The sequence below is a fragment of the Eubalaena glacialis genome, chromosome 9 (assembly GCF_028564815.1).
Source record: "Eubalaena glacialis isolate mEubGla1 chromosome 9, mEubGla1.1.hap2.+ XY, whole genome shotgun sequence".
NCBI lineage: Eukaryota > Metazoa > Chordata > Mammalia > Artiodactyla > Balaenidae > Eubalaena > Eubalaena glacialis.
The window spans coordinates 54,656,388-55,233,103 of record NC_083724.1 but is presented as its reverse complement, the minus strand read 5'-3'; the positions used below and the strand labels follow the sequence as shown (position 1 = coordinate 55,233,103).

Sequence of the window (576,716 nt, the reverse complement as noted above, 5' to 3'; positions counted from 1 at the left end):
CCCAACTTCAGCCTTTCTCCGTTTCTACTTAACTATTCTACGGCCATATTCTTCTGCCCCTTTACTATGTCTGATCTGCACAGCTGACCAAAAGGGGTAGCCAGGATGCTGGAGTAGAGATTAAAGAGGTAAAAAGGTCTGTTGCTAGAGTTAAACATGCTTCCAAATGGCGCAAATATATAGATTCCAGTAGAGACATAATTAGGATGTTTTATTTTAGAAACAGAATTTTTAAGTTGGAACAGACTTTGGAGGTTATCTCGTTTAACTCCCCCAACCCCCATTTATGTGAAAGAAAACGGAGGTTAAGTGACTTGGACATATAACATTTATCAGAGCTGGGGCTGTTGAGCCCTAGGCTCCTCACTCCTCGACCAGTGTTCTTATGGTATATATCATAGCTGGTGAAAACCTTTCCTTGAAGGCAGGCAGCGCAAATGTGCTGCCGTAAGTATTCACTCTACTTGCTTATTTTAGCTAGAGTTTGAGCTCCATATTTTTCCTAGAAAAAGTAAAGTTTTATAATTCTGTATTCAGTATTTCAATAAATATTTTTATTTTTATCATCTTCCAACTATAATTTTTGTATATAGGTCATTATTTAATTGCTTTATTTTAAAATGATATAGAAATGCAATTAAAAATTTTTTCCCAAAATTTTAAATAGGCTGTACGTTAAGGGGAAGTACCATACTTGCTTGTTTTTTTTAAAAAAAAGAAAATAGTAGATTTGTAATCCCTATCGTTCGTATTTTCCCTTGCTGGGTGTTAGTGATAATATGTAATAATTTGATGAGGGTAAGGATGATTCTAATCATCCTAAAGATTGTTGTAAAAATTCATTGAATTTTTAATTATAAAAATTGAAATATTTGTTCCTGTAGGTCACTCTCTTGAGGAGCGAAAGTAAAATTACTGGCAGCTGATATTGGTCATACAAGCTGAGACTTGCCTGGCTGGGATTTAAAGGTGCTGCAGCACTCTTAAGTAAGAGAACCAACGAATGAGAATGTGAAGGGACTGCCCTTTATTCCATAGCAACCAGAAGCAATACCAGCAGTCATGCTATTATATGACTTCTTATTTTCTTAATCTGAGCTTTTGGAAGGATATATTGTTTACTGATTAATAGTATGAGACTGTGGCAGGAATAAGTAATTACCAAGATTTTGTCTTATTTTTCTCTGTGTGTGTTAGAATTGGAAGTAAACCTATGAGGTCATGCTTGAACTTACTTTTGGTATCCTGTTTTGTGATAAAGATGACCTTTATCATTTGAGCACTAACCCTGTTGATTATTTGAAATAATCCACCTCAGAGAGACCAAGAAAATGACAAATAACTGAACTTTCTAGCAGTAATCTGATGCTCTGACCAGCTTCATTTGTGGTACCAAAGGATACATTTATGTAAAACAAGAGTAGGTTTCCTATAGGGGAAAACCATTTGTCTTTCGCTCTTAACAAGGTAAATCCCCATGGACAAACCTTTCTTGTAAAACTGTTCCCCTTGGATTTCTCCTCACCTTCAATAAAAAAGGAACTATGATAAACAAAGGTATGATGAAATATTAGTTAGCTCTTGCATTTTTGCCTAGAAGTTACTCATTCTTAATCTTAATTTTTGTTTGTTTGTTTGTGTTTTATTTATTTGCCTGTGACGGGTCTTAGTTGTGGCATGCAGGATCTTTCGTTGCGGCGCACGGGCTTCTCTCTGGTTGTGGTGCACGGGCTCCATCCAGAGCGTGCGGGCTCAGTAGTTGTGGCACGCGAGGGCTTAGTTGCCCCAGGGCATGTGGGATCTTAGTTCCCCGACCAGGGATCGGACCGGCGTCCCCCGCACTGGAAGATGGATTCTTAACCACTGTACCACCAGGGAAGTCCCAATCTTAATGGTTTTTTTTTTTAATTTAATGAGAATTAAGAGAGAATCAGAATGCAGTGCATTAAATCAATTTTGCTTTTTGTTAACTAAAGAAAAGGGGTTTTGTTTTTGGGCGTGGGTGTGGAGGGATCTGAATCATTTACTTTTAGACTTAACTATATTCCTGATTTGCCAACACACCTACTGGCCCATAAAATGGAACAGAAAATACAAATAATTCAGATGAAAAGAAAATGCTAAATACTCGGAAGCCTAAACTGAGGTTTGAATATAGAGGTTGAGTTACCAGTTACTAAATACTAGACTGCTGTATTTGTTGGGTATAAAGAGGAAGAATCTAAAACATGGTGTGTGGTCTTAATATCTTATGAATTTATAATCTGGATACATTTTTACTAAAACTGTTTCTAAATATGGATTAATAGAATCCTCTAAAAAGAAGGTACTTTGGATGTTTTCAAATAGCCCAGAGTTTTATGTTTTAGGGGTCACCATCTTTCAGGATTCCTTATTGCCTATTCATCAGAATTATTTAAGAAATATTTATTGAGTGACCATAGCCTTTGTTGTTAGGAAGCTTATAGTCTAGGGTACATTTTCAAATTTATATTTCACCATTCTGCTCTGTAACTTCTCTTTTCTGGCCAGCCTGGCTTTTGATATTGTGTAATTGATTAAAAGCATGAACTTCAGAATGAACAACCCTGGGTTTGAATTCCAGTTCTGCTACTGATTAGTAGTTTAACCTTAGGCAGATTACTTAAAATACTGTTTCAAAAAATTAGATTAGATGACATAGGCAAATAGAACTGTGTCTGACATCCAAGTGCTTAGTCAGTGGCAGTTGCTGTTACTTCTCTATAGTCACCTGAATTCTGCCTTGTCCTTTCTCTTCTCTATTACTTGGGTCTCATCGTTTATTCTATTTAAAATGTGTTCCCCACCCTGCTTAAATTCATCTCTCCTAAACTTAGAGTGGTCCCTAACTTGATGGGTTTACTTTTAATGAATTTCTTATTAACACAGCTATTGATAGCTAATTGTGATTTAGATTTATGGCTGTAAATGTTTGATCTTTCCAAATTGTTTGTAAGCTTCCAAAGGGCAAATGACTACACAATAGGTTTTTGAACTCAGCACAAAACCCAGTGGCCTTTCCTAGTAGAAGCAATCAATGAATAATTATTGATTAAGCCTCAGATTGTTTATCTCTAATCAAATTATAGAAAACACATTTAACCATTTTATAACTTTGTCTAGCCCTGATTTTATAATGACCATTTGAGCAATGCAGTTCTATTATTCCAAATGGATTTTTTAACTTCCTGTTTTTTAAAATGGATTTAATGGAATGAATTAAATGATTTCATGAGTTTTTGATATTTCTTCAAATTAGCATCATCTAGCAGGGAGGAGATTTGGGCTGACCTAATCAGGGACTGTTTTCCTCTTACCTTTCAAATGACATTTTGTTACCTAACTCTGTATCTGTATATGCATTTTATACACACACACACACACGTGTGTGTGTGTGTGTGTGTGTGTGTATGAAATTTCAGACTTGCCTGGAATTTCCTTAGTGTCTGACAAGACTAATTTCTTAATTTCAGAACTTGGAGAGTCCCTTTTAGGATTCAGTACCTTCTTCCTATTTTCTGGTTGTGGCAGAGTGTGGAAATTCCTAATGCTACTTAATATGGGAGAGACATGGGGGGCATTATGAGAACTTTTTGGGGGGGCTACTTCAGATACCCCCAAACTCTTTAGTTTCTCCTTTTGTTGCCTACCTTCACTGTTCCTACTGGGATGTCCACAAAGTGCAGAATTAGGGCATGAGTTCCAAGATTATACCAAGGCACTTGGTGGTATCAGAGTGGAATTGTTACAGTAGTCAGATCTGTGGTTGCACTTGTGCTATTCCACCAAGGGTTGCACTATGGAAAGGTAGAACTTGCTTTGATGTCTACTACAGAGACTTTACCCTGAAGAATGTTTTTTTTTTTAATATGGCGCTGTCATCCATAAATCCATAAGCTCTTATTTATTTATTTAAAAAAATTTTTTAAACATCTTTATTGGAGTATAATTGCTTTACAATGGTGTGTTAGTTTTTGCTTTATAACAAAATGAATCAGCTATGCATATACATACATCCCCATATCTCCTCCCTCTTGTGTCTCCCTCCCACCCTCCCTATCCCATTCCTTTAGGTGGGCACAAAGCACTGAGCTGATCTCCCTGTGCTATGCAGCTGCTTCCCACTAGCTATCTATTTTACGTTTGGTAGTGTATATACGTCCATGCCACTCTCTCACTTCGTCCCAGCTTACCCTTCCCCCTCCCCATGTCCTAAGTCCATTCTCTATGTCTGTGTCTTTATTCCTGTCCTGCCCCTAGGTTCTTCAGAACCTTTTTTTTTTTTTTCTAGATTCCATATATATGTGTTAACATACAGTATTTGTTTTTCTCTTTCTGACTTACTTCACTCTGTATAACAGACTCTAGGTCCATCCACCTCACTACCAGTAACTCAATTTCGTTTCTTTTTATGGCTGAGTAATATTCCATTGTATATATGTGCCACATCTTCTTTATCCATTCATCTGTCTATGGACACTTAGGTTGCTTCCATGTCCTGGCTACTGTAAATCGAGCTGCAGTGAACATTGTGGTACATGACTTTTTGAATTATGGTTTTCTCAGGGTATATGCCCAGTAGTGGGATTGCTGGGTCATATGGTAGTTCTATTTTTAGTTTTTTGAGGAACCTCCATACTGTTCTCCATAGTGGCTGTATCAATTTACATTCCCACCAACAGTGCAAGAGGGTTCCCTTTTCTGCACACCCTCTTCAGCATTTATTGTTTGTAGATTTTTTGATGATGGCCATTCTGACCGGTGTGAGGTGGTACCTCACTGTAGTTTTGATTTGCATTTCTCTAATACTTAGTGAAGTTGAGCACCCTTTCATGTGTTTGTTGGCAATCTGTATATCTTCTTTGGAGAAATGTCTATTTAGGTCTTCTGCCGATTTTTGGATTGGGTTGTTTGTTTTTTTGATATTGAGTTGCATGAGCTGATTGTATATTTTGGAGGTTAATCCTTTGTCAGTTGCTTCATTTGCAAATATTTTCTCCCATTATGAGGGTTGTCTTTTCGTCTTGCTTATGGTTTCCTTTGCTGTGCAAAAGTTTTAAGTTTCATTAGGTCCCATTTGTTTATTTTTGTTTTTATTTCCATTTCTCTAGGAGGTGGGTCAAAAAGGATCTTGCTGTGATTTATGTCATGGAGTGTTCTGCCTATGTTTTCCTCTAAGACTTTTATAGTGTCTGGCCTTACATTTAGGTCTTTAATCCATTTTGAGTTTATTTTTGTGTATGGTGTTAGGGAGTGTTCTAATTTCATTCTTTTACATGTAGCTGTCCAGTTTTCCCAGCACCACTTATAGAAGAGGCTGTCTTTTCTCCATTGTATATTCTTGCCTCCTTTATCAAAGATAAGGTGACCGTATGTGCCTGGTTTATCTCTGGGCTTTCTATCCTGTTCCATTGATCTATATTTCTGTTTTTGTGCCAGTACCATACTGTCTTGATTACTGTAGCTTTGTAGTATAGTCTGAAGTCAGGGAGCCTGATTCCTCCAGCTCTGTTTTTCTTTCTGAAGATTGCATAAGGTCTTTTTAAAATCAATGTATTTTCATTCTGTACCATCTCTTGAGGTGAAGTTTGGTGAATTTACTACCAGTTATGAAGTCATCTTGACCTCTCTTCAGACTTAGGGGATTCCCTTCAATTTCTAGAATCAGTTTAGGTGTACAAGTTCGTTATTACTTTTTGTAATAATCTTCAATTATTTATTGAGCAAATATTGGCATCTACAATACGGGCCAAGCAGTGGAATGCTGTGGAGGATACAGCAGTGAACAAAATTGATCAGGTCTCTGCTCTAGAGGAGTTTACATTGAAACAATTGGAGATGAGGGAGAGAGAAAGTAAATGAGTATTATAATAGATGGTTATAAATGCTATGGAGAAAAATAAAGAAAGAAGGGGTATAGAGAGTGTAGGTGATGAGGGTGGAGGAAATTGTAATTTTAAATAGGATAATTAGGAAGAACTTAAAGAGAAGGTGACATTTGAACAAAGTCTGACAGAGGTGAGTTTTGTATATTTCTTCAAATGTGGGTTTATGTATTTATATTGATGCCTTGATTGGTGCTACCCGTCCTTCTGTACTAAAGAGTCCTAATTGTTTACATCTGTCCTTATTTTTCTTTCTGCCTTTCTCTTTGCTGCCTTTTATCATTTTTATATGCCTTTGAACATAGAGCCTTTTCATTTATATATTCTTTTGAAGTGTATTGACTAAAACTATGGTTTTCTATAAGGAAATAGGCAGATTAAGAATCTCTTTCGAAAACTTTTAGCTTAGTTTTGTGTTTTTGTTTTTTTGAGAAGAGAGGGGATATTCATTTCTTCAAGTTCACCCTACCTGCTTACAAGTTAGAGGTTCTTCTGAAACACCTGTAACTATCACTAAAATATATCCTAAAAAATTGGAAAGAATTGATGCATGCATGAAGTGTTAAAAGTAAAAAAAGTCATAATTAATAGACAAATAGAAATTACACTAGCCGAACTGCTGGTTTGTTGGTTATGCTCTCAGTTTGCTTATATGGCTGATTTAAACTGGAGAAAGAATCTTTGCATTTGGTGGTTTCTGTGATTAGAATGCCCTTCAGTGTCTTAGATGTGAAACTAGAATGTCATTGTTTATATAGGATAGATATCTATCATTATCTAGTCATCTTTAATCGTAACTTATCATGGATTTATGAATTGAATTTTCTTGTAAAATTTTGTATATGCAAAAAGACAAGTGAGAGATTATTTAGATAAATAAAAGTTTCTAATGGAGGCAGTGGAGGTCTTGAATTCTGTTATTTTGACAAATAGATTGTCATGCTGATATTTTTAGAATGAGGTTTTCAGTGTACTAATGTCAAAATTGTATTTTCCATTTCAATTCAGTGTCACATATTCAACACTATGTGCCTGTCATCCATTATGAAATGTACAGTTTGACAGTATTTGAGGGTATTGTACTGTATTGGAATACTAAAAAAAGGTACAAAATATGTAATATATATAATATGGGTATGTTTTTAACATGTTTAAGGAAGTAGAAATTGCTGTGGAATCTTTAACTACATTTCTCTGTTTGAATTTATGTAACTATATATATAATATTTATTTCTAATCGTGGTTTCCTCCTTGAAGGCTGGTTAAGTGATTATACTTGAAAATTTGCCCCGGCATTTTTTGTGTCTGAAGTGAGTCAGATGTTACCACATTTTAGCAACCTGTAGTCCAGAGTTTATTGAACTTGAGTACCTGCTATTTTTGCCATTGAAAATATAAATTAAAAAATTAAAGAAGCCAAATTTAGTATCACCACTTTTTTGTACCATCACCGTGTTTATGAAAAAATATGTGAGCTATATAAACAACTTCGGAGAGCAAGTCTGCCCTCATATTTTCCCCCCTAGCTTTTTCATTAAGGGAAAATTTAAAGATATACAAAAATAGAACTGTATGATGAAATAATGAAATGAATTCCTGTGTATCCATCTCTGTGCTTTAATGGTTAGCTTGTGGTTAATCTTATTTCAGCTATACCCCCTCACTCCCCAAATACTCCATTATTGTTCCCCTCACTCTTTACCTATGGAAAGAGATCCAACACAGCTGAGTCGGGCTTGTGCTCAGACTGCCAGTCCTTTACTCTGCTTGGCCGTGTTGTGTCATCTCCCCACCTCCCGGGAATAGAGGGATGGATGAAAAAAAAAATCATGCAAAGAATAAAGGTTAGTTTCCAGACAAGTATCATTTAAAATTTTGAATTGTGAACTTTCATATTTCTGGTCTCAGATTTTGAGTTGGAATTAAATATTATCTTCCAAATTTAGCATAGACTCTACAAAGACAGTTTGTTAGTGCTTTGTGAGAAAGTAACATTTATCTCTTTATAAAGATGGTTTCTTTTATTGTTTTCTAAAGATTTTCTATGTATTTGCTTTCACAAAAAAATTGTGAAATATATGTCTTTGAGGTTTTTGGCATTTCTAATATGATGCAACTGAAATTGTCCCTCAGATTTCTAGAATGTACTTCAAGATGCTTTTTTCATTATCCTCAATTATGTATTTCAAAATTCAGTCGATCCAGTTACTTTTTTTCCATTTATTCAATACCTTTTTTCAAGTTTTTAAATGGTAAAAGTGAGTAGTAGTAGTTAAAAAGTAAAAGTTTTTAAGAGGCTTTAAAACAAGTTTTTAACTGATAGCACCCTTCCAATCAGGTGTTGTATCACATTCCTGTTACAGATTTTAATATTAAAAAAACTCTTCCTTTGTTCATCAACATCCTTTTGACCTTGGCTAAACAAATTATAGAAAAATTTTGAAAAAACATATTTTGGGAAGTATTCTGTCAGTAGGAAGGAGCTGGTAGAAGCAGGAAGAGCCATATATTTAGAGCTCTCATAATGATTTTTTTTCTCTTTATAATTAGTAAGGTATGACTACTAAAAAGAATTCTAACCTGTGAGACATTGGCTACCAACCCTAGATGTGATTTACTAAAGAGCCTATAATTCTTGATACATGCTTATGAAATTTTTAAAAATTCAGAATTCAGTTTTATTCAGCAACTTTTGTTGAGGATCTTTGATTTTGGTGGGGGGTGGTATGTGGAAATGAATGAAGTGTGACAGGGTGTTGCAAATCCAAGCAAACTGGAATGTGCAAAAGAGAGGCCAAATTCCATAAATACATGATTCTCTGTACCTACATGCTCCTGGTTTCTTGTAATGAAGCCACATTTTATAATTATTGCAGCTTTGTAACTTTAAAGACACAAGACCCCAGTAAACAACACTCCTACTAAAATATCTATCCTCATTTAAAAAAAATTTTATTCTTTATTTTGCCCCATTGCCTTTTAGTTAATAGTGCCTGACAGGATCCTAAATATTAACGTAGCCAGTTTAGAACTTTGATTCTTTCAGAGCAGATTCTTCTGGCATTATGTAATACATACTAGTAATTGACCAACTGTTAAATAACTGCTTTATAATTAACACATTTGCCTGACACAGGCCCTGTGAATGGTATTCTCATAAGTAGAAGCTGACTTTAATGACTTTATTGACTACCCTTTGTATATATATGTAGTGTGTGTTTTAATGTTTTGTTCTTGCTTGCAAAAATCAATTTTCATTGCTTAAAAAAGGTTTTCCTATATTAGGTCCTGCGGTTTTAGAATTAAGTTAAATTTTTCTTATCGTAAATGAGAATTGGAAAGTTTTCAAAGTACTTTATTACAAAATTGTTGAATCTTAAAGTTACTAATCGCTTGGTTTTTTACATCACAATTGTTACTGATAATCACTGCATCTTTAAAGAACATTTTCTTTTCTGAGTTGTTGCATGGCTTCTTACAAAGTAAGGATGGATCAAGGAAAATACAATTATTGAATTTAAAATTTTCATATTTGTGTTTCTTCCTCTTTTTCTCAGCTGTAAAATGAATCCTCGTGTTTCTTTCTGCAGATTTTCTTTCAAATCTTCTCTTTCTGTATTCTTGTCTCTCTTTATTATCCTTTCTGTCCACTTTCCCCTTTTGCTCTGTTCTGCTCTGCTTGGCTTTACTTACAGGCTGTTTCAGTTCTAAACCTTCTTAGCCAACCCATTCTCTTCCTGCCTCAACCTCAGTTCTTTGCTCAGATGCTGCCTTTGCACCTCTCAGCGTGCTTCAGCTCTTCTATTATTGAATTCTTTGTCTTTCTTTTTGGGATAGTTGTTCCGCATTCCTCTGTTTATTGTTTCTTGGTACTTTTAGAGAAATAGCTAATTTCTTTTATTTGCTTCCTATGGTATGTAATGAGAAGAAGAAATAAAAACAACAATTGAAGGACAGATGCTCATGGCTCTTTAAAAAAGAATAAGGTAGTGCAGTTGACAGATTATTTTAAAAAGTGTTCCCAGTTCAGAGTAGTTAGATAGAGGGGCTAAGTGTTGCTGTGAATGTAGTTGTTTGGCTTTTTAAAAATTTTATTTTTAACTTTCAGAAGTTACGGGCAATATTAGTATAGCCAAAATATCCTTGGAAAGTTCTGGATAAGATGGTTATTGTAAAATCATATATTATTTTTATTTATCTGTATGGTCTTTGGTATTTTATGGTAGGCCAACATCTATTTTTGTCTTTAAATACTTATGAAAAAGGCCTGTCATACATAGCTAAATAAAAGTCAATACAATTTCTTCTTTTAAAGAAGGTAGAAGTCCTCTTTTCTGCCCACTTTTCAAATTCTGTTTCACATAATTTGTTTAGCAGTATTTTATTGATAGACTACTATTTTTCTCTTTTGTTCTCATTTGCATTCGAGTAGTGCTAATTGTAATGAATGTATGTGAGTAACTTGTTGAGTGTTAATCTTTAAAGTTATAGAATATGCATCTGATAGGATAGAATAGATTTTAGAATTAACAAAAAATTATTACTGACCAAAAGGGATGAAAAAAAATCATCTGGTTTTATAATAAAATGAAATTTAGAATTTCTTCAGTTTCTCAGTGACTTTTTTGTGTGTGTGTAGTGGTGGGCGGGTGCTTTTAGTTTTGCTAACTTCATGACTTCTGGGTTCCTAGGTTTAATTTATTTTTCTACTATTGGAGTTTAGATAAGTACCACAGTCTTTTTTTAAATCAAATTTGAAGGTACTTAATAGTGCTTTTTTTTCTTTCTTGTAACTTTCTCAGTTCATTTATATCCATTATAACCTATTAGGAGACTATGTGGAAATAAAATCTTGGGGATGGTAGGTGGTGTAATTGAAATGTAGGTCATAATCTGTTCTTTGTTTGTTTTACCAAATTAGTTAGGGATTCTGAGGATACATTTTGAATATTTGTGTATGTTTAGCATTTTGTCTCTTTGTTAGAAATCTCTCAGTGTGACTTGTTTTTAATAGGATGTGTCTTGAATTGTAGGCCAATCACTCTTGAAAAGTATTAAGCCCTTTAAACACACTGGTCAGACCCATAGAGGGAAGCCTACAGGTTTATTAGCACTCCTTAGCCTGAAAGCACAGCATACCCTTCTAGGTTGCACAGCAACAGACTCCTAGCAACCATAATAGATTGAATTTCTAAGAGTGACCAGGCCGGATGTAATAATAAAGCAGGAGGTACAAACAGTTGTCATGGTTTTCTTTTCACAGTAAGCTAGTTTGATTTGGGGAAGCTTAGCCTTTCAAAAATGGGCAAACTTCTTATAAAACTACTACTGTTTGTACCTAGGACTTCTGGTATTAAAATAGCAATAATAGTACCAAATTTAAAAAGCTACCGATTAAAAAAATAGTATGCTCAAAATAAAACAAAACAAAAAAGTAAAAGGATTGTCATGTAAAGGAGTTTTCAGGGAAGTATATATTTTTTTTTTTCAGGGAAGTATTTTTTAAAAATACTTATTTTAAATCATAAAACTGAACTGTAGCAAAATAGTTGTAATGAATGCTTTTTAAAAATAAAAATCATAATATTTGTGCTTTCTCTCTTTTGGGGATCCTCTATTTTAATTTTGCAGCAACTCTGTAGTTTTATCTATGCAGTTTAAGTGGATGTGCATATAAAACTGATGCTTATAATAAACTTAAAAATTTATCTAAGAAAACACACTATTTGAACTATATATAAACAGTGTTTTTTGAAATTATGAACTAATAACCAGTGGAGCAGAGAATTTATTGAAGAAGAAAGAATAAAGTAGTAAAATGTACAATCTTACACAGTGACAGTGAAAGTGTTTGTGATATTCCTAAAGGTGTAGTGTTGTGCTATAACTTTGTTAACATTTCTCCTGTGTATCTTTTAGTATGCGTTTGCTTACATAGCCATGAAAAAGAGATTAATTCAGATACATTCACAACCTGAAACAGGATGCCTCCATCAAAAGAAACAGATCCTCATATAGCTGCTGGAGTTGGAGTGGAACTATAGCCTTTGACAGCAATAAGCTGTAAATATACACACATGCTAATACCCTTGATTTGTTCATCTTTTGTGTCAGCATTTGGAAAAGATTGTTAAAGTGGCAGTTGTAGTACATACTGGCAATTACAGTAAAGAGCAGAAATTAGGTATTTGTGACCTATTATATTTCATTAAAAGACTTCCTTATTAAAATGGCACTGCTTACTCTGATTACTTGACAGCTGCCCTAAAAGATTAGAAAATACACAGTTGTAGCTAAAGGTAAAATCAACTGCTTAAGCACATGGCATAGAACAAGTAAATGGTACAGTATAAACTATTTTTTAACAATAAATTTTCTTTGGGTAGAAATGTTTATCAGTGATTAAATGCCATGCATTTTTTGCATTTCTATAATAATAGCTTACCCACAGTGGCATTTTCCCATTGAGATATTTTATTTAATACACTCACCTAATATACTAGCTTCCTATTAGAGGAGGTTATTATGAGGTGCCATAGATCCAGGGATCAGCATGGCATCACCAGAGAAGATTTTTCTGCTAACTGATGAATTAGCATCCTAATTCAATGTAAATACTACCTTTACCAAGCAGAACTAGAATGTTTGGAAATTTTACCACTAGATTGTCAATATCTGAAATATTAGTAACCCACTAGAGCCACAGTGAGTTTAATACTTGAATCTAGGCATCACTTGTACAACATTGAATTGTCTCCTTTTCTAGAGAATAATTTATTATGTGGTTCTTTTTACTGTCAGTGATATTTCTGAAGTTACTATCTCTGTTTTAACATAGTGACTGTATAGCACTTTATAGAACAGTCCTGCCTAAATTCTGAATTGTCGTTAAGCAGTTAGGTAGCCTGCCCTGCCCCACATTCTAATAGTTAATGACTTTATCCTCTTCTACATCATGAAGCATGGGTATGCACTGTAGTTCAGCCTATGAGTATGAAATCACAGCTCACTCTTGAAGACACAAAAAGCAGTTTCAGTATGAAGCAAATCTGTGGGGTGATCACCTCCCTCAGCTAATCTTGAATATAGATTTTTGTCAGGATTGTCCCAGTATTAATAGAAGTCTGTTGTAGTACTTGAATGGAACTGTAAAATTTCCACAAAGACCCAAACTATGTTATGTGAGACACTCACGTGAATTCCACATACACAAATATCCATGACTACTTATGTCTTTAGCTTAAAAAAAAAAAATCTGATGCATGTTGCATGAGCTTTTTCAACTTGCAAAATTGTTAGGGAAAGATGTGAGTCCTAGTCTTTTGAAAAGTAAAATAGACCTGAGTTCAAATCCTGGCTTTATCATTTGCTAGCTAATTATCCTTAAATTCTTTAACTATTTTGAGCTCAGATTTTTTATGTAAATATGGGGATATTATATACTCAGTTGTGTTATAAAATGAAAGTATGGTGAAAGATAAAACAAGATATACCTACAGAGAACATAGAATGAAAGTCTAGAATTAGCACTCAAACTGGTAGCTAGTATTGTCATCTTTCTGGCTAACTCCTTGTGGTAGAATGTGATGAGGGTTTTGCTGGAGAGGGTGGCAGCTGAAAATAGTAACATGGAACTAGATATAATCAGAAACAAAATGGTTTTCAAAGAGGGATATTATGTACTATATATTTTATTAAGTCATTTTCAGTATTAGAAGGAGTTCTTTAAACTTTTTAAAGTAATCCCTCTTGTTCACAGATTCAAATATTGGGGCAGGATCTTTAAAGATTACAGAGCAATAATTGATAAGAGAAATATACACTGAAACAGATGAAATACTAATTAAATTACCCTGACAAAGGGCAGAATATAAAGAAGGCAAATTTATTTATTTTAGTAAATATGTATGGTGATCCTTATATCATTTAAACATTTGACCTCTCTCCAAATTTTTCTTCCATATAAAAAACTGTAAGAGCAGAAGTGAGTAAACTGCCCAGCCTTGTGTTAGCAGCTAACACTGTTGATAAGAGAAAACCGAAAATGTGTATCAGTAGCTTCTGCTGAAAAGTAAAGCAACAGTGGAGTCCCATAAAAATCTGATTACCTTTGGTACTTTTTGGCCTGCCCTTGAAAAAATGTTCAATATGCTCACCCTTGACTTACAAAAATATAGTTTAAATTTTAATATATACTGTTGTTGCTGAAGGGATCACAAAGGCATTTAATTTAATGAGAAGATAATATTTGCAAAAGAATAGACGTGGTTTGAAATATAATAGTTTGAAGTAGTTAGTGGGATTAAACTGGTTTAGGCAATAGCTATCCTATTTCAGTTTTTTGAAGAAGGTAATTCCAGCCTAAGCTTAAGTAAAGGAGAACATACTTAACTTTGCCTTGATATTTTTAAAAGGGAAAAGAATACCAGGCTACAGTGATACTTAGAGCCAAGGGAAAATAGCACTTACTGTTAAGAATATAGTTTGTCAGATAAAACCAACGGGCTATTACCTGTAGTTTTGTAAATTTTAAATTAACAAATTTTTTCTTGAGTATGACTTATGTGCTTATATTGTTAAACTGTTTAACAATACCAGTTTGAAGAAGTATTGCTAAGGGCTTCCCTGGTGGCGCAGTGGTTGGGAGTCTGCCTGCCAATGCAGGGGACACGGGTTCGAGCCCTGGTCTGGGAAGATCCCATATGCCGTGGAGCGACTGGGCCCGTGAGCCACAATTACTGAGCCTGCGCGTCTGGAGCCTGTGCTCCGCAACAAGAGAGGCCGCGATAATGAGAGGCCCGCGCACCGCGATGAAGAGTGGCCCCCACTTGCCGCAACTGGAGAAAGCCCTCGCACAGAAACGAAGACCCAACACAGCCATAAATAATAAATAAATAAATTAAAAAAAAAAAAGAAGTATTGCTACAAACATTAAATTGGGAAATCTAAAATTTAAGAGTTAACCAAAATATAATTCTCTTTTCACAGAAGCTATTTTTTTAAATCAATGAATATGTAATTTATCATCTTGTACATATGCTACCATTGTCCACTTGTGAAAGTGTAGAAGATAATTTTACCTTTTATGCTTAATTGAAGATTATGTCCAGCTCAGTGAAGATTCATACATGAGCTTCATAAATATTCTCTGCATAAAATTTTTTCTCCTGCAAATTAAGTTTTTACTTTATAGTTATCATTTTTTCCTTGATATTCTTAGCAGTTTGAGTTGTTGAATTGGGAAATATAATATGTATGCATATATATTTACATACATATATGTATGTAAATACACACACAAAATAGCATAAACTTTCTTTTCAGTGCAGTCTAAAGTTAGAATTCTTTATATTGAGATAATTGCTAGGTGAGAAAAACTAATTAAACTACCAAACTAGTCCAGACTCTCACTATTGGTAGGGTCTTTTCGCACTAGGGCCTTCTGTGCATAATGTATACTGTATTTGAATGCTGCTCGAAGTGTGAGTGGAGGACCTCAGGGGTCACCAGGAAGTCCTTCCTTTTCAACTAAGTATCTATGTGAGGCTGCATTTACTTCATATATTTCAACCAAAACAGCCAAACAACATATATTTCGGCACCAAAAATTGAGTGCCGAAGTAGACCTGAGAAGCCAATTGTCTTCTATTAACCAATACGTTAAAGAAGTTTCAACTGTAAAACGGTGCCACTCTTCTCATAAAATTGTTTTTTCTTGGAAAATTTAGATATATTTCATAAAATTATGACTATTATAAGATGCAGTGGTTTTATTTCTGTCATTTTCAAATTAGTAAATATTTATTACATTATTTGTTCACGTATAATTGACAGCTAACATGTTAGTTTTAGGTGTACAATATAATGATTTGATATTTGTATACACTGCAGAATTATCAGGACAGTAAGCCTGGTTACCATCCGTCCCATACAAAGTTACAAAAATGTTTTTTCTTTTTTCTCCTTGTGATGAGAACTTTTAAGATTTACTCTCTTGGCAACCTTCAAATATGCACTACTGCATTATTGACTGTAGTCACCATTTGTACATTACATTCCCATGACTTATTTATTCTTTAATTGCAAGTTTGTACCTCTTGACCACTTCACCCATTTGTCCACCTCCAATCCCCTCCCCTTTGGCAACCAACCATCCTGTTTTTTGTATGAGTTTTGCTTGTTCATTTGTTTTGTTTTTTAGATTCCACATATGAGGTCATACAGTATGTCTCTTTCTCTGTCAGACTTATTTCACTTAGCATGATACCCTCAAGGTACATCCATGTTCTTGCAAATGGCAAGATTTCATTCTTTTTTGTGGCCAAGTAGTATTCCACTGTTTATACATACAACATTTTCTTTAGCCATTCATCCACTGATGGACACTTAGGTTGTTTCTGTATCTTGGCTATTGTAAATAACGCTGCAATAAAAATAGGGTGCGTATATCTTTTCAAATTAGTGTTTTTGTTTTTCTCAGATTAAATACTCAGAAGTAGAATTGTTGCATCATATGGTAGTTCTATTTTTAATTTTTTGAGGAACCTCCATACTGTTTTTTATAGTGGCTGCACCCATTTACATTCCCACTAAGAGTACATAAGTGTTCACTTTCCTCCACATCCTTGCCAACAGTTATTTCTTGTCTTGTTGGTAATAGCCATTCTAACAGGTGTGAGGTGATATCTCATTGTGGGTTTGACTTGCACTTCCCTGATGATTAGCAATGTTGAGCATCTTTTCATGTGCCTGTTGGCCATCTGTATGTCTTCTTTGGAAAAATGTATATTCAACCTCTGCCCATTTTAACATTGGATTGATTGTTTTGTGTTTTTTTGTTGTTTGTTTTTTTGTTTTTTTTAAGCTGTTGAGTTGTATGAGTGGTTTATGTATTTTGGACATCAACCCCTTATTGGGTATATGATTTACAAATATTTTCTCCCATTCTGTAGGTTGCCTTTTCGTTTTGTTGATGGTTTCCTTTGCTGTGCAGAATCCTTCCTGTTTATGTAGTCCCGCTTACTTATTTGTGCTTTTGTTGCCTTTGCTTCTGGAGTCAGATCCAAAAAATCATCACCAAGACTGATGTCAAGGAACGTATTGTCCATGTTTTCTTCTAAAAGTTTTATGGTTTCAGGTCTACATTTAAGTTTTTAATCCATTTTGAGTTAATATTTGTGTATGGTGTAAGATAGTAGTCTAGTTTTTGTTCTTTTGCATGTGGCTGTCCAGATTTCCCAACACAGTTTATTAAAGAGACTGTCCTTTCCCCATTGTATATTCTTGCATCCTTTGTTGTAAATTAATTATACATGGGTGGGTTTGTTTCTGGGCTCTCTGTTCTGTTCCATTAAATGATATGTTTGTTTTTATGCCAATACCATACTGTTTGGATTACTATGACTTTGTAATATCGTTTGAAATCAGGGAGCATGATGCCTCCAGCTTTGGTCCTCTTTCTGTAGATTGCTTTGGCTATTCAGGGTCTTTTGTGGTTTCATACAAATCTTCAGATTGTTTGTTCTGTTTCTGCAAGAAATGCTTTTGGTATTTTGATAGGGATTGCATTGAATCTGTACATTGCTTTAGGTAATATGGACATTTTAACAATATTATTTCTTCTAATCTGTTAGCATGAAATATCCTTCCATTTATTTGTACTTCATTCAACTTTTTTCATCAATATCTTATATTGCTAGTTATCAGTGTACCGGCCTTTCAGTTCCTTTCTTGAATTTATTCCTAGGTATTTTATTCTTCTTGATGCAATTGTAAAGGTTTTGTTTTCTTAATTTTCTTTCAGATAGCTCACTGTTAATGTATGGAAATGCAGCACATTTTTGTATGTTGATTTTGTACCCTGCCAGTTTACTGAATTCTTTTAAAATTTATAACAATGTTTTGGTGGAGTCTTTAGACCATATATATATGTATCATGCTGTCCTCAAATAATGACAGTTTTACTTCTTCCTTTTCAACTTGGATGACTTTTATTTATTTTTTTCTTGCCTTAATTGCTCTGGCTAGGACTTCTAATACTATGTTGAATAAAAGTGGTGAGAGTGGGCTTCCTTGTCTTGTTCATTAGAGGAAAAGCTTTCAGCTTTTCTCCCCTGAGTGTGATTTTAGCTGTGGGCTTGTTATATATGGCTTTTATTATGTTGAGATAGACTTCTTCTGTACAACCTTGTTGAGAGTTTTTTTTATCATAAATGGATGTTAAATATTGTCAAAAGCTTTCTTCTACATCTATTGAGATGTTCATATGATTTTTATCCTTCATTTTGTTAACGTGGTGTATCACATTGATTGATTTTCAGAAGTTGAACCATCCTTGCATCCCTGGAATCCCACTTGATGGTGGTGTATGATCTTTTTACTGTATTGTTGAATTCGTTTGGTAAATTTTGTTGAGGATTTTTGCCTCTATGTTCATCAGGGATATTGGCTTATAATTTTCTTTTTTTGTTGTGTCCTTGTTTGGTTTTGGTATCAGGGTAATGTTGGCCTCATGAAATGAGTTTGGAAGGGTTTTTCTTAAGTTTTTTTAAAGAGTTTGAGGAAGATAGTTATTGAATCTTCTTTAAATGATTGATAGAATTCAGCACGGAAGCCATCTAGTCCTGGACTTTTATTTGTTGGGGGATTTTTTATTACTGATTCAATCTTCTTACTGGAAATTGGTCTATTCAGATTTTTTATTTCTTCCTGATTCAGTCTTGGAAGATTCTATGTTTCAAGGAATTTATCCATTTCTTCTAGGTTGTCCAGTTTATTGATGTATAATTGTTCTTAGTAGTCTCTTATGATTCTTTGTATTTCTGTTTATCAGTTGTATCATCTCCTCTTTTATTTCTGATTCTATTTATTTGAGCTGTCTCTTTAAAAAAATATTTATTTATTTATTTATTTATTTATTTATTTGGTTGCGTTGGGTCTTAGTTGCAGCAGGCGGGCTCCTTAGTTGTGAGCCCTCTTTATCTTTCTTGGTAAAGAGAATTCAGCTAACGGTTTGTCAATTTTGGTTATTTTTTCAAAGAACCGGTTTTTAGTTTCATCAATCTCTTTTACTGTCTTTTTAGCTTCTATTTTGTTTATTTCTGCTCTGATCATTGTTATTTCCTTCTTTCAACTCACTCTGGACTTTGTTTGTTCTTCTTTTTCTAGTTCTTTTAGGTGTAAAGTTAGCTTGTTTGAAAATTTTCTTTTTTCTTGAGCTAGACTTGTATCACCATACATCCCTCTTAGAACTGCTTTTGCTGCATCCCATATGTTTTGGTAAGTTGTGTTTCAATTTTTTTTGTCTCAAAGTATTTTTTTTTTTAGATTTTTTTAAATAGATCTTTATTGGAGTATAATTGCTTCACAATACTGTGTTAGTTTCTGTTGTACACCAAAGTGAATCAGCCATATGCATACATATGTCCCCATATCCCCTCCCTCTTGAGCCTCCCTCCCAGCCTCCCTATCCCACCCCTCTAGGTCATTGTAAAACATTGTAAAGCACCAAGCTGATCTCCCTGTGCTATGCTGCTGCTTCCCACTAGCTGACTATTTTACATTCGGTAGTGTATATATGTCGATGCTACTCTCACTTCGCACCAGCTTCCCCCTCCCACCCCTTGTCCTCAAGTCCATTCTCTGTGTCTACATCTTTATTCCTGCCCTGCAACTAGGTTCATCAGTACCATTTTTTTTTTTTTTAGATTCCATATATATGCATTAGCATACGGTATTTGTTTTTCTCTTTCTGACATACTTGACTCTGTATGACAGACTCTAGGTCCATCCACCTCGCTACAAATAACTCACTTTCATTTCTTTTTATGGCTGAGTAATATTCCATTTTATATATGTGCCACATCTTTATCCATTCATCTGTTGATGGACATTTAGGTTGGTTCCAGGTCCTGGCTATTGTAAATAGTGCTTCAGTGAACATTGTGATACATGTCTCTTTTTGAATTATGGTTTTCTCAGGGTATATGCCCAGTAGTGGGATTGCTGGGTAATATGGTAGTTCTATTTTTAGTTTTTTAAGGAGCCTCCATACTGTTTTGCATAGTGTCTGTATCAATTTACATTCCCACCAACAGTGCAGGAGGGTTCCCTTTTCCCCACACCGTTTCCAGTGTTTATTGTTTCTAGATTTTTTGATAATGGCCATTCTGACTGGTGTGAGGTGATACCTCACTGTAGTTTTGATTTGCATTTCTCTAATTATTAGTGATGTTGAGCATCTTTTCATGTGCCTCTTGGCCATCTGTATGTCTTCCTTGGTGAAATGTCTATTTAGGTCTTCTGCCCATTTTTTAATTGGATTGTTTTAAAAATAAATGGAACTTAATTAGAGTTAAAAGCTTTTGCACAGCAAAGGAAACCATAAACAAGACAAAAAGACAACCCTGAGAGTGGGAGAAAATATTTGCGAAAGAAACAACAAAGGATTAATCTCCAAAATATACAAATGTCTCAAGGTATTTTTTGATTTCTCTTTTGATTTCTTCATTGACCCATTGGTTGTTTAGTATCATGGTGTTTAATCTTCACATATTTATGATTTTTTCCAGTTTTCTTCCTGTAATGTTTGTTGATTTTCTGTGTGGATGAAGTATTCATTTATGTAAGTGGGTTATGAGGGTTCTGCACTATTATTGTATTTCCGTCACTTTCACCCTTTAGGTCTGTTAATATTCGTGTTGTATTTTGGTGCTCTTATGTTGGGCGCATATATATTTACAAATATTATGTCTTCTCTTTGGGTTGACCCCTTTATCATTATCCAATGCCCTTCTTTTATTGTAGTAGCTGTTTTAAAGTCTATTTTTTTCTGGTGTAAGTATAGCTGTCCCAGCTTTCTTTTGGTTTCCATTTGCATGGAATATCTTTTTCCATCCCTTCACTTTCTTTGTGTGTGTGTCCTTATATCTGAAGTGAGTCTCTTGTAGGCAGCAGATAGATGGGTCTTGTTTATGTATCCATTCAGCCACTCTATGTCTTTTGACTGGAGCGGTTTAGTTTATTTACATTTTAAGTAGTTATTAATAGGTATGTACTTACTGGCTTCCTGTTAATTGTTTTATAGCTGTTTTGTAGTTCTTCTCTGTTCCTTTCTTTTTCTCTTGCTTTCTTCTCTCTTGAGGTTGGATGACTTTCTTTAGTGTTTTGTTTAGATTCCTTTCTCATTTTTTGGTATCTACCATAGGCTTTTGCTTTGTGGCTACTATGAGGCTCACAAATAACAGCCTATGTAAATAACGTTCTATTTTAAGTTCATAACAACTTTAAGTTTGAATGCATTTTAAAACTACATTTGTTTACCCTCTCCCCCACATTTTATGTTTTTGATGGCACATTTTACATCTTTTTATTTTGTGTTCCTCTTACCTGATTACTATAGTTATATTTATTTTTACTTTTGTTTGTTTTTTAATCTTCATATTAGCCTTATAAGTGATTAATCCACTACCTTTATAATAGATTTACCTTTACCAGTGAGATTTATACTTTCACATGTTTTTGTTGTAGTAGTTGTTACTAATTAATGCGCTTTTTTTCAGTCTGTTTAACATTCCTTGGAAGGCTGCTTTAGTGGTGATAGACTCCTTTAGCTTTTGCTTGTCTGGAAAACATTTCTTCTTCAGTTCTGAATGGTAATCTTGCCACACAGAGTATCCTTGGTTGGAAGTTTTTCTCTTTCAGCACTTTAAAGATATTATGCTACTCCTGGTCTGCAAAGTTTCTGCTGAAAATGTGCCGATAGTCTTATGCAGGTTCCCTTGTACATAACAAGTTGTTTTTCTCTTGCTGCTTTTAAGATTTCCTCTTTAACTTTTGACATTTTAATTGTAATGTTTCTTGGTGTGGATCTTTTTGGGTTCAACTTTTTTAGAACTCTAGGCTTCTTGGACCTGGATTTCTGGTTCCTTCCCCAGGTTAAGGAAGTTTTCAACCTTTTTTTTTTTTTTTTTGATATATGTTTTCTGCCTCTTTCTCTCCTCTCCTTCTGGGATCCCTATACCATGCAAATGGTAGTCTGTTTGATGTTGTCCCATTGGTCCCGTAACCTATTTTCACTTTTTGAAATTCTTTTTCCTTTTGTTGTTCTGTGTGAGTTCCACTGCCCTTTCTTCTAGATCACTCATTCTTTCTTTGCTTCACCTAGTCTATTTGAACCCCTCTAGTATATTTTTCAGTTCAGTTATCCTATTCTTCAGCTCTTTGACTTCTGTTAGGTATTTTCCTATATTTTCCATCTCTTTGTTGAAGTTCTCACTGTGTTTATCCATTCTTCTCCCAAGTTCAGTGGACATCGTTATGGCCATTATCTTTCACTCTTTATCAAGCAAATTACTTATCTCCTTTTCACTAAGGTTTTTTTTTTTGAGGTTTTATGTTGTTCTTTCCTTTCGAACATGTTACTCTGTGTCCTCATTATGCTCGACTCTGTGTTTGTTTCTGTATATTAGGTGAAACAGCTACCTTCCCAGTCTTGAAGGAGTGGCATTGTGTTAGGAGGGGAACCATATCTTTCAACCTCACCCTAGGTCTTGTTTGTCTGTTGAACCTTTGTTATTGTCCAAGCAGCCTGATTTATTCCTGATAGTTCCCAGTTGTTGACGGGGTACCCATTATCTATCAGTGTTCCAAAGGGAAGTATCTTAGTCAGTACCTAGCTTCAGGCTGATGGGAAGCCTGACCCTCAGACAGCTTTTAAAGGAGGCAAATAGATACAGTGTTGTGGGACTGCAATCATAAACCCTGCTGGAGACCTGGAGGTGTCTTTTGGGCAACAGTTGCAAAAATTGGGGCTTCAGTCATGTGTATAAGCTGTTTTCTGGGAGGTAGTAGAGAGCTGTAGCAAGGCCACGGGACAGTACAAAGATGGTGTTTCCCAGCCTATGTTCCCTGAGAGCAGTTTTGTAGTCTCTAGCTCTGTGTAGCAAGCCTCAATTCTGCCACTCAAGATACAATTATAGGACAAGTAAATTGTCCTTTTTCACTGAAAGATCTGGGGTATGTTTCAGTCTGCTGTCTCTTGGCGCCTTGGGGATGGTAGCCTGCCACAACTGTCTTTCCTAGTGTTACAGTCCTGTGGGACCCAAGAATGTAAGCCCCTTGACCACCAGAGCCAGATAGGTGATCAAGGAGTATCCCCTGTGTATACTGCCCATGCCTGCCAGCTTTAATGAGTCAGCAGGAGAGCTCAGGGCTGGGGTGTGCCCACCAGCTTTTTCAGGGCCACAGGAGAGTACAGGGTCAGGGCATACGTGCTAGCATTACCACGGTAGAGGGAGAGCAGAAAACTAACCAGCTTCTCCGCCCCCCCTAGAGAGTTCCAACCGGCCTCTGTCCCTCTGGTGGCTGCTTTAAGACTAGCAAATGAATCTTCTTCACATGTAGTCTAGGCATTTTCATACTGCTGCTTTTGTGCTGGTGTCCAGGGTGAGTGAATCTGGACTCAAGCCCTTTAAGAGAAGTATCTCAGCTCCCTGCAGCCCTATGGGTCTCCTGGATGTGAGCCTCATTGTTTTCAAAGCCAGATGTTTTGGAGGCTTGTCTCTTTGTTGCAGGTCCTAAGGGTTGGGGTGCCTGATACAGGGCATGAACCCCTCGCTCTTCAGGGAGAAGCTCTGAATTTGTGAGATCCCTCCCAGTTGTGGGTTGCCACACTGTGATGAGGTTTTTGGTGAGACTGCCTCTGCTATCTGTCTTGATGTGGCCTTTTTACTGTTTGCCCTTTTACTGTTTGCTGTGCAGAAGTTGTTTGGCTAATTTTTTGGTCTTTTTCATAGGGAATTGTTCCATATGTAGCTGTAGCATTGGTTTATCCATGGGAGGAGGTGAGTTTAGGGTCTTTCTATGCCACCATCTTGGACTTTCTCCTTCCATTTTGTTTTCTAATATGGTAAATGGATAGACATAAGTAGTGACCTACTGAAGCCCATTCTTACCAGCTCGAGAGAGCCAGTGTTGTTAATCTCTTCTTAAATCTTTATTCAGATGTCACATTGCTAGCTTGAAACTAGCCACATTGGGAGTATTTACATCATGGAAATGAGTTGAAACTACAAATTTGGCATTTTTGAGGGTAAAGGAGGGAAAGCTGGCTGTTGAATATCTGCCATTGCACAACTAGATATAATACACATAAACAAAAGTTCTTTGGTGTTCTCAAAAAATTTAAGATCGAAATGGGCTCAGGGACCAAAATGTCTGCTAATCATAAATGAACTGCTGGTAGTTACTTTACTGTACAAGTTCAACAGCAAAGTCTGTGCTAATATATGATCAAGGCGGATTATCAGCCAGGTGCTTTGTCTTTAGAGCCACTTTACCAGTTTCCCCTGTGGTGTCTTCCAACAAGAGGAACTCCACAAAGTGACATGAAGTCATAAGGTATGTCATATCCTTTGTGGTTGACACCCTGCTAAGTTCATAGCTTGCTTACTTGTTGAGCGATCAGAGACTCTCAGTATTATGCGAATATAGAAAATTGGGGATGAGAAAAGATTCTGGGCTTGAGTAGTTAGAGAAGTCTTTAGGGAGGAGGTAAAGCATGAGATGGATCTTAAAAGTTTTTAGGGAGGGGTATTGGCTGAGGGATGTGGAAAAGGGGTTAAGCATGTGGGGAGGTAGAGGCAAGGTATGATTTTGCTGTGAAGAAGTTGAAGAGTTTTTTTAGGAAATAATGAAGCAGATGGAGTTGAAAGAAAAATCAGGCTAAGAATTTGGAACTTAACTGGATAGAGCATAACCAGTAGTGTATATTTTAAAAACTGGATCAAATGTTAAGGTGAAAGAGGTCTTTTACGGAGATTAATCTGGCAGATCTGTGTAGATTAGCAGGGAGTGGTCTGAAGCCAGGTAAACCTGTTTTAATCATCAGAAAGGAAGGATAGGGTGAAGAACCTGGGCTACTAATTCAGAAAGACTTTGGTTAAGATCCTTCTTCTGCCACTCTGTTATTTTCAGCTCATGGATAAGATGAAGATAACTAGCTAGTTGGGTTGTAAGTAACACAAAGGCATGAAAGAGTTTAGTAAAGGTTAGGTGCCTGGTACTATGCTAGGACCTTCAGTGAGAGGTATTATCAATGCTACTTTTGCTACTACTACTTCTACTGCCACTACTTTTATAATCATATTTGATGGGCTATAATGAAGATTGAAACTAGTGAACCATAAGTAGAAATAGGATGTAGAAACCAGGCCCATCCTTAACACTGATGGGTGCAAGAGTACAAATGAAAGTTCACTCATTATATTTCTGAATATTTAAATGCTGCAAATCAGTTAACTGTTAAATAAAATGTGCTCTACCTCCTAATTTGACTGATACGGCTTTGTAATGAGGTGAATGATCATTTAGAATTTGCAGATTTTTTTAGGAGTTCTGTTCTAGAATATAGTGGCCAAAGGAGAATTGGCCTTCTGTCACCTTGTTCTTCTCCTGTAGTCTACCTCCTTTTGCCCATATCCTAGGTTCTTTGCCATAGCATGTCCACATGCCTATTCCCCAGGCAACCTTGCCTCACCCCTTGCAAGCTATCTCTTGACTGCCCCTTGGGCCTAGAGGTGGGTTTGCCTGCATCCCTGTCTGCCCTGGGGACGATACTTCAGGGCTCTGTATATAAATTTGGGATCCTGGGAATCTGCTGTGGTAGAGTGCTGAGGAGTCAGAGAGCATGCCCTGGACTCTGCAGACTTCTCACTTCAAGAAGAAGTACCTGGCCAGGGGGCCAAAGTGCGTTCTCTAAAGTGTAAGGCCCAGGGCAGTGACTCTTTTTGCCTGGGTCTCAGGATGGTGCTGGAAGGGATCATCTGACATGGGTGACCAATCAGCAGGATTTGTTTACTATTAGTTGTGGAGTATGAGAAAATGAGCGTGAAAAAAATGAACACCAGGAGAATTATAAAGCCACTGAGAGAGTTAGCATAGTATGTGGGAGCAGATGAGGTGGGACCTGAATACAAAAAACTGTGTTTTGCTTGGCATTGAATACCTAATCAACTTCTAGCATATTGCCAAGCACATAGTAATGAGTCAATAAATGTTGAAGGGCAAGATGAAGATACTTGGATTATTTGTGCCAGAGATGAGAAGAAAGTCATTGTAGAATATAGAAAGAAACAAGAAAATAAGTTCTTGTGGGGCCAGTGTAGAGTTTTGAGGGAGGGAGCATCTTGCTGTGATTGACATGGTAGTGAGTGAGCTACTTGTGTGTGTGGACCATGTATATTTAATATTTGTATGTGTGGTGCCTAACATAGTTGCAGTTCTTTTTTAAATAAGTAATTGAATAATATTATATGAGAACAGGCTTTAAGAAATGAATTGGATCTTAAAGTTAAAATGATTAATGGCAAAGACAATTTGTATTATTAGTGATCTGATTTGGAGTCTGAGAAACTTGTAATAATTCAAGACATGAAGAGATCCTGAGCAATTGTGTTAGTTTCAGAATGAGGTGGCGAAAGATGTCTTCAAAGAGATTTTACTTGTAACCTGTTTGGAGAGGAGTAGAGGACACAGATAACTGTAGATTAGCTTGAATTTTCTTACTTGATATTCACTCAAGTTAAGTACAGGTGAGGGTGGTTGGAGAAGAGAATCCAAGCTAAAGGGCTTGGTAGAATTATCTTAGAAACATCTGATTATGGGTATGTATAACTCATAGTCATTTTGCTCAAAGTTGTTATGAAGTATTTAGTCACTTAATTTATAATAAATATGTACAGTAATACCTCATGTCAGAAAATATATGTTGTAATGATAATAAGGTAACAGGAAAATCTGATAATAGGGTTAAAATTGCCGAGTTCTTTCTGAGAACTCTGGTGTGTTAATTAGTGTAGATTATTGCATTTTTGCTGTATCTGACTTGTAATCGCCTAAATACACAGCAAACACCTGTGATTACTTTAGTGCTCCTTGTCTTGTCATGTTCAAGTAACCCCGAAAATGTGTATTTAGACTGTTCCCTGTTCATATATACTCAGCTGTGCCTGTTTGCTTTGTTATTTTTCTGAGTTTAATGGACCGACATAAAAATTTATGGCAACTGTCACTTAATGTCACCTTTACCTTTAAAGAAAAAAAGAAAACAAACAAAACTAAATCACGCCAGGCAGCTATGATGCTGTTTACAGTTGACTAAATGATCAGAATACTTTGTACGAAATTTATCTCTGGTACCATGGGCCAAATTTATAGGGCAAAAACGGTATGAACATACATAAACAATATACTTAATTACATTTTTATATGAAAGTGTTACCCTAAATTTAATTTATTACTCAGTAAAAATCATTAGTTTTAAAATAACGTTGCCCATTCGTCTCTGAACCAAAGATTTCTTTTTAAAATTTCCATAAAACTGAATAATCATGTATATCTTATTAATTTTCTCCGGTTTGTGACCTGTTTGTATGTTGTTTCTGCTTGTTTATTTTTAAGAAATAAATCTTATTTAATTATTTTTAAGGAATGAGCAAAGGTATGTCAGCTGCTAATCTATTCTCACTTTTGCTTCTCTATATCAGGCTGTTCTCAGAACTGGCTGGTCTCTCATCTTCACAATTTAAAAGCATAGGTTTTTTCAAAGAATTCTTCTCTTCATTATTTTCTCTCACTTAAATTTTTCCTGATTATTAGATTAATATGCTTACTTGAATTCTAATTCTTTGAAAAGTAGAAGTTCTCTCTCCTTTTCTGTAAAATCAATGCAACATTTTTTTTTTTGGCTAAATAGGAAACTTTAAAAAATATAGTTATGCAAAGAAATACTTTAAAAATAATGCATTTGTATGGTAATTAGTATTTATCCACAAATTCAATAATTTAAAATAATCATATATCTTCTAGATATCAAAGAATTAATTTTTAATGTTAACCTAATTCTTCTTGCTTTTAACATTTTAGGCCACTTGGTCATTCTGGCATTTTATGGTAGAGAATACATTGAGTTTGGCTCATGGAAAGAATATGAGGTAATTGATCCATGTTCTCTATAAATTATGAACTAAATGTACACAAAACATAGAGTATTTTAATATGTCAAATATGGGGTCTCATGTCTGAATTTTTTCAATAACTTTTTAAAATGTGAGATTTTGAGATAGGTTTTTCCTTTCTTGATGGTTGACCATAGCTAATATGGTAAGGAACTTTTACTACTTGTATATGTTTAAGACAAAACAGTATTGGAGCTGTTCTTCACATTATACGGTTACAGTTAATATTTTTAAATGCTTCAGATAGCTTATTAGCTCTCTGTGGGGCTATAAAAACCTCAAGAGAACGCCTCCTTCCTATCCACCTCCCCAGCCCACCCGAAGTAGGATTAAAGGCATGCTGCATTGAAAAGTACTAGCAGCTAGCACAGGAAATAGTGTGAAAGGGCATTGAGGCTCCTATAATGTGAAATTTCTAGGCCCTTCTCAGGGTGGTCTAATGAAAACAAATATGAGCCTCATATGTTAATCTTTTGCTGTCCCTTTGGTACTCTTGTGTCACCCTGCATGATGCCTGACTTGGGCATTCTAAAATGGCACTCAGCTAAGTGCATATGCCACATTCATATCCATAGTTGTTTCATAGATTACCTAGCATCAAACCTGTATCAGAATTAGTTCAAATTAAAGATAGTAAAATATAGCAGCTATCCTTATGCAATTCAGCCAGTGGGAGTGTGAGAATCAGTGGGTACTAACTATTTAGTAGAGTAATTGGCTAACATACTGCTGATGTCATAATTCCCCTACTCAACAATGGGTTGGTTATGTAAGAAGGTGCAGCAGTTTGGTGTGTGAACTTCTGCTTCCACTACAGCAGTACTTTAAAGAGGCTTTCCGTTGGCATTCAGAAAGGTGAAAAGTGCAGAGGTGGTAGTGGGAGGGGCATCAGAGGGATAGGCATAGAGTCTGAGTACATGTAAGCTGTTCATCATCATTGGTCTTGTGAGATTATGCTTGTACCCGAATTGAATTACTTTCTTACCTTCCCACACAGTTGGAATGCAACTGAAATGCAGCCCATTCAAGGTGGTAAAACACTGCTCTTTTAACATTTCTTCAGTCTTCGGCTTCTGTGGGACGATAACCATGCAATTTGCTGTTTAAGAGACTTAACCAAGACTCAAGAGAAATAAGCTGGAGCTATTTCCTCCATTTCAAACCTGTGGTTTTATAAAAGTCCACCACAGGGTGCACCAAAAATTCCCCTAACCACTTTTCAAAAATTTTTATGTATATAAGGTTGCAGGAAAGATAAAGTAAATAGTTTTATGTCTAAGACCTTTGTAACATGATTTATAACAAAAACTATGCATTTATGTATAGGCGTTATAATTAAAGAGCTATAATCTTTATCACTGATAGTATATTTAAAGAGACTCAGTGCCAGCACTTTCAAATAGTTTTCCTAGGAAGTTTTGCAGCTTTATCATATTTATTAAATCATTTGAGTTGTCTGTATCTAACGAATGATATTCTTTTTCCTTATCATTCATTTTTCATGGTTGAGGGCATCTGGTATGGGCATCGATATCATACCTAATAATTGTGAAAGCTCATGTGGGCCTAGAGAAAAGAGTGTCCATAGTGTACTTCAATTAAAAATGCTTGCAAATAATGTTTATTAAAAATAGGTTAGTGGAAATTTAAAATAAAAAACTAGTGGATATTTTGGTGGAGTCCTTCTTTTGGGTAAGTTGTAGGAGATGAACTTAACTTGAATTATCCTGAAAAGCCATAGAAAACAAGTCTATGCCCTTCCCACTTTTTCCTTTTAATCTGACTTTTGGGCTTTCATTTTGATAGCCTTAAACTCCTTTGTTATATGTGAAATAAGTAAGTAGTCTTGGGAAGGGGTGGGGTAGGGAGGGAAAAGTGTTTTTACTTATTGCATAGCATATGGGCTGTTAATTATAATATACTTTATATTTGCATCGTAGATCATACTTTATAAGGTTCTTTTGTATGTACAGCATCTTATCTAACTTTCCTCCTGACCAGTTATATGGGACCATATAATGGATAGGAAAGCCGAGTCCAAGAGAGGTTAAGAAACACCTTTGAAAACTGTTGCACAGCAAGTAGTTGGAAGATCTAGCATGTGCACCCAGATCTTGTGACTCTTAATCCAGTGTTCCTGTCCACTATATTAGTAATTTTCAAATTGTATTTTCCAATCAAAGAAGTTCTTCAGGAGCTGCCTTGGGGAATGTTGGTGGCTGCAGAGCAGGTCCATTTTTGTCTCTTTTTCTTTTGAGGCTCTGAGTAGAAGTTCATTAGAAGTAAGCTTTTAGAGCCACTGCTCTGTACTGTTTTTCTTTGTGCAAGGGCTAAAGAGAAGCAAACTATATCCCTCTAAGTTACAATCAAGGCTGTATACCTCTTGTCCTACTGGCATTGTGGATCTAGAAATAAGAATTAGACTGTTGGCATTTTCCTTACTTCTGTTCCTTGTCAACTAAGTACTTACTGAATATGTACTGAACACAGTATGCAGGATACACAAGTTACTAGCTTTTTACCAGGGCCAATGACAATTGGTTTTAAAATAGTAATATAGTTTTTGTAAAAATTAAAATAGAAACTGTTCATATTAAACATATCTTGGTCATAAAGTGACATTAATAAGCATCACCATTTTTATACAATTTAAAATATTGCTTGTACTTAATAATCCCAAGGCTGGTAGTTAAGCATATTTGTTCTTAAAAGTAATTTTCATAAGCTACTATCTATGTATAGAGTCTTGAAAATTCTAGATTATAGTAGCATTTATGAGTAATGCTAATAGTGTCACAGAATGGTTCCTTCATCATATTACAGAATTCTAGAGTCTTTGATAATAATGGATTCCAAAATACGTTTTCACCTTACCCAAGTATGCATTTAAGCCTTATTGTATTGTAACAATCTATGAAATTACATATCTGCATAGAAAATAAATTCCATCAGTGGTCAACAAAAACATCATGAAATTTAATAATGGTTAAAAGGTTATCACACAAATTCAAGATAAGAGTAATTGTTATGGAAGCAACCTAAGTGCCCATTGACAGATGAATGGATAAAGAAGATGTGGCACATATATACAATGGAATATTACTCAGCCATAAAAAGAAACGAAATTGAGTTATTTGTAGTGAGGTGGATGGACCTAGAGTCTGTCGTACAGAGTGAAGTAAGTCAGGAAGAGAAAAACAAATACCGTATGCTAACACATATATATGGAATCTAAAAAAAAAAAAAAAAAAGGTTCTGAAGAACCTAGGGACAGGACGGGAATAAAGACACAGACGTAGAGAATGGACTTGAGGACCCGGGGAGGGGGAAGGGTAAGCTGGGACGAAATGAGAGAGTGGCATGGACATATATACACTACCAAATGTAAAACAGATAGCTAGTGGGAAGCAGCTGCATAGCACAGGGAGATCAGCTTGGTGCTTTGTGACCACCTAGAGGGGTGGGATAGGGAGGGTGGGAGGGAGACGCAAGAGGGAGAGGATATGGGGATATATGTATATGTATAGCTGATTCACTTTGTTATAAAGCAGAAACTAACACACCATTGTAAAGCAATTATACTCCAATAAAGATGCTAAAATAAAAAGAATAATTGTTAGACTCAAATCATAGCATTGTACACATTTAATGTATCAACAGTTTTGTACTTTTTATTTAAAAATTTTTTTATTGAGATATAGTTGATGTACAATATTATATAAGTAACAGGTGTACAACATTATGATTTGCAATTTTTAAAGGTTATACTCCATTTATAGTTATTATAAAATATTGGCTGTATGCCCTATGTTGTACAATATATCCTTGTATCTTATTTATTTCATACATAGTAGTTTGTACCTTTTAACACCCTTACCCCATTTTGTCCCTCCCCTTCCCTCTCCCCACTGGTAACCACTAGTTTGTTCTCTGTATCTGTGAGTCTGTTTCCTTTTTGTTATATTCACTAGTTGTATATTTTAGATTCCACATAGAGTGACATCATGCAGTATTTGTCTTTCTCTGTCTGACTGACTTCACTTAGCATAATGCCCTCCAAGTCCACCCCTGCTGTTGCAAATGGCAAAACTTCATTCTTTTTTTCTGGAGTATTACTTTTCTTAAACTTAGCCATTGAGCTCTTAGTTTAGAGTGCTAAACTAAACAGTCTAAACTAGTAATGTTTGACTGTTTTCTCCACAGTTCATTCTGAACATGGAACAATTAGAGAGGCACTGGAAAGGGCAGCAAAAATGGATATTGGCAGGAGTGAGGAAGGATTCAAGAAGCGTGGGGGAATCTGTTTGCAAATTTACTTGTATTTCTCTTTATTTTTTATTACAGAATTTCAGCTAAAAATCAGTAAAGCAACAAAATGACAGGTATGTTAGATCCTTAAGTTATCTCCTTGAAAGACAGACCTAAGTAGGATGAGCTTGAATTATAGGAAGGACGATTTTAATTTGTCATAAAGAAGATATTCCCTAAAAGTGAGTGGCAATAGAGGGATATTTGGGATGTCATACTCTATAAAGATCTTTAAGACTGGAATAGTTATCTATTCAACTAAATATATGTTTTATCCTTGCAGTCTCTACCAAGCTGAAGGTTCTTTTAGCTGAAGCTGCTAATTGCTAACTGCTGGAAATTAGCTAATTAATTAGCTAATTAATTAGCTAATTAAGCTGCTAATTGCTTGGAAATGTATGCAATATGTATATACTTCTCTTATAACTAAATATGATATATGTAGTTTATGGAGATCCTTATATTATTTTTCAGAGATAAATTAAGATAAAAATTGCAAGTACATTTCAAATTTGGGATTATAGAAAGAACTAAAGTGCCCTTAATCTGAGAGGTAATATATATTCCATATTATTATGTGTGATTTAAAAATACTTGATAAAAAATGCAGAGGAAGGCAGCCATTAGTTAAAAATGTGAGAATGAAGCCATATTCTTTGGCAAGGTGGTTTAGTGCAAACAGCTAATGCATTTATGAGTTAGTCAAACCTGAGGTCAAATCATGGTTCACCCACTTATTAATTCAATATCCTTATGTAATATGAGGATAATAACTGTTGCCTTGCAGCCTTGTGAAAACTAAATAAGGGATATATGTGAAGTACATAATGCAGTGCTTGGTACATAGTAGTGCTTAATAAATGATACAGGCATGCCTTGGAGATATTGCAGGTTCAGTTCCAGACCATTACAATAAAGTGAACATTGCAGTAAAGTGAGTCACACGAATTTTTTGGTTTTTCAGTGCATATAAAAGTTATGTTTACACTATTCTGTAGTCTATTAAGTATACAATAGCATTATGTCTATAAAAATAATGTACATACCTTAATTTAAAAAAATACTTCATTGCTAAAAAATGCTAACCATTATCTGAGCCTTCAGTGAGTCATAATCTTTTTGCTGGTAGAGCATAGAGGGTCTTGCCTCGATGTTGATTGTTGCTACTGGTCAGGATGGTGGTTGCAAAAGGTTGCGGTGGCTGTGGCCATTTCTTAAAATAAGACAACAGTGAAGTTTACCACCATTGATTGCCTCTTCCTTTCACAAAGGATTTCTCTGTAGCATACAAGGCTGTTTGATAGCATTTTACCCACAGTAGAACTTCTTTCAAAATTGGAGTCAGTTCTTTCAAAACCTGCCATTACTTTATCAACTAAGTTTATATACTGTTCTGAATGCTTAGTTTTGTCATTTCAACTATTTTCCCAGTGTCTTCACCAGGAGTAGATTCCATCTCAAGAAACTACTTTCTCTGCTCATCCATAAGAAGCAACTCCTCATCTGTTCAAGTTTTATCATGAGATTGCAGCAATTCAGCCACATCTTCAGGCATCACTTCTAGTTCTCTTGCTATTTCTGCCACATCTGCATTTAATTCCTCTACTGAAATCTTGAATCCCTCAAAGTCATCCATGAGGGTTGGGATCAACTTCTTCTAAATTCCTGTCAGTGTTGATATTTTGACCTCTTCCCATGAATCATGAATGTTCTTAATGGCATCTAGGATGGTTAGTCCTTTCCAGAAGGTTTTCAGTTGACTTGGACCAGATCCATCAGAGGAATCACTATCTATGGCAGCCATAGCCTTATGAAATACATTTCTTAAATAATAAAACTTGAACGTTGAAATTACTCTTTGATTCATAGGCTGCACAATGGATGTTGTGTTAGGAGGCATGGAAACAACCTTAATCTTGTTGTATATCTCCATCAGAGGTCTTGGGTGAGCAGGTGCATTATCAATGAGCAGTCATATTTTGAAAAGAATCTTTTTTCTGAGCAGTAGGCCGCCACAGTGGGCTTAAAATATTCAGTAAACCATGTTGTAAACAGATGTGCTGTCATCCAGGCTTTGTTGCATTTATAGAGCACAGGCAGAGGAGATTTAGCATAATTCTTAAGGGCTAGGATTTTCAGAATGGTAAATGAGCATTGGCTTCAACAAAGTCACCAGCTGCATTAGCCCCTAACAAGAGAGTCAGCCTGTCCTTTGAAGCTTTGAAGTCAGGCATTGACTTCTCTTCTCTAGCTATGAAAGTCCTAGATGGCATCATCTTTCATTATAAGGGTGTTTTGTCTACACTGAAAATTTTTTGTTTAGTGTAGCCACCCTCTTGAATTATCTTAGCTAGATCTTCTGCATAACCTAATGCAGCTTCCGCATCAGCACTTGCTACTTTGTTCACCTTGCGCTTTTATGTTACTGAGGTGGCTTCTTTCCTTAGGCCTCAGGAACCAACCTCTGCTAGCTTCAAACTTCTCTTCTGCCGCTTCTTCACCTCTCAACTTTCATAGAATTGAAGAGAGTTAGGGCCTTATTCTGGATTAGACTTTGGCTTAAAGGAATGTTGTAGCTGGTTTGATTTTCTCTCCAGACCACTAAAACTTTTTCCATATTAGCATGAAGGCTGTTTCACTTTTAATTTGTGTGTTCCCTTTTAATTTGTGTGTTCACATTTAATTTCCTTCAAGAACTTTTCCTTTGTATTTACCACTTGGCTACTTGTTTGGTGCAAGAGGCCTAGTTTTCGGCCTGTCTTGGCTTTTGACATTCCTTCCTCACTAAGCTTAATCATTTCTAGCTTTTGATTTATTTATCTTTTTAATGACTTTTTTTTGATGAGGACCATTTTTTTAAAGTCTTTATTGAATTTGTTACAATATTGCTTCTGTTTTATGTTTTGGTTTTTTGGCCTCGCGGCATGTGGGATCTTAGCTCCCCGACCAGGGATCGAACCCACACCCCTTACATTGGAAGGCTAAGTCTCAACCACTGGTCCGCCAGGGAAGTCCTGCTAGCTTTTGATTTAAAGCGAGAGATGTGTGACTCTTCCTTTCACATGAATACTTAGAGGCCATTGTAGGGTTATTAACTGGCCTAATTTCAGTATTGTTGTGTCTCAAGAAATAGGGAGGCCCGAGGAGAGGGAGAGAAAGAGATGGCGGAATGGCTGGCTGCTGGAGCAGGCAGAACACACACAAAATTTGTCAGTTAAGTTCACCATCTTGTATGGGTGTGGTTCATGGTGCCCCAAACAATTACAATAGTAACTTCAAAGATCACTGATCGCAGATCACCATAACAAATATAATAATAAAAAAGTTTGAAATATTGTAAGAATTACCAAAATGTGACACAGAGACACAAAGTGAGCACGTGCTGTTGGAAAAATAGCGCCAACAGACTTGCTTGACGCAGGGTTGCCGCAAACCTTCAATTTGTAAAAAACGCAGTATCTCCACATGCAGTAAAGCAAAGCACAATAAAACAAGGTATGCCTGTAGTTCCCTTCATTCCCCCATAAGTCTTAATGTTTGTTTAGGAGTTTGGATCAGGAAAACCAATAGAACAGGGAGGGGATTAAGGGGCAAATTGAACTTCAGTCATTTGGGATATAAGATTCAACATACTTCTTGCATTTACTATTTAACTTCTCAAATTTCGCTTTGTCCTGCGGCGGTCAACAAGAATTTAATTGCTTTATTATATTAAGGAGATACCAGTTTTGGTCCTACCTTGAGCAAAAGCTTCAATATCAGACTCACTCTTAGGAAGAAAGCCATATGGAGTTGTAAGTAGGAAACCACAGGTGAAGCAGAAAATATTAAATGTCTTCAGATTTTAACTTCTGGAAAACTCATTTTTATCGAAAGGAAGTAAATGTTTACTTAAAAGTTCAGTGTGACAGATGCATTAGTTTCTTGGAATTTATGGTCAGTCAACTCTCAGTTTGTTTTAATTAGCATAATTGTCTTAGGTTCCCTTCTGACTACTATTCACCCCTATCCTTCCTGCTCCACCCCCTACTCCCCAGCTATCCTACATTATCTTCACTTCTGAATTTCTAAAGGCTCTGCAAATAGCCAGTTTCCCTAAGTTTGTGGTAAAACTAATTTAGCTGCAAAACCTGAACAAAATGAGGTGAGGTACTTAAGGGTCTTTCTTTACCCCACTCTTTGAACATTCATTCATTTAGCTGCAGAAGTGTTAATGTGAATGATTATGGGTTGCTGCCCCAGATCCATCTGCAGTGTTGTGTATGGTATTGCTTTCTAAAATTAAAACAATTCTGAGTCATGTGACATATCTGAGCCAGTGGCTTCCAGTAGGGGGTTGTGAATCTGTTTCATTATTCCATTTTATAGATGAGAAGACTATGCTAGAAGAAAGTAAATTACCAAGGTTTGAATGGTATATTAAGATGTTAAGTAAATTATTCAGGTAATGCATAGTAAAGCCAAATTTAAACCCAGCAGTCTTATACCAGAGCCCATACTCTTAAACTACAAGGCTGTTTGGCCACCCAGTTGCCAAGGCAAGATTGAGCTTAGTTGGCACCAGTATGCATGTCTTGAGTTGACATAATTACTAATCTTTACTAATATAAGGAGGCATATACCTAAATATCTGTAATGGAAGATAATCTCCTTATAATTTGTATGTGGGTATGGACTATTAAGCTTTTCTACATATTTGGGTATAGATATGTCTGATCATAGATTTCCCCTAGGTATATTGGAGCCCAGCCACAAAGGCTTGTCTCAGGTTGAGGTAGAAAACTGTCTAGTTTCTCCATTGTCCATCCTCATTATTTTATATTATCTATATCTCACTAAGTGCTAGAAATTGTTGTTTTGACTTTTTTCAACAAATTATTAATGCCTCTATGTTGTAGGCTAGAAATACAACGTTGAACAAGAAAATCATGGTCCCTTTCTCAGCAGGGACACTTGTCATTGTGGATGGGACAGTTCTTGGTGGGTTATCCTATGTTGTAGCATGTTTTAGCGACTGTGAACCAAAATGGCATTAGAACCACTTCCCCTCCCCAATCACTGTGACAACAGAATGACCCCAAAGGTTTCCAAAGTCATCAGGTAAGGGATGGTGGGATGGTGTAGTGGTTTATCTTGATGTTATTCATACTCAGCCTTGAGGATAGTAGCTGCCCACTTGTCCATGCACTATCCAAGTTGAATAATTGATTTTAAGCATTTCTTTTTCTAGAATACTGGCTTCATGCAAATAAATAGAGCTGAGAGAGCTACAAAGCAAATAACTAAACTGATTACACTCCGGGTACAATGGCTAAACTGAAAAGCAAGATTAGTTGTGGATAATCTTACCAATGGCTAATTGAGAATTCTCCTTATACTGTAAATAACGAGCGTAAGTTAATAAACTCCCAAGTTAACATACCAAGATGATGCTATATTTTTTTAAGCTATAGAATCTAAGTCTCTAGGACTTTATATATGCAAATTATTTCTTAAAGACATACAGCACATTTATGCTAAGTATATTTTGTAGCACAAACATTTCTGCTTTGCTTTTATTTTTTTAAGAGAAATTTTTAACAAAATTACAAATTTAAATAATTTGTAAATAGAAACAACTATGAAGGATTTATGACTTGAATTTGTCATTTGAAAGAGGAATAAAAATAAATTTTCATTCAGTGTCCATATTAACTGCCTTTTAATCAGTATTTTATATTAAAAGTAATAACATTTGGAAGTTTACAGAGCCTCAGGCTTATGACAGTTGACATTTAAATGACAATAATTTTATTGTATTATGATTACAAAAATTATTTATATGCTATAAAACATTCAGAAAATCCAGAAAGGTACAAAGAAGGGAGTAAAAAAAATTATCATTCTGCTCAAAGCTTACTACACATCTGCTCACAAGATTATTATTATCATCTTCTGAGAATTTCTCTCAGTGAGTATGTGTGTGCTCACTCTGGCATTCTTGGGTGTGCTTCTCTCCACATATGTGCACGCTCCCTCTCCCTTACCAACACAAAAATACATGCACTTTCTCTTAAAAGTTGGGTCATCCAATTTGTTTTTTAAGTTTGACACTCATATCTTTTCATGATGGTAAATAACATTTTATGCATTCTTATTGGCATATCTACTTAAGCAGCTCTCTAGCTAGACATTTAGGTGGTATCCTGTATTTTGGGTTTATGATTAATTATTGTATGTACACCTTGTGCATCATCCAATTATTTTCTTCATATGAGTTTTTAGGAATAGAATTGCTGGGTAGAAGGCTGGGTACATGTTCAGTGTTTTTATCAAACACCAAATTGCTGTCTAGACAGGTCATACCATTCCATACTTCCAACACTAACACTTTAATCTTTTGTTTCTTTGCATGCTCTCTGATACTAGGTGTGATCAGTCTTTGTAATTTTTTTTTGTATTTTTGCCAGTCTGATAGTTGAAAAAAATCTCACTCATATTAGCTTTTCTTTGATAACTAATGGCATATTTTTTTAAAGTATGTTAGCCATTTGTATTTCTTTTGCTGATTGTCCACTTATATCGTTAGCACACTTTCCTATTGGGTAGTGTCTTCTCTTCCTCCTCCTTCCTTCTTTTAAATTTCGAGATTTCTTCATAATATAAAGATGTGAACTTTTATTTGTGATTCATACTCTACGTATTTTGCCATTTAAAGATATTTGCTATTTTTCTCTTTTTGGTTTTGTTTTAGAAATATTTTGCTATGTAAATGTATACCTTTTTTTTCAATTGGTATTCTTACGGTATAATTAGACCATTATAACTCATGATTCAGTAGATGGATTAAAGATTAGATATTTTTAAAAAATGAAGGTACTTTTCTGATTGGAAACCATTTTGCAGATGAGGAAGGTGATGAATTGCTCATGTTAATTAGATATGTTTGCTGTAATTCCAGTTTCAGCTGCATATAAAAAAAGAATTGTGAGAGAGATATTTTGATGTAGTTAGTTGTAGTTACTTTAAAGCCAGATAGTCCTGGCTTTGTTTATTTTTCTTTAATTTAGATGAGAAATCTAAATCAAAGCACCTATTATACATTAAACATTCAAAATGGATTTTCCACTTATTAGCTGTGTGACTGTTGGCAAGTTACTCTAAGTAGTCAATTTCTTGACTCAGTTTATTTATTTGTAAAAGAGTGATAATAACTACTTTGTTGAGTTATTGTAAGGGTTAGTTATAGTTTAGTTGAAGTATTTAGCAGCACCTGACATATAATTAGACAACAATAAATCATTAGTATTATTGTTTTTATTCTTTATAGTAACAATACATAATTTTAGCCCATTACTATATATAATACCATTGCTGTGGTAGTAATTTAGCATATGAGGTAATTAACTATGATTATTATAATTTTATTAATAGAGAGAATGGAGCCTAGCTAGACTGACTATACTTAGGATCCTGTCAGATAAATATTACTTCCTTATATTTGTATAGCAGTTTCGTTTTCAGAGCTCTTTCTCATTTCTTGTTTTATTTGCTCTGTACAGTCTTCCAGTAAGAAAAGCAGGGCCTGTATAATTTTCCATTTTGCAATTGAGGAGCTGAGGCTTGTAGAGAATGACTTGTCCAAGGTCATATGGCTTATAAGTGGTTAATCAGGTTCATTTCCTTCCACCTATAATTAAGATTCTCACTGAACCTAGATTGACCTTCAGTATGGGAAAGAACAGAGAATAGAATCTGACTATAATTGACGAGTCTTCATTTAACTTTAGCCATTTTATAGTTTCTTGTGTTTGCTCCCATTCCAGTCATCTGAACATTGGCTTTAATGTTTTAGTAGTCTATTATGTTGATGGTGGTTACAATGAACCACATCTCTGGGTATTCACACGCTTGTGAAGTCTCTTTCCTTTCAATGTGGACTGGGCCTGTAGCTTATTTTAACAAACAGAATGCAACAGAATTAGAGCTGTCTGAAGTCTGGGCATAAGCCTTAAGAAAGCCAGGTAGCTTTTGCTTTTATGTTTCTGGGAGACCTGAACCATTATGTCAGAAATCTGGCTACCTTTCTAGAGAGACCATGGGGAAATGAGGCCACATGGAGACAGGGAGAGGGAGACAGGAAGAGAGGGAGAGAGAGGGGGAGAGGGGGGGAGAGAGAGAGAGGCTCTGAGGTTACATGGAGACAGAAGCCCAGTCACCCTAATCCTAGTATTCTAGCTGAGCCCAGTTCCTACCTGCCAGCTGAAAGCAATTGTGTGAGTGACCACCAGCAAGATGAGCAGAAGAGCTAGCTGAGCCAGCCCAGGTTGCAGAATTATGAGCAAAAAAAATAGTTTTTGTTTTTGTTTTTGTTTTTTTGAGCAATAAGTTTTGTGGTGGTTTTTTACACAGTAATAGAAAAGCCAGAGAAGCATGACAGTGTACTTGAAAATAAAAGTCTTGCTAAACGGTGTTTCCCTTTCTTGGCCTATTTTGACAGTTTTGGTCTTTTTCTGGTTTGCTAATGTCAGGCAGTGTTGAAGAGAGAGAATAGTAATGAATAATTTTTCCTTTCCAGAAGCTCATCTTACTGAACCTTTAAGTACACAGGTTTGGCTGATACTTGGGTAAACCTGAGGTAAACCCAGTCTCTCTGTGCTGAGTCTCTTCAGAGAAATCTCAGGAGATTGGGCTGCTTCCTATTTTCAGGTCTCTGATTCTTCTTCTCTGTTGAATTTCCTACTCCCAGTCTTTTGTGACTCTCTTTATCCCTCTCAGAGTTGAATTGGATTTGGCCTAGGTTAGCCAGCTAAGAAAAGATGGCATAGTCTTTTTTCCTCTCTTGAACTTGTTTCTGTCATCCACAAAGACTTGGGAGGCCTTTTGGGGCTGAGAGTAAAACTAAGACATGGACTCACCTCAGTTTCTGATCATTTACATATTACTTAACAGGAAAGATATGCTGCAGTGAAACATTACTCGTGCAGTTTATCTTTTCCCTCTCATAGATCAATTTCTTCCTATTTAACTATAAATACTGCATATTTTATTTTCCCATATAATTAAAATTATAAAAATAAAAAAATTGCAAAATGTTTTGTAAGTTTCTGCCAGAGATGAGAACCAGTGAACTAAACCTTATAAGAATAATTTTTTAAAAACAATTTTGTTGTTGTTAAAAATGCTTTTTTGTTTAAAAAAAAATACATGAAGATAGATTTAAAATATTACAAAGCTTGATTGGCTTCCAAATTGCTGGAGTGAGGGCCTCAGTGTACTCCTTCTCCCTCTAACACAACAAAAATGCAAAACAACTAAAATCAACCATTTCAGAATTCTGGCAATTGATCAAAGCCAGGGAATGAACTGAAAATTGTCTATCCAAGAGAAGACTACTGAACCTTGAGATGACAGTGGCATCTAACTTGTGCCCACTCCCATTCTCCCTCCTTCCCCAGCTTGTGGTATAGCAGAAACTGGCAGCATTGCAGACAGTGGAGAGATCTGACCACTTTTGGAGATCCATGAAAAGCACCATCCCTAGATCACAGTTAATATTTTGTCTGAACTTGTATCTCCCTGGGAAAACTCAGTTCTCAGAGAGTGATTGGCTATTGATTTGACTTAGAGCTCAGCTCAGCTGGGGGAAGAAAATGCCTACCCCCTGGGCTTTACTGAAACAATAGCAACTGTTGGCAACATCTCCACTGTTTAAGGCTGTGATTTCAGGTGGGGCAAACAAGAGCCTGGCCAGGAATGTAGAAGGAAATCCTGGAGGATTAGCCAACCATAGGGAACTTTGAAAAGCTCCAACATATTTCTAGATATCTAAAAGATTGCAGATGTGCAAGGCTGTGCATATGCCCAGGAAAGACCTGGGAAAGGAGAGGATCCACTTCTGGCTGACCTTGAGGCTCTGTGCAAGAAGGAAGTGAAAGCTAGGGCTGTCTTACAAGCTACCTGAAGTTTGAAGGTGTGGCTTCTCACGAAGGTTCCTTTGGCTTTGGCAAAGGGTGGAAGATATACAGGCAAGGCATTTAAGGAAGTCTTCTGACCAATCACTGGTTGACCACTAAATTATACTGATCCAGGAAGCCAGGCTTAAAAACAAAAACTTAGAAGAATACTCAGTGGCCACATAATACAGAGACTACAGAATTAGTTCATGAAAGTGCTAAACAAATAAGCAGCACCAAGAAAAAGAAGAGAACTAGCGAGAAAAAATCTTAGTGGGTCAGTGTAGAAGATTCTGCTACCAGAATTGTTAAAATACATTATCTAGATAGCTTGATAACTATCTAGTTAAATAGATAGTTTCAGATGTCTATTTAGATATCCAAATGGATATCTAAAACTATCCAAAAGGTCTAGTTTTCAACACAAAAATTATGAGAAATAGAAAAGTATGCTACATACATGGGAAAAAAGTGAAAAACTAGCTAACAGGAAAGTGTCCCTGTGGGCCTAGATTTGGACTTAATAGACAAAGACTTTAAGTCAGCTATTGTAAATATGTTTAAAGAAGTAAATGAAACCATGTCTAAAGAATTAAAGGAAAGTGTGAAATTGATATCTTACCAAAGAGAATATCAATAAGCATAGAAATTATTTTAAAAGAACCATATAGAAATTTTGGAGTTTAAAAGTATGATAACTAAAGTGAAAAATTTACCAGAGGGGCTCAATAACTTATATGAGTTGGTAGAAGAAAATATTCGTCAACTTGAATGTAACTCAATGGAGATTATCCAGTGTGAGGAGTAGAAAGAAAATGAAAATGAACAGAGCTTCAAGAGACCTATGGGACACCTCAAGTGTACCAACACACACATAATGGGATAATGGGAATCCCAGAAGAAGAGCAAAAAAAAAAAGCAGAAAGAATGTTAAAAGAAATGACAGAAAACTTCCCAAACTTGCTGAAAAAATACTAATTGACGCATTAAAGAAACTTAGTGTACTCCAAGTAGAATAAACCCATCATAGTCAAATCATAGTCGAATTTAGACATCATAGTTAAATTTACGAAAGTGAAAGACAAAGAAATCTTGAAAATATGAAGAGAAAAATAAGATCAATAGCTGACTTCTTCTCAGAAACCATGGACGCTGGAAGACATTTTCAAAGTTGAAGGAAAAAAGCTGTCAACCAGGTATTTTGTATCTAGCTAAAATCTCCTTCAAAGATGAAGGAGAAATTGACACTTACAAATAAACAAAAACTGAGAGAGTCTGTCACTAGCAAATGTGCCCTATAAGAAGTATTAAAGGGAGTCCTTCAAGTTGAAACAAAAAGACACTAGGCAGTAAACTTAAATCCACATGAAATAAAGAACAATGGTAAAGGTAACTACATAGGTATTATGAAAGACATACATATAAAAATACATATAGATGCATTTTTCTTTGTAACTTATCTTCTCATGTTTTAAAAGACAACTGCATAAAGCAATAATAAAACTGTTGATGGGTTTATAACACACAGAGATGTAGTTTGACAATAATAATAAAAAGGAAGGCAAGGGAACAGAGGCATATTGGAGGGAAGTTTTAAATTATTATTGAAATTAGGTTAGTATAGATCCAGACTAGAATGTTTTAAATTAAAATGCTAATTGTAATTTCCAGAGCAACCACTAAGAAAATAAGTCAAAAAATTATAGTGAAGGAAACAACAAGGGAATGAAAAAGATACACTAGAAAATATCTATTTAACACAAAAGAAGGCAGGAAATGAGAAAAAAAAGATATTACAGAGCTCAAATATACCCTTAAAGAGTAGAAGTTACAATGTGTAATTTCCGTGTAAAATAATATGTTTATGTAATCTTTAAGGAATGTTACCAGTAGAGAAAATTGGTCAATGGATCCTCTTTGGGGCTTAATTTTTTGATACTATTGGATACTTATCAATAGATTTTTAAAATATGATATAAGAAAAATGCACCAAAGTGAGGTCAACGTGAAAAGATTCCATTAACCCTGGGTTCTTAAAATGTAGCTTTGTTTCCCTGGAAATGAAACAGTAATGTATGGAAATGAGAGATTCTCTTTATTTTGTTTCTGAAAGTTTGGGTATAGAAAATTTAGTTCTTCCCCTTCCTCTAAATATGGAAAAGAAACGATGAGAAAAATGCTTTGGAGTAGAGAGGAGATCATGGGAAAAAGGCATCTGGAGATAAATGCACATAGGAAAGGGCTGTCAAAAAGAAAAATGTTCTGGACAGAATATTTCAGAAGTCTTGAGAGGTATTTCTGCCTGCATTTTCCATATATTGTTGATTCTGTTCTCCATGGGTGCCCAGCCCAAATGCATGTGTGATCTCATAACAAGGATTGTTCATTGTTCAAGCAGCCACACTTATAATGTCTTACATATGCCTTCAGAAAATAAAACCCATGTTTAGCTTTATAGTGTGAAGAAAGTTTAATTATATCAAACAATACATGTAATCTCCTTATTATAGGAAAAGTGATTAAATTGAATTTTCTTATTACTGATTTAAACTATCATTTAAAAATGCAATTCTCAATCTGTTTTCAGTCCCAGCACAGTTGAAGAATGTAGCACAGTTGCATCAGTAATGATGGCTCACTCAACGGGGAGCATCTCTCTGGGTGAGAATAAGTAATATTTTAAAAGTCCTCCAAGTAATTCTGATATGGTGTACCTCCTTTCCATTATAAGTAACAAATTTAAATCATAGATTCCTAGAATTTTATAGAAATTAGTGTTATTAAGAGATTATGATGATTAAAATTGAATCTAGTAAGATTATTTTGTTTCTTAAGCAAGTTACAGTGAACCTTTTTAGTACTTTTTCTATAAGCTTACCAAAGTTTTCAAGACATTTTTATTCCTATGTTTTTTTCTCTAACCAGGTTAACCATTTTTAACTGTACAGTACAACACGTTAACTATATGCCCATTGTTGTGCAACAGAACTCTAGAACTTTTTCAGCTTGCAAAACTGAAACTTTATACCTGTGAAGAATAATTCTCCTTTCTCCCCTCCCCTCAGCCTCTGGTAACCACCATTCCACTTTCTAGGACTTTTACTATTTTAGATACCTCGTAAACGTAGAATCATGCAGTGTTTGTGTTTTTGTGACTGTCTTATTTCGCTTAGCGTAATGTCGTCAAGGTTTATCCGTGTTGTAGAATATGACAGGACTGCCTTGTTTTTTAAGGCTGAATAATGTTCCATTGTACAGGCATACCTCATTTTATTGTGCTTTGCTTTATTGTACTTCTCAGATATTGCTTTTTTTTTTTTTTTAACAAATTTGAAGATTTGTGGCAACCCTGCATTAAAGTCTGTTGGTGCCATTTTTCCAACAGTATTTGCTCACTTCCTGTCTTTGCATCACATTTTGATAATTCTCCCAATATTTCAAGATTTTTCATTATTATTATATTTGTTATGGTGACTTGATTTTCCTATTGCAAAAGGTTATGACTTGCTGAAGGCTCAGATGATGGTTAGCATTTTTTAGCAATGAAGTTTTTAATTGAGGTTTATGCATTTTTTTAGACATAATACTATTGCACAGTTAATAGACTGTAGTATACTGTAAATGTAACTTTTAGATGTATTGGAAAACCAAAAATTCATGTGACTCACTTTGTTGCAATATTCGATTTATTGAGGTGGTCTGGAACCAAACCCTCAATACCTCCCAGGTATACCGTTTATCCATTTATTTATTTATTTAAAATTTATTTTATTGAAGTATAGTTTTTTTCAGTTCTTTTTTATTGAAGTATAGTTGATTTATAATGTGTTAATTTCTGCTGTACAGCAAAGCGATTCAGTTATACACATATATTCTTTTTCATATTCCTTTCTATTATGGTTTATTACAAGATATTGAGTATAGTTCTCTGTGCTATACAGTAGGACCTTATTGTTTATTCATTCTATATATAATAGTTTGCGTCTGCTAATCCCAAACTCCCAATCCATCCTATCCATTTATTTATTGATGGGCATTTAGGTTGCTTCCACTTCTTGGCTATTTTGAATAATGCTATATTGAACATGGGTGTACAAATATCTCTTCAAGATCCTGTTTTCAATTCTTTTGGATATATACCCAGAAGTGGGATTGCTGGATCATTTGGTAATTCTATATTTAATTTTTTGAGCAACCTCCATACTACTTTTCATAACAATTGCATCATTTTACATTTCCACCAGCAGTGGACAAAGGTTCCAATTTCCCTGCATCCTCACCGACACTTGTTATTTTATGTTTTTTGTTTTGTTTTGTTTTGTTTTATAGTGGCCACCCTAACCACTCCTAGGTTATGTTAGGTCTTTATTTACTCCTAAATCACTTTCTAAAGAAACAGAATAGCTACTTTAGGAGATTTCCTATAATTATTACAAATCTTCACACTGCTCCCTGATCTCAAATACTAGAATACTAATTGGGGCTAGTGTTTTAAACATGTTAGATTGAATGTGTAAAACTGGACATTTGAATTCCTTCATACTTTACCAGATATGATCCTCTTTACTTTTGGAATTCATATGATACTATGTTAGACATCACCACCTTATAAGGCAACGATAAAATGCTTTTGTCACTACCTGTAGTTTCTAAAATGGTAAGCGTGCTTTAATGGCATCATCATAGTGGTGATTGCTGTCACTGGGTGGCTTGCCTGCTCTTGTTTCCAAGCAGTCCATAAATGCCGTATCTTCGGATGCGTTTCTTCAGTGTATACCTAATGTGCTTCTCTGACGCTCTCTGAACATGGTTTTCTCCATTTCACTTACCCTGTTGCATCTGCATGTGAATCTTTCTGTCATCCATTCTCCACAGATTTCTTGCCTAAGTGGGGTTGTGTTGCCAAAAACTTTGCTTCAGTGATGGTAGACCAGCTCTCTTCCAGTGCCCTATATTTGATGAGCTAGCCATTTAATAGTAAGTACAGCTTATGGATGATGCTTATGATCATATTCAAAACAGAAGATATAATGCTCATAATCCATCTAGTCCTCACAGCTGAATAAATTTGGGCATTTTCTATTTTGTGGACATGTGGATTGATTGGGAGCTCAGCGTTGTTTCTAACTTGTCTTTGACTCTTCCAAAGATTATACTTCAATGTTATAAGTTTGGGGAAAAAAAAGCCTCTTTGAATTTGGGGGCAGATCTGTATTCAAGTCTTGACTCTGCCGCTTGGTTGACTACCTTAAGATATGTTTCTTATCCTCTCCGACTCAGAAATCTCATATGTAAATTGCAGATAGTGATACGTAAACTTTTATTTTAAATGCTTCATTGATATAGTAAGCTTGTGTTTTTAGGAAGTTTTTTAACCAATTCTATCACGTTAGAATTTTCCTCTTACAAATAGTGAAGGTGAAGGGATTTTTAGACTGGTAATACTTTTATAACCCGTATCTGACAGGAGATCTCTTCTTATGAGTTTGGTTCTCATAGTTTGTCCATTAATTGAAAAAAGTCAGTTAATACAGATCATAAAAGATGATGCATACATCCCACTAACATTTTAATTCAAAGCATATAAATAGACTGTCTTTTGATTAGGGCCAAGGCCTTTCCTTATAGTATGGGTTTGCTGACTGGAACAACAAGTCTTTCTTAAATCTATATTTATAACAAATCATTTCCAGTTTACATTTTGTTTCTCTAGATTAAAACTATAGAGAATTGAAAAGCAGTGGTTCTCAAAGTGTGGTTCCCAGACCAGCAGCATCAGTATCACATAGGAGTTTCTTAGCATGCAAATTCTTTGGTTTCGCCCCAAACCTACTGAATCAAGCTAAGAAGGTGGGGCTCTGCAATCTGTTCTCACAAGGCCTCCATGCTAAAGTTTGAGAGCCACTATTCTATATTTTATGATTTCCACCAGTTTTTATATTTCTCTTACACTTGCCTATGTCAACAGCACTGTTCTGTAGTGACTTGCCTTTATCAAGTCTTTCAAAGCTTTTGACTTAGTTTTTAAAGATACATTAGCTTTTGTTTTTGCTTTCATTGTTTATCTAATATGTAATTAAATTTGTTAATTACAGTAACAAACTCCCCTAATCAGCAAATACTACTGATTTGGGGAGAAAATATACTCAGCATTAGGGAGCAGAAGTGAGGGGCATACCAGAGAGTAGTCCACATGCCGTGAGATTTCAGCACACCACGGGCATCTGTCCGTATGGTTGCAGAGGAAGTGGAGAGTGTGGGTTCAATTAGCAAGTTGGGTAAATGAGGCTGGTCAAGAGAGCTTCTCATATTTATTTTTCTGTGTAAGCTTACAAATTTCTCTGATCCTTACCTTTGTAGCCCTTAATTCAGTACTTCTGTGTTAGACTTCTGTCTGTTGATCTGTAAGTAGTCTTCTTGCTTGGAACCTGGAGTTTGAAATGTGTTTTTGATAACTCATAAATCTCTTAGGTTGATGTGGAGAAAGCAGAGAACCCACCCAGCAGCTCAAATGGAAGATGTGCACCTATTTTCATTGACACTGAGCAGGAAACTGCATAGCAGCTAATACTTGAAGTAGAAAACAGATAGAAATGTTGTTTCCTAGCCTGAGACTGTAACTTTTGCTCCAGTTTTTAGTGCCTACTTTGATTTGGGAGAAAGCAGTCATGTGTGGGGATAGTTCAATTCAGTACATCACGATGGCCATTCCTGCCGAAGTGCAGGTGAAATATTTGCCCACCATTGAGATACAAAAGGGGTTATGTAAATCAGCCTGGAATCTGGCCTGCTGAACTGAAAACAGTGCTGTTTGGCAACATTCTGGATGGTGTTTTGATTGAGCGGCTTTTCTAACTGTATGTTTTAATTATTTTTATATTTTTAGCCACATTGCTGATTTCACAAAGAGAAAGGGGGTAAAATAGCCTGTCTGTATCACCTCTGGATCGTATTGTTGCTGCAATAGTTGGGTCATAGTACTGCTATGAAACATGATTAGAAAACTACCTAATACAAAGAAAATAACTATCGTATAACAATATCAGGATACTGTGACAGTGGTCCAGTAAAACAGCAGTACTAGTCCCACTGAAGTTCAGATGCAGATTTGATATTCGTTTAGTATTCATTCTTGAGTGACACAGTGACCCAGTCATTCCACTAACAAAACAATTGCTGCTATAAATCTGATTAAAAAAAGAAGTGACTGTTGCTTAAGATAGACTGAAGTTCTGTTAAAGATAGGCTCTAAATCCACATATTTTATGTGCGTAGCATAAATTGTGAGTCTCTATTTAAATTCCACTTTGTTGTCAGGAGAAGGGTTTAATAAAAGCGATGAAACTTTAGTTTCATGCCAAACTAAAGTAAAAGGAGAACAAAAATTAACAGATAATAATTATCGAATAAGTTTTGAATGGTAACTGTAGACTAATGATGTATAACTGTTACATCATTTTATTGTTACAAATATTCCTCTAGAATGTTATTATCTAAGTTTTATAGATGGGTAAAATGGATTAAGAAAACTGGTGCCTTGCCCAAGGCCATGAGCTAGGATTTGAACTGTGGCAAAGCCCAAGCTTTTAAATACTACTTTACACCTTAATATCCGGTGCTTTAATATTCCTGGCCTGCTTTCAAAAACTTCTCTCTTCCTGTCAATTCCAGAGATAACATTCAATAACTTGACAACAGTGACCTTTCTAAACAAATATAGAGTGTTACAGAACTAGGTGGCCCAAGATTATATTTTATTTTTCTGGCTCAAAATAAATTCCCTGCTCTTGGAATGATAAAGTCCAAAAAAGACTCTTCTGTGTCCCAGGACTTCATCAGGCCACATGGCCAGCTAGTGCCCTTTTTCATGAGCCAGTCACGAATACAGAGCCTTATGTCTTTATACTGTAATTTAGATTAGGGCCTAATGAAAGGGCAAGAAGCTGCTTTACTAAATGAGATCATTCTGGCCTTCAGAAATGGCAGTGCATTTGGTTAGAAAGATTCTGAGGAATTAATGACAGAAAGGCAGTACTACTGTCTGGCCTGTTAAGTGGATGTAAGCAAGGAGAAGGCTGATTCATAATTTAACAGACTCCCAAATTAGGCATCTTTTTTTCCATTGGGATTCAAGTAGGATTTTTTTCTAGTATTAGAAACCTTGTTCTTGATCAGTCAAAATCTGGGTGGAAATCTTTTTGACAGTTATAGACAAATATCTTTGGAAAATAAATTCTGTATTGGAAACATAAGTTATGTCATATGGAAGCATAAACATGATGCTTTTATGAGCTCAATTACATTTAGTAGATTGCAGATTTAGAGAGACCAGGTTACACAGGGTAGGCATAGAAATGTTTCAAAGATATATTAAAGCCAACTTGTAACTGACAGTAAAAATTACAGTGACAGACACCGGACGTGGAGTCAGGAGGCCTGGGTTTGAGACTTTTCCGTTACTCTGAAGGATCCTAAAGCAAGTGGTTTAAATTCTCTGTGAGTCTCAGTTTTCTCATTTGTAAAATGAGGCCAGAAGAATATTACCTGCCTTGTTTCATTACAGGGTTGTTCTGAGGACCAAGTGAGGGGGCATGTAACAAAGTTATGGCGATGTATAAAGTTACGGTGCCATCTAGTACATAATGGAAAGTGTCCTCAGTTGTGAGTAGGGCAGGCCTGCATTTGGAATTGCTCTATTAGTAGTTTGGTGATTTGTGCCAAGTCACCACAATCTTGAACCTTATTTCTCTCACCTGTGTACAATAATAATCCATCTCACAGAGTTGTGTTACATTAGTTGTAGATGCTATTTTTAAGTTTTTATAAAATAGTGATCAACTGGGAATTATTATCTTGAACAGATTTCAGAAAGTTAGAAAAGAAATAGCCACAGGCTTCTTATCTGTTCCCAAATATCTTAGCAATATAAGTAATCCAAAGAATATTAGAATGTTAGTGCTAGAAGGACCCTCGAAGGTCACCTATCTTATCCTCCTCATTTTAAGACAAAGGATTGCCTCCTAATCATATTTTTGTCATTTCTGCTGTGTATGTGTGTTTGGATAACACTGTCACCAGCATCATCAATTGTAAAGGATGGCAACCATCACTCAATCGTGATAGATACAGATTTCTAAAAATGTAAAGCCGGAGAAGAATTCTGCTTGGAGGTAGTATTGTGTTATGAAAAGAACCTGGGCTTTGTTGTCCAAAGTTACGATGGAATCTTGATCCTGTCAATTACTAGTTTGGGGACAGTGGAAAATTTACTTAATGTTTGGTGTAGCGTAGCTCCTTAACTATATTATTTCATTACCTATCGCACAGGCCACGTCTGTGTCTATACCTTAGCCATTTCCACATGTGATTCTTGGATCTGAGATGAGTTTGCTTTTTATGCTGTTAACGGTTCTTGACCTTTTTCTTCCTTGGCTCCTACAAATACAATAGTGATTCCTTCAGATGGAAGGGAGGAATTGTAGCAAATCAGAATCTTGGAACTGTGGGTTAGGTGAAGTTAGAAAAGACTTCTCCTTAAGGCTGGTTTAGGAACTTAAACATGAAGCTATTATTTTTAAAACTATAATTCTGTTAGGCCATTTGTCAAATTTTTTCTTACATGATTGAGTTTCAATTGATCTGTGTTGGTTTTGCTTATATTAGGGGTACGTGTGTTTAAAAAATTCATTAGACAGCTAAATGGGCAGTGTTTTAATATGGAATTTTAAAATACTATTAAGTGTATTCCTGTGAGAAGAGTTCTTCAAAAGAAATAACAAGAAAATAATGTTTTATCACTGAAAACTCAGTAAGAGCAAATGTAGAGAATGTTTATGTTCATAATTAAGAATAATGACCTTTGAAAACTTTTAAGAACACACTGTTAAGAGATTCCATAGTTTATATATTGATGATAATAAACTTGGGTTTTTTTTCACTTATTAAGAGTATTCTTTTCATTCTTATTTGATATCCAGGAAATATACAAGTTGATCCTTAAATTTGGAAAAAGAAAATTCAAAACCAATTAGCTGTTCAATTCTAGATTCTAATGGACTAGATTGAAAAATGGAAGATTGGTAGATAAAGACAACATTATACAACATAGAAGCTGGTGATTCACTGTGAATTTTCTGTCATTTATCAGCATTTTAACTTAGGAACGTGTTTTTCTTTCTTTCCTTTTGTTAATTAAATAAATGGCTAAAATTTCTCCTTTGATCATCTTAATGTAATTTCATTGCAACTACTAGTCTGTGGGATTTCAGTTGAATTTTTTTAATATGAATTTATGTAGAGAGGCTTTATATCTTTCTAAATTTTGGCTATGCTAATTAGAGGATGGATATTACAAAAAATTGGCAGTTTTTTGAAATATTAAAATGAATTGGTTAAGAAAAGGGATACAAATGTTTAGTGTTACATTTTTCAGCTTGTTTTTACATTGTCCTTCAGAATGTTTAATATTTTGTAATGAGATTTCTTCTTGCAAAAAGAAAACAATTGGGCAAAAATATGAGAAATGTTTTCAGTTGTCCAAGGCTAATGTTGACTTAAATAGGTCTAGGTCTTCATGGTTGACAGCTGCAGATAATTAGCTTTTCTTTCTTAACAAAGAAAGCAAATGGAGCTGCGAGACATTCATTGCCTTTTCTGTCATCATCATAATAATGTATGTATTTAACTTCTGCAGTTCCTTAAATTGATTTAGTGCTAAGCTGCCTACATTACATACAATAGGAGTGACAAGTGAAAGCTGCAGCACATATTTGCGTGGCAAAAGGGAGCAGTGATTGACAGCAAAGTTCCTCTCTACAAGAATTAGCAGTGTTTTGGAGCTCAGAAAGGGCCAGATACACAATTCTTAAAACTGTAGAGCAGATTCACGAAGTGAATTTTAAGAAGTGATTGCCACTTGGTGTATTTGAGTGTCTGTGTTCTTGGCTCTGGGTGAGGGGCACAGACGGACAGAATCTCACCTGACTGCCGAATGTGAGGAAGTTCTTTTTAAGCATATTAGTATTTGTAATTTAAGATTGATACTTCCAAATTATAGATCAAATTGTGACTCTGTATTCAGTAACTGAAAATTTCCTTCAACTCTTACTGATTCACCTTATTTGAAGAAGTCAAATAATCTATTCAAATGAGGATTTTAAGACTGTAAATCAAGCTGTTCTTCAGTGAAAATATCCATTTTCACATGTTTCTAAAACTTGAGGGATCATTTTTGGAAAGGTAATTGTGTAACGCTTTGTGGTTTCTTTTGACCAGAGAGTGGCTAAGTGTGATCATCTTTCAAAAGTACTCAAAATATCCTGCAGTTCCTTTGTTTGTTCGACAGAAGCCCAGAAGCTGTGGTTGAAAAGACAGTTGGTGATTGCTGTTGAATAATGGTCTGTGAGGAGCCTAGAATGCTGGGCTTCATACAATACCATGGAAATGCTTTTTGTTTTGGTGGCAACACCTTGTATGCCTGTGGGGTGGAGGGGAGCCCTGCATGTCTTTGTACATTGGCAGCCTCTACTGGCCATTGCAAAGTGTAGCATTGACCTCTGTTCTTTCCACTTCGGGTTGCATATGGTTTTATTTGGGCTCAGCTCTCACTTTTTTGTTAATCCCTTTTAAAAACTAGTTTATCTGTTGGATCTCGAGTTACAGTTATTTTAAGAGCTACTAGTCCAATATTGTTGTCTGTAAACTAATATAAAGAATGGAAATTTTTAGAATTTTGGGAGAAGTTATGAATATAACCCTGCCCTGAGAAATAACTTCCATCTAAGAAGTAAGATAGATTTTGAAATACTTTCTCAGTTGCACGCCTTTGATTAGGGATTTACTTGTTACTGGCAAATAACTCTGATCCCCTGAAAGAAAGCCTTGACTCAATGATAGATTTAATTAAACACATGTTCATTTGTTCTGTAGTTTTAGTTGTACCAACTATTTTAGAGGTTTACAGAAAGTGGGTGTAAACTCTTACTGGGCTTTATGATTGTAGGTACCTCTGGGGATTGGTGGAGGGTCTAGACTGTTAAGTATAGACAATTACAAATATCTGTAAATAAAGTATCCAATTGCAGTAAACCCTGGGTTATTCTGGTTTTAGCAGTAAAGACTTATATTTTGTTTGACCTAATATCTTTGTGTTTGGGGAATAATTTGACCACACTAGGTGATTTCCTCAACAAAACCGATCTGTTTATTGATATTTCAGTTTTATGAGTGGCTCTACTGGTCTCCTCATTATTTATTTTTTTTGAAAGACATTCTTTATATGCTCTTTTTTTAAATTTTTATAAATTTATTTATTTTATTTATTTATTTTTGGTTGTGTTGGGTCTTCATTGTTGCGCACAGGCATTCTCATTGCGGCGAGCAGGGGCTACTCTTCGTTGCGGTGCGCGGGCTTCTCATTGTGGTGGGTTCTCTTGTTGCGGAGCACGGGCTCTAGGCATGTGGGCTTCAGTAGTTGCAGCACACGGGCTCAGTAGTTGTGGCTCGCGGGCTCTAGAGCACAGGCTCAGTAGTAGTGGTGCATGGGCTTAGTTGCTCCGCGGCATTTAGTATCTTCCCAGACCGGGGCTCGAACCCTTGTCCCCTGCATTGGCAGGCGGATTCTCAACCACTGCGCCACCAAGGAAGCCCGCTCCTAGTTATTTTTTAGTCTCTTGGCATTTTCTTTTTTCTTTTTTTTTTTTTTTTTAGAGATTTATTTATTGATTGATTGCTATGTTGGGTCTTCGTTTCTGTGCTAGGGCTTTCTCTAGTTGCGGGGGCAAGCGGGGGCCACTCTTCATCGCGGTGCGCGGTCCTCTCACTATCGTGGCCTCTCTTGTTGCGGAGCACAGGCTCCAGACGCGCAGGCTCAGTAATTGTGGCTCACGGGCCCAGTTGCTCCGCAGCATGTGGGATCTTCCCAGACCAGGGCTCGAACCCGTGTCCCCTGCATTAGCAGGCAGATTCTCAACCACTGTGCCACCAGGGAAGCCCCCTCTTGGCATTTTCAAATAAGACACCTCGTTGAACCTTTTTATATAGTCTCATAGATACTGACTTTCATTCCTATTGCTCCCACTTATTCCTGGATTATTATAGTAGAGTACTAGTTGATCTCCTTGCTTCCATGTTCTTTGCCTTCTAATTCAACTGATACAACATGGGCATATGTATTTGACTAAAATACTGCTTTTATCACATCATGCTTTAAAAAAAAATGATTTAGTGTTTTCCTTAGAAAAAGAGCTTAATAGTATAGAGAACAGAGCAGGAAAGGAGCACTGGGCTAGGAGTAGGAAGATCTAGGTTGTTTTTTTTTTTTTTTTTCTCCTCGTCTCTTGCTGTAGTACCTTAAGCATAAAAATATACCTTCCTAAGCCTCTGTTTCCCCATTCTATAAAATCATTTGTTGTGAAGATTGGTTGAGATAATGTATGTGAAATTGCCATGAGCTCTGTACAACTCTATTACTTTCATTGCTACAGAGTAAAAAGACCAAATTCCTAAGACTGGAATTTCTTTCCAAACAGCTCCATTTCTGTACTGTGCCTGACATATAACAGGTACTCAATAAATGTTACTTGGGTAAATGAATCCTATCTTTCCAACCTTATCTTCTACTTCTCTCTAATCTTCCAATTCAGGTAAGTAGTCTCTACTTTCTCCATCGAAAATGTTGTTCACATCTGTGCCAGCCTCATGTTCACTCATCTTTTTCAAACCCATTTTTCAGGAATGATCAAGTCCCTCATACCTCATTCTAGTCCATGTTTGCTTTCTTTTCTACCCTAGCAGTCTTCCTGTCTTTATCACTCATCACTCTATTTTGGCATATATATTATCTTGTATTATTACTAGAAGTGTCCTGTATGTATGCCTTCTCTTCCCAGGTGTACTATAAGCTCCTGCAATACAGGAATGTTAGCTTTGATTTTGAAGTTACTCTTTCAGGATATTTTAATGTGACTTGTAATATATTCAAATTGATATATCAGTAAGTATTGGTTTATATTGTATTTCCCAGGAGATAAAGTTTAGGACTGGCAGGATTGGCAGGTTGTTAGAAGTGAGATACTAAGATGCTGGCAGACCACTGATACTCTGATTTATAGAGTAAAGACTTCAGATTGTAAGGGCTTTGGGAAGGTTCCCCTGTGGGGCACATAATGACCTACATGTTATTAGTTAGAGTCTTCTATTTTAATAAAGTGTCCTTTAAAATATAGATGTCTTGGGGCTTCCCTGGTGGTGCAGTGGTTGAGGATCCACCTGCCAATGCAGGGGATACGGGTTTGATCCCTGGTCCGGGAAGATCCCACATGCCGTGGAGCAACTAAGCCTGTGCACCACAACTACTGAGCCCGTGCTCTAGAGCCCGTGAGCCACAACTACTGAGCCTGCGTGCCGCACCTACTGAAGCCCGCGCACCTAGAGCCCATGCTCTGCAACAAGAGAAGCCACCACGTACAGCAACGTGGTGCTAGAGAAAGCCACGTACAGCAACGAAGACCCAACACAGCCAAAAATAAATAAATAAATTTATTTAAAAAAATATATAGATGTCTTAGTTAGTAAGCAGGTCCTCATGTACTTGTATAGTTTCTTTGCAAATATAAATGAAGTGAAAAAAGGCATAGAAATCATAGGGATGATACAGTGACTGACTTTTCCACTGATAACCTTTTGGGGTTTTTTTTAGCATTTGCATTTTTACTTATTCAAATCAAACAAATTGCATTTATTTCTTGGATAGGTAAGTTACCAGACATTCTCACCAATGTATGTCTTCAGTATATATATATATATATATATATTTTTTTTTTTTAAACATCTTTATTGAAGTATAATTGCTTTACAATGATGTGTTAGTTTCTGCTTTATAACAAAGTGAATCAGTTATACATATACATATGTTCCCATATCTCTTCCCTCTTGCATCTCCCTCCCTCCCACCCTCCCCATCCTACCCCTCTAGGTGGTCACAAAGCACCGAGCTGATCTCCCTGTGCTATGCGGCTGCTTCCCACTAGCTAGCTATTGTACATCTGGTAGTGTATATATGTCCATGACACTCTCTCACCCTGTCATATCTCACCCTTCCCCCTCCCCATATCCTCAAGTCCATTCTCTAGTAGGTCTGTGTCTTTATTCCCGTCTTGCCACTAGGTTCTTCATGGCCTTTTTTTTTTTTTTTTTTTTCCTTAGATTCCATATATATGTGTTAGCATACTGTATTTGTTTTTCTCTTTCTGACTTACTTCACTCTGTATGACAGACTCTAACTCCATCCACCTCATTACAAATACCTCCATTTCATTTCTTTTTATGGCTGAGTAATATTCCATTGTATATATGTGCCACATCTTCTTTATCCATTCATCCGATGATGGACACTTAGGTTGCTTCCAGGTCCTGGCTATTGTAAATAGAGCTGCAATGAACATTTTGGTACATGACTCTTTTTGAACTATGGTTTTCTCAGGGTATATGCCCAGCAGTGGGATTGCTGGGTCATATGGTAGTTCTATTTTCAGTTTTTTAAGGAACCTCCATACTGTTCTCCATAGTGGCTGTATCAATTTACATTCCCACCAACAGTGCAAGAGTGTTCCCTTTTCTCCACACCCTCTCCAGCATTTATTGTTTCTAGATTTTTTGATGATGGCCAATCTGACCGGTGTGAGATGATATCTCATTGTAGTTTTGATTTGCATTTCTCTAATGATTAATGATGTTGAGCATTCTTTCATGTGTCTGTTGGCAATCTGTATATCTTCTTTGGAGAAATGTCTATTTAGGTCTTCTGCCCATTTTTGGATTGGGTTGTTTGTTTTTTTGTTATTGAGCTGCATGAGCTGCTTGTAAATCTTGGAGATTAATCCTTTGTCAGTTGCTTCATTTGCAAATATTTTCTCCCATTCTGAGGGTTGTCTTTTGGTCTTGTTTATGGTTTCCTTTGCTGTGCAAAAGCTTTTAAGTTTCATTAGGTCCCACTTGTTTATTTGTGTTTTTATTTCCATTTCTCTAGGAGCTGGGTCAAAAAGAATCTTGCTGTGATTTATGTCATAGAGCGTTCTGTGCCTATGTTTTCCTCTAAGAGTTTGATAGTGTCTGGCCTTACACTTAGGTCTTTAATCCATTTTGAGCTTATTTTTGTGTATGGTGTCAGGGAGTGTTCTAATTTCATACTTTTACATGTACCTGTCCAATTTTCCCAGCACCACTTATTGAAGAGGCTGTCTTTTCTCCACTGTATATGCTTGCCTCCTTTATCAAAGATAAGGTGACCATATGTGCACGGGTTTATCTCTGGGCTTTCTATCCTGTTCCATTGATCTATATTTCTGCTTTTGTGCCAGTACCAAACTGTCTTGATTACTGTAGCTTTGTAATATAGTCTGAAGTCAGGGAGCCTGATTCCTCCAGCTCCATTTTTCGTTCTCAAGATTGCTTTGGCTATTCGGGGTCTTTTGTGTTTCCATACAAATTGTGAAATTTTTTGTTCTAGTTCTGTGAAAAATGCCAGTGGTAGTTTGATAAGGATTGCATTGAATCTGTAGATTGCTTTGGGTAGTAGAGTCATTTTCACAATGTTGATTCTTCCAATCCAAGAACATGGTATATCTCTCCATCTATTTGTATCATCTTTAATTTCTTTCATCAGTGTCTTATAATTTTCTGCATACAGGTCTTTTGTCTCCTTAGGTAGGTTTATTCCTAGATATTTTATTCTTTTTGTTGCAATGGTAAACGGGAGTGTTTTCTTAATTTCACTTTCAGATTTTTCGTCATTAGTGTATAGAAATGCAAGAGATTTCTGTGCATTAATTTTGTATCCTGCTACTTTACCAAATTCATTGATTAGCTCTAGTAGTTTTCTGGTAGCATCTTTAGGATTCTCTATGTATAGTATCATGTCATCTGCAAACAGTGACAGCTTTACTTCTTCTTTTCCGATTTGGATTCCTTTTATTTCTTTTTCTTCTCTGATTGCTGTGGCTAACACTTCCAAAACTATGTTGAATAATAGTGGTGAGAGTGGGCAACCTTGTCTTGTTCCTGATCTTAGTGGAAATGGTTTCAGTTTTTCACCATTGAGGACAATATTGGCTGTGGGTTTGTCATATATGGCCTTTATTATGTTGAGGAAAGTTCCCTCTATGCCTACTTTCTGCAGGGCTTTTATCATAAATGGGTGTTGAATTTTGTCGAAAGCTTTCTCTGCATCTGTTGAGATGATCATATGGTTTTTCTCTTTCAATTTGTTAATATGGTGTATCACGTTGATTGATTTGCGTATATTGAAGAATCCTTGCATTCCTGGGATAAACCCCACTTGATCATGGTGTATGATCCTTTTAATGTGCTGTTGGATTCTGTTTGCTAGTATTTTGTTGAGGATTTTTGCATCTATGTTCATCAGTGATATTGGCCTGTAGTTTTCTTTCTTTGTGACATCTTTGTCTGGTTTTGGTATCAGGGTGATGGTGGCCTCGTAGAATGAGTTTGGGAGTGTTCCTCCCTCTGCAATATTTTGGAAGAGTTTGAGAAGGATAGGTGTTAGCTCTTCTCTAAATGTTTGATAGAATTCGCCTGTGAAGCCATCTGGTCCTGGGCTTTTGTTTGTTGGAAGATTTTTAATCACAGTTTCAATTGCAGTGCTTGTGATTGGTCTGTTCATATTTTCTATTTCTTCCTGGTTCAGTCTCGGCAGGTTGTGCATTTCTGAGAATCTGTCCATTTCTTCCAGGTTGTCCATTTTATTGGCATAGAGTTGCTTGTAGTAATCTCTCATGATCGTTTGTATTTGGTTTGATCGTTGGTGTCAGTGGTTACTTCTCCTTTTTCATTTCTAATTCTATTGATTTGAGTCTTCTCCCTGTTTCTCTTGATGAGTCTGGCTAATGGTTTATCAATTTTGTTTATCTTCTCAAAGAACCAGCTTGTAGTTTCTTTGATTTTTGCTATCGTTTCCTTCATTTCTTTTTCATTTATTTCTGACCTGATCTTTATGATTTCTTTCCTTCTGCTAGCTTTGGGGTTTTTTTGTTCTCCTTTCTCTAATTGCTTCAGGTGCAAGGTTAGGTTGTTTATTCGAGATGTTTCCTGTTTCTTGATGTAGGCTTGTATTGCTATAAACTTCCCTCTTAGCACTGCTTTTGCTGCGTCCCATAGGTTTTGGGTCGTCGTGTCTCCATTGTCATTTGTTTCTAGGTATTTTTTGATTTCCCCTTTGATTTGTTCAGTGATCACTTCGTTATTAAGTAGTGTATTGTGTAGCCTCCATGTGTTTGTATTTTTTCTTCAGTATATATTTGATTGCTTTTATTTTAATTGGTTTTATTGAGGCATAATTTACCAATTTTTAGTGTACAATTTGATGAGTTTTGACAAATGTGTATGGTGATGTACCACTGTCACATCAATATGTAGAACATTTACATCACCCCAAAAAGCTTGTTCATGACCTTTTATAGTCAATCCTTTACCTCGTCCTCAGGCTCCTGGCAACCATACCTCTGCTCAATGTCATTATTGTCTTGTCTTTTCTAGAATGGAATCATGCAGTATGTAGTTTTTGTACCTGTTTTTTTTTTTTTTAGATTGTACTTGTATCATGTAGTTTGTTCCTTTTTATTGCTGAGACGTAGTTCATTGTATGGCTATGCCACAGTTTGTTTATTCTGTTTACTAGTTGATGGGTATTTGGAGTGTTTCTAGTTTTTGGCTATCATGAATAAAGCTGTTATGTACCTTTGGTACAGGTATTTGTATTAGAATATGTTTTTGTTTCACTTGGGTAAATGAGTAGGAGAAAGATTGCTGAGTCATACGATAAGGAAATACTTTAACGTTGTAAGTAATTGCCAAACTATTTTCTAAACGTACCATTTTGCACCTCCACTGGTAATGCACGAGTTCCAGTTGCCCTGCATCCTTGATAACACATAATATTGACGGTGTTTTTAATTTTAGCTCTAGTTCCAGTGAGTATGTAGTAGTAATTTATTGTAGTTTTAATTTGTATTGCACTAGAATGACTAATGATGTTGAGCATCTTTGCATATGCTTATTGGTCATTTGCATATCCTCTTTTGTAAAGTGTCCAGACCGTTTACCTACTTCTAAAAAATCATGTTTTTTGTCTCCTTATTGAGTTCTTTTTAGATATTTACATATTTTGGATACAAACCCTTTATCAAAAATATATTTTGCAAATTTTCCCCCTCGCATTGATGTGCTTGCATATTCATTCTCTTAAGGGTGTCTTTTCAAAGAACAAAGGTCTTATTTTGATGAAGTTAATTTATCACTTTTTTTCTTTGGGCTTTTTGTGGAGTATTAAAATTTTTGTCTAACCTAATGTTATTTAATTTGTCTCTTTTCTTCTAGGAGTTTATAATCTTCTCTTTAGGTTGTTGATACATTTTGAGTTAATTTTTACATATGGTGTAAAGTAAGTTTCATATCTTTCCATATGAGTATCCAATTTTTTCAGCACCATGTGTTGAAAAGACTAATTTTTTCATTGAATTACCTTGGCATCTTTATTGAAAATCAATTGATGATATTTGTGTGGGTGTATTTGAATTCCAATTTTTTTATTATTTATGTCAGTACCTTATGTTCTTGTTTACTGTAGCTTCATAGTCTTAAAATTAGGTAGTATATGATTCCTCTCATTTTGTCTTGTGTTTCAAAATTGTTCTGGTTATTTTAGGTACTTTGAATTTGCATATAAATTTTAGAATTAGCTTGTCAAATTCCACCAAAAAATTCCTGGGATTTTGATTGGAATTGTATTAACTCTATAGATTGATTTCAGGAAAATTAATATCTTAACCATATTGGGTATTATGATCCATGGACATGACATATCTCTGTTTATTTAGGTCTTCTTTAATTTCTCTTACCAGTGTTTTTTAGTTTTCAGTGTATAATTCTTGCGTATCTTTTTTTCTTAAGTTTCTCTCTAGGTGTATCATATATTTGATACTTTTATGCTAGCATTGCTAGTACTGAAGTATAATATGGCTGGTATTGAAATATATTTGACTTTTTATGTATTGACCATATAGCCTTATAATGTTACTAAATGTACTTATTATTCCTAATCGCCTTTAAAAAAAATCTTTAGGATTTTCTGCATAAGCAATCATGTTGTTGGCAAATACAGTTTTACTCCTACCTTTCCAATTTGTCTGCCTTTTATTAACACATTATTGACTGGGGGATTTTTGCATAAACTAATGCCTGTGGCCAGAGATTTGTTATGTAAGTGAATATTGAAATGTCTCCGGTCAATAACGTTCAGGTAACAAAAGACGTATTGAGATGTCTCGTGAATATTGAAGTGTCTCCTGTCAATAACGTTCAGGTAACAAAAGACGTATTGAGATGTCTCTGGTCAATAAGTTGTTAATCTTTCTTGGCTTATTGCATTGATTAGAACCTACAATGTTGAATGGAAATGGCAAGGGAAAATATCCTCATCCTCTTCCTGATCTTAGAAAGAGAATGTTTTGTCTTTGACCATTAAATATGCTGTTAGCTATAGGTTCTTTTTAGATGCCCTTTATCACCTTGAGGAAGTTCCCTTCTATTCCCAGTTTGCAGAGAGTTTTTACATATGAGTGAAGGTTAAATTGAGGTGATTTTATGCTTTTTCTGTTTTAGCCTGTTAATCTGGTAAATTACACTGATTGATACTGTAATATGAAGCAACTTTTGAATTCTGGGATAATTCCCATTTTATCATGATTTATTACACTTTTTATATGTTACTGGTTTGATTTGTTAGGATTTTGTTACATTCTTCTGTCTGTTTTCTTGAATATTGGTAGTGGTTAAATTTTCTTGTAATATTTTGGTCATTTTTTTAAAAAACTGGAGTAATGCTGGCCTCATAAAATAAGTTGGTGAACTTTCCCCCCTTTTATTTTTGGAAATAGTAATAAACACCAATTGATTTATGAATTGGGTGATACGAAAGGTCACTTATGTTACTCTAACAACCTATTTATTGTCCCTGAAATAAGAAATATTTTAATATATGCTATAGGGCATGTTCTTCCTTTCAGATATTCTCCAAATGGTTATTTGTACCTAAAACCAAAATAAAACACAAATAAAATAGCTTCTGTGGGTGTGTTAATGCAGGTATTTGTAAAATTTGATATGCAAAATAAAAATGTAATAAATTTGGATGTGAATTTAATTTCAATAACCATAAATATATGATAGTATATTTCATAGAGATGTTAATACTTGCATTTCTTGTTGTTGTTTCATTGAAAACATTTTGTAAAGTCTTTTGTACATTCTCAGTAAGTCACACTTTATATATACTTCAACTTCTTAAGACTTGTCAGTGATAATTGTTACATTGCAGTGAATTTGTGAAAAAACTTTGATCTAGCATTATATTGTTCTAACTGTACTTCTTCCTAGCAAGAACCTATTCCTTGAAAGGGCAGTAGTTCTATTTTATCTTTTTAGATGAGAAGACTGGTAGATGTATTCCAATTGCTTAGTCATCGATTTGACTTGACCTTATTGGATGGATGGCTTTTTACATGTTGGTGTTAAAATCATTCTACCTTCATCTAAAGCACATTCTATGAACTTTAGAATGAGGATGACAAATGCAATTTTACTGACTAACACAGTATCTTTTAAAATTGTTTTGGAGGATTGGGAAATTGGATTAAATGAATAAAAATGATGAACTATATTGTTTAATAAAGAAACACAAAACTCAATTTATGTTTTCATGTGATGAAAACAGTTTGTTGCTCTCTTATGTACTTTCAAGAGTATTAAAAATTTAACATTGCTACAAGGTTTAAAAACATTTGCTACTTATATTTGCTATCTAGCTTAGACTGTAAATCCCCTGAGGAGAAACCCTATGCTCTGTAAATCATCTAGCATAATCTTGCCTTTATAAATATCATATAACATTTATTAGAATGATGAGATTTCAAAACTACCTGAAAAGTTTAAATTATATGAAACAGAATTTCCTAAGGTGCTTAAATAGATCCTTTTCCATTTTTCCTCTTAAAACCGTCATGAACTTGAAATTTTTCTCCTGTGTAAATTTGCTAAATGCTTATTTTGCAGTAAATACCACCTACATAATGACATAAGATATAAGAATCAATAGTTATAACTAAATTATTAAGCATATTGTTGATACTTCGCATGATTATATTTTATAAAGTATTCACCCCATGAGTTGCATTTACACTTATTTACTGTATAGAATGACATAAAAAGCCACGTTACAAATTACTCTGTTAAAGGCAGCTGTGGTATTACTACTATACCGTATATTTTAAGTGAGTATTAGTGAAAGAAAGAAAATAAGAAAGAAATAGTAAATCTCAAGGATGTTATAACTCACTGGGAAAAGTTGTATTTTGTAGATTATAATAACCTGTGATTTTACAAGAAAAATATTTTTCTGTGGGAACATTAAATATGTCAAAGTGAGAATATAAAGAAGCATTGGTAGGCGTGTGTAGTTCTCTATTGTACATACAGTAAAATATGTTGCTATTAGGAAATTGATTGGTTAAGTGGTCATCTAAGTATCATTCTTTCTCACTGTAGAAACAGAGGTACGTGTACTTGGAATGGCAAGAAAATAGCAGTGTTTTGGAGCTTTTTTGATAGTGGACATGTGTAGCTTATAACTAACTACTGTCATGTCTTAATGTAATTAGTGATATTGTTTGAAGGGCTTTTTTAGCCCCTAATATTCCTCTCAAGCCTGGGAGGATGAGAAGTAATGTACTAGCTCTGAGATTCTGTGAAATCCCACCTCAGTTTAGGTGTACAAATAATGAGATGACTAAGTGATATGAGTAAACAAGTTTATAAGTTTCAAGTTTAATGTTAAGAAAAGTAAAACTGAACATTAAATGTTATATTGTTGTTTTTTAAATGTTGATTTATCTTACTTATGAGTGTGTAAGATAGAGGAAAGCTTGGCAAGTATCAGGACAATAATCGTTTCATTGAACAAGGACTTTTTCCTAACCATAATGTTAAAATTATTATGTGACATTGTTAATATTAGGTTATTTCATTTCATGCATGGGTAGATTGAGGTGCAAGAGTTTATTTAGCATAAATTGTTGAGGTGCTCACTTAATGTGTCTCATTATAAAAAAAATTGGCATTTTAGTATAATAGAATTTAATTTTAGGGTCCAGACAGATTTAGTGTCTTTTCTAAGTACCTGATATGTAACTTTTAGATTTTCTCAGTCCTTGCCTTCCACTGTTCAGTTTTTCACAGACCCTTTGACAAAGCTAATGACTGTGCATTCGTATCTAAAGTTGGGTTGTAAGCCAGGAAACTGAGAGAAGGCAAGAGGAAGATCCTAGACCAAGGTCCTTTGGTATATATAACCATCTTTTGAAATTGAGAACTTGTTATCATAGTTTTCCCTTATCATGTTGCTACCTAGTTATTTGAAATCGTTCTTCTTGTTTATAAAAGGAACACGTTTTATAAAGAGGAAAGGAACTAGTGCCCATATCTCATTACCCATAGATAATATATTTACCTTCCTTAGGTAATAATATTTAAAAATAAAATTGTATTAGAGTCAGTATTGAAGATGCCCTCCTTTAAATTCCACCTTTTATTGAAGTATACCTTATTCTGAATAGAATGGGTGAGAAGATAGTAGGATGAGATGCTGGATAATTAAGTAGGGGCTGAGATGATACTTGTTGAGAAGGTTCAAGAGGGGAAGGAATCCCTGTCAAATTACTGAAGCACAGACCAAATGGAAAAACAAACATTTGACCGTCATGAACATGTCTGTGGAAATGTAAGGTTATATATAGAGTATTGTTAACCATGTTATATATTATTTATATATATCATTTATAACTTTTAAAATATGTTTTGATTCTGGTTGCTTTTTAGTTAGCTTTCTGCATTCAAATGAAAAACAATGTCTTCACAATAGAGGAACGCCCAATAAGGCTGCCAATTTTGTTTTTAAGTTCTTTATTCTCAAAACTTAATCAGTAGGCTCTTGTCCTGGAACTTCCCAGGTGTGTTTTCCACTTTTCACAGATGTGATTAGAGTAGAAATCATTCCTGTTTATCTGAATGAGAACCCTTTGGTAAAATTCCTTTGATTCTAAGATAACTAGATGAAATGTGTTGCATAAATCATGTCACAGCAAACAGTTGTCACCTGGCACTAGAGCTTGATGAAATTTTAAAATGTTGGCTCATTGCCTGTAGGGTTCAGTTATAGTTCTATAGAAAGTCTGTTTGTACAGATGAAGCAGTTCTTGGTAATGCAAGATTCATCTCTCAAGTGGTAGGGCCTGTATGAGTTTATTACAGAGATCCCTACTCTGAGCTGCCAAGACATACTCAGCAAAGCTTTGTTTTAATTTCTCATTGCTCTCCCTTTGGCACACTTATAAGAAAATGGAACAGACCCTCAGCTTGGTGAAACCCTTAGTATTTATGTAGTTCATTATCTACACAGTACAGGAATGTTTTCAATAAAATTTCCAGAAGATAGTCCAAAAATTTGGGCTTTAAGATACTGCTTTTATTTGCAGCTATGGACTCCCTGTCAAACCTAGTCTTCAGTTTCATCTTTTACCAAGAGCTCTACATTCCTCTTTACTTATTGGCAGTTTAGTCTGATACCTAGCCTTTTCTAACAGAATGATAAAGATCTACTCAGTATGTGCAGAAAAAGGGTGATGAACCCATGCTTTTTGACTCCAAAATAAACTATAGCTACAGGGCTGTATACTTCACACTGGGCCAAACTTTCTTCCTAAAAACCCCATTAGATTTTGCCATTCCCAGACTTTAAAACTTCTGTCACTTGTTAAGTTTTTTCATGTCTTTGGATGTCAAACAGATGCATACACACTTTAAAAAAATTCTTTTGTTTCCATTTCCCACCTTCATTACATTCCCTCTCTGTAGGTAACTACAGTCATATTTTTTTTCTGAATCCTTTTATTTGTATAAACATGTAGCTTTATTTTGTGTGCATACAATACTCAATGTGCATGTATTTTAATTTTGCATTGCTGGTATTATGCTCTAGACATTATTTAGTTTGCCCTCAGCCCTATTTTAAAGATCTGTACATTTTACTGGGTATACATCTTGATTTCTTTTAATTGCTGCCATAGTATTCTGTAGAGAGAATTTGCTTCTTTTTATTTATCCTATGTGTTGGACACCTAAATCACAAGGCCTTTTTATAACTGACTTTATATTTTCAGACTATCTCTTGCACTCCATGCAACTTAAATCCCAGCTACTTGAAGTTAATCACTCTTGTATGAAAACAAGGTATTTTTTATATTACCCTACCTTTGCACATACTTCTAGTCTTTAACGGACTACTTCCTCGCCTCAGGACTCAACTCAGATATCACTTCCTTGATGAAGACTTTAACAGCTATTTCATACTTGAGCTAGTTGCTCTGTACTCTGTTCACACAGCACTTACTTTTATCTTGGTATATAGAAGCCTATTTTTCTTCCCCAAAGTCTGTTTTTTTCCTCTGGATTCCTTAAAGACAGGGATAAGCTCTTAGGTCTCTTTGTATCCTTTGCTCTAGTTTGGTGACTTGCCTATATTTGGCAAGCAATAAAACATTAATTGAATGCATGAAATGTCTGTGGTGAAATACTGGCAACATAAGCACAAGTGATCCTCATACATAAGAAAGGGTTGGAACCCAAATAGAAAAGTAATATAAAAGAGGAGCATACAGGAGCCTGAATCCTAAAATGTTTTGAGGCCTGTAAAGATGCTAAGGACCACAACATATTCTGTTCAGATCGTGAAGGAAAACAAGAAAAAGGATAAACTATTGCTTGGGTCAGATGGTATGTAATAATACTAGATGTTGCAGTTAAAGCAGAGCTGTGGTACTCCTGGGTTGGTTTCAACTTCTCTATCAAAAGAAAATGATATTCGGGTTCAGTAAAGGAGACTAATGATGGTAGCAAGGGAATTAAAGTTTAAGGAAGGTGAGACAGTGATAAGAAAGCACTCAATGCTCTCAACTAGTTAATGTTCTGAGATTAAATGACTTGCATAAATGAATGGTTTGGTGTTCTTTGAGCAATTTATGGTCAGTACCAGAGGTGCCAAAAGACTTCAGATCCTGCAGATACTGCTTTTATTTTCAAAAAAGAGGGGTAAAAATAGGATTCTGAAACTGTGAGATTAGTGGGTTTCATGTCTATCTTTGGGACAGTTCTTTAAGTGATCATTAGACAAATGGTTTGTGAAGACTTAACTAGAAAAGAAGCAGTGCTCTGGAGACCACATGGGTTCACTTGGAATATGTCATATTAAACTAGTGTAATTCTTTTCCTATGTAGGTGGAGTAAGTTGATTTTGGCAAGGCTTTGGACAAAGTGTCTCATGATATGTTTATGAAATAGATGGTCAAATTAGGTGCTGTTTAATGAGGACAGGTAGATTCATAGATGTTTGAAAAAATTTGATGAATGGATTGATGTCAGCTTGGAGAGAGGTATTTCTAGTGACATGACCTGGCTCTTTCCTTCACTCTGTTCTATTAATCATTTTTATCACTGACTTGGATGAAACAGGCCCATCGCATTTGCATATCACATAAAGCTGGAGCAAAAGCTAATAGTTTGGATGAGGGAATCAGGATTGAAAAAAAGCTTAGCCATCTGAAATGATTGGCTAAAATGAAAATGGTCTATAATAGTGATTAATGTAAAATTCTGCATATAGGTTTGTCAAATTACCACACTAGTAAGAATCAAATAGACATGCTTTAAGAGCAATTCATATGAAGAAGACCTGGGAATTTGTGATATAACTGTCACTGTCTCAGGTGTAGATTGTTTTAATAGAAGCACAGTGTTTGGAACAGAAAAGGTGCAGAGTCTCTGGAATGGTGAGAAAATGCCATTGTGTTCCTTTATAGCTTCTAGGTTTTAAGAAGTGTCTGGGAACTTTGTCATAAAAGGAATATTTTAAAGAATCAGAGTGGTTTCCTTAGTAAACCTTAACTTTTGTGCATATATGTATAGAGTGAGGGATCATCAGAATAATAGCTGTTTTCAAATATTTAAAGACTAAAAGAAATATTTGTTCAGCTTTTAAAAGAAAATACCTACTATAGGGCTGGAAATTGTGCTGGGGCATTGGGGATATAATAGTGACTAAAAACAGAAAAAATGACTTCATCTTTACCCTTTGTGGCACTGACAGTCTGGTGGAAAAGTCAGACATTAAGCAAATAATTATATGAGTAAATGTAATTGGAGCTATGATAACTGCAGTGAAGTAGAGGTACATGGCACCCCGGGAGTGAACAGTATGGGCATTTAATTTGGTTACTAAGGGAAGCCTTGCTTGAGGAAGTGATGCTTGAAGTAACAGAGAGTATACATTAACTAGGTGAAAAGGGGAGGAGAGAGGGACCCAAAATGAGTGAGCATGGTGATTACGAAGGACGGAAAGCCTGTCCGATTGACAGAGAATACATTCCAAACCTGAAAATGAAGAAGCGGTCAAGCCCCTCAGACCTTGAAGACCTTACCAAGAAGTTTATTCTGTATCTGGAAACACTGAAAAGCATTTGCTGGTCTTACCTTAAAGACTATCTGATTTAAACTTGGGAAGCTGTCTATGGCTACAGACTGGTGTGAGACCAGAGAGGCCGTGGTAAACCACCTGAGGAAGGATTGCAGGGAGGTGGACAGGGGGCGTCGTGCTTCAAGAAATGGGGCCAGTCAGTGAAAGTGGAATTCAGCTGTGGATATCAGCTGGGAGAGAGTGGAGAGAGCACTGTATTTAGGGCCAGAGGTCTTGGGTATGAATCCCACTTTTGCCGCTTACTAGCTTGGTGGCCTTGTGCAAATCACACTATCTATCCTTGATTGAATGAACTGCACAACATTTGCTTGCAGGTTTTGTAAGGATTCTATGATTTGACATACATGTGAATGACTTACAAACTGTGAAGTGTTACATAAAATGGAAGATTTGAGGGAAAAAAAATCAGTCAACAATGGCCATTATTGGACTGGGTGGTAGTGTAATGGAATGGAATTTCTTAAGTAGTTCCTAGCCTAACCATTTGGAACATGGTTCTTTAAGCTTTTTATCATTATGATTTCAGATTTCCATTCATCTTCCCTTTGTTTTGGAGAATTCACTGATAGGCACAGTCTAAAAATTTATAGTGACTTTCTAGTTAACACATTATTGACCGGAGATGTATTATTGCCACAGGCGTTAGTTTCTGCAAAAATCCTCCGGTCAATAATGAGTTAACAGTCAAGTTGCTCGAGGTGGTTTCACATCTGAGATACATGAGCTGTTTTTCTTATGTGTGATCTCAAAAACAAGAAGGAGTTTTAAGGAATCTTGTAGCAAAACTCTAAAAAAAATTAGGAAGTATGAAAAATTCCTCAAATATATCTTTTGGTAAGGTAGTACTTTCATATCTTAAGTTACGTTCAAGTACATACAGATACATCTACTCTAGAGTGTTGCCCGTGTACATGTATGTAGATGTGTGAATCCACACAAATACACAAAAGGTCCTGTGAGTGGAAATAGACCTATAGTTTTTGAAATGCTTTAATTTAAAACCCATGGTAAAATAGAAATCAGTGTAAAATATGTTGTTTAGCTACTTTTTTGAGACAGATAGGAAAGGAATGGTATTTCTAATTACTCATGGGAAGGAAGATGCATTGGTAACATTATTTATTCGCATATTTATACACTCAAAATTCACTCAACAAATATTCATTGAGCACATAAGATGTTTACATGCATTGCTCTAACCTGTATTTTTATTAAAGTTATTTAAATATGTTACCACTAGTCTCAAAAATCTGTTTCTAGGTAAAATACGACATGCCCCTTTGCAAGTAAACTAAAGCAAAAAGCCAGAATGCAAATATAACCTAAAATTGAAAACTTATGCAATCCTTTGGCAGAATCCCAAAGACGACTTCCAACTGTAGCATTCTGCACATTTAATCAAGTTTTATGTTATTGTCCTTTATTATTTTGTTTTTTTTTTAAAATAATTGTGGTTATTTTTTGATATTGTATGGAAATTCAACAAGTAGTCATTTCTTTTTTTAATTTTATTTTATTTATTTTTATGGCTCTGTTGGGTCTTCGTTTCTGTGCAAGGGCTTTCTCCAGTTGTGGCAAGCGGGGGCCACTCTTCATCGCGGTGCGCGGGCCTCTCACTATCGCGGCCTCTCTTGTTGCGGAGCACAGGCTCTAGACGCACAGGCTCAGTAATTGTGGCTCACGGGCCCAGCTGCTCCGCGGCATGTGGGATCCTCCCAGACCAGGGCTCGAACCCGTGTCCCCTGCATTGGCAGGCAGAGTCTCAACCACTGCGCCACCAGGGAAGCCCTATTTTGTTTTTTTTATGGTTCAAAAGAATTATTCAATTCTAAGCATGTTACCTATAGTGCGTGACTCCTGCATGTTTCTTATGATTGGAGACATTTCTGTGCAGAGAAGGAAATACTGTTCATTCTCGTTATTTAATGCTTTTTCTTTAGGGAACTGGGAATAGTAATTGCTGAAAGCCAATTGCATTTTAGGGGTGTTAAAACTTGGAAGTTGCTTCTGGATCCATAGCTGAGTAGAAGAAACGTCTGAGTGAGAAATCAAATCTTCCCACAGACTTCCATTTATACTGATAAGGGCTGTAATAGATGGACGAGGCACTCTGCTAAGGACTTTACATGTATTTTTGTTTAATCTTTCCAACAACTCTGTGAAGTGTGGGTATTGTTATTCCAGTTTTACAGATGAGGACACTGGGGTTTAGTGAGGTTAAATAACTAGTACATAGGCAGGTCTAGGTTCTATCTCAAGTCACTTTTGATTCCAAGACTGCTATGCCAGTTGAAACAGCTGATTTGGTACAAAATAAGTTGATTGAAATCATTTTAGACTAATCTCCTGGAGCCATGCTTCTTGATTTTTGCTACGGTACTGTATTAAAAGGAGATAACAGCAGATACAAAGGTAGAAACAAGAAACTTACAGTAATCCCTGAGTAGTAATGGATTTCTTGTTGTTGCTTTTGTAATAAGTTTTTAAAATATCTAGTGCTTATGCATAGTAAAAAATAATTCAGGTAGCCCAAGAGTATATACAGTTAAATCATGTCTCCCTCCCACTCCAGCGTCCACATAGAGGCAACTGCTATATCTAATTTCTGGTTATTCTTCCAGAGATAGAATTAACATGGATTGATTTTTTTTTTTAAAAGAATGACATTTGAGCATCCAGTCTAAAGAAACAAACTGGAAGCACCCAGGTCTCGGGCCTGGTTAACATATGAGTGGGCCAAACCAGAGATGGATGCAGATGAGACTCAGCGTTGAGAATGCAGACAGGCCATCGCATTAACCCCCTCCCCATCGGGGTAACAGAAAGCTCACCAAGCAGGCTTGCCCTGTTTTAAAGATGAGGAAATTGGTTATTTCTGTCAAGTGGATAGTTGCATATAGAGCCAAAATCCAATGCAGGACCATGACTCTCATCTTTCCATTCTACTGCAGTGCAAGTGACCTCTGGATTTGAGAGTGTTGTGAAGAATTGTACAATTGAAGTGGTCTAAAATTGACTAGAATTTCTACAGGTAAGCTAGATAGCAAACTTCAGACAGACAAAGGCTGTAGAAGATCTTTCTTTTTTTAACTTTTAAGATACATTTTAAATTTTACAGTAGATTCAGATTTACAGAAAGCTTGTGAAGGTAGCACAGAGAGTTCCCTTATATCTTACATACAGTTTCCTCTCTTATTAACAGATTTCACCATTCTAAAGTTACTCTTTATCCCCTCTTTCCATACTATACTCTTTGAAAGGAGGTTACTACGTGGAGCCCACACTTAAGAAGTCAGGAGTTATGTTGCACCTCTTTGAGGGTAGAGTAGCTTCATAAATTATTTAGAATACTTCTGCACAAGAGATTTGTTTCTCCTCCCCCAATCTGTTTATTTATTTAGCCAATCATTTATTTATGTTAAGTATGGACTCATAGATACTTATTTTATACTTTGGGTTAAAATCCAATACTGTTTTATTTTATTGCTCAAATTGTTCCAGTTTTGGCCATTGGGAACTTTTTAATTGTTCTATGTTAACTCCTGTGTTTTTTTGACATACCCTCATCATTGTGTGTGTGTGTGTGTTTTGTTTTGTTTTGTTTTCTTTTTTGAGCCTTTCCTTTCTGGCATCTCAGGATGCATCAGACTTACCTTTACGTTTCCTCCTTCACTCCTAGAATCAGTCATTTTTCCGGGGAGCCCTGGTTCCTTTTACTTCAAAATGATATTAGAAACCATGATCTGGATGACAGATAGCAGCTCTTTTAAAACCAAATATCGAGTAGAAAAGAAAATTTTAGCCATTGTTCCATGAAGTACTAAATTAGGTCATTGCAGTAATTTGTTTGTTAATATTGTTAGAATATAAAATTTGCCTGAGTGAATTGAATAGAATGATCCTAAGAGTTTTTAAGGTAAAATTCTAAGAAATATAATTATTACTCTTTTCTGTTACTTTAAAAAAAAAAAAAACCTGTCCTTGATGGCACTTTATTTGATATATTTTTTTGTCCTTGACCGGAACCTGAGGCAAAACTTCAAAACATGGTAATTTGAAACAGGTTGGGATTCACACTGGGATTTTGGAAGACTTTATACTCCATTAGGAAAATTACCAAGCATAGAGTCTATGAAAGACATATAATTCATATTTATCTAAAGAATAATGTGTCACTAAACATTTTAAATTTGTGTATCCATCAGGGAGAGAATATTAAGGAAAAGGAAAAAAAAAAAAAGGAGAAAAAAATGACCATTGAGCATAGTTATAGTATCTAGACAGTGTGTCCTAACTGATTTAAGTTATTACAGAGGAATATTCCCTATTAGAGATCTGGTCTTTCTAACACTAGCATTGAGGTTTTTGTTAATCTGAGATATTTGTAGATATATCAGACAACTCTTTGGGTGGGGACGGTTTAAAGGGATTTGTGTGTGTGTATATTTGCAATCTTAGTAGTAGTGATGAACATTTCTTAAAAGCTTATTTCTGAATTTTATTGTTTGACCTGCCTTACTAGGCAAGTATTCTCTTTTGCTCTTCAGCATCTACCATTTTAGTAAGCAAGTTGAATTATTACAACTCATCAAACAACCAGGTCAGAAGAATCACAGGATCTGATAGGTGAAATGCATATTAGTGTATGTTGATTGTGAAAAAAAAAAATTATTTTCCTAGAATTAACCAAATGTTTTTTCCTGGGCTATAGTCATCACTATTTATCCTAATCTATTATATTTTAATTTGCTGTCTCTTAGTTTAACTGTGAGGAGTAGTCTTTTGAGTCAATGAAAATAGAAAAGCGTCGAATTAAACTGATGGTGTGCAATTGCAATTAGTAAGAAACATAGCACTAATGAGGAAAAGAACCAGGCAGGTCAAAACTGTAGCAAAGGTAAATGAAGCACTCTCTAATGAATAAGCAAACGTGACTCAGTGCACAGAAAAACTGAGTGAGGCAGAGATGCCCAGGGAGCCCTAGAATGAAAATAGCCGGCAAACCTCAAAAGGGATGGAGCTGAGTGTAGAGATGGGGAAATAAAAAAGAAAGGGTCTGAGTAAGGGTTACTGGTGAGTCCTGAGGCTGGCAAAGATTGCCAGAGAGAATGTGAGAAACTGAGTATCTTCTTGGTGGTTCTGACAGAAGTGCTAAAGATTATGCTTGAAGAGCCTGGAAACACTGATCTGGGACTTGCTGGAGGGAAACTTAAATGTATTAAGTGTGCACAGTGTGCCAGGTGTATTATGTCATTTAATCCTTACATCAACTCTTTTACTTATTATGTCATTTTATTCTTACATCAACTCTTTAAGGGAGTGTATTGTTAATTACAGTATTACAGATGAAAGAAATGAGGCACAGAGGGGGTTGAGAATATGCTACAAACCACACAGCAACTAATCAGGTAAACTCTGATCAGGGTTTACAATTTTGAATTTTTAATTTCAAAGCAGTTTGGGAGATCAAGATAGAGAGAGAAAATCAATTCAGTGTAGCATATACGCCGACACAGGATCAGGGCAACCATCAATACATTTTTGGAGTTTATGGGTTGTATTGATTAAGAGAAAGGAGTTTAAAATGGTGGCTCTTAGGTGTAGGTAGTTTAGAGCAGTTGAAAAATGAAGGTTGGGGTAGACTGCTGTACTGAAAGGGCCTCAGAATGGACTGAGGACTGGAGATAGCTAAAGGAGCAAGTGCACTTGGGGATCAACTGAAAGGTGGAGATGGGGTTATTTTTGGTCCTTTTAATTATCATTTCACATTCATTTTGATCTTGTCAGGAGTCTTATAGACTAAAGAGAGTGATTTGTGGCTCTCCTTTTGGGCGGAAGATACATTTTAGGGGTTATTCTTAGAGTCTGGCAAACTAGTTGTTAGTATAATAGTCCATTTGTGAATGGGAAAGGAGAAAAATGAAAAACCACTGTGAGTTGTAAGGATGTAATATGTTTTAAATGGTGTGTTTATGTTTACAGAGTAAATCTCAAGAGCAAATTAATTACATGTCTGTAGTTCTTAAGTAGGCTAAGTGGGGAAAAAGCATGATTTAATCTTGCTTTATTGCTGGCCAAATCTCTAGGCTGGCCATTTTTTCCTTTTAATAAAAATCCTTGTGGTTCCTTGTCTTCCCATTAGCTCATAGCTGAGAGCTCTGGTAAGTTGTCTGTGAGACGGAGTGTATTAGGCTTGCCTGATTAAAATTGTTCATGAGAGATCAAGCAGACAAGGGACTTTTAGCATAATTAAAAAAGCACTGCTAGCCTTTAAAGATGAGATTTCAGAGATTTCTGAACTTATATCCACCTGTAGGGAAGTGTGTTTGTGTAATTAGATTCCAGTTCTCTCATGAACCCTTCTTACTTAATTCACACATGGTGTCCTTTCCTTTTATGGAATATCATATTCTCATGTAGGAGACAAGAAATATTGAAAGGAGCGAGAACTTGAATGAACTGAAACATTTCCCTTGAAAGATCACATGTGATAAGTTAAACAATCAGTTACCTCCTTATGTTAACCTGTTTATTTATAAAAGGAAACTCAGGAGCAAAGTTGAAGATAGTAAAGGGAAAAATCAAAACAAATTGCATGTCTTGTGTTTGCAGCCTACTCTGAGAAAATTTACACCAGCTTTTGGAAAATATTCTCCTTTTATTTAATGGACAGCTTAGCCCAAAGTTTTTTGTTTTTGTTTTTTGTCTTTTCATTTTATAGTCCAAATTTTTCAGTGCTGGGATCTGAAATCATTCAGTTATTATCCCCATTTTACTATCATGTTTCAGAAAAAAAAGATGATTACGGTTAATGTGGTTTAAAATGGCTTCTTTCGTCCTTTTAAAGCAAAGTTGATTGCTATATACTGTTTGAGTACTTTATAGAGCACCACAGTTTTCCTCCTATGTGTTTTTTAAAATGCATTTTAATTTTTCAGAAAGGAACCCTTTCTAGCATAAATCAAAATGTTATTGCTATAATGAGGCAGCATTTTAGAAGAAAATTACCAAGGTGTGAGGTTTTTTTTACCTACTTGTATAAGGCGTTTATTTCATAGACTAAGGATTTCTGCACATGTTAATATTTCTTTAGGAAAGGCGTTTTCCTCAGCCGATAACTAATGCTTTGTTTTCACCTGGACGATAGCTTTCGAACATTTCTCTTGTAATTAAAATAATTTTTCCATTAGCTGAGAGTGGTTCTCAAAGCTTCTTGACTCTTTTTTTAGTTCCATCTTATTTTGCATTTTTAAAAAGAATTAGGTCTAGCCTGATTATAACATAAAACACCAGTGTCCAACAGGAACCTAAGCTATTTCCATGTCAGCTCTGTACAAGTGAATAAGATGATAAAAGAAGCCCCCCAAAATGTACCATAAATTATCCCAGTTATATATTAAGACTGATTTTAGGAACTTAATCAAAGATACATTGGCCAGGCATAAAAATATTTTAATTTTAAATCATGAAGAATGGAAGCAAGGAACCTGAAATTTTAAATGGTGGGAGTTTTTTTTTGATGTCATATTATCTGCAGGAGGAGAGCTCTAAACAAGGTTGTATCTTGAAATGGTAAAATCTGTGAATAGTTTTGTTTGTGGGAGGAGGTCACAAAAAGTTTATTCCTCTGGCTTCCTTCTTGACAAGTAATCAGAGTAGTTCACAGATCCCCTGGTTTCCAACCATTTCATATAGTCTTGAGAATTAATTTTTGCATCAAATTATATATACCCTTAGTTTTGATTGAATAAACTGTTTTAATAGGGCTGCACGATCCAATAGGCTAGATAATAATAGTTGCTTCAATTAAGGCATAATTTAGGATGAAATCATATAGAATTAACAAGGTGTAGTGTGTCTGTTATAATTGTGGCAACTAGTATATCTGTCATAGGCAGTACAATTTCTTTTGTATATCAATAAAAAGGGAAGACCCTTATGTTTTCCTTATTCTTGTTTAATTCAAGTTGAGTTTAATTCTTGTTACTGGTTACTATAGCCATTTAATTGCTTATTCATCCACCTGTCCATCATCCATTCATTTAGTCAATAAACATTTATTGAACCTTTCCCGTTATGTCAGGAATTGGGCTTGGGTACTGGTGATTTAGAGATGAATAACTGTTTTTGAGATTTTTTTTTTGCAAGAAACAGAATCGCAAATAATTATTAGTATGAATAGAGTGATGTACATGTAAAAGAAGGTACATCTAATTGTTGCTGGAATGTCAATGAAGATTTCAGTAGAGGAGACAATATTTAAAGTGAGTCTGGAAGGATAAAAGTTTCTTCACCAGGCTGAAAATAAGAGGAAGGGCATGCAGAGACGTGAAAACAGAAAGTACAAATGTACTGCATTTCATAAGACTTGCCAGTATTTTAGTATTTATCTGGAATATACAGGAGAAATAAATGGAAGTGGTGTTGGAAAAGTAGACAGGAAGGTCTCTCATTCACCATGTTGATGAGTTTAGACTTCTAAGGAGAGGAGTTACAAGGCACTGAGGGAAATGAAGCTGGATGAATAACATGAGAAAATTTGTATTTTTGAAAAATAAATTGGGCAGGATTATAGGAAATATTTGGGAAGGGAGGAAAGAGATTACACAGTGACCATCAGATGGTCCCTATTTCTTCAGTGAACTAGGAGGCAATCTTATATCATTGGGTTTTGGAGCCAGACTTGACTTCAGATCCTCAATGTGAAGGTCCCCTTAACTTCCCTCAGCCTATGATTTTTCATTTGTAAAATGGGGATAATAGCTATCTTGCAGTATTGTAAAGTTCATGCGTTCAAAATGCTTTGCTCAAATTTCTAGGCTTCTAATATACAATAAATGGCAGCAATTATTATTAGTTATTGACCTATAAGTACTTAGAATTACATGGTAAACATTGTAAGTGCTCCTTTCCCTCAAGAAATTTATAAAAATTTAGTATGTGCAAAAACAGATGAACAAGATAAATACATATTTTACAAACTATGTTTATTTCTGAAGCCTTCTTTATTGCTTTCCCTGTGTGGATGACCCAGTTGAAGATTGACAAGTGTGTTCATTAACCTTGCTCATATATTCCCAAATACTTTAAACCATTCAAAATATTTGGTGTTGATGGCTTTATGGTCTGATGAATATGATTAAATAAATTTCTCCCCAAGTGGAAACTATTCTGTTTTTATAACTAGTACCTTTAAAGATGAAGAAATACTGTCTCCTATCTCAAGTGGGAATTTCTTCTAGGACCTCACTTAACAGGTGATTGTTTGAGTTTCTGCTTAAACTCCTTTGCGAGGGTGCTTTACCCTACAGAGAAATCCGTGTTTGGACAGCTCGAATTGGAATTGTAGAATATTCTTCTCGTGTATCTGACGCAGCTTCTTTTTCATTTCCACTGCGTGGGTACTAGTTCTCTCTTGAAGCCACGTAGACCAAGTTTAATCAATCTTTCACTTGCTGTGCCATCAGCTGTTTGTCAAAAGCCATCATCCCTTTTTTCAAGCTTCTCATTTCCAGGCTTAGTGTATTTTCAGGTTTTCCAGGTTTTGTGGTTGTTGATTTTTTTAAAAAACAGGTTTGTTGAAGTACATTTGGCATAAAATAAACTGCACGTATGTGAAGTATACAACTTTGATATATGCACATATCTGTGAAACCATAACTGCAATCAAAATAATGGCTATGCAGTCACCCCAATAGTTTCCTTGCGTCTCTTTATATTCTCTTTGTTCCACCACTCCCTGTCCCATCAAGCCCGGTCCCACCCTCCCAACCCCTGCAATCACTCCCCTGTTTCTGTCAATATAAATTAGTTTACATTTCCTGAAGTTTATATAAATGAAATCATACAGTATGCATTCTTTTTTTTTGTCTGGCTTCTTTCAGTCAGCATACTTATTTTGAGATTTATCCATATTGTTGCAGGTAACAATATTTTATTTCCTTTTATTGATGAGTATTGTCCCATCATAAGGATATACCACAGTTGGTTTATCCATTCACCTGTTGATGGACAATTGGGTTATGTCCAGTTATTGAGTATTATGATTAAAGTAATTATGACCATTAATGTTATAAGACTTTGTATGGACATAGGCTTTCTTTTTGGGGGAGGAGGGTAAATACCTAGGAGTAGAATAGTTGGGTTATATGACAGGTAATATGTTTAAATATTTAAGAAACTTCCAAACTTTTCAAACTGATGGTACCTTTTTACATCCCCATCAGCATAGTATGAGAGTTCTAGTTCCTCTGCATCCTTACCAATGCTTGGTAAATCAAGCTCATTCTAATGTGTGTGTAGTGGTTTTTCCTTGTGGTATTAATTTACATCATCCTAAGGTTAATGATTTTGAACATGTGCTCATTTATTATCTTTATATCTTCTCTGGTGTCTGTTTAGATTTTTTGTCCATTTTAAATCAGGTTATTATTGAATTTTAAGAGTTCTTTATACATTATTGATACAAGTCTTGTGCTGGATATATGATTTGCAGATATTTTCTCCTAGTCAGCTTGTCTTTTCATTCCCAAACAGTGTCTTTCAGATAGCAGAAGATTTAATTTTGGTAAAGTCTAATTTATCAATTTTACCTTTTATGGATTATACTGTTGGCATCTTATCTAAAAAATCTTCGCCTAACTCAAAGTCTAAAATATTTTACTACATATTTTGTTATAGAAGTTTTATGGTTTTACTTTTTACATTTATGTCTATAATCCATTTTTATAATAAAATTTTTACTTTGGAATAGTTTTAGACTTGCAGAAAAGTTGCAAAGGTAGTACATAAGAGTTCCTGTATACCACTCATCCACTTTCTCTTATTATTAACATCTTATATAACCATGGTAAATTTGTCAAAACTAAGCAGTCAATATAGGTACATTACTATTAACTACACTTCAGACTTTATTTAGATTTCACCAGTTTTTTTAAACTGTTTTCTGTTTCAGAATTCAGTCCAGAATTTCATATTGTGTTTAGGGCTCATGCCCCCTTAGTCTTCTCTGATCCTTGACAGTTTCTTAGTCTTTCCTTGTTTTTAATGACCATGACCGTCTTGAGCAGTACAGGTCAGATATTTTGTAGAATGTCCCTCAATTTGGGGTTGTCTGATGTTTCTCTTGATTAGATTGGGATGATTTTTGGGAGAAGTGGGCGTGGGTGGACACATGCTATCAACATGCTCTATCACCGGTGCTGCTTAACCATGATTACCCAGCCAGAGTGATATTTGCCAGGTTTCTCCACTGTAAAGTTAATCTTTTTGTTTTTTCTTACCCTTTCCATGCTAAAGCATGGAAGCAAGTCACTTCCACTTTTTTGGAAGCAAGTCACTAAGTATAGCCCATGCTCCAGGGAAGTGGGGGGAGGAATTATGCTTTACTTCCTGGAGATGAGTATCTACATAAATTATTTGGAATCCTTTTGTAAGATCAGTACTATAAATGTTATTTATTATTTGTCTCTTCTCCTCCACTTATTTATTTCTTCAATAATTTATTATACCAGTATGGATTCATGTATATTAGTTTTATACTTTAAGTTATAATCAAGTACTATGTTTTTATTTTGCCACTCAACTTATTCCAGTTCTGGCCATTCCAGCTCCTGTAGGTTGACTCCTGTCCCTTGGACTTACTCTTTTCCTTTTTTTTTCTCTTCTCAGCACTTTGTTTACTGACACTACAAGATGCCTAAGGTCATCGTATATTTTCAGTGCTCCAGCCTTAGAATCAGCCATTTCTCAAAGGAGCCCTAGATACTTTTCTGGGGGTATGTTATTTAGGAACCAAGATGTGGGCACTGGATATGCTGGTTTCTGCTACTTGGGTGTCACTATGTCTAGGTTCTCTCAGCAAGCAGAGCCAGGAAGTATATGTATGTATGCTAACTGATGGATATACACATCTATAATTACTTCTGCATCTATCCATTTTTATCTGTATTAAGCTGAATGTGAATTCGTACTGATGTTGCTCTTTTCCATTACCACGTAATGTTTATCCATAATGTCTCTCTCCAGCAGTGAGAAACATGGTTCTCACCATCCATTTAGTACTTATTTGTTCAACCCCAGTATACATGTAAAGCAGTTTCAGAGTTGTTAACCTGTACCCTGCAATCCATTTTGAGTTACTTTTTGTATATGGTGTGAGATGGATGAGGGTTCACTTTTTAAAAATGTGAATATCCAACTGTTCCAGCAATATTTGTTTATAAGGCTGTCCTTTCTCCACTGAAAAGCCTTTGCATCTTTGTTGAAAACTGGTTGTCCATTTAGGTATGGGTCAATTTTGGAACTGTATTCCATTTGTTGGTGTGTTTGTCTATTTTTACTCCAATAACTTATTGTCTTGATTATTGTAGATTCATAGTACAGTTTGAAATCAGGTAATTTTGTTAGCCCTCTTTTCTTCTTTTTCAAAGTTGTTTGGCTATTCTATGTCATTTGCTTTTTTATATGAATTTTAGAATCGCTTTGTCAATTTCTACCAAAAAAAAACCTATTGGGATTTGGATTTGAATTGCATAGAATATTTAGAACAATTTGGGAAGAACTTAACAATATTGAGTCATATAACCCATGACTAAATAATACCTCTCCATTTATTTATGTCTTTAACTTCTTTCAGAAGTGTTTTATAGTTGTCAGTGTACAGGTCTTACACATCTTTTGTCAGATTTATTCCTAAGTGTTTCATATGTATTGATGCTATTGTAAATGGTATTGCTTTTTAATTGTAACTTCCAATGTTTGGTTATTAGTAAATAGACATATGATTGATTTTTAAAATATTGTCACAACTTATTCCAGCTCTGGCCTTTGGGAGCTCTTTTAGGTTGGGTCTTGTGTCCCTTGGACTTACTTCCATCTTTTTTGTGTGTCTTTTTTTCCTTTTCTCAGCACTTTCTTGTTTTTTGACACTACAAGATGCCTAAGACTCATCTTATATTTTCCGTGCCCAAGCCTTAGAATCAGCAGTTTCTCAAAGGAGCCCTGGTGTCTTGAAACTGTTTAAAACTTAATAGTTCTTGTAGCTATTTTATAGATTCTGTCTGAGTTTCTACGTAGAAGATCATGTTGTTTGTGAATAAAGAAAGTTTTACATCTTCCTTTCTCAATACCTTTCATTTCTTTTTCTTGCCCAATTGCACTGGCTAGAACCTCCAGCACAACATAGAACAGAAGTGATAGGAGCAACCATTTCTATCTTGTTCCTGATCATAGAGGAGAAGCAGTCAGTCTTTCACCATTAAGTACGATGTTAACTATAGGTTTGTCATAGATGCACTTTATCAGGCTAAATAAATGTTCTTTTGTTGTCTCCTCTGCAGAGGGTTTTATCAAAAATGGATGTTGGATTTTGTCAAATATGTTTTTGGTACCTATTTCTTTTTCTATTTTTTATTTATTTATTTTTAAAATACCTTTATTGGAGTATAATTGCTTTAAATGTTGTGTTAGTTTCTGCTGTACAGCAAAGTGAATCAGCTATATGTATACATATATCCCCATATCCCCTGCCTCTTGAGCCTCGCTATCCCACCCCTCTAGGTCGTCACAAAGCATTGAGATGATCTCCCTGTGCTATGCAGCAGCTTCTCACTAGCCGTCCATTTTACATTTGGTAGTGTATATATGTCAGTGCTACTCTCTCAGTTCGTCCCAGCTTCCCCTTACCCCCCGTGTCCTCAAGTCCATTCTCTACGTCTGCGTCTTTATTCCTGCCCTGCCACTAGGTTCATCACTACCATTTTTTTCAGATTCCATATATATGCGTTAGCATCCCGTATGTGTTTTTCTCTTTCTGACTTACTTCACTCTGTATAACAGACTCTAGGTCCATCCACCTCTCTACAAATAACTCAGTTTCGTTTCCTTTTATGGCTGAGTAATATTCCATTGTATATATGTGCCACATCTTTTCTATCCATTCATCTGTTGATGGACATTTAGGTTACTTCCGTGTCCTGGCTATTGTAAATAATGCTGCAGTGAACATTGTGGTACATGTATCTTTTTGAATTATGGTTTTCTCAGGGTATATACCCAGTAGTGGGATTGCTGGGTCATATGGTAGTTCTATTTTTAGTTTTTTAAAGAACCTCCATACTGTTCTCCAAACTGGCTGTATCAATGTACATTCCCACCAACATTGCATGAGGGTTCCCTTTTCTCCACGCCCTCTCCAGCATTTATTGTTTGTAGATTTTTTATCATGGCCATTCTGACTGGTGTGAGGTGATACCTCATTGCAGTTTTGGTTTGCATTTCTCTAATGATTAGTGACGTTGAGTATCTTTTCATATGTTTGTTGGCAATTTGTATGTCTACTTTGGAGGAATGTCTATTTAGGTCTTCTGCCCATTTTTGGATTCGGTTTATTTTTTTGATATTGCACTGCATGAGCTGCTTGTGTATTTTGGAGATTAATCCTTTGTCAGTTGCTTCATTTGCAAATACTTTCTCCCATTCTGAGGGTTGTCTTTTCATCTTGTTTATGGTTTCCTTTGCTGTGCAAAAGATTTTAAGTTTCATTAGGTCCCATTTGTTTATTTTTGTTTTTATTTCCATTGCTCTAGGATAATCTCAATAGGTGCAGAAAAAGCTTTTGACAAAATTCAATACCCATTTATGATAAAAACTCTCCAGAAAGTGGGCATAGAGGGAACCTACCTCAACATAGTAAAAGCCATATTGACAAACCCACAGCCAACGTCATTCTCAGTGGTGAAAAGCTGAAAGCATTTCCTCGAAGATCAGGAACAAGACAAGGGTGCCCACTCTCACCACTGTTATTCAGCATAGTTTTGGAAGTTTTAGCCATGGCAATCAGAGAAGAAAAAGAAATAAAAAGAATCCAAATTGGAAAAGAAGAAGTAAAACTGTCACTGTTTGCAGATGACATGATACTCTACATAGATAATCCTAAAGATGCCACCAGAAAACTACTAGAGCTAATCAATGAATTTGGTAATGTAGCAGGATACAAAATTAATGCACAGAAATCTCTTGCATTCCTATACACTAACAACAAAAAATCAGGAAGAGAAGTCAAGGAAACACTTGCAGTTACCATTGCAACAAAAAGAATAAAATACCTAGGAATAAACCTACCTAAGGAGGGAAAAGACCTGTATGCAGAAAACTATAAGACACTGATGAAAGAAATCAAAGACGATACAAACAGATGGAGAGATATACCATGTTCTTGGATTGGAAGAATCAACATTGTGAAAATGTCTATACTACCCAAAGCAATCTACAGATTCAATGCAATCCCTATCAAACTACCAATGGCATTTTTCACAGAACTAGAACAAAAAATTTTACAATATGTATGGAAACACAAAAGACCCCAAATAGCCAAAGCAATCTTGAGAAAGAAAAAAACGGAGCTGGAGGAATCAGGCGCCCTGACTTCAGACTATACTACAAAGCTACAGTAATCAAGGCAGTATGGTTCTGGTACAAAAACAGAAATATAGATCAATGGAACAGGATAGAAAGCCCAGAGATAAACCCACGCACATATGGTCACCTTATCTTTGATAAAGGAGGCAAGAATATACAATGGAGAAAAGACAGCCTCTTCAGTAAGTGGTGCTGGGAAAACTGGACAGCTACATGTAAAAGAATGAAATCAGAACACTTCCTAACACCATACACAAAAATAAGCTCAAAGTGGATCAAAGACCTAAATGTAAGGCCAGACTCTATAAAACTCTCAGATGAAAACATAGGCAGAACACTCTATGATGTAAATCACAGCAAGATCCTTTTTGGTACCTATTTAGATGATCCTAAGGTTTTCTTTTTTTCTTGACATGGTGAATTACATTTAATTCACCATCCCTGAAACCCTGAACTACCTTTGAAACCAATGATTGACTCCACTTGGTCTTGATATATTATCTTTTATGGATATTGTTAGATTCAGCCTTTTAGAATTTTTATTTATGTTTATGGGGAATATTGGTCTCTAGTTTCCTTTAAAAAATATCTATGTCTGGTTTTGGTATCAGAGTAATGCTGGTCTCAGAGTATAGATTGGAAAGTATTCTTTCCTCTGTAATTTTTGGGAAAATTGTTAGGATTATTCTTCAGTGAAACCATCTGGGCCTGGAATTTTTCTTGTGGGAAGGTTTTTAACTATAAGTTCAATTTCTGTAGTAGATAGAGGTTTACTCACATTATCTATTTCTTCTTGAGTGAGCTTTGGTAATTTGTGTCTTTCAAGGAATTGATTATTTTTTCTAAGTTGTCAAGGTTATTGGTATAAAGTTGTTATAATATTCCCATATGATCTGTAGATTAGTGATGTCACTTCTCTCATTCCTGATATCTTTAATTTCTGATCGGACATGTCTATCTAGACATCTATCAATTTATTGACCATTTTAAAGAATAAGCTTTCTATTTCATTTACTTTTCCTGTTTTACTGTTTTCTACCTCATTGAATTCTGCTATGACCTTTATTATCTACTGTCTTCTGCTTACTTTGGGTTTTATATGCCCCACTTTTTCCTGGTCTTAGGGTAGAAGCTGAAGTCATTGAGTTGAGACCTTTCCTTTTTTCTAATATAGATGTTGTGTACTACAGATCTCCCTCTAAAAACTGCTTTAGCAGCATCCCATAAAGTTTAGTGTGGTGTGTTTTCATTTTTATTCAGTTGAAAATACTTTCTAACTCCACTTTTTGTTTCTTCTTTGACTCTTTGGTTATTTAGAAATGTCTTATTTAATTCTAAAATATTTGGGAGCTTTCCAGAGATCTTTCTGTTATTGTTTTCTAATTTAGTTCATTTGTGAGCAGAGAATATACTTTGTATGACTTGAATTCTTTTAAATTTGAAACTTGTTTTATGGCCAGAATATTCTATATCTTGGTTTCTATCAGTTTTTGTTTCATGTATTTTAAAGCTCTTTATTAGGTACATAAGCATTTAGGATTATTATGTTCTCTTGATGAATTGACCACTTTATTATTATGAAATTATCCTCTGTATTCCTGGTAATAGTTATTTTCTGAAGTCAACTTTTTCTGATATTGGTATAGCCACTCTAGGTTTCTTTTGACTAGTGTTAGTATGGTGTGTCTTTTTCTATCCTTTTGCTTTTACCCTGTTTGTGTCTATATTTAAGGTACATTTTTCAAAGACAACATATTGTTGGGTCTTGCTTTTTTAGGAGTGTGATAATATGTGTCTTTTAACTGGAGTGCTTAGATCATTTACATTTACTATGGTTGTTGATATGGTTCATTGTAAGTGTGTCATCTTACTGTTTGTTCTCTGTTTGTCCCATCTGTTTTTTGTTCCCTGTTTCTCTTTTTCTACCTTCTTTTGTTTATTTGTATACTGTTTCTCTGATGGTTTCTAGACCCTTTAAGCATCCTGGTTGTCATTGTGTGTTAGCTTCAATTTTTTAAAAGATAAATGTAGATTTATTATGTCAAGGTCTCAAAGCCTGAATGTTTAATGTTTTCTAAATGTTTTTGAGTAGGAATTTAAGGGTTTTTTTCTTAATCCTAAAAAAAAATTGCTTACTAATTTTACATTTGCCGTAACACTTAGATGTTAACGTACATCAATGTTTTAGTTGGTGTTGAATGACCTTTTTTAGGATCAACTATTGGCTTCTGTGTTCTTTCCATTCCTTGATGTAAGACTTTTTATAAGGAGGTGACATACTTGGAGCCCGAGGGTGCTTACTCGTGAGGACCAGATGAAGTGGATCTTAGAGAAGCCAGCTTGTATTCCTAGGTTTATCAGTGTTCATCTGTCTTGATTCAGGATCTTTTCTTCCATTTTATTTAGAAAGAGGAGAAAAAGAAGAGAGAGAAATTATTAGTTATTTTCTATATCAGTCTACTCCTTCTTTCCCAAATAAAAGGACTGATGGAATGTACTTTTCAAAAAAAAATGAGAAATATATTCCTATTTAATTTCAAAGAAGCACATCCAATATGTCATGCAACATAGAGAGCGCATTTCATGTCTTGTAATTTCAGTAGAGAAGAGGATGGCATGATGAAGAGAGAAAGGAGAGATGTGCTTAGGTTTGAGTAGTGATATGGTTATTTTATCAGGTTGGAAGTAGGCAGATCAGCACCTGTCTGTCTTGGATCCTAGGAGGTGACAAAGTATGAGCTCTATATGTGGGTTCCCAAGAGGCCTGTGTTTGAAATAGGCCATTCACTCTGGCCTGGAACTGAGAAAAAAGAATTTCTCCAAATTCCTCCTTTCCTGAAGTTGCCTTATCCCTAGAGGTTTTCCTTGAAGTAGCTTTGTCACTAGAGCATTTTTGTTGAAGTAGCTCTAGTTTCTAGAAGATATATAAATCAGGGTATATTTGTCCATTTTGTATTTTAAGTCTAGCTCTTAAAATTTCAAAGAAGCAGAATGTGGTACATCCCTATTAAATGCAGGTGCTTTCTGCCCTGTTTACTTCAGACAGTTGAGTGTCTATAGTGGTTAGAACTGATGATTTGTAAGCCAATGAATGGATGCCAAAAACTAAATGTCTCTCGAGTACAGTGGAGCCTATAGTCTAGTCTCCATGAATATTAGGGCAGTGTGCCAACTACAGCTGGCTTAATTCTGCAAGCAGGAGCCCTTTGCAGAAGGACTCGTGGTAATTAACCAATTCAAAGTGCAATATTTTCCTTTCATTAATTTGGCAGAAAACAACTAAATATCTACAGCATGAATGTTTTTGACATTTTCATTTGCTGCTTGGAAAATAATGGGTACTTTGAATTGTGCTATAAAAGAAAACTGCTAGGATTTTGTCATTTTCATTTTAACTTCTAAATGTGGATTACTCAATTAGGAACTTTTTTTTTTTTTTAATTAAGTAGGAATAGTTGGCTGAAGGGGTGACCAGAATTGACTCATATTTTGAGGTGATTGGCTTGTTGGAGATTCCTAGGGAGTTTATTGGCTTGGACCCATTGCTTTTTACATCTCCTTTCTTATATGTCTGAGTAATAGAATTCCCGTTGGGTGTAATAATTTCCTATCCTTTCTCTCTTCTCAAGTTGATTTCTTTTTTTTTTTCCCCTCAGGTTTATTTCTACTTCAAATATGACTTAGAATTTCTCTCTGTTCTGTTTCTTTTGGATTAAAGAAATATTTGTTATCTCAATCAGCTTGAGATAACAATAATTGTTCTCAATCAATAATTGTTCATTTTTTACTTTAAAAAAATGTAGTTAGGACCAGCCACCTGGAATGAAGTATTTTGAATAATTTTGGAACTAAGGGTCCAGTGATAGCATATTTTTCCCTGGAGGAATTATTGAAATATTTACTTGTTTTAGGATATGTTAATCTTCTTAATATTAATCTGTTATCTTTTGAGAGCATTTATCTTTTTACTAAAAATAAAATTTGTTTAATAATGTTACTCATACCTTTGATTACTGGGGTCTGGTTATTGAAAACTTTATTTTAGTTATTTATTATTTTTATTTATTTGGTTTATTCCTCAACATTTTCTCCTTGTGCAATTTTGACACATATTGGATATTGGCATAACTCTTGAAATCCCAAAGAATAGCCTGGCCTCACAAGGAACTGGATCTCCTCATCGGTAAAGCCATTAGGAACCTAGCTACTAGTAATATTCTCCTCACCTTTTATGTTTGCTTTTATCTACATGTCTCATCGTTCTTCACAGTCTATAAGTTTACTTTCACATGACCAAATATATTGTCACTTTTACGTTTTATTACCACAGTGTTCAATATACAATGAAAATTATTAGACATGCAAAAAACAAACAAGTAACCCAGGAAAATTTTATTCCCTAGTGAAGAAAAAAATAAATAAAACAGACCTTGAGATGGCTTAGATGTTGGATTTAGTTGACAAAGACTTAAGTATGCACACCCATATCAGGACTTAAAAAAAACGAAAAACAGTTACTATGGTCTTAATGAGTGAACAGATAGGATATCTTGGCAAAGAAATGAAAACTATAAAAAGGAGCTAAATGGAAATTCTAGAACTGGAAAGAACAATAACTATAATTAAAATTTTATTGGTTGAGCTTAACAGCATATTGGAAATAGTAGAAAAATCAGTGAACTTGAAGCATATCAATAAAATTTATTCAATATGAAGAACCTAGAAAGAAAAGATTGAAGAAAGATGAACAGAGACTCAAGGACTTAAGGGACAACACCTAATGATTTAGCATATGTGTAATTGGAGTCACAAAAGAAGAGCATGAGAATGGGGCATAAAAATTATTTCAGAAATAATGGTTGAAAATTTTCTGTATTTAAGAAAACATCAATTTACACATCCAGGAAGCTAGGCACATTATAGTTAAACTGCTGAAATATCCAGTGGTCAATATGGTGGTGATAAGGAGACGGTCAAGTGGCTTTAAGTATTCCACCATCATTTTGGAAGGAGCAGTTAACTTTATCCCACATGGGGAAGGATATGGTGCAGGAAGGTAAGGCTGTTTTATACATTTAAAAATATGGAATCATAAGGTCTTTCTACATGCCCAGATCCATTTTAAAATACAGGATTTTACTTTTCATATTATAAAAATAATGCATGCTCATTAGAGGAAATATATGATAATATAGAAATAGAATATAATCTGCCTGTGATCAAATGGCTTTTGGCCCTTTTATTCTACCATGTTTCCTTTTCTTTCTTTTCTTTGTTTTTGCCAAGCAGTAGGAATCCATTTTAAAAAATACAGAAGTTTCTTATTTAAGACATACTGCTTTTTAAAACAATCCTGAAGTCTGATCTCTAGCTAAAGTTTTAACCTTAAATTAAGTTGGGACTGATATTCTTTCTGTGAGAAAAGCTCAGGTTGAATTCCGTCCTCTCTCCTTTCTTCCTCTCTCTCAATTTCTCTCTCTGCCCCACTGTCTCTCTCTCTCTCTTTTAGAGATTAACTGATTGTGGATGAGAAATTATTCACAGAATTGTAGACCATGAAAATCTCTCATAATTTCTGTATTAGGAAGCCTGAATACATTTTTTTTTTCAATTAATAAGACAGTCAACTATGTGACTGAACTTGATATATTTATCTTTTCTCCTCCCACATCTTGGGGAAGATATTGTCTGCCAAAAACTGTCTATAGACACCTATGAATATTTTTTTTTCTGAATCAGGTGATATGTGGACAAAATGAAATTGATTTTTTACCTGAATGTCACCAAAGACAGCTTCCTGTTTCTTGTTTATTTAGATATTTTTTATCAGAGGAACATAGATCGGAATCTGCAATGGTTCTCAAAATTCCAAAGTGGTAAGTGAGACCATTTAAGTCTTTTCTTACCAGTATTAAATTATTATTTTTTTCTGTATAGTTCTTAACAAATATTTTAAACGATGAGTCACATTAATACTGGGGTCCTTTGCTTTTAACAGCAGTTTTCTTTTTAGCAATTTTACCATCTGGTAGCTTTGTACTCTTGTTATTAAAAGTTCTATATGTGTATCCTCAGGGCTCTGATTTATTTGGGACCTGGAACAGGGTTTGAGAGGAATAGTGAGAAACTTTGTGGAGCAGAGGCTACCTTCATGTTGTCCACATTTCCCTCATCCATTTGGAGCTGAATTCCAGAAGTTGATGGCTCTTTGACCCAACTTCTAGTTGATTGTGGCAGATTGAGAATAGAGATGGCACCATCTTGTTTTCACCCCACCAATTCAAGAAATGTAGCCCAGACTCTTTAAGTCTGAGGCTCATGTGGAGGAGGAAGTTAAAATGAATCTAAAAACATTTACAAGTTTTAAAATATGTGCTTATACAAAATATCCACATAGGACAAATAAAAGATGCTCAACAAATGGGGACTTAGATTGTGTTTGTATTTAACACCAGAATTACTTTAGTAATGAATTTGGCTGTAAATTACAAAACCAGTTTCAAAGTCTTATAGATACCTTGTGCATTCTAGTCTTTTCCTTTGGATGAAGTTCCTACCTTCTCAGTTTTTGTTGCAAGTAATAAAAATGATATTTTTTTTAAAAAAATGACTCAATGAATATTGGCCACAAATGAAATACATTAGCTAATGTAACTCAGAAATCCAAAGATAGGGCTACTTTGGGAATGATCTGGTGGCTCCATGACTTCCTTTCTTTATTCTGGCTTCCTGATTTTGGCTTCATTCTGATATTGCTGTCTGGGTTCTGATTTGGCTCCTAAGGCTTATTGCTCCCATATTTACCTCCCCTCGTAAAAACAGTATTTGTCTCAGTATTTCCAACAAAAGTCCTGATATTTATTCTGATTCAGCCTGTGTAGGTCATATTTCACCTCAGAACTAATCACGGTGGCCATAATAGTTGAAAGTTGTAATTGTTGAATCGTGCTGGACTGTGTGTTCCATCCCTGAAGTAAAGGGTTGAGTTAACTTCTTTGGAACCCTTGGATCCCCAAATTAAAGTTCTGTCTTCTGGGAAAAGAAAAGAGGAGAGTAAATGTGAAGGGAGGTGATTAATGTTCACCACATATGCCATCATACTTTACATCTGCCTCACATTTAAGAAGTATTTTAAACTAACCTTTCTCTTATTTCTAACATTAGGGAGCTTTTTTTCCCCCTGAAAAGCAGGAAAAACACAATTTTCCTGGTCAATTATTTTCCATTTATAGGACAGCTTGTTATCTTTTTCTCTGTCAACAGTTTTTGGATCATTAGGTAATTCTTGAAATTTCATCAGAAAGTGAGTCATTCTAAAGTGTATTTTATTTTCCCATACTGTGGAATTTTACCATTAGGTGGCTTATACCAACCAGGAACTCTGCATTGAGTATGTTAGTGATGAACAGCAATATATTTTAAAAAGCAAAGCACAATTTAAAAAATTATTAAATACCAAAATATGAAAGGCATGGTACTAGTAGCAAGTGTAAAGTTCAGTAATTTGAAATCATAAAATTCAGTTCAAGTTTTATAAAAGGGGTAAAATATATTCTAAAAAAAGACTCTTAGAGGGCATCTGCTGTCACACTAATTTCCTTTCCAGTAAGCCTGACAGGAAGAGTTTAGCAATGAGAATTCAATAACTACTTTCTTAGAAGGTTCACATTCCATTGTATCTGGAATATAGTGAATATTCAACAAATGTGATTTGATTTTTAATTTGAGCTCCAATTAAAGTAATTATTGTCTTCTGTATATTGAGGGCAAAATCCCTGTGTTTATAACTTTCACCCAGTAGGTGTCTGGTTCTTCCCCTTAGAGAGTAGTGCTTCATACATATGAGGGCAACTATAGGTCCCTATTTCATCTTGTCACCAGACAAAACATTCAGTCATTTCTCGTATATGATAACATTGCCAACACACTCACCATTCAACTTACCTTCCTCTTAAATTTCTTTCATTTTTAGTTTGCTTTAAGATGTTCACAAAAGTAGACACCATACCCTTGATATGATCTGAACAGTACAGTTCATATAGTGGGGATATTTATTTCCTTGTTCTAAATATGTTACTTCCAAAATGTTGTTTTTAAATCGCCTTAGTTGAAGTACATGTGTTATAAAATGCACAATATCTACATTAAAATATACTCTTTAAAAGTGCTCAGTTGAGTTTTAAAAATTTTATATCCATGTAACCACCACCACCACAATTGATATAGAACATTTCTACACCCCTCAAAACTTCTTGTGCCCACATCTGACTCCCAGCCCCAGGCAATCGCTGATCTGCTTTCTAGAATTCCACATAAGAAATGGAATCGTACAACGTGCACTCGTTTGTGTCTGGCTTATTTTGCTCAGCATAATGTTGCGATTCATCCATACTGTTGTATGAATAGTTCTTTTCTTTTATTGCTGATTAATATTCCATTTAATGACAATACCACGACAGGTCCATTCACCTATTGATGGGCATTTGATTGTTTTCAGTTTTTGACTATAATGAACAAAGTTGCTATGAACATTTGTGTACAAGTCTTTGTTCAGACAAATGTTTTCATTTTTCTTGGATAAATACCTGTGAGTGGAATTGCTGGGTCATATGGTTAGTGTATGTTTAACTTTAGAAGAAACTTCCAAAGTACTTTGTGAAGTGATTGTACGTACCATTTTACATTCCCAATGTCAGTGTAATAATAGCTCCAGTTCATACACATCCACTCATTGTTTTAAAGGTGAGTAGAATTCTTAGCATATGTTTGGATAGTTTTAAATTGATGTTAGGAAAGCAGTCTGTAGTCATCCAGAGTCTCCATTTAGTCTGACTAGTCTGTAGTATAGTTCTAAAATTAGGAAGTAACTTGTTTTCATCTTTTCTCCTCTCAAGATTGCCAGTTTTCTTTCAGATCTTTAGCTTTCTGACAAAAAGTACTATTTTTGTAGAGCTTCTTTTTCTGTATGTTTGTTTTTTAAAATATAGCTCCATTGTGACAGTCCAGTCAGGCATTATACTGAAATCATATTTCTGAAATACATTTCTTCTTTTGAAGTTATTCATGTTTATAAAACCCCTTGCTGCTCAATGTGTCTTATATGTAGCAGATCTTTACACATAGCATGTGCTCAGTCAATGTCTCCTTGTTTCTTGAATACCATGTTTTCACTCCATAATATGTATTATTTGCCTCCTAAGCAAGTAGCTAAATTGGGCAGAACTGTAAATAAATCTGACTTTTTATGGAACCTTCTTAACTAGAATAATGAGTGATTCAAATTGTTGAATTTGATCTGTAAATCAATTAGAAGATCTTTTATTCCCCGTAGCATCAAAGGGTAGAGAAGAGGTGCTTCTGATAAAACAGTGGTTAGTGGGTTTCTCCTTTGCTGTCTAACAATTCAAAATTCATTTATATTGTAAACTCTAAATCCTGTAAGCTGGGACAGATCCACTCCATGCCAGGGCAGAAGAATCATAGTGTTTTTGCCTTTGACTTTAGGTCATTCCTTTTTTAAAATACAGATACACACACATGCACCACCATCACCATTAACAACACAGAAAACCCAAATTTGCTACAGGATCAGTTTGGTAATGTAGGGAAAAGTTTATAAGGCTGAAGCAAGACCAGCTTTCCTCTCACATGAGAGGTACATATGTCAGGATGGTTTAGCTAAAGATCTTTCACCTGGAGTAAATCCCATGAATTGACTTTTGTTCTCCAGCTTCCCGTTTTACTGGTCCTTTCTATAGCCACTTCTGCCCTTTCTTAGGCACCTTTTCTATTCTAAAGAACAAATCAGGTCTCTTTTTCCAAATGCCTCATCCCCTCCCATTTTTTTTTTTTTTCTTTCCTGAAAATTCACTTATAACAAAGCATAGTATTTTTGGCTTTTGAAGTGAATAGTTCCCATCGACAGGACTATAGACTCTGTTAATGGACTCAAGTTACCTGTTGGAGTTAACATTGTGATAGGCTTTCATGTACATTGTGTTGGGGAGAGAAGAGCAGAGAGGCAGAGAAAGAGAAACTGTGTAGAAGGAAATGTGTAAAGGAGACAGCATCATTCTACCAGGGTCACTTTCTGTATTTCATTTATGTCATATCGCATCCCTACAACTACCATAAACAAGTCCCATGCCTTGATTTCCTCCCCTGTGAAATAGGGATGATATCCTTTTTTCCTATGTCATTGGGTCAGTGGGATGCTCAGATGATTTCATATAGGTGAAGGACTTGGAATGCTAAGAGTTTTAATCACCTGCTATTCTTTACAATAATAAGTGCTGGATAGTATTTGTTTTAAAAATGCACACTCCTCCTGTCATATGCTTTCATAAAATAGACTAGAAAAATGTTAACAGTGGTTATCTCTGTGGAGTTGGATGTCTGTAGATTTAAATATTCATTTTATTTTAAGTTTGAGATGAAAGGCAGATATTCAGCTCTTTAGCAACTCCATTTAATCACTAGAGGTTTCTTTTCCATTGTTTTTGCTAGCATCTTCCACTTACTTCGTTTTGACATGCTCCTCAAGACCTTGTAAGCTTTCAGTTCAGAAAGATTGTAAACACTTAATATGATGATCTAGGTAGTTCTTTAGAGGTTCATTAGTATATTATTTTGCTGCTTATTGTGACCTAGTTTATTATTCTCAGTGGTTTTTTCCTAGGTCAGTCACTGAGTGAGGCCAGCCTGCAGGGAACAGGAGATACCATATTGGTCCAGGAGATACTATATTCATTATTTATTGCCTGCCTGCTTTTTATGGCATATTGTAGAAATATTTACGTCTGAGATTTCCACAAATTTCATTATTCCTTAGGTCAGTTTCTCTTATAGCCAGAGAACTTAATAGAAGAGAATCCATAGTTAGTGGTTTCAGGTTTGACCTAGGGATATCTTTGGTTGTGCAGATCAGGATCTAGGGGTTTTAAATGGACAAAATGGTTTCTGTCCATTGGGTCATCTGAATGAAAGAACCAGGAATGAAGGGAGGTAAGGAACAAAGGAAGGAATGGGACTGATGATTAAAGGTAGGTAGGGAAAAATAGTGGTTTATAAGAATAATTGCTCACTTTGTCCAGTATGGAACCTGCTTCCTTCAATTTGCCCCTCTTCCTTTATCTGTGTGGGATACAGCAGTGTATAGCTGGAAGACTGAAATCTGCAGTTAGTTTTTGGAAAAAATAGAAGTTAAGTTCCTGCTCACTTACTAGTTAAAGTGACCTTAAGGAAGTCTCAATTGAACTTCTTCAATTTCTTCACCTGCAAAATATAGTTATTAATAAAAATATCTATACTATATCTTCATATGACTATTGTGAGGATCAAATAAAATAATGTATATAAAAAATACTTTGTAAGTGGTAAAGCTTAGGTAAGTATTTGATGATGATAATAATTGATGACCTCGAACAGCCTTCAAAGCCATCTTAGACTTCTTTCTTTGCTCTGGGCTTCTGTCTTCAGGTTTCTGTTATCTTCTTGGTAGGCATTACTCTCAGTGAACCACAGAATGTTCCATTAATACTCTACTTGTGCATGAGTGTTTTCCTGGCCTCGATCCTCCTCCCAGTGATGAAAGCTACTGGTTGATAATAGTTACAAAAAGCTTGAGGAAGGCAGCCCACATGCTGAGAGTTTCAATCTACATCTGGGTGGCTGAAGGATGGATGGAGGCTGAGAGGCAGCTCAGAGGACAAGCAGCACTGTAGGCATCCACACGCTCTCTGCATCCTCCAGCTAGTCTCACGCACTGCTTTTCTGTGCCATCATGACAAGCTTCCTCATAATTTTGAGTGTGAAGAAAAAGCGCCTGTGTGGTATGAGGAGAGGAGAAAGGTGGTTTACAAATGCTAAGGTTATGGGTGAAATTTTAGTTCTGTTATTAAAGGTATAGAAAGTCTTCTCACCTACTTCTCAAAACGGTAGAATAGAATAAGTCAGACTTTTTTTGATATCCTACTACCATATTGATTCAGGCACATGCTCATTCAGCCCAGCTGAGGAGGCTTTGGTGTCATCGTCAGAAAGACGAAGCACCCATTATATTAATTAATTAATTAATTTTATTTATTTATGGCTGTGTTGGGTCTGCGTTTCTGTGCGAGAACTTTCTCTAGTTGTGGCAAGCGGGGGCCACTCTTCATCGCGGTGCGTGGGCCTCTCACTATCGCGGCCTCTCTTGTTGCGGAGCACAGGCTCCAGACGCGCAGGCTCAGTAGTTGTGGCTCACGGGCCCAGTTGCTCCGCGGCATGTGGGATCTTCCCAGACCAGGGCTCGAACCCATGTCCCCTGCATTGGCAGGCAGACTCTCAACCACTGCGCCACCAGGGAAGCCTGAAGCACCCATTATAAATAGTAGTTGTTATTAAAACATGAAAATTTGGAGCTACTTAATAAAAATATACCTGTTTTACCTGATTCTGTAGAACACATAAGAGACACATGAAATTAATTAAAAAAAAAAAAACTTGTCCTTTTGATATTTGGAAGAAATTATAAAGTATAATTATATCAATTTGGTATTCTTTACAATTTGATAGTACAGCATTTATTTTTGTGCTTTTAGTAATATATGCAGCGTTGAAAGCATTGAAGTTGCATAAAATAAAAAATGTGAAATGTGTTCCACATTTATTTTGTTTTCACCAAATGGAATTTGTTCAAATAATACACTGCTGAATGCTGCGTTTTATCCATTTTAAAACAAATTTAGAAATGAATGTTTTGTCATTTTAAAATTATAATATTTAAATCCATAAATTCTAGTTGAATGGAGCACATTAGAAGGAATAGATTAAGGCAACAGGATAGCCCTTATGTGTAACTTTAGTATCATCTCATATGTTGATAGTATTACATTTGTTGGTCGGTCCAAAAACACTCCATGTAATAATTTTTCATTGGATCATTGTCTCTTGCCTTGAAAAGAAATTGCCCCAGCTTTGTTTTGACATTGGCTTTCAATTAACTTCTGAGCTTTTTTTTTTAACACTTATGAATTGGAAGCAACCCATTTTTCTGTGCTGATATCCTATTTCAATTGATGTCACCTAATTAAAAATAAAGTCATTGTCTTGACTAATAAGCCTCAAGTAATTATAAGTCAGTGCTATATAATAATAGTTGTCATTTATTGAGCTCTTACTATGCATCAGGCACTATTTGAAGCCCACAAAAGGTGTTAACTTATTGAATCCTTATTATCACTTTGGGAGGTAGGAACCTATTCTCATTTTACGGTTTATTCCTGTTTTACAGTTGAAAAAACTGAGGCATGGGTGGTTAAATAACTGGCTTGATATCATGGTTACTAGTTGTGGTAAAGCCAGAGTATGAATTCAGGCAATGTGGACTGAGAATTCAGTACCCTTAATTATTATACTGTGTGTGCAAATATAGAAAATTTACATATAAAGCACAAAATACATTAATCAGACATAGGCACAGAAATGTGCACATCTGTTTTATGAAACCTTTATCTACTTTTATTAGATGAAAATAGGCGTTTAAAGTATTCAGATATTTGTGTAATGTAGCTACTAGCAGAGACTGCTCATTTTAAAGTATTTACTATTATAAATCCTATTAAGCAAATTGTATGCTCTTCCTGGAGCCATTTCCTCTATAAATTTTGTGAGTTTACACATTTTAGAAAGATTTCTAAAATCCTTCCAGTTTCAATATTTTATGAATTCATGATCCTCGTTCTTTTATTCTTAATTCCTGGTTTTGCTTACTTGAAAATCTGACGACTGATTGATTTAACTCTTTTTTCCTTCACTCATATTTATTGAGGGCGTTAAGTCATCTCATAGATGTTGTATTTTCATTTTCATTCAGTTCAAAATACTTCTAATTTGCCTTTTTATTTCTTCTTGGACCCATGGGTTATTTAGAAATATATTACTTAGTTTCAAATTATTTGGTATTTTTCCTAATATTTTTGCTATTGATTCTAATTCTGTTGTGATCAGGCAGCTTACTTTCTAAGATTTGAATCCTTTGAAATGTACAGAGACTTGTTTTGTGATCAGAATATAGTCTGTCTTGTTAATTGTTCTGTATGTACTTGAGAAGGATGTGTATTCTGCTATTGGGTGGAGTATCCTATAAATGTCAGTTAGGTCAAGTTGCTTGATGGTGTTGTTCAAGTTTCTATATCCTTACTGATTTTCTGTCTACTTGTTATATCAAGAATTGAAAGATGGGTTTTAAAATTTCCATCTATGATGGTGCATTTTACTATTTTTTGTTTTTCAGTTCGGCCAGGTTTTGCTTTATGTGTTTTGATGTTCTGATAATAGGTGCATAAACATTTAGCATTGTATCAATAAGTTCTCTTGATGAATTGATTCCTTTATCATTATGAAATATCCCTGTTTATTCCTGGTAATATTTCCTGCTTTGAAATCTACTTTGTCTGGTGTTGATATAGCATTGTATATCTTTTTCAGTCCTTACTTTTAACCTGTCTGTGACATTATATTTAAAATGGATTTCTTATAAAGAACATTTAGCTTGGTCTTTGTTTATTAAATGATTTGACAATCTCTACCTTTCCATTGGTGTGTTTAAAGTACATTTTATGTGATTATTGATAGGTTAGGTTTGAATCTACTATGTTGCTATTGGTTTTCTATTTGTCCTAGCTAATCTTTGGTTTCTTTTTCTTCTTTTCTTGCTTTGTTTTGGATTACTTGAGTAATTTTATGATTCCATCTTATCTTCTTTATTGGCTATTGCCATACCTCTTTGTTTTGTACTTTCAGTGGTTACTGTATGGTTTACAGTATGCTTCTTTAACTTGTCATACTGTACCATCATGTAATATTATACCACCTCCTGTACGGTGTAAGAAAAGCCAGTGGTTCTCAGCAGCAGCTGGGGCAATGGGTTGGAGGACCATACTGGAATCATGTTTGGTGTATATGTGAGAACTTTGAAAAGTGCCTCACTTCAGATGCCCTCCTACTGGCTTGTTGCTCCTCCCATAAGAACATTAATAACACCCTTCCTTTTTGTGGATGAACAAACTGAGGCTCAGTTTAAAGTGACTGCAGTAAATGGCAAAAATAGGCCCAACATAGCATAATGTAAGGAATAGTGGTCTTGAAGTCAGCTAGACCTAGATTCGAATTCTATCACTATTGCTTACTAGATATATGACCCTGGATGAGTTATTTAACCACTCTAATTTTTATGCCCTAAAATATAGATAATAATCACCTCATGGCGTTGTTGTCCTACGTGTCATATAATATTTGTTTTCTATCTTGATTGTCAAAATTAAATGGAATAGCATTTATAAAGTACCTAGTTAATTAAATTGCTTGGCACACTGTAGGACTTCAAATATACTTTCCATATAAGGATCATGGAAGTTATTGCCTGACTCCGAAGTAAGTGCTTTTAGTTTACTTTAGTTTACAGTCAATTATCTCTTCAAACTTTATTCTGTCCTTTAGACCTGGAAACATTTGTTATGTGTGTCAGGGAAGATAAAGTTAATGTAGATGAGGTTACCATGAATGGGTATGATAATTAAACCGAATAGGTTCAGGGTTCATGGGAGATCTAAGTTGTGAATAAGGCTTCAGGAAGGCTAGAGGCTAGAGCAATCAGAGACATTAGCCTCTAAATTCTAGCAGTGGACAGAGAGAGGTGTGGTATGAGAGAGAATATCATCTTGCATCTCATTGTACGGCATTTGCAAAGAGGCAGTTCCTATTAGAATTTAGGTCGATGAGAAGAAGAAGAAGGACAGTAGATTTGAAAGTCATCATAATATACAAGTGAACATTAAGGCTGCAATATTATTCAAGGGACAGTGTGTGCATAGTGGAACACAGAAGGACAAGAACGTATCTTCAGGGAATAGTCTTTGTTAGAGAATAAAAGAGGAGGCAGCCAGGAAAGTTAAGGCTTCCCTAATCTTGCCATGTTTCCAGTATCTAAAAGCAGTGACCTACATTCTACAAGTGGATTTCAAATTTATGGTGCACGTAGGTTGTGAGCATAATTTATTAGTTTATTTTTGTACCTATTAAAATGATATCTAAAATGTGCTTTTTTGGTAAAACCCCAAATATTTTTGGGGGACTTTCAAACTGGTGTGTGTAATGAACACTAAAGAAGGTCATGATGTTTTTAAATTTTTCACTGACTTTGCAGGACCATGATTTTATTCTTAAGAGTGCCATTCTCATAACAGTGAAAATTTCAAATGTGAAACCTAAATTTTGTTTCTATTAACTTGGAAATATGAAAAACAAGCAAAAAATTTCAAGCAGACTGGAGTATGGCAAGAACATAGATTTTATAGTGAGATGGAGTTCCATGTGGGTCCTGGTGTCTTTTACTGGTGGTAAAACTTTGAAAAAGTATTTCTGGACCTCAGTGTCCATTTTTATAAAGTAGAGCACAACATACATTTTTACAAGGTTGTAATGAGAATTAAAGTATTAAATTTAGTGGTAGGCACTCAATAATAAATGGTGGCTTTTTAAAAAAAAATTGAATATAACTGAGGAGCTGAGGTTGGAAGAGAGCAATTCTGATTTATTGGTAGAATCTTCTGGGTACCAAACACCAGCCTTAACTTTCTTCATGTTATCTAGGTGGAGGGTATAATTTGTTTTCTGTTTCCTGATTTATTACTTAGTATTCATCCTCCCACACTGAGATACCATGCAACAAAGCTTAAGAGGTTTTTCGCTTGCAGCCTTACTCACAGTTGCCAGGAGAACTGCTGTATTACAGAACTTAGCTTATATTTGTTCCAACTATCTTGACTCTAAAGGTGTTAAAAAGCAGTGAGCTAGTAGGTTAAATTCCACATTCAGGAAGCACTGGTTTCTTGTCTTCAAAGCAAGAAGAAAAGGAAGCAGGGATGAATTCTTCAAAAAATAGTGTCCAGTCTCTGCAGTAGATAATAAATTATCAGTAGATAATTTTTTTCTATTGAGGTGGGTTTTTTTCCCCCTCAAGTTAAACCTATACATAAAAAAAGCATAATCTAAATGCCGAAGGTGAGCCATTTAAAAATAAAATAAAAGGAAAAGAGTTCACTTCTGAGCAAATCAAACAAATCACAAACTATAATAAAATATCCCTAAAATATTAATTTAACTCATGTATAAAAATAACTTGGTTATATAGTCTTGGGAAGGAACATAAATCACTTAAATTATGAATTGTTAATTATTGTTGAGTGTTATTCATAATATTTAACAAAATAATTTTGGAGTAAATTGAGTGCACTTAAAAAGTTCTACTTGCTGTGTGTTATGTTATGCTTAAACAAATATTTTAATAATGTTCTAAGACTAGGTAGATGTTGGGCAAGTTCTCTTTACGAGAACAGGTTGTAACTGAAAAAAAATTAGATGTTGCTATAAAGTGACAAAGTTTGTAGAAACTTATGTATTTCCCAAGGAAAGAGCTTTTTGGATTTTCTGTTTTTTCTTGTTAAACTGAGATAAATTTTCATGTATATAAAGCCTGTGCTTTAAGAACCAACTTAAGATGTGCCATTTTTAGATTCATCAATATACAACACATTGGAATCTTATTTTTTGATTGCTCTGTTATCTTTGTTGATTTTTATTCAACGCATATTAAACAATAAATAGATTTTTAGCATTGGTGGTAGCTTTATTAATATTCAATTTGGAAGAAAAATGAATTTAACACTAGAATTGCCAGCAATGATAAGTTAAAAAGTAAGAAATTTGTAATTTTTTCCTGGAAGTTCAAAGATAGTCATACATTTCCCTCTCTTTGTAAAGATAACTTTGTAATGGGGTTGGCATGAGTAAAAAATAGACTGCCTCCTGTGTTTTGGAACCAGGTGATAGCTTTTGTTGCAGTCGTGTTACATCTCTGGAAGCCACCTCAGGGACTTGAGTTTCACTAACTTACATGGGTTTGGAGCAACAGCTGTTGAACTTCAGAAATGTCAGCTTTACCCTTTGCACCTTTCTTTTATGACTTTTTACTCAATATATTTACCCTAAGAAAATGGTATTTTTGTTTAGAGTCTTCTCAGGAAGAAAAAAAGCAAAATGAATTAATAAATATTTCCTTATTCAGTTGTTGGAAGCCTTTGCTTCTACTGCGAATTACTATTTATATACTTAAAACCAAAAATAAAGTGGAGCTACCTTGAAGTCACCTTAAGAGCTAAATTCTATAATTCATAATATCCCTGGTCAAGTGGTATGGTAGAGCTTCATTGTGGAGATTCAAACAGATAGACCATGGCCTAGCCTATGACTCAAGGTCTTAACTTGAAGGGCCTGTCTGACCTTAGAGTCTCTGAGCCTACATTGCTCTAAACATAACCACTTAAAGTGGTGCAATGTGACTAGTGTTGACTGTTAGTGGTCTTATTATAAAGTGGTTCTACTGTAGTCTGGAAAGTACAAGCCAGGAGTATTCAGCACTGGTGATCTAATTTCACTGTAAGCTTTGTTTTGAGATACCAAATACTTTGGACATGTGGCTTATCTGTAAGTACTGAAAAATAGTTTAACTGTTACTTTTGATGTCTATAATGATTGAAATGATGTGACTGTAAGATCAAGCCTCTGGAAAATGTCAAAATTAGTTGTTAAGATGTACAAGGACAATTTCAAAAAAAAATGATTGACATAATTAAGCTACATTGCTTACTCAGCTTTAGAGCAATTGGGAGGCGTTATTGTGTGGCTACTATTTAACTATGGGCCTAACTAGGTCCTTATACTTGGGAAAGTAGAGCAGGATGGGTAAAAGGGAAAGAGGCAAGGGAAAAAAGACAAGGAGAAAGGGACATGGGGAGAGAGAGGGAAAGGAAAAGAAAGGGTGAGGAAGAATGATTGTTTAATTAGCCTACATTAAAAAAATTCTACTGTTGTCTTAATGAAAAAAAATATATCATTCAGTGTTGAGTAAACCTTGTAAGGAAAGAGAATGGAGTTTTCATTGTAAATAACCTTTCAGTTGCACTGAGAAAAAAACCATCCTTGTAAATCTGGTTTGTATGAAAAATGACTCCGCAGAACCATGAGAAGTAATCAGCCCATATTTGTATATGGTATTGAATATAATATGTACATATTAGCTTACTATTTTGGTACAACAAGAAAATCATTTATATTACCTTCATAAGAAAGGTGACATAAAAAATGCAGTTTTTGAGCAGGTTATATTGGGAGGTGTTTGCTTTCACCTAGCTTTAATGTCCTTCGATATTGCAGAAGTACTACTGTGTAAATTAGTTGTGGACAATTTATGAGGTCATAAAAACCCAACAGTATGTATCAAAATGTACTTAGTATGTGAGTAAAGAAGTCAAGCAATATGGTTGGTTTTGGAGTTACATTTGTACAAAACAATTTTTAAATTTTTTTAAACGAAAGCATGAACATAATATGTAAAGAAGTAATTGCAAAACATTTTAACATGAATAAATAGCACAAGTTGTGGAAAGCTTGTAAACCTGCCATCTAAAACTGATTACCCTTATGAGCATTTCTTGCTGTTTGACAGTGGAAAGTGCACCTTGTAGAAGCTGTTATACAAGCCATTACATTTAAAAGGTTTCCGTCTCACACCCCAAAATTACACTTATTTGCTGCAAGTGAAAATTCAGAATTTGTTCCTTGTTTATTTTGATGGCAATTACCGTGGTGTTGAATTTTGTTTCTCCCCCTTCTTCCTGGAAAACTAGAAATTAGCCTTTTTTGGTTTCCTTATTTCAGTGTGAACGCAGTTAGTCAGTTTGTGTATTGTAGGTTACATACAGAGATATAGTAATAATAAAATTCAGAGCCTAAAACACTCAGATACTCCATGTAATAATAAAATAGTGAGCCTAGGTCACCAACCATTTTAGTTGGTATCTCCATATACACACGAAGTTTGCCTTACTTGAAATCTTGTTAAATATCCTGAAAGAGTACCTTAATCATTTATGTGAGAAAGAAACTTGAAAATGTCTGAGATCCTCTTATTTTTGGGTTTCATTCTCCACGTTACGAGTATTTCTTTCATTGTGTAATAAGCAGTTTGAGCTTTTGGCAGGCCTTCCTACTTCTTTTTGAGTGCCTTCCTTCTTTCTTCTCTTATACACCATAGTCTGTTACAAAGAGCTACTAACTGGGAATTGGGAATTCTGAGTTCTAATGCCAACTCTGATACTAATGGATCCATTTGATTTATTGGTCTCAGATTCACTGTGAAATGGGGACCTGAACTAGATCTCCTGGATACTTTTTAAGTTTAAATGCTGTGATTTGAGAAGTAGGGCATTTATCTGAAAACCTATTACACCCCCTTCCCCAGTTTTTTTTTACTGAGTGATCATTTACTGAATAGATATTTCTCCTAAAAGCACTTTGCTGAAACATAAATTCACTGAGTGGCAATTTTGTTAAATTTACCAAGTACTCTGATTTATTAGTTGCCTAAGAACTAGTTTTCCAAATTAATCAACTGCCTAAAATATGTTTCTATTAACTACATATAACATTTATCACAAATCACACTGCATTAGTCACAAAATCGTTTGAAATTTTTGGTGGGAAGTATTAATTAGTTTTAATTTGGTTTTAATTTTTCCACAGCAATTTCACCACAGACATTTTGCAACAGAAATATTTATCAGTACAGCCCAGCTGAGTGCCAAATTTGTCATTGATATTTTATATATGGAATTCTTTACAGTTGCTTAAAAGTGAAGCTATATATTTATTTAGTTGTAGTGGTTAACAAATGTGTGAATTAAGAGAAGTATAGAATACATTTAATGGGTGAAAAATGTGTTAAAAGAAATAAACCTTCCCTGTTCTCATTTATAAACTCCATGACATTCAAGACATGCACAGCCCTTTAATTAAAAATAAATGCTCATTCTCAAAAGTCATTGGCCCAGAAAATGGTGAAATTCCAGAATATAGTTATGGGTAGGCTACAGTGTGCTGGCTTGTAGCAAAATTTCAGATAAATTTAAACTTTGAACTCATCAATGTAAGTGTCAAAGAAATCTTCAAAGGCCCTTTAAAACTTTTATTCAATACAAATTATGTCCACAAGATAAATGGTTAAAAGAAACAAATTTTGAATGAATTGGTCAATTTGTCAAATTGGCCATTAGGCAAAATGATTCTTAGCAAGTTGATTTTTTGAAAAGTAAACTTAGTGTTATCATACCCCCATCACCATCTCTACCAGGGGTGGGGGACAGCGAAACTGTAATGGAAGAGTACTACTGCCTTTAGAATTATAGTGTTTTTTCCTCAGCCATGCCCTATAGCCAAAGTTGGAACTATTTGGAAGGTCTTCTGCCTCTGTGTGTATATGCATGTGTGTAATGTACTTACTATGTGTCCAGCATAACTTTTGATGCTAAATATCCATATTGTGTGTGTGTGTGTGTGAGCACACGCACGCGTGCGCCATGGCCACCACAACACAGGCTTTCTGAGACATTGAAGAAGTACAATAAAATGTCTGGGTGAGAACTGAGAAATTTTTAGTTTTCTCTGCTCTTATGATGACCGTAGCAAAATATGTCCCATATGAATGTTTGACTGAAGTAACAAAACAAATAGATCAACGTATATGATGAATCACTTGGCGTATGCCAAGGAAAGGTGGTCCTGTGCTCAAGCAGGAATAGAGATGTTAGCTGGACTAGAGGACTATTCTAGAACATTGGTATGGGGCTTAGTATTTCTGAACACTGCCTTTGGCCTGTAACCTTCCTTAAAACTGTTTGCTTTCCAGTTACTACCCTTGATTGCAGTGCCATTAGGTAGTAGCGTTAAATATATTTTTCTTGGGCTTGCTGAAGGTCATTTGTGAATGTAAAGATCAGGGAACAACAACTCCTGGCACTTGTGCCAAAGACCTTTTGGTTTCACCAAAAATCAATTCTTTTGTGAATTAACTAGTTGAGACAGTCCCTTCTTTTGGCATCTAAGAAGCTGCAGCCAGTCATTCTTACTAATTTAGAAGTGGAATTGATGGTGGGCACCTGAGAGCTCAACTCTTAAGATTTTAGAAGAAAAGATATTGTACTTTTTTTGAACATTTTCTGAGCCCTGATTCAAATTCCAACAAGCCTATTTGTGTTAATGCCTCAGCAGAAGTGATATAGAACGCACGACTCAGCATTTTTAATAGTGTTTGCCGAGATCTACAAAATAGAATAGACAGCCATCTTGTCAGGTACTCAGCATTGCTGGAAATGAAATTAATATTTTTTGGAGGATAACATATGGAACATTAGTAACTGGGTTAAAAAATTACAGCATGTCCAATTTCTATATTGTAGAACATTAAAAATATGGAAAAGACTGCTATTTAGACAGGACTACATAGTAGTTGGTCTGTAGAACATTTAAATTATCATATTATAAGCCTAATACAGCATATTGCTAGGTTAAAAAAAGAAAGAAAAAAAAAACCAATTTTTGCTACCGGAACCTAATAGATGGTGTGGTATATTCAAGTCCTCACTCTGCCCATTTCTAGCTATGTGACCTTGGGGCTCGTAGAGTTGTTTAAGCTTTGGGCCTAAGTTTTATCATCCATAAAAGTGGGATAATAATAGTACCTACCTCACAGGATTTCTGGTTAGATTAAATAAAGCATGTAAAATCCTTACATAAATGTGTTAACTAATTTTAACTAGAGGATTCTTGAAATACCCTTTTTTGTGAAAAGTTTCAATGACTGTTAAGAGAACATAGAAGAATGTCAGTTGAATGTTGCCAAGCTCAAATAAATTTCAAATTGTTAATTAATGATGAAGTTAGAACAATTACTATTAGGCTAATTACTTATTCTTAGCATTTCAGCTATGAAAATTAAAGATCTCTGAGAGCTTCTGTCTCATAAAAACAAAGGAAGCATACCAGGCTACTTTTTCTAAGATGACATGATTAGAGCATTGAATCCACAATTCAGTGAATCAGGTGTACTTATTAAAATAGTAAATGACGTGTCAGGAGGTTCAGAGCAATAGCTGAAGACTTAATTTGCTCATTTGAGTTTATTTAATCCTTATCTTGTTTCTTTATAAAAAAAATTATACACAAAATCTGTCAAGGCTTACAAATATTAGAATATGGGGGTTGTTATAAAATTTTGCCATAATGGGAATTGAAAGTGAAGTCACATTAGAAAATTAGGAGAAAACATTCTTAATGAATAAATTGATTGGAACTGGCTCTAGTAGAAAACTCTATTTTTACACAATTTTTAAGTGTTAAACGCATCTGATATAGCATACTTTAATAGTAATGTTTCAGCAGGGTCTTAAGCTCATCCTCTTTGTAGATTCATCTGTTCATTCAACAAATTGAAGATCCTCTGTGTGTTAGGCACTGTTGCATATTCGTAGGTGAAAAAGATAAGCATAGTCCATGTGCTCGGGGTGTTTATAATCTGGTTGGAGAGACAGTTACACTACAATATGATAATTGCTGCTGGCTGAGTAAAAATAAGATGCTGTAGGAACACTCAGACAAGCACCAGACCCAGACTTATTTAGAAGCAGGGGGGGCAGGGAGAGGGAAGAGTGGTGGTGGTTTGGGAGACTATCTGGGGGAAGTGGAATTTATCCTGAGATCTGAAAGATGAAGCGGAGAAGAGGTGGGAAGGAAAAATTGTTTGAGTCAGCGGGAACTTCTTGTTTCTGATCCATTAAAGTGGGACTGGGGAACTTCCCCCTTCTAGGTTTGGGGAACTGAGAGTAGTTGCATATGGCTGGAGTGTATATAGTACTCTTTGGAAAATTGTAGGCAGGAGCTATATTCTAAAGAGCCTTAAAAGCCCTGTTGAGGGCTTTGCAGTTTATCCTGAGGACACTGGGAACCTGTTGTAGGGAGTGGCCTCAACTCTGTGGAGCCAGAGAGATGAAGATGTGTGAATAGATTTTTAGAGAGATTAGGAAGCAGAAGCATTGGCCTCAGTGATTGATTAGATTTGGGAATTGAGAGGAGAAAGTTTGGTGATAAAAGAAATGATAGGACAGTTACTTTTAATGTATTTTAAGGGATAAAGGAAGAGTTCTCCCCTCTCTTTTAGCCCCCTTGGAAGACCATCAAAGGTTAGGAGGGGGAGGGAGTGTGGAAATAAAACTTATTATGTGAAATTTCACACTTACATAAAACATTACATAATGACAATAGCTTTTAATAATAAAGAACTTATAGGTGATTTTAAGCATATTAATAACCCTAGCTAAGGGGTATTAACCATAGATTTATGAGATAGCCTAAGATAACCCACTTTAGAAGGAAGTATTGTTTTTGGAGCCAAGAAAACACTTTAGAGTGAGTTGGAAGGACAGCCATGTTCAGAGTGCATCACCAATTCCATAAAAGCAGCTCCGAAGGAAGTGTTTTTAGTTCAGTGTAATTGACTTATTTCAAGTTTTACTGATTTTTAGAGAGAAATAAATTTTCTGTTAAGTTTGAGAATGCACAGAGTTAGCTAGAATCTTCAATCTGTTTTAATTTTCATCTTTTAGCCAAACTTTTTTTCCAAGTGTGTACATATGCATTTTATAATGAAAGTCAGTGTAAAAATTTCACTTGATTAATAGCATTATGTTTTAGAGCAATTATTTCCAGAATTTATGTATGTGTGAATATATAGATTTTTTTTCAAGTCCACCCACTCCCATGTTGACTACATTTGCCAAAAAAATGGAAGTAATGAGAATTCAGTTCTTTAAGATACTGTACATTTAAAGTGGGGTATATTATTTCCATTATTAGCAATGCTATTATACAGTATTATTTTCCCCTTTTAGATGTATTGATCTCTTTGAGCCTGTCATTGGAATAGTTAGGAACTGCAAAAGGCTCTATTCTTTACTCTTATAAAAAGAAAAAGAAATAAGAGATAGAAAAAAAACAGAAAAATTTTTTGCGTGGGGAAGAGAATCCAAGAAGAAAGTTGTTATTGGAGCCTTTTTTGGTGTGAAGAAAATTAAGAATTCCTGTTTTACTTCACTCCCTGTAAAATCCAAAGAAAATCCTGTTTGGAAACAACATTACCTGCTTGTTTTCTTTTGTGGCTCTTTAAGTAATGCTGCCTTTTAAGCCAATCTTTGCCCTCTCTTTGCAAAAAATAGTATGGATACTTCCATGTGTGTGGCTAAGACCCCACTAGTAAGTGTAGAGGAAAAAAGATAAAACTTGTGTGTAAAGTTTAGGGTATGTAGAAAGAATAAACAGATGTCACTAGGGCTCGTTTAAAAAGGGGGTACCTGTTTCCTTGGTGGGACTAAACACTTAGATTCACCACGTATATCCTCATCCAGTTTGAGATCTATGGAAGAGGCGCCACTGCTCTTATGAGTTTGAATACAAGGGAGCAGAATTGAAATTCATGTCTTTATTCTAGATTGGACAATAGGTTCTGGCGAGTGTCATAAGGAAAGGATCATATTTGACATTTGGGAATGTGTATTACTGTAGATTTCCTTCTTTCAGCAGAAAATGACACAGATCATGGAACTAGCAATGAATGGATCTGTAGATATAATCTCCAGATAAATTTTTTAAATAGAAACATTGAAAATGTTGTGTTTTAGAGCCCTTTGAGAGTTTTGAGCCACTCAGTGGGAAGGGAGACAGAGCTCTTACCCAGCTACTGAACAGATCAAATACTATACAGGTATTTTGGGGATTAAAAGGGCTGTTTTACAGAATCTAAGACTGACTTTTTGGGATGGCTCCAGGGTGAGATGGGTCTCTGGAGCTCATGTTGCTTTTGACCAGCAAGCCCAAGGTTAGCTTGAGGCCACGCAAAGTTATGATCATTGGTTTGGGAAGGCCCATATTTCGGGAGTCCTTAGGAGTTACACTGATGTTACTGTATACCCTTAAGAATTTTACCAAATCATACAATTTTATATCTGTGAATAAAATTACACTGTAGGCTGCATATTATTTGGCAACCTGCTTTTTATGCTTACAATATTATGAGCATCTTTCCATGCTGACTTTTATAGATCTGTATAGTATTCCGCTATAGGGGTATAGAATTTATTAGGGATAATTATAGGGATATAGTTTATTAGTTCCCCAATTACAGACATTTCAGTTGCTTATTATTGGCTGTTATAAGTAATACTTGAGTGAACATCTTTGTGTTTGTGTATAATATTATGTATAGATACTAACCTAAATGGACCCTCATTTGACTGTTTTTTTTTTAAGACAAATTTAAATTCTTGAAAGTAAATGAATCTCATATTATTTCCTCTTCCTTCCATAAAATATTCTGTGAACACAAGGTTAGTGCAGATCTCTTTTAACCCATGATATGCTTTTCTATATCATAAGCATTATAGCTTTGATGTCATCATAATGATCACATACTAGGTACAGTACGTATTTGCCGTTCACGTGATATTTGTGTCTATTTGTTCAAATTTAGAATTCTTTCTTAGTGCTCAAAGTCTCTATAGACTACTCTATTTCTTTTAAAGTTGATTTCACTAAAATAGCCTCACTGCTGTTGCTGTTTGTGTAGCCGACTAGGATCCAGTGTCAGGGTGCCATTATTGGAGTGAGACAGACCTGGGCTTGAATCCTGGCTTTATTTCTTAATAGTTCTGTGATCCTGGGCAAGTTACTTAATCTCTAAACCTTTCTTTTCTCTGCTATAAAATGGGAATATCTACTTCGTGGTTGAAATTAGGGTTAAATGTATGCAAAGATGTAAAGCATCTATCACATAGTAAATGCTCAGTATATGGTAGCTATTCTTATTACTATAATGAAATGATTGATTTATGATAAAATGCTCTTTGTTCATCATTTTTCAGTTCTAAGTGCTATTATCATTAAATACTCCATCTCATAGGTTCTAGTCACTGTCAGGATTGGATTGACCAATAGTAAGAAACATTTATAGGTTTGCCTCATAGATTTTGGTAAGAATCTTTCTGTATGTTACATCATTTTGTTCTCAGACTCTTCTTCCAGTAAGCAAAATATGTAGGATACTCAGAAATTTTTGTTTGTTGGTTTTCTTTTTCTTTTCTTTTAGCTTTTATGTGAGCACTCCCAGTTTTTAGCTTATGTCATCTAGGTGAGACCAATTTGCCTATTAATTCATGAATGTGAGTGAGAGAAAATGCCAGGATGGCATCAGCAATAGACTGGACAAGCACCTGGTTCTCTTTTCCCCAGAATTACTTCTGTGCCTGATAACAGCTTCTCTTGATAACTAGAAACAATTAACACATAACAAAATTCTTACATCATTTCAGCAGTGTGGCTTCAGTAATATGTTAATAGATTGTTTTATTTTTTAATTAATTCATTAAGATAAAAACTGTTAAAGTAATTTGATTTGTCTTCTCCAAAGAAACAGTTTTTCATTATCTATTCTGAGTCAAAGGAAGAATTAGTTAAGAAAAAACCTTTGTTTGAAAAGTGAAAAAAGTTACCCAGGCAACCTGTATATGTTACTAGTGTGCTGATTAATCATCGCCAACATTTAATCTCTGTCATCAGTTATCACAGGAAGATGACTGCCGAACAGTCTACACTATTATCATTCCATCATTTTTCTACGGATCAATTTAGTATAAAAGATTAATTGTACATAGTCAGGAGGATTACAACACAGACCTAAATAAAGAAGCAGAGCTTTTATAATATAGAAAATCATGAATTTTCCTTTTACATCTCTTCAGTTACCTGATATATTGATTTGATAAAGCCCTGTGTTTTACAATGAATAAACTTTTCACAGAGGTATATTTTAAGTAAAAAAGGCTGACTATAGTTTATAGTTAACCAGTTTCTTTCATTTGTACTCGGTGAAGTGGAAAAAAAGCAAAGTCATAGAGTTTTACATTTGTAGGTAAATTAATCAGCTCAATATATTTTTGTCAATTTCAAAAAACTTATCACATTATTTTTAACCATATATATATAAATTCTAATATGCCCCATTATTTTACATTATATTGTTGACTTTGAAGATGCTTAATATTCTTAATTTTTTTCTAAAGAATTAGAATAATCTTTATATTTTCATCATCTACTCCAGAATAGTCAGAAATGTATACATTTCATACTGATTTTATGTTCAGGAAAGTACATATCAGCTATTTTTTTCCAAAAACCATGACTTATTTTAGTTGTCTAATTTTAATAAATAGAGGTTTCAATTGCTGTGAGTATTATATATGCTAGTATTTATTTTCTAACATTTATTCAAGAATGCTGATGCTTAATCAGAGTATTAGTAATAAAATCTTATGCTATAAAACTTCTATTATGATTTGGGATCTTTCTCTGTGAAAGCACACTGATGTTAAACTCCTTGTTGTGTATTTTAAAAGTAGTAATTTTAGATTATGACAATTTTTTTCTGTAAATAGCGTTCCTCTGCTCTTACATTGAACCAGGTTTCTAAGTAAATAACTTATTCTTTAATGTCACATTTTAGGTGTGATTTATTTTCACTATACAAATAAGTGACTATCATAATAATACTGGTTGATTTGGTTCAAATAGGAATTGGAATTACCATCTTTTGTTTTTCTGTACTAAGGAAAAAGGAAGGAAGTTCTCTGTTGTACTTGAAAATTAAATTACAGGTTTTTATTTTCTATACTGGATTAAAACCTGTTACATTCCTCAGTGTAAAAAAACAATATAGTCAGTCAGTGGAGTGGAACCAAACTTTGCAGACTTTGCTTTTTTTTGGAAAGCAAATTATTTCAGGAAGAAAAACCCCAATAAAAATTAGATGATACTACCTATTTTTAAGCGAGCCCAGTTATATAGTTCTGTTTGATAAGTAATTGATTAGGTCAGACTATTTAAGCATTTAATCTGGCATGTACATTGTGTGTGATGAAAGGAATCCAGCTGTGAATTTGAGTGTATTAAATAATCTTCAGGAAGTTTCACAAAGAACATTTGAATGCCTTGAAACTTGCAATAATGCATGTTTGTTCCAAACACATTTGCTTTGCCTAGGTTTTGCCCATCAGGTTGAAGAAACGGTAATCTTTTTGCATTCAGCAGCTGGGTTTTTGCAATATTCTTTTCCTTCTTCTAGGGGTTAATTAGCCTTCTTTCAAAATGTGGCCTATTTAGCTGTAGATTCGCATGATTCAGCCAGAGCTGGCTATACAAAGCAGAACCGTTAACAGGCGGGTGTGTCCAACTGCTTAATTAGCCAGAATAAAAAGGTCCTTTGTCAAACAAGCATCTGTTGCTCTTGACACACCTGACAGCCACATTAGGCAAGGATGACTAGACTGAAATCGTGCATGTCTCTCCTTCAAGAATATACAACTCATTTACATATAGGCTGCATCATGGACAAACTGCAGGGGTTTATTTAGCTTATCAAAATGGATTAATGTGACTGCATTTGTGGCTGATAAACAAATATCACTTGAAAGGAGGCTGTGAAGGAACTAAACTAACCAAATTACTCCCAAACATAAACAAAGCACCAGAAACCACTGCTAGATGAATGGGAACACCTCACATGTACGCACAAACCTTTATACTGGATCTAAAACAAAACCTACAAATGAAGCATGCTAATACACTGCCCTCATGTGATGATCCCTGCTTTGAAGAAATTTTGGAAAGCTACCAGAATACTCTAAATGTGTCAGTGGGTTTAAATGATCTGTTTAGGAAAATTTGGCAGGAAGGTTACACTCCTCAACATGCTTTAACATTCAAATTGATCTGCTATTAAATCAGGTCTTTGGAATTAATCAGTTAAAATGCCTCTGGAAAAAATACTTACTAGTTGGGTTTTATTATGGCCTCAGTAGAAAGAGAGAGAATACTTGCTAATTTCAATGTCAGAGCCAGAAGAGATGTCTCACTGTTGTTATTCGAAGTGTAGATCAATAGGATAGATTGAGAATCCCAAAGATTTGCTGTTCAGACCAACAATCTCTAGCTTTCCATTTGGAAGCCTTTCATCATGATTTTGCAAAGTAATATACATAGTGGTAACATCATGGGCTTTAGAGTCAGGCAAACCTGGATTTGAATTTAGGCTCTTACTCTTACCATCTGTGTGGCTTTTAGCAAGTTATTTAATCCGTTTGTGCTTCAGTTTCCTCATTCGTTAAGTGGAAATAACAACATTTCCATTATGGGGTTTTTTTGAGGATTAAATGAAAAGATGTATTTCAAGCACTTAGCATATTGTGTGGCACCTGGAAAAGACTTGTTAAATGAGAGACCTAATTATGGTTATGACTTTTTTTTTGTTATGACTTTTCAGCCAGTCTCTGGCAGGGATGTGATTGAGATCCTCTCAAGGCCTGAGGCCTCGGCAAAGAGAGCCTCTTCTTCAAACTTGAGGAAGACAATGAAATCAGAGGAGAATGAAGTTGTGTCTATTAAGAAAAGATGGAGACCAAACTGAGAGACTATGTTCTTATCCCAATTGGCATGACCCTGTAATCCAGGGGCCAAGGAGATTGGATGATGAACAGTAACTTGGAAGTAAACAGAAGTTGTTCTGGGACAGTTATTGGTTGTTCTGGATTAGGCTTTCTGTGCTGGTTTTGATGTGGTATGTACATAGAGCCAGAGGTTGGATGGAAAGTTCTCTGTGACTCTCTAAGTTATATAAGCCATCATTTTCTATCCATCTGCTTTTCCCCACTCTATTCTGTAAAGGTTGCTCCTATTAAATAGTTGGGATCTTTTTCCTTCTTTCTCATTCTAAAAGTTCACCAGTTTGCTTTTCTTTACTCCCTTCACTTCTGTCTATTCAGTGTCTCTGATGAAATTCAAGACTTCCAACTTCGTCTGGTAGTTTAGTGCATGCCCTTTAGTGTTATGTCCAAACTCTCTTTTCCCACTTTCCTACTTCCCACAGTTTGACCTTGGTTAAGTGACTTAACATCTCTGGGCCTCAGTTGACTCAGTCTGTAAAATGAGGAAGATCTTAGTTCCAATCATCTAGTTACACATTTCTATTAGTAAAGTAGTCAAAGCTTAGGTATTGCTCTTATGCCTCAAATGCCTATAAAGGCCAAGCCAGTGAATATGTATTGCCATATAAATAATTTGCATATAAAACACATAATATGGGCTCACCTTTTCTAGATTTTCAGGTTTTTCAAGAGAATCTGGAAATTTGGTTTTTAACACAAAATTTTCTGATTTTTAAAGGTTGACAATTAAGAATTTTAATTTGTAGTTACTCTGTGCCAAAGCCTATCGATGGAGTCTAATGTGGTCCATAGGAAGCCAGTTTCCAAATCTATGCCTTTTATCTTCAGATAAGCCCTCTCAGGTGATTTATTGAGGAATTGCTGTAAAAATACATTTAATTTTTTAGACATTCATTATGTATATTCTTATGTGTATTTGGTCTAAAACAGTGGATGTCATATTATGGGTCATATACCAAAAAGGTGTGTGGGCTGGTCTGCAGTACAGACCCCTGGACACACGAGAGAGCCTCGATAAAGTTCCCAGCCAACACTGGGATAAACAGGAGGGTGTTTTAGTTTGAGTTACTTAACTGTAAGAATCTCATCCACCCCTTGACTGAACAGCTTAAACAAGAACCCATAATTGGCAACTCTGTCTTCCTCATTTGTGTACTAAACTGACAAAGGCCTGTCTTGGAGTTGGGAAGAGAAGCTAAGAAAAACTCACTGAATATGATATCTAAAATCTGGTTCGGTCCTCATTCCCTGCAGAAAGGCATCACCTCACTCTCACTAATAGCCCTCTGCTGTAGCACAAATGGCATCAATTGTCTATAAGTATAACATGTAACGAATCGAAGGACACTGGCATTTGCTTTCTTTTGGGGGAGGGTATTTTTTTCCCTCTACAATGGAATAAAGAAGAAGAGGCACAGATAGGGTTCCTAATGTGTGTATCCCCTCTCCTAATTTCGAGAACTATTAGTCCTCCAGTAATCTTAATTAGGCAAGAGTTTTATGTAGTGAATACTGTCATTTTCAAACATTTTCAGGCATATCCGTGGTCTTAATACTAGTACAAAGGGCTGTGTGTGTGTGTGTGTGTGTGTGTGTGTGTGTGTCTTTGGAGATCAGTGCTACATTTTTTATTAATTAGCCACCATCTTGAGAGATTTCACATAAAAATCTTCTTTTGGAAAATTGGAAAAACTGGCAACTACAGTTTATCCTTCCCATAAATTCACAATTTCCTTGAGCTAAACATTAGCTGGCCCAAATAAATGGGGTGGTAGCCACAGTCTCCATCACTTTCCTTCTGTTTTTTAAGCCCCTAGCTACCTTCACTCTTTGTGCCTGAGGTTCCTCATCTGTAAATGTAGATTATAATCATACAAACCACATTGGGTTGTTACATGGAGTGATTTATTTATGAATTAACACGTAAAGCATTTAGAAGAGGACATAGCGTGTGTTAAATACTCTTATCGATGTTAGCTTTACTGCTGTATCTTTTGTATGCTCTAAGTTTTATTGTGTTGCTTTAGGGGTTTGACTAACAAAGGAATAAGAATAGTCAATCACGTAAAGTGATACCAATGTCAAGGTCTAGAAAGTAAAGAAAGCATAGATTCAAAGTGAAAAGGCCTAGTCCTTTCTCTAGTCCTATCACCTTGAGCGAGTCTCTTAACCTCTCTGGGCTTTAGTTTTCTCATTTATGAAATAAGTGTAGATTAGATGTCTTCAGAGGTCTGTTTCTAAAATTGAATGAGATGATAGAAAAGGTTTGGGGAAAAATTGGAAGAGGTCATGCTGTGACAAAAGATGTTGAGGGGGTTAATTTTCTACTTGAAAGACCTGAATACTCTTTCAGAATTTTCTTAGGGAAAATTAATGTTCACCATACTGTTCACAGATTTAAACCATGATACAGTATTTTTCTTAGGCTACCAATTAAATATTGTTTTTCCCCCCAGGATCCCTGCGCAATAGCAAAGAAATTAACATTTATTATATTGACTGCATAAGTAACAAAAGGGAATATCAAGGTCTAAGGAACCATACTTGTTAGAGTGCACACCGTGAAATTTAATCCTGTGTTAGTAGGACAGGCACATGAGAACTGAAAAATGTGCCATGTTGAACTGTGAATGAGAGAAGGTAAAATTTCATGTCTTTGTTTACAAATCTCACTTATATAATAGTGATCCTTCTTACCTTTCAAAATATTAAACATTATTGCTGTTTGGCTGTCTTTGTGTAAGAGTATAATTAAACTTTAATTTTAGTACCATATCATCTCACAGCCAAGAGAATTAGTGAGCTTGATCCTTTGGCTAAATTTAGGGTATATCAGTTGGTTTTTGGATATACATTAATTTTTAAAAATCAGTGAATAGTAAGTTTGAAAGCCGGAAAGGACCTTAGAAACAATTTATTCTAAATTGTACACCTCCAGTGACGTCCTGTAGTTTATAAAAGTGTCTAGAAAGTACAGTTTATGACGTATTTGCATCCAGTTAGGATTTGTGTTCTGAGAATTGTCTTGACATAATTTATAATATGACTAGTTTATATTGTGCTTGAAACAATTTATAATAGATGAGGCCTAAGGAAGGTAGATTTCAATGAAGTTCAACCTTTATAGCCTCAAAATAAGAGGTACTAATGGAGATTTTTTAAATGTAGATTAGTAATTTTCTATATTTATTTTAAAAGTGGTCAACATGACTATGAACATGCATGGAATATCATGAGTATGTTGGGTGGAGTAAGAGGTATTCTGGGAGTAGAAAGTTAGTCTCAGTATAGGATATTAAGAACAAATGTAATGCAGCTAGTCATATAAGGAGAGCATTTTAAACTTTCTTTCTATTTTAATAAATTTCAGAGACCATCATGCAGACATCAGAGACCGGGTCGGACACAGGTTCGACAGTGACTTTACAGACATCTGTGGCTAGTCAAGCAGCAGTGCCTACACAGGTGGTACAGCAAGTACCAGTACAACAACAGGTAAGGAGCTGCTGTTCCCAGAGAAGATGCTGTGCCTTTCCTTGTGCTGCCTCTCCAACATAGCTGTGTCTAAAAAATGATTCGGATAATACTTTCTGGCACAATGGATGCCAAAATAGGCCTCGTTCGATTCTTAGATTAAGTCAGCAAATGTTTCTTGAGCATTTCCTGGATGTGCCACGTTCTTTCTGTGCTAGGCTGTAGGGATAAAAAGATAAATACTCAAACTATAATCTTTATTCCAAAAGAGTCTCTTAAGTCCTAAAGAGAGCATTTGTTTCTAACTTGGCTACCCTAACTGGGTTTTCTTCTCCTCTTCTCCCCTCCTTATTCTTTATCACATCTTCCTATTTCTTTCATATTGAAATGTCAGCAATCATATTTTTATATAATTGGCTCACAGTAGTACTTAATAAAGGAGAGGATGTGTGTACCTTACAGGCAGGGATTTTGCCTTTGTGATATTTTGGAAAGTGCTTGGGCGTTATGGGGACTGATAAATAGTGTTTAATGAAAATTAAATTATCTTAAAGGTCTGAAAATCTGACTCATCCCATTTAAAAAACTGAGAATGAATTCATCATCACATGTTTACTACAGGGCTTATTCATACTTGGGACGCTTAGCTTGTTTTGGAAAGATACTGACAAAATAGTGCTATTTTGTGCCAGTTAATAGTCCTCCTTTGGATTGTGAACACATTGGCCTGTCATTTCTTCTAAAGAGTGGTGAGAAAATATGCGGGAAGGATCATGTCATAAAGCATTATCTTGAGACTTGAGATTTACCTGTAATTTCTCAGTATCAGAGAAAATGTTGCTTTTACAGTTTAGCAAATGTTGCTTTTACAATTATAAATAAGTCATTAGGGAGAGGGAATAACTTTTCCTAAGTTATAGACAGAGGGACTCAAGGTTATATTCTTAGGAGATAGAAGTGGGATGGGCAGGGAGAGTGCTAGAATCATGGAGAAGGGTCTTTGACTCTCAGGGTAAATAAAGACATCTGAAATAATTAAATCTTAAGGCACACTCTTCTTTCTGTTCTCTACAACACACTGGTATTACTGATCACCAGTTTCATCACCAATTTCAAGACTGAACATTATTCAGAAAAGGGTAGTTTATGGCATATCATCCAAAGAGCAAGTAGAGAACTATTGGGACAGTGTTATATATAATTTTAAAAAGATAACTCAACAATCGAACAATATTAAGCACATATTGAACAGTTACGCTCACTCTGGTTTGGTTTTTGTCTCATTTGTGGAAGAAGAATGGCCTTGAGAGTGCCTGTCTCTAACAGTAGTGCAGTGGAGATCCTGTTCCTGTCTCCAGAAAGTGCCCCCTTGAGACCTTAAAATGTCTGTGTTAAGTGTATCTGGCCCTCTCTCATGGACTCTGTGTCTTTTCTTACTCCCTCCTTCCTTTCCTTTCCCTTTCTTCCTTTTTGCCTTCCTTCCTTCTTTTCTTTTTAAAAAACATTTTCTTTTTATTGAATTTATACGTCATTAGATGTCTACTACAGGTCTTATATAGTGTATATAGTAGTGTAAAGAGTCAAATAGTTCAGCAAGTTCGTTATTTAAAAAAAAAAAAAGTAGTCCTCATCCTCTCTCTACTCCTCCTCAGAGGCAACTAATTTTGCCTCTGTTTACCTATTATTCTGATATTTACCTCTATGTCTTCACAAACAGTGTTTATTTTCTTTTTTTAAAAAATTTTTATTGGAGTACAGTTGATTTACAATGTTGTGTTAGTTTCAGGTGTACAGCACAGTGAATCAGTTATGCATGTATCCACTCTTTTTTTTTTTTTTTAGATTCTTTTCCCATATAGGCCATTACAGAGTATTGAGTAGAGTTCCCTGTGCTATACAGCAGGTTCTTATTAGTCATATATTTTATATATAGTAGTATTTTCTTGATTTTTTTAGTTTTAAGCATTTTCTTACCACACTCCTCTTTCTAGCTCTTAATATGTGCATACGTGTGCACACACGCACGCACAAACACAGACTTTTTCCATCCCATATGCTTCTGATATACTAGGTTGAACTATATGCATTTTTTTCCCTTTGCCATCATTCTGGGATTTCCCTCTTCTCTCCTATGTTGGCTTTCCTGTTTCTCAGATCAGTGTCTTAAACTCTTTCTTGATTTGCTCAAGCACAACTTGCAGTAACTTCCTAAGAATTGGTAGATTTTGAGCTCTTGTGCGTCTGAGAGGGAATTTATTCTACTACCTTCACAGTTGTTTGGTAGTTGGATGGGTACAGAGTTTGGGGTTGGATATCCTTTTCTTCAGAATTTTGAAGGAATTGCTCCATTGTCTTCCAGTTTGCAGAATTGCTATGGAAAAGTCAAACACTGTTCTGATTTCTGATCCTTTGTATGTGATCTATGTGATTATTTTTTCCTCTCATGTTTTAAATCCCAGTTTCTTGAAATTTCATGTTGATGCGGACCTATTTTCATACATTGTGCTAGAACCTTGATGGGCCTTTTCAATCTGGACATTCGTGTTCTCCAGTACTGGGAAATTTTATTCAATTTTTTCATTTATGATAATCTCCCTTCTTTTTTCTCCTTTTTCACTTTTTGGACTTTTTGGTTCTACTTTAAGTTTCATCTTCCAGCCCATCTATTACTTTTAATTTCTGCTATCATAGTTTTAATTTCCAAGAGCTTTTAAAAAATTCCTTTTATGTTCCTTTTTATAACATCATGTTTTATTTCCTGATTATAATATCTTTTTTCTCTCTCTCAAGATAATAATTTTTTAAGTTGTTGGAGTTTTCTTCTCTTTATATAGTCTCTTTCTTTCAAGCTATTTTTCTTTTTTTTTTTTTGGTCTGTCTTTCATATTAGAAGCTTTTCTCAGATGTCTGATAATCTTTGGGTGTTTATTCATATTTAAAAATGTGGCGATAAAAGGCTGATTTGAATGCATAAGTGAGTTTTGTTGACTTCAATATAGGATCATCTGACTGGGCTTTTTAACTGGGGACCTTCTGATGTTCAGTATTTTTGTTTTTCCTCTTGGGCTGGTCATATTTTTAAAGAAGACTTCTCCAGCTTCCTGCCTGGTGGGTGAATGCTTAGTTGCCTAGGAAGCTGAGTATGGGAAGATAGTTGAGTATTTCTTGCACTAATTCACTGAATCCTTCTCCTTTTCAATATGGTATCACTCACACTTGATGTTCCTCAGTGCAGAGATTAAACCAAAGAATAAACCTTCAAATTTTCACCATAGTTAAGAAAGGCCAGTCACCTCATTGCACAGAGTTGGTAGAGGAGATCTGATTGCTTCTTAAATAGCATCACTTTTTATATTAAATATATATAAAACCAAAAAAACTAAGTTCCTATTAGAAGTGGAAAATCAGTATCACCAGCCATAGACAGAAAATTACACATACACACTGTGTGTATACACACTGTGTTCATGTCCTTACAAAAAATAATCTCATGTACACACATAACACACTTTGGAAAACTTTGTGGTATGCCACATGGCTCGTTCCCAACAGGCATATTTTTCAGTCCCGCAAGTTAGCTCTTTCCTCTAGGACGTTCAAGGCAGTCGACGACTTGGTCCCCTTTCACCAAGCAAAGAAGTTGAGAACTTTCATTTTCTTTTTGTCAACTAAGTGTTTTATTTCACAGAGTGGATTAGTGTGATATATGCCTGGAAATGCCTGTTATGTTGTCCTTCCAGGCTTATCTTATTTGGAAGGATTTTTTCTCTTCTGTCATTTTCTTCCTTCCTAGCTTCCTTCCTCCATTCTTCCCTTCCTTTCTTCCCTCCTTCCTTCCTCCCCTCCTTTTTCCTCTCCTCTTCTCCCCCTCCTCCCCTCCCCTCCCTTCCCCTCTCCTTTCCTCTCCTCTAGAACGGTGACATATTTGAAGATTTCTAACAGTGTCCCTGTGGATATAGATTGTCTGTAACTGATAAGATAGGTGCTATAGTAACTTCTTATTGCTCTAACATACCTATAATCTTTGTATTGTTAATATGCTGATGTCGTCTTGAGTTTTCAGACTTTGGTAGGATGCCTTTAAAATCTTGCAGCTCTTGTCACTGACCCATGATAGATACTGAAATCATGGCATTGACATCACATCAAAGATAGTTACTTCTATTGATTCAACTTTTCATTGTGTCCTTGCTCTGACCATTTTGATGTAAAAAGAACGCCTATAGCTAAATTTTTAAATTTTGAGACATGTAATATTGTATGTATTGGCATGTTGAGAAACCAGAAAATTTTAAGATTGTAATATATATTTTTATTTCTTCAAAGCCCTAAGCGTTCTAATTTCACTATTTCACTATGTAATAAGTACCAAAAAAAAATGTTGTTTCTAAAATTATTTCTGTGGTTTTTCATTTATTCTGTATGATCTCAAGAATCAATTTGTCACCTTTCCTTGAACAATCTGATTCAGGAATGGAGAATTCCGAGCAAAGATTGCAAGATCTTATTATATAATTCTTTATCAAATTTCCTATCTTTTGCAATTTTTCATTATTTCACAAAACACCGTAGAGTCTCAGCTTACAAATACAGACATAGTTGCCCAATTCAGTAAAATCTATAAAAATATTCAGGTTCAGTATATTGATTAGAAACTAAAAAATTAATATTATTTATTCTTATCATATTTGTAAAAAGACTTTTTGAACTGATGGGTCTCTATCGAATATGACTACAAAGAAATGTGCTGTTCTCCCTTCCCCTCCCCCTTCCTTGAGTGATTTGTTAGAGTTTTTGTAGATAATTCTTCAAGTTGGTCATTTTATGCCTAAATCTGAGAGGTCTTCTAACTCTGCTTGCCCTAGAACTGAATTAAAAATCCAGGATAGGGGAAAAGGAAAATGTATTCCTACTATTGCATTCTCCTCCATAGCCAGCCAGTTTAGATTCTTTTCAAGGTAGAACCTAGTCAAAAGTCAGAACTTTTATTCCTGTTCTAATCTTGGGATCCAGGTATTTCACAAATGCTGCTGACATCGAGGATAATTCCTAAACCATCCTAAATCTTGAATCAGGGCTCCAAGAATATTTTCTCCCATTCAAGCTTCCCAAGTTTTAACTGGTCTCCCAACTATATTTCTTCCTGTCTTTACTGTCTCTGTCTGTCTTCCCTTTTCCTTAGAAAGGGACATACATCTTTTCTGTCACAGTGGGCAAGTGTGTTGTCTCTATATTGCTCCTTCTAAACATAACATCCCAGGTACAATTGAGCTCTGGGGTTGAGGGGCTTCTATTTGAGTTCAAAGACGTACATTTTTTTTTTTCAAAGATGCTGTCAACTTTGTTCAAATTCTTTTTTTATCAGAGAATGTGGGTCTTGACCTTTTTCTGCCCAGGGACAGTTTGTTTCTTGTGGGTCTTTGGTATGTAACTGTGACACTGAAACTTCTTTTTATGTGATAAAAGCTCATTTCAAGATTATATTCAGATAAGGATATATATATTCTTACAAAGAGATATTTTAAAAAATACATGTATAAATAAATCACCGATTTAGGCACTGACTCTTTGTTCATAATCTGAGTTATCAGAATGAATGTAATAGCTATGTGGCTATATTGTTTCTTTTTGGTTAGTATCAATATATCACATATTTAGCATTTCTACATAAGTTATGGTACATCCTGGAGAGTAAGTGTATTATCCCTGTGGTCAAAAAGATAAATGACATTTTGTGTGGGAAACAGATCCAACCGGAACTGTCAATTAGGTTTTAGGCAAAGGGCAATCTTCAAGAAGGGTAAGTTTTAAATGAATCTTCTCCAATAGATCTATTTATTATGGATATCTTTAAAATGATGCCTCAACCTTTAGGAGATGAATTTTAGGAATTGAAATTAGATATGAATGCTCATGACTTCCCCACATTAGGCCATAGCTTAAACAGTGGGTTATTTTTGTCCTCACTTCTGTTTGCCATATTCCTGTGTGTAGTAAATCATCACAACCAGAAGGAAGCTGTGATAATTAGCAATACACCCATGAGAAAGTTCTTCTGATGGAAGCAATAAATAGTGATTAAGGGGAAGAAATGATTGCCTATAGAATGTTAAATCCATAACAGAATGTTCTATTGGATCAAAACTTGATCAGTAGTATTTTAAATGGGACCCTGTGCTAGGCTGGAGAGCTAAGCCTGAGGTAGTGCACTCCATCGTTCTTGTCTTTATCTTTCCTCTGCTCAGGGTCCAGAGGTTTGCTTCTTGTGCATCCTAGCTTCGATGGACATGAAAAGAATTCTTTTCATTTCAGACCATTATCTGATATAATCAACAGAAACAGAGACATTTTTCTCTGGTTTGCTCTTATTCAGGACTAGATTCTCATTGGCTTAGTTCCCTAAGGGAACGGTGTTTTCATAATTAAGACTGTGGCAGACATCCTAAAAGATGGGGTTATATTTTTAAATGAATTCCAGTTGAATGTCTTTTGTGAAAATAATTTCTTTAAAAGACAATAATTTTAGTTCTTGAAGAACATATTTATTTTTGGAATCAGAACTGCTAATTTTTAGTATCCAATATAAAAAAGTAAGGTGTTTTGAAGGAACATGCTGATTTACAATTGAAATAAATTTTACTGTGCCAATCCAATATGAAGGCTCTTTAGTTGACCATCTGTATATTATTAAAAATAAGAACTACTGTTTAAATAGTAGGGTAGTAATAGTCTTTGATTCTCTTTTAAGTGATTTTTAAAATATTTTCTCAACTAGAGTTAAAAAATTATGATCAGTTCTGGATACTATATTTTAAGAGGAATATGCCAGGCACTGTGTTAAATACTGGGGTTTAAAAGGTAATTCAGTTTGGTACCCGACTGTAGAAAACCAACTTTTGATGGAGATAGACTTGTTATAGAATTAGATACAAAGTTCCTTAGGCGTAAAGATGGAAATTGTTCTTGGGAATGAGAGTCAGTGATGTCTTCACCAAGAATGTGACCTTTGAGCTGTGTGCTGAAGGAAAAGTTGGAGTTCACAAGAAAAGCAAACTGGAAAAGGGCATTTCTTGTAGAGAGAAGCATGGAAGAGCTCAAGTGAAATCAAGGAGTTGTATAAGGAGGTGAGGGGCTAGGAATTGAGGGCTGCGGAACAATGCTGCATAAGAACCTCTTGTGGGAGGTTGAGTCTGATGACCTATTTATGGTGTCCTTACATGTATCCCCTCCCTAGTATTTTCCCACTTCATTTGACATATTTCTTTATGTATTCCCTCACTGCTGATTTTCTTGAAAGAGACATCTGCAGTTATCTAACCACTTCTTAATCCTATGAAATTTGGGTGCCACCCATACAACTATGGATACTGTGCACTTTGGACAGAGCCAAATCCAGTAATTTTCTCTAGGGTGTTTCTGGATTTTCCTTTGACATTTGATACTGTTGACTATCACATATTTCTTTTTTTGCATGGATTTTGGTTTTCCCCTTTTATTTCTTTGAGGGCTATTTCATCAAGTAAATCAGGTTTTGTAGAGCTTAAGAGAGTGAGATTCATACTTAGAAGGGATGGATTTAAATCCTGGCTCTAGCTCTTTCTAGTTATATGACTTTGGACAAATAAAATTAAGTTTCTGAGACTCAATATCCTAATGTATAAAATAAGAAGAATAATGTCTAGCTTATACTTAAAGTATTAAATAACATTTATTAAATAATTTAGAATAGTACCTGATATATAATAAACCTTTAATAAATTTTCTATTTTACTATTATTATTTTCATTGTTGTTATCATTATCAGTAGTACTGGTAATGTTATCTGACTCCTCTAATGGAAAATTGGAGGGGGGGGATTTGACCTCCTTTTCTATAAGAGTCGGTCTTTGGCCCTCTCTCTTTGCCCTCACTGTCAAGTGACTTATCCTCTGCAGCTATTTTAGTCTTAAAACCAGCTGCTTCCATTTTCTTTACTAAGCAAGAACCTCTGGTCCTTCCTTGTATTGCTCTGGATTGTGAATTATGGAATCTCAGGCTCTAGGTCAGAATGGATACCAGCTTGGTCTGAGGCAGGATCAGTAATGGTGTCCTTCACCCTGGATGGCCTGTCACCCGGTGCAGTCACCATAGTGATTAGAGAAATGCCAGGTTTTTCAATAGAATTCAGGAACACCTCCAGTATTTTATTCAGTTCATAAAATATAATAATTTTGAACCAAGTTTGTTGCTGTGGTATGATATAAGACTTTAAAAGATTAAGGTGAGAACAATATATTAATATTCTAACTAGCTTGACTAGAATTTGGCTTTCTAGTTAGAAGAGGCTTACACCATTCATTTAATGCAACTATTCCAAAGGACCTCCCAAAGTTGAATTGCAGAAAATTTTCTTTTTCAACAAATCACTTAGTTATAGACTTATTTTAGTTGATTCCATAATTTTGTTCTTAGAGATATATAATGTTTCCTATGACTATTGAATTTGCTTATCAAACTATCAATTTCAACATAAGTACTTTTTGTTTGTTTGGAAAGTTCAATTTGTCCTATAAAATTTTTCATATGAGTAGAAAGTAGAAAACTTTACAATAACTGGCACTTCTGTTTACATATAATTTGAACAAATTGAAACACAATTTAAACAGAGCACGTGCCCTCTTTGCCAAAGTAAATCAGAGGAATTCTTTACGTGGGCTAAAAATACATTGTCAGTATAATAGATCTCAATATATAGCTGAGCCTCTTTGACATCAGTATCTGAAAGAAAAGAAACGTTAAGGTCCAAATAAAAATTGTTATTTGTAGTCTCAGCTGGTCAAGGAAGTCTTTCTAGAGGAAGTGATGTTTAAGCTAAGATTTAAAGAATAGAGATGACCAGTGAGGGAATAAAAAGAAGTGTTTTCTGAGGGAAGTGTGTTTGTGAAGAGCTGGCGTGAACGTGGTGGGTTTGTGGAACTGAATCAGGGTTGAAATGGGTGGAGGAGAGGGTGGGAGAGCTGAGTGGTGAGAGATGAGGTGGAGCGCTAGGTATCTACTGGTTGAGTAATATAAGCTATTTAGGTTTTCAATAATAACTCTCATTTTGAAGTCATCCACCATTCTGCTTTGTCAGAAACCCAGTTGCAACAATGTATCATAATGATAGTATGCCATCTATGGAGCACCTATTGTGTGCTGTTCCCTGTGCTTGATGCTTGGCTCATTATTTCTAAAGCTTATAACAACTCCGCAAGGTAGGTGGTATTATTACAGGTGAGGAAACTGAGGCTCAAAGAATTTAAATAACTTGCTTTGGATTACAGTTATTTGGCCTTGACAGCCTGTGCTTACATTTGAGAAGTATACTCTGAGATGGTAATTACAAAATGTATGTGTGTGGGATTGATGTTGTATTTCTTTCGAGAGTGGGATATATTTGTATTGTCATTTAACAAATAATTATTTTTGAAAGTCTTCTTTCATGGGAACTGTAAATGCTGAGCAAGTAGGTACTCAGTTTGTATTGAAGGAATATACTAAATAGTACAATAGCTTGAGCTCTTCAGACTGAATCGTTGTGTGAGGAGGGGAAAGGACTTGGGTCTTGTCCACATCTCCTGCCCCTAACAGCAGCTCCTGAGATGCCTTTGTGGAACCTCTAGGGATATATGGTACACAAGTTGAGCATCATCTCCTCTCCTGGACTCTTTCATAGCCAGGTGAATTGTCCGTTAAAGTTCTTCAAGCTCGATGCCTGTATTAAACCAGCATACCATAAGGTTAATTCCATGGAGCACTTAACATACCTTTTCTATCCACGAAAAATGATCGTTCTCCCCTTTCTTTTATCCAGGGCTGATTTTAGAAATAGACACACATTGAATGGCTCTTTATTTTCTTTAAAAACTTGTGTTGATATCACTCAAAGCCATTTCTGCTGAGACACTGATGTTTCATTTTTCTTACAGCCCTTACAAACTGATAGACTTCCTACTGAGAGGAAATCGCAGCCACCCTCTTTGTCCTGGCTGCCTAGTAGCTCAGTGCTGAATCCTAAACCTGATGTTTAACTAATATACCTTCCTTCAGCCATGATATTTTTAGCTGAGAGTCAAACCCAAGATATCTGACTTCAGAACCTGAGCTCCTAAGCCACACCCTACAGAAGTAAAGCAGTCAGATGAGTTATAACAAGATAAATGGTATAAGCCCACTGACATAGCAGTACTAAACATGGGCAGTCTCATGGTGAAGAACATGATACACTTTATGTCAAGAAGGATTAATTTTAATTCTATGAATCAATCACAGAACATTTTTGAAGATCCCACAAGCAAAGCTAGTGAAGCAGCTACATCCGGGGTATAAAGGGCTGCTTGAGCAAGATAACTAGCAAATAAAAGAATTTAAATCTTGGGAATTCCCTGGTGGCGCAGTGGTTAAGAATCCGCCTGCTAATGCAGGGGACACAGGTTCGATCCCTGGTCCAGGAAGACCCCACATGCCGCCGAGCAACTAAGCCTGTGCGCCACAATTACTGAGCCTGTGCTCTAGAGCCCGGGAGCCACAACTACTGAGCCCATGTGCTGCAACTACTGCAGCCCGCGCGCCTAGAGCCCATGCTCCACAATAAGAGAAGCCACTGCAATGAGAAGCCCGCGCACCGCAACGAAGAGTAGCCCCTGCTCGCCGCAACTAGAGAAAGCCCGCATGCAGCAACGAAGACCCAACGCAGCCAAAAATAAATAAATAAATTTATTTATTTAAAAAAAAAATTATAAACCTTGAACTTCCTAAAGTCCTCCCTAAACTCAGACCCTAAGTATGAACATCAGTAAATATAGTACCTTTAAAAAAAAAGAGGGGAAACATGATAAAATCAATGTAATAAAATGTTGTTATTTAGATAATCTGGAGAAAGGATAACTTGGGAACATTTTGTATGACTCCTGCAACTTTTCTAGCAGTCTGGAGTTATATAAAAAAATTTTGAAATGAATAACTTTACCAATCGGAGGTAAGTTTGGTAAGTGATAATTTAAGCTACTAATCATAATATTGTGTTCAATAGACATGGGCACTTACTATTTTATCTTTAAATAAATAAAACCTGAAAGTTTTCCTTATACATATGCTAAGCAAAAAGAGTTCTTCTAAAAAGTACCCTAAATTTAAACTACTCTTGTCTCATCTCAATGGATCAGTGTTTTAAAAGAGGAAAATCAGTTCTGAGCTTTTTGCCCAGTTCTCTCTATATTCACCATCAACTCCCCAGTCTTGATGATTACCACCAAGAAAATAAATAAATAAATAAGCAAGCCTGAATAACACATAAAACGATCAATAAGAAACAAAATTGGTGATACTTTTAAGACTCTTTTAAAAACAGATGTGTATAATGAATTGGTGGTACAATTGAGCGTTGCTTTAAAAATCTGGTTGCTAGAAAATGCAAACAAAATTATTCTCAAGAAAGAAGACAAAAGTATTAGGAAGTAGGAATTAGGTACTAAACTCAAAAAACGATAATTAGCCAGTTTGCGGCTTTGATTTTTGTTTTATTTCGTAGCAGTATAGATATGGATAGTATGAAGGCCCAGACAGCCATTCCCATTCCAGCCTGTGAGGAAAACCAGATTCATCAAATCAATTGATTAGCAGCCTTTAAAAAAGTTAAACTCACCCAAATTTATATTACAATTGATATATTAATTATTGAATAGGGGAAGAGGTGGAATATAGTTTTTTTATTAAATAAAAAGGTATAATTTTTCATCTTCTTATAATTGTAATATTTAAAGATTGTTTAAAAGATTATCTTTTATATCTGTAAGGTATAATTTTAATGGGTGATTAAAAGGTGGCCTCAAAACTGAAAATTATAAGAAGAGAAACCAAATAAGAAAAATTATACATTAGAAAAGAGAGCACTTGAAATGTAAGAAGAAAGGTGATTCTTAAATTAAAATGCTTATTAGTATAATAGGGATTAGAGAGGCACTGTCCCATTTGTAAATCTCAAAGTAACTTTGTAACTCATCACTAGCAGAAGTAAACTATAATACAGACTAACTTGAGGTTTTGTGGTTTTTTTGTAAATGGAACTATAAATGGAATAACTGAGCAAAATTATTTCTGAAGTTTTGGAAGAGTGATAGTAAGCAAGTTAATTTTACTTTGAATAAATGTAAACTTTAGTTCCCTGTAATAACTTTTTTCTGAGATTCTTTTGAGACTGAGCAGACCATTGATTATAGTCCTGTTTATGATCCTTGGTAACATAATTATTCTATGCAAAGCCTTTTTTACCAATAACTTTTCTTTTTTGTTATTGTGCTGATTTTCAAGGCTTTGCTTTGACATTGAGGTTCACTAAGGTGTTTGTTGCCTGTGGTTCATTGATCTGGTAGGTAGTTATACAGTTAAAACTCATGATTACTCTTAATTTTTTCCAGGGATTTCATAAATTGATTTCAGAGAAATTGTTTCTTTAGTTTATTTTAATTAGATACTAAAAATAACAAAGCAAAAGAGCATCAGGGAACTAACTCCGTCTAGGAAAAAAATATATGACCTAGAGAAGCTAGTGTAATAAGCAAACCCCATACTCTTTTGTCAGTATAAAAATAGATTCCTGACCGTGTTAACTGATCTCAGTAGACAGTTTATTTCACAGGTGGAAAATGTTTTTGATGTTTGGGCTTAAATTATATTCATATCTATGTTTTGGTTCGTAATACTTTAGTATTGAAAGAATGCAGTTTTTGTTCTTCTGCTTCCTATGAAGCAGTAATATTGCCCAAAATATTAAGGATATGGACTAAAGGAACAGTGACTTGAATTTGATCTCAGGAGGTGTGAGTGAGTCGGAGTTCTAGGTCTGCCAAAATAAGCTACGTGGTATTGAGCTCATTTTAACCTCCCTGTCCTTTAGTCTCCATAACTGTATTACAGGAGCTCACTGGGCATTGATTGAACATCTGTTATGTGCTACTGGCTTATAAAGAACTTTAAGATTAGGTCAAAGAGACAGACAGGTGAACAGAAAATGACACAGAGAATGGTGATGCCTGAAGTATAATATAGAGAGCTATGCTATAGGAGCAAAAAAACACATAATAATTTAGAGGTGAATCAGTTGATGGAAGTGGGCAATTGTGGGAAACTTCCTGAAGAAAAACTACCTTGAAGAAGTACCACCCGGCCTTAGTTTCCTTATCTTTGAAATAGATAATTCACCCAGAATTGTTGTTAGGATCAAATGAGAAAATCTTTGTAATGGGCTTTGTGAACTACAAAGCATTTTGCAGATACGAGGACAAATTACTGATACATATACCAGACACTGCTAGGAACTGGAGGTAGGAGAAGGATTGCAAAGAGCAGTGTTTCTCAGAGTGTGATATGTGGATGTTTTCTTAGGAATCCACTCTATGTGTGTATGTGTTTATTTAGATGATCTTTATAATGAAACTATGAACATATTCTAGATTATCTTAATTAATGCATTAGAACTGAGACTGCCATTCAACTTCAGTGTGTTTTCATATGTGTTTAAAATAGCTTTGGTGCCAGGAGGTTGAACTACTACAATTTTGGGGGCTAATGAGGAGGAATAGAGCCAGCCTTAATATGAACTTGATCAAGGCTAAATGATACCACAGATAGATTGGATGCAAGAGAAACTTCGTATAATAGTTGGCCCCACAGCTATCATTGTTTGCACCTTGGTTTATGTTTGCATGTTTTAATAATATTTTATTGAACCCTGAAGGTCAGTAGTCATCATCCCGGGGAAGCATGATTGATTCCCCAAACCACTGTGAAATTAAGTCTTTATGTTATGCACTCTCTTAGACCTGTGTACCTTTCCCTCACAGACCATTTCATTGCTATGGTTTTAACTGATTTATGTGATCAGTGTCTTTCCCCAAAACTATATCGTAAGTTGATGATCCAGACACCATGTCTTCTTTTGTTTACATTATAGTACAACCTAATAGGTGTACATAATAGGTGCTCAATAATGTTGAATTAATGAGTGAACTAGGTAATACTGAAGTGCCTTCTAAATTAATAGTGATTGAAAATAGTTAATAACAGGTTTAGTGTTAAACGTGCACATGCACATACTCCATATTTTTAAACCCTGTAATTTTTGAATAGTACAAATTATCACTCTCAGATGTCTCCAAAGCAGAACTTCTACAGCCTATATTTGTGCAAGATTTATTAGAGTAAGAAAAAGATATGTTAGAATATCTATTTATATTTTTTATTAAAAATGGGAAATATAGCAAAGATATAATTACTTATATATCACATGTATAAATGAGGCATACTGAAGGAAGAGGGGTTAATGGTAGCCCCCTCACCTTTGAAAAATGTTTTATTTATTTATTTTTATTTAATTTTTCTTGAAGTATAGTTGATGTGCAATATTATGCTATTTTCAAGTGTACAACATAGTGACTTGACATTTAAGTACATTACAAAATGATCACCATAATAAGTCTAGTAGCCATCTGTCACCATACAAAGTTATTATCATATTATACACTATACTCGCTAAGCTGTATGTTACATCCCCAATGCCTTATTTATTTTGTAACTGGAAGTTTGCCCCTCTTAATCTCCTTCACCTATTTCACCCATCTACCCACCCCCCCTTTTGCAACCACCATTTTTTCTCTGTATCTATGAGTCTGTTTCTGTTTTGTTTTGTTTGCTTGTTTGCTTTGTGTTTTATATTGATTTTATTCATTCATTCATATATTCAGGCCGTGCAGTGCGCATGCGAGATCTTAGTTCCCTGATCAGGGACCAGGGATCGAACCCATGACCCATGTAGTGGAAGCACAAAGTTCCACTTAGCATAATACCCTATAGATAGATCCATGTTGTTGCAAATGTCAAGATTTCATTTGTTTTATGGCTAATATACCATTTTATAAATAGATAGATAGATAGATAGATAGATAGATAGATAGATAGATAGATAGATAGATAGATACACACACATATACATATATACACACCACATCTTCTTTATCCACTCATTTATCAATGGACACTTAGGTTGCTTCCATATCTTGGCTACTGTAAATAATGCTGCAGTTAGCATAGGAGTTTTTGTTTTCTTCATATAAATGCCCAGAAGTAGAGGAACCTCCATACTATTTCCCATTGTGGCTGCACCAGTTTACATTCCCACCAACAGTGCACCACCATTCCTTTTCTCTACAGCCTCACCAACATTTGTTATTTGTTGTCTTTTTGATGATAGCCATTCTAACAGGCGTGAGGTGATATCTCATTGTGGTTTTGATTTGAATTTCCCTGATAATTAGTGATGTTGAGCATCCTTTCATGTTATTGGCCATCTGTATGCTTTCTTTAGAAAAATGTCTATTCAGATCCTCTGCTGATTTTTTTAACTGGATTTTTTTTTTTGATATTGAGCTGTATGAGTTCTTTATATATTTTAGATATTAACTTTTTATGGGATATATCATTTGAAAATACCTTCTCCCATTTAGTAGGTTGCCTTTTCATTTTGTTGATGGTTTCCTTCATTGTGCAAAACCTTTTTTGTTTGATATAGTCCCATTTGTTTAATTTTGCTTTTGTTGCTCTTGCCTGAAAAGGGAGATCCAAAAAAATGTTACAAAGACTGATGTCAAAGAGTTTACTGCCTGTATTTTCTTCTAGGACTTTTATGGTTTCAGGTCTTACATTTAAATCTTTAATCCATTTTGAGTTTATTATTGTATATGGTGTGGGAAAATAGTCCAGTTTGATTCTTCTGCATGGTGCTGTCCAGTTTTTCCCAACACCATTTATTGAACAGACTATTCCTTCCCTATTGTGTATTCTTGGTTGCTCTTGTCAAGGATTAGGTGACCATATAAGCATGGATTTATTTCTGGGCTCTGTTCCATTGATCTATGTGTCTGTTTTTGTGCCAGTACCATACTATTTTGATTACTATAGATTTATAGTATAGATTTGAATCAGGATGCATGATACCTCCAGCTTTGTTTTCTTTCTCAAGATTGCTTTGGCTATTCGGGGTCTTTTGTGGTTCCATACAAAATTTAAGAATATTTGTTCCATTTCTATGAAAAATGCCATTGGTATTTTGATAGGGATTGCATTGAATCTATAGATTGCTTTGGGTGGTATGGACATTTTAACAGTGTTAATTCTTCCATTTGGTTAGATGGTATATCCTTCCATTTCTTTGTGTCTTCTTTAGTTTCTCTCATCAGTATCTTATAAATTCCAGAGTATAGGTCTTTCACCATCTTGGTTAAGTTTATTTTTAGAAATTTTATTCTTTTTGATGTAACTGTAAGTGGGATTGTTTTCTTTCTTTTTCTGATAGATTATTATTGATATATAGAAATGCAACAGATTTCTGTATATTAATTTTATATCCTGCAACTTTACTGAATACATCTATTAGTTCCAATAGTTTATTGGTGGAGTCTTTTGGGTTTTCTAGTTAAGTTTCTATATATAGTATCCATGGGAGGAGGCAAGCCCAGGATCTTCCTACTCCACCACCTTGTCCCCCTCTCACCGCCCCCTCACTTATTTTTTGCATTTTCTGCTTCCGGTAAGGTGGATTAATAGATTATGTAGTCTAGATTTAATTAAACTAACTTCATGATATGGAAAAGCAGCTTAAAATTTTTCTAACATATAGCCTACGGATTGAAGATAGCACTAATATTGCAAGGAGAATCAAGATGACAGAATGAGCACTCCTCTAATTCTCTGACAGTCACATAGAAAATGTCTGTTTAGACAGTCACTGTCTAAATGATAAGAAGTTAGCTTCACAAGTTCTACATACTGAGAATATTTTTGACATACAGATTTATGTCCATTATCTTCAGTGATGCACCTCTCACCTAAGTACATTTTATGACATTAGATTAAATAATGAAGTTGCATCAATTAACAGGACATTTCATTATTTGATCTTTAGCTCTTTATAATTCCTACTTTTCTATATGTTTTGTAGAGTGTATACTTCTAAACATGTATGTAATTTGTAAGTAATTTTTTTAAGTAAGAGAGGAAAATGATTTAAAAAGTTTGCAAACTACTGAACTAATATGCTGCTTAATTACCATACTATCACTTTCTATGAAGAAGGTGCTATTTACATACAATAAAATCCATTTAAGTGTACCGTTTGGGACTTCCCTGGCGGTCCAGTGGTTAAGACTTCACCTTCCAATGCAGAGGGTGCAGGTTCGATCCCTGGTCAGGGAGCAGATCCCACATGCCTCATGGCCAAAACACCAAAACATAAAGCGGAAGCAACATTGTAACAAATTTAATAAAGACTTTAAAAGTGGTCCACATCAAAAAAATCTTAAAAAAAAAAAAAAGTGTACCGTTTAATGAGTTTTGGCAAATGTGTATACTTGTATAAACACCATCACAATCAAAATATTGAACATTTTCATCACCCCAAATAATTTCTTCATGCCTCTTTGCTCTCAGTTCCTCCCCTCCCCCATTTCCAGCTCCAGGGAAATACTGATTTGCTATCATTTAGTTTGTTGTGTGTTTTCTAGAGTTTCAAATAAATAAAATCATGCAACATATAGTCTTTTGTGTTGGGCTTCTTTTACTCAACGTAGTGATTTGGAGGTTCATCCATGATTTTATGTCTCTCAGTGGTTCATTCCTTTTCATTTGTGAATAACATTCCATTTTAACGATATATCAGAGTTTATTTATCCACTCACCTATTGTTGAACATTTGGCTTGTTTTCAGTTTTGAACATTCATATGTTAAGTCTTTGTGTGAACATATGTTTTTATTTTTCTTACATAAATACCTAGGGGTGGACTTGCTGGGTCATGTGGTATGTGCTTGTTTAACCTTGTAGCAACTGCCATACTACTTTCCAAAGTGGTTATATCATTTTATATTCCTACCAGCACTGTATGAGAGTTCTATTTTCTTGACATCCTTACCGAACTTGGAATTATAAGTGGCTTTAATTTTAACCATGCTAGTGATTTATGTAGTGGTATTTCATTGTAGTTTTAGTTTGCATTTCTCTGATAACTAATGATGTTAAGCATCTTTTGTGCTTATTGGCCAACAATATATATCTTAATAATTTAGTAACACTGATAGTTTAATTTTCTTCCATTTATACTTTTACTTAAATCAGTAATTTGTGTCTAATTAAATAGATTTTTAAAATACACTTATATGAGTTCAAGTAATATTTTTAAATTCTATGTTAAAACCCAGGAGAATAAGGAAAGAGAAAATTTTTAAATGATAAATGAACTTAGGTCAGGTTTATGTTTTCAGTAAAAAATAAATAAAATTATACAATAAAAAGACAGGAGATCTTTTATTTAATTTAATTTTATTTATTTTTTTAACATCTTTATTGGAGTATAATTGCTTTACAATGTTGTGTTAGTTTCTGCTGTGTAACAAAGTGAATCAGCTGTACATATACATATATCCCCATATCCCCTCCCTCTTGCATCTCCCTCCCACCCTCCCTATCCCACCCCTCTAGGTGGGAGATCAGGGAGCTGATCTCCCCGTGCTATGCGGCTGCTTCCCACTAGCTATCTGTTTTACATTTGGCAGTGTATATATGTCAATGCCACTCTCTCACTTTGTCCCAGCTTACCCTTCCCCCTCCCCGTGTCCTCAAGTCCATTCTATACATCTTCGTCTTTATTCCTGTCCCGCCCCTAGGTTCTTCAGAACAATTTTTTTTTTTTAAGATTCCATATATATGTGTTAGCATAAGGTATTTGTTTTTCTCTTTCTGACTTACTTCACTCTGTATGACAGACTCTAGGTCCTTCCACCTCACTACAAATAACTTAATTCTGTTTCTTTTTATGGCTGAGGAATATTCCATTGTATATATGTGCCACATCTTCTTTATCCACTTATCTGTCAATGGACACTTAGGTTGCTTCCATGTCCTGGCTATTGTAAATAGTTCTGCAATGAACATTGTGGTACATGTCTCTTTTTGAATTATGGTTTTCTCAGGGTATATGCCCAGTAGTGGGATTGCTGGGTCGTATGGTAGTTCTATTTTTAGTTTTTTAAGGAACCTCTATACTGTTCTCCATAGTGGCTGTATCAATTTACATTCCCACCAACAGTGCAAGAGGGTTCCCTTTTCTGCACACCCTCTCCAGCATTTATTGTTTGTAGATTTTTTGATGATGGCCATTCTGATTGGTGTGAGGTGATACCTCATTGCAGTTTTGATTTGCATTTCTCTAATGATGAGTGATGTTGAGCATCCTTTCATGTGTTTGTTGGCAATCTGTGTATCTTCTTTGGAGAAATGTCTATTTAGGTCTTCTGCCTATTTTTGGATTGAGTTGTTTGGTTTTTTTTTGATATTGAGCTGCACGAGCTGCTTGTATATTTTGGAGATTAATCCTTTGTCAGTTGCTTCGTTTGCAAATATTTTCTCCCATTCTGAGGGTTGTCTTTTTGTCTTGTTTATGGTTTCCTTTGCTGTGCAAAAGCTTTTAAGTTTCATTAGGTCCCATTTGTTTACTTTTGTTTTTGTTTCCATTTCTCAAAAATATGGGACGCTTCACGAATTTGCGTGTCATCCTTGTGCAGGGGCCATGCTAATCTTCTCCGTATAGTTCCAATTTTTAGTATATGTGCTGCCAAAGCGAGCACTTATTTAATTTTAGATATCATCTTGTCAGCTTGTATTAAGAAACATTAAGAAACTTGAGAACTTATGAGTAAATGGTGTGCTAATTCTAATAAGTACGGTGTGGTTGCAGTGTGCTATGGACACAGCTAGACAAGATCAGTAAGCTACTGCGTGGTAAGGTCTTACTCACTGGGACTCAGAATCAAGGTAGAACGGCAGTCATGTGCAGTTCATCCTGACACAGGATTGACCATGAGAGTGTGCTAATGTTACTCTGTGCGAGCAGAGAAGAAACTGCCTTTCAATCTGACTGGGCTTTAATGGCATTCAAAGTGGAGGTGACAGGTTTGAAGAAAGATTAATAGTAACCTTAAATTTGCAGAACTTTCTATTTGGCCATAAGAGTTCTTAACATTTAGGTAATATTTTAGTGACTCTCTGTAGAGAGCATGAATAAGTATTAGTCACTGAAGCTCATTGCGTGGATCATAAGTATTAGTTACTGAAGCTCATTGCTTGGATCATAGAGATTAATGGTTATAATACACATACTGCAAATATTGTGGATAATATATATGGGATAAATAACTTTTTTGTTTTAATTTTGTTCATGAAACTTGTATCATGACCATGATAAACTACATAATTGTTGTTAATGCTAATTCAAAGGCTGTGGAGCTGAAAGAGATCTTAAATGTCATATAGTCCCATGGTAACCTGTATTTTTTAAAAATTTAATTCATGATAAAATAAATGTAACGTAAAATTTACCATCATAACCATTTTAAGGGTACAGTTCAATCATGTTAAGTAGATTCACATTGTTGTGCAACCAGCCTCAAGAACTCTTTTCATCTTGCAAAACTGAAACTCTATACCCATTAAACAGCAACTCCTCATTTCCACTGGTAACCTCTATTCTACTTTCTGTCTCTATGAATTTGACTACTCTAGGCACCTCATGTAAGTGGAATCATATACTATTTGCCTTTTTGTGGTTGGCTTATTTCACTTAGCGTAATGTCCTCAAGGTTCATCTATGATGTAGCATGTGTCAGAATTCCTTCCTTCTTAAGGCTAGTATTCCATTGTATGTATACACATTTTGTGGATCCATTCATCTGTTGCGACACTTGAGTTGCTTCCAGCTTCTGCCTGTTGTGAATAGTGCTGCTGTGAACATGAGGATACAAGTGTTTCTCTGAGACCCTGCTTTCAATTCCTTTTGGGTATATAACCAGGAATGAAATTGCTGGGTCATATGGTATATTCTATTTTTAACTTTCTTGAGGAACTGCCATACTCGTTTCCACACCGGCTGCACCATTTTACATTCCTACCAACAGTACACAAAGGTTCCAATTTCTCCACATCCTCATCAACACTTGTTATCTTCTTTTTCTTTTCAGTAGTAGCCATTCTAATAAGTGGAAGGTGGTACCTGTATTTTTAAAGTCCGTTTCCTTCCTGTTTCTTTCTCTCCTCCTAACCTTTCTCCTCCCCCTCCCTCTCCTTCTTTCCTCTTCACCTACTCCTCCCTCTCTTTCTCTCTCCTGTCTCCGCCTGATCTTCCCAGAACTGCTTTGAAGGAATGGGATTAAGAAACCTACAGCTTCACCTTTGCTCACTCCTTTTGTTACTGAAGTGGCGAGGAGAACAGAAAAGAGAAAACGTGGACCTATTTGACTTTTTTATTTTAAGGTTGAGGAAACTGAGGTCCAGAAAAATGAAGTGACTTGGCCACAGCCACACAAAAAATTAAGACTAGAATTTCTAACTCTCTGTTTAATAGTTTCTGAAACTATATAGAGGTCAAAGAAATCTTGAGAGATCTCTATTAATTTTTTTCTGAGAAAGACTGTGAATTAGCTTTCTCAGGTTTATCTATTCTGTAGTGTAATATTTTCTAAAGTGTGGAATGTATATTCCATTGGGATGTGAAGTGATTTTAAATGGTCCAAGATGGTAAGATGGACTTCAGGTGGTTATGGGAAAGAGATTTAAGAAAACATTGAATCACAGAGTGAGGAAATTACTCCTTCTTCCATTCTCTGTCACTCAAATTAATCAACATGGTCAGTTTGGTGCAGCATATCTGTAATGCCTCACAAATATTTGCTAATCTTCCCCCACTCCCATGTACACACTTAAAAAAAAAAGCAGGATTCAGACTCAGAGATAATAGGCAGCAATAGCTGGCTAGTATTAAATAACTGTTTTGATATCATTTATTTTTAGTGTATTGTAATAATGAAAGTTGGACGGTATTAGTTTTCTAGTTCTTGTGTTATAAAAGTTTTTCAAGAAATTTTATAATTGGGGAATTTAAAGAAACTGTTAAGGGGCTTCCCTGGTGGCGCAGTGGTTGAGAATCTGCCTGCCAATGCAGGGGACACGGGTTCGAGCCCGGGTCTGGGAAGATCCCACATGCCGCGGAGCAACTGGGCCCGTGAGCCACAATTACTGAGCCTGCGCGTCTGGAGCCTGTCCTCCGCAACAAGAGAGGCCGCGATAATGAGAGGCCCGCGCACCGCGATGAAGAGTGGCCCCCACTTGCCGCAACTAGAGAAAGCCCTCGCACAGAAACGAGGACCCAACACAGCCATAAATAAATAAATAAATAAATAAATAAATATAAAGAAACTGTTAAGTATATGAAAAGACAGGTGGTACAATGAAATGGCATGTGTGTTGTCTTAGTGTAGGTAGTTAAAAAGCAAACTTGGATATGAAGATTTCAGTGCAAGTAGTTTATTCGGGGGATGATCCCAGGAAATGCCAGTAGGTTATTGGGAAAGTGAGACAGGGAAGGGATTTTTTTTTTTTTTTTTTTTAAGAAACAGATGATCAAGTGTTTATAAATTTATTTATTTATTTATTTATTTTTGGCTGTGTTGGGTCTTTGTTGCTGTGCGAGGGCTTTCTCCAGTTGCGGCAAGTGGGGGCCACACTTCATCGCGGTGCGCGGGCCTCTCACTATCGCGGTCTCTCTTGTTGCGGAGCACAGGCTCCAGACGCGCAGGCTCAGCAATTGTGGCTCATGGGCCCAGCCGCTCCGCGGCATGTGGGATCCTCCCAGACCAGGGCTCGAACCCGTGTCCCCCGCACCGGGGGGCGGACTCTCAACCACTGCGCCACCAGGGAAGCCCCAGGGAAGGGATTTTATCTAACAGAGATCATATTATTATACAAGTTACAACTGTGGCTAATCGGAGATGGATCACATTGGGGCAGTCTGGGAGCCAGTGTTATGCCACATCTCAGAGTTATTTCACCTGAGGGCAAAGGAAGCCTAGGGTATTTATATAGACTCCTGTCAGTCATTGGCCACTCACAGGTCGGGGTTAATTTCCTGACATTTCTAGCTGAAATGCAGGTGGGCAAAGAGGGTGCTAAGGGTCTGATAAATCTCTCAGATGCTGTAGTGTAAAGCTAGACCAGTGTATGTTGAAGTGGTAAGGGTGAGTGTGTATGGCCATGGGGTACACAACATTTGCTACCTAATGCTACATATGTGTTAGAGGAATGACTACGTTTGGTAATTTCTATTGTGCCCAAACAATTTCAGAGAAAATGGATTTTATAGCCATCTTTGTAATTAGGCTCTAAAGTCTTGAAACTGAAAAGGAAACTTTTGTTGGTATTAAACATAGCCCTTCTAGTTGCTACTTAGGTTTACCTTCTTAGATCCTTTTCTCAATGGGCAGAGTACTGAAGGTCTATTTGTATAGTATTACTTTATCTAGTTGAATAAAGACTGTTATTAATTCCACCCCAGTAGTCTGTTCCCTACTAACCCACATTATTTTAGGCTTTCTTTGTTAAGTCATTTCCCAGTCATTTAGTAATTTATATTACTTGTTCCTGGACTTTCTCCAGCTTCTCTTCATCTTACTTAAGTTGATGAGCCTATTTTCCATAACTGCTTTTTCAAGATAATACATTTATCGAAGTCTTATATAATTTACATTTCTGGCCACATGTAAAACTTCATAGTTTATTAATAATTCATCATCATTTGAGTGGTAATTTAAATTTTAGTTATACAGATTACTGAAATTATCCCCAAAGCCATAGCATATCTATATCAATTATTTGATAGTTATTATAATGTATTTTGGAGCCATGTAAGTGGAAACACTGATATAATCCTAAGTACTTTGTGCTAATATAAAGTTAAAATTAAACAATAGGAATTAACTGTGCTGCAAAAGAAATTGAATTGATTATATTATTTTGTAAGTATCTAAATTCATTTGCTTTATCTTCTTAACTCCATTGGCAGAAGAAAAAAAGTACTGTACTGCTGGTATTATAAATAGAAACATCTGAAAAATGAAAGCCACTGTAGATTGTAAATAGGCAACTCTGATGTTTAGAGAACTCACCCTTGATAGCAACTAACAATGTCCCATTTCAGTGATATATATACAATAGCAAATAAATTGAATGACTTTACTTCTGATCAGTTTTTCCCTTAAGCAGAGTGAAATAATTCAGTAGTTATTTTGCTTCATTTAAAAAAGGATTTATTTTATGTTAATACACAGTAATTTGAAGAATCTTTGTTTAATTATGTTCTTGGTCATCATTCCCACAGATGTTTTATGATGCTGTTGTGGCCACATATCATTATGAAAACTTAATAAATTACTGCTTCATTTTTCTGGGGGAAACACCTACTCCTCCCCCTAAATTACACACACTCACACACACACACAGAGGCATCTATTCTCAGTTTGGAATTAATTACATTCTGTAATTGTGTTTTCATTATAGTCAAGAAATATTTTATATACATTTATTTTTTTGCCATTTAGTTTTTGGTGAGCTGCAATTTATTTACAGTGAAATACATGGATCTTGGGTGACACTATTCAGTGTGCTGTGAGAAGTGATTTTATCCCTATACCCATACTTTGTTCAGGATATGGGATATTTTTGTCATGCCAGAAAGTTTTCTGTGCCTCTTCCCAGTCCATCTCTGCCCTCCTCTCCCCTCAGATCAATCCAATTGTGTCTTAGGCACTTCTCATTTATAGATTATATATTATTAAGTTTTGTTTCATTTTTTAAAAGCCATGTACCTCACAGAAGAATTTGAAGTTAAAGAGTTAACAATTTATTGAATACTGTTTTGAACTATTGATTAGGTAAGGACTGAATATTGATGTTATGATTCTATAAAGCTCCAAGATAGATCACATGCTAGTCCACAAAACAAGCCTCAGTAAATTTAAGAAAATTGAAATCATATCAAGCATCTGTTCTGACCACAATGCTGTGGGACTAGAAATCAACTACAAGAGAAAAACTGCAAAAAACACAAACAGGTGGAGGCTAAACAGTATGTCCTGAACAACCAGTGGATCACTGAAGAAATCAAAGAGGAAATGAAAAAATACCTGGAAACAAGGAAAATGAAAACACAATGATCCAAAACCTATGGGATGCACCAAAGCAGTACTAAGAGCAGTACTATCATTTATAGCGATACAAGCTTACCTCAAGAAACAAGAAAAATCTCAAGTAAATAACCTAACCTTACACCTAAAGAAGCTAGAAAAATAAGAACAAACAAAACCCAAAGTTAGTAGAAAGGAAAGAAATCATGATCAGAGCAGAATTAAATGAAACAGAGTCTAAAAATCAATAGAAAAGATCAATGAAACTAAGACCTGGTTCTTTAAAAAGATACACAAAATTGATTAACCTTTAGCTAGACTTATTAAGAAAAAAAGAGAATTATTTAACATAGTTTTGGAAGTTTTAGCCACAGCAATCAGAAAAGAAAAAAGAAATAAAAGGAATCCAAATTGGAAAAGAAGAAGTAAAGCTGTCACTGTTTGCAAATGACATGATACTATACATAGAGAATCCTAAAGATGCTACCAGAAAACTACTAGAGCTAAACCATGAATTTGGTAAAGTAGCAGGATACAAAATTAATGCACAGAAATCTCTTGCATACCTATATACTAATGATGAAAAATCTGAAAAAGAAATTAAGGAAACACTCCCATTTACCATTGCAACAGAAAGAGTAAAATACCTAGGAATAAACCTACCTAAGGAGACAAAAGACCTGTATGCAGAAAACTATAAGACACTGATGAAAGAAATTAAAGATGATACAAACAGATGGAGAGATATACCATGTTCTTGGATTGGAAGAATCAATATTGTGAAAATGACTCTACTACCCAAAGCAATCTACAGATTCAATGCAATCCCTATCAAACTACCAAAGGCAGTTTTCACAGAACTAGAATAAAAAATTTCACAATTTGTATGGAAACATAAAAGACCCTGAATAGCCAAAGCAATCTTGAGAAAGAAAAACAGAGCTGGAGGAATCAGGCTCCCGGACTTCAGACTATACTACAAGGCTACAGTAATCAAGACAGTATGGTACTGGCACAAAAACAGAAATATAGATCAATGGAACAGAATAGAAAGCCCAGAGATAAATCCATGCACATATGGTCACCTTATCTTTGATAAAGGAGGCAAGAGTATACAATGCAGAAAAGATAGTCTCTTCAACAAGTGGTACTGGGAAAACTGGACAGCTACATGTTAAAGAATGAAATTAGAACACTCCCTAATACCATATACAAAAATAAACTCAAAATGGATTAAAGACCTAAATGTAAGACCAGACACTATCAAACTCTTAGAAGAAGACATAGGCGGAACACTCTATTACATAAATCACAGCAAGATCCTTTTTGACCCACCTCCTGGAGAAATGGAATTAAAAACAAAAATAAACAAATGGGACCTAATGAAACTTAAAAACTTTTGCACAGCAAAGGAAACCATAAACAAGACCAAAAGACAACCCTCAGAATGGGAGAAAATATTTGCAAACAAAGCAACTGACAAAGGATTAATCTCCAAAATATACAAGCAGCTCAATATCAAAAAAACAAACAACCCAATCCAAAAATGGGCAGAAGACCTAAATAGACATTTCTCCAAAGAAGATATACAGATTGCCAACAAACACATGAAAGGATGCTCAACATCACTCATCATTAGAGAAATGCAAATCAAAACTACAGTGAGGTATCACCTCACACCAATCAGAATGGCCATCATCAAAAAATCTACAAGCGATAAATGCTGGAGAGCGTGTGGAGAAAAGGGATCTCTCTTGCACTGTTGGTGGGAATGTAAATTGATACAGCCACTATGGAGAACAGTATGGAGATTCCTCAAAAAACTGAAAATAGAACTACCATACGACCCAGCAATCCCACTACTGGGCATATACCCTGAGAAAACCATAATTCAAAAAGAGTCATGTACCACAATGTTCATTGCAGCACTATTTACAATAGCCAGGACATGGAAGCAACCTAAGTGTCCATTGACAGATGAATGGATAAAGAAGATCTGGCACATATATACAATGGAATATTCCTCAGCCATAAAAAGAAACGAAATTGAGTTATTTTTAGTGAGGTGGATGGATCTAGAGTCTGTCATACAGAGTGAAGTAAGTCAGAAAGAGAAAAACAAATACCGTATGCTAACACATATATATGGAATCTTTAAAAAAAAAAATGGTTTGAAGAACCTAGGAGCAGGACAGGAATAAAGATGCAGACACAGAGAATGGACTTGAGGACACGGGGAGGAGGAAGGGTGAGCTGGGACAAAGTGAGAGAGTGGCATTGACATATATACACTACCAAATGTAAAATAGATAGCTAGTGGGAAGCAGCCACATAGCACAGGGAGTTCAGCTCGGTGCTTTGTGAGCACCCGGAGGGGTGGGATAGGGAGGGTGGGAGGGAGACGCAAGAGGGAGGAGGTATGGGGATATATGAATATGTATAGCTGATTCACTTTGTTATAAAGCAGAAACTAACACACCATTGTAAAGCAATTATACTCCAATAAAAATGTTGAAAAAAAAAAAAAAGAAAAAAAGAGAGAGCCCAAGTCAATAAAATCGGAAGTGAAGAAGGACAAGTTACAACTGATACCACATAAATATGAAGGATCATAAGAAACTACCACTAACAATTATATGCCTATAAATTGGGCAACCTAGAAGAAATGGACAGATTTCTCGAAACATACAACCTTCTAAGACTGAACCAGGAAGAAAGAGAAAATATGAACAGACCACTTACCAGTAATGGAAAAATATGTAGTATAATTTTTAAGAGTAATTTTTAATACTCGTACTTTTTGACTTTATAAATATTTTACAATTTGGATTAATATGGAATTGAACCCTATATATAGTTTACATGTACTCATTTGATAACTTTCTGGAGATCATTTAAAATGTTTTTGACTATTTCAAGTGCCCTAAGTGGCCATGTATAAAAATTTTTTAAATTTATTTAAAATTAAAAAAAATAAAATTTGTCTGTAGACCTAATTGGTCATTGATTCAGCACCAGATTAGTCATCAACCATTTTTTTGACCCATATCTTTAGTCATTTATCTTTGGCTTCAAAACATTTTTACTTTTGCTAATGTAAAAGTATTCTTCACCTAAATAGTTATCTAATGTAATATGTTGTCAGTGCTTACAAGGCCCCATCTTTTTACTTCTTTGGAAGCAGCCTTTCATGGTAGAATGTTTTTTCCTACCATTCCAATGGATTTTATTCTTTAAAGTAGCATATGGGTGGAGCTATTAAATGAGAAAGTCATGAAGTAAAGAAAAATAAGGGCTTCCCTGGTGGCGCAGTGGTTGAGAGTCTGCCTGCCGATGCAGGGGACACGGGTTCGAGCCCTGGTCCGGGAAGATCCCACATGCCGCGGAGCAACTAAGCCCGTGAGCCACAACTACTGAGCCTGCGCGTCTGGAGCCTGTGCTCCGCAACGAGAGGCCGCCACAGTGAGAGGCCCGCGCACCGCGATGAAGAGTGGCCCCCGCTCGCCACAACTGGAGAAAGCCCTCGCACAGAAACGAAGACCCAACACAGCCAAAAATAAATAAATAAAAAAAAAAAAAGAAAGAAAAATAAAATGTATTTATTTAGGAATAGTATGAGAACTGAACTTTCTTACTCCCTTCGTTATCACCTTCTTCTTTTTGCTGTTTTTCTCCCCTAATGTACCATTTGCCTGTGTGGTTTTTTTTTTTCTTGTTGTTCATTGGCAACTCAGAGCTATTTGTTGAATTTCAGTTTGTGCTTGCCTCCTCTCCTTCATCAAATCCTCATTGAGGGTGTACTATGTTCCAGGCATTGTGATAGAGGATAAAGAAGAAACAGGTACTGTTCCTGCCTTCATGGGGCTTACATACAAAACACAATTCTCTCTCTCTCCTCTACATCAGAACTAGACTTGTTTTTGCAGGGAAGTTACTTGTACTAAGATGTAAATGGATGGCAAAATATGAAATTTAAATTATCAACTACAGTGCTTAGGATTGGGCAAAGCATTAGCTCAAAGGTATCATTCTCCCTTGTGAGGTTGCATGCAAATCATCAGGCAAATGGTAAGTAGAGTTTAGATGTGCTTTCCCAACAACTGTTAAATTGACTGCAATATGTGCTACCAACATGCAGGGACAACTTGGTGGTTAGATCAGTAATACCTTTTGTTTACTGAGTGAAAAACCATGGAGACATCAAAGAAAATCAATTAAGGAAATAAGATCCCTGTCCATCGTCCTGATAAGACCATATGTTAAAATTTCGAGAAGGATAATGGTTCCTTAGTCTGTCACTACAATTCTCTTATTTGTATTTCATAGAAATTGGCATTTTGAGGAGAGCAGTACTGGAGAAGTCAATAATTTTAAAAATCATTTTTGACTAAGAAACAACTTTAAAATTTATTTTAGACAATGGATGAGTTTTCTTTTTAATTAACTCTCATAACATTGTTTTAATAGTTCTAACAAGTAGCTAACCATTATTCCATGTTATAGTATTTTCTTTAAATTCTTTCTACTCTATTTTTACTTCCCTCTAATTTGTTTTCAGATTCTAAAACTTAATGTTTCTCTCAATTCCATCAAAAATAAAATTGTGATCTTTCATATTCACTAAACTTTTTTCTTTTTTTATTTATTCCTTTGTTTTAAAAATTTTACCCAAGAACTATATGCAACACGTTTTGTTAAAAAGGATTGAAATAGTATAGAAGCATGCAGACAGAATAAGTGAAGCTTATTTTATTGTCAGTCTTGTCATTGAGTACCATTATAATTTTCTTTCAACATATCTTCTGAAAAATTATATAATTCAGCCATACACCAGTTCAAAATTCTCTAAGCATAGCACAGGGAGATCAGCTCAGTGCTCTGTGATGACCTACAGGGGTCGGATAGGGAGGGTGGGAGGGAGACTCCAGAGGGAGGGGATATGGAGGCATGTATGCATATGGCTGATTCACTTTGGTGTACAACAGAAACTAACACAGTATTGTGAAGCAATTATACTCCAATAAATATCTATTAAAAAAAATTCTCTAAGCTGATTTCAGAGTATGAATAATTCAGTATTTCTTAAGAGTATGAAGAGTTTTAGAAATTTAACCTACTATGTAATAAATTGCATTTTCACTTAAAGGCAAAGGTAAATAGTGCAATAATTTATACCAGTGGATTGACAGTGTTGATTAATTACTATTTTACTAAAATATTGTATTCGCCTTTAAACATTGTAGTCACTATAGATAATTACTGAAAGAAACTTGGTTATTGTATATATCCTGGCCTCTTGTGAAATAGATTTTGGATTCTAAGGTTTGATAACAGTATTCTCCTAATTTTCATTAGGTGATTTACCCAATGACTTTTGAGGTTCTTATTTGTCCTTTGATATTTTTCTTTTTGACTTACTGTGTACCTTAAATATTCAAACTTTTACAGGAAGAATTAGCCTTTTATTTCCCCAAAGTCTTAAAATTTAGCAGGAAATTAAAGATTTTGGTTGGCATATATGTCTTAATTAGGGACTATTAATGCGAATACAGGTGAGGAAGGGGGAAGTGGTTCTGAGTGTATTTTCTTTTCCCTGGGAATCCTGAAAACCCATGGAGGGGGAAAGTGGTAATAACAATTGCTTTGGAGTCTATCTGGATTAGTTTCCTATTGCTGTGTAACAAATTACAACAAATTTAGTGGCTTAAAACAACACCATTTATTATCTCATAATTTCTATAAATCAGAAGTCTGAGTGGACTCAACTGGGTTCTCTGTTCTAGGTCTGAGAAGACTGAAGTTAAGGTGTCTGTCACACTGGGCTTTTATGTAGTGGTCCTGGGGAAGAATTCACTTTCAAGCTCTTTCAGGTTGTTGGGGAGAATTCATTTCCTTCCTTTCAGTTCTAGAGGACTGAGGTTTCTGTTTTCTTGCTGGCTGTCAGCTGGGGTGTGCTCTCTGCTCCTAGAGGCTGCCCATCTCACTTCTCACATGGCCTCTCCTTCTGCAAACGTGCATGTTGAAGCGTTCTCTGCTTTAACTCTTTCACCTCCTCTTCTGCCACCAGCCAGAGAAGCACTCTAATTTGAAAGGCTTATGAGGCTGGGTCAGTCCCAATTTTAAGCTCAATTGTGCCATGTAACACAATCACGGAAGAGATTTCTCATCGCTTTCGTAGGTTACAGGGATGCAGGTTTGGAATCTAAGAGATTTTTAGAATTCTGCCTACGATATCACTTCAAAAAATAGCATCAGTCTTCATAATAGGTCACTCATAACCAGTGAGCTAGGGGGAAGCATATAACTCACATATGAAAGGCCATTAAGGAGGCCTAAATTTTAAAATGAGATTTTTGCTGCAAAGGATATATGGTGAGATTACTGTGTTTGGGCAGTCTGGATGGGCAGACTCAGTGTTATACAGAATTCATTTCTCTCCCAAACAAATGCATAATTTCAATATAATCCAATCAAAACATCAAACAGGGTTTTCTTAAAAGTTGAAAAGCTAATTCTAAAGTTCATGGAAGAGAATATAGAAAAGAAGAGCTGTGAAGGACTTGTTCTACCAATCTTATAAAATACTACAAAGCTATAGTAATAAAAACTGAATGGTAACAGACCAGGAGTAAATAAACAGATCTATGTATAAATGAGAACTTAGTTCAGGATAAATATACCCTTTCAAATTAAAAAAAAGATAATGCAGTAAATGGTGTTGAGAAAAATTGGTTATCTGTTTAGAAAAAAATAAAGGTATACCTTTATCTTAATACCCAAAATAGATTGTAGAACTAATCAGTTTTAAAACTGCAAAACCAATAGAAACAAAATCAGGAGAATATTTTTTCATAATCTTAAAAAGGGGAAGATCATCTTACGTAGAATATAAAGCATCACAAGGCTTATAGGAAAGGCGTTGATGTATTTGGCCAAGTAATAGTTAATAAACACCATAAACAGACTTAAAGGAAAAATATATATTAAATACATTGGAGTAAAAATTTCATCATGTTTAACAAGATCCTGTAAATCATTAAGGGAAGACAAGCAATGCAATAGATAAATGGACATAGGATATGAACAGGCTATTCACACAACATGAGAAACCAATGGCCAGTAAACATATGGAGAGGATCAACTCTATAGAATGTTTGATTAAAAACTAGATGTATTCCTTCTTTATAGCACTTTTTTTATAATAGAAAAAAAGTAGCCTGAATATTCATAAATAGTGGAATGGTTAAGTAAGTTTTATCTATACTATAGCATACTATGAAACCAATAAAAATAGTTGTACATGCATGTACACACAGACACACAAGATGTGTCTCCAAGATGTATTGTTAAGTGAAGAAAAGTAAGTAGCAGGAAAACACATTATCTGTCACCTGGTTCATATATGTACTATTGAACAAAAAGGTATTTTATCAGATACATAAAATGTTCAGCTGTGTATTTTCCCTTATATTTAGGTTGGGCCCTGTGGCATATTCTGGATAGTAGTTTGTGAGTGTATTATTTATGAGTCAAGGCATTTAGGAGCTATGATGCCACCTCTACAATCTTTAGCTCCTCTAAGGCTATATCAGGATGACACAGCTACAAAATGGTAGAGCCTTGTTAATCAGAGTCTCTAAAGTGACCATGTGGATCAGGACCTCCTGTGTACCCTCCGTTAGATGAGTAACTTAGGAGTTAAAGCACTGAGATTTGGGGGCTGTCTGTTGTTGCAGTTAGTGCTAACTCTTCTGCTCCTGGCTAGTACAGAGACAAAAATGCACATGAAGGTGAATTTATTGGTAGGACGTTGGAGGACTGCATGCTGTCCTACGGTTGGTTAATCAGGTTGGTTAGTCATTATGTCCAGGAACAGGAATAGCTGGAATGAGTGTGAGCATAAAGCAGGAGGCAATCACATTTTACTGTGATTATTTCTTTTTGTTTGAATCTTATGCAACTGTATTTATGTATAAATTTTATTATGAAAATATTAGGATAAGTAAAATAAAATATTGCTAAAAAGTAGGTGATATTGCCAAGTTTGCTTCAAAATTAACTTGACCCTTGCTATGGTAGTATTACGGCTACTACTCATTTTCTTTAGGAGTTTAGGTAACTAATAAGTTGATACAACGAAGAAACTAGTTGTTTTAATTCATGTATGAAATAAGTTTTCTAAAGTGGAAAGTCTTTTGGTGAGACTCTCATTATTAGGGTATGATTTATAGCATATGATATGTAGTATAGTATTCTTAATTTTCAGTCCTTTGCAGATTGCTTAACGATTTTGCTTTTTCCAAAGTCCACTTTATAGTTATTTTTTACTTACTAGTTTTCTGTAAAATTACTTAAATGAATTCATTTAATAAGGAGAACCTTATATTTCTACCAGAAATGAAAAACTAGTATCCCTTGACATAAATGGAAGATAAACATAAAATTAAATACAGTAAAAATGAAATAATATTACATGATTTGGCTAACTGCTTTTGCTTGACAACACCCAACACTGGGGCCTACTTTCCTTTAAAAAGTGAGATTGTTAGCCTCAGAGGTGGTAAAGACTGAGACCTTCTCCTTGACATATCAGAATGCTTTAAAAATAATTGAAAATGGAACAAATTCTTAGGATATGGTTCATAGTTATTTACTGTCTTGCCTATGTATCACCAATGTCATTAATCCCACATTTGGGGAAACACTGGTATTGTAGAAGGAACTCTAGGATTGGATTCAGAATACCTAGAATCATTGCTACCTGTCACTTACCATGTCTTTGGGTTGTCACTATGTCTTTGTACTTATGTCACTGTTTATAAAATGGGAGCAAAAATGCCTACCATCTTTAATTCATCTCAGAATTTTTGTGAGGAACAAATGAAATAATATTGTATATCACTATTAATAATAGTTTTAGTACTAGTTTAACAATCGTATATAACTAAGGAATTCTGTTATTTTAAGTTACAGTGCTTTGACTACCAACACATAAGTTTAATAATTCATTCTCTTAGTTCCGTGTACTCCACCCCAAGGGAGTCGGCATCTCTCTTGCAAATATGTTTCATTACCATAGACACTGGGAGCACGTATGAATCTGCATTTATGCCTTCTCACCAGGGAAGACATTTAAAGTGCATACTCTGATGGTCAGTCTAGAGTTGCAAAATGTATTTTATGCATAGCTAGATCTTCTGATGTGCTGCTTACATTTATTGGTATTCTAAGTTTCTATAGTTTGATTTATTACTAGAGAGACTAGAGAAGCCTCCTATTCTAAAGACTTGTCCTAATACTGCAGCAAGATTGGTATACCGAGCTCATTTGCTCTTTCTGGTCACCAGAGTGTTGTTTAGTAAATTTCTTCCCCCAGAAATTATTACTTAGTTTAGTAGAATCTTAGTATTGGTCTGTCCTGCTGGACCCCAAGGGGAATAATGTTTAAGACAGTGTTGTAATCATGACAAAAAATGTTCCTCACTTGTAGGAAGTAGTTGTAACTTTGTTCTTTTTGACTCACAAAAATGGCTTTATATATATTTTATGTAATATCTATCAAATTTGTCATTGAGAAATCCTTATAAACTAAATCTATTCTGAGTCACATCCCTGCTACCAAAAACACTTCCCCTCTTGCCTTTGGAAACTTGCTTCACCTTTTCCAGGTAGCTCCTGCTCTTTGATGTTAATCAGGTATTTTTTGGGAGATAGATGGTAGGCAGGTAGGGATGATTTATTGAACTAATACACTCCCAATTGATTCCCTTGTTTTCATATGGTCAGAAGTGCAAGAGAATGAGCCAGGACCTTAATCACTGCATTATTAGCCTTCATATGACTCTACTTGAAGTCCAAGTGTAGCAGTAATGTTTACACTTTCATAATAACTTCTAGTTGCCTATAGCAATCACATAGTTTTAGTAAATAATTCCTATACCTTTCATGTTTACCTCTAGCCCTGTTGAAGAAGCAGACTTTGTGATATTTGTTGGATTTGAATGTGCTAGAAGCATCATTTATTTACATAAAGTCTACTATGAGAAAAGTATATCCAAAAATCTGAGTGTTTCTGGAAAAAAAAAAATGGGAGAGCTACATAGTTTATAAGTGAGAGAGTTAACTAACACAGGGACAGTGAGTGAATTTACAATGTAAATGAACAAATTCCTTTTTTACATAAAATGAACTCTGTCATTTCAATGAACAATACCCTGTTTTCCAACAGTTGACATTCATCACATTCTTTGAAGTGGAGGGCTACCAGTCTTAGAAGATTAAACAGGAATTTTGTAGTTATCACTGCATATCCCAGGAAGAACTTTGTAAATTAACATTAAAGATCTAGGGAAACATCTTGTTCTTTCTTAGCAAACACAAGGAGAGACTTTAAGTAACATTTTTTTCTAACCTGTCCTGTCACTTAACCATGCTCTTTGTTCACTGTGATCTTGTGATCATAATGTATAAACATCCGGTACCTGCAAATAACTTTCAGCATTCAAAATATTTGTAGGATTCTTTGTTGGCAAGATTTATTAAACAGTATTGTAATGTATAATTTACTTTACTTTTAACCAAGACTAAAAAAATGGCTTTAGGTTTTTGATTTCTGTTCCCATAACCGTGCCTGTAAAGGAAATTAGTTTTCCCCTTATGCTCTTTTCTTTTGTTGCATCTTTTCTTCTAGCAACGAGTACTCACACTGTACTCATTGAACTTTTTGACTTATCTTTCCTCAATCCCTTCAATTCCCTACGGTTTTACTGGTCCAGAAATATTGAATTAGTTCCGTTCCTTCTCTTTTCTCACAAGGTGGCTTTTCTAATTAACTCTCTGCTGCTACTCTGGATGTCTTACTTCCCCCCTGCCCTTTTATTAATAGCTGCTCCAGTGTAGATCCTTTTCCTTCTGCTTCACTTTTGGTCAGTCCCATAGCAGCCTCTAACATAGCTGTTCTAATATCCCATGTTTTTAATCTGCTAAGAGCTCTTTCATGTCTCTTGTGGGTCTATTAAAGTCATCTTAATGCAGTTTTTGACAGTTCTCAGTACTAAGGTTTGAAATGTTTTGTGCCAACCACGTGTGTAAGGAATGCTTTTATACAAGAAAGGCAATGAAGATCTTGACATAATAAAGACATTTTTACAAAGAGATTAGTATTGTTCTTAGCTGACTAATAAGCTTAACAATTATAAATGATTTCATTTACTATTGAAAAGGATTTCTGTTTTGAAGTGTGATTCATTTTATTTTTCTTGAAGCACATCCAAAACAACATATTGTATAAATTTGTCCTGAAAATCTAACTGATTCTGTTGAACTAGCACATTTTCCTGTGGTACGTAGTTTGTTTTGGTATTCACTTCTTTTTATAAATAATAAGAATTATAAAAATTCACAAAAATAAGCAAATGCATTTGTAATACTACATTTGAATAGGAATAAGAGGTGCTTCCATTTAAATATGTATTAGTAAGACAGTGTTAAGTTGCTTAATTCATCTAGTGTATGAATGTAAATACATTGTTGCATATATTTATACTGGGGGATTTTTTTTTCCTTCATATGACAGAGAATGGATAAATTTCTTGTACAGAATGTTGTTATGGTTTGACTTCATTACCACCAACATTCTGTTATGTACTAGGTAGCCTTTTAGAAATTAGCCCAAGGTCATTTTTATTAAATGAACAGTTAATTGTAGAAGTTGTTGATTATTTCTGTTAATTCCACCTTTGTCCGTCTCTTTTCAGTTCATATTTTCACCACTTTGTTGTTTATTAAAATTCAAGTGGTGAAAAATATTTGTTCATTCTCTTAGGAAACACTTTTGAGAATTTATCCTGGGAAAGACAATGAAATTAAGAGAAAATTAATTTCCTATAGAGTTTATTTAATCATCTCCTTCCTTTCCCCTGAGGACTTGGATAGGGTAAGCAGTAAAATGTGACAGTTTATAGATTTCACAAAGATGGATGGAAAATACAGTTATTGGGAATAGTAATGACATGCCTACAGGACGCTAGTTTCCCCATATCTTTCAGCATTGCTAACCCCAGCAGTTCCTGCACTGCAGTATGGCAAATAAAATAAAAAATAAACTTTTCAAAGATAACTATTTAGTAAATATTTGAATAGAAATTAATATTTAACATAAGGACAGTATAGAATAATATCTGAACAAATTTGAACCACAGTTAATTATTTTAGGAAAGAGAAAATAGCATGCAACTTCCTTTTAAATTTTTACCTTTGGTCTTTAATGATACATTAAAGGGCATTAAAAGTAATCACATCAGTTCACTTTGGAATAATAAGCATGCCTTCATTTTTGTTTTTGTTTTTGCTTTTTAATGAATACACATCCACATTTAGAAGATACTATAAACTTCACAAATATTCACTGGGCATTTCCTTTGCTAGGTGCAGGGCATTATTTAATATTGAGCGATAAATATAGTGTGTTTACACTGTGTTGGGTCTTTGAGAATATATCACAATATAAAAAAATGCTCTACATGTGCACTTCCATCCTGTGACTGGATTTGTAAGTCTCAATAAAGTTATTCTGTATACATAGCTCTCTTCCTGGATCCGAATAATTTTAATTTGAGGTAGAAAGGAGCATTTCTGTGGCTCTCCAATGCACGTTTACTAATAATAGAGCCCCACTGTCCCCTCCCCCCCACAAAGGAAAGAAAATCAAATAACCCTCAACTAAAAACGAAATAAAACACTTTGAAGGACCTTAACTTTTCATTGGTGAAATGAGACATGTATACATAAGGTAGTTATTTTTCCTTTCTCCTTTCTTTTTCTTTTTTACCCCTCTTTTACTTCCTTCACTATCATTATACCCTTGAAAGAATACTTTCTCAAACTACAGGCAATTCCATCTCTCATCACTAAATTCTTTCAAAGGCCTCTTTGGCCCAGTTTCTAATGATTAGTCAACAAACCATACTTACTGGATAATAATGAAAATTGTGTTACCTCCAAAATATGCTATAGTTCAGTATTTTTAGTGTTTTTCTAGTTTCTATTTAAGTAAATAGGTCTTCTATTTACTTCATCAGTTCCTTAACTTGGTAGATAATGCAAAGAATTATGCCCTATTTTTATGCTGTACTGTAAAGTCTCAGTGTAATCAAGAGACGTATTTATATATTGATGTCCTAGATGAGTTAGCCAGCATCTATCCAGAATTCTTTTCCAAGATTCTTGACACTTTCTGAGTTTCATTTCTACTTTAATTACAGAATCTCATGATTTGAAGGAACCCTTGATGAACGTTTATTGTGCATATTTATTGCTGAAGCCAAGTGGGATATAAAGATGAAAATTACACAGATGTAGAAGACAAGATTCATATTTTGAAGTATTTAAGAATGTCTCTCATTATTCAAGATGTATTATAATTATCATATATGCCTATGCCATGCTTTGTATTTATGTTTAATAGTTTTGGATTCTAACAAAAATTCTTTATGATAGAGTAGATACAATTTTTATTTTACACACAAAGAAATTATTACTTAAAGAAGTGAATTGACTATCCCAATATATAAACAGCAATTGTCAGCATAAAGACTTAAAATCGGTTCTCCTATTTCCAAATCGACTGAATATGCCACCACACCATATTGGCCCCCATGAAGGAAACCAATTAAGGACATTTGATTCTTTCAGTCTTTGCTTCATGTATTTTGAAACTGTTCTTAGATGCAAAGACATATAAGATATATTATTTATTCTTGATAATTTTCTTGATGAAATTTCCCTCTTTGGTAATATCGGTTATCTTGAAGTCTACTTTGACTGATATTAATATAACCAGTCTTTCTTGTGATTGGTGTTTGCAAAAGCCTGTCTTTTTATATCCTTTTATTTTTAACCTGTCTTTGTATATTTAAAATGTGTTCTGGTGGAGAGTATATAGTTAGAGTTTACATTTTTACCCATTATGACAGTCAAGATTTAAATTGAGTATAATTATAGATATGGTTGCATTTAATTCTAGCTTCTTGTTATTTTCTGTTTGTTCCATTTGTTCTTCTTTTATTTCCTCTATTTCTGCCTTCTATTGGATATACTGAGTGTTTTCTAGTATTGCATTTTATCTCCTCTATTGACTATCCTATTTTTTAATATGGTGTTTATATCTTTAATTGATCACAGCGTGTGTTCAAGTAATACTACACTACTTAACATATAAGAATATTACAAAAGTGTGCTTTCATTTCCCTCTCCCCTCTTTTGTGCTATTTTTGTCATACATACATTTCATTTCTACATATGTGGTAAATAAACCCTGTTATACACATATTGTTATTTTTGCTTTACATAGGCAATTATCTTTTATAGAAATTAAAAGATGAGAAAACAAACAAAAAACGCTTTACCTACGAAGTTACCATTTCTAGTGCTCCTCATTTCTTTGTATAGGTCCAGTTTTCCATCTGGTATTATTTTTCTTCGGTCCAAAGAGCTTCCTTTGTGGCTGCCTTCACTGGACGTCTGCTAGAGCAGGATGAATTCTCTCAGTTTTTGTCTGAGAAAGGATTTCCTCTTTATTTTTGAAGATATTTCACTGGTTGTAGGATTCTTGATTGAAATTTTCCTCTCACTGTTTTAAATATGTTGTTTGATTGTCTTAGGCTTGCATTATTTTTGACTGGGAAGTTTTCAATCATGCTAAATACCTGTTGCCTTGTACATAATGAGTCTGTTTTCTGTCTTGCTTAAAAATTTTTCTCCTTAATATGGGTTTTTAGCACTCTAATTATGATGCACTTTGGTGTGGTTTTCTTTTTCTATACATTGGCATATGTTAAGCTTCTTACAGTGTTTATAGTTTTAATAAAATTTGGATGTTTCTACCACTCTTTCTTCAAATATATTTTCTGTTCTTCCTCTTCTTCTGGGACTATAGTTATACTGTTTTATACTACTTGATATTGTTCCATAGTTCATTGGTTCTCTATTCTTCATTATTTCCTTTTTTTTCTCTGTTCTTCAGATAGTTTTTACTGCTAGGTTTTCAACTTGACTTTTCTTCTGCATTATGTAATCTGCTCTAAATTCCATTCAGCAAATTTTTCATTTCAGATACTGTATTTTTCAACTCTACAAATTTGACTTGGTTCGTTATAGCTTCTTTTTTTCTCATCATGTTTGTGTTTTCCTTTAAATCTTAAGTCTATTTAGAACAGCTGTTTTAATGTCTCTGTCTGCCACTTCATGTCTTCCATTTCTAGATTTGTTTCTATTGATTGATTTTCTTCCTGGTTATATATCACATTTTTCTGCTTCTTCATGTGTCTAATAATTTTTTTAGAATGCTGGACATTATGGTTCTTATGGTTTTAAATGTCTGGATTTTGATGTCTTCCTTTAAAAGTGTTAAATGTAGTTCTGTATAGGCAGTTACTTGTGGATATTATCAAGGCTTTTCTTTCAGATTTGTTAGGACGGACCTAAAGTAGTCTTTATTCTAGACCTAATTTAGCCCTTCTGCTAAGGCTCACTCTGCCCTTCTGTTGTTTCTACAGAATGCCCTAGGTGTTCAATAAGGTCATGTCACTGTGGATGGTCAGAACTTGAGCATCTCTGCCCCCTACACACGTGCAGCTTGTATTCAACATCAGACTCAAGGGGATCTCTGTGAACATTTCTGGATCTATTTCTCTGCTTAACTTCCTTTCTGATACTGCCCCCAAACTTCAGGTGACTCTGCTTTCCCAAATTCAGTATCTGTCTCCTCACCTCAGTGAGATCATGATGCTCTGCTTCGTTTCTCCATTCTTGCTCTGCACTCTGATTACATCCAGGTCAAAAGCTAAGATCATTATAGGGTTCACATTATTTGTTTTCCTTCTTTTAAAGAACACAATCTTACGATACATTTTGTTGAATGACTGAAAACATTGTTTTACATATTTTGTCTACTTATCTACTTGTTTAGTGGGGGGGAGGGCGTTTCCAGTAGTATTACTCCATCATGGCCAGAAGTGGAAGTCCTTCCGTATATCGAGATATATATTTGATATAATAGATACAAGATATGAATTCATAAAGGATGTTAGTCACATCATCTCTTCCATCTCATTTTTTTTTAATAAATTTATTTATTTATTTGTGTTTATTTTTGGCTGTGTTGGGTCTTCATTGCTGTGGGAGGGATTTCTCTAGCCGCAGAGAGCAGGGACTACTCTTCGTTGTGGTGCGCGGGCTTCTCATTGCGGTGGCTTCTCTTGTTGCGGAGCACGGGCTCCAGGCACGCAGGCTCAGTAGTTGTGGCACACGGGCTTAGTTGCTCTGCGGCATGTGGGACCTTCCCAGACCAGGGATTGACCCGTGTCCCCTGCATTGGCAGGCGGATTCTTAACCACTGCACCACCAGGGAAGCCCTCTTCCATCTCATTTAATGTCGCTCAGCAAAGTAACCATTTTTAGAAGTTTGGTGTGCATCCTTCTATTTTCCTTTATATATTTAAGTACATTTGTATGCACATGTGCCCATGTATGCAGATATATACATAAATCAAATTACACTGTAGGTATTTTTCAGCAACATACTTTTTCACTTAGAATATGTTTTAGAGATCTTGCTATTAAAGTATGTATCAGTCTTACTTTATTCTTTTAACATCAACCATATATTCTACAGAATGGTTTCCTATATTTATTTAATTACTCTGCTTTTCACAGTCATTAAGGCTTTTCCTTCTAACTTCTTGCTCTTATAAACTGTATTTTTAAAAATAATATTGTACAGCAACTCTTCAGATGGTGAATACTTCTGTAGAAGAAATCACAAAGATGTCAAATAGTTTGCCTGATGGTAAATTGCTTTCCCAAACAGTTTTTACATATTTATATTACTCCTAAATAATAAGACCCAGTGATTTTTTAAGAAATAGTTGATTTCAGATCTAGGACAGGAAATACAAGAGGTAGGTCTGGTCCATCTTATAACAGAAAGCATGGGAGTTAGAGAAAGATTACTGTAGTCATGTCAAAAGACACAGGATACAGTTTGAAGGGTCTATCATTTGTCAAAGATGGGACAATTTTAGGGGAAAAAAAGACTGCTGTGTTAAAAAAAAATCGAATACAGTATGTTCAAAAGTTAAAAATCATAAGGATACAAGCAAAATCAAACTAAAAGCCACATTGGTCACCTTGGGGAGGGAGCTAGGGGAAAAAAATCATTATTCTGAGTACTGGTAAATAATGAATCATGCATTTATCCTATTCTTCCTGTACAAACCTTATTTCAGAGTAAGCAAATACTAATAAGAGGAATTCCTTTATAGAATTCTACTAATAAATGAAGAGGGAATAACAGAATCAGATTACCATAAGATTGCAGTCTCTTATTAACTGAAATAATCCCTCGAGAAAATGATCATCAATGACTAGTGATATCCTCAGGTAAAACATAGCTAGGAAACATTATAATCAATGTATCCAGCTGACAACACCTGAACCCCCTGATCAAATAATATTGCAGAATGAGAGACAACCAGCTGTTCTATGGCAACCTATATGATGCAATAAGAAGTACACAGCTTTTTAAAAATTGAATCTATTCAAGGTCCTTGATCTAACTACCCATTTATAGGAAATACGAAGATAGAGGAATTTATTAAATGACATCTCAGGGATGCTATCAGCCAAATTTAGCATTCTAGAAATTCTACTAGATAAATGATCCAGTTTTTTCAATAACTAATAGTCAAGATATAAAAAGGATGGGAAACTGTTAGAGATTAAAAGAGAAAGATAGGAAATATCAACCAGATGTAACATGTAGACCTTGTTTGGATCTGATTTGAACAAGCCAACTCTAAGAAGACATTGGAATAATTAGAGAAATTTGAACAATCACTGGGGTTTATATGATATTAAGGAATTGTTTATGTTTTATTTCTGATGTTAGTATTGTGTTCATGTTAAAAGTAGCTCTTTTCTCTTAGGAAAAAAGTGAAATATTACCAGTGAAATGATGCAAGTTCTGTACTTACTTTTAAATAATCCTGTGAGGGACTAAAGGGGAAGGTCTGGTGACAGTTATTTATCTTGGATGATGATTACATGGGGTTTATTATAGTATTTTTTCTATGTATAAGTGTTTGAACTTTTCCATTGTGAATTTCTTAATTAAAAAATAAATGTAGCATTCACAAGCCAGGTGAAGAGAATTTCATAAATCATCAAAATAAGTGCGGAGCTTTCAGAATTTCACCCTAAACACTTGAAGTGTGTATATACATATATACCTGCAAGAATGTTACAGAATTTATTTGCATAAATGCTACAGTTGATTTGGACCCAACATGCACTTATCTTGAAATTAGCATGAACCTAACAGTTTTCATCATAAAACATTCTCATGTTTATCAACACCCTAGAGAAATCTTTGAGGAAATCTAATGCTGTATATTCATTCTATTGTATCTACCCCTCACCAAAGTCCTAATATTTGCTTTCCAGGTGCAGCAGGTACAGACTGTGCAGCAGGTACAGCATGTCTATCCAGCTCAGGTGCAGTACGTGGAAGGAAGCGACACTGTCTATACCAATGGAGCAATGTAAGTTTATGTATGGGAGTTGTATTCATTCTCCCGCTCCCTCGGTTAGAGAAAAGTAAGGTACTTTCTGACACCTTCCACTCGTCCCAAATTGTTTCCTTGTTTTCACAGTAATTTTTTACTAGAGTAGGGTTATTAACTTAAACTGATGTTTGAGCTTAAACTGATGTATGTTCACTAAGAATATATGGTCATTTTCCTCTCACTTAACCTTAATAGAATATTTTAAATTATTAACATTGCTATGCCCTTTAATGGTTTTCACTAGGTTGAGAAAAACATATCCCTTGTTGGTGATTTCCATATTATAATAATACCTTCTAAAACCTATGCTTTTTGTTTTTACCAATAAGGTGAATTTTTGTGTATGTGTTTTCTGTAAACTAATATAAAACTACTATATTAGGAGGGTTTTTTGCATTTATTAAATGAGGTACTTACTTTACGTAAAAGTGCCTGATACTCAATAAATCTTATTTTCCTGTCTGAACTTCTCCTCCCCCTAAAACTCCCAACCCATCTCCTTTGCATCAACAGTAATGTCAATTTTGTACATTTATTTCATTTGAGTTTTTCAGACACTTTGGGTTAAGATTCAGGATGTTATTATAAATAAAGGGACTAATAACTATTATAAGTCACCAGGTTTGTTTTCATTTACCACAGGTTTTTGTTTGCAATCTGTTGGATCTCTAAGTTCTAAAATGAATTCAAATTCTCTCATTGACTCTTCTGTGTGCCCTAGGTTGATAACCTCTGCTTTCTTTATTCTTACTGCACCTTGGGTGATTTCATAGATTCCCATGACACCAACCACGAGGGCAGGGATTTTTGTCCAGTTTTTGTTGTTGTTTTTGTTTTTGTTCCACTGCAATAAGTCTAACACCAGAAGAGTGTATGGTATGTAGAAAATGCATTTATTGTTACCTATTATTATAACTAAACAACTTAAAATCCTGGTTTAACTATCTATTAGTTGTATAATCATGGTCAAAGTACTTAACTATTCTGAGCTTTTATTACTCTTTCCTGGGAAGTGGGAGGGTAATTGCCTTACTCTTTCTGGATTGTTGTGAGGATTTAAGGCTATGTATGTAAAGCAACTAGCACAGGGCCTGGTATATAGTAGATGATACAAAACTGAAAACTCTTCATTGATCTTGACTGTCTCTCTTTTCTCATTGCTTTTGGTCACAGAATCTGCCTAAATCACCACTGCCTTTAAACCTCCATTACCTATAAAATAAAGTGGAACTCTCCACCTTGGCATTCTCCCCCTTCCTACCTCTCTAGCTTCATCTTCCACCTGTTCTAGGAACAACCAACTTTGTGCATGTTTCCCCAAGTACTCTCCTTTCACACCTCTGTATTTTTGGACATGTGGTTTGTTTTCTCTGCTGGAGTATCATTCTGTGCCTTTTCTCTTTCCTTCCAAAACTGCTACCCCCAGTATAGCGATATCTTTATAGACTAACACATCACCCCCTCTCTTGAGACGTGGACCCTGGCTCTCCTCTGCAGTTAACTTATTTGTCCCCTGTACGGTAAAGACAGCACTATACCCAGACTTCCACTTCCACATGGTGCTATGAATGTTTATTTATATTTAGCATACTAAGAAGAACTCTCCCTGAATGGGAACTGTTGTCATTTTGTTATTTTATTTACATTTATTTAGGTGATTGACACATAATAAAGGGTCAATACATTTCTGTTACTCTAGTGAATCTATAATACTTTACATATTTTAGACATACTGAATATTTTTTACCTCTTTGTTGTGTAAGGCCAGGGCATCCTGGAGCCTGCTTTTGGAATCTCTACCATAAATCCAAACTCCTGTTGGCGTTTATCCCGAAAAAAAATAGGGATGCCTGCCACTTGGTCCTTTATGCTATCAGGGAAAATAAATGGGTTTCTAGACACTGCTAGAGGTCACTGAATTGTATTGTCGTTTCATCCTTGCCTGTGGTAGATCTGTCACAACTACCTCAGAGTAAAGTCATTATATACTCTACCTTTGTTCAAGCAGGTACCATTTCCTACCTAGTGTGTTCTCCTAGTTCAAAGACATCCTAGGTAAAGCCTTACCAGACCCCGCTGGAGGGCTAAGTTATCATTCTGCCATTCCATAACATTTTATCTTACATTTATTACAGCATTCTGTCAGCTAAGAAACCAAGAAAATCTGACAAAAAGAGGTTTAAACAAATTAGGACTTTGATTTTTGTCAGGTAATAAGAAATCCAGAGGTAGCATATTGTGCAAATAACTGGCACCATGTGGTGCAAATATAAAATAAACCTTAATGGAGAAAATCTTACAAGCTGGCATAAATCACATCCCTCTAGTTAGACTGGATTGCACCATGGAAATTGCTCCAGTAGAAGATCTCTGGCCTCACAGAGTGCTACATATTTCTAGAGATCAGGGCAGTAGACATTAACTGGTTATGTAGTAGAAAAAAAATGGCTTTCTTATCTAGGGAGGAGTGGGGGCCTCTGAAGCTTAGTTCCATCAGCCTGTTCTTCCATTAGGATTAACTTAGACCAGCTGAGCCAGCTTAGTGCTAAGCTAACCAAAGATGACAGGAAATGAGCCTGTAGAAACATCCACAATTGTACTTCCTCTTAGTCTGTGGCTGACATTAGTTTAGCAGCTCAAGGATATCAGGGCCAAGATTTGCTGGTACGGTAGTAAATTTGCTTTGGTTACAGCCATCACATCTGTATTCCAGACAGCAAGAAGAGGGAAGGTGGAAGAAGAGGATATGTTACATATGCTATATACGTACATATATATATATGTGTACACACACACACAGGCTTTCCCAGAAACTCCCAGCTCCATTTTGCTTATATCTCATTGGCCATAACTGTGTAACAAAGTAGTAGTTAGGGGACTTCTGTGGTGGTGCAGTGGTTAAGAATCCGCCTGCCAATGCAGGGGACACAGGTTTGAGCCCTGGTCCGGGAAGATCCCACATGCCACAGAGCAACTAAGCCTGTGCACCACAACTACTGAGCCCACGTGCTGCAACTACTGAAGCCCGAGCACCTAGAGCCCATGCTCCACAACAAGAAAAGCCACAGCAATAAGAAGCCCACGCACCGCAACGAAGAGTAGCCCCCGCTCACCGCAGATAGAGAAAGCCTGCGCGCAGCAACAAAGACCCAACGCAGCCAAAAATAATTAATTTAAAAAAAAAAAAGTAGTAGCTAGCTGCAGAGGAATCTAGGAATGCAGGTTTGTAGCTTTCATGTCTATATGGTAGATGGCAGCAAGGGAAAAGGATAGTTGACATGCGTGTTGAGAGAGTTAACTCCGTAGTATCTATCACGGTCATTTATCATTGACCCAAGGTAGAGGAGAGTGATTACTAGTGTGTGACTTTGTGAAAGATACACAGCCTGCTTCACTTTCTTCATTTATGAAATATGGAGATAGCTTATCAAAAGTATTTTGTGTAGCTTCTGAGAAATTGTAAACACTCAATAAACATTAATTATCACCATACAATTATGTGCTCTAGTTTTTTTTTTTTTACATTTTCCTCTCCTATTTATGGTTCTGAATTCTGCATATTGCCTTGTGCCTTTTAAAACTACCCCACCACTGACATTAGGGTCTTCCATATAATAGGTAAATGTGAGATTGGTGAGTTCATTCATTCACAAAACCTTGGAAAATCAGCATCTCTAAAGTTGGCTCTTTAAAATTATATGCCCCATTTAAGTGCAGAAATAATTCAAAGTAAACATCTCGTGCCAACATGAATTTTCTATGGCCCGCAAACTCAGTTGGTTAGATCATGACTAATGAGGTCTAGGTCATGAGTTCATTTGCCACAAAGTCCAATTAGTTTTGATCCAGTCTGTGTGGGCCCAGACTGCATCCTCAACTCCAGCTAATTATGTCACAAATGTGCACCGTTGGTCAAGATAGAGAAGATGCATCTTTAAAAACCTTTCATTACAATTTCAATTTCAGTACAACTTTTGACTAAAGATTCTGTAGCACCATTTTCATATTTACTAAAGAAACATTGTGTTGCCATGAATTACACTCAAAATTTTAGTAGTTAGAGGACTATGAACATCTTTTTTCAAATATAACCAAAAAAAATTTTCAGCCTAAGCTATTCCAATCTTTCTGTAATTTTGTAGTGCTGACATTTAACTATGTACAATTTTTGTCTCTAAAGTTCATTTTAAAGTCTTTATACTCCCTGTTTTTATTTGATACACTTCCATGTGTGTTAGGAGAGAGTATTTCATATTCTTCTGTTCCACCATATTAAATTAATAGCCAACTAGTGTTTGGTCCCTGACTTGGATCATAGTGAGATTCCCACTTCTTTGTGATAATAAATGCTTTTTGCTAATGAAACTCGCAGAAGATAGGGATGCCGATCTTTATCATGAACTTTCAAGCACCCAGTACATGGCCCTGCGGCCTGTGCATGGTTAGTAAGTACTGGTTCACTGTTGCTCCTGTCACCAGCAGCCCCATGCCAAGTAGCCATAATGCAAGGGGTCTCACTCAAGAGGTGATGATAGCCCTCACAGATATGTGTCATCACTTATGAAAATGTGTAATCATTATAATTTGACAATACTAAAGTATTTACTGGTTCTCTCTATGACTATGGACGTTACTGGTAGCGTAACAGGATTTAACAGTATGAGTCAGTGAGTGAGGATGTATTTCAAGTGAACAACTGAGACTGCTTTATAGTGGTGTGTTGGAGTAGAATAGCTTTTTACTCAAGGGAGAAGGTAACCTAACTCTTGTTCCTGCTTATCATTGCTTCTGTAGGAGCCCACATTTGTGTATTTCCTTGCAATAGTTTTCCCAAGAATATTTTTTACTGGGCTGGATCATAGTCTTGTCCATTGTTATGGATTCTTACAATTTATGATATCTAATAATTCAGTAGATTGTAATTAAAACAGCTGGAAAACAGTGCATACCACGTAGAGAGAGTCCAATTCAATTGAAATTTCTTGATGTAGCTGAGAAATCAATTTTTTTAAATAATGATTTTTTTTCTTTCCCCCACTCCTTTTTTGACTCATACTTCCCCACTTACTCCTCCATCATATTAGTCAAAGTGGAAATAAAGACATCATACTATATCTTGTCCAAATTAAGAAATCTTTTTTGAAAAAACTTTTTTAATTTTAAAGGATTTTCTTATATCAAGTGGTCTTTGAAGCTTATCCGCTGTTTAGAGATGATTAGTGTTTTAAAATGTCAAGGTGTTCATTGTAATGGGTATCTATTGCAATAAGACTTGACTGGTAGAAAGCATTCTCATAATCTTCCTGTTTAAATTACAGATTTCTCATCAAACCCAACAGAGAATTTACCAAACTGTGTTTCATAAAATGTCCCATTAAAAAGTTCTGTGGTTTCACAAGCAGGAAAACACTGCATGAACTTCTTTTGTGGACTCTAAATTTCTGTTAGTTTTTTAAAGGCTCTGAGAAATCCTCTAGGAAAGAAATGTCGTGTTTTAAAAACTGACCACAGAACTCTTATCTGAATAATATTTAATAACATCACATAGTATACTTTAGGAGGTGATACATTATTAATATATTGACATTGACTAGATTTATTCAAAATCCATTGGACTCACCTTTATTTGAAAATCATATAGGTAGTGCGTTTTCTGAAGCCATCCAATTATCCTTTCCATATGCTTTTAAAATAATTAATAAAAAACCTTAATAGGGATACTCTTCAAGTTTCTATTTTGTCTTTCAGTGAAATAGTAAGTTTTAGGATTTTGCAGGTAAAATTATGCTTTATTATTATCATTTAAATGTTCTCTGCTTAGAAGAAATGGTTGTATGGTATTTCTGTAATTGAGATGAAGAGGCTACTTTCTTTATGCTTCTACTGATATATACATTCAAATCGGTGTAGGATCTGGTTAATGAATCCACTTGCCACTTGGATTTCAGTAAGTATATGGCTGATTACTTAGAAAGCTCTTGGAGACAGAACTACCATTTTGTGTAAAAAAGAGCACTGAGGTCCTCTACATTTAGAGAAGAGCCTGTTTCATTCATCTCCAAAAATGGAAGGATTTATTTATTTTTTTTAGGTTTATTTTTTGTTGTTATTCAATTTTATTTTATTATATTTATTTTTTAAAATTTTTATTGGAGTATAGTTGATTTACAATGTTGTGTTATTTTCAGGTGTACAGCAAAGTGAATCAGTTATAAATATACATATATCCACTCTTTTTTAGATTCTTTTCCCATATAGGCCATTACAGAGTACTGAGTAGAGTTCCCTGTGCTATATATAGTAGGTCCTTATTAGTTACCTATTTTATATATAGTAGTGTGTATGTGTCAATCCCAATCTTCCAATTTATCCCTCCCCTCCTTACCCCCTGGTAACCATAAGTTTGTTTTCTACATCTGTAACTCTATTTCTGTTTTGTAGATAATTTTATTTGTACCCTTTTTTTAGATTCCACGTATAAGCAATATCATATGATATTTGTTTTTCTCTGTCTGACTTAGACTGACTTCACTCAGTATGACAATCTCTAGGTCTATCCACATTGCTGCAAATGGCATTATTTCGTTCTTTTCTATGGCTAACGTTCCATTGCATATGTGTACCACATCTTCTTTATCCATTCTTCTGTCGATGGACATTTAGATTGCTTCCATGTCCTGGCTATTGTAAATAGTGCTGCAATGAACATCTTTTCAAATTATGATTTTCTCTGGATATATGCCAAGGAGTGGGACTGCTGGATCATATGGTAGCTCTAGTTTTAGTTTCTTAAGGAACCTCAATACCATTCTCCACAGTGGCTGTACCAGTTTACATTGCCACCAACAGTGTAGGAGAGTTCTCTTTTCTCCACACCCTCTCCAGCATTTATTGTTTGTAGATTTTTTGATGATTGCCATTCTGACCTGTGTGAGTGATACCTCATTGTAGTTTTGATTTGTATTTCCCTAATAATTAATGATGTTGAGCATCTTTTCATGTGCTTTTTAGCCATCTGTATGTCTTCTTTGGAGAAATGTCTATTTAGATCTTATGCCCATTTTTTGATTGGGTTGTTTGTTTTTTTGATATTGAGTTTCATGAGCTGTTTGTATATTTTGGAGATTAGTCCCTTGTTGGTTGCTTCGTTTGCAAATATTTTCTTCCATTCTGAGGGTTGTCTTTCGTTTTGTTTATGGTTTCCTTTGCTGTGCAAAAGCTTTTAAGTTTAATTAGGTCCCATATGTTTATTTTGGATAGAAAGTCCAGAGATAAACCCACACACCCATGGTCACCTAATCTATAACAAAGGAGGCAAGAATATACAATGGAGAAAAGAGAGTCTCTTCAACAAGTGGTGCTGGGAAAACTAGACAGCTACATGTAAAAGAATGAAATTAGATCACTCCCTAACACCGTGCACAAAAATAAACTCAAAATGAATTAAAGACCTAAATGTAAACCCGGATACTGTAAAACTCTTAGAGGAAAACATAGGCAGAACACGCTGACATAAATCACAGCAAGATGTTTTTCAATCTGCCTCCTAGAGTAATGGAAGGCTTTCAAATATGGCTTCTCAGAATATCAGAGTTGTGAAGGTCGTGGAGATCATTTATTCTAATCTTTCCACTTTACAGGTGGGAAAACTGAGGCCCAGAGAGGTGCAATAATTTGTACCTCTAGTTAGGTAGTATTTAGAGTTCATATTTTCTGACCTTCAACACATGTTCCTTTCCAGTGATCTGTAGGTAGAGGTCTTTTGATCATGAGTTATTTGGAGGTTTGGGGGGAAGGGTTGGCCAATCATAAAAAAATTTTTTAGTAAATTTTATACATTATGCTATTGTATTATTGTATATCTTATTGTAGATAATAAACTCGTGGGGTTTTTTATGACTGATGACTCTTTAAGACTAAGAGTCTGTTGTTGTTCGTATGAATCATTGTATGTTTTTTTTAATCCCATCTTATACTTTTATAGTTAAATTTATTTTGTGAATATAGGATGTTCTTTGGATATTCATTAAATATATAGAAAAGTCCATATTTACTAATTTTTCAACATCGAATGTTATAGTTAAACAGCTTCAGAAGAAAACGCTATTATTTGACTGCCCTGGCTGTATTCCTTTTTAATATTTCTCATTCGTAGAATTAATTGATGCACATTAAGGGCAATTTGCTCTGTGATATTTTCATATCCAGTAGCATAATGTCCAGAATAATTCTGCATTGTAACACTTGGAAAAGTTTAGACCTGTAAATTTTCTCTTCCTCTCCTCCTCCCTCCTTTTTTTTTTTTTTTTTTTTTTTAAAAAAAAGGTGAAAATGAAGGAAATCCACATGTGCTTTTTTAGGTTTAGAACCAACTTGTATTATTTTCTTAAATGAACTTCAGAGACCCAAGTTCAAGTATCATTTCTCTTACTGACTACAGTATAACATCAGGCAAATAACACATTTGCACCTAGATTTCCTAATTTGTGAAATGAGGATTAATAGTTAAAAGCATTAATTACTAACCAGGTCAGGTTCAGGATGGGGAGGGTGTAATGAGAGCAGGAAATGGGGTTATTTGTATTGTCTGAAAAAACGTATTCACTTTTAGTATAGTTACTCTTATAAAACTAACTGCAAAAGAAGTTAAACTTATAAAAATCTCTGCGTGAACAAATATTTGGAAGCTAGAGTGAGAACTCTTTGTTTGGGAGTATGCATTGGAAAAGGTTGGGAAACACTGTATTGTGCTTCACAAGAGACTACAGTCTTGTAGATCCCCCAGCTATACAGAGTAGATCCCCCAGCTATACAGAGTTGAAGGCTGGTTCACAAAGGTTGAGCTTTGTAATGGCCAGAAGGTTTTGGAGGGGACAAATCCAACAAATCTTAGTCTGGCCCTCAGAAGGAGTCAGACGAATAGACTTGCCTCCAGGGAATGCTCCGAGGTCCCAAACTGCCTGAGTCCAGCAGTGTGCCTGACTTTGGGTATGGGGCATACCACATGTTTGCCTGGACTTAGCACCTGGGTTGGCCTCAACAACATACACACATGCTTTAGCTGCGTTCATCCATTTTTGAAAGTCCCACTTGACAACATACCCATCTCTAACAAGTACCTGGTTTCTCTGTTCCTCTTTATAGTGAATCCTCTTAGGATTGACCTCATATTCTTCATTCTCTTCCAAGCTGGCTTTTTTCTCCACATTACAATGAAGTTGCTCTTATCAAAGTCATTGATGACCTCCATTTGTTAAATCTAATAGACATTCTTCTAGATTAACTTTTCTAAATCTCCAGCAATCAACTAGTCAGCTACTCTATCCTTGATTCTTTGTCTTCTTTGACTTTATATTCTTCTGTTTTCTTCCTTTGTTATTGGATCCTCTTCAGTCTTATTATTGGCCAAACAGTTTTTCTGTGCCTAAGTTTCCTTATTGTTTCTAACAGAGACATTTCTTCCACAACACTTATGACTATCTGTCATTCTCCACTATCTACTTTTAACTTATCTAATATCTGTCTTTTCCCCACTAGAATGTAACTGTCATGTGGGCCCAGTGCCTTGTTTGTTTGCTCCCCATTCTCTCTCTCATACCTACAACGGTCGTATATGATAGGTGCTCAATCTGTATTTGTTGAATGAATTGAATAAAGAATAGCATTTGATGACAGGTGAGACACAAGAGCAGATTACTTGGTAGTTTTAAATATACAAGGAAAAATGAATGGAACTGAATTGAGATGCTGCTAACATAGTATTAACACACCTTTTTTTTCTTTTTTTTCAGTTTTTTTTTTCTAGTACAATTTTTTTGAGCTTATGTGCATGTATATGGTTGCTCAGTGCTTTTCTTTTTTTTTCAAGTATACAATACAGTATTATTAACTATAGTCACTAAGCTGTACGTTAGATCCCCAGAACTTATTCGTCTTATAACGAAAGTTTGTACCCTTTGACCAATATCTCCCCATTTCTCCCACCTCCCAGCCCCTGTACCATTCTGCTCTCTGTTTCAATGAATTTGATTTTTTTTTAATTGGGTTATAGTTACTTTACAATGTTGTGTTAGTTTCTGCTGTACAACGAAGTGAATCAGCTGTATGTATACATATATCCCCTCCCTCTTGGACCTCCCTCCCACCCCCCCCACCCCCATTCTACCCCTCTAGGTCACCACAGAGCACCGAGCTGAGCTCCCTGCACTATACAGCAGGTTCCCACTAGCTGTCTGTTTTACACATGGTAGTGTATTTATGTCAATCCCAATTTCTCAATTCATCCCACCCCCCACGACCCCCCGCCCCCGTGTCCACACGTTCATTCTCTACATCTGCGTCTCTGTTCCTGCCCTGCAAATAAGTTCATCTGTACCACTTTTCTAGATTCCACATATATGGATTAATAAACGATATTTGTTTTTCTCTTTCTGACTTGCTTCACCAATGAGTTTGATTTTTAATATTCCACATATAAGTGATATCATACAATACTTGTCTTTCTCTATCTGACTTACTTCACTTAGCATAATGCCCTCAAGGTTCATCCATGTTGTTGCAAATGGCTGAATAAGAAGTAAGTGTTGGAGAGAATGTGGAGAAAAAGAAACTCTTGTGCACGATTGGTGGGAATGTAAGTTAGTACAGGCATTATGAAAAACAGTATGGAAGTGCTTCAAAAAATTAAAAATAGAACTACCATATGATCCAGCCCAGTTTTTCTTATTTGTAAATTTAGACCAGTAACTCTGGATCAAAATCTTTTATGATGTCATTCCTGCCAAAGTTGATTTAAGTCTATATCTACTTCCCTGACTTCTGTTGTCAGGGCAGATGACCTGTATATGTACTTATTATGTGCACCTTTTTGGTATGCTTCAAAAACCATTATAGCAGTGAACAGAAATTTTGGTAATGGCTTTCATGGATAACTGCCACAGAATATAAAACTTCTTTTATAACTGTGGACTTTGACTTTTTAAAAAACTCAAATAAACTAAAAGCACTAATAGTTGTGAAATAGCACTTTTTTTCCTTACTCCTGTGAAAGTTGGTCTTCACATTTTTATTATCCTCTAGTACAGTGGTTCTCTAAGTGTGTTCCTCAGATCAGCAGCATGTACCTCATCTGAGAAACGCCAGCCTTGTTAGAAATGCCAGTTTTGGTTCCCTAGCCCTGTTCTACTGAATCAGGAATTCGGGTAATGGAGCCTAGCAATCTGTGTTTTAACAAACCCTTCAGGTGTTCTGATGTGCACTAAAGTGTGAGAACCACTACTTTACGATATACAAATGAAGAATTGAAATGCACAGTAAAGTGTACATGTCCAGATATCTTTATGTAATGATAATTTAAAGTTATGATTTCAGTACTCTGCACATTATCAAAATATATAATATTAAAAATACTACATATGAATGAAAAAGCTCAATTAGTTATTGCAAGGATTATTATTGCATTTTAATAATTCATTCTTGCATTTCCTCTGTAGCTGTTGTGGCAACAGCTCGATAAATGCTTTTATTTTTTACCTATTGTTTTAGCAGTTGAAATTAGCAGAAATGAGTATATCTTCTGAATTTAAATCAAGTGTTTCATTAGTGATTCTAGTATTTTATTACTTTATATTTAATTTATTGTTTTTTATTCTTAGGTAATAGTGTCTTATATTAGGTCACTTGAATTCCTTTCTGAATTACTGTTTTCCCCTTTGGTGTCCTGCACAAAATGGACATGTCACCTCTCTGATGTACCTTCTGCCTTCAGTCTGACTTAGAGCATTCAAGAAATGATCTATGTCAAAACTCAAAAAAGGGGCTTCCCTGGTGGCGCAGTGGTTGAGAATCTGCCTGCTAAGGCAGGGGACACGGGTTCGAGCCCTGGTCTGGGAAGATCCCACATGCCGCGGAGCAACTAGGCCCGTGAGCCACAACTACTGAGCCTGCGCGTCTGGAGCCTGTGCTCCGCAACAAGAGAGGCTGCGATAGTGAGAGGCCCGTGCACCGCAATGAAGAGTGGCCCCCGCTTGCCACAACTGGAGAAAGCTCTTGCACAGAAACGAAGACCCAGCACAGCCAAAAAATAAATAAATAAATAAATTAATTAATTAATTAAAAAAAAAAACTCAAAAAAGTAGTGCATGTTAGCCAACCAGATATTACATACCACGAGACTGCAATTTGTTGAAGATTCCAAATAATCTAGCTACTTCTATGCAGGGCTTTGGTGACTCCCATAAAAACTTCACAATGAAAAACTGTTTAAGAGTTCTTGGTTTCAAGCAGCAGAAACCAAGTCTGGCTTATTTAAGCAAAACAAAGAATTTATTGAAAGATATTTGTGACTCAGAATTTCTAGGAAGTCTGAAGAATCAAGCTGAAAAAAGACAGGTACAAGCATTGTTAGACAGCAGCCAGACCAAAGGCAAAAACACACCCCAGAAGTTGTCCAGTAAGGACACCACACGACCACAATCATCTCAAACGCTGTTGGCCATTGCTGCCGCTATCTCTAACAACAGTTCTCCCAGTTCCCAAATTCTCCTAGCTCCCAAACTTTTTGAAAATATTTAAAACTGATTCATTCTGGCTGCCTTTAGTTACTTATATCCTCAGTCAAGTCCAATCAGACATATATTTGCTAGCACTACATGGAAACACCTTACAATAAGATTATGTCCTCTCATTATATCTAATGAACATGTTTCAGAATCATCTTACATGGCTTATCTGTAGCAGTGTGCCCTGTTTGCTACTCCCTTTTCTCATGGTTTCCTGTTACCTCTCTGACCTCAGGCCTTTCTTTAGGTTGTTTCTCTGGCTGGAACATTCCCTTGCCTCCCCGTACCTTAGCTTCCTTAAACTCCTGTCCCAGCTTAAAATAACATCCAAACTTCTTGCCATAGTCCATAATGATGTCTTTAAGCCTTTTAAACAACCATCCACATTGAGAAAATTAGATGTACATTTTTATACTCAGATAAATATACACATGCACACACACACCATATATGCATATGACAGAAACAAAGTTTCTCAAGATAATTCTTATCCTTACTAGGTGTGATATGTTCTAATGTTGTCTAGTCTACTATAGTCTCTTTCTTTTTTTAATGCTAGTGTGACCCATTAAATTGTGGATCATGACCCACGGTTTAAAAAATTTGTTTACACTACTTACGTGTTTAGTTTTTATCTACTTTTTAAACCTCATTTGTTTCTAATGTCCTTCTCATTCTTTTTAACCAACCATTCTAGACTTCTAGTTCCTTCCTAAATACCAGGATCTTTCCTGTGTCATGGCTTTTGCACATGTCACACTATATCTTCCTGATATATTTTTCTTCCTGTTTTCCATAGGACTGACTTCTTTTTATCCTTCAGTTTCAACCTAAATATCTCTTCTTCAGAGGTAACATTCCTTGACTAGTTGATCTAATATGCACCCTCCCATTTATTACACTTTAATATTCTATTTTTCTCTTTCATAGATTTAAGAAAATGTCTAATGATCTTATTTCCTTTCTTATTTTTGACCACCTGCCCCTTATGTTATGCAGCCCTTATGACAGTAGAGGTCATGTTCCTTTTTTCCCAGGTGCCAGAATAGATGCTCAGTAAATATTTGTTAAAAGAATGTGTACAGAGTAGCCTGAAAGCAATAAAGCATTGTACCAATGTAAGATATTATAATGATCAACATTACTATATTCTACCTTCATAATAAATTTTATGGTGTGAAATTTGCAAGGTATTTTATTTTCTTAATTTGCCATTTTCATACCATTGCTTGATTTTGTAGTTGACTAGCTTATTGGTGAGAGGATATTCAAGACTTAGGTAAAATACAAAACACATAATTTAGAGATATTATATATCTGGACTTGTGGATAAGACACCTGAAGATAAAGAAAACAGAAAGATTGGTTATAACTAAAATAAATTGACATACATAATCATCCTAGTGAATAAGCAAGCAGGGAATATTCAGGGTCATGCTTAGTCAAGGTATATGCTAAGGCATGATGGGATGCAAACAGCACTAATTTACTGAATTCAATGGATCAGAGTCCTGACATTTACATAGAACCTGATAATAGAGTCAGCTATGAAGAAGCGTCTGTCAGCAAGTATGCACATATCTATGTGTTTACATTCATTACTGGATACATATGCAGAACAATGGAAAGATTTCTCTTCTGCTATAGAATAATGTGACACATTATTTTCATAACGGTCTGAGGCAATCAATAAAGAACAAACAGGGCTTCCCTGGTGGCGCAGTGGTTGAGAATCTGCCTGCTAATGCAGGGGACACGGGTTCGAGCCCTGGTCTGGGAAGATCCCACATGCCGCAGAGCAGTTAGGCCCGTGAGCCACAATTACTGAGCCTGCGCGTCTGGAGCCTGTGCTCCGCAACAAGAGAGGCCGCGATAGTGAGAAGCCCGCGGACCGCGATGAAGAGTGGCCCCCACTTGCCGCAACTAGAGAAAGCCCTCGCACAGAAACGAAGACCCAACACAGCCGTAAATAAATAAATAAATAAATAAATAAAAATTTGAAGAACAAACAAAAGGAACACAGCAGCATCTTTCAAGTGTGCACAGAATTGCTTGGGAATTTAGCTGTTTCAGTAGTGTACAGTGCGGAAATAGTTAGCTGCTTTCAATCTGATATGCCAAAAATTGAGTACTTTTCTCAAACGTATGTCTTGGAAATTTCTCGGGAAATAGTGTGCAAGCAATATCTCATTTGTATTCGTTTTAGCAGTATGAAAGACAAGTTGATCCTAGGTATCAGAATTAAAGAGTTATTATTTCTAGTACCTAGAAAGAAAGAAGTGTTTGTTTTTGTTGGTGGTGCCTTTTTTTTTAAACAAAATTTCTCCAGTATTTACTCAGGAGCTTAGAACATTTAGAACTGAAAAGACGTTTAGGAATTATCTGTGCCTGACTCTGGCTCTGGCTCCAGACAGGCCTCCAACAAATGCGTTAATGCTTATCATCTTACCCTTGAAGAACAGTGACTAAGGATATTATGGTCTGCCTCTATTACCCAATCCAGTGTTTAAAAGTCTCCTCTCTTCCCCACTGCAAGTGTATAAGTGTCAGAGACAAATTCAGCAACAATTTGTGACACTTCATTTCCTAATATAATTGTGTCTTTTTTCCCCTAGAAATTACCAGTCTTTACCCCAGTGTGTGTTTATGCAAGCCTTCTCCTCAGTCCCATGGGTTATGATTGAGTAATGAGCATAATTTATGGATTAGGCATACTCTTTAGTGACTTTCACTCTTATCCTGTTCTTTGCTCATTTTTTAGCTAATGAATCATCTCCAACTAGGGGGAAGTATGGAAATCAAAGCTCTTTGCTGCCATATTTTTATGCTGACTTGAGGGCTATAGATACAGATTTTATATATCTGTGATGCATTTGTTTACATTACTATTGTTCACTGAGGACTAATTATATAAAGGAGTCATACCCCAAAGGTGGAGTGATTTAAACCCCGTGGAATGTTTCTCTTATAATAGAGTTGCAACTTCCATGATCATAGAACTTCTGAAATCTAAGTGTGCAATGGTAAGTATCCTCCAAAATAGTCTCGCCTTTTGCATCTCTTATTTCTTTACCATTGCAAGTACATCTTCTGCAGATTCCATTCTGAGTAAGAGAGGAGAGTAGTGGGGTGTTAGTAAACAGTTAACTAAGGTGTAAGGAACTCCCAAATAGCAACAGAAAGTCCATATGTTCCCTATACCAGCTTTTGGGACTGTTCCTCAATAGTCATTCACACATATCATTGACATATGTAAAAAGTTAAGTTCTTTTTATGTGACAGAATGGTTGAGAGCATGGGCTAAGTGCAAATTCCAAATTCATTTTTTACCAGCTGTGTGCTTTGGATAAAGCTATTTAACCTATCCAAACTTCAAGTATTCACCTTGTCTGTGGAAATAGAAATTATAACAGTACCCATCTCATAAAGTTGTAATGAAGATTAAATTAGTTAATACCTGAAAAGTACATAAAATGGTGCCTGTTGTGTAGTAAATGGTCAGTAAATATTAGCTATCAATAGCCATTATTACATGATTTATTTATAAAATCAACTTACTACTGGGGAGCATGCTTAAGCATTTTGTTTGGACTATGGAAAGGAAAGCTGGCACCATTTCCTGCCTGTCGAAGTACTTATTTATTGCCCTATATCTATGTGTACACCTTACTTGGTTATACTTAAATACTAACATCAGATTGTGTTATTTTAAGCACAGCTAAATAGGGTCACTATCATATTTAGCAGACAAATTAAAATGACCTCACTTTTCACCTAAATTTGAAATCAACATGGCTGTTTTATTTTATTAAATAAATATATAATGAAAGAAATACATAAATGAGGTATCCAGCTGGGAAATACAACAATAATGAGAAGAACTGTGTATTTTAAATGGCATTTTTCTATCTATAAAAAAAACGTTCTCTATGGAGTTGTTTCTGTCACCACCCCGAACTAAAATTTGTACGTCGATCTGTGGTGGCTCTTTCTGGAAAGCAGTAACTTTACCCAGTGTGGAATACTTTTGGAGCACTCTAATTATTTTACTAAAATTTACATTAGAAATTACATTACAAATTAATTTGTAATGGGTTAAAATGACCTGTTTTAAATAATACAGAAACGTCTTGGAATAGTTTAGCACAATTTCTCAGTTGTGCTAACCAATTTGTTTGGTTTAACAAAACAAAAGAAGGATTTATGTTTTAGAAATTTACGGAAGTCACCATTATGTCAAATGTACTTTCAAACAGAATCATATTCTATTTGTTGGTTAGTGTGCCCACTGTGTAGCTGCAACTGTGTTAAGTGTTGAGGGTACATATGGGAATAAAACATAATTTCATGGGAGTATGAATACATGAGGAAATTAACAGTGTATGGAGAGCTGTATTTCAGGTATGCACAAGGTGTTAGGAAAGTACAGAGAACAAAACATAACAGGCCTGTGAGGAGTGGCCACAGAGGGCAAAGGGTGCAGAAAAGTAATTTTGAGATAAGGTGATGCTTGAACTGAGAGTTTAAGGGTGATTTAGACGAAAGAAGAGAGCTGAAGAAAAATGTAAAGGCCTTCTAGACAGAGGAAAACATGAGATATAGCAGGGAGGCAAGAGAAGATGGCACGTTACAGGGACCAGCAAAAAGGTCAGTGTGGTGTAGGCGAAGAAAGCACTTGAGGACATGACTGATATCAAGTCCAGAGATCATGCAGGCATCGGCTCTGATGGTTCTTATAAGGCAGGTCAAGGGTTGTGAATTACTTCCGAAGGCAAGAGAGAATCATGGAAAGTTTTTTAAGAAAAGCTTTATTTTCATATTTACATTTTAGAAAAATTCCCCTGGCAGCAAAGTGAAGATAGATTGGAAAAGAGCCCGAATAGAGGAAGGAAAACTAATTAGAAGGCAGTTATAATGGAGAACATTATGAGTTAAGGCAAGTGAGTACAAGAATGGAAAGGAGAATTGGAGAATTATTTAGAAGGTAAAATTAGTAGGATTTAGTGACTGATGTCAATCTGAGCACGGAAAGTCAGCAATAATTTCCGAAGCTGAGGGTTGTGGTGCTGCCCTCTGCTGAGAGGCGGAATATAGGAAAAAGAGCGAGAGAGAGAAAGAATTCCCTGTTAGGCATATGTTCAATTTTACATTTGAGACTTCCCATATATCATGGGGTTCCCTAACAGAGATAACCAGGTGGCTGTTAGAAACCTAGATTTAAAACTCTTAAAGTATAACTAGAAAGTGGAGATATCAACTTACGAGCATGTATATGGTCATGTAGTATATGATAAAGGTATATGGTCTGAACAAATGTGAGAAAAAAATAAGAGCTGAAAATGGAGACCTCAGAAATTACCAGTATTTAATGTGCCAGAAAAATGGAGCCTCCAAAAGCTCTCGAAACATAGTGGTTAAAAAAAGTAAAAGGTGAAAAAAAAATGTCATAGAAACTAATGAACAAGAGAGGTTAAAACAGAAAGACCTTGCACATAGAAAATGTCTGCAAATATCTACACCGAATTGTCAGTACTGCCTAGCTCTGGAATGTGGTGTTGAAGAGAATGACCAAAACACTGGGAATTTTAATTTGATGTTTAAGTTTTTAAATAAAGTATTTTATACCTCTTTACTATTTTTGCAACTTCTTGTGAGCTTATACTAATTGCAAGTAAAAATAAAAGTTATGTTAAAATGTAAGTTATAGTCAATTGAATATTAAAAATAAATCAGTCGAACAAGCTCCTTAATCAGAACAGAACAAGGAGGGAAAGGGCAACATGGCGTGGTCAACAATATTATACTGCAGATAGGTCAAGAAAGATGAGGACTGACAGCAGCCTTTTAGCTTGGTATTTAGATGTGGTCACAAGTGACCTTATTAAAAGCACTTTCAGTGAAAGGCTAAGGGCAGAAGCTTGACCGCAGTTGTTGGGAAGCGGAAAGTGAGGGCATGAGGTGGCATAGTCATCACATCAAGGAGAAACTTGAGTGTAAAGAAAAAGAAAGAGTTAGGGATTTAGGGCCCATGGTAAGTGAAATCTTTGCTCAAGATCCTTATGGTGGCGAGAAAAAAGATCCATGCTAGCTACCTTAGTCATGGAGGTTTACTGCAAGTCACCCAGGAGGGTGAAATAGCGTGGGGAGCTGACTTGCAGCCCCCAGTCATTCTGGATCCCAGCTTTCCTAAAACTTGGATTCGCAGGAAGTTTTGTAAGAAATGTAAGAAGTCACGCAGCAGGATTTCTTGGAGGGAAGCAACCTGAGCTTATTTATATGCTGGAGGTAGGCACCAGTAGAAGCAAAAGCTCTAAAGTACAGAAAAGTGTTAAGGTACTTATAAAGAAATGTACCTTTAGTTTGGAAAGTAAAGCCAACTATATCTGGGAATGAAGTTTCATATAAAATACAAAAACTCACCATGTTCCAAAGGCTAAGCTGATATGTTTTAAACATATATTCACACTAGAAAAAAATAAATAAGATGATATAAATAAATTTCTTTCTTTTTTCTTCTTCTTCTAAAGCCGAACAACAACTTATCCTTACACAGAAACGCAGATGTACAGCCAAAACACTGGAGGGAATTACTTTGATACTCAAGGGAGTTCTGCACAGGTGACTACCGTGGTCTCATCCCACAGTATGGTGGGCACTGGTGGGATTCAGATGGGCGTCACGGGAGGACAACTCATCAGCAGCTCTGGAGGAACCTATCTGATTGGCAATTCAATGGAGAATTCTGGTCACTCAGTGACACATACCACTCGGGCTTCCCCAGCGACAGTAAGTATTTGAGTTTTTATTTGTTTAATTTAGGTTCTTGATAGCCTCTATTGTACATTTTTCTCTTTAGACAGAAAAAATCCAAAACACTGGGCTGGGACAACAATGTGTTGAGCAGTTTTAGTGTGTAATTTTTTCTAATGTATGTTAAAATCCGTACTTAAATAGTAAAATTAAAAATGTTTACCCATATGCCATATGTAAAGTCATTTTGCATTCTACCAGAGGGACACTTCGGGAAGCACTGATCTAGGTGATTCCAATGAAAAACATTTATATTGGCTCTGATCATAGGTATGAGCAAATAATATCTTAGGAACACAACTACGTATTTGAGTTTTCAAGTTGTTAATATTTAATAAATATATTTATTTTGACCCAAGATATCTTAATATGCTAAAATGCTATAATAGAAATAGTAATAAGAACCTATGCAGAATTTGATATCCTCAAACTCTGTAACCTGGCCTTTCCATTTTTACCTCAACTAAGCATAGGGAGAATAATCATTTAGAACCACCTAGCTAAAGTAGAAATGGAATTGATTTTCTAGATGTTTCATATAAAAGGGGCCTGGGGATTTGAATTAAGTGCATGTACCCCTTTTCCATAATCCTACCATATAGTTTGTTCTTATAATTAAATAGAAACAAATTGGGTAGAAAATAATTATATGAGAGGCTTTACATTTTTCATTTTGTGGATTTTCTTCACGATATAATATGTGCTTGGTAAGTATTTTGTATATACTTTTTTCTGTTTGTAATGATTACATGTGTTCATACTTTGATCATTTAGTATCTTTTCCCTAATCCATTTTTTCAAGCCCTTTCTTTTTAATTCACTATTTTCTGGTAACATCAGAACAGATAACTAACCGTTCTAAGTGGAGAGTTCTCTTTTTGTCATTTTTTCTTTGTATTTTTGAAGCATTTCTAATGCCCATTTCTCTCTTGCTTTTGATAACACTAAATACAGCATTTCTAAACCTTTTAGTCACACCAGTATATTTATGTAGATTAGAAACTAAATCAAAGCTTCTCTGGACCTCAGTTCCCCTGTCAATAAAATAAGGGGTTAGTTAGACTAAATGATTTCCTAATTTCCTCTCAGCTTTAAAATCATAATATTTACGAAGGAATTGTAAAATGTTCTAGATGTAAAATAACTGTATCTTTACCATAAAAGGAAAAGAGGTAGATTAGGTACCAGTACTGTATAATGCTCCTGATACAGGCCATCCGGAAAGTGATTTTCAGTGGAAAGGGAAGTACTTGCCACTTACCAAGGCCTTAGGAAAACTGGAAAGAATGGGGAGGAAGAGTCCTTTCCCACTTTCGTTTCATCTACCCTCTCTCATGCTGGGTTACCAGCGCTCCATCCCCACGCCTCTCCTGCTTCACCTTCCCCAGGCACTGCTACTTGCCTTCACATTGAATTTTAGCTATCTGTTAAACATCCTCATGAGCTAGATATGGGTTTACTAAATTTACTAGTGCTATCACTGAGTTAACTAAATTGATTATTCCAGGTCATGTATATATAGGTACAAACATTAGCAGGATGAATTTTATGGCTTGATTTTTTTGTTTGTTTTTCTGTATAGAGTGTGAAAAATGACATGACTCCTTAAGTTATCCATTACACAAATTTGGTGCAATTTTTATTATATTAATTGGTAAATTAACACAAAATAACTGACTTATAACAGCTGAGAATAGTGGGAAAACTATTTTTAAAAAATCAATTCCTAGTGTCAGTTGCACATATTAATTTACACTTTTAAAAAGGCATTAGTATTTAAGGTTATGTTAAGGATGGTTTTTTGTTTTCATTTTTACAAGAAAATTTCCTTTTTAGCAAAAGGAGTTTAAAAGTTAAATAAAGAGAGAACTTTTGCATGGAAAAATCATAAGGTGTCCTCATCAAAGCACATGATAGTGACATATGATAGATACATATTATCTAAATATACATCTGCTAGTAATTATTACCTTACATTTATTACCACAGTTTATGTTTGATTTAGATCCCCCCTCAATCGTGCTGAAGATCTTCATCTGCTTCATTCACAGTGAGGTGGTGATTCTGTACACAATTTCACATCTGTTCCTATCGTAAAGTTAACAAAGTTTAAGTGCTGTGACACCTATTTAAGATTTCCTCCCATCCTCCTCTTGCCAAATGCTAGAAAATTTGTGCTATGTATTATAGTTGTTTAGACTCCTAAAACTCTAGATGTTTTGGTAGGTGCCATGTCATTAAAGGAGATTTGCTTATTTTCATGTACCTTTTTCATTCACTGTAGAACCATACAAAGAATGTCTATGAGCACAGTCTTTAAGAACCTGTTAGTCGAGATGCAAGCCATTTCTTTCCAATCATTGAGCCAGACTGTGCTATATAAATTCAGTTTTTCTGACTGTTCTTTAGTGTTCAACCTATCACCCATAACATGCCTGATGCAGCTAACTGGGTAGGAGTAGCCTCTACTATTGCCAGAATTCCTGACAGTAGTAGTCAGTTGGGCTGTTCCTTAAGAGCCTGGAATAAGTGGAATGTATAGTCAGTTAATTCAGTTGATGTGAAACTAGTTAAATTTGAGGGCTTGGGAACAGCACAAACCTAATACCTTTACCGGTTCCTCGTTACCAAGGTTTCCTGCTCTGGTTCCCAGAATAATTGCCTTAGCTGTCTCTTACATTTGACCTCTGTCTATATAGAAATACTTTCACTTAAATTTATTAGGAATCACTTTCTGCCACAAAGAGGGTTACTCCAATGTGCAAACCAACTTCTCAGGATAAATCAGTAAAAAGAGATGATTTGAAATTGAAGCCACTACTAAGAAAAATAAATGATCAGCACTTGAAATATTTTGTTACCTGGTCTAATAGGGAATATAAAACCATCTTTCTTATAATAGAAGGATCTTTACATTAATGGAGAATTTTTATTTGAGCATATGATTTACTTTAGCTTTATAACCTTAAGTGAAAAAATATTTTACATAAACATGGTTTAGTATTTCATTTTTGCTATGCATTGTAAAATGTTTCAGTTTTCAAGGTACATAGAAATTTCAGAATTTTTCAAAAGATTATTATGGTAACATATTAAATTTTATTTGATGAATATACTATGGTACAAACTACCAATATTCAGATTTTGTCAAAATACTTTTTCTCCTTTTACTGTCCTCTTTTATTTGGTCAATGGAGTCCATGTGTATAAATTATTAAATATGTATGTATGTATATATTTTTACTTATTTAAATATAAGTATAAACTTACACACATTTAAAAGGCATTTCCTGCTGATAGTATTAAATAAGAATTTTTAAAAAGATTATGTAACATTTTTTATTGGAACATCACTGGGTATGACTTCAGCTAAGTTACTACTTGAGTAAACGTTTTACATTTCATTAAATTAATGCTAGGGATCTATTTATTGTTGACATTTCAGGAGAACATGGACATTAAGGTAGAAGAGTTGACTACAGTCATATCTGAACTCATTATGCCTTGATCTTCCTTCTAAATACATCTCCATAGTGTTTCCTTATGTGTCTTTATGCATTTTAAACTCTAATTTATTTTTCATCATTATTTTTTATATAACCGTATTTTTTTTAGAATTTTAGAATTTTGGAACCGGAACACATTTTGCATTTGAGAATCAAAAATTTGTGATTGTAGTTAGTGATATTTTTGTATTTATCACAACATAGTTTATCTTATACCAGACTATATAATAATAAGCAATTTGCTGTAAGAAGCTTAATTTATTCATTCCTCCATAAAATAACATTTGAATTCTTTTAATGAGATGGTTATTTATGGAGTTGTTTTTTCTTCTTGATAAGAAAACTAACTAAATTAGATTACATTAATCATTTTTGAGACTGTGATATGAAAGCTAATTTTCTACTTTTCTGTATATACATTTAGTAATTATATATGTTAAATGGCTCTTGCTAAAATTAGATCCCACCAAAGGGCACAAGGAAAATGTGTTGAAGCTAATATTGTTCATATCTCTACCTTTTTTGATTAATGAAAAATACTGTAATTTCTTTCAATTGTTTGGAGGAAAATTTGAATGTCCATCTACTGCTATATAAGTAAAAGTTTGGCCTATCTTATATAATTTATAGAAAGTTAAGAATTCATTCAAGAATTGTAGATGCTTTTATTTCTTTATCCTTGGGTTTGCATGTAAAGTTTTTATGAATTTATTTATGTGAATTAGTTATACATTCTTAAGGTGCACAATTCAAAAGATAAAAGAAAGTGCATAATGCAGTGTCCCCCTCACTCCTGTTCCTCAGTTCTTCTCCTTAGAGGCAATCAAAGTTATCAAGTTCTTTGAGTATCACTCTGGAGATATTCTCTGAATGTACAAGCAGAATGTCTCTCTTTCCCTCCCTTTAGCATTTTTTTTTTTTACGAATAGTAACAAAAATACTGAATCTTGCTTTTTTTTCCACCTAACGGTGTGTGTCAGAAATTTTTTAATATCAACACTTGAAGGGCTTCTTTATATTCATGGGGAAATGGCTATATTAGAAGGAGCTGAACTGCCCATTCTTTTTACCAAAGGGTAAAAAATGTTAAAATAATGTTGGATTACTTGTTATGGCTATATAGAGATAGAAAAGCAACATAGTCACATGAGACGAAAGTTTCTCTTTAATTGTCATATATAAAGATATGCTTGGAAGAAACTTTTTGTTAGAAATGTGATGTTATGCATAAATCACAGTTATTTTATATATTACATATTACAGAAATAATAAATTCCTATTTTAAATAATTTTCTTAGTTTTACAGTTAGCCTGAATGATTTAAAAATGAAAGTCAAGCAAAACTACTTTCTCCACTTATTTTGGCAGAAGAATGTATGTCCATTATGATCTTAGTATTTTCTGTGTCCCATTTTCCCTAGGCCAACCTGAGCTCTCAGATAAAACTCCTCAGAGAGAGTACCACGAATCTTCTGCTTTCTGCACTAAATCCTAAATTGACTGACGGTTCTGGTACCTCATTTTCAAAGCACTTAATAAAATGGGACTTTGAATGACTCATAGTCTCCATTGCTTCATCTATATTCCATTCAGCTGTCAGTCAGTTTCACACTGCTCCAGCCTTGAAGCTGATAAGATCTAGAGGCGGTAATTTTATGGTTAAGGCTGTAAGACATTCTACTCCTAGAAATCTTGATAAACTAGAAGGTTAAGACAAACAGAATGACAGGGGCCTTCAGCTCCTCCTGAGCATAGCTGATGGATTCCCTTCTAAAGCAAAATACAATGAGTTATTTTAATTTTTAGCTATTTCATACTGAAACAGCATTTCAGAACCACAGGTGTGTTGCAACGTGCCAGAAATGGCTAGATTCTATTTCATCCAAAATCTAGATTAGGAAGGTTTAATGATGTTTGTAAATTCTACTTACAAATATGGAAGTAAACTATGTTCCAGGTGACCTGTTGTATAACTTTAACTTGATCCTTATATTTATAAATCAAATTGCAAGTTAATTTACTAGTTTGAAACTACTGTACATTTTGAAGGAAAAAAATCACTAATGTTTCGTTTATGGAGACTAGGTGACCCAGATAAAATATGAAATGTATTGGTGGCAAATTAAAATATACTGTCATCTGTGAGTTACATATGAGTCAGTATTAGACCCATAAAATTTTAATACTGCCTGTTCCACTGGCCCATGTCTTTTATTTTAATGAGGGAAAATTCAAAATGATGCCTATGACCAATTATCAATTCTCAAATGAAAGGGAGTTTCTCCATGTTCCCATGTTTATGAGTTCATCCTCCAAAAGCATGTGATTTGGTTACCACTTTCTCAGTATGCATAACTACAGTTGTATTTATTGGCTATGGAATTATTTGGTTTCTCTTAAAATCTAGATTTTAAAAAATTATAACTGTTTATAGCCCCAATATTTCATGGGCTAGGGATTTTGTAATCTATCTGTAGAATGTTAAAATAATTTAACTCATTTATTTTAAATTTACCCCCTATAAGTTTTAGTAACTTTTCCCATCTGCCTTGTGAGAAAGGAAGATGTGATTTTTAGTTGTGCTTTCAAAATTATAGGAAACATGCAGTTAGACAAGAGAAGGAAATATAAAATTAGGAAGGAGGTAAAGAGGTCAGAATTCACAGATGATGTGATTGTGTACCTGATAAAAATCATAGAGAATCAAATGAAAAACTGTAACAAATAATAAGAGAATTTAGTAAAGTGACTCAGTACAAAATTAATATACAAAGAAATCAATACCTTTTCTAAATACAAATGACAGTAGCTAGAAAATAATATAAGCAAAGATCTCATTTATAATAAACTCAAAATATACCAGGCAGTAAGCTAACAATATATGTGCAAGATCCAGCTGCTGAATAAAGCTTTTTAAAGTTCCTAAGGGACACAAAAAGAAGCTTGAATAATTGAAAGAGAAGTTTCAGTGTCAAACATTTTGAATCTCCCTAAATTAACTTAAAAATTTTGATATGATCCTAATCAAGATACCAATAGATTTTTTTCTTTTATAAGAAAGGCTGTTTACATAAATAAACATGCAAAATAGTGAAGAAAGTTGTATAAAAAGAAAAATAATGATGCGTGGTGTGGGACACAAACAGCCCTACCAGTTATTCAAACGTATATAAAATTAATAATTAAAACAGAATTGTCTAGGCACATGAATAGACCAGTATAGGCCAGTAGTAGACTAAAGACCATAAATAGGCCAAATGCATATAAGAATATAACATATGACAAATGTGGCATTGCCTGTCAATAGAGAAATGATGAATTATTGATAAATGATGCTTGGGACAACTGGATAACTATTTTTAAAAGAAAATTAGATTGGTTCCATACATTACTCCTTATATAAAAATTAATTTCACTTGGATGGAAAAACTTTTTTATTATTATTCTGTTGTAGTGGGGAAACATGATGTAAAATTCAGATCCTACAAAAAAATACATTGATGTGATCAACTACATAAAAGTAAAAACATTCCATATGACAGAAACCACAGCAACAAAAGGCAACAGTGAAACAACAACCTCGCATAAAGTTTTGAAATGTTATATTCAAAGCATGAATTCGTTTAATATATAGACCACTCATAGAAATCCTTCAGAAAAAAAAAGAGACCAAAATGAGGAAGGCATTTGAAGAAGCAGTTCACTGAAAAGGAAATGAAAAATAAACTACAAAGAGATACCATTTTTCATCTCTCACACAGGCAAAGTTAAAAAGTTAGTAAACCTTGGCAAAGGTGTAAAGAAACAGGCAGTCTCATTGTTCATAGTAATCTAAATTGGTACAGGATTGGAGAGTAATAAGGAAATTTTTATTAAGATTGAAAATACACATAACCACTGACTCAGAGAGTACTTCTAGGAATTTAATCCACTGATGATACTCTTACATATGTGAAATGCTGCATAAACAACTATATTCACTGTAGAGTTATTTGTATTAGAAAAAGATTGGAAGAAGCCTAATTGTCTATCAGCAGAGAAATAGTTAAGTACATTTTAGTGCATTTGTCCATTCAGTGGAATTTTATATGACCATTAAAAAGAGTAAGGCAGTGTGTGTATGTGTTTACATATGTGTAGATAGAGAGGTAGATAGATGTGGAAAGATCTCCAAATATATTGTTAAATGAAAAAGCAAGGAGTAATGTGTGTGTGTGTGGCGTACGTGTGCATTTAAATAGAAATATACATTTCTATATGCTTGTGTAAGTACAAAGATATCTCTAGAAGAAGAAATGAAGGAAAAAAAGGTGGGAGGCATGTGAATATATTTTCTATTCAAAAAAAGTGATTTATTATTTTTAAAAATCTTAGGCAAGCTCTTAATGATTATAAAGTGTATCTATTTGGTCATGCTACCCAAATGCATGTAACTGAAACAACCCTTTCTTTATGTGCCCAGTATAAAGATTGTCTATGAGGTATCATGATTCAAGTTAAACCTTGATTCGAGGTTTCAGAAAAAGTCCTTTATTAGACTGTTGAAAGTTTAGAGAATGAAAACGTGCATTAAATTTAGTAAAGATTTCTAGAGCCATTCTTATTCAATATTTTGGAGTGAAGGTGAATGTTTGGTATATTCATGTACTTAGAGTCTGGATTATTCTCTTTAATCACTCACTCTCTCAAACATTTATTGAGCAATCACTATTGACCAGCCACTGTGCTTCTGTGAATATAAAGGTTTACAATATGAGTAATGGAGCTAATTTCATCACTGAAAGGTACCTAATCCTCCAAGGCAAAAATAGAAATCCACAAATAGCCCCCAAACTTCTTTTAAGTGGTTAGTTTCATTTTCTTTCTCATCACATTATTTTTTAAATCACAAATGTTAATATGTTGTAAATTGATTAATTTTAGATTCACGAAAATTGTGCGTATCTTCTGATTATGTTACTAATATAAATTGCAAAATTGTCTAAATGCTGGGTAGGATTGGATAGCAAGAGAATGAAAAGGGGCAAAAATCCAAATAATACTTAAACTTTAAAACCACCCTTTAAACAGAGTTAGCAAGGGCCATTTTAGGAATGCCTGTTAACCTCCCTACTTATTCTCCCTGAAGTATTAATTGCAGTCTGACCCTGGCAAAGAAAATAAATTTGATTATGTTTTAGTGCAGTGTTCTCAAACTTGAGTGTACATTATGTGTGGAGCATTGATTAAATGCATGGCTGGACCCCACCCCCAAGGCTTTTGATTCAGTGTGGAGAAGGACCCAAGATGTGCATTTCTTATAAGCACCTGGTGACTCTGGTAATGCTGATCCAGAATTACACTTTGAGAAAACCTCTGTTTTAGTGATTATATGAACTAAATACAAAGTGAAAATGTTCTTAGTACTCAGAATAATCTGCAAAAGGCAGATTTGAAATCTTAAATTTGAAAATATCAACTTGGCCTTAAATCCTATCACTTAATCCTAACCCAGCAGATTCCTGAAGGGTAATTGTAGCCCTGAGTGCTTATACAGTTGGTATCTCAAAATTAGTTTTATTGTCACACATCAGTAATGCCAGTTTCACAAAGTCCTGGTGAGGGTGGAGGGATGTAGGCTTTACAGAATAATCAGTGGAAGCCCAATACAACAGTCTTGGTTTCCGTTCACCTAGTTAAACCAAATGTTCTCCGAACACATTCAGTTCATGCAAGTATCTTCTCTATATGTTTTTTCTTATCAATATTTCAAAATAGCTTTAGGTGGTATAAAATTGCCAAAACTTCCGGCTGAAAGCATAATGATTAAAATTTTTTTCTCTAGATGTCATAAAATTATCAGTGAGTAAAAAATATTTCATGTAGTTAAGCATTTACAAGACCTACGTAAGGCTTCTTTGCTCTAAATGCTTAGTGTATAAGATTAAGATTTTCTCTTAGCTTTTATTCAAGAGGAGATGAAAAGCAAAGCTGGCTAGGTGTGTTTTCTGGGCATTTTTAATTTTTTTAAGAGTTAAAAGAACAACTTGTCCTGAATCTCTGAGTTAAGCTTCTTTTTAATATTGCTGTGGAGTAATATATTCATATGTTGATTTCTGTATCACTTGAATATACAACTTACAGAGCGGTATCATATTCACAGCTTTAGCCTCAGTGAACTGTTTCTATCTGCACTGCAGGGACACGTGGGCCCAAGAGACACCTGTAGATCCTTAGAAGGGATCCAATTACTAGAAGGGAACTGATTTAACTGCTTCGTGCAGGGCATTCAAAGTTTGGGGGCCACAATCTACAATGAGAAATACCTTTACTTTGTGGCCCAGTACTCATACACATACATACATGCATACATTCATGAGTATACATCTATATATACACACATGACTATTATATACATATATATATTCATAGACAGAGGACTGAAACCAAAGTTCCAGGAAACAATACTTATCTGTACTGTGTGCCAGGACATTTGAGTATTTTCTACTCTATTTGATTTCTTTAATTTTTAAAAAATGCTGGTCAGGATAATTGATTTCATAACCTACTAATGGGTTACACCTTACTTTCTGAAAAGCGCTGCTTTGGACAAATTGAAGAAGAGATCAAACCATTAGCAATACAGATATGAGCCACCAGAATGCAGTGTCCATTCTTTTTTTTGGTTTTTAGTTGTTGTTGTTTTGCATTGCTAACAAGTGCCCAGATAATTCTAACAAGTGTCTAGGACCACTCTTGGATAAAAACCTGGGTTGTGATTATATAGACTACATGTAAAGTGAAAGGGTTTGTCTCCTTTGTGTTCCTGGTTGAAGTGCTTGCTGTAGAAGTCCCCCGCCACCCAACACACACTTATACACACCAGAAGGTGGTCATTTCTAACAGGTATAAGGGCGGTGGTCACATGCTCATGTCAGCAATCACAGATACTTTTTCTGAACAAGCCACCAAGTAGAAATTGTTTCTGTCTTACTTGATCTCAAATGCAAACAAAATGTCAAGTCTTACAGTTCAGGAGAAAAATTACCCCAAAGGAAATTTCCAGTCTTAAGTGTATTCTCTTCATTGGGTTTCTCTAAAGAATTTACTATTCTTTCACAAGGAAACAAAAATGCTGTTTCTCTAAGAAAGTGTTAACTAGTGAGGTTAACAGAACAACCTGTATTAACAAGAAAATTCAATCATTATATAACTGTTTTTATGATGAGTAAAATTTAACTATCCATTCAAAAGTTTTTGTTCCTTCGTAACTTGATCACTTTGAAATCATTTTCAAGTAATGCTTATTACTCATATGTAAACCCTTTCCTATTGGAAAGTAAATCTTGTTAACTGTAAATCATTTAGCAAATTTTAATTTTACAAGCCACTCCTCAGAAGATAGTTTCATTAAAAACAGTGATATTTCCTCTTGATTTATATTCTTGTTATATTTGTATAAAATGGAAATACTGTTGAACTTAGAGTGATAAACCTTGGATTCCAGTCTCATAGTTAATACCTATGTAATCTCAAGAAAGTCCCTCAATCCCAGAGAACCTCAATTTTCTGATCTGTGAAAAGGAGATAATATTGCTTGCCTTTGCTATTTCACAAAGTTGTGAAGATCAAATGAGAATTAATGTAAAAAGGCTTTATAAATCATAAAGCATTATAGTATTACTTCTATTTTTAAATCACTTTCTTAAACAGTTCTAGAAAGGAAATAATTTCTACCATGAGACCAATTTTAATTATAGTGGTAGTTGAATATATCAATCTTGACCTTCAGTCTTTAAAAAAGATTAAAAAGCCATTTCAGAGTCAAGAGAATATGCCTTGACCTATAAAGACAATGAATAAGATGATATAATTGTTCTTTTTCCTTCTGTCTTATTGGCACATAATTGAATGACTGGCTGATGTCTACATTAAGACAAAGTCCTAATTGTCCACATATATCATATTCTATTTGGGCCATTGAATAGATGTGCATAATGTGTATATAAATCACATGTACAGGGAATCCTCTTTTTTGCCCCATGCAACTCATGCAAAAGACTCAGCACCCCTCACTTTGAGATCAGTCTTCCTATTCCTTTTTACTGAGGGTGATTGGCATTCCCCAACATTGATGTATCCTGACGTTTGAAATAAGGTTAGCTCTAAAACAATTGTTTCCAAAGTTACTTAAAAGTAAATAACTCTTTCTGTTAGAAGTAAATAATGGTGATGATAAAATTAATATCAACAATTTTAAAAAGGCTCCGAACCTCTCCACATTTCCCTGCATTTGAAACTGAGGTTTACCTTTTTGACATCATCAACTGCCCCTAAATGAACCCTGTGCTCCAGCCAGTCTTGATTACTTGTACCTGAAGTATCTGTGAGTGGCATCAATTTTACTGAAGATGTTGTAGAGGAAAGAGCTGAGGTTTAGCATCACACTCTCCAGAGCACAGGCCCTCAAAGCCTCTCTGCACCACCTGTCCCCCCAAGTCTGTCCATTCATTCTACCAATGAGCATTCACCGCCAGTGTGCCCAGATCCCCGTCTCCTCAAATCTCTCAACCCTTCAGCAGAGCACTTAAACCTGATACTAACTCTGCAAAACAAGGGGCCATCCTGTGATAAGGATTCTCCTTCCTTAAAAGGCAATGGGGAGCTATAAATACCAATAATAAATAACGATGGGGAATTATAAATGGGGAAATGCTTTTTTTTCTTTTTACATTGTTCTCTTTAAAAGTATTTGCTGCCTTAAGGAACAATAAACAAGATGAAAAGACAACCCTCAGAATGGGAGAAAATATTTGCAAACGAAGCAACTGACAAAGGGTTAATGTCCAAAATATACAAGCAGCTCATGCAGCTCAGTATCAACAAACAACCCAATCCAAAAATGGGTGGAAGACCTAAATAGAGATTTCTCCAAAGAAGACGTACAGATTGCCAACAAACACATGAAAGAATGCTCAACATCACTAATCATTAGAGAAATGCAAATCAAAACCACAATGAGGTATCACCTCACACCAGTCAGAATGGCCATCATCAAAAAATCTACAAACAATAAATGCTGAAGAGGGTGTGCAGAAAAGGGAACCCTCTTGCACTGTTGGTGGGAATGTAAATTGATACAGCCACTATGGAGAACAGTATGGAGGTTCCTCAAAAAACTAAAAATAGAGCTACCATACGACCCAGCAATCCCCCTACTGGGCATATACCCTGAGAAGACCATAATTCAAAAAGAGACATGTACCACAATGTTCATTGCAGCACTATTTACAATAGCCAGAACATGGAAGCAACCTAAGTGTCCATCGACAGATGAATGGATAAAGAAGATGTGGCACATATATACAATGGAATATTACTCAGCCATAAAAAGAAACGAAATTGAGTTATTTGTAATGAGGTGGATGGACCTAGAGTCTGTCATACAAAGTGAAGTAAGTCAGGAGAAAAACAAATACCGTATGCTAACACATATATATGGAATCTTAAGAAAAAAAATGGTTCTGATGAACCTAGGGGCAGGACAGGAATAAAGACGCAGATGTGAGAATGGACTTGAGGACACGGAGGGGAGGGGGAAAGGTAAGCTGGGACAAAGTGAGAGAGTAGCACTGACATATATACACTACCAGATGTAAAATAGATAGCTAGTGGGAAGCAGCTGCATAGCACAGTGAGATCAGCTCGGTGCTTTGCGACCACCTAGAGGGGTGGGATAGGGAGGGTGGGAGGGAGGCACAAGAGGGAGGGGATATGGGGGTATATGTATACGTACAGCTGATTCACTTTGACATGCAGCGGAAAGTAACACAACATTGCAAAGCAATTATACTCCAATGAAGATGTTTAAATAAATAAATAAATTATGAAAAAAAGTATTTGCTGCCTTAGTAAAAGTACAATATTGATCTCTTCTTTGAGCTTGGGAAAGGAGAATATAAACAGAATATTTACTGTACATCCAGACATCATTTGACCCCTCTTCTCTGCTCTCCCAACCTCTTTTCCTAAGGGCTTAGGTGTGACTTTTCTCTGTTGTCCTTTTCAGGACACTGATTCTTGGGTGGATATCTTACAAGCCTCAAGTGACCTTGGGTGCTTAGAGACTCTCCACCTGTCCCTGGATTCCAACAAGGCAGCATTAGCATTTGAGTGACTGGAAAAGAGTTTGCAGCCTGTGTTTTAGGCCACACGTTTATCATACTGTGTATCTATCCCCCATCAGGTTAATAGGTGCCCTGTCCCCTTCAGGTCCTTCTTAGAGGGTTTGCTGTATCTTTGTAGGAGCTCCACTGAGCTTTATTTTTTTTCCTCCTGGATGTGAAGTACAGCTTCTCCCTGTTCCTACTGATTTCTATTCCTAATTCCTGAGAAATCATGGAAGAATTTCTTCACTGGTGCAGTCTGCAACAGACATGCATACTTTCTATATTCCAAACAAATAGGGGTTTCTTCTGCCTTACAGAGCCCAGGTATTTTTTTCGTTGAATCTACCACACAAGAACTAAGGTCTTCCTGTTGCCATGTGGTCATATTTTTATCACATTTGTGACCATGGCACTCTGTATTTCAGAAGAAAAAATAGTTGTCATAGTCTTTAACTAGCACTCCATTCTTAGTATGGAGGGAAACCACTTTTGCCCAAATGAGGGAAACCACTTACACCATTCCCTGGGATTCTGTCTTTTGAGGATTCAGTGTTTGGTTGGGGAAGCTGAGTCACACCTGTATTTACTTGAATTCTGCAGTTCCTAACTGGTGACACAAGCTCAGACATCGTTTTCTCATAGCAACTAGTATTGCCTTCCTCTCTTTCTTCGCCCAAATTAAGCTTCACTCACAGCAAAACTCATGGGTGTCCCTGCACTCTCTGATGAAAGTCTGTTTTCCTGGATCGTCTTCACTGTGAACTACTCTCAGCAGGTGCTCAAACCAGGTCTGATTTTTCGAATTATGCTCTGTAGCGCCTTGTCATGGGATACACTGCAAAGAGGTCTTTCATCTTTCTGCTAATGTGCGGTCAGAAAGAAACCTGGCCTATGCATGTAGGAAGCTGTCCACATTACCTGAGCTCTGACTCTTCAGGCTTTGTCAGGCATTCTGTTGGGGTAGCGTCTGAGGCTGGTGGTCTCACACTTATAATTCCTATGGCTGGAAGACTTTTCATTGATCTCTATCACTTTTCTGCCCCAGAAGCCTGCCAGTCCTCTAATATTTCAGTGGCGTGTCTAAACACAGTGCAGAATCCTCTTCTCCAGTTCCTGAAAGTGTTTCTGCAGTAGCACTGGACCAAGGGTTTCTGTCTTTGACTGATAACCACCCTCAGAGTAGATTCCCATTCTCATGGGAATCCTGTTTTAGTTGGCGAACCTGGAGGGTTTTAATTCATCCCTAGTATATTGCTAACGATCTTTTTTTAATCTTCCAGAAAAGACTGATTTTTCTAAGAATTCATGTGCTCATTGTGGCTGGAATGGTTATCAGTTTCTTACCTGCTCTTTCACATAGGGAGTTGTCTCACCCACTCCAGTAATGGCACTTAATGCTCTGTAAGCCTGTCTTTCCATGCTGAACATCTCATCTCAAATGGAACATCCCACCATTTGATCTCAGAGGAGTTGCCATAGCTTCTTATCCGATTATGAGGCAATAGTTCAGGATCATCATGAACCAGTCTAAACTGCCAATCACCATGTATCCTAGCATTAGACAATCGTGGAGAAGAAATGTGCACTATTGGCGATTCAGTCCTAGGATGATTATTCAGTAAGAGATACAACTGGGCACTGTACCTTAGTTCAGAGAATTGATTTTTCAAAAAAAAGCTAAGGTATACTCATAGTCTAAAGCTTAATTAGTTTAGGGAAGAAATGGAAAAGGTTTATTTACCATATTTAGTTTTTAATTGTCAAAAACAACCACAAATCCTTTAGTCATAAAGAAATTAAAATTGCTGTTAACAAAACCAGATGTGGATTTCTCCCTCATTATTGCTCAGCTATTATATTTTTGATAATTTTTACCTTTCACTTAAACCTATAAAATCACAAGATACAGATCATTTTATTTTTAAGTAGACCAAAATCTAACGTCAAATTTTCCACACTCAAACTTTAAAGAAAATGTAGGCATTTTAGCAAATTCGAATTTTGAGCAAATTCTTCCTAGAAGTGATTTACAGTCACGTGAGGATGAGGCTTTTCAGCTGTCTTTTTATATATGTTTTTTTGGTTTTTTTTTTTTTTTTGGTTGTTTTTGTTTGTTTAGTTTTTTTTCATATGGGCCATTTTTAAAGTCTTTATTGAATTTGTTACAATATTGCTTCAGTTGTTTTTTATGTTTTGGTTTTTTGGCCGTGAGGCATGTGGGATCTTAGCTCCTGGACCAGGGATCGAACCCACATCCTCTGCATTGGAAGGCGAAGTCTTAACCACTGGACCGCCAGGGAAGTCCCGATATATGTTTTCTCTCTGAAAACAAGAGCACTTATTGATGCCCTTTTAAGAGATGTAATACTGAGGTCCTTTATGGTTTTAGTTTAACATTTTGGTAAAATGTTTGTTTACTCATTACATTTACATTAGTCTTTCTGTAATTTTTTTTTGGTTTGTACAATATCATTTTCTTCAGTTTATTTTCAAGTATAATGATGAACTACATTAACATTCCATCTGGCAAAGAGTGTTTCAGAAGCCAGTTTACTTAATTTTGTGATTAAAAAATAATTTAATAATATAAAAATTGTATTATATCATCTTATGAATTATTATATACTTTAAGAGTATTTTATCTATAATTTCTACCTAACATTCTTTTCTGTATTACATTTTATTAACTCTAGGGAAGAAGAACAAGTAACTTGGGGAAATAACATAAAATTAAAGCTACTAATTCCTAAGAAAATTAAATTTAATGTTGACATAATTGAGACTGAACATTCTGTGTATAAAGTATTCCACCATAAAGCAGTTGTAAACTTGATGGGAAAAAAAAGACTTTGCTTTGCTATGGATTTTGCCATCCATCTTTTTTTTTTTTTTTTTTTTGGTAGGGGGAGGCAGTATGTTTAAATTTCAAGGCATCATTAATTTTCATAGCCAATGTAAAGTATGTTATCTACATTTGAAAGCATGAAATATTTTTTATAACTGCTTATAGGGATGTTGATTTGATCAGATAGCAAAAATAAAAATAATCATTTCTTTCCTATATAGTGTGATTTTTAATTTAACTGTAGTTAATATTGTTAATAGAATCCAGTAATCAAATACAGGGTGTTTGGAACCTGATCTTACAGTAAGTGCTATAGTGCTAGGAGCTGACAGATAGTGATCTTTAAATATGAGGTTATCAAGAGTGCATTTCACTTATTATTGGCACCTGCTACTTAATTAAGGTGTTATGATTGCTCATGGTGTGCTGAGATTACACGGAATAAAACTGTTTCTGTGATTGTCCCTTTTCTTTGTTGGCTCTGAATTATCTTCTCTTCTACATTCCATTTCTGCTATCATTTCTAATAGCTCTGACTCACCACCACATCCTAAACTATGATGTAGGGACCATGATTACATCTAAATGTGTTCATACTAATGACCCTCCACTTCCAAATTTTAATACAGGGTTTAGAGAAGAATGGATAGATTTAGAAGCTTTTGAACATTGATGAAGGTGTCTTTGCACATTTGCATTAAAATACTAATGCATATTAATAAAACACAAATCTGCAGTAGTTTTCTTTTGTGACAGAATGGAACAAATATTAAATACTCTTTGGGTGGGAGACTATTTAGAAAGAGAGTGGTTACTCTCTCACGTGTTGAACTACGAAAGTCAAGAATATTTTAACTAGCACAGTCCTCTGGGGTTCCTGCTTCTCAGGTCTCCCTTCTTATTATAATTATGGAATATTCAAAAAGGTTTACTTTTGTGATTGAGCTTATTATTAGTGTGCCTATTTTTATGTTATTCTCTGGGATTGGGGGGAGGAAGGAGGAAATACACATTTAGTGAGAGCTATTCATTAGCCACCATTGAAGAAGAAATTGAACTTTAAAGAATCTATCAAAAATTCTCTGGTGAGCCTTTTATTACTATCTTGTCTTGAGCCCTTTTTTTAATGACATCTATTATCAGATTGAAATGGCGATTGAGACGCTGCAAAAGTCTGACGGTCTGTCCACTCACAGAAGCTCTCTTCTCAACAGCCATGTAAGTTGCCTCTTCTTCATGTAAACTAATCTCTTGCTTGTTCTGCATGTGTTGCTTGCTTCTAAATGCTTGTTTTATTTATTTACTTATTTATTTTGCTTCTTAACCTTCCTTTCTCAGCCCCTTATGATCTCTGTATCACTTAATGGCAATTTTGCACAGTGGAATATCTAAAAATAGAGCCCCCAATATACTTCACTAGGTTTTTGTACTGTTTTGGTACAGATATATTTCCAAGTTAATAACAAGCTACCAAATATTGGTAAAAAGTAACTGATGATTTAAATTTTTCTAGTGTGATATTTATTTACTGTGAAGCAAATGTTTGTAATCTGCATCTTCGAGTCTGAGACAGAGAAATGGTCGTGTCTATTTGTATGACCAGTAATATTCTTTAAGTGGAAAAAAGATTGTTAATGCCAAACCCAATGATAAACTGTTTGAAATTATTTATTTACCAGTAAGACTATAGAAAATGAGCAGGAAACAGCTACCTAGATGAGCTCAGGTCCTAAGACCTAAAGAAAAATGAATCTGGGCCAAAAGAACAAGTGAGATTCTAGATAAGCCATAAACTGCTAATAATACAGATAAAACAGGATTATTGTTACTATTTCTTAAAGCTTTTAACTGTTATCAGATGCAGCATCACTACAACACCGGTGAGTGTAAGAAGAATGATGACGATTTGTGAAACTATAAACATTTTCATCAAATGTTCAAATTTTGGGGACTCAATGAAAATGTTGGTTAAAAATTATTTTGTTATCATGATTTCTGAATATATGGGAAAAAGTAAATAGACCTATGATTTAAATCTGTCTAGACAGTTCTTCTACTAAATTAATGTCAGTAACAATATAGTAAGAATTAGAGTTTTCCCTCCCAGCTGACAATGTATTCTTAAATTTGGAGATAAAATTATTATTTTTAATTCTTCCCTATATTTTGTGACTGAAAAGTCCAAAATTGGATCACCCAAGTGAAATAAAATATCATTATTTTTTTCAATAAACCTTAAACATTTAGCTCATAGAAAATGTTTCACTGTGCTTTTTAAATATTTGAATTTTCAAACATTTAAATTTTATATTCCAACATAACACAAAATACTTCCTTATGTTCTTACACATTTATTTTTAGATGAAGTGGTTTGTTTCTTTTTCAAAGGGAAGTATATCATGACAAATGAAAACAAGTTAACCTACTTGGAGAATGACTACAATTTTGGTGAAAATTATAGATTCTAAATTATAAAACAATATATACCTTGGCCCTTCTTTTGAAAGTTTAAGGAATATGATTTTTCCCCTTTCTGAAAGTTTGTATGCAGTATATCACTCTTTTATATGTTTCATAGGTATATTCCTGCTGTGCTAGCATGAGTCTGTGGTTGTGTGTAGAGGCTGATTTACTATATACTTTTAGGATGTATGTTTTGGGGAGGGGGTGAGGACCATCTGGTGTTTTGTTTTGAAAATGACAAGTGAAAATGTTGTTCATTTTTAGTTGAAAATGTGCAGGGATATAAGAAAAAGAATCCTGAAATTTCCAGTTACCTTTTTTGAAATTTCAGACTTCTATGAAGTTGTGCTTTGATATTCAAGTCACATCTCATTGTCATTTGAGATATATACTTTAGTAAAATATGTGATATGTTTAATTTTAACTTGAATTACCCATCTTAATTAGCATATTTATGAACAATAATGTGGATATAAGAACATTTTTGTATATTTTTATTTGTTGATTTTTTGAAACTTTTCAAATATGTTTTTTTCATTGTTATTCTCTTGTAAAATTCATGAAGTAGTATTTAATGTTAATGAATGTGTGAATTAAGCTGCATAAACAACAGATACATGTTTGTTACTCTATGGCTTTGTACTTTTTATTACATGGCATGGCAACTCTTCCATACTGTTTATAACTGCCAGAGGCATTTCAGTATATAGAGAGTGGGCATAAATGTTGCTAATGTAGTGATAATCTTTCTCTAAATATCCTGATTCACTTTTATTACACCTCTGAGGTACAGTTAAGTTTATTTAAAAACAACACATTTATAGTCAAGTCTCTGGAAATACAAATGATTCTACAGATGGTTATAAACAGTGGAGAAGGGATCAGTGTTTTCTGCTGACCAGTCAGGTTTTGTTTCCACCTGAATCCATTAGAAGATCATGCTGTCTTTCTGTCCTTGGAAAATTAACGATGCTCCTAATTTTTGTTAGATTTATCCAAACAACTGGCATAAGCTACTACATGCATTCCAGTTAATAGTCACCTGCTAAGGGTATTTTAAATTCTGTTAACCTAATTGATGATTTTCAGTTGTGTAGAAAAATTTTAGTGGCGAGGTTTTTTTTTAATTTAAATATGGCTTACAACTTAAATGTTAATAAGCTGAAAGTTATCTTTATCCCTTCCTATATAGCACATAATATAGAATCATTTGAGGTTTGTGGGATTCTTTGAAGTGGACATAAATTCAACCTTATGATAATAGTTCCCTGACATCAATTTCTACAAAGGATCAATTTCATTAGGCAAAATTTAGGAGAAATTATCAATAATTTGTGTCCCATACTTACTAGTTTCCAAAGAGGGATCTTAGTCATGATTTTTGAGCTGAAAGTCTGTTGTCATTCTATTTTGCAATATGGAATAGATGGATTTTCTATTTTCTCTTTATATGTTCGATTATTCACAATAATTTGGAAAATTCCTATTAGGATCAAATCAAATAAATAATCCCCTGTCGGTATAATCCAACTTGATTGCTTTGTTTTTCACCTCTCTTTCTACACATTAGAAGATTTAGTGAGGTATTAAATTTTATATCCCTTTTTCAACATATTCTTAAGAGTATTTTGTACTGCTGCTCTGTTTTTATCATCATCATGCTCTTATCATCCAGGTCAAAATGCATGTATAACTTGCCTATTTCATACCCAACATAGTGCCTCATCTGTGAGTGAGTGCAGTTACACTGAGTGCCATGTTCCCCTCTATTAACATTATTAACATAATGGCACTTATTCCAGTAGTAGCATTATATAGGCAGACAGTAAATATTTATTGACAAGTGAAAATTCCAAGACAGTAAGGATTTTATATGTTTTATCCACTGATGCACCCCTGGTGCCTAGAACAGTGCCGGGTACATAGTAGGTGCTCACTAAATATTTGCTAAGTGAATAAATGTAAGAGACAAGTAATAGAAGGGAACAGACCTTATTTTGCCTTCAGTATTCTAAGTACCTTTGCCAATCATGTGTGCATTTATTTGGGGACTCACACGTGCATTCTTTGTTACCAAGCATGCTTCAATTAGGTGTATGTGTGAGTATTGTTGATAAGACAGTGGTCTCCCTGCACACCATTTGAGTGAAAGAATGTATGGCCGAGCTATCATTTCCTCATGTACAACCTTTAGTTTTTTTTATTTAAATATTTTTATTTCTAAATTTTTTGGCATGTGAAGATGTTATGGGTAAATGATGTGTAGTCTGCCTAAATCAAATTAGAATATCTTAATTTTCTTCATTGCAGACTTAAGTTTATTTTATACTTCTTCTCAGTTGTAAATAATATAAATTGGCATTTAATGGCTATATTGTATCAAATTTGGGATATTTTAGATTATAAATTTAAATACAGAAACATTCTTAAATTAATTGTTCCCAAATTTCACATAATGTTTTTCAGCTTGTGCATTTTTAAAATTCCATTTAAAGTATATGAAAAACTTTAGGCATTTATTTTATATACCTTTCACTATCTAGCAAATAATCGTTTCATGATTTTTGCTGGCTTTAGCTACTGAAATATATTCAGCTCAAAGCAAAACCTTGTTTTATGCTTACTTTCTCTTGACTTGGCTGTGCTGTAAATATAAGTTATGATGGAAATAAGACCTGTCAAAATGCAAATCATCAGTGAACTGAACTTAAAATGAATCCTAATGGATAATAATCCATCTGGGGAAAAATGCCAAATGTTACATTTAGATGTTAATTGGGGAATGCAATAATGTATTTTTTTTTAATTTGTCAATCAGTATTTCCCTTTGGGAAAAATAGAAACTGTTCATCTTCCTTAATCTACCCTGATAAATATAGATTAAATGCAAAGGTTGAAAGATGCAATTATCTTGGTTTCTACCCTTACATGAATTTACGTTAGTTCATTAGTAGAATAATCAGGTTTTAAAGATAAAGGTTAAAAGTTCCTATGGTATTTCATGGGCTTTTAAGATCATAAATATAAACAAATATTTTATAAGACATCTTATAAAAGAGCAAAAGAAATAGCAATAGTTATTTCTAAATTACTAAATGTTAAGGGTATTGAATTAGTGTCCAAATACATTTTATAAAAGAGGAAATCCAAGGAAACAATATATCTTATAATAGGCATGAACTTCCCTGGGGCAGCACATGGAGTGTATACCTTCAGGTTACACTTAACTGCCAAGTTTCTCTTATAATAAAAATTAATCCTTTCTTATACTATGTTTTAGACTCAAAGATCTGACAGAATTTTATCACCGTGTCAAAACTCTAAGGTTAAATACTGACATGTAGAATGCAGATTAATCCCCAGCTAAATCTCAAAATCTTATCTGAGATTTCCACTTACACAGTCAATTTCTGGGAGCACTACTCGTGGGTGTGCAGTTATTGGCTGGCTTCCTAGTTGGAGCAGTCATGGCTGCAGCAGAGCCACCTCCATCCTTCAGGGCTTTTACCTCCACTTGACCTCCTGCCCTTCCCAAGTGATCTCCAGGCTTCTGGGAAGGAATAAGAGTTCTTCCTCCTGCAAGCAAAGGACAGGGAACAAAGTGTAGCTTTGCTAGTGTAAAAGTGATAGTCACTAGAATACCTGCATACCCACTCTTGTGGAATTTTTCAAACCAACTAATGATTTTATTTATTTTTTTATATATATATATATATATATAAATATATAATATACATATGTATGTAAATATGTATACACATGTGTGTGTACACACACATAGACACACAAATACATATTACAAATAAACTCAGATTTTTAAAAACTGGATTAGAAATGAAGAAAAATCTTTAAGAATGTAAAATTATGTAAGAAGAACAATCAGTTTGCGAAAGAGCCAGTCCAGATTCTGTGACTTGCTTAGCCACTTCAGAGGACCACGTGGCCAATTCAATAAAAGCTTCGTTTTCTCCAGGTTATTCACTGGGGGCTTGAGTAATATTATTCAGGCTTATGAGTATTTTAAGTCAACCTTTGCTGTAATTATCTCACTATTTCTGTGCAAAGTTTTCTTTGATTAAGAATGGTCTGATTAATATTTTTATATATGTAAACATACTTTTGGACTAAAATATTTTATATTGAACTTCAATATTTGCACAAGTTTTCACTTTTACAAAAGGCAATTTACAATAGTACCCTTCAAATATTTTATTTTGGATTTGCTTTTCCAAATTCTTTTATAAAATTTATCTATAGGACAATTTTCTGGATCATGAGATATTAATGAACTCTCATTTTTAGATATTTGTCTTTACTTTTAAGTAATTAAATATTGCAAGGTAAACAGTTAAGGCAGTTTACAGAAATTTTTAAGTTGTATCTGATTAATTAAACAAATTATTTTCATTTCATTTATATCTTATTAAAAGTATTTTACATCAGATTTATTTTTATGATTTGTATACTTTTGGTTATAAAGTTCACATTATGAAATTAATTATTTTTCCATTTCTGAAAAAAGAGCCCTTTAAATTAACGTTTCCTATATAGATATATGTTCTGTTCATTAGCAAAGGAAGAAATATTTGATTTTTTTTATTTTTATTTTTTGTTAAGAAATCATACCATTTTGGCTTTGACAATATGCATTATTATTTGAGGATACATAGACATACATACAGACATATCTGTGACATTTGTAACTTACTGGCATTGTTCGATGCTTGTGGATGTGGGCACTTCATTAGTTCAGTTGCAAAATATTACTGTTTTTCAAAAAATACTTATAGTTTTTATATGCTTGCCCGTTTTATGGTGTTTTAAAAAAATATTCCTTGATCTCAAGGGATTAAATTCCTCATAGAATATTCCTTTCTATATTCTGTATTTCAATATTCTTTATTTCTATATTCTTTATATATTTAGAATACCAATGGAAGGCTCTATCTAGTATATGTACACAAAACAAGAGCCATCACTTGTGTGCAGTATGGTTCACTAGAGCTGCCCTAACACCATTCAAGTGAGGAAACAATGCTTTCAGATCCCAGTCATCTTACTGAGGCACGTGGATGAAATATGTGAGGCAGGTTTGCTTTGCCACATTTTATGTGTCGTCTCTGTCAGTTGTTTCATAATCAACAAAGTCTTAAAATTTCAAAAGGAACACTAAAGAGACATACTGACCCACTGTTGTAGGCAAAATACTAGTCTGAGCCTTTATAACTGGATTTCCCAATCAGTTTGCCTCCTCTCTTTACACTAAATGAATATGTATACGTGAACTTATTCTATGTGTCTTGTAGAGTACTCAGAAATCATGTGTGACTGCCTCTGGAAAACTTGTTTACTGACAGTAAGGTTACGGATGATTCATATGAAAAGAATTTTTTTTATCTGTAAATTTTTTGGCCATTATAAAAATGAATGTTTATTTTGTGTAATCTTTTAAAAATTCCATAGGGGAGGGTTGTATATGTTCAGAGGCAATAGGTATATTTAAATGTATTCATATGCACATGTGGTTCATAGAGAACCTAAAGGCTTCCTGACCAGAACATTAATTTTATTTTTATTTTTAAAGCTACTCTGCTCTGCCTTATAGGCTTGGTGGCCATATTTTCTAAACCAACATCAAGTATGGGTTTAATGACATGTTTAATTACATAAATACCATGTAGGAATATTTGAAATTAAAATTGTTCTGGAAAATTCAGCTGTCATGGTTAAAGAAAATAATTCTGACAATATTTTTAATGGATTATCTTATTAAGAGTCTGAAAGTGTAGGTTCTAAGCTTGATCACAAATCTTAAAATATGTAAGCAAAATGGAGAAATGCTTTAGTTTGAGTGTTCTTATTATCATTTTTAGTATGTGATTGTAAATTCCTGGAGGACAGGAGTGAGGTCACATTCATTTTTACATCCATAGGAGCCTAGCACATTGCCTGGTTGATAGTTGATGGTCAGTAAAGGAATTCTTTTCCTTCCATAACTTATATTTAATTTGAATTGCATGTAGAATATCAGCTTTTTATCACACCTTCTATATATGGCATGGAAGTTTGGTTGAGACAAGTAATGTGACATATATGCTGCTTTTGTAGAAATAATAACTGGCATACAAATAATCAGGAAAGTGTGTTGGAAATCAGATCAAGCACTGAGACAGTGTATGTATGGCCTTAAGAAAGTCATTTAAACCTATTTCAGTTCTCCTTTTATAAATAAATAATGAACAGATTGATAATTTGATTTTTCTAATGTTGAAACTCAGTACTATATACATAAATTAGATTTTTCTAAAAATTTCTTGCACATTATGTACTTTACAGATTATTTTTTAAAAATATAGACGAGTCAACATAAAACTTTAAAATGTGAACTATAGACTGAGAAAACATTGCTTTACCAACTACCATTGTAGTATGTCTTCCAAAATTATGAAAAAACATAGCTTTGAGGTAGAAAAACTCAAATGATTGTAGTAAATTATTCCTTTTCATTACACATATTTTTTTAAACCAGTCTCTAGGGAGTTTCTTTCTTTCTGGGGAAGAAAAGACTGAAATTTTTCCTTACTGCTTATAGAATTTGTCCCAGTGGATAATACCGTTATTGTATTATCTTGTGTAAGTAAATTGGATAAATAAATTAGAATTCTATAAAAATGAATAGAACCTTAGTGTAAATAATTATACAAGGCAGCCTGCTGTTCATGTGTTGTAACAAACCAACACTAAAGACATATTATGTGCCACGCTGCCAGGCTTGGTAACATCTTTTTTTTCTGTAGCAATTATAAATTATATTTATAACCAGTTAATGGGATTATTTGAGTTCCTTGAAGAGGTATTTGTCTCCAGAATATCTAAGGAAAATTAGTATGTCTTTATATGTGCTTGAATGTTTGAAGGAATGGACATGGTCTGAGGTCAATAAATGACGGTCAGCTATTTACACTTCTGAGAGTTTTCAAAGTCAGATTACACAGTCCTCTGAATTACAACAGTTTACCTATTACATGGCTTGAGGAAGATCTTCTAAGTGTTTCTGTGTATTACAGTTGCAGTGTCTTAGAGACATTTTGGTGAATGATTTGGTTTCTCTGTGTTTACCCTGTCTTGTGTATACTAGCTCCAGTGGCTGTTGGACAATTACGAGACAGCAGAAGGAGTGAGCCTTCCCAGAAGCACTCTTTACAACCACTACCTACGACACTGTCAGGAACACAAACTGGACCCAGTCAATGCTGCTTCTTTTGGAAAACTTATAAGGTCAATTTTTATGGGGCTACGAACCAGGAGATTGGGAACCAGGTTAGTACTAAAAATAATATCATAAACTAATCTCTCTTTTTAAAACTATAGCTTTAAACAATATAGTTCAGTATATTGTTTGGGCAAAAGTACTTGATTACAGATAACATATAAAGAAAAACTAAAGAATTAGTTCAGTTTATAAAATCCCCCAGGAAAAGGAAAGGTCATTATTCACTGAAAACTGCCATTCCAGTATGATGCATTGTCCTACTAAACATCAACAGAGCAAACAAAGCTTTGAGAAAAACTGATTCTCAAATCACATAGAAATGAGCAGACCAAGCTATTAATGGAATATTTATATATGATACTTTAAAAATTAGTATATGTCACTATCTTCTCTTTTGAAGAATAACTGTACTAAAGATGATGAGTAAAGTGACACAGTGGAAAACTATGTATCTCTTGACTTGCAAAATTACATTGAAATGTCTTTATAAATAACTCCTCTATTTGAATAGAGTAAAAATTAAAGCTGAGTTTTTCATTTCATTTCTGGAGACCAATTAAAAATAATTTAGCGAACTTGCAGATTTGAGGTGTTTGAAGCTCTCAGTTAATGACCTGGTCCTATTTAACTTCTTATTAGCCTTTTTTAAACTCTTGATTGTGAAGCCATGCATCTATGGAAGTAAAAATATAGTATAGTTCCATTGCAGAGAAACCAGTAATGTGAAGAAGACTCTTGCTTTCTCTGTTCCCTTCCTTTGTAAATAGATATGAGTGTTTTTACTAATCAAAATATGCTGAAAATAATACTTAGAACTGTAGAGCTTCATTTTTGCCTTTCTATAATTTTTACAAGTTATCATAACAAATATTTTGAATAGCTGAGCAGAATGATATGGATGTTTTTGATTTCCTAAATCTTATAAAATCCATATTTAGAAGTATAAAACTAAAGATCCTATACTGTATATGACAGATGATATACCTTCAATGAGTTATAAGTCACAGCCTCATAGTATTCTAGTAAAGTGTTTTTAATATTCTTAATAAAATAAACAGAGCCTCAGTAATTGACTTCACTTTAAATTTATACAAAAAAAAAGGAGTGTGGCCGTTTTATGATATTTACAAGGTCTGTATGTAGTCAAAGTGTGAATTATTCCTTTCTGTTGCATTTTAAGTGATTGTACAGCTTTCAGATTGCTGGAGGTTCGGTTCTCTCATAAATGTATTTTCTTCTATCTGTACTTCAAAGGATAGTATATTTTAAACTGAAGAATATGACTGTTTATTTGGAGTAAAGGAACTAGCTTCCAGTTCCTTGAAAAAACCTTCTTGTTTCGCTAGTATTTTTTTCCCAGGACCAGGAAAATCATTATTTGGGGACCTAGCCTACTATATCCTAGCTGATGGCTCAGTAGTTATGCATACTGTGCCAATATTTTGAATCTCTAGGCTTTATTCAGCATTGTAATAGCTCTATTGTTGTGCCTCTTCTGTTACTGAAAGGGATTTCAATGGATCCTATTTTGAGGCTCCATTCAAACCTTGAAACACATCTTTAAAATAGAAAGGGACAAAATTGGGGTTGTTTGGGTTTGTGAATGAGTAGAATCCATACTCTATGCTCTATAAGTACATATTACAATATTGCAGCTTTTTCTTTCTGATGTTCTTTACTTTCCCCTCTCACTATGTAACAGTTGTGTCTCCTGTTCCTTTTAAAATTGTATGTAGTCTTTGTAATTAGAGATGGAAAACAAAGCCTAGAAGAATAAGGAGAAAAGAAATCCTAGGGAGAAAGTTTTAACAAATGCTGTGTTATGAAGCTAGCAGAACTCTAATGTAGAAAAACTGACAATGGTAGGGGTGAAGTGCCAGAGGTTCTTTCTACCATGGAAACTGTTTTAGCATTCATTCTACTCCTAACCCAGGGAACAGAAAGAAAATCAGTATAAATCCTGAGGCAAACCAACTCAGATTTTGTTTTTTTAAGCAAACCATATGTGAACTGTTATTTATCCATCAATAAAATTATCTGGTGAATTCATTAAAACCAGAACCAGACTTTTGCTCAAGTTTCTGGAGCTAAATAAAAGGTAAGTAATATCACCATGTTTCTAAACAAAGGTAAATCAAAAGGTAGCTTTTGTTACATCCCATCTCCAAATTAAGTTTAAACAAAGAAGACCATGGAACATACTGATTTCCCCCAACCATCTTCAGTGGAATAGAAAGAACCACCTCTCCAACAGCCCATCCAAGATTCCAATTTATAGGAAACTTTAGAGAAACTAGTTACTTCGTGTATTTTGGGGTCTCACAAGAGAGATGTGATTTTACTTTGTATCTTTGTCATTGGCTACTCCCTCCTGTTCTCCAGTTTGTATGGGAGAAGAGGGCTGATTGAGTTTCTGGTATTTTTTGTTTTTGTTTTTTGCTGTATTCTACAGTGGATCTTGGAGGCAAGATCTAATGTCTGCAAGTGGAAGGCATTAAGTTTTCATACTGGTTTATTTTGCTGAAACTATGTAGGTATTCAAATGCCCTATGTTTTTTAAACTAGCAATATTATTTATATAATAAGATTTTAATGTCTTTTCAAATATATGGGATTCATCTAATGTGTGTTCTTCAATCTTGGAAGTAAAATTCTGTTTTATTTTTATATAAAATATTGAATCCACACTCCACTTGCATTTCTTTTTGTAAATGAAAGAAAAAGTTGGAAAGAACACTGATGTCTTGCTATATATAGACTTGAGAAAAACTACTATTTTCTCTTTGCAAAAATTTACATGTTTAAAATGTTATTTTTGCAAGAATTTGCAAATTTCATTCAGAGTAAAACTTTGTCATTTCTAATAACAAATATGGTCTTTCTCATGAACATGAGGAAGTTGTGACATTTTTTATCTAGGTGGAAATTTGCCATTTTCACAGAGAAATTTCCCCATGTCTGTTGTGACACATCTTATTCAGTTTGAAAAACTGATATGAATCCACAAAAACAGACTAATAAAATATGTTTTGAAATCAATAGATTAAATGCCTGCTTCTTTTTAGGTTTCAAAATACTAAATAATAGACTTCACAACATCTTGTATCAATGAAGTTATCTTAATCATCCCTGCAGTAATAGAACTAGAAAAATACAGGACTTCTCCAAGACAGTAGAATTAAGATTTTTTTTCTCTTTGTTCTGCATAACCACTTGATAATAAATTCCTAGTTAGTGTGCAACCCTTTATTCTGTTAATGAATATCCTGTTAACCTAATCTTCTAAATTATAGTTAAAATATAAAGTTGAAAATAAAATGTAACTTAAATCGAGCAAATGGATTCTGACTAATATTTAAGCAAAAGTTTATGAGGAAAGATTTTTCTTAGGGCCTTGAATTGATTGATTCAGAATCTTATTTTGATTCTTCAAATGTGGCCACCATAAAAATATACAGGTGTCCAGAACAGGTAAATCATAAATATATAACATTAATATTTTGCCTGTATCTAATTTTTCCAAATATGAAATTAAATGGACATTCTATATGATTAATATTGACTTGACTGACTTTTTGTGTCTCTGTTTATTGTTCTTTTATGAAGAGGAAACTCCAAGTACCATTACTATGGGATTCGTGTCAAGCCAGATTCCCCTCTTAATCGTCTGCAAGAAGACATGCAGTATATGGCTATGAGACAACAACCCATGCAACAGAAACAAAGGTAGACTCTGGAATTATCATTGACATGTCAAACCTATGTATTTCTTTAGATGTTCCATCTCCTTTTTTCTGAACAAGTAGAACAAATACCTAAGTGTGCAAGAATGTCGCTATTGTTGATATGCTTTCACTACAGACAGTTCTCAAATATGATTTAGAATTTCATTCTATTTTCCAAATCTTTTAAAATTACTTATCAGACAGCATGTTTGTCACCTTTAAGTAAATGTGACATCCCAAACTATTCAGATAAGGAAACTAAACACAAACTGTAAGGAGCATCTGGAGAAATTTGTCAGTATTCATGAGCTTCTTACTTGTTAATCTGCATATCCGTCAGGTCATTCTTTTTGACAGTATAAATTCTTGCAGAATGTTTGGGACGTCTTACATTTTCTTTGACTCCAACTTTCCTAGATGTATAATTGTAGATATTAGAGCTGTAAGAGATCTTAAGCATTCATGAATGGATGGATGGATGAATGGATGGATGAATAGAATCATAGATCTTAGAATTGAAAAATACATCAGTCTAGTCTGGCCCCTCAGCCTTGTGGCAGTCAAAGCATGAAGACCCCTGTTTTTTCAGATAAATCCCAGAGAGGTTAAATGATTTGTACAAGCCCATAATGCTGCTACGTAGCCAAGGGCCTTCTGTCTCATGTGACTTATATCACAGTTTGGAGTAAAGTGAAAAATCTTTCCCCCTTTACCAGTATAGCTCAACCATGACAGTAGCTACAGTTTTTCTTTTCAATTGAACATGCGAAATTAGGTAGGAGAAAGGAGGACTGCACCTGGTGCAGTTGGCCTAATCCATTGATCAGTCTCCCTAAGCCATTGATCTGGGATGGTGAGTCACCGTGGTGAGATCTCCTCCACATCATACTAGCTTAATGAGAAGCCTTAGTTCCAAGTAGCTGCTGGAGAAAAAAGTATATCACGCCATAGTCCTTTATCTATTTAGTCAGCAAGCACCAATTGAGTCTCTACCATGTGCTAGGCCCTGTGTGCAGAGATAAGACATAGTCCTTACCTTTGAGGAGTTAAGAAATTAGATGAGAAGGCACGTGGGAATTTTTTTTTTAAGTAGTGCAACCTAAGAAATGCTAAAACAAAGCTTTGATCAAGGAACTATTGGAGTACTTTGCTGAACAATTTCAGCAAAGTCTGGGAGAGGGAGGATTGGGAAGTTTCACAGAGAAAGTGCTATTTGAGTAGGGAATTAGAGGGATCAGAAAAAGAGAGGAACATTCAGACAGAGGGAGTAATGTAAACAAAATCACCACCGAGAGGTAAAGTCCATGACGTCTTTGGTGAAGGCACTCTGATCTGGTGAGGTTGATATTGCAGGAGAAGAATTGAGAAGAAGATTGGGTACTTTAATGGGAGATGAGATTTTAAAAGTAGTTTGGATCATAGATGAAGGAATTTGGTTGTATATGAAGCTAATGAGTTTGTTCTTTGTGCTTAGATACTGTGCAAGTCTTCAAAAACTTGCTTCCAAGCAAAACAATGACACTTTCAAATGTTTTCTAGAGAGATTACTTTTTGATTTGGGGCAAGAAATATTTAGTGGGAAGAGACTGGCAGTAAAGACACTTGTCAAGTGGATTTAACACAGTCATAATTTCTAGTGCGAGTATTCAAGACTGAAGAGTCAGTTCAAGATTGGCTATTATATAAATTATTATGTTTTCTCAAACTTATTTTTTAAATTGCTTATTCCTGTTTTTTGAGGTATAGTCAGTGAAATATACTAAGAAGGGCTCTGGGGAAAAAAAGCCATAAAACAGTCCCTTGTATAGTTGGAGACAGAGTTTGTGTGAAGTGGAATAAACTGTTGTTGTCGTGAGTTACCATTATTGTTTCCTCCTGTTAGTGGCAATACCATAGCTTTTACTTTCTGGTGTGGTCTCTGCGCTCATGCATAGCAGCACTACACATTGGAGATGTTGGTGCAATAAAGAAAAAAAAGATTAATTCAAAAATAATATATACTCAAACTTAAATATGAACAATACCTTGGTAAATTGCACCCAAGACAGCTGAAACTTACTTTGTCCAGTGATTTCACTGCAAAGAATCCTAGCAAGTTTTCATGGAAATGGAAGCCTTCAAGGGACATTCTTTATACAAAGCCTGGGTTAGGTAAGCAAGACCAAGGAATTACAAAGGTCTCCTTATGAAACAAATTTCAGAGCTATAAAGATTAATGAGCCATGAAAACCCTGCAATATAAGTATAGTAATTATTGCTTTTAGAATTAGACATAATATGGTTGTATTTAAGAAGTGATATAAAATTCTCAGTAATATTCGTAAATTGTACCAACTTTAGTTTCTTATAGTGTTTGCTTTCTTATGAAATAAGAATGTTAGAGAACCAAAGAAGTACTGAAACTTCCTTTAATTTGTGGTTGTTGTTTTTTAATGGTACAAGTTTTGGATTATGGACAGTTGCTCTTGGAATGGTGTCTTGGATAACTGCTTGCATTGTTAGTGTTATCAACTTCACCAACCCCTCACTGGGGTTAGGACAGAGGGAGGTTTCTGTTGTCTCTCTGAAGGATTATATCACTGGCAACATTGATAGGCCTTAAGTGAAGCCAGTTACCGCATTTAGAGGAAAATGGACAGGAGAGGTAAAGTGTCTCTTCCTGATTCTGGATGCAAGGGTTAAGAGTATTTGTTGAAAACAATGAAAAAGGGACTTATTGTACTGTTTGTTTTATGGCTTATAAAATAAGGTGATTCCAAAACTCAAATGATTCTACTGAATATATTAAATTTCACATAAGAAGAGACTGCCATTCTCCTGTTAAAGTACAAGTGACATTTGAAAGGTTTAAAATATTTTATACTAGTATTTAATATTTTGGAATATTCAAATTATTTAAATGCCTCAAGGTTTTTTGTATGCATCTATATGTGCACATCTTCCATAGTATAAATGTACATGCTTCACCTGTTCCTATAGTAAGAAAATTCAATTATATGCAGTGATTATTTTATCAAATAAAAATTTGTACATTTTTTCTGATAAGTTTGGAATCATTGTAGTTGTAGCATTAATGATGGTTATTGTTTTGCATAGCTTTATAATTTTTAGAGCTCCTTTACATATGATATCTCATTTGAAGCTTTGATAGGGTAGTAGAGGAAATTTCCCCTTATCTACAAATCAGATTCCCAGCAACACCACCATATGGGAACATAACCATGAGTCTGGAAATAAATGGAAGCAGCTTCTGACTGTAAAACAGATGTCACAGAGCCCTTAGTTTAGCTTAATTGAAAAGATGAAGCCATCCTAAAGTCATTTACCTAAAATAAAGGAGCAGATTAGAGCCCACTTGATTCATAGGCAATCATGAGATATAACAGCTGGCAAGAGGAAATATAAGTAGACAAGGGTCTTCGATTCACTTTTGGGTTACTCAACTCAGCAGTCTGTACACATTCATTGGAGGGACACATAGACCTAGGCATTCCAGTAGGCCCTTTAAGTATCCCTATAGTGGCTAAAATCTAGTCTAACACAGTGTAATAACTATTTGGCATGTTGATGACATTATAGGTAATCAAGAAGAGGTTAACTACCCTGGTTAAGGAAACAGGAGAATGTGTAATAGTTGGTTTCTTTTAATACCTTCTGTTGAAAATATTTCATGTGAAAATAACTTCTGCACTTAAATGAGGTAGTCTTCAGTTTTCAAGGAAATTCACTCATGGACTAATTTGCTTACCCTAATTTAGACAATAAGTAAATTAGGTTATTATAGAGCAAAAAGGAGATGAGTAATTTTCAGCTTTACAAACTAAGTAAAAATGTTTGCTGCAGTTTATTTCTAATATTTAAAAGAAGCACTCAGAGAGTGTTGGCCCATGTATGTCACCTATTCTTCCAAATCCTAGTAGCAAAAGTGGTGGAATAAAGCCAAGTGTGTTTGACAATGTGCTTGGCTGTGTTTGATCCCAGTAGCCATTCTCAAAGTATTAAACTGCATATATCATTCCTTCAACAAATACATAACAATCAATGGTTGCATATAGAATATGTCCATCACATCTAAAAGAGAATTCACAGAATCATAGAAAGTTAGAGCTGGAAGGGAGAGGTCACCTAGCGCACCTCATCCTCTTGATGAGAAAACTGAAGTCCATAAAGGGTAGATAATGTATCCACGATCATATAGAAACCAGGACAAAAACCCAGTCCTCTTGTCTTTGTTCTTATAAGAATTCCGTCCTTGAAGAGGTAATATAACCCAAAGAGAAACGTGCACATGTAATAAAATTTAAGGGGAAAATCACACTTGAGTATATCCTAAATAAGTGAGGAAATGTGCCACTTTCTGCCTCTGTGAATGGTCTTTTCATAGGAATTGGATTCTGTGAAAGAAGAAATCTTTGTGGCACTGAGGAGAGGAAAATAGAGGCCAATTGGAAAGATGGGACAGCAAGGATAGTTGGCGGTAGACAGATGTGAAAGCACGCGTGTTCCTAAGGAGGGAGGACAAGAACCTTTGTCATTTGAAGACCTTTCTTAATATAGTTTCATAGATTAGTGGAATGAACCTTATATTTAAAGGTGGGAAATAGGGATTTGAATACAGGCTGCTTTGGCACTTCAGTGTGTGTGACTGAACTTCACTGAACCTCAGTTTCTTCATCTGCAAAATGGAAATAATAATAGACTACCTCAAAGATTATTTTGAAGTTCAAGTGGAAAAAAGTATATAAAGGGCTTTATAACTGGAAATATCCAAGTGATAGGATAAAATAATAATTATTATCATTATTATACTATATGCACTAGACAAAATATTTCTTTAGAAAATATTTCTTTAAGAATAAGGCTGTTTTGGAGAAGAATAAAGCCTGGCAATTGGGCAAGTTTGGCTTCCATTTCTTTATACCTCCAGGCCTGTGGTTTCCAACTGTGATTGATGTTAATAGTTAACAATTCCTCTCCTGGCCATAAATTCCCTGGGGTCATTACAGAGATAAACATCTAGGGCTGGTAAATTGCTCTGAGGCAGCTGAGGGTGGCAGGAAGGCAGGAGTCTTTAGTGGGAGGATGATCAGGTATCTGCATTTGGCTTTTAGGAGACAAACAAGGAATCTTGGCACTGAGGTATTTGATGTTCACTGCCACTGCAGCAAGTCCTTGCTGTAAATATATTTTCCATTGAAGATGGGAGAATCATAAATAATCACATTCAGTAATTATTAAGTATAGTCATTCATGTAAAGTTTGTTAATACTAACAGTCACCACTTATCCTTCTGATGAACATTTATTGAACCTTGTAAATTGTTCATCAATAAGCACTTTATGTGCAAGATCTCATTTGGCAATTATATCATTATCTACTGTTAAGGAAACTGAGGCTCATTTAATTTTACTGTATGCAAGAAGCTCACTAATTTATTTTTTCCTAGATAGAGCTTCAGATGCCCTTTCTCGTTTTTGTTGCTGTCTTGACATCAGGTGGAGTCAGGTTGTCATTCTCCAAATAAAGGAAGAGTGAGAGCATTCCTGTAGGATCAGTTTAACAGAAAGGACCAGCTGTAGATAAAAGAAGTATCCTAAAGGTGTCATACATATTTGTAGCAAGAATATATCAGCTCTATACAGTTAACCCTAAATTACCTACGCTAGGGGAACTCAATGAAGAAATTCATGAGATAAGGGAATCTTATTTGCCTCTTTCAACATTGCATTTTCAGCACCTAGGAGAGCAGTGAGCACATTGTCATTTGTGAAATGAATGAATGATCCATAGACTTTTATTTCAGCCAGCAGCTTCAACCTCTTCCCTTCCCTACCTCTCCCACATTTCCTACTAAAACTGATGCAATTAATACAAATACCCCCATTTGAATTTAATTTTTCTTCCTATCCTTTCCCAATTATAGATGTAGAGCTAATGACAAGACAAATACTATGAGAGCCACCAACAAGGATTGAAGAGATGTAATAACTATCATTAACCAGTAGGGTTGATGTTAGAAGTTGTTTAGATATAGAAGTACTCAGTGTGACATCAAGGAGTTCATTACTATTCTGAAAAGATGGCACTCAACATTATTTTCTTCTGATCTGTTCATGTTTATATCATTTAGTTCATTTCAGACCTCAAATCATCTAAAAATTTTCTGGGACAATTTTTCCAAAGAGAATCTCAAGATTCCAGTAGAAAATTTTAGCCTTTTGTCCTGATTGTCATGCAAATCAAATGATTGTGTACCTTCTAGACTTATAAACATAATAATGATTCTAAATGCCTATACAGCTCAGATTTTGCATCTTTCTTGTGCATTTTTCACCTGATTCAAAGGTAGTTTTCCAAATGTTTCATTTAGTCTGTTGAAAATCCTTCCACCTGGTACTGTTAGTTGAATGTGATGGTAACTATATACCATTCTTTGCCTTCCATTGGACTCCTTCAGTGTCTTTATGTGTGAGATTATTGACAGAATTAGATATTATTTTACAGTAGAGTTACAGCTGTCCAAGTTCTAAATAACAGCTATGACTAACCCCATGGGGGAAGATTCCTAATAATTTTCCAAGTTCCTGTGTTAGTGACAGGTTTCAGGCATACGCTCAGCTATTAAAGTATTAGAGTTTCTTTGATTTCTTAATCATTAACAACTTTAGCTTTGATTGCCCAGGGAGTTGCAAGCTGTTAAAATTATCATTTGCCTCTTACTAATTTTGAAACCAAGAGCTGTTTCTTCATTTGATGTAGTACAGGTCTTTCTCAGAGCGCACACTGCTCAAGAGCACTAAGAATCTACTATAAGAAAACCTATTCTAAAACAATGAATTTGTAAAATAAATGGGCGTAAAAGCAGAGAATTCTTAAATACTAAAGAGTTCAGTTTTTTAAAAGATTCAACAAAGAATTTTTTTCAGTAGAAAACATATCTTTTTTTTACAATTTAGTATTTAAATAGTGATTATTTTCTGTTAAAAAAGAGAGAGATAGGAAATCTGAAAGCTGTGTTTCAATGTTAAAAAGTCACTTGAAATTCAATCAGAGTTAAGATAATGTTGGATTATCATGTAAGTCAATGGAATATTAAAAAACATCCTGGAAAAATTCTATTTATACACAGCCTTTTCAAAGTCATGCCCCTAAATACTTTACCCATAGTAAATACTCAATAAATATTTGTTAAATAGATTTGCTATATGTTAAGATCAATTGATGGTGTGATAAAATGAAATGTTACCTTGAGCATTCATTCATACATTCATTCATTCATCCACCATCCATTCAGAGATAGGTATTTACATTCCAAATGTAGTTTATTGAAAAATTGAGAAATGATGACTTATTTTATAAAAAATGACTTTTCTCTAATGTTATAATTGTATTTCTACAACATTGGGCTGAAGGAATTTATTATTGGTCTGAGAAGCTCCTGTGGTCTAGTTCTGTGCAGGCTACTTAAGTAGTACATGAGAAGCTAGTTAAAATAATAAATTCCTAATCCCCATTCTCAAAGATTTTGTTCAGTAGATCTAGGGTGAGCCTAGCATTTGAATTTTTTTTTGAAAGCTACCCAGATACTGATATACAATTAGGTTGCAAAACCTAATATAATATCATCTAGAACTGTTTCTTCCAAAAGAGTCAGTTACCACAATTATTTGCTTAGCTTATTTATAATGTGCCTGTTCAACTTCCTGTTAAACTCCCTCCTTCTCTGGGAAGCCCCAGCCCTCTGAGGTGATGGCAGGGATAGGATGTTTTCCTTAGGACATCAGGAAAAGGAACATCTAGCTTTCCTCAATTCAGTATTTCTAATTTCTGGTGATTCCTTCTAAGTATCAATACAGTGCCAGGCAATACACTATGGATATGCCACTACTTAAAGCAGGAAAAGCAAAAGTCAACACTACCTGGAAGCTCTCTCATACTTATAGGCCCACACTAATACTGTTCTTTATATGAGCCCTATCCCTGCCCTTTCTTTATTTTAAGATTTTTTTTTTTTAAATAAATTTATTTATTTATTTTTAGCTGTGTTGGGTCTTCATTTCTGTGCGAGGGCTTTCTCCAGTTGCGGCGAGCAGGGGCCACTCTTCATTGCAGTGCGCGGGCCTTTCACTATCGCGGCCTCTTCTGCTGCGGAGCACAGGCTCCAGACGCGCAGGCTCAGCAGCTGTGGCTCACGAGCCCAGTTGCTCCGCGGCATGTGGGATCTTCCCAGACCAGGGCTCGAACCCGTGCCTCCTGCGTTGGCAGGCAGATTCCCAAGCACTGCGCCACCAGGGACTATCCCTGCCCTTTCTGATGTCATTCTTTATGTCACAAAGCCCTCCCAAACTTGTCTTCACACCTTTCTCTAAAGAGATAGAATGGAAGGTTCTGGCTTATAGAGGTCCTATTCTTGCTAACCCAGGCAAGCAAGAATGGATACACATAGTGCGTCTTCGCCCAATCCGTTCAATCTACCTTTCACTTTCTGACCCTTACTCTGCGCTTAGAATTAGACCTCTCATTTTACAATTCTGACTGTATTTTCTTTTTTTCTTTTTTCTTCACCTCTCCTAAGTAAGATTTGTTCTTAAGTACTGACCTGTACAGTTTCTCCAGAATTAATCAACTTATTTCCTTTTTGTCTACAAGCTAATCTTGATGTATTTTCCATCTCCTGTATAATAGAATGTACCTCTAATCAGTCCTTCCCACTCAATATCATTATTATTAAGCATAATCATACATTAATTTTAATGTATTGTGACTTTGAGTGCTTATTAAAAAAATCTCTTTCTCGTTTGGAACTGCTGCTGTCTACATCTTTCTAAGGAAGCAGATAATTTTGCTTGCAGACTACAGGCTTGCTAAGCACTATGTGCAAGTAGATAGTGACATAGCATCTGTAAGATGTCTATATGTCAGTCTAAGATGAATATATGTCATATCCTTTTACAGTCCTTGATACTTGTGCCTATTAAACATCTGTAGTATATTAGATGCTGTGCAGGATAAAGCATAGCTGGGCAAAGTCTAATAATTACCGTCTCATCCTATACTGAAAGTTAATATAATTGAAGACTATAGGAAATACTTCCATTTTTCTCTTCTCCAGAGTAAATAATTCAAATCCCTTTAACCACTTTTGTTTATTAACTCCATGAACCACAAACTCCATTAACGTAAATGAAGAAACATGTTTAAACAATTTTAGCCTATTTTATTAGCGATATAAAACTTCACAGCTGAAAAAGGGAGGCTAAAATCAAATGAAACCTGGAATGGATCAATGAGGACAAAAGCGTCCCTAAATACATTCCCTAAAGATAAAATCACTCAAGTCTTCTAGAACAGAATGGTTAGCAACTGCTGCCCCACACAAGTACCCCAAGTTCTTGCCTCACAAAGGATTTTTTTTTTTTTTTTTTGCCTCTCTAAGATGATTCTTTAAGGAGGAAAAAAGAATCAGAAAAACATTCAATTTTTTATAAATGGCACTTCTAGCACATCACAATACTAACCCTTGTGTTACCTCTTGGTGTGGCCCCAATTGAAGAGTACTTCCAGATTTTTTTTCCATTAATGAAAAGAATAGGTTTGAGTTATTTTATATCATTAGAAAATAACAACCAACATTTTGGTGGTACAGGGTCATCACTAAAATGATAACAAGAATGAGTGTGTTGTACCCTTTTTTCACCCTGTTCATCTTCTGACTTTATTTTTGCTTTTCATATAGTCCTTTGTGAGATGCTATCACATAAGAAGTACATGTAAATGTCATTATGAGTGACTTTGCAGTTTTTCGTGGAAATTTCATTTATCTAAGTCATAATTAATAACATTCAAGATGGAATCATTTCCTAAGGCAACCTCAACGTTAGTTCGTGCAGTGTTTCACCAGGTCCGTTCATTTCCTGTCTGTTGTCAAGAGTGCAGGCATCTTTGAGTGTATCTTGTTCATGTAGTGGGGACCTTGTTACTCACAGTAACTTCATATTAATGATACAGTTAACTTATGGTATCAGTGTACGAGTCAAGTATCTGGGTGGTGAGAATATTAGGTGGTTCTGTTTATAAATATAATTAGAAATGGGAAAAAATGGAAGGACAAACAACATAAAGTGCATGATGATATCTCTAGGTAATAAGCTCATTGTAGATTTTAACTTTTTCTTGCGTTTATCTGTTTTTTTAAATTTCTAAAATGAAGAAAAATATATGAAATCTTAGAGAAAGAAGAAATGATAGTTGCTGCTTATTTCTTACTTTGTATTTGCTTATCCTAGGAGACTTACCTATGCATTTTTTGTATGTGGTATTTCTCTCCCAAGCAGTCTTTCCTTCTTGCCCATGCTGCTGAAGCATCTTTTCTCTATTTTAGCAGTATGGAAAGTTCATGAGTTTGTGTAACGAGGACCTAAATATAAATACATAATTGTAGCTGACTTTGATTCTTTTTATTTTTTAAATTTGATAACCTAGGTTTGTAGATGGATTTTTGCATGCATTTTGCTGCAAGCTGATGCTTATGGTCTTTGTATTTGCAGATGTGGACAGGAGTCAGAGGAGATGAATGTGTTGATATGCATGGGAGGCTTTAGGTGATATGAAAAACAGTATGGTAGAGTTTGTAGGCTGAATCATATTTTGGAGATATTAATTAAATGAAAGCCATTCATTAACATTTCTCAGGCCCAATGTCCTAGATCTTAATTCAGATTAACATCCCAATGTATTTAACATGTTTCTCCCTTGATCCATTGGCCATTAAAAGTTATGTTCAAACTGTGTATTAAAACTATAATCATGGACATCTTTGCTACTGCTGTCCAAAGAAATACCTCCTAACACTTTCATTCTTAGCTAAATTTCTGAATTTTCGAAAATGGGTCCCCTTCCTGAGCCCCTCCCCTTCTTTTTCCTTTTTACAATTTCAAAAATTTCTTCATCCTAACTTTATGAGACTGTCAAGGAAGAAAATCTTACAACTATCATAAGACATTAAAGAAGACAGAACAAAATTGAATGCCTTGGGAGTTTTGTGTAGTACAAAAAAGCAAGGAATAATTTGGTTTATTTGTTTCTTCCCATCTAATATTTTTAGGTACAAGCCTATGCAGAAAGTGGATGGGGTTGCAGATGGTTTCACAGGAAGTGGTCAACAGACAGGCACATCTGTTGAGCAAACTGTAATTGCCCAAAGTCAACATCATCAACAGTTTTTAGGTATGTTAAGGTGTAATGCATATTAGTTGCTATCAGGATTTTGAAAACAAGAGAACAACTGGCAGTGTTTTCTCCAAGTACAATGTCTATTACAGATGTTAATTACATAGTTTTTTTTGTGTGCTGAAACTATGCACATTATATGATAGTTCTAGTTCATTTCTACTTTTTCGTAGAAAAAGAGCTTATTTTTAAAAATCTCAAGCTATGTAGAACTTTTAAATGCATATGAATTAAAAGCTCATTTCTATGAAATTGTTTTCCAGAATTTGTATTAATTGGGCATTTATGATCAAAATTGTGTGGTAGTTTCAGTAGTAACTTGAAGTGCCAAAAAGAATTCTCATTTCCTGCGTATAAAGTTGCATATGCATATAGTCTCAGATTAGAAAAAATTATTATAAACTTTTAAAAAGTAATTTATTCTTTTAAATTGATCACAGTATTTCCTACTTTTGTAATTTTATAGATGGTATACATGTTTCTTGTTATTTAAAGAGTTAAGGAAGTGGAACTTGAACATTTTGCATATTCCTGTCATAGCTAAAGGTGCAAAAATGGCACTTTAATTGACAGCTCTTCTAGAGATGAACATGCATAGTTTCGGTACAACAGATCAAGATAAGTAGAAGCTCTCAGAGAGTGCGTGTGTGTATGTGTCTGTGTGTGTGTATATGTGTCTATGTGCACTTCCTGACAAAGACAACTGAAATGTACTCTGGGGTCAGAAGGGCTACTGAAGTTGAAAGCATTATGGCAGCATTCCCAAGCTAGAGTCCTCAAGTATATTCTTGTAGACCCTTGAGCTCTCAGCAAGAATCTTTATGTTTTTTATTTTGTGTCCTTATTTCAATTATAATCTTAAAAAAAAATAAAAGCATATTCTGGATTACCTGGAAGACTAGAACGAATGCTGTTCTGCAATTTTAGTTTCCGCATTTGTATTTGAATTTATCATAAGGTTGGCACCAAAGTGTATTACATTAATTGTCCAGAGCCAATGAGAAAAGAACAGAGAGAGACTTACTATGTGAATTGCTCCTTCATGCCAAGGGAAGGCTAAATGATGTCCCCGTGCTCCGTGTATAGGAAAGTTTCACAGCTCATTTGAATATAGAAGCATAATGGGAGAACCAGCCATCATGAAGTATGTGTTGGTATAGGGCTATCAAACTCAAAAGATCCTGCGCTGCAGCAGTCAATACCATATTCATGTTGCAAGAGGTAATTTAGTTACAGGACAACAGCATCATCTATCATATCAAATTAATGTTGTTAAGTTTAATGTTATTTTTTTAGGTTTCTTTGTACTTATTTTGTAGGTCTTTTAGTTTATGATTATATGAGAGGTATAAGCATAATAAGTTTAAAGCTAGATTTATTTTTATATACCTAAGTAATATAATGATAAAAATAACTAAAATTGATACTGGCCAGCTCTAGGTATTTTTCTTATCATAGGGGTCCTATAGTGAGAGACACTGAGATATGTTATTTCCAATATAATCATAGTGAAAATTTAGTTTCTCCAAAATTTTAAAAGTATCCTCTCTATTCTTTTGTGCTGCTAAGTTTTGTTTATAAAATACTAATATGAAAAGTCCTTGCTTTTTGGACCGCTGACCTTTAAATTTTTTTCCTTTTTAGTCTTCTTAAATTTGCCCTCATTAATCTGTAATTGGCACCATCCACAATAACTGTTTTTCTGTTGTGTTGTCATGGTAACAGATGCATCTCGAGCACTTCCAGAGTTTGGAGAAGTTGAAATCTCTTCTCTGCCAGATGGTACTACCTTTGAGGATATCAAGTCACTGCAGAGTCTTTATCGAGAGCACTGTGAGGTAAGTCTTTTCAAACATAGTCGGACACGTGCTAGGTTTTGCCAGGCAACTTGCTAAAGCAAAATAATCAAACATATTCCTAGAGGACAGATAAAGTTACTTCATATTTCTTTGAGCACTAATAAGTTATCTTTTCTTCATGTCTCAGGGAGAATAAATTTTACTTTCCATCTTCTTAGCCTATTCTAATACGAATCCTTTGATGAAGCAATTCCACTTCTAGGTACTCATTCTAGAAAAATGCTTACATGTAGGGGAAGAGATAAGTGTACAGGGAACTTGTTGCATTATGGTTTTTAATGAAAAAGATTGCTTATAACTTCAATATCTAACAGGGAACTGAATAAATAAAATATGGTATGATCTATAGAGTAGAATGCTATGCAGCCATTAAAAAGAACAGGCAACTCTAAATGTACTTTTTGGAACAAGCTCCAGGATTTATTTTTAAGGGAAAAAGCAAGATGTAAAACAGCGAGTATAATATACTATCATTCGAGTGAAAAAGAACCTGTTATATACATCTCTCCAGAAGAAAGAACAAAATATTAATGCTGGTTGCCTTTGGGAACAAAACTTAGTGACTGGGAGTCAGGGGAAAGAGACTTAATTTTTCAATATACTCTTTTTACCTTTTGAATTTTACACCATGAGTGTGTATTTCTATCAAAACTATTTTCTAGAAATGTTTTATAAAGCACTTGAGGTGTTCCTTCCAGGGGTCATTGAGGCTCTAGTTTTGTTTTGTTTTCATGGTTAATTGAGTTTTCTCTTAGTGTTTTCCATCCCAACTCCTACTCCCTTTCTGAGTATCCTATATCAAAATTGGCTACATTGTCTCCAGGAGGTGAACTCTCTCCAAGCCCGCATGTACCTGCAGCTCACCTGGTAGAAAGAAGATAACAGGTTGCAATAAGAGTCTTCTAAAGTACCCCTCCTTTTGAAAGAGGACCTGTTTAGAACTTAAGTAGCTTTATTCCAGGGCTATTTATGATCTACTTAGAAGTAAAAGATAATCCTTGGGCAGTCCTCCTGACTGCTGATGAAGCAGTATGCAGTGAGAAGTCTCAGCTCATAACATTCACAGATTTTTGTTCCCACTCCAGAAATAAGAACTGCTTGAGTGAATCTGAGTACTTGTCAAGGGTGCTAGATTATTAACAACCAAGGGCAAGTTCTCTCTTTATTAACAAACTGTGTGCCAGAAGTGTTTTTCAACATGTCCTTCCAGTTTGTTGTTCCCAGCATTTCTTGTTATGATGAAAAACACTTACTATCTTTTTTTCTTTGACTGCTTTTCCCAATATTAGAGAATTTCTGGATGATCCTTACCTATCTAGAAAAAAATTTCTTTCTTTCTTTCTGCATGAATATCATGTATATTCAATGAAGATTTACATAAAGATTCTCTAATCAGTTTCTCATTTCTCTGTGTTCAGGTGAACCTTGCTTCAAGCAACCCCGCCTACACAAATATAATTTGGATTGTTTTAAGTTTCTCATATTTATTCAAAATATAACTTGGAGCATGATTATTTACATTACTAAAGAATATACATTAAAATTAATCTAAATGAAAAATTCCCCCAATAAGGTGAAAATATTCTTTGGATTACAAAATTTTAATTGTCAGGAATACTCTATATGAAGAGATATGAACATATATAGTAATTAATCTGCATGGGAAATGGCAGTTCATAGAATGATCCTCATTTATTTCAGAGTTACCAGTGTTCATGCCATCTCTCATGGGGCATAAAGACATATATGAAAAGGAAGAATTCTAATTATTTTTTCCTGTCACACTTCCAAACTTTTCAAGGACAGGTGCCTGAGTCTCGGATCCAGTTCTGTAAATGGTTGTTTGCCCTAAGCCAGTGGAATACGGATTATTTTAAACTATATTTGGCATACATTTTAGTTTGAACATATTTAAAAGTGGGTGGACAAATGATAAAAATGTTTTATTCATTTGTAAAACTGACTAAATGTGGCTGATATGAATGTCCTTTTCAGAAGAATTATTTGAGATTATTTCATTTGAAGAGATACTTAATTTAAGGTGCACTGAATTTGTTACTTGCCTTATTTTATTTCATATTTCCTATAATCTATGTTTTTAAGAAAGATTAATATACCCATTTTGGCTGTTATTTGGAATTCGCCCAGTTGGCTTATCAAAGATATTTTGGAAGTATCACTAGTTATGTAAGGAACAAATATAATTTTCTACACAAGATGCTCTGACAGTCATTTTTTTCTTTTAATATATGCATAGTGTTCTTACAGCAATCTCATAGCTAGAAATATGTAAGGTATTGTATCAGATATTACTAATTGCTTCATTAATAGACATCTCTCGGAATGTGCCTAAACTACATTTGGGAAAGCAGCTATAATAATTTGCCTCCTGAGAAGGTTTTGGGTTTTGCCTGGGAGCAAGGACATCTGGATGCCTTTCCTTCCAGGGCTTGCTTTTGTGTTTTTATTGTTGCTGATATTAAAGGGTGGGGAGCATGTTAATTAATTAGTCCCCTTCCCTCCATTTTCATTTTCCAACTACTTGCAACATTTCCTACTAGCTCCCAGAACATGCACCCAAACAGATTTTGCTTAATACTTGAATTGGTCTCAAGAGTGTTTTTGTATAGAACATCAATTATTCTCTGTATCATGCACAGGGCCAGATCTACACGGGTAGCACAGACTCCAGAATTACAAAGTTACAGTTTCCTCTTTCTGCCTTAAATGTTCAGACTGATTCTCTCGATTGCCCCTTGTTGTCTCTTAGCTTCTATGAATTTTGCAGATCTTGAAGGGGCTGTTTTACGTGTTTTTGTTCTCAATGCTGATGACATCAAACACGTTATACTGAGGACTTGTCTTTTATACCGAAAATAATCACAGAATCACGTGATCTTTGTACAAACAAATTTTGGTTTTATGACTGCTTTTTTTTTTTTTTTTTTAATTTAGCAGTGTGGATTTTTTTTTTTTTTCTAATATTTATTTATTTATTTATGACTGTGTTGGGTCTTCGTTTCTGTGCAAGGGCTTTCTCTAGTTGCGGCGAGCGGCGGCCACTCTTCATCACGGTGCGCAGGCCTCTCACTATTGCGGCCTCTCTTGTTGCGGAGCACAGGCTCCAGACGCGCAGGCTCAGTAGTTGTGGCTCACGGGCCTAGTTGCTCCGCGGCATGTGGGATCTTCCCAGACCAGGGCTCGAACCCGTGTCACCTGCATTGGCAGGCAGATTCTCAACCACTGCGCCACCAGGGAAGCCCATGGCTGCTTTTTATCTGAAGGCGAATTTGCAGACTAATTGCAATGGCAGGGTGAAATTAAATATGATCATCAAAAGTTAATGAAAGTGGCAAATTTTAGCGTCATCAAAAAAAAAAAATGTCCTTGATGCAGCTGGAGATCTAAGAGATAAAATTAAGGAGGAGGTGAGGGCCCCACCCCCAAGGTTAGAAAAGGGGATAGTCTTATAGCTTCTCTCTAAAGGGTGTATGCAGAGAGAGGATTGAATATAAGCCATTCTGTGACCACAGAGAGGTGTGTGCTGTGCTTTTCTTCTGCCAAGACAGGCACTACCCTCTGGAGGTCAGCCTGACTCTGTAGTTTCTGCCCCCAGCCTCTGCTTGGCTAGGAACACTCCAGAACCCATGGTCAGCAGCCCTAACCAGAGCTGATTTAGCTCTAACTCCGTCTGCCATACACAAGCACCTCCATACCCTTCTGCTTTTTTTTTTTATGGCTAGTGGACACAGCTAGTCCAGTAAAGACTGATGTGAATTGAATGTATGTTCTATGTCCCTGGGGATCTGAGAATAGTAAGGGAACCAGGGAAGTAGTGGGTTAAGGAATGAAAGAAAAGTTAGGGAAGCAAGCGTGAAAATGGAGAGAAAAGAGAGGAAAAAGTAAGGGTGGGATGTGAGGTCATTCTGGGAGGAATACAAGTTACCCTGCTTAATCATTTAAGAGTTATTTCCCCCCTTTTTTTCCTAGCTAATCTCTTTTGTTTTCCCATTTCCATTGGCAAAATTTAGTCCAGTTTCACCATATTAATTTAGGAACCCAAAAGTATCTTTACATTTAAGTCTTGTTACAGTATGTACTCCTCACACATCCCCATAAGAAATTTTGAAAGGTAATATCAATAACCATTTTGTTTTTTAGGCAATATTGGACGTTGTTGTGAATCTTCAATTTAGCCTGATAGAAAAATTGTGGCAAACATTCTGGCGCTATTCTCCCTCTACTCCAACTGACGGCACTACCATTACTGAATCAAGGTCAGAATCAATATGCTTTTCCAATTCATTTTCATGGCTGAGTAGATGTCACAGCTAACAAATTAGAGATATGTATACCAGTTGTGAACCTTACCTGATAACATTAATTGAATAGATTGAAATAAACCACAAACTGCTCTTTTGAGGTTTCAGCGTGTGTATTATAGCTCCCATTTATATTGATTTGGGGGACTGCAGTAGAACTATTTCATCCTCATGGAATTAGTATCATATCTGCCTTTCATACCGTCAGAAAGTATTAACGTGCATAGGCAGCTCTGGGGGAGTGTTATATATATCCAGCCGTGTGGCACCAGGGCAATGGTGGTATAGTTCTAACCTCAGTAATATTTGATAAACTAAAACTATTTTTAAAGTCCATTTTCTTTTTTATCCTCATTTGCCATCTATTCATTTGCTACATTTATTCACACCAGCAATCTGAGTGAAATAGAAAGTCGACTTCCGAAAGCAAAGCTGATAACTCTGTGCAAACATGAGTCTATCCTGAAATGGATGTGTAACTGTGACCATGGGATGTACCAGGCTTTGGTGGAGATTCTCATCCCCGACGTCCTTAGACCTATTCCTAGTAAGTTAAATGCAGACAAGTACGGATGCTTTTGTTCTCATACATTCCACCCAGGAAGTTTTGGGTAGTGATGTTGCAAACTAGAGTGATTCTAATCTCATTAAATTTGCCAAATAGAAAACATGCAACACAGAGTATTGCATGAAAGCAGCCTAGAGCAAAACTGTAGTAAAAAGGGAAAAATTCTCTGTTTTTCAATCTTTCATTTTCTTTTTGACAAAAAAGACAACCTATAGATGTGACAGCCCCAATGACTAATTGCAAGAACACTCCCAGGCCAGTCAACCATGTGAAAATCATTCTACCCAAGGAAAAGGTTTCCTTCAGAAAGCCCCGAATTTTTGAAATCTGTAATTGCTAGACCAGCCTCTTTCATGTTTGCTTTTGATTTGAAATGAATTTATCTTGGTTTCTACTGAAGTTGAATTTCTTTATAAAAGCATTTACTTTGTCACCGACATCATGTTAAGAACTACAAATGCAGTTTCCATTAACAGTAATGGTTAACTGGCATTTTGAGAGAAAAATCAATGTAACTGCACTAGCACTGTATTCCTGCCATGAAGCAAATAGGAATTACATAGATAAATTAGATTACTTTTTTAAGTGATAGTGTTTTTTAAACTACCCTGTTGCAAACAAAGCTATTTTTTGCAAGTGTCAATATAAAAGCCATCATGGATACTTGTGTTAGAGGCAGTTGAAATGATTTTAGGTCTACATCTTTATGAGCACCTACTAGTAACCTTGACTTTTAAAGATATGGAACAGAATTGCTACTCTACGGTGACATTAATAAGGTAAAAGCAATCTTTTAGCTTGTAAAATTAGCAGCCTTGTACTTGAAGTACACTCTTCACAGTTAATTTGTGTTAAATTGTTCCAGAAAATATTTAAATAGGGATTTAGCAAGAAATGGTGAAGATACTAACATTTGTATGTTTATACTTTCTTTTTTAAAATATGATAACAGTGGAAGATATGAGTTATTTCATATGTTCCCTACCACCTTAAAATATATGCTTAGACATACATTTACATATAATATCAATGAACACACACATAAACATACATAAATTTGTATAGAAATTAGTTTTTAAAAAATCCAGCTGCCATGGTCTCACATTTTTATAAATTACTAATATTTTCTACCCTATCTGCACCAAGTTTCCTGACTAAAGATTGATTAAAAGTGATGTTGTCATGGAAAATTTCAATGTGTAAATTCTCTACTGATTTATGTTCCAGAATCTGATTTTCCTGTTTTTGTCTTGCTTCCTGTGCTCTGAGTGATAATCTCTAGAGATGTTTAAGAGAAGTTGCATAGGGTAGCTCATTAGCCTATGACATCTTGCCACCAACATAAATTTCTCTCATGAGATATAAGGAAAGGTGTCAGTGAATGCTTTCTTTTTTGAGGCCAGTCAACAACATCAGTATTCATTAAACAATTCTAAAATCTCTTGCTTCTATGTTAGCATCACAAGACTTTAACTTGTAAACTCAGCAGTTCCCTAAGTTAAATCATGTATCAAGTGTAGTTGGCTTTAAACCCCAGAATTTTTAAGCACACAATACACATGACCTTTGTTTTTGGCAAATTTTGATTTGAAAACCATTTTATTTTGTCAAGTAGTTTGTCTCTGCATTCAGACAACTCAAATTCAGGAATTATCTCATGAGTATAGTTTTACAGTTTCTCTGAAATTACAAGATGCATTAAGGTGCCACCCTACCAAGTAAATTTGGAATTTTCATTCCTGTTCTATAACAAGACTTAACAAAAATAAAGCTTAAAATACAGTGTAGATCACTGTCTTCTGATTGTATGCATTTTAATATTAATCATAAGCAGGTTGAGACAAGTTAGCTTTAAAGTAGTTTTAAATTTCTAACCATCCATTCATGAGAAAAAGTTGTCAATCTGCACAATTTGATCTGACATGAATCCCTATAGAGAGAACGAACTTAATTTTATTTTTGAAAATTTAATTTTCCTGGCTACTAGTACTTCACTCTACCATTTACTGTCCAGATGGGATTCCTTTTTTTAGCCAAAAAAGTCTGCATATCACACTAATTTAAAGTCAGCTTGAAGCTACTATACTCTAAAATACATTTATCTGAAAATGGGGGAAAAAAAGTGAAGTGTAAAAAATTGTGTAAGAACTCAACTGGTAACACTCAAATGTACAATTTATGATTATAATTAAAGGTGACCCAAAATGTCATTTAGTACAAAAAAGGAAAAACTTACAATCATTTGAGATACAAAACATATCTTTTTATTTTACAATCTCCCTAGCATTAAATGTGTCTAAATAAAACAAGACCCATATTAAATTTTTTTAAAGTAACTTTTCCCAGTTCTTATTTTTTTCAGATTAAGTAATTATTATATATTAATTATAGAAAACTATGTAATACAGATAGCCAAATTGAATCTTGTACAAAATTTTACTGAGTTTCAAAGAGGGTCTTTAATTTTTTTTTCCACTCTTTTTCATTTCCATTCATGCCTGCCCTCCATGGTTCCAGTACATAATACAACAGAAAAATATTTTTCTTTCTTTTTTCTTTTTGGCTGAAGTGAGAAGCTTTGGAAATTTCAAAAAATTAGTTCTCAAGAAATTTCCAACTCAGTGTTTCCAATAGATGATTCTCATGGTTAAAAGTCTGCACTTCTTGAGTGTTTTTCCTGATCAAAATGTAGCCATCTCAGTCTCTCTTCTGTCATTTGACCACTTAAAGAAATCATTTTTAAAAATTGGTTGTTTTTATTATTGGAATAGTAAAATTTATATCTTTTGCAATTAATTTGAGTAAGTTAATTATTTCTAACCCTGCTTTAACAAAAGTAATAAAGAAGCATGTCAGACTCATTTGAGCACAGAAAGAAAAACCAAGGAATTTAATCCCATCGTTAATATTCTTGGGAGCCTTGGACAAAAATGTAACTTCTCTGTCTCATTGTGGACTACCAATTGTAAGCCTTATCCACATTATAGGGAACCCACAGGGATTTATTTTCTGTTGTGGGTGCTTGAGACACTTACTTATTAAATGTCTAAAACTGCTCCCTGCACTGTGGAGCCTTGGGCACAGGTGAAATAAAATGCTACTGACTGAATTACTTGTTGAACAAGAGAAGAATTCTGTTTCCTATTATACAGCCATCTCAGTAAGCAGATCTGTTCTTATAAAATAGTCATAATCACCCCTGTTAACGGAAAATGCTTCTAATCATTTTATGACCACCATAAAAACTACTCTCATGGGACCTATCCCTATTCAGGTTTTAACAGAGATGTAAAGAATATGGAATGGACTGTTTTAGGAATATCTTAAGAATATTGGTCTCTGTGACAGCAATTTTATTATCACAGTGTTCTTTTATCGCTACCTGCCAGTGAAATGGAGAATAGTTATCCAGAATTATCAAGGCGGGCAATTTTAATTTTACTGTACTTTTCAACACGAGTGAGAGATAACTACTCTAATTCACATGTTCTAATGTAAAGAGATGCATAGAGAAAAAGAGAAAGCTTTGCATTATTTTCTTTTTAACTAAAGAAATGAAAATAGGTTAAGAGCTTGAAAAAAGTCAAGATAAAGAATTTCTAAAGAAAAAACTTAGCCTTTGAGCACAAAGCTGTTTTTGAAAAGAGTGTTTTGTCTAAGATAAAAAATTCCATAAGTATATTCACAACTGGTATATGTTGCTATAAGCAAAAATGTTTGAATGTTTTCATTTCCCAACAAAGTATCATAAGTATCTGGGAACAAAATAGCTTTAAAAGACAAGCCCATGATATAATATTTGGATTCTTTCAAAGTTAGGAATAATGTTAAATAAAGTCTTGTCAATGAGGATAATATAAGCTCTGTGCTATTTCACATGTTGTGCTTGCATGTTTTCCCTTATTCTAGCATAAAGATTAATGTTCTTTGGTATCTTTTTCGTTCTGCTTTTATTCTTTAACATTTAGGTGCCTTGACCCAAGCCATTCGAAATTTTGCAAAAAGCCTTGAAGGTTGGCTTTCCAATGCCATGAACAATATTCCACAGAGAATGATACAAACCAAGGTACACTTTTATGTCCTTGCTTCTTCTTTTGTGTTTAGGAAATCGTTCTGAACTATGAATTTTAAATCTGTCCTATCAAATGATGTTATGTAGAATATTAACATTATAATAAATTAAATCTTTTTAAATTGATTTTTGTATTTGTATTTTATAACCATGTGGTAAAGAACTTGCACAAGATATGTTGTTTGATAATACTCCTTTCAGAGAGACTAGAGAAACATTTTAGGTGTGGTGTATTTATCAGCCCTTTTCTAAAGTGTATATTTAAGATTGCTTAATTTCAAATATTGAAAAGAACAGCCTAGAATGTTCAAATGGTTTCCATTTGAGTTTTAGATTTTTTAGGTCCCCTAATATACTCATTGTATTCCGAAATGTTCATGTAAATTAATAACCATTTGCTTTTCAGGATGTTTTGTTTTTTTAACACTGGAGAATGCTTTTGTGAATCAAGTAATTATTTTTTTTTAATAATTTTTTTTTTAATTTATTTTTGGCTGCGTTGGGTCTTCGTTGCAGTGCGCGGGCTTCTCATTGCCGTGGCTTCTCTTGTTGTGGAGCACGGGCTCTAGGCGCACGGGCTTCAGTAGTTGTGGCATGCGGGCTCAGTAGTTGTGGTTGGCGGGCTCTAGAGCACAGGCTCAGTAGTTGTGGTGCATGGGCTTAGTTGCTCCGCGGCATGTGGGATCTTCCCGCACCAGGGCTCGAACCCGTGTCCCCTGCACTGGCAGGCGGATTCTTAACCACTGTGCCACCAGGGAAGCCCAAGTAATCATTTCTTAAAGAGAACAGTTATCTCATAGTTGATGAGTGTATTTCAGGAATGTGGATTATTTAGCTAGAGATATGAATTCTACTCTCCACTTTGTCCCCTACTAACCATGTTACTTTAGGTTAATCTGTGAACATACATGACAGATGGGACTGATTCTGTCTAAACTTTGATAACAAAAATCACATTTGTGGCCTTTTGTCAGGGTCTGTATCTACTGTCAGACGCCAGCAATATGCCTTGGCTTTCAGTTTGAGAGTGTGATTGAAGCTCTTGTAGCTGACAAGTCTGTGATAGCACAAGTCTGCTTCAGCTTAAGGTTTGCAATAACACATTCTATCTCTAAAACATATAGAAGGACACATTTCATGGATATGCCCACCGTAGATTGTTGCTTTAGAGCTGTGCTGTCAATACAGTAGGGCTAACCACATGTGGCTATTTAAATTGTAAATTTAATTAAATTGCATTAAAATTTACTTCCTCAGTCACACTAGGTACATTTCAAGTGCACCTTAACCCATGTGGCTAGTGGCTACCGTACTGGGTAACACATATGTAGAGCATTTCCATCATTGCAGAAAGCTCTCCATGGTAGTGCTATTCTAGAGTGCCACGTTCAGGTAGGCAAATAAAGGAGGTGCTATTTGATTATGATGGTCAGAGGAATGCTTTCCAACTTGCAAAGTCAGTCATAGTTATAACAATATTTTCAAACAGCTAAAAGCACCTCCTGCCCCAGTGTCATCAAAGTGGATGTGGTAGCAATCCATCTGCAATATGGGCCATCTCATTGATCTCCAGAGTTGATTTGGGTGGTTTACCTTGGTGGAAGGTGCCTTCTGCTATTCCTCTCTCACGGACATGCAGCCTTTTTTCAGCTGAGCATTTAATCAACAAAGATGATCTAGCGTGACAGTGGAAACAGCATAATGAGGTTGTGACTGAAAGTTATTATCAAAATGCCTGGATTCATATCCCACCACTGTACTGTAGTTTCTGTGTAACCTTGAGCAAGATAGTTAACCTCCCTAAGTCACGATATGTGTCTAATAGAATGTTTATGAGAATTGAGCAAGGTAATGTAGGTTAGGCATTTAACACAGTGCCTGGAACGTGATATGTCCTTGATTAGTATAAACCACAGAGATGGGAAAATGTGAAATACTCTCTTTGGGGGTACGTGAACGTCCCCCAAGTTCCACATGGTCCTGAAACATCTCACTATCAAGACAGAGCATCCTTTGGCCTGTGGAACACCTTCTACCGCTCAGCCAACTGACTGTTCAATCAATTGCTTGTTACATACCGATAGTGATTTAATGTCATTCCTGTAAATATGTTAAAGTCCTCATTAGATCACTTGCTATGCAAGTAACAAATTTTCATGAGATCATGAGATTTAGATATTTACCTAGACTTTTTCTTTGTCGTTATCTTTGCTATCTTTCAATATAACCCAGTTTGTTCAGGGTTTCAGCAGGAAAGAAATGGTATATCCAAAGGGGAGAATAATTGAATAGAGTTTAAGAAGGGTCTGTTTCTAAACGTGTGAAAAGAGTTAAGAAAACCAAGGAGGAATGGTAAAGCACCCCAGGACTAGCAATAGTGGGAAACCTGCCCATCGCTAGGTCTGAAGGGGAAAGAAGTGATTATGGCATCAGATCTTCTCCTTCCTCCAGAACTGTGGCCTTAGGAAGGAGAGAGCAGAGGTTGTGAGGGAATGAATACTTTGACTACTTTCTTCCATCCTTCAGTCTCCTACCAGTGACTTTCACTGGCCAAACCCAACTGGAAGCCAAAGGGCAAGAGAGGCAGTTAACGTAATCTATTCAGTTTAGTCTTCCTGGGCACAGAGCAGAATGGAGAAGGCTGGAAAGTACATTTTGAAGGACAAATGGAGATTTTTCTGGATAGCCCTTTTACAGAAATTCAAATTCTGAAGAGTTCTTCTTGTTGCTTGTATCCGATAAGTTTATTAGCTATGTATTTGCTAATAAAGTCTTTGAGTGCTCTTATTTCACCTCAGAATTACCCACTCCTATTTCACCTCTATAAAATAAAGGTAAAAAGAGTGAATCTTAATGACAGTGCTCTGAAAAGCATGTTTTTTAATCCAGTTTAAAAAGTGGGACTGGATAGTGTGGTTTTCCAAGTAAAAGGAAAAAATTTTTATTTGCTTAATTTGTAGTTGACTGTCGTACAGAGAATAAGAAATGAAAATCAACATTTTTCCTACTTGTCTCGACTAAATCATTTCTTGCTATGGATTAGTAGCTACTTGCAAGACTGGTTTAATTAATGGTGCACTCAGATGTTGAAGAATGTGGGAGTTTGTTTTAGCCTTGACCTCAGCCTACTCAAAAGGAAAGTAATACTTGGTTTAGAGGTTTAAATGCTATAATTTACAAATAAGCTCTCTCACCAAATGAATTTGAAATAAGTATCAGAGGGAAGCATTTAAAATTTGGCAAGGGAATAAAGATTTGAAGATTGTGGTGGTTTCTTTTACTGGAGGGGAAAAAAAAATCCCAATTTAATTGGATTTCTTTACAGGTTGCAGCTGTAAGTGCCTTTGCCCAGACTCTGCGAAGATACACGTCGCTCAATCACCTGGCCCAGGCAGCTCGTGCAGTGCTTCAGAACACTTCTCAGATCAACCAGATGCTCAATGACCTCAACCGTGTCGACTTTGCCAATGTCCAGGTACTCTTTCAATGTCCAGGTTTTCTTTCAAAACATGTCTTTTAATGAAAGGTATCCAATTTTTTTCTTCTTAATTAGGATCATCATATTTCTTTTCAAAGTTACATCAATTCACAGGCACATCTAGGTTCACAATATCCTGAAGGAGGAGAGTTTTACTCAGCTATGGCTTTACTCCTCCTCTGTTTTGCAGTTAAAGTCTGCTAATATTTATAGTGCTAGACAGCAACATATGTCACCAGGGTTTGCTGAATGATTAATAGAGTAATGATGACCACAGTCATTGAAGTTTGGTAGGCAGGAGATGAAACTCTTTCATCTACTAGCTGTGGGGTCTTGGGCAAGTTACTTAACTCTTCTGGGCTTTACTTTCTCCATTTTATAACACATATCTTAGATTATTGTTTACATATTTAGTAATACGTAAAGCCCATAGCACCATGACACGCACACGAGAAATTTGTTCTTAAAAGTGCCCCACCTTGAAAGAAGCAAGAACAACTCTATTTCAGAGTTTACTATAGGTACCTGGTAAATATTTGTTATTTTAAAAGAATTAGGTGCAACATATCTGACTCTTTTGATCATCCAAATGAAAGAATAATTTTTTAACCTAATGATAAAACTACTCACTTGTACGTCAAAGTACACATAAAAAATAGCTACTTTAGGAATATTATTATGGAGTCCCAACAAATATTTTATTTCACGTACTAAAATAATGAAGCTAATTGTTACCAATGAAAAAAAACCATCCATGGCTCACTCAAAGCAAAAGCAACAAAAGATACATAAATATTGAACATAATCAAAATTTTAAACTTCTGTGCTTCAAAAGAGACCATCAAGAAAATGAAACGACAGCTTATAGTATTGAAAAAATGTTTGCAAATCATATATCTGATAAAAATTTATATCTAGACTATATAAAAAGAACTATTATAACCCAACAATGAAAAGACAACCTCGTTTAAAAAATGGGCATAGATCTAAATAGACATTTCTCCAAAGAAGATATACAGATGTCCAATAAAGTACCGGAAAACTCATTCATTAGCCGCCAGGGAAATACAGATTAAAACCACACTGAGGGGCTTCCCTGGTGGCGCAGTGGTTAAGAATCCACCTGCCAATACAGGGGGCACAGGTTCAAGCCCTGGTCCGGGAAGATCCCACATGCCGCACAGCAGCTAAGCCCGTGCGCCACAACTACTGAGCCTGTGCTATAGAGCCCACGAGCCACAACTACTGAAGCCTGTGTGCCACAACTAGTGAAGTCTGTGCACCTAGAGCCTCTGCTTCTCAACAAGAGAAGCCATCGCAATGAGAAGCCCGTGCACCGCAACGAAGAGTAGCCCCCACTCACTGCAACTAGAGAAAGCCCATGCACAGCAACGAAGACCCAAGGCAGCCAATAAATTAACTAATTAATTAATTAAATCTAAAAAAAACCCTGAGATACGACTTCACACACACTAAAATGGGTATTATCAAAAAATAAAATAAAATGGGTATTATCAAAAAGACAATAACAAGTGTTGGTGAGGATGTGCAGAAATTGGAACCCTTATACACTAGTGATGGGAATGCAAAATGCTGCAGCCACTTTGGAAACAGTATGGCAGTTCCTCAAAACGTTAAACGTAGAGTTACCATATGATATGGCAGTTTCACTGCTAGGTACATACCAAGAAAAATGAAAACATGTCCACCTAAAAACTTGTTCATGCGTGTTCCAGCAGCATTATTCATATTAGCCACATAAAAGTGGAAACAACCCAAATGTCCATTAACTGATGACTATGTGAACAAAATGTGATATTCCACACAATGGAATATTATCGGGCAATAAAAAGAGATGAAGTTCTGATACATGCTACAACAGAGATGAACATTATACTAAGTGAAAGAAACCAGATACAAAGGACCGTACATTGCATGATTCCATTTATATGAAATGTGCAGAATAAGTACATCTATAGAGACAAAAAGTAAATTAGTAGTTGCCTAGGTCCTGTAGACTGGAGGGATTGGGAGGTGACAGATAAGGAGTAGTATGGGGTTTCTTCTTGGAGAAATGAATACATTCTAAAATTGATTGTGATGATAGAGGCACTACTCTGTGAATATACTGAAAGAAACCATTGAATTATATACTTCAAATGAATGAATTGTTCGCTCTGTGAATTATATCTCAATAAAACTGTTTTAAAAAACAATATTGTTGCTTAAAGATAAACTAATTATTACTCCATTTCCTACAAAGTTTAATCTACAATTCTGGACTAGTTTTATCGTTTAAAATATATCAAAAAGTAACATTTGGGTTTGATTTATTTTAGGGTGTCGTTAATTAGTTAAGTTCATTCTGACTTTCATGAATTGGGTTTAAACTTCTAATGTGTATAGTTTTTCTTAGATCTACATAAATATTTTTATATATACAAGCACACATATGCACACACATGCAAATACGTAACCTCCACAAGAACAAACTGTCTCACGTTTACAAATCCATTAACTTTACATATTTCAGTGGAATTTACATTAACTGATTTTAATGGGAATATTAAGAGTTCATACATTATTGCCTTAAAATGTATACTGTTATGTTTTTTTCAAATCTTCATTCAGAAAAGATATGTTTAAAAGTACTTTAAGAAAAGTTGAAATGGTAAGGCAACTTCTAGTTTCAAAAAGTAATTTAAGTTTAATAACAGAAAATATATTTAAGAATGATTCCTAATAATATCTGAGAAAGATTTAAAATTTTCTGTTAACATTATTTTCATTCGTATAGTTGTGTGTCTGAACCCTATGAAGTATGTACAGAAATGAGTTCTTCCTGGTTATAAACGCCAGCCTTGGCAACATTATTGCATATAAATGGTCAGTTATACATCTATACTACTACTCATCCCCCACTCACCGACTTTGAGGTTACCTTTTCCCTTCCTTTATTCTCAGCTACCAAGTTTTTCTGGGTCCACGTGACAGTTATTAGTGCTGAAACCTGTGTGCTTAAGTATCTGTCCTCCAAGACCTCCTTCCTTTCATTAGAGGACCATGAGCACAGTGGTGTGCCCTCCATTTCCCCCTACATTTTACCTCTCACAACTCTGTTCATTTTCACATGTAATCTCTTTCTCAGGTTAGCATATTTTATCTTTAACTCCTTTCTTTCCTTTTCTGTTCCACATTTTGCCTGGTTTTCTGTCTTCTGCCTCCCATTCCGCCTTCATCACCCTCTCCTGTTCATTTGGAAGTCCCTGCCCCTACGAGATTAACCTCAGTTAAGACTGACACATATAGGGTGATGCTCTTGTAATAAGGGAACTTTAATTTAAAACAATGAAATCACATGTAAGTGTCAATATTTTTAATGCTCTAAGAGCTTATGTTTCTTTCAGGATATCCATAAATCTCTTTCATCACTTCATTCTTCTCTAATTAGATCTTTTCTTCATGCATTCAGGATAATTTTCCTATTGCCATATAATTGGTTTTCTGTTTTAATTAACTGATAGCGTTACAATAGTATTGCTTTCTAATTGTTTTGCGTAAATGGATAGTTTTCCAAATACAGTATGGGCTAAATATACTTGGGTTGGTTGACCTGATAACCTAACTTTTGCATATACTTGTGTTTCTGTATTTAAAAGACATTCTAATTTTGAAGCTACTGACTCCTTATCATCTTGGAGATAATTTATTTCCAACTTAATAATATCTTTAATTTTCATCCTTACTTTTTTCCTCTATAGAATTGAAATATCCAAATTCCTTCACAGGAATATACTTCACAGGAGTATTTACAGTGTACTCTATTGTTAGTATATTTTCAATCTGAAGAGTAGTAAAATGAAATATAATATAAAGTAGTTTGAAAAATCAGAATAATGTCCTGTGGCTTTACTTCTCTAAGTTTAGTTTTAGATTATCATTATCTCTTGGCAAGAACTAACTTCCTAGGAAGCAGTGAGTTTGAATTTATGTTAAGAAATGAAATTAAATTCTTCCAAGGATACCAGTAAGTTCCTCCTGCCTCTTACCAATGCACAGAAATATCTTCCACAATGGGTATAGAGTTTCAGTTTTGCAAGATGAAAAAGAGATCTATTGCACAATAATGAGCATATAGTAAACACTCCTATACTATACACTTAAAAATGGTTAAGATGATAAGTTTTATGTTATATGTTTTTTACCACAATAAAAAAATGCTTAGCCATTAATGAAAAAACGAAAACAACCTCCCCTAGCCTTTCTTGAGACATAAATTCTTCCCTGGGTGCTCTTCTGGACTCCTAAATTGATATAAAAGTTCTGGGAGTCATTTAACAGTGTATTTTGAAAAATCTATCATGTAGAAATAAGTACAAAAGTAAGCAAAGATGTAGTTACTAGATTGCTAATTCCAGCATTTTTCCTAATAGTAAAAAATTGGAATGACCATAAACGTGTAACTATATGGAATTGGTTTTGTAAATAATGGAATATTTATGCATTGAAGCAAATTCAATCACTGAACAATAAATATAGCTCCTCATTTGCCTATATGGAAAGTCATTTATCATATATAGTGAAGTGAAACTAAGCAAAATATCAAGTAAAATGTATAATATGATGCTCTTTTAAAACAACATATGTACACAAGCATACATGCATATGTCTATACTGCATGTGAACAGTTTGAAAGTTAGTGTGTTGTAGTTATCTCTTAATGTCGGCATTTTAGATATTCTTAATATTTTGTTCCTTTTTGTTTATTTGTATTTTCAATTTTTAATAATCCTTGTAGTGTACTTAAAATACTTAAAAGTGATATTTAGGAGGTAAAATCGGAAAGACTATTACTAATTAGATAAGAGAAAGAAGGATAGTAGATGGTATCATCAGCTGGGAATGTAGAAGAAACCTTAGGTTTCCCTGGAGAAATAAAATGAATTGAGTTTGGGCATTTTATATTTGAAGTACCTCCCAGTTGAAATGTCTCTTAAATAAGGTAAAGTCTGTAGGGTCAGGAGAGGTGCTGGAACCAGAGGGTGGAGATTAGGGGTTTATTTAGTTGAAATGGTTGATTTGAATAAATTTGTCCTCTGAGAACAGATAGATTGAAAGCTATAGACACTTTTCAGAAAAATACATACATATTCACAATGTTTTAGATATAGAATTAGGACCTTCACAGACACCCCTCCACAGAAATCTATTGTGAAAATATTATCTGGACACAGTGAACCCAGTTTAAAAAGTCTTGTCACATTTCATTTCTCTAATGTTATGCTTGGGGAAAATGAGGCCCACGCAGATTAAATGAATTGCTTGAAGTCAGTTTAGCTGATTTAGGCCCTATGTTATCATCCACGTCCTTACTCAAATATTATATTACCAAATAATTGTATTCTGACCTTAAGAGTATAGTATTTTTTTAATGTTAAAATACAACATAGCACTAGAAACATTGTAAAACTTATGGCAACCATTGAAAATTAACTTTAAAAGTTCCTGTTTTCATTGCTATTACCAAACATGAAACTTTCCTGTCAGAACCAGAAGGAAAACTATAGTGATCAAATTTCTTGGCAGGTAGCCTTCCTACATTTTCTCAAACGTATTTTTGTTGTTGTTGTTGTTTTCGGTTCTGTAAATTAATTTGCATTCATAGCCTTGCCTCTATAGCCCTTGAGACTTCAGTTTCTTATCCATAAAACTCATATAGCATATACTTCTACCTTGTATCATTCAGTGTTTGTTTTTGTTTTAATCCTGAGGGACCACTTTTGGCCAATTGAATCTATTTATCCATCTGACTTACCCTATATCTTTTCAAATGAATTGGCTTTAAAGTTTTATCTGATTGGGAGAAAAAAGAGAGGGAGTAAAAACTAAAGAAAGACGCCACATACTGTAGGTTCAGGCTCCTATTTTTCTTAAGTAATCATGTATTTTAGTCTTTCACACAGACTAGTTAATGTAGAAAAACCAAGTCATACTTTTATGTCACATCACTTTTTCATGCACAAAGGCGATGTTAGTTTCCTTAATAACCGACAAGTAGTCCTTCATTTTCTTAATTCATTTAACTGTTTTACACTTTCAATATAATTTGCCATTTATGCATATGGTTTGTGTGCTGACACTCAATGAAAAGATGCTGAGTTGAACTTTTTCTTTGCTTTCTGTGTACTGTCCCAGGAGCAGGCTTCCTGGGTATGTCAGTGTGATGACAACATGGTTCAGAGACTAGAAACAGACTTCAAGATGACTCTTCAACAGCAGAGCACCCTGGAGCAGTGGGCTGCGTGGCTTGACAATGTGATGATGCAAGCACTGAAACCCTACGAAGGAAGACCCAGTTTTCCTAAAGCTGCCAGGCAGTTTCTGCTAAAATGGTCTTTCTACAGGTATCGTCTCAACTTTTCCTATTCTGCAATTATGTATGTACATGCTTCTCAGAAAAAAGGAAAGAAGGGAAGACTGTAGTTGGCAGAAACTCCCTGTTGTGATTATCTTCAACCCAACTCATGATTACAACATCATGGAATTGTACCAGGAAGCTTATGGAAATAAAATTTCTGCTAGGAAAAGAAAGGCTCTTATTCAAAGCCCTAGAAGTTCTCAGATGGAAACATCTGAGATTCCAGTCTAGATAATATGTTTAGCAACAGTCAGAAAAGGACTACAGTCCTCCTTCTGGCAAACGTGTATTATTTAGTCTTCTTTCTTGAGGCCTTACCACCACTCTTCTTCTTCTCTAGTTCAGGGATTCTCAAACTGTGGTTCCCTAGACCAGTAGCATCACTATTGCTTGGAAACACATTAGAAATGCATATTTGGGGCTTCCCTGGTGGCACAGTGGTTGAGAATCTGCCTGCCAATGCAGGGGACACGGGTTCGAGCCCTGGTCTGGGAAGATCCCACATGCCGCGGAGCAGCTGGGCCCGTGAGCCACAACTACTGAGCCTGAGCGTCTGGAGCCTCTGCTCCGCAACAAGAGAGGCCGCGATAGTGAGAGGCCCGCGCACCGCGATGAACAGTGGCCCCCACTTGCCGCAACTGGAGAAAGCCCTCGCACAGAAACGAAGACCCAACACAGCCAAAAATAAAAATAATAAATAAATAATAAATAAAAAATTTAAAAAAAAAACAAAAACATTAAAAAAAAAGAAAGAAAGAAAGAAAGAAATGCATATTTTCAGACCCCTCCCCAAAATCTACCTGAATCAGACACTGCAGAGGGGACGCCCAGCAATCTGTGCTTTTTAATGTATCGTCCAGGCAGTTCAGATGCATACTCAGAACCACCTAGTTAAGTTCTTAATTTGATCAATTACAATTGTTTTCAAACCTAGCTGCACCTCAGAATTAGTGGAAAGAAAAACAAAACAGAACTCCTAGGTATCTCCCAAAAACTACTGAATCAAAATCGTGGTGGTTAGAAAGTAGTGATTGGGAGTAGGGGTAATCAGAAATTTTTTTTTCAAAAAGCTTACTCCTGGTGATTCTAATGCATAGCCAGTTTAATATCGAATAATCTAGTAATACAAAATGAATCACTTTTTGACTAAAAGGATATATATAGATATATATAAATGTATGTTTTTCTAGACATAGAAGAACCCCAGGAGAGAAAGATTACTTGATATATGATATCAAATGTCGGGGTGAACCACTGACCATAGGTCTACTCCAGGGGTTAAAAACAGAACCTGTGTAAGTTGGCATATATACTATATATATGACATAGGATGGAATTGACAGAGTTCCATTTCTTAAGCTAAGTTAGATAAGTTATATTTTTGACCCCAGAATTTATTCTTGTGATGGGAGTTCATTTCTTTGCTTCTTTAGATAATGGGGGCCTCACTGGCTCGGGCCGGAAAGCCATGTCTACTTTGAGGTTTAGGCAGTCCCTAATTTAGTTCCTGTGCAACCATGCGCATATCAAAGTAGTGACTACAAGACATACCACTGACTGTGGCTATGGTACCCTATGGTCATCATCTGGACCTCAGTGGTGAGTCCAAAGCAGTTGTGAGGAGAGAAGGTATACAAAGAAGTAGCTGAGTTTAGAGACTAGCAGAAATTCTGAACCCAGTAAGCCCAAATTACAGGATTTCCATCTTGTTTTGACCACCTTGATAAAGATGGAACCAGAGATCTTTTAATTATGATGGTAGTTGCTTGGTTTTTATTGTGACTTCTTTCTTTCTCAACTGATTTGATCCAATTCTTATTTCTTAAACTGAAGTAGAGGTGTAGATTTGCTGTATATGTTTAATTAGGAGTTAAATTATCCTTACATCCTGAAAATCGTTTTCTAGTGTCTAGCCCAGGGTTAAATGCAGTGAAAGAAAGTCTACCAGTTTTGTGTTGTTGCTTTGTTTTTGTTTTGGGGATGGAATAATTCCACAGTTCTGTCTCTCATATATTTAGTGCTTTTAGTCCACATGATTTGAAAAGCACCTTATTAAGGTGCTGTCTAACTCTGTGACCCACTGATATGCTTCATTAAAGCCAGTCCTAGGTTTAGCTCTGGGTGTCAGTGAGCAATGTGTTGATGATATGAGTTTTCCTTTGATATACGGGGAAGATTTGGAAAACATTATCCCAGTATTCTCAAAGTAGATGTAGAAATTGTAGTAGTAATAGTAGAGTTCAAAATTTTAATTTGGGAACATTTCTTAAGAAGATTTCAGATATTTTCCCATTTGCTTGCAAGTTGATTTCATCCATTTTTTTTCCCTCAGAAAATCATATATATGGTATATGTGCTTCATGAATGATGAAACAGAAGTTATACTAGCTGTTGTTCCAAAACCTATATGCCCAAAAGCAGAGTGTATCCTCTATATCAGAAAAAAGCAAGGTTTTTTTTTTTCTTCTTACTGCTTTCTTATGTCATTACATCAGACTTGCCCTTACTCCTTCCTGAGGACTTTTTTTTCTATGTTTAATTGATATCATTTTAGAAATACACTCCTGGAGCCTTTGTCTCCACAGAGATTTGTTGCAGGTATCTTGACAGAAAATTACTTACTTGTATTTCTTGTTCTCTGCAGATATACAAACCCAGTAGATCATCACTTGCCTGCCCTCTGCCCTCCCTGAGTTGGGGATAGTTGGCTTGTTATTGTTAGACACTATTATGGTTATTATTTTCATTTCAAGAAGTCTTGAAGGCGCATACTTCAGTGCCACAGAAGGAAAGGTGTATTCAGACAGATGCATACCTCCTGCTGGTAGGCGAAGTCAATAGCTTAGAAATTTTAAGAGCCTCTAAAATCTGACCTGTTTTTTACCGAGGCATAAGAACATATTGAGTAATGAAAACTGCATTCACAAACAGAAGCAGAATTACAGAGTATTTTTTTTTTAATGTTTTTGGCTTTGTAATAAGAATTTGGCAGTCACATATATCAACCCTTCATTTTCTGAAGTTGATTAATCTGATAATTTCTAAAATTCTGTGTATATATTTATATGCATACAAATAAAGAAATGGGCTGGCAGAGAATCATGATAGCAGCAGTTGACATGTTGCTGCAAACACCCTCTGCTCCAAACGGGGGTCTCTCCTTGCCTAACCTGGCTTTGAATGGCTACTGCTGGCTCCCTGGGAGGTGGAAAAAATATCACCACCTTTCTTGGGCAGAAATGTCGAAGTTAAGTGGGCCATTTCTCAGCTTGTGTGTTTTGTGGATAACGGAACACAGAATTCCTCAGGGTCACCCTGAGGGTCAACCAAGTATCCCATTTTTAAAGAATGAAATTTATAGCTTTGATACAGTGACTTGAAAGGGGGCACAGAGAACCTAGTTTGCCTACAATTGAACAATATATAAATCTTCCAAAAAGTAATACTCTTTCGGAATCAGCTATAAGCACTGTTTGAGAAGAGAGTCCATGGTAGGGGGGAGGGGGTGGTCACAGGTGTGACGTTCTCATCTTTCTTCTTTGGAAGGGTGTGATGTATCCCCAAATACATAAAGAGGTGGATTGAGTATCATGTGTTTGGGGATATGTTTCAATTTCTACACCATGAGTTATAAAGATAAATACACAAAGGTATTTCTCATCCATTATAAAATAATTAACATTTATAACTCTGATTTTAAAAGGAGTTGAATTCATGGTAACTTAGCAACATGAAATTCAGTGGAGTCAATTTTGCAACATATCTTACAGAAGTCTGAATCAGACAATAGGTTTCCAATTAAACTGTTGTGTCATTTGATACTTGGCTTGTAGGGCAGAAGCCCAGCACAGAGAACATGAAGCAGACATAGCATTAATAATATAATTCAACTGATTCTTTTCTAAACATATGACAATAATTTCATAGCATGCTTATCAGTATTTTTAAAAATAACTAGGTATTTTAACTGAAGATCAGCACCCTTTTTTTTTCATTTTCCAACAGAATTTAGTATTACATGTGTACTTTATGCTGAAATAAGGTGATTGCCCAGCTGTCAAATAGAATCCAAAAGCCTTAACATGGCCTATAAGACCCTACATGGTCCAGCTGCTAGTGACCTCCAGGTCCCACCGTGTATTCTCTTTGCTCACGTCCTCCAGCCACACTAGCCTCTGGGCTGTCCTTGGAATAAAACAAATATAGTTCTGCCTCAGTCTCTGTATTTGCTCTCCTTTCTGCCAGGAAAGCTCACATGTTCACACGGCTCACTCCTTCACTTCAGTCTTGGTTCTGCTCAAGATATCACCTCCTCAAAAAGAGTTTTCCTGACACCCTAACTTCAAGTGCCGGCACCCATCACTCTCCAATCTCTTAACCTGATTTATTGTTTTTCATAGGGTTTATCACTACCTAACTTTATATTTTATATCTACTCTGTTTTTATCAACTGTCTGTCCTACTAGAATGTGAGCTCTGTTGAAACCAAATTTTTGTCTGACTTGCTCTAGAACAAGACCCTGGCACAGAGTAGGAACACAATAAATATCTATTGAATGAATGAATGTGAATTCTCTTGGAATAAAAAAATTGACTTTGCATTTTGTTTAATAATATCAGAAAGCTACTCAGTATGAATAGTCTTCTTAGTCATTTACATTATTTTAAGGGAAATATAAAGCCCTAAAAGTTGAATTTTGAAATATATATATAATTCATTCTATATCTGTGATATTTATCCCTGCAAAGATTTATTGACATTCAACCGGCCCAGGATTCTTCTATGTTACAATGAATATCTTCTTTTTAAAATAAACATTTTTTGGATTATGAAATTAGTATATACTCACTTTAGAAAATCTGGGAAATACAAATACTATAAAAAGAATAAACTTAAATCATCCATAATTTTACTACCCAGAAATAACTACTGGTAAAATGTTTTCTTTCAGTGTTATATAAAGTTGAGATCCAATCGTTTATCAGAGTTTATTATCTGTATTTTCCCCTTAACATTTTTCATTTAACATTATACCTTAAGCATATCTTAAGAAACAATTTTTAATGTCCTCACAATATTCCATTTTGTGTATGTCTCATACATTATTTAAACGTCCCATTTGTCTCTTATTCTTGAGCATTTAGGTGGTTTTTGGTCTTGTGATACAATTATAAAAAATACTGTAACAATTATCTTTGTATAAAGTTGCACATTTATCTTCAGATAAATTGAAATAAATTTGCACTTTTTAAGGTGACTAATACTATTTTAATGAAGTGTGCTATCTCGATGCTAATAAAGTATTAAACATTCCCATTTATTTAGGGATAGGATTTTTTTAAGAATTATATAGATGGTTTCTATGTTAAATGGGCTCATATTATACTTTTTAGTTCTTGCACTTAACATTATATCATTGACATCTTTCCAAGTTACTGCCTATATGTGTACTCTCCCTCATTTCTTTGAACTATTGTATAAATTTACATATATGAATGAACCATTTTTTTTACTTAGTATCCTACAAATGGATATTTAGTGTTGCCCCCTATTTTCTCACTAGTATAAATATTGCTGCAATTAATACTATCTTTGCTCATTTGTGTAAATTTCTAGAATTAGAAGTGCTAGGTGATCACACTGGTCAGAATGGCCATCATCAAAAAATTTGCAAACAATAAATGCTGGAGAGGGTGTGGAGAAAAGGGAAGCCTCATACAGTGTTGGTGGGAATGTAAATTGATACAGCCACTATGGAGAACAGTATGGAGGTTCCTTAAAAAAACTGAAAATAGAACTACCATATGACCCAGCAATCCCACTACTGGGCATATACCCAGAGAAAACCATAATTCAGAAAAACACATGCACCCCAATGTTCATAGTAGCACTATTTACAATAGCCAGGACATGGAAGCAACCTAAGTCCATCAACAGAGGAATGGATAAAGAAGATGTGGTACATATATATACAATGGAGTATTACTCAGCCATAAAAAGGAATGAAATTAGATCATTTGTTGAGACGTGAATGGACCTAGAGAGTGTCCTAGAGATTGTTCATACAGAGTGAAGTAAGTGAGAAAGAGAAAAGCAAATATTGTATAATAACGCATATATGTGGAATCTAGAAAAATGATATAGATGATCTTAGTTGCAAAGCAGAAATAGAGAAACAGACGTAGAGAACAAATGTATGGATACCAAGGGGGAAAGGGGTGGGGTGGGAGGAATTGGGAGACTGGGATTGACACATATACATTATTGATGCTATGTATAAAATGGATAACTGATGGGAACATGCTGTATAGCACAGGGAACTCACCTAGTGCACTGTGGTAACCTAAATGGGAGGGAAGTCTAAAAGGGAGGGGATATCTGTACGTGTATGGCCCATTCATTTTGTTGTGCAGTGGAGGCTAACACAGCTTTGTAAAGCAACGATGCTCAGCCATAAAAAGGAACGAAATTGAATTATTTGTAGTGAGGTGGATGGACCTAGAGTCTGTCATACAGAGTGAACTAAGTCAGAAAGAGAAAAACAAATAACGTATGCTAACACACATATATGGAATATTAAAAAAAAAAATGGTTCTGATGGACCTAGGGGCAGGACAGGAATAAAGACGCAGACGTAGAGAATGGACTTGAGGACATGGGCGGGGGGGAAGGGTAAACTGGGACAAAGTGAGAGAGTAGCATTGACGTGTATACACTACCAAATGTAAAGTAGATAGCTACTGGGAAGCACAGGGAGATCAGCTCGGTGCTTTGTGACCACCTAGAGGGGTGGGATAGGGAGGGTGGGAGGGAGATGCAAGAGGGAGGGGATATGGGGATATATGTATACATACAGCTGATTCACTTTGTTATACAGCAGAAACTAACACAACATTGTAAAGCAATTACACTCCAATAAAGATGTTAAAAAAAAGAAAAAAACACCGTCAGAGAGAGAGATAGCCTGCTTGTATGAGGGCTTATTTTCCGAGCTTTCCATCAAGGATCATGGTCTTGGGTTGGTTGCTCTCCAAAGCCTGCAAATAAAAGGTATTTTGTAAAAACAACAACAAGAAAACACTGCTAGGTGAAGGCATTTGTGCATTTTTAATTTCGACATGTGTTGCCAAATTTCCCTTCATAAATGTTTTGTGAATTTATGCTTGTAGAAACAGCAAATGAGAGTTCTTTCCCCATACCCTCTCCAACACTGATCTTTTAATGTCTTATAGTATAATAGATGATATATGGTATCTTACCTTTAATTTACATTTCTTTTAATTTTGAATAAGATTAGTCATATTTTTGTATACTTGTTAGCCATTAGTCTTCTCCAGGCTGTATTTTAAATAGCTGCTGTCTTTCTTCAGCAAGAGATGTGTACTTAGGAGTGAATATTCCACCCCATATTACTTAATTTTTCAAAATTATTTACTTCACATGATCAAATTTGGATGTATGTAAAAATGTTAGGCAACTTTTTATTGTTATTTTTATGTTGTTTTTGCTTTTGCTTTTTAAAGTAGAGGATTCTCTGCCTGTTAAAATTTGTTCCATAGGAAAATAAAGTTTAATTTCAATAGCTATTAAATTTATAATAATTATTTTTATGAATAGGTGATGTGTTACTGAATTATGGGAAAAGCATGCATCAAATTATAACAGAATTTTGTCATTATATCTTTGATATATAAATGAAAGTGTTAATTTATTTTTAGTGATTCTCTTCTAGAGTTCCAAACTTAAGGTATTCATTAAAGTATTTGACTCCAAGGAATCATTCACCAGTACTGCTTTTTATGATAATGAGTATATTATTAACTCCACCATATGGAATAGTGTAGTAATAGGTAGTTTTGCTTAAGATCTCACATACATTATCTCATTTGACTCTCAGGCTAATCTTGAACCTTTAAATATTGAATGACATACTCACAATCAAGATCACATAGTGGTTAACATGGATCTAACTCCAAACCCATGCTTTTTTTCTTTTTAGTAAATAGATCCACAGAATGAGAGACATCTGCCATCATCATATAGTAACACCTGTTCTTGCTGCCGTAGCCAAATGAGAGTCAGAAGCTCAGCTCCTCCTGTTCTGTGTATTAGGAGCATAATCACTTATATTTGAGTCTTGTTCTTTTCATTCATAAGTTTATTTCACAACCTTTAACGCATTTTATCCTTGAAATAATCACGCAAATTAGGTAAGACCAAAAGTACTGCTTTCACTTTCACCCAAAAGGAAAAACACTCTCATGGAAATGATTTTTTTTGAGATTGATAGTGAATTAATGAAGAACCAGGATCAGAATCCAGGGCTTTAGAGTTTTAGATGTACAAGGATGATCTGTCACTTGCCAAGTTGAATGTGTAGAATTTGATACATTACTAGCCTCTATATAAATAAGGTTGAAAATGAAACAGAAATGTACAGTCTTCTGTTTTTCCATCTGTCTGGCATTTTACAATTCTTCATTGCAAAATAAGGCCTAGGAATATCAGCCCATACATTTGTGAGATTCTATCTCCTCCTATCAGAGAATATAATGCCTGTTTTAGTTTGCGTAAGACAAATCTCTAGAAAAGGACACTAAGTGAAAGTGAGGAGAAACACACACACACACACACACACACACACACACACATCCTACCCTGACTCTAAGTTAGAAATATTAAAGAGATTTGAAGTGCATGGACAAGCTTAATAATTGACATGTCTTCAATGAGGCCAAAATTTTATTTTGACTGACTTCCATTTTGAGTATAATAGAGTGTATTGTTAGTACTTTATTAATAATATGGTTCAGATTTTGGTATTTTATAAATTAAACATTCATATTTTGCAAAGTTATGCATTTCTTAACTGATTTTATTATGCTATTTCTAATGGAAAAATCACCTTAATTTAATTTAATGGAAATCAGTAAGGAACTAGAATCACTTAATAAATTTGCCTTCCAACAGAACTTGCAGGGATCCCTGTACATAACCTCCTACATTCTACATTGCCACATCTGGGAACATTGCTTAGTATATATATATATATATTTTTTTTTTTTTAAATAAATTTATTTATTTTTGGCTGCGTTGGGTCTTCGTTGCTGCGTGCGGGCTTTCTCTAGTTGCGGCAAGCGGGGGCTACTCTTCGTTGCGGTGCGCGGACTTCTCATTGCGGTGGCTTCTCATTGCGGAGCACGGGCTCTAGGCACGCAGGCTTCAGTAGTTGTGGCTCACGGGCTCTAGAGCGCAGGCTCAGTAGTTGTGGCACACGGGCTTGGTTGCTCCGAGGCATGTGGGATCTTCCTGGACCAGGGACCGAACCCATGTCCCCTGCATTGGCAGGCGGGTTCCTTACCACTGCCCCACAAGGGAAGTCCCTGCTTAGTATATTTTGTAAACTTGGTCAAATACATATTTTTCTCACAGCATACCCCAGAGGTCGTTATCACTGAGAGATAGTGACACAGTGTTTACGCATCATCAACAAGACCTTCACTTTGAGTTGCTTTTTCTTATGGTGATGAGTTGTCAGCCTTCCAAAAATCTTTTTTATTCAATTCTGACCCCTTTGTGAATTTAATAGAATCAAAAGACTTGCCTATGACAGTAAAATCGTTTTTCCCAGTTAATACTTGTCTAGCTCTAATAAGGATCTAGTCAAGTTTCAGTGAAGATGACCTCTTTACCACTCTGTTTGAAAGAGTTGAGCCAACTGCTTTCAGTAGTGAAATTATTCCATGGCAGGTTGTGTGCTATACCAATCTTTTAGACCTCTAACTTCTTTTAAGAGGAAAATTAGATTGAACTCTAATCCTGCTCACTAACAATGGCTGCATATGTGTCTTTTCTCTTGGAACAGCTCAATGGTTATTCGGGACTTAACCCTCCGCAGTGCTGCTAGCTTTGGCTCCTTCCACCTGATTCGTCTGCTCTACGACGAGTATATGTTCTACTTAGTAGAACATCGTGTTGCTCAGGCAACAGGAGAGACACCCATAGCGGTCATGGGTGAGGTAAGAGAGGCTAAAAGAGCTATGACCCCACAGGGCTTTCTAAAAAGATCTGAATTTTATTTTAATCTAAATGTATTAATCATCAAAGCAACGGTTCCTAACCAATGAGTCTTGGACCCCAGAGGGCCTGTGTGGTTATTTCAGGGGGTCCTTAAATCCCTCTGTTCATATACATTTTCTTAGTCGAAGGTTCTAAAACTGTCGATTATATCATGTGAAAGTACATGGAATATTTCAATATGCTATAAAGGTGTCTATGTAAAAGAAAATCTTGAGAATCACTGAACTTTAAAAAATCCTTAATATTACTCAGCCATAAAAGAGAATGAAATAATGCCATTTGCAGCAACAGGGATGCACCTAGAAATTATCATACCAAGTGAAGTTAAGTCAGGCAGAGAAAGACAGATATTATATGATATCACTTATATGTGGAATCTAAAAAAAATAGTACAAATGAATTTATTTACAAAACAGAAACAGACTCACAGACATAGAAAACAAACTTATGGTTACCAAAGGGAAAGCAGGGGAGGGATAAATTGGGGGGTATGGGATTAACAGATGCACACTACCATATATAAAATAGATAAGCAGCAAGGTTTTACTGTATATAGCACAGGGAACTTGATCCAATATCTTGTAATAAACTGTATGGAAAAGAATTGAAAAAAAGTTTATAGATATATACACATATAAATATATGTATAACCAAATCACTTTGTTGTATACCTGAAACTAACACAATATTGTAAATTAGCTATACTTCAATTAAAAAAAAATCCTTATTGACTGGAAAATAAGAAAGATTGATGCTTCTGATAAGGCTAAGGGCTAGGAACTCAGAGGAAAAAGTTAAATATGTGTTTTGTAGACTCTTTTTCCAAGTGCCCAAGAACAAAATGAAGGATAATAACAATGATGATGAAAATGATAGCTAACATTTTGGGGGCGCTTACTATGTGTCAAACACAGTCCTAAGTCCCTTATGTATAATAAAGCATTTAACACATACAACAACTCTTTGAGATAGGTGCTACGTTATCCTGTTTACAGATGAGAATCTGAGGTTCAGGAAGAAAGCTAAGACACAGAGAGATTAAAGGGTTACATAGCTAGCAGACAGTGGAGACCTGTTTTGAATATTCAGTCTGATTTTCATACCCATGCTCCTAATCACTAAAGGTGTAGGAAAAAAGTTCTCTTCTTCTTAGTTTCTGGATAGTGTCAAAACATGTCGTAAAGCTAAAATGCTGAAGTTAATATACACAAGGGCTGGTTAATATAATGAGGGATAGATGCACATGCACAAATGATTCAGCCCTGGCTCACTTTGTTGTATTGAACTGGGTTTTGATTGAATCCAGATTTTGCTGGATTATGCTAGGTTAGGCAATGTTACATATTACTGCCCAAAGCAGTCAAGAAGACATGTTCACTTTTAAGCTATGTGTATGTGCTTATTTAAATTAAAAAAGTAAAAATAAATATTAGATGCTTTTCCTAGTTTAATAAATATGATAAAGGTATAAATTTAAAAATATATTAAAATACCTCAAGGACCTTTATAAGTATTCTAATATAAATAAAATACATGTGACTTTTATTCAGAAAGTTGGTTAAAATATTCTTCTTTCCCTCTTTAAAATCCCTTGCTGTATGCTGATCTATATGTGTTTGTATGTTTCTTAATGGTGATTGTGCCTAAATGATGCCAATTATGTGTATGTGAGATTAAGCAAGATTCATTTTAGCTTTTAAATTACAGGCAGGACCTCATCATTGACCAAAACAATCTGGACTTTTCTTAGATTTGACTTCCCCTCAGTGCCTCTTTCCTTAGTTCTTTTATAGATGCCTGGTTGCAAAATGCCCAGTTGGCAAGTAGATTAAATACGATAAAATTTTTTAACTCAGGGCTCAAAACTTCTGAAATAGACATGCCTTTTGGTATATTTAACACATTTGGCAACTACCTCATATGCTCCAGGACCTCTTTAACAGGATAACCAGGATAATGATAAACAGCGATTCTCATTAACACCATGTGGCTAATCCTGATGCGTGATCTCTGCTTCCCTTGCATCTCTAGGGAACAAAGCCTGTGGCCATGAGCCAGTGACACAGTGTGAAGACTTAGCGACCTCCTCATATGCTAATACAAGCAGTACTGGCTCACCAGTATTAAAATGGCATTATGTAGTCTATACTGCCAATTAATCATTCTAATGATTTAATTGACATTCTTTTTTACTATATGTAAACAATGTAAATGAATAAGACAGATTGCCACATGATTCAAAGATATAATATAAATAAAGTCTAGCTCAGAAAATAAGGTATAAATACCTTCTCTAAGATCAAAGATCTAAGCATACCTCTTGATTTCTTTGCTTACTATCTCCTTACCCAATTTATAGGAAAATCCTTTGAGCTGTCTTTGCTCATCCATTATTCAGCCCAGCCCAAGTAAAGCTAATTTTACAGGCTTGATCTCCCCATAAAACATTGATGCCTCATAGACCAATTGGCCATTATAGACCTGTTGGCCATGGTCATATTATCATGTCTAAAATTTCTTGATTCTTGGGAAAAGGAGAGGAAATTCAAGAGAAAGGAAGGCTGTTTTCTCCTGCATCTCTCACGTGTTATCCTAAGCCTACCCTAGAAATGAGATTGGAGGTAAAAAAGGCTTTCGTGTGTCAAGCCTCAGCTGCATTCTTAGCTCCTTAAATGACTTCCCTTTCCAAACCTCAAGTCCAGAAGTGCCTGTGTATATAATGGGAGCAACACCACAGGCCAAAATCCATTGAAATCCATAAAAATCACCATTGCCCTCAATTGCAGCAAGTGGTTTTCAATCAACAGTAACAACAACCACAAAAACAATAATAATTGTCACTATTTATTGAGAATTTATTATACCCTTAATGAAATTAAGCTCTTGATCTATCTACTAATGGTCCTTTCTCAGTAAATGGTACCCTCCCTGTCCATCCTGTTGGATATGTGAGCATCATCTTTATGTATCTTTCTGTCTTGACCTGCATATCCAGCCAGTTACTAAGTCTGCCCTTTCCCAAACTCCCCATAGTGCAGTCAGTATCATCTTATGAAAATGCAAACCTGATTGTGTTATCCACACTTAAAACCCTTTAGTGGCTTTTTCTTCTTCTACTTAAGGAAGAAAAGTCTTTCCTTGGTATAAGATCTGGCCCTGTCTCTCTGATCAACCTCACCCTCCCTCTTCCAGGTCCTTCTGCTGCAATCACAGTAGTCTTTTCTCTATTCTTATTCACCAAGCTTTTCTCATCATTGGACCACTGTGTAAACTGTTCTTTACCTGGAACCCTCTGCCTGACTCTCCTTGTCCATTCTAACTCCTTCATGTCTTAAATATCAGTTCCTCGAGGAGGCCCAATTTCCCCCAGACTACGTTAGATACTCCTTTTCTCTCTGATTTGTACTTTTACTTTTCATTCTAGAACCTACATAATATTAATTGCGTGATTCTTTGTATGATTTGTGTTATCGAAGATTTAATGCCTGGAAATAATGGAGAACTTTAAGTTAGAAGAACTAAACTCTACTTATAGTTCTGTCATTTATGGTAGTATAATCTTGGGCAAATCGTGTTCACTTTTGTTGGTTCTCAGACTTATCTCTAAAATTAATTTATTCATTTATTTAACAAATACTTCTTATGCATCTACTCTAGACCAAACATTATAATGTTTGGGATATAGTGATGAACAAAATGGATTTTGGTGCTGCATTCAAGGAACTTACATTTTAGTAGGAGATACATATTTGTTAAATGTTCATATAACTACATAGCTATAAATTCTGATAAGTGCTGTAAAGGAAAATTAAAGGGATATAGGAATACTTAAAGAATAATATTCACTTGTGGGTGAATATTATTTTTAATCTATTTTACAGATGACGAAATGAGACACAGAGCCATCAAGTCACAGTCACACAGAGTCACACAGCTACTAGGTTGTAAAATCAGGTTCTGAAACCAAGCAGCCTGGCACCAAAGCCCTTGCTGTTAATCTACCATGCTTATTACCTGCTGCAGGATGGGGTGAGATTGGAATAAGAATAGTTCAGAAATCAGTAAAGGGAAAGCTGAAAAATAGTCACAAACTTTATTGGACATTTGTTTTACCTTTATAGGTGCTGTATTTGGGAGAGGTGTCAGGCAGCTAAATAGATCCAGAAGCAAAGGGAAAGGTTTCCCTTTCAAAGTAATTTAAGGATAATTAATATATCTTTTCACTAATGTGAATTCAATAAATGAGTTTTAAAATTAACGTTATTTACATTATTTGAGCAGGCAAGAGAGACCAATACATCACGTTTTACATATAAACACAGTATGCAAACATACAAGTTTTATTTTTACATTCCCTGTAGCCCTGACATTTCAGTTGTTGAAATGAAGTCTACCATGTAATGGAACCCGCAAATGAAACAGCATCACCACCATGAGTTTTCTTCTAAACGTCAGCCTGCTACTACATTAATACTGAGCAGTAGGTTATTTGAAGCATTTGCATTTCCAAAGTTTCAGTATTATTTTTATTTTTTGCCTAGATGATAAAAAGGAAACAATTTATTTACTGCTAAGATTTATGCAATTTTTTGAATTTTTATTTAAATATTATAAATATGCCAATAGAGTTTCTGGCAGTGGTGAAATTTTAAGAGTAGGAATAAAGTAAAATAAACAAGTTGCATCTGTTTGCACACCTGTTACATTTTTTTAAAAATCGTAAGGTTTTCTGTACAGCTCTGACAAGGAAAATTGAGCCGAAAAATATCCTTTTATTTGGATTTTATGACTATTGGAAGGATATTTAGAAGTTAATGGCATACATGCTTTATTTCTTTAAAATATACGTAGTCTTAATATATTCACTGAATCTACAAATTTTTATTGCTTCATAAAATGATTTTCTGTGACAAACATTTTTATATTTAATGTATTAAATATATTTAAATTGTCCTTATCATAATTTAATTATACTTAATATTATATCTATGTAATCAACTTTTTGAAATAAAAATAGGAACCAAAAGCTGCTTTAATTGCTCAGCTGTGAATATCAATATTAAAAATATAATATTTTAGTGATATTTTTAGGGAAAAAAATTGAGGAACTCTTAAGGATTACCATTAAAAGAAAAATGTCTTGGCTTCAGTAAAATTGATATACTCAAAGTGAAAGGGGAAAAAACTCTTTAAAATTTAAAAACTGGAGAAGAGCAATAATAATTCACAGGCAAGCTTTTAGGATAAAAGTTGAGTGAAAAAGTTCCATTTGATGGAAGTACAACCATTGTAAATATGCATGGATGCTTAAGATAAAATCGAATTAATGAAAAATAGATTTCAGTGAGCATTATTCTAGTGCAACTAGGGAATACACTGAAAATGTACCTGTTGAATAATAGACTTGTTATAGAATATTTAAAAGGGATGAATCGTATCACAGTTGAAATCATTTGCAGGAAAAAAAACATCTTGGAACAGTAGTAACTTAAAAAGTGTAATGAATACTTGTCAAAAGTTATATTAGTTATTATTTATAATAAAGCTTACTGTTTATTAATATTTTTCTAATTGAAGACTGGTCTTGTGACAACTACTGTGCTAAATGTCTTACATTTTTATTTACTATTCACCAAAACCTTACAAGGGATATGTTAGTGTCCCCATTTCACCCATAAGGAAAACAGAGGTTGAAAGTTGCCCAATATCAGAACTAGTGGTAGCACTAACTGTAGGAAGTGGGGCTGTCTCACTCCAAATAGCCAAATGGGTTCAATCCACATTTTAATTTTTCACCATATAAATTGTTTATAGACAGTTTTGGAGTAGGGACTAATTTATTTCTGTACTTTATAACTCCCCCAAATGCCTGCACACTCGCAATCACGCACAAACCAGATGCCTGGTATGAAAGCTTTCATTATTTTGTTCCAAGGCCTCTTTCCTCTGCATTGCAGGATGCATCTTGATAGTCCTACCACCCTTCCCCTTTCCACTTTTTGTTAGTAGACGTTCAGAATATGCAAACTAAATGGAATATTAGTCTAAGCAAATTGCAGTTGGAAAGCTAAATCTGCCAGAAGACAACAACAACAACAAAGTACACCCTTCAGCTCCTCTGCACCCACCCACAGACCAGACCTAAATCAAAGTTATGTTTTTAGAATTTGCAGTTTGCTTTTAGCTGTAAATATGCTCCTCTACATTAGCACAATTCTAACAACTTGAAAATAAATGATAAAAGTGACCCCCTGGAAAGCCTTTCTCCTACACCTTCATTCTCCAAGTTCCTAAGAATTATCTCTGTAGATTTTTTCCTATTTTTTTTCCTCCTCTTTCCTGGTTTGTCGTTCTGTTCCTTACTCTCCTTGCATGTGAGCAAAGCACCTATTGACTCAGCAGCCCAGGGCTGCAACCCTATCCCTCTGAGATCTCTGCTCGTTAGCTTCCTCCACTTGGTTTCCTTCCCTGCTTGCTCTGGGCTCTAACCTCTCCTCACATCCTCTTCAGGGAATGGAGTTTTGGTTACAGCTCTGGTCTAAACACAATCCCACAATAGGTGCCCCAAAGATACTCATTCAAGGAAGGAAGTACAAAAGAATGATGGAAAGACAGACAACCAACTAACGGAACTTCTCATTTCATTTCATGATGGACATACTGGATTTCTATATCAGCAGGAAAATAATGCTCCTAGACCAAGAAGAGCTCCCTCTCCCCAGAATACTCCTTCAGTATTTCAGAAAACCTCCGTATGAAGTTGGGTTTTCATAAGTGCTTACAACTAGAGATTAGTTTTCCTAAAGTGTTTGGAAGTGGGAAAAGAGAAGAAAATAGAAATCCAAGATTTCTTGACATTTTTCAAGAACTAAAATGATCACTGTAGACATTAGGAAGGGAAACTCGGCACACTGTCCTCTTCAGCAAAGTCCACCACTGGACTCTTTGCTTAGCAACAGGTTAGCCTGGTAGCCCAGCCTCAGAGTCAGCTAGGTGTGAAAGATTCCCTGGCCTAGATTAAGCATGACAGCTCCCCCTGCTGGCCTCCTTGCCATGCTCTATCATCCTGTGCCCAGCCCAAGTGGCTCTGGCCTTCCATTGTCTTTCTGGTATTTTTGCTCAGACACAGGTAAAGTTGATGGTTGCTGGTCCTCCTGGTAAAGAAATAGTCCTTGTTTGGGATGGGTAATTTCCTCAATTCACAGGAATTGTTTTCTGCTTTTCACCATCACTATACTAAAATATACTTTCATAAGTACGAGAGATTTTCAGCCAAGTATATGGGCCAGTTGTGATGATCCTATAGGCACTTCAAATCTGATTCATGCTAGTGGTAAAGGTCTGCTTGGTACAAAGAGAACATGTTTCCACACTTCCACCACCCTTGTCTCTCCAGTTAATAGTTTCCCAAAAAAGGGAAGTGGTATAATCAAAATAGGTACTCCTCTGACATAATAAATTAATATCATGCTTTCCTGATAGACAGTGAAGGTGGCCTCAGTGGGAGCTTGTCTTTAGTTAAGAGCACCAAGGTTCTTTCTTTTCAGCCCATAGTTTTATTTACATAAAGGATATGCTGCCAGGCCCAACCCTAGCATTTGCAGGACCTATGGTACCCTACGTCTAAATATTTTAAAAGTTATGAATCAGACTAGAAATAAAATCTGTTCTATCCACCTAGGTTGGTAAATATATCTTGGTAATAACTTGGAAGGCTGGGTTTAAATTTAAAATTCTTAGGCTCCTCCTAGTTCTATGCCAGAAAATGGTGACATAGACATAGTTGACCCATGGCCCACCCTTGGCCCCTAGACCACTTCTCTTGTGTATCATTCCGTATCCTGTATTGTGAAGAGCCTGTGCTCATGCTTGTGGGCACCTCGGTCCAGTGTTCAGGTTTTGTCTGCCCTTTGCAAATAGCCGCACCTCCGCACTGGCTCTCCCTTCTTTCTTCTGAAGGGTGGACTTAGGGAGAGACCTGCACAGGCCTGAAAGGGGACTTGGGGCGTTAGGCAGGGAATTCTGGGATCTCAGGTAACAGAAGTATGTTCTGGGGGTAGGAGTGAAACACAGGCTCCAGGAGGGCACATCCACGTGGCCCAGTGGACTCCTTGTCTGTGGGGAGGGCCATGGCCACAGGAAAGCCAGAGCAGGGCTCTCCGTGGTGTGGGGCTCAGGACAGAGGCCCCTCTTGGTTTGGCCTAATGGTAGCATTAAATGTTACTGGTTTTGAAATTACTTTTCGCCTCAAAAGCAACTAAGGCCTGTATTCCTACTTCTTCACTACCTGTGTGCTCACTCATGAGTGCTTCTTAGAGGTTTTTTTTCTTGAAGTATAACTGATTTACAATATTATATTAGTTTCAGGTGTACAGCATAGCGATTCAGTATTTTTACAGATGATACTCCATTTAAAGTTATCACAAAATAATGGCTATATTTCCCTGGGCTCTAAATATATCCTTGTTGCTTATCTATTTTATACATAGTCGTTTATATCACTTCTTAGAAATTTTGAAACAATATAAAGGTAGATAAATTACTGTGTTCCCAGGATGCAGAGGGCAACAAAAAAGCCTGAACAGTCAGAATCATGATGAAAATATGCTACCCGGGTACAGAGTAGCCAACAGCACAAGTTGCCAGGATAGCTGGCTAGCCTGAAGGGGTAGAACCAACAGCAAATATAGGGCAGAATTTGCCTTGGTGTGAAGCAAACTGGCAGAAATCTTAGCCATCTTAGCAGGCTTCAGTAAAACTATTTGGAAATACATAGAAAAGTCCACTTCCAGAAAAACAAACACACAAACAAACCAAGGAACACGAGATTTTACCAACTGGAACATTAACATGCCTTGCGAATTTTATAAAATCGGAAATCACTTTAAAGTCAGCAATTATTTTTCCTCAGTTGTGAAATCCTGTACCAGTGCTAAATGCAATGCTTTGATTAATTTGGTTCTCATTTGGAAGACATTAAAGAAATTAATAATGTTCTGAAATCCCTTATGATTGAAATTTCGAGACATTTCTCTCCACCATCAAAAACATTCAAAACAGTTGCCACTACCTAATCCTTTTGTGATCGATTCTACTAACTTCGGTTAATAGAACTGAAGTCATAGGAGATTGTGCAGCTATCTAAAGTTTGTAAAGTTCAAGCTAAGTACAGAATGTTGAAAGATTAGAATTGGGTCAAGAACTTCCAAATCTGCATGGGAACAATCTTCCTGCTTTTATAGGAACTGCTTTAAAGGCTCTTACTCCTTTATTGACTTCTTAGAAGAACAGAGTGAGAAGCAGTTAGTTAGGTCAAGGTTTACATGTTGACATTCATCTGAGCTCGTCAGCTATTTCTGGTTGTGTGATCATCCTCATTACGCTAAAGGTACAAAACATACACACACACAACACCATCCTTGTTTAAGACAGCCCTTCTCATGGTATTTGCTTGAGTCATAAATGGCTTGGTCAGTACATCAAGTGATGACTTCAACTTCAGCCCTAGACTGAGTTTATAGTGTCAACAACCTTAGGTCAAAGCCTAAGGAACACTTCCATTCTGACGCAGTACTCCTTGTAGCCCCACTCAGCTAGAGACATTTCATTTTGAAATCACCATCTTATGGTTTTAGGGTTAAATGGAATTCTAGGACTTTAGTATTTGAAAATTGAGTCTTGAAGACATTAAACCCTGTCTCTTTCATATATGTGGAAACCTGAGGATCAAAGAGTATTATGTCTGTGGTCACAGGACTGATAGTGGCAGAGTTGGGATTCAAACCCAGGTCAGGCTGGCCCCACATCCCAAGTTGTTTGACACCCAAATTTAAATTTCATATTTCCCATTTAATACCTTTGCAACCTGGGCAAGTTATATATACGTATATCTCAAGAAAACTTGAGTTTTCTCATCAACAAAATAAACATAAGAACCATTCCTTCACAGGGATGTTGTGAGGACTAAAGTAGGAAGGAAGATAGGTATAGGTAGATAGATGGGGTGGATAGGCAGGCAAGCAGACAGGCACATACAAGGTACCAGATTTTTGTTAGTTCCATTTCCTTTCCCTTTCCTTTCCATAAGTATATAAATATCTGAAGTTATGTGTATTAGTCAAGAGGGACTATATTTGATTGCCTTCTACTCTGAATTAGATTTTTTAATATTGATTTTACACTGACAATCCAAGTAATGTGTTGAATTAGACCATCATTTCTTGACAATACAAGGATAAGCTTAGAAGTTGAAATTAATAAAACAGATAACATAAAGGCACGTGAAGGCTTTAATAATACTATATTACAAGGGGAAAATAGCCTATAGACAGTTTTTGAATGGTGAGTCAAATGATTCATGGAATTACAAAGCATCCAACCACATTATTTGGGATGTAGCCAAAGTGGTAATCAGAGGCAAACTAATTCAATGCTTTATAAAACACCGCCAACATAATAGAATGGGGAAAGGAGTCAATTGAAAAGATAATGGCAACATTAGGGAGGAAGCATAAACATAATTGGGTCTAACTAGACATAGCTAGACTTGGATAAAATCTTATCAGTAGGATTGATTGAAAGGTCTTATACGTACTTGTGAAGCGGGAAGAAAGTATTATATATAAAATTATATATATATGTAAAATTTATGCAAGTTAAAAGGTAAAGGTCCCAAAGAGACATCTAATGTCAGCTAATCCCCTGCTAGCACCTTGGCATCTGGCTGCAGCGTCTATACAGCATGGATCCTCACGGAACCATGGAGTAGTGTTAACACAAGAGGGCTTTCCGAGGTTGTTGGAGCTGCTTGTTGTGCAGTTTGGTGGCACAGGTTGCTCTCATGAAACTGTCCAGAGGACCAATATGTATGTAACTGGTCCTTAGTGTGTAACTTTATCATCAGAGTTTCTCCTTAGGCCTCTGTTTGGATGTGGAGCTTAGGGCTGTTCTGGCCCCACTACTCAGTAGCTTTTGATTCCCTCAGTTTTTACTTCCACTTCTGTGTCAGGAATGATTTCCTTATGTGTCATCACTAACAACTTTCAGCTCTGTGATCTTGGTAAACTTTTTGGATGTATGTGTGCTTCCAATAGGTCTAAACCTTGAAATGCATGCTATGAAAAACTTTCAGAGATAGGAAGTTTTATACATAAAATTCGAAGTCTGTAAATGAAAATAAAGAACAAATGCCCTTAATGAGAAATATATTATAAAAAATGAATTTGTGCCTATATACAATACTATCCCACCTCACCCCTAATGAAGAGCACAAAACAGACAAAATTGAGGGGAAAATTACTGTGTTACAAATGGCTTGATCTGGAGGATGTATTTCCTCCCATAGTAGAAAAAAATTTACTGTCAAATGATTTTATTCAGGCAAATGCGACAGTTTTTTTGAGGTAGCTTAGATGTGTGCAGTAGGCGGTATAATGACCCCCAAAGATGTCTACATCCTAACCCTGGGAACCTGTGGATATGTTAGTTTACAGATGGACTTAAGGTTACTAATTAATTGACCTTAAAATAAGGAGAGTAACCTTGATTATCTGGATTGGCCCACTGTGATCACAAGGGTCTTTAAAAGTGGAAGAGAGAAGCAGAAGAGTCAGTGTCAGAGTGATGTAGTGGAAGAAAGACTTGACCGGACATTGCTAGCTCTGAAGATAGAAGGGGGTCACACCCAGGACTGTGGGCAACCTGTAAAAGCTGGAAAAGGAAAAAAGAAATTCTCCCTTAAAATCTTCAGAAAGGAATACAACCCCGCCAACACCTTAATTTTAGCTCAGCGAGACCCATTTTGGAATTCTGACTTCCAGAATTAAAAAATAATAAGTTTGTATTATTTATAGCCACCACATTTGTGGTAATTTGTTTCAGCAGCAATAGGAAACTATTATAGTATAAAAGCTAAATTGCTCTGAATGAAGTCAGTTATTACTTGTGGATTATGAACTCTTCCTCCAGTATATTATTTTTTTCTTACTTCCTCCCCTCCTCTACATACATCTCACTGACATGTCTCCATGGATGACTCCACACCAAAAACCATCCTCATCTAGAACTATTCCTTATTTGCTTTTACCAATGGAGAACTTATGCTATTGGACTGTCTCTTCACATCTTCATCCAAATTGGAAAAAAAACTTCCCACTAGGGAGGCTTGCCCCATCTAAATTACTAATACATGTAATCTTTTTCCCAGTCTCTTTTCCATGCAATCTTTCCTCGTATCCTGGACTTCATCCCTCTTCACCCACTAATTGACACAAACACCAACCTTTATCTATCTCTGTCTGTACATACAAGCCTCCATAGAAAAGAGAGGAAGATTAGTCTTCCAACTGATTTCCATCTTTAAAACTTGACCCATGTTTCTTTCCTTGTGACCTTCATTATTTGATGAAGCTAGTTCTTAAAGCCTCTGGTTCTATATCCTCCCTGTGGCCAAAGTCTTCACACCTTCCTTAAAGACAAAATCTTCCATTCCCTTCACTGTCTGTGAACTGGACCAAATCTTCTAGGGTTTACAAGTTCTTTTAGCCAAAGGCCAGCTCATCATCTATTTTTTATAAAGTTTTATTAGAACACATTCATGCCGACTCATATAACTATCATCTATGGCTATTTTTGCACTATAGTAGCAGAGCTGAGTAATTGCAACAGGACCATAACACCTAAAATATTTACTACCTGACCCCTTACTAACCCCTGTTCTAGACCATACACTTTCATATTTTGGTGCCGGTATGTAAATCAGTTATACATTGTGTGTGTGTGTGTGTGTGTGTGTGTGTGTGTGTGTGTGTGTGTGTGTATGAGAGAGAGAGAGAGATTGTATCTGTCTGCCTGTAAATCTATAAATCTGGGCATACCAGCAGAGAGATTTTGTGGTAAGATGTGGTTTCTGTGGAGGATGTTTACCTGGCTGCCCCGATGACGTGGTTATGTTTACTCACTAATCCTTCCTCCCCAGGATGGGGTAAACTCTTCCAGCAGGGAGAGCATCCCCACGGGTGAGGTCTTCATCCCAGTCCTTGAACTCCTTCCTTCTATCCCCAGTCTCTGTTTTGTGGGCCCCCGTGGATCCTCACCAGTTTGCTGTCTGAGCCCCCTGGCTTCCTCTGCATTGTTTCACTTTCCAGCTATTACAATACAAGGCTTGCCTCCCTTATTGTGGAAAGTTCACTGCTGCTGGATCTAACCTGCAATGGTCTCTGCAGTACACCTGTGGGCTGCATCCTCCCATGCTGAGCCTGGTTTCTCTCATGGTGCCTGTGCTTAGGCCTCACGGTCCTATGATGAACTACTTCTCAGCTGCTTGGCCACAAGTCAGGGTCATACTCAGGGTTGCTCTCAAGGATGCTGCCAATAGTCACATAGGCTGTGCTGACCAGTCTCCAATGTATACTTCCTGGCCATTACTACTCATCATGAATTTATGGTCTAACAGACTCCCGCTGCCTGCCTTGACCACACATTTTTTAGTCTGCTGCTGTCCAGGAGCATGCTCATTATTATGACCGGTTGTCAGGGCCTGGAGAAATGGTTTCTAGGCTAGGAGGTCTTTCTTCCTAAAAACAACAGATATGCTTTCTCTATGTTCCATTCTGTTTCTACTTCAGAACGTTCCCTATTTATCTATCTGGCTGACAGAATTTTAACTCCTACGTACATCAAAGGCCATATGCCTTCTACCCCAGAGCACACTTTAAATCCCTTAATTTATATTCTTTCTTCCATGTAGGAAACATACATACTTTCTCTCTCTCTCCCTCTCCCTCTCTCTCTCTCTCTCTCTCTTTCTCTTTCTCTCTCCCTCCCTCCCACTCCCTTACTCCCTCCCTTCCTAAACTGATGGTCAGAATATCTGGTCTCAAATCTAACACCACCATATTTCCTTACAATGTTAGACAAATTAACATGTTTTCAATAGCTGCAAGATTAAATCTAAGCTCCTTACCTTGCCAGATTCATAAGTTTTTTGTGAGGCGCTGATGAACAGTGACAGGGAAGGAGATGCTTAAGTAGGACTGTGAGGAAAAGCCTCTCTGAAGAAGTGATATTGAGAAAGTGATACTTGAGGTCATCATATTTGAGAGGAAGCCAACTATATGCTGAATCATGAAAGTACTTTATAAGCTGTAAGACGTCACCTCAGTGAATAGTAGTCCCCTCCAGTCCCCTGTGCAGCAGGGGAAATTAGAAAGCAGTAACAGTTTTTCAGTTTCTGAAGCTATAACTTTTCAGTAATCTCTGGACTTTCTTGCCAACCTCCATTTTTTTATCCAAATCATGTCTCTCCTCCTCCTCTTCTGTTTCCGGTTTGTGCTGGCCTCATTTACGTCCTTGTCGTCTCTCTCCTGTCTGTGATGCTGCCTTCCTTATGCCCACTCTCAGTCTTCCCTGCCTCCCTCCCCTTCCTTCCTCCCTTCCTGCTACTTTGACTTGCTGCTCCCTCCAAACCCCTGCAATTGACTTCCCTTTCTAATAACCCTGTGGTTTTAAAACCTTCTTGAAGGTTTCCTAGGCTGCCTTGGTTTTTGGCTAAACTACCTGTCCTTTTTAACAACTTCTGATACTCACCTTCAGAAAGAGGGAATATTTCCAAATTAATCTGACTGGAACTGGCTGGCAGAGTGCCTAGCACATAATAAGCTCTCAATAAATATTTTTTGAATACTGAATGAATGAACTGATTGTCCTAATCTCACCTACTCTATTTATAGGATTAAGGTGGTTTTTTTCCTTAATCACATGTATATTCTTCTTTTTTTTTTCTTAGCTGGGTTGGGTCTTCGTTGCTGCCCACGGGATTTCTCTAGTTGCAGTGAGCAGCAGCTACTCTTCGTTGCGGTGCGCGGGCTTCTCATTGCGGTGGCCTCTCTTGTGGCATAGCACAGCCTCTAGGCACGTGGGCTTCAGTAGTTGTGGCTCGCGGGCTCAGAAGTTGTGGCTCGCGGACTCTAGAGCGCAGGCTCAGTAGTTGTGGCGCACGGGCTTAGTTGCTCCACGGCATGTGGGATCTTTCCGGACCAGGGCTCGAACCCGTGTCCCCTGCATTGGCAGGCGGATTCTTAACCGCTGCACCACCAGGGAAGTCCTCAAATGTATATTCTTTCCTCACACATAAAATGCATATAAAAGCCTTCACCTTCCACTATACAGGGATATCAAAACCTCTTATTCACAAGATTTTTATTTTAAATCTACTATATGTTGTACATATGGAACTTTGTCATTAATTCCAGAGACAACTACAGGCATTGGCAGTATCTTGGAAATTTTTTTTTTTCTTTTTTTCCACAGTATCCCTCACAGTGCATGGTCACAAGCCCTCAGCATTGAGTATGCAAATGTTTATTTACTAACGCTAATAATGATTACAGAGATTTCGATTGTTTTTGGTTTTTATTTTCATCATCCTGAGTAATCAGATGTATTCATTCAGATTAAGCAGAAATTTTCAAAGGAAAATCTTTCTATTACGTTGTCGTATTTTCAGTTAAGTAGCAACTAAAAGCAGTGTTTCTTTCGAAGAAAAATTTCCATATGTGTTCAAAGTTTGGTTTTAGCCACTTTGCATGATATTATTGATCACCGATGGCAGTAATAATTTAGTCTCAAACAACTTTTCAAGATTTATCAAAAACAAATGGTGTATTCACTTTTTATAGATATGGAAGTATGTTTAGACTCATCACTGCCAACTCATTTCCAGTATTGGGTCTTGAAGTGTTGTTAAGTACTCATTTAAAAGAAATAGAAATCTTACTCTGTGTGTCAACTAGAAATAACATATAAATGATCCTTCAGCTTTGGGCATTCTCTGTTTATAGTTCTAAAATATTTAAATAATACCAAAAATAGGTAAAGAATCCTGTTGTATTTTTTGGTGCTTTTATTATATTCTTTAATTCAAGAAATCCTGTACAATTTAAACTGTGGTTTTTACTTAGACTAACGTAAGGTTCTGAGCCATGTGAACAGGAACAACTTCAAAACAACAGTTCAGTATTTATGATTTTATATTTGCTGCCCATGGGACGTAACTATAACACAATGGAGCAGTCTTTCAAACAAATATGCTAAGAGTTGTGCAACCAGGTGACCCTTGTCCCCTTCAAGGCAGTCACCTCGGGAGGCTACACATTGGTTCAGTAATACTGCCATGGCTTAAAGTGATGTGGAATGCCTCTTTTTAAACTGCCTCTGAACTGCTCAGAAATAATAAAGAGTAAAATGACACATTATTTTAAATATCCTGAATTGTGGCAGAGATGCATTTAAATTTGGTAAGTAATCAGAAATCATCTCAGGACCAAGTACAATGAATAAAATGTGGAGTGTCTGGAGTCACAGTTTGATGTAAAACAACAAGATGGGCTTTCTTGAATGATACATAAACTAACTCTTGAAACTGATTGTCAAAGAGGAATTCCAGAATCTTGAACCTTGGAATAAATGTATAAGCTCCCAAGGTAGCTACTATGAAGAACAATTAATATTTAGGTAAAAAAAAGAAATTATGTGTGTGTATGTTTGCAAAATAAGATCAGTTTTATTACTTTATAGACATATGTTGTAGATGAAAAAAATACTCCTATCATGGAACTCTTTATAAGCAAACTTCCGAATGTAAGTAGAATTTCTGTCTCACCCTTTCTAAGCTTTTTGAGAAACCCGAATTTCTAATAATGACTTATTCTGAATCTTCAGCTTTAAAAAAATGTAATGTTTACCATTTAAAAAGCAGGTGCTATGAGGTTTCACTTCACCTTTTTCCGATTAGCTTTGTTACCTCTGCTCTTCAATTTTTTATTTATGTTCACCCTGAGACTCTCAAAATATATTTTTTCACTGTAAAAATATCAAGCTTTTGAACTAAGGTAGCAAATAAAGTCTAAGCTGAAGGTTATTAATTGTTCCATATTGTTTTAATACCTTTTTTGTTGCATTAATAACAATCAGATGCCTTTCTTTTTTAATTTGGGACCCTGTTATCTTAGTAAATAAAAAGATCAATTACAAGAAGAGAAGTCTCAAAGATTTTGTAAACATAAATACTCTCAGTGTTGGGGCTCCTATTATGTTTTTCATTTCTACAAATAAAAACTCAAAAAAACAGAGTTCAACCAGGTGGCTGGACCATGTATCTATAGTGTAGACTCCGGGTGGACTCGCGGACAGTTAATGGGGGTGGAGCTGATGCATCCTGCTTCATCAGAGCTTTTCCAAATTTATTCTACCACATCCATCTTCATCCAGGTCAGCCAGGCCCCTATTGCTTCACCGCTGAGTTCAAATAATAAAAAGTAAAATGGAGCATGGAAGACAGAAAATTGTTATCCTTTTGCAAAGAGGCTAAGACAGCTAAATTGTGACACAATTTAAACTGTTCAATTTCGACAGGTTTGATTGGAAAATTAGGTGACCTGTGTAGTTAGAGATCAAAATGGTCACTAGTTTACAGTTTTAAAAAATCATAGTGTGGTATTTTTACTGCAGTCTCTGAGAATATTATTTTATTCTGCTTGGTAGTAACTGTTGCCCAAATGACTACTGTTTTGCAGTTTGGTGATTTAAATGCTGTGTCTCCTGGAAATCTGGATAAAGGTAAGAATTGAAAATAATGTACATTTTTAAGGACTTTTTTTGAGTAAGAAATTCTCATAGAGGAAAATGTAGTATATGTGTATAGCACTTTTATTTTGTGGAAATGGCATACAATCCTTGATGAATATGACAGTTAAGTCTTTTGGAATCTTTTTTATTTTTCTATTTCTATGCTTTCTTTATGTTACATATATTAAGTGCAAGAATTGAATTTAAATACAGTTTAAACTCTTCTTGATTTTTTTTGCCTGCAGTTAAGTACAAGTAACCAGAAATTATTTCTGGCTTTCGCCAGAGTCCTGGACGAAAGTGATAAAATTGGGTCAAATATTTTTATTTAAGGCCCACCCGGCAAGAAAAAGATTCCTCAGCCTACTCAAGTCACCAAGTCACACTTTTCAGTGGAAAAAGAACTCAGAGATAACAATGAAGTTTACTATAAAACCAAGATCAGTATTGGGGTAGATGAAAAAGATAACATATATACTTCTTACATTTTCATATCAGCATTGCCACTCTAATATGACAACACAATATATAATTCTGAAGAAACTCACGACCTATAAAACCACAGAGTAAAAGGAACAGGGCTCGAAGGAAAATGAGGTTGGAATAGAGTGCACACAAACAAAAACAATTCTGAAAAAAATACCAGCTCAGTTGTTGTTTTTTTTAATGTAAAATTTCTAATAAATAAGCACTGCAGAAAATATACACCTTTCTTCAAAAAACAAAAACAAAAAAAGTGAAGATTTCTTGAGGTTTTAAGGAATTGAGTTTTGGAGTCAGGGACAAAGTGTACATAGATTGGGGAGAACTACACCATTATCCCTTCCAGGACAGAGCCAGAGCCAGTGGGGAAACTGAGGCATGAGGAAGCACGTGGGGAATCTGCACACGAGGTGCCACACTGTTCTCTGCAGCGTCCTGTACTAGGGTACTCAGTGTTCAGCTTCCGTGCCTCCTTGGTGATGGAAGACATTCACATGCCGGGGAAAGTCCTGTGTGAATCAACATCACTCCCACTTTAAACTCCTATCACTATTTATCAACTGTGTATGCGTTAATTCCTGTTTTAGCAACATGCATAATAGCAAAACAGGAAAAGTAGAGAACGATAGCCCCAAAACATCATTGCTGCAAATATATACTCTATAGGATTAACCAAAGAAACATCAGAGAGGTAAATCAATGATGAGGCCAGTTTGTAAATTCAGAGCAGGAAAAGTGGCTGTTGAAACGCAGGCCCAACATGAGGCAACCCTGATGATGCACTGACACCAAAGCCTCATAATTCGAATTTGGGGATTTCATCCCAGGGTGTCTGGAGGTGTAGTAGGAATGTTGCTCCTGGGCCAAACACTGAATGGCAGCCAGTCTTCTTTGTCAAGCGTTGAACCAAGGTCTTTGGTAAACTCCAGTAGCACCTAGTTTTAGTTTTTGTGTACCAAATTCCCATAACTTCAAGTAGGTTCCCAGGAAATGTCTTTTGAGTCTTTATAGGAGCATAAAATGTCTGTGGGAACTAGAGAAAGGGCTTGCTTTTGTGATTGCTTTGTAGCCTATCCAAAGGAACCCTGTCACTCACAAGTGGACCTGAAGCAGCGTGGCCTGGAGCACTGGAGTTTGTTCTGTCCGTCGCCCCATTGCCTTTTCCGTCCACAGCAGGGGAGATGAAAGGACATCCCACTCTCTCTCCACTTGCCTGCCTGCTTGAAATGATTTTTTTTTTCTTTTACTGCTGCCTCTTTTATTACTTTGACACTATTTCTCAGTCACAGAAGAGTTGGTGGAAAGGGAGCCAAGAAGCAGTGTGACTTGCCCTCACCTTCCTCGGGTGGCTCTGCTGGTCCCATTCACCTCTGGACTGGATGCTTCTTGAGAATTAGCCAAACTAGCATATTCAGAACCTAAGGTTTGAACGTGAAATCTTTAAGAAATTTTTGGGGGCTTTTTCCACAAAATGAGAATTTGATTTTTTTCTGGATAATAAAAGTAACATTAGTTATGTATAAAGATTTCAAATAATGCAGAGAATTAGAAATTATAGAAAGTAAAAACTTCATAGTCAAAAGCCAAAGAGACTACCACCATTAAGAATTTAGTGTGAGGATCCTTCCAGACCTTTTGTTTGTTCATATGAAAACAAATACAAAAAAGAAATGCAAAAGTGTCATACAAAAGCATATTTTGATTATATCCTCTTAATGAAGCAAATGTCTATCAAATGTAGCCCTTTCCGACAGCTCGCCAGCCCTTCGAATGTGCTTGTTCGGACAAACTGTAATGCTATCCTCAAGTCCTTTACCAGAGGCGAACGGTAACCGGATAAAGCAGGTGGCCAAGACAGCTTGCCTCGTCCCAGAGAACTTCTCTGTTTATCATTCAGTGCATCACAGACACCATTTCTAGTCAGTACATCTAATCTCAATCTTTTTAATCACACAACATTCCCAGAAGACGTTGCTCCCGGCAACTGCACAAGTGTACAACCTGCACCTTATATGGAGGCCCTATTATTCCTCACCACTTTTCTCTGGAACCATCTTTGCACCAATTGATAATAAGAGAAGCAACGTCAGGGAGCCCATTTACGCCGAGAACTGTATTAGCAGAACTGCTGCAGGTGTGCCCCAAATGGTAATATTAGACTCAGCACCTCTTAGACAGAGTCCAGCTGACTTTGCAGTAACTTGTTACACACTCTTTGCATGTGACATGCCATAGAATATAATGGAGATCTGATTCTGTTAATACAAGTCACCATAATAAGTCAAATATAAGAGTAAGTATAGATATATTTTATTTATAGATGAGGTTTTGGTGTAATTATGTGTGGAGGCTTTTTTGGTAAACAATAAAACATGTTGAGAATGAAGGAAAAAGACTTTTTTTTTTTTTTTGCCTGTGCCACGTGGCTTGTGGGATCTTAGTTCCCCGACCAGGGATTGAAACCAGGCCCAGCAGTGAAAGCACAGAGTCCTAACCACTGGACCGCCAGGGAATTCCCAGTGAAAAGATTTTTGAGGCAGAAATATATCCCTAGCTGTTTAAAAATTAGCGCTTATGAAGAGGTATTCTCTCCACTCCTCTGAGGAGAATCTTACACAGTAGTAAAGCTGTGTGAGAGCATTTTCTCTCTATGCTGTGCTTTTGAATTTTAACAGTGCATGCTGGAAAAAATTAAATAGTATTCCATTATAATGATGTTTTAGTTAATATAAAATGTATTAAAATTTGGAGTTAACAGTGACTATTTATACACCTAATTTCCAGAAATGAATACTAGCTGTTAACAGAGAGTATCAGTGTTGCTAGGAATGGAAATTCACTGTGCATTTTTAATCTGATACTACTGCCTCAGTCTTCATTTTGTAATAAAAGTTAAGGGCCTAATTAATATTGCGATCTACAACATTCATGTGCACAGAAAGTCTGTAAGCAGTCCCTGCTTATGCATGCTATAGTTATTTTGTGACTCAACATAGGTCTCACCTACATTAACATCAGCACAGATAAAATTTATATCAGATGTAGATTTTCAGAGGAAAAACAAATTTTTTTCTTTCTTTCTTCCTTTTGTTTTTTTTTAGTTAGCATTTTTCAGCGCAATACATTCCCCAAAGCCAGCGTAGTGTACCCAAGTGACCATTTTATAATGACACAAATTATGCCACTATTTAATGTAAAAACTTTAGGGAACTCCAAAGGTCTTCTTAAAAGACCTATTAAAGATATCAATCACAAACCCAAGAATAAATTACCTTTGCTGTGTTTAAAAGAATAGAGCACTGACACAGGTAAAATCTGTTGAAAGGAAAACCCACAAGCTTTGTCCCCCAAGAAGGGCTAAGGAGTTGCTTTCGCAATGTACTATATCAAAGTGTTCCTAAAGCATGTGTTGATTGCTCTTTTCCAGTTTGTCTTCTGGTAATAGTCTTGGTATTATTTGTTTGTGCAGATGAAGGCAGTGAAGTGGAGAGTGAAATGGATGAGGAATTAGATGACTCTTCAGAACCTCAAGCCAAAAGAGAGAAAACCGAGCTGAACCAGGCATTTCCGGTGGGCTGTATGCAGCCTGTTCTCGAGAGTGGCGTGCAGCCAAGCCTCCTGAATCCAATTCACAGCGAGCACATCGTCACGAGTACTCAGACTATCAGACAGTGCAGCGCTACAGGAAATACCTACACTGCAGTCTAAAGAATATTAAAGCGTATTTTTCCAGCTAACATTAACCCTGTTGATATTGGGCTTAAGTTGAAATTTTAATAAGCCTGAAGGTCAACTGTTGTCAAATTCTCTGTGCTGAACATTACCTTTTTGGAGTTGTGAAATGGAATGGGTGTATGTATTTTGCCAGGTCTTTTTTTTTTTTTTAATGTAAACAAATTATTTGCTTCTTAATAATGAGTTTTTTTTTTCCTTAGTCTTGGGTGTCAAGAAGGATTTTTACAACACTTAATGTCAATGTTTTTGTTTTCTTATAATTAAAAAATAATTTACATTTTTTGTAGCTTAAAATATTTTATTGTTGATTGTTAGTCTTGGTGTATGATTTCATGTGTAAGTTTTTAATTAGATGCACTTCTGTGAAATATCAAAAGAAATGATTTTCTTTGATTTACACTGGAGGCATGCCCATTTGGCAGCAGATGCATCAAATTTGCTTTTGAAAGGTGCTTTTCATTGGACAGAACCACAAGACACTATTTTCATAACATTTTGGAGTATGGAGGGAGAATACAGAGCATTTTTATTATAGTGCTAGAGGGTTGGGAAGGTCATCTATTTTTCTCTGAAGAAAAGTTGAGCTGTGCATTTATCAGTTCGGAGTAAATGACAGAATTGCAAGAGATTATGCTAATATGTACATAATTTGTGTACATAATTATTAAACCATGTTAATGCAAGCTTCCGTTAAACATTGAATTTTAACTGTTATTTGCATACCAATTCCTCTGTTTAAAGACTACTGATTCTGTATTTGGGACCACTGCACAGATGCATTCTGCTGTTGAGTGGGGCTGTTATAGTTAGATACTGAAGCTGAAAAAAATGACTTGACTTTTTTTTTTTTTAAGTGTACATGCTACTTATGCTGAGCTGGACATACAGGAAACCATTCCATTTGAATGACTTTCTTTTATTCCAGGTCTTTTTCCTAATAGTAGTTCATTATGCTGCTATTATAAAAAAAAATTTATGGAATGCAAGGAATGTAGCAACCTGCATATCGTTATTTCCTTCAAAAATATTTCCTGGTTTCTAAAGTATGTGGATTTAAATTTTAAACAGAACCTGAAGGCAGTGTAACTGGCACACCGCACTGTTGCTTATCCCCAATTCTGTAGGATTTGGATAGGTGGCTGGATGGACCAGTGCCGTTGAAGAATGTACATCAGGGATCATCGTACCTCGGCTATTACATGGTGCCTTAAAACAGAACTGAAGCTAAGGTTTAGTAAGGCTTATTTTGTTCATGTGAATTCCTCTTCAATCCATTTGACAAGGTGTGCCTGTCATTTTCAGATTCCCGAAGTAAAGACAGGTAACATGTTCTTCATAGGAAATTTAGGGCAAACAAAGCAAAACGAAAAGACAAAAATCACTTCCCCTCTTTGAGTGACCGTGAATTTATTTTTGTTCCTAGAGCTGAATATTACTTGATTACAAATCACATTGCTTAAGGATTAAGGATCAGATTGCTATTGTGAAATAGCAGGCTAGTTTTAATTACCAACTTTGTTACAGAAAATCATATATATTTTAGACCATTCTTATCTAGTTATAACTTAAGAAAATTAACACAATAAGCAGGTACTTATTGAAGTGCATCTTTTCAGTCTAAATGTTTCTCTGTGTGTCTCAGTGTCTGTGTGCCCACATGCACGCGCGAGTGTCCGTGGGCAGGAGTCAGCTACCAAGTCAGAAGGTGAGATCCCAGAGAGGATACACCCATCCCTACTTTAATTTACGTGAAAAGCAAGGTTCTTTTAAGCTCTCAAATTATTAAGCAACAGCAACAAAAACAGGCACATCCATTTATTTAAATAGTTCTAAAAAAGCTAATTAGCAAAAATAAATAATACACAAATACATAGAGCCAAAAAAAGGGAAAGCACAAAATGATTTACAGATTATTAATGAGGCCTATATTACACTCAAGACGTTTATCTTTCCAGTTTTATTAGGGTGGGGAGGGTGGGGGGTGGAAAGGAGAGGGTGAGCCAGTCTGTACAGTTGAAAATACCAAATGGCTTATCGGGTAACATGCAGTATATTTCAACTGTTGTTACTTGATTGCCTTAGACTACTCAAATAACTAAGATCAACAAAGCTTCTTAAGTAAACTTTAAATCATTCAGATATAATTTTTAAAATCGATTCAAATTTTGTATCATACAACTCACTCACATGTTTGAAAGTCTTCACTAGCATCCTAGCATCACCTTCATTTAAATGTCGTTTAAATGATCATTCCCCTTTTTCCTCCCCTAAAGGCAATGAATTTGCACTATCACACACACACAAACGCAAACAAACACCTTAAAGCTGCAAAGACCGTGTATCTACTTCATCGTGCATTAGGAAAGGTTTACAGGTAAAATTAAAATCTAAAAAGGAAAAAAAATTCTTCATTTTGATGCTCCTTTCTGAATTTTTTCACTTCCCCATTCACAACCCCCAGAACTTTATTGTATCTGTATTGGACCAAATGTATTTACTGGTTTCATCTTGTTTATTGAATGATTTTAAATGTATTTATTATCATTGTTTAATTTAATGTTGGATATATTTGTCTCATTAGAGGAATCTGATAATGGCAAATTTAGATTGATGAAAGTTAGGGATTGGGCACCCTACAGGATTCAACATTTCTTCCAATTGTTCATGGTTTGTTCTAAATTAGGACAGATTAGAGGAATTAAATATTATTACATTTCAACTTGTCTCACTAAAAATATTCTAATGTCTTTTCTGAACACAGTTAGGAACATTAATTCTTTGTGACTAGGGTAGGTAGTTCTGATCAATAGACAAAATAACATGTATGATCTCTGCTATTTCCAGTTATCTGCAATCCACAGTAAGACACACACACACACATATATATACAAGATCTCACACACACATACACATCTTAAGCAATTTCGAATTTGAGTTGTGAAGTATATTAGAAAATAAAAACATCATAATTTATACAATTGAGCAAATTGGAGCAAACATTTATTGAACATTTTATTTTCATTTTTTCTGTTCACTGAAACCGATTTTTCTAAATAATATTATGACACTAACATTCTCAGAGTAGATTTATTGACAAGTGGCAAGTACACATTTTAAGGACTTCTTAATATTTCTTGGCACTGTAATTAAACACTAGTCATGAAAAATATCTATGTAGACCTAGCGCTATGCTTTCAGTGAGGAAAAATGTGAGGAAGGCATGTTGGCTATTTTTAAGTTTCAAGAAAGATATTTCTGTGTAATAGGATTGAGTATCATGAGTATAGTTTGATCTTCACATACACTTTGAGAATCATACCCAAAAGATTTGCATTCACAAAGCCAGTGAACAATGGGGTGAAATGGATGAACCATCTCCTTGGAACACAGGGCCCAATTTAAAATTTTTTCTTTGGATATCAAGTGGCTGGTCACTTTTTCAGGATTCTCATCCAAACTACGCTTGGACTGACTGTATAAGTCTTACTGCCTTTACAGAAATCTGCTTTCCTTTTTGTGCTTTTTCTTGTACTGTATAGCACGGTTCATGCACCTCTCTTTAGATGGTGTACTTGAAAAACAAAAGTAAATTTTAGAAAATGATTTTTAACACTGCATACCTAAAATTAGTAGTGTGCAACATTGACTGCCTTTGATTTGTAGTAGACGAGTGAAAAGGAACACGTTCTTGTAGAATGCTGTTAAAGTCATTCAGGACTGAATACGGTTTCATTACCGTAATCATGAACCTTTTTACATGAACGCACTCTCTAGAAGTGCTAAACGTGATGCATTTTCAAATTTGAAAAATTCTTCAGATGATATATTTGAAACATCTAAAATAATGCTGTGCTTGAAATATTAGTGTAAAAGAAAAAAATGTGGGTCACTGTGATGTTGGTCCTCCCTGTGTGGACACAAGTAGAAAGTAAAAAACTGGCAAGTCACCTTTGTGTGCAATTTGAGGCAGTGGTTATATACAACAAATTGACCTTTGTTATAACCTCCCCTCCCCCAAATTCCTGGTGAGAAAATAACAATCATCAAAAAATTGAAGTTAGAACTTGTGATTTGTATGAATCACACCAGAACATGGGGGAGAGGGGTTGACATGCAGTGCTATTGAAAATTAGGCTTGTCACTAGATCAGATCAACCTCCATGTGTATGGTTAGAACAAATCAATTAATGGAATCCTAGTATTTCTGCAACTTTGGTGATTTTTTTAAAACTGGAATAGAAGCATTAATTCAGTGCTTAGTTCTAGTATTAGAAAACCCCTTTGATGTAATGCCTTGTATTAACCCTTTGAGCATTGTAAGATATACAATGGGGGACAAAAGCCTTTCAGATCATTTATTTAGACTTAGACCGGTAAAATATACTCTATATCCAAATGTCTAATTATGCTGTTTTTTAAAGGGGGGGTAGGAAGAGAAAGTGTTTCCACGCTGAACACTTGCATTTTATATACAACTCTTAATTTTCTTCAAGAGGGCTTGATATATTTATTCCCAAATATTCACTGCCATCTAAGTAAGTGTACTGTTTACAGAAAAAAAAATCAACTTTTCTAGCATCACATCATGACTCTAGAAAAGGAGGACAAATACATGGGCCTGTAGACCTATGTCATAACTGATCTCTGCACATTGAAAGTACCTAGATTGCCTTTAAAAGGTATGATAAAGAAAGGGTTACATTTCTTTCTCTCTTTTTTTTTTCCCCCCCAAACAGAGCAAAAGATCTCGTTTATTTAGCTTTAGAAAGTACAATTGTAAGTGAAGCCTTAGGAAGAAACAAGTTCAAGTGGATAAAGAAAAACTGAACTATGGGGCAGGTAAGCTATTTGGAGTTAGATCTCTCATAAAATATTGTTTGGGAATTTCATATAGGGCATAATTTTATCTATGCTCCAAAACTTTAATACTTTGTCAAAAAATTATATATAGATAGAATGGAGAGCAAAGCACTTGATTTTAAGCTCATCTGTCAGGAGATGCTATGACTACTGCTTCTGATATCTGTAAATGCCAGTCTGCTTACACAATTGCTGACTTTGCTCAAGGCCCTCTCTGCGTGCACTGGGCCCCCTTTGTCCCCTGCGAGAGGGAACGTGAGAGCAGTGTCGTCTGCAGATGTGCTTGCGCTGCCCTAGCCGGGCGCTCATAAAGAGTGTAACCTATTCCGATGTCTGGTGAAAGGACATCCATAGCATAGTGCAAGTTTGCCGTAAACATTGCTTTTTTAGGCAGTTTAGGAAGTCAAACCATGCAAATTACTCATGTGTTAACATGCAATACTCAAAGGGTTTTAATTTAACTCTCTTCTTTTGAATTCTTCATGATGATTTACTGTAAATGCTTCTCAGTTTGCATGCCTTGATCATTGCTGCTAGTGATTTTATGTGCCAGTAGACCTGAGTTTAGTTTACCAATTTTACTTAAATAGTAAAAGCCACTTACAAAGTGACTGCCTAGGATTTTTTTTTCCTTTGGTTTGAAGTAATTGGTAATATGTCCTATTTTCAAAAATGTATTTTGTCTCTTATTTGGTTCTGGTATTTGATCCTTCCCTCCCCCCACCCCACCACCACCTCTTTCCTTTGTTTTTTTAAATAAATTATGATGTTGGGATTGGAAGCCCTGAGTAATGAAATCTTTGGTAAGAATTGTTTATGTAGCTCAATAATGAGGACAACAAATCTTTATTAGAGGAATTATGATTCTGGGGAGGAAAGAAAAAGTGAAAACTCCCATTGACAGTTGATAACCAAGTAAATTTTTCCTTCAATGAATTAATACTTTTGAACAAATAATTGCCTTGTTTTAACCTGCTAAACATGATTTTAAATGACCCAATAAAGGAGGTATTGAATTTTATTCGTTTAAAAAGCATCTTTTGTACCAAAGCAAATTTTTTTCTCTACTCATCTCCATCATCAATTGGGACCTATGGTGGTGACCAGTGCATTGGTTACAGAAACTGTAAGTGAGTGCCTTGAGAAAACTTGGAAATTTGTGCCTGGGGTGTTAAACTTTTAATTAGGTTAATTGTAGTGCTTACCAATCAGTAATTCTACTATCACTCAGGGCTTTCGTACCTTCTAGGTAAAACTTCTTTCATTGTGTTTTTTTAAAATACTGTATTTTTTTTTAAGTGCCATCATTTAAATTTCACTTAGTAAGTGGCAGATTACATTATTCAGTCCCACAAGCACAGAAACATAGTAACACTAGGAGATATTTGAACATTTATTTTACAATCGACTGAATATATTATGTAAATGAGGTAAGCAACTTTTGTAGAGATTGTATGTGTGAGATAATGTAATGTTCTTTTCCAGTTTTTGGACTACAGTTGAATAAACTTTTTAATTATTTAAAAACATCTTTACCGAATAACATGTGATGGTTTTTTGTATAATGTATTTGGTTTTGTAAATACGTATTTCCTGATGTGATTTTTGTGAGAAATGCTAAATCTTTTAGTATATCATGTCCTCTCAAAATTGGCAGGAGCTAAATAATAGTTTGTGGGCGATTTGTATTGTGTACTGTACAATAACTGGGGAACTTTTATAATTATAAAAATATATATTAACTTTTAGTGTGTTGTTTAAACAAATGACTGGAACATACTAAAGATATTAGTAGGATTTTTCTGAATATTTCAGACTTGAACTCAGGCTAGCTTTCTTGTGTTTTTCAAAACAAAATGGTGTCTTGTCTTTTAAAATCAATAAATTTGTTTCCTTGTTACAAATACATTCGAAATGGTTTGATTCCCACCCCCACCCCCCACCTCCCCCCCACCTCCCCCCACCACAAATCATTGCCATGATGCTTATATTACACTGTCTCATCTAGAGGGTAGTCTCTGTGTCATTCACTAGTTTAGAAACAAAATTAAGTTGTTTTCCTTTTTTGTGTCAGATGAAATTGGCAATATTTACACATGAACAGCACAAAAAGAGAAAACAAAATTATAAGCCCAGCAGGGTACAAATCTTACCCTCCAAGAAAATTAGTGATTGAGTGCTGTTTAATTTCAAAAGCTGTCAACATTCCCATTGTAAATTCCAGATTTTTGGATGTTCATAATGTGTTTGTTTTGTGTCACTTCACATTGATATTTGGCACCCAAGTTCCTTGCTTAGATTGAAATAGCTTATTAAAATTCATTTTAATATACGTAAGACGATATCCTGCCCCAATTTTTTTTCTTTTTTGAATTATATATTTACATACAGGAAAATTCATCCATTTTAGTGTACATTTCTGTGAGTTTTGACAAACACACATTCACGTAAACACCACCACAATCAAGTTTGAAACATTTTTTACCTTCCAGGCCTTATTTTTTTTTTTAAATCATAATGTACATAAGGTCTCCTCCTAGAATATGGAATAGCCAGTTCATTTGGGTTTCTTTAAAGGTTAGAAATGAAAGGCAGAAAATATTATTTTGGGAATCTCCAGCATGGTGCTTTCATATCATAATACAAAGTTACTTCTAAAACAAACATTGACATGTTAGCCCACAAAAACACCAAAATCATTCTAACTTACATGGACATTTAATCCAGTAACGTAGAAGTGTACCAAATAATGTTATTTAATAAATAAATGAAAGGAAGAGACAAAATTATAGCCAGTATAAGATACAATACTATGCTAGAAAGAAAATGAATCTGACCAATTTAGGCATTTTTATGTTGCAGCCATCACACATGGGAGATATTTAGGACTTTGTACAAAGAAATAGAGTTCACAGTTTCTAACCTTATTTTTGTACTTGGTTTCCCTTGGAAATCTGAGGTCTTTCAAATATATCCTGTAATTATTACCTTTACTTCTTGGTTAACAATATTCTTTCCCCCATGGGTTCTTAATATTATTTCCTTTTCTTTTAGAATCTGGATATTTCAAGACTTGAACTCAACCCGAGAAATGTCACTGGTTGTCATTAGCTGATTCAAGTCAGTCCACCAGATTTTTTCTTCAGCGTGGTCTAAAAGTAACGCATGTTGAAATTTGTCATTTGGCTGACACACAGAGTTTTTGTGTGTGGAATACCATAATAAGTAGTGTGGCTGCCATTTTGCTGAGGATAATGTACTTTGAAACCGGGGGAAGGGAGCAGGAGAGCACTCTGGTCTGCTTCTGGTCTGCTTCTCTCAGAAGCAACAACTGGACCAGGAGGCAGGGTCTGCTTACCCTTACAGGGGCTGGGTGGCAAGCAGAGGATTTAAGCTGAGGGACCTTAGACATAGTAGCTTCCTGGTTTTGCATCAGCTTATTGCTAGCTCTGAGATTGGGAAGTATCCCATGCATTACTGGCAACATGGGAATTTGTGTCTGAGTTGTCTGAGCAAAAATACATTAGTAATTAAAGTAAATATAAGTGCACTATATAACGCAAAAAGTAAAAGATTGTCAGAAGGAATTTTAAAAGGTGACACCTCTCTGTGTGTCTGGATAAAAGCACTCAAGAAGAGCTGAAAGCAAAAAGATAGGGAAAGAAAGAAAATAGAAAAACTAATTATGAAATACATAGTGATAAATCTGATGAAAGGTGTGTAAGACCTGTACACTGAAAAACTATGAAACATTTCTAAGGAAATCAAAGACTTAACTAAATGGAGAGATCTACTGTGTTCATAAGGCAAAAGACTCAATGTTGTTAAGATATTTTTTCTCCCCAATTTGGTCTATAGAGTCAACACAGTCTTCATCAGAACCCCATCAAACTTTTAATAGAAAATGGCAAACTGACTTTACAATTCATATGGAAATACAGTGGATCTAGGATAGCTAAAAAACTTTGAAAACGAAGAACTAAGTTGGAGAACTACCAGTACCTGAATTCAAGGCTCTTATAAACTATAGTAATCAAGACAGTGTGGTATTGGCATCAAGATAGATCAATGGAATCTATCAAATGGATCAATGGAACAGAATAAAGAGTGCAGAAATGGACCCACACATTTACAGACCACTGATTTTTGACAAATGAGCAAAGGCAATTCAGCAGAAAGTGTATGGTCTTTCAAAAAATAGTGCTAGAGTGATTAAATATATGTTAAAAAAAATGAACTTTGATCCTTACCTTACACCATATATAAAAATTAAACATCATAAACCCATATATAAAACCTAAAACTATAAAATGTTTAGGAAAAAAAATAGGAAAAACCTTTGAGATCTTGGATCAGGCAGAGTTTTCTTAGATGTGACTCCAAGCATGATCTATTAAAAAACAAATTGCTAATTTGGACTTTACCAAAAATTTTCTGCTCCTCAATAGACACTGCTAGGAGAATGAAAAGACATGTCATGTATTGGGAGGTGATTTTCCTTGGGTCTTTCATTTTTTTTTTGCATGTGTTTTGAGCAAATGCATTAACCACTTTTGTTTTGGACTATTTTTTCAAAGCTATATGTAACAAAAACCCTTGGAAGAGAGAGATAAAGGCTCCCACTGGGGCAAAGGGCATGCTTGTTTCCTGACCAGGGCAAAAGTTGGGTAGCTTTGCCATCAGCCCTCTTTAAATGATCGGGGTTTTAAACTTGGGGTTTCTCAGCTGTGACACAAATCCACCCTGTGTGTAGTACCTACCTGGGCCTTTCCATGTCCCTCAAGGGTCTTGGAGCGTTTGGGGGAGCAAATGAAACAGATATGAATATGCAGTTCCAAAGTCCTTTTTCTCTAACCCAGGAGCTGCTTGTGTCCTGCCAGTGTCTTTAACACCCTGGTAGGATCACTTGCTAGTTTGCCAGCAGGCTAAAATAAGTTTCTGACACCACCAGCTGGGAGAAAACATTTACAAAACATATACCTGATAAAGGACTTGTAACCGAAAGCTATAAAGAACTCTCAGAACCCAAGGTGTTGAAAGTGTATGTGTACAGCACTAACCACTTTTAACACTAAATAAATATTTGGATGAATATTTCCTTAATGTCCATTTCCCTGTATAATTCCAAACTTCATGATTTCAGGGACCTCTTGGTCTTTAACTAGATGCCTGCCCCTCAGGCTGCAGTTACGATGGATGATGAGCTGATGGGCCACTTTCACAGAGAGACTGAGCTCCTGGGTCTGTTGCCTCGTCCTGTGTCCTGCGGGGGGTGAGTGTGTAAGAACTCTGTTCGTTACAGTCCTGTGGGCCACTAGAGCCAGGCCATGAAGAGGTGCTCCCTGGTGGCAACCTCACAAACCAGGGCACCAGACGAGAGTATAAGCTCCTTTCTGGGCGATGCTGGTGAGCTGGAGGGAGGCACAGGGAGAGCGCAAAGCCCGGGACCGCTAGCCTCCATGCTCTGAGGCTGGAAGGGTGGCCCCCAGGCCAGAGCTCCTGGACCAGCAAACGGGCTCTTTCTCAAAACGACTGGGGGTATGTGTCAGTGAGCTGTCTGTGCAGTGTCCTGGGGGTGGTAGCCCGCCACGACTGTCTCTCCATTGTTCCAGTTCTGTGGGGACCAGGAACGCAAGACCCCCTGGCCTGCAGAGCCGCGTGACTGAGCAGAGTTCCCTGGACGCTGGCCGCCGAACCGGAGGCACCAGACAACTGTGAAAGCTTCCTTCCAGACGATACTGGCTCTGGAGTGCAGCAAAGGGAGAGGAAGAGGGCACCTGCCAGGAAGAAAATAGAAAGGCCTATAGTTTACAACAACAACAACAACAAAAGATGGCGCCGGTGGCTGGAGCCAGGCTAGGGCGAGGGGATGGCGCCAACCTGTCTCCCCGGAAGGATGCCGGTGGCTCCCAGGTGAGCGGGCTAAACTCCACGCCGCTTTTAATAGAAGCAAACGAGTTTCCTCCTTCACTTCAAGTCTGCGTGGAGCCTGGGGCGGTGAGTCTGGGCGTTCCAGCCCTTTAAGAGCCCTTCTCAGTTTTGCTAGAGCCTTTTGGGTCTCCAGGACTGGAGCCCGGTTGGTTTTCAAATGTTTTAGATGTTTAGGGGGCTCGTCTGTGAGGTGAAGGTCTTAAAAGTGGAGGTGCCCAATGTGGGGTAGGAAGGCTTGGCTCCTCAGGGAGAAATTATGGGTTTTGAGCTCCCTCCTGATTGTGGGGGAGGGGGAGGGGGGTGAAGTTTGTGGTGAGGTTGTGTCCCAGTCTCTCCTACCTGCTTTGATGTGTTTTTGTTTCTCATTTACCCAACGTGTAGGAGTTGCTCAGCCAGCCTTTAGGGTTTTTTCAGAGGAAATTTGTTCCATCTGTAGCTGTAGATTCCGGGTGTCCATGGGAGGAGGTGAGTTCAGGATCTTACAAGTCGCCATCTCCAATTGAAACCTCAGGGACCTCTCAGTCTTGATCACTACATAATTCCCAGGGTGTCGCATGGTACTTAGCATATTATTTAATCAACAAATACTTGTATGAATTAAGATATTCTCATGATTATACCTAATGATTATACAATTTAAGGTTGATGGTTTCTACCATTACAAATAATTCTTAATGACTCCTCTTGAGCATTTTTCTGTGCATTCATCCTATTTTTCCCATACACACACATTCTCTATACACATTTCTGGAAGCCAATACATGGCAAAACTTTTTTGGAACATGTTGCTGAACTCTGTAAAAGCCTAAACCAATTTGTAATTCCTTCAAAAGCTCTGAATCAAATCACTAGAAGCCAGTTAGTTGAAAAAAATTGTTGTAAAATCATCTTATGTTTGATCTAGGACTGTTTGCCATTTTACAGGCAGAGATATCAACACTTCAAAAATTCCTAAATAATTTGGCAAATTGATTACTCAGCAAAATGATGTTTGATTATTTGGAACCCTTCCGTCAGCAGTTGCCATATTAATTGTGGATGCACTTTGGGCAAATAAATATTTTATACCCCAAGTGATCATCCTAAACTTGGAATATGAATTGCAAATACAACAGTAAGCACTTATGTTAACATATCATTACATCACTGTCATTTTAATTGTAGCCTGTTAAACATACCTACATATTCTCAGAACACGTGATTACGTGTATAAAGTAGAGGAACTGTTCTTTAAATTATGAAAGAAGAAATTTAAAAAAAATCTTTCTGAGCTAAGAAGTGACTCATAATCTTACCAAACTGAAAACAACCCATTTCCTTCAAATGTAAAATAAAGAAATTACAAGCTATTTATATAAGGAATACCATACGTTAGTGAATAAAACAAAGTACAATTAACTTGATAAATCTCACAAACATTACATGCAAAAAGAAGCCAAACATGAAGGAATACATGTTACATTATTCCATTTATAAAGTTCAAAACCAGGAAGACGCATACCAAAGTTTATTGCTTACCTTTGGAGAGGAGAAAATGAACCAAACTTAGACACTGGGTTGTGGTGAAGGAAAGTGCAGCATTTATCACAGGGCGCCAAACAAGGAGTCCAGGACAGCTAGTGCTCAAAACACCCCAACTCCCCGATGGGTTTCAGGAAAGCATTTTTAAAGGCAAGGTGAGGGAGGGGAGTCTCAGGTTATGTGATCAGCTCATGCACAGTTCTGTGATTGGCTAATGGTGAGGTAACAGGGCAGTGTCACAGAGGTTAGCATTATCAGTCCTTAGGTGCCAGTAAGTCTGGGGGCTACATGCTCATGGTCATCAAGTAGTTAATTTCTTCCATTTGGTGGTGGTTTTCGCATCTGTAAAACAACTCAGGAAAAGTGCATCAGGTGCTATTATCTAGGTATTTCAGAGAGGAGACAAAGCAGAGGATATGGGGGAAGGATCTGTCCCAGGAAGGGCCCATAGGATCCTGTTTGGTTACAAAAACATTTGCAATTAGGAAAGAGCTCAAGGTTTTCTGGTGCTAACAACATTCCATTTCTTGATCTGTGTAGTTGTTATCTGTATATATGCTGTAAGATAATTTATCGAGCTGTTTTTTTAAAAACATCAAAACTAGTCTGAGTTCAGTCTCACCTAATGGCTTAAAATCCCAAATCCACCCAACAGTTTCCTTGAGCCCAGGAAACATTTAACTTATGCATTTATATTGAAAGGTGTCCCAAATACTGTGTTTCAGCTTTACCTTTAACACATTATTTAATGATGTCTTAAACCAGAAGTAGCTATGAAGTGTTCATGCTTCAGTAATCACAATTGAGTACTGCCTACCTGATTTCTTATATCTTATTACAAAAGGATAAATTTGTTGATTTGAGTTAACAAATAAATGCTAAGAATATTCTTTTAAAAAAAATGTGAGTGCCTGATAAGAGTAAAGATACACTCTGTAACAGGAAATTTTGGAAAGTCTCCCAAATTTACAAGCTGTCCAGATCCTGCAGAAATGCGTTTCTCAGTGGTCTAGAGTTCCCAGTGTTTTTCCACTTTGCCCAAATGGCTATTCAGATGATTAACATCAGCAGGTTCTGTGCATCAGAGGAGTAGCCCTGTGATCTTTAGAAGATAGAGGCCTCGCTGTGACACTCGGCAGTAGACCAAGACCACAGAATGTGTCTAGGGGAAACCCTAAGAAACAGCAGATATGGGCAGGAAATCACACTGTTTGTATTGCAGAAATAGTATGGTTTACTTGCTTGATAGGTGTGCTATCACTACCATATGCCCAATTTCAGTCAATTAAACCTAGGATGCCATATGGCCATCCCGAATGATTTGCAAAATCCAAAATGCCGCACAACTTAGGACTAGTGAAACAGCAAGAGTCATGCTCTTGCATAGAAATGCTTTTGCTAAGCAATGTCATAGGAGTGAAGAGAGCCAGAGATGGGAACTCCGGGGCTTGTCTACCCCACTCCTCTAGCTGTCCCTGTCCTTGCTGGCTGTCAACTATTGAGCCGATACAGATGTCCACACTCACTGTCTGCCCTCCTCTTTAGTCCTACCACTCTACCTCCAGCTTTTATTGAACTCAATTTTCCGGCACTAGAATGTTTCTGTATCTTATTAGAGGCCCCATTTCTTTTCTTTTTTAAATTTTATTGAAGTATAGTTTATTGACAATGTGTTAATTTCTTCTGTACAGCAAAGTGACTCAGTTATTTATATATATATTATTTATTATATATATTCTTTTTCATATTCTTTTCCATTATGGTTTGTCACAGGATACTGAATATAGTTCCCTGTGCTATACAGTAGGACCTTGTTGTTTATCTATCCTGTATATAATAGCTTGCATCTGCTAGTCCCAAACTCCCATTCCTTTCCTCCCCTACCCCTGCACCCCCTTGGCAACCATAAGTCTGTTCTCTATGTCTGTGAGTCTGTTTTTGTTTCATAGATATGTTGATTTGTATCGTATTTTAGATTCCACATATAAGTGATATCATATGGTATTTGTCTTTCTCTTTCTGATCTACTTAGCTTCGTATAATCATTTCTAGGTTCATCCATATTGTTGCAAATGGCATTATTTCATTCTTTTTGTTGGCTGAGTAATATTCCATTGTGTGTGTGTGCGTGTGTGTGTGTATATATATATATGTGTGCACACGCACACACACACACACCCCACATCTTTATCCATTCATCTGTTGATGGACATTTAGGTTGTTTCCATGTCTTGGTTATTGTAAATAATGCTGCTATAAACATAGGGGTGCATGTACCTTTTTGAATTATAGTTTTGTCTGGGTATATGCCCAGGAGTGGGATTGCTGGATCATAAGGCAACTCTATTTTTAGCTTTTTGAGGAACCTCCATACTGTTCTCCATAGTAGCTGCACCAATTTACATTCCAACCAATAGTGTAACAGGGTTCTCTTTTCTCCACACCCTCTCCAGCATTTGTTATTTGTAGACTTTTTAATGATGGCCATTCTGACCAGTGTGAGATGGTACCTCATTGTAGTTTTGATTTTCATTTCTCTAGTAAATAGTGATGTTGAGCATCTTTTCATGTGCCTATTGGCCATCTGTATGTCTTCTTTGGAGAAATGTCTATTTAGGTCTGCTGCCCATTTTTTTGATTGGGTTGTTTGTTTTTTTGTTGTTGTTGAGTTTATGAGCTGTTTATATATTTGGGAAATTAAGCACTTGCCGGTTGCATCTTTTGCAAATATCTTCTCCCATTCTGTAGGTTTTCTTTTCATTTTGTTTATGAAGCTTTGCTGTGCAAAAGCTTGTAAGTTTGATTAGGTCCAATTTGTTTATTTTTGTTTTTATTTCTATTGCCTTGGGAGACTGACCTAAGGAGACATTGGTATGATTTATGTCAGAGAATGTTTTGCCTATGATCTCTTCTAGGAGTTTTATGGTGTCATATCTTATATTTAAGTTTTTAAGAGAGGTCCAATTTCTTAACAATAACCTGTAGGTGCATCAGTTCGAACATCGAGTTTTACAAGGTGGCTTCTGGGGGAGAACATATCTGCTGCCATGTTCTGCTGGGAGAATTCTGAAGCATCACCATCAACCACTTGCTTTTCCTTGGGTAACAGAGTTCATCTGAATCTTGTCCAAAAAGGATTATCATTAGGAGTTAGGAGGAATGGACCCTTTTTCATAAAATAATAAAGTGAAATTGCACAGAAGTATACAAAGTAAAAAAAAAAGTTCCTCCTCCCAATCCAATTCTACTTTACAAAGATAACAGCTAATAAGTGTTCTGCTAACCAGCAGAAGGGGAGCTGGAAATAGAGATTTAAAAAATACTTTTGTAACAGAGTGAGTTTATGGGTTGTGAAATTTACACCCACTATGCTAAAATTCTTGGGCTCCTATAAATGGCACACCCCCTCTCTAAAATTCAGCATATTTCAAAGTTTCCACTTTCTTTACATTTGGATGTCAGATTTATTAGGAATTCTGAATGCATTAACTTATTTTGTCTGCATCACCAGTACAAATACATGCTGGGGGCACAGGTCCTCCAGCCTTCGTGCTCAGGACTGAAGGACCAGCAGAAGATGCTGGTGGGGTAGTGGCCTGGTGGGGACTTCTCTCTCTGCTCACTGAGGGCAGCTGCTTAGTCATGGGTTTACAAGAAGTCTGTTCTTTACATTTGACTTCATAATTTTTTCTTTCACCCTAAGAATGAGTTTGAATATAAAGGTTCAAGGAGACCAAGATCTATTTTAAAACGCTACAACACATTCCACCAAGCAAAGATAAAAATGGGAAATGTGTGTAACACATGACTCATGATTCCTTAGACTCGGTGTTACACACTGGACTGATTCACGTAACAAAATCTGAGAAATTGGAGTATGAACCTGGTACAGCTATAAGGGGAGTGAGAGTAATGTGTCTAGAGGAGAAATTTATTCCAGAAGGGAGATGACAACTCCTTAACTCAAGGTGGTGAAGCCCAGAGCACTGGGGTAAGGCACATGCTTGTTAGCTGAATTGATTTGTTCCACCTCCAACACTCCTTCAGATTTGGGATATTTCTTCTCGAGAGGAGCCAAAATTATGAAATTTAGTTGTTCTTCATAACTGTCCACGGATGCTTATCAGAATGTAATGCAATTGGGGCTGGGCAGACACAGCACTGGTTGGCCATGCTGGAAGGGTGAACGGTGTTTTGCAGAGAGGCCTTCTGACTGCTTGCTTCTTGGTGGTTAACATAAAGGACAAATATTAACTCAATTATCCCAACAACTCTACTTTGGGATAGTCTCTATTGTCAAACCCCATTTTATGAAGATACTGAATATTTGTCAGGTGCTATTTTAAACAACTGTTATGGGTAACTGCTGACCACCTGTTGTCACATAATGGCACAAATCTCAGAATGTCCACATTCTATACATAGCTCTCCAAAGGTCAATCCTTGGGCACCATATACTTCTTTGAAATAGTCAGCACTGGATTATCTGTGCCAAGGAAGAGGAGAGTTGTTGTGGGGAAGCACACATTCCTGATGGATCCTGCTGGGAGGTTCATTAGGACCACTAATAACATAGATGTAGAGGAGAAGCTAAGGGTATGAGTTTTCTAGTCAGTTGGCCTGTCTTCCATCCCCAGCCATGCCATTTGCTAACTATGTGGCTATGAAAATCACTTTTCTAAAGTTCAGCTTCATCATCTGTAAAATTAAGATAAGAATAGGATTCACAACATACAGGTAGTGTGAAGATTAAAAGAGATAACACATAGCCAGTGAGCTGTGTGGGAAGCCCAAGGGGATGCTTGTGGGAGGGTCTGCAGCCCCTACCCACCATCCTCTGGACAGTTCAGGGAGAAGGGCTTGGTCAGTCCTTGCTATAATTATGCCAGAGGAAAATGACTTTTTTCTGGGATTCCAGTCTTTCCTTTTTGACTGCTGATAAAGCTAGTAATTAACTCTTTTGGAGTCCTTTTAGGTTCAGTAATGAGGACTTATTTACTGTCTTCTTTCTCATCTAGGTATTTTTCGGACATGCTTTCTTTGATTAATGCTTCTCTACCATTCGCTCTATCTTGTTTTCTTAATTGTTCCTTGAATGTTTGGTGAACTTCGTCAGTCCAAGACACTTGGACCTAGAATTTCCTTTTTGGGAATATTTTAAATGACTGGTTCCATTTCTTTAATGGTTATGTTACAACTCAAGTTTTAAATTCCTTCCTAGGTCAGTTTTGGTAAGTTACATTTTTTTAAGAAAATTTTCCATTTTATCTAGGTCTTTCTGTCTAATGACATAAAGATGGTCCGGGACATTTTGTCATGTGTTTGTAATCACTCTGAACATTGTCTGATTTACCTTATCATTTCCTGTTTAACCCATGGATAACTTGGAAGTCTGCGTCTTACTTTCCAAACATATGAAGATTTTCTAGTTATCTTGTGATGATTTGTCACTTAATTACATTGCTGTCAGAGAAGAAATTCTGTATGATTTCAGTCTTTTGAGATTTGTGTAGGTTTACTTTATGATCTAGTATACAGTTGGTTTCCTTCAATATTGTGTGTGCCGTAAAAGAATGTGTATTATTCAGTAGTATGTGCAGATTGTATATACATCCATGTGCTCTAGATTGTAATTATGTTGTTCATATTTTCAGTGTTCATACTGGTATGTTTGTCTTCCTGTTCTATAATTTACTCAGAGAGTTGAGTTTTAATCTCTTAGTCTGATTGTGGATTTGTCTACTTCTCCTTGTAATTCTGTGTTTGCTTGATTGTTTATCTTTTGGCAATGGTGTTAGTAGTACAGCAACTTAAAATTATTTTATCTTCCTGAAGGATTGAGCCTTTTACCATTAGGAAGTGACTACATATCTTCCTTGTACTGCTTTTTGCCTGGAAGTCTATCTTGTCTGATACTAATATAGAATACCAGTATTCTTTTGACTTATGCTTTTTCATAATTTTACTTTCAACTTTTATATATTTTAATATTTTAGATGTATTTCTTGTAAACGGATTAAAGTTAAATTGTTTTCAGACAAATCATGGATGCTAGTTGGAGCATTTAGTCTATTTATGTTGATACAATTGCTGACATGATTAGGTTTCATCTACCATCTTATTTTGAGCCTTTATTTGTCCTGCCTGTCCTGTGTTTTCTTTCTCCGTTTGTCCCTTCTATTGGACCGAATACTTTCTATTATTCCATTTCCCCTTCTCCTGGGTAAGAAGCCGTGTACTCTTTTTCTATTCTTTTATTGATTTACTTGAAAGAAATAATATATGTTATAGTACATAATATTATTTATAATATATATTATTATTAACTATATATATGAACAAGATCTAAAAGTATCAATACTTTTACCTTCCTCCTGGATAATACATGGGCCTTAGAACAGTTTAACTCCATTTATTACCTTCTCAATTATATGTTATAATTGATTCATTAGAGCTGTGTATTTTAATTCTATTTGTAAGAAAAACACATTTCATAATTATTATTATATAGCTCAAAGTTTAAATTTATCTCTATATTTACTTTCTTTGTTTTTCACAAAGTTATGGTTTGTATTTCTCAATGATCTCCAAATCATTCTCAGTCTGTAAAACATAGTCAACTTCAGTGAAAAACTTGGTTCAGCACAGTTCTACAAATATTTATTATCAAATACCTAGGTCAAGGGTAAAGAACCATCAAGCTGCTGCTTCCTGGATTGTTTGAGCGTGACAGGTAGTTTCCTTAGTTGTAAAATAAGCATCATAACGAATACCTAATTTACAGGGTTAGTGTGGTGTAATAAGTAAGACAGCGTATGGCGATGTGCTTTGTGAGGCGGCAGACACATGTAAAGTAACTGTCCTCAGTCTGCCATTGACAGGTTGTGTGACACCGGAAAGACCTGGTTTTCCTGTCTTCCTCACCTCTAGGGAGGACTTTGGACTATTGGACTTTTACGACCCCCTCTTTCTGAAGGGTCTATGCTTCTGTGACTTCTGATTCATTGTATGCAGTGTTTCTTCATAGATAAGCCTTTGGAGTGAGAGTGGTGTCTTTGGCTAGAACTTCTTTCAAAATATATCCCCATGTTATCAGAACCTTTTTTCACCTCTTTATTAAAATACAGCATTGCCCCCACTTTCTCCTCTAAGTGTTTGGCCCTGCACCTTTTCATAGGCATCACTCCTACCACATGGGGATGACTAGCCCACGGCTGAGTGAGCAACACTGATTTAGGAAGCCAGGTGGGAACCCTATCAGGAGCTGTCACTGCTGAGACTGGGATGCAAGGCCACAGGCCAACTGCACAGGTGCCGAATGGAATGGGAACCAAGGTCTGTGACTTGGGCAGCTCCCCTGCTGAGATTCTAGGTGTCTGCAGCCAACAGTGCTCCCTCTCAATTAGGGAAGAGCCTGTGGGGCTGAGTGTTGGGCAGAACTGAGGCAGAACCAAGGCTGGCACTCCCCCAATTACTAAGGCCAACTTGGAAAATAGTCCTTCACGAAATAACCTCTGCAGGTGCTTATAACCAGCTGACGGGGTAGAGGAAGCAAAACCAAAGGGAGGGATGTGATCAAGTAGTTTGCTTAATTGTTTGCATAACCATCCATTTATTTGCGTATCCATCCATTCACTCATCCACTCAATAAGCATTAAATATAAAGAGACTTCCAAGAATGTTCTTTAAATCCATGGAATCCACAAGTTTGTCTTATCTAAGAACATACTCTTTTTCCTCCTGTGTCCTGAATATTTAGCATATGGGTAAATTAAACAAGATTGAAAATTTTCGTTAGCTTAATTCACCATAATTTAGCTACCAGTAAATGATGAAGGATGGAACCAAGATGTATAGATTCATATCTAGCGTGGAAACAGAAAACATATGAAATTAGAAATATGAGTCCCCCATAAAAAGGAGATCACATTAAATTATAGGGAAACTTTGGAACAATTTCACAGAACTTTTATTTGCCTTTGTTACATACAACAAATTGCTTTCGTTTGGTGAATTATGAATGAATACCTTGTGAGCTATAGAAACTGTTTAGCTGGATTTGTTAAGATGAAATGGCCTAACTGCCAAACGTGTGCTTATTTTTAAGTTATTACCATCATTTGCTTTCCTGACCTTAAGTTACTAAGAGACAAATCCATTCTCAAAGGTACAATATGTCCATCTTTATCTTTTTTAAAAATTTCTTGTTAAGTTTATTTTCAAATATACATACATGTACATGCATATATTTGTATATATTATATACATAAATATATTGAAAATGTGTAGAGGATATTTTTCCCATCGTATTTTCTTTTTTTTTTAATAGATCTTTATCAGAGTATAATTGCTTCACAAAACTGTGTTAGTTTCTGTTGTACACCAAAGTGAATCAGCCATATGCATACATGTGTCCCCATATCCCCTCCTCTTGAGCCTCCCTCCCCTCCTCCCTATCCCACCCCTCTAGGTCATCGCAAAGCACGGAGCTGATCTCCCTGTGCTATGCGGCTGCTTCCCACTAGCTAACTGTTTTACTTTCAGTAGTGTATATATGTCGATGCTACTCTCAACTTTGCCCCAGCTTCGTCCTCCCACCCTGTGTCCTCAAGTCCATTCTCTATGTCTACCTCTTTATTCCTGCCCTGCAACTAGGTTCATCAGTACCATTTTTTTTTTTTTAGATTCCATATATATGCATTAGCATCCAATATTTGTTTTTCTCTTTCTGACTTACTTCACTCTGTATGACAGACTCTAGGTCCATCCACCTCACTACAAATAAATCATTTTCGTTTCTTCTAATGGCTGAGTAATATTCCATTGTATATATGTGCCACATCTTCTTTATCCATTCATCTGTCGATGGACATTTAGGTTGGTTCCATGTCCTATCTTTATCTTGAAATATAAATCCTGCCTATATTTTATGGAGATGTCTCCCTCAAATGTGTTCAGAAGCTTTTTCTCTCTCTCAATTTTAATGGCTCAAAAGGAGTCCTTAAAGAAAATTCTTAGTGTTTCTCTTTTCACTCCTGCAGTTCCTCTGTACTTTGTGAATAATGCCACTGAATAATATGCTGCAGTAGCTCTGATAACCCCCTCTCAAGGTTAATGCAATCTTTGCCCAGTATTTTGGTTCTGGCTTGTTTCTATACACACACGTTTGACATTATGATTGTTGTTTTGTACAGCCAGTGTTTCTTTTAGATTTACCCACATGTCTGCCATTTCTCATATTTCAGACCTTCCACCTGGGATCTAGCTGAAGAAAATCTTTTTGAATTTCATTCAGTGGATAAATTTAATGCTTTAAAACACTTTAAAATAATTTATACAAAGTAACATGTGTTCACTGAGGAAATTTGAAAAATTTCTTTGAAACAAAGCAACAATAAATTTGTGAAGAATTGACAAGTCAAAGGGATTTGGGCTCGGGGTAGTAAATGGTGAAGAAGTAACTAGGACGATGAGGGTTAGTTTAACAAGGTTTGTTTGTACAGATTTCTTGGTCCCGAATCCCCTGTCTTTGGTGATATGAATGTCTTTCCTTCTCCTGGTATGGTGTACTTTTCACATAGGCATTTTATGACCTATTTCAGGGAAGAAGGGTGATCAGGGGGAGGTCAGAGTGATCTTCCTGCTTCTGCTGTTTTGTTTTGTTTTTTTAATTCCTTCGGCTTAAGATATTAATATCCCAACATGCCATATTTTGGGTAGTGTGTCCTGAACCCCATCACCTGTTCTGTTTTCATGTCAGGACATGTGTAGATCATTATTGTACACTGTCACAGTGTTGTTGAACCCAAGTTCATGTGCCCAGTGTCCAGTGAGGCCAAACAAACGGAAACATTGGAGTTTGGAGCAGAGAAAGGTTTATTTCAGGGCCAAGCAAGGAGAACAGGTGGCTGGTGCTCAATAGACCAAACACTTTCAGGGAAGTGCTTTTAAAGGCAACACTTGGCGGGAGGGCTACAGGGTGTGTGACTTTCTTTTCATTGGTTGGTGGTGAGGTAACAGGGTGGTGTTTCAGGAGTCTCAGTCATCAGCCTGGTTCCGACCAGTCTGGGGTCTGTGTGCTTGTGCTCAGCCTGAAGTTACCATCCTCAACCTGGGTGGGAACCTTAGTTCCTGTAGAAGAACTCAAAGATATGTATCAGATTGTTATGTATATCCCGCGAGGGGGAGCCCTTCCTTATTACTACACTCTTCTTTCTTGACTGCTTTTTCTTTGTTTCTGCATCCCCTCACTTTCCTTATGCCTGTTTGAATCTCCTCTTTGGAACTCAGAGAAGGTCTGGGAGGCCGAAGCCTGTTTCCTACAAACAGGAAACGAGGCACAGGGAAAGGCTTTTGTACTGGGGAGGGCCTCGCAGGGTCCTGCTCGGTTTCAGTGGGGAAGCTGTTTGTGGCCAGAGGCAAGGGAACAAGGGGCTCAGGCCACCCCAGGTCTTGACACAGCATACATAGTACCCGGTGTGCTGCCATGTGCATGTGTCGCCGTGGAACTCTGGCCCAGAGAGCCGAAGTCACGTTCCCAAGACAGCAAACAAGAGGTGCTGTCTGTCTGTCGTTAGTTCAGAACCTGAGCTCTTAACCACGGTGCCCTAATGCCCTAAAACCCACCGTCAGGGCCCAGCAGAGTCCCAGGTGCCTGGAGGTCTGTGGAGAATAGATTCATCTCATCTGCTTTAGAGCTGTACGCAGACTGCTGTTTTGACCCGAGTATGATAGGAGGGGGCGACATACACCTACTCTGGACCGGATGCTTGTGTCCTTCCCAAAATTATAAGCTGAAGCCCAAAACCCCCAATGTGGCTGTATTTGGAAATGGGCCTCTAAAGGAAGTAATTAAGATTTAATGACGCCATCAGGGTGGAGCTCTAATCCAGTAGGATTCAGGTCTGTATGAGAAGAGACACCGGGACACCTTAGGCACTCTCTCCATGGGTGTGCTCCAAAGAAAAGCCTGTGGACTGGTTGAAAGTTAGATAAAAATACAGGAATCCGCCTACTTAATTGATGCAGCCCCACCCAAGAGGAAAGCCCTACAGCTGTGTGAATATTTGGTTCTGAAGCACCTTCACCATCGGACAGTGAGCCTCGCATCATCTTCCTACTGCTCCGCCCACGGTTCGCATCCCCTCCTCGCTCCCCAGCCGCCCCTCACCCAGTGCTGAATTGAGCAGCCCTAGAAATTTCAGTCATTCTGACAGGACTTTGTTCCTGCTCCACGTTATTTTGCATTAATGAGTTCTCTTCTCACTGTAGTAGTAATTGATGTGGAGTCCTCTGGAGACCACACCCGGCTGGCTGTGTTTAGTTGTGAGCCTCTCAGTTGCTTGCGAGAGGCAGGAAAGATTTGACAGAAGACTGGGGAAAGTACTTCAGGGGCCCTGGAGGCGCTAATTCCGGGGGCGGTTGAAAGACACCGCGCAGATGTGTCAACTCTGCGCTGACTAAACAGGGAAGGCGGAGGAAACAGGCTCTCGTCTATGGAGAAGGCAAACAGCGGAAGCATTCCACAGGGAGAGTGGGGACATCCCCGCGGGTGTGGACCAGGGGCAGGGCTGGGAAGGAGTGCGAGCGGGAGCTCTCTGGGCAGGGCAGTTCTGCCTCAGGATGATCCCTGAGAAGGGTGCTGACCCTAAGTGTGCCAAACCTCGAGAACACAGTCAATAAAGCAAATGGGGTTGAATAAGAAGGGGGGATTTTGGCTGATGGTGTGATAAGTTTTTAAAGACCATTTTATGGAGTATGTCGGGGATGCTCTTACCCAAAGCCAACTGGAGCATCAACCTGAAAAATCACATAAAAGAGGAGTTTGGCGGGGCAGCGTGGAAAGAGAATGGAATTTCGAGTCCAAGATTACTGGGTTTTGAATGCTGACTTTCTAATGAAAGGTTTTCCTCTACTCTTCCCACCCAAAGTCTCCCAGTTTCTCTCTCTTGAGATAAATACTTTTATCAGTTTCTTTTTTTTAATCCTTCCAGAGAGTTCTACATATAGATAAGAACTTGTTCTACACCTTGCTTTTTTCACTCACCACCACATCATGGAAATTGTTTCATATCAGTACATCTAGTTTCCTTCCTTATAAAAACAGTTATATTGTTTTCCATTGTACAGATATGCCAAATTCATTTAATCACCTAATTTATGTAAGTTGTTTGCAATCTCTTTAGGCAGCGAATATCCTTGTCTATTTTTGTGATTATAAGGTGCAGTTGCATCAAAGAACATTTGGGTAAAAACGATAAGACCAAATATATTTCCACACATTTCGGAAAAGGTGGATTCTTCTGTAGCCATGATAACAAGGAGCCACCAGAACTCCTTATAAACCAACGGATCAACAACCTGAACACGCTTTTACAAAGCAACCAGTCAACGTCCACACGGCTTCTGAAAGCCAGTCAACCAGAGACCCACGCCAATAAACACACCTCAGGTTACAACCAACAGTCTCACCCGAGTAACCAGGCTTCTACAAATGATGTCAACCTACTCACACCTCTGAAAAGTTGCAACCCCTGAACCCCACGCTTAAAAAACCAAACCAAACCATGAAAGCTAAGCAGTCTGCTCTATGCAGAGACAAGGTGCCTGAGCATAACTCCCCTTTACTATAATCATCAATAATTTCAGCTTTATCTTTTAATTTTGGGTATTGAGTGAGGGTCTCATCATCCTTTGTTGCTAGAAATACTATAAAAATTATATTTTGCACATGTATGTCTACACATTTATATATTTCTCACATGCAGATTACATTGTAACTCTATAGAGGAGGCTGTACTTTGAGGCAGGTTGAAGGGATTTCGGAGTACATTTATAATTTTCATTTAGATTTTCACCATAAAAATCTGGCCTCCTCATAAGCTTTCACTCCAGTCCATCTACAGTCCATTTTTAGAAGTGGAATTGCTGAGTTCTAAGAGATAGTTATTTTGAAATTAGATATACTATCGTCCAAAGAGATTTACCAATTTACATAGCCCTCATCACTGAACAGGATGCTTATTTCTCTGTCTCTTAATCAATAGAATTTTAAAGATATATTGTGATTCTAGAAAGTGAAAAAAAGGTTTTAAAATTTTTATTTCATATTTTCCACACTGAACTTGAACATCTGATCTTATATATATATATAAAGAATTTGTATTTTGTGTGTGTGTGTGTGAATTGGTGGTTTATACCATATGGACTAAATGATTGTGAAAATTATCCTCAAGGCTGATGATTTCTCTCAATTGTAGTAATATGCCTAAAGAAACTAGGAAAGTAGTGGTAGTTAAGTTTTGTTTATAGTTTACCAATAAATGTCCTATTTGATCAATTCATTTCTAATTTTCAGAAAAACAATTCATTATTTGAAAAAAAAAAACCCAAACAATATTTTCAGATACAAAGGAGAAGAAAAATCTTTGAGTGTACCAGGGTTGAGGTAGTTCTCTGCCCCCACTTGTGTTAAGCCTACACAAGTTAAAGTGGTTTTCTATTTTTAAAGAGCAGAGATTGCAGGTGTTCCAGAGTACAGCCCTCTTAGCGGGTCTCTGGGGAAGATAATTGGCAGGTACCACTGAAGGTCGATGCAAAGTGCCGAGTGCTGCCCACTCTGAAAGACCCAAGGAGGTGTGAGCTCAGTAAACCTGTGGGAGGCTTGGCTCATAAGTGACCATTTGAGGCTGTTTCTACCCATGGCTGGCAGCTGTGTTCTTTCCTTATTGGGGAAGTTATTTAAAGTAATATTAATAAAATTCTTTGTGTGGTTCTTAGTATTACTAAGCACTTTTGCATGTATTACTCCTATTGCCATATTTTCCACTATAGAACTATTCTTGTTTTGGAAATGGAAATAAATTTTAAATTAGCCCAAATAAATGAGAATTAAGAGGATAATTCTGGCCACTACTCTGTGAGGTTAGTTTTGTTATTATCCACCTCTTATAAGAGGAGATACTTGTGGCACAGAGAGGTTAAGGAGGGGATATCAGCTTGTGTGGGTGAGATGGAAGCACACTTCTGACTAGAAACCCCTGTCTCTTTGCACCATAATAAACTGAAAACCAAATACAGGAGTATCTGAAAATACTATCTCTTCAGCATGTACTGGGAATCCTTTTCTTAAGAATGACATGATTTCCAAAGTGTAAAAATGAGTGGCAGAAACAGTAGACAATGCAAAACTATAGAAGATTTGAATTCATTTTGAAAGCTTTTCAAACTAAGGCACAAGCACTGCAGGTTTAGTTCTGACTGCAAAGCTTAGGAAATCTGTCTAAAATGGCCTACTTTGCATTTATGTATATATAAAAATTGTTTTAAGATTTATCTTTATTGTCTGCAATTAGTTTGTATATGTTGTCTCCTTGGGCAACTTCTGCCTCAGGAACTGAGCTGTTTATTTCTCCTTCTTCCAAGAAAACACCCTTAACAGTGTGCCTCCACTAAGAGCTCAGTGATATAGTGTCTTTGTCCTATTATGCAATTCCTATTTTTAACTTGTACAGTAAAGCTGTCATACTAATAATGTCCTCATACCAAAAATTAATTTTGGTCCTTGAAAGGTAAAAATTTATGTGCCCTGTGTGTGTGAGTGTTCTTGGCAATCTAATTGAGCAGTTTTTTCCCCAGACCATCATTATAAATTTGACAAATTTGGCAAACCTATAGGAACTATTGAGCTGCAAATGTGCATTGTGTTTGTAAATTCTAAGATTCTTCACTTATCCCTGACTTAAATTTTCCATTAAGAAGGAGAACTCAGAAAGAACAGGCAATACATTTGAAGGAATCAGAAACAAAGTAGATCCTTAAACAAAAAAGGAGGACCCAAGAGATCAGTAGCTCAGCCTTTTTATTTTTTCTAGGAGGTAATGACCCAACTCTTAAACACCACAGTTGTCAGTCTTGGATTTGCTGTTGCAGCTAGAAACCTCAGAGGTCCCCTGTGAGAGCTGTGCTGGCTTTGCAGCCTATTCTAGTGTCATAGTTAGATTCTTAATTATTAAGAATGCCTTCCTTCTCTAAATTTCTCATTTTGATTGCACCTACTATTTTGTGTGCATCCATTTTTGAACTGACACTTACTGAGTTTTTACCACAGGCCAAATATTGTCTTTTCTGATTGCCCGCTAAGAACTAGGAACTGGGTTAAGTGTTGTGGATTCAACAGTGAGCAAAACAGATACTCATGGGGTTTACGATAGTGTGTATGGGAAAGAGAGAGAGAGAGATATTAAATCATCATTCCCCCCTGCCCCATGTGTAGTTATAATCTGTGATGAGCACTCTGAGGGAAAGGAATGAGGTGCCCTGAGAGAATGAGGAACTCAGGGGTGTACTCCCTGGGCAGTGCTTTGCTTTTATATGCAGGATTCTTTTAATTTTCACATCAAGTCTTTGATACTGGAGTTACCATCCTCACTTTGCAGATGAGGAAGGCGAAACATGGAAGAGGTTAAAGTGCTCTTTGTGCTGTACCTGGGATGCTCATGTAACAGTTAAGTATGAGTGAAAGGGAAGTACCGATTGGTTGGTGTACAAGCATGGAGGTGGAGTTCTTTAAAATAATCCTATTCTTCATTTGCCCCTTCTGGAAATTTTGTGTCAGTGTATCCCCTGAAAAGATAAACAAGCTATTATTACAACTTTGAAATGATGTGGAAATAGTTCAAAATGTTTGTGGCAGAACCAGCTCCTGGCAAATACTGCACACGTGTAATTGAATGATACAGTTATCCTTCATTATCTATATGCAATTCTTCAGCTTCCTGGATTAGCTGCTGCACATTTTAACACACTGCCTGACTTTGGATGCAACTCCTCCCAAGGTTAGAACAGAGTTACTTTAAGTTTGGTCCACTGGTGGCAGACCAGCAGCATTGCCATCCCCTGAGATCTTGTTAGAAATAGAATTATTTCTCGGGCACCACACTAGGCCTGTTAAATTTGAATTGCTGGGGGCTGGGCCCAGCAATCTGCATTTTAACCATCTCTCCAGGTGATTCTTAAGCATGATAAGGTTTGACCAGCATTGCCCTTCAGAATGTGGAGTGCTAATACTAGCCTAAAGGTAAATCTGCAACCATATGATACAAATGAGAATTCATGTAGACCAATGAATAAATATCAGCTATTCTACATGTTCAAAATATTAGAACTGGAAGGAAGCATTAACTGGTGAAGCAACATTTTTTTAATGTATGGAGAAACTGAAAAGGGTATGCGTGTGGTAGTAAATTATATACGGACGCATTTTTTGTTAACATCCGTTTTATTCTTCCTACTGTGTTCTCTAATAAGTCAGATAATCAAGTGTATTCTGGTTTCTGGTGGTTGCTGAGAGAATAAGAGGTGGGTCAGTAAGCTTACTATGTCTGTTTTAGAATTCCTGCTTAGAGATCAAGAAAGGAACCGTATGAGAAATCATGCATAGATTTCATACAAACACATCACCTCTCTGGGAAGAACTCCAGGTGGATGATCCTCGAAGTAATTTCTTTGTAACTGCCTATTGCAGGGGGTCTGACCCTGGATTTAAGTGTGGATTGGCAGATTAATAATAATCACATTAGTTTTTCAAAATGCCCTTCCAACCGTCTTCTCAATTTTCCAGCTTGTTTTCTCCAATTTTCATGTTTGCTTTCACCTCCATACAAATGGATCTGGAAATATAGCTGCTGTTTATTTATTTGGTAGTTTACAAAACATGCCAATGTGCCTCTGGGCATGAGTACAATATAAATCACAAGCCATAAATAAATGACAGAACAACAAAAACAAAAATAAATAAAAGCTGAAACTCACATGCCTATGTAACTAGTAAGTCTTTCTTACCAGGGGAAAACGGAGTCAATCCTATATACATACATCTCTCCTACCTGTGGGTGTTCACACTGTTTTTTTCTTTCAAAAAAAAAAAAGCTGACAATGCCAAGATTAGCTGGCTAATAGAAAAAAACAATGTAAGAAATAACTCTTCTAAAATAATTCCAATGGTTGTAGTCAGGTGAGGGAATATGATTTATTTAAGCTTTTGTCTTTTTACTTTTCCATATTTTCTTGCATGAGTAATACTACTAATGATAGCTGCTGTATATATTCAGTGCTTGCTATACAGTGTCATTTAATTTTCACAATAAGCTTATAGGGTCAGTGTGTGTTTACTGTAAAAACTTCCATAAATTCAAAGCATCTGAGGAATTTGCCTGAGTTACTCAGGTAAGGACGGGGACTGGGATTGGACCCCAAATCTGCCTCCCCCCAAGCCTCTTGGCTTACACCTCAGCACGGCTTGCTCCTGCCTTGCACTCCCAGCCCTGTGGGGGTCCCTTTCATTTCCTGCTAGTAATGATCTGCAATCCTGGAAACAGTCTTCTAGATAAATGCTGTTTCCTCCCCGGGGGGCCAGCACATTTCTTTCTCTTATGCTGTGTTCCAACCCACCACCACACTCAGCTGCAGAGGCAGAGCTGACAAACTGCAGCACCGAGATGGGGCACTGAAAGGAACTTACAACCTGAGATGAGAAAAACTGCATGTGAAGTGTGACTTTCCTTGTGAGCTGAGGGAAACCCCTCCCATGAAGTTCCCAGGTCCTAACCTTGCTTCCCTCATCTCAGGTCCGCCTCTGTCTGCAAGACCAGATCACTTTCCGCTTCTAACCTTGGCCATTCCCATACACCTTTCTCAGGAAACCTGACTGTGATATGGGTTGGGTTTATCTCAGGGTTAATTCCCGCCTCCTTTTATGAGTACCTTGTCCCGTATCTGAATTACTCAAGCTAGAATCATGTCCCAAGGACAGCAGCAGAACTGTCTGAGGTGGACTTGGGAGTGGCATCAAAATTTCTTCATGATGTGTAGAAATTTGTTTTTTTGGCTGAGGCACAGAATTTTTTTTTTTTTTTTTTTTGGTGGAACAACATGCTAAGTAGTGTGGCCGCCATATTGCTGAGGATAATATACTGTGAAGTCAGGGGAAGGGAGCAGGAGGCACTCTGGTCTCTTTGCTCAGGATATGAGGAAAAGAGCTTGTCAGCGGTTGAAGAGCCTGGTCTAGACCTCAAGCTATTTGAATTGCAGTTCATTTGCAGATTGGGCTGCACCCTGGGGAAGGCAGGAGATAGACAAAGGTGGACCTCCTTTCTCTCAGCTCAGCACTGGTCTGATGATGTCCCTTTGGATGCCGAAGCTGAGCTGAGCTAGCAGCCACAGGCCCCTGCAAATGAGGTTGGCCAGATGTCCTTTTCCATGTGTTATCTGGAGAAAGAAAAGGGTAGAAAGAATCTCTCAAAACTTTGGACACAGATCATATGCATAAACAAAGTCAATGCTTTTGATGCTATACTGACAACAGTCAATCAGGAGCTGGAAATAGTCTCTCAAGGAAATCAGGTACCAGGGGTCCTCCCTCACTTCTGAGCGAACTCATTCTTTCTAGAGGATATGAAAGAGGAAGAATTTGGAGCATGGCTGTAGTTTCCCCAGTTTGATCCTCAGACCTCCATTCTGTCTCTGCAAATGGCTGGCAAAACACAGCTTCCCCCTGGCACATGCTGACGTTGGCAGACCGGAGACAGGAACTTGGCAGTTAAGTTCCAGCTGCTCCCAATCAACATTCCATTGCAGGCTGGCGCTCCTCTTTCTTAACTATCCTGAACTGATTCTTAAAAAAAAGTCTGGCCCTGAAAAGTGCTGATGACAGAAAGGAAGAGATGGAAGAGAGTGATGGCTGTTAGAAAACAGAAGTTCGGGATAGAAAGTCAAATTCAGTGGTGGTTCAAATAGATGATGAGTGAATAGATGAGTGAGTCTACATTATACTCAACACAGAAGAAAAATGATTCATGGAACTCTCTGCTAGTGCTTGCACCAGGGCCAAAACTGCTCGAGTGTAAATAAAACTATTGGAAGGTGAAACACCTGTGGAGGGGAAGTCTAAGGGATTCTTAACCATCTGCGTGAGGGTGGGAGGAGGAGAGGAAAGAAAGTGGGAACTGTTTAAATAACATGCTCACAAGTCTGGGGACTCATAAAGGTCTTGAGCGCTATCCATTTGGAATACTAAGAAATTAGTCTACTAGCTTCTAACTTTGAGAAGTGGTAGTAAGGACATTCATGGACTTTTCTGTCTGAACTGTTGTAGTGGACTTATGCTACTTCTAAGCTGTGACTTTGGGCAAGTTGGTTAATCTTTGTGCCTAGTTTCCTCATTCGTCAAAACAAGGGTCGTAATAGTCTTATTACCCTCTCACAGGGTGGTGGGGAGGATTAATGAATTAATGTAAGTAATATGCTTGGAACAGTACCAGGCATGTGGTAAGCACTCTGTGTTACATGTCATGATTATAACTTGCTTCAGCATCCCAGAGACCTCCTCCCTGTGGTTATCTGCTCATCTGTCATTCAGGTGATGCAAATTTGGTAAGGCTTCCAGTCTCCCTAGTCCAAGTTCCAAGTTGGGTAGATCTATCACAGCAAATCAGCCATTTTCAAATGGCTCAACCTGATTTGGAGTTAGAGGAGAAGTGTTGCCTTTGCTGGAAGGTTGTAAATCAGTGACGGCTTCTAGGATATGACTAAGACCTCTCTGTAAGATGGAGACAAGACCATCTGGTCAACCTTAATGGAGTCCCTAAATTTAGTCATGACCAAAGTTTAGACTTTCCGGCTTTGTGGTGAATCATAATATTTTGACTTTTTTCTCCAGTTGGCCTAAGTTGGGTTTTTGACTCCTGCATTACTGTGGGGGAAAGACTGCCATTACGTTTTATGTTTTCTTGTTTGCTTTAAGTAACAGAACTCCAGGTTTCTTGAGAGTATGGTGGAAATTCTACTAAGGCCATTATATTGTCCTTGTAGAGATGCTTTATGAGTCATTTTCATCCATCATTCACATTTTAGTATAAATCCAGGTTAACAGCTGACAGCATATGAAGGCTGAACAAACTTGTCAAAAAAGAGGATAAAGAGGTCCAAGAACTACTTTGGAGGGTTTTGGGTGGCACAAAAGTACTTAGTGCCATCACTAAGTACCTTCTTTTGAGACGGCAAAAAGAAATGAGGAAGGCAGGAAAATGTTTTGAGGAGGCCGGAAGCAGGAGAGGCAGAATGATACAGTGAGCGGCAGGGTGGGGCAGAATACTGGTGTGGTCTTCACACCAGAAACCCTTTCCGCAGCTCCAACTCTTTAAAGGATTTCTGATTTCCAGGGGCTTCCAGGCCGCAAGTCAAGGCCATGAGACAGGAGGAAGGAGAATGAGATAAGAAGGAAGGGGGGGGGGGCGGTATTTAGATGAAAGAGAGAGACAAGAGACAGAGAAGGAGGGGAGAGAAAGCCTTGGGAGGGAATAAGGGGAGGAGGCAGAGAGGCCACATCAGGAACTCGGATCACATGGGAGGTGGGGTGGGAGTGGGGAGATAAATGAGACCAGGGATTTCGTAAAGCCTGGCTGGGTCTAACAGTCCAGCTGGAAATTCTGAAGCTGCAAACCCCAGGGCCTCGAGGGAAGCTCATTCTTGTAAAGTCAGCCTGCTTGGTTAAGGACATTGTCTTCATGGAATCCAAGTGGATTTACAATCCTTGCTTCTTCCCTGCAGTTCATTGTCAGGAGATTACGGATTTAGGACACAGAAGTTGGTTCAGAATTTGAAAAGTTCCCTTTATAGCAAATGAGTCTACGAGCGGGGGACTCTCCTCAAAAGAAGGACTGCCTCTTTTTCTTAGTCCCCTGCAGTAGAAGACCAATTTCTCTGCAGAGACGACAATGTTTGATACGGTTTGGAGCCTCCATGCTTTGACGCTGGAGCTAACTGGGTAGGTTAGGTAGCTGGTGGAGTCAGGCGTCAACTTGGGGGTGAGACTCCCCGGCCCTCCCGACTCACGTCTAGCGAAATGGTTCACAATCCAGCAGCGAGTACGTTTTCAATTCCGAGTTAGGTGATGGGAGATGAACGTGGTCATCCGGGACCAGCCAGTCGTAAGTGTGTCCCCGGGCTTCCCCGCCGCCTGGCTGCTACTGCCGGGGCCCTGTCAGTGAGGAAGGAGCTCTGTACTTGGGACGGCTGTTCACACGTGAGCGCTAGGAGCCCCAGAACCCGCCCGAGAGCCAGTGGCCACCCAGAAGAAGCGCGGGCCACGGCCATTTCCAAACCGACGCCCACGCCCGCCGAGCGGTCCCAGCGAACAGCAGGTGTCACCCTTCTGCTTCCAAACCCCAACTGCCTCCAGGTGCTTCGCGTGCTCTCTAAACTTGTGCGTTCGGAGCCACGGCCCCGTGGGATGGCTGCACCCTCCCGCGCAGCTACCGCGCGGCCCTGTGTGCCGGGGGGTCCCCGCGTGCCAGCGGCGGCCGGGCATCGGCTGTTGCGGGCGGATGCGCAAGGGGGCGGGTGCGGCCCCAGCCGGCGGACGAAGAGCGAACTCGCGGCGGAGGTGAGGAGGGTGCTGGCGCTTCCAAGTCCCTCCCCTTCCCGCGGCGGGTTCTGGGCGCACGGAGCAGTGCGGGGCGGCGCCGCTGGAGCTCGTGGCAGAGGCGCTCGCACCATGGCCGAGGCTCCTGCTACCGCCCCCGCCCGGGTTCCGGCGCGCCGGCACTACCGCGTGCAACTGCGCTTCGTCACCGAGGAGCAGCTCTTCGCCGCGGGGCCGCTCTCGCTTCCCAACCCGAAGTCTCTGCGGCTGGAGGTGCACCCGGCAGGGGAGGAGGCGGATGCGACGGTGACTGACGGTGAGGTACTGGCGCGACCCACGCACGCGAGTCGCGCTCGGAAGTGGCGGCCCCTGGCGCGCGCGTGGGAGGGGGGCGCGGGGTGCGGTCCTCGTGGCCCTGAGCAGGTGTGCGCCCCCTCCCCACGACAGCTCGCCGGGGGGAAGTGCGGGGCTACCTCGGTTGTGCCGAAGACGCCCAGATGGATCCAATTGTGTCTGACTGCGCTCAGAGAAACTTTGGCGCTCCGGGCAGACAGGCTCTGCGAACTAGTCTCGGCCAAAACTTGTAGGTGTCCAAAGTGAGGCGCGTGATTTCCTCGCCGGGAACCTATGCCTCCTTCCTTCCGGGCCTCGCTCCCTTTCCGAGGCAGTGGGCCACCTTCCAGCCTGAAGCTCTCTTGAGGGCGAAGTTCTGAGTGTAGGAAGGACTGAGCCGGGTGTGCAGCAGTCTGAGCCCCTGGGGCGGCTCGTGTGGTGTCTACCAGGCATTAGTTTTTGGTTCAGAAGGTGACCTTTATCAAGGACGTGCAAGTGCAGCCCCCTGGGTTCCTCGAGCCGAGCAGTGGGTATATTAAAGGAATGCTGCTAATCTTTGTGGGATCCCGGACCTTTTTGAGAATTCGAGGAAACGTCTAGAACGTGGCCCCAGAAAATATGTCTACTTGCGCACCAAACTTTGCATATAAATATGAGGGGGTCATATCTCTTTACTGCAGCTCATATTAAGTACCCGGTTCTAATAAGTGTAGGGAATAGAGCCTGAGGCAGCTGCAAGTCTTTTAAGACTCCTCAGGTTTCTTCCGACCCTAACTTCTAAGACGCTGTGTAGAGTTTAAAGTGTTCTGGGTTGTGGTTTGGTTCCAGTGGGAATTTAAAGTACTGTCCTCCTGCTCCTCAGTGATAAGTAGGATACCGATTCACTGCTGTATCTCTAAGGCCTTAGGACAGATCCAGGCACATAGTAGGCCCTCAAAAATTGCTTGTTGTAGAATAAAAGAAACCCTTCACGTGTGTCTTCTCCCTTTACTCTAGGCTGGGATAGGGAGGTTTGGGTCTTTAAAAAAAGAAGTATTAAATATCATTTGACCAGTATCTTAGGAAGCCTGAGGTTGGGCAAGAGATCAAAAGCCTTACTCAGCAACTCACTGCTTTCTCTTTTGGGGAAGGAGAAGGAAAAAGAAGTAGATTTCATTGTTGCTCCTGGGAATTCTGAAACTCAAGGTGCCAGACAAAGAGTTCAGTTTGTCTGTTATGGTAATTTTGTTTAATCTGTAGCCATACATAGAGAGAAACAGAAGAGCAGATTTGAGATATACTTGGTACTTGCTGTCCTGTGGCTTTTCCACAAATGTGCCTTAAAAGAAGAAATATCAGAGGTTCAAGGTGACAGAAGTTGTAGACTCCCCAGAGCACACCCAATGCCTGGCCTATGAGGATATAATTATCTTACAGAGAGGAATAAGTTTTCCCCCGTGTAGCAAATCAAGTCTGGAGATGACCTGTGTGGTATGTATTAAACCAGATTAATGGAAATAAAAAGAATAATTAAAGCTAAGGCAAGCAGTCATTGCCACAAGATTTTAACTAAATTCCTTGGGAAAGATTCACTAACCAGAAAGCAGAGAACTCGCTCTCCTAACAGCTTGAGTCCTAACATGCATTCTGTATATGAACACAGTTACTAAGGTTTGCCACTCTTTTATGGAGAGGTTTTGGAGAACAATTCTGGAGTTTTTTTAAAAGTAGCTCATTTTTACTATATAATCAACTAGACTCCTGTGGATGGTGGCCAGGCAGAGCAGCTTACAAACAAATTCTAATGAATTATTAGAAGAAACATTCTATTGTACTCAGTGTACATTTAGTAGCAGCATTTTGAAAGGGTAGAATTTCTCCTGGGATAAAGATTGGCCCAAATTCTTTAATGGATTGTAAGAAAGGGCCTAAGCAATGTACCATTAGAAAACGATATAGTTTCTTAACTCATATCTAGAATTAGTTGTTAAACAAGTAGACTCCGGAGTAACACTGCCTGGACCCTTTTATAGCTGTGCTACATTTAGCAAAACGTTCATCCTACTTAAGCTTCAGTTTCTTCATTTGTAAAATAATACACATGTGTTATGATAATACACATGTTATGAGGATCAAATAGAAGGATGCAAACACCATGCTTGATACAATACCTGGCATATATTAAGAGATCAGTAAGTGTTCACTGTTTTTAATAATATTATATTTATGTCCTGTCCCCAAAATAATAGTTTTCTCAGGCTGTTCTGAGGAATAGCTAGGCTGTATTTTTGTGAAGATGTTTCAAAGGAAGCTTAATGAAATCTGGTAATAACTTGGAAAAATTGAATAATCTTTTAGATTCCTGGTCTCAATAGTTTGTCACGTAAAGAATGGAACAGAACAAGACAAATCAGTTTATTTTCAATCCTTCCAAAATTGACAGTGATTTTATGAAGGGAACATACCAGGGGATACAGCCAGTAATGTGCTCTAGCTTGTGGCGTCTGGGAAGACATTCATCTGTTCCTTCTTTCCTTAACAATTTTTTGAGCCCCTTTCCTACCAGAAGCTTGCCTGAGAGCATGCTTAGTTCATCCTCCTATCCCCAGAGCCTTCCACAATACCTAGCACACACAAGGCATCAATAAATGTTTCTTGAGCGAGTCAGTGATTTAGCTCAAGAATTTTTTAATCTTGCTAAAATGAGAATTAAAATACTGAGTACTGAGAGTGCAGGCTCTGAGTTGTCTCCCAAATGATTAAGACACTGGCTTCACTTACAGTCTTGAAGGATGTTTTAAAATATAGTGAGTTAACAGACAATTGGAGGAATAGTAAGGTCAACAGATCAGGAGACAATTGCCGTTGAAAAGATAGTTTGTTACTCAGTTCTCAAGAGGAGAGGGCACACCATGGTGGGGCGGGTGGGGTGGGTGAGGAGAAGCGCTGGAGTCCATCAGGAGGCAGGGGGAGATGGGGAGCTGTGGGCAAGAGGCTTCGCCGTGCTTTCTATGGGAAGGAATGGCTGAGGCAGGGTGGGCAGGTGTAGATTGGCTAGTTTGAATGATTCCAGTGGATTCTGGTGCATACATGCTCTCCCTAGTGGTCGGATATCTGGCCCTGGGGTGATTAGGGCAGGTGGATAGTGGCCCAGAGTGTGACGGCCCAATAAAGGAGGTGGTTGGAGTGTGGGCTTTGGATTGGTTGGATTATATTTGAAAAGTGTGCTTGCAGGTATGTTGTTTACTGTCTTTGGGGATTGGCTTACCCTGGGAGGGGCACTCTCTCCAGCATCAGCAAGGCCCCTAATGTCAAAGCATCAGAATACAAAACGAAAAAACATGGTTAATACAAGGGAGAATCAGAATACAAGGGAATTAATAAGTATATAGGGTGGGGCTGGGTGCTGCTGGGAGAGGAGGGTGGCTGCAGGTAGGAAGGGCTTGTGGGTCAGGAGTTGAGTTCAGGTGATGGGGAAGAATATACATTGTTTTCATACCTCAAGTGTATAAAAGAACTGGGAAAGGGAGGGGAACCAAAAAAAAGTGGGGAATGGGGCTGCTTCTCCTCCACCCCTTTCTCCAGGGTCTCTGTAAGCCCCGTGCTGGGGGTCTGAGGGAAGAAATGAAGAGCTGAGACTGTATTGTGCAAAGGCTAAAGGCAGAGTGGATCTCCAGGAGAAAAGAGAGAACTTTTCCTCCCTTCTTCAGTTTAGAGTTGTCTTTTAGTTAATCTGGAAGAGTTTGGAAAATCTGTAAATAAACCACACTGATAATCCAGTATAAAAATGCAGTGGTTTTTGTCTCTGAGAGGTTGTGAGAGGATGCTAGGTTTTTTGTTCCCTCGTGGTTGCTCATCTCATTAGAGGAGGGAGAAGAAACGTCAGAGAAGTGTATCCTTTGTACCACATGGGAGGACTAATTTTCCTTCATTAAATCTGTGATAAAAGTGTTAGTAAATTGAGGTCTAGGGACAGAATCTGGAAGTCAGTCACCTCTGTATGACACGAACATTAATTACTTTTCATTCAAAAAATACTTATTGAACATGTGTTCTGTGTTAATCACTGTATGGGCAATACAGGGGCTAGATAAAGACCCAGCTTTATGGAACTCATGTTTTAATTGGGAGAAGACAATAGCCAAAGACACAGCAAGATAATTTCAGATTGAGGTAAATGTTTTAAAGAAAACGAACAGAATGAAAAAACAGAGACATTGAGAGGAAGGCTGATTTAGAGAGTGTGGTCAGGGAAGGCCTCTCTGAGGAAGTAATATTTGATCTGAGGCAGGAAGGATGAAAAGAGCCAGCTAAGCACCGTGCTGGAGGAAAACTATCACAGGCCAAGAGAACAGCAGGTGGAAAGGCCCTGGAGCTAGAAGGAGCTGGTGTGTTTGAGATGGCCAGTGTAGCTGATGCTTGTTAAGGGGGAGGGGGAGGAATGTAAGTTAAAGTTAGCGTCCCAGTTATTATTGGAGCATAACAAGCTACCTGTGTGACTTAAAATAACTATTTTATAATGCTCCCAGACGCTGTGGGTTAAGAAACCAGGCAGGGAGTGGCTGGGTGATTCCTTTGCTCCTTGTGGCATTGACAGGTTACTCCTTGGCACACAGCTGGTGGCCAGCCTGGTCTGGGGGATCTAGGAAGGCTTCATTCACCTGGGTTTGCATCTGGGCTGGTGTGATGCTTAATTTTGCATGTTAATTTGGGTGGGCCATGTGCCCAGATATCTGGTCAAACATTATTCTGGATGTTTCTGTGAGGGTGTTTTGGGATGAGATTAATATTTAAATTGGTGACTTTGAGGAAAGCAGATTGCCCCTCCCCCCGAATGTGGTGGGCCTCATCAAATCAGTTGAAGGTCTTAATAGATTAAAGACTGATCTTCCCTGAGCAAGAAAAAATTCTGCCAGTAGATGGCCTTTGGACATGAACTAGAACGCTGAGGCTGTCAGTAGGAGACTACATGTGGCCTCTGCATATGGCGTGGTTTCCTCCTGCATGGTTTCTTCACACTGGGGCTTTCTTCCAGGGAGACTTCCGGTTCCAAGTGGGAATTCTCCAGCAGACAAAGCAGAAGCTGCATTCCTTTTTGTGATGCATGCATGGAAGTCAGTTGACATCACCTGTGTCATGCTCTATTGGTCAAAGCATTTATAAACCTGCTTGGGTTCAAAGGGAGAGGATGTAGACCCCGCCTGTTTATGGGAGGAGTATCAAAGAATTTGGGGACGATGTTTTAAAACTGCCAGTTAGACCAACTGGGTCATGTAGGGTGTAACACACGCACACACACACTCACACACACACACTCACACTGTCACTAATGGGGTTTCGCAGGAACTACAATAACAGCCTTCTTCATCACAGTTACTGAAAAAGCTGGTAGAGAGCATGGGTTTGGATGTATACCACAGTGGGCTTTCTCATTCTTCTCTTATAGATTGAACTTGCTCCCACTTGGGGTGAGCACCCCATAAAATAACTTTGCTCCAAGCAGTAGACCAAGAAGCAAGCAGGGAGGGGGCTGGAGTGGGCAGGTCCTGTCCTGCTCCCAAAGGCACAAATCAGAGAACCCTGTGGGAGAGAGAGCGGGGGTGGGGAGGGAGGCTAGGCTCCTCACCGGGGCACAGCATTTCTCAGTGGGGCACAAATGACATTTGTGCTGGGGACGTTCTTCCTTGTGAGAAGCACTGCAGCGTGGTTAGCACCCTGTGCCCCGCCTCTCATACCCCAGTTTCCGTCACAGTGGAGAGCAGCCTTCGTGCGCGCTAGTGGAGCTCCCGTCACGTGGACACATGAGGGAGGAGAAATGCAGAACTCCCCCTCCTGCCCACCCCAGCATCACAAATTCAGCATACCCTAACACGCCTCCATCTAAACTATTTGGAAAACAGCTACATATTTCTCTGGCACAGTAGCCTCTCCCCCAAACAGTAGGCTGTTCCTTCTATTCATGGGCAAATCTGACCTTGCTGCTGTTTAATCCTAGCAACTATCTCGATATTGTTGCCCTGAAGAGTTGTTTGAAGATGTGAAATACTGTCAGAATCCTGTCAAGTAACTCTTTTCTTTCATTGTTATTTTACCAAAAGCAGTGCTCGCATGATTTCATTACCGCTTTCCAAGGAAGATATTTAATGCAGTGAAACAGGCTTTCAGCTAGACCTGGTTTTGTGTTCCAGCATTATGGGATGTATACCAGTGAAGAAAAAGCGTTTCCTTCCTCTGTCAGGCAGTAACGGTACCTTGAACGGATGACAAATGGAAAACGGTTCAAGGCCCTTGTGCATCTGAGTCTAAAGACACCAGAAGTGAAAATAGATGAAAAGACTTGTTTTCCTGGCCAAATAAAGACCCTTTAAGATCCCTTTCCTCCCCCATTTTCAATAGTCTTACTAAATTGTGGTCTGTGATCAGTACCAATGAATAAACTAATCCAAAGACAGGCAATCCACTGATTAATACTTAGTCAGTGCCCCTGGGAAGAGAAAAGAGGCATGGGGATCTTGTGCATAAACTGTAGATAGCATAGTTGCCCGTAATTTTCAGAGTTGTTATTCAAAACAAAGAGGTTGTTGAAGGGGAAGAAAAGCAATAATCACTGACATCATATTTGTGCTTTGTGTTGTGACTGGCCACAGGATATTGGAAATAGATAATTACTTTAAAAGATGACGCTTATAAAAATGTACCAGATTAGAACCATCCTGATGATGAAACTCCTTCTGTACCACCTTTTCCCCTCCTGTGGTCACAGGTGATGTACACTCTAAACCCTGGCACATTGGGGCATATGGAGTGCATTCTGTCGTCAGTATCCTCCTCCTCCCAGGACTTTCCTCCCTTATAAATCCCCGGTGCCTGGGAGCCTTCCCCACACCCCTCACTTCCCTCTCTATTTTGCCAGGGTTTCACCCTGAAGATTTGTGGGTAAAAGCTGAAGAGGTTAGGTTTTTCCAGTGCATTAGCATTTTAATAGGGACAAATTCCTTGCTCAGTGGAATGCCCTTATATTCTTGAATAAGGTCTTTTTTTTCAGGTCTGAGAGATGGCTGGGTATCCCAGATCACTTTTTAATTATTATATTTACCTCCATTTAGCTAAGCTACTCCTTCGTGGTAGGTGCTACACGAGTTATCTCTAGCCTCACAATGACCTGGAGGGTAAATAATATTGACCTTATTTTACTGGTCCATTTTGTTCCAGGTATATTGTCCTCAAAACCTGAGCACCTTCCCCTTTCCATGATACCATCTTGTGTTTAGCTACCCGGTCTTTAGCCTGTGATAAAGTTGGATGTCTAGCTGCAGACCCATAGGATGAGAAAACACTTGCTTGTTGCTTGGAGGGAGCTGGATTCTTCAGTGAGCTTAGAAACCTGAGTGAGCGGGTAGAGTGGCTGATAGTATTGTTCTTGGCATATTTTAGACAGAAGTGAGGTTTCCTGAATTCCAGGCCAGCCATCTAAATAAAATTCTGTGACCTTCCTTTGTTAATTGCTTCTCGCCATTTGAACCTCTGTTTTATGATGAGGCTGGTGAGGTGGTTGGATCAACCAGATCAGATTCCCCCATTTACTGGTTTCATGACCTTGGGTAGCTTTACTGGTTTCATGACCTTGGGTAGGTTTACTGGCTTCATGACCTTGGGTAGGTTTACTGGTTTCATGACCTTGGGTAGGTTTACTGGCTTCATGACCTTGGGTAGGTTTACTGGCTTCATGACCTTGGGTAGGTTTACTGAACCTGCCTGAACCTTGGTTTCCTCTCCTGGAAGCTGAGATAAGTTTTACCTCATAAAGTAATGGTGAAAATAAACAGAATAATAAAAAGTGAAAAAATTCAAAATGACTTCAATTAATTTCCAAAGTAACGGAGTCAAAATTATCAGATAAAAATAATGCAAAGATATTTGACAAACAGCTGTAAAGCTAAGCTGCCACTTTTGTGGAGCTTACATTCTAGCACCATTCAGAAAGCATCAGGATTCTTTGTCTATGCTGGACTTCCTGCAGGACTGTTGGAGGACGTGTATATTTTGTGATTCTAATAGATTCATTGTGTATAGTTGTCTTTCCTATTCAGAATATGGCTAACTCTCTGCTGTCAACCTCTCTGCTGAGGGATCTTTTCTCAGGGCCTTTTTATGTGCTGTTCCTTCTGCTTGAAATGCTATTCCATGTCCACATCCCCATCCCAGCCCTTTGTGTATTTGGGTCCTTCTCATCCTTTAGTTTGAAAGTTATGTTTCTCACCAGGCTAAGTGCCCACTGTTCCTACTGCATCCACCGCCATTTAGCTCAGCCCTCTCGCTTTCATAGCAATTATCACAACTTGTAATGAGGAATTTTAAAATAGTTATTCACTCTTGGTTAAAATTGAAGTTGTAATCACAGGCCACAAGCACAGGAGTATTCAGTGAGAAACCTTGAGAAGAAGGGAAGAGGTTGACCCAAATGCTTTTGAGAATGTGAGGAGAAGGTTGAAGCATATTTTCCAATTAGGAACCATGAAGGCATAAAGAATAAAGAGCACTTGTCAGTCAGGTGGAAGGACTATTTGGATCAGAGCTACGCATATTCTGAATTTTGTCATCATGAAATTGAGTTCCTGGCCAGTCCCTTTGTTAAGGGAAAAAAAGTCTCCCATAATATTTTGTTTTTAACTATAGAAAGTTTATTGTTATCTCCTGGGAAACATAAGTCAACCTTGAGGGTCTTACGACTACTGAAAAGCTTATTTAACATGTTTGCTATGAGAAATTGTATCTATTTACTATATGTTTATTTTAGAAACTTGCATTTGTTAGAATGCTTGTTGTAGAAAATTGAGTTTATTCACCTAGTTGTGTTGTACACAGCAACACTGTGATGAATAGGTTACTAACTTTCCTCAGTAATGCTCCCCATATCAGTGATGGGAATTAATTTCATTTATTGGTTAATGCAGTTCATATTTACTGCTCTTGAGCCAGGCACTGTCCAAGGTGCTGGGTAAGTAGCAGGGTATTAGTTATCTATTGTGAGTAACAAATAACCACCCACCCAGTGGCTTAAAAACACACACTGCTTGTCTTACTGTTTCTAGGGTCAGGAATCTTGGCATGGCTTAGCAGGGTCCTCTGCTCAGGATCTCGCAGAGCTGCAGTCAAGGCTCTACTTGTGCCGAGGTTTCATATAAAGATTTGACCGGGGAGGGATCCTCTCCTAAGCCCACTTGTGTGGTTATTGGCATAATTCAATCCATCAGTCGTTGTTCACTGAGGGCCTTGACTCCTTGTGGCCCATTTGCAGGAGGCCCCCTCCAGTTCCTCGGTACATGGGCTCCCCAACATGGTAACTCGTGTCATCAAGGCCGGTAAGAGAGAAAGGAGTCTGACAGCAAGATGAAAGTCTCAGTCTTTTGTAACCTAATCATGGAAGTGATAGCCATGACCTTTGTCGTAGTCTGTCAGTTAGTCAGTAGGCCATTCCACACCCGATGGGAGAGGATTCCATAGTGGCATGAATACCAGGAAGCAGGGACCATTGAGGGCCATCTCAGAGTCTGCCTGTCACAAGGAATGACCAAAACAAAGTCACTGCTTTTACCAAGCATACATTCTAGTACCAGTCAGAAAGCATCAGTGTCTTTGTCTCTTCTGGACTTTCTGTGGACCTGTGTGAAGAGACTATATTTGTGCTTCTAACACAAATTGTTAAACATCAGGCGAAGAATCCTGCTTTTTAAAATTAGTTATCACATATAGTCCTGCCGTGAAGCTCTCAGGGAGTTTGCTGCTCAATTGTAGAACTAAAGCACATATCTCAAAGTATAGGAAATCTCTCAACAGAGCTTCAGTGATCAATGGAACAGAAAATCAGTTCCAGTGTGCTTTTGGCTTCTAGGTCCTTTGCTTTGGATAGCTGGATGGCAGAGGCCCATGTTTATGATTAAGGCAAATCCTGTTGTGGGAACCTCTGTTTAATTTTTAGTCAGCTTTACTTCATCATGACTTCGTTTCTTTGTCTGGAAGGCTTTTCTTCTTTGCAGGAATGCAGGGAAGAGATTATTGAAGATAAAATTTGCCTTGTGTTTAGGTTCAGACACTGAAGCATTTTTATGAACTCACTCACAGGGGAGACTGAGTGAGCTGCTGTTTCAAATACAGGAAATTACAGTGAAGTTTTATAGAGTGAAACAAAGAAGTTAGGACAAGATGGGAAAGGAGAAAGAAAGAAGGAACAATGGATGGATTGGTGGATGGATAGAAGGGAGGGAGGGAAGAAGAAAGGAAGCTAGAGTGTGCACTGTGGGTTTATTGCATCTTAGGGGATAAACAACTGGTTCACTCCAGCAACACTGCTATTTTCTGTACTAGCCATATTTTCTGTACTAGCCATGTTTTATGTCATTATCTAAAATATGTTTCACAAACTTTGACGTTTACACAGTCATGGGTTTAGAATGTATATTTTAAAAGACATGGAGGGGCTTCCCTGGTGGCACAGTGGTTAAGAATCCGCCTGCCAATGCAGGAGACACGGGTTTGAGCCCTGGTCCAGGAAGATCCCACATGCCGCGGAGCACCTAAGCCCGTGCACCACAACTACTGAGCCTGCGCTTTTAGCCCTCGAGCCAGAACTGCCGAGCCCACGTGCCACAACTCCTGAAGCCTGCGCGCCTAGAGCCCGTGCTCCGCAATGAGAAGCCACCACAGTGAGAGACCTGCGCACCGCAACGAAGGGTAGCCCCCGCTCACCACAACTAGAGAAAGCTCGTGCGCAGCAATGAAGACCCAACGCAGCCAAAAAAAAAAAAGACATGGAGATAGATAGTGGACAGGGTTGAGAGAATACCTACGCCTTGAATCGTGGGTATCAGAAAATAAAAGATGAATGAAAATCCATACATTAGGGCAGGGAAGAGGAAAGTGAATCTAAATTTTATGCATTGCTGTCAGCCTAACCAAGTCCAGCTAATGACACTGCAGATCCCAAAGTATTCGTAAATATTGCAAATTAATGGGAGATGGCCTGCTACACTTGGAAAAAGACCGAGGCACATAGCAAAAGTCTCTTATTGGATAGTTATTTACCATATATCTGTTCCCTAACATTTCTGCTTTTTCTTTTTGTCTCATATTTTTCACTTTCAGCTAGTTAACTGTGTGGCGGGCCGGGGGGAAATCCTTCTTTTTTGGACAGACATGTACATGTAAGTCTTCTGTGATTCTGAGATACCCAGTGTTCCTATGTTATTTGGGGCATGAGATTATATGCTCCAATTTACTAGAGAATTAATAAACATGTTTTGGGGTATGTATCATGACAAGGGTAGAAAACTCTCATAGCTGACAGTCATTAGAAGTATTTTATGTGGTGGTACAAACATTATTAAATATTTTAATTTGCGGGGTAGTTGAGGTAATGGTGATGGTATAAACCTTAATCTCCCAACGTGTCCTCCTCCCAAAACAAAAGTAACGAGAAGAAATAAAACTCATGTTCTCAGCATAACAAGAAGACAAAAACTGTCCAAACTTCAAAATACCTGCAACTGCAAAAATAAACATGGAGTCTCAGTGAGTTCTCTCTCATCCTCCTGCTGTAAGCCCTTATAGATTACAAGGGCAGTCCGTGAAAAGTTGCATAAAATAGAGAAGGAAGAACTTGTAGCAGACCTAATATTGATCTAAAGCTATCACCGTAAAAGAAAGTCCACCCTAAGAGTGAAAATTCTGGAAAGAAAAAAAGGTGATGCTGTAGATCAGGAAACTGACAATAGGAAAGAAACTTAAATTGCAAACAGTGTGTCAAGAAGCAATTTTGGAAAGGTAACACTTCAGGAGAAGAGAAGAAGTTTATAACAGGAGAGGCACCCTTTGAAAACCACATGTTGCAGAGAAATAAAAGAAAGCACATTTGTGATCCTACAAGACAAAAGAAAAAAGAAAAGGACAAACAACCCCACCCCTACAGCCTTGTTCCCCAACAAACAAACAAAAAACAGTGGGCAGAAGAACTGAATAAACATGTTTCCAAAGAGGAAGTGCAGATGGCCAACAGGCACATGAAAAGATGCTCAACATTGCTAATCATCAGGGAAATGCAAATCAAAACCACACTGAGATATCACCTCACACCTGGCAGAATGGCTGTCATCAAAAAGAATACAAATAACAAATGTGGGCAAGGATGTAGAGAAAAGGGAACCCTCCTACGCTGTTGGTGGGAATGTAAATTGGTACAGCCACTGTGGAAAATAGTATGGCGGTTTCTCAAAAAACTAAAAATAGAACTACCATATGATCCAGCATGTTCACTCCTGGGTACATATTGAAAAACAAACAAACAAGAACACTAATTCGAAAAGATGCATGCATCCCAGTGTTCATAGCAGCATTATTTACAATTGCCAAGGTATGGAAGCAACCTAAGTGTCCATCAACAGATAAATGAATAAAGAAAATATGGTATATATATACAATGAAATATACTTATCCATAAAAGAATAAAATTTTGCCATTTGCAGCAACATGGGTGGACTTGGAGGGCATTATGCTAAGTGAAATAAGTCAAACAGAGAAAGACAAATACTGTAGGATATCATTTATATGTGGAATCTAAAAAAATACAACAAACTAGTGAATAAAACAAAAAAGAAGCAGACTCAGATACAGAGAAGAATTAGTGGTTACCAGTGGGGTGAGGGAAGGGGGTGGGGAGCGAATATAGGGGTAGGGAAAAAAAAGGTTGTTACGGGATTATATGAAATCATGTGTGTGAAACTGTGGAAAATTGTAAAGCGCTATAGAATTTAAAGAATCTTTCATTCAATAAAAAAATAAATAAATTAAAAAGCCATCCAGTAAATCTACCACATTTTAGTACCCTGATAGAAGAGTGTACTCTTAAAGTAGGCATCTCTTAAACCACTCCAAACCACCTGTACATAGAAATGCAGAGACATAAACAGTCTTCATTTGTATGTAACTACCTTAAAAATATAGCAGGAAATGAGAAGCAAATTAAATCATCTGATGAAAATTCTACCAACTAAATTAAATAAAATAAGATATTCTCAAATAAACATTTGAGGATTTGAAAAAAACTATGTTTGAAGCAGAAATTTAAAAACCAATAGTAGACCGATAATAGAGTAATAACCAATGAAGACTAATTTTAAAAATTCCCTAAGGTATATGAGACTCAAATGAAAACCTAATAAGAGCATTAAAGAAAGTCAGGAAAATACCAAGAGAATGAAAAATGATATTAAAAAAGAAATAGAAAGGTAAGAGAGGAAGTATTTGAAATGAAGTGTAGGCAAAGATGATTCAATTAGGTATAATTGGAATCCCTGAAAAAAGATATACAAAACAATGGAACAGAATTAATATTTAAAACTATAATTAAAAAATCCTTATTTTTTGCAAGTAAAAAGTCAGAATCTACATATTAAAAAGGCTTACTAGCTATCAGGGAATATTGGCCCATAACAACTAACTGAGACCTATCTCAGTAAAATAATTAGATTATATAAAGCTTTTTAAAAAAGTCCTTAGAGTTACATGGCAAAAAGATAAAATGTCTTACAAAGGTATTTGGGTGGCTTTAGACATTCAAAAACAACATAATATTTGTTGTTAAAAAACAACATACAAAGTACATCAGCAGTAGAACAGCATTGTCATGTTTTTTACATAGGCAAGAACTCAGGACTTTGTAACCAGGACCCTTCTTGTGAATCTATCAGACTCCCACTACCGCATGAGGAGATGAGCTTCAGAAGGGCTGGTGATGAGAATTTAATGTGTTTCATTGTACATCTAACACTAAAAATGGGGATGAGGCTAGAGAAATCTGTTATATTTGTTACATGTTAAAGTAGTGATTAGAAGAAAATTTATCGTCTTAAAACACTTTTATCAATGAAAATGAAAAAATGAAAATTAACAAATTAAATTCCAAACTCAAAAAGCTAGAAAATGTATACAAAAACAAAAAAAAGGAGGAAAATAATAAATAAAATTAGATATAATCAATAAGTCAAAACCATGGTTTTTGAAAAAATTAGCAAAATATACAAACTACTAACTAACCTAATGAGAAGGTATAAATATTCAAAACAAGAATTGGCAAGGAAGAAATAACACTTAAAACAGAAGAATTAAAAAAAATCATTAGAGACAATTTTGCCAACATCTGTGCAAATAAATTTGAAAACCTGTATGGAATAGACAGAAAGAAAGAAATTGAAAGAAATTGACTAAAGAAATTGACTTTGTTAGAAACAGAGGGTTAAACAGACTAATTTCCATCAAAGAAATGGAGAAGGTTATAAGGGAGCTACTTCATAAGGAAGCACCAGATCCTGATGGTTTCACAGGGGAATTCTTCCAAACTGTCAAAGACCAGATAGACCCACTGCTCTATAATTTATTCGAGAGTATTGAAATTCTTTTTTTAATAAGTAAGTAAGCTAATGAAATTATAATTAGAAAATTATTACCAATATAATTTATGAATATTGGTGCAAAGTTACTTAATAAAACATTAGCAAACAGAATCCAACACCACAATAAAAAACTGATAAACCATGATTAAGTGGCATTTATTCCAGGAGTGCAAGATTGTTTCACAATTAGGAAATCCAGTAAAATAATACACCACATTAACAGATCTAAGGAGAAAAAAATCATATAAATATCTCCAGAGATGCTAAAAAATCTTTGGACAAAATCCAACTTAATAAAAAATATGTAACTCATTCTTAAGGCCAGCATCTTAATGGGAAAATGCTAGAGGCACTTCCACTAATACTAAGAACAAGAAAAATACGCATACTATCTATACTACTATTCAACCTTGTCCTAGCAGTATTAGCCAAGACAATTAGAGGGATAAGAATTGGAAAAGAAGAAGTAAAATTGTTTCTGTTTGCAGATAATATGATCTTGTACCTGGAAAACCCTAGGAAAACAATGGTAAAACTTTCTCACATAATAGAATTCAGTAAAGCAGCAGAATATAAATTTAACATAAGGAAATTGAAATTGCTTGTCTTCAGATAGAGAAACAATAACCAGTTTGCAGACATAGTGGTAGAGAAACCCCCATTTTAATAGCAACAAAGGAGATTAAATACTTAAAATTAATTTGACACTAAATTTGCAGAAACCAAGTAAGGCAATCTTTAAAACACTCCTGAAAGACACAAAAGTATGTGAATAAATTAGAGACTCTCTCCCCTCATCTTGAAAAGGGTGACTCACATTGTAAAGATGAAATTGGATGAGTTGATACTAGAGTTGATGTGGAACAATAAATAGCCAGGAAAACACTAAAACAGAAAAACTATGCAGGAAAAGTAGCCCTACCATGCATTAAAACACACCACAAAGCCTCTATAACTGAAACATGAAGAGAAAGTCAGTGGAATAGAATAAAAAGTCCAGAAATAGACCCAAGAGTATCTGGAACTATATTTATTATAAAGATGTCATCTCAAATCATCAGAGCAAAGATGGACTTTTTAATAAGTTATTCTAGGACAACTTATTAGCCATTTGGACAAAGATAAAATCAGATCCATAACTCACATGGTACACAAGAATAAACTCCAGAAGGATCAGAATCTAAATATAAAAAATAAAATCATGTAAGTAACAGAAGAAAACGTGCATGATTCTTCTTTTACCTGTGTGAAGGAAAAGGCTTTTTAACTGGGACTCAAAATACTGATGCAATAAAAGGAATGATTAATACAATTTACTACAGAAAAACACAAAACATAGCAATTCAAAAATATAACTGACAAACCAAGAGAAAATATTTGCAACATGTATCACAAAGTGTTAATATCCTTAATATATAAAGAAATCTTAAAAAATTAGGGAAAAAGACTAAAATCCAATAGAAAAATGCACAAAAGACATGAACAGACAATTCACAGGTAAAGATACAAAATGGCCCTTCAACATATAAAAAGTTATTCAGCCTTACTTTAGTAAGAAAAAATGAGAAATAAAAATACTCTGAAATATTATTTCCTATATATCAGATTGGCAAAAATTAAAAAAGTAGAACAACACATTCTGTTTTTGAGGCTGTGAGAAAATAGGCATTCTTACACACTGGTGGTGGAAATGCAGATTGGTACAATCCTTTTGGAGGGGAGTTTGGCACTATCTGAACAAAACAAAACAAACTACATATGTTTTGGCATTTGATCCAGCAATTTCACTTTTAGGAATTTACCCTGAAGGTACCCCTTTAACAATATGGAAACACATATGTGAAGTTTTTTTTCATTGCAGTGGAATTTGTAATTGTATAATATTGGAAACAACCTAAATGCTGAAACACTGAAGACTGATTAAATAAACTGTTACATATGTGCGATGGAGATTGTGCAGGTGTAAAACATACAAAATGTGACAATCTCTATGAGCTGTTGTGGAGTGATTTCCAGAATAAGTGGAAAAGGCAAAGTAGAAAAGAGTATTTAAAATCTACTACCTTTTGTATAAGAAAGACGGGGAAATTGTGCATCTGAAATTTATACCCCAAAGAAGGAAAGGTACTTGAGAGACTAATTATATTGGTTACCTAAAGGCAAAGATGGGGTATGGGAATGCAGTGGAGAGGGTAGAAATAATTGGGAGGAGAGGCTGAGACTTCTTAAAATACATGTTTTTATGTAGTTCTGACTTTTGGAACTGGCTGATTTTTATATACTCAATATGAATAAAGTAAATAAAATCAGCATCCAAGGGGGGAAAACTTTAAACCAAAATACAGACAGAGAAATGAACTAAATTGTATTTCAGATGAAAAGCACAACCACACGACAGCTCTCTGAGAGAAGCAAATGGAGAAGACAATAATTCTATGATGTTTGAACATCATAAGCTTAAAAAGTGCTTAATCTACCATAACTCTTGACCAGGGGACCAGAGATTGGAGTCATGTGGCCACAAGTCAGGGAACAGGAGAGGCTGAATGAGGTAAAGAATGAATTCTTCTGTAGACCCTCCAGAGGCCACACAGCCCTGGTGACACCTGGAGGCTATATGTGTATTGTTTCAAGCCATCGGGTTTGTGGTAATTTGTTACAGCAGCCATAGGAAACTAACATGTAAAACATTGAGTTACATTCATGTTTGGAAATAATGTAGGTGTGGTTGTTTAAAACAGAAAATCAGTATCTGGATAATTCACTCTTTGAATTTACAACCATTTTTCTCTGAGTAGACATAGCCAGTGCCTTCTAGTGGGAGTTTGTGCTGCATTCTCTCAGTATAATTATGGGCAGTCAAATTATTCCTCTGAGGCTGAGTAAAAAATGTAGCTCAATATTCCTCTGGACCTTGGAGTTAAATATAGATCACCTAATGACCATGGCTAACTACAAAGAATTTGAAATCTAAGAAATATTTGCTCCCACAACTATGTATCATAATAATAATGATACTTTAGACACTTTAAAAAAACTGTGAGTGTGAGAAAAAAAAACAAACTTCTGAACATTTTATAGTACAAAAAGGTCACTGAATAAGTAGCTTGAGACCATATGAATTAAATCCATCCTTAACTTTCAGATGAGACAACATGACATATTGGGAAGACCGCTAGACTGAGAGTTAGCTTATTCAGTTGCATTAGATTTTTCTGGGTTCATTCCAAGAGGTTTGAAAAGTATAAATTGCTCCATTTATGACTATGATGGATTGGAAGGGTGTCACTTCTTCCAAGGAAAATAAGCTCTTCAGTTGCAGGTTTTTAAAAAAATCTTAAAATTTTTAATGACGTATAGTTGATTTACAATTTTGTGTTAATTTCTGGTGTACAGCAAAGTGATTCAGTTATATATATATTTATTTTATATTCTTTTCCACTATGGTTTATTACAGGATATTGAATATAATTCCCTGTGCTATAAAATAGGACCTTGTTGTTTATCCATTTTATGTATAATAGTTTGTATCTGCTAGTCCCAAACTCCCAATCCAACCCTCCTCTTCCGCCCTCTCCCCCTTGGCAACCACAAGTCTGTTCTCTGTGTCTGTCAGTCTGTTTCTGTTTCATAGATAAGTTCATTTGTGTCATATTTTAGATTCCACATATAAGTGATGTCATATGGTATTTGTCTTTCTCTTTCTGACTTACTGCACTTAGTATGATAATCTTTAGGTCCATCCTTGTAGCTGCAGATAGCGTTATTTCATTTTTTATGGCTGAGTAATATTCTGTTGTATATATATACCACATCTTTATCCATTCATCTGTTGATGGACATTTAGGTTGTTTTCATGTCTTGGCTGTTGTAAATAGTGCTGCTATGGACACAGGGGTGCCTGTATCTGTTCAAACTATGGTTTTCTCTGGATATATGCCCAGGAGTGGGATTGCTGGATCATGTGGCAACTCTATTTTTAGTTTTTTGAGGAACCTCCATACTGTTCTCCACAGTGGCTGTACCAATTTACATTCACACCAGCAGTGTAGGAGGGCTCTCTTTACTCCACACCCTCTCCAGCATTTGTTATTTGTAGACTTTTTAATGATGGCCATTCCGACCGGTGTGAGTTTTACAAATCACTGTAGTTTTGATTTGCATTCCTCTGATAATTAGCGATGTTGTAAGCGCTTCAAAAGGAAGTGCAGATGTTCTGAGTATTTGGATGTTGTGTTCACGGGAACACGTAAACTCAGGATTGGTGGCATGAAAGCTTTTGACTGAGAATGAAATAGGGGGCTGGAATGATATCAAGGTGGGAGTGTGTCATAGAATTCCTGACCTAGTGGAAATCGTGGGTGGATGCTGCATGCCTGGCAATGATCACCAATTAGGTGTAGGAGTGGTGAGAGGTTTCGGTTATCTGTGTATCCACTGGTGAGGAACTTGAATTATCAGTACAAATATTACATTGAGTAAATGTTTGATTTCTTTGGCTGACGGTTTCTTTTTTTTAGAAAGCAAAATAATTGATCCATTCTACACATCAGAGAAACATTATTTAGAGATGTGAAAGTGATGGGAATTTTGAGTAAAAATGGCCCTATTGTAGCAGGAAGAACCCAGGGCATTTGGAGACAATGTACTCTAGATTTTAGGAAGTGTGTATAACTGTGGTCCAAGATTCATAATTTGAAGATGGTCATCATGATTTGGATGTTATCAAAACTGAAATTCTCATAGAATAATTGTGCATAATTCCAGTGAAGAACAAAGGGGTGACATCTTTAAAAGACTGTATGACTACGTGAGGAACTCCAGAACAGATTTTTATTGACCGTGAATAAAAAGCGTAAAGCAAAGGTGTGTAATAACCAGGGATAAATAATTGCATGATACAGAACTGCAAGAAATTAATCAGAAAATCTACAGTACAGCATGGCTTGAGACTTGCAAAGTAAAATTCAAAGGATTTTTACTTTTTTTTTTTTTTTTTTTTGCTTATGTGGACCACCATCTTGGGTGAATATGCAATGTTAATTGGAAACAGCAGACTCTGTTTTGCTTCTCTATTCTCTAATAAAGGGGAATAGAATTCCAGTTTAGGTGAAAGGATGGAAAAAGTTAAACTCTTCAGAGGTTCTTAATTTGGAATCCATAGACTGCCAAGCAAACTGTGGGTAGAATTCAGAGGGTCCATGAACTTGAATGGGCGAAAAGATACATTTTTATTTTATTTTCACTACCTCTCACTTAAATTTAATATTTCTTTCAATTTTGAATGTAGGCAACAAGCCACAGTAATGTTAGCATTAAACTTTATCACTAATAAAATCACAGATGTTTTCGTATGATATTACAGTAGTTGCAGCAGCCTCAAAATATCATTTACGCATGTCACTGCTTTAAAATTACAGTAGTTTTAAGAACCACAGTTAGATCATGTTATTTAATTTAATAAGGAAAGCATTTCTTAATATATTATCATATTCTGAAAACTGTATTTCAATATTAGTTTTAATAGTTTTATGTATTTTATTTTATGCATTTAAAAATGTTGTTCTGAGAAGGGACCCATAGGCTTCATCAGACTGCCAAAGGGGTCTACAGCATAAACATTTTAGGAACTGGCTTCTCTAAATGAGTGTGTCTCCTAGCTTGAATATCCTGGTTATGTGGAGAATGGGAAGAATTATGAACTGAACTTGGTTATCTCTAGGGAAAGTGGAGAGTCACAGAGGTACCAAATGATTGTAACTGGGTAAATGTCATAATTTAACTTAGATCAGTCAATTTGGTCTTAATATTTAGCAAACTCTTATTTAGGCCATTAAAGGGTAGATTGGAAGATTTTACTAGTAGGTCTCATAAGGCTCATAGTACTCCTGTGATCTGTTTGGATCAAAGTCCCCCAACAGCCTTTGTGGTCAATAACACAACTTTACACCATGGGCCCATATTTCATCTTGAGGTCAGTTAAAAATCTACCAGAATGTGCTATGCTCACCTTCAGCAACCACCCCTAGTGAAGCCTCTCTGGTCATTCAACCTCTTCCTTAAGGACCATGGTACCTGTTCACAGTTTTCCCCTCCAGTTTGCATCTTCTCATGACCCTTGGTAGTTTTATGGCCTTTGGGTAACCTCAGTGACCTCAAGCTTTCATTTCAGTTTGGCCGTGCACTACCTTGGCCACACTTTTTTTTTTTTTAGCTCGGGGTGGTGCGGAAATGCTGCAGCACACGGCTCTTGCAGAAATAATGCCTGCACTTGGTGACAACTGGGTTCTGGAAGGTCTGGCGACAGACTCTAGAATTTGTTACCTATCAGAAATGCTCCATTTCTGAAATCTCAACTTCTTAGAGAAGACAGAATATCTTACTGTCTAATCTCAACAGCTTGGCCTTTCCTTTAAACAAATGTTAAAATTTATAATTGAATTAATAGCCACCATTTAAAAATGGAGAGATTTAGTATGGAAGTCTGGATTTTTCAGCTTCTTTTTAAGAATTGGAAGATTTACAGTGTTGGCCCTGAGCTTCTGTGTGGGTGGAGTAGCGTAAGGGCTGTCACTTTTAGATGGAAAAGTGATCTCCAGGTCGCCTCAGTCCCTCTTGTCTCTGTTGTTTCCCATCATCCCTATTGTTTTTTTGATCTTGAGGCCAAATGTCAGTTATTATTTATCATTGCATTTGTTTTTCTCCCTTCCAGTTCTCTTTGAGCACTTACCTGCATTTTTGGTGATTAGGCATTTGACTCTGCAACGTTGGCAGTTTCTAGTTTTCATTATAGTTCTTTTTTTAAAAAAATAAATCCTGTATGTATGTTTGTTTGTTTATTTTTTGGCCATGTCGAGTCCCAGTTGCAGCATGCGGGCTTCTCTCTAGTTGTGGCGCATGGGCTCCAGAGCTTGGGGGCTCTGTAGTTGTGGCATGTGGGCTCAGTAGTTGCAGCGTGCGGGCTTAATTGCCCTGAGGCACGTGGGATCTTGGTTCCTTGACCAGGGATCGAACCTGCGTCCCCTGCACTGGAAGGTGGATTCTCAGCCACTGGTCCACCAAGGAAGTCCCTCATTACAGTTTTTTATCTGTTCAAGAACCTAGACCCTTTACTCCATTTTCTTCCCATTTTATCAATATAAACACACTGCTTGCTTTGCTTCTTTTTTTTGTCTTGTGGGGATCTAAAGTTTCATTATTTTGAAAATTGTTTTTAAATCACTGCTCTAAAAGCCATTTAAGGTTATTAGCATAAAAATAGAAATTGGAAACAAAGTTTTTAAAACACAGGGCCTTCTTGGAAATTTAAAAACAAACAAAGCAAATAAACAATTAAACACCTCTTGACCTGTCATAGTCTGTAGGATATAGCTAAAACAGTTGTCAAAGGGAATTTATGGCATTAAATTATCATATCAGTAAAAATGAAAAGAAAGAAATACCCAACTCAAAAGTTATAAAAATAACATTCAAACAAACAAAAACAGAAGAAATTAAAATTAAAAGTAGTAATTAATGAGTTAGAAAGTTGAAAACGTGAAAAAACTTTCAAAATCTTGTTCTTCGAGAAAAATCAATGAAAGAGAGAAACCATTAGCTAACCTAATCTAGGAAAAAGGAGAAAGCACAAATACATAAAACTAGAATTGACAAGGAGAAATAGATATTAAAAGAGAGGAAATTATAAAACTCATGAGACTGCTTTGTACTAAATTTAAAAAACTGAGAAAGTAAATACCACAAATAATTTTAAAAATGCAGCTTACAAAATTGACCCTTTTAGAAGTCAAAGCTCTGAACGGAACAATTATCATAGAAGAAAATAGAGGAAATATTTAAAGGGCTACCCCATTAAAGCACCAGGTCCAAATGGTGTCATAGGGGAAGTCTACCAAACTTTTTAAAGGTCAATAACATAAAGAATACTTAAAATATTCCAAAGTAGAGTAAAGGACATCTTTCAAATTTGTTTTAAGAGACATATTTATCATTGATCCACAAACTGATAAAGACTGCATAAAAATTTACTGGTTATAAAAATTTATAACCAATCTCAGTTACGACTATTGATGAAAAACGTCTTAAAGTGAACAGACTCCAACAGAATATTTTTAAAATATTCAATAAAATTTCATTGTAAGAATATTAGAAAATTCATTAATTTGTTATTTTAATAGAGCTAGGGAGGAAAACAATTGTATGATTTCCAGGGACGTAATAGACATTTAGCTTCTCTAGATACTCCTGCCCCACTCCCATACCTTGTCAGGCTCTGCATCCTGTGACATCAGGTGTGGGATGGTGCTCTCAGGTTTCCCGCTCTGCATTCAGTCTTTCTCATAAGCACTGGGGAGGCCCATAGAAAAGAGTTAGTGAGTGGGTAGGGACTCCACTTGTGTCTGGGGCTTCCAGGGTTTCTAAACGGTTGTGCTAGTCTACTTCAGTCTTTAAAAATGTATTAATCTTTCACTTAATGTTTTTAAATTTGCCACCTCTTTCTTCCCTAGTTTGCCAATTTGCATCTCCCATCTCTCCTCAGGGGGTTTTGAATTCAGTTTGCCTTGTAACCTCAAGGTTAGTCTTGGTTCTCTAGAGAAATGGAACCAGTAGGATATGGAAATATTTATATATATTTTATACATATACATATATATGTATATATGAATGAAGAATTGATTGTAAGGAATTGGCTCATGCATTTATGGAGGCTGAAGTCCTATGATGTGCTGCCTGCTAGCTGGAGACCAGGAAAGCCAGTGGTGTAATTCAGCCCAAGTCTGAAGGCCTGAAAACCAGGAGTGCTGAGGGCAGGAGAACATCAGTGTACCAGCTCAAGTAGTCAGGCAGGAAGGGTTGAATTCTTGCTTCCTCTGCCTTTTTGTTTTATTCAGGGCTTCAGTGGATTGGATGAAGCCCACCCACATTGGGGAGGACAAAGTGCTTTACTGATTTTACCAATTCAAATGCTGATTTCATCCAGACATACCCAGAAATAGTGTTTAGCCAAATATCTGGGCACCCCACGATCCAGTCAACTTGACACATAAATATAAAACTAGGGTTAGAGTGATGGTCTTTTGTGGCTTTTTATCCTAAACTCAGGAATTGTGACTTTTCCATCAATATATCCTTATAACTGAACACAGAACTCTCCTATTAACCTCATTATTGGCATAAACTAGACATGTTAAGTTACTTTAGTTGGAAAATTTTCTATTTTTTTTCCTTCTATGTATAAAGAATCTTAGTATTTACTCTTGGTTACACCCTAGTGGTAGCATTTTAAAAACAACGGACAGTATTTATTAGTAAATTATCTGACAGCATTTCAGGAATGAAAAATAAGCTGTAACTAATAAGCCAGTATACAGAAGAACAGAAACAAATCCTTTTGGAGACAAATAAGTATTGCTATATTAAAGAAAGATGAAATAATCACCAAGATTTTTCTTAAACAGAATACATTTCTGAGAAAAGTTACCAACCTCAGATTTTTCACCCCAGAGACTTTCTGAAGACAACCAGGGCTTTCTTTTGTGTTGTCAGAGTTCCTCCTCTAATGAATGTTGTATTTAGGGGGAAGAACAGAAAAACAAACCAAATAGATGCAAAATTAAATGCCTAGCTGGGAGAATGAAAAGTCCAGTCCTCTAAAACAGCACACAGCCAGCCAGACTGTTGAAATTAATTGGGCATTTCCTTCAGTTTTCATCTTTCCTAGCCTCTGTTCTGTAATTTATTTCTCTTGGTTTCTGGTTTTTGTCATTTATTTATTTATCGTATTATTTTTGAAAAACTTTGATTCTGATTTTGGTTCCTGGCAGCCGCTGTTCTCATGGGTCACTTTGGCCTCAGCTTCACTACTTACCTCAGCTCCTGTTTCTCTGAGTGGGTCTGACAGTCAAGCCCTTGCACAGGTAAACACCTCTGGTATGATTGAGCCCTATTCCATGGCCAGTGTTTCAAATTAGATTATGTCTTCTACATTTCCATGTATATTTCACATCTGATATTTATCTCTTTCAAGTTTTTTCTAATGTCTACCCAATAATATCTTTTTCTGGGTTAGTTTACCTTAATCCAGATCAGTCTCCATCTCACACTTCCTCATCCACTCAGCCTGATTTGTGTATTAATGTATCTAAAGTATGTGTGTTTATTTTCATGTTTTCCTTGTATTCATGGAATGTCTCTGGTGAGCCATTAGTAGATTATCTGTGGTATCTCTCTTTGTCCATTCTGTTTTCTCAGTAGATTGTAGATTCAGCATAGGCAAGATGGAAACTTAGCCCATCTCTAAACTTTAGAACAAAGCTTATTTCATGCTTCTTGGGAGGATGCAATAAAGCCTTTTAAGAGTCTGGTGCCTTCATTGTGAGCTGTAATTAACATATGCCCTTTAGTGGTTGTTTGGGAATGCTTGAGTCTAGATGTGCTGGGGATGTTATACAAAAACTGCTCTTAGAGGTTTTGAAAGATAATGCAGATAGCCACCATCCATATTAACTATTCTTATTCTTATCTTTTGGCACCATTTTCTTTTGGGATTAGAAAAGCATTTCCATAATTAACCACTGAGGACTCTTTGATCATCCACATCTATCACAGACAGTATAGGTGACCAATTCTTTTTTTATTTTAACTGGAACAAATTAATTGTGACAGTTGACAGACTTTCAAAAATGCTGCCTCATCCTTCACTCTCAAATCTTTTGGTTCAGGCAGACTGTCTTCTGAGTGGATAATATCTAATCAAACATATTTACTTCTCATGTGTCCTCACATGGTAAAAGAGGGAGACAGAGCTCTCTGGGGTCTCTTTTCTAAGGGTACTAATCCCATTCATGAGGGCTCCACACTCAAGACCTAAGCACCTCCCAAAGGCTACACCTCCTAATATCATTATATTAGGGGTTAGGATATCAACATATGAATTTTGTTGGGGGAAACAAACATTCACAAATGGCAGTTATTACATTTTCTAACAATTAGATCTTGGGTTATATGAAATCTTTGGCTCTGTATAACACACTAAACTTCAAATATCTTCAAAGAAAAATTGCCTTACAAATTAGCTTTGGTCAGCAAATACTAGGTCCTTTTTCGTTGCATGGTCTAATTTTTAAAATCTTGGTGTTTTGTTTCTCTCAATCCCATAATACCAATTTATACTTTAAAAAGTTTGCTGTGTGAATTAAGAACAGTGTTCTTTAGGAAAGGCAATTACTTGATTACCTCCCTGTGCTAGCTGCAGCCTGGCATTTAATCTGGCTGAGGCCCACAGACCGCAATTTGAACAATCAGGGTAGTTTTCTGTAATTGCAATAAATCATATCATTAACCATGACAGACTTTTCCTCCCACAGATTTTTTTTTTCAGTAACAGTTAACTCCTGAACCCCTCATGAAAGCCAGATTTCACTGTAGTCAAATGAATTTCATAGTCAGCTTGCAGAATGTAGAGACGGAGCCTGTGTTGGAAAAACACTGTTGTCCCGAGAGCGGAGCCTGAAGAGGTCACTCTAACTTCAGGAGACGGAAGGCTCAGATTAATGTGCCACACGCAGAGGCCATCTGAAGGGATAATTTGTGAAAGGATGATCTGCTGCAAGGCTGTTTGATTTTCTAACAGGGAAACAGATGGAGATCAAGATGTGAGGCATACTTATATTGTTACATTTTGGTCATTTATATAAAATACACCTGCCACTGTACTGAGGCTTCCTGGGATGAAAACTATGAAAAGAGAAAATATTTTAAAAGGAACATTTATTGCCACCTTATGTAAGCTCATTTTACAATATGTCCCTTTTAAATAGGAATTTGAAAAGTGGGCTAGGTTCAAGGTTCTACCATCTTAAAAACTTTACCTTCATGTATGCCCTATCCAGTGCCTGATATGTAGCCATGCTTAATCGTTTATGATGTCACATGATGTAGTCTTCTTTGTTATTCAGTTGGTTTTCAAACTGTTGGCTCTTGTCATGGTAGATGAGAAGTTTAGACCATTTTCACTCTAACCTTACTGATTTTGTTAAGCACATATCTTTTCCCATTATTGATGTTTTGACCACTTATTTCTTGTTCCGTATCTCTAAGTCTCCTTTGCTTTGTCTATAAGTTCAGTAAAATAGTGCAGTGTTATGATTATCTAAATTGTATTGATACTTGAAACAGTGCCAAGTACTGGTTAGGACCTACATAGAGAAAGCAATATAATTTCATATCTCTAAACCCTTGCTAACCAAGGAATAATATCCCAATGGCAAAGACATTGCTTTCTTTAATTTCTTTTGGGATTTCTTTCTACTTTTAAGTCATTTTTGGCTGACATTGTGTGCTATATTAGGTGCATGGGAGGTGAATTCTCTGAGTCTTGAATAACCCAGACTGTCTTTATTTTGCCCTCAAGTTAATTTCTAACTGCTGGCTGTACAATTCACCTCAGACATTGAATGCATTTCCACATAGCCTTCTAGTATTCAGTGTTGTTTTGAGAAATCTGTTCTCAGTTTGATCTAGTTTTTTATAGGTGATCCACTTTTTCCCCCTGTAGTAGTTTTATTTTTCTCTCTATACTTGGTATTCTGAAATTTCACAAAAATGAATCTGAATCTTTAAAATTTTTTAAAAATTCATCTTCCTCAGCAATTAGTGGCCTTTCACTTTTTTGACCTTTAGACTTATTCATTCTAATAATCACCTCGTTCCATTTCAGAATTCTTTCTTATTTTTCATCCCTCAATTATAGCAGCTTGTCTTTGTCCTTGTTTTATAGACCAATATTCTTTTGCCTGTTAACTTTTCAAAAAAAATTTCTGAACATAGAGAAATATTAAAAAGTGGGTGCAGTGAATACCTAATACCCTCCAACTAGATTCAACCATTGCTAAAATTTGATGCAATATCCTTTTAATTTCTTCATGGATATCAAACCTTCTAAAATATCCTCTTTTTACTAAATTATTTCTAGTTCTTCTCATGTCAGTTGTTCTGATTATTTCTCTTGGTTATTCTCTTTTGTGGCATTGATTTTCCTTAGTTGTATGTATTTATATTAGTTGTTTATATTAGTTTATGTATTTTTAAAAAGACTAGATTGATTAGTGTATAGGATTAATGCGCATTTCCTATGCAATTATGTGTTGATTATTCTATAAGCCACAATGAGTTTCTACTGACATGCACTAGTGAGGGTCTATTTCCCCGACGTATTTTGCTCTTCAGTGAGAAGCCTGGCAGTAGGCTCTTGTAAGAGGGCAGGCTTCACTTTACAGTGTGGATGTGCAGCAGGCAATCAGCCTGGGGACCTCTGCTCCAGTTGCCAAAGGTGTAGATGACACCAGGACTTCAGTGTATTTGTCACTAGGCAGAGTGATCGTTCTTCTTTTTCCTCTTGCATGTCTGTTGTGTGATTCCAGAGTTATCTTCTGCTTTGTTTGTTTGTGTGCTAGACTTCTATGTTCAGGGCCATTGTTGAGTTAGAAGAAGGTACCTCCCTCTGCACAGATACAAAAGATATGGTTAACAAGAGTGTGGCCTGGATTTCAGCCCCTGTTAAACCCCTGTGTGCAGTGTACAACCTACACGCCTGTGTGTGGTGGCCTTACCTACATCTAAGACCTCAAAGCCTTCCCCAGAGTGCAGTTCGCATTTGAAATGCTCCATACGGCGAAGGGAACTGGATGGAAGTCTGCAACAGCCTTTCTAGTGCCCACCCCAATTCCCACTTACGTATAATTTCTACATTGCTACTAGTACGATTTTTCCAACATTCACAAACGTAACGTCTTCACCTGTCCAACAAGAGAGGGAGATATGAGTGTGAGGCTTCCATCCTGAATAAAATTATATTAATAGATGCTGTGAAGTCATGAGAGGGAGCTACTGGAAAGTCGACAAGGGAAGGCTAAAACAAAGAGGAAATGCCCAGATGGAAATAAGTGGTGTGAGGTAAAACTCGGAAAAGGATACAGGGTTAGCAGTAGTGTCTGGAGAATCATCTCCATGGAGGTGATCCCTGAAGCCAGGAGAGAGAAGAACCTGTGAGGGGCCACATGCAGAAGAGTGCAGAGAGCCTTGCCAAACATGTCGAGGGTGGAAAGGCAAGGGTTTGTGAAGTTAAGAGAAGAAACATCTTAGGCATGGGAAAACAATCTATGCCATTTTATATCATATTTATCTGACATTTATAATTATTGTTTCCTTACTGAACACTGGAAAAACAACTCTTGTGCATGGCATACAGTTTCCTCCAGGATCTGACCACTGTTTAGCCGCCTCCTGTCCCCCAACCCCCAGCTTTCCTGGGCACTCCTGCATTTCCAAACCCTTTTGTGTTCTCTCCTATGTCTGTAACTTTGAACATAATGCTTACCTAATTCTTTTCCATCAACCTGAAAAACTCATTTGTCTCCTCCTAGGCTTAGCTAGATAGCTCTTTGCCACTGAAACCATTCCTAACTGTAGCCCATGTTGAGTTGATTTATTCCTCCATTGTCTTCCCTTTGTATGTTGCCCTTAAATTGTATTGCATTTAATTACCCATATCAGAATGGTTTCATTCCAAAACTGTCCTCATCATGCCATCCACATTTCCTGATACTCAGCAGGGAGGTGCTTAGTGATTGCCAGCTAAGTGGATGAATGAGGTTCATGCCCGCTGCCGCCCCCCACCCCCAGCCCTTCATTCTCTGACACATCCTCCCTCCTTTTGGCCCTCTTTTATACATGAACAGTTTTCATTCTTCAGATTCAGAAAAACCCATCTGAAAGACTTACCTGCTTAGAGGCTACAGTAGCAAGCAGTCTATTTATTCCTCCATACATCCATTCAGTACACAGTACTGGGTACTGGCAGAAGTACTGAAGATGAACAAAAGCAGACCCAATTCCTGCCATCTTCGAACTCAGTGGGAGAAACTGATGTCTATCACATGATTATATAGACAAGTGTAATCTTGTTCTCCAAAGAAAAAATACATGGTGCTAGGAGAACCTCTAATGGGGCAGTAGGTAGTCAGGGAGGTCATGGAAAGTCTGCTTCTGGGAAAGTGGCACGAGCTGAGATTCACAAGGAGGAGAGGGGAGAGTGATCCAGCAAGACTGAGCAGTATGTGCAAAGATCCTGTGGCTGGCACAGGGAACAGAATGCTCTAAAAGAGGCCACTGTGGCCAGTAGTGAGGAGCAAAGGTGAGGATATTGAAGAAGATGTTGGAGAACTGCAGGCATCTGCACATGCTGGGTCCTCTGGGCTAGGCTAAGTAGCTTTTGTCTTTAGTGTGCAGATCCTGGGACCAGTCTGCCTGGGTTTATATACTGACTCTAGAACTTAGGTCCTGTGTGACTTGGGAAAGTCTCCGTGCTTCAGTTTGCTAACCTGGAACATTAGGATCATATTAGTACCTACCTTAGGATGAAATGAGTTAGTGTGAAAAGCATTTAGAATAGTGCCTAGCATATAGCACTGTGATAATTGCCAGCCATCATCATATCTTTCCCAGGCATATTACCAAAATAAATCTGGGCAATATTATAATCAAGGAAGTATTTGCACTAAGTCATGGGAAAAATATATGAAATATATACCTATGATGATATGTATACACATATATATAAAATATATACTGATGACAATATAGATGTTTGTACATGTGTATAAAATATATACTAATGATATGTATATTTTATATTTTAAATATATTTTATATCTGTCATTATTGGTATATATTTTTAAAACATGTATATAGTATATATATCTATATCATTGTAGACATATATATATGATTTTTATGACAGTGCAAATAATTCCTTGTATCTAGTCTTGTCCATATGTATTTTGGTAGTATGCCTGGGAAAGATGTGTTATATTGGAAAGTAGAGCGAGAAGGGAAATTAAAGGATTGTTTCTCTGATTTTCCTTTCAAACTGTAATTTTGATACCTATAAAAACTTTGATACAGTTAAAAAAACCTGTGTGTAAAGGATTTTTTTTTTCCACTTCTTACCCCTATTTAAGAGCAGGAGGACCCTGTAGGTATCTTTTTTCTACAAGCTAAGAAACAGCATGCTTTATGCACCTAAATGCATTGATCCAGTACCTCTTGACCCTGTAAATCAAGGTAGACGTGCAATAGCAGAAATTTTGCTGATAAAAATCCCCTTGTTCAAGTCACTAACTACTACTAAGATATACTTGCATAAAGGGTATAAAAGGATTTCATTTCAAGCATCATTGAGTTGTGAAGGTAAGAATTATGCATAATTGGTTTCATTGGAACTGTTATTTAAGAGGCCTTATTGATTTTCATTGGTGTCCACATATAACTTGTAATATTTCCTTCAGTGATCATTTTGATTGCAGTTGTGTTAAAATAGCATCAAAAGCACAAATAGAGGGAAAAGAGGGATTTCATTTTTTAATTTTTTTATGGAATGCCAGCTTTGTGCTGTTTGGCAAAAGTTGACCTGGTTTGTGTGTTTGTGTGTGTGTGTGTGTGACCAAGTTTAGTGTCTCTTAGAAGATATTAGCTTCTGAATACATTTGGACCATGAAACAATATTCCCTTTGTCTCTCTTTGTCATTGCTAATTAGGAAAAATTGCCAGACTCCCCAGTGGTAGCATGTCTAATTTAATAACCTGAGAATCTGATGCTTGAAAATATAATGAAATGTACTAAATACCATGGCCGTTTTGTAATTACTGATACAAAACATATTGTAAGTAATCTTTACTGATTAGAAAAGACTTTTATAAAGCACAAAATAGAGTCAGATGAGAACCACAGCTCTATCTGCATAATTTAATATAATTATCAATCAGGAAGTTGTTCTTGAGCATGGGCTGATGGGCCAGAATTTGTTTGAAGATAAAGAATATCAGTCAACAAACCTCTTGCTAGATTTTTTTCTTACCTCTGTGAAAAATTTAGTGGAAGTCTCTCTTTCTTTGGAAAAGCTTCTATCATTTGGTTTCCACCAGCAGCCTAAGTGATCATCCTAACAAAAACGGCAATTTTACTTGATGTTTTGATATCGTGTGTGTACTACCTGAGCCAGTATTTCTATACACTTTAGGAAGCCCAGTCTCTTCCAATATTTTCTTTGTTTTAAAAAATTATATAGGTGGTAGTATGGAATAGTCAACCTTACTTGCATTGAATTCCAGTTTGAGTCTTCCCTAGGTGTGTGACCTCAGAGAAAGATGGATTTGGTAGGTGACTTAACCTTGGAATCTCAATCTCCTTATCTGACAACACAGGTACATTTATTACAGGGATTAAATAAGATTTTAATACAAAGCACATTACCTGACACATGATAGATATCAAAAATCTTTTTCCTTCCTCTTCTACCTTCTCCTCTTGAGAAAGCAGCCCTGATATGGGAGCAATGACACATGAAGACTTAGTGTAATGTGTGACTTTGAAGCAGCAACACAATTTGTTTATATTTAAGTGCCTTTAATTTTGTCAGAAGAGCCTAACCCTACGTGCGTGGGAGATGGTTGAACATGGTGATTCAGAGCTTGGAGGTGAATGAATTTAAGCTTGGATGAGCTTGAATCCTGGCTTAGCTACCTGTGAGTTTTGGGTTCTGGGGAGATTACTTAATGCCTGGGAACCTTTCCTGATCTGTAAAATGGGGATTGTAATAGTATCACTTCCTAAGGGATTAAATAGTGAAGGTTCAATAAATTGAGGCATATGAAACCTTGTAAAATAAGGGACTCATGGATGCTTTCCTGTGTCCTTGTATTTTAGGTGTGTCTCTTATAATTCACACATCCTGGTGAGGCCTTTTCTTCACTGATCTACCCCTTATTTCTGATGTTGGCATCTGAAATTCCCTTAAGGTAAAACATGGATTTTTATTCCCCATTTAGCAACCATTTTGACTATGCAAATATTGCAAGGATAGTTTAATTAGTTTGAATGGATTTGTGATTGGTGGTGGAATCAGGTTTTTTTCCCTATTAATAATGGTAGCAAAGAGGTTCAAAAGCAGGCAGTAGCTATTCACACACGTTCCTCCAAAGAGTAAAAACATCTCTGCATAGTTTCTCCAAAATTACACATTTTGGAGTTGTTTCAGGGGGTTGAGAAGATAGACGCTCCAAAAATTTTGCATGTTTTAAAACATATTCCCATTTTTCCCTTAGCATAGACCAAATTCCCTGCATATGTCATTTGCTTGTTTTCTCCATTTTTTCCAGTACACATTTATTGAGCATTTAATAGATACAAAGGTTCAGGTATGATCCCTGCCATCAAGATATTCATAGATAGGGTCAGAGAGCAGTGGGGACAGATTCAGAAATGGATAATGCGATAATACACTCTAATGGACAGTACTGCAGACCTGCAAAGGTGTTACGGGGGCATGAGAAGGGGCACCTGACCTAACCTGGGGAAAAGCAGGAAGGGAAAAATGGAGGAGGCTATAACCAGGGGTTGGTTCTCAGAGGTTGTTCTATGCTCCTAGGAGGTGTTTAGAATATATGAGGGCATTTTTGGTTGTCACAATGATTAAGGAGTGGCATAATTGGCCTTTAGTGGGTGAAGGCAATAATGCTAAATGCCCTTTAAAGTACAGGACAATTCCACACAGCAAAGTTGTCATTTCACAAATGTTAATGGTGTCCTGGTTGAGTGAAGAGGGAAAATAAAGGGAGTAGCATTATATCCTGTGTCTATTTTTGGGCGGCAGGGGTGGTGGAGGGGAATGTTTGCTTTGAGCTTGTAGCACTTGTGAAAATAAAAGCAGTGAGAAAGCGGGAATAGTCTTTTTCTGTCTATTGCTTTCTGTTGGAGTGCCTTGAACTGGTTTTGCAATCCCACGACTTTCCCAAAGCTTAATGATCCGTGTTGGCTTGAATATGCCTATTGGAGAGGCCAGGGCTTCTCAAGTCCCTGGAGAATGAGTCCACCCAGCTCACTAACAGAATGATGAAAACCCCAGGAAGAAACATTTCCAATTTTTTTTTTTCTTTCCAACAGACTGCCAAGTTAAGAAGGGGCCAACTATAAAACGGTAGTGACATTCTGAACCAGAATGTTTTCTGTTTTTCTTTGCTTTGATACATTTTAAAATAAAATAGATTTGCTTAGACATGCAAAGAAGTTAATAGAGTTGTCCATGGCTATGGCCTAAAAGGAGGGAAGACACCAGGAGAAGTAATTGAGTACATGCAGTGGCAGGAGGAAGGGAAGAGGAACAGGGCTCATGAGTCTGGGTGCCTCTGGCCCCAGGGGAGCACCCAGTGATCACAGAGGATATATAGCCCAGTAGTGAAGGCAGCAACAGTATTTCAGCAGAAACAGGAGTCCCATGATGAGATATGCAAAGGTACAGACTCCATTAAGTCCCAGGGTTTTGCAGATGTATGGTGCAGGCCAGAGTTAAGGATGGGGTGGAGGAGGTGGAAGGAGGGGCTGGGTCAGCCAGTCGCTCCCCTGGCCTTTAGTCGGCACCTCTCACTATTATATATATTGGAGGTCCGTGTAAGATTTCATTACAAAATAATGAAAAAAGTTTTCCTTTAAAAATTATTTGAAAAACCACTAGTATTGAAGTGCTCTTTCCTCTGTTAGCCATTCATTTAAAAATTAATCTACTGTGAAACTTTGGTCAAATGCCTGGGCCTCTCTCTGCCACTATTTTTTTCTCATCTGGATAATAAGGGGTTCAGGCCAGAATTTCTAAGGACCTTTCAGCTTTAACATTCTGTAAATTTTCTAATATATTAATCAGTTTACTGCACTGTTATGAAAGGGAATGATTTGTTAGCCCAAGTATGGATTGATTCACAGCTAGTAGCAGATGAACCACACAGAAGACCTGGGAGAGTCTAGGTTTTGGATTTGAAAGTTATAAGAGGTGTGAAATGAAAACGTGGTTATTTATGGAAATTCACAGTTTCCTGCACTCACAGTTGCTAGTGGTTTCATCTAGGCAGAACATCTTGACAAACAAAGAACAGGAGCCCTAATTCACCAATTTCCCCAATGTTCTAATTTAGGTCTTTAACTGGGACAGTTCGTGGGTCAGCCTTCCACTAGGTAGATGTGTTCGTTTTTATGGAGTAACTAAAATTTTTACAGTCGCATGGTCAGAAAAGAGTTCTCTCAATTCATGTGGTAAGTGTCTTTAGTTAGTTAATACAGGTGTATGGGGTATAAAATTACTTTTCTAAGGACGCTTTGATTAAGCAATACTCTCTATATGGCCTTGCTTCCAGTGCAAGGATTTGGAAGCATTGTGCAGCCTGTCTCTTCTTAAACTTTCATACATTTGCTTCCTATTTTCCTATTAGCATTTAAAAAATTGTATTACTTATTTGATCTCCATTCATTTTAAGCATGTTATCCCTGCTGAAGGTTCAAGCTGCTTGTTAAGGAGCAGCACCTCTGGGTTCTTCTATCATCTCTTCTGTTTGCCTGGGTAGGTCCCTTGGCCATCTGCCAGTAATTTTAAATGGTTTTGCAGGATTGTTGGGTTTAGGCTCACTCTCCACTTGTTTTGAAATATACTGGCTGGGGTTGTAGTAATTTGTTCAGAATGATCTTCACACGGAAAGAGAAATGAAATGCCCCCAAAGAAGAGCAAAGCCTAGCACATCTTTATACAGCAATTACAAATCCACATGTTGGTGTTGTTTTTTTTTTTTTTTTAATTTTTTTTAATTTTTGGTTGTGTTGGGTCTTCGTTTCTGTGCGAGGGCTTTCTCCAGTTGCGGCAAGTGGGGGCCACTCTCTTCATCGCGGTGCGCGGGCCTCTCACTATCACGGCCTCTCTTGTTGTGGGGCACAGGCTCCAGACGCGCAGGCTCAGTAGTTGTGTCTCACGGGCCTAGTTGCTCCGCGGCATGTGGGATCTTCCCAGACCAGGGCTCGAACCCGTGTCCCCTGCACCGGCAGGCAGATTCTCAACCACTGCGCCACCAGGGAAGCCCCCCGCATGTTGGTATTTTATTTAAGTCTACAACAACCCCATGAGGAAGGTATTATTATTATTATTATAATTATCATCACTGTCATCATCCTTATTATCTCATAATTATAGCTGAGGAAATTGAGACTTAGAAAGGTGAAATAACTTACCCAAAGTCTCCTAAGCCTGTTTCGATTGCTTAGCAAACTTCGTTAGCTAGCTTCCACTTGGTGGTTGTTTGTAGAAATTAGAAAGGTATATAGCAATATATTCTTCAGTTACATGTACATTTTTGTAGTCTAGTATCCCAGATTTTTGTACTAATTTAAATTGCAGCAAGAGCACATCACTTTTATTAGATTCATTCACACTCAGGTCTGATGAAATGTCATGGACACCAGGTGAAGTGTGACTATTATTTTGTGAGAGCTTTTGGTTTGGGGCTGGCGTTTTCATGGTTTATTGCTAATGCATCCAGCATCATGGAGTGACGAAGTACAGCCTGGCTCACAGCCCTTTAACTATGAAATGCATGGCCACTGGTGTCTCTCAGTTATGTTTTGAGATTCTATGGAACAGAGTGCTCCATCTAGTTCCTTTCCTTTGTTACCTGAAAGCAGATCGGAAGCCTGAAGTCTTTACTTCTTTCCGTGAGTGCTTACAAATCAACAGTGAGAGAAAAGGATTCATTAGACGTTTTCCAGCCTTTCTAACAAGGGAGTAAAGCAGATAGGTGGGTTCAAGTGATGTCAAGTATCAATGCTGGTTTGTTTCAATGGCCCAGCACAATTAATCCTTTCAGAATACTGTCAGTATTTAACATTGCCTTGACTCAGATCTCTATAGTTCTCAGAGTTGCTGGTATTCACAGGGACGCAGTAAAATAGCACATCATTAAAGTATTGTGGCTGATGCTTGCCGAGTTCACCTGTACTCTCCAAGGAGGTTTGTCACAAGTTTCCCTCTTTTGCCCTCATCAAATCTTGTAAACAACCTGAAATTCTTATCAGAAATAGGTAAGCCTATAAATCATAAATGAATAATTTCCACTATGTACTCTGCCCGGTACCTCCCTCCTGCTGCACATCTGTACTTCACTTTATGCTAATTTCTTGCACTTTTTTTACATGTTGCTTGGTCATTATTTTAATTTAATCTAATGTATGTGCAAATTGTTTCAAAGTTTTTGAGGGCACTGAATTATATTCATTTTTCGGCATAAAGGTTTTTTTTTCCCTCAGTGTAGAAGTACTGCAAACTCATTATGTAAGGCAAAAAGGAAACTATAAAAAGGTGGAAGGCAGAAAACAAAACTATCTCATAAGACAATCATCACTAATACTCTGTCTCTTTGTTCTAAGTATTTTTTTTTACATATTTGTTTTTACAGCATATGTAAAATTGGTGCTTTGGTTTTCATTGATCACAACATAGCAGTTTTTTGTGCTAAAAAAATCCCCTCTAAATGTCATTCTAAGTAAATCTATGGTATTGTAAATATTCGATATCCAACATAATTTTCTGCTATTAAACTCAGGAAGAGAAGGATTCTTAATATCTTTAAGGGTACAGATCTTCACTCAACAGCCTATTTTATAATGTTGATATAGAAGAAACTTTAATGGCTGGTAAGCACATTTCAGGTACCACCAGACAGGATGGCCAGGAGCCTTTGAACTGGATGAGTCCTTTGAAGGCTTCTGCTGTGCAAAGCATTAACCTTTCTGGGTGGGAAACTGGGGGTTTCCTGGGGGGTGTCAGGACAGCAGCGCTTTACCAGCCTGTAAGGCCGTACCAATAGACTTGGTGAAAATTAGTTCTGGATTTCTGTTTAGAGTCAGGACCAGGACAAGGACACCTGCTAAACCGTTATCATTCTGGAAAATTCTAACCAATTCAATGACAAGTGTAAAAATAAGAAAAAAAGGAAAGAAAATCTATAGATCATTTAATTGTCTGTCTAAAAAAATTAAAGGGAATCAATTGAAAAATTAGAATTATCGAGAGTTGTGACCAGATTCAAAACAAACATACAGAAATAGTTCACATGACCACAGATGAGCTAAAACATAATAGAGCCTATAATGGAATAAATTCTGTTTAGACAATTGGTCTAAATATAAAATCCCTAGGAATGACCTTAAAAAATTGTCTAGCGATTTACATTAAGTGACTTTAAAACGTGACTGGGAGCCATGAAAAACTTGGATAAATGAAGGAACATACTGTGTTCCACGTTAGAAAAATTCGTTATTATTAATGCTGGTATCAAAATTATCCAAACTATAATCAACAGACTGATCAGTGGGAGAGAATTGATATCCCAGAAATGGACCTAAGTATGTAATTTTATATCCCGTGGGTATTACCATGGGGCACTGTGGGCTGTTACTGTGGGAGGGGGAGTATACATGGAGGCTAAAAAAATACACTGTGGAATCAGACAGGCACAGATTGAAATCCCAAATCTGCTAATTTTTGTTCTTTGCTGTTGTTTTCCCCATAGACATAATGTGAGGATAGTAACTCCTGTTATCTGAGGGTTAAATGGTACATGGTATTTAGTCAACAAATGGCAGAGTTGATTAATGTTATTTCATCTTAAAATATTTGGAAAATTGTGCTTCCTGATTTTTTCCAAACATTATCCTTGAGATTTTAAAATGTATTCTTAAATCTGTATTTATGTAATTATGAAAGATAAAGAAAATATAATAACATTTGACTCTTGTGGAGTATAAGGAAATTAATATAATATTTTCTGTGTCCCTACAATTTGATCAATCATTAGTTATAATGAAGCCTGTCATTTTCACCTGGGTTCCAGGAGCATCTTAGAAATAAGTCATGTATTTCTATGATTCAGTTATATGTAGCGTCAAGTGTGTGATTTACTATACTGTCATACGTAAGCAATCCTTAGTTATAACAGTGATAATTGTTGTAGAAAGTTTGAAAAACACAAAAAAGTATGAGGAGGAAATTTAGAAGGATTTCGTAATTCCATCACTTGAAGATAATCATCGTTAGTATTCTTTTTTTTTTTTTTAAAGATTGGGCTGCTCCCAGCACCTTTATTTATTTATTTATTTATTTTTTATATTTATTTTTTTTTGGCTGTGTTGGGTCTTCGTTTCTGTGCGAGGGCTTTCTCTAGTTGCGGCAAGTGGGGGCCACTCTTCATCGCGGTGCGCGGGCCTCTTCATTGTCACGGCCTCTCTTGTTGCGGAGCACAGGCTCCAGACGCGCAGGCTCAGTAGTTGTGGCTCACGGGGCTAGTCGCTCCGCGGCATGTGGGATCTTCCCAGACCAGGGCTCGAACCCGTGTCCCCTGCACTGGCAGGCAGATTCTCAACCACTGCGCCACCAGGGAAGCCCATCGTTAGTATTCTTAGGTCTTTCCTTCTGGATTCTTTTTCCACTTAGGTGTGCAATTTTTTTAGAATTAATAAATACATTCAGTCTAATTTTAATAAAATCTCAACTGAACTTGCTGGAAGTTCAATTTAACTTAACAAAATTATTCCAAAAAGTTTTATGGAACAATGAATAGTAACAGTTTAAAAAATGTTTCAAAAAGAAAAATATTTAGGGGAGACTCTCCCCTATCAGATATGAAGCTGTGTTGTAAAACTCCCCAAATTAAAATTGTATTGTACTGGTGCAAGATTGGATAGTAGATGTGTAGTATTGTAGATATCCCAGAAATAGAATTTAGTGTTTAGGAGAATTCAGTACTTATCAGTGGGAAGAAACATTATTTGGCCAATTTGTGATAATGAATTAGATCCTTACTTCTGACTGTAAAGCAAAATCAATTTTATACTAATCTAAGGTTAAAACAGGTCTTACGGTTTTAACAGTTCTTACAGTTTTTATAGTTATTACGGTTTTACAGTTTAAACAGTTATTACAGTTTTTAAGTTGGGTACCATATTTGTAATTCTAATACAGGCTTTCTTTATCTTAACCTGTACCTTGCTGGTAATAGTCTGCTTTATTTTAAAAAGGCAATTTCTTCTTTTATCTTATTGAGAACTTGAACTAAAACTTTCTTCTTGCAGTGTTTGTTTTATTAAGGTGACTTTTAGTTGAGAGCATTATTTACCATGCTTTTTTTGTGTTTCAGAATAATTTCATAGGCCCAGGACATTTACTTATCCTTAGAGAGAGAGTAGTAGTTATTTTGATGTAGCAGGGTAAGTTTTTCACACTTCCTAGATGGCTTCTAGGATCTTTTTAGGAGAGTTCAGAAGGCACTTTTCATGGCACTCACTCAAAGTACCTGTTTTGACTTATGTCTGATTTATTTTGTTTCATTTCTCTGATTTCGTATATGTACATGCTCACTGAGTTCCTCTTCATGATCCAATCTAATATGGAGAGGATTCTACTAATTTGGATTTCTGTGGCTCCCCCAATTAGGACTTTGATTTGTATAACTCATATAAGTGTTTCATCAAATAACAATTGTAAATGCATGCAAAGTTGCTGACACCCCTGGCATTTTAATGGTTGAAGGTAGAGGGATGATTCCAAGATTACCCAAGAATTCTGTGACTGAATCATTGCTCCTCTAGAATCCTCTATTCACTTGGATTGTACCGTGTAACTTGCATATGATAGGTAGATCTGTCATGAAACTTAACATTTGTCTGGTCACCTAACAATTCCCATTTTTGATTTGTGATATGCTGGGTATATTCAGTAATTTTAGCATTGTTAGAAAATTCTAGAAAGAATCCTCAAGGTAAAATTAATTGTGACTTACTGTGAACACAATGTCATATGGCTTCCTGGAGAATGATAAAGGAGGTTGATGCAGTTTGCAGCAAAAAATAATAAATGAGTGATCAGATAATAAACACTGACAGTGAAGCCCAATACACTGAAATTTCAAGCTTTCCCTATTGTGTGAACCCTTTTTTATTTTTTGTATCACTCTGTTTTTTAAAAAATAAGGCTTGCAGTAAAGTTATTGTTTCCTTTTCCTGCAATTGCTGAGAGGGTTCAGTTGCTAATGAAAATGGCTTTGTCTATTTTTAAACTGTGTGAGAATGTGCTTTGGAGACATGAGTAGTTTTTTCTTCTGCAAATACTCTTGTAATAATCTTTATTGACGTGCTAATCTTCTGTTTGTCTGAATTTCCAACATGTTATGAGAATGGTCATGTTATAAGAATGTTGAGCATCATACCATAGGCAAAAAGAGCTACCATATCCCTTAAGGTTTTTCTGATCAACTATTTGTTGAGAAAATTTGGTGATTGTGTTTGACTTACAGGACTTGGCATGCTTAGTTGAACAATACTAGATTTTGAATGAAGTTTTTTTAAAGGGAATAACATGCATCATAGCACTGTATCACCAATGTGCACAACTGACAGTTTTTTAAGATAGTAATTTTAATCCACTTGTTACCAAAATCTGATTTCAGAGTTCCGCAATATTAAAGCTGTATTTAGCTTATAAAACCTATAGCAGCCCATTCACATATTCTGAGATGCAAAATAGATATGATGGAAACTTTTGTCATATGATATTTAATAAAGAAGAATTAAGTAAAGTGGCCATTGGTTTGTTAATCTGTAAGAATGTGTGAATTTCCATGTTACGTGTTTCCAATTCCAAATTGGAATGGATGGGACCTGAATAATTTTAGTAAATATTGTCTTGAAATGAGAAGGAACTTTTCAGAGTGGCTCTCTAATTCCAGTAAGCATGTCATGGCTACTCAGTATCTGAGATGACCAATGACCCATAAATTTATTTTGGAAAGACTGCCACTGGGTAAAGTTTTCTGAAGTGTTTGATTTTCATGGATCAAAACTGTTTTAATTTCTGTGTGGTTTCTTCCAAGTTTATGCAAACCCCATAAGGGAGAAAACACAAGCTATATCCTTGTTCTACAGGGAAAAAACTACTTTTAGAGAGAATTGCCTTGTCCTGAGTTACTGAGCCAAGTGGCAACTCTAAGAGTAGAATCTGTTCATACAGTTACATGACACAAGTCTGGTTTTGTTTCTTCCTATCACTGCTTTCTGTCCTAATAAGTTAGCTTCTCTTTGCAGTCAGTCTAATGTGGTAGACATAGCTAAAAACCCAAGCCTAACCGTTTGGGTGTTCTGAGGTCTTTTGGCCAATGGACAAGATCTTACAAATGGCATATAGTACAGGTTTCACGTATTGTGGCAAATATTACCATCCCCAGACCGGTTGTAGCTGATGATTCATCCCTTATATAGAGCCACCAATAACACTCCAAATATAACCTCAGAAAATTGTGAATCACAGATTTTCTATGAAAATCGTATGAAAGGATCAAAGTGAGCCAAAGAGGGTGGGGACACACAGAGCATTGTGTTTTTTGAGCTGGTTTCGGTCGGTTGGAGAACCTGGGGTTCAGAGAGCAAGTCCAGTGACTGTGCTTGTCCCCTGCGTGGAACCCTTGTCAGAAAACCTCCTTCTCTCTCTCTTTTTATGTCTCTATCAAATGGTTTTACTAACATTTGGGATGGATTCCCCACCCCGCCAGCCCACCCATCTTGGGAGGCATAATCAGCGTAACTAGTCATCTAAAATGACTAGTTGGAAATGTTACGTGATGGAGTACCCTTGGTACCTGTGGTGGTTAATTCTGTGTCAACTTGGTTAGACTATCAGCAGTTATTTGGGCAAATATTAGTCTAGATGTTGCTGAAAATGTACTTTTTTCGATGTGATTAACATTTAAAATCAGTTGGCGGGACTTCCCTGGTGGTCCAGTGGTTAAGACTCCACGCTCCCAACGTTAGGGGGCCCGGGTTCAATCCCTGGTCAGGGAACTAGATCCAGTGTGCCGCAACTAAGAGTTTGCATGCCGCAACTAAGATCCTGCATGCTGCAACTAAGACCTGGTGCAGTCAAATAAATAAATATTAAAAAAATAAAATAAAAAAACATCAGTTGGCATTAAGTAAAACAGATTATCCTCTGTAGTGTGGATAGGCCTCATCCAATCAGCTGAAGACCTTATGAGGAAAGACTGAGGTCTTCCAAAGAAAGAGTGAATTCTGCCTTCACACAGTCTTTGGACTGGAGACTGCAACATCAGATTTATCCCTGAGTCTCCAGCCTGCTGGCCCGTCCTACAGGTTTAGGATTTGCTACCCCTTATGACTGTGTGAACTAGTTCCTTAACATCAGTCAATCAATCCATCCATCAATCTTTCTTTCTCTTTCTCTCCCCCCTCCCTCCCCCCCTCCGTCTCCTTCTTTGCCTCTCTCCTTTCTCTCTCTCGCTATATCTCTCTCTGTCTCTGTGTGTGTAAGTGTGTGTGTGTGTGTGCGTGTGTGTGTGTGTGTGTGTATATATATCCTGTTGTTTCTCTGGGAGAACACTGACTAATGCAGTACACAAGAGTTTTCCTTGTGATAACAAAAATACATTTAAAAAAAAAAACATTTTAATTGAGTGTGTGTTACATACTGGACACAATCCCAGATTTTATTTAAGTTACATAATAATCCTATGAAACAGATATTTTCTCCACTTTAGAGGTAAGAGAAACCAAAGCTCAGAGAATCTAAGCAACATGCCTAAAGTTTCACATCCAGTTGGTTGCCAGCTTAGAAGTCATTTAAAAATCTTAAATTCAATCCTCTGCACAGAGAAATGGCTGTCACTTTGCTGTTTGTCATATAATTGCTTAGATGACTAGAAAAGCAACCTTGCCTTTTCTTCTCCAGGTTAATGGTAGATAACAACCTAGTCACCGAAGCAAGGTGTGTAATGGAATTCAGGAGCAGCCACCTAGGCTGTTGTTACATTTACAACTCATCCCAAACTTGTCCTTGACCTAAGGAGTCTCAAGTAAAACAGCCCTTAGGAAGGAAGAACCCAGGCCCAGCGAGGAGAAGCAGCAGTTAGTGTAAATGTCAGTTCAGTTTCCTAGGGGATGGACCTCAGGTGCGAGGATTATGGGTGCCCGCATTCCACTTGATCCCGAGAGGCTTACTTTGATCAGCTTCATAAACCAAGGGTAACTGGCCAGCTTGAGTTTCCTAGGAGTTAGGGTCCTTTCTGTTTGGGCACAACTAATGTCTTTTCTACAGATAGTTAAGTCAGCCAGTGAAGATGTTGCACGTCTCAAACTCTTCAAATTCTGCTCTGATCTCATATAATTTATCTGTTTAATTCTACAGGTAGCACCTGGATGGGATGAAACCATTGTAGATACTATTAATTTAAAAATAGTTTTTATTGTGGTAAAATATACATACAATAAAATTTACCATTTTAACCATTTTTAAGTGTACAATTTAGTGGCATTAACTTCAGTCACAATGTGTGCAACCATTGCTACTATCCATCTCCAGAATTTTTTGTCATCCCAAACAGAAACTCTGTGCCCATTAAATGATAACCCTCCACTCTTCCCTCCTCCTAGCCCTGGTAACCTCTATTGTAACTTTCTGTCTCTATGTGTATGCCTCTTAGGTATCTCGTAAAGGTGTAACCATACAGTATTTGTCCTTTTGCGTCTGCCTTATCTCAGTTAGCTCAGTATTTTCAGGTTTTATCTATGTTGTAGTGTGTATCAGAATTTTTTTTCCTTGCCTTTGGTCCCACCTCGAGTTCTACTTCTCTGGCCCAGCCCCTATTCATGCATCAGAATTTGATTCCTTTTGAGTCCCTGCTTTAAATTCTTTTGGGTTTATATCTAGAATGGAATTGCAGGATCAGTGATTAACTTTTAGAGGATCCACTGAACTGTTTTCTACAGTGACTACACCATTTTATATTCCCACAAGCAATGCACAGGTTTCTAATTTCTTCAGGTAGGTCCTCATTAACTTATTATTTTGGGGGGAGGGGGTTGTTCGTTTGTTTTTATAGTAGCCATCCTAATGCATGTGAGGTGGTATCTCATTTTGGTTTTGACCGTGCATTTCCATAATGGTTAGTGATGTTGGACAGCTTTGCATATGCTTCTTGACCATTTGTGTATCTTTGGAGAATTGTTTATTTAATAAGCCCTTTGTCTATTTTTGAATTAGGCTGTTTGGTTTTTTGATGAGTTGTAAGTTCTTTATATCTTCTGCATGTTAATCCTTTATCAGATATATGCTTTGCAAATACGTTCTTCTATTCTTTGGGTTGTCTTTTCCACTCTCTTGATATTGTCCTTTGATGCCCAAGAGCTGTTAATTTTGATGAAATCTCATTTTTTAAAAAAAATCTATTGTTGCCTGTGTTTTTGGTGTCATCTGTTTTTTATTTAAAGGACATTTGTGTATAACCATTCCCTCCCCCAATGGTAGATCCATTAGTTTATTGGACATCCCATTCAAAACGTATTCTAAACCTCCTTTGAAAAAACAAATTTGTGCTTCATGAGCCAAGATAATATAGCATAGCACAGTGATTAGAGCATGATTCTGAAGTTAGACTGGCTAGGTTTTAAGTCTGTTTAGCCACCCTCTAGTTATGTGATTTGGGGCAGATTAATTCATATTTCCGTGCCTCAGTTTTATCATCTGTAAGTTTAGGTTACAATAGTACTGAACTTAAAGGGTTGTTGTGAGAATTAAATGAGGTAATTGCTGTCAACTCTCTAGAACATTGCCTATTGAATTATATAAGGCAACGTAGTATAAGGTAGACCACTAATATATTCTTTATAACCTTATAGAGAAATCTGTCAGGATTCTCTATATAACTTTTCCAGACTTTTTATTGCTCTTTTCTCTGTCTTTGACTTACGTACAGGAGCTAGCTAACTTGCTTAACCTCAATAAAAACTTTGTCTACAGATGCTTACTTAGAGCTCAAAACTTAATACCCCTAAAAAAAGCAGAATGAGCAGGCAAGGATCCTCTGACACAGAAGATAATTCCTTATGCTGTAAAGCTGAGAAAAGTCTAGCCAATTCTCTTAACTTGATCTTAAAGATGTCAACCAATTTTTGGATCACATTCCTTTAGGTAGATAAGGAAAATATAAAGGATGTGATTTTATTACCACAAATTAGAACTAAACTCAACTGACAGCTGGTCCTGCTAGATACCTGATTACTGTCAGAACAAACCATGGCCCACAATCAACTACTTCTCAACCAAGATCTTATTTTTAACAGATGTTCTATGATGTTTAATTGGTTTATATCTAGTAACAACTATACAAAAGGTCAATTCAAGGTGTTGCCTAGTGGTTAATTTTGCAACTAATTCATCTTAGAGGGTTCACAAGGAGGTTGCGTTACTTAAAATTAATAATGCCAATTTTGAAAAATTTCCAGGAAAAAAAGATCTCAGCCATGCTCTCTTTGAAAGAAGCATGGGGCTACCATTCTTTCTCCTGTCTTTGGATGAGAACAGATCCAAAGCTGTATTCTCAATATATGTTGGCTTTATGCACTGGTCCTCCTCCATCAACTCCTTTGGTCCACCCTCTTTGAAGGTGGAGTGTCTTATTTTGGAGACTAGGATACTGATTAAGCTCCTCAGTTTTCAATATCAAAACATGTTAAGTCTTCCATTTTAGGGGAAACAGGGAACATGGGCATTCTAGTTTCTTGAGAGAGACTATAACACAACCATCTGCTGTCTGGAGTTGACAAAAGTCAACAAGTCAACAATTTAAAATAATATTCATGTAGGTACATGTCTGAAATAATTAAATTCAGCCCTTCGTCTATAGACTAAATTTTATCTTAGGTAAAAATAGGCTGTTTATGACTGGAGAGCATTAATTTTTGATCTCTAGTAGAATAACTTTTGATTTATTTACAATTTGTCCTGAAAGTCTCAACTTAAGTTGAAATACGGTAAGTAGAAGCTATATGAAACTTACCCTGGTATTTCTTATCTGTTGAGAGTGTTGTGCACCAAATCAGTCTGTTTTCCTCATGAAAATTCAGAAGAGGAATTTCTTACGTATCTCTGATATCTATGAGTAATTGATATATATTTATATTCTGGACATTGTGAGACAATATCTGATTATGTTCATCTCTGTGTGTAACCAACCTGTTAACCAGATTAAGAAGGTCTGAGGCAAACTGACAGCCCATTTCTAGCAAGTGTATGAGACTGTAGGATGTGTGCCTGTGTACTTATTCCACCTTTAAGCAGAGAAGTGGATTAACCTATTAAGAGGATGGGCTCTGAAGCAGAACAGCTTGGGTTCAACTCCTAGTGCCCTAGTTTACTAACTTTGTGAGTGGGGCTGGGTTAATTTCTCAATTTTTTTTTGCATTTCCATATCCTTATCTGTAGAAGGGAGACAATAGTAATATCTTTCTCACTGATTTTTGAGAATTAAATGAGTACCATGTATAAAGCAGTTAGGACAGTTTATGGTACATGTAATTCTCCACACGTTATATTATTTTTGCTCTCTTACTGTTTTTCTTAATTCTCTTTTTTATCAAGTTATATATGTATTTTTATTAGAAGAATAATCTATTTCTTGGGACTCTTTTTGTTGTAGGTGTCAGAATCACGTGTTAAACTGCAATAAGTAAAAAAGACTAATGTTACAAAATTTCAAAAATGATTTTGCTTCAGGCATAGCAGGACTCAGGAACTCAAGTAATGTCATTGTTTCTCATGTTTGATTAGTCCTGGTCTATTTTAAATGCAGCAGAGATCACTTCTTGCCCTGTTGACAGTCACTCCATCCTGTAGATTTATGTAGAAGCAAATTGAATTAAAATACCTTTGTCGGCTGAAAAAAAAAAAGCACAGCCTAAAAGTTGAGAATTATGTTTTATTTGGCAGACAAAACTGAGGACTTAATCCCGGAAGACAGCCTCTCAGATAGCTCTGAGGGACTGCTGCAAAGAGGTAAGGGATATATAGGAGTTTTTGCAACAAAAACCAGGTAGTCAGAACATCAAAAGGTTACTGTTAATTAAAGAAAACCAGACATCTTAAATTAATGAATTTAGCGCCTTTCTATGTTTGAGAAGATGCTAGAGTCTGGGCTCATTGAAATCATTCCTTTGATATGCACCTTAACTATGGCCAGTATCCTGCTTTTCTCTATCCTGAATCCCCTGAGGGTACACAGTTAGGGGTTACTACAGTGACTGCTGGCTTGATGGCCTCAACATCCTTTGTTTACTGGTATGGCAGGCAACATTTTTCCTTCATACCTTGATTCCACAATCTTTAAAAACCACACAAAAGAAAACAAAGGAACTAATAAATCTTTTGTGCTATACAATTCTTCAGGACATTCAGAACCTTTTGGAAATGAGATAGAATATAAGTTGCTATAAGTTACTAAATAAAGTATGTTACTTACCAGTGTCTTTAAATTTTGACTCTTCTTGTGAATATTACTTTCAATGCTGCACATATTTCTTTTGCTAAAAGGATAAGAATTATTTTGCCTCTACCATGAGAGAATTTTCAGCCTCATAGTTTGAAAATTCTGTAACAATTCAGACTGTGTTTCCACAGAGAATCCTCCACAGTCAACAGAGCTCAGTTATGTAACTATCAAGTCATGTTTATAGTTAACAGTAATGTGACTACTGCATCCATGACCTAAAGACACGTGGGCAAGGGCCAAGATCACTAAGTTTCTTCTATGTCAACTCTTACAAATTAGTAATGCCTACTAGATAGACATTGTGTTGAGAGGGATTCTGTGACTACTCTGGGCTGGATGGGAAGGAGTGCCCTGATGGATTATTAGGATCGGCATTGAATAAGTGAGTTGCCATAGGTTTGTCATCCTTGTTTTATACTATCACTTCTAACAAGCTACAGATTATATCTTGCGGAGCCACATGGAATTCTCATCTGCCTATATAAAATCATTCCAAGATGTTCATAATCTGTCATATGTAAAAACTTAAAGAGTCAGAAATTTTGAAGTCTTTCTTGGTAGAATTATTAGAAACGAGAATTGTCACTTAGAAATTCTAGTTTAACACAACTGTTACTATTTAAACTTACTTTCTTTGCTCCCCTATGTAGAAAACACTTGAATAAAAAAGGATTGCTTTATTCAAAACAAATCAAAATAGAAAGCCATTAAATTTCCCAGATGATTAGAACGTGACACATACGGATATAAAAAAAGTTTGGGTAGAGGTAAATATATCTTTTGAAGACAGTTATTCAGAACCAGTTCATAACTGGCTTTCAAAATATCCCTTTCAAAATTACGTTCTATGTGTAGATACAGATTGGATTTCTGATGCAGCTCTAATAAAAATAGCAGACAATGTAAACACAGTTAATTCAAAATATACATTTTAGGTTATATTCCAGATTAATGTGCTTTCACTTTAGAAAAATAGTTATTATGGCCACAAATCCTCCATTTAAAAAAATAATACCACTTTCAAATATTTTCACCTAAATTTCGAGAAGTACAAACTTCCTCTTTACCCCAAATATTTTAATGAAAATTTTATATTGTTAGTTAACATTCATATATCCAAAACCTAGATTCCATCACTAATGTTTTCCTATACTTGCTTTATACATACCTGTTTATTAATCCATTCCTCTATCAATTCATAAATATTTTTGGTTTTCACATGTTTCAAAATCAGTTGTAGACAACTGTACATTTCTCCCTAAATACTTCAGCATGCAAATCTTAAAGTTTGATAACTTGTTTACTGTTTTTTTCTTTTTTGGTAAAATTTATACATGAATGAAATGTATAAACCTTATGTGTACCATTTGGTAAGTTTTGACAAATTCTTCCGTCCACGTAACCCAGTGGCTATCAAGATAGAGAACATTACCAGTACCCCTAAAAGTTTCTCAGTTTTGTGCCTCCCCACCCCCTCAAAAGCAACCACTATTTTGATACTTTTCCCCTTGAATTAGTTTTGCCTGTCTTCTGTGTGGAATCACGCAGTAAGTACTGTTTTGTGTAAAGCCTCTTTTACTCAACATAATATTTTTGAGATTCATCCATGCTGTTTTGAGTATCAGTACTTAGTTCCTTTTTATTGGCTGCTTGTATTCCAGTGTATGAATATACCTCAGTTTGTTTGTACATTTCTGTTGATGGACACATGGTCTCTTTCCAGTTTCTGGCTATTGTAAATAAAGCTGCTGTAAATATCTGTCAGCTGCAAAAAAAAATGCACAACCTAAAAGCTGAGAAATAATGTTTTATTCAGCGGACTTTTCTGAGGACTCAAGCCTGGGAGGCAGCCTCTCAGATAGATCTGAGGGACTGCTCGGAAGAGGTAAGGGGGGAGCCAGGATGTTGGGGCCCCCCATTGGAGGCCGCTGCCATGGCTGACCACTTGGTGGTGTGCCAGGGAACCTGTTTGTCTCCATCCTGAGTTCCTTCAGGGCTCACCACGGAGGTGGGTGGCGGCTACAGTGGCTGATGGCTTGATGGCTGCAACATCCTTTGTGTACTGATAATGGCAGTGACATTTTTCATCCATATATCCTTGTACATAGTCTTTTTTATGAACGTATATTTTCATTTCTCATGAGAAAATACCTAGAATTGGAAATGCTGAGTCATAGAGTGAATAGATGTTGGGTTTTGTAAGAAATTTCCAGGCCTTTTCTAAAGTGGTTAGACCATTTTGCACTCTCACCAACTATGCATGAAAGTTCTGGATGCTTCACAAGCTCAATTAAGTGTTCTTGGTCTTCTTAATTGTAACCATTTTAGTGGGTTTTAGTAGTATGTATTTTGTTGTAGTTTTAATTAAATTGACTACTGATGTTGAGAACTTTTTCAGGTGCTTATTTGCTGTGCATATTTTCTTTTGTGAAGTATCATTTCAAGTCTTTTGCCTATTTTGGGGTTTTATTTGTCTTTTTATTATGGAGTTGTGGGAGTATTTTATAAATCCTGCATACCAGTATATTGCCAACTGTGTGTTTTGAGGATGTTTTCTTCTCGTTGTGGCTTGCCTGTTCACATTTTTAAACCATGAGGTATAATGTTTTATGAGGTTTTTTGTAAATGCCCTTTGTCAGATTGAGGAAATTCCCTTCTATTCTAGTTTGCTGAGAGTTTTTATAATCGGTAATTATTGAATTATGTCAAATGGCTTTTCTTTGTTAATTGAAACATTATAGTTTAAAGTGGTGAATTATGTGATTCTTTTTTTTTTTAACATCTTTATTGGAGTATAATTGCTTTACAGTGGCGTGTTAGTTTCTGCTTTATAGCAAAGTGAATCAGCTATACATATTCATATATCCCCATGTCTCCTCCCTCTTGCATCTCCTTCCCGCCCTCCCTCTCCCACCCCTCTAGGTGGTCACAAAGCACCGAGCTGATCTCCCTGTGCTATGCGGCTGCTTCCCACTAGCTATCTGTTTTACGTTTGGTAGTGTATATATGTCCATGCCACTCTCTCACTTCATCCCAGCTTACCCTTCCCCCTCCCCGTGTCCTCAAGTCCATTCTCTACGTCTGCGTTTTTTATTCCTGTCCTGCCCCTAAGCTCTTCAGAACCAATTTTTTTTTTAGATTCCATATATATGTGTTAGCACATGGTATTTGTTTTTCCTCTTTCTGACTTACTTCACTCTGTATGACAGGGTCTTGGTCCATCCACCTCACTACAAATAATTCAGTTTCGTTTCTTTTTATGGCTAAGTAATATTCCATTGTGTATATGTGCTGCATCTTCTTTATCCATTCATCTGTCGATGGACACTTAGGTTGCTTCCACATCCTGGCGATTTTAAATAGAGCTGCAGTGAACATTGTGGTACATGACTATTTTTGAATTATGGTTTTCTCAGGGTATATGCCCAGTAGTGGGATTACTGGGTAGTATGGTATTTCTAATTTTCATTTTTTAAGGAACCTCCATACTGTTCTCCATAGTGACTGTATCAATTTACATGCCCACCAACAGTGCAAGAGGGTTCCCTTTTCTCCACAGCCTCTCTGCATTTATTGTTTGTAGATTTTTTGATGATGGCCATTCTGACCAGTGTGAGATGATATCTCATTGTAGTTTTGATTTGCATTTCTCTAATGATTAATGATGTTGAGCATCCTTTCATGTGTCTGTTGGCAATCTGTATATCTTCTTTGGAGGAATGTCTGTTTAGGTCTTCTGCCCATTTTTGGGTTGGGTTGTTTGTTTTTTTGTTATTGAGCTGCATGAGCTGCTTGTAAATCTTCGAGATTAATCCTTTGTCAGTTGCTTCATTTGCAAATATTTTCTCCCATTCTGAGGGTTGTCTTTTGGTCTTGTTTATGGTTTCCTTTGCTGTGCTAAAGCTTTTAAGTTTCATTAGGTCCCATTTGTTTATTTTTGTTTTTATTTCCATTTCTCTAGGAGGTGGGTCAAAAAGGATCTTGCTGTGATTTATGTCATAGAGTGTTCTGCCTATGTTTTCCTCTAAGAGTTTGATAGTGTCTGGCCTTACATTTAGGTCTTTAATCCATTTTGAGTTTATTTTTGTGTATGATGTTAGGGAGTGTTCTAATTTCATTCTTTTATATGTAGCTGTCCAGTTTTTCCAGCACTACTTATTGAAGAGGCTGTCTTTTCTCCATTGTATATTCTTGCCTCCTTTATAAAAATAAGGTGACCATATGTGTGTGGGTTTATCTCTGGGCTTTCTATCCTGTTCCATTGATCTATATTTCTGTTTTTGTGCCAGTACCATACTGTCTTGATTACTGTAGCTTTGTAGTAGGGTCTGAAGTCAGGGAGCCTGATTCCTCCAGCTCCATTTTTCTTTCTCAAGATTGCTCTGGCTATTCGGAGTCTTTTGTGTTTCATACAAATTGTGAAATTTTTTGTTCTAGTTCTGTGAAAAATGCCATTGGTAGTTTGATAAGGATTGCATTGAATCTGTAGATTGCTCTGGGTAGTATAGTCATTTTCACAATGTTGATTCTTCCAATCCAAGAACATGGTATATCTCTCCATCTGTTTGTATCATCTTTAATTTCTTTCATAGGTGTCTTATCATTTTCTTCATACTAGTCTTTTGTCTCCTTAGGTAGGTTTATTCCTAGATATTTTATTCTTTTTGTTGCAGTGGTAAATGGGAGTGTTTCCTTAATTTCACTTTCAGATCTTTCATCATTAGTGTATAGGAATGCAAGATTTCTGTGCATTAATTTTGTATCCTGCTATTTTACCAAATTCATTGATTAGCTGTAGTAGTTTTCTGGTAACATCTTTAGGATTCTCTATGTATAGTATCATGTCATCTGCAAACAGTGACAGCTTTACTTCTTCTTTTCTGATTTGGATTCCTTTTATTTCCTTTTCCTCTCTGATTGCTGTGGCTAAAACTTCCAAAACTATGTTGAATAATAGTGGTGAGAGTGGGCAACATTGTCTTGTTCCTGATCTTAGTGGAAATGGTTTCAGTGTTTCACTATTGAGGACGATGATTGCTGTGGGTTTGTCATAGATGGCCTTTATTATGTTGAGGAAAGTTCCCTCTATGCCTACTTTCTGGAGGGTTTTTATCATAAATGGGTGTTGAATTTTGTCAAAAGCTTTCTCTGCATCTGTTGAGATGATCATATGGTTTCTTTCCTTCAATTTGTTAATATGGTGTATCACATTGATTGATTTGCGTATATTGAAGAATCCTTGCATTCCTGGGATAAACCTCACTTGATCCTTTTAATGTGCTGTTGGATTCTGTTTGCTAGTATTTTGTTGAGGATTTTTGCATCTATGTTCATCAGTGATATTGGCCTGTAGTTTTCTTTCTTTGTGACATCTTTGTCTGGTTTTGGTATCAGGGTGATGGTGGCCTCGTAGAATGAGTTTGGGAGTGTTCCTCCCTCTGCTATATTTTGGAAGAGTTTGAGAAGGATAGGTGTTAGCTCTTCTCTAAATGTTTGATAGAATTCGCCTGTGAAGCCATCTGGTCCTGGGCTTTTGTTTGTTGGAAGATTTTCTCTTCACAGTTTCAGTTTCAGTGCTTGTGATTGGTCTGTTCATATTTTCTATTTCTTCCTGGTTCAGTCTTGGAAGGTTGTTCATTTCTATGAATTTGTCCATTTCTTCCAGGTTGTCCATTTTATTGGCATAGAGTTGCTTGTAGTAATCTCTCATGATCGTTTGTATTTCTGCAGTGTCAGTTGTTACTTTTCCTTTTTCGTTTCTAATTCTATTGATTTGAGCCTTCTCCCTTTTTTTCTTGATGAGTCTGGTTAATGGTTTATCAATTTTGTTTCTCTTCTCAAAGAGCCAGCTTTTAGTTTTATTGATCTTTGCTATTGTTTCCTTCATTTCTTTTTCATTTATTTCTGATCTGGTCTTTATGATTTCTTTCCTTCTGCTAACTTTGGGGTTTTTTTGTTCTTCTTTCTCTAATTGAGAAAAAGGGAAAAATATATATATATCTTTGTTCCCGAAGTCCACTTCCTCAGTTTGGGATGATTCTTTGTCTATTCAGGTATTCCACAGATGCAGGGTACATCAAGTTGATTGTGGAGATTTAATCCGCTGCTCCTGAGGCTGCTGGGAGAGATTTCCCTTTTTCTTCTTTGTTCGCACAGCTCCCTGGGTTCAGCTTTGGATGTGGACCCGCCTCTGTGTGTAGATCGCCTGAGGGTGTCTGTTCTTTGCTCAGGGAGGACGGGGTTAAAGGAGCAGCTGATTCGGGGGCTCTGGCTCACTCAGGCCGGGGGGAGGGAGGGGTACGGATGTGGGCCGAGCCTGCGGCAGCAGAGGCCGGCATGACGTTGCACCAGCCTGAGGCGTGCCGTGCGTTCTCCCGGGAAAGTTGTCCCTGGATCACGGGACCCTGGCAGTGGCGGGCTGCACAGGCTCCCGGGAGGGGCGGTGTGGATAGTGACCTGTGCTCGCACACAGGCTTCTTGGTGGCGGCAGCAGCAGCCTTAGCGTCCCATGCCTGTCTCTGGGGTCCGCGCTGATAGCCGCGGCTCGCGCCCGTCTCTGGATCTCCTTTAAGCGGCGCTGTTAATCTGCTCTCCTCGCGCACCTGGAAACAAAGAGGCAAGAAAAAGTCTCTTGCCTGTTCGGCAGCTCCAGACCTTTTCCCGGACTCCCTCCCGGCTAGCTGTGGCGCACTAGCCCCTTCAGGCTGTGTTCACGCCGCCAACCCCAGTCCTCTCCCTGGGATCCGACCGAAGCCCGAGCCTCAGCTCCCAGCCCCCGGCCGCCCCGGCGGGTGAGCAGACAAGCTTCTCGGGCCGGTGAGTGCTGGTCGGCACCGATCCTCTGTGCAGGAATCTCTCCACTTTGCCCTGCGCACCCCTGTTGCTGCGCTCTCCTCCGTGACTCTGAAGCTTCCCCCCTCTGCCACCCGCAGTCTCCGCCCGCAACGGGGCTTCCTAGTGTGTGGAAACCTTTCCTCCTTCACAGCTCCCTCCCACTGGTGCAGGTCCCGTCCCTATTCTTTTGTCTCTGTTTTTCCTTTTTTCTTTCGCCCTACCCAGGTACGTGGGGAGTTTCTTGCCTTTTGGGAGGTCTGAGGTCTTCTGCCAGCCTTCAGTAGGTGTTCTGTAGGAGTTTTTCCACATGTAGATGTATTTCTGATGTATTTGTGGAGAAGAAGGTGATCTCCGCGTCTTATGCTTCCGCCGTCTTAAGCTCCTCTCTGGCAATTTTTGCTTCATGTATTTTGAAACTCGGCTACGAGGTACATACACTTTTTTGATTATTTGTTTTCCTGATGAAATGAGCATATTACATTATGAAATGACTCTTTTTATCTTTGGTATATCTTTATTCTTGAAGTATACTCTATGTGATATGAGTGTACCTACTCCAACCATACGCTTGTCGGCTAAAAAAAAATGAACAACGTGAGAGTTGTGAGTCAAGTTTTATTTGGGGCAAAATGAGGACTATAGCCCAGGAGACAGCATCTAAGATAGCTCTGAGAAACTGCTCCAAAGAGGTAGGGGGGAAGGTCAGTATATATGTGATTGTGGTGAAGGGGGGAGTACATGCAATCAAGCACATTTTTTGCAGAAGGTTTCTGCTCCTCTCATGAAGGTTACTGCTAGTCACGAGGAGCAGATGTCACCATGAAGTATTTTAATGCTTTTGTAGATGTGAGGAGATACAAGAATTGGGCTCATAAAATCAGCTCCTGAAAATATCTAACTGTCTGAAGACCTGTTCTGCCAGTTTTTCCCCTAGCACAGAGTGTCTCATTCATTTTCTCCACCCTGAACTCCTTTCAGGGGTGTTGAAAATCAGCAGCTGCAATACCACATGATTTAATCCTTGTAGAGGTACATGGCAAGTACCAATTTGTAGTTGACATGCTTATGGATTGCACATATATATATTTAAAAGTGGTGTAGACGTCATATAGTTGGGTTTTGGTTTTCAGTTAATTCCAATAAACTCTCCCTTTTAATTAAAACATTTAGTTCATTAACATTTAATTAATTATTGATATGGTTGATTTACTTCTGTCATCTTATTATTTGTTTGTCCCCTCTGCAGTTTTTTCCTCTGTTCCTTCTACCTTGCCTTCTTGTGGATTATTTGAGTATTTTAAATAAATCCTTTTAAATTTATCTATTGACTTTTAGCTATATCTCTTTGCAGTTTTAGGAGTGGATCTAGGAATTATAATACACATTTTAACTTTTCATAGTCTACTTAGAGTTATTATGGTACCACTTACGTAAAATGTAGAAAATTTGCAGCTGTACAGTTCCATTTACTTTCCTATTGTTTATATTTATCATATGTATTACATCTCCATTTGTTATAAACCTCAGAACACAATGGCATACATTTTATTTTAAATTATAATGCAACTTTTAAAACACGTAAGAGAACTTATTTTTTTTTAATTAAAACATATTTACTATCTCTGATGTTTTCTTTTCCTTCCTGAAAATTCAGGTTTCCATCTGGTATAATTTCCCTCAGCCTTTTTAGCCTTTTTAAGAGTGCAGGTCTTCTAGAAACACATCCTTTTTGGTTTCCATAATCTGAAAGTATCTTAATTTTGCTTTCATTTTTGAAGAATATTTTCTCTGGATATAGAATTTGGGGTTAGTAACTATTTTCTTCTTTCAGTATTTTGAGGGTGTTCTACTATCTTTGAACTCTGTTATTACAGATAGACGTCACTGATAATTCAAACTGCTGTACTGTTGTATGTTAAATGTCATTTTTCTCTTGCTACTTTCGAGATTTTATGTTTTTCTCATTGAAGTATAGTTGACTTACAGTATTGTTAGTTTCAGGTATACAACAAAGTGATTCAGTTATATATAAATATATTTTTTAGGTTATTTTCCATTATGGGTTATTACAAGATATTGAATATAGTTTCCTGTGCTATACTAAATCCATGTTGCTTGTCAATTTTATGTATAGTAGTTTGTATCTGTTAATCACATACTCCTAACTTATCCCTCCCCCTCCTACTTTCCCCTTTGGTGCCCATAAGTTTGTTTTCTATGTCTGTGAGTCTGTTTCTATTTTGTATATAGATTCATTTTTTAGATTCCACATACAAGTAAAATCATATAATATTTATCTTTCTCTGATATACTTCATTTGGTATGATATTCTCTAGGTTCATCCATGTTGCTGCAAGTGGCGCTAGTTCATTCTTTTTTTGGCTGAGTAATATTCCACTGTGTGTATATATCAAATCTTCATAAGCCAGTCATTTGTTGATGCCTTGCCTATTGTAAATACTGCTGCTATGAGCATAGGGGTGCATGTATCTTTTCAAATTAGAGTTTTTGTCATTTCTGGATATATATCCAGGAGTGGGATTGCTGAATCATGTGGTAGCTCTATTTTTAGTTTTTTAAGGAACCTCCATACTGTTCTCATAGTGGCTGCACCAGTTACTTTCCACCAACAGCGTAGGAAGGTTCACTTTTCTCCACACTCTCTCCAGGTATTTCTTATTTGTAAACTTTAATGATAGCCATTCTGAATGGTATGAAGTGATACCTCATTCTAGTTTTGATTTGGATTTCTCTAATAATTAGTGATGTTGAGCATCTTTTCACATGCCTGTTGGCCATCTCTGTGTCTTATTTGGAGAAATGTCTATTTAGGTCTTCTGCCCATTTTTTATTGGGTGGTTTATTTTTTCAATATTGAGTTGTTTGAGTTATTTGTTTATTTTGGATATTAACCCTTGTCAGTCACATCATTTGCAAACAGTTTCTCCCATTCCGTAGGTTGTCTTTTTGTTTAGTTGATGGTTTCCTTTGCTGTGCAAAAGCTTGTAAATTTGATTAGGTCCTATTTGTTTATTTTTACTTTTATTTCTTTTGCCTTGGGAGACTGACCTAAGAAAATATTAGTACAATTTATATCTGAGAATATTTTCTCTATGTTTTCTTTTAGGAGTTTTATGGTGGCATGTCTTACATTTAGGTCTTTAAACCATTTTGAATTTATTTTTGTATATGGTGTGAGAAAATATTCTAATTTCATTGATATACGTGTAGCTCTCCAACTTTCTCAGCAACACTTTTTGAAGAGACTGTCTTTTCTCCATTGTGTATTCTTGCCTCCTTTTTTCGTAGATTAATTGACCATAGGTGTGTGGGTTTGTTTTTGGGATCTCTGTCCTGTTCCATTGATCTATATATATGTTTTTGTGCCAATACCATGCTGTTTGTTGTGTTGACTGAAGTCTGGAAGGGTTATGGCTCCAGTTTCGTTGTTTTTCCTCAGGATTACTTTGGTAATTCTGGGTCTTTTATGGCTCCATATAAATTTTAGGATTATTTCTTCTAGTTCTGTGAAAAATGTCATAGGTATTTTTATAGGGATCATGTTAAGTCTGTAGATTGCTTTGGGTAGTATGGCCATTTTAACAATATTAATTCTTCCAATCCAAGAGCATGGGATATCTCTCCCTTTCTTTGAATCATCTTCACTTTCCTTTATCAATGTTTTATAGTTTTTGGTCTTTCAACTCCATGGTTAAGTTTAATCCTAAGAATTTTCCTTTTTTGATGCAATTTTAAACGGGATTTAAAAAAATTTTTCTGATATTTCATTGTTGGTGTAAAGAAATGCAACAAATTTCTGTTTATTGGAACTTACCTGGTGGTGCAGTGGTTAAGAATCCGCCTGCCAATGCTGGGGACATGGGTTCAAGCCCCTGGTCTGGGAAGATCCCACATGCCGCGGAGCAACTAAACCCATGTGCCACAACTTGAGCCTGCACTCTAGACCCCACGAGCCACAACTACTGAGCCCGTGTGCCACAACTATTGAAGCTTGCATGCCTAGAGCCCATGCTCCGCAACAGAGAAGCCACCGCAGTGAGAAGCCTGCGCACCACAACGAAGAGTAACCCCTGTTTGCCGCAGCTAGAGAAAGCCCATGCACAGCAACGAAGACCCAATGCAGCCAAAAATAAATAACTAAATAAATTTCTTAAAAAAAGTTTTCTGTTTATTAATCTTGTATCCTGATACCTTGCTGAATTCATTTATTAGTCCTAATAGTTTTTCTGTGCAGGCTTTAGAGTTCTCTGTATAAAGTATCATGTCATTTGCAAATAGTGACAGCTTTACCTCCTCCTCTCCAATTTGTATACCTTTTATTTCGTTTTCTTGTCTGATTTCTGTGGCTAGGATTTCCAATACTATGTTGAATAGAAGAGGTGAGAGTGGGCATCCTTGTCTTGTTTCTGAATTTAGCAAGAAGCCTTTCAGCTTTTTACTGTTGAGTATTATTTTGGCTGTGGGTTTGTCATAAATGACTTTTATTATGTTAGGATACGTTCCCTCTCTACTCACTTTGGTTAGAGTTTTTATCGTGAATGGATGAAGAATTTTGTATTGAAATGATTATGTGATTTTTATCCTTCCTTTTATTTATTTACTTACTTATTTTTATAAGTTTATTTATTTATTTGTTTTTGGCTGCATTGTGTCTTTGTTGCTGCCTGTGGGCTTTCTCGAGTTGTGGCGAGCAGGGGCTACTCTTTGTTGTGGTGCACGGGTTTCTCATTGTGGTGTCTTCTTTTGTTGTGGAGCACAGGCTGTAGGCACATGGGCTTCAGTAGTTGTGGCACACGGGCTCAGTAGTTGTGGCTTGCGGGCAAATTTGCTCCACAGCATGTGGGATCTTCCTGGATCAGGGCTTGACCCGTGTCCCCGACACTGGCAGGCGGATTCTTAACCACTGTGCCACCAGGGAAGTCCATCCTTCCTTTTATTAATTTGGTGTATCACATTGATCGATATGTGTATATTAAACCATCTTTGTGACCCTGGAATGAATCCACCTTGATTATGGTGTATGATCCTTGTTATGGATTCGGTTTGCTAATATTTTGTTAAGGACTTTTACATTTATATTCATCAAAGATATTGGCCTATAATATTTTTGTAGTGTTTTTCTTTGGTTTTTATATTGGGGTGATGATGGCCTCATAGAATGAATTTGGAAGTGTTCCCTTCTCTTCAACTTTTTGTAATACTTTGAGAAGAATGGGTATAAGTTCTTCTTTGTATGTTTGGTAGAATTTGCCAGTGAAGCCATCCAGTCCTGAACTTTTGTTTGTAGGGAGTTTTTTTATATTATTGTTATTATTACAGACTCAGATTCAGTTTCCCTTCTAGTGATCAGTCTCTTCAAATTATCTCTTTCTTCTTGACTTAGTTTTGGCAGGTTGTATGTTTCTAGAAATTTGTCCATTTCTTCTGTGTTGTCCAACTTGTTGGCATACAACTGTTCATAGTATTCTCTTATGATATTTTGTGTTTCTGTGGTATCAGTTGTTATTTCTTCTCTTTTATTTCTTATTTTGTTTATTTGGGTCCTCTCTTCTTGGTACGCTTGGCTAGAGGTTTGTCGATTTTCTTAATCTTTTCAAAAAAACAGCTCTTGCTTTCATTGATCTTTTATATTTTTAAATCTCTGTCTTATTTATTTCCTCTCTGATCTTTTATTATTTCCTTCCTTCTGCGGACCTTGAGTTTTGTTTGTTCTTTTTTTTCTAATTCTTTTAGGTGGTGAGTTAGGTTCTTTATTTGAGATTTTTCTTGTTTCTTGAGGAATGTCTGTATTGCTATGAATTTCCCTCTTAGAACTGCTTTTCCTGCATCCCATAGATTTTTGTAAGGTTGTGTTTTCATTTTTGTTTGTCTTGATATATTTTATGATTTCTTCTTTGGTTTTATCATTGACTAATTGGTTTTTTTAGTAGCATGTTGTTAAGTCTCAATGTGATCGTTCTTTTCCCACTTTTCTTTATGTAGTTGATTTCTAATTTTATACTGTTATGGGCAGAAAAGATGTTTGAAGTAATTTCTGTCCTCTTAAAGTTGTTGAGGCTTATTTTGTGACCTAGTATGTGATCTATCCTAGAGAAGGTTCCATGCGAGTTTGAAAAGAATGTGTATTCTGTTGGGTTTTTTTTTTTTCTTTTTTTTTTTTATGTAGTGTCCTGTATTTATGTAAGTCCAGCTTGTCTATTGTGTCATTTAAGATCTTTGTTGCCTTACTGATTTTCAGTCTGGATGATCTGTACAATGAAGTAAGTGGGATGTTAAAGTCCCCAACTATAATATTATTGTATTACTGTCAATTTCTCCCTTTATGTCTGCTAGTTTTTGTTTTACATATTTAGATACTCCTATATTGGGTGTGTATATGTTAATGAGTGTAATATTCTCTTTTTTATTGATCTCTTTATCATTATAAAATGTTCTTCTTTGTCTTTCTTTATAGTCCTTGTCTTAAAGTCTATTTTGTCTGAGGTGAGTATTGCTACCCTTGCTTTCTTGTCATTTCTACTAGCATGAAATATTTTTTTTCATCTTCTGACGTTCAGTCTGTGTGTGTCTTTCACCCTGAAGTGAGTCTCTTGTAGGCAGCATATTGTAGGTTCTTGTTTTATGATCCAGTCTGCCACTGTATGTCTTTTGATCTGAGCATTTAGTCCATTGACATTTAAAGTAATTTTCAATGGTATGTACTTACTGCCATTTTAAACCCTGTTTTCCAGTTGTTTTGTAGTTCTATCTTCACTTTTTGTTTTTGCTTTTGATGATTTTCTTTTGTGGTATGCTTGAGTTCCTTTCTATTTGGTTTTTGTGACTCTATTGTGTATTTTCGATTTGTCATTAACATGGAGTTCAAGTGTGTTGACACACAGCTATACCTACTGCTTTAAACTGATAGTCATACAGGTTCAAACACATTCTAAAAGATCAATGCTTTAATACTCTCCTCTCCCATATTTTATGACTTTGATGTCCTAGTTTACATCTCATGCTTATCCTTTTGCTGTTAACTGTAGTTATAACTGCTTTTACAAAATTTTTTTGGATTGTTTTAAAATCTATATACTGGCTTATTTAAGTAATCTTCAATCCTTTTATATATTTGCCTTTCCTGTTGTGATTTCCCCTTTCCAATAGATTCTTCCTTTTTTTTCTGTTGAGAGAAGACCCTTCAATATTTCTTTTGGGGTAGGTTTGGTATTGCTGAATTCTTTTAGTTTTTGCCTGTCTGAGAAATTATTTAAAAAAAAAATTTTATTGAAGTACAGTTGATTTACAATGTTTTGTTAATTTCTGCTGTACAGCACAGTGACTCAGTTATACATACATATATATTATATATATATAAATATATATGTAGGTATAAATATAATGTATATATTCTTTTCCATATTTTTTTCCATTGTGGTTTATCACAGGATATTTAATATAGTTCCCTGTGCTATATAGTAGGACCTTGTTGTTTATCCATTCTATATATAATAGTTTGCATCTGCTAATCCCAAACTCCCAGTCCTTCCCTTCCACACTCCCTCCCCCTTGGCAACCACAAGTCTGTTCTCTATATCTGTGAGTCTGTTTCTGTTTCATAGATATGTTCATTTATGTCATATTTTAGATTCCACACATCAGTGATAGCATATGGTATTTGTCTTTCTCTTTTTGACTTATTGTACTTTGCTTAGTACGATAATCTCTAGGTCTATTCATGTTGCTGCAAATGGCATGATTTCATCCTTTTTAATGGCTGAGTAATAGTCCATGAGAAATTCTTTATATCTTCTATTCTAAATGATAATCTTGCTGGGTAGAGTATCCTTGGTTGCGAGTTTTTCCCTTTCAGGATTTTGAATACATAATGCCACTCCTTGCTGGCCTGCAAAGTTTCTGAAGAGAAATCAGCTGATAGCCTAATGGGGGTTCCTTTGTAACTGACTCTTTGTTTCTCGCTGCCTTTAGAATCTTCTCTTTATCTCTCAGTTTTGCCATTTTAATCATGATATGACTTGGTGTGTTTCTGTATAGGTTGATCTTGTTTGGGACACCCTGTTCTTCCTGTACCTGGCTATCTGTTTCCTTCTTTAGATTTGGGGAGTTTTCAGCCATAATTTTCTCAAATTCATTTTTGATCTCCTTTTTTCTCTCTTCTCTTTCTAGAACCCCTATTATGTGTGTAGGTTGGCATGTTTTATATTATCCCATAGAGGTTTTTATTTTGGTTGCACAACACAGCATGCAGGACCTTAGTTCCCTGACCAGGGATCAAACCCATGCCCCCTGCAGTGGAAGCGCAAAGTCTTAACCACTGGACCACTAGGGAAGTCACCTGTCCCATAGATCTTGTATGTTGCTTTCATTTTTTTCATTTGTCTTTCTGTCTGCTGTTCTGATTGGGTGGTTTCCATTTTTCTTTCTTTCAGATCACTTATTCATTCTTCTTTGTCATTTAGTCTGCTATTCATTCCAGAAAACAGAAGTCCAGGACCGGATGGCTTCATAGGGGAATTCTATGAAACATGTAAGGAAGAATACCTATCCTTCTTAAACTCTTCCAAAAAGTTGAAGTGTATGGAGCACTCCCAGATTCATTCTACAGGTGCATCATTACCCTGATACCAAATCCAGACAAAAAACACTAAAGAAAAAAAAAAAAAGAAAGTTGCATGCCAATATCTCTGATGACTATAGATGCAAAGACTCTCAAAAATGTTAGCAAACCGAGTTCAACAATATATAAGAAGGATCATATACCATGATCAGGTGGGATTCATTCTAGGGATGCAAGAATGGATCAGAATCCACCGATCAATCAATTTGATATGCCATATTAACAAAAGTAAGGATAATAATTGCATGATCATCTCAAGAGATGCAGAAGCATTTGACAAAATTCAACATCCATGCATAATAAAAACTCTCATCAAATTTGGTAGAGGGAACATATCTCAACATAATAGAGGTCATGTATGACAAACCCACAGCTAACATCTTATTCAGTGGTAAAAAGCTGAAAACGTTTTCTGTAAAATCAAGAACAAGTCAAGTATGCCCCCTCTTACAACTTCTATTTACATTGGATTGGCAGTCCTATAGCAATAAGACAAGGAAAAGAAATAGAAATTATCCAAATTGGAAAGGAAGAAGTAAAACTGTCATTATTTGCAGATGGCATGATTGTATATGTAGAGAACCGTAAAGTCTCCACTAGAGAACTCTTAGGACTAATACATGAATTGAGTAAAGTTGCAGGGCACAAAATTAATATAGAGAAATCTGTTGCTTTTCAATACACTAATAGTAAAGTATCAGAAAGAGAAAATAAGAAAACAATCCCATTTAGAGGTTGGAGTTAGCAGATGTAGGCTTTTATATATGGAATGAATAAGCAGCAAGTTCCTATTGTATGGCGCCAAGAACTATGTTCAGTATCCTATGATAAACCATACTGGAAAAGAATATTTAGAAAAGAATGTATATGTCTGTATAACTGAATCACTTTGGTGTACAGCAGTAATTAACACAACATTGTACATCAACTGTACTTCAACTAAAAATAAAAATAAATTGAAAAAGAAAATAATCCCATTTAAAATCATATCAAAAGGAGTAAAATATTTGGAATAAATTTAACCATGGAAGTCAAAGACCCGTACTCTGAAAACTATAAAACTCTGATGATGGAAATTGAAGATGATAAAAAGAAATGGAAAGATACTTGTGTTCCTGAACTGGAAAAATTAGTATTGTTAAAATGTTCATACTGCCCAAAGCAATCTACAGATTTAATGCAATCCCTATCAAAACACCCGTGACATTTTTCACAGAACTAGAACAGATAATTCTAAAATTTATGTGGAACCACAGAAGACCTCGAATTGCAAAAGCATTCCTGAGGAAAAAGCACAAATCTTGAGGCATAACCCTTCCAGACTTCGGTCTAAATACAAATCTCCAGTAATCAAAACAGCGTGGTACTCACACAAAAACAGACACACAGATCAATGCAACAGAATAGAGAGCCCAGAAATAAACCCACACACTTATGGTCAATCACTCTGTGACAAAGGGGGCAAGAATATATCAATACAATGGAAAAAAGGCAGTCTTTTCACTAAGTGGAGCTGGGAAAAGTGGACAGCCACATGTAAAAGAATGAAATTAGAACATTTTCTCATACCATATATAAAAATAAGCTCAAAATGGATTAAAGACCTAAATGTAAGACCTGAAATCATAAAACTCCTAGAAAAGAATATAGACAGAACACTCTTTGACATAAATTGTAGCAATGTGTTGGGTTGGCCAAAAGTTCCTTCGGTTTTTAAGTAAAAATAAAAGACATATTTTTCATTTTCACCAAGAACTTTATTGAACAACGTATTTACCATTTTGTTCCACTACCTTTTGTCATTTTTCAGGCAACTTCATAATTCCATCTTCCCAAAACTTCTTGAGCAAAGAACTGTTCCAGGTACCTTTTACAGTCTTCCAGGGAATTGAAATTTTTTTCCATTAAGAGAATTTTGTAAAGACTGAAATAAATGGAAATCCGAAGGTGCAATGTCTGGTGAATATAGCGGATGAATCAAAACTTCCCAGCCAAGCTGTAACAGTTTTTGCCTGGTCATCAAAGAAACTTGCGGTGTTGCATTATCCTGATGGAAGATTATGCATTTTCTGTTGACTAATTCCGGACGCTTTTTGTCAAGTGCTGCTTTCAGTTGGTATAATTGGGAGCAATACTTGTTGGAATTAATCATTTGGTTTTCTGGAAGATGCTCATAATAGAGGACTCTCTTCCAATCCCACCATATACACATCACATTCTTTGGATGAAGACCAGCTTTTGGTGTGGTTGGTGGTGGTTCATTTCACTTATCCCACTATTTCTTCTGTTCCACATTATTGTACAGTATCCACTTTTCATTGCCCGTCACAATTTATCTTAAAAAGGGAAGATTTTTGTTACATTTAAGTAGAGAATTGCATGTGGAAATAGAGTCAAGAAGGTTTTTTTCCCTTAACTTATGTGGAACCCAAACATCAAAGCGATTCACATAACCAAGCTGGTGCAAATGATTTTCAGTGCTTGATTTGGATATTTTGAGTATGTCGGCTATCTCCCGTATGGTATAATGTTGATTGTTCTCAGTTAATGTGTCGATTTGATCACTGTCAACTTCAACTGGTCTACCCGACCGTGGAGCATTGTCCAGCGAGAAATCTCGTCCAGTACGAAACTTCGCAAACCACTTTTGACACGTTCGATCAGTCACAGCACCTTCTCCATACTCTGCACAAATCTTTTTTTGTGTTTCAGTTGCGTTTTTACCTTTCTTGAAATAATAAAGCATAATATGCCAAAAATGTTGCTTTTTTTTTCATCTTCATTATTAAAATGGCTACACAAAAATTCACCAATTTTGATAAGTTTTTTTTAAATGCACGCTGATATGACAGCTGTCACAATACAATCTAAGAAAATTGTTTTGAATGAAGTTAAAGACAACTAAGTACTGCTAGAGCCATCTTACAGAAAAAAACGAACGAACCTTTTGGCCAACCCAATATGTGTTTTTGGATCTGTCTTCTGAGACAAAGTAAACAAAGGCAATAATAAACATATGGGACCTAATTAAAGTTAAAAGCTCTTTCACAGCAAAGAAAATCATCAACAAAATGAAAAGGCAGCCTACTGACTTGGAGAAAATATTTGCAAATGATCTGACTGATAAAGGATTAATATGTAAAATATATAAACAGTGAATACAAATCAATATCAAGAAAACAAACAACCCAATTTAAAAATGGGCAGAAGGGACTTCCCTGGTGGCGCAGTGGTTAAGAATCTGCCTGCCAATGCAGGGGACACAGGTTCGAGCCCTGGTCCGGGAAGATCCCACATGCTGCGGAGCAACTAAGCCCGTGCGCCACAACTACTAAGCCTGTGCTCTAGAGCCCGCGAGCCACAACTACTAAAGCCTGCATGCCTAGAGCCCGTGCTCTGCAACAAGAGAAGCCACCGCAATGAGAAGCTGCGCACTGCAATGAAGAGTAGCCCTTGCTCGCTGCAACTAGAGAAAGCCTGCGTGCAGCAACAAAGACCCAACACAGCAAAAAATAAAAATAAATAAATAAAAATTTAAAAAAAAAAAGGGCAGAAGACCCAAATAGACATTTTTCAAAAAAGGATATACAGATGGTTAATAGGCACATGAAAAGATGCTCAACATCACTAATTATCAGAGAAATGCAAATCAATACCACAGTGAGATATCACCTCACACCTGTCAGAATGGCTGTCATCAAAAAGTCTACAAATAACAAATGTTGGCAAGGATGTGGAGAAAAGGGAACCCTAGTACACTGTTGGTGGGGATGTAAATTGGTGTGCCCCCTTTACAAAATACTGTAGAGTTTCCTCAAAAAATAAAAGTACAACTACCATATATGATCTAGCAATTCCATTCCTGGGTATATATTCGAAGAAAATGAAAACACTAATTTGAAAATATTCATACACCTGAATGTTTATAATAGTATTATTTACAATAGCCAAGATATGGTATCAAGCAAAGTGTCCATCAACAGTTGAATGGATAAATATGTTGTTGTGTGTGTGTGTATATATATATATGTATATATATACACACAATGGAATACTAAGCTGCAAAAAATGAAGGAAATTCTGCCATTTGCAACAATGTGTATGGACCTATATGATATTATACTTAGTGAAATAAGTCAGAGAAAGTCAAATACTCTATATGCAGATCTAAAAAATAAAACAAATGACTATACATAACAAAACAGAAACAGACTCACACATATAGAGAACAAACTATTTGTTACCAGTGGGGAGAGGAAAGAGGGTAGGGGATTAAGAGATACAAACTGCTATGTATAAAATAAATAAGCAACAAGGATATATTCTACAGCACAGAGAAATAATAGCCATTATTTTGTAGTAACTTAGATGGGGTATGATCAATAAAAATATTAAATCACCATGCAGTACACCTGAAACTAATGTAATACTGTAAATCAAGTTTACCTCAGTAAAAAGAGAATAGCTTAAAAAATAAAAAAAGCCCGTGATCTTAATTGTTTGCTAATCATATTCAACATGGGTTCTGCTATGTTTCTCTGATCTTTGTCCAATGCATTATCTGTATTTGGTTCATTATGTAGCCCTCCTAAGGGTGAAATTTTGTCCTTTCCTGTTTTATCTTCCGTTTAGGGCAGATAACAGTGTCTTGCACGTAGTAGGTGGTCAATAAATGTGTGCTGAGTTGAGTTGCTTATGTTCCATCGTGGCAGTTTATCAGGTCTGCTGTTGTCATCTCTCACTGCACTTTTAGTTTTCCTTCATAATGTATTTCCACCATGATTTACTGATTTACAAGACTGCTAATCTCTCCAACTATATCACATGTATTTTTTAAACTAGCTTTATCCCCAGTACTTAACCTAATACATGGTATACAGGGTACAATCAGTAAATATATGGTCAGTGAATAGTTGGGAAGGACATGTTTTAGCCTTGAATAATGCAAAAAAATATATCCTAATACATGTGAACTTATGCTTGGTGTTTTGAATGAGAAGGCTATTTATTTATTTATTCAGATGAGATTTTAAACCCTGTCCGCTAGCCTAAATATTTTACCTAGTAGTGAGCCTTTTCAGAAAGATTTTCTTAGAAGTGATTAAACCCCCAAAAGGTTCAGTTCTTAGAGGGATCCTTCATTTTCATAAAACATTGATTTACATGGGACATATTTTTAGATATCAGTTAACATATATAATATGTTGCATTGTTTATTTGTTCATTTATTCACTCATTCAAAAATATTTTTGAGTTTTGTTATATGCCAGGCCTATGCTGGACTCTGGGGATACAAATATGAAAAAAAAGGCAAATTCCCAAACTAATAACTATCCCTTCTAACTCATTATATTTCTGACAGACCATTTCTCTCATTTTGTCTTTCGTCTTGGGCTCGATATCCTTTGTCCAGGTTATTATTATCTAGCCTATAAAAATCAAATCTAAAAAAAAAGTGTTATTCTGTTCTCTTAAGGTGTTGATCAAAGTCATACCAAATCACAATTCTCTACCTTTAAGCATTGTTCTCACTGAATTCTGGTGAATTCAGTTGCAGGGTCCAGCTGGTGGTCATTGGCACATATCACTCAGCGTCAAGAAGTGTACTAGAACTTTTGAGTTAATGCTCAGACTTCGGGACATTTTGTGAATCAGCCCTGCTGAGCCTTTAGATGACAAGTAGTTGTCTATTAATAGAGTGGACTCTATCAGGAAATGGTGCGCTAGCTGGCTGGTTGTCATGGGCACATATTCCTTGAATGACAGTCTGTGCATGTAGCCTGTGGTGGAGTTTCACAGAAGGGAGAATGAAAGACCTTGTTAGTGAGCGCTTGCTATCTGTGACTGTGTTTGCTTGGCACAGATGTTTAGGACCATTTATTCCAAATAGGCAAACCTACATTTTTGCTGGCAAGTGTTGGGTTTTTTCTGTGAAAGGGTTGATGGGTTTCCACTTTTGGGGAGAATTGTTCCTAAGGGCGTGAACTCCTTGGCATTCCTAGACTACTCTGACCACGGGCTGAGCACATATCTGAGCCAGAATCTTTCAGGTAGAGAGACACAGAAGCTCCTGGTAAAAAAGTCATTGGCATGAATGGGAAGTTTCCACCAAGCTGCATAAGATCCCTGGACATATTGGTAGGGGACTGACAGCGTGTGGTGCAGAAGGTCTTTGATTTTATGTATCCAGTAAAGGTATCCTGTCAGGAATATGTAAAGAATTCCTACAAATCAATATGAAAAAAGGTAGTTGTATCAATAGACAAATGGACAGAAGCTTAAATAGGATATCCAAATGGCTAATGAACATGAGAAAAAGCCCTCAATCTCACTTATTATTAGGGGAATAGAAAATAAAATCACAGTAATATATCATTCTACACACACCAGAATGGATAAAATTTTAAAAGCTGACGATACCAAGTGTTGGTGAGAATTTGAAGCAACTGAATCTCTCATACACTCCTAATGGAAGTGTAAATTGTTACACCACCTTTGGAAAACCGTTTGGCAGTAGCTACCATAGCATGTGCTTACCCTATAACCCAGCAATTCTGTCTCCTAAGTGTTAACAGCAATTCTGCCTCCCAGATGTATTATAGAAATGCTTATAGATGTGTATCAAAAACACGTACAAAATATTCGTAGCAGCACTAGTTGTAATAGCCCCAAACTGAAAAAACCTAAATGTTCATCAACAGTAGAATGGATAACTTAATTATGAACTTTTCATAAAATGGAATATTTTATAGCAATAAGATGGAATTAAGTATTGTTACATACAATATGAAAGAATCTCATTATAATTAAAGAAAAAAAAGACAGATGCAAAAGAGGTTCATAGTGTTATTCCATTTGTGTGAAGTTTTAAGCAGGCAGTACTAATCTATGGTAACAACAGTCAGGATAGCAAGTCAGGAAAAGAAACTCAGGAGTGGGCATGAGTGGGGCTGCTGGATTGTACCATTTATTCGTATTGGTGCTGGATACATGTTGAATTTGTGAAAGTTTCTTGAGCTGTACACTTATGATGTCTTCATGTTTCTTTTGTATGGTGTGTTTTGAATTTAGAACATAAGATATAAGATGAAAAAATACATTAGAGGAACTTTCTGTTGATAGTGAAGTAGTGAGTTTTAAAAACATTTTGGCTATGGAAAAGTATTTTACTCTTCCTCAGCAAGCTTGCATGCCTTAATCCAGAAAAACTGAAGAAATTAACAATTTTATTTTGAAATTTTTGATTAAATTATTTCATAGTGTGATAATCAATAATCTTTTTTTTTTTTAAATTAAATTTATTTATTTATTTATTTTATTTATTTATTTTTGGCTGCGTTGGGTCTTCGTTGCTGCGCGTGGGCTTTCTCTAGTTGCGGCGAGCGAGGGCTACTCTTCGTTGCAGTGCGCGGGCTTCTCATTGTTGTGGCTTCTCTTGTTGCAGAGCACGGGCTCTAGGCGTGCGGACTTCAGTAGTTGTGGCACGTGGGCTCAGTAGTTGTGGCTCACGGGCTCTAGAGAGCAGGCTCAGTAGTTGTGGCGCAGGAGCTTAGTTGCTCTGCGGTATGTGGGATCTTCCTGGACCAGGGCTCGAGCCCGTGTCCCCTGCATTGGCAAGCGGATTCTCAACCACTGTGCCACCAAGGAAGCCCCAATAATCTTTTAATATTTGGACTTTCTTTTAATAACCGATTTATTTTAAAATCTAATAAGTCATGCACTTAATTGATCCAGCCAAAAAAATGAATATGGCCTTCTGATCCAATTTCTCTCTCTCTCTCTCCACTCTCTCCCCCACCCTCTCTCCCCCCCTTCCCTCCCTCCCTTCCTCCCTCCCCATCTCCCTCTCCCTCTCTCTCTTCCTCTCCTTCTCCCTCTGTTGCTCTCTCTCTCTCTCTCTCTCTGTCTTATCTCTGACTTCTTTCCTCCCTCCCTCCCACCCTGCCTTCCTTCCTTCTTTCTTTTTTGTAAGTATATGCTTTGGGGAAACTTAAGATTTTTTAATTGAATAGGTAAGATTCTATTTTATCGACAAATTTGGAATGGACCTATTGAAGGAGAAATTTTATGAAAATATATTGGTTAGAATGTGGTTCTAAAGAGGTCATGATCATATATTCCTAGATGGAACAATGATCTTGATGGCCCCTTGGCCATAGGTGACATTTGCAGCTTCCAGTAACTCCCTTGAAGATACTGAATGTTGGCCTTGAGACAGACAAGAGGAAAGATATATATGCCTCAGGGTAAATCCAAGGTGACCATATCACACTGAGGGCTGCGATGATATAAATCTTCTGTGAAGAAGAGTGCATTTCATAAAATTAACCATAAAAATTTGCCATAGGAATATTTCCTCACCTTATTGAGCATGTAGTTTTGAGTAACTTTCAAGAGACTAACATTATTAATATACGCAGAGCTTATATAATGTGTACAATCTATAGAGATGCAGATTAAATTTACTTAGGAGCAGACACTTATCCAGTATGGCCACTTCACCATTTAGAACTGCACTGACTTTAAAATGAAATGTGCATTGTTACCCATTTGATCTTCATAAGCCTCAGCATATGTTTGTATTGCTTGCTAAAACATCATCTACTTTCTGTTGCCCCCAAACCATTAATCATTAATCCCCTTTATTGCTGCTTCTCATGAATTCTTTCTTTTGTTTACATTATTTATACCTAGCAGGGTTCCATCATTCATTCATTCAGTTGCTCATTCATTTATTCAATCACTTATTCATACTATTGAGAGCTTACCCTGGGCTAGTCACTGTGGTGGCTTCTGGAGATGAAGTTGTAATTAGGTCACAGTCTTGAACCTCCAAGAGCTCACCATTCAGTAAGAGAGGCCAATAGATAAATACATATTTGAAATGCAATGAGCTTAGTACTTTAATACAGGACTCCACAGAGTATAGTAGTGAGAGAAAGAGTTGTTCAGTTCAGCTCTTCTGTATAGGAAGGTTGGGTAGGGTGGAGGGAATAGGAAGACTCTGTCTGTCTGTCTATCTATCTATCTATCTGTCTATCTATTTGGAGAGGTTAGATAATTGGGTTGGCTCTGGCAAAAGAGGATTTCACCTGCTAGAATAGATGGGCAAAGGTTGGGTACATAACACAGAATGTTGTGGGAATTATTTAATGTAGAGGGAACTATAGATCACATAGTTTGTCAGGAACAGATCACAATTAATGGGGAAGGCAGTAAAAACTAATAGCAATAGCTAATATGCTTTAAGCACTTACTAAGTCTCATCTTAATATTTTATACATAACAACTCTTTTCACCTGCTCAACAACCTGTGTGGCAGTTACTCTTATTGCCTTTTCATAGATGAGGAAACTGAGGTCAGATGGGTTAAATGATTTGTCCAGCTACCAGTTATCGGTGAAACCAGGATTTGAACTCTTAACTCCTATGCCATGTTGCTTCTTAAATAAGAAATAAGAGCTTGGAGAAAGAGGTCTTAGAGGCCCCATGCAAATGAATTTGGAATCAGTTCTACATATTATGGAGAGCCTTCTAAGAGTTTTAAGGAGAGCAGTGGCAGGATAAAAAGTTTATTTTGGAAAATTCACTCAACATCCATGGGGAGAATAAGTATTAGCAATTTTGGAATCAGGGAGATCAGCTATTTATCTGTCCCCCATTCTATTTCAAAGTGAAATCAGAGAGACTTCAAAGATTTGAATAATACACAGTAAGACAATTAATTTCCAGTAGGAAAAAAAGATAAAGAGGAAAAAAAGGGTAAAGATATGAAATGGTATCAGTATTAAGGCAAGGGCAGCAAACATGGTTCTGTGCTATGGACTTGCTAAGGGTGTACGACAAGTTTAGTTCTAAGCCATCTACGTAAAGATGGAAGAATAATCAATTCACAGTCTCCTATATGGGAGACTATGGGACAATGGAAAGGGGAAGAGGAGAGGTATCAAAGGAAGGATGGATGTGTGATATACATCTTTCTGATCATTTGCCTTAGTATAGAGGCGGACATTAGAATGTCAAGGCTGGCAGACATATTTTAAAAATATTACTGTTAGCCCATATTTTGATAGATATTGGGAAGGAGTTCAAAATTATGTTTCTGAGTAAGCTCCTTTTGTGCAGCCATTGAATGAAGAGTCATGTGCTTTAACTATCAGCTGAGCTAGGCACATAGTTGGCATTCTTTTATAAAAATGGGGTTGAGGGAGAAGGTTGCATGCCCGAGTAGAACTAGTCTCTATGTCTTACTCCGTTCCATTGCTTACCTATGCACTCATGCACACATATTCTGCTTGGAAGTGAACTTAAGGGCAACAGTTGAGAGTAGAGACTCAAAGGCAGGATCAACATTATCATAAGAGAAAAATTTCCATCTGTGCTAACTTAGAGTCAGTATGTATACACCAAGACCGAAAGTTCTACTCCATATAGCATGACCACATAAATTTTAGTCTGGAAAAATTATTAAAGCAGGTGCAACCAAATACCCACCACAGTTATGACTCATTAAAATATCCAGAAGGCTGGGTTTGAGCAGGACAACCTCCTGGTGTGTCTTCCAAGATTAATTATTTGTGAAATGTAAACCAAAGTGACTGAAGTATTGTGCTATGTGGAATTATTTGATCTACACCAATTAATAGTTCTTCTGAAGCTTTTCGTGGTGGCAATATTATACAGTAGGATCAATTTATTCTTAAGACCCACGTTGCTCCTAATTCGAAAAGAAACCATAAAGCAATAAGCCATGTACTTCAAAAGTGGTGTTTGATTAGTAAGGAACAAGTTGAAAAGAGCATGATATAAAACTTTTATAAAGAAATAGGTTAAAAGAAACATTTTGATTGATGGGAAAGTATTAATGGAATTAATTCCTCAGAACCCTGGCTCTCTCAGTAGCTGAATGGTGGGAACTTGACAAATATCAGAAACCAGGGGTCTACACTGAGAGTAAGTAGCTTTTTATCCATAACCAATCCATAACCAATCCTTGCCTCTGGACTCAAAGGACAAGGACAAGAAAACAGCAGATTTACAGATAATCTTGTATTTACTCTTTTAGACTTCTCTAGAAGTGATAAAGAGAATGATATAGTTTGAAGTAGAATCACCAAGAGCTTACCTTTTCACCTGCCCTTTCACCCTCTTCCTTGTTTTGGGGTAGATTGAACTAAGAAACCTCAGTTTGCAATTTGATCAAGCAAGAAACCAGTGTATGATTTGGAGAGCATTCCAAAAGATAAAGGAGATAATTTTGGAGAAAAATTTTAAGTGTCATTTTTACTAAAGTGGGGTAGTTAATTGGGAGTCTTTTACCAAATCCTTAAGAAAAAAGATAATTACAGTGTTATTAAACTTGATCCAGAGTTAGAGTATTTTGGTCAATTTCATGACGCACTGTATTCATTTTGAGTTAACACGCCATTGACGGCCAAATATGGCAAAAGAGCAAAGCAACCATAGATTAATCTTCCATAGGAATAAAGGTGTGAAAATATACTAAACTCTTAACAGATTAAGCACAGTAGCTTATTAGAACAATAATTAACAATATTTAAGACAGTTTGTTAAAGAAATGCAGGGATAGAATACCTGTGAATAAAATTCTGCACTTATCACATTAATAGACTAAAGGAGAAGAAAATATAAATAGATGCTGGAAACATAAATTCAAGCTTCATTTGTGATAAAAATATTAGTAAACAATGTTAAAAATTTAAACTCCCTTAATATCGTAAAGAATTTGTATCATAAGTCGATAGCAGACATCATACTAAATGGTCAAACTAGAGATGTTAATCTAATAGTAAAAAAATATGACATAGATGCCTACTGTCACTGCTATTTGTTCCATGGTGTCGTTGAAGTTTTAGGCAATAAAATAAGTGTTTTTAAAAAGGTGCCAGAAAGGAAATCACAAAATTATCATTGTTTTCAAATATCAGATTATTTACCTAGAATCAACTGAAAACACTATTAGGTATATTAAAAAATTTGGTAAAGTTACCTGATAAAGGGGGGGGGGTAAAGTTTCCAATAAATATTTTAATGGAGAGCATATAATATATATAACTAATTTATTAAAAGTCAGACAGTGATAAAGCTGTGTGGAGAATTAAAATAGGGTTAATGTGATGGGGAGTCACTGAGAGACTAAAGATGGAATGATTGGGGGCAGCGGGGAGGCTTTATTAGGAAGTGATGTTGAAACTGATATTTGAGTGAGAAAAAGGAGCCAGTCATGAAGTAAAGGAGTTCTCACCTACAGAACTATGAGCTAATAAACTTGTGTCAATTTAAACTGCTAAGGTTGTGGTAATTTGTTACCAGCAATAGGTAAGTAATACCTAAGGGGTGTCAGAAAGAAAAATAGCTTTTAATTGAGAGGCCTGCAGAGTGAGCTCATTATGGGTCAGCCAGGTTTCTGGTGTACAAGAGGGTGAGGGGAACTTCAAATCCAAGATTAAGGTTATGGAGGAGAAGACCAGGGGTATAGTAACGGGGTGTTGGAGGCCATGGAATTACGGGATACTGGGCCAGATAAATGAGTGACTTGGGAGGCTTGAAATTCTAGTACTCCATGAGGTTAATGGGAGGGTGAAGCATAATGGGATCAGTCCTGAATGTGAGGAAAGTGGGCACCAGCTGGAAGGTTTGGGGCCACTGGGTGTTATTCTCTTCTGTAGTTCTTGGGGTTGTGACAACGAAGAGGTCAATAAAGTTTTCTTGGAGAAGTGTTCTCTTAGTGACTGGAACTAGGAAGTAGCATCTTAGTCTTCTTGGTGGTGTGGAGGGCTGGGAGAATAGTGCTCTCATTAGAAAGAGGAGGCTAGAAACGGTCTCTTCCTTGCACAGAATCTAGAGTGTAGAGAGATAATAGACTGAGAAACCTAGCAGACACTAGGAACATTATGATAATAAAATTGACCTTAGTTTATAAAGCAGAGAAAGTGAATCTCCCAGTATTAACCTGCATCTCTATGCTTCCAATCTTGTAACTCTTCAGTCTCCTGCTTAGAATCCTTGGTGACCACAGCTAACATCATACTTAATGGTGAAACACTAAAAACTTTCCCCCTAAGATCAAGAACAAGACAAGGATGTTCGCTCTCACCAGTTCTATTCAACATTGTACAGGAGACTGAAACAAGAAAATGAAATCAAAGCATCCAAACTGAAAAGGAAGAAGTAAAAATATTTCTGTTTGTGTATAAAAAATCCTAAGGAACCCATATACACTGAAAAGCTGTTAGAGCTAGTAAAGGAGTTTAGCAAGTTTGCAGTATACAAAATCAACACACAAAAATCAGTTGCATTTCTATACACTGGACAATCTGAAGATAATTTTAAATCGTTTGAATAAAATAATTAGGAATAAATTTAACAGAAGAAGTGTATGACTTGTATACTGAAAACTACAAAACATGGTTGAAAGAAATTAAGATGAATAATTGGAGAGACATCTTGTGTTCATAGATTGGAAGACAATTTTATTAAGATGATATTGGAAGACTAAATATTATTAAGATGACAGTACTCACCAAATGTATCTACAGATTCAGTGCAATTTCTGTAAAAAATCCAATTATCTCTGTTGCAGAAATGGATAAACTGATCCTAAAATTTGTATGGGAATGTAAGAGACCCAGAATAGACAAAACAATCTTGCAAAAGAACAAAGTTGGAGGACTCACACTTCTCATTTTCAAAACTTAGTACAAAGCTATAAGTAATCAAGACAGTGTGGTATTGGCATAAGAATAGACATTTAGATCAATGGACTAGACTTGAGAGTTCAGAAATAAACCCATCTATGGTCAATTGATTTTTGACAAGGGTGTCAATTAAATGGGGAAAGAATAGTCTTTTCAGCAAATAGTACCAGGACAATTGGATATTCACATAAAAAGAAAAAAAGAATTTGGACTGCTTCACCATATACAAAAATGAACTCAAAATGGATAAAATTGTAAGGTTTAAAACTATGAAACTCTTAGAAGAATATATAGGCTTAAATCTTGCGACCTTGGATTAGGTGATGATTTCTTAGATATGATACCTATAAACATAAGCCACTAAAAAAAACATAAATGGGACTTGGTCAAAATTAGAAACTCACATCAAAAGCAACTATCAAGAAAGTGAAAAGACAATACACAGAATGGGAGAAAATACGGACGAAGGATTTGAATTGACATTTCTCCAAAGAAGATATAAAATGGCCAGTAATCTCATGAAAAGATGCTTACTTACATCATTAGTCATAAGGGAAATGCAAATCAAAACCACAATATCACTTCATATCTACTGGGGTGGCAATAATAATGATAATCTAATAATAGCAATAATAATAATAATAAACAGATAATAACTGGTGTTGGAGAAGATGTAGGGAAATTGGAAGCCTCATACATTGCTGGTGGCAGTGTAACATGGTGCACCTGTGGTGGAAGACAGTTTGACAGTTCTTCAGAAAGTTAGACTTAGTTACCATATGACCTAGCAATTACACTGCTGGATGTAATCCCAAGAAAATGGAAAGCATATGTTAAAACAAAGACTTGTGCCAGAATGTTCATAGCAGCATTATTTATGATAGCAAAAAAAAAAAAAAAGGAAACAACCCAACTGATCAGTGGATAAACTGATGAATGAATAAACAAATGATGGTATTTCCGTACATTAGGTTATTATTCAGCCATAAAAAGGAATGAAGTATTAACATATGCTATGACATGGATGAACCCTGAACACATTAGGCTAAATGAAAAAAGCCAGACATAAAGATCACATGTTGCATGAGTCCAGTTTTTAAAAATGTCCAGAATAGGGAAATACATAGAGACAGAAAGCAGACGAGTGTTTAGCAGAGGGTGGAAGGAAAGAATAAGGAGTGACTGAGAGTGGGTATGGGGTTTCTTTTTAGGGTAGTGAAAAAGTCCTGGAATTATATAATGAGGGTTGCACAACCTTATGAATTAAATAACCCACTGAATTGTATACTCTACAATGGTGAATTTAATGGTATGTGAATTACATCTCAAAAAAAAAAAAAAATCCTTGATGAAACCCAGGTTCATTTTCAGGGTGTGCTGAAGACCATGTTTTTGATGACTTGAATCCATTTTAACTTTTGTAGCAAGCCTTCATGCAGGCTAGAGGCTGGAGAGTTTCCACCAAGCAGGTGGATCTGGGAGAGCTTTTTTTAAGAGCCAGAAATGACGCAAAGGCAATGTTTCTGATTTTTCCACCATGAACACATTTGGAATTTAAATTTATTATGTTTTTTAGTGGCAGAGGCAGCAGAGTTCCCAGGATCTGGTGTTGAGAGCTAGGACTGAAGCACCCATTTTGCTGGCATCAGTTGCAGCTGAAGTTGTGTAGCCCTGTAGCCAGCAGCTGCAGCGGTAGCTTCTAGATTCTCTGGTTTCTGATTATGGCAGAGATGGTGGCTTCATTGGAGGGTCATTTGGGAGGGATTGCTGTGGGGATTGCTCTTTAAGGGTCAGCCTAGAAGCTGCTTACAAAACTCTTCCAATGATTTTCTAAGCCCTGTTTCTCTAAATTAAATATCTTTTGTTTAATCTAGTTAGAGATTTCTGTTCTTTCAGCTAAAGCCTGATGGATGAACATGGTATATGAGGCTCCTGCCAACGTCCTCCTCCTGTTTTTCCTGGCCCCGCCCTTTGTGTTCCAGCTCCATCAAACTAATGTCATTTCCCCTACATACCCCGCTTCTTTATGCCTCTGTGCCTTTGTACCTGCTCTTACTTCTGCCTGGATAATTTCATTCTCGCGTCTCTGCCTAGTTATTTTTAAGCCTCAATTTAGAACCATCTCCTGGAAGTCCCTTGGAACACCTCCCCTCCCCTCCTAGTCTGGGCAGGTGCTCTTCGTCTGCACGCACTGTCACCTTAACACTTGATGGTTATACTTTATGTTACAGCACTTTAAAGTTGAGACTGTGAGCCCGTGGAGGGCAGAAACTCTTCTTGCTCTTCTTTGTTACCTTCTTAATTAGCAAAGCCTGGAATATTATAGCGCCTGCCTATGCTTGCTTTTCAGAATTGAATTTATGCCTGTAAACATTCCTGTTAATTTTTATGTGTAACATTATATAAGGACTAAAAACCAGCTTAAAAAATAAATTAAAATACTGAAATATATATAAGGGAAAAGATAATAACTTGGGGCTCTATTTCTAGGTCCACGATGGAGTATAATTATTTCTTAATTTACCTCCCCAGGGTGATTTAAGGACTAATTACAATGAGAAATATTTTCACAGAATTGTGAACATAGTCAAATTAGGGCATACCTTAATCTACTTCTACTGGGTTGGCCAAAAAGTTCGTTCGGTTTTACATAAAAATAAAAGACATTTATCATTTTCACCAAGAATTTTATTGAACACTATATTCACTAACCAAAAGAACATTTTGGCCAACCCAATACAAACGTACAATACATGAGGCGATCTACGTAAAAAAATTTGTATGATTTGATAATTGGATGGGAAACACATTCCAAATTACCATTAATTATTTACTCTTTATTGTCAACTACAACTTTAAACCCACAAATACATATTATATATTTTATGAATATAAGCATATGTATGTATATAGATGTTTTAGCAAAGTATTTCAAGGGTTACAGATCTACAGTCTGAAGACTGGTCCTTACCAAGTGTTTTGGTGATGGAAACTTTAATTTAGAAATATGGCAGAAGATAAAAAGCAGGGGAGATAAATTTTTGTCTAGCAGTATTTCAGAGAGTGGCCTTCGTGAGTGTCTGGACACTGAGTGTCTCATCTGTACAAGGTTTCACGTTCTGGATTTATCAGAAAAATTAAACAGATAAAGATTTCGAGTTAAGAAAAAAAGGTAGATGGTTAAGTTAGGAAAGCTCACTACTCAAAATACAGCATTGTATTTTTAAATAATAGTGAATTAGGAAGATATGCGTAAACACCATACAATATATGAACTTGCACTCATTTGTTTGAAAACCTATGAGAATTTTTAGGGAAATGTGGGAAGACAGTCACACTCAGCCTTGATACTCTCATTCTTTATGATGCATTTACCGAACTCAATGCCAAATGCATTCTAATAATTCCCTAGAGGGGAATTTCAGTGTAGTGTTGTACATACATATGATTCATTTTCTGCGCTTTTCAATTCAATGTAATACTAAGTGATTACTACCACTTTAAGGCATCTGAGATATATACTACATTTTTATCTCTCGTTTTGTAAAAATAAGTTTTATTGTCTTATGAAAAAAGCTATGCATATTAATTACTGAAAAATAAAAAAAAACAAAACCAAAAACAGGGACAAGAAGATAACCTGTAATTCTACCCACAAGAAAAAAATGCTCTTAAAGATTCAGTGCCTATGCTTCCAGACACTTTTCTATAATTCTTTTCCTTATAAAATTAGAGTTACACAAAACATTTTATTCTTTTGAATATATGAGGAACAACTATTCATGTTAACATTTTTGACAATTTTACGGTGTTCTTTATGTGGAGTACCCTGATCTATTTAATTAATCCCCTATTGCTTGACATTTAAAATTTTCCAATTTTTTGAAAGTACAAGTAGCACTATAATGAATGAATTGTAATTAAATCTTTCCACACAATCTTTATTATATTCTAAGAATAAACTCACCAACCTGAAATTACTGTGTCAGAGGGCATGATTACTTTTAAAGTTTTTGATATATCTTATCAAGTTGTCCTCCCCAAATATTCTCTCATTTACACTCACATCGTATGAGTGTTATTTCTCTGTATTTTAACCCACATTCACTAAAAACATCTTCACGAATTTGATAGACAAAAATGTTGCTTCTCTGCTTGTGGGTCTTTAAAGATATTGTCCTTTTGTTATATATTGTGACGTTTCCATTTTGTAATTTGTCTTAAGTTTGTGAGCTTGTAAAGAATAGATTGTCAGATGTATTTGGTTTTTTCCTCCATGGCTCTTGACCCTCGGTATCATGCCTAGAAAATGTATACACATATTCTGCAGCCCAAGTTTATATGGCAATTTACCTATATTTTCTTCTGTTATCTTTATAGTTTATTTTTAAAATTTATTTGTTTTATTTATTTTTATTTTTTGGCTGTGTTGGGTCTTCGTTGCTGCTCGCGGGCTTTCTCTAGTTGTGGCGAGCCGGGACTACTCTTTGCAGTGCACGGGCTTCTCATTGCGGTGGCTTCTCGTTGTGGAGCACGGGCTCTAGGCGCGCGGGCTTCAGTAGTTGTGGTGCATGGGCTTAGTTGCTCCGCAGCACGTGGTATCTTCCTGGACCAGGGCTTAAACCCACCTCCCCTGCATTGGCAGGCGGATTCTTAACCACTGCATCACCAGGGAAGCCCCTATTTTTTTTTTTTTTTTACAAATAAATTTTAATTTTTGGGGTGTGGGGGAAAAATAAGAGGTAAATATGTAATTATTTTCATTCCTCAAATGTTTATCCAATTGTATCAACACAACTACTGAATAAACCATCCTGTCCTCACTTATTTGTGCTTTGTAAAGTTAAAAAGTAATTCAATTATTTAAAAATTTGCATTGTGTTCTATAAAAACATGCTGATGTAAACATTAGGAATCCTTCTGTGACTGCAGTAAAAATGCAACTGCTGTACTGGATCAAGTCTCTTAGTGCCTTTTATAAAAGAATCAAGAATTCCTGTATAAAGTGAAGGTGTGGGGCAAAATTACGATTTGATTGCCAGTGAGAGCCCTCTTGGTCATCTTGTCACCCTTTCTTCAAACCTAGGATTTCTTGGAAAATTCCAAATCAAGATCTGCTGTATTAAATGGCATTAGGAAAGCATTTCCTAGTTGCTCCCTAATTGTAAAGGAATATTGAAAGTATTGCACATTTAAAAATTTTAGACGGTTTATCTGTTTATTTAGTAACCATTTTGAAAAACATAACATTAACTGCCTTTGCGCTTGTCTACTGAAAAAAATTGCACAACCTAAAAGTTGAGAATTATGTTTTATTCTCCGGGCAAAACTGAGGACTTAAGCCTGGGACACAGCTTCTCAGATAGCTCTGAGGGACTGCTCCAAAGAGGTTAGGGAGGAACCAGGATATATAGGAGTTTTTGCAACAAAGAACAGGTAGTTAGAACATCAAAGGATTACTGTTAATTAAAGAAAATCATCTCTCAAGTTAAGGAATTTAGCGCTTTTCTGTGTATGGGGAGATGCAAGAGTCTGGGCTCACTGAAATCATTCTTTTTATATGCACCTCAGCTATCTGGGGCCAGTATCCCGTGCTTTCCCATCCTGAGTCTCCTCGGGGTGCATCGCTGAGGGTGGCTCCAGTGGCTGAGGGCTGCAATATCCTTTGTTTATTGTGGCAGGCAACATTTTTTCATTGATACGCTTCTTAAAAATTTTTAATACCATTAAGAAAATTGGAAATGCCTCCCAAGTCATTGATTATTGTAAAAGCTGGTGGAACAGAGCTGAATTCACTCAGTGACTAATTAGATTGTTTCTTGTCTTACCTTTGTGATATACTGTGATTTATAAGAAATATGGAGTTGGTCACTCAGATGACCAAAATACGTTTCTCATATATATTTGGTGTTAGTCCATGGTTCCTGGCTAAGAGCTCCTAAAACCCTTGGAATTTCCTAGGTGTTGAGAGTGATAAAAGTGTCTTTGGGCTTGTTAATGAGGTGACCTTTGAAATGCACCTAGGGATGGGAGCTGGTTGCCAATGGAGCCAACATGTGGTGAGAGGGCTGGAACTTTTAGCCCCATCCCCTGACCTTTGGGGAGGGAAGCTGGGGTTTGAATGAAATGTGTCTGTGTAATGCAGCCTCCATAAAAACCCAAAAGGATGGGGTTTGGAGAGCTTCCAGGTTGGTGAACACGTGGAGTGCTGGGGGAGAGGTGAGCTTGGAGAGGGCATGGAAGCTCTGTGTCTTTTCTCCATACCTTGCCCTGTGCGTCTCTACCGTCTGTTCCTGACTGGTATCCTTTTAAAACAAACTGGTAATCTATTAAGTAAAATGTTTCTCAGTTCTGTGAGCTGCTCTAGCAAATTAATGGAATCCAAGGAGGGGGTTGTGGGTACCTGTGATCTGTAGCCAGTTGGTCAGAAGCACAGGTAACAACCTTGGCTTGTGACTGGCATCTGAAGTGGGCTGGGTTGGAGGCGGGGCAGTCTTGTAAGAGTGGACCCTTAACCAGTAGAATCTGATACTGTCTCTGGGTAGATAGTGTCAGAGACACTCTGCTGGTGTCCAGGGAATTGCTTGCTGGTGTGGGGAAACTCCCCTTTACCACATTGTACTTGGTACCAGGAATCTACTTTAACCTTTATGCAGGCAAAAGACCAAAAACATTCAATTATCTATTTCTCAAGGGTAATTGAAGCAATCATTGAATTAAGCTTAATTTAGTGGTGTTAGAAATTACTTTTGAATGGAATAGAGACTTAGTCAAATGTCTAATCGTTCTAATGATATTTTGAGGTCACTTAGTCAAATGTCTAATCGTTCTAATGATATTTTGAGGTCTAGCATTCACTTCTAGGAACTCTATTTTTCAAATAGCAAAGGTGCTGAGAATATAGGCACATATGAATTAATGAACATATAAACATATAGGTGCATATGAATAAATGAACAGAAAAGAATATGAAAAGGAAATACGTGGCATGACATAAAAAATAGACAGTCCTTATTTTTGGATGGTTAGGACAGTCCTTCTTCAACTTTCTTGTTCATGAGTCATCCTGGGGTCTTGATTAAGATACATATTCTAATGCAGAATCTGGGGTAAGCCTGACAGTCTACATTTCTAGCAAACTTCTGGTGATGATAAGGTTGCTGGTCCATGGACCACACTTTGATTGGCAACAGAGGAATTTGAGTTCTTTCATCTCTATAGTTCTAGGCTTAACTAACAATAAGAGATTCCTCCTTTACTTGGTAAAGGGATACCTTGGACTTAATTTTCCCAACTATATTTCTCTTTCAATGTGCAAATCATCCACAATAACATCCAGAATCTTGACCCTCAAATAGATTACTTGCCACCTACAGGTAAAAAGAAAGGTGATAGCATATTCTCAGATTTCTCCAGGCAGTAATAGTAGAAGTGCAGCAAAGTCAACAGAACTTCAGTGATGCTGAGCAATGCTATTACAGCCCATACAAGAGAGACTTTTGCAGTCTCTTCCATTGGGTAGAAAAGACCAGTCACCATGGAGTGTCTCTGCAGTAAGCTTTCCAAACTACACAGAGCTGCTTCTCATTTGCCAAGAGTTTCTGATTTGCCTGACCATCCTTTGGTCTCTTCTCTAACCTATGGTAATCATTAATGTGTACAGGAGGCTGTGTGGAGTGTGAATGTGTGTGTGTTTAAATTGACAGATAATTTAAGGTTTTTTTTGAATAAGGGTTTTAAGGCAAATGTAACCAACTAAAGAAAATTCCAACTTTGCAGATTTCCAATTGCAAGGAGGCTAACGGAAGATGTTAAAGTTCTAGCCCCAGATTTGCTATTAACTAACTATATGGTCTTGGACAAATCACTTTACAACCTGGGCTTCAAGTCCTTATTTATTAAATGAGCAAGTGGGGTAAGATGACCGCTAGTGTCTTTTGAGTCAATAATTTGATAAGAAGAGCTTGGTATAAAATCTGAAATGCCTTTCTCTGTCCTTTTCCCCTTTCTTTTCACTTGTCAAGGGAGCTACATAAGGAAGAGCAATGAGAATAGATTTGAAGCAGTCCAGACTGAGGTCAGCTTAAGCAAATCCCCCAATAACTCTGAGCCTCATGTTCTTGTTTATAGAATGGGCATAAGGAACCCCATCTCATGTCACAGCAGTGAGGAACAAATGAGGTGAAAGATGTGAAAGTCCTCAACCAAGGTGGCTAGCTGGTGGGTCACCCGATTCTCTTTCTGTTACTTTGAGCAACTGTTGTTAGTCAAAATGGCAGCATTAATTGCAGCAAATAAAAACTTTAAAAAAATCCCTTTTCCAGTTGCCCTATGTAGACTGATGTATTGACATTCATTATTCCACCTGCAAATGAAGCGGAACTTCCAGATCTGCCATCCTCATTCATGACATACTCATTCACTAGCCTATGTATCAATACATATGCTGTTCCCTCTGCTTGGAATGACCTTTCTCCCTTCTTTCCTTTCTGCTTGTAAAGCTCTTTTCTTCCAAGGCTCAAGTTCAGTGTAATGTCTCCTTTGAGGCACCTCCCAGGCAAAATTAGTTGCTTGTTTCTCTGCAGTGCCATAACATTTGAACAGACCTCTTCTCCTTGCGCTGTGAGCTCTCTCAAGCCTGTGGCTACAGTTTATCTTTGCATCTTCCCTAGTGTCAATCAACAGTGACTGGGTTATAGCAGATGCTCATAAATGTTAGCTGCGTGTGCATGTTTGATTGAATCCCCAAACCAAGGCTTGCAGACATCTGGTTCCACCACATCTGCTGCAGGGCAAAACTGAAAATGAATCTCTACAGCAGCTCTTGACAGCAGAGTTGTTATTTTATACTCTTTCATTGGAAGCTCTTGCTTTTTTGTTGTTATAGCTAGTGAATCCACGCCAGAGCAATTATCCCCGATTGAGTTAACTTCAAGAGAATAGTTTATAGTCTCTAGAAACCACAAGGAGGAAGTTGGTGATCTGAGAAAACTCTTCCCAGAAAGAAAGTAGATGCCACAATATTTAGTTTAGACTCTAAAGAGACATTCACAATGAAATTAAATTTAAATCTGAGATGACCGGCTTCTTCAGGGAAAGTAGGAAGAATTAAGAATTTTACATTCTTAGTGGAAAAATGAGGAAGTGAATTTTTTCTTGATCTTATATCATAACTGGAAAATCATTTCATAAGCCAAAAGCTCCAAACCATTTGCCAGAGTTGAAAAAAAAAGTCAACTGAAAATACCAAGTGTTTGATTGACACTTTGATATCTGTAATGCTCTGAGATTTCATTTTCATTGTTTTTGTGTGGTTTAGGAAGTGACCAAGGCTTCTATAACTGTACTGATTCAGTTGTTTAATTCAGTAAGCATGTATCAGTCATATTCTATGTGCTGAGTGCTGTTCTGGAAACAGTAGACATGTATTTGATAGGAAAAAATTGAGATTAAAAGAAAAACAAGACCCAGTACTCCTTTTCCTAGAATTCCTAGTAACCATGGCCCTCTGGCACCTAGTCACTTTCACACGTTGAGAAATTGCAGGGGGAGCTGCAGGATTACTCAGACAAGCATTGCAAATAAATTTGAGGGAGCAGTAGGTTCCTGGAGAAGCTGTTAGAGAAGTGGCATACTCCTTCATTAAAGGCAGTATGAAATGTTACTTCCTTCTGATTTGAAAATATTGGATGCAGAGGTGTTTAAAATTTCATTATGAAGTTGGTTTCAGTGTTTATTTGTTCTTTCTGCTGTGGTTATGTGTGGAGAGAAGGATGTGGGAAAAAAGAATGGTTAAAAAATACGTTTAAGCTGATTCAGAGACTAGAAAGATGAGTCAAGTTTGTCCTTGCACTTTGTTTTCGGCAGTGGATATGGCAAATAGGCCAGACGTGTCCGAACTGGAGTGATGCTGATGGTGGTTCCAGCCAAGTTAACAGTTGATGGTCCCTGCTACGTACCAGGTCCTCCAGGGGAATCAAAGATAAAGAGGACACAGTCCCGCCCATGGAAGATCTGACACATTGCAAAATGGTTAAGACTGGGCTGCAAATGGCAGAATAAGCTAAGTGCTATCCCAGAGGTTCAAAGTGCTGTTGGCTTAGTGAAGTGAGGGAGATAACATATGCCAGTTGGGAACAATCAGGAAAGGTGCCATGGTGGTGGTGGTGTTTAAAATGGACATTGGTAAATTAGGCAGTGTTTTCAGTGGCAGAATTGATTTTCTGGATCACTTTAGAAGTTCCGCTCTTCCAATTCACATTTCTACTATCACCATAATCATAAGCTTTTCTTGTACAGCAGCTGGTAATTAGTCTGGCTGGAGTACGGTATATTTTTAGGGGGTTGTGGATCTGTTGAGCAGAAACAGGAAAGATACCTGTGGATTTACAGTTCCAGGCAGGGAAGTCTGTTCTTTAATATTCAGTGGGGAAATCTTTGAAGGTTTGAGCAGAGCATTGTAGTGACTGCACTTGTGCTTCATTAATTGTGATCTGGCACCTTGGAGTAGTGCGAACTCATTTTCAATTGCCAGAGCAGGTAAGAGTGGAGAGACTGTCACAGTTGTCCAGTTAAGATGTAGTGAAACCATAGAACTAGCAAGGTCAAGGGACTCAGGCAGAGAGTTCTTAGGTTTGACACCAAAAGATGATCAATAAAAGGACAAATTGATAAATCGGACTTTATCAAAACTAGAAATTTGCTCTGTGAAAAATCCTATTAAGAGGATTAAAAGACAAACTACAAAATGGGAGAAAGTATTTGCAAATCACCTATCTGATGAAGGACCGTATCCACAACATATGAAGAACTCTCAAAACGCAATAGTAAACAAAACAAAACAAAACAAAACCAATCCATTTTGAAAACGGGTAAATGATATAAACACATTCACTGAAGAGGATATTCAGATGGTAAATAAGCACATGAAAAGATGGTCAGCATCATTAGCCAATAGGGAAGTGCAAATTAAACCCACAGTGAGATATCACTACACAGCTTTAAGAATGTCTAAAGGAAAAAATAGTGACAGCACAACACCATACATTGTTGAGTATGTAGAGAAACTGGATTATTTGCCCATTGCTCATATGAATGTTTAATATCACAGTCACTATGGAAAAGAATTTACTAGTTTCCTATAAAACTATATGTGTAATTACCATCCTTCCAAAAGTTCAGGAAAATGATATTTACATTAAAATGAGCAACAGAAGAGTATGGAGGTCAAATCCCATACAGAATGACTCGAAGAAAAAAGGTGGTCGAGGACATAATAACATCCCTACCAACAATGAAAGCATGGTATAAAGATATGTTCCAAAAATATGTCTGTAAGATTAGTTTGCAAGACAAGAGACATTAAGAAAATTATATAGGACATGAAATAATAAACATAAATCAGAATTAGAAAACTCAGAAGTGAAATGAAAGAATTCAAGAAGTAATTAGAAATAAAATAAATAATTAAAAATAAAATAATGATTTTTTAAAAAAAATTTTTATTTTATTTTTTTATACAGCAGGTTCTATTAGCTATTTTACTAGTGTATACATGTCAATCCCAATCTCCCCCCCTGCTTTCCCCCTTGGTGTCCATACATTTGTTCTCTACATCTGTGTCTCTATTTCTGCCTTACAAACCGGTTCATCTGTACCATTTTCCTAGATTCCACATATATGTGTTAACATACGCTATTTGTTTTTCTCTTTCTGACTTACTTCACTCTGTATGACCGTCTGGGTCCATCCACATCTCTACAGATGACTCAGTTTTGTTCCTTTTTATGGCTGAGTAATATTTCATTGTGTATATGTACCACATCTTCTTTATCCATTCATCTGTTGATGAGCATTTAGGTTGCTTCCATGACCTGGCTATTGTAAATAGTGCTGCAGTGAACATTGGGGTGCATGTGTCTTTTTGAATTATGGTTTTCTCTAGGTATATGCCCAGTAGTGGGATTGCTGGGTCACATGGTAGTTTTATTTTTAGTTTCTAAGGAACCTCCATATTGTTCTCCATAGTGGCTGTATCAATTTGCATTCCCACCAACAGTGCAAGAGGGCTCCCTTTTCTCCACACCCTCTCCAGCATTTGTTGTTTGTAGATTTTCTGATGATGCCCATTCTAACTGGTGTGAGGTGATACCTCACTGTAGTTTTGATTTGCATTTCTCTAATAATTAATGATGTTGAGCAGCTTTTCATGTGCCTCTTGGCCATCTCTATGTCTTCTTTGGAGAAATGTCTGTTTACGTCTTCTGCCCATTTATTGATTGGGTTGTCTTTTTAATATTGAGCTGCATGAACTGTTTATATATTTTGGAGATTAATCCTTTGTCCGTTGATTCATTTGCAAATATCTTCTCCCATTCTGAGGGTTGTCATTTCATCTTGTTTATAGTTTCCTTTGCAGTGCAAAACCTTTTAAGTTTCATTAGGTCTCATTTATTTTTGTTTTTATTTCCATTACTCTAAGAGGTGGGTCAAAAAAGATCTTGCTGTGATTTATGTCAAACAGTGTTCTTCCTATGTTTTCCTCTAAGAGTTTTATAGTGTGCGGTCTTATATTTAGGTCTTTAATCCATTTTGAGTTTATTTTAGTGTATGGTGTTAGGGAGTGTTCTAATTTCATTCCTTTACATGTAGCTGTCCAGTTTTCCCAGCATCACTTATTGAAGAGACTGTCTTTTCTCCATTGTATATACTTGCCTCCTTTGTCATAGATGAGTTGACCATAAGTGTGTGGGTTTTATCTCTGGGCTTTCTATCCTGTTCCATTGATCTATATTTCTGTTGTTGTGCCAGTGCCATGTTGTTTTGATTACTGTAGCTTTGTAGTATAGTCTGAAGCTAGGGAGTCTGATTCCTCCAGCTCCAATATTTTCCCTAAAGATTGCTTTGGCTATTTGGGGTCTTTTGTGTTTCCATACAAATTTTAAGATTTTTTGTTCTAGTTCTATAAAAAATGCCATTGGTAATTTATAGGGATTGCATTGAATCTGTAGATTGCTTTGGGTAGTATAGTCATTTTCACAGTATTGAGTCTTCCAATCCAAGAACATGGTATATCTCTCCATCTGTCTGTGTCATCTTTGAATTCTTTCATCAGTGTCTTAGAATTTTCTGAGTACAGGTCTTTTACCTCCTTAAGTAGGTTTATTCCTAGGTATTTTATTCTTTTTGTGGCAATGGGGAATGGGATTGTTTCCTTAATTTCTCTTTCTGATCTTTCATTGTTAGTGTATAGGAATGCAAGAGATTTCTGTGCATTACTTTTGTATCCTGCAACTTTACCAAATTCATTGATTAGCTCTAGTAGTTTTCTGGTGGCATCTTTAAGATTCTGTACGTATAGTACCATGTCATCTGCAAACAGTGACATGCTACTAGCCATGCCATGGCTAGGACTTCCAAAACTATGTTGAATAAGAGTGGCGAGAGTGGACATCCTTGTCTTGTTCCTGACCTTAGAGGAAATGCTTTCAGTTTTTCACCATTGAGAATGATGTTTGCTGTGGGTTTGTCATATATGGCCTTTATTATGTTGAGGTAGATTCCCTCTATGCCCACTTCCTGGAGAGTTTTTATCATAAATGGGTGTTGAATTTTGTCAGAAGCTTTTTCTGCATCTGTTGAGATGATCATATGGTTTTTCTTCTTCAGTTTGTAAATATGGTGTATCACATTGATTGATCTATGTATATTGAAGAACCGTACATCCCTGGGATAAATCCCCCTTGATCATGGTGTATGATCCTTTTAATGTGTTGTTGGATTCTGTTTGCTAGTATTTTGTTGAGGATTTTTGCACGTAAATTCATCAGTGATATTGGTCAGTAATTTTCTTTTTTTTTGTAGTATCTTTGTCTGGTTTTGGTATCAGGGTGACGGTGGCCTCTTAGAATGAGTTTGGGAGTGTTCCTTCCTCTGCAATTTTTTGGAAGAGTTTGAGAAGGATGGGTGTTAGCTCTTCTCTAAACGTTTGATAGAATTCACCTGTGAAGCCATCTGGTCCTGAGCTTTTGTCTGTTGGAAGATTTTTAATCACAGTTTCAATTTCATTACTTGTGATTGGTCTACTCATATTTTCTATTTCTTCCTGGTTCAGTCTTGGAAGGTTATACCTTTCTAAGAATTTGTCCATTTTTTCCAGATTGTCCACTTTATTGGCATAGAGTTGCTTGTAGTAGCCTCTTAGGATGCTTTGTATTTCTGCAGTGTTCATTGTAACGTCTCCTTTTTCATTTCTAATTTTATTGATTTGAGTCATCTCCCTCTTTTTCTTGATGAGTCTGGCTAAAGGTTTATCAATTTTGTTTGTCTTCTCAAAGAACTAGCTCTTAGCTTTATTGATCTTTGCTTTTGTTTTCTTTGTTTCTATTTTATTTATTTCTGCTCTGATCCTTATGATTTCTTTCCTTCTACTAACTTTGGGTTTTGTTTGTTCTTCTTTCTCTAGTTTCTTAAGGTGTAAGGTTAGATTGTTTGAGATTTTTCTTGTTTCTTGAGGTAGGATTGTATTGCTATAAACTCCCCTCTTGGAACTGCTTTTGCTGCATCCCATAGGTTTTATAGGTTTTGGATCGTTGTGTTTTTGTTGTTATTTGTCTCTAGGTATTTTTTGATTTCCTCTTTGATTTCTTCAGTGATCTCTTGGTTATTTAGTAACTTATTGTTTAGCCTCCATGTCTTTGTGTGTTTTACTTTTTTTTCCCTGTAATTTACTTCTAATCTCATAGCGTTGTGGTCAGAAAAGATGCTTGATATGATTTCAATTTTCTTAAATTTAGTGAGGCTTGATTTATGACCCAAGATGTGATCTGTGCTGGAGAATGTTCCGTGTGCACTTGAGATGAAAGTGTAATCTGCTGTTTTCAGATGGAATGTCCTATAAATATCAATTAAATCTATCTGGTCTATTGTGTCATTTAAAGCTTGTTTTTCCTTATTAATTTTCTGTCTGGATGATCTGTCCATTGGTGTAAGTGAGGTGTTAAAGTCCCCCACTATTATTGTGTTTCCATCGATTTCCTCTTTTATAGCTATTAGCATTTGCCTTTTGTATTGAGGTGCTCCTATGTTGGGTGCATATATATTTATAATTGTTACATCTTCTTCTTGGATTGATCCCTTGATCATTATGTAGTGTCCTTCCTTGTCTCTTGTAATATTCTTTATATTAGTTTATTTTGTCTGATATGAGTATTGCTACTCCAGCTTTCTTTTGATTTCCATTTGCGTGGAATATCTTTTTCCGTCCCCTCACTTTCAGTCTGTATGTGTCCCTAGGTCTGAAGTGGGTCTCTTGTAGACAGCGTATGTACAGGTCTTGTTTTTGTATCCATTCAGCCAGTCTGTGTCTTTTGGATGGGGCATTTAATCCATTTACAGTTAAGGTAATTATTTATATGTATGTTCCTATTACCATTTTCTTAATTGTTTTGGCTTTGTTTTTGTAGGTTTTTGCTTCTCTTGTGTTTCCTGCCTAGAGAAGTTCCTTTAGCATTTGTTGTAAAGATGGTTTGGTGGTGATTCTCTTAGCTTTTGCTTGTCTGTAAAGCTTTTGATTTCTCCATGCAATCTGAATGAGATCCTTGCTGGGTAGAGTAATCTTGGTTGTAGGTTCTTCCCTTTAATCACTTTAAATATATTGTGCCACTCCCTTTCTGGCTTGTAGAGTTTCTCCTGAGAAATCAGCTGTTAACCTTATGGGAGTTCCCTTGTATGTTATTTGTCATTTTTCCTTTGTTGCTTTTAATAATTTTTCTTTGTCTTTCATTTTTGTCAATTTGATTACTATGTGTCTTGGCATTTTTCTCCTTGGGTTCATCCTGCCCGGACTCTCTGTGCTTCCTGGACTTGGGTGGCTATTTCCTTTCCCATGTTAGGGAAGTTTCTGACTATAATCTCTTCAAATATTTTCTCGGGTCCTTTCTCTCTCTCTTCTCCTTCTGGGACCCCTATAATGCGAATGTTGTGCTTAATGTTGTCCCAGAGGTCTCTTAGGCTGTCATCATTTCCTTTCATTCCTTTTACTTTATTCTGTTCCACGGCAGTGAATTCCAACGTTCTTTCTTCCAGGTCACTTATCCGTACTTCTGCCTCAGTTATTCTACTATTGATTCCTTCTAGTGTATTTTTCATTTCAGTTATTGTATTGTTCATCTCTGTTTGTTTGTTCTTTAATTCTTCTGGGTCTTTGGTAAACATTTCTTGCGTCTTCTCCATATTTGTCTCCATTCTTTTTCCGAGGTCCTGGATCATCTTCACTATCATTATTGTGACTTGTTTTTCTGGAAGGTTGCCTATCTCCACTTCGTTTAGTTGTTTTTCTGGGGTTTTATCTTGTTCCTTCATCTGGTACATAGCCGTCTGCCCTCTGGTGGATGAGGGTATCTAAGAGGCTTGTGCAAGCTTCCTGATGGGAGGGACTGGTGGTGGGTAGAGCTGGGTGTTGCTCTGGTGGGCAGAGCTCAGTAAAACTTTAATCCACTTGTCTGCTGATGGGTGGAGCTGAGTTCCCTCCTTGTTGGTTGTTTGGCCTGAGGTGACCCAGCACGGGAGGCTACAGGCTCTTTGGTGGGGCTAATCACGGACTCTGGGAGGGCTCATGCCAAGGAGCACCTCCCAGAACCTCCACTGCCAGTGTCCCTGTCCCCGCAGTGAGCCACAGCCATCCCCTGCCTCTGCAGGAGACCCTCCAACACTAGCAGGTAGGTCTGGTTCAGTCTCCTTTGGGGTCACTGCTCCTTCTCCTGGGTCTTGATGTGCACACTACTTTGTGTGTGCCCTCCAAGAGTGGAGTCTCTGTTTCCCCCAGTGCTGTCAAAGTCCTGCAGTCAAATCCCTCTTGCCTTCAAAGTCTGATTCTCTGGGAATTCCTCCTCCTGTTGCTGGACCCCCAGGTTGGGAAACCTGATGTGGGGTTCAGAGCCTTCACTCCAGTGAGTGGACTTCTGTGGTATAATTGTTCTCCAGTTTGTGAGTCACCCACCCAGCTGTTATGGGATTTGATTTTATTGTGATTGCATCCCTCCTACTGTCTCATTGTGGCTTCTCCTTTGTCTTTGGATGCGGGGTATCTTATTTGGTGAATTCCAGTGTCTTCCTGTCGATGATTGTTTAGGAGTTAGTTGTGATTTCGTTGCTCTCGCAAGAGGGAGTGAGCGCACATCCTTCTACTCCGCCATCTTCAACCAGTCTTTCCAAAAATAAAATAATGATTTTAGAAACGAAGGCTCAATAGAAGCGACAAAAACTACATCAAATAAAGGAGAAAAATGGAAATTTTTTGAAATGTAAGAGGGAATATAAAAACACATAAGAATTCGAAAGAAAATTGCAAACATAAGCAAAGAAGATGCAACATATACATGAGTCTCTGAAGAAGATATCAGAACAAAGAAACAAATACTAAAATTACAGTTGAGAAAATATTGATGAAATAATTGAAAACACATACCAAAAGAATAAACTTTATACCTGAAAATATTATATTGGCCTAGAATGCCCAGCATAAAGCACTTTCTAGTAAAAATTACTGACCTTATAAAGAAAGAGAAAAAAATCCTTAGAGATCTAGACAACATTAGCATATTATCTGTTATGAGAAAGAAAATCAGATTATCATTAGACTTTTGACAGTAATGCTATATGCTAGAAGAAAATGGAGTAACATTAAAGATCTTCAGAGAAGGAAAATGTGTTTTTATATCCAGAAAAACTGACCCTCAAAAATATAAAAGACATAGACAGTGATTAGCATGCAAGAATTCAGAGAATATCATTCCCATGGCCCTTCCTAAGGAATCTACTAAAGAATTTGTTTCAGCAAGCCCTTCCTAAGGTTCCACTAGAGAATGACTTTGGACAACCAAAAAGACTAGAGAGGCATCCGCATAGGGCTAGTGTGGAGTATTAAGTAGTTATTAAATGAAGGCTGAAAGGGAACAGTCCTACTGTGTAATGGCTGTATGAGTTGACAGTGTAGACTTAGCATAATTATAAAACAAAACGTAGGGGAAGGGGTGCACATTTACAAAACCAAACCAACGCCAAACCAAAACAACAATAAAACAATTAGACATCTGTTTCAGTGATCATAGTTGGTGGTGATAGTATTCATTATTGTTATTCTGAGACTGATGTCTTAAAAGCCCCTTTTCTCTCTCTGTCTCTGTCTCTCACATATGGCAGCTACCCCAGTTCTCAACTCTAGAACCACCTCCAGATCCCTTTTTTCCTTCTCCTGATCTTCCCATTCTCTTCATTTCTTTTCTGCTGTTAACTTTTAGTCTCTTTCAACCTGAATCAATCGATCGGTTTTCAGTTTTTCTTCACAGTCATTACTCTAGCAAGCAAAAGCCTAGAATCTAATCTTTCAAATACAAAATTCTCCTTACCAGGTAGAAGAGAGGAAAAAGCTATGAATATATCACTTATTACTACTGTGTCACATCCCCTAAGAAATTGTGTTATTCAACGTTGATGTCTAATTTTAGTATTAGATTTCTTAGAGTTCCATAATTCTGTCCTTTTTTCTTTACACTCATCTTCCGTAGTTAAATTTGTTGAAAATAATTGTGTAGTTGTCTATATACTTTATTCCATCTTTATAGGTGCTGCCTGTAGAGTCCTTTCTTTAGTTATGTGTCTAGGAAACATTCCTTAGATAGACTAGCTTCCTAGTTCTTGACAGCAAAATATTAAAAGGCTTACTTAGCAAAGAACTGGCATAATGACATATTATTAGGTCCTGAGTACTCTTTGGTCCAGGAATTTATGTATAAAAATATATTTTAGAATATCTGTTCTAGACCATGCCTGATATCTAATATTCTCGATCAACTAGTGTTGTAGCCTTCCTGTGGAGATTGGATTTTGCATTTGCATGGGCTGAAAGGAGAGGGAGGTATATATGTGGAAAAGTAGAGAAATACTGTTTAAGAGAGACAAGGACAATTCTCTTGACTTTACCTGGTGCCACGTTCCATGTTTACTTGTATGCACTTTCCATGTCTACTTGTATGCACTCGTAAAATGGTTGGATCCTGGATTTCTTTGTGTGCCTTTGGAAGTTTTGTCAGATAGGCTGAGGTGGAGGATAGAGTAAGGCATCTGGATTCACTATCATTATGGATTTTCTTTGAGAGTCCTCTGGTAGAACAGTGGCTTTTCCTCAAGAAGGAAACAACAAGGCTCTGGGCTTTGCTAAAGTTCGCTAAATTTTGTGCACATGAACTTACTCTGCTTGTTACTGTGCTGCTACCAAGAGATCAGGCCTTGCCCTTCGAAAAAGTAGCAAAGAGGGCCGTCAATGAAAGCAAAGTTCAAAAGCAGAATGATAGTGAATACACAGAAGCAGCCAGCCTTCCGTATCACTGAAAAGATGAAATGAGATGTTTGTAAAGGGAGTCAGAGTGCTCTGCAAATGTTGTTATTATTACAAGTAATAACAACTTGATAGAAAGATAGATGCCTTGTATCTTACTTCAGTGTACAGTGGAAATGATCTCCATACCATCCTTCCTTTTCACCAATGTAATGGTATATCCTGGTCTTGGATTTATATGTATTCCTCAAACAATTTTTTATCGTATGTCTTCATTTTTCTAATATAAATTCTCTAAATTTAAAAAGACACAATTCTCGGTTAATACACTCTCCCCTAGAATAGCTGCAATTTAATCTTGATCATATTAGTCGACAGAAATCATTTAGAATGTTTGTTTTCTGTACTAACATGGTAAAAGGACAGGAAAGGAAATCAACACAAGATGATATAAGATTAGCAAATAAAAAACATGATAAAACATTCATTTCCATGAATGATTTTTTTAATTTTAATTTTTACTTTTAATTTTTATTTATTTATTTATTTTTGGGTTGGGTCTTTGTTGCTGCGTACGGGCTTTCTCTAGTTGCAGTGAGCAGGGGCCACTCTTCGTTGTAGTACGTGGGCTTCTCATTGTGGTGGCTTCTCTTGTTGAGGAGCATGGGCTCTAGGTGCGTGGCTTCAGTAGTTGCGGTACGTGGGCTCAGTAGTTGTGGTTTGCGGGCTCTAGAGCGCAGGGTCAGTAGTTGTGGTGCACGGGCTTAGTTGCCCTGCGGCATGTGGGATCTTCCCGGACCAGGGACCGAACCCATGTCCCCTGCATTGGCAGGTGGATTCACTGTGCCACCAGGAAAGTCCATCCATGAATGATTTTTAAAATTAGAATTAAAATAATGATTATATTGGATGCAGAAATTCCTAAATAATTATATTGAATGAAGGAGGTACCAATTAATATCTAATAAATGAACAAATGAAAGGAATGGTGATACCCACCAAGAATGAGAATGTGGCAGTTACACTAGTAGTTAACATGCTAACTACATTAGCAGTGGTAGTGTGTCTTTTGTTTGATTGCTTTTTACCAGATGAAAATAGCTTTCTTGGTTTTTTGAATTATAAAAATAAGTAGTCACATAGAAAATTCAAACAAGGCAGAACTTTATGAGGGGAAAAATAAAAATGTTCCCACATCTCTCCATTCAGAGGAAACCACTGATGGCATTTTGATGTATATCTTTCAAAACAGCTTTCTTCAAAGACAAACACAGCGTTAAATTGCTGCAGTAATATTACACATGCTGTTCGGCAGCCTTAACTTGGAGGTGCCTGATTTAAGCAGCCATGTAAGTGATGGGCTCTGGGCCTCTTTACATCTGATAGCTAAATAAACAGCTCTAAGATGCATGTCCTTGAATATACATTTATTCACACTTGATAAAGTACATTGTAGAAAAAATGTTATTATGAGTAGAATATCTAACAAAGAGTACATAGGTTTTAAATTTTGAAGCATATGGACAGACTGTATTCCAGGAGCATAGAAATTTACATTGTGAATAACTGCCATTCACTGTTTTCTCACACCCTCTCCAACATTTGTTACTGTCATTTTATACTTTCAAAAGCTAACAGTAAGACATAAAAAGCTTGATCTCATTTTTTTATCATATATTTCTTTGATCATTTCTGAGATTCATTATTTTTTCACTTTTTTTTTTTGTTATCAGCATTTTTCTAGTTGCCAGTTGTCTATTAATCCTTCTTACTAAATTTTCAGTAGGTTGATTGCTTCTTATTTTTTAGCACTGATTATATATTGGGGATATTAAGTCTTTGTTAAGTGTGTTGAAAATATTTTTCCTAGTTTATCATTGCTTTTTAAATTGGTTTAAAGTATTTAAAAAATTTTGCCATATGTAGGTTTTAAATTTTTGAGTAATTACCAGTACTTTCTGGATTTTGTTGCATACTTAAAAAGACATTCTCCACCCATATTTAAACAGAAGGTTAGAAGAGGATGAAGAAAGGAGGATACATGGACAGGCATTTTACAAGTTATAAAAGTAGGAAAAGGAGCTATTCAATTTATATTCTAATCAAATTACAACAAAGCAAACAATAATAAAACAAAAATTTATGAGCCTATCTGGTTATGGAGAATTGAACCAGATAAAATATAAAGCCTTTTACCTGTTCTGTGGTGGTATGCAATCAATACATGGAGAAATGCTTTCACTGATTCAGCAAGTATTAAGTACCAGGTACTGGGCTAGGTTTTGATTCAGAGGAAAAAAGATATTGATTCCAAAAATAAAGTAAAATTGCCTCTGCCCACAAAGAGCTCACAGACTATAATAGTCATGTATGTACAAGGGACTGTAGAAGCCTAGAATCCTCATTCCTTCTTCCTTCTCTCTTATTCTACTTCTAAACCATAAAGGAAATAATTGGTAAATGCTAGGAATCCTGCTTTCTTGAAGAAAATATTTCTTTTGATTTCAAAAAAAACATATTGTTTAAAAGACCCCAAACTCTTCTTCTGTATCTACATTCATGGCTACCTCCCTGCAAGGAGACGCTTATGCCTTTGAGACACTGACTGGGCTGTAACATCTAAACCTGTAATCATGTTTTATGCCAGGAAAATGTTTTCAAAACATCTGCACTATTTAACCAGCCAAGATGTTTTGTGAAAAATATTTGTGAATGCTTCCATCAGGAGGTACTCACTTGTGAGTGAAATAATGGATGAAAATATTTGAAAATATTTGGTCATTTTAACCCTGTGTGTCTGTTTTGAATGTGCACATGCTCATGTGTAACAGTAGAATTTTATATATATATAATTATGTTTTTAAGTTAACACAATTATTCTATTTAATTTTGTAAAGGAGAAAGGAAAACATTAAGAATAGAAACTAAGATCTACTTTATAATGAGAGGAATAATAATAGTCCTTTATTGTTTTAATAGGATTTTAGACATTATTTCACCTTTATTATTCAGTCTTCACAAAAAGCCTGTGAAATAAGCATCAGTATTTTTATTTTACATAATGAAGAAATGTGGCTCAAAATGATTGGGTGATTGAAGTTCCAGGGTTAGTAAACATCAAAGATGAAAGCAAAACTGCAAGTTTCATTGCTCTTTCTACCATACTACAGCTGCCCAAGGTGAAAGCCCTGTCTAACCTGTAAAGAGAGGAATTGAGAGTTAGTTCCCAGTTATCTATAGATGAATCTAATGAGACCATAGCCACTTACCACGGGTTCTGCTTGCAGAATGACTCTCCCTCTTTATCCTGCTTGCACATTGTGGTACGAAGAACGTGCGTTGGAGTCAAATACCTGGGTTTGAATTCCAGTTCTGCCACTTATTAGCATATTGGACCTAAACTCTTTTCCTAGTATTCACCTAGGAACACTGGCAGTGATGATACATACAGTGAAGATTTGTTGTGATATCTTGGACACATAGTAGGTGCTCAAGAATCACCCAGAAAACCATTATCTGATCTCTCCTGGGATGGTGTCCAGAGATACAAAATGATTTGGGGAATAAAGTGTTATAGGGAATGGAACGATAGACACAAAGGCAAGAGACAAGAGTCAGTTTTGAGCCCTTTGTTAAGCCATATGCGAAGAATTATTTTTTTGACCATGGTTACATTCATCCTCATGTTCACATATGTCCCAGGAGGCATTATATTAAGGAGATAGAAATGGGGAGCCTTGAAAACAGAAATGCAGGAATGGCCGAAGCTTTTTAGAGTCCTCAAAATGGATTTTCCTAATCCTTTTTTTCCCACCTTTTATAGCTGATGGTGTCTGTGTCTTCAAATGCTCACTCAACGGAGACACTGAATGTTGCTGTGTGGGGAAGGAGTCCATCTTGATTTCTCTGGGCTACCACAGTGCTTTGCTGAAGTTTGAGTCTCATGCTGGTAAGTTTTGTGTCTGTTCCAAGCCCCTGGCTTTTCCAAAGGCAAATCTCCTGGTTGGTTGACTTTCAGCACCATGTTTCCTGATGTGAGTTGCCATCCATCGATAGAATGATTTAGAACTGGTTCTGGTGCTTAACTTGATGTGGTGGCTAGAGAGCAGTCGGCCTTCCCTAGACCGTGAGAACTTTTGTATTCTAATACCCCGCCCCCCAACCCTGCTTTGGTTCTCCTTCATCAAAAGCTGCAGTAAAGGACACCAAGGATTGTCCAGATCTTCACCACTGTTGTTGATTCTCCTTGAAGATGAAGTTGTTTGCCGAAATGTGATTTTCAGTTTGAGCGTCAATGATTTCATCCTGTTTTTGTCTTTGAATCACTTGCTGAGCATTTTTAGACTCTGGGCAACAGATGTCTAGCAATAGGGAGGTAAATTAAAGTATAACTAGAAGTGTTTTAAGAAAAGACTCAAAGGCACTCTGAAAGATTTCTGGCTGCTGGTGGGTGGGGCTGGGTCATGAGGATGCTGGCTGTAGGATCTGGGGGGTCCCAAAGCTGGTGTTGACCTGCTGGTGGGTGAGGCTGAGGCCCAGGGGGCCCCAGAGCTAGTGCTGGCTCATTGCTGGGGGGAACCAGGTGGCTGGCTGCAGTGCCCTGTGAGTCTGGAGGCTAGTGCTGGCCTGCTGGTGGGCAGGCTAAATCCCGGTATGGCAGGCTGCAGGGCTTCAGTGGTCCCGGGGCTGGTGTCTGCCTGCTGCTAGGTGGGGCTGGGGCCCAGGGGAACCCAGGACTGGTATCCGCCCAATGGTGGGTAAGACCAGGTCCTGGGCCTACTGCTGGCTCCTGCCGGCTCACTGGTAGACAGAGCTGGGTCCCAGTGTCTCTGGCTGTAGGGCCCTGGGGGTCCCAGGGCTGGTGCTAGCGCACTGGTGTGTGGAGCCAGCCCTGGGTCCTGGCCTCTCTGATGGACAGGGGCAGCTGTGGGCTCAGGGGGTCTTAAGGCCGCGGGCCTGCTGGTGGGTGAGCCGTGTTCACCTGGCTAGTTGCTTGGCCTGAGACATCCCAGTACTGAGGCTGAAAGGCTGGTAGGCAGGGCCACGTCCCAGCACTAATAAGCTAGAGGGAGGATTCCCGAATGGCGCTTACCAGCACCAGTGCCCATGTGGTACAGTGAGCTCCCCAAATGGCTGCTACCGGTGTCTGTGTCCCCAGGGTAAGCTCCATTTGCCTCCTGCCTCTCTGGGAGGCTCTCCAAGATCAGTGGGTGGGTCTAAACCAGGCTCCTTTCAAATTACTGCTTCTGCCTTGGGTGCCAGAGTGTGTGAGATTTTGTGCGCACCCTTTGAGAGCAGAGTCTGTTTCCCACAACTTTTTGGAACTCCCGAAAGTAAGCCCCACTGACCTTCAAAGCCAAATGTTCTAGGGGCTCATCTTCCTGGTGTGGGACCCCCCAGGCTGGGGAGCCCACTGTGGGGCTCAGACCACTCACTCCTTGGGGAGAACCTCTGCAATGTAATTATCTTCCCGTTTATGGGTCACCCACCTGGGGGTATGGGTCTTGACTGTACGACATTCCCATCCCTCCTACCATCTTGTCGTGGTTCCTTCTTTATATCTTTAGCTGTAGAAGATCACCATTTGCATTTGGCTATGATGAATATTCTTTTACCATATATATTTTCTCGTTTCTGTTGGATCAGTATCTAGGAGTAAAATTGCTGGGGCATAGAATAAGTGTATGCTTAGTTTTATAAGAAATAGCCAGAATTTTTTCCAAAGTAGTTGTACCATTTTACACTCCCACCAATAATGTGTGAGAGTTCTGATTGCTCCACATCTTTGCCAGCATTTGGTCGTTCAGTCTTTTAAGTTGTTTTTTCATTCTGGTGGGTGTGTAATTGTATCTCATTGTGGTTTTAATTTACATTTTCCTGATACCTAATGATGTTAAGCAGTTTTTCACATGATTATGAATTAAAATTATTTGCTTGTTACTAACTGGTTGTTTGTCTATGGAATTGTTCTTTATATATCCAGGATACCAGATATGTATCACATATGTAATTAATGGGTGTTATCTTCTAGTCTGTAGCTTGCTTATTTATTTCCCTAATGATGTCTTATGTTGAGAAGAAGTTTTAAATTTTGATGAAGGCCAGTTTATCCTTTTCTTTTCTATTTCCTTTCATAAGTTTTATAGCTTCAGATTTTATATTTTAGGTATACAGTCAATCTTAATCATTTTTTATTTGGTTTAAGGTATTTAGCCAAAGGTTATTTTTAGATTATATGGATATCCGTTTATTCTAGCCCTGTTGGTTGAAAAGACTTTTGCAAGTCAAATGATTGTATATAGACTTGGTCTATTTCGGAGCTCTCTATTCTGTTCTCTTGATTATCTTTGTGCCAGTATCACATTGTCTGGATCACCTTTAAAGTAACACTTGAAGTCCATTTAAGTTTGTTCTTCTTTATCAAGATTGTTCTAGGTGTTTTTGGTCCTTTGCATTTACATATACATTTTATAGTTAAGTTGTCAATTTCTACAAAAGTGCTTGGTCTGATTGTGATTGAGATTGATCAGTTTGTTGAGAATTTTCATTTTAACAGTATTAATTGGATTTTATCTGATTTGTAAACTAACAAGTTAGGTTGCCACTCTTCCATGAATGCTGACAGAAGACATAAGACTCCTGGTGCAGAGATAAAAGACTATTTTAGACTCTCAGGAAAAGAGCAGTAGCCAAAGTGTGAGCATATTTTCTCTGAGTTCTTTAAGCCCCAAATCCCCCAGACAGATGCGGAGGATACGGTGGGTGCCTGCACATGCAGTGGGATGCATTACAGGAGAGGAACACTGAGCTTGGGGAACTTCTGTTTAATAGCAAGCAGTAACCAGGCTTGCTCTTTGTTCCAGAGGAAGATATTACTTCATACCTCAAGGTTGCTTGCTGCATACACCACCCTGAGAAAGAGCCCAGGTGGAGAGTGGTGAAGGCCTGGCATTCGTGGCCTACCCAGTAAGGCATATTTGAGTCCCATCTAGAGACCCATGGACAAATTTATTAAAAAAAAAGAAAGAAAGAAATGCTACAAATTTATTTTTAAAAAAAGAAATACTACAAATTTATTAAAGAAAAAAAGTGCTACAAATTTATTAAAGAAAAAAAGTGCTACAAATTTATTAAAGAAAAAAAGTGCTACAAATTTATTAAAAAAAAAAAAAGAGAGACCCATGGAGGAGTATTTCCCAGAACTTTTTCTTTGTAAGGAGGAGGGAGATTTTCTCATTTATAAACTCCAGAGAACGATAGTACAGAAAACTTCATTCATAGGTCAAATCAAATCAGACACAAACACATATTTTCCAGGAAAGACATTCACGGACAAGGCAGTTTAGAATTTCTTCTACAGCTAAGAAAAATAATATCAGTAGTACAGGATGTTCCACAGGCAACCCTCTTAGCAGTTCAATAGAGATAGGCCCCTAGTCTTGGTAAAATGTAGACCTAAGTTATAGATAAGTAGGTGCTTTAGTCATTTAAGATATCTCCAAAACTGTAGACAGACAACACCAAATGAGGATGAATACCAATCTCTCAGTACTTTTCATTTGTTAGAGGGGACTAGGCATCCAATAGACAGAAGTAATTCAAATAGGCTTGAGGCAGAAATAAAGCTAGATATGCAGATAGCAATGAACAACAAATAATTTAGAAGCAGACTCAGTGAGTACACAATTACTACCTTAGCACAGTTAGACTCGCCCCAGTAGCCAAGAAAGATAGGCCTGAACCCAAGGAGCTTGTAGGGTGCATTTCTCAGGCAAGCTCTGATAAGTCTGTGTGAGCATCTTAGTAGGACCTCCATGTTAAAATTCAAACAAGAACAACTTAATAAACATTTTTGGAGTACTGAGGGGAGTTTTATCTTTAATAATAAAATACATATGAGGAAGTCCTGCTTTTACAAGAACTGGCTCCCAGATACAGAGAGAAGGCTGTATTTGTAGGTCAGATACGACAGCCTGCAATTCCTTGTGTGTGTGTGACTTTTTAATTTTATTTGTAATTGTGGTAAAATATGCATAATTTAAAATGTACCATCTTAACGCGTTTTAAGAGTACAATTCAGTGGCGTTAAGTACAATCACATTGTCGTACAACTCTCGCCATCCATCTCCATAACTCTTTTCATCTTGCAAAACTGAAACTCTGTACCCATTAAATAACAACTCCCCATTCCCTGCCTCCCCACCAGCCCTGGCAACCACCATTCTACTTTCTGTTTCTATGACTTTGACTACTCTAGGGTACCTTATAGAAATGAAATTCTATAGTACCTGTACTCTTGTGACTGACTTATTTCACTTTGCGTAATGTCCTCATGTTTTATCCATGTTATCGCATGTGTCAGAATTTCTTTCCTTTTTAAGGCTGAATAATATTTCATTCTATGCATATAGCACACCCTGTCTATCCATTCATCCATCAATGGACACTTGGGTTGCTTCCACTTTCTGGCCCCCATGAATAATAGTGCTGTGGACATGGGTATGAGACTTTTTTGATGGGTGAAATCTGTATTGGTTTTGGCTCTGTAGAGGTGCCAAGGAATGAAGAGGATATAATTTTCACATGAAAATGTGCGTCATTCATTTCTGCACTGCATCATTAATTTCTGCACAGCATCATTAACTTATGTTACACAATTAAGAATTTGTTTTTCTCTGATTAACTTGAGGTTTATCTTTCTCTGGCAAATTTTTTCTTCAAAGTGCAAATTTTACTGTGATTCCTAGTAATAACATGTATAAAACACAAAGCATTTAAAAATATCTGTTGTCTCAGTTCAGTCCAGCAAATATGTATTGATCACCATACATATCCCAGGTGAGCTGCTCTGGATGAGAAACACAGCCTCGGACTCTGAGAGATCTTAAGGTTGGAGGAGACAACAGATTCACGAGCAAGCAATATGAGAAGTTCTGAACGAGTCTCTTAAGTGCTGTGGGGACATTAGTCAGGGCACCTACCTCAGCCTGGAGGGTCGAGGAAAGCTTCTCAGGAAAGGGACTGTTTAAACACGGCAAGAATGGGGTTTAGAAGAGCACATTGGGCAACAAGATTTAGGGAGAATATATAGAGTGAGAAAAAACAAAGACCTAAAGAGACACCTTAAGGAAGCACCGACATTTATGGGCAGAGAACAGGAAGTGTGGAAATGAGACTGAAAGCAGCAGCCAGAAAGGCAGGAAAAAACCAAGGGAGAGTAGTACTGTGGAAGTCAACAGCACACTTCAGACAGGAGCAAGGTTATCCAGATGTTACAGAGAGATTGAGTAGGAAAAGACGTAAAGGTGTGCGCTGGATTAAACAGCAGGGTCATTGATGAGCTTGGCTAGGGAAGTTTCAGTCGCAAAATTTAGTACAAGTTTAGTGCACTGAATCAGATCCATTGATTTCTGGGTGAGGGCTACAGACCAAAGACAATCATTTTCCTCCTCTCTCCCGACACCTCAGTAAAATAACAAAGCAAGAGTGAAGAGAATGAAGGAAGGACCATCAGGAAATGCAAGTTCAACAAATTCCTAGAAGATGGGTGATCAGAGAGAAGCAGCAGCAGCCCAGAATCTATGAGTGGGTGCTGCCATAAAAGAGAACCCCAGCGGCTCCAGACTCAATCAGACAGTAATATGGAGGCTAGCAGTGAGGACGGGGGAGCCAGATGGGATTAACTAAATGTCTCTCTACCTAATGATGCTATCAGCAGGCTCTCTACAGCCTCTCTCCTCCTTCCTTCATCCCCATGAAGAAAGTGCGACAGGCATTTTACTTCCAGGGAAAAACCAGAGGACACCTGTAAAGAGACTAAAAAAATGGGAAGAATGTCACTGCTAATATATGGGCTTCTACTTCACAGAAAAGCTGTCCTTCATTCTAGCATTTGTAGCCCCCTTGCACCCCCGTCCCAAAGGGGTGCAGGCAGGTACCCCTCCTGCTCATCCTAAAACATGACATAGCAGTTGCTATTACATATATACAACTTACTGGCAACCATTCTCTTTGTGGGTGAGACCTAGAGGAAAACGAGACTTTCTTAAAAAGTTAAATATGCATTATCCTATGACCCAACAAATCCATGCCAAGATATTTACCCAAGAGAAGGAAAAACATTATGTATGCCAAAAGACCTGTACAGGAATTTTTACAGCAGCTTTATTACCATAGCCAAAATCTGGAAACAACCCAGATAGCTGTTCATTAGCATGTGAATGGACAAACTATGCCATATCTATACAATGGAAGCCTATTATTAATAAAAAGAAATTAATGACTGGTGAACGCAACTACATGGATCAATCTCAAAAATTTTAAATCGAGTGATATAAACCAGGTACGTAAGAGTACATATCGTATAATTCCATTTATATAAAATTCTAGAACAGGCATAGTTAATCTACAGTTGCAGAAAGTTGATCAGTGATTGTCTGGGGCTGGGAGTTAGGGTGAGCTTGACTGTAAAAGAGCATGGGGGAATTTTTTTTTTTCCCATTTGACTTTATAGTATGTGCATTTGTTTATTTTTATTGAAATATAGTTGACATACAATATTATGTTAGTTTCAGGTATACTACACAGTGATTTGACGTTTGCATACATTATGAAATGATTACCACGATAAGTCTAGTAACCCTCTGTCACCATACAAAGTTACTACAACATTGTTGGGAATTCCTTGGCAGTCCAGTGGTTAGGACTCAGCACTTCCACTGCCTTGGCCCGGGTTCAATCCCTGGTCAGGGAACTAAGATCCTGCAAGCCATGAGGCGTGGCCAGAAAAAAAAAAGTTACTACAGTATTATTGGCTATATTCCTTATGCTGTACATTATATCCCTGTGGCATTTTTCTTTTTTTCTTTTTCTTTTTAAAAAATTTTTATTGGAGTATAGTTGATTTAAAATGTTACTTTCTGCTGTATAGCAAAGTGAATCAGTTGTACATATACATATATCTATTCTTTAGATTCTTTTCCCATATAGGTCATTACAGAGTATTGAGAAGAGTTCCCTGTGTAGGTCCTTATTAGTTATCTATTTTATATGTAGTAGTGTGTATCTGTCAATCCCAATCTCCCAATTTGTCCTTCCCCCCTCCCCCCCAACCCGGTAACCATAAGTTTGTTTTCTACACCTGTGACTCTATAACTGGAGGTTATATCTCTTAATCCCCTTCCCCTGTTTCACCGCACCTCCCACCTGCCTCCCATCTGACAACCATTCATTTGTTCTCTGTATCTGCAAGTCTGTTTTCATTTTGTTTTGTCTATTCATTTGTTTTGTTTTTTAGATTCCACATATAAGTGAGATCATTATGGTATTTGTCTTTCTCCATCTGACTTATTTCACTTAGCTAATACCCTCTAAATCCATCCATGTTGTCACAATTGCAAGATTTCTTTTTTTATGGCTGAGTAATATTCCAGTGTATATATATATATACTGCATCTTCTTTATCCATTTCATGTATCAATGCACACTTAGCTGCTTCCATTTCTTGGCTACTGTAGATAATGCTGCAGTAAACATTGGTGTGCGTGTATCTTTTTGAATTAGTGTTTTTGTTTTCTTGGAGTAAATACACAGAAGTAAAATTGCTGAATCAGATGGCAGTTCTATTTTTAATTTTTTGAGGAAACTCCACACTATTTTCCACAACGGCTATAACAACTTACAATTCCACCAACAGTGCACATGGGTTCCCTTTTCTCCACATCCTCGCCAATACTTGTTATTTATTTCTTTTTGACGATAGCTATCCTGACAAGTGTGAGATGATATTTCATTGTGGTTTTGAGTTACATTTCCCTAATGATTAGTGATGTTGAGCATCTTGTCATGTGTCTGTTGGCCATCTGTATGTCTTTTTTGGAAAAATGTCTATTCAGATCCTCTGTCCATTTTTACAGGTTGTTTGTTTGTTTTTTGATGTTAAGTTGTATGAGATCTTTGTATAGTTTGGATATTAGCCCCTTATCATATATATCATTTGCAAATATCTTCTCCCATTTAGTAGGCTGCCTTTTGTTTTGTTGATAGTCTCCTTTGCTGGGCAAAAGCTTTTTATTTTGATATAGTCCCATTTGGTTTTTTTTGCTCTTGTTTCTCTTGCCTAAAGAAACACATCAAAAAAAAATATATATATATATATTGCTAAGCTGTCAAAGAGAGTAGTGCTTGTGTTTTCTACTGGGGCTTTTATGGTTTCAGATCTTACATTTAAGCCTTTAATCCATTTTGAATTTATTTTTGTATATGGTGTAAGAAAGTAGTCCAGTTTTATCCTTTTGCATTTAGCTGTTCAGTTTTCCCAACACCATTTATGGAAGAGGCTGTCTTTCCCCATTGTATATTCTTGCCTCCTCTGTCATATAATATTTGATCATATAAACGTGGGTTCATTTCTGGGCTCTCTATTCCATTGACTATGTGTTTGTTTTTGTGCCACTGTAGCTTTGATCACTATAACTCTGTAGTATAGTTCTTCTTTCTCAAGATTGCTTTGGCTATTCAGGGTCTTTTATGTTTCCATACAAATTTAAAAATAATTTGTTTTAGTTCTGTGAAAAATGCCACTGGTATTTTGAGAGGGATTACTCTGAATCTGTGGATTGCCTTTGGTCATTTTAACAATATTAATTCTTCCAAGCCATGAGCATGGTATATCTTTCCATTTGCTTGTGTCATCTTCAGTTTCTTTCATCAACGTCTTATAGTTTTGAGAGTACAAGTCTTTAACCTCTTTGGTTAGATTTATTCCTAGGTATTTTATTATTTAATGCAATTGTAAATGGGATTGTATTTTTAATTTCTCTTTCTGATAGTTTGTTATTAGAGTATAGACATGCAGCAGATTTCTGTATATTAATTTTGTATCTTGCAACTTTACTGAATGCATTCATTAGTTGTAATAGTTTTTTGGTGGCATCTTCAGGATTTTCACTATGTAGTATCATGTCTTCTATGAACAATGATAGTTTTACCTTTTCTTTTGCAATTCATATTCCTTTTCTTTCTCTTATCTGATTGTGATGGCTAGGATTTCCAGTACTATGTTGAATATAAGTGGAGAGAGTGGGCATCCTTGTCTTGTTCCTGATTTTAGAGAAAATGCTTTCAGCTTTTCACCACTGAGTATGATGTTGGCTGTGGGTTTGTCACATATGACCTTTATTACTTTGAGGTATTTTCCCTTTGTATCCACTTTGTTGAGAGTTTTTATCATAAATGGAAGTTGAATTTTGTTAAAAGCTTTTTCTGTATCTATTGAGATGACTGTATGATTTTTATTTTTCAATTCGTTAATGTGGTGTAGCATGTTGATTGAATTGCAGATATTGAACCATCCTTGAATCCCTGGGATAAATTCCACTTGACTGTAGTGTGTGATCCTTTTAATGTATTATTGAATTTGGTTTGCTAATATTTTGTCAAGGATTTTGCATCTGTGTTCATCAGTGATATTGGCTTATAATTTTCTTGTTTGTGGTGTCTTTGTCTGGTTTCGGTATCATGGTGATACTGGCCTCATAGAATGAGTTCAGAAGCATTTATTCCTCTTTAATTTTTTGAGTTTAGTAGAGAAGGATAAGTCTTAAGTCTTCTTTAAATGTTCTGTAGAGCATACCTGTGAAGCTGTTTGGTCCTGGACTTTTGTTTGTTGGGAGTTTTTAAATTACTGATTCAGTTTCATTACTGGTCATCAGTCTGTTCATATTTTCTATTTCTTCCTGATTCAGCCTTGGCAGATTGTACGTTTCTAGGAATTTCTTGCAGTTGTTCATTTTACTGGTGTATAATTGTTTGACAGGCTGCAGTTCTGATTGGGCTATGGTTGAGTCAGTTTTAATAAAACAAGAAATTCCTATCTTTGGTAATGAAAATCAGGATGTGGCTTATCTCAGCATGTGAATGTTTTATAATTTTTTGGTAGTTTATGGATTTCAGTAATTCAAGGCTTTAATAAATGGAAATTTTTTTCTGGGCTATGTGATCAGCATAACCAAGTTAAGAGCAAAATGTTGTTTTGACTTTTTATACTATAAATGTTAAACCTATTGTCTCATCTAATATACCGTCCACTTGAGGAAGGATTTAATCGGTCATATTACTGATGAGGAAACTGAGATTCAGAGAAAATCGGTCACTTTCTTAAGGTAATATGACTGATAATTAACTGACTAAGGATTTAAATCTAGAGTTACCTACTCCAACACCACAGTGCATCCTTCTGTAATGACACATTTAGTTTTAAGAAAGAAATAAACCAGTGAAAGAATAAGGTGCAATTGCACAGCAAGAAGACTGAATGGAAAACCTTTCTTTTAATGTGTTCTCACTTAGAGCACTTAATGCTCAAGGAAACCATACTGGAAAACTATAGATAGAATTCACATTTCTATGATATCCATGTTTCAAGCTTATGGTACTGTTCAGAGTTGGTACCAAAAGTCTTAGCAGGCCTGGGAACTTCATGTTTTAGGGACTCTCAAAGTTGAGGCTGCCTTCATTTTCTGGTTGAAACTTATCTTTGAATCTTTAAATTGCAGTGAAATGGAAATTTTGAGATTTCAATAGACAAAGTGTAAAGAACTAGGGATTTATTTTATTCTCTATCGCATCCAATGGCCAAGCAGTTGCCATGTACTACCACACTACTTCTGTCCCTCTACCTGAAGGATATAATCTTAAATAGCTTGGATAGTCATAAGGCCCAGAACCAGCATGACTCAGTACTGGGGGCCCTGATCCTACACCAAGGTCCCTGTCATCATTCTGTTGACTTAGGTGACAAGTAGAGAGAGTATACTAGCCCTTTCCATTACATTTCTTGAGACAGAGACTTTGGGTTCAGTAATTTAGAATACTAAGATACTTCTTAATCCATTTATACCAATCAAAAAAGCAAGGAAGAAAGTTTCTAAATAAGAAGCCCTTTGGATAGGACTAATTCTGGTATCATGAATTCTTAGTTGGTTCAGTGTGTAATCTGTACTTTAGGAATGAGCACCAAGACCTGGGCTCACCATGCTTTAGAGCACTGGCTATAATTTATTAGTCTCATTCCTCTGTAAGAAGGAAAAATAATTGATAACAGGAGTTTCTGACTTGAGGATTTTGCCAAGGATGCCTCATGACATCTTCCTATTCTGGAGTTCATGTGTCTCTTGATCTCTGCTGAAAGTGAATCCCAGCACCAAAAGGATTGCAAATGCAGATGTTTGCAAATTGGTGGTCGTCCATGGTTTAATTGAATAGTAGTTTTCAAACTCAGTGAAAGTCCCTGGGGAGTTGGCTGCCTGTCTGATTTTTCTGGCCCTGGAAACAGAACAAGCCAAGCAGCTGACCCCTCATTCTGGATCTGTCAGGGCAGGTCGTGATGCAGGCTGGAAGCCACAGCTGCAGGAAGGTAGTGGCAAGTGAGGAACAAGCTGGCTGTGACTCGGAGGGTCCCATGTGGCAGTGGGATATTGTCATTTGTCAGCCTGGGTGTTGACAGAAGACCGTCTATTGGTGTCACTGCCCATCAGACACGATCGCTGAATTTTTGAGATGTGCTCTGCTTTTCTGGAGTAAGAGGATGTGGCATTTGAAATGCGAGGGTGCTATTTTATATTTAGAAGTGAGTGAACAGCTGCCAATTATCTGTAACTTGGGTAAGAAAGAAAATCCAACTTTACTGGGGAGTTGCCCTGTCTTGATAATTAGGTGGAACCACTAAGAAAGAAATGAGCAAATATTCAGATGTCTGTGTGAGGAATATTTCTTCTTTCCCTCCTTTCCTTCTTCAAAATTGTGACTCAGTGATCTGCAAGCCTGATTTGGTTACCTATTAAATAATCGCCAGTGATCTCAAAGACTACGGTGAAATCCAGTGCATTTAAATTCATTTAGAAGCAGTGGGGATATTTAATAATGACAGATGTCAACAGAGAAAAAAACATTTTAATTAAATGGACTTAAGATAATTTCTGTGAAGCATTGACTATGCATGTACTAGATATGTGCAAGATTTACTTCCTTTTCATTCATTCATTCCACAAATATTGAGAGTGTTATGTGCCAAGCACTTATTTATGTGCTAAATATACAGTGCTGAATAAATAAAAGTCCTTACAATCATATAGCTGACATTTTAAGAGGACACAGACAATTAGTAAATGGACATATATAGTGGGTTGTGTGTGATAAGCCCTGAAAAGAAAAATAAATCAGGGAAAGAGGCAGAGAATAGGAATTAAGTGTGTTTACTGTTTTGTCAGTAATTTTAGGGGGAAAGCTTCACTGATAAGACATCTGTCATTTGAGTAGAGAGCTGCAGTGGAGGAGGGGAGGAGCCTTGTGTGTGTCTGGGCTAAGGGTGGTCGAGACAGGCGAACAGAACTGCAAAGACCTTGAGGCAGAGAATGCTTGCAGAATGGCACTAAGAACAGAGGGACTAGATGAAATGGGAGAAGCAGAGTGGTGAGATCAGAGAACGAGAGGCCAGATCAGGTGAGACATTGGAGGTCATGGTGAGGATTTTAAGGGAGATTGAAAGTATCTGAGGGCATGAAGCAGAGGCCCAGCATTGCCTGAACATTATGTATGTACTTTTTAATATACTTTTTAAAGCTATGTATTTATACTTTTTCTTATTGTAATTCTCACATCATCCCTGTGAAGTTGGTATATTATTATTACTTATTCCCATTTTCACACAAAGACATTAAGGCTCATAGATATGAAGGAAGTTGCTCAAGTGACAAAGAGAAAATGTAAGGCTCTGTTCTTTCAGCAGCTTCCCATCTGCCCCTGCACTCTTCATGGGTTGACGTTTAATCTAGAAAGCTCATGTCATTAATTGGGATAATAATAGAAACATGGAAAAGCCCACTTTTATCAACATTCCACTAAGTGAGAAAAAAGAAATAAAGACACAGGTGAACCTTATTCTGGGAATTATGAATCTTGGAGAAGTTCCTTTATCCTTGTTTGTTTTGAAAAAATTTCCAACTTACAGAGAAGTTGCATAAACATAACAGAGAACTTCAGAATACCCTTTGAATAGGTTCATTAATTTACAACATTTTTTCACATTATATCCATCTCTGTATATGTCTGTACATATATATAAACATATATTATACTCCTGAACCATTGGAGAGTAATTTGCATATGTCATACTTCTTTACTCTTTAGTGTTTCACGAGGTATAGCCTACAAATAAGAATATTCTCTTACGTGACTGCAGTAGAATTACCAAATTCAGGAATTTAACATCTATTCAATATTTATATTTAATCTACCGTCCATAACCCACTTTCAAAAATTGTCCCAATAATGTTTTTGCATCTTTTTACCCTCTCTAGTTCTGCATCTGGTCTAGGATCGTGTATTGCATTTAGTTGTCTTGTCTCTTTAGACTGCCTTAATTTGGAACAGTTCCTCAACCTTTTCTTTTATGACGTGTTATTTGGAGAATAGAGACCAGTTATTTTATAGAATATTCCCCAATTTGAGTTTTTCTTATGTTTCCTCATGGAAAGATTCAGGTTATGCATCCCTAGTCAGAAAACTACCTAACTGCTCTTGTGTCCTTCTCAGGATTTCACATCAGGGAGCATTGAGATCTATCTACCCCGTGTTGATAATAGAAATTTTGATCACCAGGTCAAGATGTTTTTCAGTTTCTCCACTATAAAGTTATTATGCTTTCCCTGTTAGATGTAACTAATAAGCAACCTGTGTGAAGGCACTTTGAAATCACGCAAATGTCCTGTTCCTCATCAAGCAGCCCAAATTTAGTGTACATTTATTATCCATTGCTTTGGAAAGACAGTTGACTTTTTTTTTTTTTTTATATGTAAGCAAGATTCTGCAATCTTGCTAAGTCACTTAGTTCTTTTTTTTTTTTAAATAAACAATAAATAAATTTATTTTTAAAAAAGACAATTAAACAAACCCACAGGTGATTCAGATATTAGGGTTATTATAGATTTTAAATATCTGTACATTAATATGTTTGAGAAAATAAACTACCAGATAAATAATATTACTAAAGAGTTAGATGTCTTAAAAGAGAATCAAATGGAAATTCTAAAACTGAAAGATACACTGATTTTAAGAATGCAATAGATGAGCTTGATAAGTAAGACAGACTAAGTCACTTAGTTCTTGTAGGTTTCTTGTATAGATTACTAGGATTTTCTACATAAATGATTATATCTTCTTTGATTAGAGACAGTTTTACTTCTTGCTTTCCTATCTGTATTTTTTTTTTTAATCTTCTTTTTCGTGCTTATTGCACCAGCTAGGACCTCTAGTACAGTGTTGCCTAGAAGAAATTAGAATGGAAATCCTTACCTTGTTCATGATCTCAGGGGAAGCATTCACTTTTCACCATTAGCTGTAGTTCTTTTTTGTAGATGTCTTTTATCAGGTTGAAGAAAGTCCATTCTACTCCTAATTTGCTAATAGTTTCTATCTTGAATTGTCTTTTGTGAAATGCTGTTTCTGAATCTATGATGACTGCATCATTTTTATGTTTAGCCTATTAATATCATGAATTAAATTTATTGATTTTTGAATGTTAAAACGATCTTGAATTTCTGAGTTAAACATCATTGTTGTGATGTATGATCCTTTCTATATATTGCTAAACTAGATTTGCTAGAATTTTATAAATAATTTTTGTGTCTATGTTCCTTAGGTATTGTTTTCTTTATTTTTTTGTTTGATATGTGTATCAGAGTAATACTGGTCTTATAAAATTGGGGCAGGTTCCCTAATCTATAAACTCTTTGTGTAGAATTTGGCATTGCTTCTTCCTCAAATGTTTGTTAGAATTAACAACTGAAGCCAAATGGACCTTGAGTTGTCTTTGGGAGAAGATTGTTAACTACAAAGTTAATTTATTTAATATATATATATAGGTCTATTTAATGTATCTACTGTTTATTGAGTGAGCTGTCATAGCTTATGTCTTTTATGGAATTTGTTCATTTCATCCAGGTTGTCAAATTGGTTGCCATTAAGTTGTTCATAATATTCCTTTATCTCGGTATCATCTGTAATGATGTCCTTTCTCTCATTTCTTATATTGGAAATAGGTTTTTTTCCTCGATTAGTCTAGCTAGAGGTTTATCAACTTTATTGATACTTTTCATGAAACAGCTGTTTGTTTCATTCATTTTCTCTATTTAAAAGTCCATTTTCTATCTTATTGATTCCTGCTCTTTATTATTTTCTTCCTCTGATTACTTTGATTCTCTGGTTACTCTTCTCTCTCTAACTTCTTAAGGTAGATGCCTAGATCATTTATTTCATTCCATTCTTTTTTTTCAATATACACACTTAATGCTCTACATTTCTTTCTACACATTGTCCTAGCTGCATTCAATAAATTTTGGTATGTTCTGTTTTCCTTGCCATACAGTTCAAAATAATTTGTATTGTTACTTGTTTTTTGGCCTATGGGTTTCTTTTTTGATCTATGGATTATTTGAAAGTATATTGTTTAATTCCCAAACATTTGGACATTTTCCCAATAGCTTTCTATATTCTACTTGGATTCTTTTGTGGTCTGAGAACATGGTTTATATGATATCAGTAGTTTCATATTTGTTGGAGTTTGTTTTCAGGTCTACAGTATTGTCCACCTTGGTGAATTTTCCACGTGCACTTGAAAATAATAAGTGTTTTGTTATTACTGGGTGGACTGTTCTCTAAATATCAGTCAAGTCAAGTCAATTTATCTTTAATGATACTTGGTCTACTTATTTATTAATTATATAGAGAGGAAAGTTGGAATGACCAACTATAACTGGATTTGTTGTACGTTATAGTTGTTTATGCCACTTTGCTATATTAAAGTTGATATTCTATTGAGTATATGTGAGATTATGCTTCAGATAGTGACTCAAGAAAACAAAAACTAAAGACTCCAAGTTTCTAGGAGCTATTTTTCAATTTTTTTCTCTTATGTGGAAAACTCATAGTTCACTTAAACTCAGCTGGAGCATGGGTGCTCCATGCCTCTCTGCTCTCAGTATTTATTACATATTCACTGGCCTGTTTCCTGCCGAACATGTGCACAAAAATATCTGCATACTACTGATATATTTATGGATGAAATGACATTATGTCTGGGTTTTGCTTTAAAATGTGCAGCTAAGAAAACAAAAAATACATGACTGTAGAAATGAATTAAGATTTACAAAATCTTAGTACGTTTTGAATCTTGATGATAGAAATCTTTATATTAATCTATGTATTTTATGTACTTTTGAAAATCTTTATAATCAAAGTAAAAATCATATGCGAATAAGTCTATAAAAATATGATTGGTTGGGGGGGGCGCCTTCAAGATGGCAGAGAAGTAAGACGTGGAGATCACCCTCCTCCCCACAGATACATCAGAAATACATCAACATGTGGAACAACTCCTACAGAACAACTACTGAACACTGGCAGAAGACCTCAGACTTCCCAAAAGGCAAGAAACTCCCCACATACCTGGGTAGGGCAAAAGAAAAAAGAAAACATAGAGACAAAAGAATAGGGACAGGACATGCACCTCTGGGAGGGAGCTGTGAAGGAGGAAAAGTTTCACACACTAGGAAGACCCTTCACTGGTGGAGACGGGGGGAAGCTTCAGAGCCACAGAGGAGAGCACAGCAACAGGGGTGCAGAGGGCAAAGCCGAGAGATTCCAGCACAGAGGATCAGTGCCGACCAGCACTCTCCAGCCCGAGAGGCTTGTCTACTCACCTGCCAGGGCGGGGTGGGGGCTGGGAGCTGAGGCTCGGGCTTCAGAGGTCAGATCCCAGGGAGAGGACTGGGGTTGGCTGCGTGAACACAGCCTGAAGGGGGCTAGTGCGCCAAAGCTAGCCTGGAGGGAGTCCGGGAAAAAGTCTGGACCTGCCTAAGAGGCAAGAGACCATTGTTTTGGGGTGCACGAGGAGAGGGGATTCAGAGCACCGCCTAAACGAGCTCCAGAGACAGGCGCGAGCCGCGGCTATCAGCACGGACCCCAGAGACAGGCATGAAACGCTAAGGCTGCTGCTGCAACCACCAAGAGGGCTGTGTGCAAGCACAGGTCACTATCCACACCTCCCCTCCCGGGAGCCTGTGCAGCCCGCCACTGCCAGGGTACCGTGACCCAGGGACAACGTCCCCGGAAGAACACACGGCGTGCCTCAGACTGGTGCAATGTCACGCCGGCCTCTGCTGCCGCAGGCTCGCCCCACATTCCGTACCCCTCCCTCCCCCCGGCCTGAGTGAGCCAGAGCCCCCTAATCAGCTGTTCCTTTAACCCCGTCCTGTCTGGGCGAAGAACAGACGCCCTCAGGCGACCTACACGCAGAGGCGGGTCCAAATCCAAAGCTGAACCCCAGGAGCTGTGCGAACAAAGAAGAGAAAGGGAAATTTCTCCCAGCAGCCTCAAGAGCAGCGGATTAAATCTCCACAATCAACTTGATGTACCCTGCATCTCTGGAATACCTGAATAGACAACAAATCATCCCAAAATTGAAGCCATGGACTTCGGCAGCAACTGTAGACTTGGGGTTTGCTTTCTGCATCTAATTTGTTTCCGGTTTTATGTTTATCTTAGTTTAGTATTTAGAGATTACTGTCATTAGTAGATTTGTTTATTGATTTGGTTGCTCTCTTCCTTTTCTTATTATATATATATATTTTTTTTTTTTTTCCTTTTTCTCTTTTTGTGAGTGTGTATGTGTATGCTTCCTTGTGTGATTTTGTCTGTATAGCTTTGCTTTTGCCATTTGTCCTAGGGTTGTGACTGTCTGGTTTTTTTGTTTGATCTTTTTTTTTTAGTTTAGTTTTTAACGCTTTTGTCATTGGTGGATTTGTTTTTTGGTTTGGTTGCTCTCTTCTTTCTTTCACTCTTTTTTTTATTACTTTTTAATTTTTTTATTTTTAGTAATGTTTTTCTATTTTAATTATTTTATGTATTTACCCTTCCTTCCTCCCTCCCTCTCTCCCTCCCTTCTTCTCTCCCTCCCTCCCTTCCTTCCTCTCCCTTTTCTTCTGAGCCATGTGGCTGACACGGTCTTGGTGCTCTGGCTGGATGTCAGGCCTGAGCCTCTAAGGTGGGAGAGTCGAGTTCAGGACATGGGTCCACCAGAGACCTCCTGGCCCCACCTACTATCAAACAGCAAAAGCTCTCCCAGAGTTCTCCATCTCAACACTAAGACCCAGCTTCACTCAATGACCAGCAAGCTACAGTGCTGGGCACCCTATGCCAAACAACTAGCAAGACAGGAACACAAACCCACCCATTAGCAGAGAGGCTACCTAAAATCATAATAAGGCCACAGACACCCCAAAACACACCACCAGACGTGGACCTGCCCACCAGAGAGACAAGATCCAGCCTCATCCACCAGAACACAGGCACCAGTCCTCTCCACCAGGAAGCCTACACAAGCCACTGAACAACCTTACCCACTGGGAGCAGACACCAAAAACAACAGGAACTACGGACCTGCAGCCTGCAAAATGGAGACCCCAAACACAGTAAGTTAAGCAAAATGAGAAGACAGAGAAATACACAACAGTTGAAGGAGAAAGGTAAAAACCCACCAGACCAAACAAATGAAGGGGAAATAGGCAGTCTACCTGAAAAATAATTCAGAGTAATGATAGTAAAGATGATCCAAAATCTTAGAAATAGAATGGAGAAAATACAAGAAATGTTTAACAAGGACCTAGAAGAACTAAAGAGCAAACAAGCAATGATGAACAACACAATAAATGAAATTAAAAATTCTCTAGAAGGAATCAATAGCAGAATAACTGAGGCAGAAGAACGGATAAGTGACCTGGAAGATAAAATAGTGGAAATAACTACTGCAGACCAGAATAAAGAAAAAAGAATGAAAAGAATTGAGGACAATCTCAGAGACCTCTGGGACAACATAAAACGCACCAACATTCGAATTATAGGGGTCCCAGAAGAAGAAGAGAAAAAGAAAGGGACTGAGAAAATATTTGAAGAGATTATGGTTGAAAGCTTCCCTAATATGGGTAAGGAAATAGTCAATCAAGTCCAGGAAGTGCAGAGAGTCCCATACAGGATAAATCCAAGGAGAAACACGCCAAGACACATATTAATCAAACTATCAAAAATTAACTACAAAGAACAAATATTAAAAGCAGCCAGGGAAAAGCAACAAGTAACATACATGGGAATCCCCATAAGGTTAACAGCTGACCTTGCAGCAGAAACTCTGCAAGCCAGGAGGGAGTGGCAGGACATATTTAAAGTGATGAAAGGGAAAAACCTACAACCAAGATTACTCTACCCAGCAAGGATCTCATTCAGATTCAAAAGAGAAATTAAAACCTTCACAGACAAGCAGAAGCTAAGAGAATTCAGCACCATCAAACCAGCTCTACAACAAATGCTAAAGGAACTTCTTTAGTCAGGAAAGACAAGAGAAGGGAAAGACTTACAATAACAAGCCCAAAACAATTAAGAAAATGGTAATAGGAACATACCTATCGATGATTACCTTAAATGTAAATGGATGAAATGCTCCAACCAAAAGACATAGCCTGGCTGAATGGATACAAAAACAAGACCTGTATATATGCTGTCTACAAAAGACCCACTTCAGACCTAGGGACACATACAGACTGAAAGTGAGGGGATGGAAAAAGATATTCCATGCAAATGGAAATCAGAAGAAAGTGGGAGTAGCAATTCTCATATCAGACAAAATAGACTTTAAAATAAAGACTATTACAAGAGGCAGAGAAGCACACTACATAATGATCAAGGGATCAATCCAAGAAGATATAACAATTGTAAATATTTATGCACCCAACATAGGAGCACCTCAATACATAAGGCAAATGGCTAACAGCCATAAAAGGGGAAATCGACAGTAAAACAATCACAGTAGGGGACTTTAACACCCCACTTTCACCAATGGACAGATCATCCAAAATGAAAATAAATAAGGAAACACAAGCTTTAAATGATACATTAAACAAGATGGACTTAATTGATATCTATAGGACATTCCATCCAAAAACAGCAGATTACACTTTCTTTTCAAGTGCTCATGGAAGATTCTCCAGGATAGATCATATCTTGGGTCACAAATCAAGCCTTGGTAAGTTGAAGAAAATTGAAATCGTATCAAGTATCCTTTCTGACCACAGCACTATAAGACTAGATATCAATTACAGGAAAAACATCTGTAAAAAATACAAACACATGGAGGCTAAACAATATGCTACTAAATAACCAAGAGATCATTGAAGAAATCAAAGAGGAAATCAAAAAATTCCTAGAAACAAATGACAATGAAAACACAACAACCCAAAACCTATGGGATGCAGCAAAAGCAGTTCCAAGAGGGAAGTTTATAGCAATACAATCCTACCTCAAGAAACATCTCAAATAAACAACCTAACCTTACACCTAAAGCAATTAGAGAAAGAAGAACAAAAAACCCCCCAAAGTTAGCAGAAGGAAAAAAATCATAAAGGTCAGATCAGAAATAAATGAAAGAGAAATGAAGGAAACTATAGCAAAGATCAATAAAACTAAAAGCTGGTTCTTTGAGAAGAGAAACAAAATTTATAAACCATTAGCCAGACTCATCAAGAAAAAAAAGGAAGAAGACTCAAATCAATAGAATTAGAAATGAAAAAGAAGTAACAACTGACACTGCAGAAATACAAAGGATCATGAGAGATTACTACAAGCAACTCTATGCCAATAAAATGGACAACCTGGAAGAAATGGACAAATTCTTAGAAAAGCACAACCTTCTGAGACTGATCCAGGAAGAAATAGAAAATATAAACAGACCAATCACAAGCACTGAAATTGAAACTGTGATTAAAAATCTTCCAACAAACAAAAGCCGAAGACCAGATGGCTTCACAGGCGAATTCTGTCAAACATTTAGAGAAGAGCTAACACCTATCCTTCTCAAACTCTTCCAAAATATAGCAGAGGGAGGAACACTCCCAAACTCATTCTATGAGGCCGCCATCGCCCTGATACCAAAACCAGACAAAGATGCCACAAAAAAAGAAAACTACAGGCCAGTATCATTGATGAACATAGATGCAAAAATACTCAGCAAATCCTAGCAAACAGAATCCAACAGCACATTAAAAGGATCATACACCATGATCAAGTGGAGTTTCTCCCAGGAATGCAAGGATTCTTCAATATACGCAAATCAATCAATGTGATACACCATATTAACAAATTGAAGGAGAAAAACCATATGATCATCTCAATAGATGCAGAAAAAGCTTTTGACAAAATTCAACACCCATTTATGATAAAAACCCTCCAGAAAGTAGGCATGGAGGGAACTACCTCAACATAATAAAGGCCTTATATGACAAACCCACAGCCAACATCGTTCGCAATGGTGAAAAACTGAAACCATGTCCACTAAGATCAGGAACAAGACAAGGTTGCCCACTCTCACCACTATTATTCAACATAGTTTTGGAAGTTTTAGCCACAGCAATCAGAGAAAAAAAAGAAATAAAAGGAATCCAAATCGGAAAAGAAGAAGTAAAGCTGTCACTGTTTGCAGGTGACATGATACTATACATAGAGAATCCTAAAGATGCTACCAGAAAACTACTAGAGCTAATCCATGAATTTGGTAAAGTAGCAGGATACAAAATTAATGCACAGAAATCTCTTGCATTCCTATACACTAATGATGAAAAATCTGGAAGAGAAATTAAGGAAACACTCCATTTACCATTGCAACACAAAGAATAAAATACCTAGGAATAAACCTACCTAAGGAGACAAAAGACCTGTGGGCAGAAAACTATTAAGACATTAATGAAAGAAATTAAAGATGATACAAACAGATGGAGAGATATACCATGTTCTTGGATTGGAAGAATCAACATTGTGAAAATGTCTATACTACCCAAAGCAATCTACAGAATCAATGCAATCCTTATCAAACTACCAATGGCATTTTTCAGAGAACTAGAACAAAAAATTTCACAATATGTGTGGAAACACAAAAGACCCCAAATACCCAAAGCAATCTCGAGAAAGAAAAATGGAGCTGGAGGAATCAGTCTCCCTGACTTCAGACTCTACTACAAAGCTACAGTAATCAAGACAGTATGGTACTGGCACAAAAACAGAAATATAGATCAATGGAACAGGATAGAAAGCCCAGAGACAAGCCCACGCACATATGGTCACCTTATTTTTGATAAAGGAGGCTAGAATATACAATGGAGAAAAGACAGCCTCTTCAGTAAGTGGTACTGGGAAAACTGGACAGCTACATGTAAAAGAGTGAAATTAGAACACTCCCTAACACCATACACAAAAACAAACTCAAAATGGATTAATGACCTAAATGTAAAGCCAGATACTATAATACTCTTAGAGGAAAACATAGGCAGAAGACTCTATGACATAAATTACAGCAAGATCCTTTTTAACCCACCTTCTAGAGAAATGGATATAAAAACAAAAATAAACAAAGGGGACCTAATGAAACGTAAAACTTTTACACAGCAGAGGAAACCATAAACAAGACGAAAAGCCAGCCCTCAGCATGGGAGAAAATATTTGCAAACGAAGCAACTGACAAAGGATTAATCTCCAAAATATACAAGCAGCTCATGCAGCTCAATACCAAAAAAACAAACAACCCAATCCAAAAATGGGCAGAAGACCTAACTAGACATTTCTCCAAAGAAGGTATATGGATTGCCAGCAAACAGATGAAAGGATGCTCAACATCACTAATCATTAGAGAAATGCAAATCAAAACTACAGTGAGATACCACCTCACACCAGCAAGAATGGCCATCATCAAAAATCTATAAACAATAAATGCTGGAGAGGGTATGGAGAAAAGGGATCTCTCTTGCACTGTTGGTGGGAATGTAAATTGATACAGCCACTATGGAGAACAGTATGGAGGTTCCTCAAAAAACTGAAAATAGAACTACCATACAACCCAGCAATCCCACTACTGAGCATATGCCCTGAGAAAAGCATAATTCAAAAATAGTTATGTACCACAATGTTCATTGCAGCTCTGTTTACAATAGGCAGGACATGGAAGTAACCTAAGCGTCCAATGACAGGTGAATGGATAAAGATGGGGCACATATATACAGTGGACTATTACTCAGCCATAAAAAAATTAAATTGAGTTATTTGTAGTGAGGTGGATGGACCTAGAGTCTGTCATACAGAGTGAAGTAAGTCAGAAAGAGAAAAAGAAATACCATATGCTAACACATATATATGGAATCTAAAAAAAAAATGGTTCTGAAGGACCTAGGGGCAGGACAGGAATAAAGACACAGACATAGAGAATGGACTTGAGGACACGGGGCGGGGGGAGGGTAAGCTGGGACGAAGTGAGAGAGTGGCATAGACATATATACACTACCAAACGTAAAACAGATAGCTAGTGGGAAGCAGCCACATAGCACAGGGAGATCAGCTCAGTGCTTTGTGACCACCTAGAGGGATGGGATAGGGAGGGTCGGAGGGAGACGCAAGAGGGAGGAGATATGGCGATGTATGTATATGTATAGCTGATTCACTTTGTTATACAACAGAAACTAACACTCCATTGTAAAGCCATTATACTCCTATAAAGATGTTAGGAAAAAAAAAGTGTTGTTACAACGTAAAAAAAAAAAAAAATATGATTTGGGGCATCAAGAGCTACAGACATTTTTCCTTGAAACAAATCTCATTTACCTATATGTTTATCTACCTGTTGGTCATCCGAGGTGTATTGATCAAGAGTTTTCAAGTTGCATTGAAATGCCCTCTTCAAATTACAGTAGCAATTGCAGGAAGGTGAGGTGACTGAGCAGTAGAAGTTGAGAATCTTTATAATTTGCGCTTTGTTGAATTTGGCTAATAGTTTTTGGTGAAACAGAGCAAGGTTATTTAATATAGGATAGTCTGGGCTCAGCATTACTCTTTGCAGTCTTCCTTAGCGCCATCTCCCCATCCTTCTTTAAAGTGCTTTTAAATGCTTTCGCTGTCTTGAGAGTGTCAAAGGAACTATGTCATAAAATAGGTTAACAGAAAAGAAAATATTTAAGTATGTTTTAAATATTTAAATTTATTTATTGATTAAAAATGGTTAATGCACTATGATGGTGGTGATGTGGGGAAATAGGCATTGTCCTATATTCCTGTGGAGTATAAATTATAACAGTCTCTATAGAGGGCAATTTGGTGATATATTTCAAAATTAAAATGGGCATATCTTTTGATCTCACTTCTAGGAATTTAATTTACAAATATGCTCATAAATGGGAGAAATGAAATTTAAGAAAATACTAACATTAACTCATTATTTTTAATATCAAAATACTGAAAACAACCAAAATGTTCATCATTAGACTGTTGGTGATTTGGAATACCATATAGCTGTCTAAAAACTAAAACCTCTGCATACTTAGGAAAAAAACCTTCTAGATACACTGTTAAATTAAAAATTTTTAAATGGGAGGCATTATTTATATCATCTGTGATTCAAAGAAAAAAATATTTATTTGGTGTTTAAAACCCTCAACCATTCAGGCACTGAGCTGGGTGTTAGGGATAAAATATTCCCTTTCATTGATTTTGTTTGTTGAGCAGTTTGTTACCAGGCAAGTGCCTCCCCCAACCCTCCCACCTTCTCTTTGTAAGAGAAGACTCCCTGTGGTTCCCAGATAAGATAGGGATGTCCCGAAAGCAATTTAGTTCATGTCATCTTAAGCTATTTTAGTGTATCCTTATGGAGTCATGGGGCATAAAGGAAGAGACAGTATGCTGTATTAAACTCATCTCAAGGAAGAGGTATCATTATAAAAAATTTGTTGATGAGACAACATGTTAGTTTGCTCATTTAAGGGACTACCAGACCTCCTGGGGTGTGTAGTCAATGGTGGTCTTACATCAATCAGAATGGAGTTAAAATCTGCTTCTGGTGGTTTGAAACTCAGAAATCATTTCTCTACCAAAATAACTTGCAGGAGGCATAGGTTCAGGCCAGTTTGCAAATTTCACAGTATACCTGAGGCTTAGTATTCAAACTCTTTATAAACAAGTAGTGTTATAGAGTATAACGTCCATATTCAGCAGCAAGAATAATAACATGGGTGAAGGTTTCTCTGAGGAAAGAATTTAAGATGCCACCATCTTCTCCAGTAGTTCACGTGCTAATGAAACATATTCCCGGAAACTCACAGATACAATAATGGTCTAACATGACATTGCATATCACACAAATGTGTGGATAAAGTGGTGCTTCCAGGAGTCCCCAGAACCAAGGAGCTAGAACAACCTTTTGCCTAGGAACGCCTATAGCTCTTTGCTAACATCTTGGTCACCCCCTTTCCCTATGCTGGTTCCAGAAATTGGCTAACCTTTTTAGTTTCTACCATCCACACCTATAGATGTTCATAGGGTTTAAGGATTCTCTTCCCATCAAGCTAAAGGTCTCCTTTTTTTTTCTCTCCTTTTTTTCTTTTCAATTCTTACAGAAGTACTTTGAGCAGAGTTTTTCCGCAGTGGCACCATTGACCTTTTAGTCTGGATAATTCTTGGTGGTGGTGGTGGATGGAGCTGTCCTGTGCACCGTGGAATGCTTAGCGGCGCCCCTGGCCTCTAAGCTGCATGCCCCTCCCCAGTTGTGACAACCAGATGTCTTCAGACTTTGCCAGATGTTCCTCGAGGGGAACAAAATCACATTTGGTTGAGAAACAGTAACTTGGAAACCTCTTGAAAATTCTGTGGGTTTGATTGCTGAAATAAGGAGGAAAATTAAGGTTCAACAAATAAGCTGCATTTCTATTCCTTTTTTGTTTTTTATCATCACTGATTTGACCAAGAACTACAGTTTGCAAATGTAGTTCTTGGTCAAATCAAGAACAGTTCTCTGATCACCAGAGAAATGAATTTCCCAGAAGATAAATTACATTTAGCCTACAAAGTGATTTTGTTTTTAAATTAAGCTTTAAGGCATTTAGACTAGGTCTATACTCTACCCTCCAGATTCTTGACAGTCGCCACTATCTAAAGATGCACACACTTGGCCTGCTTCACTTATTTCTATTACCTGTTCTGAACCGTGAAGGATTTGAGTGTGCCAATCCTTTCTAGGGTAGACTATGGAGGAGAAGGCAAGGACTAACATGTATTCATCAAGCATACTTTAAAGCCACCATAGTCCACATAACACTTTATCCAAACTAGAAAAAAAAAAACAACCCTTTCTTAAGATAGTTTTTCTCTCATCTGCCAGAAGGTTATCTGTATACTGATTTTGTCAGAAAAAAATACAACTGCCTGCCATTTGCTAAAGAATTGTAATAAATAAATAAGTCTGCAATGCTTTTGATAAATAGTGTGGCCCCAGGGTTGGGCAGTGCACACCCTGTAAAACCACACATGGGGGTCTTACGTATTTAAATTATGTAAGGTCTATATTCCATAGGGAAACTTTGATTTAGGCTTTCCTGGGAATTTCATTAAGTGATCTGGGTTTAGAGCATATCATTAAAAGAACAGGGCAGATCGTAGAATGAGAGTAAAATCACCATTATCTTATTTTCCCTGTGGTTGAGGGAAAATATCTGCTCTTTCTAATAAGCAGGCATTCCAACTCAGACCCTGTCCTGGACCAGTCTTGGGGATGGGAGGGGTAAAACTCAAGGAGGAATGGTTGAGGGGGAAAAGGAAATAAAAGCAGAGGAGACTTCTGAGTGGTGGTGACATCAAGGAAGAAATGAGTTTCTGAGGCTGATAAAACCTTCTGGCCCACCCCCTGGGCCAGAACTAATCTAGGGAGGCTGTTCTTTCTAGGCTTGACTACTATTTATCTCGTTAGTGATTAGTGGTAACTAGCCAGGGTTCTTAAGAGAGATAATCCCTCCATTTTCATGTTCTCAATTCAACATTCATTTATGATTGTTTCTCTTTCTTTTCTCCATTAATCTTTTTCATTTATTTATTCAATAAATGCTTTTTTCTGTTTATAAAAAAGGTATTTAGTGTTTACTTTTTTACTGCTTGTACCTTTTTCTTATTTAATTTTTGTTGTATATTGGAGTATGGTTGATTAACAATGTTGTGTTAGTTTCAGGTGTACAGCAAAGTGATTCAGTTATTTATATATATATACATGTATATATACATGAATCTATTCTTTTTCAAGTTGTTTTCCCATTTAGGTTATTACGGAGTATTGAGCAGAGTTCCCTGTGCTATACAGTAGGTTCTTGTTGGTTATCTATTTTAAACATAGCAGTGTGTACATGTCAATCCCAAACTCTCAATCTATCCCTCTCCCCAACCCTTTTCCCCTGGTAACCATAAGTTCGTTCTCTAAGTTTGTGTGCCTGTTTCTGTTTTGTAAATGAGTTCAATTGTGTCATTTTTTTGGATTCCGCATATAAGCAATATCATATGATATTTGACTTTCTCTATCTGACTTACTTCACTTAGTATGATAATCTCCAGGTCCATCCATGTTGCTGCAAATGACATTATTTTATTCTTTTTAATGGCTGAGTAGTATTCCATTGTATACATGTACCACATCTTCTTTTTCTATTCCTCTGTCAATGGACATTTAGGTTGCTTCCATGTCTTGGCTATTGTAAACAGCGCTGCAATGAACATTAGGGTGCATGTATCCTTTTGAACCATGTTTTTCTCCAGACATATGCCCCGGAGTGGGATTGCTAGATCATATGGTAGCTCTATTTTTAGTTTTTTAAGGAGCCTCCATACTGTTCTCCATAGTGGCTGTATACATAGTACATACATAGTATACATTCCCACCAACAGTGTAGGAGGGTTCGCTTTTCTCCACACCCTCTCCAGCATTTACTTTTTGATGATGGCCATTCTGACTGGTGTGAGGTAATATCTCATTGTAGTTTTGATTTGCATTTTTCTCTAATAATTAGCGATGTTCAGCATCTCTTCATGTGCCTCTTGGCCATCTGTCTGTCTTCTTTGGAGAAATGTCTATTTACGTCTTCGTTCAATAATGTTTTTGAGCAGCTACTGTGAACTTGCACTATGACAGATCCATGCTTTTATGGAGAAACTATTTTCTAAATGTAACTTCTGCCCAAGCAGCCTCTTCACTGAAGCCCTTGCAGCTGGAGATAATTTTTAGTTTTCTCAGTTTCCATTTTAAAGTTTATTTTTCATTATTGTATCTGAGGTGCAAATGTTAATACAATTTCTGTTAGTATTTTGGCTTAATTATTTTCAGCATTTTTGTTTTGTACCCATTTCTAAATGGTTGTGATTATTGTTTCCATATTATTTTGCATCCTACTATTTTCATTTAGTACTCCATCATAAGCATATTTCCATATTTTTTGGACTTTATAAGCATAATTGAAAATATATAAATAATATTCCCCAAAGAGTTCCTATAGCTTACTTATTAACCTGGTCTCTATAGTAGGATATTTTAATTTTTTCTACTTTTAAAATTATAAATATTTTTGCTATTATAATTGGTAATAGCAACATTTTTTACAAATAAATGAATGTCTTTGGGCCTATCGTTTTTGGATGGTTTCATTCAGGTCAATCCCCAGAAGCTGAACAAATGTGCCAAAGGATATGAACTTCCGCTTCTTGCTCTGATACATACTGCCAGACTGCTTTCCAAAACACATGTTCTGATTTATGATGACTACAGGAGTGTTTGGGTGTGTCGTTTCACTGAAACCTTAACAAAATTGGATGTTGTAGGTTTTACTGATTCAGTTGTTCTTAAAAATAGTACATAGTTTCAATTTGCATTTCACTGCTTTCTATGGATATGAAATTGAGGGCAATTTTGTTAGAATCCCAGAATTTCATCTTTGGGCTCTGGGTGGTGTTATTTCTTTGCCATCACGTGACCATCTACTCAGGCAGTGGCAGTCATCAGAGCTCTTCATGGGTGTTACTCTCCTTTTCTTCTTTTAGCCATAAGATAAGATTCCACCTCCCTACTCCCTTAAGTTAGACGCGGACATATGACTTGCTTTGGCCAATAGATGTGAACAAGAGAGGTGTGTCATTTCTGCCTGAAGATTTTACAAGCCATGTTCCTGCTTTCTTGCAGACACAATCCTGGGCACTGCCTAGCCTGGGTCCTTTGGTGAGAATAACATGAAGCAAAGGCCCTGCACTGACCTGTTGCATGTAGCATAAATGAGAAGGAAACGTGGTTTTAAGCCACTGAGATTTGGCGACTGAGTTAGGAACATAACACACCTGTGTGTCTGGCCCAGCCAGCATAGCTGCTCCACCTGCCTGCATGGCTATGCCATAGTGCCCGTGTGCAGCACCCCTTCAGCACCACAGAACACGCAGCAGACCTTCAAGTCAGGTGCTTTTCCAAACAAGGAAAGAGTGGTACTTACGTACAATCCATTCAATTCCAAGCAACAGAGTGGGTGACAACACCATACATCTGCCAGCTCAGATTATTTTTGTCATCTCAGATTGAAAATTGTTTTAATATTCAGCAGGGAAATAACTTAATGTGGGTTGGCTTCAGGCAACTTTTAAAAAATTGTTTTTCCTTCACGACAGGCCCGTAAAAGCTAATTAAAAAAAAAAGAAGCTAACATTTATTGATCATTCATTATGCTTCAGGGACTGTGCCAGCAGAATCTCCTTTATTTCTCCTTGCAACATGAGCTGTAATCATCCCCCGTTTACAGGTGAAGAAAGGGAGGCTTGGGGTGAATGTCACTTGTGAAAGTCATTCTCTGGTTCATAGCAATACTGGGATGTGAACCAAGGTCCATGGGGCTGTGCACCAGCCACTACATGACAAAGGCCACCTTGGTTTTCCCCAGACTTTCTCAAGGCCCCGAATTGGGCACATTTTGGTCTTGCAAAATGTCCTTTACTACTGTCATCTTTCCCTTTCACCTGCCTTTGTCATATTGTGATCAGAGATTTTATAATATGTATGATTTTGTGGAACCAACACTTAGGAAACAGACACTGTACAGGCTTGAGACACAAACATTAATGAGACATAGTTGCTTCCCTCCAGGAGCTAATACTTTAGAGTAGCACTCACCAGTAGAAGTGCAAGGTGAGCCTCAAAAGCGAGCCATGTATGTAATTTAAAACATATATGTGTGTGTATTTCACTTCTTAAATTAAAAATACACATAACAAAATTTACCATCTTAACCATTTTTTAAAAAATATTTATTTTATTTTTGGCTGTGTTGGGTCTTAGTTGCAGCATGTGGGATCGTCTACTGTGGCGCGTGGGCTCCTCGTTGTGGCGCATGGGCTTCTCTTTAGTCGTGGTGTGCAGGCTCCAGAGTGCGTGGGCTTTGTAGTTGTAGCCCGCATGCTCAGTAGTTGTGGTGCTCGGGCTCAGTTGTCCCGTGGCATGTGGGCTCTCTTAGTTCCCTGACCAGGGATCGAACCCCCGTCCCCTGCATTGGAAGGCGGATTCTTAACCACTGGACCACCAGGGAAGTCCCCATCTTAACCTTTTTTTTTTAAAAAATTTTTTAAACTTTTTTGGCTGTGTTGGGTCTTCGTTTCTGTGCGAGGGCTTTCTCTAGTTGCGGCGAGAGGGGGCCACTCTTCATCGCGGTGCGCGGGCCTCTCACTGTCGTGGCCTCTCTTGTTGCGGAGCACAGGCTCCAGACGCGCAGGCTCAGTAGTTGTGGCTCACGGGCCCAGTTGCTCCGCGGCATGTGGGATCTTCCCAGACCAGGGCTCGAACCCGTGTCCCCTGCATTGGCAGGCAGACTCTCAACCACTGTGCCACTAGGGAAGCCCCCAACCATTTTTAAGTGTACAGTTTGGTGGTATTAAGTACATTTATACTGTTGTGCAACCATCTCCAACATCCACCTCTAGAACTCTTTCCACATATGTAATTTTAAAGTTGTAGTAAATACATTTTTTGAAAAAGCCAAAAGAAACAGATAAATTTTATTTTAATAATATAATTTAACCCAGTACATCCAAAATGTTACAGTTCAAAAGTGAAGCCAATATAGAAAATTATTAACGAGGTATTTTACGTTCTTTTTCTTTCATCCTGTGTTTTTGAAATCTTGTAGATTTCATTTTACGGTTAACAGCACATCTGAATTTGGACTGGCCCACGTGTCAAGGGCTCTTTTTGCCTTATGTGGCTAGTGGCTATCGTATTGCACAGCATAGGTCTAGACGGAAAGATAAAAGCATAGAATGATTATTTCAAGGTAATGAGGAGGATGGTGGGATGGACTGTCCATGGGACACTGTGGGAGGACAGCAAAGGAACACTTACCTCACCCTGGAGCTCCAGGGAGGCTTCGGGAAGATGGTACCTGAGTTGGGCAAAGAGGAGGAGATTTAAGGCATGGAGGCAAGCCATGCAAGGGACTGCCAGCAGTTTGCTGTGGTGAGCAGAAAGTACAAGACAGGGGAAGTGGTAGGAGGTGTGACTTAGCAGGGAGAGCAGGGCCCAATCATGAAGGGCCTTGTATGGGAAACCAAGGAGAGTGGATTTTATTTCATGTCCTTCTGCAGCTTTACGATGTCCTTTCATACACATTAGGTAATTTGGGGACAGCATCGGCCCTTGAGGTGAGCATTTGTGGCCAAGACTACTTATTGCCTCCTCATTCTATTCTCTCCTCCTTCCATACTGTCAGAAGTTCTATTTTATTAGAGGTGACAGTGACCATCGTTAAAATGTACACCTCCCAGCCAGCCTTGCAAATAAGGATGGCAGTTTATTGGATAGGGTTTCTGGGAAATCTCCTTAATATGGGCTGATTCAGAGAGGAATTATGTCATTTATTCATTGCCTCTTCCAGCTTCTTGCTGCCTGGAGTGTAGACTTGATTGCCGGAGTTGCAGCAGTCATTTTTGACTATCAGGCACACTGAGGATGGAAAGTATATTTTAATCACATCAGAGGAGAAGGATTCCATGGTACCTATGTTTGTTTGACTGTGGAACTGCTGCACCAGCCTTGCACTCCCTAATTCTGGACTTCCTTTATATGAGAGAAAAATAAGTCACTCTTTGAGTTTTTGTTGTATGCAGACAAACCTAATCCTGACATACAGGATACATAACCCATTGATTAACTCTGATAGTTCATTTTGCAGAGTTTACCAAAAATCTGAAAAACTAAGTGATCTGATAAGGATCATGTAGGGAGTACTAGTGTCAGAGACAAAACTGAAGCCCGGGAATTCTGACCCCAAAGCCTATGCTTTACTAATTGTACCACTTTGTTTTCCAAAGATGTAATTTCTGTTAATTTTCCCCTCCTGTTACTGCACATTTTCAGGAGAGCTGCTGTGCAGAACAGTGACCTTAGAGTACCAGGTCACAGTTAATGACATAATGTCCTGTATGGGGGATCTAGTAAGATCTGGTGTGCTGACCATTTTGTCCCAGCCCCTACCTGGGCATGGGTGTCCTTTGCCTTGACCATCTGGCAGGAGGCCCATAAAACATAGGGGCAAGTAGTGACCGTGTCTTTCTTTCTCCTGAGCCCCCCACCCACTCCCCAGAGCTGGTTACTTGCTTTTAGGGCTCCCTCTGGCTGCTTCCACTGTGTTCTCCTGACTGTGCAGAGAGAAGGTTCATCCATGCCCTACTCATCCTGCAGGTACAGGATTGTACAGACGTCTGGCTTGCCCTTCTCCCGTCCTGCAGTCTGCCCCCGGCTATGTCACTGCTCAATTAGCATCTCTAGCACAAGATGGCGATACCCCAGTCTGTTAGTTCTGCAACTTGTTGGCATCTCTTCAGAGAGCTCAGCAGGAAAGGAGGTTGCTGACTGAAGGCTAAATGTGATTTTCATATCATCTGCACGGCTCAGTCATCCGCAAGATCTTGTTACTTGCAATTGGCTAAAGCAATCAGTGGTTTATTGAACGTCCTCATTGACCTGCAGAACTACCATCAGCAATACCTCCTCTGCCAGCAAACGGTCCTGAGCCAAGTGCCTTGTGCCTGCCTCCCGGTTCCAGGTGTGGCCAGGTTGTAGCCATGGCCTTCAGATGGTGCTTGCGAGCTGACCTGATACTTGTCACTCCATGGTTTCTCTGACCGTATGTGCCAATATTCCTGCACAGCTGGGTAGAGAAGTATGTCTGCTGCTTGGCTCTGTATCTAGAGATGAAGTGAGTAAACTTTTTCTGTAAAGGGCCAGCTACTAAATATTTTAGTTTCATGGGCCATATGGCCTTTGTCAGAATGACTCAACTCTGTGCTTGCAGCATGGAAACAGCCGTGGACAATATGTAGAAGAATGAAGGTGGCTGTACTCCAATTAAACATCTTTTATGGACACTGAAATTTGAATTTCATGTAATTTTCATTTGTCACAAAATATTATTCTTGCTTTGATTTTTTTTAACTATGTGAAAATGTAAAAAATTCCTTAGCCTGTGGCCGGTACAAAACCAGGCCAGAGGCTGGATTTGGCTCATGGGTGATAGTTTGCCCACCCCTAATCTGGAGGAAGGGTAATGTGATAGTTAAAAGCATGACTTTTGGTGCAAATCCTGGTGCTTTCACCAATCAGCCATATAACTTAACAACAGTCACTTCATCCTTCTAAGGTTTGGTTTCCTCATTGTGAAATGGGAATAGTTCCAGTATGTACTGCAGAGGACTGCTGGTGGATTAAATGAGATAATGGATAAAATGTACATAGCCCAGCGGACTGTAAGCATCCACCACGGGCCCAGTGCTGGGCTAGTCACTACGGGAGATCCAGAGTGAACCAGGCACAGCTGCACTCTCCAGGAGCTAGGAATCTAGCAAGGAGGTGACTGTGTGCCCCAGTAACTGTCACACACATGGCAGAGTGATCATAGCTGTAAGAGAGGCACAGCAGGGACAGTTTGTCATCTGGATGTTTGCAGTGCTGCTTCTGGGGTGTTTGGGAACGCTCAGGGTGTTCTCTCCAAGAAAGCGTAGACCCACCTGGGACTGCCACGGCGAGGCCAGTCCCTGTACCTGTGTCAGCCCCCTGCCGCCCAGTGGCGCTGCGGCGCTGAAGCCCAGCTTCCCCATCACCCTTGCCAGCACGTCTGCTATTTCCTCTGCCCAAGGTCCCTCGGCAGCCACAGAGGTAGAGCTTTCCCTTTCCATCCTTTGTAATATAGCCCACTTGAGGTTTTGGCAGTTAGCGCTTTGTCATTGGTAAATTTCTACTACACGGAAGTCATTCTAATAAAATGTACACAATTTGCCGATAAGTCATTTTGCAGGCAAGGTGAGATGTATGGTTATTGACCTTTGAGGTATTTGCATTATTTTAACTTCTGCTTAAAAACCAATCTTACCCTTACTTCTTTGTAAGATTACTTGTTCTGCCCAATCTGGCCACCAACTAGAATCCTTACTGGGCTTATCACCTGGGGACCACCTACCTGTATATTCCTGGCCTTGAGGATAACAAAGTGACTTGTCGTGAATGCCTAGAACTTCCATATGGTTTTAATGGCATACAGCTTTCTAAATTGTTTCCTTTTATATAACAGATGAATCGCAGACACACTTCTGAGACATAATAATAAGTAGTGATATTCACATACTAACAGCTGATCTTACCTCCAGAAAGAATTGGTGAATCCCTTAGCAGCAGTCCTGATCCTTTTCAGTTTGTTTCCTGAAGTCTTCCTGAACTGACATCACCCACGAATCCTTTTGTGTCCCGTGTTGCTCATATCCTGTGCTGTTCCATCCCAACCTGACCTCGCACCTTCTTGAATCAGGTATTTTATACTGATTGCAGAGCTTTCTCTATATCTCCGACTGCAGTTACTCAAGTTCAAGCCTTTAAAGTAGTGATCTTCTTATTCTTCCTTTTTGCAAAACCCTTTAAGAGGCTCCTTTTCTTCCGATACACTTAAAAGATGCCTGCTGCAGCTGGCAGTTACCTTGGGAATGCCTTCTCTCATTTTTGCACTGTTACAGTTTCCTTCTACTCTGTCCACCCTTTGATCTCCCTTCTGCTGTGACGGTAGGAAGGGGTTTTGAGGTTATTCTAGAATTTTGAAGTATGAAAGGAGCTTCCAAGTTCAGTATGTCATGGAAAGCTGGCCTGTGAGGGCTGTTGTGTAAAACAATTCCAGACAACACTATTCTCTTCGTGGTCTATGTGAATATTTTGTGCAGTGCACAACCCGCATGGCGATACTCAGCTACCGTGGCCCCATGGACGGGACTCATTGAGGCCCTGGTGCATATACTCTGCCTTACTCATGAAGAAGGGGGAGGAGGAAGAAGAAGAGAAGGAGGAAGGGAGAATAGCAGTACTTTTGTAGAGCTTCTTTTGTGCTAGGTACTCTTCTAAGCACCTTACATGTATTAACTTATTTAATTATCAAATAAGAGATTTTTACTTATTCACTCCTATACTGTGCAGTCCCCGTCCTGGACGATGGTGAACAGGCCAGAAACAGGCTTCCTTCCCTCATGCAAGATGTGATCAAATGATTTTTGATGGAACTGATCAAAAAGTTAACGGTGATATCCATGGCAGGACCAAAGCTCAATGCAAAGAAAATTGCTGAAATTGTCATCAGACCCTCCTCAACAATCCACACAGGCTACCTGTTGCATGAGATGACAAATCTAACCTTGTACTGAACATTACATCACCAAGTGGCCTTTCTGTCCAGCCTTAATTTTCTCTGTAACTCCATATGTTGGCCCCTCCACACTGGAAAATTAGGCCACTTCCCCACTTGCACAGCAGACTGAAAAATCTCCCTGCTGGGAGCTTTGCTTCAGGCCGTGACCCTCCTCCTTCCTCTCTGCCTTTCCAAAGGCCTCCTGCTACCTGCAGCTCACCTTTCTCCTCCCCTAAACAGCCTTCCCTGATGGGATGAATACACAACACTTGGTCTCCTTGGATTTTTGAATACAAATTATCCCACATCATTTTGTGTGTAATAATGCATTGGTTTGTAATAGTCATTTTGTGTGTGTGTGTTTCTTCTTTGAGGGTGGGAACCTCATTTCTAGTTTTGTTTGTACCCCCTCTATAGCCCCCGCTCTTGTGCCCAGCACACAGCAGGTGATCAATAAGTGCTTTTTAATAAGGAGCTGACTCACTGCCAGCACTCTGGCCTCCTTGGCTCAGGTTCTTCTGAGGCATGCAGCCTTCCAAGAAAAGCTGACTTTCTTGGCTTCCTTCCATAGTACTGGAATGAATTTCAGTACTAGACCTTTAAAGAAACAACTCAGAAAGGGCCATCCTACCCTTGAGGAATTGCAAAAGAAACAAATCCCCAGTGGAGGGGAGGCCTAGGGGCCCCTTGGATAAAATTCACACCTGTGTCTATTCGTTTTTCTTTAGCAGAATAAAATAATTTCCAACCTGAGCTAACACTAAGTACTTATTATATGACATATATATGTAAACATAGATATAAGTGTATATACATTTGTAAGTAAATGTAAATATGTACGTATATATTTCCGTATATTTATATTCAGCAACCACCCTAGGGGATAGGTATTATTATCAATTCTCATTTTTCAAAGGACACCTTTAAGTAACCTGTGCAAGGTCACACGATAGCAAATAGTAGAGCCACAACTGGATGCCAGACAGGCTAGTTTGAGTCTGAGCTCTTGGCATTTGCACTATATACTTTTATACTGTACCTCTTCGGATTAATTAGAGTCCTGTGAGTGTGTGTGAGTGTATGTGTGTGTGTGTGTGTGTACCTGTGTGTAGACAAGACAGGAAACAATTTTAAAGTGCAATATTTTATAAACTTGATGCTTTTTTCTAGCTTTATTGAGATATAGTTGACATATATCATTGTGTAAGTTTAAGGTGTACAGTGTGTTGATTAGATACACTTATATATTGTGAAATGATTACCTCAGTAGGGTTAGTTGACACCTCCATCACCTCAAATAATTACCATTGTTTTTTTGTGGTGAGAACAGTTAAGGTCTACTGTCTTAGCAATTTCAAGTATATAATACAGTATTATGAACTATAATCACCATACTGTACATTAGATCTCCAGCACTTACTCATAACTGGAAATTTGTACCTTTTAACAGCATCTCTCCATTTCCCTCGCCCCAAACCCCTCATAACCACCATTCTACTCTGTTTCTATGAGTTCAGCTTTTATAGAATCCACATATAAGTGATATACAGTATTTGTCTTTCTCTGTTTGACTTATTTTACTTGCCATAATGCCCTCAAGGTATGTCCATGTTGTCATAAATGCCAGGATTTCCTTCTTTCTCATGGCTGAATGATATTCCGTTGAATATATATGCCACATCTTTTTTATCCATTCATCTGTAGACAGACACTTAGGTTGTTTTCGTATTTTGGCTGTTATGAATAATGCTGCAGTGAACATGGGAGTGCAGATGAACTCTTCGAGATAGTAATTTCATTTCCTTTGGATATATCCCCAGAAGTAGGATTGCTGGATCATATGGTAGTTCTATTTTTAATTTTTTGAGGAACTTCCATACTGTTTTTCATAATGGCTGTGCCAATTTACATTCCCACCAACAGTGCACAAGGGCTTCCTTTTCTCCACTTCCTCACCAACACTTGCAGTCTCTTGTCTTTTTGATGATAGCCATCCTAGCACATGTAAGGAGATATCTCATTGGGGTTTTGATTTGCATTTCCCTGATAATTAGGATGTTGAGCATCTTTTCATGTATCTGTTGGCCATCTGGATGTCATCTTTGGAAAAATATCTATTCAGGTCCTCTGCTCATTTTTTAATCAGATTGTTTTTCTGCTGTTGATTTGTATGAGTTCCTTATATATTTTGTTTATTAATCTTGTATCAGATAGATGATTTGCAAGTATTTTCTCTGATTACATAGATTATCTTTTCATTTGTTGATTGTTTCTTTTCTGTGCAGAAGCTTTTTGATGTAGTCCCACTTGTTTAGTTTTGCTTTTGGTGTCATATCCAACAAATCATTACCAAGACCAATATCAAGGAGTTTCTTTCTTGTTTTCTTCTAGCAGTTTTATGGTTTCAATTCTTATGTTTAAGTCTATAATCCATTTTGAGTTAATTTTAGTAAGTGCTGTCCAATCACATTCTTCTGCATGTGGTTATCTAGTTTTCCCAACACCATTTTTTGAAGATTATCATTTACTCATTGAGTATTCTTGGCTCCCCTGACAAATATTAGTTCACCATATATGTGAGAGTTTATTTTGGGGCTCTCAATTCTATTCCATTGATCTGTGTGTGTATTTTTATGCCAGTACCATATTGTTTTGGTTAATATAGCTTTGCAGTATATTTGATATCAGGAAGTGTGTTGCCTCTAGCTTTTTCTTCATTCTCAGGATTGCCTTGGCTATTCAGGGTCTTATATGGTGCCATACACATTTTAGGATTGTTCTATTTCCATGAAAAATGCAATTAGAATCTTGATAGAGATTGCACTGAATCTGTAGATCAGTTTGAGTAATATCGACATTTTAACAATATTAATTCTTCTGAATGACGAACATATATGTTTCCATTTATTTGTGTCATCTTCAGTTTCTTTCATCAATGTATTATAGTTTTCAGTGTATAGATCTTTCACCTCCTTGGTTAAATTTATTCTTAAGTGTTTTGTTTCTAATGCTATTGTAAATAAATATAGTTTTTAAAAATTTCTTTTTCAGATATTTCATTGTTAATAAGTGTATAGAAATGCAACTGATTTCTGTATGTTGATTTTGTATCCTGCAAATTTACTGAATTTGTTGATTAGTTCTAACAGTGTTTTGGTGGAATCTAGGATTTTCTCAATATAGGGTCATATCTGAACACAAAGACAGTTTTACTTCTTCCTTTATAATTTGTATGCCTTTTCTTTCTTTCCTTCTTTCTTCTTTCCTTACTTCCTTTCTTTTTCTTCTAATTGTTCTGGCTAGGACTTACAGTACTATGTGAATAGGATTGGTAAGAGTGGGCACCCTTCATCTTGTTTCTGATCTCAGAGGAAAAGCATTCAACCTTTCACCATTGAGTATGATGTTATCTGTGGGCTTGTCATACATAGCCTTTCCTATTTTGAGGTACATTCCTTTTAATTAAAAGGGATAAATCTTTTTAATGTGCTGTTAAATTCCATTTGGTAATAGAGTGTTGAAAATTTTTACATTTATGTTCATCAAGGATTATGGCCTATGTAGTATTTTTGTTGTTGTTTGTTTTGTTTTTTTGTAGTATCCTTATCTGACTTGGTATCAGGGTAGTGCTAGCCTCATAAAATAAGTTCAGGAGTATTTCCTCTTCTTCAATATTTTGGAAGAGTTTGAGAAGGATAGGCATTAATTCTTTAAATGTTTGATAGAATTCATCAGGGAAACCGTTGGACCCTGGGCTTTTCTTTGTTGGGAAGTTTTTCTTTTATTACTGATTCAGTCTCCTTATTCATTATAGCTCTGCTCAGATTTTCTAATTCTTCATGATTCAGTTTGGTAGTTTGTATGTTTCTAGAAATTTATCCATTTCTTCCAGGGTATCCAGTTTGTTGACGTGTAATTGTTAATTGTAGTATCTTTAATCCTTTGTATTTCTGTGGTCTTAGTTGTAATGTCCCCTCTTTCATTTCTGAAATAATTGAGTCTTCTTTTTTTTAAAGATAGTGTAAAGTTTTGCCAATTAACATTTACCTTTTTAAAAAATAGCTCTTCGTTTTGTTGTTGTATTCTGTTGTTTTGCTGGTCTCTATTTTTATTTGAATCTGCTCTGATCTTTGTTATTTCCTTCCCTCTGCTAACTTTGGGCTTATTTTCTTCTTCCTTTTCTAGTTTCTTGAGGTATAAAGTTAGGTTGTTTATTTGAGATCCTTCTTTTTTCTTTCTGTAGTTGTTTATTATTATAAACTTCCCTCTTAGAACTGCTTCTGCTGCTTCCCATAGGTTTTGGTATGTTGTATTTCCATTTTCATTTGTCTTACATATTTTTAAATTTCTTTTTTGACTCATTAGTTATTCAGGAGTATATTGTTTAATTTCCATGTATTTGTGAATATTCCAGCCTTCCTCCTGTTACTGATTTCTAGTTTCATACTGCTATTGTCAGAAAAGATACTGGTATGATTTGTTTTGATACTGGTAAATTTGCTAGGACTTGTTTTGTGACCTATCGTATGATCTATCCTGGAGAATGTTCTCTGTGCATTTGGGAAGAATGTGTATTCTTCTGCTGTTGGATGGAATGTTCTATATAAATCTGTTATGTTCATTTGGTCTAAAGTATAGTTCAGGTCCAATGTTCCCTTGTTGTTTGGTTGGTTTATTCACTGTTGATAGTGGGGTATTGAAGTTCTGTACTATTATTGTATTGTTGTCTATTTTTCCCTTCAGATCTGCTAGTATTCGTTTAATAGATTTAGGTGCTCCAGTGTTGAGTGCATGTATATTTATGATTGTTATCTCTTCTTAATTGATTGACCCCTCTATCATTATATAATCACCTTGTTTTTCAGTTTTTACAGTTTTTGGCTTAAAGTCCATTTTTTTCTGATGTAAGTACAGTTGACCCTTAAACAATACTAGGTTTGAACTGTGTGGGCCTATTTATATGCAGATTTTTTTTCAGTAAATACATACTGCATTACCACGTGATCCATGGTTGGTTGAATCCATGGATGTGGAACCACAGATGTGGAGGGCTGACTGTAGTTATATGTGGATTTTCAACAGCATGGGGGGTTGGCAGCCTTAACCCCTGTGTTGTTTAGGGGTCCACTGTATAGCTACCACTGCTCTCTTTTGGTTTCCATTTGCATGGAATATCTTTTTCTGTCCCTTCACTTGGATTGGAGCCTTTGTGAGTCCTGAAAGCTGAAGTGAGTGTCTTGTAAGGAGCATATAGTTGGGTCTTATTATTTTTATCCATCCAGCTACTCTATGCCTTTTGACTGCAGAAATTAATCCAATTACATTTAGAATAATTATTGATAGAGTAATTATTGATAGGTAAGGACTTGACTAATGCCATCTTTATTATTTTCTTGCTGAACAAATTCCCTTGTTCCTTTTTTTCCTCTCTCGATGCCTTCCTTTTTGAATTGGTAATTTTCCACAGTGGTATATGTTGATTCCCTTTATCTCTTGTGAATATACTATAGGTTATTGCTTTGTGGTTACTATGAGGCTTATACAAAACATCTTATAAATATAACAGTCTATTTTACACTTATAATAACTTCAATAACACAAAAACTATACCCTTTTATACACCCCATGCCTGTTTTAGTTTTGATGTCTCAATTTACCTCTTTTTATATGGTGTATTTATTAACAAATTATTTTAGCTATAGTTATTTTTAATACTCTTGTCCTTTAATCCTTATACTGGAATTAAGTGGGTAACACACCATGTTACAGTATGACAGTATTCTGAATTTGACTATATACTTACCTTTACCAGTGTGTTGCATATTTTCAATGTTTTTATGTTACTCATAGTGTCCTTTCACTTCATCTGAAAGAACTCCTTTCAGCATTTCTTGTAAGGGAGGTCTAGCAGTGATGAACTCCCTTAGCTTTCGTTTATCGGGTAGTCTTTATCTCGCCTCCATTTCTGAAAGATGCCTTTGCCAGATAAGATACTCTTTGTTGGCAGTTTTTTCTTTCATCACTTTGAATACATCATCCCACTGTCTCCTGGCCTGTAAGGTTTCCGGTGAGAAATTACCTGATACTCTAATGGGGGTTCCCTTGTAAGTTACAAGCTCCTTTTCTCTTCCTGGTTTTAAAATTCTCTCTTTGTCTTCAGCCTTTGACTGTTTTATTATAATGTGTGTCGGGCAGAATCTCTTTGAGTTTGTTTGGTGACCTAAATTCATGAACTTAAATACCCAAATTTCTCTGCAGATTTTTGAAATTCTCAGCCATTATTTCTTTAAGCAAGCTTTATGCACCCCCCCCCCCTTTTCCTCTGGAACTCCAGTAATTTTTAAGTTGTTTCTTTTTATGATGTCCCATAGATCACATATGCTTTGTTCACTGTTTTTCATTCTTTTTTCTTTATTCTCCTCTGACTGGATAATTTCAAAGGTCCTGTCTTCTACCTCACAACTTCTTTCTTCTGCTTGATCCATTCTGCTATTGATGTTCTCTATTGCATTTTAAAATTTAGTTCATTGTATTCTTAAGTTCCAGAGTTTCTGTTTGATTCTTTTTTACGATTTGTCTCTCTTTTTAAACTTCTCATTTTGTTCATGCAGAAAAAACTTTTCCTGATTTTGTTGAATTGTCTTTTTGTGTTTTCTTATAGCTATCCAGTTTCCATAGAACAGCTATTTCAAATTATTTACTGGATAAATCACAGATCTCCATGTCTTTTTGCTTGGTTACTAGAAGATTATTGTGGTCTTTTGGTGATGTCTTGTTTCCTTGATTTGTCATGTTCTTTGAAATTTGCTTTGCTGTCTTCACATCTGAAGTAGCATCACTTCCTCCAGTCCTTACTAACTGGGACAGCAATACCTTCCATCAGCCCTGCTAAGGATTCCGAGGCTCTCAGACCTTCTATGGATACATCTGCTCCGTGTTTGTTGCTCCCTCTTGTGACAGAATTCTTAAGTTTGAATGTCTTCTCTTGATCCTGCAATGCCCCAGGCTGAGTGCTGACAGTCTCCCTTTGTCTCCCCAAAGGTGGTGCTAAAGCTTAAGTTTATGGGTTCTCCCTGGCCTACAGATTTGGGCTAGCTTTCTGTACATGCTCACTAGCTATTTGTCAAAGCTTGCTGTCACTGACGCTCTTGGGAGCTTGCATAGGAAGCTGGCCACAGGGTAGATATGTGTGTGGGTAAGGCACACAGAGCATTGGGGATGCACATGGGCCAGTTGGGGAGATCCACAGGTGAGGTGTCCCCAGCAGCTCATTGGTGAGCTTCTTGGTGGAGTTCACAATGCAGTTAATAGGATTCTTGTTCATTTCATGCCCTCTGAGAATCCTGTCTGCTCGTCTCCCAGTCTTCCCTCATCCCCAGTACATGCTGCTTATGATTCAGTACTGTGGATGGGGCAAAAGAGATATGAGTGTCTTTGGCAGCATCCTGCACAGCTGCGGAAGCTGGGCACTTACACACTCTCATTTTTCACCGTGGTAGAAATCACAAGCAAGATCTCTCTTGGCCCTGAGCTTTACTGCCTTGGGTGAGGGGTAGTTTGAGTAATGTGAAAATGTTCCTCTTACCCTCTCCATTGTGTCCAAATTCACTTTTTGTTTTGCTTCAATGGTGTGGGCACTTATCTGTTGGAAACCTGGACTTCCACAAAAGATCTCTTGTCCATGGGTGATTATCTAAGACAGTGTTTTCCAGGGCCTCCCAGACCATGGCTAGGAGGGGCTGGAGCCAGTTCATGGGCCACTCAGGGCCCACAGCTGGGACCAAGATCTGCATACCTATTACCCAACACATGGGTGGGTGAGACTTCTCCTGGGTTTCTTGGTGTATGGTGCTGGATCCCACAGCTCCCACAAAGGCACTTTTGTCCATGGATGGATACCAAATTGTTATTGTTAGGAAGGGGGGGTTGGACAGGAACAAGAGACGTCTTATTCAGCTATGATGCTGATATCACTCTAAACTTGATATTCATACCATGTATATTGATAGTTACCTGATTTAAAAGGACAGTGAGATCTTTTTTTTTTTAACATCTTTATTGGATTATAATTGCTTTACAAAGTTGTATTAGTTTCTGCTGTATAACAAAGTGAATCTGCTATATGTAAACATATCCCCTCCCTCTTGCGTCTCCCTCCCACCCTCCCTATCCCACCCCTCTAGGTGGTCACAAAGCACTGAGCTGACCTCCCTGTGCTATGCAGCTGCTTCCCACTAGCTATCTATTTTACATTTGGTAGTGTATATATGTTCATGCCACTCTCTCACTTCATCCCAGCTTACCCTTCCCCCTCTCTGTGTCCTCAAGTCAAAAGACAACAACAAAAAAGAATAATATGTGACAGATGGCATATATGACTTGCAAAGCCTAAAATATTTACTATTTGTCTTTTGCAGAAAAAGTTTGCCAACCCCTGATATATAATATTGACTTTGTTTTAAGTTATAAAAGGATCTTATATCCTACAGTCATTCTGAAACTTGCTTTAATATTCAGCCCTATTCTTGAAATCTGTGTTTGTTGGCATATGTATCTACTTTAGTCCTTTTAATGGCTGCATGGTATTCCATCGTATTAATATAGCACACTTTTCCTACTCATTCCTCTGCTAGATGGACAGTGACATTGTTTACACCCTTCACTATTAAAAAAGTCAAGAAACATTAAAAAAAAAAAGTGAGAAATCAGCTAGAGTATTTTAAATAAATTTTTGGCAAAATTTTGCCAACCTAGAATAATAAATAAATAGATGTTGAAAGTAACATCTCCAAATAAGGAAATTCTGCAGTTACACACAGAGAACCCTTTGGTGTCATGATTTTGTAACACTTGGAGTCAAAAGGATTTCCCTGTTTAGCCAGTCTCTCTGGCTGCAGCTGAAGTCATTTCCCTGTTATTTATGTTACATTGATATGTTATATCTTAATTTTTGTTTTTGTTCCTTATTTTCCCAGCCATCTTCATTCATTACATAGACAGCTTCTTCCAGTGTAGAATATGGACTTTCTGTATTTTAGAATTTCCCACTTTCTGGAATGCAGATAGTGGTATTGGAAGGAACATTGACCTTGCTAATTTTTACTCAGAACAAACTGTGTCTTTCCCTCTCCATGTGTACAGTGGCGATCAGAATACCTCTTGGCAGTGGGAATTGAATTAAGTGACACCATAAATGTGCAAACATTATCAAATGGAGCAGTTCATAAATGTGTGCTTGCTTTTTAACCGTGGCTGAGACTGGTAGCAGGAAGTATCTCTCTTCTCTGCTCCTGATTGCTCTTTTGTGTTTCTCTCCCCTCGTGCTCTTTCCCCCAGCCTCCTCCTCTTCACTTTGGTTCCTGGGCAGCTGCTACTGTGAAGACAGTGCAGATCCCATCTGCTTTTAGCATATGGGACCAACGCTGTTGCTTCCAAAGTCCTCGCATTTGCTGTTCAGAGCAGGGTGGGTTATTGTATGGAAAGTGAGGCAGAAAATTCCAGAATGATTTAACAACCAGTCTTTGTTAAATCTTCATATAGTAATGATGAGAACAATAGATCAATTTTTCTATCCATCATCCATCCATCTCCCACTTTTTTCTACTGAGAAGTTGTTTCCTCACACTTTTATATAATAAAATATAAATAGATAAATTTTAAGATCAGGGAAAATATAGAAAGACTGAAGCCAAGAGGAAATTAAAACACAAACCTGCATATTATAGGACCCATAAATCATGGGTACTGTAATTACTGCCAACCCATGATTTTGGCTCTGAGCATCCTGGTACCCAAGCAAAAGAGAAAACGCTGTTGACTTATAAGATTCCCAGTGTCCATAAGGGGCAGATCAGTGGTAGGTGGGCAGAATGTCAAGCCAAGTTTCCCTTGGCATTTCACTCTGAAGAAAATTTTTCTCGAGCGGGCTCCCAATAAGATTTGGAGCATTTTTCAGAGTAGAGTATCAAGGGTTCTAAACTCAGTGCTCATTCTAGAGCTAGGATGCAGTTAAAGTTTCAGATACACCCTACATATAAAAAGAACTGCTGGTTGTAGTTATGAAAACACTGAATGATAACCAGTATTCCTGGATTTAATTTTCCTGACTTTGGAAAATTAAAATGGTCGATGTTATCCACCATTCCATATGAGGAAAGTATAGATGGATGTCAGCCAGGAAGCATTCATTCAACTGTTAATAAATCCACTAGCCGTTTGTCATCAAAGTAAATGGTTGGATCAGTTTGTTAGGGGATGATGATAACGCAGTGCATGCTGTGGGCATCCTGAGTGGAATTGCTCTTCGACTGTGGATGTCACACTCTTGAGTCTCCTTGATCATATCTAATTACAGGGGAAGGTTGGGGGAGGTGGATGGTCTAATAAAAGCTCATCTTCACAGCTGAAATCACACTATAGGTCAGTCAACAGTACCATATTCATATGAAAATTGTTTGTTTGGGAATGATAGTGATCATTTCACCAGAACTTATCTAATAGCTCTAGAGTTAGAGTTTGAACCTGCCGTAATGAGTGTCTGTACAAAACAGCCAAATAAAATCATTGTCGAGAAACTCAGCAACTTCTTCTGTAAGCCTAAAATGCAACTAACAATTGATTGAAAAGATAGCATGATAAAGTGTGTTTGGCTATCATTTTCCTTAGCTTCAGTGATTTCATGGTGCTTAGAAATTGAAGGGAAGTAGTTGATATTTTAAGTTGCAGACTTGCTGTCCACTAAGTTTTGCAATGGACCCCTGGGGATATGGGATCGCAGACTCAAATGCCTGCAGAGCCCAGGCAGGTCATGGAAATGCATGAAGTGAGCTGGTTGCAAATAAGAAAGAATGGTGGGAGCTGTGGTGAACTGGAAATCTCGTATTCGTTCAAAAGGTGGTAGCAGCTACTTCCCTCATGTGATTGTTGCCACAGAGCAAGTCAGACCTAGGGATTTCATGAGGTGCAATTTTAGCCAGAAATTCACATTTCTTGTGAGATTTTTTTTTCTGATTTTTAAGACATATGATGACCAGGTTTAAAAGTGCCTGTATGCTGGATTTAGCCTCTGCTCAGTCATTTTGCACACAGTGGACCAGCTATATAAATGTGAAAGAGGAAACAAGAGAAAAGCAAAGAGATTGAGCTAAGAAGACACATGCACATCCATGCTTTTAACCAATTATAGGTTCATGTCATTGGGAAAACTATAGTAGGTGCATTTTGCTTTCTAAAAATGAAGACAAGATTAATTTCCTACAAGTATTGTATGTAGTATTACTGTTAAATCCATATTTGAATGGGAAGAGAGCTAGATCTTAAAAGTTGTATTGCAAAACCAAAAGATGCTACTTGTCATCTGAAAATTTTTTTTTTTTTTTTAATGTAACTTGAAATCTCAAGTCTGCCAGGTATAAAGTCCTTTCTTTCCTTTGCCTTGCAACAGGTACAGAATTTCTCAGCCGAGTTTATGGGTATTTTTGTCTCATTCGTCTACAGATAATATATAAAGAGACGGCCCAGAGAGATTTTTGTATCTAGTTATTATGCTAAGTTTTCACTTGGCAAAGTGAAGTGCCCCAAACATTATGTACTGAAGGTACAGTCTGCTATTTCAAATTTTTAAGTTTCATGTTGGGTTACAGTAATGCTTACCTAAAGTTAACTGTTCTGGGAATGTAGGGAGTATGGCATAGGCAGCTGTAAAAATGTTGGTTTAAGTTGTTAAACATCATTTTAAAAACTGTGTAAATCTAATCAAGTTGGAAATGTGCCTGATGACACCTGTTTGGTGTTCACCTATGCTGCTTTGCTTGCTGGGAGGCATGCAGAGGCCTTGGGAAGCCATGAGAACTAATTGAATAATGGCTCGTGCAGCCACATAAATAAATTAGTCCCTCTGTGAATATATGCTAAATGCTCCAGAAGGTGCATTCTGGCCTTACTTAGTGAACTGAGGTACCATTTGTCTTTCTGCAAGTCTGTTGACCTTCAAATGACTAGGTGGTTTTGTGGAATTCAGTCTTGATCCTAAGTAGTGCACATATGGGAGGGTCTTCACTGAAATTGGTTAAAAAGTAATGGTAGAAATGAGCCCAATTGCAAAGAGACTGATTCACCTCTAAGGTAGAGAAAAGTATGGTGTAGATTAAAAAAAAAAACACTTGAAATGAGTACAACATAAAAATATATAAAATTGTTAGTAAAACCGAAACCCAAACCAAACCCAAATCAAAAGGACTCTTAAACCTGAGTCAACTGGCAATGACTAAGAAAAAACAAAAAACAAAAAAAAATTCTTGTGAAGTGGGAGATTTCTGTTCTAGTCAAGGCTACCTATACAAAGTAGCTCAGGACAAAAAAGGAAAGTTACTGTAAGGAAATGTCTCATGACATTTAAGGCAGAGGAACAGAGTGTCCTGAAACAGGTATTATCTGTGTGGTCTTCCCCATCTGCATCTTTCTGTGTTGTCATCTCTCTCAACTGCCTATTCCTCTTGTACTTGACCCTGCCTGGCTACCTCCCCTAAGACTACATCATCTTGTAGCCAGGGTGATTCAGTAATTTATCATCCCAACCAGGACTCTTTGAGCGTGAGAGGGAATGAGACCAGCAGTCTCTCCAGGATGGCAGACATAAATTGCAATGTCCCAGGTAAACCAAGATGTAGGATCACTCCTCTTTGGAGCCCCAGAGCCTATCCTGTTTATTAGTGCCTGGGTCTTTTGGTCCAGGCTGAGTGACCCGTTAGTCAGCAGCTCATTCTTAACTAATCTGCTGGATAAGATACAGGATCTAATGGTGCAAACAGAACATCAGGAGCTATGAGCAGGGCCAGAAACTCTTAGGGAGTATGGACAGGAAAATAGAGCTGGTAACTGTCACAGTGTCAGGGATTCAACATGTCATAGGACCAGAAATGTTAGATCAGTTGCTCTGTAGTAACCTTTCACACAGCAGCGTGCTCTGGGAGCAAAAGCTGGGTTTAAGCTAGCCCCAGTTCAAAGATTTCCGAAGCCAAGAGACTTACTGTCTATTTTCCATGGCTCACCATCCTCCAGTTTGACCCCTGAAGTACATATATTTTCTCACTCCCATTTCGCCAGTTTCAACTTAGTCTATAATGCTTCTACCTCTCTTTTGGCAGTGGTCAACTGTGGTTAATCTACTCTCCTTTCTTCTGATAACAGAAGCCCAGTTTTCCTTTGGGTTTAGATAGGGCTGACTCAAGTCTGGTCAATAGGCATTGATCCCTAGCCATAGCAATTGATTCAGAGATGGGTCTTTAATTTAACTTGGTTCAATGAGACTTAATCTGGGGCTTTTGTTGGAACATTTTGGAAGGACTGGGCTTGCTAAGCTAATAGCAGTGTTGTTCTGGAGATGATGATAGTCATCTTGCCCTGTGGGAGGGGAACCCGCCTGAACCTTAAGGTAAAACAGAGAAGTACAGAACTAGAGCGAGAGACCAAGAGCGAGAGAGAGAAAAGGAAAGAAAGAGAAGGGGGTGGTGAGGTGGGACTTAAGATCATTTGAACTCCTGGACACAGCCGTTCTTGAAAATGGAATTTTAATCCTGGATTTTTCAGTTTGGTGAGCCATAAAGTTCCTATTTCAGTTAAACTTAGTTGAATTTCCACCTCTTGCCAACAAAAGAGTTTTCACTGGTATCCTTTCCTTAGAATTTTGTTCCTGCTTTGGCTTAGTCACTTATCCCTCTGTCCAAGGCTGACCCCTGATCCTTCTGTTTATTGGAAACCGCACAGTTCTCAGATCTTGGTCTTTCCTTGCTGATGGGTGGAGTGTCAGGGCAAGTGTGCTAGGATCCCACAGGGATCAGGCAACTGGCTCAATATTCAGACAAATGAGACAAATGAGCAAACTGTCCTTACTTTCATAAATGGTGAAGCTCTCTATTTTACTAATGTTTTGGTGACTGCTGGTCATCTCAGAAAGTGTTTAATTGGTTAAAGACATGCATGTAGATTGCCTCTGACGTTTGATACGATTCGTAATCCAGTTATTTTGCATAAGATTCTTCATATTTAGAGATATGACAGATATACAAAATACTCCCAAATAGCCTATCCCAGTGCTTTGTACTAATGTTTTGTTTGTACAAAAATAATTTTAGTTAAGTATTACATAGGTTATGAATTATAGGTTTGGTTGCTAATTGTAAGGCTTTGAGAGGAGAGCAAAACCAAATAAATACATTTGATTTCTTAGAGCTTATAAGCATATTTATTTTAAGAGAGGTTGATTGGCAGTTGCTCTTAAGAAATGCTAACAAATTTATTTTAAAGAGGAGACAAAAGCACTAGCTTGAAGTTTGGGGAAGCTGTCCATTTTTCTAGTTTTCTCATGTGTACAATAGAAACCTACAGTGTCTTATAGTAATGCTATCTATGGTGGGCACTCAGAGAATCTACTTTATGTCTAATCACTTCCCAAAGGCTCTACCCTCTAACTACCATCGCATTGGAGACTAGGTATGATTTTCAGGGGGGACAGACATTGTCTATAGTAATGCTCACTGGAGGTTCCAAAATAAGATGCAGTAATAGTAACCCATCTTCTCTTCTTCAGTTCTCCAAACTAGAGGGAGAGACTTTTGGTAAGAGGAGTGAAGGGATCTTTAAATCCAGCAGGTGATTATGCCTTTGGAAAACATTTTAGCAAGGAGTTCATTTTTTTTTTTTTTTTTTTTGTTTTGGATGGAGGAGACTTTTGATCTGCAGGCACCATTTGTTTGAAAGATGCCATTAATTCTGTAGAGCCAGGATGACTCCCAGAGGAGAGTAAAGAAAGGCCAGCTGTTGAGAACATAATAAAATTTAAATGGTATTCACATTTGCATATTGTCTCCTTTAACTGCTTAGAGCAGAAAAAGTGGGAGGATATGGCTCCGAACCACTGCTCTGGAATAAGGAGATCCCTGTGGGGTGTTTCCCAGAGGTCTGAGGGCAGAGTAGATAAGGATGGGGAAACACCCTCAATTGCTAGTAAAAGCCAAGTGCCTCGGACACAGCATGGATTATGAGTAAAATGGGAACTCCTTTCAAAGGACACGTTTATCCGCACTGTTTCTGAAGAGAATGGCCTGGTGGAACTGGCATTGTAACTACTCTGGCTGTAAACCATCATATTTTGTCATTTCTCAGCACAATACATAGATGTAATTTTCTCTATCATATAGATATTAACCAAGGACTTGACAGTTCCATGCCTCAGCCATGATTCTAACTATTCCACTTTGATTCTCAGACTTGACTTAGGTTCTTTCTTGACAAACCATTACTTTCAATTTTAGCATGTAGTTATACTCAAGGATCAGTTAAAGACTGCTCAGACACAGCATTTCCTTTTTGTTCTGTTACTCCTAAAAGACCAGATTGAAGGGATCTGTTTTTGTTTGCTTGCTTCTCTTAAATAGCTACTATTTACAAGTGATACTGTCTGTGGTGCTTGCCGTACAGAGTTTATTTACCAAGATGTAGCATCTTTCTGTGCCAGGAAAGGGTAATACCTGTCTGACTGCCTCAGCTGTTCTGGCCACATGTCCCAAAATTATACTGGAAAATCCACAACTGACAATATGATAATCATGGTATGGATTTTTTTAAAAAGGTCAAACTGTAGACATTATTGCAGAGCTGCTTTTGGACTATCTTGAATAATTTACAAATAGCCCATTTTAATTCTCTCTAGTCCATCAGCTCAAATTTGCCAGATTAAGGTCTTTTTACTGGGAAGGAAGTAAAAGATATCTATTTTCCTATAGTCAGTATACAAAAAAGGGAACAAAAGTGACCATGTGCCCCCATTCAATTCTGCTTCTCCTGGTTTCATGGTCCTTAGAATCAAGGGTTTATTTTCTCCTATTTATTCCCTCATCAGAGGTGTGTGAACTGAAGTATTTGGGCCCAGTTGGCAGTGAAAGTTTAATTAATCAAAAAGTTCTAGTTAGGTATCACTGGCAGAATCAATTATCTTTGGTTATGGTGCAATTTAAGTCAAAATCTGTTCACGGTCTGAACTCCTAAATGTCAGTATTACTGTTCTTTTCTTCTTTTTTTAATGAAGAGGAACATAATATTCACATTAAAAAGTTTCCATACCTTCTTCATTCCTGCTCCCAAAGTTAGATAAATGCAAATTGAATTTCAGGAAATTTCCAATACAGATATATTCTATGTGTGTTTCCGGAGAAAGGCATAGCAGTCTCAGGTATAGGTGGGAACTGATTAGATCATAAGGGTGGAGCCCTCATGAATGAGGTTAGCATCCTTACAAAAGAGACCCCAGGGAGCTCCTTTGCTCCTTCCACCACGTGAGGACGCAGACACAAGTCTGTAGTCTGCATCTCAGAAGAGAACCCTCACCAGAACCTGACCATTCTGGCACCCTGATCTCAGACTTGCAGCCTCCAGAACAGTTTTTAAGGACAACTTTTATTGCTACCAGAGGCTTTTATCATCAGTACATGGTTCTGACCGCAATACCTTCTTCAGACTGCACAGGGAGCTCAGGACCCAGAAGTCATTAAGAGAAATACAGGTAGGCTGGGGAGGCAGGGGGATTAACTTTTATCAAGAAAATCCTAATAGCTTAACATAAAACTAGGGTACTGAATTCAGTTATTACATGTTACAGACCCAAATCATAGAGCTGCCCCAACATCTAGACAGTCTCTCCTACTGATTATAAATGAGTGAACTGAATAGTTCATTTATAATCAAAATAAATTTCTGTTATTTATATAAGTCACTCTGTGCCACTCTGTTATAGCAACCCAAACGGACTAAGACAGTGTCTTTAGTGGCTACCAGAGTCCTTTCTTCTGGAGACTGAGGAAAGGGGAGAAATAAACAATTAAATTTCTTTTCCTTTTTAATATGTGATTTTTTTTCTATCGTTATACATCAGGTGGAAACACAGACATTTCTTTTATTTACACACATTAATTTAACCATTAAAATAAAGGTAAGGGTGACTTGTGAAGAGAACATTCTCTTGGCAGCCGTTGTGACAGAATTCACAATAGTCAAGAGTTAATTGATGTTGATTCCTGGACTTGCCAATATCTGACTTCTAATTTCCTAAATCCCATAAATACATCCCAAACTGGTCAAACTAGAGACCCTGATTTTTGGTTTATCAAATGTGGTCCCTGTGCCAGGATTACAGAGTGATGATTATAGTGTGTATAATGTAATACGATTGGATTTTTTAAAAATAGCAAACACAGAGCCAATACATCCAAATTAGTATTGATTTTGGAAGGCTGTTTATGTATTGCATGAATGCTGGTGTAACACAAAACTTCTTTGGAGCTTCTCTTTCACCTTTTCCTTTGAAGACAATTGGTGAGGTACACAAGCAGACTATCCTTATTACTTTATATAAAAATTTTGCTTTTAAACCCAAAATGGTACTTTGCAACTCACCACACATCCTATTCACTAAATTAGGCAGCCATTACTTTTGGCTGTATTAAAGGTAAAATTTCCCCCAAAGGATAGAGACTTGAAACTGTAGAGAATATTCAAAAGACTATTTATTGGACAAGTGAGTTTACCATAGGCTTTGAAAGCCCAAACAACTGAGATGCCCAGGACTCAAAGAACTCACAGAGGGGTAACACAAACCACTGCTGGCAATCTCTGAGAACTCAGAGGGAATTGGAGAGGTGCCAGGAGACTAGAGCTGGGTAAATAGTATCCAGTATCATCTTTGTTTTTCAGTATATCTGAGAATTTATTGTATTTTATTTTACTTTATTATTCCTTTTTTTGTTTAGAACATTTAAGTTCTCTGTTAGCAAAGTTCAATTATATAGGGACTTCCCTGGTGGTGCAGTGGTTAAGAATTTGCCTGCCAATGCAAGGGACACGGGTTCGATCCCTGGTCTGGGAAGATCCCACATGCCATGGAGCAATGAAGCCCGTGTGCCACAGCTACTGACTCTGTGCTCTAGAGCCTGTGAGCCACAACTACTGAGCCCGTGTGACACAACTACTGAAGCTTGCGCACCCTAGGGCCCCCGTGCCGCAGCTACTGAGCTTGTGTGCTGCAACTACTGAAGCCCGTGTGCCTAGAGCTCGTGCTCTGCAACAAGAGAAGCCACTGCAGTGAGAAGCCGGCACACCTCGACGAAGAGTAGCTCCTGTTTGCTGCAACTAGAGAAAGCCCGCACACAGCAACGAAGACCCAATGTAGCCAAAAAAAAAAAAATTTCAATTATATAATACATGTTAACAACTATAGTCACCACGTTATACATTAGATCCTCAGGCCTTATTCATTTTATAGTTGAAAGTTTGTACCCCTTTACCAACCTCTCCCTATTTTCCCCACCCCTTAGCTCCTGGCAACCACTTTTCTACTGTCTGTTTCTATAAGTTTGACTTTTTTAAAAAAAAGTTTCCAAATATAAGTGATATCATATAGTATTTGTCTTCCTCTTTCTGGCTTATTTCACTTAGCATAATACCATCAAGGTCCATCCATGGTGTTGCAAGTGGCAGGATTTCCATTTTTCTCATGGCTGAATGATATTCATATATATATATATCTCATATCTTCTTAATCCATTCATCTATTGACAGATGAATTGAAACAATTTCACCAAGTTCATTTATCATTTCCCCAAATTTATTGAATTCACATTTTCAACCTGTTACTGGGTGGCTGTTATGTTAGCACTATGTTCTGAAGACTAGAGATAAATAAGGCTTGACACTGTGCCCCCAAACCATGCCCTGAAAGAGTTTGATATATATAGAGAGATGGACACTTTAAAAATTGATAAATTGGGTAAAATATGAAATAAGATGGTAAGCTGAGAGCATGAGATGAGAGCACAGGTTCTGGTCCCTGGCTACACATGAAAACTAACTGGAGGCTTTTGAAAAAAATAGAGATGCCTTCTCCCCACTACCAGAGCATTGAATTACTCAGTATAGGTGGAGGGTCCAACACCTACATTGAAAACTTCTTCCTAGGTGATTCTGGTTTGTAGCCAAGTGTTGAGGCCCAGTGTGTGACAGCAGTTCATTCTGCCTACGGGTGTTGTAGAACACAGCAGTGAAGAAATGCTCATTGAACTGAATCTTGGAGAATGAATAGGAGTTTCATGTCAAAAGGTAATCCAAACAGAAGGGACAGGGGTTTCAAAGTCAAGAAGCCAGGCCAGGCCCAGGTTGACCTGGAAATGTGTAAGTGCTTCAGCAGCACGGTGGGCGTGTAAGGGTGTAGTGCAAGTCTTACGTGTGCAGGAAATGGGGGCGAAGAGGGCACGCACACAGGGGCGGACAGACGTCAGGGACTGGAGCTCATGGTGAATCCGGACTGGGTGGGCATTAGGGATCCCACGTGGGCTGTAAGAGAGAGACCCGGTCACAGCACCAGCAGTGGAGAGGAGAGAGACCCCAGGCAGCGAGGACCACTGGGCGGGACTTTGAGAGACATTTCTAAGTCAGAAGTCACAGAATTTTTTTTTTTTTTAAATTTTATTTATTTATTTTATTTTTGGCTGTGTTGGGTCTTCGTTTCTGTGCGAGGGCTTTCTCTAGTTGTGGCAAGCGGGGGCCACTCTTCATCGCGGTGCGCGGGCCTTTCACTATCGCGGCCTCTCTTGTTGCGGAGCACAGGCTCCAGACCCGCAGGCTCAGTAGTTGTGGCTCACAGGCTCCAGACGCGCAGGCTCAGTAATTGTGGCTCACGGGCCCAGTTGCTCCGCGGCATGTGGGATCCTCCCAGACCAGGGCTCGAACCCGTGTCCCCTGCACTGGCAGGCAGATTCTCAACCACGGCGCCACCAGGGAAGCCCAGAAGTCACAGAATTTGACCACTGTGCATGCTGTGTTATCTATCAGTAATATCAGTTCTGGGATTCTTTGAGCCTTCACTTCTGTATTTTTTTCCTCACGCAGTAGAAAGCATTTCCTTGTATACACATATCCCCAGTTATTTTACCTTTTCTCTATACGCTTAGGGAATACTAAATATGAAAATAAAAAACAAAACTTGTCACTATAATGATAGAATGAGATTTTATATATATACTCACTTATATACATATATATTTTGTATTCACATATATTTTATTTTTCTTATCATCAACAATCACCTTCCTCAGAGCACATACTGAGAATAAGCCTATGAGCTTTGTTAGCACCGTACCAGGAGAATTCAGTGAGCCCAGACTCTGCCTGTGTGCCGTTATGGTCTCAAACTTGACATTTCTGAATGCAAATATGTCTGACAAGTGTAAATAAGGGTGTCACACCTCAGAGTAGTACCCATCCCCACCTTGCCGTTCCCTGTCACGCGTGTGTTCAGAGGGGAACACGCCGTTTTAGTCTTCTAATAGTTTCTCGGCTGGAATTTTGTGAAGAGTGCAGTGGTGAGTGCTGTGGTTTCCAAGGTGTAGAAATGGATCTGCTTTCTTCTCCTTGCAGAATTCAGCGCATTTTCAAATACCTTGAAAAGATGCCGGCGTGAGGAAAAGGAATACTCAGTGTTCAGCCAGCGGACGGAAGAGGCGTCTGCTGCACAGTACTTCCAGGTCAGGGGAGCGGTCCCAGGTGGAACGGGGTCGTTTCAGAGTGACACACACCTGTGAATACGCCTGGGCGAGGCGGTGGGTGGAGAAGAGAGCGCAGCGGTTTTTTCTTTTTCTTCTGCCGCGCTGCGCGGCATGTGGGATCTTAGTTCCCCGACCAGGGATCGAACGCATGCTCCCTGCCTTGGAAGCGGGGAGTCTTAACCACTGGACCGCCAGGGAAGTCCCGAGAGCGCAGCGGATTCTGGTGTGTGGTCCTCTGACCAGCAGCAACAGCATCACCTGGATTGGAACCTTGTCTCTGTCACTTAGCGAGTTGTCAGGACTTGGGCAAGTGGCTGTATCTTCCTGAGCCTCAGTCTCCTCAGCTGAGGAACGTACTTCATCTGACTGTTGTGGTGATTTAATTTGATTAGAGGATGTACGTGAAACACTTAGCATGGTGCCTGGCACATAGAAAACTCTACCAAATGGTGGCCATTACAATGATGATATTTATTACTCACTGTCAATGCTCATGGATTTATACGTACCACATCACCCAGCCGGCTTGCCTCAGGATCACCACCGTCACTGCCTTCTACCCCACCCCACCCTCTCCTGGGATTTCTATCCAAGGCCCAGCTTTCTCTCTAGGCTGATGGGACTCATCAGGGCCATCCCTTTTGGCCCTGGCCCCTGTCTGTCTCACTTGCCTCTGTTATTCTTGATCTGTACTCTCTCAGCCTCTGCTTTGGGAGGGGACCCTGGGCACCAATCTGGTCAAGATCTAGGTCTGAATCCACTGTATGGAGCAAAAGGCAAAGTTCTGGGGTCTCCTTAGAGTTGTGGGCCCTACAAATAGGGCCAGCGTGGAGAGGTCACGGGTGTCTCAGAGCCTCGGCCCCCCGGTGCGTTAGACCAAGCCTGCCTTGAGCCAGGTGGCTGTGAGAGCCAAGTACTCGTGCAGGTCCTGCCTCATGGCGTGTTGACCCTCCCTGTCCTTCTCTCTCCCTTACAGTTTTACGGCTGCCTTTCCCAGCAGCAGAACATGATGCAAGATTTCGTGAGGACAGCCACTTACCACAGAGCCATCCTCCAGAACCACACTGACTTTAGAGATAAGGTAATGCTGGCAGCAGGTTATTAATCTCAAACCATTTTAAGAAGCCTTGTCAAAAACTAGACTGAACATTCAGCTTTGATAGAATTACCATATGACCCAGAAATTCCACTTCTGACTGTATACCTAACTAACTGAAAGAATTAAAAGCAGGTATTGAGAGAACTATTTGTACGTGAATGTTCATAACAGCACTATTCACAGTAGCCAAAACGTGGGAGCATTCCAAATGCCCATTAACTGACGAATAGGTAAACAAAATGTGGTATATCCATTCAATGGAATATTATGAATATTGTTTATATTTATATTATTCATAAAAAGAATGTAATGCTGATGCACGCTGCAATGTGGATGAACCGTGAAAACATATGCAGTGAAAGAAGCCAGCTACAAAAGCACATATGATTCCATTTATAGGAAACACCCAGAATAGAAATCCAGAGCGAGAAGGCAGACTAGTGGTTCCCAGGGGCTGGGGGAGGGGGACTTGGGGAGTGGCTGTTTAGTGGGTACAGGCTTGCCTTTTGGGGTGATGAAAATGTCTTGACAGAGGTAATAGTTGGATAACATAGTAAATGTACCAAAACCCGCTGAATTGTACCCTTTAAAATGGTTGATGGTTAATTTTATGTTATGTGAATTTTACCTCAGTAAAGAAATTAAGTTTTGAGAGCCAGGAACTCAAGAGACTGAATGCACTATGTTTTGGTGCACAGAACAGGTTAGGAGCTGTATTGCTACATAATGAATAGCCCTTATTGTGTCACTTTACTTCAGTATTTTTTTTTCATGGACTCCACAAGTGCCTGCATTTATTTCCTTCACAGAATGGATCTGAATGATGAATGATTGCTAACACTCTATACAAGTGTCGTCCCTTATTTTCCTACCTGTTAAACAGCCAAGGTGTTCAAGATACTATACAGCTCATCTCAGAAACAGGGTCACTGGTCAGTGAATCAGCAGTCATGGGGTCTAGTTTCATATTTTCCCATTAAGTAGCTCTGTGATCTTAGGCAAACACTAGATTTCTCTGGGCCTCACAGTCTCTTCTACTGCCATAGTAATTGTAGACCCGTGGCCTTTGAGATTTGCAGCATTAATTCCGCAGGAGGAATGTGGTAGAACATTGAAATAAGGATCCCAATCCCTGCATCCACACCCATTTGCAAAGTTGTACAGCTGCTCCTTTCATGAAGAGATAGTTTAGTTTTTTATCCCTTATCTCTGTGCAATCCTTGGGATGTACTTTGATCAACAGAATATGACAGAGGTGACATTGTGTGAGTTTCAGAGCCTAGGCCTTCATGAGCCTTGTGGCTTCTGGGCTCACCCTGGTGGAACCCTGAGACCACCATACTGTGAAGAAGCCCTGTCTAGCCTGCTGGAGGTTGGGAGGTCACTTGGAGGAGAAGTGAGGCAGTCCAGTCAATAGCCAGCACCAACCGCCAGACCAATAACTGAGGCCAGCCTGGACCTTCCTGTCTAACCAGCCCTCCAGCTGAATGCAGGAACATGAATGAGTCTAGGCAAGACCAACAGAGAAACTGCCCAACCCTCCCACAGAGTTGGGAGAAATAATACATTGGTTCTCGTTCAAGCCACTAAATTGTGTTGTAGTTTATGATGCTGAAATAGTTAATTAAAGTAGAGAGAAGACGCACGAAAAAATAGTGATAAAGGGTTGCTTTCTGTTGTCATGTCCACTCTGCTATAGAGCCCATCAGAGAATTCTTAATTTTGGTTATATTTTTTCAATTCCAGAATTTCCATTTGGCTCTTCTTTATGTCATATATTTCTTGACTGAGACTATTTATTTTTCCCTTGATTTCAGTAGTGTTCATGATTGCTGCTTGGAGCTTTATTATAATAGCTACTTGAAGGTTTTTGCCAGATAATTGTAACATCTGTGTCACTGCTGTGTTTACTTCAGTTGATTATCTATTCCCAGGGAATTGATATTTTCCTGAGTCTTCCTATGCCAAAGAATTTTAGATTGTTTTCCATACATTTTGAATATTATGAGACTCTGGGTCTTGTTTAAAGCCTATGGAGAGAGTTAATATTTCTGATTTAGGATGCATTCAACCTGGTTAGGTTCAGACTGCATGTTCCATGCCACTAGTTGATTTTCCAAGGGCTCTGGTTCCCGTGTCATTTCACTTTTCAAAGCCTTAGCAGTGCAGCTGGGCTCTATTCCATGTGCACGTCACTGGATGTTCAGTCTGGCACCTAGGCAGAGTTCTCAGAGTTTTGATGTGCTAATGATCAGGTCCATGCATGTATAGTTTGAGGGGTGAGTACAGGAATTTATTTTTAAAAATACTTTATGGGGTTTCTTTGCCCAGTTCCTTCCGCTCCATGATCTCCCTGATACTTTCTGGTTCCCTGGGACCACTTTTTAGTCTCTGGACAAAAAGCTCACTCTGCCGTGCACGTCTATGACCTCGCCTAGGTATCGCCAAGCAGAGAGAGGACAAAGAGAGGGAAAAAAGCAGTGGGGCTTGGCCCCAGTTTTTGGGAACTATGGCACCATTGAAGGCAGAGGGAGTTTCCCCTGTCTCATAGTTTGGGCTGATGTGATGCTATGACCCCCACAAGGTTTCTGGGGGCTGGAGCATAGAAGAAGGGAGGAAAGGGATGGAAAAGAAAGGAGGGGAAGGAAGAGGAGGAGAGGGGAGGGGAGAGGAAAAGACAAAAGAAGAGCAAGGGAAGAACAATTTGCACACTCTCTTTGAGCATTCGGAGTTCCCCTTCTCGCAGCTGGAGCCGGAACAGAGGACACCTCCCGCAGCTCTCTTGCCCGCACCCTGGTGTCCATTTCTGGTGTGTTGAGTTCAGGCCACGGGTGAGGGTAAGGGGGTATGGATCAGTAGTATTTCAAGTTCTGATCCTCTTTCCCAGTCTCCCTGCTACTATTGACTTTTCAGAGGCTTCACGTAGCTGCTGCATGCATTCCATCCAGGTTTTATAGCTGTATTCAGTGGGAGAGTCAGGGTAAAGTGGGCTTTCTCCTGCTTACCCAAAACTGGACATTTTCAAAAAGTCAAATATAGGTACTCTGGTGGATGAGGGTGATGGTAAGAGAAAAAGATAAGACCAGAAATGGCCATGCTTGGCCAAAGGGTCTCATATGTCTTGAGGTACCAGGACCCTTGCTTTGCCAGTGGGGCATTCCTGGTGAACAGTGAGGAAGTAATAAGCATTCCTCATGAGGAGGACCAGGTTATGGTAGGTAGGCAAGGTGAGGATGGAGGGGAAAAGCTTGTTTCTTTTGACACCTTACCTGGTGTTCAAGGTTGTGGATAAGCAGTCTTACTGACCTAAGTCTTACAGGTTTCTCATCAATTAAAATAATTCAACTCTCAACTGTTGATTGTAATACTTTTATTTGGGGAAATTTCTCTCCTTCTGAAATTGCTTAGCTTTTTTTTTTTTTTAAGTTTTTTTTTTTTTTTTGATGTGGACCAATTTTTTAAAGTCTTTATTGAATTTGTTACGATATTGCTTCTTTTTTTTTTTTTTTTTAATGTTTTGGTGTTTTGGCCACAAGGCATGTGGGATCTTAGCTCCCCGAGGGATCGAACCCACACCCCCTACATTGGAAGGCCAAGTCTCAACAACTGGGCCGCCAAGGAAGTCCCGAAATTGCTTAGTTTTAATCTATAATCTATTTTCTATTTTCTATATTATCTATAATCTGTTTTTAATTCTGGTTATAGCTTCTAAAGACCACTCCCCCAAATTACTTGCATTTGATGAGTTTTTCACAGAATTTCATATAGATTTTGTCATTCATCTGTAAAAACAAAGATATTGGACCAGATCATCTCTAAGGTCACCCCCACCTCTAAACTCATTTGGTTCTACAAAATACCTTTTTCCTGCCAGCCTGAAATGGGTTTTTCTGCCAATGAAATAAAATAGGCATCCATCTGTTGGGGTTTATGAAGGTGATAATTAATCACATGACTGATAATTAATTATATCCCTTTCCCCCTCTGAGTTCTGAACCAGTTTAGAAATAGACACAGATGTCAGGTAGAAATCACAATATCAGCTTTATTTTTGGTAATGCTATTTGCAGAATGGGGCTTGGGCCTGTATCCACATAAGGCTTCCTACCCCTTTTTTCCCCCTCAAACTGAACTTTTCCTCTCACTTGTATGCTGAACATGTGGTCTCCCCAGACAAGTCCAGAGCCTGCCCAGCAAGCTTCCACCTGGGGGACTCAAGAGCACATGCTTGGGTAGAGGATCGGCAGGCTGGCCCCTTCCAAGTACCAGCACTATGCAAGCTCAAACCATTTTCCAGCATCACCAATCAGATAAGTCACTCCTATTAGGAGATAAAAAGAGGAACGGGAGATGACCTCTCTTGCTTCTAGTACTGCCCACTCCTGGGAGTAAGTATCTCCTCCCCACTGGACACTGAAGGAACAAATTGTCCCAGTTTTAATGTCCCAGGAATCCCCTCAGTCCTAGACAGACTAGGATAGTTGGTCACACTAACTCCAAATCTATCAAATCCACCACAAATCCAAAATGTTTAAAAATCCTTTTCTGTTTGCTTCATCATACAGAAGACCCTCCTCGAATGACCCCTCAGTCCATGGAGGATGCTACCTTTTTACTAAGCTCTTGTGTTCTTTCTCATTGAAATTGATTACCTAAAAGGGCATGGGTTTAGAATGATCAATACCAATGGCTATTATTTATTGAGCAACTCAAGTATCTGCAAGCACCATGCTGAGAGCTTTCCATACAGTTTCTGTCTCAGTTCAGGCTGGTATAACAAAAATACCATAGACTGTGTGTCTTAAACAACAAACACTGATTTCTCATAGTCCAAGATCAATGTGCCTTGTAGAGCTGATGTCTGGTGAAGGTTCATTTCCTGGCTTGTAGACAGCAGGCTTCTCGCTGTATCCTCACGTGGCTGAGAGGGAGAGGAAGCAAGCTCTCCTCTGTTTCTTCTTATAAGGACACTAATCCCACCATGAGGGCTCCATTCTTGTGACCTAATTACCTCCCAAAGGCCACATATTCAAATACCATCACATTGGGGATTGGGGTTTCAACATGTGGATTTTGGAGGGCACAAAAATTCAGTCTATAGCAGTTTCCTTTGATCTTCATTACAACTTTATTACGTAAAGACTAATATTTTTGCCATTTTAGAGATGAGAGAACTGAGACCTGGGAATGTTGATAATTTACCTGATTTATACAACTGATAAATGAGAAAGCCAGAATTTGAACCCAGTTAACCTTACTTTAGAGCCCATGCACATAACCTCTGAAAGGCACTGCCATGGGAAGGTTGGTTGAAATTGCCAAGAGAGACTTTTGTTTCTCTGGGCTTAAGGATGGAGTGAAAACATTGTGGTTACTTAAACATCCCCATGCAGGTATGAGGCAGCATTGCACCTTGGTTATGTGCATGAGTTCTGGAGCCAGAGAGCTGAGTTCAAACTCCAGCTTGGCCACCTGCTGTGCATGTGCCATAGACCTTTATCCTGTGTGCCCTGAGGTCTTGAACAGGTTATCTAAAGTCCCTGGGCTTCAATTTCCTTATCTGTGAGCGTAGCAGCTACCTCCTAGAGTCCTTGCAGGATCAAGATGATACAATGCATAGGAAGTGCTTAGTACATGGCCTAAAATATCAACTCAGTCCTTGATAGCAAGTATTATTATTATTGATGGTCTTGGGGATGGTGCTATAGTTTCTACCGCTGCAATAATTTTAAATCTTTCAAATCTTGATTTCTTCATTCTGCCTCCTCCATGCAGTTTTAATGAAAATCCTTCCTTGACCAGAGCACTGCTGGCTGAGAACCCCATTTGGAATCTATCCAGGAAACTGACGCTGCTGGAACCCACCCCCTCCCCCTCCTCAGAGTTTCTGTTAATTGCCATATGGCTATTTTTAGTTTCTTTTGAGTGTGCACTTGGAACGAGCAGGGAAAGTCCATCCTGCTGAGGGTAGGGGTTTGTGTGGGGTTGTGTGAGCCGTAGGGTTTTAATTTGGAAATGTTTTGACGCTTCATTTGTCAGGGCACCAGTTGCTGGAAACTTGTGAGAGTAAGCAGGAGCCGGGAGCTTATTATTTTTTTTAAATCAGCATTTTCACTAAAGGAGAGAATTCCCAGTTGCGACAGCTGCTTAGTGCATCCAAAAGTGAGGTTGGCTTAGGCAGAAGGGATTCAGGGATTTGAAGGCTTAAAAGAAAACATAAATAACTACAACAAACATGCAAAGCAGCCTGTTCAGATTGTCAGCTGATATTCAGATTTGCAGAGCCTGAGCTTTCTGGCTCTTCCAGTTTGAGTTTTCTTTGGTGCGGACTTACCATCAGTTTGGTCGAATGTCCTTGAGTCCATCTCTGATCCTGCTCTGAAATTCTCTGACTTTAGAACACTGCTACTACTTTATTTGGTTAACCTGGCACACTAATGAGGCCCAACCTTAATCACCGATGGAATAAAGGCTGCAGCACAGGCCTGCCAGATAGTCGTGCTGGCATGTGTTAAAACAGGTCTTGCTTCCTGAAAAAATTTTTAACCTCTTTAATGAGGTATGAAGCACGTACAAAAAGCTGTACATATTTAATGTATACAACTTGATGAGCTTAGGGATAAGTATACACCCATGAAACTATCATCACGATCTAGGCCATAACCATATCCATCACTTCCAAAAGTTTCCTCCTGTCCTCTTTATTTATAATGATAACTATTATTAGTATTTTGTGATAAGAACACTTAACATAAGATCCACTCTCTTAGCAAATTTTTAAGTAATAAATACAGTATTGTTAACTGTAGGCACTAAGCTGTGAAATGGATGTCTAGGAAGTAAGAATTATTCATCTTCTTTAAAATTTATTTATTTTTGGCTGCGTTGGGTCTTTGTTGCTGCGTGTGGGCTTTCTCTAGTTGCGGCGAGCGGGGGCTACTCTTCGTGCGGAGTGCGGGCTTCTCATTTTGGTGGCTTCTCTTGTTGCGGAGCACGGGCTCTAGGCGCATGGGCTTCAGTAGTTGTGGCACACGGGCTCAGTAGTTGTGGCTCACAGGCTCTAGAGCGCAGGCTCAGTAGTTGTGGCACACGGGCTTAGTTGCTCCGCGGCATGTGGGATCTTGCCGGACCAGGGCTTGAACCCGTGTTCCCTGCATTGGCAAGCGGATTCTTAACCACTGCGCCACCAGGGAAGTTCAAGAATTATTCATCTTGCATGACTGAAACTTTGTACCCTTTGACTAATACTTTCCTGTTTCCCTCTCTCTCCAGCCCCTGGCAACCACCAATCTACTCTCTGCTTCTAAGAGTTTAACTCTTTTAGATCCTTCATATAAGTGAAATCATGCAGTATTTGTCCCTCTGTGTCTGGCTTATTCCACTTGGAATGTTGTCCTCCAGGTTCACCCATGTTGTCTGTCACATGTGGCAGGATCTCCTTTTTTTTAAGGCAGCACGGTATTCCATTGTGTGCGTATGCCACAGTTTCTTTATCCGTTCTTCGAATCCTCCACATCTCGCCCTGAGTGCTGTTAACCATTGACAGCAGCATCCTCATTTAGAACTGTGGAGGGAAGTGGGAAGAAAGGAAGTAACTCATGACTCCTGCTAGGTGCTTTGCATATCTTATCTCATTTTAATCCTTGCATGTTAGTCAGGGTTCTTAGCTGCCAGCATCAGAAACCAACTCTGCTAATTTAAGAAAAAAAGAAAAAAGAATTTCCGAAAAGGATATGGGATCATCAGAGAGCTAGGCGTGGAGGCTACAAGGCGAAAAATAATTTCCAGAGTCATGCTGCAGAATTGATCTCTGGGAGACCTCCATGCAGCCAGACGTGGGCACCGCAACCTGCATAGGCTTCACCCGCTGCTACCCTGGAGTGTTGTCCTTAGAACCTTTCTCTGTTGTGCTGCTGGAACCGGGAGGTGGCCATGACTGCACCTGAGTGGATTCTGTGCTGTCCTGCGTCTGCACACTGTCAGCTTCACAGTGCAAAGTGCATCTTATCAGGAGAGCCCCGGTCATGCCTGTGCTTTAGCTTCAGGGATGCTGGAAGAGAGCAGCAGACACCTGTAACTTCCCAAGTGGGAGGCTGGTGCTGCCCCAGAAGTGGGACATTCTCCAAGCACAGGAAGGGGGTTCAGATGCTGAGAGGCACAGAAGAATGGTAAATGCCCGCCACACCACACGACAAAAAAATTCAAGGTATATTATTAGCCTGATAGTATAGATAAAGGGACCAGAGATACATAAATTTAACTAACTTGCTTTAAGGTACACGACTACTAAGTGGTAGAGCTATATGCGAACTCACATCTGCCGGGACTGCACAGTGATTTTGGGAGCAACATAAAGCCATTCTCTATGTGTTCTAGGTTGATAATCAAACTGATATTTTATCTATGTGATTTTTGGAACGTGTATGGGGGCAGGATGTGATAGTGAAAAATGATCTCTGATACATCTATATATCTCTGTCTAGTGTGTGTGTGTGTGTGTGTGTTTCCCTATGGCTTGGACTTTGGAGGCCGTTTTACTTTCCTAGGGCTGTCATAACAAATTACCACAAACTAGGTAGCTTAGAACAGCAGAATTTTATTCCCTCACAGTTCCAGAGGTCAGAAGTCCAAAATCAGGGTGTCAGCACGCCCATGCTCCCTCTGAAGGCTCCAGGGGAAGATCCTTCCTCGCCTCCTTCTAGCTTCTTGAGGTTGCTGGCAGTCCTTGGTGTTCCTTGACTTGTAGATGCACCACTCCAGTCTCTTCTTTGTCACATGGCATTCTCCCCATGTGTCTGTGTCTCTATGTAAATTTCTCTGTCCTTGTAATGACGCCAGTCACATTGGATTTAGGGCTCACCCTAATCCAGTATGACGTTATCTTAATTTGCTATATCTGTAAAAACTCTATTTCCCAATAAGGTCACATTCACAGGTTCTGGGTAGACATGAATTTTGGAGGACACTATTCGACCTAGTACAGAGGCCAAGGTTCACGTTAGGTCATATATCACAAAAACTCATCCCTGGGATAAATTCTCTGTAATACAGGTGAGGAGAAAGAGGTAGAAAATGGATCTCGGTCTTAACTGATCTCTTTGGCCCCTTAAGCTCCAAGGGGGTGTCCACATAGATTTCCTGAATGTGAGTAAAGCAGATGGTGTGTCTGTGCCAGGATTCTCCTGAGCCTGAATAAAATCTGCTCCTGTAAGAGTACTGGAGAAAGATGCCAGAATCAGCAGAGGAAAATGCTTTCATTTGGTATGAAAGCAAAGTGCAGCTTTCAAGGAGAGCCAAGAAGACTGAATAAACAACGATCACAGACTGTCTTTCAGGGCATTTGGGAAAGAGGGAGCTAGGGGCTTTAATGCAGTAGATGGATTTTCTAGTCAAGATATCTGTGCTCCAATCCTGTCTCTGTACCTTTCAAGATGCTGACATGTGACCTTAATCTTTTTGGGGTTAATTTTAAAATGGGATAAGAACACGTAACACATGATGGCTATAAGAATTTAGTGAACTGCTATACCAAAATCTCAGCACAGCATCAGAATTCTGCGGACATACTGGGAAATTTAAATCAGAAATCACTGGCACTTATCTGGGCTTATTAGGGTCAACTAGGTTATGCTGCTGTAACAGTCAACCCCCAGACCTCAGTGGTTTAAGCCAATAGAGCTTTATATCGTGCTCATTTAATCCATTATAAGTTAGCTAAGGGCTGTATTTTGTCTCATTCTCACTCCAGGACCCAGGCTGAGGAAGCAGCCTCCATGTGAAACATGACTAGTTCCTGTTGCAGAGAGAAGCGGAGCGTGGCAAAGCACACTCCTGGTTCTTAAATCTTCCACCTGAAAGTGACCCATGTTAACTTCTGACCACATTACATGGTCCAAAGCAAGTCATGTGGTCACTCCTAATTCCCAGAGAGCAAGGGATACAATTCTACCATGTGCCCATAAGGAGAACCAGAAATATCTGGTAAGTGGCACTAATGACTATCATACCAGATGCCACTCTTGCAAAATCATTAAAGAAGGGACAGATTGCTAAGGTGAAATTCTCAGTGCCTCAGCTCTGCATGGGAGGGGACTAGGAAAAAAAGAGGTTTGAAAAAAATCAGTATTTCACTGGTATGGTTTTAATGGCTAACTTACTATTAACTTCTGCCTGGTGGATTCCCTTCCCACTGAAGTCAAGGCATTTTAGAAACATCCTAGGGTTGAATTTCTAAACCTTTCCCATTCCCTCTAAGACAGTGCCATGAAGGGCCAGTTTGGAGCAACGACTGACTTTGTTAGAGGCTTATATAGAAGACTCTATGCAACAGTAACTTCTAAAGTAGATGTCTTTGTTTTAATATCTGCTTTCCAGGATAAAAATGTAAGTGGATAAATAGGATAAAGTCAGTAAAAAGGAGTTAAGTTGCTGTACTAGAACCTGGTCTTTTCCAGCACTGAACCAGGAATTGGGCATTGATGAACTTAAGAGCTTGTGCCTGTTATCTTCTTTTTGCTTGATTTCCTAAATCTGAGGTATTGACACAATCACTCAACTCCAGAGTGATGGCTTAGGTTTAGAATTTAGAAGTTCAGAAACCCGGAAAAGACAGAATCACAGAAAAATGTCAGGAAACATGTTGAATTTTGTTTAAGTAGCAGCATGTTCTTAGCCTCAGTTCCCTGAATCACAGATCATGCGGCAAAGGCTTACGTGGTAGTATTTTCTTAGGGGGGGGACCATCTCAGTGGAGCAGGAGCGAGGCAGAGCAGGAGGGAGAGCAGGTGTGAGGGAGGGTGTTACTGAGCTGGCCACAGCGTGATGAAAAACCGATCACTCGCTGTCACCGGACATCTTCAGGGAGGTCGTATGAAGCCACTCTGTCTTCAGACAGTTCATCGGGGGAGAAAAGGAGAATGATTTCTCCATTGGCTGCCATCTCCCGCTGGTGAAGCACGCCCCCGCAGGGTGTTAACTCCCTACTCTTCATGGTGCACGTGCATGCGTGCCAAGTGGGTACTGTCGTGCCTGCCCCATGCCTCAGCTGCGACAAGGGCACTGCGGTAGGAGGCAAGGTGACAAAGTGCATGTGGCGTGAGGGAGGTGGGCACTGTTTTATTGTACCCGTGAGCAATGTGAGGGAACAGGAGAAGCCTCTGCAGCAAACTCCTTCAGCTGTAGCAGCAGCAATGAAACTCAGCTCCATGTTTCAAAGACCAGTACAAGCAATTCCTAGGGCCACTCTGGCCGGCCAGCAAGGCGAGCGTTCCATTCTGGCGTGCTGCCAGAACTGAAGGTGTTATAAACATCCCCCAAGCCAGGAACCTGGGAGTCAGGCTAGACTTTTCCTTTCCAGTTTCCAAATTCTTTAGCTTCTATTAATCCAGCAGTTTTGCAACTCCTTCTCTTCCCTTTTGCCCCACAGCTGATTCTTTGTTCTCATTGTTACTGTATCTTTCCTGGAGGATTGCAAATGTTTTCCAATTAGTTTCCCTACTTGTCCCAGTTAAGATAGCTTTGGCCTCCAGTAGGAGGAAAATCCCTACTTAAATTGGCTAAAATGTTGGAGGTAGTGTGATTCTGAGGTGTTTTAATCCAATTTCTCTGAGCATCACATTTCAATTTAACCATGTCCAAGAAAGAAGAAGCATCTTTCTTACGTCTGTCTTAGAAGGGAGAAAACCTTTCCAGTAGCTCCCAACAGACTTCCCCTCAGGTCTCATTAACAATATTTCATCACACACGCAAGTGTAATGATCACTGGCAAGAGAAATGGAACCACTTATGATTGCCCTGGACCAATCAGGATCCCCTCCCTGGGACTGGGGATGGTTAACCACACAGAGGAGGATAAATACTCAATAAAGTGAGGTTCTGATAGGAAGTAAGAAGGGACTGATGTTAATTAGGAACCACCACTGTCTGCGTTGCAGCCTCTGATCTTGTGCCCTCCAATCCATGCCACCACTATGAGGCTGCTGAAATACGACTATGAAATAATTCTTCCACTGAAAACTGTTTTATGATCCTTCTTTGCTTAAGGATTAAGTCCAAGCTCTTAGTGTCGTATACAAGACCATCTACAATCAAGCATCAGCTTTTGCTCTTGCCATGTTAATTTCTCAACCATGCCCCCACTTGTACCTCTAACACACACATCATGCTCCTGAGAAAATTTGCTGCCTCCCAGACATGACTGGCTCTGTCATTCTTGGGTGCCTTTGTTCAGACTGCTCTCCTGCCAGTCCCTCCATTCAGATGGCACACATTGACTTACCTCTTGATTTTCACTCCTCGGGTCATCTCAGTGAAGTCTTTCCAGAATCCTTGGTAGAGTAGACTAATCCTCCTTCATAGTTTCACTGGGTCCATTATATAATACTATCATTGCCACTGTAACACATCATTATGCTTCTCCCTACTAGACAGTCATGTTATTTTCAGCTTTGCGTTCCCAGCATCCAGCAGTATTTGGCACAGTGGGTAATAGAAGACACCTTTGATGTCTGATGAATGATTGAGTGCCTGAGGGTTTAGAGCTGAGTGAGCTAGTCTGAGTCTATTGGCAGCATATGAAGGGGATTAATCATGGAGAGAGAAGGTAGGAGTGATCAGCATCTTTGTATTTTCTGTAATAATAGAGAAAAATAGTTGGAGAACTGGTGAAAGGGTGGTTAAAAGATTGGTGAAGGGTTTATCTATCCTCTGCCAGAAGACCAGGTGGAATGAAACAAGGGTGCTCATAAGTATTATTTATTCATTATTTAAATACAGGCAACCCTTTTGTTGAAAGCAAGTTTCACTGCACAGCAGATGTGGAGTTCTGTCTTATGGGGAGCTATCACAGCAGAATTCCTCTGCCATAGAGAAAGTTCTAATTATCTGAACAAGATTTAAGCCTAAGCTGCAAAGGCCATCAAGGGATGTCTTCTGCAACTCTTGAAGTGATTTGGAATTTTCCTTCTTTGACAAAAGCTAGAGTAAGAGATGTGATGGACTGCAAAAGGCTGTGTAGTTCCCTCGTTCTGTTTCTGCTTGGAAGCTGTTCAGTCACCCTGTTGGTCAACAATTTGGATGTTGGAATAGTTGGGCGCAGTCTATGGGGTAGGGAGCCCATGGCAGGTAACTATGATGATAAAGTACATGACAATGCAAGAGCATGGGGTACTTGTAACTTGGGGTGGTTCAGTGGAGATATCTACAGATGTAATAAAATAAGGGCTGGAAGAAGCAGCAATGGCTGTGGAAGTGCCAGGTGGGTAGGACACAATTTCGGAGTATAAGGCATACAAAAATGACAGTTGGGGTATTGCAATTCAGAGCAGCCATCGATATGCTCAAGCAAATAAAGAAAGAATGAATAAATAATAACTGGCATAACTGGAGGAATTGACTGTGGGATAATCAGGACCTCAATATTGGAAGACAGTTATAAAACTGCTAGGGTGAAAAGAAGGCTAAATGGGACAAATATTACGGTAGCCCGAACAACACAGAAAATAGAATTGAAAATGAAGGGAGTGGCTAAGAGCATAGGGTTTCAGTTAGGTACATTTGTTTTTATCTCATCTCTGCCATTTATTAAGTGTATGACTTCAACTGCATCTGATTCTTAGTCTCTTTATCTGCAACATGGAGAAAATAATGGTACCCACATTAGATAGTTGTCATCACGAGTAAATAAGGTAAAAGTACTAAACAAGCGTAGTACATAATAAGTATAAAAATAATGGTACATATTTATTTTTACTTTATCATTCAAGGGTAGTTTTGTTTCATGTTTTCTTAAGGACCTGGATGTTCTTTGTTAATTTTAGCCCAGTGAATCCAAATAAATAGCTTTGAACCCTCTTGGGGCTTTTTAGACCTGTTCAAACATTTTGCAGGATTTCTTTGCCTAGGAAACCATAAGAGCATGTAATTAAAATCATCTGTACAAGCAAAATGACCTTATATTTTTAATATTTTTAAAACCTTATTTACAAATAAATTCACAGAACTTTTGGCCACTGTTACATGGACCAATTGTTGACTTTTCCCCATTAGTCCTCGCAAGGATTTCATACCATTTTCTGGTGCTGCCCCGTATAAGCTCCAAATTAGCCATTTTTATAGTTACTGCCTGTGTATCCAGGGGAAGCTGAGGATGAATTCTCTCTCTAGAGGAACATTGTATACCAGAGCTAACTGGATTGTAATGTAATGACAATATGGCAATGTCCAAAGAAAGTCATCCTTTGAAGGATGCTGAAGATCACAAGATTGAAGAGGATGTGTTACGCTGGTAGAAGGTACTTTCTCAGGGAGGTAACAGATTCGCGCTGTACCTTTTGGATCATGAATCTGTTCCCTATCTGTGGTAGTGAGACACATTTTTATTTATTCAGCTTGTTTAACAAAGATTTAGTGAGTGTTTTTACTGTGTGCCAGACCCCGTGCTATATCAGGGATTCAGTAGTGACCAAGAAGCACATAGAGGTCTCTCCTTTAATGAAGCTTGCAGTCCAGGGGAGGGAGCAGAAATTAATCAAATAATGCCTCTTTGAATGAAAAATTATAACTGTGATGAATGTTATGAAGGAAGGGTTTGAGTAGGTGATGATACATAGAGCTGGAGGACTTTACTTAGCCTGGGAGGGGAGCGAAGGCTAAGGAAGTCTTCCCTGAGGGAGAGCTGTTTGAGATCTGAAGGATGAGTTGGTGTATCAGCCAGGGTTCCTGCAGGAGAGGCAAGGCACACCCGACAAGGTGTTTTAGAAGAGTTAAATAACAGGACCATTTACAGTGACGTGGGCAGAGTAAAGGGAACCAACACGGTACGGTGAAGCGCCCTGGCACTACCAAGAGGGGGAACTTTTACCACCCCTTGGCCTAAAGGGGAAGGGGGAAGGGGTAGTTGCTGGAAACCTGAGAGAATAGTCATAGCTATAAGAGATGGAAGCCCAGCAAGAGCTGTGGCTTTTGGTAGAGGGGACACAGCCAATCCATGGAGACCCGGGAGGGAGGAAGCCAGGAGAATAAGTCATCTGACCTCACTGTCCTCACTCCCTCTGACCTCCTGTTGTCTTTTCTCTTGGGTGATCCCAACCAGAGTCCAGTAGCGTGGAGCCATCGGAAGCGTTTAGAGTGTGGTATGGTCAGATTTACATCTCTTCACGGTCCGCCCTTTCCTCCCATCTTCTGCTGCACAGAAAGATGGCCATGGTCCTACAGACAGCTGAGCACTGGGTCCTCATCCGGCTCTGCCCTTTACCAGTAGTGTTACCTTGGGCTGGAAGCAGTCTCCCCAAGCCTGTTTCCTTCTCAGTACAACGGGGACATAACTATGTACTCTCCATCCCAGGGGGGCATGAGGATCAAATAGATAGTGTCAGGGGAACGTTCTTTGGAAACTGGAAACTGCTTTACACGTGGAAGGGGATTTTATTGCTCTCTTTTGCCTCTGTCTGAGGTGAGATACTTTTCCCTAGGATAAGAAAGTATAACTTAATGTCTGCCAAGGTCCTCAAACATACCCAGTTCTGTGATGGCCTACCAATGGTAGAATAAAAAATGGACTCAATATAATCTTCTGTGAGGACAAGAAAACGTGATGAGAGGCAGCTCCAAGGCTTCCTGAGGTGCCAGATTAGATGGTGTAACAGAATTATCTGCATTAATGTCCTGTCTTCTCCTAGTCTGGGAAACCCCAGCTGGAAAGGGCTGAAGGAGTGTATTTCCATTAGAGCCTAAATACTTGCTTGGACTTGTTTGTTTTTCACCAGAGAATGAATTCTCAGCCTTCCTCAGCTTTGTTTCCAACATTTCATGGCTTACGTAGACGGGGCAGAATGTCCCTCCCTCTCCTCTCCCTCTCCTACAAGCCCCAGACTGAAAATTCACTTGTTAACTTTTTAAATATACACACAAGCGGGAAACAGATGGCATTATCTGGATAATGCTTGCAAAAGATCAGATTCTTTTTCAAGGGCTATGCTCTGTTTGAAATAGCCAAATGAATAAGGTTGTTTTGGCTTGAAATTAGTTATTGAAATAAGGTATTTGGACAACAGTTTATAATTTTTCAACTCTTCTCTAGGTAGGGTCTGGGCCTGTCAGTGCATCTTCCTACCAAAAGGCCTAATTTGGCAAAAAGCTGAACCGTATCAGGCTCCCTCCCATCTCTGAATTTTTCTCTCTCTCCCCATTCCCTCTGTCTGATGTCTCTCTCCCAGTGGTAAAATGTTTCTTTGGTTTTTAGTCTGCAGGATCAAGAGAACTGAAAAACACTGCTCTAAGATGTGCTTCATGACACCCTAATAAAAGAGACAAAGTGTTCCCTTCACACATTTCTAGGACACCTGTCACCAGAGCAAGCAGGTGCAATTTCTATTGTATCTTAATTTTGTATCCATATTTTGGACTGAGCATAGTATCTAAGGTATTATATTTTTAAATTAATTTATTAATTTATTTATTTTTGGCTGCGTTGGGTCTTCGTTGCTCTGCACGGGCTTTCTCCAGTTGCGGCGAGCGGGGACTTCTCATTGCGGGGGCTTCTCTTGTTGCGGAGCACGGCCTCTAGGTGTGTGGGCTTCAGTAGTTGTGGCACGCGGGCTCAGCAGCTGTGGCTCGCAAGCTCTAGAGCACAAGCTCAATAGTTGTGGCACACGGGCTCAGCCGCTCTGCGGAATGTGGGATCCTCCCAGACCAGGGCTTGAACTCATGTCCCCTGCATTGGCAGGCGGATTCTTAACCACTGTGCCACTAGGGAAGTCCTATTATATTTTTAATTGAAGAAGGCTTTGGAAAGGTTCTTCTGGATGTGGTGCATCTTTTTAGGGGACCATGGATTGCACTCTCCAACCTACAGCCTCCTCTCTCTAGACAGCAGTCATGGGTGTTCTTGCAATAAACCAGGACCATGTGAAGATGAAGTATTTCCTAGGGAGGATGAGGAGAAGTGACTAGTGGTATTTCTAAAAGTATAGACAGCCTGACAGCAAATTCCAGAGACTGGGTGACATTTTAAATTAGTAATGCTCCTAATTATCCAAACCCTAGGAGACCATATGGAATAGAGCCACAGCTCTAGGATTAATATAAGTGAGCACCGTGAACCCATTACTAACAGCATGTTCTCTTAGAATAATGGCACCGTAGCTGTGTCAGCACAGTGTGATACTGCAATTAAAACACGGATACACACATGCACAACCTCTGATATTTCCTATTTTTTTGGAAAAATTTTCCTACTATCAAAGTAAAAAAAAAAACTGTTATAAATTTTTCTGAAAAAAGTAATACTTTGTTTCCTTGTCATTCGTTGCCTATTGGTATTGCTGGGTTAAAATATCAGATTTATAAAAGTGAAATTAAATAATCAACATGTGATTTTATAGAACGTGAGCTTGGAAGGCAGAAGTGCCCAGATTCAACTCCTGGCTCCCCTACTTACTGCTAGGTGAACTTGGGCTTATTCAATGTCTCTGATGTTCAGTTTGTCATCTCACAAGTGGCCATAATAAGGCTATCTATTCATACATTTATTGTGAGGATTTAGAGCCAAGTGAAATGCCTTGCTCAAAGCTAGTGCTAAAAGATGCTAAGAATAAAAGTCACTGATGAGACGGAAATACAGGAGCCTGAGATTTCAGCGATCAGACTGAGCTTGAGACCTCAGCTTCAGCTGTGCATGGGGCCAGGGGCGCAATCCACACTGTCCTCTTCCTCTCAGCATGCAGGTCCAAATGTTCGTTGGTCCCTTTGTGCCAGTGAATGGTGGTCTTCTTGATTTAAGTCCTAGGTCTGAACACAGAGAATAGAAGTTTCTGTAAATTCTATGTGTCCACTGTCTTAATACCCTCCTACCCTCCATATAAACCTCCCCAACTTTTTGGAGGGGACCTAAAAAAAAAAGCACATATCTCACTTTCGGATTTTTAAAGACTATCTTCAGTTTTTCCTGAATATATATACACACACATGTACATATAATATGCATATACATATGTATATAGGTATATAATGCTAAAAATTATTTGAGACAGTTTTCATTTTGTTCATGCTGACAGGTAGGGTAAGCAAATTTCATTCATGACCCACTACTTTTCTTGGCCCTAAACATCCTAAAAGTAAACCATGTTAACAAAGAAACTGTAGTAATAATAACAATAATTTGAAAATCACCAATTATACAGTAAGTGCTTTGTATACACTTCCTACTAATCCCCACAGTAAACCTTAAAAGGTGGGTATTATTAACCCCATTTAACGTAGGAGAAAAAGAAGTCTCATAGAGATTCATAACTTGGCCAAGGTAAGACCACTTGTAAAAATCAAAGCTAGTACTTTGAGCGCAATGCTCAAAGTTGGCATGATGCCAACAGCTAAGCTCCGGTTTGTGTTTTCACCCCTTTTTTGTCTTTTCCTTTCCTTCCAGGTTGTTCTAGATGTTGGTTGTGGATCAGGAATACTGTCATTTTTTGCTGTACAGGCCGGAGCTCGGAGAGTCTATGCAGTTGAGGCCAGTTCAGTAGCACAGTATGCTGAGGTAAGTGGTTGTACTTTTACAGCAGTGACTAACTAGGTCTTCAGTAGACTTCAGGGGACTGAGTGATGGACCTTCCACGTAGGTTATTTTAGAAGAATTTTTGTTTTACCTGTCTGATTTTTTTTTTCCTGTTGGGATGTTACTGCTGAAAGAGCCCGCCTTCACTGTAGTAATTGATGTGAAAACAATTATTTTAAAAATTTCACGATACTAAAATTATAACAGAACTTTCTTGGGCCTGGGGGAGATGAATGCTATCTTATCTTTAATGACCTACTGAGGTGAGGAGTCAGACATCCCTGGAGCTAGGTTTATTTTTTTTCTTAAATGCTGTACTGGCAATAACTGCACCACTCACTTTAAATTTCAATTTTGGTTTAAGGGACTGTTGCCACATGGTTGTAGTTGGAGCATGGACAGATGTCTGTGCTTCTTTTTCAGATTTCAGGTTCTGATTGGAGGGCAGGGAGATGCTTTGTTTTAAATATGGTACTCCATTATCATTATAAAATGTGTACAAATATTGGAGAATAAGTCAAAGTCAAGAGTCAAGTCATAATAGCTTTCAGTAATATTTGGATGTAATAACAACCCAGTCAAGCTGCAGAGCTGGATGTGTGTGTGCACGTGCACGCACAAGGTAATGTGCTTGTCATTCACACCTGGAGGATGCCTGCATTTAAATGAGGGGTAGAATGGCAGATAGAGAGGGAAGCTTGGCTGCTGCTTCTGAGGAACATCCTGAAACTTTCCTCCGACCTGGGACAAGCGCTAGCTCTGAGTGATGGTTGGTTTTGGATTGAATGACCCAGAAGGGGCCAGAGACCAGTAGACAGTATGGCACGTTCGGAAGGAAAGACTGCCAGGGCCTGATGGCTGGCATGTTGTTACACTCTCTTCTTCCAACAAGTCTTGGATAAAATATTTTTAGTCATTTGCTTACTTACCAATTCTTAAGAGTCATTTTTATCAACTGTTAGGTGCACACAAAAGAATATTTGTAAGATGTGTACATTTTAATATTTGTAAAATGTGTACAAATGTGTACGTTTGTAAAATGTGTCAAGAACAACAATACAATGAATGTGTGTCCACTACGTCTTTTTTTTTTTTTTTTGGCCATGCCACGTGGCTTGCGGGATCCTAGTTCCCTCACCAGGGATCAAACCCACGTCCCCTGCAGTGGAAATGTGGAGTCTTAACCACTGGACAGCCAGGGAAGTCCCAACTATGTCTTTTAAGAGATAGGCCATTAACATTTCCATTAAAGGTTCATGTGTCTTGTCCTGATCACTTCTCTTTTCTGCCCTAAATAGAGGTAACCACTATCTTGAATTTTTGTTAATCACGTTCTCGCTGTTCTTTATAGTTTTACCGCATATGTTTCTGTCCCTAAAAACATATCCTTTCTGAACTTTCCATAAATGGAATCATAATGTATATATCCTATAATTTGCTTTTTTCACCCAGCGTGATGCTCCTGAGGGTCATTTTGTTGATGCATACAGCCATTGTTTATTCCTCTTCAGTGCTGGATAGTGTTCTATTATATGAAACGCTCAGTGCACTGAGCTGTTGACGGACTTTGGATGGCTTCCATTATAAAAGTATTATTATGAATATTCTTATACACACTCCCTACTGCATCTGTGCTGGAGTTTCTCAGTATATACCCAGGAGTAGAATTGTTGGGTAATAGGGCATGTATACCTTCACCTCTGTTCTGTGATGCCAAATTGTTTTCCAAAGTGGTTGTTCCAATTTTCACTCCCTCCAGCAGTTAACGAGAGTGCCATTGTTCTCCAACTTGGTCAACGCTTGATACTGTCAGGCTTCGGAATTCTTGCCAATCTGGTGTTTATTACATATTTGTGGTTTTAATTTGTATTTTCTACCCACTAATGACTTTGAGTATCTTTGCACAGTGTTTGGCCATTTGTACTTTCTCTTCTGTGAAATACCTGTTCCAATTTTTTTGACAATTTTTCTTTTGAATTGTTATACTAACTCTAATTCATTTGTAGAAATGATTTCTATATTCTGGAAATTAATTCTATTCAGTTATACATGTGAAAAATGTCTTCTCCCAGTTTTGTACCTCACCTTTTCTCTTTATGGAGTTCTAAATAAGATTTAAATGTGGAATTCTAAACAAGAAAAGAGGAAAATACAAGCTTATGTAGAGAGAACCCATAGATAAAAATGCCTCTGCTTCGATTTTAATAGATCTCAAAATGCAGTCTTAATGGTGAGGAGTTGAGGGTAGAACTTTGTCTCAGGTGTTGCCCATTCATTTAATCACATCTTCATTCACTTGCATCCCACAAGTCTGTTTCTTGGGGGATACAGGAGAAACAGAAATGACGAAGGTGTATTCCTGTATTCAGAGAGCTTCTGTTCTAATAAGAGATTGATCCTGTTGTTGTCTCTTGTATCAGACACCAAAAAGAGAGAGAGAGAGGGAGAAAGGCATTAATTTAGAGATTTCCTCTTTCTCATATGGTTTGTTTTCTCATGTATTTAAGGTGGTTTGAGACATACTTGATAGTTATTTTTAAAAATTTCATACCCTTGGTTGTAGTATTTTAAGGGAAGAGAGGAAGAGCGAGCTAGTGGTGCATTCCCTAGACATAGTCCTGTCTCCCTCAGAACTGTGTCCCAGCACACACTCCCAGTAATCACCAGCACACCATGGGAGGGGCCGGTCTGGAACTGTGTGTGTGATTGGTTTCTCCAAGAGAATTCTCAGCCTGATTAAACACATCAGCAGGACTGTTGGCTTCTCGCAGAGCGGGGCTACCCTCATGGACACTTTTACCCAGAGGGTCCGCTGGATAATTGTAAGGGTCTCTAGCAAGAAGCCAATACAGAGAAGAAAAGGGAAGGAACTTAAAATTGTAAAACTTTGTATTGTTTTAATCTTTGAAACTATTTTAAACTATTTAAAGCATGGACCTAATTTCAAACTTACAGATAAGTTGTAAAAATAAAAATAATTCAAAGGCTACCCAAATGCTCTTTACCTAGATTCACGTGTTGTTCACATTTTACCCCATTTGCTTTATCATTTACTCTTGCTCCCTCTCACCATACCTGAACACACACATACACAAATATGTATACATACGTATAGGGGTGTGTGTGTGTATATATTTTTTACATATATGTAGATAGAAACACACACACTTTTTTTCTATGGGTTAGTTATATACGTCATAGCCCTTTATCCTTAAACATTTCAACGTGGATATCCTAAGAATGAGACCATTCTCTTATATAAACCAAGAAGAATTTAAAGGTGAAAAAGAAGCTGTACAATGACTTGTCCATTGAGGCTTTCGATGTTACTGAATAAAAGGTTTTGGGGAGGCCCCAGCGTGAGCAGAGATACACTGTCACCATGGGCGTTGAGGCGAGAAGAGTCTACACTTAACTGCCTCTTTCCTTGCTTAGTATTTCCAGGGAGACTTGATTTTTAAAGCATTAAAACCAATGTTCCAAAGAATTCTGAAGCATCAGAGCTTGATTTTGTCTTTGGTTTTAGCTTCTATGGGGGATTTTTATATTTCTGTAATCCTTCTTTTCTGTGTATGGCTAGGGCCAGGGGGGTGCGGGGGAGTGAGCAGGGGTAGCTTTCCAAATGCTGCGGGGACTGTAAGGCATCCTTGAAACCCTTGCTGAGAAGTCTCCTTTGCCCCTGAGGACTTCCCGGCATGTGGCCCTAAGGACAGGCTAGTTAAGAATGCATTCAGGGCCAGGGATGGTTAGAATCTTCTCAAAGGATGGCTTTAAGGACAGCCTGGTCCCTCCTGATGGAAACCATGGCCTCCGCCGTGCTCCTGGCTGCTGCCATGGGTGTCATGAGATGTCCCTCCGTGGGCCAGGCCTTTCACCCTTGCAGAGGATGATCTGCACCAGCTCTTGGTTTCTGCTGCTTCTGCCGACACTCGTCTGTACAATTTGTGGGTGGCAAAGGCGAGTGTCAGCAGCACACACAAGATTTTCACTCCAAGAATAGGCTTCAATAGCCTCTCAGCACACAGTACATGGTGCTGCTTTCCACCTTTTCATTATCTGGTAATTGAACCAGCAGACATTTAATTCTTTTCTCTGGAGTCTTCATTAAATTGCTCGGAAAATATAAAATTGTAACAAGAAAGAAAAATGTATAAATTTAACTACCATTGCCTGTCCATGGATTCTTCTCATGAAAGGCTTCTGGGCTTTAAGTAAACAATATTTTCAGCTTGCATAGAATTCAATTTCAGTCGCATTCAATGGCTCAAACTGATTTTGTAAGGGCTGACCTCAGATGACGAGATGATGTGAATGACTCCTCGTCTGGAGGGCATGCACATTTAGTCATTTTTTGCAGGATGGTCATGAACCTGCCCAGGTGCAGCCATATGCTTTCACCCTGGGCCACATCTGACATTTCTGGGTCAGTAACAAGAGATCATTCTTGTCCAAGGAACAGGGCAGAACTAAAGATCTCCCGTGGGTTCCCAACCCATGAGCCTGCCCACCTCTAAAGGGCAGCTATCTCTTGCTCTTTTTTCTTTTCTTATTATGAAACATAAAGCTGAAGCCCTCAGATCATACAGACCAAATGGGGAAAAAACGCATTAATCAAATTTATACATATATATATAGTCAAGGGGAGGCTGTTTCTTAACTTAAAATTGTGCACGAATGCATGTCATGTCTCTCCATCTAGATGATAAATTCCTTGAAGGGCCAGGAGATTAAAAGACTATGAGGGTAAGCAGTCATGAATAGATTTATGTGTTGTAGTCAATTTAAACTTACAACAAAGCTCTCTGGCTCTTAGATTTAACAATGTTCATAATAATTATTGGGCCACTTAACAATTAGACTTTACTAGCACACATTTCCTATATATGCTTCATTAGGATGACTTTTAAGGAGTCAGACCAAGTATTTCTAGGTCATGGGTGGTGGAGGTAAAGGCAGGTGGAATTGGAGCTATTGTGACGCTGCCTTTCTAGACCTGCTGGATTCATAATCTAGGGCTGCTCTGTCCAATATGGTAGCCACTAGACGTGTGGCTCTTTACATGTAAATATAAACTAATTTTTAAAATATCTTTATTATAATATAATTGCTTTACAATGTTGTGTTACTTTCTGCTGTATAACAAAGTGAATCAGCTATATGTATACACATATCCCAATATCCCCTCCCTTTTGAGTCTCCCTCCCTATCCCACCCTTCTAGGTCGTCACAAAGTATCAAGCTGATCTCCCTGTGCTATGCAGCAGTTTCCCACTAGCCATCCATTTTACATTTGGTAGTGTATATATGTCAATGCTACTCTCTCACTTTGTCCAAATTAAATTTCTTAGTCGCACTAGCTGCCTTTCAAGTGCTCAGTAGCCACAAGTAGCTAGTGGCTATCATATTGAACAGTGAAAATACGGAATATGTCCCTCATCAAAGAAAGTTCTAGTGGGTAGCACTGATGAAGAGGACACAGGTGGCCATACGTCACTTTTCTGGCATGTGATGGCCAGGCTGGTGGCTGTGTTCACTGCCAGGTATTGGCAGCCATGGCCAGGTCAGACTGGTGTGATGTTAGGTGAGGCAGCCCTCCCCAATCCCTCTTGCTGTGGGCATTGTTTATCTTTCCCTTATTTATGTGTAAGATCTGGCATAGAACAGGTTCCCTAGGAAACAGACTCTAATGCACAGATTTGCATGCAGGAAGTTTATTGCAGAAGGCTCTCAGGAACCTGACCTGTGAAGGAAATAAGATAGAATTGGGTAGAGGAGTTAAGCTGAAATGTAGTTGGAATAAAGGGCTCAGACAATCCCACAGGGAATTCTTGAGCTCGGGAAACCCATCAGAGTTGAACCACCTGAGGCAAGGGCCTTTATATTTCACATTTTAAAATATACACTTCCTCAAGAAGGAGTGTAACTTTGGGTAAGGTGGCTCTCTTGGGCCGAGGGAAGTTGTAGACCAAAACTCACCTGAGAGGCATCATCTGGCAACATTTCCAGCAGTTGGGGGAATGATGCCTTGGTCCTGAAGGAAGGATCTTTATGGTACGCCACAGCAAGTACTACAAAATCAAGATGCAGGATCGTCACTTTGGTCTATAGATAGGAAGCTGATGGAGAATAAAGATATAATAGTAAATCAAGGAAGAGGGTTGAATTGGTGGAGCAAATGGGATGATACTAAAAACACAGGCAAGGCCACAGGGTAAATTTGTTATGTGTGCTTTAGGGGTGGGGAACGATTTTCTAGAAACTGAGTCCATCATCTGATCTGATGTACTTTGTACTATTCTAAGGTCTGTGAGGACAGAAAGTACATATAAGATGTGATTTCTCCCCTCAAGTAGTTTGTCATCCAATTGGATTTCACACAAGTGAGATTCTTGCCATAGGACAGTGAACGCCAAGTGCATCTGAATGGCAGAGACGAGAAATGTCACCGCAAGGAACAATTCCCATCAGCTGGGCTGGTTACGGAACCATCAGAGAAGAGTTGCAATTTGACTTGAATCCTTAAAGATGAAGAGAAATGAAATGCTCCTCTTCTCCTTTTTCACCTCTTACAGCCAACAATGAGATTTTTAAAAAACCCTTGGATTCTTAATGGGATTCCTCACCTTAAATATGTTGCTAATCCCTTCACAAATGCTTTGAAGGCCATTTGCTGAAAAGGTACTTCTAATTTTTAATCTTGAACACTAGAAAGACTGTATACTTTGAAGTTTTCTAACGTGAGTTTATCCTTTGAGCTAGGATTTTTCTCTAATTTCTTTAGTGTCTCCGATAGCTAACTTCTCCATTGTCACTCTCCCACAGACACCAAAAGCCTGAGTCACAAAATTCCATCCAGCCCCATCAACAGTTCTTTATTTTTGAACTGACAATAAAGTTAAAAGGTGGCAATAACGAATCTGTTAAGGAAATAATAATACACATTTTGCATAGTTGAAGTTTTAGAATTTAGGTTGCATTTCCACATCTATAAACCCATAGTTCTTCAGGAAGAGTTTTTGAGGTGCTTGGAGCAGATAATATCATCTCCACATTACAGATGAGGAAGAACCTTGGAGAAGTTAGGTCGTGAGGATGGGACACGGTTCATGAGACACAGTCCTTCACTGCCACCTCCTTCTTCAACATCCAGGTAAGCAGTGACTAGTGGTGTCTTTGGAGGTGAAGAGACGAATGTGTTTGTCTAGAAGCTGGAGCACCTACCCCTGTAGATAGTTCATACAGGAGCCAGGAGGAAAAACATCTCTTTCTTCCGAAGAAATCTATTGTGGGGACTTCCCTGGTGGCGCAGTGGTTAAGAATCCGCCTGCCAATGCAGCAGACACGGGTTCGATTCCTGGTCTGGGAAGATCCCACATGCCGCAGAGCAACTAAGCCCGTGTGTCACAACTACTGAGCCTGTGCTTTAGAGCCCATGAGCCACAACTACTGAGCCCACGTGCCACAACTACTGAAGCCTGCGCTCCTAGAGCCTGTGCTCTGCAACAAGAGAAGCCACCGCAGTGAGAAGCCCATGCACTGCAACAAAGAGTAGTCCCCGCTCACCGCAACTAGAGAAAGCCTGTGCGCAGCAACGAAGACCCATCGCAGCCAAAAATAAATTAAAAAAAAAAGAAATCTATTGTGAAGCACTTAAACAGGCAGATAGGTCTGCCATGTAAGAAGGAAACCTTCCTCCATTGACAAAATCAACTAGAAGCACACTTAACAGAGGAGCAGTTTAAAGTAGTCCACGTGGAATGCCACCCCATTTGCCACAAAACCCCACCTAGGAAATAACCCTACTTGTAGCTGGATTGGTGATGGATGAGGCAAGAAGGCAACTTGGGAGAGAATATTGATGCCTCTTCATCTCACTCAATGCTCTCTTTCCAGTAGGGGAGGCGCTAAACACCTTTGCCAGGATTAGAATTGATGATGCAGATTCTGGAATCACACAGCGTGGGGTTTTATCCTTGATCCACGGCCTAATGGCCGTGTGACCTTGACAAGTGTATTAGTTTCCTAATTGCTGCTGTAACAAATTAACACAAACTCAGTGGCTTAAAACAGTACATATTTATTACCTTACAGTTCTGGAAGTCAGAAATCTGAAATGGGTTTTATGGGGTAAAATCAAGGTGTTACAGAACTGTGTCCTTTCTGGGGGTTCTAAGGGAGAATCCATTCTTTGCCTTTTCCAGCCTTTTAGAGGCTGCCCATATTACTTGGCTGGTGGCTGCATCACTCTGACTTCTGAATCATCACTTCTTCTCTGACTCTGACCCTCCTGCTTCTGTCATATAAAGATCCTTGCAATTATATTGGCCCGCTAGGATAATCCACAATAATCTCTCCATCTCAAGATCCTTAATTTAATCACATTTACAAAGTCCTTTTGCCATGTAAAGTAACATATTCCCAAGTGTTCAGGGAGTAGGATGTAGACACTTCTGAAAGGCCATTCTGCCTACCATCACAAATTACCTGATCTTTCTCTACTTCATTTTCTTCACCTATAAAATTATAGGTAATAATAGTCCCTTGTGAAGATATTATGAGAATTGAATGAAAAAATCAATATAAGCATTAGCACAGTGCCTGACATTCTCTAGCTACTGTTATCACCGTCATGGTTATTAGCAGTATCATCATGGAGTCTCATTTCATCCATGTCTCTGTACAAATCAACTGAACGGATATCATGGAAGAGGGATGCCAGGCACAGTGGGAAGCATGGGACCAGGCAGAGCACATTTTTCAAAAGTGTGTGTTTAAATTGCATTTTGAAATTTCCTTATTAGTCCTTTTTATTTTTTTTAATGTTTCAATAAAACTATTGATGAATACTGTAATTTTATTTAATTTTCATGTGTCAAGTTATATCATTCTTCTTTTTATTTTTCCTAATCTTGTAAAAATATAAAAACCATTCTTAGCTTGCAGGCCGTGCAAAAAGAGGTAGTGGGCCAGATCTGCCTGTGGGTAGTAGTGGTGACTCCTGGTCTAACATAACCCTAATTCATTAAAAAAAAATTTTGTTTTAGTTGATTACCTAGTGTGTGTCAGGTCTTAACGCTATAGCCACTATAATGGCTAACAAGATAGACATGGTTCCTGTCCTCATGGAGCTCATGATATAATAACCACACAAATATATAATCAGAAACTGTCAGTAGTGGTTGAGAACCACTGGAATTTTGTAACATCAGGGATGAAACAGCCCCTAAAATGTATTTCCCACAGTGTTTTTGAAGGATGCATCAAGGAGACCCTTCAGGGGCTGAATTAGAGGGAGAAAGGAGCTTGAACAGCAGCAGTGAGCCTACCTGCCCCAAGCCTCCTAAAGTGAGAGCAACACCCTCTTTTTACAATGATGGATAAACGTTATTATATCTAATTTAGCAAATAGCCAGAAAGACTAAAAGCTTAATAACAAATGGATTCTGCACTCCATTGAGACTTGGTTAAAAACAACTTGTCTTTTTTTCTTTTTTTTCCTTTCACTTTTTAAAAAGTTTGCTTTTATTTTTAACCTCAGTTTTCTTTTTTTTCCAGTTTTATTGAGAAATAGTTGACATACATCACTGTATAAGAATAAGGTGTACAACATGATGGTTTGATTTACATATATTGTGAAATGATTACCACAAGAGGTTAGTTAACATTCACCATCTAATATAGATACAATAAAAAGAAAAGGAAGATTTCTCCTCGTGATGAGAACTCTTACAGTTTGCTCTCGACAACTTTCCTATATATCATACCACGGTATTAATTGTAGTCATCATGTTGTATATTACATCCCTAGTACTTATTTATCTTGTAACTGGAAGTTTGACCTTTTGACCACCTTCTTCCAGTTCCTCCACCAGCCCCCCACCTCTAGCAACCACAAATCTGATCTCTTTTTCTATGAGTTTGGTGGGGTTGTTTTTGTTGTTTGGGTTTTTTTTTTTTTAGATTCTACATATAAGTGAGATCATACAGTATTTGTCTTTCTCTATCTGAGGCATAATGCCTTCAAGGTCCATCCGTGTTGTCACAAATGGTAGGATTTCCTCATTTCTTATTATAGATAGATAGGTAGATAGATAGATAGATAGATAGGTCACAACTTCGTTATATAGTCATCCATTGATGGTCACTTAGCTTGTTTCGTTTTTTGGCTATTGTAGATAATGCTTCAGTGAACGTGGAAATGCAGATATCTTTTTGAGGTAGTGGTTTTGTTTCCTTTAACACCCCCCCCTTTTTTGCTTGATTGAAGCATAATTGATATTTTTAAATTGCACACACTTGAAGTGTATACATCTTGAAGAATTTGATGTATGCATGATCCATGATACCATCACTACAACCAAGTTACTAAACATATCCATCACCTGCAAAAATATCCTTGTGTTCTTTTGTTTTTGTTTGTCTTTTTTGATAAGAACACTTTACATGAGATCTATCCTCTTAACATATTTTAAAGTACACAATGCTGCCTTGTTAAGTGTAGGTGCTGTGTTGTATAGTAGGTCTCTAGAACTTACTTATCTTGTATAACAGAAACTTTATACCCATTGAAAAACAATTCTCCATTTCTCCCTCCCCTAGCCCCTGGCAATGCTGTTCTATTTTCTGCTTCAATGAGTTGGACTGTTTTACATACTTCATGTAAGGGGAATCATACAGTATTCTTCCTTCTGTGATTGGCTTATTTCACTTAGCATTATGTCCTCTAGGTTCATTTATGTTATAGCAAATGGCAGGATTTCCTTCTTTTTTTAAGGCTGGATAATATTCCATTGTATATATATACCACATTTTCTATTGTGAATAATGCAGCAATGAACACGAGTGCAGATATCTCTTCAAGGTCCTGATTTCACTTCTTGTGGATATACACTCAGAATTGAAATTCAGAGATCCTTCGGTAGTTCTATTTTTAATTTTTTGTGGGAACTCCAGTTTTCCATAGTGGCTGCACCATTTTATATTCCCACCAACAATGTATAAGGAGGGTTCCAATTTTTCCACATCCTCACCAACTTATTTTTTTGCTATTATTTGTAAAAATCCATCCTATTTAAGGTGATGTCTCATGGTGATTTTGACCTGCATTTCCCTGATGGTTAGGAGAGCAATACCCCTTTTATCTGTTTTACTTACTGGGTTTCTGGATCAACTTTTATTTAAAGAAGGGTCTGGAGGCTAAAAGAAAACCTTTTGAAGCTGATGTCCAATTCCTTCAAATTCCAGAGGGGGCCTAGATAAGTAAGGGCTTTGCCCACATCCACAGTTGCCTTTCTTCTGCTGTGGGAAACTGTCCTTATTTCCAACATTGACACGTCTTCATATCTAAAGCATAACGCACGCAGCTCCTTAGCTCACTTTGCAGCTTCTGAAATCTCCTTTCCTTAAGACAGAGTCTCAGCTCACAGCCACTCACCTTCTTGTCCCTCTCCTCCTTCCTAGCAGCCCCCATGGTGCAGAGCTGTTGTTGGCCCCCATTTCAGGGCCAGTTTGATTCTGGCCATTAGAGGAGAGAAGCAGCATGTTTGCAGAAAGTGTTTGTTGACCTGAAGCATTTTTCTGCGGTGGCAGCTACACATTTTAGGGGAATTGTGATTTAGGCTACACGTTTTCTTGGCAAGCAGAGCAGGGAAGGTGGTACAGACTGTAATTTAAATTTGTCCAAATAAGAAAGGTGTCATTTGAACTCTCCTGGGGAGTGAAACTAACAAGCATTCAGATGGTTGATTACTAATGGTTGCTAACAATGTCTTGATGTCTTAGAACTAACTCCCTTCAGCTCTAGCTGTGAATTTGCTTCACACTCCCATCCCCACCCCAACTTTACTTTCCCCAGCCAGTTTCAGGTAGCTCAAGAGCTTCACCCTATAGGAAGTCCCGCAAGAGAGGGAAAAAAACAATATCGGTGTTTAGCAGTGTGAGACCCTTCGAAGACCAGAGCAACGTCTGAAGAGGAAAAAATTCAGTCACATCAACAGGTTGGCTTCCCCACACAATGCTAAGTAATCACTTTGACTCCTCATCTTCCGCGGGATTGATGAATCCTCTTTCGCTCTGGCTGATGGTTTGGCCATCATGTAGCCTCAGATTGGTGTCCAATCTTGCTCTTTTCATCTGCTGTAGCTGAGGAAATGATAACGGGTTTTGCCACCTGGGTTACCTTTTAATGATCTGAGAGACCACAAGGAGCCGGCATTTCTTTTGTGCAGCTCCTCATTCAACAACCTAATAGCCATCGGAAAAGAGCTTTCTTGAAAAGAAAAACGTCTGCTCCTCTCAGGCAGAAGCAATAATACCGCACGATTCTCTGATTAAACTATCACACTGCGCATATTACCGGGCATCTGACCTGCTTGAAGCGGACTTACCGCTGAGACTTCTTGGTATTTGCACTGCTGCTTTTCTGCCAACAAGCCACGAAATGACAGATGAGTGTCCCTAAACTTTAGTGTGGACGGCAAGTAAAGTGCCCAAGAAACTGCTGGGGCCCAGCCACCTCCTGGGGCAATGCTGGAAGGGGAAACGTGTTTTTCTTTAGGGTCACCCTCTGTGGAAACGAACTTCAGTCACGGGTGACACTAAAGCCAGCACCACAGGCTACGCGAAACTGGAGCAGAAACACGCAGCACAGTCTCCCCTCTGCCCCAGCAAACAGGCAGCCTCTGCTGACAGGTATCGAACTTGGAACTGAAAGCAGGAAATTGTTCTCTCTCCTTCTGAGATTCTTTTAAAAAATAAAACATTTTAAACCTCAAAACCACCATAATGTAGTATTTAAAAAAGCAACTTCCTGTGTATTGGAGTGGCTAGTACTTAAGGCAGGGACCTGGTCCTTACGGTGGTTATGTATCTGCAAAGCTCTGCTTGTGTATCCTGATTGGTGTACAGTTTTAGCTATCCCATCAACATATATATAGATAAGTTTATTTTGAAAACTATGTATGTACTATTGTACTCACATATTATGTACATTATAAACATACTCCAAAGTTAAAATGATGAGATCCCACTATACACCCGCACATAGCTAAAGTTTAAAAGACTGACGATAAAGCCAGTTGGACCTGCATACATCGTTGGTGGTAATGTAAAATGACATAAGAACTTTCGAGAATAATTGGGCAGTTTCTCTTAAAGTTAAAAATGCACTCCCCCTGTGACCCAGCAATTCCACTCCTTGGTGGTTACCTAAATGAAGTAAGGAATTTCTTTGTGGAATATATGTTTCCACAGAGATTTGTATATGAAAAGCTAGAAGCAACCCAAATGTCCATCAGCAGATGAAAGGACAAGCCAATTGTAATAGTACATCCAAACAATGGAATGCTATTAAGTAATACAAATGGATAAACTACTTTTATACATAACAATATGGATGAATCTCAAAAATATTATGCTGAGTAAAAGAAGCTGGATACAAAAGAGCATATTAATTTATTCATATGAAATACTGAAGTAGGCAGAACTAATCTAATAGTGACAGAAAGCACATCAGTGGTTGCCTGAGGGTAGGTGGTGGTGAGTGGGGTAAAGGAGGGGTCACAATTGACCATGAAGGAAATCGGGGGTGCTGGATATTTTCTATATCTTGATTGTGGTGGTAGTTACTTGGGTACACATATTTATGAAAACATATTAAACTGTACACTTAAAATGAGTGTGTGTGATTGTATTTAAATTATTCAACAAGCATTCAGTAAACATGCTTTTTAAAAAACAAAAGTAAAGTTCTGTTCACTTTTGTACTGGAAGTCTTAGTTCGTGCAGTAATATAAGAACCGGGAATAAAATGCATGAAAAGGGAGGAAAAGATGAGACAAGGATGAAAATCAATAATATTTTAAAACATATGTATTTCACTAATAGCACACAAAAACCTATAGAGTTGTGTGATTTTAAATATTGATTTGATATTTGGTGATAATGTGATTTAAAAGTCTGGTTCTGTATTAAATATATTTTAATTAGTTAATGAGGGCTGTTACCGCTGGGTGGAAAACATACAAATACATGTAAATTCAAATGGAAGAAGGGCAAAATAAGTTGAGCTAAATAAATCACAATACTCAATTTTTAACCCATCTACCATTATGCAACGCAAATGAAATTTAGTTAATATATATCTCTTTTCTCTGATAGTCAATCAAAAAGTCTTACACACTAATCAGAAGGTGTTACATTTTTACATTTTTAAGAAATAGGTTTAAAATTATTAAAATTCTTCTTTTGGAAGATTTTTAAGCAAATTAGAAAATCACACTTCCAAGTTTTAAAAATTTTTCCGATCTGAAACTTTTTATATCATTTTCGGAAATGAAGTCATGAAACCATGAAATATCCCAAAACAACAATTTTCAAAATGTTCTTTCCATAGCATGAGTTTCTCTTGAAAAATTGTTCCTCCCTCATTCATTACTAAAAGTCATCTTTGAAAGGGCAAATTAAGTTTATTTTTTCAAAAGTGCCTGCTAGTAGAATAATTCTGACAGCTACATGTCATCATAGAAAATTTCAGCATATTACAGCTCTTGTCTTTAACAGGAAAATTCCATGATTCATTTGTAAGTGGAGCAGCTCTTATAAATACTTTGCTATGAAATAGCCAGCAAAGGCTCATTGCTGTAAAGATTTCCCAGGACATCCCTATGTTATTACAAAGTACTATAAACAGTGTACTGTCTCGTAAAGGCTTTCTTAAAAAACATAAAATTATTCACATCGATGACATCCCATAGCCCATGTGGACTTCTTACTTAAACTTTTTGTCTCTAATAATTTACTGATATATGATGCCGTGAAGGAATTTCACATGTGGAGCTATCTCTGAAACATTCTCTTTATGTGAATTTTTTAGAAATTGGCACCAAAATAACTGCTCCATCAGTGGTTACATGTACACAGTTTTCCCATACATTGATATTATTAAAGATCATGAATCTTCTTCAGTACATGGTTTCTTTAGTGGGCTCTCAGAAAAACAGTTGTTCTGGTACCTGTTTTTGAAACAGAATCTAGAATTTAACATAACTTATGTTAGGAACATCTGTATTTAATACAAACGTAGCAAACCTTCCACATAGCATATTTTTTCTGAATTGTTTCTTAAAATCATCAACAATGTTTTCTCTAAGCTGTCAATAATATTTGCTAATAGATGAATGCATTTTACTTTTTTGCTATATTGTTTCCATGTATTATTTCAGTCGTTTTTACCACAGCAGGAAGAACCAGTATTTCTCATTGATGTGTGGCTTTGATCATTTGTTATTATGTAAGGAACCTCAGAAATGGCATATGAAGCTTGGAGAAATTTTATGCAGAACTGGATTGAGTAATGTATTTCTTTAAACAGTTGTTCAAAAAAAAAAAAATTGTAAAAGTTTGTCTCCGTTATCTCAGATGATAAGCTGTTTAAATGTCTTACAAATCCGGATGCTTTTTACTAGCACCATATATAACCTTAAGGTGAGCTTTGTTGTGAATGATATTGGGTGTAAATATACATTTCAAAAAGTTTTCTTGGTAATTTTGAATCTTTTAAGCTGTCTTCTTGTAAGAATTAAATATCCATTATTTTTGCACGGATCTAACAAGAGCTATTAATGAGAAGGGTCAGGTCTGCCACTGTCTTGTGAGCTTGTTTCTGTATGATGACTATAGGGGTACGTCTGGGATGTCCTGGACCCTGAAAGAGGGTGACAGGGTGCTATGTCGGAAGAAAATGAGTAACTGGAGCTCCTCAGTTTGCTTCCCCCCCCCCCCAACCTCCGCTGCCAGTCCTGTGATTGGCATATAAAATAGAGATCACGAGTGTAGGCTCTGGGCCCCGTGCCTCTGGGTCGTGGAGCGGCCGCCCGCGGTCTCCTGCGCAGATGGGCCCCGTGGCCTGGCGTCCCCGTCCCCGACGCCGAGGCCCGCGAGGGGTCGCCGCCGAGGTTTCCAGCAACCCACGAGGCCGAGCGCGGCAGCCTTCCCCTCCAGCGGCTCGCTCGTGGCCACCCGCGACTGCTGCCGGCGCCGCCTGGGCTCCGCTTCCAGTTCACAGCTCCTGCGGAAGCGCTTCCCCTCCACCCCGTCTCCCCAGAGCCCGCCTGGGACACTGGTGGGCTAGCTGCTTTTTCGGGAAGTCCGCTCTCCCATTCATGGCCACAGTGTTGGAGTCTCCCCAGCACTCAGAATCTGCCCAGGCCTCCGCCGGCAGTGATCACCTGTGACCTGGCTCGGGAAGCCGTGGGCAAGCAGCAGCCTGGCGGCCGGCCTGACAAAAGCACCGGCAGGCCCCGTCCTGAAGGGCCACCGCCAGCTGCCAGGCTTCCTTCCGAGGCTCTAGGCTCCTCAGAGCCCCGCCCCTCCTTCCCCTCCCCCAGCCTAAGCAGGCTGCAGCCAAGGGAAGCAGTTGGGTTTTTTAACATCAAAACACCAAAAAGGAAGTTGAGAAGACCCCACTCTTTACTATCCAAGCCACATGAGAGCCTTACTGACACCCCATAACCCTGTGCCTTGCACCAAGTGGAAAATAAACTCCAAGCAGGCAGCAAAAAAAAAAAAACAAAAAAGAGTGTAGGCTCTGATATCAGTGTCTGGGGGAAAGGCTGGCTCTACCATCTACTTAACTATGGTCTTGCACAGGCTGCTTCAACTCTCTGCACTTTGGTTTCCTCATTTGTACAATGAGGATATTAATAATAGTACATCTGATTATCTATTCCTTTCCCTCTTTCTCCGTATCCAACACATCAAATCTAGCAAGCTCTTCCTTCAAAATATATCCTGAATCCACCCACTGTTCCCCACTCCCCTCCAGGCAAAGCCGTCTCTTACCCAGAAGAGCAGATTAGCCTCCTAACTAGTCTTCTTGCTGCTATCCGTGTCCCTTTTGTTCTGTTTTGCACGTTGCAGCCTGAGTAATTCTTTAAAAGGATATGTCAGAACCTGGCGCTCCTCTGCTCAAACCTTCCAGAGGCTCCCCAGACTAGCCTGAGTAGAGTCCAGAGTCCTTCCCACTGGCCTCCCGCCGGCCCCCCTCCCCGACCACGTTTCCTGCCACACTTCCCCTCGCTCACTCTGCTCCAGCCTTTCTGCCTTATTGCTCTTCTCCGAAGGAACAAGCACGCTTCCTACTCCTCCTGGCCTTTGCTCTCACTGTTCCCTCTTACAGGAAAATTCTTCCCCCAAGTGGCCACAGGGCTGGCACTCACTCCACAGTTCTCCTCAAACATTAACGTAGAACCGAGGTCTTCCCTGATCACTCAGCGAAGAAGCACCTCCCTTTGGACCGTTCGTTATTCCTTTACCCGCTTTATGTTCACTAATGGCACTTTTATACCCTAAGATATTTCAAATCAATAGCCCGCTTGTCTGTCTCCTACCACTAGCCCAGTGTCTGTCAGTCTGGGCTGATCTTGCCTCCCTGGGGACATTTATCAGTGTCTAGAGACATTTTGGGTTGTCATATTGGGAGAAAGGGGTAGAGGGCCGGGATGCTGCTAAGCACCTCAAATGCTCCAGACAGAAGCCCCCAACAAAACATGATGTGGCTCCAGACGTCAATAATGCTGACATAAGCAACCGCACTGTAGAATAGAAGGGGTGTGAGAGCAGAGGTCTGGTCTGTGTTGTCTCCATTGTCCACAGTGGTTACAACTGTGCTTGGCACATAGGAGGTGCACAGTCTATTTCTGTTGAGTAAATGAATACAATGAGAGTGTGTGAACCCTTCAGCATAGAGTCTGCAAACGGAACTCTTCCCTTTAACGTCGATCAGATATTTGTTGAGCTTCACAGCGTGCCAGGCACTGTGCTAACTTTTGAGGATATGACAGTGAGCACGATATCCTAGGTCTCTGCTCTCAGTAAGGCTCCCTTTTAGTGGACGTTAATATTAGCTGTTCTTGTTATTAGCTTGGTCATTGTTTATATCAGTCATCCTGGCACGACCTGTGGTTTTCCATGAGACTATGGTTTGTTTTGTTTTGTTGTGTTGTGTTATGGTTTTTATTTTTCAGCGATGCTTTGGAAAACTTGGAGAGTTTAGATTTACCACAAGCAGCCTGGCATAGTGTAAATAAAGACTGTAGAATTTGGAATCAAACAGCCTAGGTTGATATATGGGCTGTAGCATTTAATGTAGGTGTATCTGTCAGGATAGGCAAGGTTTTTTCCTCAAGGTTCTGTTACAGTAACAAAAAACTCCAACTTCTGGGGCCTAACAACAACAAAAGGTTTATTTTTTTGCTCCCATGTCCATGGCTATGGCTTATTTTATTGACTAAAGCAACTCACATGACCAAGCCTGATGTGAATGGGTCGCAGGAAGGGGAAGAGAATATTTGTGGACAATAGGAAAACAGTTTGGTTTCTTCAACTTCAGAGATAAGTCTAATTTTGTAAAATCTGTTAGTCAGGCTTTAGGTTGCAAATCACAGAAGTATAACTCACGTTGGCTTAAGAGAAAAAAGAATTTATTGCCTCACATAACCAGGGAGTCCAGAGGGGAAGTGGCTAGCCATCCAAATGAGGTTCGTTCTCTCTCTCTCTCTCTGTCTCGCTCTCTCTCCCCCTCCCTCTCTCTCTCTCCCCCTCCCTCTCTCTCTCCCCCCCTCCCTCTCTCTCTCTCTCCCCCTCCCTCTCTCTCTCCTCCCCCACTTTACCTTTGCTTCCTTCTCTCTGTGTTGGATTTATGCTCCTACCATAGACAGTCCGTCTACATGTGGAAGGGAAGACCATCAGCAGCCCCTGAATAACATCCTTTCAGATGCATGACTCAGAAAACAAGTAACCTTCTCCCCCCAGGTCTACGTTGAAAAAATCTCGGGAAAGGATTTTGATTAGTCTAGCTACCTATCCTTCGGATCATTGTTGTCTGAGGAATGGGAGTACTGCGATTGCCTGGCCTGGGTCCCAGGCCCACTTCTGTGGCTTGTGGTGGTGGGGGGTGGGGAGGAAAGCTGGCTGTAATTGGCAGCCTCACCAGCACTGCAGGATCAGAATAGGGGAGGAAGAATTGCCCAGAAATTCCCAGGAAGAGCAGGTCCTGCTCAGGTGAAATCAACGCAAGGCTCAAACACATACCTGCCTAGCTCTAAATAAGATAAAGCATGTGAAAGCCTTTTGCAAACTGTGAAGCATTGTCCAAATGCTACTGGCTGTTCTTATTCCTTTCAAGTTGAACACAAAGCCCCATTATTTACAAGGGTACATTAATGCTTTTGGCAGGCCAGCATTGTTCCACACGCTTACTTAGGTGAAAGTAAAGTTGCAATAAACAGGCAAGAGGTTACTAGCAAATCGAGTAAGTCAGTGACAAAAACTGTTTAGTATTAAACCTAGAAATGGGTGCTTGTTACTTTGGAATGAGGTTGCACCTGCCAGACAACAGCTTTATGGTGACAATGTGAATAGTTCTGCACTATGCATTTGCTGAGTGCTACTATGACCCTGGCTTGGTGCTAGGGGATATTCTGGCAGAATAAGACACAGCCCCTCTCCTGGAGAAATGTTTCACTCCGAGCAGATCCCAGTAGCTCCAAATATGCAGATTATGTCAAGGAAGGATCAGGACAAATTGAATTTTTCACTTTCCTCCTGATGACTTGACAGCCTATTTCTCATACTTACTGAATGATGTTTAATTTAATTCGTGTGCTTGAGGCAGCACGCTCTGCGTTGCAGCTGTGCACAGTTTGTTTGAAAGGGCTTTCGTGGCAAGGCCAAAGGCAGGAAGCACACTACCATGGTACCTTGATGAATGGATCCCTTGGGAAGGAAGCACCTTTATAATGAAGTCACAAAAGAAATCTTCATAAATCCTTAGAAGCTCAGCAGCGAGTGTGTGTGAGTGCAAACAAAAATACTTGCACAACGACCCTGTTGAAGGTAAATAAGGCCAATGCTAGGCAGAATTTTTAAAAATCTTACTGCTGTGTCTCCAGGCACCATTTCTATAGCCGTCTTCCCAAACACACACACACACATGCACACACACGTACACACACACTGCATTCATCTCTGTTGTGAACCCTCCTCCTGCTTCCAGCACCCAATGCCTCCTGCTTTTCCAACCAAAACAGGGAAGAAGAAATAACTGTCACTTTCCCTTGTTGATTGATCAACTGGGTTACTCTTGTGTTACTGAATTTCACCTTCTTAATCCCTTTGCATTTTAGGCCTTGAACTCTAACTGGGATAAATGACAGCTTCTGAGAAAACGAATATGTGTGTTGGGGAGATGGGCAAGGTGTTTGGAATCACACTTAACCTTATTGTGACAACAGTCCTAAAGGTGAGTCTGATTCAGTCTTTATAGTAAGAGGAGGGAACAGTGATAAGATCCATCTCTCTTGAGCCTCCCGCTTCCCAGAGCCTTAATTGGCTGGGGGCTTTGTCCCACAGCTGGCATGCAGAAAGGCCCAGTCTCTTGATCTTGACTCCCTTCCAGGAACCAGAGCTGCCCCAGAGACAGAGAGGATTCACTGACAAATAAGTCCCTTTCCTTTTCCTATATCCCCTGTATATTAGTTTCCTTGGGCTGCCATAACAAAGTACCACAGACTGAGTGGTTTCAACAACAGAAATTCATTGTCTCACAGTTCTGGAGGCTAGAGGTCCAAGATCAAGGTGTCAGCAGGGTTGGTTTCTTCTGGGGCCTCTCTCCTTAACTTGTAGACGGCTGTCTTGTCCCTGTGTCTTCCCATGGGCTTTTCTCTGTGTGTGTCTCTGTCAGGACTAGGGTCTGTGTTTGTGTGTGGATTAGGGCCCACCCTAATGACCTCATTTTAACTTAATTACCTCTTTAAAGCCCCTCTCTCCAAATACAGCACATCTGAGGTGCTAGGGGTTTAGGACTCTGAACATATGAACTTGGGGGGTGGGGGAGGTACACAATTAGCCCATAACAACTCACCTCCCTCCCCTTATCCTGACAAGTGGCCTGGCCCTTTCCCCTCCCTTAAGTGCCTGATCCAGGCAGACTTGGCTGTCCCAGGTCCCTAGTAGCCAGATGTGTGGAACCAAAAAAGCTGGAGACAAAGCCAAGAAGCCCTTGAAGCAGGGGGTGGAAAGCGTGGCAGGTGTGAGATGGTCATAGAAGCTGAGGTTTAGACCTGAGGAGTCAGGCAGCCAGAGTGGACATGAATGAGGAACAAGAAATCAGCGTGGTGACAAGAGGGTGGCCTGGGCTAGCAGCAGAGGCAGCAGGCTCTAGCCCAGGGCTGCTTTCTAGACGTTAGTGGCACTAATCCAGCCTTACATGGTTTATTCGAAATCTGGGCTTTCTCTTCCTTGCCTTGCCATCTCCAATTTGTGATTTTGTGACGTTATACATGTTGTTTTCTCTGCTCAAAATCTCCTCCACCCCAGTATTAACCTCATAGCTCCTGCATGACCTTCTGGATTTTATAAACTTCTGATGTCAAGCCTCCCTAATTCAGTACATTTTCATTTAGCTGTTCAGAGATCCAACTAGATTATTAAATTCCATGAAAATAGAGACACACCTTACACTTTTTGAGTCTCTACAGTTGTAAGTTCCCAACAAATGCTTTATGGAATGAATGTTTTGTATTAAGTTACTCAAAATCTTTCTTTGAACTGACTTGGCTTATATACCCCTTATGTGGCTCTCATTCTGCCTTATATGTAAGGAAGTGTATGGTGTTTAGCTCAATGCTTTAAGTAGTATAAGCAGTTTAGTGAAATGGTTATGAATGCAGACTCTGGCACCAGACTGCTTGGGTTTGTGTTCATTTTTTATTGGCTTGGTGACTGTATTGGCTTGCTAAGGCTGCTGTAACAAAGTACCGCTGGGTAGCTTAAACATAGATTTATTGTCTCAGTTCTGGAGGCTAGGAGACTGAGATCAAGGTGTTGGCTGGGTTGGTTCCTTATGACAGTTATGAGGGTGAATGTGTTCCATGCCTTTCTCCTAGCATCTGGTGGTTTGCTGGAGTCTTTGGCGTTCCTTGGCTTCTGCTGTATCAACCTGATCTCTGCCTTCATCTTCACATGGTGTTCTCTCTGCGTGCGTGCTGATGTCCAAATTTCCCTTTTTTGATAAGGAGACCAGTCATGTTGGATTAGGGACCCACCCTACTCCAGTGACTTCAACCTGACTTAATTACGTCTGCAACAACTGTATTTCCAAATAAGGTCACATTCAGAGGTACTGGTGATTAGGACTTCAACCATATTAATTAAGGCGGGGGGGGAGAGACAATCAACCTATAACAGTGACCCTTAGCAAATTACCTAGCTTCATTTTCCACATTAGCAAAATAGAATAAAAAATATAGCCTACTTTGTAGAGATATTGTGATTAAACAAATGAATATATTAGGCACTTGAGATAGTGCAAAACATAAGTAAGCCCTGCATCAGCCTTAGCTGTTATTTTTGGCCGTGTATACGTCTGTCTCCTTCGCTAACCTATAGTGGGCAGGGCCTCCGCTTGGTCATGTTTGTAATGCTCTCCCATCATGTAGTACAACAGAGCAGAGCACTTTGTGCCTGATACCTAATCTTCGAACTGATTGGTTAAACCAAACGTAGGGACAATTCAGAGTGATACTGGGGCTGGAATTAAAAGTCCATCTGGCTTTGTGAGATAGTGTATTTGGTAGATTACACTTTATCATGCCATTCGCATAGTTGGGTCCCGAAAGGCTTGCCCTGGGAAGTATTTGAAACCCCTCCCCTTTCTTGATCTCTTCCTGAGGTTTCTGGCTTTCTTAGAAATGCTTAGGGAATTTGGTATTACATATACAAATGCTGTGTTTTGTCTCCAGGTATAGAGAGGGCATTCAGCCTGAGCGGCTTACCTTTATTTATTAGCATAATTGAATGCTGCAGTTCTGTGGTTTTCTACTCTACTCCTTTGTGGTATTATCAGTGCAAGTCAGGAAAAAGAAGGGAAGAGCAATGTGACATTTCTTCCTCAGAGGCCAGGCTGGGCCATCTGGCAATCTTCAAATCTGGGTGCCAGATTGAATAACATGCTTTGGGTGACTTTTTAAATGTATTATTCAGGGTAGATGTTGTTTTAACCTCTGTGCTTCACACAACTTGCTAGCTAATAGGAATCTTTTCTCTCCTTTGCTTGAAAATTATATGGAACACAGCCCAGTAGAGACTAATAAATCAGCAGGAGAATTTCTCAGCTGGTCTGCATAGCAGCTAGTGATGGAGAAGGTGGTTGAATTATTCTGCATAAAGCCAGGACAAGGAAATGATGTGCAAGTGTCGTTCAGCAAATCTGTGAGGCACAGTCTGGATCCTGACTGATCTAGCAACTCGGATCTTCCTCCTGATGGGGGACAGCGAGTTCAGCTTCTAGCCTTGACTGGGTTGCTCCTTGGTTTCTTGAAATTGACAAGTCACATCACTTTTCTGCATCTCAGTTTCCTCTCTTGTACGATGAGGTCATTGAACTATGATTGTGATCTTGGAGGTCCCTTCTATGCTTTCACTTCTTCCATCACATTTTATAAACCTATAAACCCCAAGTCTTCTGTCTTCAGGCTAAATGGTTACAATCACTCGAGTTTCTGACAACCTACCCTTTAATTACTCTCTTGGAGCTCAGTGCCAATATTTGTATATTCTAAATTGCATTATCTCAAACTGAACTCAAGACTCGAATGAGAGCCCGAGTCTGTTTTATAAACAAACCCTATGAAACAAGGGGGACACATGAGGTCAACTCTATTATAAATACTGAGAAATTATCTGAGTGTCTCAGCAAAGAAGTGTCCCCACATGTTAAGATAGAAGACTAGGCATCATCACTGTGCATATGTGTTAAAGGAAAACTGTTTCTCTACTCACAACTCTTATGACACCAAATGTGTGGGCTTTCTCCCCCCATACCAACCAATTTTCCAACTCTCTGGATACCAACTGGGTGTCATATAATTTAATTCAGTTCTGACACTAATTACTTGGAGTTAGGTTTAAGGGCTCAGCTTCACAAGACTGCCCTCACTTCAGACACCAGTCGCAAGTGATGGGTCCCCAGGGTACCCATACTTCTGTCCATCTTAGCTACTAAGTCAGGGTTTCCTACAAACCCACTCAGTTTCAGTAATTTGCTAGAACAGCTCACAAAACTTAAGGAAACATCTACTTACATTTATCAGTTTATCATAAAGGATATTATAAAGGGTACAGATGAACAGCCAGATAAAGAAGTACATAGGGTGAAGTCTAGAAGGGTCCCAAGTACAGAGCTTCTGTCTCCATGGAGTTGGGGTGTGCTACTGGCACGTGCATGCACTCACCAACCTGGAAGCTCTCTGAACCCCCTAGATGAGTGGTTTTTGTGGAGGCTTCATCACGTAGGCATGATCACGATCGATTATTATTAACCCAATCTCCAGCCCCTCTCCCATCCTTGGACAGTGGGGGATGGGACTAAACACTCCAAGCTTCTAATCATGGCTTGATCTTTCTGGTGACCATCCTCCATCCTGAAGTTATCCAGGAGCCCAACAAGAGTCAGCTCATTAGAACAAAAGATGCTTCTGTCACCCAGGAAATTCCAGGGGATTTAGGAGCTCTGTGTCGGGGCACCAGGGGCAGGGATCAAATATATTTCTTGTTTTGTCACAGTGCCTTTGTGAAGTATATAGAGTAAAACAGAAATCAAGAGAAGGGGGACTTCCCTGGTGGTCCAGTGATAAAGAATCTGCCTTCCAATGCAGGGGATGCGGGTTTGATCCCTGGTCGGGGAACTAAGATCCCGCATGCCGTGGGGCAACTAAGCCCGCGTGCTGCAACTACTGAGCTCGCGCGCCTCAACTGGAGAGACTGTGTGCCGCAAAAACTACAGAGCCCACGTGCCCTGGAGCCCACGTGACACAACTAGAGAGAGAAAATCCACATGCCACAATTAGAATCCCACGCGCCCCAACGAAGAGCCGGCGCCTCAATGAAAAATCCCGCGTCCCTCGAGGAAGATCCAGTGTGCCGCAACTAAGACCCGATGCAGCCCCCCCGCCCCCTCCCCAAAAAAAAAGAAATCGAGAGAAGGAAATGCAAAGAGGGAAAAGCATCCTTCACCTTTAACTTAGGACTTCTTAGCAGGAGGACTAAGGTCATTGATAACTGGCAGAAACAGATGAAGGGTCTTCCAGAAATACTTCACCAGGTCACTTTTTAATCAGATCTTGCTGAAACATTTCTGGGAGATAACAAGTCAGTTAAGGCACTAACGGCCTGGGGATGAAATTTTCTTTGGCAAGCTTAACTGGGACAATGTGTGGTTTGGGATCATCTTGGAAGGAAGATGCTCTGTGGCTGGATATTTCTCTGAAGCCAGAGGGCTTCAGATGTGGAAGAAGTTCTGAAACGTCCAGTCTTACTGAACCATCCCTGTAAGAAGGCAAGTGGTGTGGGGAAGGAGGAAGAACACATATCAAGAGCCAGATGCTAAGAGTCTATGAGTTTTAAGAGTAGAGTAAATGTGTTTGATTCAGACCTAGTTTCTTATTAGAGCCCTACTGCGTCCGTGTGTTTATTCTATAAACTCCTAATTATAGAACTCCATAATGGAGTTCTGCCCAAGCTAACACTTGTTTAGATCTGTTTGTGGTTGTTACACATACTTCCACCTATTCATAATACTGCTTGGATGACCTTTTAGAAATGTTCTTTCATAGGCAGCTTTTTTAGACTGGGTATTCTTCTTAAAAGGGACCTGGAGAAAAGAAAATTCAGGATGCCTCGGCTACATCTTTGTGACACAGGCGTTTATCTGCCCTCACCCTGGAGGAACAATCCCATCTGCTCATCTGCTGTTTTCAGAGCTCTGTAGAGCTGCCTGGAGATCGTGCCGCTAGATATTCTCAAGTCACTAATTGCTCTCAAAGCCAAGGATGGGCTAATTAGCTGAATTTCACATTTGAGAAGATGTAACATTTGAAATTTGGTAACACCTGAGACAGTTTTTATACTCACATATTTGGTGGAAAATGCAATCCAAATAATCCCACTTCCTTCATATTTAAATTGTTAAAATGTTGCTTTGTCAGAATTATGTTATAGATGCATAATTTTTTTCAACAAGGCTCCTCACATTGTTTTGACCAATAGCCAGTTTACTGGTATTGTTTTTATAACTTCCAAATCAGCAGAATGAAGAACATAATTTGTCAGTCATTTTTATATATTGAAAGCTCTAACTTCAAATGCTCTTTGTTGTATATTTTTAAATGACTTTTGCTATTAAAAAATCTCAGTTCAGTCAAGAGTTCCTTTAGCGACCAGTTGGTACAGCGAAACAGGAGTAGCCTTGATAGAATTAATCATATTGAATTTCAGTTTTCATATCTGTAAAGTAGAAATAATATTAACACTTCACTCACAGTGTTATGGAATAGATATGAGAAAATAAATGGGACACGGTTTGTGATAGGTAAGGGTCTAACATTATCATTGATTCTACCAAAAGCAAAGCTACCAAAATATAATCATATAAATATATAATTATATAACCTAACCATAACCATAGTTATATAATCATACAACTAAATACTGTTGATATATCTGCCCACAGGAGGCAAATCAAAATTTAAATTTTGTATTCATATGCTGATATGTAGCATTTCTCTAATGACCATAATTGCACCGGAGACTCACAGCCCTGAAGATTGCTTATGGATGGAAAAAAAAATGCCTCACTGGAGAAATGACTCATTTGTATAAGGGGAAGCACAGACTGAAGAGGAGACTCTTCACCCATCCACACAAGTCCTCTACTACTGTGTGCTCCCTTGGAGCCCACAAATAACTCAGCTAAAAGCAAAAGGATAGAAATTGATCTGAGTTCTCAAACTACATGGTTCTGTTATGACTCACACGGTTAAGAGGCCCCTTGGGCTGAACAAGACACCCAGCATTTATCAGTTAGTTCATCTCCATGTAACTAACACAAAACCCAAATTAACACTGACTTAAACACACAGGAGCTTTTCTATCACATGCAAAGGAAGTCTGATTGAGGGAACCTAAGGCAGTGTGGCAGCTCCACAAAATTTGTAGAACCCCAGGCTTCTTGCATCTTCCTGCTGCAGTAGCCTGGTACATGGCTTATCTCTTGCAAGTCACCTCCATGTCCAAGATGGCTGCTGGAGCTTCAGCCAACAAATCCAAGTTCTAGCCAATAGGATGGATAAAGGGAAGACTCAAAAATGTCTTTCCCTAGCTTTTCCTCCCTCTTTCAAGGAACCTCCCAGGAAGTCCCTCCCAACAAATTCATGCTCTCATCTCAGAGGCCAGAACTTGGGCATTAGCCACACTTCACTGCAAGAGAGGCTGGGAAATATAGTATTTCAGTTGGTACATTGTTGCCCACAGTAATATAGGCATTTTATTAATAAGGTGAAAGGCAAGAATGGATTTGGATAAGCAACTAGCAATTACCACACAAAGTATAAATTACTTCTCTGGGGAAAGCATAGAAAGGGAAACTTATGGTCAAGGAGAATTGCTGCCTGGTGACTTGACCACCTGTCTACTTCCACACTCCCACTCCTACTATACACTGATCGCTGAAAGCCTGGTTCACCCACCACAGGGCAAAAAAAAAGAGGGTTAATAGCTAGCAGCTATGGTGCACTTGATATTTGCCAAGCCATGTATAATCACTTTTCATGTATTATCTCATTGTCTCAGAGCAACCCATAAAGTAGATGCTAATATTATTCCTGTTCTACATACATGGAAACCGAGGCTTGAGATTAATTAATTTAACCAAGATTACTAGGAGATTGAGAAGCAGAGATTTGAAGTCAGGTCAGTTATCTCCAAAGCAAGTACTCTTAACTAATGTGCTGTACATTACACCTACAAGAAAAGGAAAAGGGAAGAGGAAAAAAGTCATGAAGAGGTGACAGAATAAATTAAGTCCCAGAACTAAAGTGAAAATGGTATATTAAAATGCTAAAATATAATTTTTTAATGTAAAGTCATGACTCCATACAAAATTAAATTAACGTGACAACTATTTTATTTAACTCATTAATAGGTTAAATGGGTACGATATTAAACCTGTTCAAAGGAGAAGTCAAAGAACCACATATATAGGCAATGAGGAATGCTGGAAAGAATTTACAAATAGGTGCAAGACTGGTCTATCTGTAGGGCAGTAATCATTTGCATTCTACCAGGTATAATTCCTTTCCATTTCTAAGGGCAAGAATTACTTGCGTCATCATTAGTTTTGCTTACAGAGTTGAAAAATAGCTCTAAGACTCTGAAAGGCCAAGATACCCTGGAAGGGTATGCACCACAGGACACGCAGTAACCTTTTTGTCCATTTTAAAATATCATAATTTAAAAACTTTCCTGAAACACCTAAATTATCCTCTCTCTGTTGCCAAATATGCCAGCATTTAGAGAGACATAAAGAATATCCCCCAAATTCCTTTTACCTACTTACCCTCCATTTATCTGCTACTAGAGGAGCAGCAAAGAGCAAGGGAAGGGCACAGAATCATCTTTTCAAACTAAGATGGAATCTGAATTCCAAGGGCTGCCATATCACCTTTAGTGAGGTAATTAACAGATACTTACTAGATGCCTTCGATGTTCCAGACGCTCCGCTGGACAAGCAAAGTAGACCTGGCCCCTGCTGTCAGATACTTACAGTCTACAGGGGACAACTTAATCTTCCAATGGAGGGCAAATTACCTGGCTAATAGGATGTACAAAGGTTCACACCCCCCTCTCACCCACACACACACACACACACACTATACACAACTCTGAGTTGCTTCTACAGACATTACATATTTCTTAGTGCTTATTTTATAACTTAGTCAAAGCATCCTTTCCAAGTCTAGACAGCTTGTCTGCCTTCTTGATGTTCTTCTTCCCCAGTCGTTGAGCATTCTGGGACATCATCAGAGGGAAACAGCCATGTGTATTAAAGTTGCCAGAATGTTTTTGTTGTTGTTGGCAGCCAAACTATAGGATTGGCAGCATTTCCCTCATGAAAGCTTCATGTTACTTCCTTTTGCCACCTTTGGCGATTCTGCAGCGATAAAGGGGTGTATAATCCCTCCGTACAAAGAAACTTCTGGACTCCTCAAACTCTGCCCGTAAGTCACCCCAAAGAGAAACAAGAAAACGTCCCTCTCTTTGCCTCTCCTTCCCATCCTTCTGCATCTGTCACTCTCTGTCTTTCTCACTCTGTGTGTTGTCCTCTTTGCCCTGCCAGCTAGCTCTTGTTTGCAAAGGTTTTTTTGTACTCACAGCTCTCACTGGTTCCTCCGGGGGCCCATTTACTCTTTCGTGGCTGCAGATTCCAGAAGGCCCTGGTTTCTGCACACTATTAATGACACACCAGTAGCCCAAGAGGGGTCATATGGGATGCTCAGTGTTCACCTTGATTACAGGCAGGAGGCAGCTGCGCGCTGACGGAGGGAGAGGAAAAGGGGGAGGGACAGTGACCTGCTACTTCCTCTTCAGAACCTTCTCAGAAAGCGGCCAACCCGTAATGCTACCAGCTCTGATAATAGTTACGAACTAGACTTGTTCAAACACATTGATAGATATAATCACTTTCCCCCAAGTCTGCCATTGCCTTGTAGCATGTCCTGGGCTTGGACACTGACCTCCCCAGGACTTAGTTTACTGAGTTATAAAATGATGGGGTCAGAACAGCAAGTTAGTAAAGAACTTTAGCATACATATTCTGTTTAAGTAAACTAAAGCCACTGAATTTTTTAACAGTAAGGTTAATATGACTTTTTAAAATATTTAAGCAGGTATTCGGAATTGTCCACTAAGGAACAGGGTTGAAAGGATAGAACAGTTTAGGTATTCTGTTGTTTGGGAGACTACTCACTGACTTTTTAAAATTAAAGTAATACTTAAACATGAGGAAGGGGAATCAAACTGTATAGGAGAGTCTAAAATAAAAAGTAATCATCTTGCACTCAACTCCACTCATGCCTGATCACATTTCCCAGTGTGAACTACTCTGAACTTCCGTTATTTAATTTCTTTAGCTGATTACCATGGTAACTTTATGTCTATAATACTAATATTTCTGTTTCCTGAACTATCTACTTTGCACGCACTGCTGACCCTCAATGTGATAGTGGAAGAGCTTTCCTCTGCTAGTGTAACTCCCAATTTTGTTTGGTTATATTATTTCTAGATTGTCAAGATTTAAAATATGTACTTCACTAAGTCTTTAATGCTTTGTTGATAGGTTGCTTCAGAAAATTTACCCCCCACCAAAAAGCATATTAAGTATAACGATCATATAGATATCTTTCACTACGGAACCAAGTATTTTTTTTAACCTCATGATAAAAATTCACTCCTTCCTGTGAAAGAAATGAAGTCACCAGCACTCTCATACCTCCTCCTTCCTCCTGTACCTTTTGTTAGTTATATATTACTTTTATTGGTATATTGTCAAGGTGTAATGTAATTCTCATTGAAATATAACCAAAGTTCATGTAACTGTGTAGTATTTGTTCTGTAATTAAATGGATTCATTTCAAACCATTAGTCTTTTTTTCTGTGTGTGTGTGAATAGCAGAAACATTTATTCCACCCAGCAAAGTCACTGACGAAAAGTGAAGTTCCAACACATTTCTTTTGTCTTCTCAGTTAATAAGTAAAAGAACAGGCATTTTATCAAAGAAGACATACACCTGGCAAATGAACACAATAAAAATGTTCAACATTATGAATCATTAGGGAAATGCAATCAGACTATAGTGAGGTACCGCTACACACTTTAAAACAGGCAATATTTTAACTACTGACCGTACTAATCAAGTACTGGTGAGGACTACAGGGGAACTGGAATGCTTCCATACTGTTGACGGGAGTGCATAAGGGTACCGTCATTCAATTTAGAATATGAAGCCATATATTCATATGAAGAATTTTATGCACATGTTCATAGTAAGCTTATTGGTGGTGGCCAAACTGCAAACAAACCACAAAACCCCTTTTGTTATTTTTCAGGAAGAAAATGAACTATTCATACCTGCAACTTAAATGATTCTCAAAATAATTATGCATCGTGAAAGAAAAAGACAAATATAAAAGTAAACATTAAGATGCCAATGATATTAACAGTCTAGAAAGCACTAATTGAGTGGGGAAAAAAGTAAATCAATTGTAATTGCCTGGGAGCCCTGGGAGACATGTCAGAAGGTAGATATTGGTGTTGGATGTTTGTTATTATGATAATGGATCCGTGGCTTTACAAATATGAAAACTTACCAAACTGTACATTTTAGGTATGTTCATTTCAGTGCATACCAACTGTACATACAGCTCAGTTAAGTTTTAATAGAAATTGGCTTCACATAAAAATCTGAATCTGCTTTTCAGTAGAACTCTGCCAACCACACGTTAACTCCACCACCTTTCCTTGTCCATGGGAGGGATTCTGTTGCAGTAGCAATGAAGACTGGTGAGCAGTGAAAGGTGTTTCCACTTGAGTTATCCAGGAACTCTGCCTGGGTCCTAAAAATCACATGCCTGGACTACACGACTTCCATTCTCATACAGCTCCAAAATCACTGGTGGTTCTCACAACTGTCCTCATCTCAGGGTGACCTCTGAACCCACCCAAAATTCTGACATCCAGGACGCACCATTAGTCCCACAGAGCCCTGCGGTCTACCCTAGGAGGCCTTGGAAAACAATGCAAATTAGATCACAACTGGAGCGAATGCTATTCTCTGCCATGATCAAACCATTAGTTTTTTAATATAGCTTCTTTATTACCAAATTCTTTATTTAATTCATATCTTAATTATATGAATTTATTTTTTATTTTTGGCAAAGCAGTTTTTGAGGAAGGGCTTATGTGTGCTATCCTGCTTTCTTTCATGTTGAAAGTATGAATAGTACCTCCTCTGGATTTAATCTTCTTTTGGTCACAATTTTCTTTTCTTCTAAATTTTGTAGATGTTGTCCCGTTGTCTTTTTAAAATGGATATGACTATAGAGCAGTCTAATGCCAGCCTGATTTTCTTTCACTTTTAAGGTGATTTTTTTTTCTGCAGGGTGCCCAAGGAATTAATTCTTTTTTCTTTAAATCTAAAATCTTGAGCAGAATATAGTTCCATGTTGCTATTACTGTATGACATTTTCTTATGACCACTATGTGTTTTTGCTGTTAACAGATTCCATTTTTTTTACTTCAGGGGGATTTTATTTTAATATACCTTTGAGTGATTTTTCCATTCTTCAGAGACATTAATTACCTTTATGCTGCTTTGTTTTAATCTGTCTTCCGTATCTGTTAGCTTCTATCTGATTGCAGAAATCAGTTTGTCTTTTTAAATCTGCATTTATTATGATTATCTCAAACTTTTCTATTAAAAGTATAATTTTAAATTTCCTATTATAAAATACTTTTTGCATCCAAAAATAAAGGTGAATATAAATATAAAAACCACATATATGCCCACAACCCAGTGTAACAGCTAGAATAATATAACCATGTATTAAAATTCCTATATGCTTCTCCCAAATTTCATGCCCTCTCTTCACTCTCAAAAGTACCAACATCTTAGCATAAAAGAGTTTTAAAAAATAATGTAGCATAACCTAATCAATACAGTTTACTTTTGAATACATTTGACCTTTTAAATAAAAGGAGCCATACTATATATTCTTCAGCAACCTGTTTCTTTTCCTCCCGAAAATTGTGCTTGTGAAATTAATTTATGTTAACACAAATACCTGTAGTTCTTTTTTCTCACTGTTCAGTCGTATTCATAGTATAGATATAACACCATTATTTTTTATAAATTTATTTGTTTTATTTATTTTTGACTGTGTTGGGTCTTTGTTGCTGCATGCAGGCTATCTTGAATTGCGGCGAGCGGGCTTCTCATTGCGATGGCTTCTCTTGTTGCGGAGCACGGGCTCTAGGCCTGTGGGCTTCAGTGGTTGTGGCACGCAGGCTCAGTAGTTGTGGCTTGCGGGCTCTAGAGCGCAGGCTCAGTAGTTGTGGCTCACGGGCTTAGTTGCTCCACGGCATGTGGGATCTTCCTGGACCAGGGCTCGAACCCGTGTCCGCTGTATTGACAGGCTGATTCTTAACCACTGCGCCACCAGGGAAGCCCCTAGATATAATGCCATTTATTCATTCATTTCTCTGTGAATAGTTAATTCCAGTTTATTTTAAATTTTTATTTTATAATTACCAATATTATTATAAAGTTTTAGTACAGGTTATCTTATACACATGTTCAAAAATTTCTCTAGAATGTATATTTATAAAGGGAGTGATATTTCTAAGTTATAGAAATCTTCAGCTAATTGAATAATGCCAAATGGTTTTCCAAAATGGTTATATATGATTTAAGTGTAGTATATTCTCTTCCTGGATATTGGTTATGTATTACTCTAGAAAGGATAGTTCTGCTGAACTTCAATTTTGGAAGAATGGGATCTGAAGTGACAGGCTAACATAAAACTATCTGTTGTAAACCAAAGAGCAAGGAAGGCAGCAAGACTGACTCAAAGAATAGAGTGTGTATCACATCTAGAATTAGCTGCTCTTGTGTCTTAGAGATATTATTGGTTGAGTTTATGTCCTGTTCTCAAATATCTCTGTCAAGGAACTGTATTCAAACGTAGGATTATCAAATAACTATTTTTATTGTTTCTTAAAGATTGATCTGTGGGAGATAAACATTCAAGAAAAAAACTGCAAAGTATTCAAGTAAGTTTAGATGTCTGATTTAGCCAGTTTTCTGCAGAATTTCTCAAATCCATTAATATGCTAATAGACACTGTGAATTTGTAAGAAGGATATATATTATAAAGAAGTTCCAATATTATTTGATCATGAAACTCCTTATGTTCATGGACTCCTGGAACGTACTTTGCAGAAATTTTGCTTTCTTCTAATCATGAAATGTTAGAACTAGAAGGAGCCTTAAAACAACTCAGTTTTAAACTCCAATTTTGCAAGAGGGAAACTAAAATTAAGAGAGTTTAAGTGACTTCCCCAAGGACACACAGCTCTTCGATGGTAAAGGCGGGATTAGGATCTGTATCTTCAGATTCTTGATCTAGTGTTCTTTGAATTGGTCAAAAATAAATGAAGTTGCAAGATGCAGTGGCCTGTACGTATGTGGTATGTCCTTCTTTTATTTATTTATTTATTTATTTTTATGGCTGTGTTGGGTCTTCGTTTCTGTGCGAGGGCTTTCTCTAGTTGTGGCAAGCGGGGGCCACTCTTCATCGCGGTGCGCGGGCCTCTCACTATCGTGGCCTCTCTTGTTGCGGAGCACAGGCTCCAGACGCGCAGGCTCAGTAATTGTGGCTCACGGGCCCAGTTGCTCCGTGGCATGTGGGATCTTCCCAGACCAGGGCTCGAACCCGTGTTCCCTGCATTGGCAGGCAGATTCTCAACCACTGCGCCACCAGGGAAGCCCTGTGGTATGTCCTTCTTTACCAGTGAGAATAGTGAGACTCAGATTCTTTCCTGTGAACCTCAAATTGCCCTTCTGACAGCTTATAACATCCTCTCTCTGAAACTATATTAGATCTCTGATCTTCATGAGGGTTCAAGAGTCTAGGATTATTCTCTGTAAAGTCTCCATGTAGAGTAGATATCACACACACTTGATCATCCTATCTTATTGGTCCCTCCAGCAAAATTTAGCCAGAAAAATTTCCCTTCCAACATCACGGTTCAGGTGGGTGAGGCAGTTTTATACGTTGAGGTTGTGTGGACACCCTCACACCCCATAAGCAGAATTTAGGAAGGGCTTGAAATTTAGAAATGGAATCACCTTTCCATTAGGCAGTGGAACAGTGTGAACCAGAGACCCTTAAAAGTTCCAGACCCTTTCACTTTGAAAAAAGTTGTGAGAAGTATATCCCCAGATTGAATTGCATTGTTATTTGTCAATACACTGTTGTAATAATGAAACATTTGATATAATCTGAATGTCCGGTAACTTGGGGTTGGTTATTGAATCAAGGTATGCTATGAAATACTATACAGCCAATAAAAATTATGTTCTAGAGCAATTCACGGAAAGATGTCTAAAACAGAGCTTCCCGAAAAGTGTGCCAGGTAGTAAGTTTTGATGCCCTTTGCCCTCATGGGAGATGGTCAGGGTCTTGTGTGGCCTGAACCCCCAGCTCAGATGTCTGAAACTGCAGGCAGTCTTTCCTATTCACACTAGTGTGTCATAAAAATGACTTATTTTTTTATGTATGCCATGATGCAAAAACTATTCAGAAAACTGGTCTAAAACATATTACATGAAACAAAAGGTTATGAAATATTGCTACAAAAAGTACATTTTTTAAAATAAATTTATTTTATTTTTGGCTGCGTTGGGTCTTTGTTGCTGCGAGCAGGCTTTCTCTAGTTGTGGCGAGCGGGGGCTACTCTTCGTTTCGGTGCATGGGCTTCTCATTGCAGTGGCTTTTCTTGTTGTGGAGCATGGGCTCTAGGTGCGCGGGCTTCGGTAGTTGTGGCACACAGACTCAGTAGCTGTAGTGCACGGGCTTAGTTGCTCTGCGGCATGTGGGATCTTCCCGGACCAGGGCTCGAACCCATTTCCCCTGCATCGGCAGGTGGATTCTTAACCACTGCGCCACCAGGGAAGCCCCAGAAGTACATATTTTTATAAACAGAGATACACTCAAAAGTCTGCTACGAAATGCATCCTGCCTACATCTGGATGATGGGAATACAGTTATTTTTATTTTCATTCTTTTGCTCATCTACATTTCTCTTTTTCAGTGAACACTTTTCTTTAATAACAATAATATGACAATACTAATTTAATACTTACATGACCCTTAATATGCTTTATCTTGTTCTAGCCTCAAGCAGGCCTGTGAAGTAGACGCTGCTATTATTATTTTCATTATATAAATGCTATTTTTAAATTTCAGATTTGAAGCTACTAAGAACTGGACAAGTTGATGCAGAAAGGAAAAGGTGGAAATGAGACATATCTGAAAAGTAGAAATAAGAAAAGGTAGTAACTAATTGTCCATGGGAAGCAACTACGTATGCCTCCAGGATATTGAGGATTATGGCATTAGTAACCAAAACGGAATCAAGGAAATACAAGATTATATAGAGATTTTAAAGAAATTTAGAGAAATGGTTAGTTTTCAAGAAGAAGCTGAGGTTGGCTCTTTACTTGTTGAGATTGAAGAGATAGCAAAGCAGGTTGGTAGAAATGTCCGGGTAATGGCCTGCGCTCAGGTGAGAGAAGAAACCTAAAGCTGTAGTGTGGGCAGCTATCCACAGTGGAGCCGTGCTTACAGCTACGCAGGTGAAGGGCTCTCCTGAGAAGAGAATGTACAGAGACAAGCAGGGTACCAAAAGTTTTACCCTTTAGGCCTCGTGTCCACAGACCCCTGAACTTGACATCCATGTGCAGAATGTTGATAGAATGGAATTCCACAACTCCTTGTGCATGGGTAAATGTTGACAGTGGATGACACGTACAAATAGTTTTCTTCATTGTTTTTCCTTAGATCAGAGATTACTTGGTTTATTTCAAGGAAAGTATAGGTGGAAAAGACATTTAACAAACTTGCAGTGTAATGTTGGTGAGAAGCACCCTAGAGGATGGAATTCAAGGTGAGAGATACCCTAGCTTTGGGAAGAAGTGATCAGAAATTGAGAAAATGCAACTGAATCATGACAAATGCTTGGTGTACTGCATTTAGGGTGAGGAAAGGGTCAAGTTCCAAAAATTCAAAATGGAGGGCCTCTGACTACATATAAATACAATGAGCAAAGATCTAAGAGTCTCAGGAAACCACAACTTGAAAAAGGATGTGCTGTATATATTTGTGCTGGTGCATGTAAGATGTTTATTAGGAAATAGTTTTTCAGGCAGCAGAAAGACATACGTGTAATAATACAACCACCTTGTCATATTTGGCATTAAGAAGAAATATATTAGAAATATAATAATTATATTTGTCTTCAAGGTCCCTCTTTTAAGAGAGTTCAAAGTTATTAAATAGAATACAGAGGACATCAAAGAAAAAAGAATAGATAACTGTAAAATGTACTTCTAAAAAAAGGCTAATGAACATGGTATTATTTATTTTTGGAATCAAAAGATCAAGGGATGATTTAATAAGGATCAGGATTATTAAGTTATGCAAGATTGTTATACAGAGCTTTTGGGCATCTTTATTGCCAGTAGAAAAGTAGGAAATAAGCTGAAACTCTTAATAACCCCCCCCGAAGTACATGTGCATATATACACACACATACATGGACCACACATACTCACACACATGCACATATAAGTGTATGTTTGTATAAAGAGCCCGGAAGGGTCTACATCAAACTATTAGTTGTTATTATTTGTGTGTGGTATTGATTATAGGTGTTTTTATTTGTTCCATATCTGTATCTTCTGATTTATCCATAGTAAACATGAAATGTTTGTGCAGTAAGAAAAATGTTTTTATGGTATTTATAGAAGCAAATAGGTCACTTCCCTCTCATCCCTATCGCCCTGCCAACCCCTAACCTATAATACTTAATTTTTATAATATTCTGTATAACAGTAGTACTGGTACTCTACTTTATCTTTTACAGATGCTAGTGAAAAGTAACCACCTTTCAGACAAGATCATTGTTTTGCCAGGGAAAATTGAAGAAATCTCACTTCCTGAGGCTGTAGATGTGATCATTTCAGAACCAATGGGATACATGCTGTTCAATGAAAGGATGTTGGAAAGTTACCTTCATTCCAAAAAATGGCTGAAAGAAAATGGTGAGTTGGCCAATTCCTGGTTTAGAAAGTAGGCTAACTTTTCTGTAAAATATGCCGTCTTACTTCCCCCATATTCAGTCCTTTACAGAAAGGAGGAGAGAGCATTTCTATGAAACCAGTTCTTTGATTTTCTCATCTTATTCTCCCATAATAAATGAGCTAGTCTCCAAAAGACATTGATGTCAGTGGCTGTGTGGTATTCAGTATGGTAAAGGAGACCAGTTCCAAGTTATGTATTTTTGTCCTAGTTCACTCACTGTTTTCCTTAGCTAACTTGGCCTAACACTTGACCTTTTGACCTTGGCTTCCCCATCAGTATTATTAAAAGTAATCTCTAAAGCCCTTTCGAGTGTTGACCTTCTGTAATGTGAGAAACTCTCTGGTGTCCATTTCTTCTTTCTAACATATTCTCTTCCTACTGTATGTCTCTTTCCCTATGGTCACTACATATAATCGAGATAATAATATAAAGTCCAGTATTCTCTTTGTGCTTAACGAGTGTCTGTGTGTGCTAAGCAATTTGCATAAATTATTTTATGAAAACCTTACGAAGTGTGAATAATGAACGTTTTCAGTTTATTTGGAGGGTTAGTGCAGAGGTTCTCGGTGATTTTACACTCCTTTCCCAGGGGACATTTGGTGATGTCTGAAGACATTTTTGAGTTGTCACAGCTGGCAGAGGTGGTGCTACCCGCACCTAGGGGGAAGGGCCAGGGACTTGCTAAACATCTTTCAATGTGCAGGACAGCCCTCACACACATCAAAGTGTTATCCAGCCCAAAATGTCAGTAGGGCCAAGATTGAGACCTGGCTTAGCAGGAGACAGTATTACGATCCGCACTTACGAAGAGAAAACTGAAGCACGATGAGGGAAAGCAACATGGCAAGGACAGACCTCTAATAAGTGACAGAGCAGGGGTTTGACCCCAGATCTGTCTAACCCTGAAATCCACACTCACAACTCCTTGCACACACACTAACTTTCCACTGTTCACCCCAGAGAGTGGACATGTTCCAACAGCACATTTTTTTTCAATTAAGGGTTAGAAGGTAACTGGCCAGTTTTAACAGTTGCATCTCTGATGAGAATTGCAGCTCCTTACCCGTTTTACTTACTTTAAAGTACTATTGTTTTGGGTCCCTAGTCATACCCAATGAAGACAAAACAGAGAATAAACTACAACTTCTGCCCACCAGGTTACCCGGTCTATATGCATAAGTAAAGCTTTAAGTTTGTCTGTAATTTCCTGCATGTTTCAAAATTTAGGGATTTAGAAATAGGCATTTTTTTTTAAAAAACTCATGCAAAAATAAATAAACTTGGGCAAAGTATACCTAATGTCAAGAACTCCATTAGCATTCCCATTTATAAATCAGCCCAGGATGATCTTGGAGGCCTTGTGTTCATGTGATAAAATTGAACTACAGGAGATGAAAGCAAAGTAGCTTGGATTTCCTCCTCAATGCCTCCCAGAAAGAATATTTGTATTTTTTTTCTGGATTTTTCTCAAATGGTTAGGTGCTTTTGTATGATGAGACTTTAAACAAAGTTAATTCACATGCATCTGTTGAGCTGCCCTCTAAGCTGAATATTTAGACAATATCTGGGCATCCTTTTTCCCCAGATATTTGAAATGGTTATGAAATTTTATATTTGGCTATGTTTCTTTAACTAGACAAGTAGAAATGAATACTGATTTTATCAGCTTTCTACCCTGTGCATTCCTGGGGGAAGAATGATTGATTTTTTTCCTAATTATTTTTATTTTCCATCAAAATAAGGCATAGCTTACAGCATCACATGACAGTAAAAAGGCTTACAATGAAAAATAGTCACCCTCCGCCACACCTCTTCCTATCCAGAGACTGCTCCCCAAAGGCTTTTCCTTTCAACTCTGTTCTCTCTTGCTTCTATTATTTACCTACATATTTCTATGTAAAATTATCATATTGCTATTCTTGTCACTCTCTGGTTGAGAAGTTAGCTTTCCTACATAGCAGCTCCTTCCCTTCTTGAGGCATCCCCCATCCTCTAAATGTATTTATACAGGTCCTCAATCCCTTATCCAAACCCTTGGGGCCAGATATGTTTCAGAATTCAAAATCTGGAGGACTTTGGAAAGGTCATAGAGTCATATACCATGTGTTACTTAACACCTCCAGTGGGATGTGAGGCAGCCCTCCATAATGAAACACATAGTATTTCTGCAGCAAAACATGAACATGGATACCAAGTAGGATAAATAAAGACTATAAACTCATGTCAGTTCAGGTCAGGTTTTGCCATCAAATGATGTTGCAAACTTACAAAAATCTGTTGCTTTGCAGAGCTTTTTGGATTTCAGAATTTTTTTTAATATAAGGAAATATAGACCTAGATTATTACTTGCTTAAATCAATAATCGATGTTTACATTATTATGACAATGTGAATACTGTTCAGTGCTGAGTCAGGTGGTGTAGTAGGTGCATATGATTATATATTTTTTTCATGAAATCTTTTGTTTTTCCTGAGTTAATTGCCTTGTTTTTTCATTAGTTTAGTTTTCTATATACTCATGACTAATTTTTTCCATGCTTTAACAGGTCTGACAGATTGCCTATAAATATTTATTTTGTGGAATTCTCCTGTAATGCTCTGTCCTCCTCGACCACACATGAACTGGTAGCTCTCTAGTCCTATTGTATGGCTACCCCACTTTGACTTTCCGTCATATTCTTTTGTCTTCCCCTTTCTTGGTTTATACCATTCATTTCAGCAAAGACTATTATCTAATAGCTTCTGGAGAAAGGGTGGTTGAGAAGTTACTGTGTATTGAGTCCTCGTATTACCATTTTGTTAGGTAGAGAATTTTAACTTGAAAACAATTTTTACTCAGTATTTTTAAGGCATCTTTTTTTGGCGTCTGGTACCCAATGTTGCTATTGAGAAGTCGAATGCCATTCTGACTCCTGAAGTTTTAGAATGACATAGTTTTCCCCTCTGGATGCTTTTAGTATTTTTTTTCATTTCTAGTTGTCTTAGTGTGAAACTTTTTCAATTCTTGTGCTGGACATTTAGTGGGTATGTTAAATCAGAAGACTCATTTTCTTCTACTCTTGGAATTTTACTTATATTTTACCTTTGATGATTTCCTCGCCTCCATTTTATCGAATATCTTTTCAATTCCTGTTAGGCTTGGGCTCAGATCATCCTCCTCTGAAACTTCCCAAGTTTACACAAATAAGGATACATATGACTTTTCCAAAGTTGTTTAATAGCCTTGTATCTTGAAATTGAAAAACCACCAAGCAATCATTATTGTTTTAACAACAGTGCTTGAGATTTTTTTTTTTTAACTTTTTTTTTTTTTTTTAATTTATTTATGGCTGTGTTGGGTCTTCGTTTCTGTGCTAGGGCTTTCTCTAGTTGTGGCAAGTGGGGGCCACTCTTCATCGCGGTGCACGGGCCTCTCACTATCGCGGCCTCTCTTGTTGCGAAGCACAGGCTCCAGACGTGCAGGCTCAGTAATTGTGGCTCACGGCCCCAGTTGCTCCACGGCATGTGGGATCTTCCCAGACCAGGGCTCGAACCCGTGTCCCCTGCATTGGCAGGCAGATTCTCAACCACTGCGCCACCAGGGAAGCCCAGTGCTTGAGATTTATATGGAGAAATATGAATGATGTTACAGTCGTGGTTTTTCTCTGACCACCTCTGAAAATACCGTAATTAAAATGATCTGTTCTATTTTAACAGACATCAAGGGGAGCATAGTTAAAGTATGAGACCATTGACTATTGGAAGAGATTTCACCCCTGGGTTTTTTCTTTCTGCTTATTATCTCTGTGGTTATGGCTGAATCATTAAAATTTCCCTGTTCCTTAGTTTTCTCATTTATAAATGGATATAATAATAGAACCTACATTATATTATTATGAGGATTAAATGAATTAATACATGGAAAGCCCATAAAAAGGTTCAAGGCAGAGTTAACATAAACAAGAAATTTTAGGTATTATTATTAGAATGATGATGGTGATGATGATGAAGGATCTGTAGTTTTTTAGACGATGAGAATAATAGTGCTGATCGCCACATCTGCCTGCCCAGAAAGGCCCAACTTCAGGTCTGCCAGCCTAGGTGTTTGTTTGCCTGCTAAGTTACCTGCCCTTTCCCCCAGTGACTGCAAATGTCAGGAACAAAACACAAGTGCTGCGGGCTTCCCAGCGTGGAGGATGGTGAGCCTGCCTGCACATAAGCATAGATTCTAACAGCACTTAGAAAGATAAATGGTCAATATGATTATACATCAGCAGAGTCTAAGAATGAAAATAATAATGTGATAGGATGATGGAACGTTGATTGTTTTCAAAGCTAAGTTGTTTTTACAATAAATAAAAGAAAAAATAAATAAATAAAAGAAGTGCCCAGAATTCCAAGCACCGGACATACAGAAAGGAAAAAAACTAGTAGCTGAAGTGGGAAGCAGCTGCATAGCACAGGGAGATCAGCTCGGTGCTTTGTGACTACCTAGAAGGGTGGGTTAGGGAGAGTGGGAGGGAGGCACAAGAGGGAGGGGATATGGGGATATATGTATATGTATAGCTGATTCACTTTGTTATACAGCAGAAACTAACACACCATGGTAAAGCAGTTATACTCCAGGGACTTCCCTGGTGGCACAGTGGTTGGGAATCTGCCTGCCAATGCAGGGGACACAGGTTTGAGCCCTGGTCCGGGAAGATTCCACATGCTGCGGAGCAGCTGGGCCCACGCGCCGCAACTACTGAGCTTGCGCTCTAGAGTCCGTGAGCCACAACTACTGAGCCCACGTGCCACAACTACTGAAGCCCGCGCACCTAGAGCCCGTGCTCCGCAACAAGAGAAGCCACCACAATGAGAAACCTGTGCACTGCAACAAAAAGTAGCCCCCGCTCGCCGCAACTAGAGAAAGCCCTCATGCAGCAATGAAGACCCAATGCAGCCCAAAATAAAATAAATTTAAAAAAAAATCATACTCCAATAAAGATGTTTAAAAAAAAAACCAAAACAGTAGCTGAGAAAGCCAATATGCCAGGTTAAATGCCTCACCTAGGACTCTAAATGTTTACTATAACGTAGCTTTGTGACTTGCTTTGACATCCTTTTTTATATTCCCTCCAGTCTTCTGCCTAATTTTCTTATCATTGCTTTGAGGCAAGTTTACATTTTAGCCTGCTGTGTAATAACTGAGATGGAATGAAAGAATGGAACAGGTCAAGTGGCAGGTCTTCAAGTAGAGGGCAGTAGGAGTCGACTTTGAGTCTATTGTCTTCTGCTTAATAGGAATGATGTTCCCGACGTTCGGCGACATCCACCTGGCCCCCTTTTGTGATGAACAGCTGTACATGGAACACCACTCCAGAGCCAACTTTTGGTAACGTTCTCTTCTCTCTTCCCCTCCTTTCAGAGTAAACCAGAGTTCTTAAACTGTTGACACTGTGGGTCGTATACTGGGGTCAGGGGCTGTCCTGTGCCCTGTAGGCTGTTGAGCAGCTTTCCTGGCATGCACTTCCTGGATGCCACTAGCACCTTCCCCCTAGTTGTGGCAACCAAAAATGTCTCCAGACATTACCGAAAACATCCCCTTGGAAGGCAAAATCACCCCCTGTTGAGAACTACTGAAACAGACAAATAAGGGAGCCGGTTAGGCAAAATCAAACATCCAAAAAACTGCCCTAATGCTAAAATAATAGCGTTCTCCCCCTGCCTGCTGTCCCTCCCTTTCCACTTCCTCCATCCATTCTTTTGGCCCAAGGCTATGGCTTCTGCTAGAAGATGCCTTTGTCAGAGAGCAGATCAATCAGTATACCTGGATGTAAATGAGTTGATCGGAAAATTTTTGGAGCTTTCCTACTAATTAGCTGTTGACTTTTGGGCAGTTCACTTCATCGTCTGAGACTTGGTTTCTTCCATTGGTGAAATGAGAACTAACACAAAACTCCTGCCAGTTTGAAACCACCATTCCTTCTGCCTTTCTTTCCTGAGACTGGTTTTTATAAGGAGAAGGAGGGGAGGAGAATGACAGTATTGGACCTGTGGGAGGGAGAAACAGAACAGGTACCATCCAAGTGGGAATGTGAGGTGTGTAGGAGGGAGCGCAGCATGCACCGCAGGTGGGCGAGGATGCGTACTAAAATGTAAACTTTGAGTTCTGGCTGAGGATGCAGAACCATCCAACAGAGATATCCAAAGTTGATTTCCACGGGTTTCTCTTTGTAATGCCATCCCTTGGTGAAGGGGCAGGAAATAGGAAGTGCTTTTGTTTCCCGCATTACGGAGTTCTATGAGGAGTGAGGTCAAAGCGTTATGATTTTTCTTTCTCCCCAGTTTTTTCCTGCAAAATAGGCTTTCCCACCACAGTTTCATAACCTTTAATGGCTTCGATTCAATCTGTAATTTTGAAACTACAAACCACAGAATTTCCAGTGGGGGTGAATGGCCTCTTAGTGTGTATGTGTGTGGCGACAGAGGGGGCAATGATGTCGTGTAAGGTCATGCCGACCCTAAATGTTTCTATTTTAAATGGAGAGGTTGGAGAGATAGGAATTTCAGGTGACAGAGTATGCCAGACTTATAGGGGAGGTTGGTCGTCCAGGCAGTTTTTTTGTGACCTCCCAGCAGTACCATCTGCTGCACTGGTGGTTTTGGCAGAATGTCTTGAGAGAAATCAAAGGGGTTGGGGGGGGGGAGGCGGAGTTGGAGACTGTTGAGTAGAGACACCCCTTTTGAGGAATTTCACTGCAAAGGGAGTTAGAGAGATGGGTGGTGGCTGACCAGGGAAGTGAGGTATAAAAAAGGTAGTTTTTTTAATGGAACGAATAGAACATGTTTGTATGTTTGATGGGGAGCCCAGCCCGTCCACTGTGATTATTAATACTCTCTAGGTAGTAAGAACTCCCTTGATGAGCTCGCCCATTCCCACAGTTCAAATACCATCTCTATGCTAATGATTTCCGAGTGTATCTCTCCAGACTTGTCCTGTGAACTCCATACTTTTCCATAGCCAACTGCCTCCTGGACGTCTGCCCTTGGAGAGACGCACCATGTCCACAGCTCAACTCCTGATCTCCCCCACTGCCACCCCACACCTGCTCTACACACAGTCTTTCCACCTCAGTTGCTGACAACTTTATCCTCCTAATGATTCAGGCTCCAAATCTTGAAGGCCTTCTTTCTTTGGTCCCCATACCTAAACCATTAAGAAATTATGTTGGTTTTACTTCCAAAGTACATTTGACCCCTGAACAACACAGATTTGAACTGTGCGGACTTTTTTCAATAAATATATACTCTAGCTCTACATGTGAATCTGTGCATGTGGAACCATGGATACAGAGGGTTGACTGTAAAGTTAATGAGGATTTTTGACTGCGTGGAGGGTAGGTGCACCAACGAACCCCCCCCACTTTTGTTCAAGGATCAACTGTATATCCAGAATCTGACCAGTTCTCCCTGTATTTACTGTTTCCCCTTGATCACAACACTATCATCTCTCACCTCAGTTACTACTTAACTTGTAGCTTCTTAACCTGTCTATTCCAACATCCCCAGAGCCCTCCAGTAGGTTCTACCCAGTCTGGCTCCTCATTTTCTACTGCTGTGTTCACTCCACTCCAGCTTCCCAGACTTCCTTGCTCATACTCAGACGCACCTGACACACTCCCACCTTAGGGCCTTGCATTTGCTCATCCTCCTCTGGAATACCTTTCCCTCCAGATTCACATGGCTAATTCCTTCAACTCCATAAAGGCTTTGTTAAATGCCTTCTCAATAGGACCTACCCTGACCACCATATTTAAAGTGGCAGCCATACCACTCCCAATCCCACGTTTTCTGCTCTGTATTTTTCCTCCAACACTTATCACCTCCTAAAAGACTTACTTATTATTGTTTATTGTCCGTATCCCTCCTCGTAGAATGTGAGCACTGCAAGAGCTGGAATATTGTCCCCGTTCACTATCCTGCCACATGGTAGGCCCTCAGTAAATATTTCTGATAAAAACTCCTGTGATCTCAAGCATGTATGGAAATAATTACCATCAAGATTTTAGTTGATATCTTTCTCATTTTTCTTTTTCTTTATAAAATTGGACTCATACCATAAATACCATTTTATAGCTCTTTTTTAAAACTTTATTAATACCTTGTTGACATGTTCTCAGGTCTTTTAGATATTATTTTGCTGCAGAGTATTTCTTTTGTGGCTCTCTTGTAATTTATTGACTTAAGATCCAATGTTGGGTATTAAATTATTTTAATTATAATTTAACCCTATACATTCTATTAAGAAACAATACTAAGGTATTGTTCCTATATTCCACAAGAATGTAGAATTTTATAGACCTCTATAAATTCTATAGGAAACAATGCTAAAGTGAACATCCTGTTATAGAAATCTTGTACATTCTGATTATTACCTTACAATAAATTGCTAGAAGCAGAATCACTGGACCAAAAGGTGTGAAGAAGGAACTTTAAAAAAATTATTCTTATATGTTGCCAAATTGCCCTGTAGAAAAGCTTTACCAATTAACACTTCCACCAGTGGTATATGAGAATGTCTGCTGAGTCTTGCCCATACAGGATATGTTTTGTTAAATGCCAATTTGATTTGCAAAAAAAAAATGGTGGCCGATTTATTTTTAATCTGTATTTCTTTGATAGCTGGTGCATTTGAATGGTTTTATTTTTAGTCAACAGATACACACACAAAATTTTTCAATATATAGTTATCAAAATTCATAGCCTTCACTCTGTTTCTACTTCCTGTCCCTTTATAAGGGGGTTTCTGCATTAGACTACTAGCATGAAGGCCCTCTGTTGTATTGATCCAAGGAACAGGTGGTGAAAGCTTGCATGATTTCTGATTTCCGTTAGAAGAGGCAAAGAAGTGGATGCTGGCTGAAAGGAGGGAGGGGGATGCAAAAAGTGAGTCTGGGTGTATTCTGAGGGAGTGGGCTGAGAGACTGAGGAATAACTAACAGGCTAAATAAATAAGATCCCCAGATACAGCCCATCATCAGTCCTCACCTGATTTAACTATCAACAATGCCGCTTGACGCCTTTGACTCTTCACTTCACTTCCGAGCCTAAGCCTGATTTTCTTCCTTCCTTATTGGCCTTAAATCTCCTTTGCTGATTCTTCCTCATGACTCAAATCTTTGATGTTGGATTGACTCCTGGTTAGTTCTTAGATGTCTTCCTATTTCTCTCTCTGCTCACTTTCTTACTGATCTCATTTAAATACCGTCTTTATGTTGACAACTCCCATAGTTAGAACTCCAGGCCAGACTTCTCCGCAGAACCATAGACGTTGGATGTCCAAGTGGCTGGTGACAGCTCACCTTGGATGTCTATTGGGCATCTTAAATTTAATATATCCAAAGGCAAGCTGCTGATTTTCACCACCACCCCCTGCCCATCCCTGCAAAACAAACATAAAACAAGCAAAACAAAAAACCTTGCTTCTACTACAGTCTTGAAATAGCCTCCTAACTCATTTCCTCTTTTTAAACAACAACCAACATGATCTTGATAACACATGATTAGATCATGTTCTTCTTCCACCCAGAACCCTCCAGTGGCTTCCGATCATCTGCATAGGAATGTCCAAAGTTCTCCCGATAGATGGTAAGACTCCGCATGATCAAGTTCCACCCTGCTGTCCCTCGGACATCATCTCCTGCTACTTGCTCTCTTGTCCTCTCCACTCTGGCTTCATTGGTTGGGCTCCCTGCTTCCCCTCGAACATACTAGGCTTGCTGGCACCTCACTGCCCTTCCCTCTGTCTGAAACGCAGGTGTCATTGTGGGTCGCTCTCACCTCCTTCAGGTCTTAGCTCACCTGTCATCATCTCAGGGAGACCATCTGTCAATTAAAACTTGTAATCTCTTCCCTCCTGGAAGCCCTTATCCCACTTCTCACTTCATTTTTCTCTATAGCACTTATTATCATCTGCCATATATATGCTTTTACTTATCTGTTTTATTTCTTGGCCATCTCCCCCCATGAGACTACAAGTTCTGTAAGAGTGGCTGTTCTGTTTACTGCTGTGTCCCCATCGTCTGACCTAGATGATCATAATTGCTCAATACATTTTTGTTAACTAGAAGACAAATGCATTATTTATAAGATTTATTTATATATTAAGGATATTAAGACTTTGTTGTAGTTTCTTCAGAATTTTCTCTTCACTTTGTAATATTCTTTGTGGTGGTTTTCACCACAAAAGGAGTTAAAAACTTTTATGTATGTAAATCTACCAATATTTTATTTTACAGTTTATTTATTTTCCTTTATTTGAAAAAAGGCTTCCCCACCCTGAGTCTGGTATTAGCTTCCTTCTACTTCTTTCATATTTTACTTTTTTTTTACACTTAACAGTCTTTCAAATATACATTTTAACTCTAAAATTCATTTTAGTTTAAGTATGCAGTAAGCATATAACTTTACCCTTTTTAAATAACCAGTCATGGGGTTCACTCTTGGTAGACAAGCTTACTACATTCTGATGTTAGTAGCAGTCACCTACAGAATTAATAATTTCCTTTTCTTACTTGATTAAGATTCCTTGGCCCTTATTAATTAAGATTCTGAAAAGTATCTCCTGAGAGTAAGGCTCAGTCATGAAGAATCATCATTCTCAGCTGTAAAACTTCTTTAGGTGATGGGTACTACTGACAGTACTGAAAATATATAATTGGTTCAGGGGGTTAAAACCAAGGCCTTTAAATACAATTTTTAATGGATTCTCGTATCAAGAAAAATATATACATAGGATCAAATAAGAGGAGTAACCAAATATTCCCAAGAAGTTTGAGATGATACTAGTTTACCTCATTACATTTATTACAGTTACAGAACATACAAGCGTAGGCAAGTAGGCAGTAGTTAAAAACTAGATAAATCAGACTCTAGAACCAGATTCAACTGTGTTTAATTCTTGGTTCTGTCAATTACTAACTGTAAAACCTTAGCCAAGTTAATCTAATTTCTTTTAGACCCAAGTTTCTTATTTATAAATTAAAGCTAACAGTGTTACCTACCTGGGGATGGGGAGTTTCAGGGATGGGACCTCTCCTTGTACAGCTGTCATAGCCCTTTCTTCAGAGGCCAGTGTGAGGGTTCTAGCAGATGCTGAATATGTCTGTCCCAGTTGCACATTCAGGGACTGGGAAAATAACTACATGGTGGGTATGAACTCATTGGACACCCTGTGCAATAGACTTGGTCAAACCTTCCTTTGCTACCTGCATAAACCCTTACTAACCAGAGATATCCTAAGATTTCTCATATCAATATCACTTCTTATCTCACATTCCTCAAAAAATCTAGATATTCTCCTTTCTCCTACATAGTTGCTTTGCCACAGAGAAGAATTGGGGAATGTTTACCATATGTTCCTGCGGTGGCATCGCAGAGTCCTCCCTCAAGGGACTGGGTTTCCACTTCAGTCATGGGCCAGTGGTCACTGGATCCATAAACCAGATCTCTAAGTTAGATCTGGAAATTGGGTGAGGGACCTAATCTTCCCATTGTGACAGCTGACATCCTGCTCGTAAGCTAGCAAGATTTTTGTTGTTGTTATAGAAATTGAGCACTGTCTAGTGACTGTGCATGTATTTCACCTCTCTGGTAACACTAGGATCTTTTAGCAACCACTTACAGATCCCTCCGGATCAAGGTACCCTGACTGTCACTCTAGTCTTGTCGTCCAACACAGTAATTATGTCATTCTAGCCTATGATGGTTAATTACTGCTTTCTTGCTTCTGACATTCTGAAATTCCATCCAGATTATGCTCATTCGGAGCAGAATTTAATGGCAGCATCACCCGTCACTGTCTTTGATGTACTGAGGACAGCATGCCTCAGATCTTTCACTAGTTTTTTCCCCATTACCTTTATGAATGGAGAGTTTCCTGGACTTTGCCTGAGAATAGTCAGGTGGAACATTCTTACGTCTTCCACAGTAAATCCATCTAGCATTTCCACCTCTCTGAGCCTTTGGACCCCTTCCTCAATACTATACTGTAGAAATTCTGGAATCTCCATCTCATTAACTGCAGGCCATCATGATGACCAAGCTTCAAAGTGACATCCCAGCAGACTGCTAGGAGTGGCATCTGCTAGAACATTGAATCCTGGGAGTGCCGTTGGTGATGAATTGCACCCTATGCTGACATAGTCTACCCCCACTAGTCCAACACCCTTAAAATCTACTCCAATACCCATTTCCCTGCTTCTTAGCAGAAAATACTAACCAGCTTCTCTAATGTTTTAGTTACGTAAGTCATCTCCTCCTGGAGTAGGAATTGTACTTACTGCTTGGGCCGTGCTGGAGTTACCAGCCTGTCAGCAATGAGGGACCGTTAGCCTGGAGGCAGTGGGCAACAGTGAGGCAGATCTTGAGGGGAATAAGATTATCTTGCAAGGCCCAGGCTTCAAGAGGAGTTGTTGTGCAGTCTTCAGGCAAAGGGAAGCTGTTCTCCTCTGACAGGACAGATGAGAATTAGGCTTCTGCTGGTTTGAAGGATTCGGAGGAGTTGGGAAGGTCTTTTCAGGATTCTCTGCCTTGTCTACTCTGCTATCTTAATTCCAGGTCTCAGGGCCCTAGTCTCTTCCTGTCAGGGCCCCAACTGTGATATGTAAGATCTGTCAAGGTTGCACACCCAATATCCTTTGCAACTCTTCCACTGTTGCTGCTTTACTACCTTGTTTGGGGTGGGGAGACGGGGCAGTTCCAGTTTCAAGAATGTGGCTTTTAACTATCAAATTCTATACCTGATTTTCTGCACAGAAGGCCTTGGAGCACCAAGGAGATAGGAATTCCCTGAAATTCTGCTAAGGAAGCCCTCTGGATTTCACAGTGTGTCTTAAGTTGGGAGTTGACTGCTCTGAGATAATAGTCTTCTTTTTGCAAAGCTTCCAATGCTATTAACAGAGCCTTGTCCACTCCTCAATCCATATAATTATCATCACCCCAAAACTTCAAGCACACAGTTACCATATAGCCCAGTGCTTCACCTTCTACCTTTACTGCATCCTAATTAGCCACTAGTGAGACTGTTAGTAATTGTGATGAAACTACATGCTAAGGGTTTTCCCTCCCCACTTACCAGTAATTCTACATTCAAGGGCCACACCCATATTGATTGTCTTAGCTTGGGTTCCCCAGGAATCGGGATCTTAGGCAAAGCTCATAAGCTACTTTATTAACGAATGCCATCCCAGTAAAACAAGAATGAGGAGAAAACAGAGGGAGGCAGGAAAGGAGAGAGAGATGATGCAAAAGTGCATTACCGAGCTGACCACCACATGGTATCAAATACCAAGGGATTGCTTGATCCCTCAGGACCATCTTTAGAGGTCAAATGAACTATATCTCGGGACAGCTTATACAGATGGTGGGAGAGAAGTGTATTTATCCATTGGCTCTTAACTCCTCATTGGGCAACTGTTTACCCCTTAACATTAAGTAGTCTGCGCTTCGGGGTTGTGCGTGCATGGACACCAAATGGGGGTCAGGGCACCTCATGCCCCACAGTCTGCAGGGATGCTCAGGGCAGGAGGGGAGAGCACACGGTGCAGGTCTGAGGTGAGGCGCTGCTGGGTTGTGCTCACGTGGAGTCAGATGAGTCCATACCTTGACACAGCGGGGGCAGAATACCTGGCTGAGGACTCCAGAGGCAGATAAGACAGAGGATCTGAGGTGACCCTTAAAAGGTGATATACCACTTACGGAACCAAAAGACATTTCCCAGTTTCCTTTTCAGAGTATTGTGAGTGGATTGTACGCACCCATCATGCTTGACAATGGCAGAGCGAGTTGAGTGATAGCAGGGATGCCAGTGGTGGATGGTCTATAGTCAGCTGTTCTTTACAGACATCAGAAGTCTGTGCTTACAAAGGACAAGGGAAGATGAATGTAAGCAGAATTCTGCCACGGGCAGTGAGAGCTCCCTTCTTGCACCTTTCCACTGTGACTCTACTAAATGCCTTCTTGACCACGGTGTTGCTGAGAAACATTATCTTGAAGGGGATCCATTCCGCTGAATGAACAAGCTGCTACATTCTACTGCACAGGCACTGCATGGTTTGTTCTTAGGCTAGTTCTGCCCCAAAACTGAAATTTCTGCTAAAGGTTCTTTTGGTATAGCTAGAAGTTTAGGCCTTCTGATCTTTCTGATATTTGGCCCTGATAGTCACTGGTCCTTAGAAACACCATATGGACCAAATAAGAACATTTCAAATTACCATGAGATACAACCAAATTTTTGTCGGAAGTCAAGTGTATGCACAAAGTATCACAGAGAACTTTTGCAGGAATACTACCAACACAGTTGTGTTTGGACTTTCATATGCCACTGTCCTTACTTCATTTACATTCAGTGATTCCTGGAACTATAACCTTCGTTCAGCTACCCAGTATTTCTTCTTGATATTTCCTCTGCTTCTCTTTTATGTCTGCAGCTCTTGAACTCACCTGGCTGTTGCTCATGAAATAAGCCTCAATTTCTGTATTCATCTTTTTTGTAACGTATGTCAGACTCATAGCTCTTTCATAGTATTCTGCCACTGGGCCCATACACATCCAGATCTGTGTAGTCAGGGATACACTGTTTCAGTTTCTGGATCCTCTGGCGTCAGAGCTCTCCATTTTCAGACAGAGTTCAACTTCAGCAGACATCACTTCATCATCCCTGGGCCTGGTTCTATACACTCTAAGCTAAAGCACTTTAGTTCTGTACTCACAGAATTAGGACTCCCCTGAATTAGGCAAAACTATTCATCAGAATTATATTCATAGCACACATAATGGCACACTCTTATTAACTGTTTTCTTTTTAGTTAAGACACTTACGGTTTTAAGTGACAAAAGAAAGAATTTAAAAATGGCTTAAAAAAAAGAATATTTTTGACTAATGTATCTGAAAAGCCCGAGTAGATTCAGCTTCTCAGGCACAAATGGATTCCAGGGCACAGACACTCATTGGGTCCAGGTCTCTCTCTATCCCTTAGCTCAGCTCCATTCTTGGATAGGGCTCTTCCCTCATGGCAGCAGTGTGGTTTCCAGCAAACCCCGATTTATAGACTCATAGCTCCGTGTCCACTTCTCTGTTGCAACAGTTTGAACAAAAGTCTTAGACTTGACTTTCCTTGGGTCACATGCTTAACCCTGAGTCCATCATTAAGGCCAGAGAGATAAGACACTCTGATTGGCTACAACTCAGCTACATGGCAGACTTGATTGCTGAGGGCAGAGTCAAACCATCCAAACCCCAAGAACTGAGAGTGAGGAAGAAGTGCCTCTCAGAAGAAAATCTGGTGCCGTAATCAGAAGAAGAACAACTGTTTGCTGGGTAGAATGAACAAAAGATGTCCACCATAGTTGTCTTGACTGATCCACTCTTTCTTCGGATCCATTTCCATAGGTCCAGTTCTTATACAAACAAGTAATGTCTAGATTTATGTTGGTATACCGAGGGGTGCTCCATGGATTCCTTTACAGAATCCCAGGCTTTCCCTTTCTTCTTAATGAAAGAGGCAGTCTGAAGCTTGGTTTCATTTAAGGCCTGTACACCCATTTCCCTTTCTCCTTTATACTAAAAAAACCCTATTTTTACAAATACAAAAAGCATATAAATATAGCACATGTAAAATATAAGCCACTTTGCTGGGGTTTAAGCCAGCAAAACCAGAGACATAATGAGCTGAGCATCTTTATAGACACCACTTTACAGAATGGTATGTCTGCATGCTGTTGATGCAGAAAATTGTCAAAAACAGCCAAGCTTCAAGTCCTGCTATATAAAAGGAATGTATAAGAAATAAAGTTGCAGTTTGTTTCTAGACACGCATCCTTCTCCTACCAGGCATTCCCAGCAGGCCATTCCAGCCACCCTCTTATGCTGCATCCTCAACATTGTGTGTGGCTTAGGTGACATTTTTGGATCCTTGTTTTTGTTTCCTAGTTCTTAGGGTTATATATGTCTCTCCTCAGGTTGGCATGTCACTGGTTGTTAATTCTGGTAGAACATATTCCATTAAGATACCCAAAAGTTGCTTAATTGTCAAACAGCAGAATAGGATTTTCCTTCCTCCCTTACTTTTCTTCCTTCTCTCTCTCTTTTTTTGGCCTTTTTAAAGGAAGGAAGTATTTAATGGGGATGAGTGAACTTTTTTGTTAGAATAGAATGAGGAAGCAAAGATTTTTTAAAAAAAAATTTTATTGGAGTATAGTTGATTTACAATGTTGTGTTAGTTTCTGAGAGATTTTTATTATAGTCAAACATCTGAGTTATGCTACAAGAGTGCGTGTGTTCATATTAGCAAGACAAAGGAGTGTGTGTGTTAGAGAAACCCCCTACTGTTAACTTCTGCAAGAGAACCTCGGGCAGTACCACCATCCTTCTAAGACAGATCCAGGACACTGTGGGAGGAGATATGTGAAGGAGGAGGAAGGACAAAAGACCAAGGTGAGCTAGAGGAGAGACAAAAACAAAAGAGACCCAAGAGGGAGTATTCCCCTGGATGCTTCTCCAAGCTCGGCTCTGCATGGAGACCATGGAGAGGCTGATGGAATGGTAAATGGACTCTTTTGCTGTACTCTGGGTGTGTTTAGGTGTAGCTAATGTAAGATTGTTTTCCTTCTGGACTGTATTTGCAGGACTTTTCAGATGTTGCATGTCTTATGGTGGAAAAGGAAGAGAGGAAGAGGGAGGTACACTTGAAATTTGAAGTCAAGAGAAAAAAATGCATGTAGACTCCTCCTTATGCACTCATAAAGAGGCCATAAGCTAACTTGGAAAATAAAACCCACATATGATGAAAACAATGGAAATTATCCCCAGCTTCCAAGCCAACAGATTTGTTTCCTGATCCATCCCCCAGCAGTGTATCTTAGGAAACCCAGAAAGGTGCCACCTCCCATCTGCTTTCATTATTTTATGATGCATTTCAGAAGGAGATTTGAGATTTCTAAGAACTGGAAATATGGTCCAGCCAGAAAGTTTTTAAAACCCAGGCAGTGGGCTCTTTGCCTACAGCTCTCCGTCTGCCCCAGGAATGGTGCCCGTTTGCACCACACTGATCTTGGCTGCTGGGTTTTAATAGGCAGTGAACACACAAAGAGAATGGCACATCCTGGGCCCCTCTCAGAGCTGAGGTTGAATGCAAAGACTAGTACACAGAGAATAGAGAGCAGTTTCCAGCCTCCGCCACTGCCAGGTGGAGGGCTGTCTTTGCCTTTGGGATTTTCTCTTTCACCTACTTGGCCAGGATTCTAGAACAGCTAACTTAGTAGTCTTCAACCCTGATCGTGCATTAGAATCACCTGTTGAGCTTTGGAAACAAACAAGTGCTAGGGCTGCACCCCCAGATCAAATAAATCACAACTCGGGGGATGCAGTCCAGGCATCAGCACTTTTTAAAAGCTTTCCAGGGGATTCTCAAGGACAGTCAAGGTTGAGTCCTTCTGGGCTTTCTGGGAAGTTCTCTGTCTCTGTCTGACCCTCCACTCCTCTCCCCTTCCCTGTCTTCACCCCCTTCTTCCCTCCCACCCCTCTCCTCTCTTCCCCTTCCCTCTCTCTCCCCCCTTCCCTCCAATAAAAAATTTTGTGATAATGACTTACTTCCCCAAGAAAACCTCCAGTCTCTTTCTAAATACTGAGAAGATCGTCTAAACTTACAGTGTTCTGTTTCCAAACATCTACGATTATAGGAGTCTTGTTTTCAAAATGTGTATTTATAAAGTGATATACAGCAGTTTGGCTTTACCTGTGGACAGCCTGGCTCTGGCCCTTGATGGAAGGAGAAGATTAGGAAACAAGAGATGAAGCCAAAGAAACTTTGGCGAATGATTTTCTGTTTCCCCATTGTCCTTATTGGCACCAGTGCCCCCACACAGGGCCATTCAGGACACCAAGTTCTCCATTCATTCATTAAATACATAGATAGATATGTAGATATTTTTAGTACTAACAGTATTCAAGGCCCCATGCTAAGTGCTAAATATACACTGAAAGAAAAAGAATAACTTCCGCTTTTAAGTGCCTAAAACTTGAATATTTAATTATAATACCAGGTTTTACATTTTCGAATGGAAATATTTGAGCTGAGTCATAAAGATTGAGTAGGAATTAATAGGGCAATAGAAGGAAAGGAGCATTCTAGGCAGGAGGGAAAACAGGCAAAGGCTCAGAGGTGAGAAATGGTATAAGCCCTTCAGGATCTGTAAGAGGCTCCGGGGGATGGTGTTTTGCTTGCAGATTGGCGACTGGCTGTTGACTTAACAATATTAGGCCTCCCTGCCTCTCGTGAGGGCATCTGAGGCATTGCCTCCTGATTAAGAGCCTTACTTTGACTGAAAATCTAACTGCACGCCCCCCATTTTTATGATTATTCTGTGTTTTTTTTTCTCTCTTTTCCCTGCAGGTCAGCAGGTGTAGGAGTGGGGGAGGATAGACACTGATGAATTGAATTTCCGTTTGATTCACAGGCTATATACAGCATGTGCACACACACCCTTAGTAGGGAAACCTCTTTTCAATCTAGGGATAAAGGCCTTCAACCTCTAGTGATAAGGGCCCCAAGCCTTTCTGGAGTTGGGCCTGGGAATTTGAATTTTTAACAAGCTCTCCAAGCAATCCCACGGCACAGTCATACTGGGAAGCACTGCCCTAGTGCCCAGTGCTGATCTGAGAAGGGAAGTTCAGAGAATAATAGCCAACACTTATATAGTAGTAACAAAATGCCCAGCACTGCTTCAAGTGCTTTACTTATAGTAACTCATTTAACCCTTACTGAAACCCTACAAAGTAAGCTTATAATTATTCCCATTTTAGAGATAAGGAAACGGAAGCACAGAGTTCAGGTGACTTGCCCAATGCACACAGTCAGTCAGTGGCAGAGTGTGAACAAAGCCACTCTTAATCCACACCCTAGATCTCCTCTGTAAAGAGCCAAGACCATTAGCCAAGCTGGCAGGGAGTTCTTGCTATGCTCCAGGCACCAGTCATGTGCTGGTAGATGCTTCACATCTGGCTCAGTGAGGGGAGGAAGCACTTGTAGAACTTGTCCATTTCTGTGGTCCAGATGTCCCTGACCACAGAACTGGGAAGAAATGTGCCCAGTGATGAGTCAGCTCCAGTTCACCACCAGACACAGCTGTCACTGACTTGTGACTCTAACTGGTGTTGGCCACCATGGCAAATGCCAGCAAGGTGCAGGCCAGTGGCTATGGAAGAACAGAAAAGGGAAATCTATTTCCTAAAACAGGGGGAGTATCCACAGGCTTTGGAGATCTCAAGTTGTGCTCTGGGTTGAGATAATGAGAGGGCCAAGGAATTGTATTTTGGGACATGGAAGGCATGTTCTGGAGCAGGCAGCCACCTTGTGGTGTGAGGTCAAGGGTGGGGACCCTAAGGCCTTCCTGCCCCCAAATGTCCTTGTCAGTATTCTCCCCACAAGTAATTTCCTCCATCTCAGCTACCTCCTCCCTTCTCTCCCCACCCCAGTTCAAGTGCAGATTCTCTAGAGAGGTTTCTTCCTCTAATCTACCCCTTGCCCTTCACACGTTCTCACACTTGCTCCAGGGCTAACTTAGAGGACCAGTGAGGCAGCCTTGCAGCGCATCACAGCTCTGTGGGTCTTGGGGACGCAGGACAGATGCATGGTGATTCTTTGTGCTACCTGTTTTAGGTACCAGCAGTGCTTCTACGGGGTTAACCTGTCCAGTCTCCGGGGTGCTGCGGTGGACGAATACTTCAGACAGCCAATAGTAGTAAGTGTGCTCTTTCTTCCCATGTGTTTATCTGTTGATTCATTCACTTACTAACTCAGGCACCTGGGATGCACTGTGCTCTCAGGCTCTGTGCTAAGCCATCACAGAAGCAAAGAAAGAGCTCCTTGGAGCACTATGTTTCAAGTTTTCCAGCTCTGATCTCCCGATCAATTAGGAGAATTCTCAGAGAATGATACTGTTGAAAGCAAGGAGATTTTCCAGCTGCCTTTCAGTGAGTAACTTCTGATTCTCCAACTGTCCTGACTCATCCCATGCACGTACTCAGCCCTCATACTTGTTCAATAATTCACATCCTCCCATTGATTCTGGTGGCCCAAGGCATAATAAAAGGGGAAGCTTTGGGTAATAAATAGCTTGGAACAGGAGTTTTGTTGTCAGACAGATTTGGGTTTCAGTTGTGGTCCCATCTAGCTGTGTAACCTTGGGCCACTTAAGTTTGCATTATCTGAAACTCTTTCAGTTTTAAGTGGAAGGAAACCCAACTCAAACTGGCTTAAACTAAAATGAAATTATTGGTCCTCAAATATTGCAAAGCCTGGAGACAGAGCTTGCTTCAGGGACCTGTTGCAGGAGTTCAGACAATGTCACAATGGTCTGGTTTTTCTGTTCTCATCACTTATCTCCATTTCCTCTGGTTTTACTCTGTTCCTAGACAGGATCTCTCCTCATGGTAGCAAGATGGCAGCAGAAGCTACAACTTCAGATTCTTACAACTCTAAGTCCCACAGGAGAGCCTGCCTTTTCCTAATAACTTTGGCAAAACCCCCAGAATTAGTTTAGATAGAGCCTGATTGTCCTACCTTGGGTCCTGCGTCCATCTGTGAGCCAATTCCTGTCTTCAGGGGAAAAGTAATGCTCTCGTTGGCCAATCTGAGGTCATAGGCCACACCTGGAGCTGATGGTAGACTAAATTCCTATGGAACTTCTTGTAGTGTCGAGAGGAGGTAAATTCTGGATGGTCCAGAAAACACCAAATGCCTGCTCCAGAGTCATTGGTGAGGATTAGATGATATAACCTAGTAAAGCACTTACTAAATAAAGCACTTACTAAATAATTGTGAGCTTTTATTATTAATATTATACTCATTAAGCTCATGCTCTCTAAATTCTAACTCTTGTTGACTTAAAATTTCAGGAGGAAAGCTAGACTGCCATCTTGTTTGAGTTCAGTTTATTCTGATAGAAAGGCATCTTTGGTTTTTTTCCCCAAGGACACATTTGACATTAGGATTTTGATGGCTCGGACAGTCAAGTACACAGTAAACTTTATGGATGCAGAAGAGGCAGATCTCCACAGGTTGGTACCAACCAATGTTGCTCTTGATTTTTAAAATCTCCTCCAAAAAAAAAAATAAATAAATAAAAAATAAAATAAAATCTCCTCTACCCCCCCACCCCAATCCCCCAAACTTCAGGACAGAGTTCCACAGCTCACACAGGGAAGAGATTTCAGGTGTGAGTCACACACAGGAATGGTCCATCAATTACTAGTTTCATTTATTGCAAAATGAGGGAAATGATGCCTCCTTCATAGGATTGCTTTAGGAATTGAATGAGAAAAATTAAATAGTAGTAGCTTATGCTAACATAGCCAGACACTGTTCTGAGCCCTTTACATATAATGACTCATTTAATCCTCACAGCAACCCTATGCAGATGGTACTATTTCTGTCCCCACTTCACCAATGACAGAAATGAAGCAGAGTGGAACAGTAAGTTGCATACACAGAATTATGTAAAATGCACAGAATTAATATGTGTGTTAGAGGTAGTAGTGAACCTTTCAGAAGGCCAGAGTCTGGGCTTTTTAACCACTCACCCAGGCCAGTACCACAATAATGACAGGAAGAGGAGCTACACCTTGTTGAGTGCTTGCTACATACTAGGTAACGTGCTAAGAATTTTACATGCACTGGCTCATTTTCAAAGAGGGCCCTCAGTAAATGTTAGTTTTTGCCCTCTTTTTTCCACTTGAAGAGACTCTGAAATGAAGACTCATTTCTCAGGTGGTGATATGAATCCCCTTTGGATGACCTTTCATTATTAGTATTTTACCCTTTTCTGCCTGAAAAGATTGATATTTGTATTTTTTTCTGGGTAAGAAATGTAAGACCCAGCTAGGTTATAATTTGCCTGGACTACCGAGGAAGCAAGAGTCAGACTTCAGAAGGTACAGCTGGCTAACTCAAACCATCATCTATCTTGAGATCATGATGGACAAAGGATGCTGTATCAGTCAGGATAGGCTAGAGCATGCTGCAGTAACAAAACCAAACTTCAGTGACTTATGATAACGCAGGGGCCTTTCTCCCCTACACTGTTTATTCATGTGCACCAGCTTTAGCTCCATGCAGCATCGCCAGCGCCAGCAATCAGGCTGGTGCAGCAGCCTCTGTCTGGAACAAGGCTGATTACTGAGGAAGAAGAAAGAGCACGGCAAAGCATGTACTGGCAATAAAAGCTTCTGCCCAGAAATGACACAGCTCACTTCTGTTCACATTTAATTGGTCAAAGCAAATCACGTGGCAGTACCTAAGCACAGGAGGGTGGATGAATGCAATACTACTGTTGCTCAGAGCAAGAGAAGTGGCATTTGGGAACAAGTCTAATAACTACCACAGGTCCAGACAAAATTGACTTCCATTGGTTTTATTTGCTGCTCTGAGCTGCCTCCTGAGTCAAGAGAATTTTTTGAAAATTATGTCTTTGTTGGCTTTTCAGAGATGTCATTCATTCATTTGTTGCACTGATTCAGCATATGTTTGTTAAGATTCTACTTTGTGCTGGGTACTGTACTGGTGCTTGCACAGATACATTAAGTAATTTCTTAAGTCTCTCCTTGAGGAGCTCATGGTCTGTTTAGGGGAATTCCAAAAGTGGGAGGAAATAATTACAGTGCATTAACAAACAAATTCAGTGTGACAAGTATAATGGAAAACTCTAGAAATGCTCTGACTACTTCAGGGTAGAAGAAGTTAGGCCTTTGGAGGCACCATAAATGCAAATAACCTTAAAAATAAGATTTTCCTTTGTAAATCTCTAACACATTCACTAAAATGTGTCTCCCTGGAGTAGTACAGCCCCAGCAGTGGACCAATAATATCATCTTTTAATTGTGGAATACTTTGAAGTTTACAAAGCACTCTCATATACATTTTTTCCCACTTGACACACACAAGAACCGTGAAAGGGAAGTAGAAGAGAGATTTTGCCACTCTTCAACAAAAGAGGAAACTGAGGCTCAGAGAATTTAAGTGACTTACCAAAGTTCCACAGCTAAAACAGATCCAGCTTCTAGATTTTGTTACATCTTTTCCAACATTCCTTCTCTTCCCACTTACTCTGCATTTGGCATCAACCATGGCAACTTCTGCATGACTCTTGCTGTAGCCTGGTGGGAAGTCAAATTGCCTCCCTGAAAAATAAATGAACTATGACAGTGACCTTCTGAGCTTGATGTTCCCCCTTGTGGTCCATTTCATCTTTTAGGGGCCTGAATAGCCTTTCGCTTCTGAACAGCTGCATAGGGGAGCTGCCACAGCCCATGTTTTGGCTTCTGGAAGGACGGTTGTCAGCTACGTCCTGAGTCATCCTCCTGTTTAGTAGTCCAGCCCAGCTCCGGATGCTGCACTCGCCCTGTGGAGTTCTGGGTCACTGCAGCACAGTGGGCTGGTCCTTGCAGAGTTTCATCAAGAAGCAACATTCTCAAATGTGCAGCATCACCCAAGCATTAATCACCCACTAAGAGAATCTTGCTGCCAAAGCAAGAGTGCTTAAGAGAAAAAGAAAACGTTCTGTGAATGTTCCCACTGATCTCACAAATGTATCCAGTATGTCTGTCAACAACAACAAAAATAATTCCAAGTGTTTCTTTTTTTTTTTTTTTATTTCCTTGCAGAGTAGAAATTCCCTTTGTGTTTCAGATGGCGCAGTCTGGCCTCATCCACGGCCTGGCATTCTGGTTTGACGTGGCCTTTGTTGGCTCTCTGTATGTATCATACCCCTTCTTTGCCTACTCTATCCCGTGCCATCCTCTACTATTTGTCACCATAACTTTAAGGTTTTAAAAAAACTAAGCTCAACAACCGTAATATTTGTTTCTCCACGTTTCCAGAAAATAAACACTGATGTTAATGTTACTTTTAGATTTTAGAGTGAAAATAAGACAGTTTTCCGTAGTTGCCATATCAACTCTGGCTAAAATACTCTTAGGCCAATTGTGTTGGGATTTGGAGGCATAAGAGAGGGCCTGTGCTTTATCAACCAGCTTGTTCTTTTCCAGAATAGATGGGGGCATGGGGGAGGCAAGCCTCTGACATTGTTTCCATCACACCTGGTTATAGAACCTCTTGTGTCTGAGTCATACCTCAAATCATACTTTCCCCCATGTTGGTTCACAGGTTTCAGTTTCACGATCTAGAATCCTTTTTCAGTGATCAGGCAGGCAGCATTAGGTAACTTCCCCCTCTGTGCACGCCTCTCTCCCCTACTGGAAAGGTTTGCAGGTTGTAGGGGAGAGACCACCTACTAGTTGACTGTCAGTGTTGGGTGTTCTCTTAAGGGCTGCGCTGCTCCTACGACCCCCAAGTCTCTGCTCTCCTCCCGACACCCCTGCTCTCTTCCCAGGCTTCTCCATGTGTCCCAGCTAGCAGTGAGGGTTGATCTGGGCCACGTGACCAGGCAGAGGGAAAACTGACAGTGCACTCTCCTCCACTTCTTATAAAAGCATCCAGGCTCTCCATAGCACCTACTGGGAAAGACGTGTCTGTGGGTCTGTGATACAGCTCAGGGGGCTTGGGGGACTCAGGGGAGGCCGGGATCCCTGGAAGCCTTGTCTGGGCTGACAATCAGAAAGGAAACAATGTACGAGTCATTCCTATTCCACACAGCATGTATGTTCAAGGAATCTGTGCATCTATATCTCAGACTCTCCCCCACTAACATCCCAAGTAAACGAATTTGTTCCTGCAAGGGTAAGGGAGATAAGCTTGAAGCCGCCTGCTTCAAGGGGGAAATTTCTTTGAAGTTAAATGCTTTATCTTAAAAAGCTGTAGAACATTTGCATTCTCCTCCATAATATAGCTGAATATATATTTTGATATAAAGGTGGTTTATATTAGCAGTTAAATTATATAAAATTTCCCCCCAAAATCTTCAAGGCAAAATGTCCTCTCTAGCAATTGTCCCCGTGTTCATTGTGCACCTTACTGCCTGCAAGCCCATGACCACTGCCTAATCCCAGGACAGGTGACCTCAGCGTTCAAAGCACCAGCAGGGTGTCCCCACTTCTTCATATGAAATGAAGAACGTCAACTTGAACACACACACACACACACACACACACACACACACACAGGATGTCCGGGCTTGAAGGGCAGTAGAGGCCATCTGCCCCCGTAGTTTTTCTTGCTTCCAGAAACCCCATCAGGACCCCTGAACAGGTGGGCATGAGACAGTAAGAGGCTACACTCCAGACTTCTCACCCTGCCAGACTTTTCCAACAAATCAATTCCCAATTTAACTCTGCTGTTATCGGGCTTCTAATGAACTGTGACGTAGCCATACAGATTGATAGAGTGACCGAGTGCCTGGGTTTGAAGCCTGGCCTGACTCCGTAGGGTGGTTGTGGGATTTAATGGGCTAATTACATAATGCTCTTGGCACTGTACCCAGCACATAGTAACTGCTCAATAAACTGAGCTATTCATATCTTAAAAGTGTTCCATGAGTTAATAAACAGTGAAAACCACTCGTCCCCAGTTCAATCCATTAATGTGGGCCTGGAGCCTAATTGGCTTTTAACTCTTCCCTTGCCCCACAGGGTAACAGTTTGGCTGTCAACAGCGCCCACTGAACCTCTGACTCACTGGTATCAGGTGCGGTGCCTTCTTCAGACTCCTCTCTTTGCCAAGGAAGGAGAGACCCTCTCAGGGAGAGTGCTGTTTGTGGCCAATAAACGGTAAGCAGCAGAGTACAGACGCGATCCCGCCTGTTTCCTGGGTGCTGACAGGTGGGGGCGGGAGGAAGCTGGCAGGCCCCTGAGACTCCAGCACCAGAAATGGACAGCAGGCTTTACAAAGGCCTGGCTGAGTTTGCCGAGATGCCCTCAACCTCAAAGCCTGCAGGGCACACGTCACCTTGCACTGAGCACGGCCAGGAAGAGAAGCTTAAGATAAGTCAAGGGCAGTGTTCCCCACCTGACCGCAGAGGAAGGAAGGAAGGAAGGAAATCCATCAGCTTATGGGAGCACTTGCCAAAGACTTGAATTATCAAGCGCTGTAAAGCCCACGTCAGCTTCCTGACCTTACTTCCATCTGTCTAGCCACACATCCCCAAATTTAGTACCGGGAAATCGATCTGTACTGCAGGGGGGAACGTACTGCAGGGGTGGTGCATGGTGTGTCAGGCAGGACTGGCTGCTGCCCTCTGGTAATGGACTCACGAGGTCTCAGCAGTGAATACTTTGACTTACCTCATTTTTAGAAGGCTCTATTTTCTTTCATCTTGTTGGAGCTTTTCCTGGGTGAATTAGTGGAGAAAGGCATAGAGGAGTAGCTCAAGGACTCTCAGGATATTAAGGGTACTCAGAGGTCATCTCATCCAACTTTCTTCCCTCCCTACCGGCACTCCCACCCCCACCACCTTCCTTGGGCCTGTGCTTAAACACTCCAGTGACAGAGAGCTCACTACCTCATCAATCAACCCTTCCATTTTTAAAGTCTTTATTTTTTTCATGACAAAAACCAAACATGCTCACGTGTAAGCTGAAAACTACAAGAGTGTCTAGAGTTCAGCCACGCTCCCACCCTCACCCCATTCCCCAGATGTGAGCCCTTAGTCCATATCCTTTCAAGTGATTTTTGGTGCACGTACCAACGAATAACATCGTTTTAGAGTTGTTATTGTTTTACAGGAAGGTTGCACTAGCAGCTGCAACTTAAGTTTTCACTTAGTAATAAGTCCTGAATCTGTACAGATAGATCTGCTTTGTTCTTTTCATAAATGCAGAACAGCCAAGGACATGGGTATACCATAATGTCTTTTTAAAAATCCCTGATTGACTGACATTTAGGTTGCTTCCAATTTTTTTTTTTTTGCCATTGCAAAAAATTCTGCACTAAGTATCCTTGAACATAGAGCTTGCACAGTGACATGAATATTTCTAAATGAGATGCCTAAAAATAGAAATGCTGGATCAAAGGGTAGGTACAGGTTACAGTCTACTAGATCCTACCTTTCTCAGTGACTGCACCAATTTCCACTCATACCAGCAACAGATAAGCAAACTCTTTTCTCCACGTCTTTCCTGAAACTGGATGATAACTGTCTCTATGGCTCTTGCAAATCCAATAGACTCCAAAATAAGTGTTTAAAGTTGCATCTGGTTGTTTTGGTTTATAATTCTTTAATTATTTATAAGGTTATGACTTTTCATATAGTCATTGACTGTCGACTACTTTCTTCTCCTTTAGACATCTTTAATTATTAAAAAATTATTCTTGCTGTTGATCACAGATCTATTGATACTTCCTATAGATTCAACTCATTGATCTTAGTTATGTTTCTGAATTCAAAAGAAATAGGTCTGTTCCAGCCTCCAAATGGCAGTTGTTCAAGTATTAGGAGCATCTTACTGAATATACTCCTGGTCTCCCTGTACTCAGGCTAACGTCCTCAACTCCTCCCTCCTATAAGAGGGATTTTGAAATAGTTTAAAATTCTAAGTCCTTCCCTCTGGAAATACACAGGTTCTCAATGTCCCCTTTAAAATAGTTCTCCAGAAAAGGGAACCCTCTTGCACTGTTGGTGGGAATGGAAATTGACACAGCCACTATGGAGAACAGTATGGAGGTTCCTTAAAAAACTAAAAATAGAACTGCCATACGACCCAGCAGTCTCACTACTGGGCATATACCCTGAGGAAACCATAATTCAAAAAGAGTCATGTACCACAATGTTCATTGCAGCATTATTTACAGTAGCCAGGACGTGGAAGCAACCTAAATGTCCATCGACAGATGAATGGATAAAGAAGATGTGGCACATATACACAATGGAATATTACTCAGCCATAAAAAGAAACGAAATTGAGTTATTTGTAGTGAGGTGCATGGACCTAGAGACTGTCATACAGAGTGAAGTAAGTCAGAAAGAGAAAAACAAATACTGTATGCTAACACATATATATGGAATCTTAAAAAAAAAAAAAAAAAAAAAAGGTTCTGAAGAACCTAGGGGCAGGACAGGAATAAAGACGCAGATGCAGAGAATGGACTTGAGGACACGGGGAGGGGGAAGGGGAAGCTGGGATGAAGTGAGAGAGTGACATGGACATATATACACTACCAAATGTAAAATAGATAGTTAGTGGGAAGAAGCCGCACAGCACAGGGAGATCAGCTCGGTGCTTTGTGTCCACCTAGAGGGGTGGGTTAACGAGGGTGGGAGGGAGACGCAAGAGGGAGGGGATATGGGGATATATGTATTATTTATAGCTGATTCACTTTGTTATACAGCAGAAACTAACACACCATTGTAAAGCAATTATACTCCAATAAAGATGTTTAAAAATAAAATAATTCTCCAAAACTAAATACAGGACAGCATACATGTCCTGGTAAGTGCTGGCTACAAAGCGGCAGTGAACACTGCTGTTTTGAGTACCATACTTATAATAATAATGTAATTAAAGTTTAAATTAAGTTGGGGGCCATTTTACTTGAGTGTTTAGATAATTAAAAGCAAAAAGTATATTTTTACATGATCTTTAAGTCATTTCTCCCTTCTCCTAGTATGCAGCTGATTTTTGTCAGCTTCAATTCAAGTTTTTGTATTTATTCCACCCATGCATTCATCATGCTGTTTTTAGATCCTTACTAGAGCCAATGGATTATCTTACTTACTTAAAAAAATTTTTTTGTGTAGCATGTTAGTGAGTCCTACCATTTTGTATCATTTGCAAATTTAATAGGCAAACTTTTATTTAAAAATTATTAAGCAGAAAGAGGCCCAGAGTGTAAACCTTCCTTCAAAATTTGCATAGCCTAATTATCCTGAGCAAAAGAAGCCAGTCTTAATATGTTACATACTGTATGATCCCATATGTATGACTTTCTTGAAGACAAAATTATAGTGATGGAGACAGATCAGTGGTTGCCAGGGGTTATGGGTGGGGAGACAGTGTGACTGCAAAGGAATAATAACATCCTGTTTGTGGTGGCAGTATTTACATAAATCTATACATGTGTTCAAATGAGTGTTTAAAAAATATATATATGTCTATGTCTTCCTCTTATTTTGTTTGTCCTCAATAAAATCTAGACCTTGAGTTACTGGTTTCACAGAATCTGACCTTATATTTAAACCTACCCAGGCCACTATTGGGAATGATAGGGAGGGATTTATATCACTCACTAATTTCTGGAATTTAAAAAAGAAGCCTAGTTATCAAGGAAATTCAAATTAAAATAATAATATTTTAATCCCAAACATTTAAATATTAAGAATTGGAAAAAGTATAATGAAATTAGTAGTTTTATGCTTTGTAGATGAGGAAGTAATTTGGTACACTTTCTGGAAGATATTTTAGCAGTAGGTCTTGAGAGCCTTAAATATGTTTTATATGCTTTAGCCTGGTGAGTCTACCTCTAAGAATTTATCCCAAGAAATATAATCCTAGATAGTACATAAAGATGTATTACAGGAATGTCTTTTGCAGAGAATTTCTGTCACAAAACCAGATTTTTGTTACCATAAGTAATAATATGTTATTATAAAAACATAAATATTTAACAATGAGAAATTGCTAAATGAATTGTGCTATACCCACATAATGGTATTGAAAAATACATTGTTGAGAATTATAGGATAAATGCTAACGTTAAATAAAATAAGGAGATAAGAAGGACTATTTAAGCAATTTAAGCACGATTTTGCTAAAAATTTATATTTATAAATATATAGAGGGAAAATTACATAGAAGGGAAATATTCTACAATGCTAGTTGAAGGAATCCTTGTCTAGTGACATTATGGATTATTCTATTTCTATTTTTCCTTATTTTTCTACAGTGAATATGTCACCCTTTTATAACCAAAAGAAATACATATATTCTTGAGAATGACTAATAAAAATCCCACAAACATAGCCCCTTCAGATTAGTCATCAAGGATATAGCATATTACTTGTTATTATTAGCCGCTTCTTCTCACTGTAATTGCTTGAGCCTTCATCTGGGGTCTCTTAAAATCAATCACATTTGTTGGCTGTTTTACGTCAGTTTGAGATTTTAGCTTAGCCAATTCTTGCATGATTAAGATTGTTTTGGTACATTAGTGGTGACCCACGAAGGGTCTCTGTTACTTAAAGCCATTTCTGCCGTTGATATTGATAAAGCTTTTTTTTTTTTTAAATACTTTAATCAACCAGAAATACCATTACCTTTGTAATATTTAAACCAAGAAATTATAGCTATCAAACTCTTGTAATAAACAATTTGCAAGCAAACAAGCCTTCAATTGCCTCTACCAGTATTAATAGTATCCAAATAAACAGATGCAGAAATGTATAAGATGCGAAACACATGCTCTTAAAACCCGCATGAAGTAGGTATGCGTAGATGATGCCCAGGACTTCCCTGGCGGTCCAGTGGTGGTTAAGACTCCACGCTTCCACTGCAGGGGGCATGGGTTCAATCCCTGGTCAGCAAACTAGGATCCCACATGCCACGTGGTGCACCCAAAAAAGTAGAAAAAAAGGAAAGAAGAAGATGCCCTAAATATATGTGACTGGCTAACACCAGCCTTGTGAGTTGATGTGTTGGTTTTCTTCTTCTGCCTTACAGACAGAGCTATGACATTCACATCGTGGCGCTGGTAAACCAGACAGGCTTCAGGTCTGGGAACACCCTCGATTTAAAGAATCCTTTCTTTAGGTAAGAAATGCCCTCATCCATTTCACACCTATGTATATAGGATCTCAACTGATCATATGACTAGGTAAAGAGGTTTAGAATAATTCCATCTTTCCTAAGAGGAGAAAAAGCATCTGTTCTTCTTCTCTAAGGAGACTTGGATCCCGATATGGAGTTGAGTGTTTTATGTTCCATTAAATAGAATTCAATATATAACAATCTGATCCTGATACAGCGCAGGAGAGTCCTACAAAGTGAATTCTCCTTACAACTGAGCTGTAAAGAGCTGTGTGACCTCAGGTAAAGTCACTTTCCTTCTGGCATTCAGTTTTCTCATCTGCAAAATGTAGAGTTTAAAGATGATCTTCTTTGACCTTCATTCACTATGGGATGATTTTATGTAGCAGTTATTCCAATACACCTAAAACATGAGTCCATTTAAAGTAAATTTTTTTAGATGTTTTTTGAGATCATGTAAGTCAGGACATAATTTTCTTTGGCAGCTGTGCAGATTTTGTCTGATATGAAGAACTTGCCACAGTGGGTTGGATACAACAAATGTTTCTGGAAAAACTCCCCATTTGTATAGCTATTCAATGTGAGCCAATTAAATATCCACACATGAAATCAACCACACAAATAAAACCACTGGACACTGTCACTCTTGACTTTCTTAATAGAAAGTGACTTTTCTCTCATATTTTAATGTCTCCCCAAGGCTTTAATTCAAAGCATCATGTCTGTATAGTATTAAAAAGCTTGAAGAGAAGGGGAAACTCAGGAAACCACACCAAGAATTCTTTGGCCAAGATGGGAAAATGAAATGTTGACCTTGAAGCAGGGGAGGCAAGGCTGTAATTGTATATGTTGTATGTAGGCTATCACACATGGTGTGACTCTTTGAAACCTATTGCCAGTTAGGAATATGGATCTGTCTCTAATTCCGAGGGAAGAGAGAAGTCCTCACTCCCATCCCCTTGCACAATCCTGCCATGTTAAGCAAAGGGCACAGGTTTTGGCCTCGGAGAGAACAGGCTGACTACTCACCAGTACTATTGAACCTGCCTAGCCCTCAGTTTTCTCATCTGTAAGATGGGATAAACAGCATACCTCACCAGGCGATTGCAAGGATCTATAACATGTCCAAGTACTTAGTAGTTCACATAACTGATGCTCAATAAATGTCACTTTCTTTTCTTCCTGTTCTTGGCTCACCAGCTCTCTCTCTGAGTATATAGATGTTGATTTGTAGTTCATTCCAAACAGAATCATTTGGGTTTTGGAAAAGAAAATGAATTCTTGTAGGGTTTCAGAAAACCCACTTTTGAATGAAAGAACCACGTAAGCTAGTAACTCTGAGTCCCCCTTCCACTTCATCGCACAAGACCAAGGTTTGAACCAGAAAACCACGGAGAGAGGGCCCGGGCCTTGGCCAGCCCCTGCTTCGCACGAAGACATAAACACAGTAGCCGCAAGGTCAAAGTGAGAGTGTCAGAGGTCTTCTGATGCCTAAGATGGCTACAGCCCTGTCAAACAGATGGACAGTGGAGCAAGGGGCAGGTGCCTTTCCTTTTCCCCTTTTCCCTCACTCAGCAGCAAGTCTGATTCATGTATTTAATTAAGCAAATGAGGTGCTTGAAAATGTAACTTCCCTGGGAATCACAGATCTTGACTATATTTCTTCACCAGCCCTTCCTGATGTCTAGGCCTCGGTATCCTCAATGGAGATGTGGGCTAACTGACAGAATCTTTGACGAGCACTTGGTATATAGTAGGTGCTTAGTTAAATGTCCAACAGTGTTAATACCCTTCTCCTCCTCCCCCACATGCAACTCCAGTTTGCTATTGCAGCAACCGAGAAGCAGCAGCCCAAGGGAGAGAGAGAGTATGTGTGTGTGTGTGTGTGTGTGTGTGTGTGTGTGTGTGTGTGTGTGTGTATGTGTGTATTTGGGAGAATTAAAATAAATGGCATTACCCAGAGGAACAATTGGTAATACAGCCTCAGAATAACTTTCTCTCCATTTGCTTTTTATTCTGCCCATTTTTAGGGCACAGTAGGCCCTACTGACACACAAAAACAAAAGATTCATTTTGGGGTTTTGGCAGATCCCCAATACCATCTGGCCACCAGTGACATCCTAAAAACATGTCAAGATCAACAAATTAATTGCTGAACACATGAGCATCCACCATTACACATAATGTGAAAGTTTCTCTTTCTCCTTGGGCAGGGTCGGGGGGACTTTTATTTTGACTATTAATTATTTTAAAGTAATTTGAAAATAAAAGAAGAGCTTACAGCTGTTCCTAAAAGTGAGCAAAGGCACAAAACTACTTCCTCAGGGAGGGAAAGTTCTCCGGTAACCTAGTAGATTTTCCAAGAACTGTGAGACTAGTCCTTCATCATTAGCGTCCCACACAGTCTGTCCCAGGACCTGGCTGGGCCACTCACTGTGCTGGGCTGTGGAAATGCGGCTGTGACCAGGGCAGGTGCAGCCCCTGCCTCCATGAAGCTCTCATTGTAGTGGGAGGGAAGTGGGCATTAAATAGCTATCTGCATAATTAATTATATCATCATAACTGCAATTAAGTGACACGAAGGAAAAGTAGAGGGCACCAAGAGAGTGTTAATCCATAAAACCACCACCACGGGTGCCCCAAACGCAGAAACAGCTGAAGCTGCTTGAGAGCACCAGGAGAGAGAGCTCTGAGGTACTGTTGCCAAGTCCCACTAAGGAAAGCTGGGGCCCAAAGTTTCCTATTGAAACTTGAGGCCTTAATCAAGTTTGCTCACTTCTGAGAAGCCTCCCAAGCCCGAGGCTGGCTGAGATGCCCCGCCCACATCACTCAAAGAGCCCTGTGCAGATACCACTTTTAGGGCACCTGGATGGCTCTGTCTCAATTATTATTTTATTTGTCTGCAACGCCACATACCTTGAGCACAAGATTTTGCCTACGGCCGCTTATAATGCAGTGTAATGCAGTATCAAGCACATTAGGTGCTAGATAAACACTTGATGAATGAGTGAATGAATGTGGCCCCATGGAGCTCCTGATGGCTCCTAAAAGAACTGTGACCAAGATGCCATGGCCCAAAGAGCATTTAGTCTTCCATGCTCACACAGCAAGCCAAGCCTCTGTTCTACTCATGGCTTCTCACAAAACAATTTGACCCTTCTTCCCCCAAAATACTAAGTTCCCTTGATTTCCTCAAGTTAAATATTGGTTTCCTTTGTGCTTTTTTTCAACCAGTTTATTAAGTAATTATTGTGTGCCAGGCACTCTTCTCAGTGCTGGGGTATAAGAGAGAATGAGATAGGTACAAACTCCCTGGTCTCGTGGTTTGATGTCTCCCAACAGACATCAGGAAAGTAAGCAAATAAATAGGATAATTTCAGATAGTGGTAACCTCTGAAAAAGATAAACAGAGTAATGTCTACCTGATTTCAAGAATTACAAGAAAGCTACGGTAATCACGGCAGTGCAGTACTGATGAATGGATGGCATGTAGATGAATGGAATGAAATAGAGATCAGAAACGGACCCAAACATATATGTCAATCGATTTTCGACAAAGTTGCAAAGGCAACTCAATGGAGAAGTGATAGTCTTTCAAAAGTGGTGCTGGAATGATTGGATATCAGTATGCCATTTAAAAAAAAAACAAAACTTCCTTCCATATCTCATACCATCTCTAAAAATTAACTCAAAAGGGATTGAAAGGGATCATAGAGTAAAATGTAAAGCATAGAAGAAAATTTTTGTGACCTTGGATTAGACAATAATTTCATAGATATGACACCAGAAATAATTCATGGAAAGAAAAAAATGATAAACTGTCCTTTATCAAAATTAAAAATGAATGAAAAGTCACAAACTGGGTGAAAATATTTGGAAATCATATATCTGGGAAAAAAACTAGTACCCAGAATATCAAAAGAAAGTGTGATGCAAAACTCTCAAAAATAATAAGGAAAATAATAAGAAAATAATGATTTTTTTAAAGAGCAAAAGATTTGAACAGATACTTTATCAAAGAAGGTGTAATAGCAAATAAGCACATGAAAAGATGTTCAACATCATTAGTCATTAGGGAAAATGCACATTATAACCATAATGACATACCATTACACACCTATTAGAATGACTAAAATAAAAATCCTGACAATACCAAGTGCTGAGGGATACATGGAGCTCCTGGAACTCTCATTCATTGCTAGTTGGAATACAAAATGGTACAGACACTTTGGAAAACAGTTGAATAGTTTCTTCTGTCATTAAAAATTCACTTACCATATCACCCAACAATCCCACTCCTGGGTATTTACACAAGTGAAATGAAAACTATATTTGAATGTTTATTGTATCTTTATAATCACAAAAAATTGGAAATAGTGGGAATGTCTTTCAAATGGAGAATGAATAACATCCATACAATGGAATAATTTTCAGTAGTCAAAAGAAATGTAGTACTGATACATGTAATAATACAGCTGAATCTTAACTACATTATGCTAAGTGAAAAAAAGCCAGACTTAAAAGGCTACATACTATATGACTCCATTTCTATGACATTCTGGCAAAGGGAACACTGTAGATACAGGAAACAGATCAGAGCTGGGGTTGGGAGAGGGTTGACTATAAAGGGGGTATGGGAACATTGTGCAGGGCGATGGAATTTTTCTAGATCTTGATTGTAATCGTGGCAGTATGTCTTTATGTGTTTGTCAAAACTTGCAGAACTGGACACTAAAAAGGGTGAACTTTACTGTATCTATAAAAATACTTTAATTATATAAAAACTTACAAGAATAAAAAAGGGATAGCAGAAAACAAATGAACAGAGTGATGTGCTGGGCAGTGGCAAGGCCAGGGATTGGGGGTGGGTGTTATTTACGTGGGGTGATCTTCTAGGCCTCTCCAAAGAGGTAGCCGCAGAGTGAAGACATAAATGTGAGGAAGGAACCAGCCTGGGCAGACATGCACGCAGAGCCTTCTGCAGGAGAGCAGGAAGGGCAAAGCCCTGAGGCAAAACGAGCCTATTGAATAGCAAGAAAAGAGAGTCATTGCTTAGTCTTTGCTGTAAACCTATAAAAAAAGAAAAAGTCTTTCAGTGAACAAAAATCTGGATCATCATCTCAGATCTGAATTTAGGCTATGCATAATCAAACTCACTAAATATAGTGGGTAAATACAGATCTAAGGCTGCCCATAAAAACTCCAGGAAACGGCATGGAGCAGGAAGAGGGAAGTAAGAGGGGGCAGGGAGGGAAGGAGGGGACGTGAACATACAACCAGCTTGCCTGTAGCTTTGGATCTGGTGGAATTTAATTACTCAGTGTCACAGAATCACCTTCTCTGTTTTAGGTTTGCTTAGAAGATAGTGACAAGCCAAGCCATAAGTAAATGAAGCCCTGAGAAGTCCCTTGACATGCAAGTTAATCCTTCATGTTCACATGCATTCTAAATTTTACAAGGATGTTTAGGTTTATTTAAATTCCTTTTTTCCTCCTTAACTTTAAAATGTGCATCCTAATTTTACTGACAAATCTATTTCTTGGTGCTTCTTTACCTGGACTGGTCCTTAACAGCTTTCTGCATGTAGCCTAAGAATGATTTTCTTTTCTGTTTTTTTTTTTTTTTATAGTAAAGCCAACAACGTTGCTTTAATTTTTGAAGTATTTAAAAAAGAAATTGAACAAAATCCTACCTCATGTTTATAACGTATGCATATGTATGACATGACATTAGAGCATGTGAGGGGTGATCTATTTGCAATTTTAATCTGTTCTTGCAAATATTTTCAGTAAATCAATAGCTAGTGCCTAGCTCAGCGATGTGTTAAAGAATTTTTGCTTTATTCAGGTCATGGAATAATATGATGTCAGGAATGTTCTTCATTGGCAAAATTTGATGACTCTGTGTGTAGTTAAGAAAATAAAGATGGAACCTTTGTCAGTCCTCTTAGGTTTACAATAAAAATGTACAGTGTGAGACACCAGTGAGGCCTCTCCTTTACGTTAAGACATTTGTTGTATGTCACACTTCAAATGGTGGTGGAAGATGATCTTTCTAAAGAGTGGGTTTTCCCCTGGCTTAACAACCCTTATAAAAGTGGATGTCACGTCAGCACCACAATCTAATGAAGCCCAACAGGCAACCTGCTCACTCCGTGGGGGAACCTGGGATAAAGAGCAGTTACATATTCTCATCAGTCAGCCGGTCACCCACAGCCGTCAGCTTTCCACTGTGGTGCTTTCACTCCTTCTGGCAGCTCAGTTTGAAATAGCCTTCTCCTTCTATCCATGCCAACAGTCTTACTCCCTAGACTGCAAGGCTTCCTTGCAACTCACCCTCACCAGCGTGCCTCTCTAAAAGTACCCTTTCCTACCTTTACTGTGTCTCCCTTCTTGAACGAACCCTTTGATGCAGCATTTTATCACTTCCTACCATAAGCACACACATCTTTCTCTTCTATTAACTGGTTCTTTGTGGCTTGGATCAGAGACTGATTCACTTTTTAATTTTCCACAATGCCTAACGGTACACCCAGTGCATGGAAGGTGCTCAATAAATGTACATTGATAAAATAAATAAATCTATCCTGAAGTTAAGAGTAATCAGAATAATGGAATCGGGCCTGACAGTGTTCTTTTTTTTTCAATCAATATTTTTGTATTGAAGTATAGTTGGTTTACGGTGTTGTGTTAATTTCTGCTGTACAGCAAAGTGATTCAGTTATATATACATTTTAAAATATTTTTTCCATTGTGGTTTATCATAGGATATTGAATATAGTTCTCTGTGCTATACAGTAGGACCTTGTTGTTTATCCATTCTATATATAATAGCTCACCTCTGCTAACCCCAACCTCCCACTCCATCCCTCCCCCAACTCCCTCCCCCTTGGGAACCACCAGTCTGTTCTCTTATGTCCATCATTCTGTTTCTGTTTCATAGATAGGTTCATTTGTGTCATATTTTAGATGTCACGTATTAGTGATATCATATGGTATTTGTTTTTCTCTTTCTGACTTCACTTAGTATGATAATCTCTAGTTGCATCCATGTTGCTGCAAATGGCATTATTTCGTTGTTTTTTATGGCTGAGTAGTATTCCATTGTATGTATGTAATACCACATCTTCTTTATCCATTCATCTATCGATGGACATTTAGGTTTTTTCCATGTCTTGGCTATTGTGAGTAGTGCTGCTGTGAACATAGGGGTGCATATATGTTTATGAATTATAGTTTTGTCTGGATATATGCCCAGGAGTGGGATTGCTGGATCATATGGTAGTTCTATTTTTAGTTCTTTAAGGAACCTCCATACTGTTCCCCATAGTGGCTGTACCAACTTACATTCCCACCAACAGTGTAGGAGGGTTCCCTTTTCTTCACGCCCTCTCCAGCATTTGTTATTTGTAGACTTCTTAATGATAGCCATTCTGACCAGTGTGAGGTGGTACCTCACTGTAGTTTTGATTTACATTTCTCTAATAATTAGCGATGTTGAAAATCTTTTCGTGTGCTTATTGGCCATCTGTATGTCTTCTTTGGAGAAATGTCTATTTAGGTCTTCTGTCCACTTTTTGATTGGGTTGTTTTTGTTGTTGTTACTGTCGAGTTACATGAGCTGTTTGTATATTCTGGAAACTAAGCCCTTGTTGGTCGCATCATTTGCAAATATTTTCTCCCATTTGGTAGCTCGTCTTTTCGTTTTGTTTATGGTTTCCTTTGCTGTGCAAAAGCTTGTAAGTTTGATTAGGTCCTATTTGTTTATTTTTGTTTTTATTTCTATTGCCTTGGGAGACTGACCTAAGAAAACATTGGTACAATTTATGAGGCCTGACAGTGTTCTAATTGCTTTTCAAAAAACTGTAAACCCTGGATTACAGAAACACAGTATGGCTGCTGCCACTGCCTCCACCCACACCCGGGGCAGACATTCATAATCAATCCCCACACTCTTTCCCACCGAACCCTGATGTGACCTCACAGTCCTTCTCAGCCTGACACCCTAGGAAGCCATTATCAATCCATAGACGTGGGCACAAGAGATGAAACCCATGACTTCTAATGATTCAAAACATTGATATTATTTCCCAATCTTTGAACAGTCCTGAAGATCTAAAATATTATGAATTTATAATTTATAATTTGTGCTGAAGCACAAATTTGATACAGATACCTGCTACAAGGGTGGATGATAGGGAGGGTCTTTTTGTCAATAACTCAGAGGATGCATCTCCATGTCATCAATAACTATCCTGAGGTATTCCTTAAAAATTGTTTGTCATCATCTTCACCCTATTTTTAGAAATTTAAGTAAGCTCTTAGTGTTACTAAACAAATGATGTAGAGTAGAGCTTACTTTAATGGAGGAATCTAGTAACTTTACTACTTATTCCAGTCCTATATCTTATAGAATTATTAAGAATCAAAGGGAAGTACTTACTAAGTGTTAATTTACTGTGTTTTATGTGGAAATTACATTACCATAGTATTTGCAAATTTGAAAGTGACCTCAAAGCATGTCCCCTATGAATATCAAGAGTAGATTCTGAATTTAGGGAAACCTTGGAAACCTCAGTCTATCATGAAGCCATCACATCATAATTAAGACAAGGCCAGAGCCCTGGGGAGTCGTAGCAAGTTGGTCAGGAGCTGATGTCAGGAGCTGCTCTGAGGTAGCCCGCATCTCGGGAAGTGCAACCAGGACAGCTGTGGGACTTAGAGGTCACACAGGCTAAGGAGCTCCAGGACATACACCAGGCAGTTGCTGTAGAGGTTAAATTGTGCCTTTGACTGCCAGTAAAATGAGGCGCTGACTGAAAAAAAACTGTAACTTTATCATATCACAGAACAAGAAGTGCAGAGGTAGAGTGGACTCCAGGATTGGTGACTCAGTGGCTTGGTGTTTTCATCAAGGACTGAGGTTCTTCCCTCCTTTGGCTCTGCCATCCTCCCTCATGGGTCAGCCCCCTTAAGAGGCACAAGGAGACCATGAAAGTTACAGGAGTCACATCTACACACACCGATGTCCAGGGTCATAAGAAGAGACTGTCACTTCTGGTGTCTCCTCTTAAAGATATGATGGTTATCACTTATATAACACTTATTATGTACCAGGCACTCTTCTAAGCACTTTACAAACATAAACTAATTGTGATCCTTACAGCAATCCTGTAGGTATGTATTATTTTTAACCCCACTGAACAGATGAGGAAATGGAAACAGAAAGGTTAAGTAATTTTCCTGATGTCACACAGCTGGTAAGTGATGGTGCCAGGATTGTAAACCAGGCAGTCCACTCCAGAGTCTGTGCTCTTAACCACAAAGCTCTCTGTACTGCAAAAGAGCCTTTCAGAAGCAACCCACAGCCTTGCCTTCATGCTTCCGTGGCCAGACGTGAGTCACATGCCCACCTCTAAACCAGTCAGTGACGAGAGACATGGGATTACTACAGAGGGGCTAAACTGAACAAGATTTATCTCTGAGCTGGAGATGGACTGAGCCTGAAAAAAAGTAGGGTTCCATTCCCCAGGAAGGGGAATGGACATAAGGCAAGGAACCACTATCACCTGCTTATGAGGGGCTGCCTACAAACAGTCCAGCCGCACTACTAATTCCATTTCCTCTGCACTTATAAGGTAAGATGGTGTATTATACCGTAGTCATCCACACATGTATGTCTCCCTCTTCCCACTTGCTTGCAAGCACTCCGAAGATAGGAACAAATCTCACAAATGTGCATATTCCCCACAGGGCCTGGCATAGGGCCTGGCTCATAGAAAGTGTTCAAGAAACGTTTGTTCATTATAATTGAATTTTCATTCTCAAGTCTGCTTAATTGGAGAGGTCAACAGTTGGCCATGCTCAAGGCAGGCCGATAATGCATTTTCACATTGATCTAGCAATCAAATAAATTCCGAGAAACTTCCCTTGCCATGCAAAATAGCATGAAATCACACATTAACATAGGTCAATACAAAAGCCTAAACTTATTAAATTGTTAGTGTCTTGCACTCAGCACCCTTGGAAGTAACATTAATGTCACATTTTATTGTGACTTGACAGTTCCACTATATTTAATGAAACACATCAGAGAGCCATAGACAGAGCAGGCTTCATAATTTGTACCACCCAGTGCAAAAAAAAGATGCAGAGACCCAGCCTGGGTAGATGAGTCCGTCTCCCCTTTCATGAGCTTATTGTTCCAAACCACAGTGGATGGGTGACCCCGCAAGAGACTGTGACTTCCCAGTACTGAGTACTGAGAGTGGCTGCGAGGGCCCCACAGATTTGCAGACTGAGCTCAGTCCCTGAGCAGGAACTAGCATTTCTCTTCCCCACCTCTGGAAACAGCTGGACACATGCCTGATTCCAACTCTACCTGTGCCGTGCACCCCCCTAAGGGCAGAGTGTAACAGTAGAACTCAGGCCACCCTGCCTGGTTGCTACTGTAGTCAGAGGGGCAGGGGCAGGGGCAGGGAGGGAGAAGCCAGGCGGAGCCTGGGGCTTAGTGGATGGATCCCAGAGAGGCAGTGGGAAGGCAGGACCCCCTGTGAGCCGAAGCTACCAGCCCCAGGCGCGTGCTCTGTAGTCCCAGCATACTCCACTGACAAAACACAAATTCAAAGATAAAAGTATTAAGGATCTCAGGACAGCAACTACAGAGCATTAAACCACAGGACCCTGTGCAGCTGCACTTACCACACGCCCTGGCCACAGAGGTGAGCTGTAGTGCCTTGCTCAGATGTGAATATCCAGCTATGGAGAAGAGAGACGCCATTTTAAGTCGTGCTGTTATACAAAAGCTGGTTGAATGCATGAGCTTATCTCAGGGGATGGGGAAGAAATTAGACAATGAAGAGGGTAACTGCTCTCTGTACAAGTGTTTATCCCGGGTTCCATTCAGTGGCTCCTCTCCTGATGTATGCCATGGTGACTTTGGACTTTACCCTGCAGACAGGGAACCAGGTACCATTCCACGTTTTTTAACTGGAGGAGTGACATAATCAGATTTGTCTCAAGCATGGGTTTCTTTGGGGGCAGTGTGGAGGAGGAATTCAACTGACCCTAGGCAGGCAAATCAACCAAGTTCTACATCAGTTATTACTGAAAGTAACATAATAGCACCATGGTTAAAGGTAAGGGCTCTTTAGTTAGAGTGTAGCTGGATTCAAATCCTGGTTCTGTCACTTACTAGACATATAAACTTGAGCCAGTCACCTGCCTTCTCTGAGATTCAATTTCCTTATCTGCTAAAATGAAGTAATAGCAATAGGGTTCTTGGGAGGGTTGATGCAGTGATATACATAAAGCATTTAACACAGTGCCTGCATCATTAAATATAGCTATTATCATATTTTATTGCCATAGGAAATAGATTCTTATTGGTTTCTCTTCCCAGCTCCATGTTGATACCCTTTCTAAAATTTCTGTGCTTCCAATTATAAGAGGAAAAGGGGCACATGCCTGACCACCCCCATCTACCACTCTCTCCCCCCTCTGGAACCTATAATTCCTTGGGGCAGGAGCGGCTATTCCTTCCCCTGCTTTATAACCGTATTCCTCTACCTTAGGATAGCAGTCTCAAGATCTAGCTGTCCAATATGGAGTAGCATCTTATCTACTTACAGAAGGAACTCTTGTCTGTGTCTCTTTTATATGAAAGGAATTTAGAAAATTCCACTTTCTGTTCATAACCTAATTTTAAACTTATTGTGGCTGAAGAAGTCATCTCATTCATTTACTCATTCCTTCATTCATTCACCTCTTGCCCTGGATCAAAAAGTCTATGTAAAGGATGAACTAAAGGGTGATGACTTAAGGAAGAAATAAAAATATATTAGTTTAATATTTGTAGTATATTGTTTCCATTAAAAACAAAATCCATCAGTGTTATATTAATATAAATGAAGTAATATGGAAATCCCATTTATCTGTAACTCACCGGAAGAGAGATCATTTGGGGGACACAACAAAAGCAGTTATACCTCAGGAGCACCGGAGGCGACTGGCACTGTTTCCCAGGTATTGGGAAATACCTAGAAATTAGAATGAAAGAATGTGTTTATCAAAACAAAAACTCCAGGGCCATGTGCTTTCAAAAATGGAGAAGTTAAACATCATGAGCTTTAGAATCGGGCACACTGGGTTTGCATGTGCATGGAGACTGGCAATTTTAGGTTTTGCAATTTGGCAAAACCCGTGGGCAATCGGAATTGCCTTGCCAGGCCCACTGAGTGATGCTACAAATGAGGAGCAGGTGTGTTGACCTCCTTGGCCCTAATGGTCAGTTAGAGAAGTTGGTGCTGGGCTAGGGCAGGAAATGGAGATGCAAGTGGTCTGTGGGTGCTACTCCTCAAACTTTAATGTGCATATGAATCACCTGGAGAGCTTGTTAAGGTGCAGAATCTGATTCAATAGGTCTGGGGGTGTGACTTGAGATTCTTTATTCCTAACACACTCCGCCGTGATGCCAGCGCTGCTGGCCATGGACCATGCTTGAGTAGTGAGGGCGCATACTCCAGTGGGTGGCTCTGTACCCACTGAGTATGCTGGTCCTGCTCTCACCTGGTGCTTCAGTATTTGTACATTTCTATGTTGTGCATCAAACTGGTAACTGGGTCTCTTTCTTTCTTATTCAGTTGTTAACAAATACCTGCAGAGTACTTACTATCGCAGAGATAATGGCAATTTGAAGGTTTGAAGCAGAAGGGTGATGGGACTGGATTTATCCCATGTACTGGTTCACTTTGGCTGCTTTTGATAAACAGATAGTATGTGGGCAAGAATGGAAACAGGGAAATCAATTAGGAAGCTGTTTGCATAGAACAAATGAGTGGTGAGGAGTTAGGGCAAGGTTTTTAGTGGTGAAGATGCTGAGAAGCGACCAGATTTAGGATCTATTTTGGAGACAGTAGTAACAGAACTTGCCAATAGATTGGCTGTCAGTAGGAGAGGAAAAAGAAGAATCAAGGTCAACTCCCAGGTTTTTGGTCTGAGCAACAAAGGGCTACTTACTAAGATGGAGAAGACTAGGGGAGGGGCAGGTTTGGGAGGGGAAATCAAGAGTTGTGTTGTGGGCATGTTGGGCTTGAGATGGCCGCTTGTGTCAGAGGAGAGCTGAGAGCAGGCAGTTAGATGTGTGCATCTGGAGCTCAAGGGGAGCCCAGTCTGGAGGTAGGGGCGGGAGAGCCACAGAGCATGCAGGTGGGAATTAAAGCACAGGCCTGGATGAGGTCCCCTGGGAGACAGTGTAGAGAAGAGAAGAGAGCCCACAGCAGAGAACTCTAACATTGAAAAGTTGGAGAGAGTAGAAAGGGTCTGCCAGAGAGCCTCAGCAGTTTGCCCAGTAGAGTAGGAGGAACGAGTGACAGAACAAAAGAAGAAATTGCTTCAAGGACGAGGGATGAACAATTTGTGTCAAATGTGGCTATGAGGCCAAATATGATGGGAACAGACTTAGCCGTTGGGATCAGTCACATGGAAGTTATCAGTGGCCGTGATAAGAGCCATTTCAGGGGTGAAGAGTGAAGGGGAGGATGACAAAGTGGACAGAGTGTATCTAGACAGCTCTTCCCAGGAGTCGTGACGTGAAGAATAGCGGAGACATGGGATGAGAGCTGGGTGCCTCTATCTGAATCTCTGCCTTGACAGCACGTATAGCACCTCATTTTCTCCACCTTCGGTTGGACTTGGGCCGCAGCTTGGTCTTTATAGACTACATGTAGGCTGGAGTCTTTTCCTGAATCTTAGCCCCACATCTGGCAATGTACAACTGTCTGCCCGACGACCCTGAAGACAAGTTTCTGCCCACTAGAGTCTCCGTTTAAAGTAAGAGTAAACCATGTACCCAGGAGAGATGTGGACAAAAAGAGAAAGAAAGGGGTAAGTCTTTTCTTTCTTTTTTTAATTGAAGTATAGTTATTTACAATGTTGTGTTAGTTTCTGGTGTACAGCAAAGTCATTCAGTTATACATACATATATATTCTTTTTCATATTCTTTCCCATTATGGTTTATTACAGGATATTGAATATAGTTCCTTGTGCTATACAGTAGGACCTTGTTGTTGATCTAGTTTATATATAGTATTTTGTATCTGCTAATCCCAAACTCCTACTTTATCCCTCCCCCACCCCCTTTCCCCTTTGGTAACCATAAGTTTGTTTTCTATGTCTGTGAGTCTGCTTCTGTTTCATAGATAGGTTTATTTGTCTTATATTTTAGATTCCACACATAAGTGATATCATATGGTATTTGTCTTTCTCGAAGTAAGTATTTTCCTTACAAAACCAGGAAAGTTCTATGTAGTTGATGGCAGTCAGTGACGATGCTGGGTCTTCAGAAAGCATGACCATCAAATCGATGACAGTTGAAGGTAAGAAGTCAGAGACCTCCCATCATCAGCAATTATAAGCAAGGTGACAGACGCTCACAATGCTAGGAATTATTTAAATTTAATTTTTGAATTGTCAGTACCTTCACCTGGTTCAGAGTTCATAAAGTAAAATGAATGTACAGTGGAGTCTCCATATGAGCCCTGTCCCCAGCCTTCCACTTCCCATCCCCTGAGTCAACTAGGCTTGTAAGTTTCTTGTCCATCCTTCAGTACACACGTGCAAATACATGTGCATTCTTCCCTCTCTCCGCCTTTTGGCACAAGTGGTATTATAGCCGACATACGATTCTGCATCTACAAAGACAGGAATTTGGCAACTTGGAGAGAAATGGATTTTTGCAGCTTCACCTAACAGTTGTGAAATTCATGATAAACGTCTTTTAGGAAAGCAGTTTTTTATTAGGTAGTAGGTATGAAAAATGGAGTCTAAGTTGAGATCTCATGTGTCTGGGAGCATCTGTTGAATGGGGTGGACCTGTGAGGAGGTAGAAGGTACCTGGGAGAACAAGGTAAGAAATGTGATATTTGTGCCTAAGAATTTTCATACAAGTTCCCAGGTCTGTCATGGAACCTTGCCATCACTGACATGTTTGCTCGCCATCACCCCCTCCCTTCCAGCACTCTGGGAAGGCTCTGCCCTCCTGCCAGCACACCCACGGGGGTCCTTGGCTGGATTCCTCTGAAGTCAGTCACCTACGAAGATCCCCTCCTGTTCTCTGTCAAAATTGACCTTGTATCGCAAATGCCTCCGTCTTGGCTGGCCATCCTTGCAGTGCCTCCATCAGGATTTATCGTGTGACCAGGTCCCCGTGCTTCTGGTTTAACGTCCCACCACCAGCTGCATATCTGAGCCCCTCTCCTAGCAGGGTGGGTGTGCCTCTTGAATGTGAATCAATTCTAATATTTAAAAAAAAAGGACCCAGTTTTTTAAATTACCATCTGACATGCCACGTGAAGTGAAGCTCATTTTCAGATGATTCCCAGCTGTCATAATAGCATTGTGCCTGGATGGCTTAGTTATCACAGAAGAAAGGAGAGCGATTTTATTTCAAATTTAACCTGATAACAGGAATTGTGATTGGAAATCAACTTGAGATATTTAGAGCAGCTACTTAGAATCACATCAATTAACATTTGTCCATTGCTTTACTGTTGATAAAGCACTCTTATGTACACTGTCATCATATATGTTAGGGAGAGATGGTGGCTCCAAGGAGAGAACAAAACTGAAGTATTTTTCTGCCTAAGCTTAGAAATGGTGAGGAAACAGACAGGTTCTTTCAAAAGGAGACCACAGAGCTAAGCACAAAAGAATAAGCATTACCAGCGCCAAACCCAGAGAGACTGAGATGAAAACATTGTCAATTCAAGATAGATATATTGTGGGAGGAGAGTCAAGCCAAACTGAGCTCCTATAACAAAGTGTCAGGATGAAGGGCTGTTAGACAACTGTTTGGCCAAAGTACGTTGCTTGTTCTTTTATTTATCGCATAGGTAATACATAGCTTTGTATTAAAATATCACAACTTCAGATAAACCCGAAAGAAAGTGGCAGTATATTTTAGGCTTCTCTGTCTAGACTCTCTATGGCCACATTCTTGGAAACATTTGCCTGAATTTCGTTTCCACTGAGACCCCCAATTTGCTGCTTCTTTCCTTGTTTCCCTGTAAAGTCTTTACCAACCTGCTGTCTCTTCCAGTGGTTTGGGAATCAACATTTTCCTAGCTGTTGATGACTCAGGAATGGACTTAATTGATGATAACCTCATGTCCTGGAGGGTTGGCACTCATAGTTATCGTTTGTCTCAGAAGCTGAAATGCACACTCTATCCATATAAATTGTGAGAGAATTCATCTTGATGAATGCCGAGCATGATTCGGCACATCTGGCGATTTTGACTGGCCAACTGTGAATAAGTATTTTCTTTATGGTGTTTTCCCCAGAGTTTTGTGGAACTGGCTAGAACACATTTTTGTGTTTCTACTTCCCACCCTCACTCCATTTGCCTATCAGGTTCCCTTCCATACAGTAGGTACTCAATACATGTTTACTGAATGAAAGTTCTCTTTCTTAGAGCATGATGAAGCTCCACCGCTGAATGGGTTCAGAAGGCTTCGTTTCCCATGAACTCCTCCTGTGCGAAGCGACTGTCCTGATGAGAGAGTGAGAGCTGAACTGTTGAAAAGACTGATTCTCCCCCTTGAATCAGGTAAATGTATGGGAAGATGTGAGACTTATGGGCATCACTGCTGTGTGATGAGTCCGAGTATGTGCGTATACATAGGTATCATTACTTTATTCCTGGACTGTGGACATTCCCAGCATGTGACCCTTCTCACCAGGAGCCAGCATTCAGAATTCTTTCTTCTCTGACAGTTCTCTTCTCAAGACTCCCCTCCCTCTGTAACTCATCCAGCTGATTACAGCTGCCCCCAAATGCCTCGAGTGAAAAATGGGCAGGCGCAAGGTAGAGGTGAGCTCTCCAGAATGAAGACCAGTGATGGCCAAGAGAATGGAACAAGAGTGGGAAAGGTGCCAAGAAGATTAACACTGACCTCGCGTTTCTGGAACACACTTGAGGGGGCTTTTTTTCCTGGAAGGTTCTAATAGTGCTAAGCCTGCACTTAGCCCAGACCCTCTCCTGGGTCAGAGATGAGGAGGGTGGCAGGGATGGGACACAGAAGGCAGGACAGGAGCATGAGAGCAGAGTGAAGTTGAATTAGAAGGAGAAAAGAAGAGAGGGAAATTGTAAGTAGAATCAATGGAAACAGTAAGGATTTATCAATAGCCCTTTTCCCAGGTGGCTGTTAAAGAGTATCTATCCATCTGCCTATATATCTATCTATCCCTCCATCCACTCATCTATCCATCCATCCTGCCTTTTTCCAAAAGGATTTAAGTGCGTTTCCAAGGATAAAGTATATATGATGACAGAGTATAAACTATAACTGGGTAGAATAACAAAGAAATGCAAGGATGGGGACAAAACGGAGCCGAGAGCAGGGCTCACCCCCATGTGCTGGGCTGGATGGCTGAAGGGCTGCCTGTGACAGTGAGAGGCAGTGACACACATGACCAGAGGGAGAATCTTGCTAAACCTGGAGCTCTGCGCTGTGAAGTGTGTCTTCCTTGGTCATGTCTTGCTTGGACTTAGCACACCTGGTTGGGCCTTGTGGGTTGGCCGCTCTCTGCCACAGGTGGCAGGGGAAAGGCAGACCTAAATGTGTGTGATTGTGAGGATTGTCTACGTTAAAGCCTGAATGCAATGATTGCTTCACTCGCATAAGGCAAATTAGCTGAAAGAACCTGCCCAACTATAGAAAACACCTTGTCAGAAGTTATAAAACAACATTCATTTTTTCAGAGTTCCAAGAAGAGCCAATTTTAAAAGCTTTTTTTGAGTTGAGAAAAAAATGGCCTTAAAATCGTATCGACTGGGCCTGTGAGATTCTTTTCTTAGCTGACATCTCCCTCTACTGACAGTACATCCTCTCACTTCTCCTTCACCACCCAGCAGGGAAGTCCTTTGAAATGCCTTTGAGTCCTTGCTCACAGATTGAGGAGGACCCGGGGGGCGGGGCGGGAGATCATAGGTTCTGCTTGGGACTTGGGGAATCGGAGCCGTCCAAGTTCAGGCAGCAACAGGATACACCTGTCTGGAGCTCAGAAACGAGACCTCAGACAGAGAAAAGTGGTGGAGTGGTCAGTGGGAGTGGATGAAAGAAAAGAGGTGGAGGAGGAAGATGCCTGAACCTGGAGAGCCTCTCAGACAGAAAGGTCAGGAAGATGGGTAGGAGCAAAACAACGTAAGTTCCGGAATTCATTCCCCTGAAGGCCTTTTTACAGCCACCTGTCTTGGCTTGTTGAATCCCAGTGTTGGGAAACTCACTCCTTCACTGTCAAGAACTGTTTGACAATGTTTATTGTTAGAAAGTTATTACTTATAACGAGCTGGAATCTGCTTCCCCACAATCTCCATCCGTTTTTATCATCCTGCTGTTCTGTGCTATAAAGATAGAATCTGTCACCTCACACGTTTTCCCAACAAATGCTTCCCCACAAGAATCCCATGAGAAAAATATGGCTAAATGGTTCAGTTACCCAGTTCAAGGTCTATTCTCTCCTCCGCCACCCGCTATAAGCCCTTGAGAGCAAAGACTCCCCTCCCTCCCCAGCCTCCAACCTAGCAAACTTTTCTATTGTACTAAGGGCTTCGTTTGCATGATCTCTTTAGACATCGTATCAATTGAATGAGCTAGGCATTATTATTACCACCATTTATAGCTGAGAAAGCTGAGGCTCAGAGAGAGAGGTTACTTGTACAAAGCCACATAGCAAGTGTGGGTAGAGCCCAGCTTGACATCCATGTCCCTCTAATAATCAAAGCCTGGGCCCTTAAAATCAATGTGATTCTACCTATTTTGTCTCTAGACAGTGTGGGCTGTAGAAAAAGCCCATAGTGTTGCCCACTGGACTGAACCTACTTGAAAATTGGTAATTTGGGGTCATGGTGCTTATAGATAATACGGTTAGGACTTTGTCTCTGGACCCGTTTCTTCCCAACTGATGCTACTGACTCTTCCTCATCTCAGTGTCAGCATCCGTGGAGCCGCCTTCCCTCCCAGGTTTATTCCATCCGCTTAGCAGCGCCGCCGATGTCTCCTATTTGACTCTACCTGTGGGTGACACAGGCGCCCTCCAGCCCTCTCTGCTCAGCGCTCATCCATACAGGACTCCTGTTCTCCTAAAGTGTCTGTCAGTCCTTCCAGCACCCGTTATTCTGGATTCCTCCAGAGGACAACAGCTTCCTGCTGGCCATATTTTGGATGCAGTTGGCTCCCTACCAACCAGCTCTGAGACCTCAGTAAGTTACTGAACTCCTTTGATTCTTGAGTTTCTTACCTTTAATAAGGGAACAAGTACTTGATATGCTGTGAGTTTAACTGAGAATGTAAGTGAAATGTCCAACATAGTGCCTGTCCCACATCACATCTACACAAAAGTAGTAGCTATTATCAGTCTGTGCTGGGAAATGGAAAAATACGTGATTGTTCTTTCTACCTGGAGAAGGTAGACAATTAGAGGAAATGCTGGCAGCAAAGGGAGAGAGAAGTCCGGGGAGTAAGAGAGCAAATAAAATGCACTGTCATGGAAGCCACAGAAAGAGAAGGTGTTTTCCTCAGGTCCTGCTTCCTAGTGGATGTTCAAGAGTCTCTATCTTGCATTTGACAAAGAGATAACAGGGGGTTTTCAAGACTTGTCTCTGTGGAGCAGTGGGGATAAAGACAGATGGCAGAGAAACAGGGCAAGATCTTAAGGAAATAAAAGCAGTACTGAGGACTCTTTATAAAGTATGGCAGGAAAAGAAAACAGAGGAGAGAGGCAGCAGTCCAAGGGCAAGGGATATGTCAAGTAGATGACTGATAAATATTCACTGAGGATTTATCAGGGGGCTGAGAGAGCGACTGACTGAGTGAATGAAGATGCTTAGGGTTTGATTAAATGTATTTGATAACGTTGACATTGTTTAGTCTGTGGCACCTATATGCCTTTTTAGTAATACTGGTGGGAGAAAAATTGGGAGGATTATATAATATTTTCAGCCCCCCAAAACACATCTTTACCAAGAGCCTTAGGTAAAAATCCTTTCACCTGCTACCATCTGTGCAGATTCTGCCTAAATTAATCTGGGTGGGCCCTAAGAGTCTCTACTTGGAACAAGCTCCCTGTTGGCACTGCTGGCTGTGCTGCTGGGCGCCAGTATGATGGGCCATACTTTGGGTAACAAGACCATAGCATATCTGACCTTGGTTTGCCCACACCCACTGTGACATGTGGTGGGTACCTGAGACACTCTTGGTGTCAATTCAGTTCTAGCACTGGTCTCTTCCCCTTCGCCTCTCCCCACCACCAACCCTCACCAGGAAAATGCAATAAATAAAAATTCAGTAACAACAGTTGCTTAGCATCTTGAATTCACAGCTTCAAGATATTGTCCCTCTGTTTGCTTTGGGCAGGGAGGGGAATGATTTTTCTTCATTTTTGGATCTCAGAATTCTTGATTTTTTTTTTTTTTTTTTTTTTTTTTGACATTAATGGTTTGGTGCAAACCCACTTTTGTTGATTTGGTATTTCCTCTGTGGATAAACTTTCTGGCTTTGGGAAAAGCCTCCTTCTTTTATGAGGCACTTTTAACCTGCAGGATTTCCACTTAGCTTAATTGGCATATTTATGTATTGAGATGGGTGCCTAGAGGGCTCAGGCCACGGCATCTTTTGTATAAATCGAAAAAAATGAAATGAGCCGTTCTCACCGTTGTGTGCCCTTCAGTCATGGAGCGTAGTGAAAGGCTCATCATTTACAGGCTGCGAAAGCTCAGGCAGATCAATAGGCATAATGCGACCCGGAGTCATTTAGAAAAGCAAAACTCGGGGTTTTCAAAGCCCAATTATTTCAGGAGCTTGGCCATTACTAATTCCCTGTTAAATCCTTCCCAGGCCTTCATTCTGTCTCGATGTGAAGGAATGGCCTTCTCCACCCCTGATGAATCCTCCTCCTCAGGTGAAGCTGGAGAGCCTTCTCCTGAGGGTCGGATGATCTGTAAAGTGTGAGGAGCTCACTGTTCCCAGCCAGCCCCCCCGGATGACAAGCCCAGCTGCAGGCTGTCACTCTTCAGGCCCCTTCTGGAGCCTGGCATGCTTTGAAGGCAAGTGTGGGAATGGGTTCTTATTGGCTTAATATGGCTATAGTTAATGGCTTATAGATTTTTAGATAGTCTGGCCCCGCTAGGCATGTCTATTAATTCTCTCTTAAGATTGTCGGAGGTGAGAGAAGGTCAGAGAGCCTGGGACATGGGCGTGGCTTTCCTCCAAGCCAGACCAAGAAAGGTCTCCTTAACAAGAATTCTTATGACCTCCTAAAGGCTTGAGAAAGAAAGAGGGACCTTTTGGTCGATACTGAAAGAATTTGGCCTCTGGGCTCAAGAAGGCATGTTTCACAAGAGGGACAGGTGATATCAGAGTAACACAAATACCCTGCTTGGATGAGTTCATAAAAATAGACACAGGTGAACCAGCTGCCCTTGGAGGTTTTAGCTTCTGCCACTATGGCTATATAGTGGGTTGACTGGTGGTCCTAGACACTTGTGAATGTGACCTTATTCACGAAAGAGATCTTTTTTTAAAATTAAAAAAAAAATTAAAATTGAAGTATAGTTGATTTACAATGTTGTGTTATTTTCAGGTATACAGCAAAGTGATTCAGCTATATCTATCTAATCTATCTATATATCTATATAGATATCTATGTATCTATATAGATATATGTAGATATATTCTTTTTCAGATTCTTTCCCCTTATAGGTTATTATAAAATATTGAGTGTAGGTCTCTGCTATACAGTAGGTCCTTGGGAAAGAGGTCTTTGCAGATGTAATTAAGTTAAGGATCTCTTGGTGGGGTCTTTCTGGATTATCCAAATGGGCCCTAAATCCAGTGATAAGTGTCCTTATAGGAAGAGGAGAGGACACAGATACAGGGGGAAAGGCCATGTAAA

General features: G+C 37.6%; 2 protein-coding genes and 1 non-coding gene across 8 annotated transcripts in view; 2 read left to right on the top strand and 1 right to left on the bottom strand.

Annotated features, from left to right (window-relative positions):
* Window positions 1–276,482, top strand: part of RFX3 (regulatory factor X3) — a 289,898-nt gene extending 13,416 nt beyond the window's left edge. For 2 of the 6 annotated variants that reach the window (XM_061201231.1, XM_061201233.1), the window contains exons 2-17: window positions 119,090–119,214; window positions 162,770–162,867; window positions 181,979–182,237; window positions 199,904–199,978; window positions 208,362–208,543; window positions 212,103–212,222; window positions 223,326–223,447; window positions 225,176–225,288; window positions 229,471–229,586; window positions 230,024–230,178; window positions 234,168–234,265; window positions 237,597–237,746; window positions 243,945–244,153; window positions 254,034–254,187; window positions 271,822–271,864; window positions 275,826–276,482. In XM_061201231.1, the coding sequence (XP_061057214.1) occupies window positions 119,098–119,214; window positions 162,770–162,867; window positions 181,979–182,237; window positions 199,904–199,978; window positions 208,362–208,543; window positions 212,103–212,222; window positions 223,326–223,447; window positions 225,176–225,288; window positions 229,471–229,586; window positions 230,024–230,178; window positions 234,168–234,265; window positions 237,597–237,746; window positions 243,945–244,153; window positions 254,034–254,187; window positions 271,822–271,864; window positions 275,826–276,064 (2,250 nt within the window). In that variant the 5' untranslated portion in view covers window positions 119,090–119,097 and the 3' untranslated portion in view covers window positions 276,065–276,482. Of the gene's footprint in view, window positions 1–27,830; window positions 27,899–119,089; window positions 119,215–162,769; window positions 162,868–181,978; window positions 182,238–199,903; window positions 199,979–208,361; window positions 208,544–212,102; window positions 212,223–223,325; window positions 223,448–225,175; window positions 225,289–229,470; window positions 229,587–230,023; window positions 230,179–234,167; window positions 234,266–237,596; window positions 237,747–243,944; window positions 244,154–254,033; window positions 254,296–271,821; window positions 271,865–275,825 lie in introns of those variants that run through there. The other 4 variants (XM_061201232.1, XM_061201234.1, XM_061201235.1 and 1 more) reach the window with 4 other exon arrangements.
* LOC133098483 (U6 spliceosomal RNA) lies at window positions 138,776–138,883 on the bottom strand. The gene has a single exon (XR_009702183.1). It is a non-coding gene; the product is annotated as a U6 spliceosomal RNA (small nuclear RNA).
* A 33,474-nt stretch (window positions 276,483–309,956) lies between the features above and the next one.
* On the top strand, window positions 309,957–563,975 carry LOC133098422 (histone-arginine methyltransferase CARM1-like). Its single transcript, XM_061201230.1, has 13 exons — window positions 309,957–310,140; window positions 410,185–410,310; window positions 466,460–466,566; window positions 467,564–467,668; window positions 486,108–486,218; window positions 523,834–524,011; window positions 529,316–529,406; window positions 543,733–543,814; window positions 545,047–545,132; window positions 547,734–547,823; window positions 549,657–549,794; window positions 554,679–554,768; window positions 563,942–563,975. The coding sequence occupies exons 1-13, from the start codon at window positions 309,957–309,959 to the stop codon at window positions 563,973–563,975; spliced, it is 1,422 nt and encodes a 473-aa protein (XP_061057213.1).
* Window positions 563,976–576,716: the final 12,741 nt, after the last annotated feature.

What these genes read in the sequence shown, in the direction of transcription:
- LOC133098422 (XM_061201230.1), top strand. Translation starts at nt 309,957, where the DNA reads ATGGCCGAGGCTCCTGCTACCGCCCCCGCCCGGGTTCCGGCGCGCCGG. An exon ending in AAAATGGCTGAAAGAAAATG is followed by an intron (nt 524,012 to 529,315) that starts GTGAGTTGGCCA and finishes TCTGCTTAATAG; the next exon opens with GAATGATGTTCCCGACGTTC. An exon ending in ACTTCAGACAGCCAATAGTA is followed by an intron (nt 543,815 to 545,046) that starts GTAAGTGTGCTC and finishes TTTTTCCCCAAG; the next exon opens with GACACATTTGACATTAGGAT.